Here is a 521,041-nt window from a genome sequence, read left to right as displayed (position 1 = left end):
GCTCCTTCAGGGATACCGCCAGTAATAAAAAATAGTATTACAGTAAAGGTGTTGCAATGTGTGCTAAAGATATGAGACCTTTTAATGCTGTTTCCGGTGTAGGTTTCGGAGAACTAGGCCAAGAATTAATACAGGTAGGTGCGCACTATGGAGAAGTTAACGTGGCAGATGTCATGCCACGTTAAGCAGACATGTCAAAGAACAAGTTGATGCAATACGAAACAGCATACCTTTTGTTATTGCGGAAGTTGTTAATAAAAAATGTGCTGTGACAGTTGATATGTGGACCGAATCGCATAATCGGATGCACTATTTCACGCTTACAACACATTACATTAACACAGATTGGTCTCTTGTGAACAGTGTTTTATTTACAACAAAATTCCCAGACGTTAAGAAGACGGGAGTAAATATTATGAAAGAAATTGAAGAGAGGATGGCTGATTGGGATATTTCGCCGGACATGTTGCACAATTTTTTTTTGTCTCCGACCAGGGTGCCAATATAATAAAGGCTTTGGAAAATTACCAAAGGATTCCTTGTGCTGCTCATTGTATAAAAACAGCACTTAGCCATACTTTCGACGAAGATTTTTTTCTTTTTTTTTTTTTGTCATTAGTCTACTGACTGGTTTGATGCGGTCCGCCAGGAATTCCTCTCCTGTGCCAACCTCTTCATCTCAGAGTAGCACTTGCAACCTACGTCCTCAATTATTTGCTTGACGTATTCCAATCTCTGTCTTCCTCCACAGTTATTGCCCTCTACAGCTCCCTCTAGTACCATGGAAGTCATTCCCTCATGTCTTAGCAGATGTCCTATCATCCTGTCCCTTCTCCTTAAGAGTGTTTTCCACATATTCCTTTCCTCTCCGATTCTGAAGATAACTTCTTCTTAAATCATGCCCCGAACATTGTATCAACAATAAATACTGCAAAATGCATTGTAAGGTACATTAAGAAAAGTGGCCTCTGCTCATCTTTGAAACAAGAGGTCTGCACACGCTTGAACAGCTTGTACACTGAGCTCAGAACAACGAAGTTGCTGCTTTGCTGATGGAAAAGGACTCCGCTTACAGGTTGCAAGGATACGATAATGAGCTTACAGGAAAAATTGTGCATTGTCTGAGACAATTTAAAGAGGCCACTGATGAATTAGAAGGTGAAAAAGAACCGACAATCAAGTTAGTTCTTCTTTGGTTTCACAAACTGCAACAAATTTGCAGTGTCAATGACATTGACTGTCAGATGAGTAATTACTGCAGTTGAAAGCACTGTTTCATTATGACACATCATAGATTTATAATTAACTAGCGTAATTGATGTGTACTAACAGATATGCACTTTTTAACAGGAGGTACAAAGGATTAAAAATCGAGACTTGACTTTCGTTTGTGAGAAGACGGTGATCACTTCAAAACATAGAAGTGCTACGTTTCTTTGGCCGTCTTTCCGTGATCTTAATATGCTTGAAATAAATTGAAAGCAGGAAACACTTAGCAATGTGCGGAAAAGTGTGCTATTTTCGCAGGGCCGGCCGATGTGGCTAAGCGATTTAGCCGCTTCAGTCTGGAACCGCGCGACCGCTATGGTCGCAGGTTCGAATCCTGCCTCGGGCATGGATGTGTTTGATGTCCTTAGGTTATTTAGGTTTAAGTAGTTCTAAGTTCTAGGGGACTGATGACCTGAGCTGTTAAGTCCCATAGTGCTGAGAGCCATTTGAACCATTTACACAGGTACAACATGCGATCATTAACTTAATCGTTTTTGCATAGTTAGTGGACAGTGTATTATAGAGAAACGGGAATGTTATAATTCGTATAATATTTCATTAACGTACAACATTTCGTTTTTATGGGAACGTTTCGATGATATTCACATCAGTTCTGTATTACTTTCGTTTATTAGCATAAATCTTTCAAATACTGTTTCATCACCACGCAGAAAGAGAGATCGTTTCAAGGAATGGAGGAACAACACACCATCTGCAGCAGATGAAATAGATCTCTACATTTTAATGCACCTCGATGATGACATCTGAAAGTGGTGGAGAAGGCATGAAACAGATCTACCAGGCCTGGCTGCACTTGAAAGACGTATTTTCTGTATCCCAGCAAGAAGCGCACCTAGTGAAAGATGCTTCAGTAAAGCCGGCATGTTACTAACCAATCGCCGCAGCGAATAAAATCCGGAACGTGTTAGTGATTTGCTGCTGATCAAAAACAGCTATAATTTTGTTTCTGTTGCAAATAAGTGAAAAGTATAAGTTACGCCTGTAAATGTTTAATGTTCTTTGTGTGCTTTCTTTATGAAGATGGTTGTCTTCTAGGTTACAGGGACAGCACTTATTTTATGTTTCCTATTAATGAAAGGAAAAATATATCTTCTATTTGGAAAGGAGACTCGTCTTCTACCCGCAATTGTATTGAAATATCATTTGACTTTCCAAAGTGCTATATGAATTTAGCTGTGTCATGTACTTGTTCTTGGAAACGTTAGTTTTGTATTAAAAGAAGAGAGGGAGACGGAGATAAATACATTGTGTGTGTGTGTGTGTGTGTGTGTGTGTGTGTGTGTGTGTGTGCGTGTGAGACAGAGAGAGAACAGCCAACCGTGCCTCGACGGTGAAAAAAACTTTAAGTTCAGCATCCTCTGCGATCGATAGCGGCACGTACAAGGGGTCATTCCCCAGTTGTGACCAAGGTTTTCTGGAGACTTCTCTTGGTCCTAACGCAAATGTCAGACACTATTACCTCCCAGAAAGAGATTTTCACTCTGCAGCGGAGTGTGCGCTGATATGAAAGTTCCTGGCAGATTAAAACTATGTGCCGGACCGAGACTCGAACTCGCGACCTTTGCCTTTCGCGGGGCAAGTGCTCTACCAATTGAGCTACCCAAGCACGACTCATGACCCGTCCTCACAGCGAGATACTGGCAGAGGTAAGTTTCAGAGGTAAGTTTCCATTTTATTGTTTAGCTAGCCGATTACTCAGCGTTGCGGGCTAAGTCTTCTTCTTCTTCACTTTAGGTATTGGGCGAAATTGGTATTACGGTACCCATCGTTGCTGGGGTATTCCACTATATCTTCTTCCGTGACAGTTATAATTTATAGCCTTTAAGGAGAGTCTGTCATTCTCGATTCTTTCTAGGAGTTCGTTCCATTTCCTCCAATACAATTTTATAATTTCGACTAAAAATTTTTAGCTCTTCTCTAATATCTCGATTTCTTTGTCTGCCTTCTATTATGCGATATTTAACTCTTCTCATTCCTTGTGGCTGAATACTGCTTTCTTCATTTTTGTGTGCTCAACGGTTCTGTTAATTGTTCCACATACCCTGCTAAATTTACTCAGCTTAATTTCTATATCTTTGCTGTAGCCATATGTCACCTCACATGCTAGGTAACTGAAATGGTTTACTTGCTCTAAAATCTTTTGATTTACCCCTATTTTATTTCTAATGTGTTATTTCTCCATGAAGGCCATAGTCTCAGCTTTTCTCTTATCTCCCAGTGTAATTTCGCACTTATTTGTTTCAATAAGTAAATTCCTTTTTGAAGGTCCGTTTCTTTCTCTGCTAAGATAACTGCATCCTCAGCAATAGAAAGTTGTTTAAAAGAGTGCTCTTTTCTAGATAAACATGTTCTTGAAATTCCATGTATGTAAATTTTAAACAAAGTTGGGGAGATACAGCAGCGTTGTCGTACTCTTTTCCTAGTTTGTATCTCACTAGTCATTTTTCTGTTGAGATCTAGAGTGATGTTCTGATGCAAATTTTTTGTCATATTTATTAGATGTTTCGGATATCCGCGATTCATCATTATCTTCCAAAGTTTCTCTCTGTTGACATTGTCAGGCTTTTCTTAAAAATCAATAAAAGCAGTGTGTGTCTGTGTGTGTGTGTGTGTGTGTGTGTGTGTGTGTGTGTGAGAGAGAGAGAGAGAGAGAGAGAGAGACAGAGAGAGAGAGAGAGAGAGAGAGAGAGGCATAGGATTTGTACAGTACAGTGCAGCGAGCCAGGGTGAAGCGAGGTGAGACGTCAGCTGTGACCGGTCGTGCTCGGTTATCCTTAAGTCCGGAATCCGGACAACAGACATGGGGAGAGTATGTGACCGAGCCGAGTCGTGTGGGGCCGGGCACGAGTGGCTCGGTCCCGCAGTCAACAGGCGAGCCGTGACTGGTCAAACATTGAGCGTTGCAGCACTCTAATTGGAAAGTAAAGAACTTGGCGTTTGAAATGGTGGCATTCACGCAGACTGTCAATGGAGCGGATGGGAACGGAACGGGACGTCAACGTTCCTGGGAACGAAAGTTTAAATGTTGACATCAGTGGGAAGAAGGAGGCGTCGATTGCTGATTTCGGAAGTTAGTCTATTGTCGTCGCTCTCACTGACGTTACAGTAATGGGTTTTGTGTTTTCTTAAAGATGATTCACACATTCCACAATGCGTTTCAAATGCCGTAATTCACACAGATCGTCAATCGGTACAGCAAGGAGCATTGTCAAAGTTTTTCAGGAGGAAAGGGTGTGTGTGGGGGGGGAGGACGACGACGATGTCGACGTTTGCTAACATTGGAAGCTAATCTATTTTCGCAGCACTCACTCGTGTTGTACTAGTGAACTCTGTATTTTTGCATCTTATTAGTCTTTATTTTATTGTTGTGGATTTTCTTTACTGACTGCAAATGGTTCATGGAAACTTAGATATTTTTTCCACTGAATATTCTTTTGCAACTGAGTCACATGTCTGAAGGTGAAAATGATTTACGTTTTGCCAATAGCTGGTCACAGAAAAAGCTTATACTGTGTATAAGTAAGAACACAAACTGATAAATTACCTTTCAATTCATAACCTTCTCTTAACAGAGAAGATGTGAGCTCTATTGATGCAGTAAATGCACTTGTATTTATGTTATTTATTGCAAGGGAAAAGAAAGTGTAAGGTGTAAGGTAAAAAGGCATTACAAATTGCCTCACTGCCTTATAAATATCATTTGACGTGTTTTATGTACTTTTTCACTAACAAATAAATGTTGAAGTTTTCAAATATTTGGATAACACTTTTTATGTTGGTTAACTACTTAGCAGTTTACCATGCAATCTCCTATGTGAATCGACTTTCACATGTGTATGAGCGATTTTGAACATAATTGTTACTTAAAGAATCATTTAAAAGCTTTTATTTCATTGAAAGTAGTAGTTAAGAAGGAGTATTCTCTAGTTGACGAAGTCTTCTCGGGGCATCAGATGAATGGCTGCATCGCTTTTTCCTTTTTGAGATTGAGAGAGCGATGTAGCGCCCTCTGCATCCATAACTCTCACATGCTTAGTTAGTTAGTTGATTGTGGGTAAGGGACTAAACAACGAAATCATCAGTCCCTTGATCAAGAGATAGTTGACCTGTAGTTACTGACTTCAGACAAAAATTGGATGTTTATAAGAGTGATAAAGTAATATTAATGGAACAGTTGGGAAATAATTTAGAGAAATAAAAGTATATTGATCAGGTGTGTGCTAGGTGAAAGAAGAAAATCGTTCTGCTAGGCCTGATCTCTGGTGAGACAAGCCTCATCTTCACCTGAACCCACACTAACCTGATTAATGGCAAAGAAAGTAACAGAGTAAAGCAAGCATCCCAGCCAAGAAATTTGTAATAATGAAAGTGAGAATGCTACAGATGTGATGGATATCAGTTGGACTGCCAATAATAAAATCAGATGCGAAAAATAACTGGGTCAGTAGCTTGGTGGGGCAAAGTAAGTGTATCCTGGGGGGTCTGCATCCACGCCCCTGTCTCCAATCTCTTATAGTCAACATATTAAAGACAGTAACAGCACCCATCTGTTCATTGATATGTTGTCCTACAACATAAAATAGGTTATGTCAGGAAAAAGTGGCTCACCTCATTTAAAATAAGTTGAAACAGAATAATAGGGAGATAACCTTGATAGCTGACAAAGGAGATAATGTCGAGGGCTCTCAAATCCAGTATGTGTTGGGAGATGCCTCAACCTCAACAACCCTGCCCATACCCCAAAACTACTCTTAAACGTTATGTATGAGAATAAAAGCCAATTTCATGGAGAACTAGTTCAACCGTCCGAGAGTCAGCCGCCAGTAGTAAAAGAAAAGAATTTAAAAGATCATGGCTACCACAGATAGCCAGAAGGATGATACATTGTGTATGACCTATTGTATGGAGTCATAATATGGGCGCAGGTAATAACATAAAATTTAAAAAAATCTTAATCTGGTATGACTTATGCAAAGGTGACATAGAACAGTGGATTCCTTTCAGGAGTAACTGAAGAGAAAGGCCTAGTAGCTGTAGTCTTCCTGACAGTGTGTGGCATTTATTAGAGGAACCAGTAGCCCACGAAATATTATTCCACGAGGAAAGGTTTTATTTGCATTTGTTCATCCAGCCTGCGAATGACAAAACCAATGTTGTGTGAACAATTTATTCTCTAGTCAAACAGTCAACCACCTCATTCACTGGGATACATACATGAATTGGAACCCAGAGAGAGATAACTGAGTAGCCATTATAACAAAGTTCAGAAAGAAATGTGAATAGCATATATCATATGGTGGCAAGAGTAACATCAATCACTAGCCTACAAACTTGTCACTAAGGTACTACAAATTAAAATGCAGTAGAGGGAGGTTTGTTTAGTAAAAAAGTATCGCTCTGTTAATGGCTATCAACTCCACTCTCAAAACACTACACGTTCCTAGCAACAAATGTTGTTCCTGACCACTAGTGCATGTAAAAGCATCCTTTCCACGGTCTTAGAGGGATTAGTGTAAATGGTGGTAGTACATAAATACTTCTGAATTACAGATCCTTGAAAGAGATCGGTCTTAATTCTTGGTCTAGGTATTAATCAAGGAGGGTGTGCTGGGAAACACAGGAAGTACCTTCTAAGTAGGTTAGGTGGAGTTCCTGCCAGAGTGCCTCAGTTTCCCAACCAAAGGATGGGTGTTAGGGGCAGTCTTTGCCTCCTGTATGCTAAAAGAATTTGGTAAATTGGATGATTAGGAAATTGTTAGATGGTTATTACTTAAGTGGGCAAGAATTGGTACCAGCAGAAATTAAAGGGCAAGAACCTGCTTGGAAAGGAGTCTGTCTATGGGAGTAGTCTCAAGGTAGCAGCTGCCTGTCTTACTCCATGATGATGGACTGCGTCCAAAAATTTTAAAACTGGAGGTGCTACTGAGCTGTAAACCTGGCAGGATAAGACCAAAGCCCAGTAAGCAAAAAGAAGGGTATTCAAATCCGCACCTTAAGAGGTGTGGTCAAGGAAGCAAAGATCGTTTAGTTTTTGCATTAGCTAGTCATTAGTTGAAGAATATAGGCAGCTATTTCAGGTTTTTATCAGAGATGAGTCTTAAAAATTGGGGCTTTGCTACAATGTACGCTGAATACCCGAGTAGCATTCAGCATCAGGATGGACTGCACTATGATGACAGGAATGCATTACCCCCTTGGAACTGGCATCCAGACTAGTTTATCGACTGGGAGCTATACCAAATAGAAAAATCAAGATACAGTATGAAGGTGATCTATGAGTCAAATGGAGGTATTAATCCATTGATGACAATGATGAAGGATCTCTCACTCAATGTGGAGGCCTGCACTACATATTTCTCTTGGACCTGAGGGAAGCTGAGTGATGTACCAGGTTTAACCTAAAGCAACCGGTGGGTTAAAAGCTGAAGAACAAAAATCGGTAGGAAGCTCCAAAGGCCAAGTAGTGGAGAGTAAGTAGAACATGATTGCGCTAAATGGTGACATATGTCTTTTGTAGGTATAAAAAGTCTGCAATGATGTGCTGGCATTCGGAAAATGCCTCTCACATTGCTGTTCCCAACCAAACCTAATAGTTGCTTGTGAATTGTCCCTTATGGAAACCACACTGATAGAGAAAAACGTCCTCAGAACTCGACAATCCAGTATAATCATTGAAAAATCATACACAGAAATAATTTACAAAGCACATTGGTGAGGTTAATTGGTTGGTATCTGTCTACTGACGTGTTTTTCCCTGTTCTAAGAATTGAGACAAGGATACTATCTCGCCATAATGAGAGAATTTCTTAAGTCCTACTATGAACACGCAAAAAATACGATTTTTTTGTGAGCAAGTAACAGTGCTTCTTTCTGACCCATTTAATGTAACTTGCAGATGCTGGTTGCTGACACCCTCCACAGGTGCATTGATCGGAATCACTTCCAGGTTTGACATTCTTGTTGGACTTGCCATCCAATTTACATCGGTGCTGGACTCAAACACCTCTGAAATCCAGTTTGAAGTAGTTGGTCATTCCCAGGCTGGGAACTTCTACAGTTGTGTCAAGACATGTCGCCTGGGAATTTGTGGGGTGTCGTCTGCCACTAATAAAACAATATTAGTTATTACTAAGTTTTTTATTCAATCTACACATCATAGCTGTGGCCTCGGCGATGGCTGGTTGCTACATAGGCTGTAATGGAATCCTCTGTCATCAGTGGCAGACTCAGTACTACCAGAGATTGCTGCATCAGCCAAAGCATAGGCTGGCGACACCTGGTCTGGTGGGTTGCTAGCACACCGATCCATAGGCGCTTTCCATGTGGTAGATCCACTGCAAAGGTGGTGTGATTGAAGTGTGTGCGTGATTGATATACACGCCATTGTGACAGAGCTTGGCTCTTCTCCGCTCACTGCTACATTGTCCCATCAGATGGACCATGGTATTGGGTGGCATGATGTCTAATATTGTGGTGTACACTGATTCTGGTCCACCAGTTAGGTACGCAGTCAATCAGTACTATGCTTAAGTATCAGAGCAGCTTGGTCCTTCATCTGGAAACGTACTGGTGAACCCATGGACTACCCATTAGTGGCAGCTAACGCCCTTGACAATACTGGAACAATCATACACAAGATTTTACTATAGTATAATCAGAGAATCGCGAAAGAATGACGTGGATAATGTCGATCATACCGGTTGACTGCTTCTAAGTTATAAATATCAGGATATTTATATTGAACTGAGGAGAGGGTTTGCCGTGAGACTTCATTTGTAATGAGTGAATTGTCCCAGTTTATTACAAATGGTCAGTGGTCTCCTGTTTGGCTACATACAAATAATGGATTTGTTTCAGTATCATAATTGCTTTGTCAGGTCCCTGATATATGTTGTTCTGTCCTATCTAGTGCGTTGTGCTTAATGTTATGAGAGCATCGAAGATAGTTTGGTGTTTGCATACTCATCTCCAATAAAATTCATCCCTAATTTTTCCTTTGCTTTTGGCTACTAGTTTAACATCTTACACATTAACAATTTCTTTTACTGTGAATATCCCATACTGTGTTGGTGCATAACAAAATGTTCCACTTTACAAAACACAGAAATGTAGCGTCTTATGATTACAAACGTCAGTGAATCACAACTCGAATGAGTAACTCATATAGGTAGCCCAGTGCCAGTGGCGGCGTTAGGCGAAAACTGAACGATGGCGACGAATCAGCTTTGCAAGGCCCCCTTCACTTTCCAGTCAGAAAGAAAATGTTAAATTAAATGAGCTGAATTATACAATAATAATAATAATACACAAATTTTATTATTGTAATGTACAAGGATTATTGCAATGACAGAAGTTAAATTAAACACACACATAAAATAAACGAAACTTCTGGCTTTGCGCCTCATTGAACTTTTTTAAGATTATATCATAGTTAATACCAGCCGCCATTTCCGCTTCAGTTGATAAAACTAACAATGCAGATAGTCTTTCTTGACACATTGTGCTTCTTAAGTAGGTCTTAATCAGTTTTAACTTTAAGAAACTTCTCTCAGCAGAAGCTGTACTCACAGGAACTGTGAGTATTATTCTGACTGTTATGCAAAGATTTGGATATACTTCTTCCTAATTATTTTCTAAAATGTACTGAATACATTCTTTTGCATCTTTTATTGAGTCCTGTAGATTGGATTTTAAAAGTTGGAGTTCCTCATAAAGTTCAAAAGGCTGGATGTAGCTTTTTTCGACTTCTCAAAATATTGTACCTAAATCATTACAATGTTTGCGAAGGTCGTTCTTGGATAACAATTTCAAATAATTCATATCGTAAATAAAACCAAATCGTTCAATATATAGAGATTCAGTTTCAACTATGACAGTATCTATCATTGTGTTAAAAAAGCTAATTCTGTATTGCATTTCAGCAGATTGTATAAGTTCATCAATTTGTTCATAAATGAACATTAGTTTTTTTTCCTGTGCTATTCTTTTTTTAAACTGAGACTCAATTTCACAATTTCTTATCTCTACAAACAGTTGAGCTTCTGCAACACTTGTTTCAAATCCTGTGTTACGGAATCCTTGAATCCAGTCATGAAACGAACGTAAAGTATCAATAGCGATTTTCAATTTCATTAGAACCGATTGCCACAGCTTACTTATATTTTTGATATGTAGTAAAGTCTCATACAACACATGCGTTGCAACAATAAATTCAAAAGTGAACATTTCCTTCAAGACTGCTTCACAGTCGCTAAGACTTTCAGATTCATCATTTCTGTTTTTCAGGTCACTCACACTTTCAATGACATCAAAAAATTGCAAAAGTAATGCTTTTACAGATCCGATTCTACTTTCCCATCGTGTTTCAGGAGAGGTTTCAGTAACAGCTTCAATTTTGTTTTTGTAAGATCTCTACGCTTGCTTGATCTTGTACTAAGCACTAAACTTCATTGATGAAGTCAAAAAGCGTTTTGGCTGTTGGAGAAGTATAGACTGCATCTAACAAAAGCAAATTGCAACAGTAGCATCTGCTCAGCGTGAACAAAGGTCGTGGATTAATATTGAGTGTTCTTGTTCTAACACCTTTATTAATGCCAACCAAATTGGCATCGTTATCATTTCCCTGTTATAGACAGTTTTGTCTGTCTAGGCCATTATTTTCTAGTTCCTTTAAAATGGCATTTGTTAAATACTCTCCCATCTTTTTCTGTGATGGCAGTAAACCCAAGGAAATGTTCCTCTATCTCTCCAGTTGAGGAACTACAAAATCTTATATTATTCACATTTGTTCCACATGGCTCTAATCCCTAGTACAATTGAGCATGAAGGCATAATATTTTGCTTGTCTGATTCTGTTTATAGTTTTGTTGATAACAGATTTTGACAATAATGTAATTAATTTATTTTGTATGTTGTGGTCCAGATAATGCTGACAAAGTTGCTTTTCGTTAATATGTTGCAAGTGCTCTTTTAGTCTTAGATCGTATTTGAATAACAATTTAAATAGGTTTCTAGAATGAAATTTTCACTCTACAGCGGAGTGTGCACTAATATGAAACATCCTGGCAGATTAAAACTGTGTGCCAGACCGAGACTCGAACTCGTGGCCTTTGCCTTTTGCGGGCAAGTGCTCTACCATCTGAGCTACCCAAGCACCACTCACGCCCCGTCCTCACAGCTTTACTTTTGCCAGTACCTTTTGTCTCCTACCTTCCAAACTTTACAGAAGCTCTCCTGCGAAACTTGCAGAACTAACACTCCTGAAAGAAAGGATATTGCGGAGACATGGCTTCGCCACAGCCTGGGGGATGTTTCTAGAGTTAAAATTTCATATTAAGATCTTGATAAGATTTCGGTGTGATGCAGAGATTGGCAACTTGCTCGAAATGTTCAGAAATGTAAAATTTTGCACTTCACAAAACGACGAAACGTAATATCCTATACTCTAGTATCAATGAGTCACTATTGAAATCGGCCAACTCATTCAAATACCTGTGAGTAACACCTTGTATGGATATGAAATGAAAAGATCATATAGATTCAGTTGTAAGTAAAACAGATAGTAGACATTGGTTTATTGGTAGAATACTGCTGAGGTGCAATAGGTCTACAAGGGAAATGGCTTACAAAGTAGTCATGTGAATGGCTCCAGAGAATTGCTCAAGTGTGTGGGACACATACCAGATTGCACTAACAGGGGATATTGAATATACACAGAGAAGGGAAGTATGAGTGGTCACAGGGTTGTTTAAGCCATGGGAGAGTGTCGCAGAAATACTGAAAGAACTGAACTGGAAGATTCTCGAAGATAGACATAAACTGTCTAGAGAAAGTCTATTAACAAAGTTTCAAATATTGGCTTTAAATGATTACTCTAGGAATACACCATAGCCCCCTATGTATCGCTCACATAGGGATCACGAGTATAAGATGAGGATAATTACTGCACACACAGACGAATTTCGACAATTATTCTTCCTGCGCTCGAAACGTGAATGGAACAGGGAAAAACCCTAATAACTAGTACAATGGGACATAAACCTCTGCCATGCACCTCACAGTGGTTTGCAGAGTGTAGATGTTGACCAATTAATTAAACGTAACATAAAAGAACGCTGAGAGCAATGCGTTTTTTCCTTGGGAACACATGACTTTTCATCCCAGATGTGGGACAAGCTCCATATTTTTCTGAGCCATAAAAGATCAACAACTGTGTCATTCTTTGTGGTGATGTTTATGCTGATGCTCAGTCCTTGTTGAATACCTTCAGATCTACTTGTGACAGCATCAGTATCCTCTTCTTACCCGGATGTGTTTTGACAACAAAAAAGACAAAGTGAAGACATCTTCCTATTCTTCACCCTTTGGCAAGTTGAATTATATTGGGTTAGTGCATATACTGGTAGCGTTTTCTCATAAAATTGGTAAACACAACAGATACACATGACAGAAAGTTTGGTCGTAAATAATACGAGCCTTCACTATATACAACAGGCTGCCAAGGCTGGAGTAACTTTTCTATTCTGGAGCTGTAGAAATAATGGCTTTGTGGCGCATTTTCATCCGGTAAAGAAGTTTCTTGAAGGTTGTTCGAGAGAGGGCGCAAGATCAAGTGAGTAATGTGGGTAAGGAATGACTTCCCAACCCTGCTCCTGTATAGTGCTTTTTGTCAGTCTAGCAGAATGCGGGCAGGCTTGTTGCTGAGTAGCATTACCTCACACAAAGTCTTCCTGGTCGTTGTTTTTGAATTGCATCTGCAAGACGTCTCAGTTGTTTATAATGAATGTCAGCAGTGATGGCTTCACCTTGGGGATGCAATTCGTTGTGCATCACAGAGTTGCTCTTCCACCAGATTCATAACGTCATCGTTTGTCGATGCACGCAGGTCTTTGTACGGGGAGTTGCTGCTTTGTTAGATATAGCTATTACTTTCTTTTTCTTATGTTAGTGCAAAGACACCATTTCTCATCACCAGTAACGATGCAGGATAGGAATGGTCGGTTTTGTTCACGAGCCCATTAATAACGAGAAGGCAGAGATGAACATATGGCCACCCATTGATTTTTGCGATTTATGCACAGAGCATGCTGTACCCATACACCCCATTTTTGGACGTTCCCCATTGTATGCAAATGTCACAGGTGGGACGAATGATCACGTTTGCCAGTTGTCAAGTACAGCGACGTGGATCATTGTGAATTAATGCGCTTACACGATCTTCTTCAACCCTCAAGATCATCGCAAACATGAGAGGAAGGGAGAAAGACTGGGTTTAACGTCACGTCGACATCGAGGTCATTAGAGGCAAAGCACAAGCTCAGATTGTGTCATTGATGGGGAATGAAATCAGCCGTGCTCTTTAAAGGAAACATCACAGCATTTAGGGATTTGGGGATGTTATGGAAAGCTTAAACTGAGATGGCATACAGTGAGTTTGAACCATCGACCTCCTGCATGCAAGTCCGATATGCTAACCACTGCGACACCTCGCACGTTTCCTGCAAATGAAGAATCACTAATGACAAAACAATCCTCCTTATAACAAGAAAAGCATTTTCTTGGAATGCCCTGTCCAACGGCGTTATCCCCATACATGGCACAAATATTCTTGGCTGCCTCCGCTGCTGTCACACCTCTACTGAACTGAAACTAAAGTATCTGTCAGAACTGTCACGATTTCTCCACATGGCACGCCATTTTCTAGCGTCCTTAGCTTCATTCACTATCTCCAAATGACAAAATAACAATACGTAAACTCAAATGGTAATAGTGAACTACAAATAAAAAATCGGTAAATAAACCCATAGCAACCAGCATACTAACATGCAAAACAAAAACGCTACCAATGTAGCATTATGAACTTTTCACTAACTGGGAACTGCTTCAAGCTCTTGACTCGTCACATAACATGGCTCCGGACAGTGATTGGATTCATAATCAGATGATCAAACATCTGAATGTTATTCAAAGGCTCCACCTAGTCATGGTCTTCAACCATATTTGATTATAAGGTGGATTGGAACGCCAAGTGAACCAGAGGATTTATCTCAGTTTATGGGAAATAGTCATGAAGAGTGTCTTGTTCCGACACATTGTTGAATTTTCAGTTTAACAGATCACAGTGCACCTAGCAATAAATTCATAGCTGCGATATTCACTACATGCAGGAGGTATTGTCACACAGCAGACGATTCCACAGTATGTCACTGGATGATGACTAGATGTAAGAATTAATTAAAAACTGTTTTTATGCAACTGCAATTACTGAGTTTGAAACGTCCCCTTAGAAAAATTATACAAGACTGTGCTTAAACTGACACACAATATTTTTTAGCGCAACACAATCTGACTTTCAAAAATCCCTACAAAAGAATGGCCCTGACTAACATTAACCCATACGTTTCACATATCACTTACCTCACAAAAATCTTGGTAACTCGAACTACTGCAATACAGCGAGCGCCACTACTGCCAGCTAAATAAAAGATTCAAACTATGGAAGGCACTAACTACTGATAGGTATAGTTAGCAAATGAAAGATTTTAATAGAGAACAAACAATGTATTTACCTTAATAGTCATAATATATATGGTAGTTCATGACATCCAGTCTTACAAATTACAAAACTATGCCATCTCTCTCCCCACATCCACCACTGCTGGCAGCTCACCTCCAACTGCGCAACGCTACGCGCTGTTAACATCCAGCCGCCCAACACTACAGTGGCGAGTATTACAACAATACCAGCCAGCCACTGACTGCACACAGCACAGCCAGTGATTTTTCATACAGAGCGCTATGTGGCGTTACCAATAAAAAACCCGAAACAGCCTACTTACTTAGCCCCAATGCTCCCCACAAAAATTTTACAAATTGTTTTGGGCACTGGCCTATAATGATTTGATAAAATTTTTCATAATTACAATAACAAAGATATCAAATGCACACACTTATTGATACAATGTTGGTCAAAAGCTAAAATTTTCTCACCGTCCATAAAGACGGTCCTGATCGTTCATCACATTAAAATTACAGTGTTTTTCTCAAAGTCTGAGCAATAAAAGAAATTGCACTTGGAAGTAGTGGATTTCCAAGTAGTCTTGAAGAAGTAGTGATGTCCTTCCAACGGAGAGACAGTGCTGACTCTTGACATGCAGACAGGGAATGGGCCACAGCAGAGTCAGTCCACATTGAAGACTATCAGTAGATAGGTCATCACAGAGCTGACCCACTGCAGTCCTGGTAGAGATTACTATTGGTGGGCCACAAGAGGTGCAGACCCACTGCAGTCCTTGAAGAAGTAATGGTATTGGTGAGTCATCAAATGTGTAGACCCACTTCAGTCCTTGTAGAGATAGCCAGTAGCCATCTGTTGCGACTGTGCAGGTGCACAATCACCATCAAAGAGTCTTGCAGAGAATATAGCAAGTCCATCAACCACCACTTGTGCACGCACAAAGTTTATGGAATTGTCCTTAGAACCAGCAATGCTGTTAACCAGTCCCTTGCTGAATTATCAACACATGTGCAAACACTAACAGTCCCTACTTCTCACATATTGTCCATATACTATGACCAACAGAAACGTGTGCAGTGAAATGTAATTTACAAGTTACTTAATTTGATGAACTGGTGTCAATTACAATTTTATAACATGAGAATACAATAACAAAGGTACAAAATATATCATTAAAGTACATAATAGTACAGATAACATTTGCAGTAATACAGGCTTTACAAAAAATCAAAATAATAAATACATCTGTGTTACAAAAATTATGACATAAGTACATACATAAAAGATCAGAATAACTTTTGGAACATCAACTTCACACGTGAGCATTAGAACAAAACAGGATAAATAATGGCTAAACATCTTTACGAAGTAAACAACATATTATTAATGCAAATTATATGTGAGGATAACAGTATTCCTCATCATAGTGAATGTAGCTTAGTATTAGAAGAGAAAAAATTCTATGAAACAGTACACAGAGACAGGAAGAAAACAAATACACAAGGGTACACAAACACATAGGGGGATAACACAAAAGGAAAGGAGAGGGTTTGTTTTCAGTGTAACATTTGGTACTGCAGTCCAACCCAAAACTTCATTCCAAAGATCGTCCCCCTTATTTCAACATTTGCTCCAGCCAAAAAAAAAAAAAAATTCTGTCCAAGCATGCTTTCTGTATTCTGTTCACATCCTCTTTCAAAAATAGTTTTTTTCCACTGTACACTACTTTTTTTGGCCAAACCATTTTCTTATAGCTTCTCAATGCTTTTCTTCCAATTCATCATTAGTTTCTTATATAGTCTATCCCCTCTTAAGCTAACTTAAACCTATTGAGTTCAGATGCTAAACTAAGGGATGAGGCAATGCAGCAGCACAAAACAATTAATACAAACAGCAATGAAAAAAATGGAAGTTTTCAAAGCAAGCAGCAATATTAAAACTAATATAAAGCAATAAAAAAATTGAAGTTGTCAAAGCAAGCAGCAATATTACAACTAATATAAGGCAATTTGCAGCAAACAAGAAAAATAAATCCATAGTAAAACTGGCTTAACAGAGTAATACAAAGTCAAATTCAGTAACATTATGCCTGGCAAACAGCAGCAGCAAATGCAATAGCTTTTGCCTATACATGACAAAGCTCAAGCAGAAAATATATTACAGTAAAAATGACCATGTTTAATACCTACGTCACATCTTACACTAGGGCGATACATCACAAGAACTTACTCTAGCAGACAAGTTACCAAATTGTAAAAAAAAAAATATTTATGCAGTTCCTGTGAAGGGAAATGTCTATTTATGTTCCCTCGTTTTCTTGGAAGTATATCATTATTTTTTTTACTGTGTTTGTAGGCATAAAATAACTATATTAGTACATCTATTAAATTTTATTTTAACCAATGCTGCAGTGCAGCTAGAAACTAGATATTAAACAAAATAGGCAAAGCAAGGCGTGAAACGTCATTCGCTAGCCATAAGGCATTCATAATGCAGTAAACAATCTTCCAACTAGCAAGACAATAGACATGAAACGTTGCTCATGATTTCATTTCAGTAAATATCATAAATTAAGAACTCCACAGTGTAATCATGTTTTCAAGTTTGAGGGTGTCGTATTTACGATGCTTTCTACAAAGGAATGTCAATAGCGAGGATAATGGCCTCTTTTTTTTTCTCTCCACCTGTGCCTCTGACAGGCACACACTAATGGTTTTTTTTAAGGGGTCTGTCACGCAGCTGAGTGCCCACGACGCATTACGTGCAGTTGGTCACTTAACTTTCTTACCGAAATATTTACGACAGCAGTTTCCGCTACAGTGACAGACTCATATAAAATATTTCACAGGTCAAGAATTTGCGTTACAAAACTGTAGAAACAAATTCCTTCAAATATAATAGTGTCCTAAAAATTTCGTCGGCATTGTAATACATTCACGCATTTACATACATCTCATAACTCTTAAAGTACGATTCTCGGTTTCCAACATCCTTTTTCACAAACCAGAGTCCCTAACCACTACTCATTATTCCTTACCTTATTACACATATACATATTCGTCGACACTTCTTCAATATTTTATCATACCAGATATGTAGCATAACCAAATAACTCATATAGCATCGCTTAAACATACCTCAGCAGCATAATTCACGTCGTCGTCGTAATAATAACATCATAACACCTCAGTTAAATCTCAAAAACGTCATAGCTTTCTGCAATAATTTCGAAACCTAAAAAATTCTCTGCTCATGTCAAAAGTGTCATCTGCCTCAAATGTACTTTAACAATCATGATCCCATACCAAACACATCATTCAAAGCTCTCATAGTATCACAATGGTTCCGAAAAAATATTAACAGTTCACAAAGTACAGACAAAATACAATTTCATAAGTCTGAAGTTATCCAGCTGTGTAATTGCGTAAACATCTGTCACTGACATAGTAAAAAGAAATTGTCTCTCTCAGTTAAATGATCAGATAGCTGTGTAATTTATGTATTAGAGGAATATGGTACCGATGTGTAAAGTTGTATAAGCAAATACCATATTAACTAGGGCTCCTTGTGCTTGCCAAACACATGATAAACAAAGTAAGCGTATACCCCCCTGAGGATCAATGTAATTATACCCTCAGGTGTTACAGATTACAGCAATGGAATGAAATCTATCACGAAAAACTTTCTTTGTAATTCAACAATCTTGAAAAATAAATGGTTTAAGTACCAAATTAATCACTCAAATGCGTACCCTGTAGTGCTAAATGTGCGTTTTGCTGTAAGATAATTCTGTGGAACTGTTGTAGTTATCGTCCTCTGTAAGCAAAGTTCTGCTGAAGTCAATGTACTTACCTCATCATAAACGAAAGTGAAATGCTTTCTGTATAGATATCGTAGTTATTACGTACCTTACCGTGATCAAGAAAGTACTATAATGTAACGTATTGTTGTGCTACGATAAAGGCTGTCTCATTGTAGCTATACCACAAAAGTTACTACTAAAACATGTTTTACTTTCCAGAATAATACAGAAAAACTGTGCAGATATAAAACAGATAAACCGCAAAACCAACATTGGAAATTGTCACTTATTAGTAGCGTCGTGATAAAATCGTGTAGCTGTCACATAAACTAACCATTGTGTCATCTGGTATCTCACAGAAAGTACTTTAAATCCGGAATGTATTTTCAAGTAAACCAAAATCTTGCATTAAAATCTCATTAGCACTACCAGTATATGTCCTAAGTATGTAAGCCTGATAGTCGTTACGTAATCGTGCAACTAACAAGCAAGAATGTAGAAATACAACACTGTGTTGTCTGTTCACTATAACAATGCATTCGTAATTTCTGTTTAAAAGTGTTCCCTAGGTTCTAGACTGGATATTTAACTTCAAACATGGTTGCATGTTACAGTTTCAAAGTCTGACAACGCATACTAGTAACGTGAAGTGAAAAGTCTTATGGCAAAGACAAAGTTAAAAAGCAGATTATCTTTCAATAAACGGTTTTACATGTGAAATGTGGTGTAAACCTTTACTCTTCCTAGTACGCAGACTGTCAACTGAAAAGCAATTATCATGTTTTATACGTCGGTAAGGAATGCTAAAACTTTACTCAAGGTTAGCGCCTATGTTATTTTTCTCTGAGCCAGCCGGCGCAGGTGGCTGCCTGCGGTGCGAGTCATTGTCTGTTTCTTTGTTGGCGCGCGTCGTTATTGGGATTTGGAGACCTAACTTCTACAAATTCACCTTGTCGAGAGGGCCCTGCCCTGTTTGAAGCTCGCCAGTTCTGATGGAATTCAGGTCTGTCGTTTTGGCGGTAGTTTACATAGTTTCTTGTTTGTCGGTCATGTGGTGGAGAATTTCTCCCCGGAATCGTAACTGCGTGGTGGACCGTTGTGTCTCAAGTTATTCTGTCTCCCTTGATAATAATTATTTTGGTTTCCATATTGTCTGTTCCTCTGATTGTATCTGTGATAGTCACTACCACGGAGAGGTGATCTTTCCCTGTAATTATTACTACTCTGCCAACGGTTGTCATACGAGCGGTGTCTGTTTTGGTCACGATTTGTGTTGTCAGAATAGCCTTGTCGTGTCCAGTTATTATTTCGTTCATCACGGCATTGCAACGGATGTGACCTGTAATTGTTGTGTTCCTGTTTTCGCGTTCCGCGATTGTCTGTGTTAATTTCTAATTCTTGTAAGACTCCCTGAAAAGGTTCAATGTCGTTTTTGCAACGTCCTGTTAAAATAATATGTCGTAAATGTTCAGGTAATTTAGTTAAGCAAATGCGGATAAGTTCTGAGGGGCTGTTGGGTTTGACAGGTACTGATTCTTGTGCAACATGTCTTCAAAATATTTCACAAGATTGGAAAATTCAGATTGTTCGAAATGTTTCCTCATTATGATGCTATGTTTTACTCGGTCTTGTGTAGCTTGAGACCAATATGCTGAGAGGAAGGTATGATAAAATTCTCCTTCACTGTGGCAATCGTGAATGAACGATCGCATTCTTACAGCTGGTTCATTCTCTAAATATCCACACATTAATTCTAATCCGTGCTCTAATGACCAGTTGGGAGGAAAACAATGAGAGAATTGATGGAGCCAGGCTAGTGGATGAATGTCGTTGCCAGAATTCATAAATGTTTTGAATTTACGTGCAGTAATGAACAGCTCATAGTCAAAATCATCGTGTCGGCGGGTAGCATATCGGTCATTGTTACGTCGTGTCGGCGGTTCCATCTCAAAATTCGGTGCACCTTGCCAATTTCTTTCATAATTTCCGAAATGCCCTGTGTTATTATTTTGTGGCTTTTACGTATTTCTAAGTCCCTCTTCCCGTGTTGGAGCGCGAGTGTCCTCTGAAATACGTAATTCTTGTATTACCTGTGTCAGCTGATCTTGTACTTCCCGGATTTATCTTTGGTGTTGTGTATTAATTTGGTTCTGACTTTGTTTGAATTTCCTAATTTGTTCGCACTCTTCTGTATCATTCAGATCATCATCTCCATTTGCAGATAAGTTAATGAACTGATACGAAAGTTCGGCTACTTTCTCCGTTAGTGAAACTTATTTCCTCAGTGTGTTTTTCTGAACCAAATTTCAGAGTGTCCATTTGTGTTGAAATCGTATCTACTGTGTCCTTTAAGTTTTGCTGAGTTCGTTGTAAGTTGCGTAACTGAATCGGTAGATGCAACTGAGTCAATTTTAGCTTGCAACGTCACATGACTTTCATGAACAACAGTTTGCAGTTCTCTTTATGGCTGATTCGTGATTCTGTAATGTATTTTCATGCCGCGGAAAAATAGGTTGGAAATGCTCACAAATTTGTGTTTCTACATCATTACAGACTTTTTGACATTTAAATTCATTGTTAGGTAACTCAGTAGTTAAATCTTCACATGTTTGTTCAAGTGTGGTGTCTAACTTCCGAAGATTTTGTTCCATTGTGTCTAACTTTTGAAGCTTTTCCTGTGTTTGTCTCTGATTTTGTTCCATTGTGTCTAACTTTTGAAGAGTTTGTCTCATTTGTTTCTGATTTTGTTCAATCGTTGTGTCGAACTTCTGAAGATTTTGTTCCACTGTGTCTAACTGTTGCTGTGTTTGTCTCTGATTTTGTTTCATTTGTTGCATTAATTGCAATAATAATGTATTAGTGTCTGGAATCTGATCCTCTATGCTTTTCGGCAGTGCATTTGCAGCGGCAACATTCACGTTTTGACAAGCAAAAAATGTGTCTTGACTTATTTGATAAAACGGTGAGGACGCAAAACCTGAATGTACAGTATTTGCAAGATTGTGTCCTGTCATTTCGGATTCCTGACGCGAGCTGTTGCCGACCGATCGATCGATAATGCTTCCCTGTTCATTAATTGTTTCACTGTCTACACCATTATTTGCAGCCCGCTCCATTTCCCTATGCACAATTACCAAATTACTACTTTGGACATTAGTTAATTCATTACACGGTGGCGCTAACACACTGCTTTCGTCTTCACTGTCATTTCTCAGTTTACTTTGTAGCCTAGTATTACGTTTTTCACACGCCGTTATTGTCACAATATTTCACACGACAACACAGAAAAGCACAATTTGAAGAGCAAAAATAAGAAAACACATTGACATAGCAAATAATATCTAGTTAATTGTAAGCGCAGCTGCGAAATACTTGGTGCAAATTTACATGCATGCCACAACAGTTTTGCTGTACAACAATGAAAGGCTACAACTACAAAGGAGATTCTCTCTACAATTACGCGCTAGCAATAAACAATATCTACACTAATTACACAAACTACAAGAAAAAATCAGAAGATTCCAGTGAAGTATCCTCGACTAAGGGTCGACATATGAAACGTCCCCTTAGAACAATTATACAAGACTGTGCTTAAACTGACACACAATATTTTTTAGCGCCACGCAATCTGACTTTCAAAACTCCCTACAAAAGAATGGCCCTGACTAACATTAACCTATACGTTTCACATATCATTTACCTCACAAAACTCTTGGTTACTCGAACTACTGCAATACAGCGAGCGCCACTACTGCCAGCTAAATAAAAGATTCAAACTACGGAAGGCACTAACTACTGATAGGTATAGTTAGCAAATGAAAGATTTTAATAGAGAACAAACAATGTATTTACCTTAATAGTCATAATATATATGGTAGTTCATGACATCCAGTCTTACAAATTACAAAACTATGCCATCTCTCTCCCCACATCCACCACCGCTGGCGGCTCACCTCCAACTGCACAACGCTACGCGCTGTTAACATCCAGCCGCCCAACACTACAGTGGCGAGTATTACAACAATGCCAACCAGCCACTGACTGCACACAGCACAGCCAGTGATTTTTCATACAGAGCGCTATGTGGCGTTACCAATAAAAAAACCTAAACAGCCTACTTACAAGTTTCGTGTTTCGAGAGCTATACTAGTTTCTTTGTGTAAGAACGGGAAAAGAAAATTACACAAACATGATGCAGACACGGGCAACTAGTACTAACGACATGATAGCTGCTCTCATGGAGCAAGTTTCTGAATTTTTAGATGACAGTGAGGAACAGAAAGCATATAATGACATCAACTGCAATCGGTATTGGGTGAAATTAAAACTGTAGTAAGTGTTCCTTCTTGAACTGTGGATCTCTCAGCGGCGATTCTCGTAGCCCTCTTCTCCAGGAAAACATTAGAGTACATAACTGTATTTATAAATGATTTATTAGCCATGGCCGAGTTCATAAATGGTCCGATGAAACATGCTTGTGGATGACCAAATTACATCCCATGGGAGAGGCTAACATGTTTGTAATGTATCATGAACGTCTCAGCAGCCACATTCAATGGATTGGAAGAGAGGTTCCGTGAAAGATATAGAAAGAAAAACAGTACTTATTTTTTTTAGTGAAAAAAGCAATGGCTTAATGCAGAAAGTGAATGAAACAAAACTTATGAGCTGACACAAAATTCATAGGTTTATCCTTATGGAATGGAAGCAGAGAACAGGGTGCTGAACATTTTCTTTAGAGGAATCCCCCCCTCCCCCTCTGAGTTTTCACAGCAGGCGCAGATGAAAAACCTTGGTGGTTTAGTTGCAGCACTTTACGTTGCCATACATATGCAAGACGCAGTCAACACAACAAGAACACTGAAGGAGCATAATGGGCAGAGAATATTTATGTTCGCTAGAGGATGTTACCATTGTGGTAAGCAGGAAGATCTGAAGGCACGAAGTCACCATTCACGGTGTGACAATTAACAACTCTTCGAAAATATGAAGTGTAGATCCAGGAAAATGGGCAAGTATAACAGGAAAAAGAAACACTTAAACGCCAATGGGAATGTTTCGTCCATCAGGAAGGATTCCCAATAAACCACAGTATTGTGAAAGCATACACAGAGACGAATTGTTGCTTCATAGCTTGGGTAAATAATAGAGAGTATAAATTTTTAGAACAGTGGGGCACACGTATCGGTTGTGAGTACGGACCTCATGGACAAGAGGAGACCGAACACTCTGAGACAGAGATTTAGTGCAATAGGAGATAATAGTATAGATTCAATAGAACACAGTTCGAGTTTAAGGCAGGAAACACATGTTTTCAGTAGTAAATGAAAGTGTTGACAATTCTGGGATAGGAATTTTCTGCAGTACTTGGATTAGACTCTGTGGTTAGCATCATGCTAAAATCGATCTTTGGCAACAAACAGTTGAACCCAACAGGTATTCGTTTCCATTGGGTGTAGTTGCAATTATTTCCGTCACAAGGTACACCAGTTCCAGATAAATTGTGTACAAGTGCATTGCAGGTTGGTTCACCTGACAGGTTACCAGGAACTACAGGGGAGCTAATTTCGGTTCTGGTAGATGTTGATGTACCACAGCAGGTTTTATGTTTGGTACAAATGCAATGAAACAATGACATCTAGATGAGAATCATTTTCTTACACAAAGCAGTATAGCAATGCAAGTAGTATACATCCTTCACCAGCTGTGTTCTGGCCTGATGTGAGGAGAACTACTCCAAGTAAGAAGGTTGGGGTTGATTTGGGGGAGGAGACTAAACAGTAAGGTCATCGGTCTCACTGGATTAGGGAAGGATGGATAAGGAAGTTGGCTGTGTCCTTTCAAATGAACCATCCCAGCATTTGCCTGAAGCGATTTAGGGATATCACAGAAAACCTAAATCACAATGGCCAGACACGGGATTGAACCATCATCCCTCCGACTGCGAGTCCAGTGTGCTAACCACTGTGCCACCTCACTCGGTCTAACTCAGAGATGGAGGATCTCATGGTTGTGTGAGCCTTTGGCAAGTTCCGATACAACCTATGTGGGAGAAACACAAAGGTGCTTACCGATGACCAGAATTAGAGTTTTTAATGTCAACAACACTGAATCGTGGGCGACAGGCTCTCTGGGCCCTATTTCTACAAGAATTTCGGTTTACGATTTATATTCCCGTCGAAAAGAGCATTATTGCAAGCATGCTTTAATGTGCTCTGGTCAGTATGATACAAGGCGATGAAGAAAGCCTATGAGAAAATAATGTCAGTATATTATATCTCAAGAATGCAGCTTTCGAGAACTTCGTTACAGTGTCACTGCAGAACATTGCCAGTGAGCAGGGAAAGTTAAGTGGTATTGTGCGAGATCAAGGAAAGGTGGCGGGATAAGAGTCAGCCAGCGATCTGACAATTTTATTTGATTATGAACAATATCATCTTCCGCTGATGAAACTTCGAGGATTCAAGGCGGTTCCTGATAATACCAAAAGAGCTCGTGAAGAATCTAGAACAATCTTGTGTTTCATACCCACCGTAGCTATGGCTACTTTCGAGGCAGGAAGTGTTACCTAAATTACGGGAAACATGCTGTTTTAATGTCACATTGTGCGGAATATATCATGTCATTAGTTTAGTGTTTTCAAGTCTCATCATGTGGCACATCCATCTATCACATTATACCAACAAAATTATATGAGATTGCTACAGTCGATATATTCAGTCCAGTGAGATAGGGTTTTGCCAATATATTTGTGGTGATGGAGCTGATGTCCAATTTGTATGTTTCTCTCCGTTGACAAAGACCACAGAGCATGCACTTTCCAGTGGCATTCGTGATTGGATTCTGACATATGGCCAGGAGAGCAATGTGCTGACCACATGCCTCTCCATATCCGCATCTAGTTACACTTGTGGGCTGGGGATGACACTGCGGCCAGTTGGTACCACTGGGCTTCCAAGGCCTATTTGGCGGAGTTTAGTTTCATACTGTATATGCTTAGTAATGTTTTTTGATGTATCACGTGTTGCACCATTTTTCTTTTAATTGTTCATTAATGATGGTTATGTTCATGTACCAAACATAATTTTTACTGGGTTATAGGGGCCTAAATTAATCGTCCACTTACAAAAAGACCACAGCTAAATAAAGAATTTAGATACCAGAGATTAATTATGACATTATTAGTTTTGGAGCATTGGATATGTTTGATATACATAACAAATTTGTTATTTTTTCTATTGATTTAGTGGATATGCTGTTGTAAATTAGTAGAAAAGTGCTTGAAAATGCCCTCGCTTGGCAGGGCCACTCCCTGCTCATTTTTGTCCTAGGAGGCAGGGTGCTATGAAGCATCTCTATATAAGTCGCTTAATTGACTTTCAGCGTTGATACACAGTATCCCTTATGTGTCAGTGCTCCTACAAACTCAGACTGAGAGAAAGATGATCAACTGAGTCATATATTTGGCAGCCATTGTGATATTTCATCTCTAAATTACCATATCTGAACTGTATTTCATATCTAATGGTTTTCTATATTAGCTAGATACATATTAAGAGTTTAATTTGATACAGAAAAGCATTCATCATATATTTGCATTGTCACCGTATCTTTTCCTTGTTCCAGTCCTCTGGTTGTCTGCCTGGGAGCGTGTTTGTGTCTGCTGCAGTTTCTACGAGGCGATTCACGAAAATATGCAAATATTTTATATGTTATTCTACAAGTAAAACTAAGGAAAAAGTTCATACAAACATATGTGCGCAAATGTTTAGTTATGGAGTTACGTCTAATAAAAGATTTTGCCTGAAATTTAGCAACTTTGCTAATGTGAAACCATCACAAAATGGTTTGAGGTTAAAGTAAAGAACGATTTCGATTTATTTTGTTGTCATTGATCTATTTAATCTAATAAAACGTGTCCCAGACGTGTATCTGCAGTATTTCCACAATATTAAGAGAAGCAAAGACGTAATTTCGTAAAATTTTTAATTTATTAACTACTTGGCCCAATTTGACGATTCCACAAAGTCTTCAACAGAAGTTGTAGAGAACTTAATTTTGGAAAAATGAGGGTAATGACATTAACTGAAACTGTATGAATGTGTCAGATAATCTGCACCATAATACACATGAATTCATGTTCAATGTCTCTGGACTTGGGATGAGTTACAACTCTTCTGAGTCAGAGAGTAGAGGGACACTGGCAAGCGATTATCCATCGCTTTTGTTAAATTGACACAGATAGAATATGCATAATGTCTGTGTACTAGCTTCCAGTCCATGGTAAGGCTTTGAGTGAATAGTGAGCAGCCTGACTGTGCTGGGAGTCATCAAAGAGGTAACATCTAGTTTCAATCCTTAGTGTTGTAACTTTGTGAATGTGGAAGTTTCAGCTCAACTGAGCCTTCACTCATTTATTAGTTGGTTACAGCTATTATAGAATAACCCTTGACACCTTGCGTAGCCAGGAACTGAGAATAATTTCGTGATTTTTGCAATTTTTAGCAGTGTTTTCTTTGTGCTTTATAATTTGTGATTGTGGAGTATGAGGCCCTGTGCTCTATGAGATGAGTGTGACTAGATTCCTAAATAAAAGATGTAACCTACTATAAGCAGTGTATATATTTTTAACATTTAGTAGTCATATTTCATTAAAAAGAGTGCCACCATGGTTCTGTGCAGATTTGAGTGAGTTTTCTTGGTGCATGGGTGGTAACCACTGCCATGTGTTTTGCCCGGGAGATTAGGCTTTAGCATTTTTTACTAGCAATTTAACCAGTTTCATTTCTTAAGTAAATTCTCGAGTTTCATTCTTTGATTTCAAGGTCCTTATTGTCTTCAATTTTTGTTATATTTTATCGATTTTTCTTTGTAGTGGGTAGCGACATGTTATTATTGATATTTGGTGGCTGCTACTTTTTGGAAGAATTACTAACAAGACGTAGTTCCCATTCATAGTCTCTCTCTAATGCAATTTGAATCTTGTTTTCCTCATCAAATTATTGAATGACGTCCTTCATGATGACTTGTTAGTCTGTATATTTGCATATGTAATCCATCTTATCCAATTAACTTCCAATTTCAAATGATCATCTTAGTCATGTATGCAAATAAGAGTGATTTACCAACAATGTTTAGTACCAACACTCCACGATAGGTTAAAGTTTTTCTGTTAAATGTAGGTTTGTTCATATGCTTTCTTATTAAGATTTAATCACGAAATTATAAAGTATAGAAAAAGCCATTCCTTATATTCAATAACTCACCTACTATTTATCCAGTTCTATATCAAGTCTCTTCCAGGAGCTGGTGTGGCTCTTTTAGTGTTATCGTAAGACCTATACTGTTCTTCCGGAGGGCTCTATCTTTTAACATGGGCTGGGGGATGGACCTCCCGGCGGTCGGGCGGTGATGTGTGTGTCCCATTGTACCGCTCTTATCGTAGGGCCTTCTAGCCTACACGGCTCTGCTCTCGGTTTCTGTTCTCGTTTCTCCCCTGAGAACTGCGTCTGTTTCACGGTGGGAAGGTATGACATGCATTTAGACATTCTTGTGTTAGTTTGTGGTATTCCATTTGCTTACTCGTTGATCATATTACTTTGGTTAATTTAATATCAGGATTTATTCGGAGCTATGTGACATATTTCCGGATTTGTCAGGGTTTTCATGGAAGGTGTTGGATTTGCCTGACACCTTACAAGTCGGCGCCACGAATTACACAGGTAAAATTGATTGCTGCCCTTATAAGAATAGCACATTTCTGCCAATGTTGGCTGAAGCGAAATGTACCTCTAGCAATAACCATGGAAGGGCCTCCTGCCATTCTCTTCTGTGGCTCACGAGTGTCCCATTTAAAGTGCCATCACTCTACCAAGCCAAGACTTTGATGTTGGTACGTTGTGGTTCGAATTGGTTTCACATTGCACATGTTGCAAAGGATGACAGAGTGTGTAGTTTCGAATTGTCTGCCCTACTCTGCTGCTACGGCAGCCAAAACGAGAAATGCACAACTCTGTGAAGGCTTTCTTCATCGTTTCTACTGTAATACCTGCAAGTGATGTTGTCTCCACCCACCGTGACGCCTGTCAATTGCCGTAAGATTGTAATGGAAGCCACCAGAGTCTGGTAGCGGTTCCATGAGGTCCAAATGACCTGTTGCAGCCTCTTAGTCAGAATATCAAACTTGCTCAAAGATGCGCTCGTGTGTCTCTCCACCTTACTGTTCTGACGATCTTCACAGCCTCAAGCTCACTCTTGGCAGACAGGCTTCACACTGGGCTATACAAAGCGTTCAGAAGTCCATATACCAGGCTGTGCAAGGTCATGCAAATGTTTGAATATAGTCTGTCTTCACAGCTTGTGAAAAAATGGTCGCGTGCGGCCCTGGGATGTGTCGCTCCAATATTTACAATTCATAACAGGTATTTGGAAACAAACTGAACACTAATTGTTTCATCTGATAACAATTGTCATAGTTCGTCTTCATTGTCCTTCCGCGATTTGCGGCATTTCAGTGGGGTTTTATACGTGTTTAATCCTTGACAGGAAGTCCACAACTAAATCTTCAACCTCCTTAATATATTTCAAAGTTGTTAAAAGCTGTCCAGTAAAATCTAGATATCTGAAATGGCGGGGAGGACAGTCTGCTCGGGTTTCTAATTACCTCCACCAGTGAGTGGTAACCCATATAGACAGTGAATTCCCGGCTCTCTATGTTTGGTTTGAGATATTGGATTGATTCACACACAGCTAACAACTCTCGATCAAAGGCCGACCATTTTTGCTGGGAAGCTCAACACTTAATGGAAAAAAAATCTAAGGGGTGACATTGTCTCTCTATAATCTAGGTAGAAGCCGACCTCGGGGAAGATCAGTTTGGATTCCGTAGAAATATTGGAAGATGTGAGGCAATACTGACCCTACCACTTGTCTTAGAAAATAGATTAAGGAAAGACAAACCTACGTTTGTAGCATTTGTAGACTTAGAGAACGCTTTTGAAAATGTTGACTGGAATACTCTCTTTAAAATTCTGAGGGTGGCAGGGGCAAATAACAGGGAGCGAAAGGCTATTTACAATTTGTACAGAAACCACATGGCAAGTTATAAGAGTCGAGGGGTACGAAAGGGAAGCAGTGGTTGGGAAGGGAGTGAGACAGGGTTGTAGCCTATCCCCAATGTTATTCAATCTGTATATTGAGTAAGCAGTAAAGGAAACAAAAGAAAAATTCGGAGTAGGAATTAAAATCCATGGAGAAGAAATAAAAACTTTGAGGTTCGCCAACGACATTGTAACTCTGTCAGAGACAGCAAAGGACCTGGAAGAGCAGTTGAACGGAATGGACAGTGTCTTGAAAGGAGTATATAAGATGAATATCAACAAAAGCAAAACGAGGATAATGAAATGTAGTCGAATTAAATCGGGTGATGCTGCTGGAATTGGATTAGGAAATGAGATACTTAAAGTTGTAAGGGAGTTTTGCTGTTTGGGGAGCAAAATAACTGATGATGGTCGAAATAGAGAGAATATAAAATGTAGACTGGCAATGGGAAGGAAAGCGTTTCTGAAGAAGAAAAATTTGTTAACATCGAGTATAGATTTAAGTGTCAGGAAGTCATTTCTGAAAGTATTTGTAAGGAGTGTAGCCATGTATGGAAGTGAAACGTGGACGATAAATAGACAAGAATAGAATAGAAGCTTTCGAAACGTGGTGCTACAGAAGAGTGCTGAAGATTAGATGGGTAGATCACATAACTAATGAGGAGGTATTGAATAGAATTGGAGAAAAGAGAAATTTGTCGCACAACTTGACTAGAAGAAGGGATCGGTTGGTACGGCATATTCTGTGGCATCAAGGGATCACCAATTTAGTATTGGAGGGCAGTGTGGAGGATAAAAATCGTAGAGGGAGACCAAGAGATGAATACACTAAGCAGATTCAGAAGGACGTAGGTTGCAGTAGGTACTGGGAGATGAAGAAGCTTGCACAGGATAGAGTAGCATGGAGAGCTGCATCAAACCAGTCTCTGGACTGAAAAGTACAACATCAACAACAACAATCTGACACAGATCTTCACCTACCACCTTGTCACTTGCATCAGCTTTGAGTGTCTTTGAAGCTTCCACTAAGTGTAACAGAGCTTTCAAGGCTGCATTTAATGTCTGTAAATGCCTGTTACATTTCCTCCATCCATTTAAAACCCTCTTTTTTCTGTGACCTTACCAGCCAATGCATCTGTTAGCAGCACTTATACCTGCGTAGCTGGGGGTAACCGTTTTCTGTAAAAAATTGTTATACACAGGAGATTCGTGGGACGTGATATTTTATGGATAATTTCTATCCTCTCTGCAGTTGGTCTGATTCCCTAACTACTAACGAAGCGGACTGGAAATGTTTCCTGCTCCTTATGTAAATTACATTTTCTTTATTCACTAGAATACCATGTTAGTCTAGAGCAAAAGGACATGTTCTTCTGGCAATTTGCACAAAAATAGAATGCCATCTATGTAACAGAAACAGGATGGCAGGCCTCTGAACATCGAATCAACGAATTGCTGCCATATTTGGGCAGTATTTGTAAGTCCATATGACATTCAAACAAATTCAAACAACCTGAAGAGCGTAATGATACCTGTCTTATCTATGTTGGGTAGGAACATAGGAATCTAGTGACATGTTTTTCTACTATATATTAGACTACGTTTTTGGCACCTGCTAAGGCGAGGGAGAAATCAAGCAGATTCAGTATCGGGCACCTATCTGGTACCGTACAGGAAATAAGTGCAAAGTAATTCACGCAAAGCCTGAGCGATTCATCCTTCTTTGAGATTAAATGGATTGCGGAAGACTATGCACTAGAGGAAGGGCTCATAATTATTAAATTTAACAGATCTTCCACAATTTTCTTAGCCTTTCAAAGTCTGTCCACCGCCAGTCAGCGCACTCTTGTGAAAACTGGGTGCCCGTCCACTGTCTGACTGTGACACTATGTGTTGAGTAAACTGTAGTCCTGCCCCTTTTAGTTTGTCCTAGCCTTGAATGTTCTGTGGGTGCAACACTTCTGGCACCTCCGTTTATAGTAGCTTCTGTCTTGGTCTTTGATATGATAGAGAATCCCACCGGTCCTACAGAAATGTCTGCTGCTGGGTGGTAGAGTAAGCTGCCATTTGTGGCTATGCGATTGCGGTGCCAACAGCAGCGGCTGTGACGCTGCTACGTGATATTGAGCTCACCCCTACCAGGAAAAATTGCGATGTGTTCGTAGGAGTCATGGGAACTGTTGCCTCTCACACTGCTGTGATGATGATTTATGTTTCGGTTGTGGTTGACGGAAAATCTGTTGCTGGATGTCTTACCCTTCATCCTGTGATTGTTGGTGGGTAAGTTGCTGATTTTTGGTGTGATGATCCTGATGTCAGGCTCCAGCTCTCGGCTGTGATACAAATGCGTCTACAGAGTGACAAGTTAGGTGTTTATCCTTTCCTATGTTTTCCATGTAGTATATTTATTAAATTTCGTGCACATTTCTCTATTTAAGAGGGTTAATCTCGCGTGTTTGTAAGTGTAAATTCACTCCGTCTTCAGCACAGTTGTTGCTCACCAAACAGCTATGTAGCTCTTTAATGCATCAGGACATGTCAGGAGCGTATCAAGTCGCATATCTAGGACTATCTGTTTTTATAGTTCACTACTTCAGTTAATGTTGCTAGGATAGATAGGATGTGTGCCTGTTGTGTGCAGTTGCAGGAGGAGGAGCTAGCCGCAGTTTGCATACAGCTGAACGTGCTGTTGGTTATGATCAGTTACCTTCAGGATGATGGTTAAGGGTGTAGCGGTTGTGGAGAATATGGCGCATTGCACGGGACACCTCAGGTGTCACTTGCTTTGCCCACAGATTCTGCTTCAGAGGCGCCGTTTAGTGCACGTGATGTGGTGGATCCTTCCTCACAGTAGGATGAGTGGCGAGTGGTAACGTGTTCGCATTGCTTGAGGCAGAGGACCAATGTGGGGACTGGCTGCCTGGCCTCGCACATTCATCCTGCGAGGGGACATAAAAAGGGCTCTGAGCACTATGCGACTTAACTTCTGAGGTCATCAGTTGCCTAGAACTTAGAACTAATTAAACCTAACTAACCTAACGACATCACACACATCCATGCCCGAGGCAGGATTCGAACCTGCGACCGTAGCGTTCGCTCGGTTCCAGACTGCATGGCCACTCCGGCCAGCGTGAGGGGACAGGTGGTCGCTTCTTCAACAGGGTCCGAGCAGGCATATGGATGGAGGGATTTACTGGTTATTTTGAGCTCCAATGTTAGGCCCATTATGAAGACCCTCAGGCAAATAGCATTCAGGGCTAGTAAGAAAGTCAATGTGCACTCCATATGACTGTCAGAGGGTCTCATTTGAGATGTGGAGGGGGCCTTGCAAGTGGCTATGCAGTATTCAGGGTGTATTCGTCTGCAAACTGTGGCTCGCATCAGCGCCAATGACACCTATTGCATGAGTTCTGAGGCGATCCTCGGTTTGTGCTGGCGGCTGGCAGAGGTAGTGAAGACTGCTGGCCTTGTGCGTGGGGCCCAAGCACAGCTTGCAGTTTGCAGCATTGTTCCCAGAGTTGGATGGGGTCCTTTGGTTTGGAGACGAGTGGAGGGCCTCAACCAAAGGCTTCATCGACTCGGTAATGGTCTTGGCTGCAGATTTCTAAACCTGTGTTATCGTGCATGGATTTGCAGGACTCCCCTTGATAGGTCAGGAATGCACTACACAAAGGAAGCAGCTACTCATGTAGCAGAGTACTTGCGGAGTGCATATGAGATTTCTTTAGGGCTAGATAGTAGTCTGAGTTGCTGTGATGGACACTCGCCAGTCGATACACAGCAAGGGAAGTTAAACGGCATTCAGAATAAAGACATTTCGACTGTCACAATTTTATCAGTAAGCTGTAGAGGTATTCGTAATAAAGTTCCCGAATTTACTGCCCTCCAGGAAAGTTCTCGTGCTCATTTTATTCTTGGGACCGAGAACAGACTGAAAACCAAAGTGGAAAAGTCTGAGATATTTAGGGAGTCATGGAACGTATATCGGAAACACTGATTAGAGGCGTACGTGAAAAGATCTATGCCGAAGCAGACAACTACTACGACAGTCACACTTAGCGTTAGATTTGGCAGAGAACCCGAGAAAATTTTGATCGTATATGAAATCGCTAAGCAGGTCTGAGGGATCCATTCAGTCCCTTGTTGACCAGTATAGTGTGGCAGTTGAAGACAGCTAAACAAAAGACGACATTTTAAATTTCACTTTCAAGAAATTATTCACTCAGGAAAACCATACAAGCATACTGTCATTTGACGATCGGACAGAATCTCGTATGGACGACATAGAAATAATCGTACCTGGCATAGAGAAACAATCTAAATATATGAAAACAAATATATCACCGGGTCCGGATGAAATCCCAGTTCAATTACACAGAGGGTACTCTATGGCATTGGCCCCTTACCTAACTTGCATTTATCGTGAATCTCTCGCCAACACGAAGTCCCAAGTGACTGAAAAAAACCGCAGATAACTCCGGTATATAAGAAAGTAACAGAAAGGACCCGCAAAATTATAGACCAATATCCCTAACTTCTGTTTGCCTAGGAATCCTTGAACATATACTCATTTCGAACATAATAAACTTTCTGGAGACTGAGAAGCTTATGTCCACGAACCCGCATGGTTTTAGAAAGCATCGCTCGTGCGAAACTCAGCTTGCCCTTTTCTCACTTGATTTACTGAGAACCATGGACGAAGGGCAACAGGCAGATTCCATGTTTCTGGATTTTCAGAAAGCATCTGACATGGTACCCCATTGCAGGCTGTTATCGGAGGTACGACCATATGGAATAAGATTATAGATATGTGAGTTGCTCAAAGACTTCTGAAATAATAGAACCCAGTATGTTGTCCCCAATGGCGAGTGTTCATCATAGGCAAGGGTATCGTCAGGAGTGCCCCAGAGAAGTGTGATAGGACCGTCTCCTCTCTGCTGAATTGGATAGATAGTGTCTGCTAAATTAAGTTTGATGTCTGAATGAAATCTTCTCGGTTTTCAAGCTATGCCAATTCGAATAAAATTCTCTAGCCTTCGATGGCTATTCCACCATCGTTGTCAGGAGTAAAAATCGCTGACTGCTGTGGCTGGTGCGGTTTTCCCTTGCAGCGTCTGTCCCCAATCAGAGTTGGCCGAAACGAAGCATGCGAGGAAGGTAAGTTGGACAGCTCTTAGCAGCTCCGACCCACTTCGGGACCAAGTGATGTCAGGTAGCACAACGTGGCAGCATCATTTTTGACACTGCCACTCCCGCCTCTCTACAAGCGTCATGCGCCAGTTTCTGCTTCCTTTCAAAATCCAAAACTCTCTGTCGATAGAATCTCTCTGGCGACTAATACTGTTTCCAAATCTATAGCATCTTCAGAATCCAGATCTTCCTTAAAGTGCCATCGGGCAAGAAGGCAGTTCAGTTCCCACAGATACCTGAAAGTGCCGCGATAATTGTGATGGTGTCTTGAAACGTCCCCATAGAAAACTTATCAATGACTGTGCTTAAACTGACACGATATTTTTAGCGCAACGCAATCTGACTTTTAATAATCCCTACAAAAGATTGGCCCTGACTAGCAATAACCTATACCTTTCATGAATCACTTACCTCACAAAAACCTTCATTACTCGAACTACTGCAATACAGCGAGCGCCACTACTGCCAGCTAAATAAAAGATTCAAACTACTGACGGCACTAACTACTGATAGGCATAGTTACCAAAAGAAAGATTTTGATAGAGAACAAACAATGTATTTACATTAATAGTGTTCAAAAGTCATTATATATATATCGCCAGCTCTCAAAATTCCGCCATCTCTCTCCCCACATCCACCACTGCTGGCGGCTCACCTGCAACTATGCAACGCTACGCGCTATTTTTTTAGCACATAAAACTTTTTTGACAATGAAACTACTACTACTGTTAAACCATTTAACATTGCCACGAACTAATGATTGTCTTTCGTGATAATGTAGTTCTGCAGCGTTAATTCTACAATGTGAAGCCACGTTTGCGGTTCTGCAAACTGAAACGGTAATAATTTGAATGTACAGGGTGACTGTAATTAAAAATAAACTCTCAAAACGCTGTAGAAATAACGCCACTGGTCGGAATGATGTCAAATTCCAATGGAATTAGCGATTATATCCCTGCTAATTCGTCCTTTTTTCTGCTATTTCTGCGTATTTATTTTCTCGTTTTTGCGACCTAAAGCACAATTTTTCTTACTGGTGACACTTTGAAGTGTTTATCTAACGCATTTTACGTACTTGTTCCCAGTTTATTAAATAAATGGTAGACTGAGTAAGAACGGGGGAAAAGGGCTATCGGAGAATAAATGTACTGTAATGCAAATGCAGTTGGTCATGTAACAGTCAACCCATATAACACCATTAAGGGAAGTGGAAAGTGACACAAATGAAGGAGTTTGGGGACATGTTTACTAAAATTTTACGATTCTTAATCAAATGGTGAAGAAAATAAACTGAAGGCAAAATACACCAAAGAAGATGAATGTGTACTTTGATTAGCTACACTATTGTGTTTCTTATTTGATTTGTGCAGAAAATGTATTTAAGCTGAATGCAGAAATTGGTATTAGGTGCTGTGGAAAATTAAAAATAGTTGGTAAAGCATCTACCTTCAGCCACTCACGTCCAAATTTTTCTCTTTCTAAACATTCCTCTTCAAAGTGTTTTGAACATACTTTGGAATATTCTGTGGGGACAAAATTACTCCTCCTTATTTTCTGGAGCCACATTTTTACTCATTGTTCATCCTTCGGGAAACTAAAATATAAAGCACACATAATCATTCTCCATTTCCTAGACACACTTAACATGGTCTCCTACTGTAACTTTATAGTAAACCAAAAGGTTTTGACACATATATTATATGAAGACAATTACAGACTCCCACCCTATTGAATTTATCTGTGTCCCATCTTTCAAATCTATATACACAATCGACAAATCACTGATAAATGCATGGAGGACAGTATTTGCTGAAACAACTAACCATTCCCTTTCCTGCTCCACTAACAAATTTACGAGAGTAAGCAATTGTTTGTAAGCTTTTGTACAAGCCGTGGATTGGTGTGGAGGAGGGTGTTTGGGTGGTACTTGTGCACTGCCCGGGGCTGTCGCTGACGTTACCTACATTAACCCAGCATTGTCACGTGTTTTCACATAACGTTAGCGACAGCCCCTGACGGTGCACAAGTCCCGCCCAATCAGCCCCCTCCACACCAGTCCATATCCTAAGCTCCGCCCATGGTCTGCCGCATGTTCCAACATCAAAGTTGTTCGTATCATAGATATGCCAGTCATAACAAGGGAGAAAATCTGTAGTTAGTACGAAATACAGTTTTTCCGGTACCTTTGTGAAAAGAATTAGAAATATGTTCATTGAATATGCGAGTTGAAAAATCGTCAATAAGAAAGAAAAATAAAAATGGTATCCACACTGTCTTTTTCATTTCATGAGCTTTCATCTGCACTGTATCAAAAAATCTGATGTTTGTTAACTGCAGTGAGCGCAAATTTCCGTCACGTCATTTTGTGTAAGAAATTCTGTTGGGAAATATTAATTGGTAGTATCGCCAAGGATGCTGTCCATTATCTCGATTGTCTAAAGTCAATGTTGTGCATAAACAAGGCAAAGTCGATATCTTGCTTGGTTTCTGATTACCTCATTAAGACTAAAGAATATAAGAGTGGGATAATGTAGAAATGTGTAATGCAAGCAGTCAGATATTTATACAGTGACATTCTTCATTAATTTTTGCCTGTGCAATGGGTGAATTTTTAGTTGTGAACTCTCATGACTGCTTGCTTATAGCAGACACGAAATTACTTTGAGTTCTTCTTCAGTGTTTGAGAGCTTTAGAGCTGCCTATTGTTAAACACATGTACGTAATTTCGTCAGTGTGATTCCAACTCATATTCTCGTACTTTAATGTCTGTTAGATATCAGTTTTGAGAGAAGTTGGCCACAACAGTCAAGATGAGGTACCTTGTGTATGATAACTTTATTGAGAGTGCATATCTATGTTTCATTTTGACAGTATTACACAAACTGCTAAGAAGTACCAACAAGACAACATTGCTAGTATGAACAACCGCGCTAAAACAAAAAACGACGAACAAAAACACGACAGCGAGGAGGACTACCCAAGATCATATTGATGCGCTCTTGGTTGGTGTGGAGGGGGGTAAATGGGCGGGGCTTGTGCAAATGTCGGGGCTGTCGCTTACATTTCCTATGTGTGTGTGTGTGGGGAGGGAGGGTAGGTGTGGAGGGGGGTAAATGGGCGGGGCTTGTGCAAATGTTAGGTGCTGTCGGTAACGATTCCTGTTTAATGTTGACAACATGCGCAAACGCAATGCTCACTACTCCAGAGATATTTACTCTATGCAAATAAAGCGTGCTGAAATGACACAGGTTCCATGCTGTTTCCCACCCACTATCTGTTGGTGTAGGAAAGAAATTTCAGTGGCAAGCGATTATCACTCTTGTGCAGTAACCTCAACGTTTTTTTTTATTTCTACAGGAAATTCTATTACCATCTGTATTTTCAACTTGTGTTCCAAAAAACAAAAGCAAACAGACAGATGAAAATGATCTACATAGTGGTTGCTTAAGCAAATGCAGTTTTATCACATAGATTTACTTCACGAGTTGTAGGGGACAGGATGGTGTTAGACTCATATAATTATCTTCTAACGCTCATAACTCATTTTTTATTTATTTATTTATTCTAGTCATCGGTCTTCTGACTGGTTTGATGCGGTCTGTCACGTATTCCTCTCCTGTGCCAACCTTTTCATATCAGAGCAGCATTTGCATTCCGCATCGTCAATTATTTTCTGGATACATTCCAGTCTCTGTTTTCCTCTACGGTTTTTATTCTCTAATGTTCCCTCTAGTACAACGGAAGTTATTCAGTGATTTCTGAACAGATGTGCTGCCACCATCTCCCTTCTTCTTGTCAATGTTTTTCATATATTTCTTTTGCCGATTCTCCAGGGAACCGTTCATTCCTTACCTTTTAGATAAGCTAAATCATTATGGTTTGAGCGGGGCAGTGCACAAATGGTTTAATTCATACTTAACTGGAAGAATCCAGAAAGTTGACATAAGTGGTTCATGTAATGTTAATACAACAGCTGATTCTTCAAACTGGGGGGGGGGGGGGGGCGGGCTATCAAGTACGGGGTCCCACAGGGTTCAGTCTTATGTCCTTTACTGTTCTCGATGTACATTAATGACTTACCATTCCACATTGATGAAGATGCAAAGTTAGTTGTTTTTGCTGATGATACAAGTATACTAATAATATCCAAAAACCAAGAACTAAGTGATGTAATTGTAAATGATGTTTTTCACAAAATTATTGAGTGGTTCTCAGCAAACGGACTATCTTTAAATTTTCATAAAACACAGTATATACAGTTTTGTATAGTAAATGGCACAAGTCCAGTAATAAATACAGAATTTGAACGGAAGTCTGTCGCTAAGGCAGAATTTTCAAAATTTTTTATGTGTGTCCGTTGATGAGAGGTTAAACTAGAAGCAACACATTGATGGTCTGCTGAAACGTCTTGAGTTCAGCTATATATGCTATTAAGGTTATTGCAAATTTTGGTGATAAGAATCTCAGTAAATTAGCTTACTATGCCTAATTTCATTCACTGTTTTCGTATGGCATCATATTCTGGGGTAGAGTAGAGTTGAGTAGAAAAGTATTCATTGCTCAAAAACGTGTAATCAGAATAATTGCTGGAGCCCACCCACGGTCATCCTGCAGACATCTATTTAAGGATCTAGGGATCCTCACAGTAACCTCACAGTATATATATTCACTTATGAAATTTGTTGTTAATAATCCAGCCCAGTTCAAAAGTAATAGCAATGTCCATAGCTATAACACCAGGAGAAAGGATGATCTTCAATGCAGGGTTAAATCTGAGTTTGGCACGGAAAGGGGTAAATTATGCTGCCACAAAAGTCTTTGGTCACCTATCAAACAGCATCAAAAGCCTGACAGATAGTCAACCAACATTTCAAAATAAATTAAAAGAATTTCTAGATGACAACTCCTTCTACTCCTTGCCTGAACTTTTAGATGTAAATTAAGGGAGGGAAAAAAACTAACTTAAGCATTAGTGTCATGCAATATTTTGTGTAATGTAATATCTTGTACAGACATATTTCATCAACCTGACACGTTCCACATCATTACGAAGTGTTGTATTCATGATCTATGGAACAAGTATTAATCTAATCTAATCTAATCTTGTCTGTCCTTGCGAGGTCGGCATGTATACCTGAACTACTATTATTGGTGATGGTTTGCTGTTGATTCTGATGAGAACAGCCCTGTCACTGAGCTATTTACAGTAACTTAACTCTGCCCTACTTTTATACTTATAATGAATCCTAAATCCATTATACTATTTTCTACTGATATTATCCTCCACTGATCTGACTAGAAATCCTTGTATTGTCTCCATTTCACTTCACTACCTCCCACTATATCTAGATTGAGCCTTAGCATTTCCCCAACTTCAGGTATAATAACGGAATAAAAAACTTCGTATGATGAGAGAAATATTTCCACATGAGCAACTGATGATTACGTCAAGGTCACTGGCAATAGGAGTTACAATGATCTAGAATTTGCAACTGTAATTTCCAAACAAGCAGTAAGTGAAATCATAAAGGCAGGTAAACTACTGGACCTCAATTCTGACAAGCTACAGATCCTATTTTTACGGTTTTAGACATGTTTGAAATGGAGTATATTCTCAGAACTAACATACACGGGCAATGAACTATAGTTCAATTTTCTTATAAGTCGATATTTTCAGTCCTCTTCCTGAAACCTATCAGCAACTTTTGCACCAGAGTATAAAATTTCATTCTGTACTCTGGACGCATTCATAGTATGTCTTAAAAGTTTTATTGTAGTATTGTGGTAGTGAAAAAATAATGCTTGTTACAGCATCAATTCACGGATTAGTAAACAGTATTCAATTGTAATTTAACGCTGCAGAAGAATACAAATTTTTAAATAAATTCACAATTGTAATAAATTACTCTAAAATAATGTACCACAATTATTGTGTGAAAATGTCTCGGTGTCATTTGAAAATCGGGATGTACTAATCTGTCTTCCCATTCTCTGTATATGCACCCTTCCCTGTAAGCAATTGGTTGAATGTATTCCATTCAGTATTGCATCTCTGAGTAATGTTGACAGCTACTAGCTTGTGTTTGTTGACATCTGGAGTACTACAGACAGTTTGACCACTGGTGGTAGGTAGGTGAGAGCTCTAGGTAATATGTGTGAAAATGTGAAACGTGAACAGAATCCGTTTAGGAATTTTTGGTAGTTCTACAGAGAGCATTAATCGACATAATAATCTCTATTATTATTGACAGATGAGTTCGACCGAGTCATAGGTGTGACTCATTCAGTGTGAACGATAACCGATAAAAGCGACAGGTAAACGGGTGTGGCATAACAACGTAATGAGGTTTGTCGTTTAAAAATGTCTGAAACTTCAGAAAAGACGCCAGAGTGGTTGGTGTTGCTGGAAAACAAGAAGAAGAGGGTAAGTAGAAGTGCTTTTCAGAAATATCACTTCAAAAACTAGTTTCAGTTTACCTATTTTCTGCGGATGGTTCGTTACGAAAAAATTGTAAATTAATGTAAAAATGTCTTCCAGCACAATCGGTTGGCTCATGAAATCGGCGCCGGTGCTCCATGTCTTAGATGCGGATTTCTTTGTCCAGGGCTTGATTTACATTTCTGGAGGTAACAGTTTTCTTGTTTTCTATTCTCCCTTTTATTTATTTTTTACGTGTTTGGACTTAATCAATTTTACGCTAATCATATGGAAGATGATAAAGCTCTAAATATACTGCTCAACTGCCAACTATTTGCCAAACTAAGCTAGTTATTTAACGGAACCTATAGACATATTTCTTCTACCTGTAGTAAAGACATGTTCGAAGATATTAGATGTTTACCAGTAACTATTGCTTAACTTAACGGGTCACAAGATGACCTACAAAATTTTGACCAGCGAAAGATTTCTCAGTTTATTATACAGTAAGGGAAAACAGAAATGTTCTTTGGGTATCAGTTTCAGTCCTTACACAATGAACACATTCCAGCATTAAATCAAACTTTATTTTTGTATTGTTTTAGTATTTCCTTTGATAGAAGATATTTTATGTTCACATACTATGAATCTTCTGGTGACCAAAAATCTCCCCCCTAGAAAAATGGTTTCCAACATAATGACTGTGTGAAATGCAGCTTACTCTGTTCATCCGGGAGACCAAGACAGCAGAAGATACCTGTGAGTAGGTTGTTGCCATGTTCCTTTACTTCTGGAAGGCATTCAATACAGATCCGCACTACAGCCTAATGAACAAAGTAAGACTGTATGGAATATGATACCTGCCATGTGATTGGACTCAAGTGTTTCTAGCAAATAAAACAGCATATCATTCTGAACAGAGAGAGGTCTTCAGATATAAAAGTAATTTTAGATGTTGCGCAAGGGAGTGTTGTAGGACTATTGATTATTCCAATAGAGATAAATTACCTATTGGGCAACGTCAGAAGTTCCACGTCTTTTTGTTGTTGATGCTGTTGTGTGCAGAGATGCCAGAGTGCTAGAAAATGGTCGTGAAGTGCAGGAAGATCTACAGAGGATCATCCTTCGTGCAGAGATTGGCGACTGACCCTCAAAATGAAAGAAGGATATTGCACATAAATAGTCAGGATGATCTGTTGTTGTGTTATTATATGATTGCAGAGCAATCATTGGAAGCAGTCATATCTTTAGAATATGTAGGAATACACATATTGAGCAATTTAAAGCAGAGTGACCGCATAAAACTAACCACGGGTAAAGTGGATGACAGACAGTTTCATTGGGAGAATTGTCAGGAAATCAGTCCACTCACCAAAGATGTAGCTTACAAAATCCTTGGTGAATCAATATTTAAATACAGGTTGTCAGTCTGAGATTTATACCAGATAGAATTGATAGAGGAAACAGAGAAGATTTAGCAACCAGCAGCACATTTTGTTACAGCTTCATTTAATAACTGCGAAAGTGTCATGGAGATGCTCATCCAACTCGAGTGGCAGATGCTGTGAGAGAAGCGTTCTGCATCACTGTATGCTTTACTGTTATACACTGTCTGGTCACATTAATGTGACCACCACCTGTGTTCAGTGTCAGTGCAAACTAATCAAAAACAGGTGGCAGCAGTAGCAGTGGAGGGTATATAAAGTGTGTTGGGGGGATGCAGAAAATAATGTATTTTTCATCATAATGTGGAAGCAGAGTGATTTATCTGACATCCAAAAGGGCATGATCATTGGCTTTTTGGCCAAGGGTGGAAGCATTTGCAAAATGGTTAAGTTTGTGAACTGTTTGCTTGCCTTCATGGTTAAGGTATACGGCGTATGGCAAAATGGCACTGTCCAAAACTGATCCCGAGGCAACTGTGGTGCACCATATGCTGCAGGTTATGGGTAAACAATGTCTGCTGAGATGTGTATGGGCAAATGGATGTGTAACTTTTGAGCAACTGACTGTACAGATTAATAAAAGGGCTACCGCCAGTGTCTCATCAATGGCCATTCAGCGAATGTTGCTGTGTATTGGCCACCACAGCAGACGCCTCATTCATGTATCCATGCTGACTGCTGTTCATTGGCAATGAAGGCCGGAATTTTCATGCCAATACCATAACTGATATTCACTGAGTGGCAACAGGTGGCGTTTTCAGGTAAATCACGTTTTATGCTCCATCGGGCGGACGGCTGTGTAAGGATGTGCAACAATCGTCAGAAGGTTACAGGCCGGAGGAGTGAGCTTTATGGTCTGGTGAATGTTTTTGTGTTAATCCCTGTTTGATCTTGTCATTCAGCAAGACACAATGGATGGACACAAGTATGTACCTATCCTTGAGGATCATATCCACCCCTTCATGTTGTTCGTATTTTCCTCGGCACGATAGCATCTATCAGCAGGACAATGTAAAGTGTCACACAATTTGCAGTTACACGAGCGGTTTGAAGAGCACCAGGATGAATTTACCTTACTCCACTGGCCAATAAACACCCCAGATTTAAACCAAATAGAGATTCTGTGGGACCATCTCTATTGGATTGTTTGCACCATTCCAAGAAAAGCTAACCAATTTATTGCTTCCTCTTACTTAAATCTCATGAAAAGGAAAAGTGGGCAGTGATAGTTATACATAAAGTACCTTCCACTAGATACCATATGACGGCTTGCAGAGAATAAGTGTAGATGTAGAATGCTTGTCTTTCCTGATTCCTTTCATATGCCATTTGTGATGTCCATGCATCCATATTTCCTTCAGAGTGATTGGTTTTGTGTTTTATTCATCTCGTGACATACATTTGCAATCCATTCAGTTTGCGTGCAGGAGAAATGTCAGAAATTTATAAAACAGTTACATTGATGTTTACATTAATAAGTAATAGCACTATAATAAATGATAACACTACAATGATATTTCTTGGAATGTGCGACACATTGTATCCAGCTCAAATTTCCCATTTGTCCCGCATGAATTCATTCACTGAGTAATAACACTTCATTGTCAGTATAATGCAGTATAATTTTTTCACTTTTATGACCTTACTTGAGTACAAAAAAAAATAAAGTGGTAGACTACTCTCATGCATATTTGTATGTGTATCAGAGCGAGATAAAATTTAGTCGATACTAGCAACATATGTAATGGGCATTCAAATACTGATATACACATATTCTGTAACTAAGTTTCATCAGTACAAGTATGCTTTGTAATTCGCAGGGTTTCAAAACCGAGTTTGAAAGCTGTGGTACTTGTCTGTGTATCCCTTTTTCAGGTATATTGGGCAAGTTATGATGTTATGGGTTAAGAACAAACAAATAAGAACATAATTCACATTTACAGGTATGTGTAAACTTGGGTGTAGTTTGACAATGGTGGGCCTTGTAGTATGAATCATCCCCCCCCCCCCCCCCTCCATTTGCCTGGAGTTATTTAGAGAAACCATGGAAATCTAAGTTAGGTCTGCCAGATGGGGTTAGTCTCTCCGTCCTCTCAAATACAAGACCAGTCTGTTTAAAAGTGTGCAAACTCATTGGATTATGACCCCAAGTGGAAAATACTGTTATTTAATAATCTGTTCATTTCCCATTGCACATAATGTTCAGATGTTATTGTTGGAAATTTGTGGTAAGTTACCATGAGACCAAACTGCTGAGGTTATTGGACCCTCATAAGATGTGAGAGATTGAGTGCAGAAGAGAGAGAGAGAGAGAGAGAGAGAGAGAGAGAGAGAGAGAGTGTGTGTGTGTGTGTGTGTGTGTGTGTGTAAAATCTTTAGATTGTTACAGGGATACAATAAATGTAGCAAATTGGTGATTAAGCTTAAAAAAGGGAAGTAAAATTAATGTGGAATAATTAAAGTGAACACGACAGAAATTAATGAGAGTAACTTAAGATGTGATTCAAGTAAACATGACATAAATTACTGAGAATAAGTTAAGCTACAGGAAAAACGGAATATTTATACATTGGCCATCATACACTAGGAAATGAATTAGAGATAACTCATAAGAAATTGAAAGTTTCAAAACATAAATACAAATGGCAGTAGAAATTTACAAAAACATTTATTAATCTTCATATACTCATAAAGAGAGAAGAATGACTTATCCACTGGGTATTTTATTAATTTAGATGTAAATGAAGCTGGGACATTAATGACGAATTTTAATGTCTGATGGAAGAGAATTGAAAGCTTTTGTGGCAGAATAGTGAACACCTTTTTGTGAAAGACTTAGTTGTTTTAGATCCCTGTGTAATTTGTCTTTAGACCTTTTATTGTGGTCATGGTTTGTACTATTAGATGTAAAAAGAGAATGGTTTTAAGAGGCAAAAATTGTCTAAGAAAATAGAAATATGGTGGTTAATTTGAGGGGCTTACAAAAAAGGTTTCTGCAAGAATATTTTGGATGCATGCCACCCGTGACTCAAACTCCCCACTTTTTTTTCCATAAAGTGCTTTTTGTTGTTAAAGATTAATTACCCCAAAAAATTGTATCTTATGACACAGTAGTGGAAAAAATCCAAAATAAGCAGCTCTGATAACATTCACATTTCCAACAGGGGTAATTACACATAGGGCACCACGCCCAGATCATTTTAACTTGGCATAAGTTAGGATGCACAGGAATTTAGAAGATTCACAGTGCAGTATATTTTGGTTATCACAATTCACTATATAGGATGTATTGCTTGACAGGTACTTTTTACTGGCTTTTTAAATAAATATATTTTACTAATCTCTTTGCTCTTCTTGCACAAATTATTTTGTAATTTTATTCTTTAGTAGAAAATGCTGTGTTATGGTAACTTATATCTTGTTCCATCATGAACAGAGCTCACCATGCAATAAGTATCAAGGCTATTTTTCGTGTGCGTAACAGATCGGTAAATGTATTCACATGGTGGAGTTAAAATATCCAATATTTTGGAGAGATTTTTATGATGAGCTCAGTTACCAATTTTTGTTATTATCCTTGTGGCTCTTTTATGTAGTTTGCTAACTGTGTACATATTTTGTGCAGTTGTTTCCCCAGAGAATAATTCTTTAACAGGGAACTGAGAGCACATATAAATAATATTTACTGATAACTAAAAAGCACTGACTGTCACATGTTGATGGCAGGGCATAACGTCCTATTCTTTTTGAAAGTATCATTGCATGGTGACGTGATTTCAACAGAGAATCAATCATCTTTCTAAAAATTTGGGTTTGCTACCATTCCATCTACATTTAATGAAACAGTATAATTTTCCCTTGTCAAACTGAAATAAATGGCATTTGTTCTCTTTATGTTCAGTATAACTTTATTTTTGATTAGATGAAATATGTGACTGGATTGATGATTTTTTGGTAGGGGGGAGGCAGCTTGTTATCTGCAATGTCAAGTAATTGACATATGTAGAAGTAACGTTGAGTGTACTCCAGGGAAATATGTTAGGACCCTTGCTGTTCATGTTGTGTGTTAATGACTTTCCAGACAATATTAATAGTAATATTAAATCTTTTACAGTTTATGCAGCTATCTGTTATGAAATACTATGTGACAGAAACTGCATAATTGTTCAGTCAGATGTTGATGAGATTTCAATGTGGTGCAAACATTGACAACTTGCTTGAACTGTTCAGAAATGTAAAGTTGTGCACTTCACAAAATGAAAACAAAAACATAGTGTGCTAAGAATCTAATGTCAGTGAGTCACAGTTAGAATTGGCCAACTCATACAAATTCGTGGGTGTAACACTTTGTAGGGATATGGAATGGAATGATCACATAGACACCATTGTGGGTAAAGCAAGTGGTAGATTTCAATTTGTTGGTAGAATACATGAGAAGTGCCATCAGTCTACAAAGATATTGTTCACAAATTACACATGCAATCCATTTTAGAAAATTATTCAAGTTTGTGGGACCCATACCGAATGACTAACATGGGATGTTGTATGTATACAGAGAAGGGCAGCACAAATGGTCACAAGTTTGTTTGACCTGTAGGAGTGTGTCACATAGTTGATGAAGGAACTGAACTGTTACATTCTTGAAGACCGACATAAACTGTCCTAAGAAAGCAGACTGATACAGTTTCAAGAACTGGCTTTAAATGATGACTCTAGGGATATACAACAATCCCCTTCATATTGTCCACATAGGAATCATCAGGAGAAGATTAGATTAATTACAGCACAAACAGACATTTAAACAGCCAGTCATCCCATGCTCCACAAGTGGATGGAATGAGGGGAAACCATAATAGAATGAGATTTTCACTCTGCAGCGGAGTGTGCGCTGATATGAAACTTCCTGGCAGATTAAAACTGTGTGCCCGACCGAGACTCGAACTCGGGAGGCAAAGGTCCCGAGTTCGAGTCTCGGTCGGGCACACAGTTTTAATCTGCCAGGAAGTTTCGAAACCATAATAACTGGTACAATGGGGTATACCCTCTGCCATTCACTTTACAGGGGTTGCAGAGAATAGATGTAGATTGGAGGCTTGTTGTTGTTTTAACAAGTAGCAATTTTGCCTCTTTTCAAATGATCCAAGGGTTGATTGCAGTAAGATATTTGATGGTGTAATAGGAACTTTGTCAAATGTCATCCAATATTTGATCAAATCTAGGGCCTCACTGTAGATTTGATCAAAGAAATCGCTTGTCTTCTGTTCACTGCAATGTGAAATGTTACCACATGGAGCGCTAGCATTGCTGTAGCATTCTGTTGTCTGTAGTGTTTTTATAAACATTGCTGGTAAATACAATTGGTGTGTGCCAACAACTACAAAATTAATAGAGATGTATGAAGCTGATGAGGTGCTTTACAACGTGAGGCACCCTGAGTACAAAAATAGATTAAGAATATTGGAGACCTGACCTGACCTAACCTAACCTAACCTAACATAACATAACCCTCTGCTGTAGCAAGGAATCGGCGTGTTACAGTGAGCCTGTCTTTTGAAGATATAGCAGTTCTTAAGTGAATATTGTGCTTTGTGATATGAGGATACACTTCACTGAGCACATACAGAAATTGTATGCTCATCCATTCTTAAGTAATTGTTGTACGACTCGATGTCTTCCACTGTAAGCTCACGTAACAAGTTTTGTTGAATGCTTTTATCGTGTCGTCGTAAAACCCACGGCTTCACCCAGATTAGATTAATTTTTCGTTCCATAGATCCGTGCTGAGGAGAGCCTCATGGATGTGGAACATGGGAATTTTTTTTAAGCTGGAATAACAATACTAATAGTATGAATAAATACAATACATCATTTGTTTCTACTAAAAATTTCGTCAATGGAGTAGGAGGAGTTGGCCACTAGTAAGTCTTTCAGGCTCATTTTAAACTGATCTTTATTTGTGACTAAATTTTTTATGTTTGCTGGCAAATTATTGAAGATGAGTGTTCCTGAGTAGTGGACCCCTTTTTGAACTAAAGTAAGTGCTTTTAAGTCCTCATGCAGGTCATTTTTGTTCCTAGTATTGTATGTATGAACTGAGTTGTTTGTTGGAAAAAAGATATATTATTTAGGACAAATTTCATTAAGGAGTAAATATACTGAGAGGCAGTAGTTAGTATACCCAGTTCTTTGAAGAGGTTTCTGCAGGACGTCCGTGAATTTACTCCACAAATAATACGTATTACACGCTTTTGGACTATGAAAACTTTTGTTTAACTTGAAACGCTACCCCAAAATACTATACCATATGACATTATGGAGGCAAAGTATGCAAGCTTTTTCATTTTTATGTTGCCTATGTCTGCTAACACTCGAATTGCAAACACAGATTTGTTATGGCGTTTCTGCAGTTCTGTGGTGTGCTCCACCCAACTGAATTTATTATCAATTGTAATCCCAGGAGTTTAAGACTGTCAACCTCGTATATGTGGTTCCTTTTTTTCCCCACTTCTTTTTCACATGTGCACACAATGCAATTGTGGTACGTGCAACTGCTGCGGTTAATAACAAGTTGTCAGCCATCTTGAACTTAGACGAAAAATTTGATGACAGTGTAATGCCCCTTCTAGCGCTACGTCAAAGATCTTTGTCAAATATATTTGACAGAATATTTGATCAAATCTTTGACAAAGAAATTTTATAGTGTAATACCGGCCTGAGATATTCTTGGTGACCAAGTATCGCCCTTTCCTTTACACCTTCTTCTTGAAGAGTGTGTTTTGCACACACCTGTCTTTCAGTATAACAGCATAACACGGTTGCAGGCATATGTTTCTGGTGTTACAAATACTCTGGCATCTTTTATCACTTTAACAATCATGATATTAATTCCATAGAAAATGGCTGCTATTATTTGGGAACAGCAGATGAAACATAGCAATCACTCTATCTGCAATTTGGTAGCTCTACAGGAATGGCTTCAGCACAACAAGGCATGCCTGAAGAAACTTGTGGACAATCTTCCTTGTCAAATTGAGTCCTTTATCATGGCTAGAAGTGCTTCTATACACCATTAGTATGATGTTTCCTGGGAGTGAGTAATTTTCTGGCTGGTGCACTGAAGATTGTATGTGGAGTGCCTTTACCAGTTGGTGTATTATTTTGAGGTACTCTAATTGATTATTGGCATTCAATAAGTAAGAGTCAGGACATATTTTATCCAGGGAGATGCAATAAGTGCTGAACAGAAGCTAATGCTTTTGTGCCATTGTGTGCATTATGTCAGAGAGGAACGCTCCGTAATGTTTTGTATGCTGGAGACATAGCAGATTCATTTGCATTATTGTTTTCACTTAATTACTTTGCATAGTGGTGTTTTTAAAGTGAAAGTGTTTTGAGTATGGGCAAGCAATGTGCAGTTGTGCTAGTGTTGGTTGTAATTCTCACAATCGCAATACGAAAGGGTCCAAAGTAATGCTTCATGTTTTCCATCATGATGCAGATGCGCAAAAGATTTGGCTATTGAAATGATGTAGAAAAGACCCTGTGAATGTTGCAAATGCTAGAATATGCTGTCCTCATTTCAAACTAACTAATTGTGTTAGACTTGCATTTGGAAGTGTTTAATGTATCACAAAAATGAGTGCTTAACAGCAAAGCATTTCCATCTCATATATTGCCTTGTAGCAGTAGCGCCGGTGATAGCACATCACATGCAACAAGAGACAGGAAGGAACATTGCTACGAACGATAGATCAATAGAAGCATCATAGACACTTCAGAAAAGCGCCACCAGGGAAGACAATTGCTGATACATGTACATTTACAGATGAAGCTGTTTGTAGTGTTTCAGATAAAGGCACTTTACAGAATTCCACAACAGCATCACAGAGGAGAAATGCTCGTTTGAAAAAAGTCCATGAAATTGCGAGCATGTAATAAAAATCATCAAAATCAGTTCTCATCAATGAAATGACGTCTGCACGATGAAGAAAGTAATAAAATGCAGTTGTGTCACCTGAAATTAATTGAATAGTGGACCAAATATCTTCACTCAATCAAATCAGGAATTTTTTGCAGGGGTCAAAATGGGTTTGTTGGGTCAAAGAGGAAATATGCAAGTTGCTTAATGTCGTGCCATTTCACAGAAAAATTAGAATTCTTTCAGGGGTTACATACTCATTTCGAACATTTACTTTGATGGAAAACTGTGAAAACAGACTGTAGTTTGCACTTTTTTTGCACACTTCAATTCAATAGGTGCCTGATTTTTATTTTTTTAAATTTATTATTATTATTATTTTTTAAACTGCAGTTTCAGTTTAAAAGTTGGATGAGTCACAGAATGCAGCAGTAACAGTCTAGCAATTGCGGAACAGCAAATTACATATAATAATTTGAGTAAAAACTGATGCATACCACAAATACATTGCATAAACGTACGGCCCTCATGTTGTAGCACTTTTCTTGAGACAGAAGTTGTTCCTTAGCAATGTCACAGTGTCAGCCAGTAGCAACACAAAACACTTACTGCTCACTCTTATTTTTCTATGGACTTTGATTTTATAAACTTGAAGAAAGACATAAATTAATCAGTTTTCAGTTAAAATCAGTTTGGTGGTTGGGTAATATGACTGCACTTACTTATATGAAATCATATTTTCCGAGAAATTCAACACTAAAAGAGCATCCAATCATATGGAATGTGGCATTGGCGCCATCATTTTCTGACCATATTTATATAAAATTTGAGGTTGAAATGAGTGTTTAACAGACCATGGCCTATAGAAAGCCTAGGAAAACAAACTAGAGCTCTTACAGGAAAGGCCTCAGCACTTGCTTACCATTTTAGGTTGTTTGCAGATGACTCTGTCATTTATTGACTAGTAAAGTCATCGGAAGATCAAATCAAATTGCAAAAAGATTTAGAAAAGATATATGAATGGTGCGGAAATTGGCAATAGCCCCTAAATAATGAAAAGTGTGAGGTCATCAACAAGTGCTATAAGGAATCCGTTAAACTTCGGTTACATGATAAATCAGTCAAATCTAAAGGCTATAAATTCAACTAAATACCCAGGAACAACTTAAATTGGAAGGAACGCACAGGAAATGTTGTGCGGAAGGCTAACCAAAGACTAGATTTATTGGCAGGACACTTAGGAAATCTAACAGATCTACTAAGGAGACTGCCTACATTATACTTGTCCATCCTTTTTTAGAATAATGCTGTGCAATGTGTTATCCTTACCAGATGAGATTGATGGGAGTAAAAATTCAAAGGAGGACAGCATGTTTTGTATTATCTTGAAATAGGGGAGTGTGTCACTGAAATGGTATAGAATTTGGGATTGACATTATTAAATCAAAGCCCTTTTTCATTGCGGAGAAATCTTAAGAAATTCCAATCCATAACTTTCTCCTCGGAATGTGAAAATACTTTGTTGACACTGACCTATATGGCGAAAAATGATCACCATGATAAAATAAGGGAAATCAGAGCTGGTACAAAAAGATTTAGGTGTTTGTTCTTTCCATGCGCTATCCAAGATTGGAATAATAGATAACTGTAAAGGTAGTTCGATGAACCCTCTGCCAGTCACTTAAATGTGATATGCAGAGTATCAATGTCGATGTCTGCCATTATGATGTTACATTTAGAAAAATGTCCAATCACCAAGAAGTTGAGCAAAAAGGAATGTCTCTTGGTGGAACAATAACCTGAAATTCCAAAGGAAACAGGTAAGAATACTGTTCTACGTTGCAAGAAGGAAAGGACAATGGGCAAAATATCAGGAGGCCCTTGCCAAATATGAACTTGCAATTAAGCAAGCGAAACTGCCATCATGGAAGGTATTCTGTGAGGAAGTGAAAGTACATCTACTTGTGCCAGACTTTACAAAATCCTCACCAGAATACCACCTAAGCCAGGATTGTGAGTATACAAGGACAGAGTATGAGGCACTGGATGTGCTGCTCTAGACACACTTCCCTCAGCGCACTCTAGCAGACAACATAGAGATTCAGTCCCTGAGAGGAACTGGTTTAAGATAATCAAAGAGAGAAGTGGGAAACTGATAGACAAGGAGTCATTTTCAAAAAAAAAAAAAAAAAAAAAAATCTAGTGGACAGTGGGGACGTGTCAACTGTTCAAGTCACGAGGCACAGATGGAATCGTTTCAGCTCTTCTGCAACAAGCAGGAGAGAGTTTAATTAAACTCCTATGCAGGTTGCTTAGGGTTAGCCTAGTAGCTGGACTCATTCCTGATGCTTGGAGGACAGTGAGAGTTGTTTTCATTCCAAATCTGGGGAAAGTTAGAATGAAATTTTCACTCTACAGCGGAGTGTGCGCTGATGTGAAACTTCCTGGCAGATTAAAACTGTGTGCCGGACCAAGACTCGAACTCGGGACATTTGCCTTTCGCGGGCAAGTGCTCCCGAGTTCGAAGGTAGGAGACGAGGTACTGGCGGAATTAAAGCTGTGAGGACGGGACATGAATCGTGCTTGGGTAGCTCAGTTGGTAGAGCACTTGCCCGCGAAAGGCTGGGGAAAGTTGATTATGCCAATGCCAAGGGTATTAGACTGATCGATCTATCCTCCTTTCTTCTTAAGAATGAGCACATTAGGGAAAAGAAGTTAACTTAGGTTCCTGTGTATGTAAACCAACACGCATACCAACCAGACAAATCATGTAAACGGCATTTCACTTGTTGGGAGGATGGAAAAAGCTCTACATTTTCAGGAAATTTCTCTGTCTCTCTTCCTGGATATCAAGGGGGCTTTTAGCAATACAACATTCTAATCCATGTTTAGAGCTGCAGAGGAGCATGGCATTTAGAGTACCGCAAATAGGTGGATTACAATTATGTTGAGTAGAAGAAAAGTAGAAGTCACCACAATTAACGAAAAATGTAATGAACACCACTAGAGGATGTCCACAAGGAGGGGTTTAGGCTGCACTGCTGAGGAATCCTAGTGGTGAATGAACTCCCTGAAGAACTAAACCCGAGAGGCTACTTTTGCTAAGGATACGAAGATGATTTAATCGTAATAATATGTAGCAAATTTAGTAATACTGTGAGAACAATGGCTCAATGGAGATTGAACATTGTGAAAAACTGGTGTCTTAACTACCATCTAAGGGTCAGCTGCAAGAAAACAATTTCATTACCATTCATAAGAAAACATGTCCAGGACATGTACTGGAATCTAGAGCTTCTCAGTGAACCTCTACCTGTAGAGGCGGTAGTGAAGTATCTTGGGGTAACCCAGGATGTGAAACTGTCATGGACCCCTCACGTAAGGAATACAGGGTGCTCAAAAAAAGTGTCAAATACTTTCAGAGGTGGCAGTAACCATTGAAACAAGGAAAATAAGTCTAATAAACATGGGTCTGGAAAGGAATACTTTCTGAGAAGTCCAATGTACATGGATCTGGAAATACATTTTTTCTGCGATAAACATGTATTATTGTGAGAGTTTATGCTGATACTTGGTGCACATCTGTTAATGTAATAAGTAAACCAGTTGTACATCATTTGTCGTACTTTGTTTTGTGATCTACAGAACTCTGATGTACATTATAAACTTTATAACTTAAACAGCAGTGAATCATAACTTGAAAAGTTTGTGGCTGGCTGATTGCCATGTAAAATATAAACCTTATAATTGCACTATAGTAACGGTTCTAAATATGTCAACTCTGTACAAGATACCGTTCAAATTTACCTGTTTCCATCCCTGAGCACCTTTCTTTTCTCTCTCACAAATGGTGTTGGTCCTTTTGATCTTTGCTATGTATGGTAAGCATAGATATTTGTCTTAAAGTATTATTATATTGTAGGATTGGCCACTTATTGTATTTTAATGTCATCCATTTCTCCCGTTTTTCTTACAGTGCCAGAAGAAATTTTAAGAATCCAGATTCAGGCTCAATCTTGTCAGTGTAGTAGTTAAAAGTGAAACATCAGCCTTATAAATAATGAAACTTTTGAAGAATAAATATGTGATTTTGAAATCTTGTGTTTTTAATCAACTTGCATCTATCCACAGTTTCTAGATTGTCTTTCAGTGTAGTAAAAGCCCTCTTGCCTGGCTTTCTTGTTTGTTTTCAAAATAAATTTTTTTTGTGGTATTAATATTTGATTAACCTGTTACATGCTGAGTTTTTAAAAAGTTTTGTTCATTTTTTTCTGCTTGAAAGTTATTGTTGGCATCTATAATTTGTGATGTTATTAAATTATTTGAATCTTTACTAAAAGTGCATGGTATACCGTTATGCAAAATAAAGGAAAGGCAAGACCGCACAGATGCCCATTCACACGTACCACTGGTGTGCATTTGTGAGTATCTGTGTGTGTGAATATGTGTATACTGTCTGCCAGAAGGAAAGCCAGAACTCAAAAGATAGTTGTTAGTATTGTGTTCTGTTATGTATGTGTATACACCATACATCAGTATGCTAAAGGGGAGTGGTTGGCTTTCCATTATTTTATCTATTGTTCCATTCAGGAATTTCCATATTGTTGACCTACCATTTATTATTTTATAATACTGTATTTTCTGTGCCACATAGGAAATTATGTCGTAATTGCAAGTGCAAAAAGAAAGACCATGATGTGAAGGATGATGAAGGATATGAACAATTTGAAATACTACTTGGACCTGCTAGTAAGAAGAGGAAACGTGGTGCTTGTAAGTTTACTTTGATTTCATGTGGTTAGACATCTGGGAACCATTCAGTAATCACTTCTCTGTTAATGAGATTATGTTTTCACTTTCATTATCATTTTCTTTCATTTTCTTCACAATGTTTTAAGAGTATTAACAGTTGAAAATGAGAAAGTTTTAGGGCTTATATGTTGACTCCTTAACATGTCTGTTTGCTAAGTAAGTTCCAAAGAATAACTTTTTTTATTAATGAAAACATTAATTAGTGAATGAAATTACATTTGGACATGCTTCTAGCCTTATGTAGCGTGAACGTTTTGATTCCAAACCTTGCCCTTCTCAGTGGTTCAAAAGGTACATGACCAAGTCTGCCATCATACAATATCAAACTCTCATTGTTATATCTCTATCTGGGGTGCACAGACTTTTGAATGTCGTGTTGAGACGTTACAGTAAACACCAACTGGGGGATTACAGGTACTGGAATGGGTACTCTCTAGCAGTCTAACACTAAACTGTTAGTGCTGAACACATGTAAGGAAGGTTTATTTGTAAGTTGCTCGAATAAATTCTGGATTTTAAGTTCTTATTGTTAAGCGGTTAACCAGAGAATCTGTGAGAGTGGTTTGTGCCATATGGTTCTAAATTAGAAACACTCCAGTTCAAGATTACCACTTTTGGAGTTAATTAATTTTAAGAAAATGAGTTGCTGCATGTCAGGTGAGGTCACATAGAATCTGAAAATGATTGTTTATGTGGATACCCCACACTTAAGTATATTTTGATTCTTGGACATCTGACAGTTCGAGGGTCAATTGAAAAGTTAGTAACCATTAAATAAAATATCTTTTAATCATACTGAAATGTAATTTATTTTTCAAGTATGTCTCTTGAGGCAATGAAAGTTGTCAACTGTAATTTCAGCTTCTCCCAATTTCCCAAAAATTTGGTATTTCAGGATGTGCAAAATGAAAATTAGCTTCGATCATCATCTTTTTATTTCAAACAAGAATTCTTCTCAGATTTTTCCTAGTTTGTATAAAAAATCTGGTATCCTGTCCCAATGAGTTTGAAAGCCTGCCAGAACATGTGGACCTAGATGATAGACGCTAGGAGATGCTCCTGATATTTGCGGACACTGCTGTCATTGCATAAATGCTAGGTGTGGGCCATGCCCCATGTAGCCATGCTGTAAAGCTGGCCACACTAGGATCCAGACCTCAGTCGCATTCCAAGTGCATTTAAGTATTGTTCCTTGTATGCAGTGTTGCTTGGCTTCACATACGAGGTCTGTCTAAAAAGTATCCGACCTTTGATTTTCCTGTGCAAAATAGAGACAATAGCGTGGCCCCACTGTACGCAGTAAAGGAAGAGACCTTCATGCTCAGGCGTGAATTTTGTCGTCGCCTTCCAGCACATCTGTTGCTGCCTGTCGGTTGTTGAGTGAGGTGCTACACAATGTGTTCGTCAGATTACCGATTCTCACAAGATGAGTGAAAGTATTGAGCAGAGATACTGCATAAAATTTTGTCAAAATCTTGGTGATTCTCAAAGCGAAGCAATTTGTAAGATTCAGCAGATGTTTGGAGAAGATGAGATGGGTGCAATACAAATTAAGGAGTGGTTCAATCGATTCAAAAATGGCCGTACATCAGTGGAGAGTGACCAGTGTTTTGGGACACAAATTGCTCGGAGCGCGGCTGTTATTGAGAGGATGCAAATGGTGATGGCAGAGTGTCGTTTGACTGTGTAGGAGATTGCCCAAGAGGTTGGAGTGAGTAAAGATTCTGCACATGCAATTTTGCGTAATGATTTGAACATGCACCAAGTGGCTGCAAAATTTGTGCCCAAGTAATTGTTGCTGGAACAAAAAGTGGATGTTGCACAGGACCTTGCGTACACCACCAACACTGATCCTGGATTTCTAAACACCGTGATAAGTGGAGATGAGTCATAGGTGTACGGGTACAACCCGGAAACAAAAAGATAGTCGTCACAATGGAAGCCTCCCGAGTCTCCAAGGCTGAAGAAAGTGCGGCAGGTGCGAAGCAAAATTGAGGTGATGCTGACTGTCTTCTTTGACGTCCATGGAATTCTGCATCATGAATATGCACCAGGAGGACAAACAGTGACAAAGGAGTACTATCAAGATGTTCTCCAGTGACTCTGTGATGCAGTTCGGCGCAAAAGGCCAGACATGTGAATGGCAAAAAACTGACAACTGCATCAGGACATCATCCCCACACATTCATTCCACTTGATCCAAAATTTCTTGGCCGAACATGGAATACAGCCATTTGCCAACCTTCCTACTCTCCAGACATGGCTCCTTGCGATTTCTGGTTGTTTCCAAAATTGAAGACGCCACTGAAAGGAGTGCTGCACTGAGGAGAGATATCGATGTTGGTGAGGCCTGGCATGAAATCGGCATTCCAAAACATCTCAAAGGTGTTCTATAGGATTCATGTCAGGACTCTGTGCAAGCCAGTCCATTACCAGGATGTTATTGTCGTGTAATCACTCTGCCACAAGCCGTGCATTAGGAACAGGTGATCGATTGTGTTGAAAGATGCAATCGCCATTCCCGAATTGCTTTTCCACAGTTGGAAGCAAGAAGGTGCTTAAAACATCAATGTAGGCCTGTGCTGTGATACTGCCACGCAAAACAACAAGGAGTGCAAGCTCCCTCCATGGAAACATGACCACACCATAACACCACCACCTCCAAATTTTACTGTTGGCACTACAAACGCTTACCGTGATTTGTCACCACACAGCTGCAATTCATGTTCCAGCTCAAGGACTCCACCTTCACAATACAAGTCTTTTTCTGCAATGTTCTGTGACCAGCCACTCTGTGCTTCAAATGTAGAAGTCGTCAGTACTCTTAAACTGATGAATACATGCTAGGTTTGTCAACAACTCTTTTAGATACATAATTTATTTTTATTGATCAATTCCAGCTATCTGTTCAGTTCTGGCATAGTTGCCTTTGGTTGACCTTGCACTGTGCAATAGTGCGCCTTTCGTATGTCAGGGAATCATCATGAAAGCTTTATAATGACACATTTAGTGCTTCTGTGATGTTGGTTTGTGTTTGATTTGCTTCAAGATAACCAACGATTCTCTACTTCAAGATAAGATCTGACTGAAATAACATTGCAAAATTCAAAAAAAGACTGAAGCCTACTCTCAGTGAAAGTGCAAACGTGATTGAGGCGTTTTGGATCTAGGTCACTGCTCTTAATTGTCTATGAATGACATGCTATTCAAAAGAGGTACTTTCCTTTTCGGTACAGTTTGCTTACTTTTTTATGTGTTACGTAGGTCATATTTGCAATAACTTGTTATGATGTGGAATGGGTCAATAGTTTTACAAGTAAGATACATTTTCTCTGCAAAAATGTAACTACATTTCGGACATTCAGATAAATAAATTTTCTTTAGGTGGAGCACAATTATTCCTTCATGTGTTGATTTCTTGGTCATATATAGTAACTTTCACTTTTTCTCTTTGAGTATTATTTTTCTTGATTATGCTTACCCTTCAGATATTAGTGTATAATTTTACTTGCTTCTATTTTTAGTGTGATTTTTGCATGATAGTGTATACAAGTCAGTGAATGTGAGAAAATGTATTGCTACGTGCATTGTATGATCCTTGGAGTGTAACCACCTAGATAATATTATTCAGGTACTCACTTCATCGTCCATGCAGCCTAATAACATTACTTTAGCCATATGTTGATAATAGTATGGCCAATCACTATATATGATGTGCAGTCTTCACCATTAATATGCAAGCTAGAACTTACTTAATAAGCATATATGCTATTTTATGAAGTAGCACAATTTGTATGTAGTACTGAAATCTTTGCCATTCGGGTCCAGATTGTACCACAGAATTGTCATTAAGGCTTTAAGAGAAAATCAGTGACATAGATTACAAAGGACATTGTTCATAAAGAAGAGATACCAGCCTCTTAGATTTTTTAGAATGTATGTATGTATTGAACTGGGGACCTAGAAACGATGGAGAGGCTACGTCCTTGCCATAGCCCTCAGTGGTTCACAACAGGCTGCAGCTGTCCACTTACCCCACCGCTGCCCCACACCGAACTTGGGGTTATTGTGTGGTTCGGCCCCCAGTAGACGTCCCCCCCCCCTCCCCCCCGGTATGTTCATTCCAGGCAAGTGTAACCCCAATGTTTGCGTTTTAGAGTAATTATGGTGTGTGTGTACATGGAGACAGTGTTTGCGCAGCAATCGCTGACATAGTGTAACTGAGGTGGAATAAGGGGAATCAGCCCGCATTCGCCGAGACAGATGGAAAACCGCCTTAAAAACCATCCAGAGGCTGGCTAGACCTCGACACTAGCCCGCCGGGCGGACTCGTGCCGGAGACTGGCACACCTTCCCGCGCAGGAAGCAGTGCGTTACACTGCACAGCTAGCCAGGCGGGTTTCTTAGAATGACTGAATGGTGATATGTCTTTGAATGTCCAGCCAAGTTGATGATTCCATTTTTCTGCTCAATATCTCAAAAACTGACAAAGTTGTCTTGAATGGTTCCTGGACTCCAGGCAGACTAATTTATTCAACTCTAGCTAATTTATTTTATTTTAAGTGGTTATCTCATGTGGGACACATCTAAAAATTTCTGATTGTATGGTTACAGGTCTGAATATCCAAGTCCCAGGTGTTGACAATGCAAAAACTGTTAAAAGTGCTGAAGTGGCATTTGATTGGGTCCCCCCAAATGTTTCTGATGATGTGGTAAGTGAAATAATGTTTTGCATTCTATGTTTTAAAGATAAAGAAATAAAATTTTGTGTGCCAAACATCTACATTTATATTATGCTATTGCCCTGTGGTGTATGTCATAGGGTAGATCATGTAACACTTCATGCACTATTCTATTTGCAAATAGTGTCTCTCCAGTGCTTACCGAGCATAAACTTTGATTTCTTCTTCTTCTTCCTCCTCCTCCTCCTCCCCCTCCCCCTCCCCCTCCCCTTCTTTTTTAGTCACAAATGCTAGCCATTACACAACCACAGCACTATAGATAAATTAAAAAATGGTAATAATTGTAAGATCCATAGATCACCTACACCTGTTGTACAGGATTTCGCCATTTCATCAAATAATGTGGGGCTATTCCAATGCTGGAGAGCTTCAGCAATAGTGGCAATCTAAGAAGGCGAAATAAGTTGAAAATGTTAATCAAGGTTTTCGTTGGGGAGGGGTTGAACTTAGGTTGTCCATGGAGCAATGCTAACTGTAGTGCTGCGTTAGTGTAATGGCCAACATCCGTGCCTAGTATGCAAGGAGACTCGGATTCAAGTCCCAGCTGTGCCACAAGTTTTAATTCATTTCTTCAGCTTCCATCATCACCATAGATAAAAATATCTTGAGGAAAATTTAATTATGACATCTAGCTGAAATTTATTGCAGAAGTCAATTAGTCTTTCTCCTCTCTCATTTCTACTACCAAGAAGCCCATATTTACACATAACCCTTTCTTCTACTCTAATCCCCAATTATTATTACAATTTCATCTTCCTTTCCATACTGAATTACCCATTCAGTATCCTCATATACTTTCTTCTCTCTCTCTCTCTCTCTCTCTCTCTCTCTCTCTCTCTCTCTCTCTCTCTCTCTCTCTCTCTCTCTCTCTCTCTCTCTCTCCATCTTCTGCTTGCAATGTTGGCATGTACACCTAAGCTATTGTTGTTGGTGTTGGTTTGCTGTTGATTCTGATGAGTATAACCATATCTCTGAACTGTTCACAGTAGGATATGCTAAGTTGCAGACAGGCATGATTAAAAGACAATTACACAAACCTTTTGGCCACTCCCTTCATCAGCAAAAGGGAAACCCACTCCATTGATACACACAAGAAAGCACACCTCATGCACACATAATCACCAACTACGGCAGCTAGAGTAACTATGCAGCTATTCCATGGGATGGAAGCAGCAGCCTGGAGGAGGTGGGGAAGGGGAAGGGATAGCAGTGTACAGGTGGGGGGAAGACAGGAACACTTTCTGGCAGAGTGTGCAGGAAGTACAATGCCAACAGGCTCAGCATCAGTAGGGGGAAAAAAGTAGTGAAAAAGGAGCGGAGCAGGGAAAGATGAGCGGGTGTGTTGCAGAGGGTTTCAAACAAAGAGGATGGACATAAGAATGGGGAGGAGATGGTATGACTGAGGGGGTGGAAACTGTTGGGTGAAGGGTGTGGATATAGTAGGTTTCCATAGGTTGAGACCAGGACAATTAGAGAGGAGAGAATTTTGTTGTAAGGATAACTCCCATCTACACAGTTCAGAAGAGCTGTTGGTGGAGAGGATGCTCCACATGGGTGGGGCAGTGAAGCAGCCACTGAAATAGAGCATGTTAACTTCAGTTGCATGTTGTGCCACAGGGTGGTCTACTGTGCTCTAGCCCACAGTTTGGCGATGGCTGCTGATCCTGGTGGACAGTTAATTGGTAGTCATACCAATATAAAAAGCTGCGCAATGATTGCAGCAGAGCTGGCAAATGACATGGATGCTTTCACAGGTGACCCAACGCCTGATGGGCTATGATAAACTTGTGACAGAACTGTAATGGGAAGTTTTTGGTGCATGGATTGGGCAGCTTTTGCACTTGGGTTTTCCACAGGAATATGATCCTTGAGCAAGGGGTTGGGATTGGGAGTGGAATAGGGATGGACTAGGATATTTTAGAGGTTGGTTGGGTGATGGAACACCACTTTAGGAGGGATGGGAAGGATTTTGGGTAGGATACCCCTAATTTTAGAGCATGCTGATGGATAATCAAAGCATGGTGAAGGATGTGGTTCCAGTCAGACATGGTGCTGGGTGATGAAAAGGGCATTCCTTTGTGGATGGTGGTTGTTGGTGGTGGTGGTGGTGGTGGTGGTGGTGGTGGTGGTGGTGGTGGTGGTGGTGGTGGTGGTGGTGGTGGAGGAGGAGGAGGAGGGATTAGGGGTCTGAGGGGATATGGCACAGGAGATTCGTTTGTGGACTAGGTCTGGGGGGTAGTGCCTGTCTGTGAAGGCCTGGGTAAGACCCTCAGCACACTGAGGAATGGAATTTTTGACATTGCAGATTCCCCATCCGTTTGTGGCCAGGTTGCATGGTGTGGATTTTTTGGTGTGAAGGGGAAGGCAGCAGTCAAAATGCATGTACCACTGATGGTTGGTGGATTTCGTGTAAACAGAGGTTAGTAGGTCTATGTCTATGAAGGTGGCATGCTGGGTTGAGGTGGATGGGGTGAAGCAAATGGGAGAGAAGGTATTGGATTGTGAAGGTGATATGGTGTCTTGGCTTGGCATTTTTGTGGGGCTACCACAGTCTCCTATAGGTAGCCTGTAAACAGGTGGCATGGGAGGGTGTCTTGCAAGTGCCCATGGCTATGCTGCAGATTTGTTTGTGTTTGCTACCTTCAAAGGAGTAGTAGTTGGGGGTTAGGATAAGGTTTAATAAGATGTATGGTAAATGAAGTAGTGAGTTTGGAGTCTGAAGGTCATTGAGCAAGGTGGTGTTCAATAGCGGCCCACTTTGTTGATATTCCTACTGATTTCCATTGTTTGATTTTGCTGAACTGCTTTTCTTCCATCCTTCAACCCTGTGATGCTTCCCATTATCGCTATTGCCTATAACATTACTCTTCTCAGTGTGTGCTTATTCATTGCCTCCCTAACCACATCTACTTCCGAGACACACTGTATCAACGATCGTCCGTGCACAACCCAGGCATCGTAACTGCATAAGTTGTTGATGTAGCATCTCATGCTCCAGATTTTTTCCTTTGGTGGTTAAAATTTTATCTATTGCCACTGATCTCCTTCATCCCTCATCCTGATGCACTTTAGCATTTATTTTCTATACCTGCCCATCTCACATGTATTTGTGATCTTCAACCTAACCCGTCCTCTCTCCCTCTCTCTTCCCTTCTTGCAACCCACACACTCCCTACCTCATCTGTTCCACTTCCCCCACATTTGAGTATGTTTCTAATGTATTTGTTTGTATTTTAATGTGTTTCATAATGTGTTTCATAATGGTTTCATGCAGTGTCACTTTTTTTACATATTTGTGTTCATTTTTATATATGTGCGCATATTTTTGCGTGTCTGTGTGTTTTTCAGTATGTCTTTAAGTATTTTTTAAATGTCTTTACATATTTTTACACATCTTTTCTCTTATCCAACTCCTGTCACAAATATCGACACCTACTTTATCCATTTCTGCATCATTCCTATTTTCTTTACACCGCTCCTGCCACAATGGTCTGCTGCTCCATCTTTTGGCACCAGTTCAGAGAAGTATCCCTTTCACTGGCTAAAACCCAGTCTCACATCCTATTCTTCAAATGCTGCCTAAACCATGGAATCTCTACAAATGGCCTAACCATAAAAATCCCTTTCTCTGGATCACCTTCACCATTTCAGATTCCAGCAGTCCTCGGCCCTCACAAACCTGGTGCTGCACAAACAAATCTCCATGGCACAGGCATCCCAGAACTACCTCTGCTCCGTCCACAAAGATACTACTACTGTTCAATCCCTGCTCCATACATCACATCTCTGAAACTGAATCCCTTGCTCTCCAGCACCTGAAGGAGCATTCCAGCCCCCTACCCTCCATAAGTTATCCAACCTGCTGACATTCTACTGCTGCCTCAGGGTACCAGTGTCCACATCTGCAGTGTTCTTTCTCATCCACCCCTCATAGCACTTAATCCCTGCCTAGTTGACCTTTTCAACTTGCCACATCCCACAAAACTTCCCACCAATGCTCCTCCAAATACAGAGCCAAAACATTCCTGTAACACTGTTGTTAACCTTTCCACCAAAACCCTCAGTTCTACAGAAGTTTCACTCCTACCCAAAGACCCCACGTTTAGCCCTACACCCAAATTTAACCTTGCTGGACTTGGCAATTACCTCATCTCCTCCTTCCAATCCCTGCAGTGAACACTTATTTGCAGCTAATCCCTCCAAGCAAACCCAACCTAATTCCAATACTGAACCCTGCCTCTTCCAGTTTATTACAAGCATGATCCTCTCCTCTTTCCACCTAACCACCCATTGGGTACCTTCCAGGAATTTTTTACCTCTAACCTAGCCCTGCCATCCTTTCCCTGGCTCCTTCCTTGGAACAACTGCCTTTCAGTAGAAGAAAGAATAGTCATACACACCTGAAAACAAATCCTGACCTAATCATCCTACCTACAGACAAAGGTTCCAGTATTACCCCAAACTGGAACAACTGAACCACATCCTTCACCAGGGCTTTGATTACCTGTGATTATGTCCTGAAATGAGGGACGTGATACCCGAGATTCTTTCCACCCAGCCTAAAGTGGTGTTCCGTCGCCCACCTAACCTCTGCAGTCTCCTAGTCCATCCTTATGCCCTCTCAATCCCAACCCTTGCCACAAGGATCCTATCCCTGTGGAAGACCCGTGTGCTAGACATGCCAAACTGATCCTCCCAGCACTTCTTATTCCAGCCCTGTCACAGATTATCCTAGCCCATAGGGGACTGGGCCATCTGTGAAAGCACCTTTGTCATTTACCAGCTCTGTTGCAATCATTGCACAGCTTTTTATATTGGTATGACAACCAAAGAGCTGTCCACCAGGATGCACAACTATTGCCAAACTGTGACCAAGAGCACAGTAGACCACCCTGTGGCACAACATGCAGCTGAACATAACATGCTGGATTTCAGTGGCTGCTTCAGTGCCCTATGCATCAGGATCCTCCCATCCAACACCAGCTTTTCTGAACTGTGCAGATGGTAGTTATCCTTGCAACACACTCTCCCGTAATTATCTCATCCTCAGCCTATGGTAACATACCACCCTACAGTTTCCACCCCTCTGTTGTATCACTTGTCCCCCTTCCCATCTGCCACCCTATTTGTTTGCCATCATCTGCCAATGCAGTCACCCATCTTTCCTCGCTCCTAAGCTCCTTTGACTCCTTTTTCTCCCACCTCTCTGCCCCCCCCCCCTGTCCCCCAACCTCCTGACACTATGCCTGTTCACATTTCAGCCCCTGCACATTCAACCAGAAAGCACATTCCTCTCTTCCACTTCCCCACCCCCTCTAGAGTCTTGCTTCCACCCCAGATGCTAGTAGGATGCGGTCTAGTCCAGACTCTTATGCCAATGAGATAATCATGAAATTTTTTTCAGTTACACATCACATGTCCTGTGAATACACATTGTGTGTCTTTAATGCAGTGGTTTCCATTGCCTTCTGCATCCTCATGTTATTGATCACTGCTAATTCTTCTGCATTTTGGAGCAGTTTCACACCACAAGAGCAAGAGAGTGGCCTGAACTTCTGTCCGCTCCTCCATCCTTTTTCACAAGACCATTGGTAGAATAAGAGTGACTTCTTATGCCAGAAGTCTTCAGCAGCTGTTGCTAAAAATATTTCTTCAAAGTTTAGCCAGTGGTGGTGTTTGAACCCAGGACTGAGAAAGTTTTGATTACTAATCAAAGTCACTACACATAGATCACTGGTGCTGAATATAGTTAAATGCAAAAACTGTTTATATGGACCTGATCATGTTCATTGATCAACTGCCAATGGCAAGAAAAATGTTTCTGAAGAAGAGGAATTTGTTAACATTGAAGTTAACATTGAACAGCGAAGTGTAATGTGATGCGAATACATAGAAAGATAGGTCCCTTATCATTTAGCTACAAAATAGCAGGTCAGCAACTGGAAGCAGTTAATTCCATAAATTATCTGGGAGTACGCATTAGGAGTGATTTAAAATGGAATGATCATATAAAGTTGATCGTCGGTAAAGCAGATGCCAGACTGAGATTCATTGGAAGAATCCTAAGGAAATGCAATCCGACAACAAAGGAAGTAGGTTACAGTACGCTTGTTCGCCCAATGCTTGAATACTGCTCAGCAGTGTGGGATCTGCACCAGCTAGGGTTGATAGAAGAGATAGAGAAGATCCAACGGAGAGCAGCGCGCTTCGTTACAGGATCATTTAGTAATTGCGAAAGCGTTACGGAGATGATAGATAAACTCCAGTGGAAGACTCTGCAGGAGAGACGCTCAGTAGCTCGGTACAGGCTTTTGTTAAAGTTTCGAGAACATACCTTCACCGAAGAGTCAAGCAGTATATTGCTCCCTCCTACGTATATCTCGCGAGGAGACCATGAGGATAAAATCAGAGAGATTAGAGCCCACACAGAAGCATACCGACAATCCTTCTTTCCACGTACAATACGAGACTGGAATAGAAGGGAGAACCGATAGAGGTACTCAGGGTACCCTCCGCCACACACCGTCAGGTGGCTTGCGGAGTACGGATGTAGATGTAGATGTAGATATAGATTCAAGTGTTAGGAAGTCTTTTATGAAGGTATTTGCATGGCTTGTAACCATTTATGAAAGCGAAACAAGGATGATAAACACTTCACACAATAAGAGAATAAAAGGTTTTGTTTAACTTTTGGACCAGTAGAAAGCCAGCCAAGTTCTCAGTGTTGTTTATGTGCCTGTCGACATCTTGGCACTAGATTTATTTGGCGAGTTGTTAGCTTTACTCATTATCATCAGTTTGTGTTTGCCTACATGATGTTTTGTGTTCATTGGAGATGGATAACAAATTTTACAATTTAAAATTTTCCATAGAGTAAATAATTAGCAATGTATCAATGAACTATGCAACTCTCGTATATTGGCAGAGCACTGTTTTTAATAAAATTTGGATCAATGTTGCTATGCATGACAACTTATTTTATTGATCGTGTTCTCTTGCAATCAAAGATGATTTTGAGTGGCAGTGAGTGAATTGGGAGTGAAAATAGACTTGTGGTTGAAGACCTGCTTTTTATGTCTGTTACTGCTTCTTGCATTGTAACTGCAAATAGCACAGTTGTTATAAAAGTACATGTATTTTGTCATCATGCTCCTGAAACAGTTTTTCTTCCTCATTGTAGTATTTATTTTGATCATTGTGTGCAGGCAGTGGAATACATGAAACAGCTGCCAACAGCAAAGTTGCCAATCAGTGGTAGCGATGGTGCCTTGTATCGACGTCAACAACTTGAACGACAAGTACCAATACATGACTTGGATGCCAGCCGTTGTCACAATTTGACCCCACAGGAGGTGGAAGGGTTTGTTACAGATTATAATTAAACTTTATAAACAAACAGCGTGTTTTAAGAAGTATCTATAAATTAAACTCCTCTGTTTCACTTTTGTCTGTAAATGCAAAACTTTTATGTCTATTCTGTAGTTACGTTGCTAGTGTGTGTGTGTGTGTGTGTGTGTGTGTGTGTGTGTGTGTGTGTGTGTGTGTGTGTGTGTGTGTGTGTGTTTTCTACTTCACATTTCCTGCTGCACTCAGGACTATGAATTTTATTATGCTGCAGAATTAAACAGTTCTGATATGCAGCAGTGTTGACACTCAGCTAAAGCTAATTTGGTGGCCTTGGATCAAAAACTGTACTGTAAGTGGTTGTTGGAGATGATAGTGCTTAATGCACACAATGTGTAGATATTAATTAGTTACTGACATGAAAATAGTTGCAGCATGGAAGAGTAAGAGGCCATGTGCTCATTTTGTAATGTAATATCCATTTGCCATGCCATTCTCTAGAGTTTTGTTGAAGAAGGAACAGGCAGTAAGGGCAGTTAGTTGTTGCAGCCTGACTCAATCTAGTATGTGGACACTCCAGTTTGTGTATTATTGTTGCACTACTTGTTAGGAAGGACATCGATACAATTCTATTTGAAAGCAGGCGACACACATCTTGCCAGAGGTAGATATTTTGTTGTGCTACTATTTCCCATTGTTAGGTAGTTCCTTCAGTATTGATTCATCTTCCCTAGACACTTTTCATTGAGCATATTAGGGGAAATGGAAACAATAAGATTTTTTTTAAGTTATGGATTTAGTTTTTTTTTTATGAAACAACCTTATTAACTTCAGAGTGCTCTTCATTACATGTAATACATTGTGGGAATAATTTTAATGCTGATCTGCAGTATTGGCTATTTCCTCTAGTTGTTTCTTCCCCTCTCAATCATTTCTACATCATCAAATCAGTTTCATTTCATGCCTCTTCATAGCTCCAGGACTCATCAACTGCAATGATCGTAGAAAATAAATTCTGGGTAAGTTAGGAGCTATTCTTTCAATGTATAGCATGCCTCTGTTTGACACTCTTCCAAAAATTTTGCGTATCATCTTGTGTATTTTTGTTTTGCAGTGCATTCTAATGAGAGCGAGTTAGACATATTTAGTTAGCCAGTTTTACACTGCGTTTTATTGAATGACCACAAACCATTTGCCACCACATGATATTACCATTTTGATCGTGAAATTGAGCCCATTAGTTAACATGACTGTCAATAAATCTCGGCTGCTGAGTTCCTTGTAATGTTTTAGAGGTATGTGCTCGTAAAATATTAACATAAAAGTCTGAAGTACACTTTTTTATGATTGATGTGGATAATAAATTGCTAAAGATTAAGTTCACAATTCATTGCTAGCTTGTATTTGCATGGTATTATCTGTTCTGATACAGTTGTTAAATTTATAACAACCATTTACTTGCATGAGATAGATACCTTTAGGGACAGAAAAAAATGATTTTATTTTTGCCAAATTTTGTGTTTTGATAAATTTTGTGATATTTTTTGCCAAATTCAGTGGCTTATTTTGCCAGATTCGGTGTTGCTTTATTTTGTGTTGTTTTGCCAAATTCGAAGTGTTTTGCAAAATTTGGCGTGTTCTGCCAAACTCAGTATTTGTTCTGCCAAATTCGGTGTTAGTTCTGCCAAATATGATGATTTTTTTGTCAAACTCAAAATTGTTGGTCAACTTTCATGTTCTTTACCATATTCTGTGTATTTATTTTGCTAAAATCTGTGATGCTCTTTGCCAAATTCAGTGGTACTCTATACCAAATTTGGCACTATTTTCATCATCAAACAAAACTTAATTACACAGGACATATGCTGTTATTTTAAGAATATACATGAACTTTGACTTTGAGGAGACTAGATAACAAAATGCAATTTATTATTTGTGTCCTCAGAATTATAACTTTTTATACAGCAAAATCTCAGATTCTGTGATATCACATAAAAATTGCAAATTTCCTATTATTTTGCAACAAAACAATTTGTGTTTTTTTTCAATTTATCATTTTCATTAAATTTTCCTGTCCCTAGATACCATTCATTATATTCAATTGATTTTCATTCATTCCAGAAATTTTAATGATTTGACTGCATGACCCTTCTGTATTTCATTCGAACTATTACAATTGAGCATCAGTTATCTGAATGTTAGTCAACCACACTACAGCTTCACTGAACCATTATTTGCTTGGGCATGCTGCCTTTCTCACTGTGGCTTTGCCTCCCCATCGCCCCCCAGCCCCCACCTTCCCCGCACTAATGCCGAGTTACCGATGATAGAAACTGTTTGCAGCCTGCTACAATCACTTGAACCAACTATACAAGGAGGAAAACTGTGTGATAATTCTTTCAAAATCAAACTAAGGGGAATGTTAAGGGGAAAAGATTATGCTCTTGAAAACATTTACAATACTGACAAAACTGGGCCCAATTGAAAAGCTTGCCAAGAAACATTTTTGCATTGTATTGTGAATTAGCAGCATTTAGTTTTAAAATAAACAGGGATCATATTAATGGTTTTGCTTGTTTTAATGCAACTGGTAGCCACCCATTGCATAGACTTCTCATTGGTAAAAGTAAGAAACTGCATTGTTTCAAAGGCTTTCATATATTTATGATGCCTGTTGTTAACACTTTACAAAAGGGCACCTGAATGTATAATACAATTTTCATGAAATGGATTGAGGAAGTTTTTGTGCTCTTTGTAAAAGCTTTTAGGTTAAATAATGGCAAAAGGAAGAAAAAATTACTGCTCCTGACAAGGTATCAACGTGTACTTCATCTGATACCTTAAATGAAAAGAGCAACTTCATAAAAGTGATGTTTTATCAGCTGCTATGAAGTCTTTACTACAGCATGTGGCTCAAAGCATTATTTTAGAGTTTGAAATGTTATTACAGGAAAGAACTGATACATAAGTTATTGTTAGAAAGAGAAGAGGGTGGTGAGGAGAGAAAGAGAGAGAGAGGGGGGGGGGGGAGGGAAATAAGTCTGTTTCAAAATCATAAAAATCTGATTTGAAAGCTGTATCCTACATGAGTGGAGAAGCCTGGGATAAAATCTTGGGTATAGTAGAAAGTCTGTCTAATTGAAAATGACAACAGAATAATATGTCCGAAATTCTCAATCGTGCAGGATAGCAACATTGTGAACCTTGTCACTGATAAGGCTGACTGTGCTAGTATATCGCACCAACTAGTGATCCAGAAAATGAAGATGAAAATATACTGGCTGCTCCTGAAGAATTTACATTTTTAGATACTGCTCTGTGATGGATGGAAACACAAGATGCAAGCAATATTAGATACCTGTGGTGGAAAAAGTGTGTGACTTAGCTACTCGTAAGTTGGTAGGCCTGCTTAAGACACCAAAGTTAAAGTTTTTTAAGTTTTAATTCTGTAAGTATGTACTGTACATACAAAATGCATATGAAATACATATTTTTTTGCTTACTAGGTTGTACTACATACATTCGTACCATGTTTGCCTCTCTAATAAGAAAAGAGAGTCATGCTACTATAAATATGTGTAGTCTTTACCAGCAAATAAAACTATACAGCTAAGTTATCAATATAAACCAGTTTTTCTAAAATCCATGTCTCCCAACTTGTTCAGATAATAGACACTTTATTGTATTAGTGTATTTTCATTTACAAGGCATCTACATTGAAGTACTCAATTTCTGGATGTTATATCAGATTACTAAATAAAAATATGACCTACTTATTGTCAAATTTGAAAAGCACAACATTTGAGTTTTCATAAGAAGAAGATAAAGAGGAAAGAAAATTGAACAGAAAATGAAGGAATTTGTATGAGAGTTCTTCTGGAGGCATTTAAAATGTCCACTTTGTACATCAGGGCTGTTGCAACACATCGACGATTCAAACAAATACATTCTGGAGACTTTATGTAGCTGAACATGTTCTCCTCTTGACTCAAAATAGAAACCCAACAATGTAGTAGCTGGAGAGATTAGACATCAATAGTTTAGTTCATGCTTTTGTAATTAAAAAAGTACCCACTAGAGTTTATCCCCCATGTAGTAAACAAGGGCCGTAAATCAGTCCTGTTGAAAAGGCATCTGTGGCTGTAGGCCATGCAGCTGTGAAAAGGTGTAGAACAACAGTATGTCCATAAATGAACAATATATATCAGTTTTCTTATGTAAAGGTGAATGGTAAGGTAATTAATTGGATTTATGAGGTCATCATATTTTCAACTTAGGCCTGCCACATATCCGTTGTTACTGTTCTTATTCTCAGGCCTCTCTACGCATTGTTCTCTGAAAGAAGTTGACAGGCAGTTAGCACCTTCACCGTAAATGCAAAATCCAAACAATTACATAACAACTTCATTTTTCTTGGACATGTATCTTTGCATAAAATGCTGGTATTATATTTACAGTGTCTGGCAATTCTTGTAGATATTTGAAACTCTGTGGAATGTGGGAGAAGGGAGCTATTTACATGGGTAGTATCCAGAAAGATATCATCTATCAGTCAGGCTGTGAAAGCTTCAGAAATCAAGTAGAGAATGTTTTTCTCATCCAAACTCCGAAATTGATATATTTCATTGTAGATAGCCTGTGCAAAATATATTACAAAAATTTTCATTTATTAAAGGGAAATAGGTTTCCTATGTCAGATTTCTGCTTTGTGTGGAGGGAGGAAGGCATAGTAGCAGCAGGTAGGCATAGCGAGCTACCTAAAAGTGAAAAAAGACAAATGTAAACAAAGGGTAAACTGTTATTGTTTCAAAACTGTCAATACTTTTACCCCACTGTAAGGCAAAATGGGCAATGCCTCCATACAAAAAGTTTTCGGTTGGCATAAGAACTATAATTGTACCCAAGTATGCACCTCTTCATCTGAAGCAAATTGACAGCCACTGATGTCTTTCTTCAGGGCTCTGAAAATATGGAAATTGTCTAGGGAGAGATAGGGACTGCATCTAGGAAGTGTTAAGTGTTTTGCAGTAGTCAGGTAGGCATTACCCTGCAAGAGAATGGTGCCATCTGTCAATATCCTATGTGTTTGGACATGATCATATGCTTGAATTGTTGCATTGTGTCCACTTATTGCTGTGTGTTAATTTTAGTATCATGTTCCAGAAAATCAGCAGTGGGCCCATGCAGCCAAACAAAAATGTCATCATGACTTGCTTAGAGCTTGCAAGCACAGCTTTAGATTTTTTCAATGAGGGTGAATCCATGTGCTTCCATTGTTGGCTCTGATGCTTTGTCTCTGGGTCAAAATGCTCACACCATGTTTCATCTCTTGTGACAATACAGGACAGGACACAATATTTTACCTCATGATACCATTCTAAGTGCTGCAGTGATATTGACATTCCATTCAAATTCTTCTCCTCCATCGCCCTGTGGGCAATCCAATGCACACAGATTTTCTGGAGCTTCAGATGCTCTGTCAAAAAAGCATGAGTGGCATCATGACCAATTCCCAACATAGCCGAATATCTTTCATTGTCTGCTTTTGGCTGTTTCTGATGGCAGCATTTCCACAACAATGACTGAAAGAGTTGTGGCACAGTGACTCTGTCCTGACCGACTTCTGTATTTCAATGACGCTCAACTTTCTCTGAATCATTTATTCCATACAGACACAGGTGCACTTGATATACTTTGTCCGTCATACACAGCAGACATTTGGGCATGCATTTCCTTCCTGACAATACTTCTGTAATGAAAACCCACACTACCCCTCGCACACACACACACACACACACACACACACACACACAACTTGTTGCTCATGTTGTGTCTGACAAATGGCTTAGTGGTGAACATTCACACTGTTCTTTCCTAATAGAGGGCACTTCTATACGCACACCTACCTGTGCTACCAGCACCTGCACAATGCTTGTTATGTAGTCTGTCTTGTTTTCTTTTGACGAGTCCTTGTAGTATGGGTGCCTAATCTCTACTGTCTAGAGATTAGCATAACTGATAGCCTCAGGAAATCATATGAAGGATTTCAGGAATAAAGAATCAATACTTGAAGATTTCTTTGTGTACATCTACATACATCTATACTTAATTACATACTCCACAATTTGTTGCAAGGTGGAGGCTGCCCTTCCTGTTCCACTTTTAAATAGAGTGAGGGAAAAACAACTGTCTCTATGCCTCTATATAAGCCCTAATTGCTCTTATGTTATCTTCACAGTCCTTATGTGAAATGTGTGTTGCCAACAGTAGAATTGTTCTGTAGTCAACTTCATATGTTGGTTCTCTGATTTTTCAATATTGTTCTGCAAAAAGAAAGTCATCTTCCCTCTTTCTGGAGAACCATGAAGGATAAGGGGTTTATTTGTTGTCATTATAGGTTCTTTTTTGATTAGCGTGTGGTTTGAAGTTTGTTACCGTATTTACTTGAATCTAAGCCGCACCTGAAAAATGAGACTCGAAATCACGGAAAAAAAATTTTCCCGAATCTAAGCCGCACCTGAAATTTGAGACTCGAAATTCAAGGGAGAGAAAAATTTTAGGCCGCACCTGCAAATCGAAACAAAGTTGGTCCATTGTAATATGAGACACAATTTAGGTTGGATGAATGACGATACAGCTACAGTAGTTTGGTTTGAGTCGTAAGCTTAGCAGTTAAGCTTTACCAGGTAGCCATTGCTATGCGTCAGGTGCTCCGTCCGTATTTATACGGGAACCCTTCCTTTTCCATGTGCTTCATCTGATTTGAATGAATTGCTTATTTTTTTTATCTCATAAGTGCCATTCTCTTTGTCATAGGTGTTTACGTCACTCTAAGCTGAAAGTGCATTATTTTACTGTGTTTGTCGCATTCTGATAATGTGTGTTCACGACCAGTTGCCGCTCGCAGCCTGGCTTGCTTTTGTGCATGCTACTGCCACTTACTATATAAAAAAAGAGAGGAATTGTCTCATAAGCGAAACAATGGCAAGAGACTGCTATTTGTTGTTGCAGCTCTCTTTGATAATGATCGACAAGAGCCAAATAATAGACTGAGTATGATAGAAGATGTTCTGAACGAGAGTTTAGCGAAAAATTTTCGCCGTTTGAAAATCTTTGCAGGTGCCTCTTTTGTTCATTACATTCTGCACAGAAATTAGTCATCTTACGTTTAAAAATCTAGTAAATTGCCGTGCTTCATTTCTGACTGTATCACTATTAGGCATAAGAATAATACGAATATAAACATGACGTGATATGTATATTCTTCTGCATTTGCTGTTGTCTCACTCTAGTTTCGTAGTTTATTAGGCAGACAGGATTTAAATGAGATAGCAGCAAACACGAAAGAATACATGGCAAAATGTTTGTATTTGTATTATTCTTATGGTGAAGAGAATACTGCATGTGATTCTCAATTCATAAAAGTTCCTATTAGCAACCATCTCTTCTCACAGGTAGGAAAAAATTCAGAACATAGAGTTGGCCATATTGACAAACATCCCAAACAGTCTTGCCAGTTGGATTTTCATAGTACATCGAAACGCTGCTACATTTGAAGATGAACAATACAAAATTTGTATTTACTTTGTTGGATAATGTATGAAAATGCAGTGGTCGAAACGCGGGGCGGAGAAAAAAAACTCATCTTCCACCTTTTTTTTTTTTTAATTTATTTACTGACTCAGAGGTTTTGGCGCCAGTATCTATCTTTGTGCCTGCAAAGCACGCCTGTGTAGCGCTACATATATTCGACGGCAGAAGTTAGTTGTGGCGGCACCTACCGACATTTTTCAGAACTTCCTCTTACTTTGCACTCTATTATAAGCCGCAGGCGGTTTTATGGATTACAAAAACTGGAAAAAAAGTGTGGCTTAGAATCGAGTAAATACGGTAGTCAGAATATACTGCGGACATACAGCCTCAACACAAAAGAAATAAGATTGCTTAGATAAATATTAATAGTGACTGGTTTTTGCCCTAGAAGTTTATCTTTATACTGTGCCAGGTTTTATCAAAATCAATCAGCTAAGTGACAGTGGATAAGGAGATTATTACGCATATGTTCTTGCGCTCTGCTGGAAAAGTACTGTACAATGTCTGAGACAAAAGAATTAACACTTATCCTGAAACATCTATGTATTTGCTACATATGTTCAGTTAGTGGGTGGCACGTTCATACTAGGCCACACTGAAATCCACAGATGTCACAAATCATTCCTTCCACTGTTTTAAATATTTCTTATTGCTATTTTCCATGAAGCTACACAGTAACTCACCACTTAACATTTCTGGGGGAAAATGCAGTCCTCTCTTGCATACCATCCTTTCACTACGTCCCAACCGTATCCATTTTTTGTCTACCTAAATTCCCATTGTAACTCTCTTACACCAAGTGAAGTAACAATTGCTTATTTTGGTGTGATATTTCAGTATTTAGTGCCTTTTTCCATAAAGTTGTATTTCAATTGCAACTATGTGTTGCCTGTATGTTTTACACTTTACCTGTTGAAGGGCTTTTCTTTTTACTGCAAATTTTATTATATATATGTTTTTATATTATTATGTTCTTTGTTTTGTTTTGTTGAAGTTTTTTCCTATAGAAATGTCACTTAATTACATTTTTTGCATGATATTTATTTTCCATGCATAGGCTGAAGAAATATCTTGACAATCTAAAGAGCAATGTTGTTGGACAAGGACGTGTCACCAAGGTGAGTGAATTCATTTTGTATTCATTCATTCATCTTTAACAACAAGATTTACATAATATTTGTAGTGGTGAAGTACTAACATTATCCTGAAAATGGGTTAGTAAGCATGGCAGACTAAGTGTAATGAATCACACTCATATTTTGTGGTGCTTTAGCATATTATTGTTATTAAGTTTGTGTGTTTGTTTATATTCTGTAACTGTTGCAGTTCATTTTACATAAAAATGCACTGGTATTGATTAATGTGTAAATCCACAGATTTATTTCTGCACTGTAATTGTGTTTTTTTGCAAGAAAATTGTAATGCCACAATACCTTAATTTTCATGTAAAATTTGACGATTTGACGCATAATGGAAGAGTTCTACCAGAATCACAGGTGGGAAATTGTTCATACTGAGTGTCCATCATCCAGTCTATGCTCTGCTCCATGCAGCAGATAACTATGGCTAAAGATTTTGAATAAATTTATAAGATAAATAGTGCAATTTTACTTTTGGTTATTGGAATTTAAAAAAAAAAAAATAAAACAAATATCTAATTCAAGAATAAAGTCAGAATTGAGTATTAACAATGCTGGACAAGGAGGAAGAGTGTTTTCTCACCAGCCACTTAAATAGAAACATCTCATATTTCAAAAAGGAGAAATGTCACACCAAACCATAGATTACGAGAGAGATGAAATGTAGGAAGAATGCTGGAAGTAACAGTGAGATAGAATTTGTGACTAACATTCTGAACTGCCAGCATGAGATGCTAGCAACCACTAGCTCAAAGACGTAAGTCAGTTTTCGAAAAAAATGCAAAGCTTCATTACAGTGAAAAATAGGCTATATAGCTGGGGATGGTGGGGCAGGAGCCAATAATAAAAATTGTATTAGAAAGAAGGCAGAGAGAAAATGGATATATAGTTTTAGAAAGAGTGATACTCAGCTTACAGACTGCTACCCTAATTTCAGAAGTCATTGAACAAACTAAACAAATATACAAGGCATCTTAACAAGAAAGATCAAGATTCTGTGAGGCCACAGAAATTATCATTTGGGAAAAAAAATTAATAGTTTATGTCCTGTCCCAAGTGATTTCCAACATACAATACATTTAATGTACTTTTTTGATAATTGTGCTGTTATTTTGAAGGAACAATGTCAGAACACAACAACTAGCTTTTTTCTGGACAATTAGAGGATGTTCTGCTTATTACATGAAATACAACACACTTCCAACATGTTGGATCTACTCCACAGTCTCCACCACAACTTCTGTAATTGGTGGGGGTATGCAAGTTCCTTTTGGACATCTGGAAACAGCACTGCCAATTTGTAATTATAAACTTTCATCTATTGTCTTTCACTGGAAGAAAAATGTTTAAGAATTGTGCATGATGATACCCTGCATTTTTATATTTGATTCTCGACTCCAGTCCACAGCATCATGTGTGTAATGGTATAGTAAAAACAAAATAATGAATTTCTTCTGCGTTTACTTTTTTGTGAGGTTTTATCCAGTTACACAAAGAGAAAAGTATTGCCAGTGGACATATCTTTTTTCTGGAATTGCATATTCATTTCACCACCAGTGTGGCATAGGCTTCAATGCTTTTATCTTTTGGTTAATAAAGACAATGAGTATGAAACAGATGTGCACTGCCATGATATAATTTTGAGTTATATAACTATTCAAATTATGTCTGCAAGAACATTACAATTAACAAATTTCAGAAGCATAATTTCTTCTCAGTGTATTACACTTTATGCTCACATAGTGTAACAAACATTAAATAGCAGAAGGATGTTTGAGTCACAAAAATGATACTGTTCAACTACATCTTTTATGTCATGTTTCTACCAAAACATAATTAATATAATCACATACCATTCCTTCCATGCATAATGTTAAATGGAAGAGCCAGATACAAAAGCAAGCAGTTGTTTTTCTTTTCTTTTTTTGTTTTAAAACCTTTCTTTTGCATTAACAAGCAGCAAAGCAAGCTTTTTTCCATTACTTTACATACAGTCATTTTTTCTCATCACAGATTTCTACGCATTATAGATGTATTATACTTTTTATCACTGTTTATTCATTTTAAAGTCTTCATTATTTTGGTGGCATACATTACTATTCATAATCTGCCACATATGACCAATGGGTACACTTAGTCCTCAAAGATTGTCACAACCAAAATCTTTTCCAACACAAGACACCACCAGAATGTGTTTCATCATATAGCTGACATAAATCATGCAGTTCATGAACGAAAATAGAGAATACCTGCATCTCAAAATCTGGTCTTCTGGGTGGAGAGGAAAAATCATAGCTTGTTAGCATGAAAAGAATAAATAAAATAATAGTGAGTGGGCAGTACTGCTTCCTCACATGTGATCGTGGGTGCACCAGTCTCTGACACACAAAGATTTCTAGGTCATTCTTGCCACCTCTGTAATGTTGACTTGTCTTCCTCAGAAACTATAAATAGTTACGTAATTGTGGATACTTGTTTCAGGTGTCGTTATATGTTGAACAGAAACTTGCAGTTATGTATTGCCAATTGGAATTTCTGTATATATAAGATAACAGGCTTCTGTTTTGGATTGTATTGGAATTAGTTGAATGAAATACTTCAATCAGTGTTTGGTATATTTTTGTGTTTGATTTACAATTAGTTGTAGCAGAATTTAGAGTGAAAACAGTATATAAGAAGTGTAATATGTCTGAATTTTTGTAGGTGCCATTACTCCATGCAGATGTGAGGTGGGCATCAGAAGCATTTGGCCAAAAATCTCTTCCAGCATCGCACTCGGCAGATTCCATTCGTGGCATTCCACCATCTGCCTTCTCTGCTCCTCGTCCATTCCACACTGCAGTGCCTCATATGCCAGCTGGCACAGAAGATAACGATTTTCCACCACCTCCCCCACCACTTCCTAACACCATGCCACCAAATCTGAAGAAACCAAGTAACTTTGCACCAAGTTGGAAGCCTTACCATAATCCTGAATCTCAAACTTCATATTCAGAAGCTCTTCCAGGAAAAGCATATACATCATCAGAATTTGAAAAGGCTGGTCCAACAGGTAACTACACAATGAAATCGAAAAGTAGTTTTCTTTTATAAAAACAATATTGGAAATAAAATACTTTTTTTTCCTCCAGGTCGTCTGTCACAGAAAGGTAATAGCCAACAATCGGCAAGTGTGGGTCGTCAGCAGTTTGGTACGTTGCCTGGTGAGAGTGTCTCAAGCTTGCCAGCAGATGCCAGTGTATCACATACACTGCATCCTGAATCTCATACTGCCTACTCAGAAGTTGTTCCAGGAAAACCTTCATTTGCCTCAGCCGAGCATCATAGGTCTGGTTCAGGAGGTAACTGTTTAAAGCAAAAGACAAGATTACTAAATGTCTTTGAAAAGCTGATGGTTCTTAAAGTAATATCACATTTTTTCCAGTAGCAGATCCTGTTTCACAGAGAGGTCAGCAACAAGGAGATGTTGGGCATCAACACTATGGACTAATGCCTGAAAACACTGCTGCAACTTTGCCAGCAGATGCCACGTTCGCTCACACAATGCATCCTGACTCCCACACTGTGTATTCAGAATCTGTCCCAGGAAAACATTCAGCCCTATCGCCTGAATACCGCAGAACTGGTTTACGAGGTAACTCTACAAAGTGATAAATATCATCCTTTGCTCTGTGAAATTTACAGTAGTTGAGATAACTTTCATTTTTCCAGTAGTAGACCCTGTGTCTCCAAAACAGCAAAGTGATTGGATGGAAGGCATGAGCACTAAACATAGTGAATCAATTCCTGGATATAACGTATTGAGCTCACCAGCTGATGCAACTGTTTCACTTGCAACACATCCAATGATTATGTCTGTTTCTACTAATGTGCCAGGTGTCTCACCTGCAATGATAGCTACATCTTTATCTCAAAGTTGTGGAGCACCTGAAGGATTTAAGAATGAGACTGTTCCTCACAATAAAAATACTGGTACATTACGTGCTGGTGCAGTTGCCGGCTCAAGATATCCTAGTGGGCAGGAGTGCTACCAGAATGCCTGTCCAGACAAACTGCCATATGATGAGCCTGTAAAGCAATGGGTAGGGAAAGATATCCCTCAAGAGGGAAATTTGGGATATTCAATGCATCCAGCAGAAAAAGAAGACATTTACAGTCAACAGCCAGGAGCACTTTTACAGTCTGATACAGTGAATATTAAAAGCCCTGTCTCCAGAACTCAGTTAAGAAATTCTGAAGGAACAAGCTCTTTATTAGGCCATAAACCATATTATATGTCCCATCCTGTGGAAAGCACATCTTGTGAGCCAATAGCTGCCAGAAATGCTGGTTCAAGTCATTGGGAAGTTGGTAAGTCTTCTGTGTGTCCATGTCTTTGTTGTCGATTTGTGCATGTCCTCTGTGTTCGTTCATTCGTTATTCTGTGTATATGTTTGTCCATCTGTCTTATTGGTATGTCCTTCCATTTGTCTGTCCGTCCTTGTTTGCATTCTGTATATACTTTAATTTTCGACTTTGTTGGTATTTGCTGAAACAGCTATTAAAGGAGAAAAACTGAGTAAGAATTATTTATACAAAAATCTAAGTTGTATTCAACAGATCTGCAGAATACCATATACAGTGGTTGGCCTCCATATTGTTGCAAAATGGGCAAGGCAAGAATCGATCATCTGTGTGAACTTCAGAAAGTATTTTGTGGGATTTCATAGTTCACTATCAAATGTCTCACTGCTACCAGCAAGAGACCATTCAATTGACTTTGGTTGCTATATTGAGTTCTTTGCTGTAATATGATTGACTGTCCACTTCATCCAGACTGGTTTGTTTATATAAGTATAGCTTATTTGATGAATCTTTATTTCTCACCAGCAAGAACATGGTTGTTCATTGACCTAGAAATGGCACCACCACTGAAACAGAAGAGACAGCTGGTGCACTCTGTTTGCAAACATTATTGACATTGGGGAAATACAGTGTGTCCCACATAAAACCCCAGTATGCCTCACACCCAAGATTTGAGAAACTGTGAACTAACTAAAAGAGAATAGATAATAGTAATGTTAAAATTATGTAGTTACTTGGCTATAATAGATGCTGGAAGTGGTGATCAATGCATCCAGGAGTCAAAGATCTCTACATATCTTGCATTGTTTAAGGTGTAATTGAAAAATATGGGGTACACTGGACAATGCATGCCAAACACCTGTCTTCTCTGAGTGGTAGTGTTCTTCATGGAGAATACATGTGACCAGTATCTGAATTTTTGGGTGTTTACATAACCTGACAAATGAAATCATGCCTCATCTGACATGAAGTAAAGCAAGGGTCCAAGTAACCATCTGCATTTGATACTAACAGCCAATTACAGTAATGAAGTTTCCAAGTCCTCAAATTTCAACTCTTGCACCATACTCAAAGAGTAGGCTTTTAATTTCATATCTTGTAGTACATAATGACACCGTGTCCAAGGTACACAAACTTGCTACAATGACCTCCTTACCAACTTGTGGACTTCTCATAATATCCATGCGAATTCTGTCTGTAATTTCAGGGTCCTCATTGTTGGTTGCCTATTCCTCTGCATATTCCTACAGCCCTTTATTTCTTGTACAGATCTTGAATAGTGCTGGTTGTGGGGAGTTTCGTTCCAGGATACTGTGCTTGAAACATTTCTTTACATTCCTTGATGTATGTAACACTCCATAGTATCAATTTGCTGTTCTGATGCAAATTGCCAATTTCTGTAACAGCCCAAAAATACAAGCTTCTCACAACAACTGATACATAAATGCACAGTTGCTCTCAACTTTCCAATAAAATTTAGTGTAGCCAACTTCTTTGAGACAGTGTTGCTATTTCACAAGCAATTCGACTAGAGATGATTAACTGATATGTGTGGCATAAATTTTTAATGTGGGACATTCTTGTATATGCATACATATTTCATGCTTGTAAGTTGCTTGTTTGAACATATTACTTGATCACTTTCGTGATCACTACTTTGAATCCCAATATATATTACAAATATTTAATGTTCATGTTCTGTAAAGGCACCAGAATGTCGATATTGATGACATGTATACATGCTCTGGTTCAGTCTTCTGAAATTACTTTTCTTATGAAGTTACTTTTCTTATGCAACTTTGTATTTGTTCTTTGAAAGTCTTTAACATAAGACTGTTTTTACTGCTTGCTGACTTTTTTGTCGAATTATGTTCTACATCAGTTCCATTGAATTTAGTTTGTTATAGAAGGAAAGTGACCATTAAACAGAAAAACTATATTTTTAAATCTTGTCCATGGTGCTTACAGGATTAAGTGTGCTTACCTTAACAATGTGTAGCAACTATCTCTCAATAATGTCTTTTATCACTGATGTGTCAATTTCTCACCACCATGACAGTGTATTGCCTTTGCAGAAGCAGTAGCAGGAGTCCTATTTTCTTGCATCATGTGGTATGGAGGATTTTTAGGTACATAAATGCATCTGTGTGGGGAACTTAGAATGAGTTGTACCTGTAACCACTTTTGAAGTTTGTTTTACCATGGTAATCTTGTGGTGAGATTTGCTCCAAAATCTCTCTCTGACTGGTACTAGTTTGTTTTATGGTCATTGCAGTTCAACCATTCTGGTGCTTGTTTATCTATTTTCTGTTTCAGATATACCTATCCTGTGCCCTGAAGATTGGTTGGCAGCAGTTCTTTTCTCCATTTCTCTCTGTTCCCTGTTAGTCTCTCTATTTCTTCATATGAACTTCCCTGAATGCCATACTTGATCTGCTCCTATTGCCACAACACACACCTGACATAAGGACCCTGAAGGCATGATAAGAGAAATCTGGGCTCATATGGAAGCATATAGACATCACTTTTCCCTCACTCCATTTGCAGATGGAACAGAAAAGAGAATGACTAATTATCATACATCGTACCACCCACACTCCTTGAAAGCACCTTGCGGAGTATTTATGTAGATATAGACTGATGTCTAGGTCTTACTCTTCCTCCCTTGCCTTGATTCATCCTTTCATTACATGAACTAGAAAGCTGTTGTATTGATAGATGTGGATCAATCAGTTGAGTTTTTTCTTTTCTATACCGTCGGCAGCAGAGATTTTCAAAGCCCATCATCATTTCTGCGAAACAAGGCATGTCCAGTGGGTCTTCAATGGAGTGGTTTCTGTGTGGCCTTCTCCATCCTGTGGCATATATTACGCTATTTCATGCAGCATTAGGAGCAGTTTACCACTCCAAGGATAAGAGACTGCCTTGCACTATACCGTATTTTACAGACTATAAGGCTCACTTTTTTCTTTGAAAAATTTGCCTAGAAAATTCAGGTATGTCTTCTACTCGAAATTAACATAAAAATTTCTAGTCTTTGATGTAAAATTCGCACCAGTCTTAAAGATAGCCATATATTTGATGCTGTGGGAAACCTCTCTCTGGCAACATTGGATTCAACTGGCAGCAGCAGTGCACCGATGCGGCAAACATGATTTGCAGGAATTCACAAGCTTGCTAACACTGTCTCCCTCCCACCTCTCGCAAATCTAGAGCATTGTCTAGCCTATGATGCATCATTGCCGTCTATGGTTCCAGTGAACATGAATTATAAGTGATTTGTGTTATCAATAACAGTGCAATATTTTTGTTAGTAGCTAGTTTCATAACGGGGAAAAAATAAAAGATATCCATATGATTTATAAATTATAGAGCACAGCAATCAGTCATCCTTTTTGCAGGTTTTATTTGGCAAATCCAGATTTCACCTAGTGCTTAGCCATTATCAATGCACTGTTTTCTAGTCTCAGTGCATGTCGGTTCCCTGTTGTTCGGACATCAGTCACAGTTCTTTGAAAAAATATTCAAAGAACTGTGACTGATGCCCAAACACTAGCTGAAATCTGGCTTTGCCAAATAAAACCTGCAAAGAGGACGACTGATTGCAGTGATCTATAATTTTTAAGTCAGATCACAGTTGCTGAGTGCACCCACATTCCTAATGGAAGGTAACCTGATGGTTATTCATATGATGTGGGCTATGAATTGAAAGTAATAGCCTATGCAGAAGGACATGGAAACAGAACAGTGGAGTGGCATCCCCCCCCCCTCTTCCCCCCTCCCTACACCAACAGCAAAAACCATTCATGGTTGGCAGGCTTGTAAACATGAATTGAAAAAAAAAGATGAGGAAGACAAAATTTGGGAAAAGAGGTCTGAAGGCAAAATGGCCAAAAATAGATGATGACATACTGAAATGGATTTGAGAACTGTCACAATGGCATTGGAATTAATACAGAAGTGAGTGAAATACTCGCTCATAACCTAGTGCTACAGTGGAACTTAACAGACTTTAAGAGGAGTGTTGGTTAGTGCTACATGTTTGTCAAGTTTGTGAAGTGTCATAGACTTAGCATGCAAACCAAAACCAAAATATCGCAGAAAATGCCAGAAGATTATGAAGAGAAAATACAAAGGGCATTTAAAAAGTTTTGCACAGTCGCCCCTAATTTTTTTATTTTTTGCAGGAGGAGAATGAATTTTTTGTGAACATACTTGGAACATTTAGCTATACTTTGAGCCTCCATCAGTTGTGATGCATCTGGCTTAACGTTCTTTCCATGATGTAAATGCACTTTGGTAAAATTCCTGGGGATTGACTTTTACACCATTACTTAACACAGGAAATAAGGTATTTCTCACTATCAAATGTTTTACCGTGCAGGTGGGCCTCCAAACAACCAAAGAGATGGAGCCAAGTCCGGACTGTAGGGAGGATGAGGAACAATTTTCCAATCCATTTTTATGATTTTCTCCTGTGTTGTAAGGGCTGTAATGGGGTTTGGCATTGGCATGGTATAGTCTGATGAGCTGACCCAGAAACTGTGGTCTGTGGATCTTGATGACACATCACAGCTTGTCCAGTGACAAACAGTAACGGTCCCGGTTAATTGTGGAGCCACTTTCCAAAAAGTCAATGAAAATGACACCACACTGATCCCAGAAGGAGGAGGCCATCACCTTTCAGCCTGCTGTTCATGAAAGTCTTGGTTTCTTTTTCCAAGCAGAACTCGGATGACGCCACTTCATGGATTGGGTTTTGCTCTCAGGTTCAGACAAAAACAACCATGTTTCATCGTGGGTTAGGACATCATCAAAACACTGTTTCCACTCTTCGGTAAAGGTCTTTATGAGACCCTCGCACACATTCTTCCTCATCGTTTTCATTTCTCTTGTCAGTAATCTAGGCACCCAACATGCACACAGTTTTCTGCACCCTAGTGACTGTAGCAGTGGTGCCACACTACCCCATGACAAACAAGTCATTTCAGCAAGCTGTCGTGTCATCACACATCTGTCATTTTGGATGATTTAATCAATGGTCTCTTTATTCACACCACTCCCTGTCGTCAATGGTCTACCGTATGGTGGATTGTCCAGTAGAGAGAAATCACATTCTTTAAACCTCTGTAACTACCGCTGGATACTGCTGTGATCCTCTGTGTCCTCTCCATAAACAGGGAACAACTTCCTGTGAATCGATGTGGCAGAGTCATTGCAGGTCTTGAGATGTTGAACAGGACCTCTATCACCGACCATTGTTGCAACCTGACATCTACTTCACGGTCCATTATGGCTCATCTGTACATAAAAGAAAATACTTTTATATACCAACTTATAGCTAAAAGTTCCAATTATGTTCACAAAAAATTTCATTCTCTTCTTGCAAAAAATAAAAAAATTAGAGAAGACTGTGCAAAACTTTTGGAACACCCTTCGTATTATCATTCCATCACTTTGTTATTCAATATCAAAAGAAAACCATTGTGGAACTAAGCCAAATAGTGAATATGGACGAAACTCTGACATTTGATGTGCCGATTAACAGAGTTGTTGCCATAAAAGGTGCTAAAACTGTCACCATAAAAACAACTGAAGATGATGTCCCATACTCCTTAACAAAGCGTAGGGGTACGATGCGGGAGACCCACACTGCTGTACTAGGCAAGGTTCTGGCGGAGGTGGTTTGCCATTGCCTTCCTCTGACTGTAATGGGGATGGATGATGATGATGATGATGAAAATGACAGAACAACACCCAGTCATCTCGAGGCAGGTTAAAATCCCTGACCCCGCCAGGAATCGAACCCGGGACCCATGCTCGGGAAGCGAGAATGCTACCGCGAGACCACAAAATGCGGACATAAAAACAAGTGGACATGCAAAAAATATGCACTACACTGTTGTCTTTTCATCTTGTGCTGAAGGTACTAAACTTAATCCAGTGATCACCTTCAAGCACAAAAAAATGCCAAAACCTTCTGAAATACTGTCTTGTGGTGTTGTTCATGTACATGACAGGGACTGGATGGACTAGATTGGTATGAAATTATGGGTTAACAGAGTGTGGGAGCGAAGCCAAGGTGCTTTATTGAAGAAAAGTTCTCTTCTTGGCTAGATCGGTGTAGTAGTCATTTGAAAAATTCTGTGAAGGAGAAATTGAGACGGGGAAATACAGAGCTTGCCGTTATTCTGGGAAGACTTATGTCACACTTGCAACCTCTTGATCTCTCAGTAAATACACCATTTAAAGTGTATATGAGGGAGGAATAGCACAAATGGATGATGGATGAAACGCAGCATGAATTCATGGCGAATGGAGCTTTAAAACGACCCACAATGAAACAAGTGTGTCAGTGGATAAAACAGTCATGGTGTAGAGTGAGAGATCAGATAACAATTTTCAGGGATTTTAAAGGTCAATTCAGTTTTATAAATTAAAACTTTTTTTGTCTGGCTTCACAATCAGATAACAAAAAATGGTAAAAATGTTATGTTTTTTAAAAAGTTGCTTAAAAATTAAAGTGCATCTTCCCATCCATAGCATCTTATAATTCATAAAATACTCTTTTGTCCTTCTAGGTTCTTGATAAAACGTGTCTTTTTTATTCCGGGAGACAGTCAGTTCCTGCATTTGTTAGCTGCTTGCAGAGCAAATTTTACCCCCCACCCCACCCCACCCTACCCCATCCTTCTGCTGCTATGAGGTGGATTTCAAGGTTCTTGTTTCACAGAGTTTAAGATCTTGACGGCTTTTCTTTATCTTTGTTAATTGCAACGAAAACCTGAAGAGCCTCCTATCAGAAAGCCACAGAGGGAAGTAACATGTAATCTTCTAATAGGCTGGGATTCTAGTAACACACATTGTGGACATTCTGAAATCTATTAAGTACTAGTTTACTATTCAGACTGGTAATTTAGCAAAATAAGATGTCGCCAATAGAAAAGTGCAGTGACACCTCCCAGTCATCAAAAAGGCAAAAAATTAAACAATTCGTTTCGCAGAGAATGTGATTCATACCTCGTTCTTGTATATACATACATATTTCATGCTTGTAAGTCCCTTGTTTGAACATATTATTTGATCACTTTCTTAATCACTACTTTGAATCCCAATATACGAGGGTAATCCCAAAAGCAATGTCTCTTATTTTTTTATAAGTACATAGCTCTGTTTATTTGTACAATGGTTTACACCGATTTACAGCTTGAAAATTTAGCTATTTTTGACATGTCAATGCTTATTTTTGACATGTCAATGCTTATTTGTAGACGCTGTGGCAGTTTTTGTATGCCCATATCATACCAGATTGCCGCCATGCTGTTCAGAAAGTTATGAACTGGTGTGATTGTTGCTTGGTCTCAGGTGTAGAGTGGTATGCCGAGGTTTCATCAGCCGTGACAATTGAGTCCAGAAAGTTGTCCTGGTGGTGAAGATGTGTGAGAACCATCAACTCATTGCCGCATGTGGTCCTCAGTCAGCTTGTGTGGCACCCATCTTGCGCACACCTTCCAGTAGTTCAATGTTTCAGTTAAAATTCTGTGAGCGTTACTTCGGGAAACCTCAGGAACCAATGTGCAGAGATCATCCAGGGTGATCCGCTGACCTTCACGCATGCTTTGCTCAACTTTCAACACTTTCTCCTCAGAAATTGACAGTTTCCCACTACTTTGTTAATCATGAATTTTGGTCCGACCAGCTGCAAACTCTCTACACCACTTAAGAATATTTTTGACATCCATGCACGACTCACCATACACTTCCGTCAATTGGCGATGGATTTCGATCGGCACAGTGCCCTTTGCATTCAGAAACCAAATAACTGCATGCAATTCGTACTTGGCGGTAACATCCAATGGCAGCTCCACTCTCAATGGCTGCCAAGCCAAGATTGAGTGCCTCAGCACGGCGTGCATATGTTTACACATAGCGCGTGAAGCACTCTTCATAACAGTGTGACCAACTGCCACACGAACAGAGTTGTGCACTTATAAAAAAAATAGCAGACCTTACTTTTGGGATTACACTCGTATATTACACTGATAAATTTCATCTTAAGTATCAAGTAAATTTATTTTTGGTTACATGAAAAGGATGCAAAAATATACCTAGAATTCCTAAGTAATAGTTTTCTGTGGACATGCCATGACTTTTTGTGTGTTGAAACTTAGGAACTGCCAATTAAAATTGACTCCGAAAACAAAATTATTAAATTATTACAAAATGAAAGTGAGGTGTCAGAAAATGAAATATTGACTGTACAGAGAAAGTGGTGGTTTAATATGTGAGAAACTATCCAGTTTGTGTGTGACAACCATCAAACAAAAATCAAATGACACTGTGAAAATGCTTGTGCACACATGTTAAACATTAACATATCTGTTGTTTCCAACAATTATGCACAGAATGTAACAAACCAAAATCTGCAAATGTGCGGGACGATTATAATTAAAACTTAAACTTTCAAATCACTGTAGAAATAACACCGTTGGTCAGAATGACGTCAAATTGCAACAGAATATTATTGGAGAAGTGGGGAAATGTATGGCACAAGAAAAATAAATAGTTAGGAAACATAGCAATAGATGGCGCTGTAAGCATCATAATTTAATAGTCGTCGACTTCAAATGACCAGTGAATCATACAACAATGCCTAAGGTGTGCGTTTGACGTTTAACAAACTGTACTAGGCCTACTCAGTGTGCATGGGTGTACAGGTGTGATACTGTTAATTACGTAAGCCCATCCACCACAGCAAGGTCATATCACATTGGATGACAAAAATCAGTTTTTAATTGTCCTGAAGCTAAAAACCGCACAAAAAGAATCACTCACATTTGTTTTTAATTGTCCTTAGGCCAAAAACTGCATAAAGAGCATCAATCACATCGGTTTTTATTTGTTCTGAACAAAAAATCAAATCGGATTATTAATTTCCATGTGACTGGTACAAAAAATGTTCAATATGCTGTCCACCATCTTCTGCAATGAGTTGAAAATGAGAAACAGTGTGTTCCACAACTCATCAAACTGTTTCTGGGTTCACGTTCAGAATGTGTTGCACAGTGCGTGTCTTCAGTGCAGCTAAGTTTGCGTTTGGAACACTGAACACTACATATTTCAGATAGCCCCACAGCCAGAAGTCACACGGATTAAGATTGGGACGGCCAGGCTGTAGGGAAATGGCAGCTGATGATTGTAGCATTTCTGAAAGGGCACTTCAGCAGCTGCTTAACTGGATTTGCAGTGTGCAGAGGTGGAGCATTTTGCATAAAAATGATCCCATCCACACTGTTGGAGAGTTGGAATGACATGTTTGCTCAAAAGACACTCGTACCACTTACCAGTGACAGTACAGGTAACAGGACCAGAAGCACCTGTCTCTTCGAAAAAATATGGCCCTATGACAAATGATGCCGTAAGCTCGCACTATGCAGTGACCTTTTCAGGATTAAGTGGTACTGGTTGATTTGCGTGTGGATTTTCCATTGCCCATATTTAACAATTCTGTGTATTGACATATCCTGTCAGATGGAAGTGGGCTTCATCTGTCCACAAAATCTTCCACGGACAATCATTGTCCTCTTCCATCCGAGCAAGAGATTCTGAAGCAAAGGTCTCTCATGCTAGCAGGTCAGCAGGAAACAACTCGTGCACATGGTTAATTTTGAATAGATAGCAAAGAAGGATGTTTCGTATGATTTTATGCACCATGCTCACGGGTATGTCCACTGTTCAGGCAGTTCTCCGTGCACTACACGTTTGCACGCCACCACCACCATTCATCTCCTCCTGCCTTGCTGTGGCCACTGCTTCCACTGATGTCGAATCAATTCATTTCCTTCATCTACAAGTTTGCACACCAAAAGAACCCGTCTCTTCAAATTTCCGAATCAATTTCTCCAGACCCATGGCAGTCATCGGATCAATGGCTTTTTTCAAACCCTTCAGTGTCCGGTACTTATGCAGAGCAACGTATGCACAGTCATCATTCTTGTAATACAACTTTACAAGCAGAGTGCGATCCTGCATTGAGACAGTCATGGCGAACATCGCAGACGTGAAAGAAGGAAAAGCTGTGTGTAGTGCGCATGACAGGTGTTTTCATTTACATATTATGACACATACAGCGCCATCTGTTGATCAATTTTCACACTTTCTTTTTTTCTTCTGCCTGACATTTTCCCTCTATTGCAATAATACTCCATTGCAATTTGACGTCATTCTGACAAGTGGTGTTATTTATACAGTGTAAATTATAATCACTCTGTATATCAGTGGAAGTTACAGAGAAAGAAAAGGCAAGGAAGTTAAATTACAATTGTTCCTGAAAAATATTACTGTCCCAAACTGCAACATCAATGTGTGGCTGGAATTAGAATGCAGCAGCTCAACAAAATTTTTTAAAATGTGGAACTTCTTCAGTTTTACTGTATGTATGCTGCTTGTAGCTTAATAGTTAATTGATTACAGTGATGATTTTCAAAAACAAAAGTTGCCTACATCTGTAAAAATGAAGTTCTTTTTCCTGTACATTATTATTTTTCATGAAGATTTGTAGCAAACATTGCTACTTGACATGTAGTTAACAGAACTTTCCAATCTCCGAATCTAGCATCATATGTGGAGTGGAAGCACAGCTCATCATTTCCATCATCATACCCAGAGGCGCAGATGGTTCTGCAGTGATTTCAAAAGTGGTATTCTTGATTTCCGCTATTGAGGGAAGAATTTTAGTGTCCACATTGACAGGTCACAAGAGTATCACACAAAGGAAGTGGTTGCTCGGATAGCAGGGTATGTATGGCTTGCACATGAGGGTTTTTTCGGCTAGAGGTACCCCTTCTTAGGAGAAATTGTAAAATGCCTGTCACGTTCAAAGATAGAATAACCAGATTACTCTGAAAGGAGAATTCTTCATCTTGTAGATCGAAAAGAGAGAATGTTAATTTATTATTGGTATACTGCAAAAGTAGACATGGTAAAGTTTCATAATTAGTCTTGCTTATTAAAGAATAGAAGTGTGCAGCAGTGAAGATTTTAATTTATGGAAGGGTAGACTAGATACAAGTGGTGGTGGTAGCATGTGTAATGCCATAAAGAACTCAGTAGTATATAATGAGGTTATTACAGATTTTAAATGTGAAATAATGTGGGTAAAGCATTACATTAAAGGTGGGTAAAAGAATATAATGCATGCTTTAGTTGACCCCCTGTGTCAGGAGTTGTAGTGGCAGAGCATTTCAGAGACATCTTGGAGAATATCACAAATAAGTTTTATTATCGTGTGCTGTTTTAGTAGTGGAGGAATCCGCTTGTCTGGTGTAGAAAGGGAGAGTCAGGAAATGAAAGTGGTGTCAGAGAAATGGATTTGAGTAAAATATTTCTGAACGTCTCATCTGAAAATTACGTCGAGCAGGTAGTTAAAGAACCAGCATGTGAGGACAGTGTCCTAGACCTCCTAGTAACTAACAGGCCGAACCTATTGAATCTTATTAATGTCGATGAGGAAATCGGCGATCATAAGGCTGTGATAGCATCAATTATTATAGGTATTACAAGGAATGTTTAAAAAACACTAGGAAATTTTTTTTGGTAGCATTAGTGACACGATACAAACTGCTTTGTATCTAAGTAGTCATCATGAAATATTTGGCTCTGAGAATAAAGGTGTGGATGACAAATAGATGAAACTCTGAATCATTGTAAAACATGCCTTAGTCAAGTATGTGCTAACAAGGTTGTGAGAGATGGCTTAGACCCACTTCGGTTCAATAGTCAGGTTAGAAAGTTTCTGCAAAAGCAAAGTGAGGTTTATCTCTGATTTAAGTGAAGTCAAAACCTAGTGGACAAGCAAGAACTGACTGAAGCCAAAATGAGCATGAGGGGTGTAATGCAAGAAGTATTTAATGAATTTACAAGTAAAATTTTGCCAAACTAATTGACTAAAAGTCCTAAAAGGTGTTATTCTTATGTAAAATTGGTAAGCAGATCAAAATCGTCTATTTAGTTTCTGTGTGACCATACTGGGACCAAAACAGAAGATGACAGAACAAGGCCACAGTAGTGAACTTAGTCTCCAGAAATTGTTTCACCACAGAATATCATTTCTCCTTTCAATCATCACACAAATATCAAAATGACAGTTGTTGAGATAAGCAATTACAGAAAAGAAAAGCAACTGCTCAGCAGTGAAAAGCCAACTGGACTGGATGAGACTCCTGTGAGGTTCTCCATAGATAGTGTGAAAGTACTCACAAACCTTCTAACAGGTTGCTGGAGTGACAGAGCGTACCTACTGACTGGAAAAAAGTGCAAGCCATTCCCGTTTTCAAGAATAATCATCATACAGTTCTCCATAATTGTAATCCTCTATCACTGATAACATTGTCATAGAATTATGTGACATGTTTTACACTCATTCATTATGATGTTCTTGGAGAACAAAAATCTCTACAAAAATCAATATAGCTTCCTCAAATATAGGTCTTGTGAAACTTAGCTTTCTCTGTTTGTCCATGAGACCCAAAGTGCCTTTGACTAGTTGATGTCATTTTCCTTGACTTAATGGAATACATTGACTACAATTCCACACTGTCATTTAACGAATAAAATATGAGCTCACTTAGTAGCAAACCAAATTAATTTACAATTTATATTAATGGTCTGGTGAATGGTATTGGAGGTTCCATGAGACTATTCACAGATGATGCTACTGTCTATAAGAAGTTTGCAACACCAGAAGATAGTAGCAAAATGCAGGAAGACCTGCAGAGGGTCAACAGTTGGTGCAGGGATGGCCTGTTGACTCTGAATGTAAATAAATTTACATAAGTAGGCAAAGAGATTAATTACTGCTTGGTTACAGTATTAATCGCAAATCACTGGAAAAACAAATGATTGTAAAATACCTAGGAGTTACTACTGAAACGACCTGCTGTGAAATGGACACACAAAACAATTAATAGGGAAAGCAGATGCCAGACTGAAATTCATTGGGAGTAGCTTAAGGAAATATATTTCATCCATGAAAGAAAGGGCTTAAAAAACTCTCATTTGACTGCCTCATGACTATTGTTCGTCAGTCTGGGGCCCTCACCATGTGGGATTAATAGATTAAATAGAGATGATGTGATGATGAATGGTGTGTTGCATTATGGGATCATTTAGTCTGCACAAGAACATTATAGGGATGTTCAACAAACTCCAAAATTCTAAGAAATTACATCTCATATAATACTCAGAACTATATTTTTCACATGCTCACTCGGTATTGAAATAGGGGATAGTATTTTGGGGCAACTTCAGAGCAAGCCCAAAATATTTCAGAGCACTGAAAAAGGTAATTAGGTTAATGTTAAAAGTAAATGGAAGAGTAACATGTAGTCTGCTTGCACATTAAGGAAAACTGAACAGTAGTGATCCTCGCGTTCTTGTAATGAATACAAATAATTACATGTTCAATGGACAAATACAGCACTATTCTAAAGAGGTTTACTCAGCCTAGCAAAAACTGTATGATGCACTACTGAGACACACAAAAATAATAATGGACCAGAATGAACTCAAATCATCAGTAAAATATTATCTGACTGAGCCCTAGTCCTGATCCACGAGGGTGTGTCAAAAAAAAAACCTTTGATCCTTGTTATATGTACTCATGCTTGTTACATATGTACTCATTAATACAAATTAGATAATATTATTTCCAGCTGAAAAATTATTGTGTTTTAGTATAAGAAATGTATGCAGCACTAAAAGTAGTGGTTCATTGTCTACTGTACACAGTAGACTGTAGAATGATTAAGTAAATAAGTAGTCTTGGTATCCATCCTGTTTTGTGTTTTTTGCAACCAAAGCTTCTTAGAACCTCATGTTCTTATAAATCAAGTGCAATGACATGCAGAACTTGGATATAAATGTGGATCTTGATAGTCACTTATCCTCACAAAACTGTTCTACCTTTGACAGGAGTCAACAACTTGTCACCTGGGAAGACAGTTCCAACAAAGCATATTCCAGGTGAATCACATGATGATGCCCATAGGCAACAGAAAGGAAGGTTTGCTGACACTGTTGGTACTGGGCATGATCCTTTTGGAATGCCAGAAGCCCTTCCAGCCAAGAGTTCCATTTATTCTTCATTGGGTCCTCACGGAGAGACTGTCTTTTCTGAAGGTGTTCCTACTGATGCACTGCCTAAGTCAGCTCTAGCAATGCAGCAGCACAGACATGATGCGGAACTTGGAGAGTTGTCAAGTCACATGGCAGAAATGAAAACTGATGATACCCCAGCTGTGCAGCAGCCACAGTTTAACTGCAAGGAGTGCAAAGGTGCAATTCAGGCTGGTGATGTAGCTGTGTTCGCTGACCGAGCAGGACAAGATGTAGCATGGCACCCGTCCTGCTTTGTCTGCACTACTTGCAAGGTAAGAACTGATTTTCTGATTTTCATGCTCTTGCAGAAATGTAATTTATTCGTTTTCAGCAACTTTTTTGTTTTTATGCAACACACAGTCCAATTGTCCTTTATTTTTAGTAATACAGCTTGAAGGTGATAAGTGACAGTAGTATATAAGCACAATTGGACCATGCGGCCAGTATTTAGTGTGAGGTACAAGGCATGCATTATAAGTAGTGGCTGATTGGCTGAAAAATTTAACTGGCTGCTAGGGTCAGTTTGCATGTGTGCAGTAGACTGCACTGATCATCTGTTAGGAATAGCTTTTTGTGTGACAGTAAATTAAAATGACTGTAAATATAAACAGTACTACCATAAATGAATTACAGTCACTGCAGAAGGTCATGGAATAGTTATGGAGCCTGGAGTCTTAAACAGCAGTCTGTGCAGTGGTATCACTCAAATTTACTGAAGCCAAAATTGTGATGGTTGCATTTTGGTATCAAACTAACAGCGACAATATGTAAAGATGAGATTAGAGTTATTTTGATTTTCAACAATGGATGCTTACCTTGTCCACACATTTTGGTACTTAAGGCGGGAACCTTTTGTACATGCCCCAACCTCCCTGCAGCCGTGAGCTTGCACCCACTGTAGACTACCTCTCCTTGCAACTCAGGAAACGATTCACTCTTCAACTTTATGAAAGTGAAATATTGAAAACTTCAGTTCTGAGCTGCAAGGAACTTCAAGTGGAACAATTTTAGATATGCATTTGAAGTCATTGTAAAAGAGGATGAATCACGTGTTTACACAAATTAATATAAACAGTGCTTTGATAAAAAAAGGCTTTAAAAACCAAATCTTGATAGTTTTCTGTTTTAAATCATCACTTTCATTTGATTAAGATTAATTTTTAAAATTTTGTCACCATCATTTTTAGCATTCAGAAACTACTGTCTGTTTCAGGAGCTTCTGGTGGACCTCATTTACTTCTTCAATAAGGGACAAGTTTACTGTGGCCGTCATTATGCAGAGCTCCTGAAGATTCCCCGATGCTTTGCCTGTGATGAAGTAAGCTTGATCAGCAGTTCTAGTTAAACCCCAGTAGGCAACTACCACAATATATTATGTTGTCTCATTACTCTGCCTGCCTGCCTGCTTATGTTAACCAGAGTATCTCCCCTCCAGCATATTGCTGTGATTTACATACTGAGACAAAAGTTTGCTTATGTTATAGTACTACAAACTGTTTTTTGCATTGCTCTTATTACCAGTTCTCATTGTACTGGAGAAATATGCACAGTAAACTTGGGGGAACTGGAAGCTGAAATGCTTATACAGTGGTATTCTGAGATCTTTTTTTTTTTTTTTTTTTTTTTTTTTTTTTTTTTTACCTTAAGCAATATAAACTAAGTTATAAAGCTGTAAAATATTGAAAAATGTTAGCTTACATTGTAAACTGCTCTACATATACATTTATACTTTATATCCTCCTTAGCATAGATACAAAATGTTCTGCATCACTTGACACACTGTGGTGCACTAAGCCATGAAATGAACAGTAGTTCTAGACGATGAGTACTGTAAGTAAGTTCATGTATTGAATGATTAGTTAGAAACACAGATCAAAAGACAACAACACTGTTTCCACAAGTGTTCAAGATCAGTTCAGAGTGAATACTGAAAGAGAGAGAACTCCAAAACAAGAAATAGTCAACACACTGTATCAGATGATGTGGTCTGAAGGCCAAAAATGGCAGTACACAACTGAGTGCCTGTATTTCATCTCAAAACTGTGCTCATTGTACTCTCAGCTTGCATAGTCTGAGGAGCAGTGAAGAACTGTGCCTACTTGTCATCCACAGCATATGACATACGCTGTGGCATGGATGGGAATACAAATCATTGTTGCGTACAATATGTACTCTGCAAGCCACCGTATGGTGTATGGTAGAAGGTACATTGTGTGCTACCACCATTTTTCTCCATTTCCGTTCCATTTGTGAATGGTGCGCATAGAAACGAAGACTATCTTTAGCCTCTGTGTAAGTTCAAACTTCTCTGATTTTACTGTATTGTCATTTATTTTTTTTTTTTTAGATATATGTGGGAGGAACTGTCATTCTTCTTGGAATGTCACTGGTGCCATTGGAGTACCTCAGTGATGCTCCACAAGCCCACTATGACACATACAACTTATTTTTTTGTGGCTTCTCCATAATTCCTCCCTCTATAAATCTTCCATAATAAGGATCCCAGACTGATGAGTTTACGCAAGAATCAATCAAGTAAGAGTATCATAAGCTATGTGATTTCCCCTCATAGGTTACAAAAGTAATGGCCTAGCATTTGCTGTAGTTCTGTTTGTGTAACCTACTCACTGCTTCTTATGATTAAGAGACCATATCGCATTGCTAAATGGTTTACTAGATCAAAAGTATTTGGACCCTTACAGATGATGATGATGATGATGATGATGATGATGATGATGATGATGATGATGATGATGATGATGATGATGAGGGCCCATACTCAGAGAAGCATAGGAGACGATGCGGAGACGCGCACCGCCGACTAGGCAAGGTCCTAATGGAAGTGGTTTGCCGTTGCCTTTCTCCAATCATAATGGGGATGAATGATGATGATGAAGACAACACAACACCCAGTCATCTCGAGGCAAGGAAAATCCCTGACCCTGCTAGGAGTCGAAGCCGGGACCTCATGCGTGGGAAGCGAGAATGGTACCACAAGACCATGAGCTGCAAACAGACCCCTACTACTGAAGATTAATCCGAGAGTGTGTCCAACCCTTTGCCTCTGTGACAGCTTGAACTCTGTTGGGGAAACTTTCAGTGAGGTGTCTGATTGTCTGTTGTGGAATGGCATCCCATTTCTCCACAAGAGCCAAAACCAGAGAAGATAGTAATGTTAGATGCTGGAGTCTGGAACGAAATTGGCTTTGTAACTCATTCCAAAGTTGTTCTGTTGGGTTCAGGTTGTGACCATGGGCAGGCTAGTCCATTTCTATAATGTTATTGTCCACAAACCATTACCTCAGAGATGCTACTTTCTGATAGGGCACATTGTCATACCGGTAAAGTCAGTCATCATCAGCAGACTATTCCTCTACTGTACACAGTACACTATGCTGTAAAATTGGGTCGTGTCCATCTGCATTTTGTGTTTTTTTAAGCACAATAGTGTAAGAGGACCACATACTAACCATGAAGGTAAACCTTTACTGTAATAGCACCTTCCCTTTACTTCACTGTTCACATGATGACAGGCAAAGTTTTCCAGGCATTTGCAAATCCAAACCTTTACATTGGATTGTCACAGGGTCTAGCACGATTGATTCATCACTCCCAAGTGACTAGTTTTCAGTCACCCACTACCCAGTGGCATCACTCTTTTTACACCACTTCAATAGTCACTTAGCACTGAGTATAGAAATGTGTGGCTTATGAAGAGCTGCTCGACCATTGCATCCTATTAATTTTAAGTTCATGTGCAGAGTCACTAACTGTACTGCCAGTAGTGTATCTCATGAGTGATTCATTGTGTTGATTTTGTGTGATATTTTACTGCCACCTTCCACAATATTTGATGGTCCATGTCTGTCAGAAAATGAGATCTGTCTAGTCTTGGTGGTTCAACTGTGGTTGTTCCTTCACATTTGTGCTTCACAAACATATCACCGACAGTCGACTTGGGTAGTTGTAGAAGACTTGAAATGTGTCTGGTGGGTTTGTTGCTCAGGTGACATCCAATGAGTAATCCATGTTTGAAGTCACAGAACTCTCCTGGCCAATTCAAGCTGCTGTTGCTTCTCTGCTGACAATGTAATACTCCCCATCTCCTCTTATTCTGATTGGTTTACGTTATTCCTTATTCACATTTTATAGTAGGAAAACAGTAATTGGTCATACTTTTGTGTTGTTGGTTACCTCGTTTGTGGGTGAATTACATTAGGATTCTTTCAATGAATTGCAGACTCATGTCTACTTTTGCTGCACCTGGTTTTGTGTGATCATCCCACCTTAAGCTGCTCTGGTAGAATTCTCTTTAGAAATTTGCAGTTTTGGCTGTTCCCATCGATTGACTGCCAATGGTACAATGATACAATAATGGGTCTTTATTGTTTTACCCATCATAGATTAAATTTGTTTGTGCTGTACCAAAAGTTGATCCTCTGCAGGTTTTCTTGCATTTGTTTATGATTATATGGCATTGTGAACAATATTTATTCAATGAAGGTGTCACTCCTCAAATGATAGGAAAAAACTAGCACCTAATGTGTTCAAAAAGAGAGAAATGCCCTCAAAGCCTACTTGCAAGATGGATGTGGGATTAAATATTTGTACCAAAAGAAGTAAACATCCAGTTAATGACATCTACATCTACGTCATACTCCGCAAGCCACCTAATGGTGTGTGCGGAGGGCACTTTCGGTACCACTATCTGATCCCTCCAACACTGTTTCAGTCGCGAATAGTGAGTGGGAAGAAAGATTGTTGGTAAGACTCTGTGTTGGCTCTAATTTCTTGAATTTTCTCCTCATGGTCAATACGCGAGATGTATGTGTGGGGCAGTAGTATGTTGTCCGATTCCTGAAAAGTGCTGTCCCCAAATTTCAGTAGTAAATATCTTCGTGATGCACAGCGCCTTTCTTATAACGTCTGCCAGTGGAGTTTGTTTAGCATCTCCATAACACTGTCTCGTCAGCTAAACAATCCCATGACGAAACGCACCATTCTTCATTGGATCTTCTCTATCTCCTCTATCAGTCCTACCTGATAGGACCTGATAGGAATCCCAAATAGGTGAAAATTACTCAAGAATCAGGTGACCAAGTGCCTTATAAGCCACTTCTTTCATGTATGAGTTACATTTCCTTAAAATTCTTATGATGAATTTGAGTCTGGTGTGTGCTTTTCCCACTATCTGTTTTATATGGTCATTCCACTTAAGGTCGTTCTGGATAGTTATGCCAGATATTTTACGGCAGATGCTGTCTCCAGCTGTTCATCATCAATAGTGTAACTGTACAGTAGCGGATTTCTTTTCCTATGTATGCACAATATGTTGCATTTGTTTACGTTCAGGGTCAACTGCCAGAGCCTGGACCATTTGTCAATTCTCTGCAGATCGTTCTGCAAATTGTCACTATCTTCTGGCATTGCTACTTTGGTGTAGACAGCTGAATCATCTGTGAATAGCCTTAAAGAGCATCCGATGATTTGTACTGTTTCATTTATATATAATGTAAATAGCAATGGTCCTATCACACTACCCTGTGGTACGCCGGGTATTACCTTTACATCTGTCGATTTAGTTCCGTTATCAGTGATGTGTTGAGTTCTATCTGCAAGAAAGTCTTGAACCAATCACAGGTTTGCTCTGATACTCCATCTCACTTTTTTTTTTCAGTAGACAGCAATGCGGGATGGTGTCAAATGCCTTACTGAAATCAAGGAATACGGCATCAACCTGAGTGCTGTTGTCCACTGCGCTGTGGATCTCATGGAGGAACAGAGCGAGCTGCATTTCGCAGGATCTCTGTTTGCAGAATCCATGTTGATTTTTATAGAGGAGTTGCTCATTTTCCAAAAATGTCGTAATTCTTGAGCATAAAACATGTTCCATAATTCTACAACAGATTGACGTCAATGATATAGGTCTGTAATTGTGTGGAGCTGTCTTACAACCTTTCTTAAAAATGGAAATGACCTGCGCTTCTTGCTAGTTGTTAGGTACCTTTCATTGCTCAAATGATTTATGATAAATTACTGTTAGAAGAGGAGCAAATTCTTTTGCATAATCTTTATAGAATCTTACTGGTATCTCATCTGGTCCAGAAGTCTTTCCACTATTAAGCAATTGTAGCTGCTTTTCAATTCTGTGATTGGTTATCTACCATTTCAGTGTTCATACGACGATTGAAAGGAGGGACAGTGTTATGATCTTCCATGGTGAAACAACTTCGGAAGACCAAATTCAGTATTTCGGCTTTCTGTCTGTTATCTTCCATTTTGGTGCCAATGTGGTTGCTGAGAGAATGAATAGATGGTTTTGACCCACTTACTGATTTTACATACAACCAAAATCTTAGAGTTTTTATTCAGGTCGTTTGACCACGTTTTACTTTAGAAATCATTGAATGCTTCTCACATTGCTCACCTTACGCTCATTTTTGCTTTGTTCAGCTTTTGTTTGTCAGCTAGGTTTTTGCTTCCCTTGAATCTGAGATGAAGTGATCTTTGTTTATGTAGTGCTTTTCTAACACAGCTATTAAACCGTGGTGGATATTTCCCATCCCATAAAACCTTACTTAGAACATACTTGTCTAGGACATATTGAATAATGGCTTTGAATTTTTACCATTTGTTTTCCACATATTCGTCCTCATCACTGAATATTTGATGCTGACTGCTGAGATAATCTGAACTTTGTATTCTGTCACCGTTGTTGAGGAACTATATCTTCCTATCCAGAATCAGATTTTCACTCTGCAGCGGAGTGTGCGCTGATACGAAACTTCCTGGCAGATTAAAACAGTGTGCCCGACCGAGACTCGAACTCGGGACCTTTGCCTTTCGCGGGCAAGTGCTCTACCAACTGAGCTACCGAAGCACGACTCACGCCCGGTACTCACAGCTTTACTTCTGCCAGTACCTCGTCTCCTACCTTCCAAACTTTACAGAAGCTCTCCTGCGAACCTTGCAGAACTAGCACTCCTGAAAGAAAGGATATTGCGGAGACATGGCTTAGCCACAGCCTGGGGGATGTTTCCAGAATGAGATTTTCACTCTGCAGCGGAGTGTGCGCTGATACGAAACTTCATGGCAGATTAAAACTGTGTGCCCGACCGAGACTCGAACTCGGGACCTTTGCCTTTCGCGGGCAAGTGCTCTACCAACTGATCTACCGAAGCACGACTCACACCCGGTACTCACAGCTTTACTTCTGCCAGTACCTCGTCTCCTACCTTCCAAACTTTACAGAAGCTCTCCTGCGAACCTTGCAGACGAGGTACTGGCAGAAGTAAAGCTGTGATCCCTTGATGCCTTAGAACATGTCCTACCAACCGATCCCTTCTTCTGGTCAAGTTGTGCCACAAACTTCTCTTCTCCCCAGTCCTATTCAATACCTCCTCATTAGTTATGTGATCTACCCATCTAATCTTCAGCATTCTTCTGGAGCACCACATTTCGAAAGCTTCTATTCTCTTCTTGTCTAAGCTATTTATCGTCCATGTTTAACTTCCATACATGGCTACACTCCATACAAATACTTTCAGAAACGACTTCCTGACACTTAAATCTATACTCGATGTTAACAAATTTCTCTTCTTCAAAAACTCTTTCCTTTCCACTGCCAGTCTACATTTTATATCCTCTCTAATTCCCACTATATCTAACTTTAACCTATCCATTTCCCTTTTTAAATTTTCTAACCTACCTGCCCGATTAAGGGATCTGACATTCCATGCTCTGATCCGTAGAACACCAGTTTTCTTTCTCCTGATAACGACATCCTCTTGAGTAGTCCCCGCCCGGAGATCCGAATGGGGGACTATTTTACCTCTGGAATATTTTACCCAAGAGGACGCCATTATCATTTAATCATACAGTAAGGCTGCATGCCCTCGGGAAAAATTACGGCCGTAGTTTCCCCTTGCTTTCAGCCGTTCGCAGTACCAGCACAGCAAGGCCGTTTTGGTTATTGTTACAAGGCCAGATCAGTCAATCATCCAGATGGCATAACACTCTCAATTTATACCTGGCAAGTTCAAGCCATCCCTTATTACAACAGCATGATCAAGAAAATTACTGATGATATTCTGCAAGTTCTGTCTGAAACACTCTAAAACTACAGATCTGACCCAGGTGGTCTATAAAAGCATCTGATCACCATTTTTGACCTTTTTTTGATACTCAGTTTCATCCAGATTAATTCACATTCGGAATCCATGATAACCTCACTAGATTTTATTGAATTTTTTACTGCAAAAGCATGCCGACACCATTGATGACTTAACTTATCCTTGCAATAAACATTTCAGTCTGAATTTAAGATTTTGTTGTCATTGACGTCTGGTTTCAACCAGCTTTCTGTTCCCGATACTATCTGTGCATTATAATCTTCAGTAAGCAGTAATAACTCTGGGACCTTTCCTTGGATGCAGTTTACTAATTAGATGACTTAGAATCAAGTGTATACAAATCTAGAATGAAGAGATCAACCCCACTGTATGTATTAAGTAAGAGGCTTATAAGAAAATGCTAGGTAACATCATCCAGAATAATTAAGTTTATTAAAGCTATCCTCATACTGTGTTGCCAGATAGCTTGATAAAAACTGGTAAAATAGCTAATGAAACAACACATAAGTACTGTATGCCGTAAGTGTACAAGAAATCTCCAATGAAGCGACAGTGTGACACACCACAAGTTTAAAATGTATACAAATCAATGAATGTAAACTGAGCAATCTCACATTGGTTAACTTTTATTCTCCCAGTATTTGAGTAAAGTGATGTATACGTACTCTTGCACACACAAAGACTGCATATTCAAATTTACAAAAAATGTAAACAACTAGTATTTCTACTTGAACATCATAACCATTGGTAAACAATTTATACATCTTACCCACTTCTTCATGGTAAAATACTGTACCCAGTCTGAGTTAAGTATCAGTTTCACTACGGAAATGTTTGAAGTTTGCTCTTTTGAACCACCTTTTGTTATGTACAAATTAAAACAGCAAAGATCTGTTTTCATTGCTAGTCAGTGATACTAAGAATATTTTTTATTTTTTTAAATTGTTAATTTATTTCATACATGGGTCTCTTGTTCTTTATACACTAAAAGCGTCTAATATCTGACGGAGTTTTGTTCCAATAAAGCTAATACCTGCTTTGTATCTAAATATGAGAGATAATTTATCTTTTTGTCATATTTTTACTTGCTCTTTAACTTCGAGCTTTGACTTTGGAAAATATTACATTATGAATTCCTTTTAGTATTATCTTTTGATTTTTATCTTTCTCTTAAGGACCATAAGGATGTACTAATACAAAAAATAACCAGTGTATGACAACGTCAGAATTTATTCTTTGTGTTACATTTCAGCAACAATTGTCCACGAATTTCTCACGGCGTGGTAATGGGTAAGTGTCGACTACTGTCTGTGGGGTTGACTGTAGACTTAACAAACACAAATCTGAACGCTACCAGAAGACTTGCACAACAGAACGAGAGGACCTGCCCATTGACTAGCTTGAACGGAAGCAATTAAACCATTATCTTGTAATTCTTTCAATTCACTGGCTACTTTGTCTCTTAAAGCTATTGGAGCAGGGCAGGCCTGGAAAAACTTAGGCTGTGCATTGTCTTTCAATGTAACATGTGCTACAAAGTTATTAGGTTTTCCCATTCCTTCTGGCAATATTGCGGGAAATTCTTTAAGCAAGACAGTGCCGCTAGCAAGCTAGCGACACTGTCTTTTGTTGCTCAGGCCGCTACTGAAAGTACATTATCTTTGATGCTAAGGCCACACAATTCAAAGGCATCTAAACTGAATATGTTCTCACTGTCTCTTGATTTCAAGACAGTAAAATTCACCATCCTAGTGTGAGATTTGTCAGTGGCGGGCAAACTAAAACGTCCAAGCACTGGAATTTCCTGTCCATTGTAAGCAGTGAAGTGCTTTCTAGACTTAAACAGATGTGGCATGATTTAGCAAAGTTACTGAGGCACCTCAGTCTAACTGAAAGTTCACTTGACGGCCAGCAATCCGTAATGAGACAAATAGTTTGTTAGGATGTCGTTGCACAGCACTAGAGTGAGGAGTAGAAACAACCTTAATCTGTTACAGGTTTTGAAAACACAGCGTTCACTCCATATGCATGAGCCTGTGTTTTTTTTCTGGGAGCAGGCAGAATTGGTATTTTTGTGCTGTTGCAAACAAACTACTTGGACATGGCCTTCTTTTCCACACGTGTGACCCCTTGCATTACATGATGGGCAGTCCTGTCTTTTATGGCTAGCAAAACATTTAGGGCAAGACTTCACAAAATTCACAGGCTTGTTTACATGTCTATGTGGCTGCCCACACGGCTGTGTACACGCTTGTTGTGTCTGTCTGGGGCGGTCACAAGCAAGGGGTGACTTAACCCAACAAATCGGGGCCTAATCAAACTTATTAGCCGCTATGACACACAGAACGTATTACTCTAATATTTGCAGTACTTGGGGAAGTGGTAGATAAGAGTACTTTAAGATTCATTCCCGTATTCTATGATCTGAATGTTATTCGTGTACCACTGGCAGTATGTCTGTTACAGCTTTTTCTGCAAGCAAAAAAACTGATGTCTGGCTGCAGCTACATGGACTTGCTGGTCATAACATTGAGTTAAAGCAGTGATTATTTAGTCATTGATGAGTTCATCAGGAGATGCGGTTGGAAATAGTTTTTGTATTAACCAGAACACTGGGGACCCTGCAATAGATAGGAGGTATTGTAATTTTACAGTATCTTCAACATGATGAACTTGATAATGTGCTTGGAACTGAATCAAGTGTTCGAACTATTCCTCTTTCGTGTCGTCAAATTGCCAGAACACTGGTATGCTGGTCAGCGGTACTTTTTGGGCTGGTTGGTTAGTTGTGTGGATGACACAGCTTGTGCAGCCAGTAGTTGTACTGTCATCAGTGAGGCAGCAACTTGTTGGTTCTGAAATTGAAAAGCTTGTGTTAGAACCATAACACTGGCTGTCTGTGGCTGAGGTTCGGGGATGGGGTATCCAAATACTTTGTAAAATAAAAATATAAAAAAAAAAAAAAAAAAAGAAGGAAGAAAGCCTCTGAAAAGAGAAATTTAATTAGTTTTGTGGCTCCCCTCCTGGAATACATGCAAGAACACAACAACAAATTAGCAATTAGAAACCTCTGTAAGCTAAAACATAAGAGAAGCAAGCAAAATCTTCAGCCAGATTGATTATCTTCGATCTGCACTTAATACCATCTTTGTCATCTCTTTAGTGTTCTCATTGATACTGTTGTATCCTTATTGCCACTGTAGAGTCTTGAACCATAGGGATCAAGGGAGAGGATGTTGTCTGGTGGTCCGTATTCTCTTTCTACAACACAACTGCACACACGTATTGAAGGGTTCTTCATTTACACAAAGTACTTAACATTGAGTCCGTGTGTTGTGGTACAAACTCTTCACTAACAGTCCACAGCCTCACTGCTGGTGAAGTACAAGCCCTGCTATGTGATGAATGACAGATGCCAAACTGGAGTGTGAGATGGACTGAAGTAGTGACAGACTGAGACCGAGCCCTCCGGTCCGCAGCGGGGATATAAATACTTACGATCAAGAGGGCGTTGGTGGCGTGTTGCTCGCAAGCCTATCTGTGGCCTCTCTCCTGATAGGCATGCTTGATCCAGTGCCTTCTATCGATCTTCTTGCTACATCTCTGCCAACTGGCGACAGCTTACTCCAGCACAGTCCCAATAATGTGACTGGACCATGTGGTATCTACATCTACATCTATACTCCGTTAGCCACCAAGGAGTGTGTGGCGGAGGGTACTATTCACGCCAAAGTCATATTGCCCCCCACCCCCCCCCTCCCCCCCACCCCCTCACCCCCCCTCTGTTCCACTCGTGGATCACATGAGGAAGAAACGACTTTCGATCTGAATGCCTCAGTACGAGCTCTAATTTCCCTTATCTTTAAATGGTGATCGTTGCGCGATTTGAAAGTTGGTGGTAACAATATATGCTCTACCTCCTCTGTAAAGATCGGATTTTGGAATTTAGCGAGCAGCCCCTTCAGTTTAGCGTGTCATCTATCTGCAAGTGTGTCCCACTTCAAACTTTCTATGAGATTTGTAATGTTCTCGCAATGGCTAAATGTACCAGTCATGAATCTTACCGCTCTTCTTTGGACCTTCTCAATCTCTCGAATGACACCCAACTGGTGAGGGTCCCATACAAGCGAACAATACTCTTAAAACTGGACAAACTAAAGTATTGTAAGCAATTTCCTTTGTTGAAGGACTGCATCGTTTCAGGATTCTACCAATAAACCACAATGCTCGTTACTTGTGTAATCTGATTGTTCCATTTAAGATAATTTGGAATAGTCACACCCAGATACTTAATGGATGTTACTGCTCCCAAAGACTGGGCATTTATTTTGTACTCGTACATTAATGGGGATTTTCGCCTTGTTATATGCAGTAGGTTACACTTACTAATATTGAGAGGTAGCTGCCAGTAATTACAGCACGCTTTTATTTTCTGCAAATCCTCATTGATTTGTTCACGACTTCACTACTTCCTTGTAGACTACAGCATCATCAGCAAGCAGTCTAATGCCGCTGTCACTATAATCAACCAGATTTCTTATGTAAATCGTAAAAAGCAGTGGACCTATTATCTTGCCCTGGGGCACACCTGAAGTTACGCTTGTGTCTGTTGAAGTCACCCCATTCAGGATGACATACTGCTCTCTGTCTCTTAGAAACCTTTCTATCCAACCTCATATGTCATCGGATAGACCGGAAGCGTGCCCTTTTTGGAGCAAGTGACAGTGCAGAACTGAGTCGAACGCCTTTCAAAAGTCGAGAAATATGGCATATCAGCCTGGGAGCCGGTATCTAGAGCCTGTTGTATATCATGCACAAAGAGGGCCAGCTGTGTCTTGCATGAGCGCTGTTTCCTAAAACCGTGCTGGTTTCTGCAGATTAGCTTCTCAGAGTCTAGAAAGGTTGTTATGTGCATGCGATTTTCTACCATTTTTATAGAGTGCTCTGACCTGGGCCTTCTTCCAGTCGCGTGGAACTTTCCGCTGTTCCAATGATCTCTGATAGATGATGGACAAGAATGGTGCTATATTTGTACCATAGTCGATATAAAATCTTACGGGGATACCATCTGGGCCAGATGCCTTCCTGTCGTCTAAGGATCTTAACTATTTTACAATCCCAGGTACAGTAAACACTATGTCAGCCATCTTTGCGTTTGTTCGACAATTGAAAGGAGGAATGGTGCTGCAGTCCTCTACCATAAATAAGTTTTTGAAAGCTAGGTTTAGAATTTCGGCCTTCTGTTTATCATTGTCCGTTGCATTACCCATACTGTCAGCAAGAGAAGGTATTGAAATATTTGTGGCGTTCATAGATTTTACATATGACCAAAATTTTTTGGGGTTATTTTTAGAATCTGCAGATAAAATAGTGCTTTCAAATTCGTTAAAAGAATATCTCTGTGACCTTTTGACAGCTGCTTTCATTTTGCATAATTTCTGTTTTTCAGTGGAACAGTGACTATGATTAAAGCGACTGTGCAAAATTCTCCACTTTCTCAGCAACTTCCTAATATGTTTGTTGAACCAAGGTGGATCTCTCCTTCCCCTATATTCTTGCTAAGCACATATTACTCTAGCACATGGCGGACAATACCTTTAAATTCCAACCAAAGATGCTCAATAACTTTATGTCCCGCGGTGAATGCTTGGAGGCGACTATGAAGATATTCGTTAATGACACTTTTATTTTCTTTCCCAAACAAGAAAACTCTATGCTGTTTGTTTTATTATTTATTTATTTTTATTTTTTTAATTTTTTTTTATGGTCACTAATACTTTCTTCTAGATTAACTTCCTCCAAAAGATCAGGTCTGTTTGTCACCAAGATATAGAACATGTTCCCATCTCAAGTTGCTTTTATAACCAATTGCTCAGGGTTTTATGTTGCGAGCTCTCCTAGAATAACTTCACGCAAGGCTTTACCTCTGCCCCCCTGTAATTTTCCGAGTCAATGAATGCCAGATTAAAGTCTACACTTATAACTAATGGATAATTTGGATATTTATTTGCTGTGTACTCAAGACTTTCCCTGAAATGTTCTGCAAATAAAAATATCCCAATACAATGGTCACTACTTCTCTGATTGACAGCTTTATCCAAATTATTTCACATTCCGACCCAGTCTCGATCTCAACTGCATTTAAATAGCTTTTAACTGCAATGAACACACTACCTCCCATAGCATCAGTTCTATCCTTCTTAAACATTGTCCAATCAGAGTTAAAAATTTGACTGCTCTTTATGTCTGGTTTCAATCAGCTTTCAGTACCTAATACAATATTGGCATTACTACTGTTTATTTTGGATAGTAACTCAGAGATCTTGCGACACGCTCTTCGACAATTTACTAACATGAGATTTAGCATATTTAAATCCTTTGGAATGACCTGCTTAGGTGAACTAATAATTTTTACAGTTGGCACACACACATCATTGTCATGAGCTAGTAATTTTTCAGGCCAGCGGTTTGTTTCCTGTGCGGAGTAACCTAATCTAAAAAAAAAAAAAAGCCATGTGCACGCCACGAGTACTGTGCTACACATGTAGCTCCTTCCTGTGTGTAGTGCACCCCTGATCTATCGAGGGGTGTCCTACAACTTTCCACCGCATAATGTAGGTCAAGAAATCTACAACCATTTTCATCACAGAGTCGACATAGCCTCTGGTTTAGATTCTTCACTCAACTCGAAACCAGAGGACCCCAGTCCACCCAGGGTACGATGATGCAAGTCATCAGCTTGGCTTCCATTTCTCGAGAGATGGAGGCTGCCTTCACCAATTTAGCCATCCTTCAAAAGGACACAAGGATTTCTTTGGAACCCCAACGACTGGCATTTTTGGTGCCGACATGTGCAACAGTTTGCAGCTGGCTGCACCTCACACGCTTGATAGCTGCTGGAAGAGTCTCTTCCACATCCTGGACAAGGACCCTGGCAAATACACTGAGTGAATGTCTGATTTCTAGTATACGTGAAGAGTGGAGAGGGTAAGATGCAACACAGTAAGAATGAATGAAATTGAATTATATCAAAGTTGAAGAATGGATCAACTATTGTGAAAAGCTTTTGCTGGACTATAAAGTAACAGAATAAAAGTTCCCAATAACAGTACATTTTATATCCATGAAGTATCCATGAATTAATAGGAAGAAGTTGTAAGAAAAGCTGAAAATTCAAAGCAACTGGACTTCTGGATTTTCTCCTCATACAAATGTGCTGCACCCATGGAGTTCCTTAAGTCCAGAAAAACCTAAATACACTCCTGGAAATTGAAATAAGAACACCATGAATTCATTGTCCCAGGAAGGGGAAACTTTATTGACACATTCCTGGGGTCCGATACATCACATGATCAAACTGACAGAACCACAGGCACATAGACACAGGCAACAGAGCATGCACAATGTCGGCAATAGTACAGTGTATATCCACCTTTCGCAGCAATGCAGGCTGCTATTCTCCCATGGAGACGATCGTAGAGATGCTGGATGTAGTCCTGTGGAACGGCTTGCCATGCCATTTCCACCTGGCGCCTCAGTTGGACCAGCGTTCGTGCTGGACGTGCAGACCGCGTGAGACGACGCTTCATCCAGTCCCAAACATGCTCAATGGGGGACAGATCCGGAGATCTTGCTGGCCAGGGTAGTTGACTTACACCTTCTAGAGCACGTTGGGTGGCACGGGATACGTGCGGATGTGCATTGTCCTGTTGGATCAGCAAGTTCACTTGCCGGTCTAGGAATGGTAGAACGATGGGTTCGATGACGGTTTGGATGTACCGTGCACTATTCAGTGTCCCCTCGACGATCACCAGAGGTGTACGGCCAGTGTAGGAGATCACTCCCCACACCATGATGCCGGGTGTTGGCCCTGTGTGCGTCGGTCGTATGCAGTCCTGATTGTGGCGCTCACCTGCACGGCGCCAAACACGCATACGACCATCATTGGCACCAAGGCAGAAGCGACTCTCATCGCTAAAGACGACACATCTCCATTCGTCCCTCCATTCACGCATGTCGCGACACCACTGGAGGCGGGTTGCACGATGTTGGGGCGTGAGCAGAAGACGGCCTAACGGTGTGCGGGAGCGTAGCCCAGCTTCATGGAGACGGTTGCGAATGGTCCTCGCCGATACCCCAGGAGCAACAGTGTCCCTAATTTGCTGGGAAGTGGCGGTGCGGTCCCCTACGGCACTGCGTAGGATCCTACGGTCTTGGCGTGCATCCGTGCGTCGCTGTGGTCCGGTCCCAGGTCGACGGGCACGTGCACCTTCCGCCGACCACTGGCGACAACATCGATGTACTGTGGAGACCTCACGCCCCACTTGTTGAGCAATTCGGCAGTACGTCCACCTGGCCTCCCGCATGCCCACTATACGCCCTCGCTCAAAGTCCGTCAACTGCACATACGGTTCACGTTCACGCTGTCGCGGCATGCTACCAGTGTTAAAGAGTGCGATGGAGCTCCTTATGCCACGGCAAACTGGCTGACACTGACGGCGGCGGTGCACAAATGCTGCGCAGCTAGCGCCATTCGACGGCCAACACCGCGGTTCCTGGTGTGTCCGCTGTGCCGTGCGTGTGATCATTGCTTGTACAGCCCTCTCACAGTGTCCGGAGCAAGTATGGTGGGTCTGACACACCGATGTCAATGTGTTCTTTTTTCCATTTCCAGGAGTGTAGTATATGTTTTCAAAAAGGAGAAAGAATCAACCCTTACCTCAAACAGTATCTGCTCATTGTGTGCTATAGGTTTAAAAATTACACTGAATACAATGACAAAGAGTTAAATTGTCGAAGAATAGATGGAATTTAGAGTAATAAAATTGTGCTTAAATGCAGTTGTTACTTTGGAATTGTAATGGCTCAGTGGTGAAGTGCAGGACTGTGGATGGAAAGATCTTGAGTTTGATTGCTGGTCAGTACTAGGTTTTTTTACCTGTGACATATCACTTCTTTCACCTCTGAAGAAGTTCATTAATATGGAAAATTTTGAGTTTCCAAATCCACACTAAACTGTAGGACCCCTATAAGAGGCTGAGGAAGTCAGTTCCAAACTTGGAGGAAGGCAAGGGCATACCCCCCATCCAGTAGAAGCATGCTTAGTAGAGGAAATCAGACCAATCTTCAGGTTGATGACTGATTTGCTTTGTTTTGGAATGTGGAGTACATAAACATTAATGCATCTAATGTCGCAGTTGTTGAAGAATAATAATAATAATAAATGGAAAAATGCTTTTGGTACAATTAAAAGAACTAAACTTTGCATAAAAATAGAAAAGAAAAAATATGCCAGATATCTGTTTGCAGCACTTAAAAATCTCACATTATAGCACATTGATAATTTAAGATGCGAATGACAGCTAACAGAGAATTTACAACAAAGAAGTAAGACGAGGTTACTGTGCATCCCATACAACATTTTAATATTGACATGGATGACATTTTGAGGGAGTAGAAACACAGTAACAGAAACACTGCATCTTAACGCTGATATGATGATAACCACTGCTGGTGACCTGATTATTACGTGAAGTACTGAGAACAAGCTTTCAAACAGCAACATAAAAATTACGCCTAATCGGACACAATTTTGGACTGGTAATACATAGAAAGATCCAGGTTAAAGATAAAGTTCAGCATCTAAATTGTTGTCGAAAATTATGCTTTTGAACAAATGTCAGATTTCTTGGTTGCTATTCTTCAGTAGAGGTACTGATGCCATTACAAAATACTGTAATTTTAGTAAGAGATGTGACACAGTACAAAAATTCCTGTAGAACAAAACAAGATAATGTATGTGTGTGTGTGTGTGTGTGTGTGTGTGTGTGTGTGTCGTCTATTTTTTATGAAGGCCATACTGGCTGAAAGCTAATTTGTGAGTCTTTTTGTTGTGCCTATCTGCAACTCAGCATCTGTGTTATATGATGAGTAGCAACTTTCCTTTTCCTAATATTGTTACATTCCACCCTGGATTTTCCATTGTTTAAATTTTGTGCAACATTGACATCACTGCACATAATTTAACATATTTCAATTGAGCATAGCTAAATGAATGAAAATTTACATGAATGCTCAGGGGTTTGTGTGTACATCGTCCTTCATGCTTTACTGGGCAATATGGTATTTAGGTTTCCTAGACTGCTGAAGGTGAATGACAGGATGGTTTGTTTTAAATTGATGCTTCCAGTTTCTTTAACCCATCCTTGTCCATTCCATGCTTGTGTTTCATCTCTAATGACAATGCCGTCATCAACATGGTGTTAAGCTCTAACCTTCATTCATTGGTTTTTAGTGTCGCACCATAGGAGTGTTATTTAGTTTTTGAATATGAAGTCAGTGTTTGTTATTTCTGTTTGTTGACTTAAGCATTATAATTGCAATCACTGTGGCATTATAGTTGTATTAATTTGCATTTGTGTTTCAGCTGATATTTGTCAATGAATACACAATGGCAGAGGGACAGGCTTTCCATGTAAAACATTTCTGTTGCTATGAATGTGACATTCCCCTCGGAGGCATGAAATATGTTCCAGTAGATGGTCAACCAGTGTGTCTTGATTGTTTCCAAGAAAAATATGGAAAGGTAAGATGGAAAACCTTGTTGTATATTGTAAATTAGTGTTTTTTTTTAAGATACTTACAGAAACATCACTAACTATCAAATATCAGAGTTGGTTAACATTATTATGTGGATTAACTGGAGTCTTAGTTCCAGAATATACTACATGAATTATAAAATCATTCTCGATTATGACTATCTCATGTCATTTTCTAGTCACCACCACCACCACAATCATCATCATTATTTAATAGCTCTTTTCCTGGGTCCTGTGTCCAAGCCTTCACCCCGTCTTCCTTCTGACATAAATCCTACTTTTCATGACACAATCTTCTTGCTGCAGTATGATCTCCCTACCTTCCAAGTCCTACATCTTTGTTCACTTCAGCTATTTTATTCAGTATTCAGTCTCACATTAACATTCCACAGTTTAAACACTTCTCTGCTGAAATTTGATTTGATGTTCATAATTCTTAACATTGCATACAGCAATTCTTACTGCCATGGGGTGAAATACCAGTACTGTCAGTATATAAAATTTAAGTGAAATAATTATTTCTAGCTTTCAGAACTATTAGTTCCTTCATCAGGGAGAAAGGAGGATAGATTGGGGAAGGTTAGAGTGGAGAACCAGATCACAGAGCCCCCAGGATGAGAGGGACCCACTTACACTGAGATCAAGGGAAAACAATTATTGATGGGAATGAGTAAGAGAGAGCTGGAGCCAAAGGCAGTGTGTTGGTAAGCACTTGCCCAGCTTCATCCCAGTGGTAACACAAGGATAGAGAATGAAGATGGATATTGGAAGATAAATTAGTAGTGAAATTAGTTGTGCACTGTGTGTCGATGGGGGTGGGGAAGAGGGATCTTGCATCCGTGTAGGGGGGGGGGGGGGGGGGGGAAGAAAATGAAAAAGGAATAAAGAAAATATCCACGTTTCCTCCCTACCGCCATCCCTTCCTCACTTTCTTTGATTTGTCCCTGTTTCCTTTTCTGCTTTCTACTTAGTTCTTAACTGCAGTACTCGTAGCTCTTCCTGTGTCCATCTTTATTTTTCACTCTATCCTTATATCCTCTCTTGACTGAAACTGGATCAGTGAGTACTTCTCCTGAAGTGTCCTTCCACAAGGTCACTCAGTACAAAAGGCTTGAAATAGATGTAAAACAAGAATCACTTTATTCTGAACAATTGTTTCTAGAATTTAATGACAAGTAGTCACACTATTAGTGTAGAGTTTGAACAGAACAAATTCAAAGTTTAGATGAACAAAATCAGGCTGTCCATAAATATGACCACAGTCAATGAACGGGTGAACACTAAAGTCCTGATCCTTGGGTCCTGCTACATTAAGGTCAGTAAACATGGCTCGTTGTAGATCAAGTGGTTGCTTATAGAGTCTTTGAAGGCAGTAGTGCCCAGGATAGTGTCTGTGAACTGTTAAGAGACCAAGTCTGGATCCTGTGGTCCACAGAGGCCCAGGTCAGTGAGGGGGAAGCTTGTTGTTGTCCAGCTGGCTCCTTTTAGTGATGGTGCAGGCAAAGTTGTTCAGAGCTGGCAACTTGAACTCAGTTGTGGTTTGACAGCTGGAAGAACTGCATCTTGGTTTGATGGCTGAATCCACCAGATTGGTTTTGGTGTCTGAATTGCCATGCTGTGCCCATGCAGTGTCCTAAATGCTGTGCTGGCAGAGGAATATGGTGTACACTACGTGTGGATATGTGACATTGTGGTCACAAGTAGTGTCATGATTGTCATGCTTCCTATTGGCGCTATGAGTGCGATCTGTTGGCGAAGTAGGCACTGCTGGTTTCAGCGGAAGCTGCCAGAGATGCCCGTGGATACATGCTGGTGTTAATGCTGTCATTCAGGAATGTTTGTTACATTCTCAAAGGTATAGCATCACCAGCCCAGTACTTTTGCAACCTGTTAGAGTGTTCTTTTAAATTGGTGTGCTACATGTCTGGGAACAGCACTTTCCACTTCATTTTTTTAATCCTCAATACAGGTGGGTGCTCCTCATCCATGGGTCCAAATGATCTTCCCTTCTTTCTAACCTTCCATCGTATTCCTATTTCCTCACTGAGAAAGGAACTATTAGTTCCAAAAATGAGGCATGGTTATTCACTTTTAAATGTGTTTGTTGGCAGTACAGTAATTTCACCTCCCGGTGGTTAGATCTGATGAGCCACTCTGTCTCCTTGTAATTTTATAGCTTTCTCATGTGTGGTTTTCATTTCATACAATAGCACACTCCTTTTTAACATTGTTATAATCATTTGGATACTTATATTTCAAATATACATACAATGTTTGTGACGAAATAACAGTATGAATATTAGTATGGATTGCTAATTACCACGTAGGTGTTGAATAGCACACACATATTTAACAGTAGACTGTTAGATTTTAGCTATCGGACAAATCTTTCATTGGATGGAGCAGGAAAAAAAATAAAAAATAAAAAAAAATAAAAATAAAAAAAAACCACCACAGTGCTTACACATGCACAGCCACTGTTGGTTCTGTGCACTGCAGCCTCAATGCGACAATTAGCGTTCTTAACTGGCATGGGCATTGGGGTTTCACAGAGCTGGGTAAGGGTGGGAGAAGAAGGTGCAGGGATGATCCATGGGATGGTGGACTGTTAGGTGTACCATTGGGAGTTCTCTGTTGGGAACTAAGGGGGACAGGGGGGAAGGGGGGACAGTAAAAGGGCAACACTGTGCAAATGATCCAAAGGGAGTAGAAAGCATGTTAGAGGTTGGAGTGGTGGTAGGCAAGGGGACATACACTCATGCTCATAAATTAAGGATAATTGCAGAATGTGGTGCCACACAATGTGGCACTACACAAAACTGATGCTAATTGCACAGGCACATGGGGACACACACGGCACAGATCTGTAAGTCCATGGTATTGGTGATAAGTTAAGGAAACGATCCCGAAACACATGTGCTACAAAACGCCACTGTTTCCTCCGCATGTACTCCGATATCAATATGGTATATGATCACCATGCACATGTACACAGGCCGCACAACAGGTTTGGCATACTCTGGATCAGGTGGTCGAGCAGCTGCTGGGTATAGCCTCCCATTCTTGCACCAGTGCCTGTCAGAACTCCTGAAGTGTCGTAGGGGTTTAAGGCGTGCAGCGATACGTCAACCGAGAGCATCCCAGACACGCTCGATGGGGTTTAGGTCTGGAAAACAAGCAGGCCACTCCAATTGCCTGATATTTTCTGCTTCAATGTACTTCTCCACGATGACAGCTCGGAGGGCCCGTGCGTTATCATCCGTCAGGAGGAAGGTGGGACCCATTGCACCCCTGAATAGGTGGACATACTTGTGCAAAATGACATCCCGATATGCCTGACCTGTTACAGTTCCTCCGTCAAAGATATGCAGGGGTGTATGTGCACCAATCATAATCCCACACCACACCATCAAACCACGACCTCTATACATGTCCCTTTCAAGGACGTTGAGGGTTGGTATCTGGTTCCTGGTTCACGCCAGATGAAAATCTGCCAAGAATCGCTGTTCAGACTGTACCTGGACTCATCCGTGAACATAACCTGTGACCACTGTTCAAATGACCATGTACTGTGTTCTTGAAGCCAGGCTTTACGGGCTTTCCTATGACCAGAGGTCAGTGGAATGCACCTTGCAGGTCTCTGGGCGAATAAACCATGTCTGTTCAATCGTCTGAAGACTGTGTGTCTGGAAACAACTGTTCCAGTGGCTGCGGTAAGGTCCCGAGCAAGGCTACCTGCAGTACTCCATGGCCCTCTGCGTGCACTGATGGTGAGATATCGGTCTTCTTGTGGTGTTGTACACTGTGGACGTCCTGTATTGTAGTGCATGGACATGTTTCCTGTCTGCTGGAATCATTGCCATTATCTTGAGATCACACTTCGTGCCACACAGAGGGCCCGTGCTATGACCTGCTGTGCTTGACCAGCCTCCAGTCGCCCTAGTATTCTGCTCCTCATAAAGTATATTAAAAACAAAGATTCCAAGACTTACCAAGCGGGAAAGTGCCGGCAGACAGGCACAATGAACAAAACGCACAAACACACACACAGAATTACTAGCTTTCGCAACCGATGGTTGCTTCTTCAGGAAGGAGAGGGAAAGACGAAAGGATGTGGGTTTTAAGGGAGAGGGTAAGGAGTCATTCCAATCCCGGGAGCGGAAAGACTTCCCTTAGGGGGAAAAAAAGGACAGGTGTACACTCGCGCGCGCACACACACACACACACACACACACACACACACACACACACACACACACACACACACACACACACACACACACATCCATCCGCACATCCTCATAAAGTCATCAATATGTGTTCTTTGAGCCATTTTCAACACACAGTCACCATTAGCACATTTGAAAACATCTGAACACTTACTAGCTGCACCGTGCTCTGACAAGCACCAACACACCTCTGTGTATGTGGACTGTTGCTAGTGCCACTGTGCGATGACCGCAGGTCAAATGCATGACATGGTCATACCCCGACGTGATTTAAACCCACAAACCACCCACCAGATCATTGTTTCACCATGTATCAGCATTATCCTTAATTTATGAGCAAGAGTGTAGGTAGGTGGTGGACAGGAACTGTTGTTGGAAAAGATACAAATGACATAGGCTGTGAAGTGGCCATTCATAGTGTTAACATGTAGCACACATTTATTTGGTGCTGACATTTCTTGTTAATTTTGATTTCAAAGCCTTGATATTGGTATTTGGTTGTTCTCTCTCTTCACGTAATAATACAAGTAGCAATTCATTCTAAGCATGTTGTGCTGCATCCTTTTTTTTTTCATTATAAATAAAGTGTGAAATAGATTTTCATTCCAGCTGTTCAATTTTAAATCTTGAGGAAAATATACTGTTGGAAGATATGGCTGTGATGTGGGAATAGGGGTGTTAGCTTAATGCCTAAGCGCTTTCTGGAATAGGGAGTGTTAGCTTAATGCCCAATATTTGACTGACAACGACAACACTACATCCACATGGTTTTGTGACAGTGCTTGTAAAGATTGTTCTCGACTCTAATAGTGAATTGCTAGGGACCCATATGGAATGAAATTTTCTTGTATTATGGAACACTGTATATTGTGGCATGATTGACCTAGGTACAGACAAATGTATTAGAAAAGTGAAAATCCTCTCAGCAAATTTACTGTCTCCAAGAGGAAATAAATGGCAAACCGACATTTACTGCTGAAACATACAAACAAAAATATCCCAAATGTCATGTAGGTTACATATGACTTTACACTTCAAAGAATATACCAAAGGCCCTTTGAATTTTTTTATGTGAGATCACTTCAAAACAGCTTGTTATTGTCTGAAATTCGCTTCAGGAGCCACTCTGACAAGTACATTTTACTGACAGCACTGGTCATTTTGACTGAATTACAGGTAAAACAGATAAAAATGTTTACTTATTGTGTGGGAGTACACACACACACACACACACACACACACACACACACAATGAAAATGTTACATAGTTATGAGATTTTTGAATCACTCATTCCTACATCTGATAATAGAAAAGAAAGGCTTGCATAAAATTTATGTATTGACTGAAGAAGCAGAATATTTGAAGGACTGTGTATCACAGGAGAGATACTAGTTTCTATTTAATTTTTGAATAGCCTTCTGTCCTCCAACAAAGTGAGCATAGCAGTGCAGGGCAAGTAAAGCATAGAATTATTGTGGTAGCAGAAAAATATAGAAATTCATTATGAACTGATAGATGCCAGCTCAAAAGTAGGATCTACATCATATATACGTCTCCTCCTAAATCACTGGATTGCTTCAACCAAACTTGGTATACATAAGACTTACTTTCAGGAAAGAAGCCTTGTTTGGGCAAGAATCAGCTAGTTCCCATTGAGGTGAGTGTCATAGGTAGTGTACAAAGAGAGGTAGGAGAAATAAATGGATAGACAGAGAGGGGGGTGAGGAGAAGACGGACACAGGGTGAGGAGAAGATGGACACAGAGATAGGGAGGAGGAGACAGACACAGAGATGGGGGAGGGGGGGAGGAGATGGATGGAGAGAAGAGGAGGAGGAGCTGGACAGAGAGAGGGGGAAGAATGAAATGTACAGAAAGAATGAGAGGTGGTCATGTACAGAGGGGAGGGGGAGAAAATGGCCAGAGGAAGTAGGTAGATGGTTGAATGGCATGTGGCTAAGAAAGGAGGGGGGTGGAGGAGGAGGATGAGGAGGAGGAGGAGGAGGAGGAGGAGGAGGAGGAGGAGGAGATGGGTCGAGAGAGGAGAAAAGAAGATTATTAAAGAGCGGGAGGAGGGGGGCAGGTGTAGGAGCTGGGTGGAAGACGGAAGAGGGCGGGTTAAAAAGGGAGGGGGAGGAGTTGGACAGAGAGAGGAGGGAGTGGAAAAGAAACCAAGAAATGGTGGGGGGAGGAGTGGACAGAGATGGGGAACGGTGGAGATAGAGTGATGGAGGAGGGGAAGATGGACGGAGAGAAGGGGAAGTGTGTGTGTGCGTTTTTATATACCACATCTCATCCCACCAACTGGTACATTTTGGTGCTATCTGAAGAGAAGCAATATTAGTAGAACTACTATGTGTCTCATATAAGGGTGCAGGTGGAAAGGGGATTATGTAGAACCATAAATCGGCAACCTCTGGAATAGCTTCAACTAAATTTTGTGCTTGACTCATTAAGTGTATTATTTGTGTAAAAGTACTATGAAGTTAATGTACCCTTACCACCCAAGTGCTGAAGACTGAGAGGCCCAGACATTAAAATTATAAATGATGACTGATATTAGTATCAAATCTATAGCTTCCATTTTCGCTATGCTCATAGATCACAGTACTGACGACATTTTACCTCTAGGAGTGGGGCAGTTTTTGGGATGCAAAGACAGCAACATATCAACGTATCTGGAAAAAATAAATTACTATGACAGTAGACATCACTAGTGCTCCTATGGCTAAGGGTGGGAGTGAAAAAGGGTGACATAAAAGTGTAACTTAGGAACATCTGGGACAATTTCAACTAAATTTGGGGTATGCATGAATCATTGTTTATATAAGGATACTGTGTGAATAAGATACCATGTTTTTAATGTGGAATATTGTTTGTAAACAGAAAGAAATGTTACTCTCAGAACTCAACTTTTCATTTAAACTGTGAATATATACCATGGTGTGCAAAACTTAAGCATAAAAGTAACTTTTGCATGATGTGTCACTGCCAAGTAATGCACCCGGATGAAACTTGCATCATGCATTGAAAGAACTGCTACAGTATAGTACAGAATGTGACAGAAGCAAACACACAGTGAGACAAACAGAAATAACACTTTTATTCAAAGACAATGCAGGTAATTACATTGGTGTCGCTGTTATTTTTGAATGTCCTTTGGATGTTATAAAAGGAATGGTATAGTTCCTAATAGGCACAAATGTCAGTGCACCCTGTGCAACATGCTACCATGCTGGCCAGTAGATGGGTAAGGAGTTCTTGTGGTAGGGTATTTCATTTCTCCTCCAGTGCAGTTTACAACTGCTGAATGGTTGTTGGTGCACGTGGACATGCCACAGTATGTCTTATTATCATACTGCTTATGCCCTTGACGGGATTTAAATCAAGGGTTCGGGCAGGCCAACCCATTAACTGAATATCCTCTCATTCCAAGAGCTCCTCCACTTGTTTGATGTGGCCTCGCATTGTCTCCCATAAAAATGGAGTCGGGGCAAATGCACCCCTGAAAAGATGCTCATAAGGAATGAGTACAGCGTCGCAATAACTTGTGTGTACCATGTTCAGTGAGTTCGAAGTCAGTGTACCCACAGAACATTATGCTTTCTCACCCCCTAGATCACCTAAACGTCAAGTACTTTGAGTGCTGGAGCTCAGTTGATTTTGATGTTAGACATAGCTACCTAGGAATATTTTTTTCTTTTCACAATTGTTGCAGTACTACCTTAACATTGATTTTCAATGCATAGCTTTACTTTGAGGATGCATTCTGTTTATGCTAAATCAGTTAGAAATCTTTGCTCACACTAATAACAATAATTTACTTTTTTCACAGAGTTGTCATGCATGTGGAAAAAAAATTGGTGCCAGTGACCAAAGAGTTAGTTGGAATGAGCTTCACTGGCATGTGTCAGGTGACTGTTTCAGTTGCTTCTCATGCCATAAATCTCTTCTGGGAGGACGTTTTGCTGTGAAGAAAAATCAGCCATTTTGTAGCAAGGAGTGTGTTTTGGCGTCTGGTATCTTATAGAACTGTATGAAATGTAATCATAATTATGTATTACATTTGGGCATATTGGATGTAGCTAAGGAGAATACTTGGTATATGTGCCATATTTTATTCATTTATTTTCCATTCAACCATATCTTGGTTATGAGATTTATATTTAGGAAATGTTTGACATATAATTCAAGCATTTGAAAAGAAGCATAGTGCAGTTGGAGTCATTTCTACAGTAGTAAAAAGAAGAGAATAATGAGGTGAATAACATAGTTTATTCATTTTGCTTTATCTCTCCAATAATTTGTGTATTTTATTAATTGTGACAAAATTGTATTGTTTTAAGGAAGCAACATTTAACTCATTACAGTCTTAAGCGATAATGTCATGAGTATTCAGAGTATTGTGTGTACAATAATAGGAGAACAAGTTTCATGTGTGATGCATTTGGTTTACAGTGTATGTTTCAAAAAGGTGCGACACAGTAATCGTTTTCACTGTAACTTATTTTCTCTTGATAAGAAACATTCATAAGGTACTTACTGTACTTGTGTGATGCCACCTAACACAGGTTTAGGTACGCTGCATTTGATATGACCAGTGTGAACTCGTCCACAATATTTTTCAGTGTCCTAATTTGCTTCTTACTGTGTCCCTGTAAAACAGTCTGACTAATCACTGAAGAGAAATATATGTTTTTATATCAACTTTACACTTAATACCTGCATCTACATGCTTAAAAGGTATTTTTACATGTTGTCTTAAAAGTATTTTCTGCATTGTACCATGGCTGTGAAAATTAATTTTGAAGCCTATGAAATGACAGATTTGTATACTTTTTACATACATTTTAATATCACTGATGTTTGTAACAATGTTAGGGTAACTGTAAGTAGTGATTGTCAATGGCCATTGTAATATGTGAGCATATCCTACACAAAATATTATGATGTGCCTTTTTTACACAGAAAACAGTCTGTTCAACATAGTGCAGAAATGATTTATGTAGACTGTAAAATTAGTCAGTTGATAATTGTGCTCATACATTCATCTTACGTTGTGTGGGTTGGGTTATTGATCATTTGATTCATTTTTCAGTATGCTATTCCCCAGCTCGATGTTTTGTAACTTTTTCATGTATTGTAGGTACATGCAGCTGCTTTGCAGTATTATTTCTTATCCCAGTCATGCATTTATTTCTACTTGAAATATCGTGCCATAGTAATTAAATGTATTCAGAAACAGAAATACTTTACAGGCTGTAAATGCGATGGCATTTTTAGGGCATTTCTTAAGGAAGATCACAGTATGCCTGGCCAAGATAATCATCTTTGTAAAGACTAGAGAAAATTTTACATCATTTACTGTTAAACATCATTGCTCTCATATCATTTCATTTGTGGTTGAGTATTGGGAATTACTGTGAATGTTTTTGTGTTCTCTTGTTTTAACTATTGTCAGTTGTCAATCTCCTTCCTGTGAATTAAGTTTTCAGAAGATATCACAAATCCAGGAAAAATAGTATTAAAAATCAAAAAGTATAATTCACTAAGATTAAAGACTGTTAGTTACTTTTTATATATAAGCCTATATTTTGCGTGAGGTTGTTCTACTGTAGACTGTTGTTCAAGATAAACAAGAGTAAATTTTAGAACTTTTATAAGTGATTAATATTTTGTATGCATTTTTAAGCATTTCAGATTTTAGAGTTTGTATTTACATTCCTATTTTATGTCGCAGAATATTGATATACCCTTTTTTTGGAAATAAATTTAAATGATGAAGTATACTACTTCAGATTCATTTTTTAAATGTAACAGGGTCCTGAAATTTATTCATCATGCCAATGAGAATAGTTTTGTCAGACAGAGCTGGTTTTGCTACTAAATTTCATGATGTCAGAAGTATATTTTGAGTGGAGACACTTGCTAATGTGCACCTTGTAGGGTCGTTACTCCTTGGGTGAACTGTCTGCACCATCTGCTAATAGTATAGTGTTGCAGAAATATTCTGTAGTGTAGACGATGTCATCATAATAATATTGTGAGAGACAAAATTTTATACTATTTATGAGGTACTTATATTAATGTTCAGTCTAGTTGTTAATAACTGTGCTATTGAATGTCCAGAAATCGCATTTCGCTAAATCAAACAGTTTTGTAATAGTTCAGCTGTCTTGCATTTTCTGTTGAGATTGCATGTCATGTCATTCTTAATGGAGAGAAATTATGGGTACAGAGCTACTGCATGGGGTTGTCTAGGAAGGGGAGGAGTAGGACCAAGTAAGGATTGAATATCATTCATGACCAAATATTTATTGAACAATGTATGCTTAGAAGATCAGTTCAACCATTTAAGAAAAAAATATGTGTAAGCTTTCAACAGTTAACTAAAAAACACTTTAAGAATTGTATCAAGTCTCAGCAGTGGTCAAATTTCGTAAATATGCACATCCCTGAATATGTGCTGCAGTGTTTACTTTGTATTCAAATAAGACTTCAGTACACTATTACACTGGCACACACTGTACCATTCAAAACATGGGAAACCCAAAATGTTATATATGGTTAGTGAAAATATGTATGTTCAAAGAAAACAAATGAGCCTTGCACATAACTATTACTGTTATGGAAGCAAATACTTTCAACAACCCACATCACAGGGACAAAGAAATTTGTGGCAGTTCCTTGACAGTTAATCGCTTATCACTAAGTTTCAATTCTTATAATGAGATACCGTGTAATCATGATGCAAAAATTTAATACAGTATCTATAGTTCAAACAGCAGCTACAACAAGAATTTGTGTCACAAACAATTGGGCAATCCACCTTGTCATATTTTCTGACAGTCTGTTTACTGATTTACAAAACATTACCGACCATAGTTTCACCCCCCTGGTAGCCGAGTGGTCAGTGCGACAGAATGTCAGTCCTAAGGTCCCGGGTTCAATTTCCGGCTGGGTCGGAGATTTTCTGTGCTCAGGAACTGGGTGTTAAGTTGTCCTAATCATCATCATTTCATTCCCATCTATGAGTAACTCGCCAAACTGACGCCAAATCAATAGACTTGCGCCTGGCGAATGGTCTACCCGACGAGAGGCCCTTGTCACATTTATTTTTACTGACCAAAGAAATGAAAACTTACTAAAAAAATGACCTTAAAATTTACATTCAGTTCCCCAAAAAGGACACACACACACACACACACACACACACACACACACACACACACACACACACACACACACAAACAAACATTCACATTTTAAAAAATACATATTTTTTTTAAAAAACAGAGACGGGGACAATGTACCATCAAGTAAATTTTTTGGCCATGTGAATACTGCTGATCAAGAGGCAGCGCAACCAACTGCCAACAGGTAGTTACTCAGCTTTAATGAGATACCTACCAGATAATCAAGGCACTTCTGTGGATCGCGCCAGTAACTGCTAGTAATACCTGGCAAGAAAAATGATTAAGTTCAACAAGTAATCTAATCATAAATGATGTTTAACCCTTGAATCATGGAACTGAACAAATTATGCTACAATTTTAATTACACACCAACATATCGATAAAGTGGCAGAAGCCAAGCCCTCCAGTATTAATAGCAAGAAAAAGTTGGGCTTTACTAAAGAACACACACCTAAATCTCAACAAGGAGATGATAAGATACAACTGCCAACTGTAATTCAGTTTCAAAACAACACCCAATGGTTTAATGGTAGCAAGGGGCCACCATGCGGGATGGAAAATCAACAAGATTTGAATGGATGCACATGCTTGGCAATTGAACTTCAATTACATTAGCAGAAAGTACCTGAAATACCAAGAAACTGGCATGAAGTTTTTTTTTCTTTGCAGAATTAATAAGTTAATTAGCAAGTCCACAAAGATATCACATACAAGAAGGTAAAAACACAGTATCTTAACTCCAGAAAATTACAAAGTTACGCTGGTATAAACACATGATGTAAACACAAGCAGGCCTCCTGAATTCGCACTCAACGTACCCACGATGAGGGCTTAAGCAAGTAGGAAGACTGATACATAAACAGACAGCAATGCACTGGGAAAAACAGTAGAAAGAAACATTTTGTGAATCTCAAGCTGTCCTCAAATTCACTCAACAGAAATAAGGTACCTCTGCGTAGTTCTAAGACACGTGCTTCCCTCTTAACCAAGGCACGGCAGCCGCAGATTTCCACAGCAGGAATAGCTTCAGCTGCCTTGTATCGTCTGGAGATGCCAAGGTAAGAACTTATTCTTGGATACGCAACCCCAAGCAGAATACCAAAGTCCAGTCACCTGATAGAGAAATCGCATTGCCAAAATCACAATATGCTGTGCCTGAACAGCCCTTTTCTGCTCCGTCATTAGCTGCAATTTGATTCACTCCTCACACTGCCATTTGCTTACATCAAAATGGTATACCATACGGTGGAGGCAAAGATGTGGAAGATGTATTGTGACATATCAATGTAAAAGCAATTTTCAACTAACCCCACTTTAGTGTTATAGGAGCAATCAATTTCACGTGTTGTAAGGGAGCAGTATTTTGCTTCCTTACTCAAACAATTATAACAATTAATTTGCTTGATTACATTAACATACATTTCATTTCAAATGTTTGTTAACGTTATCCGTTTATTAACTGTACTGGTAGATACTGGACAGCTTCGCACTGGCAAGTGTGGTACAGCATGCTTTACAAAAGTAATTTTTGCGCTGCCTAGTATAGAGAGAGGGGCTTGAGGCTCAAGGAAACGAAGTACTTTGAGCAAGTTGGGGGCAAGTTAGGGTTTTTTTTTTCTCAGCAGGCAAAGTGTAGAATTTTTACAACTGGCCACAAAGCTACCCTGTGGAACGATCCAGTGAGTGCAGCCTTCTGTTATCAGGGGCCTGGACAAAAGCTGATAGGAGGCAGTAAAGAGCCATCTATCATTAACTGCCTGCAGTTGTTTTCCACTTTGTCAGAATGTCTCTCCTGTTGCCGTACAGGAGCTTGGGAATCAATGGTTGAGAATTCTTCGTGCACACAACGCATAGCACTCTCCTGACACTGTTGCAAGGAGGCCCTGTGACTGGGAAAAACCGTCATGCAGACATCACTTTAAACTGTTTGAGAAGCTTTTTACATAAGCTGCTCAGGGCTGGCTAGTCGTTTCCTGTCTAAAAAGAATGATAGGAAATCAGGTTGTAACGAAGACCATCACTGGCTGAGTCAAGAGTCCACATTAGTGAATCGAGGATTTCTAGTATCAAGGCAGAAGGTGCTGGGGACACTGGTGGGTGCCCAGCTGACACACATCCCTGGAGAGCGTATTATTGGTTTGAGACACTGCTGGGAAAGTGTCCAGTGATCACTCTGTTTGAACCACCTGTCGGCCCGGGGTACGAATAGGCCCGAGATATTCCTGTCAGTCGTAAGAGGCGACTAAAAGGAGTTTCAACCATTTCGGCCTTCATTGTGATGGTCCCCACTGGGGTTTGACCTCCATTTTTCAAAATTCTACAGAAGTACGAGCCTTTTGGGGAAGGACACCTTATTTGGTGTATCACCGATCATGATGGACTTTCCATGGCACCCGAAATCCAGCATGGTAGCCATCCCGTTGTGGTGGGGTCGTCATGTACCTTCTAGGATGTAGCCCCCTGACAACACAGGGATCCTACTGCCGATACCTGAGCTGCACCCTCCCCACGTAAGCCAAGGAGTAGATGCCCGTCTACCTGGGGTATCAGGACTCCCGGCAATGATCATCGTACCAGGTGGCCCTTGCTGAGGCTGGGTGGCGCTGTGGGGAGAGCCTCTGGTCGGAGTGGGTGGTATCGGGGCGGACGTTTCGAACATGAAACGTCAACATGCATCAGGTCGCTCTGCGGCCGCGTCTTCTAAGAGGAAAGGTTCTGTCTCTGGTACTTCTGCCTTTCCCCCCTTGGCCACTCCCTGGGAGGAAGGACAGGCCTGCCGGCTTGGGGCAAAATACTTCCCCCACTATAGTCTGTTCTCAGACCGATGGGGGGTCGTTCGCCACCTCCAAGTCCATGTTCTTTGTACAGCATATCGAGGATATCTTCGGAGAAATTGAGGCTCTTAGTAAAATGCGTTTGGGGTCCATTCTCATAAAGACCACCTCCGCTTCACAGTCGGCGGCGCTCCAGGCATGGAACCGACTAGGGGACATCCCAGTGTCCGTTGTCCTACATCTGGCGCTCAGTAGGATGCAGGGGATTATTTCCCATCGGGACTTCCTGCTGCAATCTGATCAGGAGCTCCGAGCCAACCTGGAGCACCATGGTGTGAATTTCGTCTGGCAAGTCCAGCGTGGCCCCAAAGATCATCGTGTAAACACTGGGGCCTTTATCCTCGCCTTTGAGGGGGATGTTCTCCCGGAGAAGGGAAAGGTGATGTGCTACCGGTGCGAAGTGCGACGTTACGTCCCGCCTCCTATGTGATGCTTTTGATGTCTGCACTTCGGGCACATATCGTCACGGTGTGGAGCTGATCCCCTCTGCGGTGATTGTGGACATCCTCTTCATGAGAGACATACATGCCCCCCATCACCTCGGTGCGCCAATTGTCCTGGTCTCCACTCGCCTAGATCTTTAGACTGCCCCGCATATCACAAGGAGAAGAAGATACAAAAATTGAAAACCTTGGACCGTTTGTCTTATTGTGAGGCCAGGAAGAAATATGACTGCCTCCATCCCGTGATGTTTACAACGTCGTTTGCTTCGGTTGCACCCACTCCTTCTGCAGTATCCTCACCTCTATCCTGCCCCCCCTCCCCCTCCACCACCTCATCCCATCCGGGGTCTATGCCTCTGCCTCTCAAATCCCTCCCTTCCAAATCCTCCTCCCTCGCAGCCTCTGTCCCCTCTGCCCCAGGGGCCACCCTTCCTCCTCCTCCTCCTCCTCCTCCTCCTCCTCCTCTGCCGCCTGATAAGCGATCCTCTTCTCAGTCGTCCATCGGGGAAACGTTACGGACACCGGCTTCCAAGGTCCGGCGTTTGAAAAAGGACCCAGCGCATGAGAACTTTTTTCGGGTCCAGCCCACCATCCCTGTGACTCATCGGTCATCCAAGAAGGCCTCAAAGAAGTCTTTATCCCCCCGCTCGCTTCGTCTGATGCTCCATCCGACAGTCGCTGCTCCCGGACATCTTCAGTTTCACCGGGACGCTCTGCTGCCAGATGCTCAGCTGGCCTGTCGTCGGCGGATGATGCTGCCCCTCCTGCGGAACCCAGGAATGTGTCCACAGCTGGCGACGACTCGGTGGAACAGGATCCGCCTCCCGACGGTTGTAGCGGTGTTCCCTCGAAACCTGGCCCTCTGCGGCCGTCGAAGTGACCAGCTCTTCACCCATTTCATTCCCCCTTTCGCGACGGCTCTGTTACATTGGTACATATGAGGTATTCGATCTAATGGGGAGGAATTACAACTGCTTCTCCACCTGCACTGTCCGCTCGTCATTGGTCTCCAGGAAATGAAGTGATGCCCAACTGATTGTATTGCTTTTACTCACTATACCTCTGAGCGATCTGACCTAACCCCTGTGGACGGTATTCCAGCTCATGGTGGGGTCATGTTGCTCGTTCGGGACGATGTCTATTACTATCCCATCCCATTGACCACTCCACTCCAAGCAATAGCTGTCCTTATTACTATTTCTGCCTTTACTTTTTCTGTTTGTACTGTCTACACTCCATCGTCATCTGCAGTTAGTCAGGCTGACATGATGCACCTGATTGCACAGCTTCCTCCGCTGTTTTTATTGTTTGGCGACTTCAATGCCCATCATCCCCTTTGGGGTTCTCCTGCATCCTGTCAGAGAGGCTCCCTCTTGGCGGATGTTTTCAACCATCTCGATCATGTATGCCTAAATACTGGCGCCCCGACTTTCCTCTCGGACTTTACTCATACCTACTCTCACTTGGACCGCTCGATCTGTTCTACCACTCTTGCCTGTCGATTCGAGTGCTATGTCCTGTCTGACAGTTATTTGAGTGACCATTTCCCCTGTGTTGTTCGTCTCCTGCACCACACCCCATCCCCACGCCTCTCGAGTTGTAACATACCGAAAGCTGACTGGGGACTGTACTCCTCCCTGGCGACCTTTCCAGACCAAGATTTTCTCAGCTGTGACAGTCAGGTCGAATACGTCACGGCTGTTATCATTGCTGCCGAACGTTCCATTTCCCGTACTACCTCTTCTTCATGTCGCGTTTCAGTCCCCTGCTGGAATTAGGCTTGCAGAGACGCTGTCCGTGCTCGACGACGTGTTTTACGCACCTTTCACTGCCGTCCTACGCTGGCGAATTGTATTGATTACAAACGACTCTGAGCGCAATGTCGTCGAGTCATCAAAGACAGCAAAAAAGCTTGTTGGGCCTCTTTCGCAAGCTCCTTTAACAGTTTTATTCCTTCTGTCGTCCGGGGTGGCCTGTGCTGGCTGTCGGGCATTAAGGCCCACTCCTCAGTACCTGGCCTGACTTCAGGTAATGAGGTACTTGTGGACCCTGTGGTGTGTGTCTCCAACGCCTTCGGCCGCTTTTTCGCGGAGGTTTCAAGCTCAGCCTATTACCAACCTGCCTTCCTTCCCAGAAAAGAGGCAGAAGAGGCTCGGCGACCTTCCTTCCACTTGCTGAATCTGGAAGATTATAATGCCCCCTTTACCATGCGGAAACTCGAATGTGCTCTTGCACTGTCCCGGTCCTCTGCTCCGGAGCCAGATGCCATTCACGTTCAGATGCTGACACACCTTTCTCCGCCGGCAAATGCTTTCTTCTTCGTACCTATAAGCTCGTCTGGACCGAAGTTCAGGTCCCCATGTGTTGGCGTGACGCCACCGTTGTTCCCATACCCAAACCTGAGAAGAGTAGACACCTTCCTTCTAGTTACTGCCCCATTTCTCTTACAAGCTATGTCTGTAAGGTGATGGAGCGCATGGTTAATGCTTGGTTGGTTTGGATTCTTGAATCTCGATGGCTACTTACCAATGTTCAATGTGGCTTTCGTCGACGCTGCTCCGCTGTTGACCACCTTGTGACCTTGTCGACGTTCATCATGAACAACTTTTTGCGAAAGCGCCAAACGCTAGCTGTGTTCTCCGATTTGGAGAAGGCTTACGATACCTGTTGGAGAGGAGGTATCCTCCGCACTGTGCATAGGTAGGGTATACATGGTTGCCTGCCCCGTTTTATTGATTCATTTTTAACAGATAGAATGTTTAGGGTATGTGTGGGTTCCGTATTGTCCGACATCTTCCTCGAGGAGAACGGCATGCCTCAGGGCTCCGTTTTAAGAGTAGCCCTTTTTACCATAGTGATCAATCTAATTATGGATTGCATTCCTTCTAATGTATCAGGCTCTCTTTTTGTCAATGACTTCGCAATCTACTGCAGTGCCTAGAGAACATGCCTCCTGGAGCTCTGCCTTCAGCGTTGTCTTGACAGCCTATACTCATGGAGTGTGGCTAATGGCTTTTGGTTCTCTGAAGAGAAGACGGTTTGTATCAACTTTTGGCGATATAAAGCATTCCTTCCACCATCCTTGCATCTCGGTCCCTTTGTTCTCCCATTCGTGGAGACAACGAAGTTTTTAGGGCTCACACTGGACAGGAAACTTTGTTGGTCTCCCCTTAAATTCCTCCGGGTTCTTAGTGGTTCATTTTGGGAAGCGTATCGCACTGTCCCGTTTCGCTTATATCGGTCCATAGTCCAATCAAAGCTGGATTATGGGAGCCTCGTCTGCTCGGTCATCCCTCTTACACCGTCTCAACTCCATCCATCATCGGGGGTTATGTCTTGCGACCAGAGCATTCTATACGAGTCCCATCGAGAGTTTTTATGCTGAAGCTGCCGAATTACCATTGACCTACTGGCACGATGTACTGCTGTGTCGGTATGCCTGCCGGCTGTTGTCAATGCCCGACCACCCTTCTTATCAGTTCTTCTTCAACGATTGTCTCGACCGTCAGTATGGGTTTTATGTGTCTGTCCTGCTGCCCCCTGGAGTCCACTTTCGTCGCCTGATACAACAATTGGATTTTGTCCTCTCTACCACCTTCAGAGAGTGTGAGAGCCCGACACCACCTTCACTCCAGGCTCTGGTTCATATTCATCTCGACCTCAGCTCACTCCGAAGGAGGGTACTCTTGATGCAGTGTATTGCTCACAGTTTGTCGAACTTCGTGCGCAACTCACCAGTAACACCTTTATTTACACTGATGGCTCCAAAACTGACAATGGTGTTGGTTGTGCCTTTGTCGTCGGGGACGTCACCTTTAAATACCGGCTCCTCGACCAGTGTTCCAGCTTTACAGCCGAGATTTTTGCTCTCAATCAGGTTGTTCAGTATGTCCGCCGCCACCGCCATTCTCCGTATGTACTCTACTCTGATTCACTCAGTGGTCTTCAGAGCTGTGGAGCTCCATATCTGGTCCATCCTTTGGTGCAACGGATCCAGCAGTCCCTCCATTCTTTTGCTGATGATGGCTCTCCTGTTAGCTTTATGTGGGTTCCAGGCCATGTAGGAGTGCCTGGGAATGAGGCTGCTGATGCCGCGGCCAAGGCTGCAGTCCTCCTGCCTCGGCCAGCCTCCCATTGGGTCCCATCGTCTGACATTAGTGGGGTTGTTTGTAAGAGACTTGTGTCATTATGGTGGGTTTACTCGGTCGTCACTTCAAGAGAATAAGCTCCGGGCCATAAAACCGTTCCCAACAGCTTGGACAACCTCCTCCCGACCATCTCGGCGAGAGGAGGTCCTTTTGGACAGGTTGCGGATTGGGCATTGCTGGTTTAGCCACCACTACCTGCTATCCGGTGACCCCGCCCTGCAGTGCCCTTGTGGTCATGCATTGACAGTGAGCCATGTTTTATTGTCGTGTTCCCATTTTAATCAATCTCGTGTTGTCCTATCTCTGCCACCTATCCTACAGGAAATTTTAGCTGATGACGCTCGAGCAGCTGCTCGTGTTCATCATGTTATTACTTTGACAGACTTGTCCAAAGACATCTAACTCTTTTAATTATTTTATCTGCGTCTTTGTAAGACCTTTCTGGTGTTACCCCCTTGAGTTTTACCAGAATATACGTGCACTTACATTTGTGACTGGGCACTAATGACCTTGGTAGTTGAGTGTCCTAAAACCCCACAAAAAAAAACTCTGTCTGTGAAAGTGTCAATTGTGTCACTTGAAGCAGATCAATTTGTTTCCCTGTGAGCAGAGAGCTAAATCTGTGCTTGTCCGTGGAGCTTTAAGCATTCAGAAGTTCTCACTTACGACTGTGCACTTGAGACAAGTGTCTGTGCCTGTTAACAGTACAAGCCGAATGTCTTAATTCGTGAATGGACTCTGTACTTGAGCAACTTCGAATGTAGGAGTTTGCAGACGCAACGACACTTCCTCTTTTTAGTTAAATTCTCATCTGCACGTATATCAGCGTGGTAAATGTGCTCTCTAATAGATTATTTATAGTGATATACAAACCACGGCTTGAGAAATACAGAACCATAATGATAAATGTTTTTAGTTTCACTATATTGTTCTCTGTTGTAAGTGCCAGTATGCGTGGAGGTTTCTACTAGGACTGTATGCTATTTTCATAATATCTGGAATCAAATATATCAAAATTTAAAACAATACAATTATCAGTCCTCTGTATATCGAAAAAGGTATCGATATATCGAAGGAAAAAATATCAACGTACCGACCTATAACAATATTGGCTCCACATTGTTAATGTACTGCTGTCCTAAGGGTTGTGTATTTATGTATGGATTTAATATTAGATATTCTGTACATCAATAAGCTAACAGACTGATTATACTACCTTAGAACAAGAATTGAAAGGAAAACAACGCACATTCACGCTTAACAATATTCACTTTGCTAACAATGGTAAGAGCATTTGAGTGGCACAATAAAAGGCATCCGATGGGTCCGTCATTCAGTTTCGTCATGTATCAAATTTATTCAGAACATTTCATGCCGACTTCATTGTTTTTTTTCATATTTGTAAACGCCAGCTATCTAGCAGTTGTAGTGTCAAAATTGTGTGGTGGACTTAAACTCTGCTTTTTCTTTTGGTAACGCCGATTACGTCACCTCCATCGCAAAGACCAATCTTGTCATTTAGATTTTTATTCATCATTTTCAGCAACTGTTTTGAAGATTCTCGATGTGAGGAAATAGAACAGTATTTGTTACAAATTGTTTTTTAACGCAACTGATGTGCTGTTTCCTCACACCGGAAATCTTGTTATTCCATTCACCCCCCCCCCCCCCTCCCAGTGCAATCTGACTGCTTTGTGCCACCTATACTTGCTTGACACAATCAAACAAAAATACTGGACGTAATGAAAGCTCAGAGAGGAGTAAGACGCTTTCACTCAGTTAACGAAAAGTTATGTTCTAGTACAACTTCTTATATTTACCAAAAACTGGGAGAAAATATAATATAAAATTAAAATATCAGCATTTGATATTACACTTTCGATATCGATGTATCGAGGATAAAATTATCATCGATAAATATCGACATATTTTAGAAAAGATACTGATATTCCATCAGCACCCCTAGTTGTTACACGAGTTTTTATTTCCCCGACCTAAAATGCATTCAGTTCTAAAGATATTTGCTGCAAATTGCAGTCAGCCAATGATTGATAGAGATAGGCAAACGGTTATTCTGGAGTAACCGTTATCACGGTTCCAGATATTTTTTGATAACCGTTAATTTTAAGTCAAGCAAGACTACTACGACAGGGCTACAGTTAAATAACGACTTAGGTTAAGTCCATCAGTTTAGTTATCAATATAACTGCGAGTAGTGTGAAATGGCAGGAAATGAATGAATGGTGACAAACTTAGCTAATTAACTTCTGATACATTTCATTTGATGTTTCAACGATTATGAGAGTTTCATATTATATGTACCGTGTGTAGGTTATCAGTCGCTATTGGAAGTATTATCCTTGCAGCTGCAGCAGAAAGTCCGCGGAACTTCGCCATACCACTGCTTAAATAAATTTTTAACAACACGTGTTTTTAAGCATGAAGAAATTTGTAAGCTCGGTATTTTAGGTTAAATTCGAAGTTTAATTTCTTGTGCTGTTCACTTAATAGAATAAGTTTACAGACTTGTAATGCAACACAAAAATATATGTATTGTGATAGATTTGTATACTCCTGTGCAAGATAGTCCTATTGAGGAAAGTGTGAATACGCTAATCCAAATTTTATTTGAGATTTGGAAAACTGTTTGATTTCTCTAGCTACAGCATGTGTATAAAATATGAAAACAAGCAGATCGAAGAGGCTGAGAGTGTTAAATTTCTGGCGTTACAACTCGATAGTAAATACAGTTGGCCGTGGCATACGACAGAATTGTTGAAGCGCCTAAACAAGTCTGTATTTGCAGTGAGAATGATATCAGACGTAGGAGACATAAATATAAAAAACTTACATACCATTATTTTGTTACATCATAAGGCATCATATTTTGGGCTAACACATCAAACCGAGCAAAAGTTTTTAACATGTAAAAGCACGTGTTAAAAATCATTTGTGGTATAAATTCAAGAACATCATGTATATACTTGTTCAAGGAACATCGTATTCTAACCACTGCTTCTTTGTATATTTATTCCTTAATGAAATTTATTGCAAGTATTTCCAACGAATAGCTTAATACATAATATCAACACTAGTAAAAAGAACACTAATCTACATAAAGACTTAAAATCAATTACCTTGGTCCACAATGGGGTCTAATAGGACAATTCAAGGAACACACATATTCAGTAAATTGCCTGCAAGTCAGCAATAATCAAAAACTTCATTTCAGATAAAGCGCCATTTAGACAGAGTTTAAACACTTTTTGATAGGCAACTCCTACTCTATAGATGAACATCTTAGCAGGGACTGTTAGCTCAGCTTAAGTAAAAATTCTGCTAAATTTTGTAAATATTAGCAGCTCCAGTTTACTGTAATGTATCACATATTCTGAAAATTTCGTGACAAATGATGAGGGTGATAAGTATTATATTCAAATTTTTATGTTATACTTTCTGATATGTTATTTGCCAGCCCACCCCACCCTGAATGTATAGGCCTGTGAATGCTTATGGGATGTTTACTGTAGCATTAAGCTAATGCGTATTGTAGAATTTGTTGCATGTAGAACATGATCAACATCGCAAAATCCTGAAGAGGATGGAGAACCATGTTGCTATTGCCATCTTCATGCTGTCAACTACTTGTTCTTACTGACCTTCTGCTGCCATCAACCTGCTGTAATTGTTTTGTACTGTAGTCGTTAACCTGAAGATGTCCTCAAGATATTGTGTTACATTACAAATCAGGATTTTAAAGGCGACTTTTTCCAAAGAGACTATGTGCAAATGCTGGATTGAAGCATTGTAAAGGTTTGTCCTCTCACTCCAACAGAAGCCAACTGAAAAGAAATTCCTGGCATTCTCCAAGAAAAACAACTTGTATCAAAATTTGCATTAAGTCAAAGCATGTGATACACCTATTGTGTTCTGTACAACCCAATAATGAGATGCTATTTGACACACAGTCATCAAGTCACTCCATCATCATCAATTAATTAATGCTATGAAATATTAATTTTGTTCTTAAAAAAACAAAGAAAACTGTAGACCATTTTTGTTCGAATTGCTCCTGCATAACTATGGGTGATTAGTTTTGTTAAAAGCATAATTAATGTTTAAACTATCGTGTTTCATGTTACAATAATGCAAATGCAAGACAGTGTCTCATGTAGAAATTAAGTAATAATTGTATTTATGAAAAAGTGTTGATACAGTCAAGAGTTCATCACTCTTCTTGTTAAAATTCTGGATCGTAATTTGATTGTTGTACATAAACTTGTTTGTACAAGGTTTCTTTTAAAAGTGAAGTGATGTTACATTTAGTAATTTTCTTTGTAAAACAATGTTCAAAAAGGGATATAAATTTATTAAGAAATATGTTGCATTTATCATTAGCATTTGGTTCATTATATACATCTCCCCAATTAACATTGCTTAAGCTTTCTCTGAAGTGCTCTATAGATACCGGATCGAGCGACCTTGAGAGCGGCTGACGGCTGTTTATAGCTCTGCTTACCGACTCCGTCGATGATACTACCGTACTTTGTTTGCTAACAATTTCGTCCATTAATCTTTGTTTTACCTGTTTGATATCATGTTTTACACGTTTTAAAATTTCTTCTTCCTTGTCCGCCATTACTTCCTTTACCACTTCCACATAAGTACGCTGTTCGCAAACGCATTTTTTTTTGGCGAACGTTGTATTTTCATCTTCTGTATTGTCCACCCATGGTAGTTGAGTGGTCAGTGCAACAGAATGTAAATCCTAAGGGCACGTGTTCGATTCCCGGCTGGGTTGGAGATTTTCTTCACTTAGGGACTAGGTGTTGTGTTGTCCTTATCATCATCATTTCATCCCTATCGACGCGCAAGTCGCCGAAGTGGCTTAAAATCGAAAGACTTGCACCCGGCAAATGGTCTACCCAATTTGAGGCCCTACTCACATTACATTTATTTTTGTCTTTTGTATTGTCCTTTACTGTTTGGTAAAGTTGCACAATGCCTGAGTTGATTCTTTTATGTTCTAAATTAAGTACTCCTATCTCCACTTTGATTTTCTCTACCTTGGTAAGTTGTCACAGAACGAATGCGCTATTTCTGAATGTACATTATCTATGCTAAACTGCGTGTTCTCTTGTATTACTTGTAAATTATCCTGTGTTTCTCTGATTCCGGATAGCTCCTGTCCATACGTGTGTGTGAGTGTTTCAAATTTTTCTTTCACTGTGCCTTTTAATTTCTCAATCATATTGTGAACTGAAGTTTGTACTTGTTCGTTAATTTTCTCATCCACATTCGCGGAGATTTGCGAAATTTGCTGTGTGAACTTCGTATCCAGATTATTAAGTTCTGTGGGCAAATTTTTTACTTTGCCTGATACGTGTGTGATGTTTGTATTTACATTCCCGATCTGGTACTGCTTTCATATTAGTCATGACCGCTTTTATTGTTTCTGAACTCGATGTTTTTGAATTTAATGTGTTCATATTGGACTCTAAAACCGACGTTTTTGAATTTATGTCTGTTTTCATTGCGTTCATGTCTGTATTCCTGTTAAGGCTCGAAATAAGGCTTACATATCTTCCCAAGTCACTTCTGGGCTACACGAGCATCTGCGTCTGTACTATACGTACTACTTTCATTTAAAATATTCCTTTGACTTGAGGTGTCATTAATTCTGAATACTGTAATCAACGTATTGCTTATAATGAAATGTTCTGTATTCACAGGCGTCGAATGCAGCAATGGCATGTCGCGCTCAGCATCCAAATACTCACTGCTTGACGGCTCCAAAACACTCATTGTTACATTTTGCAAATGCAAATCTTCTACATTGGCATTTTGTTTTGAAATAACATTTTCTTATTGTTGGGTCCATCCATTATAGAAATCTTTACACCTCTGCAGTTACCAAAATTAATATTTTCTCTGTTTGGATTTTACTTTTGCGCTATTTCACACATGGCAGAATGCATATACAGCTAAATGTAATTGTACAGTAATCTCAATTGTTGTTTACTCAATATGCTTTTCATACTGATAAAGTAATGTCATTCTCTCTACTTGATTGCAATTGTGTTAAACTCTGAAGATTTAGGTTCTGGATTTTAGGGAATAGGTACTTGGATTTAGTAACAGGTGTGCTAGGCACGCATTTTCTACATGCATAGTGCAGTCCTACCTTATTGTAACTGGTACTTCTGTCTATTGTACTTCTGGTTGTCCACTATTGGTATTGTTGTCTTCTACCTTCCAATTTATTTATTATTTATTTTTCTTAGAGTTAGTATTTCTTCCAGTGTTACATTATCGTCTCCGTCATGTCATAAGAGTACATGGAACATAAAGAAATTATTAACATATACTTATATTCATTATCTTAACAATACTAGTATTCAGTTTTGCCCACTACGTATCGTGCCTGTCGCTTGTCGCCACTTTAAATATAATAAAAATACATAATAAATGTTTGTTTAGAAGTACATAAATAATGAGATTAATTTATCTGTGTGTTGGACAAGCACAATAACCTGTAAATGGGTAAAGAATGTTTTCATATTAGTTCTACATAGGCGAAATAGTCTTTTTCTTGTTGTAGATTTTTGCTTACCAATTAATGTCTATTGTTGTTTGATGTCAGAGTTCGCTACAGAAGGCTGTTGAAAAATCAGCCTGCAGCCCAGGTAATCGAAGCCAACACGCTACCACAACAGATAGACAAAATGCATCACAGTTCTAATTACACTTCGAAATTTTCGTGGAAAAACCAGCACTCGTAATGAACAGTTCATCATGCAACACCTGTACTGGGAAAATCGTCGTCCCTAAAGACTGCAGAACGGGCGGTAGTTGAAAGTGCATTCTCAACGATAGGCGCTCACAAACTGCCGAAAATCGAGGGCCCCTTAACCCCTCATCCCTCCCCTTTCTCCCTTCCTCCATCCATCACACCTACAGGGAGGACACAGGCTTTTTCAAGCACTAAACTGCTAATTCCGAGCATTTTGGGGTTGCTGCCCGCACCAGTCCATCCGCCATAAACTTGAGGACACTGCCGGCTTGAGGCGATGACCTTCGGCAAAAAAGTCAGTATAGGTAAGTAAACAACAGGAGATAAAGGGACTTCCACCACAAATGCAAGTTGTTCGACTAAAGTAAAGCGACAGAGCAGCCCCTAATGGTTAGGGCAGGGCCGCCCAGAAATTCTGCACGTGTTCGGTGCTCTTGCACATGTGCAACTTCTGGGTCACAGCGTGCACGCCGCAGCCGTCAGCGTTCTTCTACGCACAGATGTCGCTTTATCCTGTTATTTCGCGTACTAAACATTTAAAATACTGTCACAGTCTACATATTGAGAGGTCTACTTTTATGTTAACAGTTTAACCCAGTAAGACAAGTAATACAGTTAACAACCGTGGGTTTTTATTAAGACAGCTTGACTGACGGCACATAAATGGCTGGTTCAAATGGCTTTGAGCACTATGGGACTTAACATCTGAGGTCATCAGTCCCCAGGCACGTATATACACGTAATGTTTTTGATCTAGTATTTAAGAAAGAGAGCACTTAGCGAGTTCCAACGAACCTCATTCATGATTTCAAATAACATTAAACTAATGCAAGGTTTCTTATAACTAATCCTCGGTGCCCTCAATTACACCCACATAATTTCTGTCTCACTGACTTCTGAACAGAATGATAACCGCAGACCTCTCGATGATCACCTGTTATTTCAATACTATTATTGCTACATCTTTCATCAGCTCCGTCTGAAATCTGCATAATAACCGACAATTAGATGAATGTTACGTTTTATCGACTTCAGCTGAGCATAGCCCTTCACACATTAAAAAAAACCCTAAATGTAAGTATACATTGGAACGATCGGTTTAATGACCAACTTTCCTGATAATAATGTAGCATGGAGCAGAATGAGGCAATAATGCACAGTTAGTAAACAATAATTTTTGATTATGAAAGGAATAAATCCAAACACGTTTATCACTGGTCATGAGAAATGATAATCGAGTTGATGTGTCTCATCCATTTTCTTAAGGACATTTAATTTTGCTTGCCGTTCTCCTCTCTTGAGTGCATTACACTCGTCTTTTTGATATGTATTGTACTGTCTTTCAATTGAAAACTTACGCTGACCGCCTATTATTCAGCGGCATAGCAAACACTGTGAGTTTTCACGAACGGCTACAAAAAAGAATTGCAGTTCTCAGTCATTTTTAAACGACTGGGAACATAGATCTCCCGTCCTTTGCCTTTTCACAGTACCTGCCATTTCTCAGTACTTCTCTGTTAAGGTTACGGTTCCAGGGGTAAACGAGACTGGGTATGTTGCGCTCTTGCTTATACCACATAAACAGGGAAGTGGAGCCACCGCTGTTCATTTAGGACACATGTCTAATAACAGATGTCGCTGTCGCTCGCTGTCGCACACGTGCGCACATGTGCAGCACTTCCGCACGTCTGCACACTGTGCAGCGTTTGGCCGGCCCTGGGTTAGGGGATGCACTTGTGGTGGGGACCTGACACAGGCTAGGCAGGCCCATAATGCCTCCAATAGGTCTGTCATTCTGCGACGGAAAACATTTTTATTTAATGTCAACATAACTCGTTCTTGCAAACTGTTAACATATTTCTCAGAGAGGCCGGACCCCTATGGAACAACAACGAACTTTCAGAGAATGGTCCAGATGGCCCGCAGTGTCCTCAGTATTATGTGTTGCCTCGAGCATGTGACTGGGCTGCCAGCATTATCGACGCCGACAAAAGCTACACCTACAATAGAGCGGGATGCCTGCATTCCTCATAATAAAGTAGGGTTATCCCGACCGCGGGTTGTTTGTCTAAAGGGACAGCCACGACCTCTTCTGGAGGATACTTAAAAACCGTCTTGATTGCAAAATTTTTTATTCATATGACCGGTTTCGGTTCATTCAGAACCATCTTCAAATCTGATATTTCAGTTACAGGAGTAACCCGTCTAAATCCAGCGATTTTCACATGCTACGTCACATCACGTAGCATGTGAAAATCGCTGGATTTGGACGGGTTACTCCTGTAACTGAAATATCAGATCTGAAGATGGTTCTGAATGAACCGAAACCGGTCATATGAATAAAAAAATTTGCAATCAAGACGGTTTTTAAGTAACATTATAAAATCACTGATTGCTGTTATCCCATAAGATATTATGTCTGTTTTTGCAAAATCTTCTGGAGGTTCTGAGCACTGGACTGAAACATTTTCATTTAACATCAATGTGTCTCCTGCAATCAAACATCTATTAAAAAAGAGAAATAACACAATCGCGACGAAAATTCCAAGAAAATAGTCGCAGTCTACTCTCTTTTAGTATTGTAAGCAAAATCGATACGCAGGGTGTTACAAAAAGGTACGGACAAACTTTCAGGAAACATTCCTCACACACAAAGAAAGAAAACACGAGTGCTATCCACAAAGTACATTACGTTTTGGAATTAAAAATAAATAAAGTATTGGAATTTTTTTATTGTATACAGATGAAAGCCACACTTCAATACTACTTTTCTACATAATTGCCATTTCAATTAAGGCACTTATCGTAGCGATGGACGAGCTTGGAAATTCCTTCGTCGTAAAAATTCGGCCCCCTGCGCCTTCAACCACGTGGTTACCTCTTCTTGAAGCTGTGCATCGTCATCAAAACGCTGCATAGCTAACCACTTCTTCATTGCTGGGAATAAGTGGAAGTCGTCCGCAGCTCGTGGTCGTGCGGTAGCGTTCTTACTTCCCGCACCCGGGTTCCCGGGTTCGATTCCCGGCGGGGTGAGGGATTTTCTCTGCCTCGTGATGACTGGGCGTTGTGTGATGTCCTCAGGTTAGTTAGGTTTAAGTAGTTCTAAGTTCTAGGGGACTGATGACCATACATGTTAAGTCCCATAGTGCTCAGGACCAATAAGTGGAAGTCGCTCGGTGCCAGGTCGGGACTGTACGGTGGATGAGGAAACAACTCCCTTAGCATTTGCCATGTGGGCCCGGGCGTTGTCGTGAATCAGGAAGATCTTTGAGCCCAACTTTCCCCTGCGCTTGTTTTGTATTGCTCTTCTGAGGTTGTGGAGAGTTTGGCAATACCTTTGAGAGTTTATTGTAGTGCCTCTTTCCAGGAAATCCACAAAAATCACACCTTTTCTGTCCCAAAAGACAGTCGCCACGTGGTTGAAGGCGCAGGCGGCCGAATTTTACGATGAAGGAATTCCCAAGCTCGTCCATCGCTAAGATAAATGCCTTAATTTAAATGGCAACTATGTACAAAAGTAGTATTTAAGTGTGGCTTTCATCTGGAAATAATAAAATAAAATTCCAATACTTTATTTATTTTTAATTCCAAAACATAATGTACTTTGTGGATAGCCCTCGTATGTTATGTGGACATGTGTCCGGAAACGCTTACTTTCCATGTTAGAGCTCATTTTATTACTTCTCTTCAGATCACATTAATCATGGAATGGAAACACACAGCAACAGAACGTACCAGCGTGACTTCAAACACTTTGTCACAGGAAATGTCAAAATGTCCTCCGTTAGCGAGGATACACACATCCACCCTCTGTCGCATGGAATCCCTGATGCGCTGATGCAGCCCTGGAGAATGGCGTATTGTATCACAGCCGTCCACAATACGAGCACGAAGAGTCTCTACATTTGGTACCGGGGTTGCGTAGACAAGAGCTTTCAAATGCCCCCATAAATGAAATTCCAGAGGGTTGAGGTCAGGAGAGCGTGGAGGCTACGGAATTGGTCCGCCTCTACCAACCCATCGGTCAGCGAATCTGTTGTTGAGAAGCGTACGAACACTTCGACTGAAATGTGCAGGAGCTCCATCGTGCATGAACCACATGTTCAGTGTTACTTGTAAGGGCACATGTTCTAGCAGCACAGGTAGAGGTAGAGTATCCCATATGAAATCATGGCGGTGAATCGAGGAAGTACAGTACATACTGACGAAACTAAAATGAGCTCTAACATGGAAATTAAGCGTTTCCGGACACATGTCCACATTAGATATTTTCTTTCTTTGTGTGTGAGGAATGTTTCCTGGAAGTTTGGCCGTACCTTTTTGTAACACCCTTTAGTTTTTACATTCAGCTACAGGATACAATTCGCATCTCATTATTTTGTGACATCCAGCGAAGTGCACTGCCCCTGATTGCAGATGATCAGCAGAGACATGTCCATCCTGAGCAAAATCGGCAAAAAAACTTGCACTATTTTGATGCGAAAACTGCAGAACAAGCTATAATTCAAGAGAATGCAGCTGTTTTTTACACTATGGCAGGTCCCTTTTAACCAATGCGATGCTGTATCATACTACTGTTTATGAAACAAAGAGTGAGAGCCTGACTGGTAACAGAACCCGCTATAAGATTTTATCACGTCTCTCTCTCTTCAGGTGCATCAAAAGCAATTACCGTTTGTGTGCTTACATTCGACGTTTTTGATGCATAACTCACCTCTACCGACATGTCTGTAAAGGTTCTATCATACAGCAGCAGATTTTCGCGTTCTAGATTTGTAAGCAATTTGATCATCACAGCCTACTCACATGTCTGAAAAAAAAGGTCTCATATCTGGGTTCCGCAAGGAGCTGTAATCCAAGTGATGTGTACTTTCTAATGAGAGGTAATGAAGCATGAAATAACACCTGTTTTTAATATGCAATCGTGACGATAATAATAAAAAAATAGTCATGATTCCGTGAGAATAGATGCATCCGTTTCCTATTAGTTTTATGAGCAAAATCGGTGTAGTTTTGAGAGAACTATCTGCATCCAAACTTTAACCTGTTATAGCACTCCTTGTAGTCGAATATCGTACAAGACTTTATCACATCTCTCTCTCCCGATATATCGGAAAACAATTACCGTCTGCGTGTTGTCATTGAGCACATTACTTATACAAGTATCGCTCAGTGGAGCTGTAGACAAGTACTCGAAGTCATTTGTGCAAATCTGTACAAAGGTTTGTCGTCTGTGCTGGAAGAAGACCGTACCCAGCAGACTATCAATCACATGAGAGGGTCCCTTTATCGTTCCTTCATAAGCATCCTTCATTCACCTTGTGGTTATCACAGTTTTCCACGTGAAATCCATAACTCTCCTTAGGACAGGACATAGTCGTTTTCTTTGCACATGTCGGAACACACACATACTTTAGAAGCCTGCTGCTCAAGGCGAATCTATCACGCATCCCCTACTACTACGTATAATACTTCACCACTAACTGAATGCTGGCGACACGAAACAATACTGAGCGCAAATAAGCGATGGGTGGACATGTCTCATAAGTTTTTTCCTTGGGAGTGGTACCACTGTGTCTTAGAAAGAGAGGCATAATCGTCTTACAAGCCTCCAGACGTTAAAAACACGATTGCAACGTCTATGTCACTCTCACAAGTATCGCTAACGATATCCACGTTAAAAACTATACAAGCCTTATAAATCGAGGTATGGCATTAGTTCCGAATGAAATGGTTTTTCCACACAAATGCCGTGACGCTGGATATAGACGGTGATCGCCGGAGTGCGTATTAACAGACCGACAGTGCAGTTATACGTCGCCGAGGGTGTAAGCTCGTAATAAAATCACCGAATTTAGAAAGCAATTCGGTTAAGGTACATGGTATGAAGCCGGTATTTGCAACTCCTTCTTGCTGCCATTAGTTATTTCTCCAGTATTTGTAGCACATTCGGTCTCGATGCCATGTCAGAGGTTCTGCAATACACCTACTGGGTTATAGGCGATGGTTGATCACATATAGTAGATGGTGTACTGATTGAGATTGTAAAAAATGTACACAGGCTTTTCAGATCTCTAGTGTTACGCTTTCTGGCAGAAATGCTGTCTGCAATTTGGAATCATCTTTCCATTCAAGCACATACCTGCGTTGATCCTATGGAGAAGTCTTTTAATGGTTACAGCCACTAGTGAATCATATTCGTGGCACACTCATATCTCGAAACTAGTCACTTTTTCGAACCTATCTGTTGCAGTAAAATTCCAGCATGGTTTTAGATAGTCCCTATGCATCTAGTAACTGCTCCTCAGACACTGCCTCACCAACCCTGCAGCTCTGAGCATGTGATCGTTCCAACTTAACTCGGAATGGAGCAGAAGTTGGAAAGCTCTACATCTACCACATTCTGCAACTGAGCTGAGTTAATGCGGCATGATCGTGTTTTATCCACTCGATGGAAATGGGGTGAGTTCGAAAGAATGATAAGAGGGGGAAAGTATTCTCCCCAACAAATTTATAACGCTGGCGAGACTGGCCTTAATTTTAGGGCATTTCCAATAAAAAGCCTGGCATCAAAATCAGAAGACCATGCTCCAGGTTTTAAAATGTGCAAAGATCGTGTGACTTTATTAGCGTGCATAAACGCTGCTGATGATCACAAGCTGGCTTTTATGCACATCGGAAAATCTGCTAGGCCCAGAACTTTTAAAAACTGCAACGTGAAGTTGCTGCCCATATCTTATCACAACCAGAAAAAAACATGGCTGGATGGCAAGCTGTTCACAGAATGGTTTCACGGCCCGTTTGTTCCCTCTGTTCGACGGTTTTCTAAGGAAAATCATTTGTCTCCCCGTGCAATCATTTTGATTGATAACGCGCCATCTCGCCACAGCACTGAGGAATTATATGATGGAGAAATGGTGGCGACGATTTTGCCGCCCAATGTTACACCACTTCTACAGCCGATGTACCATGGTGTACCGAAATCACTGAAACTTATTTACAGAAAGCAATTATTAAGAAGCCTGCCGGTGTGGCAGTGCGGTTCTACGCGCTTCAGTTTGGAACCGCGTGACCGCTACAGTCGCAGGTTCGAATCCTTCCTACGGCATGGCTGTGTGTGATGTCCTTAGGTTAGTTAGGTTTAAGTAGTTCTAAGTTCTAGGGGACTGATGAACTCAGATGTTGAGTCCCATAGTGCTCAGAGCCAGGGCCAATTATTAAGAATGCTGGTCCAAGATGATAGCATTCCTTTAGTGGACAAAATAAAAAAGATCGATGTGAAGGATGTTGTTTATTGGGCCGCTGAGGCATGGCAGAATATTTCAGAAAATACTCTGAGAAAATCATGGTGTAAACTGTGGACATCTCTTGAATTTCAGGACAACCTAGTTGAAAATGAAGAGGAAAATCTACTACAAATGATACAGACAAACTGTGGATATGAAGAAGGTAGTGAAAGAGACATAGATGAGTGGATGGCAGCGGATGGGGCATGCGTGGAGAACCTTACTGGCGCTGTTTTAGTTGCTGCTGTGACCAAAGACAAGGAGGAAGAGTGCTGTAACGGAAGTGACAATGAACCTGAAAGCGACAAAGCAGAGCTGGTGCCACACAGCGACGTAGCAGAGGCCCTTGACCTTGTGCTACGTTATTTGGAGGAACAGCCCACTGCTACAACTGCTGATTTGATGTTTATGAGACGATGGCGCAACTATGCGTCATATAACAGACTGTCTTCATTACGCCAAAAAACAATGAGTTTTTGTCATCTAAAAAGTAGGGATAAAATGTCTGCTGTTTTTTAGTAAATCTGACAGCTTTTCTTTCATTCTTGTAAATCTAATGTTTGCTTGCCAAGTTTTCTAATACATGTTTACTGTACTGCGTAAATTAAAATAGTGTGTATGTTTAGCAGTTTATCGCATAGTTTTCCATACTTACACTAACATTTTTCAAGTTCGGATTAACCGAACGTTCCGATTACCGGGTTTCGGATTAGCGGGGACTCTGCTGTGTATGCCTTAGTGCAGTCAAGTCACTGAAGACCTGTTTCCCACTTAAGGTGTGAATATAACCCTTCAAATGTGATATTGGGCAACAAATCGGATTGGTTCTGAAATTCAAAGCAAAGTAATCTCCGCATTGGCCACTATGCACTGTTCTTTTTGGGTACCAAGTACAGAGTCGACGACGAGCCGCTGTTGGATGGATGTATCGAACTCGGATTTGCCGGCCGAGGTGGCCGATCGGTTCTAGGCGCTACAGTCTGGAACATCGCGATCGCTACGATCGCAGCTTCAAATCCTGCCTCGGGCATGGATGTGTGTGATGTCCTTAGGTTAGTTAGGTTTATGTAGTTCTAAGTTCTAGGGGACTGATGACCTCAGAAGTTAAGTCCCATAGTGCTCAGAGCCATTTTGAACTCGGAATTTGTTACAGCATATCTGTCAGGCTCCAACAGCCGGGGCCTACAGGAAACTTGGGGAGGGGGGGGGAGGGGAACTGCTGTGGTGTTAATGTACCACATAGTATCGTGACGTATGTGCTGAGCGGCCCTCAGAGGCCTTGTGATTTTAGAAAACTGGCTTATTAGACTGGTTATCAGGTCTTCTGCTGCCTAGATAAGCTTCTGCTGTCTGGATAAGCTTGACATCAGCCTGGTGATAGCATCCTGTAAGACGGCATTGGTGATGTCCAGTAGCAGGTGGTAGTGGACCAGCAGATCTGCTCCAATTGTCCTCCATGTCGGCAACAACGAAAGTCCACTAGGTTTTGGCTTCAACAGCTTGAAGCTAGTGGACTGGCGGTACTTATGCTTCTTGTCGCACGGTATAACACTTGAGTCAGAGCCCACATCAATTAAAAACTTCCTCTCTGGCTTTGTGGTCCGTCAGAAATAGGCGGGTAGAGGCACAAGTAGAGGCATCGGCTTCTGATTGAGACTCACATACTCGAATGTGAGGTTGCACTTTTGAGCTTATTCGCTGAACCGCTGGTGGTACCTGCTATATATTATCATCGAGACAAGAAGTGTGGGATGTGGAATGGCTCCATGAGCAACGTCGGCATTTGCTTTAAGCGTCGCGATCGGCGAGATGTTCATTCACTTTTTTACCCAGAGCATCAGTCCTGTTTAACGAGTCATCATTTAACTGTTGTTCAAGTGTTGTCACTTTTCTGGACAGTCTGTCACAATCAGGTTTCATCCCTGCTGAAACACTGTTGCACACGACTGGAAGCAGGCATAATGGGATCATGAATGCGATCAGCCAGGGCAGCCACATCATCTAAAGCCATTTCAGTTGGAGATGCGATTATCACTGTAATTTGTGCTGTTGTCTGCTGCTCCATAATGTGCATACCAATGTGTCCGGCACCGTGTGTGCGTTAACCTTGCTCTGAACGTGGCCTAGGAACTGCGATGGGTTCTTGTCACCTATGTCTTCCTGCATTATCACTTGTACTCTATCCTCTCAAGAAGCGGACACTCGGTGTGTGAGCTCTGACTTTGACTTCAAGTACACATCTACTGTCAGCGGTGTCGTTATGAGGTACTGCACCTCCACTGTGAATCGATGATCGAGCTGGCTGACCACAAGCGCGAATTTTGATGATTCCACTGTAATTCCTGAAGATAAGAAATTTGCCTCAGCTTGCGCATACCAGAACGCAGGATTGCTAGGCCAAAACGGCGGGAATCTCACAGGCAGTCTTGACGTGATGTGTGAGTCGTTATATGTCATTTTAGAGATGCGAGACTATATCTTCTGTAAAAAATTGTAGTCCTTGACCATGTATCATGTCTGTGTCAACACTGAAGCTGAGCCTTGTAGGGCTACAAGTGCACTCTCTACAAATTATCATAGAAATCAACGTAAATAAAAAGAGAGTAACATTTATTGAGTCTCAAATGTAATGAACATCCTAACTTTAACACAAACAACAAGAAACGAATAATTTTTAACTATAATGTAGATCAAGTACAAAGAATGCTCTACTCCAGCAGCAAGGAATAAGCATGCGAGGTAGTGTTAGAAGTGGCTAGCATGCGAACCTCCTTGACTGGCGATAAGCTGATCACGCCTGTTGAGTGCACAATCTCCACTGGTCGCCACAAACTTGCACCTGACTGCCTCAAAGCAAAGCACATTATGCTAATGTATGATCCAAATATTGACAACTACAGGATACAGTTGCAGATGATCAGATGATATGACACCCTGCTTGAAAGTGAGATGTTGAGGGTGCGTTTGCAGTTTTTATCAATGTGCTCACAGACGTTTTAAGACATGTTGCCCAAAAGGTTCGGAAAGGAATATGGCACCAGTCTGGAATTATTACTCTATGTCCAAGTGGTTCACACTTATTCTGCAGAGGCTCAGGATATTAGTTATGATTTGCTATGATAACTATAAAGATTACAATGCAGACAAAGCTAGTTACATTGAGTTAAAGAGTAAAAACAGATCAGAAATCAGGTTAGCAAAGGGTAAGCAAATGACAATTACATTAGTAAGTCCCACCTCAAATTTAGAGCTGCTTGGAGTGTTGTAAATACCAAACTAGAGAGAGGCAAAAATTATGAAAGTGATAACAGTGACGTTAATATCACCCTTGATTAATTCATTATGTTAATGATTGTAACATAAGTTCGTCTACTGAAACTGAGTCAAATAATAAATATGAACAGGATCTAAAGGATGCTGTCTCTTTGATACAACATTCTGAACATATTTCTTCTACATGTGAGTGGGAAGAGGTTCATTTAAGTGATACCATGAAATCAACAGAAAAATTAAGCAGCTCAAAAGCAGGAGACATTCGTGGTTTGTCTAATTTTGCCAATAAAACAAAAAATAGAAGGAGTTTACTTGTAAACTGGATATTTGCTAGTGGTTGTGTCCCAGTATATTTAAAAATGGCTCAGGTCACACCACTACACAAAAAAGAGATGATGGTGTTCAAGTAATCATCGACCAATTTCTCTAATACCCATTTTATCACATGTAGTAGAGCACTGCACGCAACTACAAATCCATAAACATCTATCTGCCAACATCATTCTTAGTGATTCTTAATATAGGTTCAGACTTAGCATAACAACTGTGAAAGCAGTGCAAAATATATTTCTTTCCCTTTGTCTGCATTCGAATCCAAATGTTCTTTCTATGCCACACTTCTAGACCTGAGTAAAGCTTTCGACTTTGTCAGCCACAGAACTATATTAAAAAAGCTCTATCTTATGGTTTTAAAGGCAAAGTTCAGTCTCTCAGTGAGAGAAGACAAATTTTACATTTTAACAAAAACCAAATCAGCACTCTGGGTGTGACATGAGGTGTCCCACGAGGTTCCATGCATTTCATAATTTATAAGATACCATGTAAGTCGCTACTATATGCAGATGACACCATCTTTCTTACAGTTGATGGTGTTGTGAACGGTCAAGCAGAAAAGTGCAAAACAACTCAGAATATCCAGTTTATGTTTCAGTGATAATGAATCACAAACTAACCAATCTAAAACTGAATATATTATTTTCTGTCTACATAACGACAACTGTAATGCTCAGTTAAGCTTCATGGCATTCATCTCAATCCAAGATTAACGTGGGAAACTCACACTAACTATGTATGTAAAATTTAGCTCAAAGCATCTCTCTGCTAATCCAACTTACGACAACTGTGCTTTTTCCACAGACATCTGACAATGCAGTGCCGTTATGAGGCAACTACTCTGAAGAAAAATGAATTTGGCAGAAAAAGGCCATTAGGTACGTTGCTGGAGGAAGAAACCACGTATCATGTACAGAATACCTTAAAGAGCTCAAAATACTGTTGGTGGCATTACTGTTTATTCTCAGCTGGTTAGTGCATATACAGTAAACGAAGACAGCGAGAAACTATGAGAGTCCATACATAACTGGGACACATATTAATAGGCTTATGATGGATATCCCAGTTACTGCACTTGAGGAAACACAAAATAGTTACACATACCTAGGGATATAATTATTTAATATGTTAAAACCTCATCATGCAGTGTATCACTGAATGTCTTTATAAATATTACAAAAGGGTGTCTTGAACAAAAGTCTTCTGCACAATAGCAGAATTTTTAAAAAATGTGATAAAAGTGATCTAATCTCTAAAGTTGATCCACAATATGGCCACTATATTATGTGAGCTATTGTATCATACTATTGCGTTTTATTTTTGTAATGCATTTATATTTATTCATTAACATGTATCAAGCATATCTCATATATATTTATTAAAATGTTTTTCTCAGCATGTGTACTGTGTTACATATACTGTTTCTCCCTTTGTCATTCTGCATGATGCATTTATATTTAACGATTACAGTGTGTCCTGTATAAACGATATATATTTCTTGAACATGTTAAAAGTGTATGACTTAGTATGTAGCTATGTGAAATGTATATAGCTATGTAAAATGATTACATCAGCTTTATGGAAAATGCTGAAAACTGGATCAATAAATCAAATTAAATCATGGTGTAGTGTTGTTGGAATTGCGTTAAGTAATAGATTGGTATTACTTATCTAAATACCTGGTAATTTCTAGCATTAACAACACACATTTCAAAACCACTTGTAATTAACTATGTGTCAATCTATATTTTTTTTATCATCACCTTTTTTGAATATTCAACATGGCCACACAGAGGTCACAAATTCCAAAGTTTCAGTATGAGTTAAGCAAAAAAAAAACATGGTACACTGCAATCAATCTATAACCAAGGTTTTTATGGTTTCCAAAATACAAAATCATACTAGGCCTACACATATAAAATGTACAATTTCATGGCTGTTCTTGGTTTTCTGATAATATGAATACTCATTTTGTATTTCACTGTGCACAGTGTTTACACTATCATAGACGTTATATCCACGGATTCAATAAATTCCACATTACAACAGGAATTAAATACAAGGAAGACGAAACCTAAATGTTGGATCCGAAAATAGTAAAAGTCAGGTGACTCATGGCTTTGTGGGGATGAAAATAACCAGCACACAAAGTTATACACTCTCAAGGACTGATATGATTTATGGCTTCTGCAACTCCCAACCATTTCATGTGTTGCACACAGATGTATTGCTAATGCCAGAATTTAATTTCCACTCAATTCTCGCTGAAAGATTTCATTGGTTGGTGGTAACTTCGTTCTCATTGGTTGACTGCACTGTCGAGCTACATCTTTGGACTTGAATGTATTTTTGGTTGAGGAAATAAGCGCCTTGTTCACACAGGCGTCTGACATGGCGCCACAGTTTGTGGCATGCTGTAGTGGCATCGTGAGCTACCGTTCACACAGGACACCGTGATTTCCCAAAATCGCTCCAGGCAATGCCGGGAGAGTTCCTTTGAAAGGGCATAACCGACTTCCTTCCCCGTCATTCCCTAATCCGATGAGACCATGACCTCTTTGTCTGGTCTCCTCCCCGAAACAACCCAACCCAACCCTATGCAGTCGTGGCAACAAAGCTGTATGGAATGTCTCTTGCAGAGGCTGGTAGCATGCCGTCAGTCATTTGCACTTACCATGGAAAAAGCATAGCACACTAAAGCTATTTAAAAAAACTTGTTCTAGAGAATGACGCTTCATTAAGTAATGGTAGTGATGGTGTCACTTCAAGCATGTCTGATAGTGACGAGAGTAATGTCAATAGTGTTTTTCCATTGTCATCAAAGAAGAGATGTACAGGCGGAGTTCACTGAACGTTTGATTTAAGTACCTGAAGAAAAAAATGATTTTTTTCATAAGTTTTACCATTAATAAGATGGCTATTACCATGAACAGGTCCGAATGAACTTCATCTCAGTAGTACAGTCTGGATCGCACACAAGAAATTCCTCTCACTGTTTGCATATATAATTGTTTCAATAATGATGTGATGTGTTTTGTTCATAATATTGTGCTTTCATCATAACCGGCGCCATCACTGGCTCGATTCTTGGGTGTCGTCTTTGATTTTCTGTTGGCAGCTCACATTAAATTTATGATAAGTAGTGACAGTGCGAAAGCATTAAATATTATCCGACCCATCTCCTGATCTTGGTAGGACTCTCATATCACCCATTTACTGATGTAGTACACAGCCCTACATTCGGTCAATACTTGACTACAGTAGTGTGACCTTCATTCTGGGTGCAATAACATCCTGAAGAAACTGGGAAAATTTCAGTTTAGATGTATTTTACAGTCCTTAGGCGTTGTGGGCTCTATCTCTACGACTGCTCTCTTAACTGAAGCCCATGAAAGACCTTTGCACATCAGAAGGCAGCTGCTGGTGGAGCAATTTTTACTTACTGGAATGTCCTTTTAAAACCGTCATTTGTATTCCAAACGGCAGGCCCTCATAGTTATGCTTGTCTATATACAGAATTACTCAGATGTTTCCCACGAAATACATATACATTTAGACGACATCTGTCACAATATAAAGTGCCTAATACAGCATAAATCATCAGACTTTTTACTCTTGTGTACCGAAAACTCCAAATTTAGAGAGGAGAAACTGTGGGCTGTGCCATTTTCTATCCGCGAATACAATTTTCAGTAATGTTTCAACTGACAGAAGAAAGTTCGGTTTTTTCTGCGGAACCTCTAGCTATACTAAATGAATACATTTATTAAACTGCAAGGTGTACAACTATGAAATTTGGGAGACATATTTACGACTCTCTCAGCTGTAGATCGGAGATATTCAATATATCCTCCACCAGTGGCATGAACAACATTACAGCAATACTAGAATTCTTTCCACGCTTGGGTGATACTGTCCATCGTCACTGAGTTGTGGCATTATGGCTGTGGATCTTCAACTCTTCAAACCCAACCGACGTCTCAAATTGTTGATGTAGGCTGCTGTAACTCTCAACTCGCACGACGAGTTGACTCTGTAGAACTTCGTTGGGAAGAGGTTTACACTCCTGAGACGTTTTCGTTGGAAACATCCAGAACTCTTTCCTTTATATACATGTTCTGTGTCTATTAACTGCCCATACCATCTGTGAATGGTCCATGCATTTGAAGGAACAGTTTAGAAACTCAACGTGATACGTTTTTGCACTGCAATCACGGATTTACACCTAGCATACTCGTGAACATAAAATGATTTCTGCTGCAGAGTAGCTAGTTTGCAACGTGTATTGGTAACCAAACACACAGAAGACGGTCGACGTCTATTAGCAATGAATATATAGAAGACAATGTATTTATTTCTCCAATAACCGAGCCATGGCGCAGCCATCGATAGTTTTGACAAAATAATACTTTGTAGTAGGGATATTCTTTTTGAATCACTTTGTATATGTCAGCAAGCTTCACATTTCCGAAGTATTCTACCTGATTTTGTATCTATTTTACAATCACTAGGGCACCAGAAGTCGAATACAAAAACCAGCAACCTTGTTTTGGCCATCATTTTGTAGTGCATCCAGTGTGAAATTCAAAGGCAGACAATACTATTCCTGTGGGTTAAATCTCACTGCGGCATCATTCACGATGAGTAAGTCGATATTTTCACTAAAGATGTCACAAAATCCGCAACTTTCATCGACTTCAAACTTTCGCCTTCTGAATTGTGCCATCAGACCACACAGAATATCTCCCAATAATGGTAAGAGGATTGGAACGTATTTCAGATCTTCAGGGAAATATATATTATTACGCATATTATGTCTGTGCTGTGCATGTAATCCCACATAGACCTTGGTTTCACGATGTTCGCTTACCCAGATGGCTAATATTCACTGCCTGAACTATAAGTTTCAACCATGGAAGTCTTCTGACGCACTTTCATTGCATTAGAATTACTACAACTTCGTTCTGTAACTGCAACAAGACTATAGAAGATACGTCAATCATATCCTCTTCGCATGGGCAAAAGTAGAAGAGGCATAAACAATCGTTTTCGTAATAATTACTTGTGTGAAAGTAGAGTTTCCGACGAATGCCGCCATTCTTCTTCCTTTATGTAATCTTATATATACTAAAGCCGGATCCACACATGTAACTACTGTGACGCCACAGCTTTTAGCTCTCTGTAGTTTCACAATGAGCCACCGTTCACACAGGACACCACAGATTCTACATAACCAAAATGTTAGATCCGAAAGTAAGTATCACGCAGGAATAAAGCAGGGGCCACATACACATTTCTAAAATAAATAACACTCGAAGACAAAAATGCTGTCTGCTATGGCAAACTAACCAAATATGACACATAAATATCATCGGCAGACAAGCCACTCATTCAAGATTTTAGAACTATTTTGCGTTCGTCGGTACAGACATGTCGAATACAGTAGAACCTCGATTATTCGACTGCCGATTGACTGACACTTTGGATTATTCACCACCTGTCCGACCACGTATCTGTGTTGCGCGCCCTATTGCGAGCCCGCATTGAGCAATTTTGCTCTTTAATTGCTTTCATGGTATAAAGTATTTTGGGAAAGCCTGAAACCGTGTCATTCATGGTTTAAATAATGAGAACTGCACCAATTACTTGTTCTTTCCTGCTTAGCAGCACGCGTTTCGAGAATTTATTCTCATTTTCAAGTGTATTGTTTTGCGCCCATTATACAGAATAGCACACACGCGGAAATCATCACTTACATATTCGGGAAAACTAATGTGCAAATGTACTGAAAATGAGGATAAATTCTTGAAACGCATTGTGATAAGCAGCAAAATATAAGTAACTGGTGCAGTTATCATTATTTAAATCTAGATTTTACTTCTATCACAAATTACAAATAAGTGTATTTTGGCTTTACTGGTGGAAAAATTGCCACGACTTAGGCAAGTTCATGTGAAAAGCTTTCTGCTGAGTATTATAATGATGTAGATTTTTGTTTAAAAATTTGTGATAAAAGTGTCAGTAAACAAACTGGTAACTGATCAGTTATACAACATTGATGAACCTGGGTTGAACTATAAAATGCTCCCTCAAAAAATCTAAGAAACGAAGAGACTTCAAAAGCATAAACATACCATTTACTCACTGTTTATTGAAAAACTCAAAATAGTGCCTGTGTGAATGATAATTTCTTTAAAGAATGGTTTTTGGTGGATTTGTTCTAGCTGTTAAAAATATTCGAAATCGAAAAAACTACCATTCCTTGCAACTGTATTACTAGGCAGTGTCCCAAGTCTTTGAGTCTAAACTTCAACAAGGTGACATCAAATTTATTTTTGTGCTCCCATCCCACTTCACTACAATAACCCAAGCAATGGATCAGGGTGTTCTTGACTGGTTCAGGCGATATCATAGAGGGAACTACATCATCACCTTTTTAGAAAAGGCAAAACGGGATTGAGATCCTTATGGGGCAATGAAAAGCCTCAACATAAAAGATGCAATTTACACAGTTGCTCAAGCTTGTAAAGAACTTCAGAAAACCACTGGAGCAAAATCATGGAAGAAGGTTTGTTCTACACAAAACGAAGAACAAGAAATTCCAGAAACTAACGAGTTTGAACTGCAGATTTAGTCAGTGATTCACAAACTCTTAGAATTATATCCAGCATACTGATGGAGAGGAATGGCTAACAAAGGTGGCGTTGCTGCTGTTACCAATGATGAACTTGCAGGTGATCAGTTAATATATCTTGTTAGATGATGAAAAAAGGAAGAAGACGAAACGACCAGCCACTCTGCAGCAAAAAATGAGTTCGAAACTGTCCTCAAATATGTGGAATGACAGGCAACCGCTACAGCTACAGGCTAATAGTGAACAAGGTTATTCACAGATGATGCTGTAATTTACCGTCTAGTAAGGTCATCCAAAGACCAGTATCAGTTGCAAAGCGATTTAGAAAAGATTGCTGTATGGTGTGGCAGGTGGCAGTTGACGCTAAATAACGAAAAGTGTGAGGTGATCCACATGAGTTCCAAAAGAAATCCGTTGGAATTCGATTACTCGATAAATAGTACAATTCTCAAGGCTGTCAATCCAACTAAGTACCTGGGTGTTAAAATTACGAACAACTTCAGTTGGAAAGACCGCATAGATAATATTGTGGGGAAGGTGAGCCAAAGGTTGCGTTTCATTGGCAGGACACTTAGAAGATGCAACAAGTCCACTAAAGAGACAGCTTACACTACACTCGTTCGTCCTCTGTTAGAATATCGCTGCGCGGTGTGGGATCCTTACCAGGTGGGATTGACGGAGGACATCGAAAGGGTGCAAAAAAGGGCAGCTCGTTTTGTATTATCACGTTATAGGGGAGAGAGTGTGGCAGATATGATACGCGAATTGGAATGGAAGTCATTAAAGCAAAGACGCTTTTCGTCGCCGCGAGATCTTTTTAGGAAATTTCAGTCATAAACTTTCTCTTCCGAATGTGAAAATATTTTTTTGAGCCCAACCTACATAGTTAGGAATGATCATGAAAATAAAATACGAGAAATCAGAGCTCGAACAAAAAGGTTTAGGTGTTCGTTTTTCCCACGTCCTGTTAGGGAGTGGAATAGTAGAGAGATAGTATGATTGTGGTTCGATGAACCCTCTGCCAAGCACTTAAATGTGAATTGCAGAGTAGTCATCTAGATGTAGAAGGAAGTGATGTAATGCAGCTGCAACGGCAACTGCCCTCAAATATGTGGAACGACAGGCAACCGCTACAGCTACAGGCTATTAGTGAACTAGGACGTGATGTGATGCAGCTGCAATGGCAAGGTTAAACCTTAATATCTAAACTTTTTAAAATGTATTTTCAGTGTACAAAATGTGCTGTTTTCCTTTCTATTGATTATAAATGTAGTTTTTGCGTAATTTTTATTTATTACATAGTTTGGAGCTCGGTAAGTGACTTGTAAATTTTAGCATTCTGACTACTGTCTGTTCCCAGAAGTGATAGCTACTCGGGGCTCTACTTTTTTAGTTTAACAGTTGCCAGATCACACTCCAGTGCCACTCACGCATAAAACTCACAATTTATACAGTGACTGGTATCACAAATCACTATGTTTACACATATTACTGTTTTTATTACATATTACATTTATTTATTTATTTATTCATACAAAAGTCTTTCAGCATTGTGTGGTACGTCACTGATTTGCAAATACTGCACACAATACTACAGAAAATTAAACATAGGTTGATATTCTTGTAGTTCCAGAAGTCAGTCAACAATTCGCTTCTAAAGTCCTTAGTTACATTGTATCACTGTGTTCACATATTATATCATCAAGTTGTGTTTTGTACTGTACATCAGTTATTTACCTTTGAATAGCCTAAGCAGCCATTAGTTTGTGAAGGGCAAATAAATAAACAAATAAGAAATAATAAAACCAAAAAGTTTATTTATATCAAGTAACAGGCATAATTTCTTTGTTATTTTCCAAATAAGTAGAATGTTTGACCAAAAATGAAACAAAGAGGGCAACTGTTGAGACTTACACATTCAAGCACAGCATCATGGGTCACACACAGCTCAAACTATTTCGTGTTAGAGATCTTCAACAGAGTATTCTTAGCATTTTGTTGGCATCATGTCTTCACCTAACTTCAGCGACAGAAAAGTTTCCTACAATTCGAAATTCGGTAACGCTGCTAGAGTTCGATTTTTTAACATTCTGTATGTAGTCCAAAAAATTACTAGCACAAATAAAACTAGTATGAAAACATAGCGCAACTTTTCTAGAAGACTATTATATCAGTTCTATCTTTGTACATCGAATACTTTCTGAGTTCGATCGAGTTGAAAGAAACATAGAATAGCAGATGAAATCTGTGTGGATCATTGCAACTCTTCTCTTGTTCCTCCACGTGTTCCAGCTGAAGTTTGGGTGACCAGGAAATCACTATCTGTTACAGATCGCTGTGATTGAGAAGTCACAGTTTTCAGAGTAACGGCATTAAGGTATGTCCACACTATGCCTCTTCCCTTGTGTGCAGTAACAGATGCATGGCTGTGAAAGGGCGTGCAACCAAATAAATGATAGGAACACATGTACACATGGAGGTTCTTGTGTCCACATGATTCCTGATTGTGTAAGAAGTTTGCTATGAATCACCTTCTTTGCTTGAGAGCTTGTGCTGCTTGTGATGAAAAGGGGCAGAAAAAGGAAATACAAATTGAGTATAGTAAAGAAGTACCTAAATAAAAGAGGTACAATAAGTGCATAGTGACAACATTTTGTTTTCAAATTTCAGAAGGAGGTCTCAGCGAAATTTTAGATTTTCTGTTTGGGAATCTGCAATAATAATGTTGCCAGTAACATTTTGTTAGCTAGTAACCGGTGATTTAAATGCCAGTCTGAACTACCAGTATTGTTTTTGCATTTCAAAACAAAGAATATTGAATAAAGAAAGAATACTGAATGAATAAAATGGTAGCTACCTGAGGTATATACTTCATTGGTTGAAATACTAGGAAGTGGAAGATTCATCTGGTTATCCACACAGACTGTTTTCGTAATCACAGATTATCTAGACTTAAAATATTTGGAACATTTGATCTCATAAAACTTGCCTGTCTTCCTCTTAAGTGTGTAATTTCAAGTTGTTAAACGTTGTTTCTCCTTATTCAAAGTTAGTATTTGAGTTGGACATTTCTCATTGTTTATCTGTCAATCAAATTTAAAACAGTCAGCTCTACATTTGTCACACTCTAAACATGTGTCACTTCAGAGGGGATAGGGGTACCCAAACTTATGTTGTATTCAGTCACAAAAATCATTCAATATAGTTTGCAATGCACAGAAGTTGGAGAAATTTTCTCTGAACTGAACTGGTGTAACTTTCGAATATTAAATTCTTCTGGTAAATACAACTGTATACGATTGCGAATGCTGTAATGTGATTTGTGGCCTCTCAGTGGCTGTATCTGTTGTTGCACTTGAGATATGATTTCTTCTCTCAGTATGTTTGGCCTAGTGATATGTGTTCCCCTCATCTCCACATGTAATTTCCCTGAAGTGTCCAATGCGTTTTTAATAGTATTAATATGTCTGTTGGTGACCCCATGCAATGGGGAAAATATTGGTTGACATTATATTTGTCTATCTTTATTACCACACATCTTGTAGATATAGAACAAATCATGATTTACAGCTTCATCTGGACTTTGCTCCATTTCTCAGCTTATGCTAAGAATTTCAAAATTTACTCTTGAGACAACATTTATTGGGCTTACAGAAATAAGTATGCAAAATTTCATGATTGTAATCTTCATAGATTCTGAGAAAAAAGTTACATAAACTTTAAGAAACATGATTTAGAGGAAATACAATTAAAATTTGAACCTAACGTTTTTTCCTACACGTCACCTCTTCAGAGAGGTTCAGATTTTTGCTCAAGGTCTTTTTCAGCTACAAGGCATCTCTTTTGGTTTCTTGTTTTCTGCCTTCTTTCCTTTACTAGGTCTTTAACTAACTTTTCAGCTGTAGAGAGAAGCTTTAAATCTATTTTTCTCACGATGTCTTAAGTGAAATTTCGTATCTTTAAGCCAATTTTCTCTAATATCTTCATCCTCCCTACATTCCCATAATTAAATACAAGAACTTCATATTAAGTTGCGATTATGATAATTGTAGCAGATGAAAATGTGGTTGTAGAGCATCGGTTCCATAAGAGATAATTTAGATAGTCATTTGGTTTCCGGATTTTGCTGTGAACACGCTTTTTTTTTTTTTAAGCCAGGATCGGGCAGCAACCTCTAAATGGGCTTCACAACATCCAGGACACAATCTGGAAGCGTATCCTTGTATATGTAGCGGTTGATACCGATCTGAGTCTGTAGATATTGAAGTGTTGCTTTCCAGGCACATGGCGTGCAATTTCATCCTCATAATGTTAGGATTATATTGTCCATGAATTCTATCAACAAATAAAAAATAAATTGAAAAATCACATTTTCAGTCAATTTCATGAACGCCCTCCTGTCAAGTTAATCTTCGAATTATCAGTGCTGAGAAAATAGAACCATACATTGATGTTTTAAGGAAAAGCAAAATTAGTCACATTCATCGACATACAATATTTTTTAAGTTTAAGATGTGGATAAAATAATCGCGCAACACAACTTGATGTCAATTTAAGCTTTGTCCGGAAAGCTGTACTTCATAAGGTTGCACCTTATCAGATTTGCACTTAGCTGCTTGCGTTCTTTGCCTCGTTAGTTAAAAGAAATGAAAGTTCCATATTATGGTTGTATCTCATGAATGCAACGATCGTAGGAAATAAATTTGCCAGGAAAGTAATTACTTACCCATCATACATCAACCCAGAACTAACATTAAAGGCCGAAGAACAGACTCATTGACAACAGTTTCTTGTACCACACTGCCGTGTTCCAGTTTCTCCTTCCCTCATCTTCCCTTCCCACACTGTGAGCCGGCCACGTCCTCCCTGCTGAGGCATGAGTGTGAGCCAGATGATTAAGAAGTATGTACATGTTTCAGAGACTTGGCTACCATTACTATAAAAATTAGTTATCACTTTTTGAAGCGAAATTTCAATTTCGTTGCGTCTCTTTAAACTATTGGTATCATTTCTGTATTCACAATGTGGTCTTTGCACTAAGCAATATAGGGGATATTAGTTTAAATGCTCATTAATAGCACCAGAACTCCCCACTAGTGACATTTACAGAATTGCCAATTACTGGAACATGCTTTCAAAAATGAATTTATTGTTTTTCGCTATTGTTGGTTACACACTCAATGATACTTCTTATGTAAGATTTCAAAGCGAGAAGACGTGTAAACTACAATGACTCAGTTTTGGATGGATGTATATGGTACCTCCACGCAGTTCTATTCATTCGCCATTTCAAGTCTTTTACTCTGTTGATATCCACAAGTCGTAAGAATAAACCGTGTTTACTTCTTTGCTCATTGCACACGTTAGTGGCTAACGAAGAAAACATGGTTAAGTTTTTTTTAACTGTGGACATTAACCACATGGTGACTATGATTCGAAAGGTGAAAATGTAACGAGTAAGAAGTCTTTAAAAACAATACACAACAGTAACAATTTAAATTTTTAAATCTGTTGTACTATTTCCTTTTGTCGTTATACGCAAAGGGTTATAGGTTTCGCAGTTCTAGCTTATCAGGTATTGACACAAATACAGTAACAGAGGATTTTGATGGTTTACTTAAGCATTCTTTTCACTTATAAACAACTGTCGGATGCACCTATCAGTAATTAAGAACAAAAAGCACTCATAAACAACCACATGTAAACAGTAGTCACCAATTGATTAGGGACATCTAACTCGGCGGCGCCGGCTTTACTGCAACCTACAGCGAAAATCTGTATCTCCATCTCCTCTTATCCTCCATGCTAAACTATTACCACTAATTTTTGGTTTATCTGGAATGCCTTTTCAGTCTTTAACAACAATGCACATCAGTAACAATTTAAATTTTTAAATGTGTTGTGCTATTTCCTTTTGTCGTTATAACCGCCATATCTACCGGTGTGGGATTGAAGGAAGTCAGTATAACCTCCTTGGTGGCATCAATGCTTTGACGTCACGAAACAATCTGGTCTCTCCGCCATCTTAGGATTTTCATGGTAGTTCAACGTTAGAATCGTGGCTGTACGTTACTAGAGCATCCGTTAAGATTCGTGCAAGTGAACTACTTGAGTTGTGTGTGCATTCCAGTTCTGATGGCTGAAACGGATAAATTGAATATAGACAGCATTATAGCACGGCTATTGGAAGGTAAATAAGTATCACACTTCCTCAGCTTGCGTTGTCTGACGTTTCAAATTGTTTCGCAAATTTAACTGTGCGTGTTGAATATTTGAAGCCAAGTTGGGTATCTGATATTCAACATTTGTAGACAACACACTTTTCTGCAGGACAAAGTAAAATTGTCCATTAGATATTTGGAAGTTTATACAAAGACGTTAACTTTGCGCCAAAATTGGTCGTTTCCTGTACTGGTTCAGGTGAACTTTCCCAGTAGAGTGTTTCTAACCCAAGTGTCGTACTGTAGTTTTAGAAATTATTAACGGGTATATGAAACTACAGACATGTGAAAGTTAATGTTGCGCTCTTTCCTTCACCTAAATGTTGCTAAAACGTTGAAATTTTGTGCTTAGAAAGTGGTTGGTTTGGCTCCTGACAGCGGCCTTGAATTGGCAGCGGTTTACGTTTTGAGTTAGTGTGTGTGTGTCTGTGTGTGTGAGATATGTATATACCCACATAATTCTACGAAAGATTTTTAAATTATTATGGATAAGTGTTTTAGTATTTTCTGTTCTCATTATGATAAAGAATGTTAGTGGCTGTCGATTCTTGTTGAAAGTAGTAATGGTTGAACCGAAACAGATAGTTGTTGAAAGGGCATATAATTTATGCAGAAAGTGTTGCAAGTAACAGATCTCAAGCTACACAACAAAGAAATCTGACTGCACAAAGTCTTCCATTTTCATATTCTCTGGCGTAAACTGTCGTCCAAATTTTACCTTGATGTGCACCCGGACATTGGGTTCTGGACAGGCTGGTCTATCAGCACTGCAAAAACAAAAGGCAACACAACTGCCATAACATTTCGGGCAATGCTATATTTTTTCTTATAATTGTGATCAGTTTGATAACCAATACATTTAGGTAAGTGGCAACTTCTGAATGAACTTAAGGTATGTATCCATTCTGTTTTCTAGTAATGCAGTGGCTATTTGATTAGCCAATCTGCAGTGCCAGGTACATAGCACTTTAAATAGGATGCATTACAACATTGAGTACATCTTGGTGACTACTGTTGCAAACAATGTGTTGTGATGCCGTACCACAGTACAGACAGTTGAAGTAAGATGTTTTGCCATTGCTTCATCAATTAATATGCTGTTAGCTAAGTTAAAACATGATTTGTATTGTGGTCTCTCCTTGAATATTTTAATGCTGCAATAATATTTTACTAAGTGATTGAAATGTTTTGTCACTTGCTGTTGCTGGGGAATATCGTTGTTTGTTAAATGTTTCAACAGTCTTGTAAGCAGCTGGGCATTTCTGTTGGTGTCTACCAAAGAAAATGTTTTTTTCCCCCAAGGCGAACTTCATGACTTCTTGTAGCAGAACAGTGTCAGCACTCTGCATAGTTAATGAATGGATGTTTAAATCTATTGTGATGGACCTAGAGAAAGCATGGGCAAAGTTTAAACTGAATGTAACGCATGCCATGGATATGTGAAGAGTGAATGGATTAAGGACAGAAGAAACCCACCATGACTTCATAATGAAGTTAGAAAAAGCTGAAGAAGCAGATTGTTGCACTCTCCCAAGCAAAACCAGCAATTGTCGACTGACAAAAGTTGTAGAAATTCATGAGCCTACAAGTAGACAGATGTATGGAGCATTAAACTTCAATAATCATTCCTTAATAAGAGCTTGCTGAGAAAATTTTGCTCCTACATGAAATAATCATGTGGGTCTGGGATCTGAGTGAGTCCATTCACTCATCGACCAGTCTCGTATAGCAGTAGAAGACAGCAAAAGGAGGCTGAAGTTCCAAAGTTTAAGGAGACATGTCCTTGAAAGTCGCATTTTTAGTGTTCTCCATGCATGTATAATATTTCTGGTCTACAAAGCAGAGGTAACTCAAAATTTGTAGAATAACAATATTTATAAAAGGTTAAAAACTGAACACTTTAACTGAGGTTCAATTTTTCATACCACTGGCTGCACTTCATAGAAAAATTGACTGTAGGTAACATTATGGAAAGTGTTGTGCCTCAAATGTCCTCTTATTTTGTGAGAGGGCCTGGGAGACAGAGGTGCTAGAGATTTCTCCTAAGAAAATTTGTTTACCAGATCCCCTTATTTAAACTTAATTGTCTGTTGTGCAGAGGAATGCTTGTATGTATTGCATGGCTGTATGTCAAATTTTTGAGGGCACCTTTTGGACCAGTGTTGTTTAGACTGGTATTGAAATCTCTATTTCGTGCTGAATTTCTTTATTCTCTGCATCTCTAAAATAGAACACGCACCACTGAAACGGAGCACAGCAATAACTATGAGGTATAGGTTTCAAATTCTGAAAACAAGAATTGGTACAGCTAATCAACAGCCTTGTTGACACACCTGTACTTAAGTTCCATTAGTCAGAGAATTCTTCAATACCACTTTACTTATGATCCACGTTTAAAAGCTAAAAAGTGACAAAAATAGGTCACTTACTCTGACACACTTTAAAATGACAGATGTGAACCTGTGCAACATTACATTACAACTAAATTGGTGAACAAATGGAAAATGAAAACACCCATAAAGTGTAAATTTTAGTAGTTGCCATGAAATGTCAGTAGAGCAGAAATATTTTTTAGACTTAGTCTGTTGCTCACACAGGTCCCTGTAAAGCATTGCACAAACATAAAGGTGATAGAAAAGTTGTCAGAAGCCTTAGGAAGCCCAATTTGGTTTCACTTATGGTTCTGTGGCATTGGCCCTTATTTAGCTTACTTTTGTTGCGAATCGCTCATGCAGCTCAGTTCTGAGTGACTGCAAAAAAGCGCAGGTGACTCCCATTTATAAGAAGGTTTAAAGAATGGACCTGTGTAATTACATACCAATATCCTTATTAGTTTGTGGCAAAATTCTCAAACATATTCAGAGTTCGACAATAATAAATTCCTTCAGGCAGGCAGAAAAGTTTCTGCCCACAAATTAGCATAGATTTATTAAGCATTGCTCATGCGAAATTTGGCTTGGCACTTTTCTTGTATGATGTGCGAAGCATGGATGAGGCTAGATTCTGTAGCCAAGATTTCTGGAAAGTGTTTGACACAGTGCCCCATTGCAGACTGTTAATGGAGGTATATACAAGCATATGGAATATTTTCCCATATATGGGAGTGGCTCAAAGACTTCTTATGTAATAGAACACATTATGTTGTACTCGACAGCAAGAGTTCACCAGACGAGTATTTTCCAGAATGTCTTAGGGAAGTGACAGGACTGCTTTTATTATCTATATATGCAAATGACAGACAAGGCGATAAGCAATCTGTGGCTGTTTGCTGTGGGCCATGGGAAGGTGTCATCATTGAGGGACTGAAAGTGCAGCACTGTTACTGGAAAAATGAGCATTGTGTTGCAGTGAAGGCAGGGGGAGATTTTAAAGATCAGTCTGAAATATATTGAGATGAAAATGTTTGAGGGGTTAAGCACTTCGCCCGTGTGAAACAGTGCTTCTACAAACAAGTGTACCTATTTTAGGCTTCATGAGAAGTTGGAGTTCGCATGACAAAGTTATAGATCATATTTTTATACACAATGGAGACCTTACAGTTGGCCAAAAATCACTTGTAGGTGTGCCCAATTTTGAGTGGTTTGTGAACATGCACAATGTTAGCAAGGATTTTGTTATTTTGATGGTATTGAGCAGTATCTTCCCTATTTTCAAACTAAGCACAGGTTATCCTGTTAAATGACCTATGATGTGCCTTCCTGTTATTCCAAAGGATATGGGTATTGTTAATAAATCGTTTGATATATCATTGCATATAAAGGAATAATGCTATTAAATGTATTTACTTATGTGACGATAAGGTGTGTAAAATTCAAAGTATTAATATGAAAGTGAGGAGCTGTGGAAAGGTGACTTTGGCCTTCTGTTCTTTGATCTCAAGTATAATTTAGGAAAAATTGTGGAAAGACCCCAAATGAATGTGTTTAGCACAGGTAAGTCCAGAATTCTCAGTTGGTGTCACTATAAACACTTAAAGAATGGAAAGTTTGTATAGCCATGTTAAACTTTTGCAGAATGTTGTAGTCTTATTAGGAGACTGATTTAATGCAACTCTCCATCCGTTCTAGCATGAGAAAGCCTCTTCAACTTGTTTCTCAGAAATGCTTTTCTTGCTGTAGTTATCCTACATTTTATATATTTGTAATTTCGGCCATCAGTTTGCTACTTTGTGTTGTTTCGTACCTTAATGTCTGCAGAATTGTCCAATTTTAGTATTCATCTTAAGTCTTTGAGACACTATCCATTCTGTTAAACATGCTCATTCATGTTCTTTGCTGACTGACAAAATGAGTCATCAGCAAATGGCAGTCTCCGTTTACTCTCTTAAGCTTCTTTCCAAAGTTCTCCTGGATTTCCTTTAGTGCTTGCTCTGTGTAACGATCGAATGACATCAGGGTTATGACCCTGTTTCAGTGCCTTCTCAGTTACTGCTTCTGTTTCATGCAGTTTCTCTTAAAAGGGCAGTTGGTGTCTGCAAAAGTTAAAATGAGTTTTCACTTCCTGTATTTTATCCTTACCACCTTCACGATTTCAAAGAGTGTATTCCAGTGAATGTTGCCAAGTTCTCTCTAAATCAACAAAGGCTATAAATGTAGGTGTGCGTTCCTTTAATGTATCATTTAAGATACTCTGTAGTGTCAGTGTCATTTTGTGTGTTATCTCTGGTGCCCAAACTGATCTTCCCCAAGGTCAGCATCTACCAGTATGCTACAACCATGACTTGTTAAACTGATGGTTTGATAGTATTCACCTGTCTTCTTTGTAATTGGAATAATTGAATTTTTCTTGAAGTGTTAGGGTATTTCAGCTGTCTCATATCGTAGAATCTGAGTCATGGCTGGCTCCCATGGATTTGAATAATTGAGGGAATGTCTACTCCAAGGTTCTTTTGACTTGTGAATAGAAAGATAAAGTGACCTGTCAGATTCTTCTCAAAGTATTCTCTCCTCACTCATTTTTCTTCCCTTTCTATAATATTGTCTTCATTTATCTTTTTTAGCTCTTCTGTATGTTCCTTCCACATTTTAGCTTACTCATGTCATTAGGGTGCAGAAGATATCATTTTCAACATAGTCTGTTGCTTGAACGTTCACTGTAACATATCCTCTACTGCATCAGAATGAAAATGTAGAAAGCAAATTAGCTAAAGTGTGTTGTAGGGAAAAAATAAGTATGTTTGTGACCTTAATACTTGTGGCTCACTATCAATCAGCTGACTTCTACAGATTTCAGCCAGTCTAGATAAAGGGAGCTTTTTGAGGACATTGTGAACAAATAATAGTTGTTTAGGACTGTATAACATAAACCTTCCACAAGTATTTTCCACCTTTTCCTCAATAATAGAAATTGATATTTTCTGCTACACTTATTTCCCAAAGTTGTAGGTAAAGCAATGTAAAGTATGTTAAACAGTGACTACAGTGCTTGATAAGTGTCCAGAAAACCTGATCTGTTAGTGTAACTTTGTTAATGTACACACCATCTATGTGTTTGTAAGTGACCAGAGTTGAAATTCTGACAGGTAGAACAGCTGCCAAGAATGCATTATTGTTGTTACTGAGCTTGGTATGTTATATAAGGGGCATGAACAGCATCAGATGTTAAGTGTTCACTGGATGATGGTGTGTACTTGTACATGACAGCATTGTCAGCATCTGACAGGTTTTGAAAGCACTGGGCAACTGGACAAATTATGCACATTCCAGATTTGTGGCATTCAGATGTCACAGTGGTACAGTGTAGGAGTGAAAGGATCATGAGGGCAGGTGTACTTGTCAAGTTCTGGTCAACAACTTTGGACCACCACAAGGGAAGGGCACTGCATTATACACCAGAGACATCGTAAACCCTTCACATCTGTGCCTGCCATCAGAGGAGCTAATGGGATACCTGCAAGATTGTCATCCTCCCACATTGGCTGGAGACTAGCAGCAGCCTGACGAGTGAATGACTGTGCCATGTGTACATTGCTGTTAACACAAAACAGCTGCAATTGTAGTAGTGCCAACTGTGAAGTGTGGACTGTTGAACACACATTTTGTTAGCAATGAGTGGTGGCTCTGCACCATCGGTGGTGACTGTCTGCGAGTATAGTGGTGAATTGTGGGGGTGGTGGTTTGCTTTCCAGTGTTCTGGTGAACACAGTGATGTAGCTCCAGGTGTCTCAGTAGCCATCAGGTATGAGTTAAAGGTGATTGTGTTGATTGTGGAGCTTTGATGGAAGTGACAGTGCTGTGGTGCATTTTGAACAGAATCCTCATTCACTCATGGCACTTATTTCTATGAACTTTTTGTGTGTTGATTGTATGTCTGTGGCTAGCAATGTGCTGAGATCTGCCCCTGATAGAACTTGGGTGGGGCCAGCCCATACATCAGCTCCATTCCAGTGTTGGTGTTTGGGACATGAATGACCAGTTTAAACAGGTGTGGGCCAGACCTCATTGTTGTCGTACAAATTGAGCCTAAGACTATACAGTAGCTTCCTGGCATTTTAATGAACTGTGAGGTTGGGAAGGGAACAGAATGTTGATTACTGCCACAAGGGTGAGGAATGGTATTAGTGGGGGAGATAATTTTTGCCATCTTGCTTAGTGGTGACACACACACACACACACACACACACACACACACACACACACACACACACACACACACAGTTTTTGGGTCATGACAGTCAACTAGCATTTATGGCAGAAATGACACAAGTAATAACAGTTCACTGGAAGCACTTTCATTAGGAGTCATTCATGTCAAAAAGTCATACTTATTTGTAGCAAATAATAATGAAATTAAGGTTGTTCTGTTACACTTAATACTATGTAAGAGGAGACTTTCATTAAAATATTAATCTTTTACGTAATAGTAAAAAAGCAAATAATTTGGAATCAAGTAACTTTGACAGTAAACTGTACTTCAGAACCTGTAATTAGTTGTTTTTCAAATTTAGATTCTGATGAAAGAACATTCAGGTTTTAGTTAGAAGCAAGGTGCTTTTTATCTATAATCAGTCTGGCTTGGTTGAGCACCACTTTGTCTTCAGCACTTGATCTGTACCTGTCTTATGTTCAACTCGGAGAACTCACTTTCATACATGTAAATAGTAAATTAGAGCCCTGAAATCAATTACTTGTTTCAAAAGAGAAGGGTATTCTTTGTTTGATCCCATTGAAGTGTAGTGATTGTTTCTTTCTGTAATTTTACTGATAAGATTTCTTATTCAGTTGTATTTTGTGTAAGCTCTAGGAAAGTAGTTTCTGCAGTTTTGAAGGATTTCTAAGAGTGTAACCCTATCTTGAGCTAAATCTTCTACAGGAGCTATGTCAATCTTCCAAAAACATGTAAGAATAGGAATGTGATAAACTTGTCCAGTACTTGTGAAATACTCGGCTTTTTTTCTGAAAGATGTTTTGAAGTTTACTAAGAAGGCTGTTTAACATTATAGTGATGCTACTTTTTCTTGCTATCACTGTACTGTAAAAAGAAAGTAATATAAATAAAATTCCCTTACTTCAGTATATGTTTTGTTTACTTGTATTTGTACTACCTAAATTTTTGTTTTTAGTGTTAGCTATTTGGGGAAGAATTCCCTCCATAGCACTTATGGTGTGGATTCCTCTCCTTCCCTGACCTAGCCCTCTCCACTCCAGTAGGTCACCAGCACATGAAGCAGTCCATATGGTGGGGCTGTTGTGTAGTCATTTAGTTGAGTCCTCTGACAACAAGAGGATCACACTATGGATACTTGAGGTGTTCCCTCTCTGTGTATGCCAAGGAGTAGTTTCCAATTCTGAAGCATTGGAACCTCTCAGAAAGGTAGGTGTTGCTGTGGCTGGTTAGCACCCATGGGGAGAGCCCCTGATCGGAGTGGATGGTATAAGAGTGGATGTGTGTATGTAAAGTGTATCAAGTTGCAAAAATTTGTCCGTTTTGAAACAGTTGTCTGAGTGGTAAATGTTCATTAAATGCTGTGTTGTATGGCCCTGCAGCCTTCCCTTCCCTGGCTACCTGTTGGGAGCAGGCTCAGTGTTCTGGGATGCAACACTTTCCCCATTTTTTCTGTAGTAGGATGGATGGGGACACATCCACTGCCACAAAGCTGTTGTTTTTTGTGGAGAATATAGAGGAAAAGTTTGAAGTGGTGTCTCGGTAAGATGCAGTTGGGCTCCCAGTTGATCAAAGCTGCGTCTGCTGCCCAAACTGCAGCTCTTCATACTTGCAATCATCTTTGCGATGTTCTGGTGTCTGACACCCCTCCCCAGTCACCGAATATGGTCCAGGGAGTGATTTTTCATAAAGACCTCATCCTGTGAACTGAAAGGTTCAGAAAATTTTCAAAAGTAAGCAATTTCTCATGAAATTGTGCAAGGAAATTAAGAGAATGAGTGTTTTGAATGTGGTTAGGCCCACTGTTCTAAAAAAAAAAAAAATTGAGCCCAATCAAGTTTAACTATATATTTGACAATAACACAGTTCATTGCGACACTTACGAATGTTCGAAATTTCACAATGTATCACAATATAAACAGGTATTGATACAATCAGTGAAAGACTATGCAGAATTGACATGAAGAGTAAAATATGTGAAACTACAGATTGGCAAACGGATTTTGTACACATGGTTTCCCGCAATGGTAAACTTCAAGGTCTGCTGTTCATATATGAATTAAAATGGGTATTGCATGAAGAACAAAACTGCATTGTGAGTTTCTCAGTTAAAATTGGTGAAATGTGCAGCACCAGCAAAGCACTTCTGTCTCTTGCAGCTAACAATGCTGTTGGATGACATAGATGTGTAGTACTGTAAGTTTTTTTTCCACCTTACACATTGAATGAAGTCTTAAACTTCACATTCCATTTTTGTGCTGGGTGCATTCCCCCATTTGTACAAAAATAAGCATATAAAAGTGTATTGTCTGGACTGAAACATTTGTGTGGTTTTGCCAGATTCCCAAATTACATTGTTTTCATGAAGTTTTACTGTGTAAAACACTGAGGAGTCGGAAACATGTCTCTGGGATACATTAGTATGCTCCTACTCCTGTTGGTGACTATCCATAATAGATAACAACCATCCTCCTCCTTAGCCAGAAGAGTCCAGTCAAGTTGTAAATTGCTATTGGATGTGACTGTACTTTCAAGTATTTGTATGGTACAGTCAAATGCTTTTTTGTAGGCAACAAATACTACGGCAGCCATGTGATAACATCAGTCTGTCATGATTTGTGAGAAGTGTTAGAGGGTTCATGAAGCTTAGGTTTCAAGTATGGTAGAAGATTCTAAAGTAGGTGAATGTTGGTGTTATAGGTACCTTGATGTTTGTTAACAAACACATTAGTCTATTCAGTAGTACCAATTGAAAAATTGTTAAGTCATACTGGGTATGCCATGTCATTGCCAGTTTGGCAGTGAGTGCTGATCTGTTACTTTTCCATAACTGGTATATCTTCCAGTGAAACTGAATTCATCATAAAATGCCATTGTGACTACTGTAGAAAGCATAAAAGGAATGATGGCTAAAAGCCAAGTAGAAATATAAAAAAATTAAGGAAAAGGAATTTAAAAACAAAAATGTATGTCAAAACTGCAAGGCAATTAAAGTTTTAGGATACTGATCTTCGAATGTGTCTCCTATAAAATAACCCTCTGAAAGGCACATGACCTTACACAGTGAATGTGTAGAAAATTTAGGTTGAACAGAGTGCATACATTGGCATAAAATAACTCTGGCATATACCATCAGTTCATTGTAGACAAATGTAAAATTGCAACCTACATTCTAAGTGAAGAAATGTAAGTAGATTATAAGCTTCAAATTTCAGTGCTAAATGCTAGAAAAAGCTCAACACAGAAAAATTGCAATGATATAAAGTTTTAGGAAATCTAAAGTGTAAACACTCCATTCACATGACTAGCTTCAGTCAAAACACAAAGGTTATTTATTGTAAGTAATTAAAAATACTGCGTTGATATTATTATTCCTCGAACAGTTTTTGTATCTGTTTTAATTCATAGAAACACTGACAGTAGTTTTTGTAAAAGCAACATATATTATTCTTAATATACTTTCTTAAACAAGAAGTCATAAACTCTATCTAGAAAAATGCATAATATTGTTCTTCAAAGTATGTTAAAACTGCTAATTTTATTTCATGCCCAGTTTGAAGATGCAATTTAAATGTAATACAACAAAGAATATTACTAGCATTTTTCAATTCCTTCTGCAGTGCGTGGTGCTCGTCCTGGCAAGAATGTACAGCTAACAGAAAGTGAAATAAGAGGTCTGTGTTTAAAATCACGAGAAATATTTCTTTCTCAACCAATTTTGCTGGAGTTAGAAGCACCACTTAAGATTTGCGGTGAGTGTGTTGGCATCTGAAGCATGAGTATTGTCTGTAGTCTACTCATGATGAATAGTTACTCTGATATTGCATTGATGTTTGAAATAAGTTGTCACCAAGACTGATAGATCTTTTCAAAAGAATTTTATGTGAAAATTTTGTAATTATTGTTTACTAGTTATTTTTCATTGCAGGTGACATCCATGGTCAATATTATGATCTCCTGAGATTATTTGAATATGGTGGTTTCCCACCAGAATCTAATTACCTTTTCCTTGGGGATTATGTGGACAGAGGGAAGCAGTCTTTGGAAACAATCTGCCTTTTACTGGCTTATAAAATTAAATATCCAGAAAACTTTTTCCTGTTAAGAGGAAATCATGAGTGTGCCAGTATCAATAGGATATATGGATTTTATGATGAATGTGAGTTAAGACTATTGTATTTTGATGTCTAGTACATAATTCAAAATCATTTTGGTTTAAAGTATTGTTTGAGTAACTTAAGATTTCAATTACTACCATAGTAGGTGAACTTCAGTAGTGTATTTATAGAACTGAGCATGGTCCATTGAAAATATGTTGAACAAAGCAGCGGCAACTGAAATGAAAGTTGTCACATTTTCATTAAATGTATGGAATTATTGATGGTTAATGCCAAATTCCTGAACAAAAATCTTTCCAAAGTTATAGGTGGAACCGAGTTCTAGTAAGGAACAGACAAAAATTCTGAAACATGGATTTGGGCTGGGCAACAGACATAAAAATTTATTATTAAAGTTAAACCTTGTAATGTCAAAATTTTTAAATATGCTAGGATCCTGATGGGAACAGGAAAAGTTATGAAAAAGTGCTATGTAATACATGTAGTGTGCAAAGAAAGTGTTTATCCTTTTGGCTGTGGTGATAGTGGTTGAAATTCTTTTCTTCAAAACTGCCCTCACCTTTTTCTCATTGCACTGTTCTTGTATAGATGTATGAATTAGGGGCTTTATCATCGACTTAGACATTTTGTGGTTTATAAAGTACATCTTTGATCAACCAACACCACACAGTGGCTTTTACAACAATGTAGGAAATGCTTGTAGAATCTATGTACTAAACTTAGTTAGCTCCACATTAGTTTCAACAGGGCTCACATCAAAGCAGGTAGAAGTACATAAGACAACATAAAACTGTTAAAAGTGCAACAGCATTGGTTCTCACTACTTCCTCATTCAATACAGACACTCCTTCAATTATAAAAATAAATGCTGAAATGGGATAAGTACAACCTTGATCTGCTTGTGGCACAGACAATTAAGAGGCGTTAAGTCATGAAAATGTTGGTCCTGTAGGTTAAATATCACTTATGACAACAGATGATGATACCAAAGAAGTCCAGAAACAGTCAAAGGCTAAAAATGAAGTGTTTATAAAGTATATTACTGTACTTCAAAAATCTGGCTTCATTTGTGCTTTAACCATATGTAACTGCATTTTCTTGTTCATATGCTATAAGTTGGGCACCTCGATTAGCATAACCATACATTCTTTTGCCTACGTTACAGGTCTTAGTATCTAAGATTGCATCCAAAAGCTGCACATCTGAAGCAGTTAACTGTTAGTGCCCATACATGACTCAATGTTTGCCAAACATTTGCCTGTGATGGTGCTGTTTGCGTTTGTCAAGCATATTTCGTGTCTGGTTAGTTTGCAAGAAATTTTTACTGCAGAAAGTTTGATAAGATGGTGAACATTTGCTTGTCAATGTTTCACCGCATATGTTTAATTTCATGAGTTTCGACAACTTTGGAAACTACAATCAAGGATAAAAATGAAATAGCACCCCCACCCCCAGAGGGCTCACCACTCTTTGGCGGGCTCGTGCTTGGCTACCATGGGTCCCCAGCCTTGGTAGCATTTACTCCTTTCCATGCTAAGTGTCTATTTTCATGTTATTAATGTTCCCCCACCTAGGGGAACATGTCTGGGGTGTTATTGGGAATGTTCTGCATTCTGTCACTGACGTAAGAACAAGTTCACCTTTGTTTTTCACTGTCTTTTCTGTTCTTTGTTACCCTTATCTCATTTCTTTGCTTCTGCGTTTCTCTTTCTTCTTTCTCCCTGTGTCCTCCTGAAGGCTGGCCCATGTCTGACACAACAGGTTGCGGGTAACGTGTAATTCCCACCACTGGGTACAAAGGGTTCTCATGTACCCCCTGGTACAGGCCAGGCCCAGGGAGGGGTGCCTGCCTGGCTGTAATTTTCCCAAGTTGTCTATTGGTCCCTCTTGTCAGGTGGTCGGGAGGTGTGACCTGAGGTGTGAAGTCACCTCAGACAGGTGTGCTCCCTTGTGAAGGGGACCCCCAGTTGGAAAGAGCACGCGATCTCTGAGACACTGGCAATCGTGGAGGATTTTCTCGCAATTAGTCAATCATCTTTCCAATAAACATCTAAGAAGTGTAAACATAATGAGGCCAATGATTCAAAGACCCTTGCCACTGCACAAAGTTTCCTCGTGGTCTCAAGTACTGAAGATGGTCAGTTCTTCACTACAGTAAATCCGTTTATTATATTGCCTAGTTGATGCAATTGCCGGCCCTGTGAAGTACTGCTGTCCTTCGTGGAAAGGAACTTTGCTTTTGGAGACTACTTCTGATTCTCAAGCACAGCAGCAGCTTGCTGCCTCACTTCTCCACGGCTACCCTGCTCATGTCGAGGCCCATAGAAATTTGAATTCTCCTAGTGATGTAATTTACACCAGGCTGCTCGACAGTCTGGGGCCGAAAACCAATCTTATCTCTGATCAGGGTGTCCTTGCTGTCCATCTTCTAATGAAAAAGGAAGATTCTTTCTTAGTGCCCACCTGCACTCTGTTCCTCACCTTTGATACAGTGGTGCTGCTGTCAAGGATCAAAGCAGGCTGTGAAATTCAGTCAGGCCGTACATTCCAAACCCAATGCACTGCTACCAGTGTAATTGTTCCAACCACACGTCATCTTGTTGACACCTGGCCAGATGTGTAACCTGTGGTAGGGATGTGCACAAGGGTGATTGTCCACCTCCTCCTCCCCGCTATGTCAACTGCAATGGCAACCATGCAGCTTCCCCTTGGGATTGTCCTGTGTATCTTGATGAGTGGGCTGTCCAAGAGAACCCAGTTGCTCGCATGTTATTGGCTAGTCGTAAACCCTATGGTCTCCTGCCTGGCACCTATAGTTCTGTTCTTGATACCCTCGCTCCATGAAGGACATGGCCATGCAGACATGCAACCTCCAATTCAGCAGGTTGTGAAATTGCCCAGTGTCAAAGTTGGCATCACATTCAAGCCGTCAGGCGCCTCAAGGGGCGAAGCCACCAACTACTCAACTGATGGGCCAGAAAGGACAGGAGTAGTACTTCCACGAAGACTTCCTCCGTCCCTCCAGCGAAAAGTCAGTCTTCCTCTAACCAGAAAGGCTCAAAGTAGTCCACCAAATGCAAACGGTCTTCTCCTTCGCCAACTTGAACATCCTCTTCGATGGTGTCGCCATGTGATGCCTTAGCCTGGCCGGCCTCCATGTCGCTAGTGTGCACTGCCAACTGGTTTTCAGTGTTGGACTCCACAGACCAACTGCACAAGCAAGCTGAAGCTCCTGTGGACCTCATGGAGCAGGATCCTCCTGCTTGTGTGTCCTGTAGAAGTGATTCTCACCTGGCACATCTCTTAATCATCAGACTCTCCCCTCCAATTGAATGTTTGTGGCCTTTGGTCCCACATAGGATTTATGGCCGCTTTTAGCGTCAGTGTCCCCTTGTACTCTGCCTTCTGGAAACAAAATTGCACCCTCACGACTGCTTTGAGCTTTCACATTTCTTACCAATTCGTTTTGACCTTCCCCTAGGTCAGCATTCCATCTCGTAGGGGTGTGATGCTGCTCATATGTTATGCCATTCACAGTCAACCCATTTCCCTGACTACCCATCTTCAAGCTGTTGCAGTTCACCTTATCCTCCCCCACCTGATTTCTTCCCACTGTACCATTTATGTCTGTCATTTGATGTCCCCAGGGCAGGCTTCCCCCAGTTTATTGGGTAGTTACCTCTCCCATTTCTGCTACTAAATGACTTCAATGCACTACATCCCCTTTGAGCTCCTAGGACCTTTCAGAGGTGCACTCTTGGCTGACCATTTTAACAACCTGTTCTGCATTAACACTGGAGCATGCACTTTCCTTTAAGACTCCTGTTATACCTGTTCTTATTTGGACTATCCTAATGCACTGCCCATCTTGCCCATATTCTGAGTGGTCAATTCTTTCTGACATGTGCCAGAGCGTCAGTTTCACGCGTGCTATTTGTTTGCTTACTCCTACCCCATGTGCGTGCATACCCAAATGGCAGCTTACAAAGGCTGTCTGGCTGCTTTACTCCTTCCTGGCGACCTTTGAAGAACAAAGATCTCCCCAGTTGTGATATTTAACAAATGTTACCCTTACTGCAGCAGAACATTCCATCCCTCGCACTTCTTCACCACATCATGTCTGTCTCTGAACTGGGGCATGCCATGAAGCAATTTGCGCATGGAGATGTGCTCTGTTTTTAATGGCCACTCTATGATGGCCAACTGCATTCATTATAAACACCTGCACACAGTGTCATTGCATTCTTTGAGATAGCAATAGAGCTATCCCTTACTATGTTGTGTGGACCAACCTCTGACAGCTCTCTGGAACCAAGATCCATCCATTCCCCAATTTCCAGTCTGATAGTAGAAGTCATCGTGGACCCTATTGCTATCTCCAATACCTTGGGCTGCCATTTTACAGAAGTTTCGAGCTCTTCCCACTATTACCCGCCTTTCTCCATTGGAAATGAGTGGAGGAGGCTCGGTCGATAGCCTTCTCTTCTCTGAATTGAGTGGGGAGCTAGATCATGCTCTCACTTTATCCTGATCCTTTACCCCAGGGCCAGACGCCGTCAACGTTCAGATGTTGCAGCACCTTTCTCTTGTGGGCAAGCACTTGCTGCTTAACACATACAACCACATCTAGGCAGAGGGCACATTTCCTGGATGCTGGTGTGAAGCCATCATACCCATACCTAAGCCTGGTAAGGACAAAAACCTTCCTTTTAGCTACCACCCCATCTCTCTCACCAACTGTGTTTGCAGGGTGATGGAACATATGATTCTTGCTCTGCTGGTATGGTGGCTCTCCGATCTTTGTGTTGCCATCTGTCAGCAGGTGGTGTCAGTTTGGCATCACCACTGGTCCTACCTTCATGGGAACAGGCTCCAGGTTGCAACTTCCTGGCAGATTAAAACTTTGCTTTTCCCAGGCAAGTGCTATGCAGACTGAGCTACCCAAGCACGACTAGCAACCCATCCGTACAGCTTAAATTTTGCCAGTACCTTGTCTCCTATGTTCCAAACTTCACATAAGCTCTTGTGTGAAACTTTCAGAACTAGCACTCCTGGAAGAAAGGATATTGTGGAGATGTGGCTTAGCCACAGCCTTGGAGATGTTTCCAGAATGACAATTACAGACTGCAGTGGAGTGTCATTCAAGCTGTAGGTTATTAAGCCTATCCCAGCAGCTTGGATGACCTCTTGGCCCTCTCGCCATGAGATCATTTTAACTAGGTTGTATATTGGGCACTTGTCTTTAGCCCTTTGCATTTGTGGTGCTACCCCACCACTTTGTGCCCAACTTTTGACTGTCTGCCATTTCCTGACGGAATGCCATTTTTAATCGCTTATGTTTTCGTTCATGTTTTCAGTCTTCATTTATCGGCTATTGGACAATACATGGGCTATCAGCTGCATTTTACTTTTTATGTCATAGCAATGTGGTGAAGGCCATCTAACTTTTAGTTTATTACCTCCATTTCTCTGTGGCATATTTTGTAGACCTTCCTCGACATCCTTTATATCTATCTCTATCTATCTATCTCTATCTATCTCTATCTATCTCTATCTCTCTCTATCTCTCTCTATCTATCTATCTCTATCTATCTCTATCTATATCTATCTCTATCTCTATCTATCTCTATCTATCTCTATCTATCTCTATCTATCTCTATCTATCTCTATCTATCTCTATCTCTATCTATCTCTATCTATCTCTATCTATCTCTATCTCTATCTATCTCTATCTATCTCTATCTATCTCTATCTCTATCTATCTCTATCTATCTCTATCTCTATCTATCTCTATCTCTATCTATCTCTATCTCTATCTATCTCTATCTATCTCTATCTATCTCTATCTATCTCTATCTATCTCTATCTCTCTCTATCTCTCTCTATCTCTCTCTATCTCTCTCTATCTCTCTCTATCTATCTCTATCTCTATCTCTATCTCTATCTCTATCTCTATCTCTATCTCTCTCTATCTATCTCTATCTCTCTCTCTCTATCTATCTCTATCTCTATCTATCTCTATCTCTATCTCTATCTATCTCTCTCTATATCTATCTCTCTCTATATCTCTATCTCTCTCTATATCTCTATCTCTCTCTATATCTCTATCTCTCTCTATATCTCTATCTCTCTCTATATCTCTATCTCTCTCTATATCTCTATCTCTATATCTATATCTCTATCTCTCTCTATCTCTATATCTCTCTCTATATCTCTATCTCTATATCTCTATCTCTCTCTATCTCTATATCTCTATCTCTCTCTATCTCTATATCTCTATCTCTCTCTATCTCTATATCTCTATCTCTCTCTATCTCTATATCTCTATCTCTATATCTCTATCTCTCTCTCTCTATCTCTCTCTCTCTATCTCTATATCTCTATCTCTCTCTCTCTATCTCTATATCTCTATCTCTCTCTCTCTATCTCTATATCTCTATCTCTCTCTCTCTATCTCTATATCTCTATCTCTCTCTCTCTATCTCTATATCTCTATCTATCTCTATATCTATCTCTATCTATCTCTATATCTATCTCTATATCTCTATCTCTCTCTATCTCTATATCTCTATCTCTCTCTATCTCTATATCTCTATCTCTCTCTATCTCTATATCTCTATCTCTCTCTATCTCTATATCTCTATCTCTCTCTATCTCTATATCTCTATCTCTCTCTATCTCTATATCTCTATCTCTCTCTATCTCTATATCTCTATCTCTCTCTATCTCTATATCTCTATCTCTCTCTATCTCTATATCTCTATCTCTCTCTATCTCTATATCTCTATCTCTCTCTATCTCTATATCTCTATCTCTCTCTATCTCTATATCTCTATCTCTCTCTATCTCTATATCTCTATCTCTCTCTATCTCTATATCTCTATCTCTCTCTATCTCTATATCTCTATCTCTCTCTATCTCTATATCTCTATCTCTCTCTATCTCTATATCTCTATCTCTCTCTATCTCTATCTCTCTATCTCTCTCTATCTCTATCTCTCTATATCTCTATCTCTCTCTATCTCTCTATATCTCTATCTCTCTCTATCTCTCTATATCTCTATCTCTCTCTATCTCTCTATATCTCTATCTCTATATCTCTATCTCTCTATATCTCTATCTCTATATCTCTATCTCTCTCTATCTCTATATCTCTATCTATCTCTATCTCTATATCTCTCTATCTCTATATCTCTATCTCTCTCTATCTCTATATCTCTATCTCTCTCTATCTCTATATCTCTATCTCTCTCTATATCTCTATATCTCTATCTCTCTCTATATCTCTATATCTCTCTCTATATCTCTCTCTATATCTCTCTCTATATCTCTCTCTATATCTCGTCGTTTTTAACTCCTCTGATTCTGTGTTCTACAGTTTTGACATGGGCACGTATGACCCTAGTTGTTTTTTGCAGCATAACACGAAACAAAACTTAACATTGCAAATTAGGTGGCAAGGGCTTCGAACTGCAATTGCATCAAAGGCTGCTAGACGTTGGGTCGGGCCTAAGCTAAGTCATTGTCAAAAGCAATTGTGCGGTAAGTGTCCCCAAATGTGTTGTTGTGCGTTGCTCATTTTTTCTTTACAAATAAGTGGTCCATCACTGGTTTAGATGACAACCGTTGCAACACCAGAAGAGTTCGGCAATCAGTTCTGCTGCTCAGTGTGAAATGTGGGAAGTGTTTGTTTCCATGTACTGCTCCTTCCCATGAGGCGGTCAGAATTCTAATCTATTTACTTGTGGTCTTCTGCTACTAGTATCTGCCCTCTGTGCTATAGCAATTGAATAATAAAATCTCTAAAAAAAATTCAACAGTACAGTAATTCATCCCCTGATATTAAAATACAGTTGCCGTACGTTTGGTCCTACTTCTATGTGAAGTGCCTTGTCAGTTCTGTCTGTAGGTGTGTTGTCAAGCACTGGTCGTAGGGCTATGAATGCTCACTAGAAGTTAAAATTAGTAGTCTGTATATTTAAGTTTCACATTTAAGAAATACAAATAATGTCAAGAAACATCTTATATTGGAGATGGATTCACTTAACTGGTGGGGAAACTGCTGTTGCTTTTCAACAGAAAAATCATTTTTGACAGCTTAAATGCAGCAAAACAAAACAGGCCATTTTGGAAGAAAAAGCTTTTGCAGAAGCAAACTTTATAATCAAAAAGTTCCCAGTCAGCACTTCAGTCAGTTTAAAAGAATTAATAATTTGTATGTCTTCACTCATATAGTGAGTGACACCCTTTTAAATTTGTGCGTCTAAACATTTACAAAGAAAATAGATGCTAATTTTGCCAAAAAAATAATTTTTTTTGTTTCCAATGATTACAAAGGGATGAGATTCTAGAGTTTTCGAACAAAATTTTGAGATGGCAATGCTGTGAGCAACAAGTATAGTTTTAGTTGGTGGGAACTAAAAATGAGTCTCATGACACATTACTGCAAAGAAATAATTCTTGTAAGGGGAAGGACTGAAAAACAATGAAAGTAGTGTATGTGAAATCTGGTGATAAATATTTTTTTTGATAACTTCATTGCACTGTTAAGGGGCATGACATAAATTTGAAATTTACCAAGGTTGCAAGAAATACAAAGTTCAAAAACACAACCTCCAACATGGTGGATTTTGGGCTCTGACATGCTACACCTGAATCTGCTCTTCGCAAACCACCTGAGAACAAAGTGTAAATGATGTATACAAATGGTGTAACCACTACAAACACCCATTGTGTTTTCCACAGTAATCATAACTGAAATGCTATGGTTTGAAATGTGAAACAAATAGTGCTAACTAGTATGGGTCACATGGGGAAATTTTATTACCAACCTGACCATTACAGCAATTGCATCAAGAAAATCTTGTCTGGGAGATAAGTTGTCTAGTTCTGTGATATTCTCCAAATACTGTTTTTCCCATAGATGCTTTTAGGTTTTCATTCCTGGTGCCTTTCATCACAATAAATGAAACCAAAGTTACCAAGCAGGAAAGTGGATGTATAGCAAACTGCTTCAGTGTTGAGGTAACTTGTGGACATGAGAGAATACATACTTACAGTAGTAATGGTATATCAATGGTATAAAAAATTCCTTAATAAAGTTTTTCCTCATTGCTTAAAAAATTACTATAAGTTGCTTCAGAGACAGGCTGTGCTGGGAAAGACTCAAAACATAAATGTTCTATTTGTGACTGTACCATATGATACATTTTCATTAATGTTGAGTGGAGCAGCTTCAATCAGTGTAACTGCAAAACTTGTCATGCGGAATACAAGCAGTTGGAATTTTTTTGATTTCTGACCAGCACATTTATTTAGAACTAAAAGTTGATTTTGGTAAACACTTAAGTAGTTGTGTTAAATTACTATATCAGTATTGACTTTCTAGTGTGGTCAAACCTTTTCTATGTGCTAATCAGTTTTTGTTGTTGATTTAATTACTATTCAGGCAAGCGGCGGTATAACATTAAGCTGTGGAAAACATTCACGGACTGTTTCAATTGCCTACCTGTGGCTGCCATTGTAGATGAAAAAATATTCTGTTGTCATGGTGGGCTCAGTCCTGATCTCCAGAGCATGGAACAGATTCGTCGTATAATGCGGCCAACTGATGTACCAGACCAAGGCCTCCTTTGTGATTTGTTGTGGTCTGACCCTGATAAGGTAAATGTGTCATTTGAATTGTAACATGTATAATAAGTAAATTCCTATGATTAAAGTCTGGATCCAATTTCTGAAGATAATGACGAAATTTTAAATATGAGAAGTAAATCCTTATTAACACCATGCAGTGTTTATAAAATCTGTGGTTAAAGTTACTGTTACTTACAGGACACAATGGGCTGGGGTGAGAATGACAGAGGTGTGTCCTTTACATTTGGAGCGGAAGTAGTTGCAAAGTTTTTGCACAAGCATGACTTTGACCTCATTTGTAGAGCTCATCAGGTAAGTAATTCTTTCTTGGATTTCATAATTCCATCTTCATGTATGTATACTTTATACTAATAGTTTTCTTTCGTTAATAGGTTGTAGAAGACGGCTACGAATTTTTTGCGAAACGACAGCTGGTCACACTTTTCTCAGCACCCAATTACTGTGGTGAATTTGACAATGCAGGTGCAATGATGTCCGTTGATGAAACACTCATGTGCTCATTCCAAATATTGAAGGCAAGTGATTATGTTGATTTTTTGTGTTCCAGTTGTGGTGCAGTGGTTCAGTATTTTCATCAGTAGATACCAGAAAAGGTTTTTAAAGTAAAATTATGTGATACAAAATTAAAACTTTTATTTTCTTAAAACTGGAAGAAGAGGTGTTTGGGTTGTTTGGGGGAAGAGACCAAACAGAGAGGTCATTGGTCTCATTAGATTAGGGAAGGGAGTTGGCCATGCCCTTTCAAAGGAACCATCCCAGCATTTGCCCGGAGCGATTTAGGGAAGTCAAGGAAAACCTAAATCAGGCTGGCCGGACGCGGGATTGAACCATCGTCCTCCCGAATAGAAAGTGTCCAGTGTGCTAACCACTACACCATCTTGCTTGGTAAGAAGAGGGGAAAATGTCTTGGCTTGATGACTTTTCAGTTTAATTTGTACTGCTTTTTTGAGGAAATATTATAGATTGATTACTGTAAATGGAACTTGACTGAAGTTGGTGAAAAGTTCAATTATTTGCTCCATTACTCCTGACAAAAAGTGCCTTGACTTCATGTATTCAGTAGTACTTAAGACATCACAGAGCTACAAGCATTGATGGAAACAGTGCATAATGTGATATTGAATGATTTCTGACTGATGGTATATGAAACAGTCTATATTAAGAGTTATAGTTATGACACATAGGTACATTAATATAAGGTCCTTAAAGTTGAAAGCTTTGAATTTCTGTAGTCACAGGTATTGAGGAAGACACTGTTCCATTTTGTGGAGGTTTTGGAAGACCTTAGACAATGTTCACTGATGGATTTGACTGGCTTAAGGTGCCTATAGGACAAACATCTCAGGACCCACTATTTGCTACCAGATGACGGCTTATGACATTGTCAAGCCATAAAAGTTTCTCACTGTTACATTGTATTTACTCATTCACAGAAAAGGCAATCACCCTGGTTAAAGTTTTTGAACATGGAGTTAACTAAATTCTTACAGCTCTTTAATGAAATTAAATATTCCTACAAATCAATCCAGATTGTAAAATTTTACATGCACTCATGGTTTGTATAGTGGTTGAATCTCTGGAATTACTGTAGAGAATTTGATATGGTCTTAAAATATAAACTGATTAATGAGGGAGGTTTGTGTATCATTGCATATTACAATGAAGTTGCCCAACTGTAGATACTTACTGCTGCCTGTGCCAAGCTGGGGTGAATTGCTAGTAATCTTACAGTTCTATCAGTCTGGCTGAGTTGGTGTCTGTTTTTTCTTTTTCACCCTCATAACAATGCAGGTCATAAATTAAATGGTCCATTGATTGTAACTCACTGCACTCAAATTCTGGGCTGTCTGACACATTTTCTGGCACACACTTTTTATTAATCAGTACATCTACCAAAATACTTGTTCTGCAAGTATGCAAAGTTGTCACTGTTACCGAATCACCTGCATTTCCTACCCTTAGCCCTGATGACAGCTTCCACTCTTGCAAGAATGTTTAATCAGGTGCTGGAAGCTTTCTTGGGAATGGCAGCCCATTCTTGACGGAGCACTACACTGATGAGAGGTATTCATATCGGTCGGTGAGGCCTGGCACGAGGTAGATGTTCCAAAAATGTTCTATAGGATTCAGGTCAGGACTCTGTGCAGGCCAGTCCATTACAGGGATGTTATTGTCGTGTAACCACTCCGCCACAGGCCAGGCATTATGAACAGGTGCTCAATCATGTTGAAAGATGCAGTCACAATCCCTGGATTGCTCTAAAATAGTGGGAAGCAAGAATGTGCTTCAAACATCATTGTAGGCCTGTGCTGTGATAGTGCCACGCAAAACAAGGGGTGCAAGCCCTCCTCCATGAAACCCATGACCACACCATAACACCCCCGCCTCCGAATTTTACTGCTGACACTACACAAGCTGGCAGATGACATTCATCGAGCATTTGCCATACTCAAACCTTGACATTGGACCGCCACATTGTGTACTGTGATTAGTCACTCCACACAATGATTTTCCACTGCTCAATTGTCCAGTGTTTACGCTCCTTACACTGAGGTCATTCGGCATTTACCAGTGTGATGTGTGGCTTATGAAAGCTGCTTGACCATGAAATAAGTTTTCTCACCTACCTGTCATAGTATTTGCAGTGGATCTTGATGCAGTTTGGGTTTCCTGTGTGATGTTGTGGACGTCTGCATATTACACATTACGACCGTCTTCAACTGTCAGCGGTCTGTCAGTCAACAGAAGAGATCGGCCAGTAAGCTTTTGTGCTGTACTTCTCCCTTCACGTTTCCAGTTCGCTATCACATTGGAAACACTGGACCCACGGATGTTTAAGAGTGTGGAAATCTACTGTACAGACGTATGACACAAGTGATACCCAATCACTTGACCATGTTCGAAGTCAGAGTCCTGCGGAGTGCCCCATTCTGCTCTCACAGTGTCTAATGAAATTTAGGTCGATGAAATGGAGTAGGTGGCAGCACAATGCAGCTAATATGAAAAACCTATATTTTTAGGTGTGTCGAGATACTTCGGATAACAGTGTATATTAAACTGTTTTTGTTCCTCTTTCATATTCATAAGCATTGAATTTTTTGCCAGATAACTTTATCACATTATGAATTAATAAGTGCCAAAAAGAATTGCATGCATGTTAGGTGTTCTCTTAGACTGGTAGTGTTAATATGAAACTAAAGTTAATTTGTGTTTGTAGAACTTAATGTATTGGAAAAGTGTTCTACACATGTTTTTGTTTTTACAGCCGGCTGATAAGAGGAAGTTTGCTTATGGAGGACTGAATGCTGGAAGACCTGTTACACCACCTCGTGGAGCAACAACAAAGAACAAGAAAAAGTGAACGTGTCTGGGTTGAGCAACTGAGCTGCTTAAATATACTTAATTTGAATGCTGAATTCACTGTAGCAGCTAGAACTACAGGAGTATTGTGCATTGTGGAGAGACTGCTGAAAATATAAATGTTGTGTAATATTGTTGGGCCTGAAGTCCTGACTCAGACGTTGTCACAAAGCTGTTTACCAGTGGTACAACATATTTGTAGTTTTATAATTTTATGCCAAACATTCTTCAGTACTCATTACAAGCAAAATTTAATACTAAGTTAAATACGTGACAGCGTATCAGTGCAATTGCAGTTATTTTATCAAAATCTGTTTACTGTGGAGCTACCTGTTCTGCAGTCAACTTTTTGTAACGCAGAGCTGTTAAAAGTGGAATGAACTTACAAATATGTAATATTTGGAATATTGAAGCACTATTAGATATAACAGTGTTTTTATTTCTAACATATAAGTGAAATTATATAGATGCAAGTTTGTGTTGTAGCACAGTCTGAAGAGTATTAGAAGGTACATCAGTGATGACTCATTATGAGTGACTAGTAGTGCTTAATATTAAACAAAAAACATGAATACCTTCACATATAATCTGAACATTGTAGTTAAGATATCCGAACCACCAAAACGTTTAAGTAGAATTACAAAGGAATGGAAAAGCTTCTCATGACAAAAGTATTCATCCTTCTTGGCAGTGTTTGAGAGTACCAGTAGTGTTAGTTAAGTCTATGCCACTTCTTTCATACCTTGCCTCATCTCTTGTATTTTCCTCAGTTCTCACAGCAGAATTTTAATGGCCTGCTTGCATGACAGTAGTATTTATGTATAGTTTCTAAGCATAATTTCGCAAAGTACTTCATAGAATAATGTCCTTCATTTCACTGAGTGTAGGAGTTTTGAAACATGAAATGTATCGTCCATTATGTTGTAATTAATCCTGTGACAGTAGCAAGTGGTCACATTGTTTTGAATTTGTTATAAGAATGTTTTGTGATGAAGTGCATATTTTTTTCAGAGACCAGATATATTTAATGATGTGGTCAACTTCCATCCATTTTTGGATACTTAAATGTACATTACAAAATTCATATTGTATATAATTGTTGATGGATCTCCAGTTTATCATCTTGACTGTCTTTATAATGTCCCTTTAATGAATGTGGAGAGAGCAAAAAGAAACAAAACCTCAATTTTAAAACAATTTGTAAATGATTGTTTGATTTTATAACCCAATCCTGACACGGGCACTTGGTGTTAACATTACAATCAAAGATAGCAATTGCTGACAAAGCAGTTGAAGTGTAGTGACAAAATGTAATTCACTATTTGTAATTGCTGACTACCATTTTGTCTTGCTAATTGAAGTCAAGCTGCTTAATGACAAAGGAAACGAATCTGTTGCAGTTAGTTTAATGTGTGGAGCTGTAGTCTCCTTGGTGTGCAAAAATGTTAAAATTCATCTGCGAAATAAATTTTGTACTGTATTGCTAAACTATTTGCTATATGGAGATTAATCTCTTGGAGACAGTTTTCAACTTAAGTTTCGAAGTAGTGGTATGCAAAACATGCGTGCTTAAATTTTTGTATATTTTGCTAGTTCTTCACTTGTAAAATTATACACTGTAAAATGCTATATTTTGGTGAAGAAACTTGGTTCATACTATATGTATCAAGTGGTCTAGTATTTTGGATGTAATAGATGCCGACACGAATACTGTCGGAATTTGTGTTCAAAATTGTTTTAGAGCACAAGAAGTTTGGAGTTTAGGAAAATTTTAACATTTGGGTATCGTAGTAGAATTGGAATTTGAGGGGAATTAACGCAATGATGTAAAGTTGTTACTTTCATTTTGGTCTGATTTATTTAGGCATAATCATAACTAAGTTTTGCTTGTTCGCAATTTAACTGATTAACTTATGACATGTTTGACAATATTGTCTTTCCTGCAGTCACTAATATGGTCTTGTATCACTGTTTTGAGACTGCAAAATAGTGCTGATTAAGTTTATCCACATTGCTGTTCATGACTGACACTCTCATTTTGAAAAGAGCCATTAATTTTTTATTGCTTGCAGGGAAGTGTGCAGAATATACATCAAATAGCTGCTGATCAATTTCAGAATGTAGCTGGCTGTGTGTGATCAGAGATGAATACACTGGTTACGACAGAACTTTTGCATTTCTCATAAAGTGCGCCTCATGAGACTTAAATGTAAGCGCACATCTGATGCCATGAGTCTGAGGGCAGAAACAAATTAGGGCAGTGGTATGGGCCAGTAGGTACAGTTGTAAAGGGAGAGGGTGCTATGTCGTAATTGTTCCTGGTGTATTAGATTCAAGACCTGAAATAAATTCACTTTTTGCACTTTTGGACATAGATCTTCAGATATTTACATCTCCATCCATACTCCACAAGCCACCTGACAGTTTGTGGCGGAGGGTACCTTGAGTACCTCTATAGGCTCTCCCTTCTATTCGAGTCTCTATTGTTCGTGGAAAGGAGGATTGTTGGTATGCCTCTGTGTGGGCTTTAATCTCTGATTTTATCCTCATGGTCTCTTCGCAAGTTATATGTAGGAGGGAGCAATATACTGCTTGACTCCTCAGTGAAGGTATGTTCTCGAAACTTCAACAAAAGCTCGTTCCGAGCTACTGTTTCTCTCCTGCAGTCTTCCACTGGAGTTTATCTATCATCTCTGTAACGCTTTTGCGATTACTAAATACCTCTCATTTGGCCTTTAGTGTGGGCTGCAGCTCTGTGCTTAGTTTTTCATACACAAAAATAAATTTTAGGCTCCATGATGAATGTTTTGTGTGTCAAGGACATGAAATTTTAAATTACTGGAATAACATTGTGTGCACACGTATATACTAATTACAAAGAATCAATTGCAGAGATAATTAAAATATGGAAGTAATATAGAGGAATATGTGTACAAAAAATGTAAGAGAACCCACTATTCAGGAATTTTGATTGCAGCAAGGTTGCTTTTGGTACATGCATCCAATAGGTTCATAGACTAGCAGGTATTGTTCTGCATTTACTTCTGAAGCCCTGATTCCTCAGTAGGACTTCACATTGTGACAGTCCAGTTCTGTTTTTGCCGGGTCTTCCATGCCACATAAAGTAAATATGTACCTGCAATTGGCCGCTTGTAGGTGTTAAGTGTTTTGGATAGAATCTTGCCAAAGTTCTGCTTGAGGATTTCCTGGGATAACTGTCTTGCTGTAGTTTTTTCATGGAGCTCTTTCCTTAATACAGACTCTTGGTTGTTAAGATTTGTGTCCAAACAAGGTATGTGGGGTAAATTTCCTGTTTCTCTCCACTTCTGAAGCGGCTTTCCTGGGTATACATGGTGGTATACGTATAATGTGGTATAGTTTGTGGAGGATATTCTGGTGTGGTGAAATATTACCTGGGAAGATATTAAAAGCACTTTTGGTTGGGATGGCTCCTGTAAGTTGTGGACGATGTTCTATGCAGATACTTTTCAGAAATAAGCTGAGACTGAGCTTTGAATGTAAGGAAATGGTCCATATTTTTGTATGTGGTTGAGGAAGCAGCTGTTCAGTGAAAGCCACCCCTGTATCTTAACATCTTTCATAACTATTCTCAGGGTTGGCTCAAATTGAGGATATGTTCACAGCAAGGCCTTTGTTGGCAGTGCCTTCTATAAATGACACAAGTGAAACTAAACAATTTTTATGTTTCTTCGTCCTTACCATTCAGGTATACATAAAAAAGGATATTACAACACTGAAAATTTGTAATAACTTGGACTGTCTTGGTGTTACCTTGAAGGGAAGTAGATGGTTTTGACTGACAAGTAAAACATCTAGGATTCCCTAAATGTCTGCTCTCCATGAAAGTGAATGGGCCGAGGTGTGCCAGTTGCATGGCCCCCATGTTCACTGGACCTGACAACTGACTCTTCCTTTTGGGAAAAATCATGATCTTCTTCCACCCTCACCGGCTTCTGTCAATTAGAATCTCTCAATTGTGGCATTCTGCATGCATAGACTTCAAATGGAACGTGCACCATATAATAGATAATTTACTTTAAACCTGTTTATTTAGTTCAATAGATGAAAAATCTACTTGCCAAGTAGTGGCAGCACACACATGCAAGTGAAATCACAACACTCTTGTGAGTGCGTTCTGCTGCCACTTGGTGAGTAGATTCTTCATCTATCCAGTTACTTTCGTTATTTGAACCTGTTTAGGCATACAGTAAAAAAAGCTTCATGTATTTTGCTATAAAATGACACAGAAATGGTGCCTGTAGGGCAAATGTTTTTGTGGTTGTAAAGTCCTTATTGGTGCATACTACACAAGGGGCAGCCAAATACAAAATTACCTTTCTTCCATCTTGTTTTCGTTTGCTGGCCCATTTGCAATTGATGGAAAGTTTGGTTAGGAATGATATTAGACCAAGAGCGATGGCTGGGTTATATTTGGTCTTCAATAATTTTTGTTCATTTCAGTTATTTTATCTGGATATACTAGGTTTGTATGGGGTATTGATACATAAAACCAGACTTTAGGCAAGATAGTTACATAGTCTGTCCTCAAAGCTCTCTCTCGCCTCCAAGTTGGCAAACCCAGGGAAATAAGCAACATTGTGGAAGATGGAGTACCCATCCCCATTTGGGAAAGGTCAGGGCAGATGAGAGCAGGAGAAATGGTCCTCTGAATAATAGGGGTTGTGCAGGGCCAACACCCCTGCCTTGGTGAAAACAAAGCCAGACTGCTCCCCCCCCCCCTTCCCCAAGGTGAAAGAAGCTAAGAAAGGAGGATATGAATAGGACTCTTAAATTTGGAACATGGAGTTTGCTCACAACAACCGCGAGCAATGAAGTGTACCTGAAAGGGTTGTGGACTGGAATTTGTTGCCATCAGACGGAAGGGTAAGGAGAGATACAGAAGCAAAATTTTGTTGCTTTGGATGTCAGACAAGGTAATTATTGGGAACATTGTACCAAAAATGTGCAAGTCTATGCTTGGTTTTACACCAAATGACAGAATATGCACACTCTGAATAATAGGGATATTCAATATGACTCAGACATATGCTCCAACTTTTATAATCAAGTGTGTGAAGTCTTGTCAAAAGATACAGGCAAATAATTCAGGAATAGTCATGGATGATTATAATGCAAAGCATGGAAAAGAACCTCTGTGCCCATTTTGGTATGGCAAGCTTGCATGGAGAGATTAGTAATGGGCTGAGAGTTCTGTAGTTTGACTGAGTGATACTAAAGCAGTAGGCTTGTTTCCCAAGCTGAAATATTCACAAGGATGTGTGAAGTGCAGGAAAAAGTGATGCAAATATAGACCATATATTGGTATCCAAAAGTTGAAAATGTGTGCATATTTTGGCAGCTGACTCACCTTATTGCAAAAATGAGGCAAAGAATTGCTGCAGTGAATCCAGGGAAAACAAGGAATTTTGAAATGGGATGTAGACAGTCTGCAGATATAACCTTTTGAATATCAGAATAAATTGAAACAAACCAGCCTTTGGAGCACAGTAATGACAGGTAAGGAATGGCAATATATTAATATAAGTGGCAAAGGATGAAATAGGTGAATCTACAAGACCTAGGAATGAGAAGTATGACTAGACAGAGGGTTCAACAGAAGAAAGAAGCAAGGCCAAAATGTCACCAATGAAATAAAAGAACTAAGCAAACGTTAATGAAAAAATTAGAAGTGCTAAGGCTACATAGATCACAGAAAAAAAGAAGCCTTAAAAATGTGGAGAGTAGTAAGTTTTGTAAGAAGTGAAAATAGGTAATGTTCTTTTAAAGGGGAGTTGGAATGCTGCAAAATGGTAGTGTCTCATTTTATGTTCTAAGCCTACAAGATCAGAAATGTTACAGTATATATCTAAAATATAGGCTTCAGGGATAAAGATGGATTCCTGCTGATATAAAAGAGAGTAAATGAACAGGAGGGGGGTTGCACTGATGCTGTGCAACAATATACAATTAAGTAGAACCCTAGATAAAAGAGCATACTCTGGCAGAAGTACAGAATGTGGTAAAAAGTATTTTAAAAAAGCAACATTACTTTACTTTCAGACTGATTCATAAACTTACCTGTTCAATCTGGAATCGAGAATGGCCTTTACATGCAATCCAGTCCATACATAAGAAAGGTGACATGGCATGTTACTCTGTGGAGGGATTACTTGGTTGAATGTGGCATTGTTTTACCTGGAATCCTACACAATGTTAGTCCTATATGTGAAAGTTAAATTTGGTTCATATTCTTAAGGAAAAACTGTTTGGCATCCAGCACGTGTTTATCAATTATTTATGTGATCTTGAAATGAAATGCATCCCTGTTGGTTTTTGAACATTTTGTTTGCCTCCGTAGTGCAGCAGTAGCATTACCACCTACCACACCCGGGTTCAATTCCCTGCAGGGGAGTGGGTGTTCACCACCATTGACATGCAAGTTGCCGAAGTGGCGTCAAGTAAAGAGACTTGCAATACGGTGACCCAACCCCAAAGGGGATATTCTGGCCAATAAATGCCATACAATCACTTCACTTTGAACACATTCTAAGTTGATTTCTGGATGAATCATAAGTTGATTTTTGGATGGATGTGAGGTGTACGTGATGTCGGCCAGGGGAATACCTGTCACATCTAGAAATAAACTTTCTTGCAGACAAAAGGAGATGGGCCTAAAGGAGCGGAGTGAAATAAAGCAGAGCATGTGAATGCCTATTGCTGTTTATGTCGTTGAATGGGTTTGTGAATAATCAGTGTTATAATTACTAGTGAAATCAATTGATTCAGACTACAAAAACAGAAATGAACGACTAACAGGTGAGAAAGATTTGTATTATTTTCTAACTGTATCCAAGAAAATAAAATTTTGACAAATTTTTGGCCCTACTGCTACACAAGTAAGGGCCAGTTGTACAGTGCCCAGCTAGCAGCTGCTTGAGTACTATTCTGAGGGCAGCACAGAAAATGCATAGTATGAATACGTAGGAATGCCTAACTGATTGTGGCAAGGTTACTGAAGTTAAATGGAAAATAAGTTTTGACACTGGAAGGAATACTTACAGAATTAGTGAAAAGATTGTTTATTAGAATGAGGAAGGAGATGACATTCGGACATCACACAAATTATGGTTATGGAAGAACATGACGATTCCAGACTATATAAAAACTTACTACTACTACTACTACTACTACTACTACTACTACTACTTGTTTCTGATCTCATGCTTCAGAAGCTGGAGCGTATGAATGAACTGTGAAACTGTTTCCTAACGTAAAGCTTTTTGCTTGTAGTAGGCCTAATAGGCATTTGATATTGGTACTTCTTGAGTTATATTCTGTTGTTATAAAAAGACCATTTGTGCCAAAAGTTTCGTTTATTTGGTGTGTGTGATAACTGTTACAATACTAGGCAGGCCTGTTTTATGTAACAGTGACAAAATACACATAATCAGATGGAGAACCCTTACCAGTATTGAGTACTATTTGTACACACATCAAAAAATGTTTTGCATTATCTTGGTTCTGAGAGTTCCAGAACCTGTACAGAAAATAGAAATAGAGATCAACATAAACACCATTTCTGCACTTTTTATTGCTCATGAAAACTACACATTGCATGTTGTACCACCATACGAGACCTGCAGAGGTGGCGGTGGTTCAGATTGCTGTACACACCGGTACCTCTAAGATGCAGTAGCACATCCTCTTGCACTGATGCATGACCGTATTCGTTGTGGCATAAAACCCACAAGTTCATCAAGGCACTGTTGGTCCAGATTGTCCCACACCCCAATGGCAATTCATAGATCCCTCAGGGTGCTTGGTGGGTCACATCATCCTATAAACAGCCCTTTCCAATCTATCCCAGGTATGTTCGATAGGGTTCATGTCTCGAGAACGTGCTGGCCACTCTAGTCCAGCAGTGTCATTATCCTGAAGGAAGTCATTCACAAGCTGTGTATGATGGTGTGAATTGTCGTCCAGGAAACTGAATGCATCACCAATATGCTGCCGATATGGTTGCACTATTGGTTAGAGGGTGGCATTCGTGTATCGTGCAGCCATTACGCTGCCTTCCGTGACCACCAACGGCGTACGTCGGCTTCACATAACGCCACCTCAAAACAGCAGGGAACATCCACCTTGCTGCACTCGCTGGGTGGTGTGTCTAAGGCATTCAGTCTGACCGGGTTGCCTCCAAACACGTGTCCGATGATTGTCTGGTTGCAGGCATATGTGACACTCATCGATGAAGAGAACGTGATGCCAGTCCTGAGTGGCCCATTCGGCATGTTGTTAGCCCATTTGTACTGAGCTGCATGGTGGTGTGGTTACAAAGAAGACCTCACCATGGATGTCGAGAGTGAAGTTGTGCATCATGCAACCTTTTGCACTCAATTTGACTCATAACATGATGTCCAGTGGCAACATGAAAAGCATTATTCATCATGTAGCAGGTAGCGGTCATCCATTGCAGTAGTAGCTCCTGGGCGCCCTGAGCAAGGCATGTCATCGACCGTTGCTGTCTCTCTGTAGCTCCTCCACGTCCAAACAACACTGCTTTGGTTCACTCAGAGATATCTGGACACTTCCCTTGCCGAGAGCCCTTTCTGGCACAAAGTAACAATGCGAACGTGATCGAACCTCACGATCTAGTAATTACCCTGGTCCGGAAACACTGTAGATCCGGGGCTGATGCACACGGCAGTCCAAGTTGTAGTGGGGAGGTGCGTAGTCTCCAAGTGATACATGTTTATGTTTAATGATTTTGCTGTTTCCTCTTCATTTATTGCTCTCACATCAAATGAAAACAAAATGTATTTCTGTGGCTGGGAGCTATCAACTGAATTAAAATACATTCATGTAATTAAGGAAGGCTAAAATATGTTATTAGTTTCAGACTTTTATTTCCACCTTTCTGACAGTCAAGCATTTATCGCCTTGCAGAAGAATAAGTTATTTTTGTCGGTTTGCTAAAGAAATTTGGCTTTTATTAATCTTTTCCGCTGAGGCAGTCAATTTAATTGATACTAAGTGTTTAATTCCACGCCTTTGGCTAGTTTCAACTTTTCGCTACATTTCAAGTACAGGTTTTCATAGTCTAGCATGTGTGACATTATGCCATAATAAAGAACCAAATATGAGACAATACAGTACTGGTACTCTAAGAAAATTTACAACTGAATCTGGAGATAGAATGTGCACTTAAATCCGAATTATGCATTTTAAAGTGTTTCAACAAATTCTGGTGCACTTGGAGTATCCTCTGTCTTGTTTCTTTTATGACATAGTTTAAGATCTTTCAATGTTTCACACATACGGGCTTTCTGCGTCATTGTAGCTGCACAAGTGCGGTGACACCTATTACCGGACGCTCTGGCAACTGCTGAAACGAACCAGTTTCTAATAAGTCGCTGGAAAATATTGCGAATGATTGGAAAGCGTTACTTTCAAAGTAAATTTCCTTTTACTTAAGAAAACTATGTGTGAGAATGAACAATGAATTTCGTAAATCAAATCAACTCTTAGAGTACGAGCATTTGGAAGAACTTCGAGCCCAGATCAGACATTTATGTCGTCGTCAAAAATTTTACTGGCACATTTGTGTGATTCATCATCTTAAAGTGAACCCGAGCGAAACAGATCAGCATTACATGTGAAAGCTTGCAGTTTATTTATCTTAAGGAGCAATATATTTGTGAAACCTTTTTTCTTTCTTGTAGCAACACTATGTATATTAATTTAAACCATTGACTTTTGGTGTGCGTGTGCGTGCGCGCGTGCGTGCTACGTAACAGTGATGTTGCTATTGGCTGACTACATCACTTTTCCCGTGCTCTGAATATCTGCTGTCAGCTGGCGAGATCACGTGACATGAGCTATGACTGGTTTACAAAAGCGAATCGCAATCTCTATTTCAATGCTTAAAGTAACATGCGGTGTTTGATGGAATTCGAATTTATTGTTTCGTAATACGAAAATGTGCAGTGTACATGTTGGTGCACATCAAAGATCTTTCCAAAACGTGTTTTTTTTTTCTCGGGTTTTCTTTTCGAAAGTGCTGGGAAGTTCTATGCTGGTGCATAAACGACTTCGCCTGTTTGGATTGTTTGCGCAGAGAATGGGCGACGGTCAAATAGTTGATCCTATCTCTCCAAGGAAGATTTATAGTGTATTTATGTGAGATGACTTGAACTGATTTAACAAATGTATCATACATCTATGAAGATGGGTAGAGTTTTAGTACATGCGTTTCAAGCTTTCTTGAAGTTTGTTTCTCTTGAGTTGGACAGTTCTGGTTTCACAACTGTTTGGACCAAAGAGATAGGTCGATTATGTTTGTACGGGACAGACTCTGTCACATTCTTCCTTATTCACAGGACAAGAAAAAAAATTAATTCCAAATAAAACCATTAATACTCTATAAGCGCGCACACACACACACACACACATATATATATATATATATATATATATATATATATATATATATATATATATATATATATATATATATATACACTCCTGGAAATTGAAATAAGAACACTGTGAATTCATTGTCCCAGGAAGGGGAAACTTTATTGACACATTCCTGGGGTCAGATACATCACATGATCACACTGACACAACCACAGGCACATAGACACAGGCAACAGAGCATGCACAATGTCGGCACTAGTACAGTGTATATCCACCTTTCGCAGCAATGCAGGCTGCTATTCTCCCATGGAGACGATCGTAGAGATGCTGGATGTAGTCCTATGGAACGACTTGCCATGCCATTTCCACCTGGCGCCTCAGTTGGACCAGCGTTCGTGCTGGACGTGCAGACCGCGTGAGACGACGCTTCATCCAGTCCCAAACATGCTCAATGGGGGACAGATCCGGAGATCTTGCTGGCCAGGGTAGTTGACTTACACCTTCTGTGGCACGTTGGGTGGCACGGGATACATGCGGACGTGCATTGTCCTGTTGGAACAGCAAGTTCCTTTGCCGTTCTAGGAATGGTAGAACGATGGGTTCGATGATGGTTTGGATGTACTGTGCACTATTCAGTGTCCCCTCGACGATCAACAGAGGTGTATGGCCAGTGTAGGAGATCGCTCCCCACACCATGATGCCGGGTGTTGGCCCTGTGTGCGTCGGTCGTATGCAGTCCTGATTGTGGCGCTCACCTGCACGGCGCCAAACACGCATACGACCATCATTGGCACCAAGGCAGAAGCGACTCTCATCGCTGAAGACGACACGTCTCCATTCGTCCCTCCATTCACGCCTGTCGCGACACCACTGGAGGCGGGCTGCACGATGTTGGGGCGTGAGCGGAAGACGGCCTAATGGTGTGCGGGACCGTAGCCCAGCTTCATGGAGACGGTTTCGAATGGTCCTCGCCGATACCCCAGGAGCAACAGTGTCCCTAATTTGCTGGGAAGTGGCGGTGCGGTCCCCTACGGCACTGCGTAGGATCCTACGGTCTTGGCGTGCATCCGTGCGTCGCTGCGGTCCGGTCCCAGGTCGACGGGCACGTGCACCTTCCGCCGACCACTGGCGACAACATCGATGTACTGTGGAGACCTCACGCCCCACGTGTCGAGCAATTCGGCGGTACGTCCACCCGGCCTCCCGCATGCCCACTTTATGCCCTCGCTCAAAGTCTGTGAACTGCACATACGGTTCACGTCCACGCTGTCGCGTCATGCTACCAGTGTTAAAGACTACGATGGAGCTCCGTATGCCACGGCAAACTGGCTGACACTGACGGCGGCGGTGCACAAATGCTGCGCAGCTAGCGCCATTCGACGGCCAACACCGCGGTTCCTGGTGTGTCCGCTGTGCCGTGCGTGTGATCATTGCTTGTACAGCCCTCTCGCAGTGTCCGGAGCATGTATGGTGTGTCTGACACACCGGTTTAATTGTGTATCGCTATGTGTTAAGTGTGTTTAATGAAATAACTTACTGCATTACCTAAAAAATATTCTTCAAATACGACACGTGCACTTGAAAAAATTCTTGTGTTTGTCTGCTAATGTAAAATAATCTATAAAAATGCTAATGTTCATTTGTTTCCATTCTTAAATCTTCTAAATTAGTTCATCAATTTCTTTCATTTGGCAGAATGTTGCCATCGAATTCGCGCAAGTGTTTATATGCAGCAATGACAATACGTCTGCGAAAAGTTATAATAGGATATTTGACAGTGTTCAGGAAATCATCTTATATTGTTAATTACAAGCAATGATCACACGCACGGCACAGCGGACACACCAGGAACCGCGGTGTTGGCTGTCGAATGGCGCTAACTGCGCAGCATTTGTGCACCGCCACCGTCAGTGTCAGCCAGTTTGCCGTGGCATACAGAGCTCCATCGTAGTCTTTAACACTGGTAGCATGACGCGACAGCGTGGACGTGAACCGTATGTGCAGTTCACGGACTTTGAGCGAGGGCATAAAGTGGGCATGCGGGAGGCCGGGTGGACGTACCGCCGAATTGCTCGACACGTGGGGCGTGAGGTCTCCACAGTACATCGATGTTGTCGCCAGTGGTCGGCGGAACGTGCACGTGCCCGTCGACCTGGGACCGGACCGCAGCGACGCACGGATGCACGCCAAGACCGTAGGATCCTACGCAGTGCCGTAGGGGACCGCACCGCCACTTCCCAGCAAATTAGGGACACTGTTGCTCCTGGGGTATCGGCGAGGACCATTCACAACCGTCTCCATGAAGCTGGGCTACGGTCCCGCACACCGTTAGGCCGTCTTCCGCTCACGCCCCAACATCGTGCAGCCCGCCTCCAGTGGTGTCGCGACAGGCGTGAATGGAGGGACGAATGGAGACGTGTCGTCTTCAGCGATGAGAGTCGCTTCTGCCTTGGTGCCAATGATGGTCGTATGCGTGTTTGGCGCCGTGCAGGTGAGCGCCACAATCAGGACTGCATACGATCGACGCACACAGGGCCAACACCCGGCATCATGGTGTGGGGAGCGATCTCCTACACTGGCCATACACCTCTGTTGATCGTCGAGGGGACACTGAATAGTGCACGGTACATCCAAACCATCATCGAACCCATCGTTCTACCATTCCTAGAACGGCAAAGGAACTTGCTGTTCCAACAGGACAATGCACGTCCGCATGTATCCCGTGCCACCCAACGTGCCACAGAAGGTGTAAGTCAACTACCCTGGCCAGCAAGATCTCCGGATCTGTCCCCCATTGAGCACGTTTGGGACTGGATGAAGCGTCGTCTCACGCGGTCTGCACGTCCAGCACGAACGCTGGTCCAACTGAGGCGCCAGGTGGAAATGGCATGGCAAGTCGTTCCATAGGACTACATCCAGCATCTCTACGATCGTCTCCATGTTAGAATAGCAGCCTGCATTGCTGCGAAAGGTGGATATACACTGTACTAGTGCCGACATTGTGCATGCTCTGTTGCCTGTGTCTATGTGCCTGTGGTTGTGTCAGTGTGATCATGTGATGTATCTGACCCCAGGAATGTGTCAATAAAGTTTCCCCTTCCTGGGACAATGAATTCACGGTGTTCTTATTTCAATTTCCAGGAGTGTATAATGCACCTTGGCATGTCGTACAGGAACTGACATGGGAGGTTTGCACGTGTTTTAAGGCGTTTGAAAAGCTTGATTAGTGGAGAATTTGCAGTTATCACCCAGACATCATCATCTTCCACATGAAAAGTACTCTTTTGCTAGGTAAATTAGTGCTACTAGTGTCCAGCAGGCGTCGATGCCAGAGGTTGGCACAAGCCCATAAAATGGTAGAAAATCTGCTCCCAGTGTAGAATGTGGATGTCTGCCACAATAAACTGCCACTCGAGCCTGCGTCGTAGGATTAGGCTTAATGCTAATGTAGTACCATCATATGTAGCAATTGTAGAGCCATTGGCTGCATGGAGATGGTAAATATCACACTTACGAGTTGGCAGATGGGTAGACTGTTTCATCTGTACCAATGGCTATTAAGAATTATAATTTTTTATCTTTGTTTCTGATAAAAAAATCGACGGCTGCCGGTGGGAGCGTCAATGTCCATCATCACTGAGCTCCTGTTGTGTTTTCCTGTTCACAAGTTGGGCTATATTTCCGTTGGTTGTTTGACTGGTTCAGGAAGGGGTCCAAACAGTGAGGTCATTGGTTCCATTGAATGAGGGGAAGATGGAGAAGAATTTGGCTGTATCTTTTCAAAGGAACCACCCCTGCTTTTGCCTGAAGTGATTTAGGCAAATCACAGAAAACTTCATTTAGGATGGCTGGACCTGGGTTTGAACGCCTTGTACGCAAATTGCCGGTGGTACCAACTTACTTTCGTAGCCAAAGGTGCGCAGCCGTGTTTCTTGGGCGAGTGATGGCGACGAGATTGACGACTGTTGTCCCGAGTTCGCAGTGAAGCGATTTGTGTGGTTAAGTTCACTGATCTGGGCTTGTAGCACAGCTAAGTTACTGTCTGTCTGCGGTTGCCGGTTAACTGCTGCAACATACACCGACGGATGCTCGTGCCTCTGGGTCGTGTCAGGCAATACGTGTGATACCCAAATGCTTCCCACGATGTCGTCACCTATTGTGTTGCTTAACTAACGTATGTAATCGGCAGCTGCGATGGCGTGCGACCACCCAACTCTTCAGTACGAAGTAGTTTCTGTCTCTTCGTATCAGACTGCGAAATTCGCGTGATTAAGGCTTTTTTAATCGCCAGATATCGATCCACGTTCGGCGGTGGCGATACAATATCTTATACTTCCGACTTCGTTTCTTCGCTGAGTGCTGCCATAACATAACTGTGTTTTGTATAGTCCGCAGTGACTTGCGCTATGACAAACTGGTGTTCCAAGTACGCAAATCACAGCATAGGAATTTTCTTCCAGAACAGTGGTGATTTTACTGCGACGCTGTTTATCATCGCACCAACAGATGCGTCTGCAGCTCACACAGGAATTTGATCTACCATTGTAGAATACTGCAGAATCAGTAGGCCACAGGCGTGCGGTGCGGCACGGCTGGCGTTGAACACGAAAGAAGGACGATGCAGTTGACGCGGCTGTAGTTGCATGCTACGAAGCGCAAATGTATATCGAATTATACGCCCGTGACCGTCGTACATCACGTTGGGGTCAGCAACTGTTATGGATTAACAAACTCACTTAATTAGCTTTAAAATAACCTGTAACACAAAATAACATTCAACTGACAAAGCGTACAAAACAATAAAATAATATAGCAGGAAAAGCAAAGAAAACGCATAGCTCATAGGCTGAGCTAAACCTGATCCTGCAAGGACCTTCACTTGCACTTAGCACTACACCACACACACACACACACACACACACACACACACACTGTGCACCAGCTTGCGTACATTTCAGTATTATCGTGAACCAGAGGGGAGTGTGCCACGGATGTGATGCACGAGTGAGGGTGGCAGTCATTAAAATAAAGGCATTTTCGTTATGGCGAGATCTTTTCCGAAAGGTTCTTCTCCGTATGCGAAAGTATTTTGTTGACGCCCACCTACAAAGAGAGAAATGATCGTCGTAATAAAATAAGAGAGAACAGAGTTCGCACGGAAAGATTTGTAGTTTGTTTTCCAGCGTTCTGTTCGTGAAAGGAGTGGCAGAGTAACAGCAGGAAAATGCCAGGCTCTGAAATGTGAATTAGAGAGATTTTATATAGTTTTGCGGCTATTAATTGCATGCACAGGTATATGTGCATGCTGTTTATAGCATGCACAGACATATGTGCAGGCAGATCGTTGTATTTGGACTGGTCTTTAAGATTCCCCAAACATGTGTGACTCTTATATATTTCAATTAAGTCAGGAATTAGCCCTCGAGGGCAAAGACACGTATCTCCCATCTCAGAACGCAGTGTGTTCACGAAGACGAGAAACACTAGACTTAACAAACTGTGGATTCAAACACGTTTCACTTGCCACGTTGATGGTGATTTTCTGTCGACACGTTAAGATTTGTCTGGTAGGTGTAATCTGTGGAAACAAAAATGAGCAGTTTTGTTCAAACCTGTAACACCAAATTCCGGCTTTGGGTTATGTTGCTGTCAACACGCTACTATTTGTCTGCACAAGGCACTCGTGCACAAGTATTGGCGCAAACATGCCTTTTTGCATTGCAGTGGTACTTGTAACAGCACAGCTACGATGAAACACAATATTATGCAAATCTTTTATGAAGATGATGCTCTTACCATTATTTTATTGTATTACATATTTTAGGTAGGACTTGTTTGCATTTTATTTTTGGTAAATTTCATTACCAACCTCGAATGGTTTCACTGAAAATACTAGTAGATATTTATAAAGAAGCCATTTGTTAAGATTAAAAAATAATATGTTCCTTGATGTACAAGTCTACCATGATAAAATCCGATCATATCAGTGTACTTTTATCTTTTATCTATTGGTTGCCCTTGAAAGTTCGAGCTGCGTTGAGCAGTTGAGCACAGTGTAAACCTGTGGTGTTAGCTGTTGTGATTTGTGGAGGAACTTCAAAGAAAATGCCGCACCTCAGTTTACAAACTAACGTTCCTAAAAGCAAGGTATCACAAGACTTCTTGAAAGAAACTACTAAAGTTATTGCCAACACACTTTCAAAACCGGACAGCGTAAGTAACAGCGGAGAATGAAATGAGAATATTCGCTATTTTGTTACCAATCATTCGCTATAATTGCAATAAAATGGTTGTGTTAAGTCTGTGAAGTATTTATACTGCGAGAAGTAATAAAAGTATTAAATTTCAGTATTGCGTCGTGTCAGTGGAAGCTGATTTGCCGATGGCCTGGGGAGGTTCAACTGACCCTTGTGGAGTTGCCACATTAATGAGCATCGGTCAGCTCGGAACAGAAGCAAATAAAAAGCATTCAGCTGCAATATCCAGCCATTTAGAAAAACATCTTGGTATCCCAAAAAACAGGTAAGGCTGTCAGGTATATGCACAGGCAGAAATATTGTGGTACTTGATGTTACAGTTGGATTGCTGCATTTTTAGTATCGGAATTTTGTGTGTGTGTGTGTGTGTGTGTGTGTGTGTGTGTGTGTGTGTGTGTGTGTGTGTGTGGGGGGGGGGTTGTTTGCGTAAGTCTTTTTCCCACCTATGGCAGCTTCAAGAGCTGAAAAACATAATTGTGGAAGCTGTCAATTCAGTAAACAGAGGCCAGTGTGTGGAACGAAATAGACTTATCACTCAGATCTTCCTCAAGCAACTCATGGTGCTCGTGTTGAGTGTGTGGTATAGCATCTGTGTGAACATAAAACTTTGAACTTTTCGTTGTCCAGTGACTTGCAATGTGTGTGTTATTTCTCATAGTCTATTGTAATAAACAATTGAAATCTGTTGTTTTTGAGTCACCCTGTACATTAGAGAAACCATGAAAAAGCTACATTAGGACGACCAAATGAAGGTTGGAAGCTCCACCTTCCTGACTACGAGGACAGTGTTGTTAAAACAGTGCTACGTCATTTGGTTTGTCCCTAGTGTAAAATAACTTTTGGGACAACAGAAATGTCAGACAAGTCATTGGCTTTTGCTAGTGATGTAATGGTCATGGCTGCTGTAAAATCACCTTTTGGTGCATGTATTGTTTTCTTGTTAGCTGGTGAAGACAACAAAAGTGAAAGCAGAAAACACTGGTTGTGGTGACAAATGTGTAACTAAAAATACCTGTTTGTGGTGATAGACTGATCTGTAGCTTTGCCTTTTTGAAACAACTGCCAATAAAAAAATAAGACAGTCAAAGTAAGGTTACTGGAGGACAGTATACAGGAACACATTGCTCAGATTTCACAAGAACCTCTGCGAACAACTGTTGTTCACATCATTTTATGGATTCAACACATCATCGACGTCTTCGGTGCATGTATTGAACTAATTGTTTAAGCAGCAATTAATAATGAAAATCAACATTGTGCCTTTCTTCCTGGTTTGACATTTTCTGCCCATGTTTCCAATGAAACGATTCAAAGCTGATTACTTGTATCGAACATTATGCTATACGAGTACTTTTTTACAAAGAAATTTTTTAATAATGAGAAAGGCTACTGCTACACTGTTCATTCATTTCTCACTTCACACCACGTGCACATGCCCACGCACACACACACAATGATGTCTGGTTTTAATTTTCTTTGCCGAACTTCCCATTTGTTAGCCTGAAAAACTGAGGTGGTGTCTGTATCAAGTGAGATGTTGATGTTGGAGGATAAATTGTTGCATTGCATGGCTTTTCTGGTATTTCCAGGGGTAAAAAAGCTAGGAAAAACACTGTGAAACTGTTATGTGAAATGGTAGATGTTTTATTATTGCAGTTAATTTTTGTGTCACATTTTTCCCAACCCTCTACTCTAAGTTGTAACAGTAAGACCAGCTTTACAAGTTGTGCTTTTTTAGACACAATTTAATTTCTTTAATTTTGATAAAGATGTTGCCTAGATATTAGTTCCACTTCTCTCCCAGGTCACTTATGAGCAGTTGTTCAGATAGCCATTGATAAATTTATTGTTATTATATCTATTGCTACTACTATTTTGAAAACTCTGCATTGCATCTTAATGGAAAAGAGAAAATTATGGTTTCCGTGGAAAGAAAGATACATTAGTTTTACTCCAAAAATGTTACATACAATTCCTGCACATATCTTTCCTTTCTAATATCGAACATAACTTTTCACTGCCCTGTTATGATGAACATGAAGGAAGAGTAGCTTTGTGAGTGTTTGCTGTATTATTGTTGATCTGAGATGAGTTCTGAGAAGTTGAAAGGCTCCTAATCTCTGAGGATGTCAAACTTCTGGAACTGTCATCAGAATGATCACCAAATAACTTTCTGAAACACTTCTTTAACTCTTGACATTCAGCAGTGTTTTGTAATAAAGGGTACATTGTGTAATTGTACACCAGTTGTAATAGTTCATAGCATATCAAGCCTGTACAGGTTAAGGTGCACTTTGTATGTACTCTAAGCAACTCTTCAAAACAGTTCAGATGGAGGATCTGTGTGGGAAGACATAACAAGTAACTCTTCACATTGGGATAGTTGCTTTAGGTACTCTTTGTTGAACTTGGGATCAGTCTCATTCAGAAAAAGATCAAGAATTTTAAACACACATTTTAAAGCTTTGTTCACGAGTTAGTTCTTCAGGATGAGATAGTTCCTGTGTGTTCGAATATTGTTCGTGTCTCTTGGCTGTGAGATTTTCTCTCTTTGATATTTATGTTTTCGTCTAATAGCGTGTCAAATACTTATACAGTTGTAAGATTTGCAAGAGCTGTGTTTATAAAGTCTACAGGATGTTTCAGCTCGGCTGCGTTAAAGTATGAATTGTGTAGCAATTTGGCTGATTGTTTGAATCAAATAACTCAATAACAACTGCAATATTAAAAGTAGTCTTAAATTTTGTGAGCCGTTTCACCTAGCTCTATGATTTGAAAATTTTTGCCTCTGCGCTCTGCGCATTCATTACTATTCGCGCAGTCGAATCAGACGGTGCTGTAGTTGACAGTATTGCTGTGAATGGCAGAATCTCTTAGTCACTACCATCAACAACCGTGCTCAGTGTCAGCGTGGACTGAGTGAATAGTACTTTGGTCACTGTTTTCTGAACCTGATCATAGCTTTTCTTGAAATGCTTCAGATTTTACCTGTACAGGTCATTGGGTTAGACACATTGGTATCAGCCAATGAACTTCTGAATTTGAATTTATCTTGTGAATACCGTATGGTAACTCGACATCGACATTCACATTTTTCCTTTTTGTAGATTGCAGAGTTGTATTCTGATACATTCTTCCAAATTACCAAAACATTGGACAGTTGTTCACAGCTTTTTGAATGTTTATGTAATGCAAGATTCAAACAATGATGAATGCAATATTTGTAACTGCGTTTTGGGTTATCTTGGAGAATGGTTTCCTTCACACATTAGTTCTTCTCATACATGTTAGCTGCATCATTTAAACAGTGTGCACATAGTAACTCCTAGTGAAAGTATTAGAAGGATGTATTTGGCATCAGCATTTGCACTTTGGATTCCGGCACACTTTATAAAACCAGAAAAAACTCTTTACCTTTGAGTGTCTTCGGGTTGACAAATGTAGACAGAGTGTACTACTACTGGTGGGGCACATCCTCATTGACTCTGCCATAATTCTGTAAAATGGAAAATGTTTTATTTGTGACACTATATCCATTGTAAGCAATAATTTCTATTATTTCATTTTGCACCACTGGTGCCAATGAAGTGTCATGTCATCCTTTTGGCACGTCTTCAGTCCTGGTACCTCATTCTTCTTTTCATCGAGAAGTTTCAAGAGGTTTCCAGTGAGTGTTTCATGACCTTTCGGTGCATAAGCCTTTTGATCCAGGAACCTGAATGACCTAAAAATTATTTGTAATGTGGTTCTAGCATTCTTTCGATTGGCAAGCAGATTTACAAGAGTTGGCCAATCGTAGGTGTGCTATTTTCACATAGCTGAATAATTGAGACAAACTAATGATGAAAAAGGCTCTTTTCTTGTATTATGAACTTTTCTGTAGCTTTTGTCCAGTTACAGATACTTTTACAAAAGTTTCTTTTTGTGGTCCAAGAGAACATTGTCACTCATTTCTCTGTAATACAGCCAAGGAGAAGGCACAAACCATTCTGATTTACAAGCTCTCACAGTCCTTCATGGAAATTTAGGACAGGACAGAAAGTAGTAAGAGTTGTATGTTCCTTCAGGTTGCGACAATTTGATTAAACTGTAAGCAAAAGTTGATATGAGGTAAATAGATAACTGTGTATTTGCTGACCTACAGTTTAGTTTTTCACTTGCTTTGTCTGTAGATCATACATCTGTAAGTAAATTTGTAGGTCTGGGGAGGGGGATTGCATAAACATATACCACCACCAACCCACTCTCCTCTTTATTGATATGACTTTCACAGAGTACTACAAAGGTAATCAGTCTTGTTACAGGAAGTAGCTGTTAGACTCCTACCTGGAAACCACTCACATTTTTAATGGTGGGATGTAAAAGCTGGGGGGGGGGGGGGGGGGGGAGGAGGATGCCTGCAGTTTAAGATGGAGTTGTAACAGTGCTGTACCTGGTCATTTTATGTATGCATTGCAGCCCTTTGTGAGAGCTGATCATCATCAGTGGTGCTTTGTTTTTCTCTAGTTTTACAGATCAGTGAAACTGCAATATATTGAAAATTAGGACCATCTGCTTATCTGCTTATGGAAGGTTGCTAATTTGCTTTAAAAATATGGTACAGCTGACTGCCATAGGAGCAGATGTCACTAGGGCACATGTGGCTGGAGGTATTGGACATATAGGAACCTGATTGAAGTACTGATGGTGGAAAATATTTTCACTGTCAGTATTTGGCTGGCTTTGGTCAGAGAGCTATTAGCTTGAAGCTTTCACATGATTGACTAACAAACCTCATTGTGTAGTGAAGTGAAGGCAAGGCATGTGACACTATTGAATGGAGACCCTAAATTCAGCAGACAGCCTGGTGACACACACACACACACACACACACACACACACACACACACACACACAGTGACCCACATTACAGATAGACATTGGTCTAACGTACCATCGTAGTCACCTGCACTACACAGATAAACATGGTTGTAACAATTTGTGAGGATATGAAATGGAATGATCTCACTGACTCAATCTGGTAAAACAGGTGGCAGACTTCAGTTTGTTGGTAGGATACTGGAAAAATGCTGCCAGTCCGCAAAGAAGACTGCATACAAAACACCTGTATAACCCATTCTAAAATATTCAAGTGTTTGGTATCCATAACAAACAGGACCCACCAGAACTATTAAACATTTGCAAAAATGGATAGCTCTGATTGTTAGAGATTTGTTGACCCACAGTCACAAATTCCTGAAGAGTGTGTCTAATATCGCTCTTTGTTTGACCTCCACTATTGTCTGCCAATTCTTAGATCATCTTCATGTCTGTGACACAGTTCATAATTATGTCTGCTATTGTTGATGGAAGTTGGACTTTATCTATGCAACAGGGATGCCATCAACATGGCAAAACTTCAGTTTATCCGGAAGAAATTAGTGAGCCATGCAATCGAAGGTCTGGGTGAGGTTACAAAACACCAACAGGATAATTTTTGTTGTCTTACTCTGACAGGCCATCATTTGTGAGATTCTGCTTGCCCCTGTTGGCAGAGATATTATACAAGGGTCAGACTGAGAGGAAGTTAGCATGTTTTGCTCAGAACTATGAATCTATAAAATTATATCTTACGCTATTGTCTCAATGGATGGGCTGAAATGGTTCTGCAGTCAGAAGTGATTCGTTTTTCTCTAGTTTTACAGAACAGGGCCACTGCAGCATATTTAAAATATGTCAGGGAATGTGCCATGAGCTGTTGATTGCCTTACAAGGATAGCTTAAAGTAGACCCACCAATTATACTTCCTGCCAAGAGCTCAGGTTTCCTATTATTTTTTATTTTGTTGATGTCTGTGTTAATATTTAGAAATAACAAATTTTTTGCTCTAATACTTATGCAATTTTCTGTTTTGTTCTAGGTTGTACATAAATTTCATAGATGCAAAACCTGCTGACGTTGGTCATGATGGAACTACATTCCATGCCATATTTGGTGGCAAGTGATGTGATGTTATGAAGTTACAGAGTTGGGGTACACACATGTGCATATATATTACCTGAGGAGTAGATTGGTAACAGAAATGTATGTTCAGTTATGTACAATTGAGCTAGTTTGATGGAAACTACGTTGGAAACTATATTGTGATAATTTTTGTGTATGATATATGTTATGATTGATTATAACTAAGTACTAATATGTGCTTATTACTTGGGGATTAATAAACAAAACTGTTAAACTTTGTGTTTGTTCTTATTTGTAGATTAAAAGCCTCCACTACTGTCTTGCTTCAAAATTCAGCACCTTGCAGAATGACTGACAAATACTGTACTGCTTAATTCATTCATTTTCTCTTCACTTAACTGTAGGGGAAACACATTCATGGTTGAATTTGATCAAAGACAACATTGCTATCAAACTTTGTATAATGTCTTTCCTTATTTAGTCTTGAATACAGGTTAAAATTTTAAGCAGTCTAAAGAAAATGATTAATAAACCATATGGTGTATGTCAATAATAAAATCCAGTACAGTTGTAAAAATTATGTATCTCTAAAAAGGAAAGCACTGCCCAGCTTTAGGACTGATGTCCCACCTTCAGAAACATCTGCAAAATTTTAAATGAATAATAATATCTAGCAGGCACATGGTTAAGGTAATCAAGGACAAACAGAATCAACAGGAATGCGTAGAAAAAAACCCTATACATGCATTAAAGCATTGAGTCCACAAAGGGTGCATAACTAAGGTTAAAGCAAGTTGATATCGTGCATTCTTGGTACATGACTTGCAAGAGAATATCCACTTCAATCCTAGGTCTTCTAGTCAACCTCTCTGAGGAAGATAATGATACTGGTCGAGGGGTATGCCACACATGGATCCTCATGAAGACATATAGGCAGTGTCTCACACAGTGCCGCACACACAATCAGACCAGTACGTAGCACAACCCAAAGTTGAAATGCTAGCAGGAGTGGTCTCATACCTGTAATGTTAGTGTGTGCATAGCTCATGCCATCTGATGGTCAAAATCTAGATTAATGTAGCCCACCAACAAACAGTCTAAAAAACCACAAACTGTCATCTGCTGCCATGTAAGCTAACTTATGAACCAATGAGACACTGATTACACATTACCATAATTGCGCACGAAAACCTTACAAACCAACCAGTAGGGTCAAACCAAAGTAAACTGACAGAATTCCTCCACTGCCTCTCAAGAATTCATATAGCATGCTGAGAGCATAGTCTAAAATTGTCACTCATTGTTAGATGTACAAAGTTGTGGAACACCTAACACAAGTGGAAGGAAACCTATAAGGTACTACAGCCTGCCAGCAATTGTAACAGAAGCACCTAAGTTAAGAGCACTATTGATCACATTAAGAATAGCCAAACAATAAAAAAAGCACAATGAAAGATTTTTATGGAACATCGCTCATGGCAGCTCTGACCGAACCACTGAAATTCTAAATAATAAAAATCAGTGTCAATCAAAGCCGTAAAACACTTAGTAACCTCCAATAACGATGCCTGTAAAAATGCTGTAATTTCGAAACTGTGGAGCACAATATAACTATAAAGCTAGTATTAGACAACATCAAATCCTTATGGCACTAACAGGTAGCCTCATCATAAAGAACCACAGTGTAAGCTTCAGGGATTGGGGCAGAATAATGGCTTGTTACAATTTTGTTTGTTTAACATTGCAGCATGTCAACTTTGGAAACACTTTGCCGTTTTAAATAGCGTTGATTTACACACGTTTTTCTATTGAGAATGAACAATGCAATGGAGAATGAAAAGCTGTGTCTCACTGGTACTTGTATTTGCATACTTCCTGCTAATTGTGTTGAAAGTGACACATTTTTATACTCTGGTTGTGAAATTAACCACATTGTTCGGTAAGGTGATACAGTGCTTAAGACAGTGGACACATATAAGCCTTAGAAGCGATGTGCTAGACTGAATTTTAATATGACAGTTGTGAGAGTACAGGTGTTTTTTTAAATCATAGATGAGCATTTGAATAGCACTTCTATCCTCAACAGTCTTGTATGACTGAGCAAGCGCAGATATTGCAAACTTGGTTCGGCTAAAATGTAATCTGTGTTTCTTAGTCAAGATGTTAGTATGATGCTGTTTATGTTTGTGGTAATTTTTGTGTCTGAGGTGCTCCTAGGCCTCATTGCAGTGACACGAGGTCTTCGTAAGATGTGGTTACATCATACAGTCTGTCACCTGAGTCTGCAGTGCTGTGTGCTGTGCCACAGAGCACCTCATGTCAGAGTTCTTTGTTATGGACTTCTCAAAAATTGTAATGTGTCAAAGATTCAATGTAAAACAGTTCAGACTTGAAACTGACTCAGCCATGGATAGTAAACGAAGCTATTGTACAGTACACGGGCTTTCTATCAGTAGCCTGGAAACCACTGCGAGAAGATTTTTGAGACTTTGCAGGATAGTCATTGACCAGTGCCAGGGCCTGATTGCACGTATTTAGTCTGAACCATCACAAAGTTTTCATTTAGGGTTTTGGAAGTGTTCCTGGATCACTAAAGACAAATGCTATAACAATAGTGGCAATTTCAGGAGAGAAAAATGTTAAAATAGGAGAAGGCAACCACTAACCTACGGAGGATTGGTGTACGGTGTACAGAAATGTGTAATAGAAATCAGTTAACACTAGCTTTTGAGATCTTGGTGTTTTTCTGGTAGGAGTACACCATCTTGTGTGTATATTCCTATTAGAAAAAGAGCAAGAGGAATGGCCTACAGTCCCGGTCTGTCATTATTATATCAGATTTGCCTGGTTTTGCTGCGCTGTGGTTGTTCTTTCACACTTCTGCTTCAATGTCACATGGCCAACAGTTGGCTGGGCAGATTTTGAGTGATGAAATCTGCCTGATGAATTTGTTGCTCAGATGACATCTGAAGAATAGTCCACATTCGAAGTCAGTGAGTTCTTCTGACCAGCACATTCTATATTGCTGCTTTTGTGCTGACAACACAATACTCCGCACCTCCTTTGTTACAGGTGGGTCCTCTTCTCATGATGTTTACTTGTGGACTTCACACTACATAGGTGTTTCCAGATACGTTAGATCAGACAGTACTAGGAATAAAGCAAAAAATCATACTTCCTATTCACTGTCTACAATTCTTTGCCCAAACTCAACAACACATGAGAATGAAGATTTATAACAAATTAAAGGAAACAGAGATATAAATCAGGCCGAGAGGTGTTTGCAGAAGAGAAAATTGTACAGCTTGCTGGACCAAAAGTTCTACTACTCAGTAGAAGCATTCCTGAATGTAATACTGACTTGAGCTGTGCTACATACAATGTAGGATCGTGGTTAACATGATTGGCTGGTGTGCTGTTGGTCGTCAGTTCATATCTGATCACTAGCAGACATACAGCATGGCCATAAAATTTATTCAGATTTCAGGCATAAATATTAATTATATTTATGATTGGAACATTTGATTTTTGTTACATGTCAAATAGGAAATTCATCAAATTTCTGTGCAGATGCCTCTCACTCAACATTTTCATCACAAAGAGCACTATGTGAGCTATATCATAAAAATTGTTTCCTACCCCCCCAACCCCCCCCCCCCCCCCCCTCCCCAGTGGAAGTTTGGGTCCCATTAGGGAAAGAAAGCACCTGATGTCAAGTTAATCAGAACATGGCTGGAAACTTATTTCGTGATGGGGTTGGTTCAGAAATGAACAAGCATTGGCAGGCCATCTATTTTGGAAGAGACTGTGCATGTAGTTTAAACCACATCCAATAGATCTCCACAGAAATCAGTTAGACAAGCTTCGTAAGAGCTTCAAGTGCCAAAGAGTACAGTAGTACATCTTAGATTGTATGTGACCAAGGTACAAGTTGTTCAGGTATTACAACCAGATGACCACTCAAAACATGAACAATTTGCAGTGAGTATACTGAACCATTTTTATGAGGACAATGATTTCTTGATGTGTGTATATTTTCCCAGTGAGGCTTCATTTCATGTTAATGGCTCAGTAACTGCCGTAATGTCTGGATTGGGGAGTCAGAAAATGCTCATGTTGTATGAGAACAGGTTCAAGAAAGTACAAAGGTTAATGTGTGGTGTGGGTGATCGTGTGATCAAATGATTGGCCCATTTTTCTTCCTTGAAAATAAAGTAAGTGGATATATTTACGTAGACATGTTGGTGTACTATGTTGTTCTCCAGCTGCAAGATATGCAAGACACTGTCATCCTCCTGCAAGAAGGTGCTCCCACCTCATTGGGCTCTAGAAGTCCATGATTTTCTTAATGAAACCTTCCCCAACAAGTAGACTGGCAGACACAGTTTAGTTCTATGGCCCACCAGATGACCTGACATTAGCCCCTTAGATTTCTTTCTTTGGAGACATGTGAAAGGTACTGTGTACAAAACAACAGTTCCTGATATTTTGGCATTGCTGCAACACATCAGAGATACAACTGGTATAATCTTCATCCTTACGTTGCAGAATGCGTGGCAAGAGTTTGAATACTGACTTGATATTTTGCATGTTACCAGGGGTGCACATGTTGAAGTGATTTAAGCATTGTTTATGGAAAGAAACATTACTAAATTAAATAGTACAGATGCAGGCAGAGAACATGGAATTACAGAAGCAGTTAGATGCATTGAGGGAAGATAGGAGGGAACAATCCTCATCCATTATGTTGACAACCATCCTAAATGCCAGTTCCACAAGCTGAGACATTCTTTTTTTATGGTAAATCAGGGGAGGATGTGCTGGCATTCATGGATAATTGTTAACACTACTAAGCTGAGATGTTGCTTAGGAAAACAACTTCTGCATATGGCTAAATTACATTTGATAGTCGACGCCAAGGCATGCGTTTTGTATAATGAATGGTTATGGAATACACCAATGTTAGAGACTCTAATGGTGTTTTTTAGCAATGCAGATGGAAAAACAGCTGTAGGTATTTTAGGGAAAAGTTCAACAATATATTGCAGAAGCAGGTATAGTCCATTGTGAACTTTACGGACAGGATGAGGAAATTATAGGTCAGTGCTTATGAGTTAACAGAGAGCAATGAAACCTAGAGGATCCTTCTGCAAATGGTAGAACAGAGGGCACTGGATATATTTTATGTGGGGGTTTCCAAGGAAAGAACAGGCAGAGTCCCCTAAAAATTTAATTGAATCTGTAGGAATTGCAACAGTGTTGGAAGAAAGAGACATGATGACCTGAGTCTGTGACTGAAGAGGAATTTTTTCTGTGGAAGTCAATTTTTACTGCTGTGGGCAATCAGACCACATACGTGGGGAGTATTGTGAGCTGCAGTGTAAGAAATGCGGCTGAAGATGGTATCCACAGTGAAATTGCAGACAGAAACCTAATTATTTAACATAAATAATCTTGTTGTCATAGTATATTTTATAGAATTGATTTTTTATTTTATAGTATATTGGTAATGAAAGTTTTTTATGAAATATTTTAAATTTTTTAAAGTAGATTTTATTTGTTGTACATTTTGTATCAGGGTTCATCAAAATTTTAGTAGTTATTTTACTTGTCTCGATTTAGGTTGATTTATAAATAGTTTATAGATAATGTGTCATAATTATTGTTAAGTTACTTATAGAAATGAAATGTTAATCATTTTCTAAGATATCTAGTTTCTTAAGAAAAAAATTAATTTCTTAAAGTTAACTGTTTGTACTTAATTTATTAAATATAAATATTAACTTATTTACTCTTTAAGAGATACACTTTAAAGTTATTAGCCTATAATTTGCTTGCTTTAAATATAATAATAGGCTTTAAACCAGCTATCTTCAAGATGACATTAAACTTCGTTATTTTATATTTTGGTTATATAATCATTTTAGGTTTTGTATTAAGATTCTTTATTAAATTTATGAATCTTTGTAATACGTATGGAATTAGTATATTTATTTATATGAAAAGTTTTCTTTTTTTAACTTTTAATAACAAACTAGGTAAAATTGATTGCCACCTGTTTATCAAAAGCATGTCTTCTTGAAAATATTTTGAGGTCTGACCTGTCACATAGTAAATTTCTAAAGAGCTATGGTATTTTTACTGTGCAAAGGTAACATAATCATTAGTCTCTTAGTCTCTTAATTAGTGGCTGGAATGAATGGATTGATGAGAAATCATCTCTCTCTTAATAAATTTTTGAATTTAACTTTTTAAGACAAAAGGCTTAAATTTATCTTTAGGACGAGAAGACCCTATAGAGCTTAATATTTTACTTTTATATAGGTTTTTGTTGATCTTTCCCTATTTAATGATAATATTTTGTTGGGATGACATGAAGAATAAATAAACTCTTCATTATTATAGCATTGATTAATGTTTGTTGGTTTGATCCATAATTTATGATCATAAGATTAAGTTACCTCAGAGTTAACGGTGTAATTGTTTTAGAGAGCTCATATCAACAAAGCAGACTGAGAGATGATTTCTCAAGGAATAAGAAAAACTTATGGAGCAAGCGCTCAATAATTAGGTCTGTTCGACTTTTAAATTCTTACGTGATCTGATATCAGACCAACGTGAGTCAGGTCGGTTTCTATCCTAGGATTATTTACCCATAGTGTCACAGCAGCTGCTGAGTAGCTCTGTAGTATAGTGGTTATGATACTAAACTGTTGCATGATGGGTTGTGAGTTCAAAACTCACTTGGACTGTACAATTTTAATTTCTATATTCGGTTCGAGTACATTCTAGAAGTATCCACAAATGTCAAGAATCATTGTACTGAAATGTTCTGTAGCTGTATATATACTGTATGTGTTCTGGCCGGAGGAAGTTCGCTTCCCGCTCTTGTATGTGCAAGTGCTGAATAAACCTTCGTTAAGTGAAGTTAGTGTTTGTCATTCATCTAATTACACCTTCTTGTACATGACATTATTGTGGTGGAGGCATTGGGTATTGGAACTTGTGATAGCTCACATTATCGACGACACAGCGGCTCCCATCAGGCCATGACGGAGCCGCCGTTTACGTGGCGAGAAACCCGAGTCCAAGCCCTATTCAACAGACCGCAATCTATCGGAGACAGAAGAAGAAGAGGACGTATTGATGCAGCAACTGTGTGCCACGACATGAGACATCCTTCTGGGTTCTCTGGTGATGATGACAAAGATCCAAACAAGTGGCTGAAGGTATATGAGCGTATAGCCAAATTTAACAAATGGGATGACACCATGTGTTTGGCTAACGTATTTTTCTACTTGGAGGGCGCTGCCAAGCAATGGTATGAGAACAAGGGGGAGAAGTTCACAAACTGGGAAGTATTTCAGGCGGAACTGCCTAAGAATTTCAGTGACACATAACGGCAGAAGTGCAAGGCTGAAGATAAATTAAAGTGCAGAGCGCAGCGTCCAGGAGAAACTATAGCATCCTCCATTCAAGACGTCTTAGAGCTGTGTAAAATAGTGGACCCTACAATAAAGGAGGACATCTCATGAAGGGTGTTGCTGAGGATATGTATCAAGCCCTACTCCTGAAGGAGGTTTCGACAGCAGAGGACTTCATAAAATGGTAACAGTATATCGAGACAATGCATCAAAAAGGAATTACACGCAAGAAGTTTGAACGGCTTCCAAACGTTGTACCAATGTCTGTGATGGAGGAAGAAACTGATTTCACAAGTGTTCTTCGTCAGATAGTGAGAGAGGAAGTTCAGAAGGCACTTTGATTGTATAGCGGGCAAAAAACCGAGACGCTTCAAGAGGTCATAAGGGAGGAAGTGTAACAGAGATTGAACCCAATCTCTCGTCCTTCCTTTCCCTTTAAAACGGTGAAAAAGTCGAGACCCAGGCGGAGTTACGTTCCTACAATGCCGCATGACGAACCTGTTTGGGCACCAGGGAAGACTGACGTCTGGAGGACCCAGGGTAACCAACCTGTATGTTTCCACTGTGGACGACCGGGACATGTGGTGCTCTATTGTCGAGGAAGGCAGCGGATATTTGATGACGCCCGCGCCAGAAAACAGCAGACTGATATTAGCCGACGCCAACTCCGGGACGACGAAGATGAACAAGAAGGTGTGGGTGCAGGACGAAGTAGGTCACCATCACCGCAAGCTAGCGGCTGGAGAGGACACTTCCAACACGCCGATCAAGCTGTTTAGAAGCTCCAGCCGATCACCTAGCCGCCACAACCTGGAAAACTAAAGGGTGCCACCTTTCTTGGAGGTGAGGCTGCTGAAGAGAAAAATCCTCTGCTGTTGATCACTACAAAAATGATAGGAAACTACGTCGATATCCTCATGGATGGCTGACCAGCCCAAGTTCTTGTGGACCCTGGAGCATCATATTCAGTCATTTTAGAGAAGTACTGTCGCCAGTTGCAGAAAACCGTATTCGTCGACAGAAAACATCTCTGCTGAAGGTGGCTAATGAGAAATATATAAAACCTACAGGAAGATATACCATTCGTGTGGGTATAAGTGGCCATACACAGCCCTTAGAATTCATCGTATTTCAAGAGCGTAGTCATGACATCATTCTCGGATGGGACTTTTTGAAAGCTTTGCAGGCAATTATAGACTGTGGTCGCTCGAAGATTGTGATAGACGAGATGAGATACTGTGGAAAGAAAGATGCACATACGAGTGTGTGGAGACTGTGTACGCTGGATGAAGTGATAATTCCTGCAGTCAGCGCTAGAAAGGTAATTGCCACGTGTCATGCCATTCATCAACCCATGGTCCTGTAGGGGAATGTAAGAGAAGCATACCACTGAAGAATAACTTGGTCATCCTAGCCTCTGTCGTCGCGTTTAAAAACGGATTCGGTGAATTGTGGATAGTTAATTGTCGCTGAGAACCACAGATCCTTCCAGGATGTATACATGCGTAGCAAACGCTGAGCCATTAATTGAAGAACAGCTGAGTGCAATTAGAAACCTCCCATGCCGAGTCTGCTGGCGAAATTAGCGCTACCAGATCTTCTAGCTCGACTATCACCAGATCTCACTAAGGAACAACAGAAGCAGCTACTTGCCATTCTTCAAGAGTCCTCTGACTGCTTCAATCCACAGGTGAAGAGCAAATTAGACAAATTGACGGTGAAGCACTGGATTAGCACTGGGGACCATCAACCAATAAGCCAGACTGTGTGTCAGCGACGGAACATCGAATAATTCGCGACGAGGTAGAGAAAATGATGAAGAATGACATCATTCAGCCTTCACAGAGCCCATGGTCATCACCAGTGGTCTTCGTCAGGAAGAAGGATGGCAGTTGGCACTTTTGTGTTGATTACAAGAAGATTAATAAGATAATTAAAAAGGACGTTTACCCTCTTCCACGAATTGACGGTACACTAGATTGTCTGAAGGGGGCTAAGTTTTTCTCAACTATGGACATGTACTTGGGATACTGGCAAATCGAAGTAGATGAGGCTGATCGTAAGAAAACTACAGTCATCACGCCTGAGGGCCTGTATGAGTTTAAGGTAATGCCGTTTGGTTTTTGTAATGCACAAATGATGGATAATCTTCTAAGGCACCTGAAGTGGACGATGTGTCTTTGTTATTTATATGATCTCTCTGCTAAGCAGATGAACATATAAAAAGACTGAGGGCCAGTCTTACATGTCTCCAACAAGGTGGACTGAAACTTAATCCAAGAAAGTGTTTCTTCGGAGCAAAAGAGATCAAAACACTTGGACACCTTGTGTCAAACGAAGGTGTGCAGCGAGACCCAGAAAAGGCGAGATCTATAGCGGAATTTCCTGTTCCTGAAAGTATTAGAGGTTTGAGAAGCTTCCTCGGATTATGTTCTTATTACCGTCGTTTTATCAAAGCCAGGTCACTCCAAGAGTTGTTAAAAGCTGATGCTAAATTTTCTGGTGTGGTGCTTAACAAGATCCTTTTGTTATGTTGTGAAAAGCTCTGACGACTGACCCTGTACTTGGTCTATATGATGAGAGAGTACCTACAGAACTACACACGGATGCCAGTGGGTATGAAATCGGAGCTGTTATGGTGTAAATTTCAGATGGAAAAGGACACTTACAAAAGCCGAGAGAAACTACTCGACTACAGAGAGAGAATGTCTTGCTGTGATCTGGGCCATGTGCAAATTTCGACAGTATCTCTGTGGAAGGCCTTTCACCGTTGTTACAGACCATCATTCACTTTGTTGGCTGACAGGTGTTAAGGATCCAAAAGGACGACTCGCCAGGTGGGCACTAACGTCTTGAAGAGTATGTGTACAAAAGTGGAAGAAAACACAAAGATGCCAACTCTCTCTCAAGAAACCCTGTGCAAGACCATCAAGACTTTGAAGAAGATAGCGACTGTCTCGCTGTGTTCCAGGATCGCTCTGCTGAGTAGAAGAAGGACGCCAAGATATCTCAAATTATGCTTGCGTTAAATCAGTCAGAGGATGTGAAGAACAATTTAAGATAGTTAATGGATTACCTTGCAAGAAAAACTTTGATCCGTTTGGAAAGAGGTGGCTACCAGTGATTCCTAAACATATGTGCTTAGATGTTCTACAGAAATTCCATGACACACCTGAGGCCAGACATTTAGGGTTTATTAAAACCTACGATAGAATCCGCAAGAGATTTTTCTGGCCAGGTTTATTTAGGAGTGTCCGTCACTTTGTGTCGCACTGTTGAGAGTGCCAGAGGAGAAAGGCAGTTCCTCAGAAACCATCTGGCCGACTCATAGCGATTCCAGAGTGTTGCGATTGACGTTCACGGACGATTTCCAACGTCTGCTAGTGGCAATAGATGGATTATTGTTTGCACTAATTATGTGACACGCTATGCCGTTACAAAAGCCGTGAAAACAGCTGAAGCGTCCGAGGTAGCCAAATTCATCATGGAAGACATTGTATTAAAACACAGTGCACCATGGTCGTTAATTACGAATCGAGCGAAAGTTTTTCAATCGAATCTTGTGACAGAGATGAACTGTCAGTGCAACATTACTCATCACATTACGACTGCCTACCATCCACAAGCTAAAGGTCTTACTGACCACCTTAATAAGACCTTGGCCAATATGCTATCAATGTTCGTCAATGTTGAGCAGAGCAATTGGGATGAGGTGCTACCTTTCGTGACGTTTGCCTGCAGCATCGCCAAACAAGACACCAAAGGATTTACGCGATTTTTCCTGTGCATGGACGTGAGGCGACTACGACGATGGACACTGTGTTTCCGTTACATCCTGATGACGTGGACGACGACTGCAGCGGCCAAATGTTAACCAGAGCTGAGGAAGCTCGGCAGCTAGTTCGACTCCGCACGATGCTGGCTCAAGAAAACGATCGCCGAAGGCACGACGCGAGCCACTGTCCTGTTGTCTACCAGCCTGGTAACCTCATCTGGATCTTCACTCCTGTTTGGAAGGTTGGTCTCTCTGAGAAGCTCCTCAGGCGCTACTTTGGAGCTTGTAAGTTTTTAAGACAATTGTCTGATGTTACTTATGAAGTTGAAGATTTCGACCCCGACACAAGACGACAAAAGATCAGAGATATGGTCCACGTCCTTCGATTGAAGCCTTATAACGATCCTGCAACGAAGGGTAAATTCGAAGCTCCAGCGACATGCAACAAGCGGAAAGGTGACGAAGCGCGTAGTGGCGAAAGAAGTTCTAAGAAGATCACCGCCAGGGTGAGAATCAGGAGTCGGAGTATGCAGGACCAATGACTAGTTCCTGGACTAGGAGGACGTAACACTGAGATGCTGTTCTCTTAAGGAGGGAGTAATGTCGCAGCAGAAGGTGAGTACCTCGGTGGTGTAGTGGTTATATTACTATACTGTTGCATGAAGGATCGTGAGTTCAAAACTCACCTGAACTGTACGATTTCAGTTTCTATATTTGGTTCGAGTGCATTCTAGAAGTAACCACAAATGTCAATAATCATTGTACTGAAATGTTCTGTATATATATTGAATGTGTTCTGGCTGGAGACAGTTCGCTCTGTGTTCTTATATCTGCAAGTGCTGAATAAACTTTCGTTAAGTGAAGTTAGTGTTCATCGTTCATCTAATTACACCTTCTTGTAAATGACAATATTAGTACAAAAGAACCACTTGGTTAAAATATTTTTTTATTATTTATTAATATTAATTAATTACTATTATGACAGATTAATGTGTTGAATTTACAGTTCATTAATGTAGATTTTTTCCAAACTGGTATTGATACTTTATGATTTATATATGTTTAATGTGAATTTTCTTTTGTTGGTTATTTGTGTTTTAATTAGTGTGGCTTTTTTAACTTTATTAGAATGAAAGGTTTTAGGTTATATTCTAATTCACAAAGGTCCAAATACAGTAGGGTTTGTAGGGATTCCTCAGCCTTTTAGTGATGCTGCTAAATTAATTTGTAAGGAGCAGTCAACTTTTTATATCTAATTATTTACTTTATTATTTTTCCCTATTTTTAATTTAATAACTTCAGCTGTTTGCGTAATCTTTCCTTATTTATCTTACATGCATTCTTTTTCTTATGGGTTTTTATTTTTTATGTTGTACTAGATTAAGTGTTTATACTGTGACAATTGCTGGTTGATCTTCTAATTCAAATTATTCTTTATTAGGCTCTTTACGTTCTGTTGCCCAAAGAGTTTAATATGAAGTTAGATTAGCTTTAATTTTATCGCCTTTGATTTTTTTAAGTGGTAGTTTTAATATAATTGATTATATGAATTGTCAGCTTTATTGTTGATTTATCATTATTTCTTTTCCTTTAGCTTTAGCTTGTTTTGCTTCTTGCTTAGCTGAAACTTACTGAACTCCTTTTGATTTTCTGAAGATGAGCCTGAATTAGTTTCAGGGTTTAATACTGAATATGGCGCAGGTGGGTTTACTTTAATTTTTTTGGGCTGAATATACTAGAATTGTTTTTATAAGTATGTTGTTGGCTTTGATTTTTTGGGGTGTGTGATTTTTACTCTTTAATAAAAAAAATGTTCAAATGTGTGTGAAATCTTATGGGACTTAACTGCTAAGGTCATCAGTCCCTAAGCTTACACATTACTTAACCTAAATTATCCTAAGGACAAACACACACATCCATGCCCGAGGGAGGACTCCAACCTCAGCCAGGACCAGCCGCACAGTCCATGACTGTGGCGCCCCAGACCGCTCGGCTAATCCCGTGCGGCTTACTCTTTTATATATTTTTTATTAAGCCTGCTATTTTATCTTTTGGATTTATTTGGGTTCAAGATACTTTACTTCACTTTCGTTATGATAAATTAATATGTTAAGGTTGAAAGTGTTCTTTACCTTTGTCTTTAATTTTTTTTATTTTCTTTATTGGTTTAAAGATTTTATTTATTTCATTTACTTATTGAAATTTTTGAAGAAACGTTAATACAAGAGTTAAACTTCTAGTTTTATGTTATCAAAACATATGCTTTTGCTAAGCTAATTAACTTATTATTTTTATTCCTTAATTAGCTTGTCTCATGCGTTTGCAATGTGTGCATTAATTAAGAAGTATGTAAAGTAAATAATTTTTAGGGTTTGTCCTGTTATATGGTTCTTCATCTGGTCATTTACCAATTCTTGTTAGTAAACATACAACTACTATGGTTAAAAATAGGATTTGATTGATAGGGTAGAATTGAATACCTCAGAATGGTGATTTATTAGAAAATGATAAAATTACTGGGATTATAATTGATAGAAATAGTGCAATAACACCTCCCAGTTTATCGGGAATTGATTGTAGAATTGGATAAGCAAATAGTAAATATAATTTTGGTTGAATGTGAACTGGCGTTACTAGTGAATAGGTAGGCACAAAGTTGTGTGGATCTCCTAGAAGATAAGGGTTAATTAGACATAGTATAATTAATAGTGATGTTATTAATACAACTGGACAGAATCCTTAAATGTGAAGTATGGGTGGAATGGGATTTTTTCAATACCTCCATTTAATCGTAGAGAGTTATTAGATCCTGTTCGATGTAGAAAGAATAAATGGATTGCAGCCATAGCTGCAATGATAAAAGGTAATACGAAATGAAATGTAAAGAACTGATTTAGTGCTGTATTATCACCAGCGAATCCCCCTCATACATAGGTGAGCATGGGTTGGAAAAATTATTGACATACAGTGCAATTCGCTTTTGACAGTCCATTAAGAGGTCACAGACATTGGGCAACCACTGCTGAGAATTGGAGATAAAAACAGACACAGTCACATTCCATCTGTAAGCAAACAGCCCAAATACTGTATATAGAGGTCCTCAAACATCAAGCAACATAGGGTTAGAGTTCGAGAGTTTGAGTTCAAGAGTTCCGCCAAACGGAAGAGATACAGGGACAGCAAATGGTTCAAATGGCTCTGAGCACTATGGGACTTAACTTCTGGGGTCATCAGTCCCCTAGAACTTAGAACTGCTTAAACCTAACTAACCTAAGGACATCACACACATCCAAGTTTGAGGCAGGATCTGCGACAACAGCGGTCACGCGGTTGCAGACTGTAGCGTCTAGAACCGCTCAGCCACCCCGGCCGGCCCAGTGACAGCAGCTTTCGATGAATGAGCCTATGCAGACACGATGTGATTGGGTATTAAAGTCTATTAATCTTGTACACTAAGAAGCATGTTCACTGCAAACACATGAAGAAGCAGATCAGTAAACCAACCTAGAGTCAATTCCCCCAATATCTCCCTGTCTGTCTCCTCACCATAACATCCAAGTCTCTCTGTTCTGACTCTGGCTGGAAAGACCTGAAAAATTTTACCCTGATCATGTCACAGATTTACTCCTGTATGCAGCTGCTCATATACCAAGAAATGGATGGTCTCAAAATTCCACTTCGTCTCTGATCTGATTTGAGCTTATAAGTAAGTAGGTTGTGAGTCATGTTGGGTTATGACAGTACATATTACTCATGGCTAGAGGCTGAAGCAAGCCTGTGAAGAAACAGGTTTACACAGAAATGGCAATGGGCACTACTGTAATGGAGCATGCTGTTATTGTGGTAATGGGATTGATTTTCTGTGGGCTAGGGAGAGCATAATCAGCTTCCCCAAAACTAGATTGAGGATATAGGTAGGACGACACAAGGTGACAGCGAACATAACTAAATGGGTTCTGAGCACTATGGTACTCAACATCTGAGGTCATCACTCCCCTAGAACTTACAACTACTTAAACCTAACTAACCTAAGGACATCACACACATCCACGCCCGAGGCAGGATTCGACCCTGCGACCGTAGCGGTCGCGTGGTTCTAGACTGAAGGGCCTAGAACCACTCAGTCACGTCTGCTGGCCAAACATAACTAAGACACCATGATAAATTTTATGAGGAAGTAGAAGTACGCACAACAGGTACCATGTATGGGCCACCAAAAGAGACAGGTCGTACAAGTTCTGCTAATTTGATGCCAACAATTTATAATAAAAGAGAGGAAAAAAATAGCTTAAGCTATCAAACTGTGTATAGTTAATATCCTTATTGCTGCAGTATACTGATGTATTTGAATAAATAGCCAGAACCATGAAAAGTTCATCTGCAAATTGCAAGTGTAGCTCCATGAGCAGTTTTGTTTACTACCCTACACAATGCCATTAGCTAAATAATCAGCAATCGATAAAGTAATTAAACGAATGCTTTACTAGGATATAATAAGTTGTCTGAGAGCCTGTATAACAGCTCTATATTTTTAGTGTATAAACCTGGGGATTGCATAAGGTTGGTTCTCAACACTTGTGCAATAGGTGGGATAACAATTCTCCTGAAGATACGCCTGGAAACACTAGAAGAACAACTAGAAATGTTCTATGGTGTATACTGTCTTTGAGTTGTAGGCTTGAACTCATTGAACTGCCATATTACATTGGATCCTCTTTAATTGTGAGCTCGGGTGTGGTGCAGCAAGTTTGTCATAGCTCAAGCACAGGCACTCAGAATTGAGGTGTCTCTGTCATACTTATAGCAAAAAGGAAATCAGCGAAGAGTGATGATACATAAGCAGTGATTAAAAAATGCACACATGATAGGTAGACTGTCAATGAATACTTCGTTACAGGACAACACTATTTTGGTTTTTGTATTTCTTACTCTGTTGTTTAGAAACACTGTAGTATCAGGAAATAGCAAGTGGCTAGATGCAAAACTTTTATCTGCTATAACTGTACTCTGTTTATGAAGCCTTTTCATGGCTGTTGAATGGAATAACTAATATTCTTTATGGTATTTAAACGAAGAATAAAATTAAAAATGAATCAGTTGTGTTAATGCAGATGAGGTTGAAGAATACGTAATACAGTATGTTGGAGTCCCCAGAAGAACATCTTTAGGAAATAAAACGATATTGCCTTACTACTACGTTGTATCTCTTTAGCAGACGGAGTTAATCTGTAGTTGGTAAATGTGGTAACCCCGTATGTTGAATACCGTTTGAGACGAGCAAATGCAGCACCGTTCAGTACTGTCTACCACAGAGTTGGCGCATCTGCGCAACACACAGATTAGGCCTACTACGAATCCGCGCGACACTTCGTTGAAACAACTAAGATTTACCACCCGACATTGAAAACCAGGAAAATGCAGCTTTGAACTTTTCTACTGCATCAAGGAACGACCGTTTGGTGGATCACACTAGCAAGATGTCCACTGCGGTTCATTCCTGATAAGACGGAATTATGGCTTGCAGTGCTCGATCTGACTCTCCAGCACAACGGCATTGTAAGCCAAGACACCAAATGTATGATCACTGTTCGTGTGCTCGAAGGTAAAACAGCGATCATCAGCGCAGATAAAATACTCTACCCGCCCGCCACGCAGAAGTATACGCATTTTAAACAGTTAATCCTCGAGCGACTACGTTGACCAGTGGAAACAACGTATCCAACAAGCACTAAATAGTGAAAGGAGAGGAGATAAGTCGCCTTCGGAATTTTGGCGAAGCTTAGTCGACGACACCGAGTTGCCAAATACGACACTGCAACGTCTATGGCGCATACAGTTGCCAGAGGCAGTTGAGACGGCTGTGATGCTTTCCGATACACGCGATATTTCATCGTTTCTCTCACTGGCCAACGAAGTCTATGCCTCGTTAGATGCAGGGCATACGCCGTCTGTGACGTTCGAAAGCATCAGTACAGACGTTCAGGAAGCTGCAGCGATACATCGACGCCAACAAACAGACGTTCTCAACAACTGGACGAGCTACGAAATCACACCGACGACTTGCGGCGAAAAATATCGACGTTGCTCGTAGGCAAAGCAGCCACATACAAGAAGAATAAGGAATATGGCAACGGGGCTAAGGAACGTATCTGCTGGTGCCACCGTTGCTTCGGAAACAAGGCAACGCGATGAACAGCACCCTGCACTCACCAAATGGCGACAGCGGCGCCCGATAGGTGCCACCGGTTGCAAGTTCCAGCACCAGCGCCTACCCTGCGAGATGAGACCGTTGACAGGAAACTGCTGGTGATTAACCTTTCTTCTTTATCCTCACTGTCCCACAGACGTTTTGCTACAGAGGCTAAATCTGGCCGTGCTTATCTAATCGACTCGGGCTCGGAGGTCAGTGTATTGCATGTTAGAAGTTGCGATGTGAAGCTTCCTCCATCTCAATCAAAACTCACAGCAGCAAGCCAGACTTCAATAATGACTTATGGAAAATGCTGGATATACGTAGACCTCGGTTTCCAAGGTTGTTTACTATTTTCGTGATTGCCGATGTGTCAGACGCAATATTATGTGTTGATTCCTTGTTTCATTATGCAGTTGAAGTAGATATTGGCTGGTTTTCTGCCTACGTTCCATGACAGAAAAAGAGTGACGCAATGTGTAGCAAACTGAGAATCCTTGTCATGTGCGAGACAGCTAAGTGCAATATAGTCCATCACATCAGGGCTACACTCTGTCAACCGGTATTTCAGCTCCTGCACCGGTTAGCTCCTGATCGTTTCGCCACAGCAAAGGTAGAATTCGAAAACTCTTGCGCTCGGGAATCGTCCGTAGATCCAACAGCCTGTGGTCATCACCATTTCGTCTAGTAGAGAAGAAAGATGGTATCTGGAGACTATGTGGAGACTACCGAGCATTCAGTACCCGTACTATTCCTGATTGCTATTCGATACCACATATTAGGGATTTTACGCAAGCTCTGGCAGGCGCAACCATTTTTTGTATCATTGATTGCCAGAAAGCATATCATCAGAAACCAGTAGCGCCTGCCGGTAGACTGAAGATGTCTGTCACGACATCATTTGGATACCTCTGTATGCCATTTGATTTGAAAAATTCGACACAAACTTGGCAACCATTTGCTGATGAAGTACTAAGATATTTACCATACTGCTTCGCATACCTCTATGATATCTTGGTCTTTTTGGAGTCCGAGAAATTGCACGAACTACATCTAAAGACTATTTATCAACATATTGATACATATGGCATTTCAGTCAATGAATCAAAGTGTTTACTTCTACGAGGTCAAGTGCTATTCTTGGGATACCCAGTGACAGCAGCCAGCATCAGCCCACTGCAAGATAAACTTCGCATTATGGAAGAGATGGCTCGCCCTTCGATTATTGCCAACTATGCCGGTTCCTTGGAGCAGTTAATTTCCACAGACAACATCTGCCTAATGCAGTGGCTACCCAGGCACCTTTGACATCAGCACTAGGCAGCAAGGACGCAGTGGGCAAACGACCTTTGCTATGGACACCAGAGATGTTGATGGCATTCGACAAGACCATGGCGTGACTATGTCAGGCAATCATGTTGGCACACCCAGTTCCTCAGGCGTGACTGGCAGTTGTTGCGGATCCTAGCCAGCAGGCCATTGGCATAGCTCTACACCAGCATGTCAAAGGCCACTGGCTGCCCCTGGGCTTCTTCTCCCATACACATACGTCGTCACAAGTTAAATAGATCACTCACGATAGGGAATTGCTGGCAATTTATGAAGCTGTCAGACATGTCCAGTCAGAAGTGGAAGCCAGGTCATTCACGGTTTTTACAAACCACAAGCCGATTACTTTTGCATTCAGTAGGAACAAGGATGGCTGCTCACCACGAGACTTTAGACTACTTGAAATTATCGCCCATTTCACGACAGACCTGCAGCATATAAAATGAGCTGAGAAAGTCACGGCAGATTTCCTGTCTCGGTTGGAACCAATCTCTCAGGCTGTTGATTACAAGGGACTCGCTGCTGCGCAAGAGACAGACCAACAACTCCCCGAATTCCATTGCGACAATACATCCATGTTACGTCTGTAGCAAATACAACCTGCTGGTGAATGTTTGCGAGTTTGGTGCGATGTATCGCAGGGAAAACCGAGACATTTTGTACCTAAGAAATTGCAATGACAATTATTTGACAGTATACATGAATCTGGAAATAAACGCCAGCATCAAACTAATGACAGACAGATTCGTGTGGCCCAATATAAAGAAGGACTGCCATAGTTGGGCAAAAACGTGCTTAGATTTTCAGAGAGCGAAGGTTGGATTACATGTGCACAAAGCGATAGGAGACTTCCCATCCATGATGCAATGTTTCACACATGTGCACCTGGACATCGTGGGATCTATATTGCTGTCAGAAGGATACCGTTACCTCCTCACTGCAGTGGACTGCTTCACCAGATGGGTGGAAGTGGTTCCATTATTGGACATTGCCGCAGAAATGTCCAATAATGGATTGCACGTTCGGCTGCCCTTTACATCTCACCACAGAACAGGGGAATCTTCGAATTGATGCTATTCTCAGAATTGGCCAACCTCTGTGGTTCCCACCATCATCATTCCATGGCTTATCAGCCAACAAACAATGGAATGGTGGAATGCTGGCACAGAATGTTAAAAACCACTTTAATGTGCCACACAGTCTTGGTCATCAGCTTTGCCACTGGTTTTTTGGGCCTTTGTACAGCATTAAAGGCTGATTTAGGGACATCCATTGCAGAATTGGTTTATGGTGAGCACTTAAGACTCCCCGCACAATTCTTCACTGGTCAAACTGGGGCATGACAGACGGAATTGCCTTATGTACTGCAAACAGTGCGCAAGCCTATGGACAGACTTCACCCATCCACTGTCTCGAGACATGGGGTGGTAACTACATTTGTGCACAAAGATCTACGGTCATGTACACATGTGATGCTACGGAAAGATGCTGTCTAGTCAACCACTGCAGCCCCAATATTCTGGGCCTTACAGAGTTCTCCCTCGGGATGAACATACCATACATATAGATCAAAATGAAAAGACCCAAGTGGTATCTCTGGAACGCATCAAACCTGCACATATGTTACCAACCAAAGAGAATGTACACACTGAACACGGCGTGTCACTTTCCACACTACTGCACACAGACAGTACTGTCTCAGCGCCGCAAGAGGAAGCAGCACCGTCACTGCCAGCACTGGAGGCTGGACAAGCTCAAGCAATGCCTTCAGTACACACGAGAGCTGGACGTTGGGTGAAATATCAATACTCCTACATTCCTGGAGCTCTGCTCTACCATGGGGGGATGGGAGGGGGAAGGATGGTGTGGGAATCGCCAGAAGAACATTTGTGAATGCACAATGAAACGCAGCATTATTCTGTGGTGACTAACACAATCTGCTTTACTCTTTGATTTTTATTACTATTTTTGTACTGGCTTAGATTTTTCAGATTACTGGTGTTTGATCTTTAGAAAATAAAAAGTTATTGCCTGACTACATTGTACCCCTTTCACAGATGGAGATAAACTGTAATTGGCTAAAAGTATATTACAGCTACATCTGGACCACTAAAAAATTATTTGTTACAGTAACTACAGAATACAAAACAGTTTGTCAAAGGCTATTTACACATTTTCATTGCATTTCATCTCCTAAAATGTGATTTTATTCATTAAATAAGTAACTTGTCCCTCTTATTGATATGAACTCGGTATCTAAGGGGCTACAGTCATGGATGACTGGTTCCGGCAGAGGTTCGAGTCCTCCTTCGGGCATGGGTGTGTGTGTTTGTCCTTAGGATAATTTAGATTAAGTAGTGTGTAAGCTTAGGGACTGGTGACCTTAGCAGTTAAGTCCCATAAGATTTCACACACATTTGAACATTTTTTTTATTATGAACTAACAGTGGTCGTTGATATGATCTGGAGCAATACAGCAACACTTCTGTGATATGTCTAAGCTTATCCTGTTAAAATATCTTTCATTTACAGTGTTACTGGCAGAAGTGCATAGAACTTATTTTGGCACTGTGAAAAGCTCTAATAAGGCACATGTGCTGGATTTCCACCAGGACACATTCTTGAAGTCATCACCTGGACCATCCATATTCAAATATCTCTTAGGTTTATCTTTATGTTTAGAAGTTGATGAATGTCAGCTCTAATATTTCTCCCATGAGTATGCTATTTGACTTGTGAATAGTTTGACATACAGCTTCTTTCTTTTCCTCACACAGGACTAAGAGTTCCTCGAAACATGAATGAAAAATGTAGTCCCGTAATGATAACCCTTTATTTTGTTAATAATTTCTGCTTTAGGAAGATATCTGCAGTTACTTTCAACAATTTAAGTACTGCATTATCATCTTCATTTTGGCACAAATCTAGTAAACTAAATGCCCAAGGCACTACAAAAGGCGGGATCAATTCTGTTACACCCTCCAGGTCATTTTTACCACCTTTAAAAGATTCCCAGAATTTAATTGTACAATCCATTCCATCAGGCAGATATGAAGATACCATTTCCTCCTTGTTTTCTTTCAACATTAAATTCTCACTGTAATTTTTTTCTGAATGAAATGAGTTCAGTATGATGCAGATGCTGTTCTATCTAGTTTATACATCTTAATGCAATTTTTTTCTAGTATTGCCATGAAATCAAAGCTTTCTTATGTCTAGATGGATTTATAAACATCTGGCAATTCATCATTAAGGAACTTTTCAGCCAATATGTGGCTAATTTTTGTGCTTGTGCACTGCACTGCACATGACAGATGTTTGCGGTATTGAAGAGCATTTTTATGGTCAGCCCTTGATCAGTTTCTTTGTTTAGTTCCAGAGAATACTTTTTGATGTAACTCTGTATAATTATTTCACTGTTTTTTGTAACCTCTGGAAACTTTGTCGTGAGGATCACATTGTTTCTTAGTTAACACCTGTTTGCAGAGTCTAGAATAACTTGGGATGTGACAGTAAGATAATGTAGTCAGCACAAAGATCACATCTCGTAGCACACTCAATCTGGTCAATGGGTTCCATTACATCAGGCAATACCTGCTATATGTCAAGACACTTCTTGTAGCAGGTAAAGTCTTTGTGCTTTCAGTCTGCCATACTAGGTACCAAAAGCAATTAGTTCTTGTGAAAGACTAATAATCCATTGTCCACTGATAGTATTGAAGGGCCATAGATCCTATGTGCACATATGAGCATACCCTTGTGTCTGTGTACAATGTCCCTATATGGATAACAGGGAGTGTCCCAATAATGTACATAAGGTTGTTAGAGCTAGTTATATATTTCTGAATACCGAGGTACAGAGAGATATCTTAAACTGGACACAACTCTGAAGGCACTGCTGCCTTTGGCCGAGTCACAGAAACTCCATATGATATGTATCACAGTGGGAGTTGCCATGAAGCATCATGCCCCCAGAGTGCAGAGCACTGAAGGGGAGACAAAAGTGGGTCAGTGGCTGCTGAAGTAATGGTTACAGATGTGTATGACAGGTCGTGGCTTGGTTGGCACTTTCATGTCACATGACCAGGCTTTTTCTTCAATTGATGGTGTGCAGGTTTATGTGACAAATTCTGCTGTGCTTGGCAGTTTTGAGAGAATTTACTGCACCACTTCTCAATGTCATGGTGGGTGTGGCATGGAATCTGAATAGGTGGTAGTAGAGTTGTAGCTGCTGGAGGAAGCATCCACTGCATACACAAAGGACGGCAGCAGCATGACCAGAGAGACAGTCTGGAGTGTCAGTGACAAGTATGTTGGCATGTGGAGGCCAGTACACAAGGGGTACTTTGATCTGATCAAAGGAATGAAGTATGTAGGGAATGATGCAGTTAATGCGAGCCAGTAATTTATTTTCCAGCGTGAGCTTCAATGGGCAAGGTCTGTGTGGTGGCCATCAGTTTTTAGTTGTGGTTGAAGTTGGTGTAGACGAAGATGCTATTGGAGAGGCAGTGTTGTTGTGTTGAATGTGGGCTGGGAAGAGGTGCTGAAGTTGTCAGATTTGGTTGAAGATGAATTGTGCAATTGAAGCTGGTTAGAAAGATGTTGTGCTATCTTAAATTCTTCTGGTCTGTCTGGAAAGTTGTGTTGTAGAGCATCAGTAACCTGTGGTGGATGTGTGATTGTTGAACACACAACCAGGTGATTACAACTGCTAGGGATGGTGCTGTTGCATGAAGATCAGCAGCAGGTGAGAGCCAATCTGTGTGGCAGTGAGTCATGCAGTAGAGATAGCCCAAAGATGTCAGTGAAAGAGTAGCCAGTGGTGATGAGGGGAGCAGTGTACTGACATTTGTACCTCTCCATATGCATGGGGTTGGTGACAGTATGAGTGCTGAGTAGAGCAGGGAGTTGGTGTATTCAGGTGTTGTTAGGACATGGTGAGTCAGTGGAGGTGGGGCCAGGCATATGCTCCCATCCATTTGTCATGACAGTTTTGTGTGAAGGCTATGAGCTGCTTGTGCACCAGGCGGGGACTGCAGATATCTTGTTATTGGATTGAGGAAGCAATGTATTTTTCATACAGAGTGCATCTGGCAGTTGACACTGGGGTTGGTGAGCCATCAAGAACTCTTCAGCTGAGTGAGAAGGGACACTCCTTGAGTGTGTTATCAGATATATGATTGTCTTCCTGCTGTTTGTCTTGAACCGTAGGTGTACAGGTTGGGGTGTAAGTGCCAGGGCGAAAGGTCCTGGGATGCTGCAGCCCATGTCAACGTACAGGAGTGCAGAGTGTTGAATGACTGGATAGAAGTGGGGTGCAGGCAGGCTGCATGGTTGTAAACGTGCTTTGGAAGTGCACAGTGGGTGACCACTTGCAAGAACATGTTCAGAGTGGGTGAAAGTCCTATCACTATGCATGGTGTGGAATGTCTCACGTAACACATCAAACAGTGGGATAAGTTATATTTCATGGGGATGCAGGCATTATAGTGAAGCTGTAGCTCAATCCTGTTTGAAGTAATGGTAAGGAAGTTACAGGCACTGTTGATTAGTCACAAGACAAGCGACAGTCACATGCAGTGTTGTCAAACAGCTCCTGCGAGGGCGAGCCAGCACATTGGGCATAGTTGCTTGGCACCCATTTGTTTGTTTTGGGCGGCTGGAGACCATTGTGCTGAGTGTCGATGGTAATGTAGTGATGTATGTTGCTTGATGCCTTTAGAAACAGTTCTGAGCAGGTGCAGCACAGTCAGTCATGTGTTCCAGCTGCAAGACGCTGGTTGTGTTTTGCCCAGGCGTTGGTGCAGCATGTACAGCAGTATTCTGTGCAGTGTAACACGACAGCCTATTGTAAAGGGAAGACACACTTTATTCAATCACAAACACGCGATCATGGACGCACAGGTGGCGGCTAAGAGCGGGCCACATTCGTGTTGACGGCTGAAATCACCTTGATGGTAGCAGGTGGAGGGCCAGTTTCACACTATGCTACACAGATGGGGTTGTCTCAAGACTTCACTGGCCGCTAAGGTGACCTCGTGTACAAGAAAACCCTTCCATTGGGGAGCACAATGGCTGCTCGTTTCTCAGGGCTGCTTTCACATCCAGTGCAAAATTAAAGCTTACTCAAAAATTAATAAATATTGAACCATATGTGTAACTGTAGAGTCAGTACGCTCATTTGAAGCGGAAAAATAGACGATTACGCGTGTGAAGACGCGTCTTCGATATCCGCATTAGTTTGTAAGTTATTGTAAGTTAAATTTTATAAATAGTTCGAGAACTATAAAAGTGAATATCTCGGCAACACGTTATGCGAATGCAACAAACGAGGTGTCTACCGATACATCTCGTAGAACTGTATCAAACTGCGATAGTCAATTCACTTAAATTATTCAGATATTTAAATGAGAGGCGGAAAAGTGTACTTTGCACAATTAAAAACAGCTTTTCTTACTAAATAAATAGAGAAACATTAAAAGTAGTGGAAGTACAGTAAACATTAGATACTCAGCAAATTATGTAATCCCTAATTTAAATTGTTTATTACTGTTTGCACCCATAAACGGAGAAAAACCATAGAAATTATTGTTTATAAATAAAGCATGGCAGACAAAAGAAAACTGACGACAACACAATATTTCTCGGTGAATTTCCGTGTGATTTGATGTATCATATATGTATAAAAGATGAAAATTAAGAATTTCAGCAATTTTCATGTTCAATAGTTAAACTGACTTCAGTGGCGCTTCACCGAGGTTTACTGGGTGAACAGCGCCAATTTAGAAGTGTCTAGGTTTGGACGCCGTTCGACGCGATCGGGCTGCGTTACTCCGTGGTAGGAGAAAGTTTTATCTGATGAATGGTGTGATAGAAGCCGCACTTATAAGGTTTCAGTGTTTAGTCACTGTGGAATTTATAATTTGATGTACTTTGGAACTTTAAGAGTTTTCTAAAAATTACTCACGCAATTAATCGTGGTTCATTCAACCGCCTCCAATATCTTAAGAAACTCAGTCAGCGTCTGAAATTAATTTACTGTGAATTGTGAGTTTCGAATATTCTATTTTCTTATTGGAAATAAGTTATCGTATTTGTCTTGCAGGTACATATTGTATTTTGCCTACTTGAAACTTATGAACGTTGTTTAAGTGTTGTGAAATATGGACACAAGTAGAAACACATCTAACACTAGTCAATAATGTTCACTTTTGATTTAAAAGAGGATAAAGGCTGTGGGGACTTCTAGGTCATTACAGATGTAGCAGAGGCTACGACTGGAAAGGATGGGGAAGCAAGATGAGTGTGGAACTTCAAAGAAAACTTCTCAGCTTTTGCCGTAGTCGATTTAAGGAAATAATGGGAAACTCATACTTGTTATTTGCAATAAATATTCTGAAGGTTTCTCAGTTAATGTATGACCTAGAGGTAGCTTTTGATACAAGGACACTTATTCCAACAGAAACTGCAGCTGATTTCGCCATTTACATCGCGAATCGTCTTAGCCATCACTGGGATAACAAGGGAGTGATGTCTCCTAGAGTTGTCTACTAGCCTAGCAGTAAAGTATTCGCTCTTCAAAGGGCAGGCTGTATTAGTATCCGATTGTAATCTTGCTGGAGACAGGAATTTTATCTCCTCTATGAAAGAGTTACAAGCAGCTAAATCGACAGTCGGTAAAGAAATCTTGGAAAAACTTCCCTCCGACTAGTACTGTCGTCATTCGCTATCTGAAATGTGGAAACTTGCAAAGTTTACACCCCTTATTGGTGCCTGGTTTTTCTGCTTCTGTCAATTGTATTGACTTAATTGTGGCAATGAATAAATATGGTCATTGGATTTCATTCTACGTCTACTGCCACATTTACATACTTTCCTGGTAGTCCTGTAACGCTGCTTCAGTCTGACTGTCTGACTGAATGCAGATCCACGCCGTTTCGCTGTAGTATCTTACTAATCCGTGATGATTTTAACACTTGGTTTTATTAAAAAGATTTTTTTCCATATGTTACCAATAAGATGTAATTCATGTGCATTAGAACTGTGCATAAATAATAGAATTTTTGGTAGTCTATTGAATAAAACAGATAAACTTAAGAGATAAATTTAAACAGTAGTAATATAGGATCCCACTTTCTTCACTACTGCACATTACATGTGACAAGAATCTCTTTGGATTTTATGACAGATTTCGAGAGAGAGTTTCATTGTAGAAACTATTAAAAGTATCTCGCATTGAAGTCGGCGCTAAATTTCGAGCTTCTGTGAAATATCGCTAATCTTGGTGATTTTACGTTCTTTTACATCTGAAATGCTATTTTCGATGCTTCTGCAACAGTGTTCTGTCCTGTTTTGTGAGCCATGGTTGATATGATCCCTCTCTTATTGATTTATTTGTTGCTATAAAGTTGTGGATTACGAGAACATATCGTTGAAATTATATATATTCAGTGGTCCAATGTTTACACTCCTTACATCAAGCGAGACATTGTTTGGCATTTACTGGTGTGATGTGTGGCTTATGAGCAGCTGCTTGACCATGCATTATCACTTCCCGCCTAACTGTCATAGTACATGCATCGGATACTGATGCAGTTTGGAATTCCTGTGTGATGGCGTGCATAGACGTCTGCCTATTACACATTACGATCCACTTCAACTGTCTGTGGTCTCTGTCAGCATGGTTTTGTGCTGTAGGTGTACCTTCACCATCGGAAACGACCTAGGGATGTTAAGGAGTGTGGAAATTTCCCATACAGATATATGACACAAGTGACACCCAATCACCTGACCATGTTCGAAGTCCATGAGTTATGCAGAGAGCCCAATTCTGCTCTCTCACGTTGTCTAACGATTAATCAGGTCACTGAAATGGAGTACCTGGCAATAGCTGGGAGCACAAAGCATCTAATATGAAAAAAACATATCCGGACATCCCCAAAAACATACGTTTTTCATATTAGGTGCATTCTGTTGCCACCTACTGCCTGGTACACCATATCAGCGACCTCAGTAGTCATTAGACATCGTGGAAGAGCAGAATGGGGCATTTCACGGAACTCACGGACTTCCAATGTGGGCAGGTGATTGGATGTCACTTGTATCATACATCTGTATAACTGACAGAGACCACCAACAGTTGAAGACGATCATAATGTGTAATAGGCACACTTCTATCCAGACCATCACACAGCGAATTCCAAACTGCATCAGGATCCGATGCAAGTATTATTACAGTTAGGCAGGAGGTGAGAATCCGTGGTCGAGCAGCTGTTCATAAGCAACACATCACGCCGGTAACTGCCAAACGACGTCTCGCTTGCTGTAAGGAGCGTAAACATTGGACTATTGAACAGTGGGAGAACGCTGTGTGGAGTGGCGAATCACAGTACAGAATGTGGTGATCCGATGGCAGGGTGTGGGTATGGCGAATGCCCAGTGAACATCATCTGCAGTGTGTGTAGGGCCAACAGTAATATTCGGAGGCGGTGGTGTTAAGGTGTGATCGTGTTTTTCATGGAGGGAGCTTGCACTCCTTGTTGTTTTGCGTGGCACTATCACAGCAGAGGCCTACATTGATGTTTTAAACACCTTCTTGCTTCCAACTGTTGATGAGTGTTTTGGGGATGGCAACTGCATCTTTCAACATGATCGAGCACCTGTTCATAACACACGGCCTGTAGTGGAGTGGTTACATGACCATAAAATCCCTGTAATGGACTGGCCTGCACAGAGTCCTGACCTGAATCATATAGAACACTTTTGGGATGTTCTGGAACGCTGACTTCATGCCAAGCATCACCAACCGACATCGATACCTCTCCTCAGTGCATCACTCCATGAAGAATTGGCTGCCATTCCCAAAGAAACTTTCCAGCACCTGGTTGAACGTATGTCTGCGAGAGTGGAAGCTGACATCAAGGCTAAGGGTGGGCCAACACCATATTCAATTCCAGTATTAGCGATGGAGGGCGCCACTAACTTCTCATTTGCAGCCAAGTGTCCTGATACTTTTGATCACATAGTATATATAAAGGTACTCAGATGTTGTTGGATAGTGCCAGCCACAGCACACAAGTCTTGTGTGCAGGCTGAGGCTTGAAGTGTCTCGGCTTTGTTCGGCCCTTCTTGGAAGTACCTGGTACAGCATGAGAGTGGTGTGACATTTTTTGGTCAGCACAACTCTCTTCTGTTCGGCTGAATCGTGATTAAACTGCTGTTTACCCTATGTCATTTGTTCATGGTGTAAAGGAACTTCACAGGTACAGTGTCTGTTTGCATAAAAAGAGGCGATCTATAAATTTATCGTTACTAGTATGGGGACACAGACAGCATCAACGCGGTTTGTTAATGCTGCTTGCCTACATTCAGGGAAATGCATACATTCAAGGGCAAAACTATTGTTCTCCTTTGATTGTCAGGTCCTTAACCTATTGTTCTACCAAGAGGATTATGACCCCTAGGGGTAATCGACTCTTAACCTAAATGTCGTCTGCAAGTTGTAGATAGTTCCGAAGTATACCAGAAATAGCTTCATTGCTTTGAAACAGATATATGAACTAACTGGCAGCACAACACTACAGCGCTGTGCACAGAATTATTATCATTACTGTTGTTATTTTAGTGGTCAGACACAATACGTTAGTAGCCTGAAGACTTGCAATGTCTACCACTTCAGAAGTAAGGGTCCAGCAGTGAAGTGATTTACAAACAGTACCTACAGTGCACACATTTTAACTAGGTGTATTTGAAATGGGGATGCATAGTGTGGGCAAAGCAAATGCCGCCAGGGAGAGAAGTAGTGCAGAAAAAACACATTTTGTGTCTACCCACACTCTTAATTGTTAGGTTTTGTAACACACACACACACACACACACACACACACACACACACACACACACACACAAAGATTTTTGGGGATTTTATTCACTCAAAAGTTTAGTTAGGTGTTGAAGTTGATGGAATCTGATTGCACTAGGGGTCTAAGAGAGGTTTGGAAACAATGATGTAATGGGTGCCATGAAGAGTCGCCTGACAATATGGCAGCTGACAATATCAGGCTCTTTTATGTACCCAACTGTCGATGCATATAGTTGTGTGAACAAAATTTAAAATTTCTTGCTGTGCATGGAATATGGCTAAGTGTCATGAGTAGACACTCCAGTAGTGTATACCGAAATTATTAGTAAAAACAAGGGACCTGTGAACTATAAACTCTGCTAAGAGTAACTCGAATCAGTTTACTTTTAAATATAGTATAGTAATTAAATATAGTATAGTAGATACACTACCTACCTAAAAACGGTGGAAAATAGAAGTCGCTAGCGTTATAGATCATGAACACGTTACTTAACGAAGAGCTATATTAACAAAATAGGCAATTTATTCAGGCTCATGTCACCTTAATCCTCCACACAACACTGATACTGCCTTTCACATGTTCCTTGATCACTGCCACCTGCTGATGGGAAGAGTTGGCAACAGTATCACAGTTCGAAGAAAGCACACACGCGATCACCAACTGTCTATGCCTCTTGCTGCGGATAGATTGATCTCACTGTGCAGCTTAGTTGAAGTCAACAACCTGTGTAGGGCACCGCGCCACCTCCCCATGCCCATCATCAACAACGTTAAGACATCGAGACTACATAGTACTCTGCCGAGTCAAAATTTTCAATCGATTCACCATCACCCACGTGATGAAGACATAAAGTCTACATAGAATTTCATACAATCAAAGTTATTAGAATCCATTCACAGTTGATTACAACACAAAGACATTGAATTTACATAGTACTGTGCTGAGGCAAAATTATTAATTCATCATCAACCAACCAAAAGTCTTCTTTGAATCAACCTCACAGTCAAAAAAGGAAAAAAACTTACAAATGAAAATCAGCTTGTACCATTGATAAAAAGCTCCCTCAGTGATAACGGGCAGTGGTTGTTCTCTGCTCATGTTACATACATGTCAGTTAACTTAATTCAACTAAATCGTCTCTATGAAAACTTTCACTACTTCAGGGAGGCAAAGGGAGGCAACACTTCAAACATTACACTTTATGAAGTTCATATGATGCATGTAATTTGCCCCATATTTCTTTAGCATTGTTGCACAACAAAAGATCTTTGGTAGCTGGCGTACGTAGTGCACTTACTATCAAACTTGCTTTTTTCCACAACATCTATTTGCAATCCTTCATATGTTGCCTTCTCTTCAGTTTTCAGTGGCAACGCTGGATGTTCATATTGACTGTTAATAATGTTTTCCAAATCATATGAACGAATCACCATAGAGATCTGCAATTTCGTTTTCAGGGTTATCAATATTCACTTACAATTGCCATTGCCGCACATGTTCCTATGAAAGATTTCCACTAACATATAATTCGTTAAAATCATTTTGCAGTCATTCACTACATATTTCGTCTTCTTTAAAATAATATTTGTTCATTCTGTTGTAGCTTGTGTCGATAACTTGCCATAAAAATGTTAAGTCTGACCGACACAGTTTCATTTAAGAATGATTTGTTCACTGGACGCACGATATGAGCCGTTCAGTAACAAAACTAATTACTCTTAGTTTTTTATAAAAACTAACGATATTTCGAAATACCATGGATTAGCAGTTTAAGGAGAGGGGCTAGTGTAATTGTTTAATACAAACCATACAAAAATGAACGTTTTTTAAATGGAACCACGTTAGTTTTGTTAGCACATCTGAACATATAAACAAATACGTAATCAGTGCCGTTTGTTGCATTGTAAAATGTTAATTACATCCGGAGATATTGTAACCTAAAGTTGACGCTTGAAATCTCCGACGTTCAGTTGCGTGTTATAACAAACACGGGCCACGGTCGGCGAACAGCATCTGCAGGGACATGTTTACGCTGACGACCGTGTTTACGAGTGTGGCTATAGTGCACTGTTGTGGTTTGGTCTAGCTGTCGCAATGTCCGCAAGTAGCGCTTGCTGCTATTGTTATTCTGCATTCGTCTCCGCACGCAGACCAACTGTAGTACATCGTGTTACCAGACGTCTGTGATAGTGTAGTGTTGTAGGAACTGTGACCATGGTGTATTCGAATTCTGAAAACGCGGAGATGATACTCATCTATGGCGAGTGTCGACGAAATGCAGCTGAAGCCTGCAGTGTGTATGCAGAACGGTATCCGGACAGAGAGCATCCAACGTGCCGCACATTGCAACACATCTACCGCCAACTGTATGCAACAGGTATGGTTGTAGCACGCAAACGGGTGCGTAACAGGCCCGTCACAGGAAAAGCGGGTGCAGTTGGAGTGTTAGCTGCTGTTACCATGAACCCACACATGAGTACACGGGACACTGCGAGAGCCGGTGGACTGAGTCAAAGTAGTGTCATGCGCATACTGCATCGTCACCGCTTTCACCCGTTTCATGTGTCGCTACATCAGCAATTAAATGGTGATGACTTTAATCATCGAGTGCAATTCTGTCAATGGGCATCCGCTTCCACCCGTTTCATGTGTCGCTACATCAGGAATTACATGGTGATGACTTTAATCATCGAGTGCAATTCTGTCAATGGGCATTAACAGAGAATGCGTTGCAGTTCTACCTGTTTACCCATGAAGCGGGTTTCACAAACCACGGGTCAGTGAATCTACGGAACATGCATTACTAGTCCGTGCACAATCCTCGCTGGCTCAGACAGGTAGAGCGACAGCGACCGTGGACTGTAAATGTATGGTGCGGAATCATTGGCGACCACCTCATAGGTCCTCACTTCATTGCAGGGGCCCAAACAGCTGCAACATACATCGCGTTTCTACAGAATGATCTGCCAACGTTGCTCGAAAATGTCCCACTGGAAACGCGTCGACGTATGTGGTATCAGCATGATGGTGCACCTGCACATTCCGCAATTAACAGTAGGCTGACCCTTGACAGGATGTTCGACGGGCGTTTCATAGGACGTGGAGGACGCATAAATTGGCCAGCCCGTTCTCCTGATCTTACACCTCTGGACGTCTTTCTGTGGGTTACGTTAAAGAAGAATGTGTACCGTGATGTGCCTACAACCCCAGAGGATATGAAACAACGTATTGTGGCAGCCTGTGGCGGGCGACATTACACCATGTGTACTGCTGCGTGTACGACATTCATTACGCCAGAGATTGCAATTATGTGCAGCAAATGATGGCAACCACATTGAACATCTATTGGCCTGACATGTCGGGACACATTCTATACCACTCCGTAATTGAAAACGGAAACCACGTGTGTACGTGTACCTCACCCCTCATGGTAATGTACATGTCCGTCAGTGAAAAAGACCAACAAAAAGGTGTTAGCATGTGGACGTAATGTGCTGTTCCCGTCTCTTCTGTACCTAAGGTCCATCACCGCTCCCTTTGGATCCCTATGTAATTCGGTGCTCTCCGATACACACGATCGAACAGCGGAGGAGTGGTTCTTATCAGGTAAAAACAAACACCAAAAACATAAAAGACTGACACATGTGATAAAAAATTAACAGGTGACTTAGCATCAGTGCCACCTGCCTACATCTACATCTACATGACTACTCTGCAATTCACATTTAAGTGCTTGGCAGAGGGTTCATCGAACCACAATCATACTATCTCTCTACTATTCCACTCCCGAACAGCGAGCGGGAAAAACGAACACCTAAGCCTTTCTGTTCGAGCTCTGATTTCTCTTATTTTATTTTGATGATCATTCCTACCTATGTAGGTTGGGCTCAACAAAATATTTTCGCATTCGGAAGAGAAAGTTGGTGACTGAAATTTCGTAAAAAGGTCTCGCCGCGACGAACAACGTCTATGCTGTAATGACTTCCATCCCAACTCGTGTATCATATCTGCCACACTCTCTCCCTATAACGTGATAATACAAAACGAGCTGCCCTTTTTTGCACCCTTTAGATGTCCTCCGTCAATCCCATCTGGTAAGGATCCCACACCGCGCAGCAATATTCTAACAGAGGACGAACGAGTGTAGTGTAAGCTGTCTCTTTAGTGGACTTGTTGCATCTTCTAAGTGTCCTGCCAATGAAACGTAACCTTTGGCTCGCCTTCCCGACAATATTATCTATGTGGTCCTTCCAACTGAAGTTGTTCGTAATTTTAACACCCAGGTACTTAGTTGAATTGACAGCCTTGAGAATTGTACTATTTATCGAGTAATCGAATTCCAACGGATTTCTTTTGGAACTCATGTGGATCATCTCACACTTTTCGTTATTTAGCGTCAACTGCCACCTGACACACCATACAGCAATCTTTTCTAAATCGCTTTGCAACTGATACTGGTCTTCGGATGACCTTACTAGACGGTAAATTACAGCATCATCTGCGAACAGTCTAAGAGAACTGCTCAGATTGTCACCCAGGTCATTTATATAGATCAAGAACAGTAGAGGTCCCAGGACGCTTCCCTGGGGAACACTTGATATCACTTCAGTTTTACTCGATGATTTGCCGTCTATTACTACGAACTGCGACCTTCCTGACAGGAAATCACGAATCCAGTCGCACAACTGAGACGATACCCCATAGCTCCGCAGCTTGATTAGAAGTCGCTTGTGAGGAACGGTGTCAAAAGCTTTCCGGAAATCTAGAAATACTTGATATCACTTCAGTTTTACTCGATGATTTGCCGTCTATTACTACGAACTGCGACCTTCCTGACAGGAAATCACGAATCCAGTCGCACAACTGAGACGATACCCCATAGCTCCGCAGCTTGATTAGAAGTCGCTTGTGAGGAACGGTGTCAAAAGCTTTCCGGAAATCTAGAAATACGGAATCAACTTGAGATCCCCTGTCGATAGCGGCCATTACTTCGTGCGAATAAAGAGCTAGCTGCGTTGCACAAGAGCGATGTTTTCTGAAGCCATGCTGATTACGTGTCAATAGATCGTTCCCTTCGAGGTGATTCATAATGTTTGAATACAGTATATGCTCCAAAACCCTACTGCAAACCGACGTCAATGATATAGGTCTGTAGTTAAATGGATTACTCCTACTACCCTTCTTGAACTCTGGTGCGACCTGGGCAATTTTCCAATCTGTAGGTACAGATCTATCGGTGAGCGAGCGGTTGTATATGAGTGCTAAGTATGGAGCTATAGTATCAGCGTAATCTGAAAGGAACCTAATCGGTATACAATCTGGACCTGAAGACTTGTCCGTATCAAGCGATTTGAGTTGCTTCGCAACCCCTAAGGTATCTACTTCTAAGAGACTCATGCTAGCAGATGTTCGTGTTTCAAATTCTGGAATATTCCATTCGTCTTCCCTGGTGAAGGAATTTCGGAAAACTGCGTTCAATAACTCCGCTTTAGCGGCACAGTCGTCGATAACAGTACCATCGGCACTGCGCAGCGAAGGTATTGACTGCGTCTTGCCGCTTGTGTACTTTACATACGACCAGAATTTCTTCGGATTTTCTACCAAATTTCGAGACAATGTTTCGTTGTGGAACCTATTAAAGGCATCTCGCATCGAAGTACGTGCCAAATTTCGCGCGTCTGTAAATTTTAGCCCATCTTCGGGATTTCGCGTTCTTCTGAACTTCGCATGCTTTTTCCGTTGCCTCTGCAACAGCGTTCGGACCTTTTTTGTGCACCACGGGGGATCTGTTCCATCTCTTACCAATTTATGAGGTATGAATATCTCAATTGCTGTTGCTACTATATCTTTGAATCTGAGCCACATCTCGTCTACATTCGCATAGTCAGTTCGGAAGGAATGGAAATTGTCTTTTAGGAAGGCTTCTAGTGGCACTTTATCCGCTTTTTTAAATAAAATTATTTTGCGTTTGTTTCTGATGGATTTGGAAGAAATGGTATTGAGCCTAGCTACAATGACCTTGTGATCACTACTATAAAGTATTAAAAAAAAACTATAAAGTATTAAAAAAGTTTACAAGTTAGTTATTACAGGAGGCTTCTGCGCATTTTCGAACCGCTCCTCCTGGGGTGCCCTTTGGCACCAGTGGGCGGCTGCGTGTCTGATAGTTTCCAACACTGAGAATAGAGCTGCCAAGTAGCATTTTGAGGAAGGAAACCTACGTAATAACCCCCAGTTTGGGAAGCTCTACACTACACAGTTCCTTCACACAGGTGTTTCTAAAAGTGCTCGTGTTGCTAACTTCTTGCAGATTCGCAGGATATTCAGAGTTTTTTTGGGTTTTTTAGGTGTCTCCATCCAGTTTGCAGTTGCCACAGTGTACATTTGCCTGTTTCACTCACATATTGTTCACTGTAGTGAGACAGTTTCCTTCATACAATTATCCTAGCTAGTCCATTTAAGTCACCATTAGTGTTACACTGAAACACACTGTCTGTCCAGTAATCTGAGATTCTCCTTGTAAGAATTATCATACCTTTCACGCTAGTCTCCAGATTGTTTAATTACTCTTAAAAAGGTTTTTTAAATTATACAAGCTTTCTTTACAAAATATTTTGATAAGTTTAACGTAGGTTTCCTTCCTCAAAATGCTACTTGGCAGCTCTATTCTCAGTGTTGGAAACTATCAGACACACACTGATATTCTGGCCCAATGAACCATAGAAATGTGAATAAAGAAAAGGTTACGACATCATGTTTCCTTGACCCATACATAGGGATATCCCAGGCATCTAAACACTTAGAAATGTGATAGAGAAAGTAGTTGACGATGCATACACATGTGACACATGTTTTAATGCATGAAAAAAGCTTCCTCATCTATCGCATTCTCAAGTGCTTACCAAATACTCATGGCTCACTTCGGATTTTTGTACAATGACAGGATACATAAAGAAATTAATGATTGAGACATAAATTCTTATAAAAAGAAGAAGAAATCATTCTCTTAAATCAGCTGAAGATCATGAAAATCATAGTACAGTTATCTAATAGCAAATAATCTATTTCTCCTGGTGTACCACTTAAAGTACTACATACGTACAGAAATTTTGCTCCTTGCAGAATGATTTTAGTTCTACATGAATTTTAATACGGCTTAGCATTCGGTCCTCATTGTGGATGCAAATCACAATGTGCAACACAAAAGGCTTCTAGCCTTTACACTTAGTAAGTTTCTTCCTGAAGAGATATTTGTTGCTTAAAGATAGGACTAATCAGTTTATTTAAAAGTCAGACAGCTGTTTCAGATCCCAAAAGCATCCCTTTTGTTGTTACTAAATTCTATACTGATGTTTACAACATTTGACATTCACAAAAGAAAATATTATCTTGTCTCTTTGCTATGCAGTTGTTTATTGAACAACTAAAGATGGTCTTCATGTGGAACACATTTCCTTACATACTGATTATCCAGTCCTTAGGAGTAATCGTCAAATAATCATAGACACATACACAAAGACACAATATAAATAATGCAGATACTTTTTTTAGACAGTCAACATTGGTGACACATTCATTCACATCTTAATTGCATGGAGTGAATTTCATCTCTCATTCATGAAATAATTCTTAAGATTTTATTGAACATTTAAAACATTTAAATTACAAGACAATGTACATATGCAGCATGAATCACCTAAAACTTGTACCGCAGTACTGCAGAAATGGAAAGTGCTATTGATGTACGATTTACACAGACTGAATTGGTAGTCAGGGGCTCGTACTGTTAGTCAACAAACAGATTGTAATAATACTTAGAAAGTGTATTTTTAGTGCAAATATACTTTTTTTAAAATGGAACAATGCCTATTGACATTAACAAACTATAAGTAATGAAAATAAGATGTCAGGGGTGCTTGTTACAGAATTCTAGTGCGAGTCGTTTGCGAGATATCTATTTGGAAAAGTTTCCACTCTGACACTTGTTTGTGCCATTCATCGTGCATAGTCCCTAGATCGATGTTGTTATGTTTGCTTGCAGTATGCCTGTTTGTTTCTTGACTGCACTGCTACTTGCTAGTCAGTTAGTGTATGACTGTCCAAGCAGTAGATCGTGAGTGGACGATGGGATTTACGAATGCAGAGGAAGCCAACATGCTCATGGCGTATGGAATATGCAGGATGAATGCAGTTCATTCTTGTTCAGTGTACACGATGAAATATGCCAATACATGTCAATCATCTCGGCAAATATTTATCAACTCTTCAACCAATTATGTGAAAATGTAACACTTAGACAATTTAACAGAAGGAAACTAATGACCACAGAAGAGGGGAAAAATAATATTCTTGCTGCTGTTGCAGTTGATCTGCATGTTAACTCTCAAACAATCGCAGAAGGAAGTGTCATGTTTCAGGCAGCTGTCCTAGCATTCTCCATCGACATAGATTGCATTCTTATTATATCTCTCTCTATCAAGAGCTGCATGGAAACGATTATGAGAATCGTGTTAACTTCTGTAGCTGGGCATTAAGACAGGATACTCCAGATGTATCGTGTTCTTGTTCAGTAATGAATGGCCAGATAAAACGCGGAAACTTATACATTTGTCTGTTGACAATCCCTGTTGCCTTCGTCAAGTGGAACGTCAGCATCCATGGAATCTGGAATAGTGAACCATCAGTACATAGGTCCGTTTCTCGTAGATGAATCACTGAACACACAGAAGTATCGCAGCCTCCTAACAGACCATATTCCACGGATATTAGAAGACATTCCTCTGCAGACTAGCAGGAATTTGTGGCACCAACATGATGGCTGTCCAGATCATAGTGCACAAAGTACAACAGCACGTCTTTTCGAATTGTTTCCAAATCTTTGGATTGTACACTGCCTATTCTCTAGGTTTGACACCTGTAGATTTTTTCTGTGGGGAAAGCTGAAAGACGCTGTCTACAAGGAAATACCAACGACACCTGATGATATGCAGACATATTACTGCTGTCTGCACAAATATCTCTGCTGAAATGCCAAGACATGTGCAGCAGTCGGTCCATGCTAGACTAGAAGCGTGTACTGAAGTTAACCAGTGATGGTTAAGTGTCTCGTTACTGGTCAGAATCCACATAACGAGTGAGTGCACAAATTTTGTTCTGTAGTGTGTGTTACCTAGGTATTATATAAGTGCCAGTGTTTGGACTTTCCAAAATATGATATCTCGTAAACGACTCGCACTAGAATCCTACAACAAACACCCTTGACATTCTAATTTACCCTACTTTCAGGTTGTTAATGTTAACAGGCATTGGTCCCTTAAAAATGTATATTTGCACTAAAAATATACTTTCTAAGTGGTATTAAAATCTGGAAAATCTCTTCGGGTTTGCTGACGAATCCTAAAATCAACTTGACTCGATATTTCGGCGATCCAACTGGTCGCCATCTTCAGGAGAATGCTGCTTGCTGATGAGTCCCGCTGAGAAGTCACGGTATTAAAATCTGTTTACTGGCTAACAATGTGAGACCCTGACTACCAATCCGAAGTGTGAAAATGGGACATCATTAGCAATATTTTCGGTGCAAGTTTTACGTGATTAACGCTGTATATGTTAGTGGAGAAGCTCTTCAGAGACTTTTGATGCATAGCCTACCCAAATATTTGAAGAAAATTTACAATTAGAATAAAACAATGAATTGAAAACAGTGTAAGTTTGTTTTGTATATTACTAAAGTTTCAGTCGATCCATGCATGAGTAGAGAGTTCACTGCCTTATGCATACTGTCAAGTTTAACAGTTCACTAGAAGCTTCTAGAAACAGCCTCTTGCTATCGCACAGCAGCCATCATTGCGGCAGGCAGTCACATGTGTCGTAGGAGCGTGACAATGAGGCTTGCCTCAGTTGTGAAATTGTGCATTATTTCATGTACTGTTGAATGCTGCTTCAACAAAACTTATTATAGTAGTATTAACTGTGAGCTCATGTGAGTAATTGATTACATTGTGGCTTGTGGCTAGGGAAAACTAGCGTCTTTATTTTGTAGATTAGCTGACAAACTATTTCCAAAGTGAATTAACGAATCAAAGTGCGCTTGTAGTGATAAACAATTCACTCCTCTGTTAGACACTAAAATAGGTTATAGGAAACAAAACCAGAAATTCCAATTTTCTTCATTTAAAAAAGTATCCTTGGCTTACAGATTGCTCTGTAACAATGAAAATGTGTAGAGTCCGGAATTGAAGAGACATGGACATCAGCTTCTTTTGAAGTGTATGTGACGAAAGATTTTGACACAAAAGCCGACGAACACCAGAAGTCAAGAAGGCATCTTCAGTTTTCAGTTTTTGGTTCAAAGGCAAATTCAACATTCAGTTTCTCGAGACACCAAACTGCTAGCCACACAACATAATGCGATTGTGAAGTAAAATAGATTTGCAATGCAGAGACTTATTGATGTTTGTTTCTTGGGCAAGCAAGTAGGTTATCATTATGTTCTGGCTGATCAGTGTGTTTTTATATGTTAACCACCTCTGTGCACTCCTTCAACACAAAATTGCATGATATAAGTATGTGCAATGCTGAACTCAAGGAGACGGTCAGTTTGTTAAAGGATATGGGAGTAGAAAGAAACTGTGATCTCACATACTGTAAGATGAAGCATGAAGTTTCACAGTGAAATACAGTAAGTGTTATTGAACATGACTTTTAGTCCCTATATATGTTATCTTATAAGATCTTACTATAGATAACATGACAGGTGTGACTGGAAAGTTTTAAGAATGGATCCTCACTGCTTACTGGTTTGATGAGCAGGTACACAGAGGATGGGGAGTGAGTCATTGCCTTGTCCTTGAATGCTCTCTGACAGTAAACTGCGTTTGCTTTATTCAGTTCATTGTGGCAGCTGGTTGAGTATGAGTCTGTTAGGGCTTGTTGCCAGACTGTGTGTGCGTGAAAATGGATGTAAAAACGGAGCACCGAGTTTGTGTGGAATTTTCATTTAAAACCGGGAAATCGGTTTCTGAGACTTATGAACTATTAAATACAGCTTTTGGAGATAGTTGTATGAGCCAGTCAAATGTTTTTTTTCTGATTCAACACATTTAAAAATGGCCGCGAATCATTCGACGATGAACTACGGTTCGGCCGTCCTTCCACCTCAAAAACGAATGAAAATGTTGTGAAAGTTCGCAAGTTAGTGCGCTTTGGTCGTAGACTTACAATTAGCGAGATGGCTGATGAACTTAATTTAAGTTTCTATACTGTTCAGTAATTCTAACTGAAGTTCTGAAGGTGCGTCGAGTGTCCGAAAAATTCATTCCAAAAGTGTTGTCAAGTAAACAGAGACAATACCGACTTGAAGTGTGCCAAGATCTGATTAATCGGATGAAAAATGACCCAGATTTGTTAAATAGGGTAATTACAGGTGATGAATCGTGGGTATATGGCTACGATCCTAAAACCAAAGTGCAGTCTTTGCAGTGGAAGGTTCACCACGACCGAAAAAAGCACGTCAAAGTCGGTCGAAGAGCAGACGATGTTGGCGATTTTTTTCGATCCTACCGTTATTGTACGTCGTGGGTTTACCCTGGGCGACAGACAATTAACCAGGAATACTTACTACAAATGTGTCCTTGAGTGTTTGCGCGAAATGGTGTGGAAGAAAAGACCTGCATTGTGGAAAGTCAGAAGTTGGGTGCTACACCATGACAATGCTCTGGCTCATTGTGCCTTCTCCATCGTTGAATTTTTGACCAAAGTCAAAATTCCTGTGCTTCCACAACTGCCGTATTGTGCTGCTTTGCCCTCTGAGGAAATCTACTTGTTTCATAAACTGAAATTTTCACAGAAAAGGAAGCGATTTGACTCAACTGAGACATCCAGGCAAATACGGAGAGCATCCTTAACACACTGCAGGAAAAAAATTTCCAAGAATGTTTCAAAAGTGGAAACATAGACGGAGTCGGTGTGTTCAGTCACAAGGGGACTATTTTGAAGGAGATTCATCACAGTAGCATGTAAGTACCACCATTGTACAATTAGAAACCCATTCATAAAACTTTCCAATCACACTTCGTAGTAGTGCAAATGGAATTGCATCTTGGAGGTCTTCAGGACAAACATAAAAATTTACCTCCTGCAGTCCTTCTTAAATTCATAATGGACAATAATCCTCACAATACTTACAACCAAGTAAAAAAGCTGTTCAAATTGATTATTACATTTCCTGTCACTAGAGCTTCTTATGAAAAAAGTATGAGCACCCTCAAATGAATTTAAGATCATCTTCACAATTTATAGACAAATGATGGGTTTAATTTATTCAGAAAAAGTGCTACAGCAAAAAAATCTAGTTAAACAGCTATCAAGAGACCAGAAATTTAAAGATAATGTGATTAATGACTTAGCTACCAGCTGGAATTGACACATGGATCTTCTGTATAAGGCAAGCCTACCCACAATTCTGTTAGCTTCGCCACTGTTAAAACATTTAAATTAAAGATAATATACACATGCATATATGATACAAAGTTACAAAATTATCATTATATGGCAAATTTGACATCAAATTGGAGTTTTTTTTTTTTACTGAGTCTCATATTTCACAGACACCGTCTTGGCCTACAGCATGAAATAAGTTTGGTGGTGGCAAGGATTGTGGAAAATGACATTTATGTGATACTCGTATTTTTTAATTACTCCAGAGAATACTGCCAGAGAATACTTGAAAATATGGCAACAACAGGTTTGCCAGTCCAACCTTCTGGTCCTCCCCAAGGCACTGAAATTCCTGGGCCTTGTTGTGGCTTATGGTCTAATCGGGTTGTTCATTGTTTGTAGTTGTTTACAAACATTCTCGATCGTAGTCAACAAGGCAACTGTCTGTCCATAGTACCTAACTACCCACGGCCTTCAGTTTATAGTCTGGCATAATCTGCCATTACTTTCCTTAGAACAAATTAAATCTAAAGTCATCACATTTCCTCCTATTTCTAAAAACTATCTTCCACTTGAGCAGTCGACCTTCATGTTTCCCTATCACAGGAATCCATGCCTGACACGCATGGCACATACAAGCCTTTTACCATGAGAAACGTTCATTCTATTGCTTAGTTTTCGATTTCTATCACCTCTACTTCTTCTCTAATTTTTTTGTTCAGGCGTCAGTAGCTCCCGACACTATGCAATTCTATACTGACAACACCGGATTCTTATTCACTTCGTCAATCTTCTTTAGGAAATGACTAGCCAAAATATTCATGTTGGGCAATGTGCCAATCTCTATAGTAGTCGGGACTCTTCTGACAATACCATGGACTGTGACCTGAACTTGTTCCTAACAATGCTCTTTGTACGATACAGCGTCGTGAAAAAGCTCTTCTTTTATGTCGGTAACGTCGTTATAGCGAAGCTTGTTTAGTGATTCGCTATAACGAATACCCCCTATCCCTCATTTCATCCCACGGTCACTGTCAGGGAGTGTGATGAGGCTGCCTTTAGTCTGTCGTCTCATTTGAGGTTGATGGTCACTCTTCAACGATATCAACTATCCCTACTGGTTCCTACTTCGGCTGTGACTAACAGGGAGGTGGTCTCAAATTTGCACCGGACGATTTCGGTAGTCACTGATTAGTGATTAGTGTTTAACGTCCCATCGGCAACGAGGTCATTAGAGACGGAGCTCAATCTCGGATTAGGGGATGATGGGGAACGAAATTGGCTGTGCGTTTTCAAAGGAACCATCCTGGCATTTGCCTGAAGCGACTTAGGGAAATCACAGAAAACCGAAATTGGGATGGCCGAATTGGGGTTTGAACCGTCGTCCTCCCGAAAGCGAGTCCGGTGTCCTAACCACTACGCCACTTCGCTAGGGTTTTGGTTGTTATTCACTTTCTGTGCCGGGGGTTGGCCTGTGAAAATTAGACAGCTGCTGACTGCTGTTATGAGGTGGTACGCCGTTTCCTGTTTGTAGTCGATTTCTGCTCATTTGATAACCAGGCTTGCATAAGCTGCGATTAGTTTTGTCTAGCCGGCCGCTGTGGCGAGTGGTTCCAGGTTCGAATCCTTCCTCGGGCATGGATGTGTGTGATGTCCTTAGGTTAGTTAGGTTTAAGCAGTTCTAAGTCTAGGGGGATGACCTCAGATGGTAAGTCTAATTTTTGTCATGTAATACCTGCAGCGTTTTGCATGTGTTCTTTTCTGTTTACATTTTCATGTTCACATGGAGGCGGACAGCCATTGACACGATTGACATTATTCCAGGTATTGTTGAAGTGGAGTGTAGTGTTGCCGCACCACCATCGTCGCTGCTATGCTTGGTGTCTTTCTGAATTAAATCTAATTTATCCACTAGAAATGGGCAGACTCTTTCATCTTTGGGAACTAGATCACTGGGAACCGTAAATTTTTACTCGTTCACTGTTCATTTGTGCATGATCGTACGAAAAATTGAAAATTAGTAGCATAGGTGACTGATGGAAGGGGCCAAGAGGGAGCACTTGCCTCCCCTCTGGAATACAGAGTTTTCTTTTTCATAACAGAATTCTTACACACTTGTAGAAGTAACTTTCGTGATTCTGCAGAACATCTCGTTTAGTCAACTGTAGCGTTATGTGGCTGATCACAGTGAAATAATATAAGAAGGCGCACGAAAAACAGGCCGCGAGTACAGGCTGCTCGCCAGTTACGCACGATTTGTTGGCCGCTGTGAGCAGAATAGATAAACATGTAATAATTAGGTAGTAAAGAAATAACAAATAAGCTAATGGAAACAACAACTTCGAAACAATAGATGACAATTGCTGGGCGACAATGAGCAGTCTAGTACTCAGGACCGATTTTTCGTGTGCCACGCTGTACCACTGAAATAATGTTGTAGTAGTTGCCGTATTGTCTTCACAAAACGTGACGCCAGACATTCTGTTGTGGAGTGCGGGCTTCATTCGGTTGCAAGTCGGTCTGCCTTCCATAACAATGAACGTACTGTTTTATCATGGATCAAAAGAAAAGGTAGAAAATGGCCACTCGTGTGTGCTGTGCCGACTTTCTTTGCTTGTGTAATAAGAAAAAGTCTTGAGTTTTTGTAAGTATGTCTTCTGGTGTTTACCGAAATACTGAAGTAAGCTGATACGCCCTTTTGTTACCTGATAAGACGTATGTATTACATACCACGTAATATTTATGTAATTTACGTAATTATAAAATACATTTTAGTTATCGATCGTGGACGCTGATTAGAATACGAAAAGAACCAAAGTCTAGAGTTCAAAAATGATTTGAAACAGATCTAGAATGGGCGTACGCGGCGAACGAAGCGAACAAGTCGATACTGAACTAACTAGGTCAGGCTCATCCAAGACTTACGCCCGGCGGGTGTATAAGGCAGTGTAGTACAGCGCCCCGCACGCGACCGTGCGTCGCTAGTGTCGGCATAGGAGCGAGAGAGACAGTTGCGTAGCGAGAGAGACTGCATAGCAGTGTTCTGCGCTGGACTGTCCCGCGGTCAGGCCCAACGTAAACAAAACAACAGAGGAAGCCCAACTCTGTAAAAGTGACCGATGAGCGGTAAAACAAGCAAACCATTTACTGTTTCGGTAACAATTAGTGTTCGTGTGGCAGAATTACTTCGCAAAGCTGTTAACAATATCCAAAACAAGAATCGAAGAACAACTTAGCAGCTTTCTGACACCCAGGTGGATTCTATTAGTATTGCACATGCACACTCATCCTTTGCACAGTAGGTGTCTTCTGAAAGATATATCAATTTCTCAAATGAACTAGTGTCATAAATATTCTATTTTAGAAATAATTTACGTAAGGGATACAGAGTCTTATTCTTACTGTTCGTAGTTACAAATAAATAGCTTTTGTTGAACTTCGTGCTGCAGATTTTTGTATCCCTTTTCAGAGTTTAGACATTGGGTCCTTAGTTTGCTGTTTGTACGCAATAATTTTAATTCACCGAGTTTGAAAACGTATTAAAAAATAGAAATAAGGTTATCAACACAACCAACACTGTTAAAGAAGACCATTAACATTTTACACGTTTTTCTTTTGAGGAAATGATTTTGTCTAGGTTTGGTACAATATTCCGAGAGACTGCCAACCTCAAAGAATTAGTCAAATTTTGATCGCTAAGCAGTGAACGGTTCTTAGTTTCAGGAAGCTTTAAAAGGGAGAAAAAGCGCTTACAAATATATGTGGAACCAAACACTGAGAGAACTTTGGCAGCGTGTGCTTGATGCAAAAGAGGATACTTCTCTCGTGAAAAACAGCTGTAGAACAAATCCAAAGTTTTACACATAAGAAAGCGGTCCTTCAGGCAGATATCGCACTGCAGGTCAATCAGTTCTAGTTGAAACACTTGTGAGACGTTGTTCCAAGGCCGATTGATGCTCACTTATCTCCAAAAATCTGTTTTCGCAACCGATTTGAACATACTCTGCTGGCCATTAAAATTGCTGCACCAAGAAGAAATGCAGATGATAAACGGGTATTCATTGGACAAATATATTATACTAGAACTGACATATGATTACATTTCCACGCAACTTGGGTGCATAAATCCTGAGAAATCAGTACCCAGAACAACCACCTCTGGCCATAATAACGGCCTTGATACGCCTGAGAATTGAGTCAAGCAGAGCTAGGATGGCGTGTACAAGTGCAGCTGCCCATGCAGGTTAAACACGATACCACAGTTCATCAATAGTAGTGACTAGCGAATTGTGACGAGCCAGTTGCTCGGCCACCATTGACCAGACATTTTCAGTTGGTGAGAGATCTGCAGAATGTGCTGGCCAGGGCAGAAGTCGAACATGTTCTGTATCCAGAAAGGCCCGTACAGGACCTGCAACATGTGGTCGTGCTGTAAATGAAGGGTTCACAAGGACTGAATGAAGGGTAGAGCCACAGGTGGTAAAGCATCTGAAATGTAACGTCCACTGTTCAAAGTGCCATCAATGCGAACAAGTGGTGACCGAGACGTGTAACCAATGGCACCCCACCCCATCACGCTGGGTGATACGCCAGTATGGCGAAGACGAATGCACGCTTCCAATGTGAGTTCACCGTGATGTCGCCAAACACGGATGCGACCATCATGATGTTGTAAACAGAACATGTATTCATCCGAAAAAGTGACGTTTTGCCATTCGTGCACCCAGGTTCGTTGTTGAGTACACCATTGCAGTCGCTCCTGTTTGTGATGCAGCGTCTCCGAGCTGATAGTCCATGCTGCTGCAAACGTCGTCGAACTATTCGTGCAGATGGTTGTTGTCTTGCTTACGTCCTCATCTGTTGACTCAGGGATAGAGACGTGGCTGCACGATCCGTTACAGCCATGAGGATAACACGCCTGTCATCTCGACTGCTAGTGATACGAGGCAGTTGGGATCCAGGACGGCGCTCCGTATTACCCTCCTGAACCCACCGATTCCATATTCTGCTAACAGGCATTGAATCTCGACCAACGCGAGCAGCAATGTTGCGATACGATAAACCGCAATTGCGATCGGTCAACTGCTGTTTTTGTATGAGAAATCGGTTGAAAACTTTCCTCATGTGAGCACGTTGTAGGTGTCACCACCGGCGCCAACCCTGTGTGAATGCTCTGAAAAGCCAATCATTTGCATATCACAGCATCTTCTTCCTGTCGTTTAAATTTCGTGTCTTAGCACGTCATCTTCGTGGTGTAGCAATTTTAATGGCCAGTAGTGTAATATGAAAAATCCGTTTCTTTAAGTCCGTCTAATGCAGGATGTGTTCACAATTCTCCTCGCGCAACTGTTTCTCCGACAAAATATTTTTTTTTAATGCTTGAAACGTCTGCACTATAGCAATAACAGAATGATTTTCGCCTTGGAGTGAAATGTTCAAAATATTTAAATGACCAGTTAGGTCACTCAAAAAAGCCAAATTCACCACCCTCTTAGAATCACGAACTAATTCTTCTGGAAGTCCTTTCATTTCTAAAAAGGTGTTCATTTCGGCTTTCAAGGAGAAAAACCGATGACGCACCTTCCCTCTGCTCAGCCATCTTGCTTCGGCATGGTAGGGGATGTCCGATTACTCCGCTCGCTTCGACATCGCATAAAATTTCTTTAAATTGCCGATGTGTGAGTCCATGCGAGAGAAGATAATGAAGCGTTCGAATAACTGTGTCCATAACATTTTTATGCTGACGATCATCACACAAAGTGCCTCCTGGTGTATCAGACAATGGATTGCTTCGAATAAGGAACAGCCTACTTCCGCCACTTTTGACCTGACGTAGCACAGGAATCCAGCGCGCATCCCTCGTTGCGCAGGGGCTCCATCCGTTATTACACTGGCCACGAATTCCCATTTTAAACGCATTGACTCGAGCACGTTTTCCGCGGCTAGAAAAATGTCCAAACTCGTGGTTGTGTCTTTCAGTGGTCTAAGGTCGAGAAATTCTTCGGTAACACGCAGATTGTCATCGACACCCCGAATGAATATGACGAGTTGAGATATGTCCGCACATCCGTGCACTCGTCAAAAGCGATAGAAAATGAAAAAGTTTTCTGCTTTCTCTATTAATTGTTGCTCCATATATGAGACCATACCTTCTACTCAGCGAGCAACAGTTTGAGGCGAAAGAGTTATTTTTTCAAAATTTTCCGTGTGGTTAGCTGGACAAATAGAAACCACCTAGGCGACCAGGCAATCCTTGATTAGATTCCCAGCCGCAAAGGGTTTCCCTGTTTTCGCAATTCTCAGCGAGCATTTCTAACTGACGCGCAAGCTTTGCCCACCTGTTTTCTGCTCCTACCACGGCAAAAAAAAGTGCAATCCTGTTTTTAAAACACTTTTATCATTTTAACGACTAAGTTTCAATCATTGCAACCCAAATAAAAAAGTAACAAAAAGCGATTGGTTTTGGGTGCGTTTTTCCCCACTTCCGCTGAAAAGCGGTCATAGACGCTAGCAAGGACAGCGAAATGTAGTCGCAAAATAAATTTTTATCTATTAGGATATTTGTGTTTTAATTAATTGAAAACATAGATGAAACTACAACATGTTTTCCCCATCCATCAAAACACAAATACACATAAACAAAGAATGATTCTTAAAGACACTTTGCTGTCATAGAGAGAGAGTTAGTGACGGCTTTTCAGAAACTGGCAAAAAGTAACGCACCTGAAACTTTTTCTTCCGTCTGTGCGACGCGATTTAGTGCAACCCAAATATAAAAGTTAACCCGAAAGAAATGTTCCTTGTTGCTGACAATCTGATATTTGATAACAGGCACATTGCTAAGTGACAGGTTATAAAATATAGTTGTGTTTTCATCTTTATAAATAATAAAGAGTCATACGATAGGTAACATTTACTTCACTGTAATGCTGCTTCAAATTTCCTTTCAGTGCTTCAAGCTTCGGCTGGCGTTCCTTTTCGGACATCTTTTCGTACTGATGTTTGTGACAGGTATTAAAGTGCCGTTCAATCTAGTTCTTTTTTAAAATAAATTGCGTTCCGGTGACATACTAAACATTTGGCATGGTTTTCAGCAGCAGTACAAAAGAAATTAATTTCTCACTCATGTTTAAATAGTGCGGACGCATCGCACCTATTTCTTGTCTGTTGCTGTTCACTGTCCATCTCGATCCACTGTAGCCTCGCGTCTGTTGAGTAACGACTTTGTGTGGTATCAGTGCTTTCGACAGCTGCTGGCGCGTCAGATTATCTGCCGGAAGAAGCGCGCGTAGAGCGGCATAGCGAAGCGCGGTGAGCTAAGCGACACGGCTCGGCCACTGCAACAACATACAGGGTGTTTCAAAACTGACCGGTATATTTGAAACGGCAATAAAAACTAAACGAGCAGCGATAGAAATACACCGTTTGTTGCAGTATGCTTGGGACAACAGTACATTTTCAGGCGGACAAACTTTCGAAATTACAGTAGTTACAATTTTCAACAACAGATGGCGCTGCAAGTTATGTGAAAGATATAGAAGACAACGAAGTCTGTGGGTGCGCCATTCTGTACGTCGTCTTTCTGCTGTAAGCGTGTGCTGTTCACAACGTGCAAGTGTGCTGTGGACAACATGGTTTATTCCTTAGAACAGAGGATTTTTCTGGTGTTGGAATTCCACCGCCTAGAACACAGTGTTGTTGCAACAAGACGAAGTTTTCAACGGAGGTTTAGTGTAACCAAAGGGCCGAAAAGCGATACAATAAAGGATCTGTTTGAAAAATTTCAACGGACTGGGAACGTGACGGATGAACGTGCTGGAAAGGTAGGGCGACCTCGTACGGCAACCACAGAGGGCAACGCGCAGATAGTGCAGCAGCTGATCCGACAGCGGCCTCGGGTTTCCGTTTGCCGTGTTGCAGCTGCGGTCCAAATGACGCCAACGTCCACGTATCGTCTCATGCGCCAGAATTTACACCTCTATCCGTACAAAATTAAAACGCGGCAACCCCTCAGCGCCGCTACCATTGCTGCATGAGAGACATTCGCTAACGATATAGTGCACAGGATTGATGACGGCGATATGCATGTGGGCAGCATTTGGTTTACTGACGAAGCTTATTTTTACCTGGACGGCTTCGTCAATAAACAGAACTGGCGCATATGGGGAACTGTAAAGCCCCATGTTGCAGTCCCATCGTCCCTGCATCCTCAAAAAGTACTGGTCTGGGCCGCCATTTCTTCCAAAGGAATCATTGGCCCATTTTTCAGATCCGAAACGATTACCGCATCACGCTATCTGCACATTCTTCGTGAATTTGTGGCGGTACAAACTGCCTTCGATGACACTGCGAACACCTCGTGGTTTATGCAAGATGGTGCCCAGCCACATCGCACGGCCGACGTCTTTAATTTCCTGAATGAATATTTCGATGACCATGTGATTGCTTTGGGCTATCCGAAACATACAGGAGGTGGCGTGGATTGGCCTCCCTATTCGCCAGACATGAACCCCTGTGACTTCTTTCTGTGGGGACACTTGAAAGACCAGGTGTACCGCCAGAATCCAGAAACAATTGAACAGTTGAAGCAGTACATCTCATCTGCATGTGAACCCATTCCGCCAGACACGTTGTCAAAGGTTTCAGGTAATTTCATTCAGAGACTACGCCATATTATTGCTACGCATGGTGTATATGTGGAAAATATCGTACTGTAGAGTTTCCCAGACCGCAGCGCCATCTGTTGTTGACAATTGTAACTACTGTAATTTCGAAAGTTTGTCTGCCTGAAAATGTACTGTTGTCCCAAGCATATTGCAACAAACGGTGTATTTCTATCGCTGCTCGTTTAGTTTGTATTGCCGTTTCAAATATACCGGTCATTTTTGAAACACCCTGTACGAATTCGCCCGGGGCGCTGGCCTCGGGCTATCGCGGGCGCTAGCGCCCCGCGGGCTCAGTTCCGACGATCTAGGAGCAGTCGGCAGTGGAACTGCGGCGACTGGCCACACGAAGAAAGACGAGTCCGGCCGAGGGAGACCGAGAACGAGTCTGGCGGAAACGGAACCGAGGCTGGAAGGAGACCGGCCGACGTGCTGTTGCGGGAACGAGGCCGACCGTTTCCCGTTCCCGGGAACTGTAAGTAGAAAGCCGCGACCGAAGTGAACTATGAAAGACAATTCCTTAGAATTCGTCCCTCGCTCGTTTCATTCACCTTGGTGAACCGCTCCTCTGGACCCGTTAGTTCACGAACGACCGATCTCTAACATCCACCACGGAAATGAATTTTCCAAGTTGTTCTCTGGTGCACATATCAACTTTTCCCGAATACTGATCAGTAATTTACCTTTCAATATTCCGATAACGTCCTTACTGGGACTGGCTTTCTTTGGGTTATGTCTGAGGATTGAACATGTAGCACCTTAAGTGCAAGTAAAACCTGTTCAAACTGTTCATAGGCTAAACATGTTTCAGACGTTTCCACACCCCTCAGTGCGGATTCCCCTTGCGTATAAGCTACTGCAAATTGAATATTTTGGTGCTCACTCCCAGTTTTAGGCAAAAGTCCTCAAAACTCCGAATTCGTACGATCGGATGGGGAAATTTATTTTCAGGTGTTAAGATGTGAAACTGCTGATACATAAGTAAACTTCCTTCCAGAAGCACGGCTGTTGATGCTGGTGTTGCTCCAACAATCAGCATTCTGTTTATGGGCCAGTAGGCCCTGTGTGGTGCGAAAACGTTAAGATTACACGGACTAGCTGTTGCGTAATTTTGGTTCGTACACACGTCGATGTAGTCTCACATAACGAACTTTTAATCATTCCTGCTTCTCATTACATGTCAGTGACCTGTGCTGTGATGTCAATATTCGTCTTCATTGACCGAGGTCATTGTGAATCGTTTTTCTGAGGTTTCTGGTTCAGGCGTAACTTTCGCGCAAATGAACTACGCCGCAACAGGAATCCCTTTTTCTGCTCTCTCTAATATCAGTGTTGTTTTCAGAAATCCAATCGTTCAAGCTTTTGTAAACTTTGGAGTTTCCTTGAGCAGTGAAGTTTTGTTGTATCTGCTGCTCCTGCTCAAGTGTCAGGTTGCTAACTTTCTGTGCGACTTTCTACATGTTATTATCAGTTGTGAACTGAACATCTTTCAGAGCCTGAAAATCCTCTGACAGCTTGTTCGCTACATCCAGCATTTCACAGTAAGCGTCTGTGAGGCTTGATATTTCTTTTTGGATTGCTTCAAGATTTGTAGCTATTTGATAATTAATGTTCTTAATAAAGCTGTCAAACTTTTCAGCCACTCTATTGGATTGTTGTTTTGTGATCTTACAAAAATGTTCTTTCATTTCAGCAGTTTGCTTATCCACAATACAACCAAATTTTCTTTCCATCTCCTTCATCTCAGAAGTCTGCATCTCTACAGTACGATCAAATTTTTTATCCATCTCCTTCAGCTCAGCAGTTTCCTTCTCCACAGCATGAACTAATTTTCTGTCCACCCTTGTAGACTGTTCTTTCATCATGTTGTCAGTTTTATTCATTAATTCAGTATCATGAGCATTCACTATTGTGGCTAATTTTTGCTATAAATCTTTGAATGAAGTCATAGATTGAGTGTTTTGCATAAGTTCCACAGTGACCTGCAGCTCCTCAAACAAATTGCCAACATTTGCAATCACAGTTTCCGATACATTCATATCAAAGTCTGCCGCCCGGAGTGGCCGAGCGGTTCTTGGCGCTATAGTCTAGTAGTTCTAAGTTTTAGGGGACTGATGACCTCAGCAGTTAAGTCCCATAGTGCTCAGAGCCATATCAGAGTCTGCATTATCCATCGTTTGATCAGCAATGTTGCTGCTACCAACATTGGCCTGATTTTCCTTTTCAAGTTCTGTGTCCATGTTTTGAAGTTTCCAAAGTTTTATCATCATTCAGTGTATGATCATATTGTAATAGTCAAAGAAAAAAGTTATTTACAAAGTACCCACAAATATTTTCTATAATTATACACAAGCCAAGAGGCAAGTAGGATGCCAATGTCTCAAAACATAAGAATCTCAAATTATTTCATCTTGCTGATGAGCAGTCTCGAAATGACCACATTTGACAACTTTAATTAATAATCTACAGCATTATTAATGCCATTAAAATTAAAATTGGATCATGAGTTATTTTTTAAATGTTTGAGAAGTTGTCAAACATGTAAACTACACCTTATTAACAAAAACATTTTTCCTTTTTCAGTATCCATTAAAGCTTATAACAAACTTACTTCAAGACAAATATCTTCACTTTTTTTCTTTTGCAGTTATTGATTTCCTGATTTGAAACAGAAACAGAAATAAGACAATTTATAATACATATAAAAACACATTTTCGTTACCCCATGTAAGGTACCAGAAAGAAGTGTTTCCTCTCTTACACAGTTACATACGAATACTTTCTATAATTATGTGCAATCAAAGAGGCAAAATGGATGCCAATGTAACAAAATATAAGTACCTCAAACTATTTCATCTTGCCAATGAGCAGTCTCGAAATGACAATATTTCAGTACTTTAATTAATAATATACAGCATTATTAATGCCATTGAAATTAAAACTGGATCATGAGCTATTTTTTAAATGTTTGAGGAGTTGTCAAACATGTAAACTACACCTTATTAACAAAACCATTTTTCCTTCTTCAGTATCTAGTACAGCTTATAACTAACTTACTTCCAGATAAATATCTTCACTTTTTTTTCCTTTTGCAGTTATTGATTTCTTGGTTTGTCCTTGAAGATTTTGCTTGAAACAGAAATAAGATAATTTATAATACATACAAAAACACATTTTCGTTATCTCATGTTAGGCGCCAGAAAGAAGTGTTTCCTCCCTCCCCCTCTTGAAGTAGTAGCAGTTTTTGTAGAGGTGAATCAGTCGAATTAACTTAAAAGACAGGTATCTAACAGAAGCAGAGAATAACAGCCTGAGAGAAAAACATTTCATTTGATGGGGGCAAGTGATCCTTTTTTATCACTTGTGGCTTGTATTTCATAAAGAAAGTACATACATACAGGATGCTGCATGAGAATACTTAGCCCTTTATTTATTTACAACCATCGATTAAAAATAGTACAGTGGGGCTTGTGTCTGGCTAGTATTGAAGATGAGCAACATCATTTTTAAAGACCAATGACTGATCCATCCTCAGCATAGCTTGGACAAAATTAATGCAAGATATTTTAAATGAATGGTAATGTATCTCAGAACTGTTTTGTACTTTGTTCAACTTAAACATTAATGACTGAACATGGTACATGTTCAGTCATTAGGTCGCCCAAGAATTTGTTGCTCACTTTGCTGCTCCAGCTGTTGAATATCCTGATGAATAGTGGATGAATAAATGCTTATGCCAAAGTTCAAGGGAAGGAAAATATTCTATAAATGATAACAGTAGAATTGGCCATACACACTAGTTTAATCTTATTTAAAGCCAGGAAAAAGAAATAGTACACAGACAGGCAGACACCTACAGAATTACTTCACCCAGTTATGCCAAAGACAGAAGACAAGATCGAAGTGAGCTAGCACTCCAAATAATAATAATAATAATAACATTGAAAACATTTACATTTGCTTCTTTTAGCAAATGAATATAGCCTATCTCTGACTTTCTAGAAGGTGCGATTTGAAATATGGATTGCTGGTATCTTTCATAGGATAACGGTAATTTAATATATAGATTTATACGAAATTTGTATATATATAATTCAAGAAGGAAGGTGCACAAAAGTACCATAGCAGCCATCACAAAAATAGTCACCTCAAGGACACCTCACTGTCCTACAGCATTGCCAGTTAGTGATAATTTCAAATGGTAGTAAAAATTCTGAAAAAATATTATACATCTCTAGTTTTAGTCTAGAGTGTGATGTACTTTCAAAAGACTATTCTTGCCAGCTTCTTTGAAAAAACAGAAACTAACATTATAAAAAATTTTGAAGAAAATATTTTTTTACTTCAGTTTGTCGAAAAAACAGAACCAATGACATATTTGGACTGGAAATAATGTATGAACATTCTCAAAGTTCATAGATGTATGTGATACATATTTTATCCTGAAAATATAGAATTATCCCAAAATAAAAACCAACAGTAAAGTTGTTCCACCTGTGTAGTGGAACATGCCATTGCTGATGAATTTGCATTTTGTTAGACTTTGTACGAACTTCCTGAAAACTACAAAATTAATTTTGGTAACATCTGAGACATCATTATAGTATTTTACTTACTAGAGACACTGTTCACAACAGTATGCGAGTACTTGTGTGTTGCCACCAAGATTTTAGTTCTGACAGCTTGCCTTCATAGGACCAAGAAAAAGTCCTACCTCATGAAAATTTGTTTGCAGCTCTTACTAAGCTCTGTCACAACAGCCATTATCCAGCTCGCTGATGCACACTATACAAAACATATATGGCAATATTTCTGTTGCAGTCGAGCAAAACGTGATTTTGCATGTGGTTTTGTGAAACCAAAGTTTTATCGAAGTTAACTACAACACCACTGTCCACAGCACACAGTAAGTGCAATTTACACAAAACTTTGTTCCTGCTGCTGCAATGTCTCTGCAATCCATTAAAAATTGTTGACCATCATTAAACTTTCTGAATCAAACGTCAAGTGAGTGGAGAATCCTAAGAAAAGAGGTCTCTGAAAAAGAATGATTAATTTTTCAGTGTTCACTCTATATTTTTCTGGCTGTTTGATATTCTCCTGTATCATGGCACTGAAGTACACTTCTAAGCACTAACATTTTGTCAAAATTGTGGTTTTCCATAATTTATATCCCTTTCTTGGAGAATCAAAAGACGTGCTCACATCTAGAATTTCTGTCGATGTTACTACACTGTTAGTACAGAAGACAGTCGATTTGGAAATACCACAAGATTTTCTGTCATTTTAAGTACTTATGCAAAATTTATATTATTGTGGGCTTCTTCAATGTTAGCCAGGTATGTAAAAAAAATAATCAGTATTTTCGACATTTCTTTTCGCCCTTTACGTACACTGACAAGAGTAGTACTATTCATGGGCCCTTACCACTGCATTCTGCTCACTACTGAACACATTTCAGTTCACTGTTCCACAGAAGATTGAAACTACATGGTGGAAACACGATATCGCATGAAAACACAGAACACACAGGTGGCGCTTTCTTAAGCCATTGTCAATGGTATACATGTGACAAGAAAGTTATGAAGTGGGCAAATCTCTGAGTTTGGCACTGGTGGACTGCAAGAGTGGATGTGACCTTGTGGTGTCTAATTTATTATGACCACTCTAGATCTAGGTTCTACCCCTACTATCAGTAAAAAAACATGTATATTTTATAAAGAAATATCTCACATTTCAACATGTAAATTGAAATAATTCTTTGTGTCCCTCATGCCGAAACAAAAAGATGAATTTAAAGAAATGTGAAGAGAATATATTGTCAGACTATCAAATGGTCGAACTTTATGTATACTGGAAAATTAATATGATAATTTTAAAGATGTCTGGGATACAATAACTTTGTAAAATCAGTGTTTGAATGTAGTTATTGAAAAAGTCCGAGTTACTGAGTTGCATTAACATATTACATTGGAAAAAATAGTACATGTCGTTTCTAATACACGAAATGGTGGAACAAAATAACAGTCAAGTGAAGATGTTAAAACAGCTAGCAAAGTACAAATTTCCATGCAATAAATGCTATCTACGGATGTGGGTCACTAGGCAGGTTAGTATCCACAGAACGATAGCAATCACACTAACATGTTACATCATGTGTGTGTCTACTGGACACTACATTGATGCAAATGAATGCTATTGTGGCGGTGGTGCTGTAAGATGTGTTGCTCTGGATAACAAAGACTTCGTTTCATACAGTTATTTGACGTTCCTGTAGTGATTTCATGGGGAAAAAAGGTACTAATATTTGGTGAAGGAACAGTAGATATCAAAATTAGATAAAAATTAATTGTAGAGTGCTAGGCTGGACAATGTTTTATACATATGTGATGCAAGTGCTCGTTTCTTTTCAGCCAGAATAGCTACATGTAATGACTACATCACGATGTTTGATTATAAAAGTGTTAAGATTCAAGAGAAAGTACATGTCAGCCGATAAGTGAGTATAAAGTCGTTTGTATGTGCTACATTTTATGTATGTTTTAAAGATATTTCAGCGAATTCAGCCGAATTTATTTTCCAAGATACAAAAAGGAAGTGTGTGATACACTTAACCAATGGACATGCCCTTTTAGATGTGATTGTGGCAAAGAATTTGATAACAATAAAGTCGAGGAATTACTGATTCATTCAATCTGCATCGTTGAACAAAATGGTGTTCTTGAATGTGAAGAGGGAACAATTATTCAACCTGTATGTTTGATGTTGAAACCAAGCAAACTACTGAAAGGATTGTGGGCAGAAACTTGCAGTTCAGCAGTCTGTGTCTTAAATTGTATGAGAAGGTTTCCGTACCAGATGAAATCTTTTGAGATTGGTACAATCAAACAGTAGGAATACTTAAATGCGTCAGAATTTTTGGCACAGATTATTGCATTCATATCAACATACATTTCCATTGGAAGGTTAATGAGAATCCTGTTTTTTGATAACTTCTGAGAGGAACGTAGTCTAGAGTCAAGACACAAAATTTAATTGAGATGCATTTTGTACTTTCCTCACTGATCCAATTTAATATGCTAATTCTCGGCAAAAGTTACCAGATCTGAAATGATCAGATGTGGTACTTGAAGCTTACAAAAGCATATATCATAGGCAGTCTACATCCATAGCAAGTCAAAATGAAAAAAGATTTAGCGCACTTGATCCTGGTGAAAGTGAAGTGGCTGTAATCAAGAATCGAAAGAATTTTCAAAAATTAAAGCTTCTGGATTTTCTGAAGAAGACAAATTGGAAAAATGGAGACAAGAAAAGAAAACCAGCCTGAATGTAAAGTCTGAATTCTCGATGTTAATGAAAGTTGGTGCTGATGAACAAAAAGATTCAAACGATTTCCTGAATTATTACAGTCATATGAGAAGGAAAAATGGCTACAAGCTATTGTTGAAGTAAATCAACACTCAATAACGAATGTGAGTGTTAGTTTAGTGTTCTAGAAATTCCCAAGTATTGCAGAATCGCTAGGTTCAATTTAGAAAAGTTTCAGCTGATGGAATACTCCCTTGAAAGCCTCTTGATTGCTAAATGTCACATTCTGGTTGTAGGAATTGCTTTATATTTGATTTGTATTTATGACAGCTTAATTGTTGATAGAGATATAGTAGAAATTAGGCCCGCCATTGCTTAGAATATATTACTGTGAAAGGTTGACATAACAACAGGCACCTTTGACAGCTTATTTAATATAAAAATAAGGCAAAATGAAGATGGGGCTATTATTGTAAACCAAGAAAATTGTACGAAACAAATGTTCATGAAAGATTTATGAATGATGAAGATATGTTGGGACACATAGATGAAAAGAACCATTTGGCTGATCTTCTGATGAAGCGATTTTGTATGTGTTCAGCTTAATTTGCTACGAGTAAAGACTGGCATGTAGGAACTTTATTGTTTATGTGGTTGACTTTTCCTTTTGGAGGACATATTGTAATAAAAGGAAAAATGTTTGAGGGTTGACTGAAGTACACTCCTGGAAATTGAAATAAGAACACCGTGAATTCATTGTCCCAGGAAGGGGAAACTTTATTGGCATATTCCTGGGGTCAGATACATCACATGATCACACTGACAGAACCACAGGCACATAGACACAGGCAACAGAGCATGCACAATGTCGGCACTAGTACAGTGTATATCCACCTTTTGCAGCAATGCAGGCTGCTATTCTCCCATGGAGACGATCGTAGAGATGCTGGATGTAGTCCTGTGGAACGGCTTGCTATGCCATTTCCACCTGGCGTCTCAGTTGGACCAGCGTTCGTGCTGGACGTGCAGACCGCGTGAGACGACGCTTCATCCAGTCCCAAACATGCTCAATGGGGGACAGATCCTGAGATCTTGCTGGCCAGGGTAGTTGACTTACACCTTCTAGGGCACGTTGGGTGGCACGGGATACATGCGGACGTGCATTGTCCTGTTGGAACAGCAAGTTCCCTTGCCGGTCTAGGAATGGTAGAACGATGGGTTCGATGACGGTTTGGATGTACGGTGCACTATTCAGTGTCCCCTCGACGATCACCAGAGGTGTACGGCCAGTGTAGGAGATAGCTCCCCACACCATGGTGCCGGGTGTTGGCCCTGTGTGCGTCGGTCGTATGCAGTCCTGATTGTGGCGCTCACCTGCACGGCGCCAAACACGCATACGACCATCATTGGCACCAAGGCAGAAGCGACTCTCATCGCTGAAGACGACACGTCTCCATTCGTCCCTCCATTCACGCCTGTTGCGACACCACTGGAGGCGGGCTGCACGATGTTGGGGCGTGAGCGGAAGACGGCCTAACGGTGTGCGGGACTGTAGCCCAGCTTTATAGAGATGGTTGCGAATGGTCCTCGCCGATACCCCAGGAGCAACAGTGTCCCTAATTTGCTGGGAAGTGGCGGTGCGGTCCCCTACGGCACTGCGTAGGATCCTACGGTCTTGGCGTGCATCCGTGCGTCGCTGCGGTCCGGTCCCAGGTCGACGGGCACGTGCACCTTCCGCCGACCACTGGCGACAACATCGATGTACTGTGGAGACCTCACGCCCCACGTGTTGAGCAATTCGGCGGTACGTCCACCCGGCCTCCCGCATGCCCACTATACGCCCTCGCTCAAAGTCCGTCAACTGCACATACGGTTCACGTCCACGCTGTCGCGGCATGCTACCAGTGTTAAAGACTGCGATGGAGCTCCGTATGCCACGGCAAACTGGCTGACACTGACGGCGGCGGTGCACAAATGCTGCACAGCTAGCGCCATTCGACGGCCAACACCGCAGTTCCGTGCGTGTGATCATTGCTTGTACAGCCCTCTCGCAGTGTCTGGAGCAAGTATGGCGGGTCTGACACACCGGTGTCAATGTGTTCTTTTTTCCATTTCCAGGAGTGTATATATGTATACATATGTGTGTGTGTTCTCTCTCTCTCTCTGTTTGTCTCCCCCCCCCCCTCTCTCTCTCTCTCTCTCTCTCTCTCTCTCTCTCTCTCTCTCTCTCTCTCTCTCCCTCCCTCCCTTTCTCTCTCTCTCTCTCTCTCTCTCTCTCTCTCTCTCTCTCTCTCTCTCTCTCTCTCTCTCTCTCTCTCTCTATATATATATATATATATATATATATATATATATGGTTCAAATGGCTCTGAGCACTATGGGACTCAACTTCTGAGGTCATCAGTCCCCTAGAACTTAGAACTGCATAAACCTAACTAACCTAAGGACATCACACACATCCATGCCTGAGACATGATTCGAACCTGTGACCGTAGCAGTCTCGCAACTCCAAACTGTAGTACCTAGAACTGCAAGGCCACTCCAGTGTGTGCATGGCAGAACACCTCTCCCGAAAGTGATCTCCAACTTCAAATCTTTAGAGGCTCACTGAGTTGAACAATAAATTTAACATGTTCATAATGAAATTCTCATCACTCTTTGAAGAGGTTTCCCAAAAAATATTTTTAGAAATAATATTAGTACGTCCCTGAACAAATCCTGGCTACAAAGGAAATTAAGCAGTGGTACAAAACAGAAAAGGAAGTTTTCAGTGCAGTTGGAGTGCCTAAGGACACAAAAAAACTGCTCATTATAAAATGTACTGTAAGATCCTAAGGAAGCTGTTCAAAAATCAAAAGCATTATATTATGAAGAAGAACTTGCAGACTCTTAAGATGAAGGCTATGTGAGATATCGGTAGATGACAGATGGGAAGAACAAAAGACTTCAAAATCAAACATGAAGGAAATCTTGTATTAAATCCTGAAAGCATAACCAATATTTTCAACAAACAGTTATTGTCAGTGTCAGAACAAATAGGTTCTCAGGGCTCTTGAGTCTAATGCAAAATACTATCCCCAGAAATGTCAATAAAATTCATATTAGTTCTGTCACACAACCTTTCAAAGAACAACTGACCTATCTGGAGTACAAAACTCCACTGCAGTAGATAATATCATTAACAATATGCTGAAACACTGCTATAGTTCAATATGTTTTTCAATGCATAATAATAACAAGGAACCTCTTCATGAAAGGTGAAGAAACAGAAATTATAAATTACAGGCCAATATCTCCCCTGACTTTTTTTAAACCCTGGAAAAGTCTACATATAAAAGAATTTTGGATCATTTAGATAGTTTTAATACTATCACAAAAGACAATTTGGTTTCAGAAAGGGTCTGTCAACCAAACAAGCAATCTACACTTTTATAACTAAAGTTCTTGAGTAGCTAAATGACAAAATGGAGACAACAGGATTGTTTTGTGATTTATCAAAAGCCTTTGAAGCTATAAATCGTCAAATATTATTATGGAAAGCTAACGTTTTCCGGGGGTAAAATAGTCCCCCATTTGGATCTCTGGGCAGGGACTACTCAAGAGGATGTTGTTACCAGGAGAAAGAAAACTGGTGTTCTGCGGATCAGAGCGTGGAATGTCAGATCCGTTAATCGAGCACGTAGGTTACAAAATTTAAAAAGGGAAATGTATAGGTTAAAGTTAGATATAGTGGGAATTACTGAAGTTCGGTGGCAGGAGGAACAAGACTTCTGGTCAGGTGACTACAGGGTTATAAACACAAAATCAAATAGGGGAAATGCAGGAGTAGGTTAAATAATGAATAAAAAATAGGAATGTGTTTATGCTACTACAAACAGCATAGTGAACGTATTATTGTGGCCAAGATAGATACGAAGACCACACCTACTACAGTAGTACAAGTTTATATGCCAACTAGCTTTGCAGATGATGAAGAAATTGAAGAAATGTATGATGAAATAAAAGAAATTATTCAGATAGTGAAGGGAGATGAAAATTTAATAGTCATGGGTGAATGGAAATCGAGTGTAGGAAAAGGGAGAGAAGGAAACATAGTAGGTGGATATGGATTGGGGGTTAGAAATGAAAGAGGAAGCCGCCTAGTAGAATTTTGCACAGAGCACAACTTAATTATAGCTAACACTTGGTTTAAGAATCATGAAAGAAGGTTGTATACATGGAAGAACCCTGGAGATACTAAAAGGTATCAGATAGATTATATAATGGTAAGGCAGAGATATAGGAACCAGGTTTTAAATTGTAGGACATTTCCAGGGGCAGATGTGGATTCTGACCACAATCTATTGGTTATGACCTGTAGATTAAAACTGAAGAAACTGCAAAAAGGTGGGAATTTAAGGAGATGGGACCTGTATAAACTGAAAGAACCAGAGGTTGTACAGAGTTTCAGGGAAAGCATAAGGGAAAAATTGACAGGAATGGTGCAAAGAAATACAGTAGAAGAAGAATGGGTAGCTTTGAGGGATGAAGTAGTGAAGGCAGCAGAGGATCAAGTAGGTAAAAGAGACGAGGGCTAGTAGAAATCCTTGGGTAACAGAAGAAATATAGAATTTAATTGATGAAAGTAGAAAATATAAAAACGCAATAAATGAAGCAGGCAAAAAGGAATACAAACGTCTCAAAAATGAGATCGACAGGAAATGCAAAATGGCTAAGCAGGGATGGCTAGAGGACAAATGTAAGATGTAGAGGCTTATCTCACTATGGGTAAGATAGATACTGCCTACAGGAAATTTGAAGAGACATTTGGAGAGAAGAGAACCACTTGTATGAATATCACAAGCTCAGATGGAAACACAGAGCTAAGGAAAGGCAGAAAGGTGGAAGGAATATATGGAGGGTCTATACTAGGGCGATATACTTGAGGACAATATTATGGAAATGGAAGAGGATGTAGATGAAGATGAAAAGAGAGATATGATACTGCGTGAAGAGTTTGACAGGGCACTGAAAGACCTGAGTCGAAACAAGGCCCCAGGAGTGGACAACATTCCTTTAGAACTACTGACAGCCTTGGGACACCCAGTCCTAACAAACTCTACTATCTGGGGAGCAAGACGCGTGACCCAGGCTAAATACCCTCAGACTTCAAGAAGAATATAATAATTCCAATCTCAAAGAAAGCAGGTGTTGACAGATGTGAAAATTACCGAACAGATGTGAAAATTAATAAGTCACAGCTGCAAAATACTAACACAAGTTCTTTATAGACGGATGGAAAAACTAGTAGAAACCGACCTCGGGGAAGATCAGTTTGGATTCCGTAGAAGTACTGGGACACGTGAGGCAATACTGGCCCAACGATTTATCTTAGAAGAAAGATTAAGGAAAGGCAAAACTACGTTTCTAGCATTTGTAAACTTAGATAAAGCTTTGGACAATGTTGACTGGAATACTCTCTTTCAAATTCTAAAGATGGCAGGGGTAAAATACAGGGAGCGAAAGGCTATTTACAATTTGTACAGAAACCAGATGGCAGTTATAAGAGCCGAGGGACATGAAAGGGAAGCAGTGGTTGGGAAGGGAGTAAGACAGGGTTGTAGCCTCTCACCGATGTTATTCAATCTATATATTGAGCAAGCAGTAAAGGAAACAAAAGAAAAATTCGGAGTAGGTATTAAAATCCATGGAAAAGAAATAAAAACTTTGAGGTCCGCTGATGACATTGTAATTCTGTCCGAGACAGCAGAGGACTTGGAAGAGCAGTTGAATGGAATGGATAGTGTCTTGAAAGGAGGATATAAGATGAACATCAACAAAAGCAAAACGAGGATAATGGAATGTGGTCGAATTAAGTCGGGTGATGCTGAGGGAATTAGATTAGGAAATGAGACACTTAAAGTAGTAAAGGAGATTTCCTATTTGGGGAGCAAAATAACTGATTATGGTCGAAGTAGAGAGGATATAAAATGTAGACTGGCAATGGCAAGGAAGGCGTTTCTGAAGAATAGAAATTTGTTAACATCGAGTATAGATTTAAGTGTCAGGAAGTCTTTTCTGAAATTATTTGTATGGAGTGTAGGCATGTATGGAAGTGAAATATGGACGATAAATAGTTTGAACAAGAAGAGAGTAGAAGCTTTCGAAATGTGGTAATGCAGAAGAATGCTGAAGATTAGATGGGTAGATCACATAACTAATGAGGAAGTATTGAATAGGATTGGGGAAAAGAGACGTTTGTGGCACAACTTGACCAGAAGAAGGGATCGGTTGGTAGGACATGTTCTGAGGCATTAAGGGATCACGAATTTAGTATTGGAGGGCAGTGTGGAGGGTAAAAATCGTAGAGGGAGACCAAGAGATGAATACACAAATGAGATTCAGAAGGATGTAGGTTGCAGTAGGTACTGGGAGATGAAGAAGCTTGCACAGGATAGAGTAGCATGGAGAGCTGCATCAAACCAGTCTCAGGACTGAAGACCACAACAACAACAACAACGTTTTATGAATAAGTGTTGTGTCAAACAAGTAGTTTCAGTCATACCTCAAAGATAGGGAACTGAAAGTAATGTTAGACAGTATAAACGCTTTTGTAATGGTGTTGATTCATCATAACAGATAATCTGGCGTGCCACAAAGATCCATTTTTGGTTCTTTGCAATTCTGGTATTGATAAATGACATACCAGTGTACAAAGCTACAGTGAAATTTTGTCATTGTTTTAGTGACACCAACATTATGACTGACTTTCATATGCGTTCAAGGAACTTTTAACAATATTCTTATCGATTTAGTAAATTTGTTTTCTATCATTTTACTTTTGTTAAATTTTTAAAAAATTAACTGTATCGAGTTATCTGCAACTGCCATTACTGAGTAAGAGATAACTACTAAGTGTGTCACACAGACCATAGAAAGATTTGAAACAACAAATTTCCTGGGTTTTATGACTGACTGCATTGTAAACTAGTCTCATCATATAACAAATTTTCAAAAGGAACTCAGGTCATAGGTTTTTGCCATATACCTGCTTATTATCTGTGAGAGGTATTTTGGGGAAACGGATCACTAGCACAGAAAATATTCTTAGCCTGAAAAAGTGTTGTAAGAATAATGAGTGATGTAGACTTTGGATATAGTTGTAGTAACCTTTTCCAGAAACTGAAAATTCTTTTCACTGATAGTCAACATATATATTTGCTTATACTTTTCATCAGTAAAAATACTGGCTGCATAAAAGAAATAGTGACTGTTATCAAACAGACTATATTTGTCATTATGAACGAAATACAATGATTGTAATAATCTGATAATGGTGCAGAAGGGTGTACAATACACTGGAACAAGAGATTATAATGCTCTCCCTCCAGATATTAAATGTAAGTTTGGTAACAATCCAACATGTAGGGAGCCTCTGAGGCAATTTCTACTGGAATAAATGTTGGATGAGTTTCTCAGTCACGATGAAAAAACCTTCTTAATATAATGTAAGATTGGACAGCTATGCAGATACTCATTTCTTATTTTAATATGCTATGTCGAAGAATATCTGATGAAAACATGGCCTACTATTCCTATTTTTTGTAATATTGGTAGCTATGCACTTATTTGTTTAGAAAGATCGCTCGAATTGTCATATAAAATATTAAAATGTAAAATAAAAAATGAATTGAGAGACTCTGTATGCTTGTGACCTTATCAAAGATTGAACGGCGGAGTAAGAAACAAATAAATACAATGGATTTGATTTAACGTTGAAACACGTGCCAGTAGAAATTCGTTAAAATGTAAACATATGATCTAAGAAGGATTGCATAATAAGTCAGAAAACAGAAACTTGTCACTGGAATACTCGTGCGGCGATGCATGTACAATTTTAAGTACTTGTGTGAACTGTTAAGATGTAAAGTAGCTGTTCCCATGAAATCTTTGGAAATGTTTATCGATTTTGTTTGATGCTAAAACAAAACATGGCGGGGTGTTGGTGGCTGTGATGGGAGAAGGGAATTTTGATAGCAATGAGTTGTTTGTTTATGTTATTTGTTCGTTAGAGATTTAAAAACAGTAATGACAAACAAAGATAAAGACGTGTTGTTCTAATCGATAATCATTTCACCACAGTGGGAGTGCAATTTGGTGCTTTCTTTTCTTTTGTTTGTTAATATATGTCAGTACCATGGGTCTCGATTTCGATGTGTTGGAATTTTGTAGGAAGTTACGCACTTCCAAACAACCACCTTATGAATGTCCTCTTCCTGAATGTGGTAGAGTTTACAAAAGTCTTTGTGGTTTGCAGTACCATTTGGTGAATTTCGACCATAATGCTTCATCGCCGCAGACTTCCATACCTACTCCTGGTAATTCAGTTTTATCAAAAGTTACACAGAAATTACGGTTTTTTTTTTGTTGAGCTGGTAATGAAGTTCGTTTTTGTTGCAGGAAGGAAAAAAAGCCGGGGATCTCATATCACTCGTACTCCAACAGCAACGTCGGATTTGCTCACCACTCCAACAAGAGAGGGCCTCACATATGCAGAAGCTCAAAAAATGGTTGAATTTGAGGTCGACGGAAAAATTAGTAGAGTTAGTATCCATGAACCACTACCGATTTTATCGAAGGAGGAATACGAAGAAACATTTGGAAATAATGAAGATATGGTGAGAAGTTTTTTACATTCTGCCAAGCATTGTTTAAGCCATTGCTATAGAATGCATAATGAGTGAGGTTGAGCCATCTCATTGTCATTGAACCACCCTAAGATGTCCACTTCCAAACGGAGACATGAAGCTGTTCATTGTCGTTTGCAGTTGGAAAGCGATTTATGAATTTTCATTGTTCTACGTTTAAAATTTTGTTTTATGAAATTAATCGTCGATTACGTTTGGTGTATTTTCATTTTGTCATATATTTAATGACATTTTTTTGTCTTGTTGCACTTGGGCAAGATTCCAAGAGGTGCAGTTTGTAACCAGTGTTTGATAGAAGTCGGCTGCTGAAGTTAACCATTAATATGACATCAGGTTGGAGAAATTGAATCTAAAATAAAATAATTTTGTCTTGGGCAGTTTTAACTCGTATTTGGTTCACAGTACAGAAAATATTCTAAAACAGCAGCATTTTATTCTGGTCTTCATACATTTTACATTGCTTATGTAATGAATTCTGGCTTCATGTATGACTTCTGTAAGTTATTGCCATTTGATTCACTGTTGACAAAGAGAATTGGCTTGGATGGCTTCCTATTAACTTTTATTTATTAATATGGGACAGGAAGAAATCACAAGATTCCAGCTGAATGTAAGTATTTGCAACCCTGTTGTCACCACAAAACATGTTGTATATTTCTTAACACGTTGGCAGTTGGTAAATGATGTAATATATTGAAGACCGAATGCGGTTCGGAAGCATTTGTTTGAGGTCAAAGAAGTTATTTTACGTGTGTTTAATGCTATAGAAAACAGTGAGGAAAATTGTTAGGTCTGGCCAGGGATTCAAAGTTCAGCGGTCATTCTTCGTACACATCATCCGTGTGTAGAATATCAAGGGGGTAAAATGATGTCCTGTCACACACTACACTGTGATTTGTGGGGTACAGAAGTAAATAGACACTAACAAGTGTATAATATGTGACAAATCAAATCTGATGCAGTCTTTTTTGTTTTTTGTATTCAGCATGTAAAGTGAGATTTCAAGAATCGTCTCTGGTTTGCTGCTGTGCCATTTCTTAACATAACTGATTTTGAAATATTGATTCTTGATGCCATCAAAATGGCAGACATGAACCACTCATTAAAACCCAGTATGTCTAAAATACACATTGTAACAAGAAGTATAGCTTTCTGTGATATAACATTCAGTGGTTTCCTCAACCCTCCATCCACCCCCTCACTCCTCCCCCTCCTCTTCCTCTCTCAAGGCATCATCATTACTCACAACTAATGCCACTATTGGTAGTTTCAGCTGACTCCTAATTTTATGTTGTGATTCTTCTGTTGTATGCAAATATAGTTCAAGTAATATTGGGTCTAGTAAACAACACAGACCATTGGTAGGCATAATTCTTTGAAGTGTGACCTATGTTACATAGATGGTCTGATGAAGAGCTATTTGTTTTGTGTGTATGTTCTATATTATTTAATAATATGTCATCAGCGTTGACTTAGATTGTGCTGTTTGCTAGACTACATGGGTCATTAGAGACTGTGATCCATTGGCAGGAACTGTAGTATAGAGTGTGTTTTATGATAGACTTAAACTTTTTTTGATGGAATTGTGGCTTACAGACTTATGTGTAGACCTATGCCTAGGTCTGGTTGAAAAGTTATATTTTGCTTGCGAGTTGGCAAAGCCAGTGAACGGATCATTACTGTTTATCATCATTATTTAGTTTTCCATGCATTGCACATTCTCTGCATAGGCCTATATTTATGTCCATGGCCAATATCCCTACTTTCAGATATTTCTGGAATTAATAAACAATGCAATTCTGTACTGACAAACTGATGACATACATATATTAAAGCCTAAAGAATACTTCTCCAAATCACAACCAAGCTATAACCTTCCAATCTAACCTATCACTCAGTCTGTGCTGTACTTCTGTCTGTCACCTCAACCTACATTACACCTATCTGGAAAAAAGCACAGGTGACTCCTGTATAAGTGAAGGGTAGAAGTACGGACCTTCAAAATAACAGGCCAATATCCTTTACATAAGTATGATTTAGAATTCTTGAATGTATTCAAAGTTTGAATGCAATAAATTACAGAAAAGCTTACACCCACAAACCAGCACAGGTCTGGAAAGCAATGCTTGTGTGAATCTGAGTTTGTTCTGTTCTCACAAGGTATCCAACAAACCATGAATGAAGGCAACAGGCAGCCATATTCCTAGGTTTCTGGAAAGCATTTGATACATAGCAAACTGTTAGTGAAGGAGAAAACATATAGAATCGGTTCTCAAACATGTGAGTCTCTTGAAGATTTCTTAAGTAATTGGTCAAGAGACAAGTGTATAATCAGGAGTGCTCCAGGGAAGCATGGTAGGACAGCTGTTGTGATAAATTATCTGATGGATAGGGGAACTGTTATCTGTGATTGCTGATAGCACAGTGATATACAGGAAAGTATCATTGTTGAATGACTGTAGAAGGTTACAGAATGATTTATATAGAACTTTCCTTTGGTGTGATAAATGGCCGCTTGCTTTAAATGTATGAAATGTAAGTTAATGCAGGTGAATAGGTGAAACAATCCTGTATATTTGAATACAGTATTAGTTGTGTGATGCTTGACACAATCATATTGATTAATGGAAACAGTAGCTCATCTATAAAGGAAACTTGAGTGTAAAACACAAGTGTGATCCATTCTTCAGTACAGCTTTGGTCGTTTGAAATCCCCACTATGTCTGATTAAAGGAAGACAAGGCAGTGCAGGTGTGTGTGTGCAAGCGCCTATATATACAGGGTGAAGCAAAATTTACACACTCGGGCTTCACAGCGCGACTCCTCGCACACCAACAATAAAAAAGTCTCTCTCACAAAATTTTGGCCGGTGAGTACATCCGGCAGAAAAAGGATGTTAAAGAGTGGCAGTCTGGCAACACTGTAACCACATGTATGGTAATACGTCTGTCACCATGTATTAGTCATGCTATACACTTGGTGCAGTGGATAGAGTTTTGGGTTAGCATGCAGGAAGTCAGGGGCTCGACCCTGGGTTGGGACACATTTCTTTTATGTGCTGATTTCATTCTGACATTTCATACTGTAATATACAATGTTTCTTCAATTTACAACATTTTGTAACACTGAACATAACAAAGACGTGGTTAGGCAAATAAGAAATAGACGGTTGAAACGAATGACCTGTCATAGGACAGAATAACTACAAAAACAATGTCAATTTCGAGTTGCTAAAGATGATAGCACAATACAGTAACACAACGTGTACTTGTCATTTATACTACATGTAAAATGAGCACTCAGATGCCACACATTACAAATCAGTGACAATAGTAATGTCCATTTTGATGACCACATGACCTCCACAACAGATTATGTTATCCACAGAACAACAGATGCTCAAAGTGACATTCCTGCACGTCCGAGCATTGCACAACCCACAGATCATACAGCTGTGGACCCTTCGCAGCAAAACTGCGTCCACAGTAACAAGAGCAGCGTGAACATGTGCAACCAATTCTTCCACATTCATGGGCGGAGTAAACTACGTGTGCTCCTTCAGGTGTCCAACAGGAAGAAATCCAGGCGATTTAGGTCAGGTGAATGTGGTATACAACTGGGCCTCCACATCTGGGCCATTTCCCTGAAATGTTCTATCCAAATACTGTTGCACATTAATCCCAGAGTGTGGAGGTGCACCATTATATTGGAACCATATCCTCCACTAAAAAGGTAGTGGAACATCTTCCAGCGACACGGCAGGTTGTTTGAGAGGAATGCATGATGCCTTTGTGCAGTCAACCGGTCAGGCAACATGTAAGAGTCGAAACACCTGTAGCTCAATATTCCTGCCCAGACGTTTATACCAAAGTGAAATTGATATCCACGGTCGTCGGTGATGTACGGATTAACCTCACACCAATGGTGGACATTGTGCATATTTAAGACTCCCTTACAAGTAAATGCTGCTTCATTCAACCATATTATGGTTTTCGTGAAGTTATTCTTGGTTTCCTGTTGTTGGAACCAGTCACAGAATTGCTTCCACTAATAGCGATCTATAGGACGCAGGTGTTGCGTGAAAAGCATAATGATAGGCGTGCAGCCCATGCTCGTGCAGCACATTAACAACTATGTGTAGCAAGACACGCAGCTGCCTTGCTACGCTACACGTAATTTGCTGAGCTGCTTCTTGGTGCATGACCTCAAGAACAACTTACTCAGTAGCTTGAGTGCAGCGAGTCCATGGGGAGACCTCTGTCACACAATGGTGGAAAGAGAGAACCTGACTCTCAAAGATGCAGCTCCAGATTACGAAACACATTTTCACCTGGATGGCGTTGCCGAGAATATCTAGCACCATATTCATGAGCGGTAACATCAGTCTGGTTATCAGATGCACCAAGGACCAGAAGCATATCCACATATTCATCATTTGTGTATGCCATACGTCTGCCGCACTGGTTTAGAGGCTTATAATGAGAAAATTAGATACACATGTACATTGGAGTCAGTCACCAGCGTGTTACTCCGCTTGCAACTAATCCCTGTCTGGTGGACAGCGCATACAGTATAAACACACCGTCAGTCCTGTGCACTGTTTCACCTAACGCGGATTGTCCCTCCGACAGATATTGTTCTGCATGATTCATCCCAACACCGCTAATTGTGAAATGTTTGGTTTCGAATTACACTGTTCCCCTTATGGTAATAGGCATGTTTCCACAGTCTCATCGACAGAATAATAATAATGATAATAATAATAATAATGCATTGAGATACACTATGTGATCAAAAGTATCTGGGCACCTGGGTGAAAATGACGTTCAAGTTTGTGGCACCCTCCATTGGTAATGCTGGAATTCAATATGGTGTTGGCCCACCCTTAGCCTTGATGTCAGCATCCACTCTCACAGGCATACATTCAATCAGTTTCTGGAAGGTTTCTTGGGGAATGGCAGCCCCTTCTTCATGGAGTGCTGCACTCGGCGGAGGTATCTAAGTCGGTCACCGAGGCCTGGCACGAAGTTGTTGTTGTTGTTGTTGTTGTCGTCGTCTTCAGTCCTGGGACTGGTTTGATGCAGCTCTCCATGCTACTCTGTCCTGTGCAAGCTTCTTCATCTCCCAGTACCTACTGCAACCTACATCCTTCTGATCTTCTTTGTGTATTCATCTCTTGGTCTCCTTTTACGATTTTTACCCCCCACGCTGCCCTCCAATGCTAAATTTGTGATCCCTTGATGCCTCAGGACATCTCCTACCAACCAATCCCTTCTTCTAGTCAAGTTGTGCCACAAACTTCTCTTCTTCCCAACCCTATTCAATACCTCCTCATTAGTTACGTGATCTATCCACCTTATCGTCAGCATTCTTCTGTAGCACCACATTTTGAAAGCTTCTATTCTCTTCTTGTCCAAACTATTTATCGTCCATGTTTCACTTCCATACATGGCTACACTCCATACAAATACTTTCAGAAAAGACTTCCTGATACATAAATCTATATTCGATGTTAACAAATTTCTCTTCTTCAGAAACGCTTTCCTTGCCATTGCCAGTGTGCATTTTATATCCTCTCTACTTCGACCATCATCAGTTATTTTACTTCCTAAATAGCAAAACTCCTTTACTGCTTTAAGTGTCTCATTTCCTAATCTAATTCCCTCAGCATCACCCGATTTAATTTGACTACATTCCATTATCCTCGTTTTGCTTTTGTTGATGTTCATCTTATATCCTCCTTTCAAGACACTGTCCATTCCGTTCAACTGCTCTTCCAGGTCCTTTGCTGTCTCGGACAGAATTACAATGTTATCGACGAACCTCGAAGTTTTTACTTCTTCTCCATGAATTTTAATACCTACTCCGAATTTTTCTTTTGTTTCCTTTACTGCTTGCTCAATATACAGATTGAATAACATCGGGGAGAGGCTACAACCCTGTCTCACTCCTTTCCCAACCACTGCTTCCCTTTCATGCCCCTCGATTCTTATGACTGCCATCTGGTTTCTGTACAAATTGTAAATAGCCTTTCGCTCCCTGTATTTTACCCCTGCCACCTTCAGAATTTGAAAGAGAGTGTTCCAGTCAACCTTGTCAAAAGCTTTCTCCAAGTCTACAAATGCTAGAAATGTAGGTTTGCCTTTTCTCAATCTTTCTTCTAAGATAAGTCGTAAGGTCAGTATAACCTCACGTGTTCCAACATTTCTACGGAATCCAAACTGATCTTCTCCGAGGTCCGCATCTACCAGTTTTCCATTCGTCTGTAAAGAATTTGCATTAGTATTTTGCAGCTGTGACTTATTAAACTGATAGTTCAGTAATTTTCACATCAGTCAACACCTGCTTTCCTTGGGATTGGAATTATTATATTCTTCTTGAAGTCTGAGGGTATTTCGCCTGTCTCATACATCTTGTCCACTCCTGGGGCCTTATTTCAACTCAGGACTTTCAGTGCTCTGTCAAACTCTTCACGCAGTATCTTATCTCCCATTTCGTCTTCATCTACATCCTCTTCCATTTCCATAATATTGTCCTGAAGTACATCGCCCTTGTATAGACCCTCTACATACTCCTTCCACCTTTCTGCTTTCCCTTCTTTGATTAGAACTGGGTTTCCATCTGAGCTCTTGATATTCATACAAGTGGTTCTCTTCTCTCCAAAGGTCTCTTTAATTTTCCTGTAGGCAGTATCTATCTTACCCCTAGTGAGATAAGCCTCTACATCCTTACATTTGTACTCTAGCCATCCCTGCGTAGCCATTTTGCACTTCCTGTCGATCTCATTTTTGAGACATTTGTATTCCTTTTTGCCTTCTTCACTTACTGCATTTTTCTTATTTTCTCCTTTCGTCATTTAAATTCAGTATCTCTTCTGTTACCCAAGGATTTCTACTAGCCCTCGTCTTTTTACCTACTTGATCCTCTGCTGCCTTCACTACTCCATCCCTCAAAGCTACCCATTCTTCTTCTACTGTATTCCTTTCCCCCATTCCTAACAATTATTCCCTTATGCTCTCCCTGAAACTCTGTACAACCTCTGGTTCTTTCAATTTATCCAGGTGCCATCTCCTTAAATTTCCACTTTTTTGCAGTTTCTTCAGTTTTAATCTACAGGCCATAACCAATAGATTGTGGTCAGAGTCCACATCTGCCCCTGGAAATGTCCTACAATTTAAAACCTGGTTCCTAAATCTCTGTCTTACCATTATATAATCTATCTGATACCTTTTAATATCTCCAGCATGCTTCCATGTATACAACCTTCTTTTATGATTACTGAACCAAGTGTTAGCTATGATTAAGTTGTGCTCTGTGCAAAATTCTACCAGACGGGTTCCTCTTTCATTTCTTAGCCCCAATCCATATTCACCCACTATGTTTCCTTCTCTCCCTTTTCCTACTACCGAATTCCAGTCACCCATGACTATTAAATTTTCGTCTCCTTTCACTACCTGAATAATTTCTTTTATCTCATCATACATTTCATCAATTTCTTCATCATCTGCAGAGCTAGTTGGCATATAAACTTGTACTACTGTAGTAGGCATGGGCTTTGTGTCTATCTTGGCCACAATAATGCGTTCACTATACTGTTTGTAGTAGCTTACACACACTCCTATTTTTTTATTCACTATTAAACCTACTCCTGCATTACCCCTATTTGATTTTGTATTTATAACCCTGTATTCACCTGACCAAAAGTCTTGTTCCTCCTGCCACCGAACTTCAGTAATTCCCACTATATCTAACTTTAACCTATCCATTTCCCTTTTTAAATTTTCTAACCTACCTGCCCGATTAAGGGATCTGACATTCCACGCTCCAATCCGTAGAACGCGTTTTCTTACTCCTGATAACGACGTCCTCCTGAGTAGTCCCCGCCCGGAGATCCTAATCGGGGACTATTTTACTTCCGGAATATTTTACCCAAGAGGACACCATCATCATTTAATCATACAGTAAAGCTGCATGCCCTCGGGAAAAATTACAGCTGTAGTTCCCCTTGCTTTCAGGCCTTCACAGTACCAGCACAGCAAGGCCGTTTTGGTTAGTGTTGCAAGGCCCGATAAGTCAATCATCCAGAGTGTTGCCCCTGCAACTACTGAAAAGGCTGCTGCCCCTCTTCAGGAACCACACGTTTGTCTGGCCTCTCAACAGATACCCCTCCGTTGTGGTTGCACCTACGGTACGGCCATCTGTATCGCTGAGGCACGCAAGCCTCCCCACCGACGGCAAGGTCCATGGTTCATGGGGGGAGGAAGAATTGTAGTAGGGATAACAAATATTTGACTTTGGTTTATTGGGAGAATTTTAGCAAAATACGATTCATCTGTGAAGGAGGCTGCACTTAGGACACTAGTGTGACCCTTTGTTGGAGTCTGTTTGAATGTTTAGGATCCACATGAGGTCAGATTAAAGGAAGATGCCAAAAGAATTCAGAGGCAACCTACTAGATTTGTTACTGGTAGGTTTGAACAACATGCAAGTATTACAGAAGTGCTTTAGCAACTCAAATGGGAGTCATGGGAGGGAAGGCAACTTCCTTTTCAAGGAGCACTACTGAGAAAATGTAGAGAACCAGCATTGGAGGCTGACTGCAGAACAATTCTACTACCGCTAACATACATTCTGTGTAAGGACCGTGAAGGAAAGATTAGAGCTTGTGTGGAGGCAAATAAACAGTCATTCTTCCCTTACCCTATTTGCGTGTGGAACAGGAAATGAAATGACTAGATCCGAGTCGGCGTAAGTTGATCCCTGACAGTTGGAGATGGCAGCTTCACGGACCTACATCAACCGATACTGTAATGCAACTTTGTAAATGTCTCTGTGGCAATGCCTCAGTGTTGTCAGATCTCTGTAGACAGCTACTACTATTTGCACTTGCAGCTGTCAGTGCTTTGCGGTTGAAAGCTGGCAACAGGGCTGTGAGCTGTTGGGGATCATCTTATACTGTCTAGAATGTAATAGTGGTACAGGATACTGTCCACCATGGCCGTACAGTGGCTTGTGGAGTATGTAAGTAGATGTAGATTCTTTTAATGTATTCCATTTGAGTTTGTTAATAATCTTTTTATGTCTCTATGTTGTAGCAATATATTGTAGAGCAGTTTTGTTTTATTTATTTCTCAGTGTTCAGTATTGTGTATCATTCTGTCATTGGCAGTTAGATTTGACTCGTTGAAAAATAAAACTGATCAAAACAAGAAATTTAATTACACATTCCAGTATTCTTTGTGATTGATGACAATTTATCGTCTTTTCTGTTTGTAGTGTTTCATGTGTTGATGATGCAAATTTCTTTCTTTGATGTAAATTATCTGTTTGCTAAGGCTTAAAGTGTATGTACAGTTATATTAGTTGCAACAGGAAGATTTTGTGTTGCTCAGTTTCTTGGTATATTTTCTTAGTGTGGCACCCATGGCACAAATGATGGGAGAACTAGCACTGCAGAAGAAAAAGTAAAACTACCAGAACCGTGTTTCACAATTCTTGATAACTACAACATAAGTGATGCACCACCACGACCAAATTCGTACATCAGGTAAGTGAGAAATTATTTCAGTAATGCTATCATATACTGAATCTGTCTTTCTACTACATTGCCCCCTTCCCCTTTTTTTCATTTTTTCTTTGACTACAATACTGTCCCTAGAAGCTGTCCGATAAATGGAATCAAATGTAGACTGCTAATGATTGATGTGAAAGTGACAGTATAGGAATCTTTTGGTGTGTTATTCAATAATGTCTCCTTACATTTATGTTCGATGTATTATGTGCTTTAATCACATTGGTACCCCAGTCTAAAACATCAAGTGAGTGCACTTGCTGTCTTGAAAGTTGCCGTCGTACATCAGGAGCACACTTATTCCTCCAAGCAGTCAGAAAGCAAGTTATCTCTGAACGTGAGGCACACTTGTAAGTATAATATTTTTCAGTGTCCACATATACACCATGGTTATGCTGACAGTGCTGCCATTTGACCATGAACATCTTGATCTGAAGATTGTTATTTGGTCAAAACTTATCACAAAAAGAAGTGCAATATTGACTGCTTCAAGTTCATTTATTTGCTTCTATGCCATGGCTGTTAAAAATTCATAGACCCAACTGTGACTGTGAGTTCTCACAATTCTCCGATTACTCTCAAGAATGACATTCATAGATTAAAGTATGGTATTGAATCATCACCCCTAAAATCTTGGTTGTAGTGATGGTCTGATCTGTAATGCAGCCCAAGGTCTATGTTAGGGTAAGAGGGTGACAATTTGACAATTTGGTTGCGATTTGGCTAAGGCAATGAATGTAATATCATAAAATCTGAGTGAGATAACAAATTGACAGGTAGTGAAGCCTGATCCATTCCTCATTGGAAAAATGTGTGTGTGTGTGTGTGTGTGTGTGGGGGGGGGGGGGGTGTCCAAATGTCATGAATAAGATACATGCCACTGAATAGTAATAATTTCAGTTCTAATAACTTCTAAGTTTGTTGGGCGTCATCACCTGTGTAAAGATGTCATTTACTCTCCGTGGAGATGAAAATGGCAATGGTGTTCACTGCACTTTTAATGGCAGTAGTTGTATTTACTCTTGTGATTGTTGCTCTGTGTTTTGACTACCAAAGAATACCTTCCACCGACAGATATTTTTAAATTTTTTTTTAGTTCCATTTTCAGAAGTACACTATTTAATGACAATTGAAACATTCTCTCATAATTTTTTGAAAATGCTTGTGTAGTGAATACTTGAGATTTTGGTAGTCACTGTTTAGAAGACTGCTGTGTTATTCTTCTCGAACAGCAACAACATTTTCATTACACATTTTGCACACAGATACCATATTTTTCTATTGAACATGTGTAATGATGTGGCATTACTGTCACACAACTTTAAACTGTGGCCTGCATCACAGTATCCTGCCATTCTATCCAATCCATGGATGTCTGTCTGAGTCCTCTGACACCCAGCTTTTCCGTGTCTTCTTCAACTCCATCCACCCATCTTGTTCTGGGGCGTCCCCTTCGCCGTCTGCCTCCAGCCTTGCCATCAAAAATCCTCTTACATGCTCTGTGATCTTCCATTCTGACCACGTGCCCTGCCCACTGCAGTCTTCTTATTTTAATGCTAGTAACAATGTCAGGTTCTTCAAAAAGGTGTTGTAGCACCTTTCTCTCCCATATGCTAAGGATCCTTTCCTCATTTACAGTCATGGTCCACGTTTCGGCACCATACATAACAACTGGTCTTATAATTGTTTTGTAAATGAGGATTTTGGATTTATGTGATAGGAGCGAACTCCTAAGCATGGGTAATGCGGCAAAGTAGCATCTGTTACCTGCTGCTATTCTGGCTTTCACCTCACTGCCAATGTCATTTGTCTCAGTGATAGTCGACCCAAGGTACTTGAAGTCTGTCATCCTTTCAAACTCCCTGTCGGCTATCCTGAGATTTGGTAGGTTTTGTTGGTTGGTCGTTGCCATATACTTGGTCATTTCGATGTTGACTGTCAGTCCAAGTTCCCTTGTACCTTTCTACAGTTGTTGATAGGCTTTGCGTAGCACAGCAGTGTTTCGTGCGAGTAGTGCCACCTCATCAGCATAGGCCAGGTACTGCAGTGAATGATTTAAGAAGGTTCCTCCTTTATTTAACTCTATCTGACTTACGACTTTTTGTAGGCAAAGTTTGAAGAGGACATATTATCACCCTGTCTAAGTTCCTTCTTCACTTCCACTTCTTTGGAGGTTTCGCCCTTATTTTTACTTTACATTTGGTTTCGCTGAGGGTCATCATAGAAAGTTTAATGAGCTTCTTATGTATCCCAGCCTCTTCCATTACATTCTTCAATGCCACTCTTGAGATGCTATCATAGGCTTGTTTAAAGTCGATATAAAGCTGGTGTATTTTAATTTGGTATTCGTAACCTTTTTCAAATAGTATGTGCAATGTTAATATCTGGTCAGTTGTTGACCCATTTTTTTCTAAAGCCACTCTGATAGTCTCCAACTCTCTCTTCCACATATGGAGTAAGCCTGCTGGTTAGAATCTTGGAGAAAACTGTGTATGTAATATTTACTAAGGAGATTCCTAGATAGTTCTGGCAGTTTAATTTATCTCCTATTTTTATGTATAAGGCACATTATAGTTGTTTTCCACTCCAGTGGCATGCTCTCCTCTTGCCAGATATTCAGTATTTTATGAATTGTTTTCCACAGCGTTTCTCCACCATACTTGAGAAGTTCGGCCCGGATCTGATCTTCTCTAGGTGCCTTATAGTTTTTTAAGGTCTTGATGGCTTGCATCACTTCCCCCAGTGTAGGCTCTGGTGTTAAAACCTCTGGTCCGTAGTTAGTTAGTTCCACCTGTTCTTTTCGTTCTAACCCTTCCACTTCTGGGTTCAGTAACTCTTGGAAGTATTCTGCCCACCTGTCAAGTATTTTATTACTCTCCCCTATCAAATCCCCTTCTTTGTTCCTACACATATTTGTTCTGGCGTGGAACCCGGTCTTTCCTTCTTTAATCTTTTGGTACATTTCACGACTTTGCTTCTCTTCTCCTAGCTGTTCAATTTCTTCCAGTTTTTTCTTTTCTAGTGCTCTTTTCTTCTGTCTGCAGACCCTCTTTGCTACAGTGCACTTTTCATTATATTCATTCAGATTTGCTCGAGTTGTTCTCTGCAATAATTTCATTTGTGCTATATTACGTTCCTCAATTCTTCTCATACATTCTTCATCAAACCAATCTTCCTTTCTTTGAGCCCATTCATGTCCTAAAACCTCTCCAGCTGCCTCAAGGATTGCAGTCTCACATTACTTCTATATGTTCATTTGATGTGTCGGTCTCATTCTTAATCCTCTCTTCTATTTTCATCTGATACGCTCTCTGTATTTCTTCTAACTTCAGTTTCTTAATGTCAAACTTTTTTTTCATGTGGCCTTTTTGTTTACTCTATAGTGAGATCCTTTGTCTATATTTAATTCTCACTAGATGGTGGTCTGAATTGCAGTCAGCTCCACGTTGGCTCCTAACATCCATTATGTCTGCTCCGTGTCTCCAGTCAATCGATATATGATCTATCTGATTTCTGGTTTGTCCATCATGTTTCTTTGTGTATTTTTTTTTATGTGGGAAACATGTACTGCCAACAGTCATGTTTTTGCTTATAGCAAAATCTACAGCCCTAAGTTCATTGTCGTTTGATATTTCATGGATGCTATGTCTTCCTATGGTTGGCTGAAAGGCCTCTTCTTTTCCTATTTTTGCATTCAGGTCTCCTATTAATATCTTGACATGTTTGGGAGTCTGATCATACCGTTGTTCTACCTTGCCGTACAACTCGTCCTTTTGTTGTTCATCTTCCTCCTCTGTGGGTGCATGTACATTTATGATTGTAATGTTGAAAAATTTTCCCCTTAATCTTAATACGGACATCCGTTCATTGATTGGTTGGAAGCACATCACCGCATGTTTCAGTTCTTTAGCGACCACAAAACCTGTTCCAAAGGTATTCATCTTTTATGTCACTCCCCTTTCACCTAATTTCTTGGAGAGCCATTATTTATATACTGTAGTTGTTTACTTGTGTTAGCAGCTGACGTAGGGCTCCGGCTTGGTATAGGCTCCGCACATTCCATGTTCCTATGTACATGTCTCTTATCCTTTTTTTGTTTGTTGGGGTAGTCATCGAAATATCCGTCCGGCTTATTGCTTTGCTAGCATTCGCAACAATTGGTGTTTTACAGGGGAGATTTTTCATCTTCCGCCCAACCATTTGCGGGGCTGCCCCTCACAGCTCACAGGGTAGCTGGCTCCGTGTTCAGGGGAGCATCCTTAGCCTTGTAGATCCCTCTACCAACTGCAAGGCAGCAGGTGATTTGTATTGGGTTTACTCCCTTAGGGAGACTGGCTTCACCACGCCTCTAGAGCCCTCCCTGCCCTATGGTGTAGGATGTTAAGAATGATAAGAGAGAGGGATAGGTTTAGGATAGGATTGGACAGGAGACAGTAGATAGGTTGTTGTGGGAGACACTTCGTCTAGCTCCTCCCCATTGGCCTGTCCGGCACGGATGGCCCTGCTGGTAGCTATGCTACCGCCGGCATAGCCCTCTGGATCCAGAGCGCACAAACCACCTTGCTCGCACAGGCAGTGCTACGTTAAGGCGGTGTCCCCTGAGGAGGGAATTTTGGTAATACTGTTCAGATTTATACCCATGTATCCTTCATTTGAGTTATTTATCAGTGAGTGCCCATTAACTTTTTTATAGAGAACTATTTTATCCAGCAAAGAAAACATTCAACACTATGTTTTCCTGAATTACAGGTTCATTGAGCGATCAGCAGAAGAGATGGATGCAGAAGTAGAGTATGACATGGATGAAGAAGACTGTGCATGGCTTAGTATCATTAATGAGAGACGAGCAGCTGCTGGGCTTACAGATGTGCCTGTTGATACATTTGAGTTGCTAATGGATCGTTTAGAAAAGGAATCCTATTTCCAAGTGAGTTTTGTAATGCAATGGTTTTAGATTTGGTTTTGCATTATAGTATAAATGAAGATCTCTCTCTGTTAATAAGAATAATTTCGGGTGAAAATTGAGATGATATATTCATTACATACAGAGAAAATGTCAGTTACCAGTTTTATTTTTCTACTAGCATATTCTTTTGCTTCTTTAAAATTTTTATGGCTGTAGCCATATATTTTCTGCATGCCACGTATTGATGTATCACCATTTTTACACCATCAACATTGTGTAAAATATTTAGTCACATTGTTTGAAACAAATTAAACTAGAACATTTCTTGGACTTGACAATAACACAGCCACACCTTGGGACAAACTCTCCAACACGATGATATTTGCTTTAATAAGAACAAACACAAGTTATGGAATATAGTACTGTATAGAGCAATATGTAAGACACAGTTTGTGCATAGCACTGTACACTTTGACTGGATAAAAGTAATACAGAGTACAGGATAGGCCGAGCACTTATTTGAAATCGCTTAAATAATCCTGTTTCCTTGGCGGCTCACCAGAGCGTGCCAGGGGAGCAACCTTTGTGGCCTCTATAAGTGAGCCTCTGAACTGTATGGATATGCAACCTCTGAAATTGCGTGTGTCATGAGTGAATGTACATCGCTGCTCCCTTGTAGGGGGTGGGACAACTACAGAGATGCATACAAACACTTAAGCACAGAAAAATTGCATGGTACAGGAAAAATGATTGGTACCAAAAAAAGGCACTGTTACCAAAAAAGAAGTGGTTCTTGAAAAAAGCACTGATCTCACAAGGCAGTGAGATTACGAATCACGGAAAACACCAATGACGATGCTGATGTCCATTTCATCACCTGACGACAGTGACTGCTGCAGCATGTGATGGACAGGAGCCAGTGAGTAGGGGTGGGAGGGATGAGGGGGGGATTTGGCATGCCATCTCCCCCCTCGTGAGAAGCCACAGGGCAGGACGGGGGTAGCGTTCCCGTAACAACGTCCTTGTTTGAGGTTAATGGTAGCACATGAGATGATGGGCGCACGGGACCCAGCAGTGGAGGCAGCAGGAGTGATGTCAGTTGCAGTGAGGGATGCACCGGCAATGGCGGTCAAGGAGAGGAGCAGAGACAGGAACCAAGGACAGCTATCTACAGGCAACAACCCCCCTGCGTTGTGAACTGGCCCACCTGTGACTCGGGAACAAGCATTGACAGGGGTGGAGTAGACAGTGGACCATGCAGAACAGATCCCACCATGCGTGACCTCAATTAGTCCAAGTGACAAGACATCTCCCTGTGTAGGGTGCAGACAATGCACAGGTGCGGGCCCCAGCAATGCTTGACGATGGCAGGGGCCCAGTTTTCCAGACGGGCGCACTCGGCTATGAGCATTGTGGAGCCTGCAGATGCAGCGTCTGATGCTGCAGGTGGAGGTGCGTCCATGGTTGGTGTCTGTGTAGCAGCTCCCCACCCATATACTACCTTTCTGTCCCCTTCCCTGGCCCTTACAGATTGCTGCTTGCATCCAATGTGATAGGTGCATTCCAGCCCGAGATGCTCTAGTTGAGGGTTGTGTGTGCATGATGTGTGCATGCTCGTGTATGTGAATGGTGTGTGTGTCTCTTACTGACGAAGGCTGTGGCCAAAAGCTGTATGTGAGTGTCTTTTAATTATGCCTATCTGCAGCTTGGCATGTCTTCTTTATGGTAAGTACTAATCCGTCTTTTCCTACATTTTTTATATTCCTACTTGGAGTTTCCATTTTTCTATTACTAAGGATCTGTTTATGTTGCTGTATTAGTGCAATACAGTAATTTGGCGTGTTGTGACAAATGCATTCTTAGCAATATGAACAGTCAGGTTACAATTGCATCATTGTAGTACATTGAGCAATATTTGGACTGTTACACATGCCAGGCCTCTGATAGTTGCTGCTCATTTCATTTAATAACACAGAAGATTGTTTAATAGCTGACCGTTGATGGACGAAAGGTAGTATTAATCCTCCATCCTGTTTGACTGTTTTAGCATCTGGTGGAGAAGAAGCCAAACTTAGAAACAACAAAATGTGTGTGGGCTGGGCAAATGCCCAAGTACTTGCAGAGTTTTTACTGCTAAAATGTATAATTTACCAATTGAAATTGGGATGGCATGATGATACTCCTGATATTAAGAGGTAGTAAACATTACTTAAACGGACATATATCATTCAACACACACACACACACACACACACACACACACACACACACACACACACAGAGTGAGTGTAGAACAGCTGTGTGGTGACAGCTGGTAAAAAAAAAAAATCGTTGGGTCATCACCTTGTAACGTAATACACTTAATAATGTGTGTCAAATCTCTGAATATTATTGAAGAATTCTTATTGATAACAAAATTATACTGATTGTTGAAAATACTATGTATTACTGTTATTAAAAATTTTGCAGTAGACTGACAGAAACTATCCCAAGTAAGCCTAGAAACAAGTTTCAAGAACTAACTTTATATGTTAAATCTATGAATATATTACAACTGCCTACCAACTGCTTCTGAAGGGATAGTGCGAGCTGGATTAGATTAATTATAGATCGCATAGAAGAGTTTAAACAGTCATTATACTCACATGCCATAAGTGAATGGAATGGAAAGAAACCCTAGTAAGTGGTAAAATGCACTGTCACGCATTTCACAGTAGTTTGCAGAGTTTTGATGCAGGTGTATTAAATAGCTGGTATGTGTTTCTTGATGATAAATGAGTTCTTAAATGTTAAACTGTTTTCAGTGGGGGCAGGGGGGCTTTATTGTGAGATGTTGCGACATTTGAGGCAGATCATAGTTTATTGCGACTCATCAGTTGACACTTAAAAATTCACAAATTCCCAGGCATTTTTGAGTTTTCGATATTTGCCCAGACATTTATCCTGCCATTTACTCCAGCTTATAAATGCTCCTGCATTTTACTCCAGTATCTCTAGCCTGATAAATGTGACCTTGAAAAGCTCTTGGTGATTGCAGTGCCTCTGGTGAAGAGAGATGCAGACAAAATTTTTACAGTTTGCGTCCAGTGGATTAATTTTGGACTTAAACAGATCGTCATCTGAAATAACTTCACGTTGTCTGGACCTAAAAAAATTAGAAAGCACTTTAGACATAATACTAATCGAGTCTTTATCATGTTACATATATTTCATTGTGGTAGTTAGCCTTACAATTCGTGTGTTAGCTAAAATGAAAATTATGGCCAAACTGCTATACCCTTTTTTATGAGTTACTTTTCATACGTCGGAAAACATGAGATTTTCCCGAATTTGACATTTAAGAAGATACTGGTTATTGGAAACACTGTGTATTATAGTTATTAAAATATTTGCAGTGGACAGACAGAAACTATCCCTAAAAAGCCTAGAAACAAAATTTGAAGAACTAACTCTAAATGATGAATCTAGGAATATAGTACAGCTCCCTACCAATTGCTTCTGAAGGGATAGTGAGGAATGGATTAGATTAATTATAGAGTGCACAGAAGAATTCAGTCAGTCATTATACCCACCTTCCATAAGTGAATGGAGTGCAAAGAAACCCTAGTAAGTGGTAAAATGTGTTGTACCTTCTGTCTCTGTTTTGCAGAGTTTCAATGCAGATGTAGATTTATGGCCCTGTGGTTACCTCGCTGATTGGTTAAGTAGCATGGAATTGTTAATGCAGAGATGAATGTTGAAAACCTAACTGTGGTGCTTAGCCCAAGGTAAGTTTAGGATGGATGGTAACAGTCTGATTGTGAGTTGGCAAACCCAACATGCGTGAAAGCAAAAAATCTGGTTGTGTTGATGGACCAGTCTGTGTCATAGCTTGAGGTCTAGGTTAGGTTTGAAGGTAACATTTCAACATTTAGGTGTTTAACAATAATTACGCCATTTGAAACATGTTTCAAGTATTTGTCCTGAAGTATTGATTTTGATACACCATTAAGCATGTCTAGACATACTTCACAGTATAAAATTTCCGCTAAATGGGAACTGACATATTAGTAACGGAGCATTATATTTTTATTACACGTATGTCATTGCATATTGCTTGTTTTGTAATTTCTATCTGTACAACTATGCTGTATCTTGACAATGGTCTGCTATTGATATAATAATGTACACTTTATATTGTACAGTTTGTAAGTGGAGCTACAGCCAATAAACAGTTAATATTTGCTTTCTGTCTGTGATGTCAGTTATGTCCTCTTTGGCTACATTGAGAAGTAAATAGTTTGGAGGTGTTTGTATAATGATAGGTTTCTAACCTCTTGTGAGTTTTCATACTGAGTTTCTAAAATGAGAAAGTGAATTGAATTGGAATTTTTCTTCAGTTTGAAAGTCGAGAAGCAAATTCTAAATTGGTGCCTGGCTAGTGGTTTTATTGCTGAAGAGAGAATGTGTGATTTGTGCCAATAACTAATGAAGCTGATGCTGAAGAAGAATGTGAGCGACAATGTTATATGGTGCTCTTACATAAAAGGAAATAATCAGTAATAGAATCAATGCTCAATAAGGAAAGGTTCCTGGTTTGCACGTAGCAAACTATCAGTAGCCACCATTTTACAGCTGATGTACTTTTTGGTGTTTAAATTTAACAGCAAATATATTTCTTATGAGTTGCAACATGACAGTCAGTGCATAGTTGATTAAAAGTAGTATTGTATAGAAGTTTGTATGTGTATGTATTTAGAGAAAATAAACTTAGTGGGAAGGATGTAATTGTGGAAACAGGTGAATCCCTGGTTGGGAGAGAAAATAATGTAGTAGGGCAAGTTGCTTCATATGTGTCATAGTAGTTGCATGGTGTATCTTTCCATTTGCGGCTACCAGTAAATCTTTGACTGAACCATCAAGCATGCCAATTTTAATTTTCCATTTTTCCATCTGTCTCCAGCATTGTCACAGGTTCTGGCAATCAAGGAAAATCAGGGAATTTCAAATGTATCAGGGATACTTGAAAAAAACATAACACTGGAAAAACCTCGTTTTTGTCTCAGTAGCATGAAATTGTTTGATTACTGAGATGCTATGCATCATCGCTGGCAGGCACAGCTGAGTACATGCGCTGCTTCCCTACTCTCTCATTCTTACTGTTTCTGCCCTTCCCACCCCTCCCCTCAGCTTGCAGTCAGTGTTGTCACCACTACTTGTTGCTGGCCTAGTAGCTGCCGATGACAGGCAGGGGGCGTAAGGAGTGGTTTGTTTAGATCTCATTCTCATAGCTTGTTGACAAAGTGTCTGGAGGCAACATTCAAGTGTGCATGAGTTATGTCTGAGTGTGTGAATGTGTATGTGCTCTTGTTTTCTGACAAAGGCTGTGGCCAAAAATTAACTTGTGAGAGTGTGATAGTCTTTTCTGTGTGCCTGTCTGTGGCTCAGCAATCATCTTTACGGTGAGTTGGTACCTGTCCTCATTAGTACTGATCCTCAGAGTATTTGCGCAAGTTACCTGTGATGATCACCGCAGTCTCATTTCATCGACATGGTGTCTGTGACACATGAATAGCTGGCCACATGAGTGGACTTCCACAATGGGCCACAACTGCAGGCCATTTTTGCCTGTATCTCTTAACAGATCGGCCCTGCTGATCTGAAGCCCATAGTTTCCCAATAATGTTCAGGCCCTGCGTGTTGGATCTAGTGGATCTGCGCAGGCTAGATCTGTCTGTGTGCGGCACATTGTGGTGGATTTTTTTGGTTTATCCTGGCATCCAGGACTGTGGTGCTCCTCGGCAGCCAAGAGGCCGCGGATGATAAATTTCATGAATTGCAACTATCTCACTGCAAGCACTTCGTACAGTGCGGCATTTTATACACATTTTTATTTATTCTAGTACGTTTTGGCACTTCAAAAGTAGTTTATATATTTGAAACTATAGATGAGAAGAAGAAAATTGTGGCAGTCGATGGCAGTTTGTACGCTATGTACTCCTGTATTTTTTGAAATAAAAGTCACACAATACTTGTAGAATAATAGACCTAATACAGTGGGTAATAACCAACAATAAAGACATGGTAGAACCAACATTTTATTGGCTGTCACCTGTAGTGTTGGTTTACACAACTCTTCCCCACCTTACACATTTTTTTCAAGAGGTCTACTTTTTTCTGAGGTTATTTCTGAAAGAAAAAATATTTTAAATCTGTCTTGCAACTCCAACAAAATGCATGTTTTTGCCGCCAAATGTATTTCGCTTTATTGAAATAAAATAACATGAAATGAAACGTGGAATGACACAGTCAAGGCAGCCTGTAAAAGGAAAAAGAAGGCATATCAAAAATGGCTAAATACTAGAACTTAGGTAGACAGAGAAAGTTATATTGAAGAAAGAAACAAAGCCAAACAGATAATTGCAGCATCCAAGAAGAAATCTTGGGAAGACTTTGGAAACAGGTTGGAGGCTATGGGTCGAGCTGCTGGAAAACCATTCTGGAGTGTAATTAGCGGTCTTCGAAAGGGAGGTAAGAAGGAAATGACAAGTATTTTGGACAGGTCAGGAAAATTGCTGGTGAATCCTGTGGATGCCTTGGGCAGATGGAGGGAATATTTTGAAGAGTTGCTCAATGTAGGTGAAAATACGATCAGCAATGTTTCAGATTTCGAGGTAGAATGGGATAGGAATGAGGATGGAAATAAAATCACATTTGAGGAAGTGGAGAAAATGGTCAATAGATTGCAGTGCAATAAAGCAGCTGGGGTGGATGAAATTAAGTCGGAACTCATCAAATACAGTGGAACGTTGGGTCTTAAATGGCGACACAGGATAATTGAAATGGCCTGGGAGTCGGGACAGGTTCCATCAGACTGGACAGAAGCAGTAATCACACCAATCTTTAAACATGGAAACAGAAAAGATTTAACAACTACAGAGGTATCTCTTTAATCAGCGTTGTGGGTAAAATCTTCTCAGTTATTGTTGAAAGGAAAGTGCGAGTATTAGTTGAGGACCAATTGGATGAAAATCAGTGTGGGTTTAGGCCTCTTAGAGGTTGTCAGGACCAGATCTTTAGCTTACGGCAAATAATGGAGAAGTGTTATGAGTGGAACAGGGAACTGTATCTATGCTTTATAGATCTAGAAAAGGCATATGACTGGGTTCCTAGGAGGAAGTTATTGTCTGTTCTACGAGATTATGGAATAGGAGGCAAACTTTTGCAAGCAATTAAAGGTCTTTACATGGATAGTCAGGCAGCAGTTAGAGTTGACAGTAAATTGAGTTCATGGTTCAGAGTAGTTTCAGGGGTAAGATAAGGCTGCAACCTGTCTCCACTGTTGTTCATATTATTTATGGATCATATGTTGAAAACAATAGACTGGCTGGGTGAGATCAAGATATGTGAACACAAAATAAGCAGTCTTGCATATGCGGATGACTTAGTTGTGATGGCAGATTCGATTGAAAGTTTGCAAAGTAATATTTCAGAGCTAGATCAGAAATGTAAGGAATATGTTATGAAGATTAGCATCTCCAAAACGAAAGTAATGTCAGTGGGAAAGAAATATAAACGGATTGAGTGCCAAATAGGAGGAACAAAGTTAGAACAGGTGGACAGTTTCAAGTACTTAGGATGCATATTCTCACAGGATGGCAACATAGTGAAAGAACTGGAAGCGAGGTGTAGCAAAGCTAATGCAGTGAGTGCTCAGCTACGATCTACTCTCTTCTGCAAGGAGGAAGTCAGTACCAAGACTAAGTTATCTGTGCACTGTTCAATATTTCGACCAACTTTATTGTATTTGAGCGAAAGATGGGTGGATTCAGGTTACCTTAACAACAAGGTTGAGGTTACGGATATGAAAGTAGCTAGGATGATTGCAGGTACTAGTAGATGGGAACAATGGCAGGAGGGTGTCCGCAATGAGGAAATCAAAGAAAAACTGGGAATGAACTCTATAGATGTAGCAGTCAGGATGAACAGGCTTAGATGGTGGGGTCATGTTACACGCATGGGAGAAGCAAGGTTACCCAAGAGACTCATGGGTTCAGCAGTAGAGGGTAGGAGGAGTCGGGGCAGACCAAGGAGAAGGTACCTGGATTTGCTTAAGAATGATTTTGAAGTAATAGGTTTAACATCAGAAGAGGCACCAATGTTAGCACTGAATAGGGGATGATGGAGGAATTTTATAAGGGGGCTATGCTCCAGACTGAACGCTGAAAGGCATAATCAGTTTTAAATGATGATGATGATGATGATGATGATGAAATGAAACGTATATACCATTTTTATTGCTTTCTCCATCTAAAAACAGTTCATTACAAAAGATGTTGATGTTAGTACTTAAGATTTTTGCACACGCGTTTAGAAATACAGAAGTCCTTACATTCTTTTGTCGACTTATGTGTTTACTTACCCTTGAAATCTCAAAACTTCTCAGGGAAAAATTCTAAAACTTGTCTGGAAATCAGAGAAACATCAAGAGAATTTCACTTGGGGAAACTTGTGGTAAATCTGGTCTCAGTTTATGTATGAAGGACATAGTAACATTTCCTCTCTAGTTGGGATTATTTCTGGCAGTTGTGAGCACAAAATTTTTGTCTCAGTGTTGACTTTGAAATATTTTGTCTTTTTTTAAAAATTGGTGAAAAAGAAAGATGTGAATAAGTAATAACAGAAGAAGAAAAATGAGACTAAAATACCCTGAAGCAGTAAGATGAGACTTATAACTGATGCCTGCTAGTAGTAATGTTGATAGGATGTTTCATGTTGTGTTGTGATATTCAAGTAAATAAAAAAGAAACATTTTGGTATCGTTAGTTAGGGTTTTTTTTTTAATCAACGTGATTGGAGCAAATTCTGCTCACATTTTATTTTATTTTTTTCTCATTTAGTTTTCTATAGTGTTCAGTGACTGGTTGTCAAATAATGACAAAACACAGCCCATAGTTAACTCCAGTTTAGGTTAATTCTTAAGAGTATGAACATGTGACACAACCCCATCCCACTACTCCTCTGGTAATTCTACTTATTCCGTACTTATTTCTCATGTCTCTTGGGATTGGCCCTCTTATTCTTGTTGAGCCATTCTTAACATATTAGTGTCATTTCAGAGTGCAGTCCCATCATTTTCAGGTCATTTTATAGAGTCCTTCACCACATATTTTGATTTTTGTATGTCAAGTACTGCTCTTGTCTTTGAGGTTTGCTGATGAAATTGTAAGTCTGTCCGAAATAGCGAAGCACATTGAAGAGCAGTTGAACGGAATGGACAGTGTCCCCCAATGAACATCAACAAAAACAAAATGAGGATAAAATTTGGCAGGTTAAATCAAATGATGCTGGATGGAATTACATCAGGAAATGAGACACTAAATAGGATGACATATACTATTTGGGCAATAAAATAATTGATGATGGCTGAATTACACAAGATATAAAATGTACGCTGCAGTTGCAAAAGAAGCATTTCTGAAGAAGAGAAGTTTGGTAACATTGAATCTAAATTTGTGTCAGGAAATCTTACCTGAAGGTATTTTCCTGTAGTGTAGTCTTGTACAGAAGTGAGGCGTAGACAATAAGTAGTCAGATAAGAAGAGCGTATCCTGTTCACACAAATATAGGCCACAACTAAACTTTTGGCACAAGGTTAAAGTAAATCTCGAATACAGAACACACTACTAAATTAACTCTGATTGCGGAGTACTACTACTACTCCTACTAAGTATGAGGTCTGTTTAAAAAATTCCAGAACATTCATAATTTCATGCCAATGATGCATTGGAGCAAAATGTGGTTGGCATCCCTGCACACACACACACACACACACACACACACACACACACACACACACACACGTGTGTGTTTAATGTGTAACTGCTGGAAGATTCATTGTGCTGTGTCTGTTAGTCATTGTTGAGTGCTGTATTGAGTAGAACATTGTGTCGCCCAGTTTGCGAATTTCAAGATGGCTGGACAGAAGTTAAAGATGACCCCGTTCAAGGCCCCCTTTGGCATCTAGCGATGACGGTCATGTCAGGTATGACATGAAATTGTGCATGCCAATCGAAGGTTGACTGTCAGAGAGATTGCAGAAGAATGTAACATTTCAGTTGGATAATGTCATGAAATTGTGACACAGCATCTTGGCTTGAAATGTGCTGAGATAACATATGACTCTAGCATCATGATAACCCACCCACACACATTCATCCCTGTTGGCATGTGACTATTGCACAAAAAATGAAAATCACTATGCTGCCTTATCCTCCATACTCTCCAAACCTGAACCCACTGGACTTTTTTCTTTTAATTTATTTCCAAAGTTGAAAACCTATTGAAAGGACAAAGATTTGCAACAATAGACGAGATCAAAGAAAATTCACAGACAATGCTGCTCGCTATCTAGTGAGAGGTGTATCAAGACTGCCTCCAGAAGTGGAAATGGCATTGAGAGTGGTATATTAATTGTGGAGGAGAGTATTTCAAAGGAGACCATATACAATAAGTAAAAGGTAAGTGTAGAAATATTTTGAGGATGAAGTCCTGGAATTTTTTGAACAGACCTCATACATGATTCAGACACTAAATCTTGCTGGCAGCCCTACATAACAATTGAACAATGTCAAGTTGTCCGCTATGCATTACACACAGAAGTACAGAAAGTGGGAAGCTGGATGTATTTTTATTTAGATGAAAAAAACATTTGTCAGTGGTGTGCAAGTGATGAGAAACTCTAAATAGTTCAAAAAGTCTGTGTTCATGTCAAAGGCAAAAGTGTAAACATTCAGATGCAGAAAAAGACTTACTTGATTTTTTAGTTCAAAATAGGAAATATGGATATGCCGCTGCAACTGAAATGATCCAAATTGAATGCTGCAAAGTAGCACATAAAAGCAACATTTTGATAATGGAATTTAAAGTTACATATGGGAGGGCTCAATGATTTATACAACAAAATAATCTATCTGTTCATCACAGAACTACAGTTGTGCAAAAATGCCTCAAGCTTATGAAAAAAGAAAAAGGTGATATATTTCCAGCATTATGTGATCCAGCTACAACACAAGAATTTTTATTTACATTCTCAAATAGAGAGTGCAGATGAAACACTGGTCTAATGCAGATGATACATCAGTCTGTTTTGATATGCCGAATAGCACTACAGTAAATAATGTAGGTGGACTTAGTCTGCAAATATGTACATGTGGTACTGAAAAGCAGTGGTGCACTATGTTCTCCTTACCCAAGAACAGCTACTGTATTTGTGAAGGAAGTATAAATTTTTCTGTTATTTTCGTTGTAAGTCTCTGATGGTTTACAAAAGTAATTTCAGTAACTCATAATTGTATTAATTTCAACCCACAAGATACGTGTACATGTCATTTTGAAATTGATGATTTATGATTTGAGGAGAGGAAATCCCAGTTATAGACAGCAGCTGGGTCTTTTAAGCCAAATCTAGGGGAAAAAGAAATGCAGCCTATATTTGTGCAAATACAGTGGAAGCTTTCGATATGTGGTGCTACAGAAGAATACTGGAGCTTAGATGGATAGATTGCATAACTAATGAGAAAGTATTGCATAGAATTAGGGAGAAAGGAAAAATGTGGTATAACTTGACTAAAAGAAGGAACTGGTTGATGGAGCACATCCTCAGACATCAAGGTTTCACAGATTAGCATTTGAGGGAAGTGGGGGGGGGGGGGGGGGGTTGTAAAAATTGTAGAGCAAGGTCGAGAGATGAATACAGTAAGCAGATTCAAAGGAATGTAGGTTGCAGTAGGTATTTGGAGATGAAAGAGGCTCAAAGCGGATAGAGTAGAGTGGAGAGCTGCATCAAACCTCTCTCTGAACAGAAATCCATGACAACTATTCTTGTCATGGGGTTAGGTTCAGGACACATGACATGCTTGTATCAGTATAGGCAGTTCTCTTGGAGCTTTTCCCCTATGTTTGCTACCTTAAACAATCCTGGATGTGGTCGCTTCTTATGTTCTTTTAGGGTCACTTCTGACAGATCATCAGTGTAAAATCCTTTTCTCTGGAACCCAGAATTTCTGTTTGTCACATTTGCACCTGGGTGAACATCGCCCTGCTCCTTTGGTAATCGATACTAAGTATTTATTTGAAGAAAGAATACTTTTCCTTACATGAGATGTTCTGTGCTAATTTTGTCGACAGAATGAAACAGGATGTGTACTGTTGTAAAGCCAAAAACCAATAATGCAAAATAAATTATTATTATTGTAAGTAAGTGGTTGCTGTTGCTATCTTTTGTATTTATTGCTGTACACCCTGTGATGAGTGTAATTTTGTACTGTGGTGTATTTCTTTCCCAGTTTTATTTATTTTAATGTTGTTTGGAGAAATTTAGAAATTGTGGAGTATAATGTTCAAATTGATCATCACTGTTATGCTTGATGCAGAGCAATGGAAAAACTGGAGAAGGTGCACCACCTGTAGTCATTGATGACGACGCTGTCTGTTGCATATGTATGGATGGTGAATGCCAGAACTCCAATGTGATACTGTTCTGTGATATGTGCAACCTCGCTGTACATCAGGTAAAATACAAGTTAATTTTTTATGCATTGTTTAACTCTGATTTTTTCCCCCTAATAGCACATGTCACACCCATGTTAGTCAGCATAAGTGATCTACATCTGTGATTTTTTTTATTTGGTAACCTAAAACAGTGAATTTTCACTTTACTAGTTTGTCCAGGTGTTACCTCAGCTACTGACTTTCTCAACTGGTTAGTGCACGAATGAACTAATTGACCAGCAGCCTCTACATTAACTGGAACACCTCTTGGTGTGATCACATTAGAGATTGCCCTCAATGACATACTGTATAAGTACTTACAGTTCATCATTGACATCCACACCGCTATGCAACAGTACACAGCTTTGCTAGAATTATGGAAAAAAGTTGTGACTTGCCAGAATTTAATCACACATCTTTGGATTTGTATTGTAGCACTCACGTAGACAATAGAAAAAATATAATTTGCATGTTAATAGATGAAACAATTATTGGTACCAATAACAGAAATGTAATGGATCAATGCATGGAGCACAGTAACACATATAATGGAAAACATCATTGACACCAGCTTTGGACCATTAGCACTTTTTCCAGCAAGAGCATACACATGACCACAGACACAAGCAAACACAGTGTTTGTATTTTGTTGTCTGTAAGGTTATGCATGGTATTACTGGAAAAAGAGCTAGTGCTCAAAAGTTAGTGTGAATGCTGTTTTCTGTTATGTTTTACTGTGCTCCAAGCATTGATATGCTATAGGTGAGTGATATATCTTTCCCCTGCTTTACATTTTAAAACTTTTATTGTTTTTGGGAAGTGATTTGATTCACAAGCCCATTTCTTCTTTTTTCCCCCTCTATATAAACTGGAAGCTACCATCATCAGTTTTCCTAAGCTACCATCATCTTCTCTTAATCAGCCATTTATTGAGGATATTTAGGGGTTGGGGGAGCAAGATAAATAAGACCCTTGAGAAAACTGCATGGCTGTAGTGATATAGATTTAGAGAAGTTTGAAACTGAGAGACTTGGTGAATTATGAAATTAAACGGGAATGAGAACAGAGGACCAGGCCGCCACAGAAATGTCGACTTTGGATGAAGGATGAGCTCTAACTCGCATTGAGCCCTGGAAGATAGTGTGAGCAATGAATTTTCGGAGGGAAGTTCCCAACTGCCAGTATGGGGGCTATGCTTCACCGCCCCCCCTCCACCTCCACCCTTTTCGTGAGGGGGGGGGGGTGGAGGCAGGTACAGCTGTCATAGGTTGTAAACCAGATGACAGCGAGCTGAATAGTGTGAAGTGAATGTTAGTTGTCAGTATGTCCTCAATTACAGTTTTTCAGTGACCAGTTAAAAGCCAGTTGTAGTTCATGAAATGTATTTGCAGTTGTGAGTATGAACTGCCATATGCCGTATAATGGAATGATGACAATGAAAACTTTTGTGCCCGAACGGGACGTGAACCCGAATTCCCCACTTATCGTGAGCAGTTGCCCTACCATTTGGCTATCTGTGCCAATTCATGGCCAGATCCAAACTTCCATATGTCTTGAACTATGTGTCTACATCCTATACTTGTACACCCCTTATGTATATTTCTGTACGGGGAAGACATTTTACTTGAAAGTTACTAGCCCAGTGTAGGCGATAAATACAATGTTGCAGTGCCTGTGTTATTCCCTATTACAAACTAATACATGCATGCATGCGTGAAAGAACTTTACATTGTAATTTGGAATAACACAGGCCCCACAGTGTCACAGTTGTAGTTCTTGCTGTGAAATTGATGGTTTGCTGTCCAAGTTGCTCTCTCTCTCTCTCTCTCTCTCTCTCTCTCTCTCTCTCTCTCTCTCTCTCTCTCTCTCTCTCTCTCTGACAAGACAAGATGTTCACGATGTTTCAATGAAAGGACTGGAATAGTAAGCCCTCCATAGATATTTGGGACATGTTTTGCATCTGGATAATAGACCATGTGGCAATCTGTTGATAGCAAGATTGGTAAGAGGATTGACCAGGATATTTCATATGATGACCAGAAGCAAATTTCTTGGTCTGGCACAGTCATGATGTTGTTATCGTAACATTTTATTATTCATGTTAGTATTTTCTGTGCAATAGTACAATTAAAGTGTCAACTTTATCTGTGCAATAGTTTTCTTCATATTGTATTGTATGGTAGCCACATAGAGTTGGAATGGTTTAAATGAATAAACTGGAATATCATGTCCTAAATTTCTGTTGTTTTTGACAATATATTGTCACCAGAAATTCATTCAAAGAGGTTCAAGCTTTATAACAAAACTTAATGTTGTAGTTTGGCACTTGCCCACTCAACCATAAGAGGGAGCGAGAAAGTGGGAAGGGGTTTCTTCCAGTGCGAAGAATGTATAAAACTAAAAAAGCATATAGTACAATAAAATACGTAAAATGATGAGCAGTTATATTGGTGGGGAGGGATAGACATTTGAGTCTCTTGAAACTGTGCTTCTAAAATGATGATAGTAGCACCATGCAAAAATTTGGTGTGGATTAGGCGTAGTTCTCTTAATTTAGTTGGACAATATTTTTGGGCCTTTTCTTCTTCTTCTTCTGTTTTCAATGTTTTGTTTCTCTGTAGTTTTGGAGAAATAACTTTTTGTTTTGAAAAACAACAGTTCCTCTTCTTTAAAATAATAATAATAATAATAATAATAATGGGAGAAAGAAATATCTGTATACATTCAGACATTCCAAATAAACCGTACTAGCAGCTTTTCTCACATTAAGTATAATCCTGTTGTTAGTATTTTTATGTGTGGCACGGAAAAAAAGTGACTAAAATCTTTTACTTTCTCATTTGTTTTAGGATTGTTATGGAGTACCATACATTCCTGAAGGACAGTGGCTCTGCCGACGGTGTTTGCAATCTCCATCGCGAGCTGTCGATTGTGTGCTATGTCCTAACAATGGGGGAGCATTTAAGCAGACAGATCGTGGACACTGGGCACATGTTGTCTGTGCACTGTGGATTCCTGAAGTTCGATTTGCAAACACGGTAATTATTTGTTTTTTATGGTTTACAAAGAGATGTTCTTTTATTGCTTCCAGTTATTTTGGTTGATGTAATACGAAACATTGTTATTTCATGGCATGTTCCATTCTTTACATTCTCTTACCTTATGCAATGTGTTATTATTTATGGCTTCTTTGTGTGTGTGTGTGTGTGTGTGTGTGTGTGTGTGTGTGTGTGTGTGTGTGTGTGTGTGTGTGTGTGTGTGTGTGTGGTCAGGGAGGAGGCATGCATGTGGGTGAGTTCGTGCATGTGAATGTGTACTTACATGTGGGTGAATGCTTGTGTGGTTGCTTAAACAGCAGAATTCCAATCTTTCATCTATGAGGCACTGTTAGAAAAATCATAGTGTTGTTCAGTCCAGTGAAACAGATATGTCGGTCGCAACGTGAAATGACCAATATTGATGTTAAACCTGTACCATAGGGTATCCAATTAACAAATTGTTATGTGAATTTCAGTAAGTGTACTTACCCTTTCTGAATTTTTAATGCTTTGATGTTCCTGCATCTGGCAGAAATTTCTGATCATGTAACAGCCTCCAAATTGTGGTGTTGTGTCTCTCATTCTCTGCACTTTCATTTAGCAGAAGGATTTAAATTTAAGATGGGATGGTCAAGCAGCAATAAAAAGTGTCATCATGAAAAATCTCCTACAGAAAGCCTGAAATGAGTAGTTGGTGCAGGCAGAACAATACTGCTGCCGTCCTTATTACTTAGTACTGAAATGTATAGCTATAGTGAGAGAGGTGACTATTAAAATATTTTGGGTGCAAGGATTCCCATGTCTTTGAGATAAATGACTCATGCCATTCAGAAACTATTCAGCGTTGATTTTTCTGCCTTTTCAACAGTAGGAAGGAAATTTATCTAGTGTAAATTATATTTGTATCCTGTACACAATGTATTTTGGTTATAGGTTTTCCTGGAACCAATTGACAGCATTGAAACAATTCCACCTGCTCGATGGAAATTAACTTGTTATATCTGCAAGCAGCGTGGTGTTGGTGCATGCATCCAGTGCCACAAAACAAATTGCTATGCAGCATTTCATGTAACCTGTGCTCAACAGGCAGGCCTCTTTATGAAAATGGACACAGTACGTGACTCTAACACAGGTATTTAACTTTTATGTTGTATGCTCATTTACAGTGGAGATCGTTCGAGAAGTATATGTACTCTTTTTTTCATGAAGACTGTGAAGAATGTAATATAAATATGCAGTTGTCAGTTTTATGTAGTTTAGTCACCTGTTATTTGGTGGTAACATAGTATTATATTCTCACCAATGTATGGTCATACCACTATCTCAGATAATAACAATTAAAGCTTTTGGAGCAACTGTAGCTGCACTGTGTGCAGCCTCCATTCTTACAACAAACTGAAAAAGTTACTCCTTGACAATTCCTTCTATTCCATAGAATAATTTCTATTTTTGTAATCTGTAAGAGATAGTAGGTAGGTAGAAGTAATAAACTCACATCTGAAACTAACTGACTAAATCAAACAGTGGTAAGTCTAGGACAATTGGACCTTTGCATCAGGAGACAGTGGCCGTGCGTGTGTGTGTGTGTGTGTGTGTGTGTGTGTGTGAGAGAGAGAGAGAGAGAGATTTCTATTTACAAAGAGGTAGTTTGTCTGAAAGCTGAAATAATTCTAGCAGTCTTTTTCATTGTGCCTGCCTGCAACTTAACACCACCTCTGTGTGGTGTGATTTAACTTGCCAAGACTGTTTGTAACATGCATCCAGAAGTGTGGCAGCTTTACAGGAGATTGAAGAATGTAATACTTCTCTTGCTTCATTGGAAGAAGTCACACCAACTGACATATTAGTCAAATGGAGTAATTTGGATGTAAATGGAATCTGTGACAGTATGCAACATTTCAGTTGAACTATATGATGTCTATTTGTGTACTCACACGTGTTTCGTAAGCCAGTGAAATATGTCCCTGTCATATTCGATAAAAGATCTTACTTCTTTAGGGGTGCCATGTGGAGACATCTCTATGTTGACAGAATTGTGTTGTGGACCTGTAAAGTATCTCTCGGAGCTAATAAAACATCCAGTGCATGATGGAATTCCATTGACTCCAGTTGTTGGCTTGGCTAGCTGATTGCCAAGGCCGCTACAACAGCAATTTGGCTAAGGTTTCGCAGGCTAATGTATGGCGATTTGCAGGCAAAGCTATAGTGTGTATTATGCCCCCATACTGCTAGAGCAGTGTTGATTCCACTCTGGGCCACGATGACTCATTGAGCTGTACCATGTTGTCAGAAACCATGTAGTCAGCTGATCCTGCCCTCTCTGGACAGGTAGGCCCTTGACACGCGAAAGTGCCAGCAGTGATGAGCAGAAATGGAGGCACCAGATGGCTCCCTCACCCAGTAATGAGTGCAAGTGTATACATATACAATGCTATTCTGCAATTCAAGTGCCTGGCAGAAGGTTCATTGGACCACTTTCACAATAATTCTCTGTTATTTCACACTCAAAATGCGCAAGGAAAAAAATTAAAGACCTGTATCTTTCTGTGTGGGCTCTGATTTCCTCTATTTTATTATGATGATCATTTGTATCTCCCTGTGTAGGCTGGTGCCAACAAACTATTTTCGCATTCAGAGGAGAAAGCTGGTGATTGAAATTTCTTGAGAAGATCTCACCGCTGCGTGAAACGCCTCTGTTTTAATGATGTACACCCCAAATCCTGTATCGTGGCCTTGACACTCTCTCCCCTATTTCTCAGTAATAAAAAAACATGCTGCCCTTCTTTGAACTTTCATGGTGTGCTTTGTTAATGCTACCTGATAAAGACCCCACACTGTGCAGCAGTACACCAAAAAAGGACAGACAAGCATAGTGTAGGCAGTCACTTTAAGAGATCTGTTGCATCCTCTAAGTGTTCTTCCAATAAAACATGTTCTTTGGTTCATCTTCCCCCATAACATTTTCTATGTTTTCTTTCCATTTCAAATTGTTGGTAATTGTAATTTCTAGCAAAAGTTGAAATGCTTAACTCCATTTTCAAATGTTTTTTACAAGGTAAAACCCTGAAGAATTGCTCCAATTTAATCCTCATACCACTGAAAACATGACTGAAATAAGTATTCGTGTCTGTGGTGTTGAGAAACAGCTGAAATCATTAAAATTGAACAAAGCTCCATGCCCTGTTGGAATACCTGTCAGATATTATTTTGAATTTGTGGCTGAGTTAGTCCCCTCTTCTAACTATAATCTATCATTGAACCCTCGAACAAAAAAACCATGCCCAGTTCTTGGAAAACTATCCAGTATCGTTGACATCGATTGGTCGTAGAATCTTAGGACATATTCTGAGCTCAAACATAATGAGATATCTTGAACTGAATGCCCTTCCAAATGCCACCCAGCATGGATTTCCAAAACATCGATCTTGTGAAAACCAAATCACACTTTTCTCACATGATATACTGAAAGCTTTGGGTAAAGACAAACAGTGAGATTCAGTATTTCTTGATTTCCAAAAAACATTTGACTAAATACTGTACCTACACTTATTGTCAAAAATATGATCATATGGGGTATCAATTGAAATTTCTGATGGGATGGAGGACTCATTATATTATTTTGGATGGAGAGGCACTAACAGATGTAGTAGTTACTTCGTGTGTCCCCGGGGAAGTGTGTTGGGCCCCTTGCTGTTCATGATGAATATTAATGACCTTGCAGACAATATTATTACAGGGTGTATACGCTCTGGGAAATCTGGGGAAAACCCGGGAATTTTTTCATGCGGGAGAAAATTGGGAAAAATATGGGAATTTTAAAGAATTCCGGGAATTTTTTGTTGTTTTAGTTTTCAGTTAAATTTTTGTAGTTTAGACTGGTAAGAACTGATACTTTAACAAAGAAGCCTGTTACTGCAATATAATACCGCAGCAATAAAATGTAAACGAGGAAAAAAATAAAACTTAAGTTGGAAAGGAAATGCGTCATTTACAGCAACAAAACACAGCGCACACACAAGCATCTGCAAACAGCAAAATGTGTGGAAGGCTTTAGGACGAAGACTGCAATCATTCACAACAACAAACTGCTTCCGATGGGCGTGACGTCACAATGGTTAACATTAGGTTTGTTTAAGGAGTTTCCAATGGGCTTATGCGCATGCGCAGTTGAGTCGAGTACGAGCAGTACCTTCTCGTGCTTCTGGCTACTTGAAGTGCAGCTGTTAACTGTACCCAAGGTGACTAAGACACGAGCTGTGTCAGCAGTAGAAACAAGCAGCCAGATGCTGCCTGGAAACATTTCTCTGGCGCACCCAAGCTGCCAGATTCGTGCATGCGCAGTGCAGCCTGAGTTGTAGTGGGATGAGTAGTAGCCTCCACATGAACCCTGTTTACATTTAGTTTGCTGTTTCATCTTGGTTTACAGCTCTCAAAAACAAAACGGATTTCTGTGGCTGGGACCTATAAAGTGAATTAAAATATTAACATAATTATGGAAAGCTAAAATTAGTTATTAGTCTCAGTTTTCTGATTTTATTTTATTTCCAGGTGTTTGGCAGTCGGGTATTAATCGACTTGCAGAACTCTGAAGTTATTTTAGTCTATTTGCTACAAAAATTTGTCTTTAGTTAACCTTTTCCACAGAGGCTATTAATTCATTTGAAACACTATTGGCTCGTGTCAGCTGTTTGCGGAATTTCAAGCGCACATTGTTATCTTTAGCGATGTATGGCATTATGCCATAGAACCAAACATGAGATAATATAATACTGACACTTCTTGAAAATATGCATTCCGAAAACCACAATGGAAAGTTTGATATCAGCTTGGGGCCTACTTCTTTGTGAATCTGGACATATGAATGTGTTCTTTAACCCAAATTACGGATTTTAGTATGGGTTACGAAATTCCAGTGCTCTTGGAGTCTCCTCTGATGTCCTGTTTCATTTGTGACATAATGTAAGATCTCTTAATGCCATTATGTATGAACATACGGGCTACCTATGTCATCGTGGCTTTGCAGGCACGGTAAGCCATTTTCTGGCGTTCTACTGCTGAAACGAAATCTTAACAGGTCGCCGGAAAATATTGCAATTAGTTGTTTGAAAAGTTTTACTTTCAAAATACATTTAATTTTATGCAATATGAGTTATGTTCGTGTGGGAACGTGCTTTGAGTTTCTTAAATCGCAGAGTGTTTGGTTTTCATTTAAAGCTTAACACTTTGAGGGCCAGCCGCTTAGAAGACTTTAGAGCCCAGAAGACCAGACATTTACATCATTACTTAAAATTTTACTCATGTTTTTGTGTGGTATATCGAAGTGTAACACCTGCTAAAAAGACAAATATTATATGTTGAACCTTCGCTTTTCTTGTAAGTACTCTATGTACATTAATTTAAACCATTAACTTTTCCTTGTGTGTTCACACTGCCTATGCTCTGAATCACTACTTTTACAGGCAACACGTCTTCTGAAAGACGAAAACCGAGTTTCAGAAACAGTTTTTTGCTGTCGTGTTTACATGTTAAGGTCTGAAGCGGATTTGCTAGCCCAGCTAATTATGGCACCTGGAAAACAGCAGATGTAGTTTGTGATTCAGTCAGGACAATCACTATGTCTCTTCAGTTAGACGAGGTATAAACAGCTTCAGTCTAATATTTCTACTTATCCTTCATTGCATGAAAAGCCACTCCGTCAATATTAGCCGAAATTTTTAAAAACCAGATGAAACCTGACAGCCCAGGCATGCTTCAATACCAATTGTGAAACTGGAAAAAAACAAACAGAAGCAGATTCCCAAAATCGATTTAGAAGTGATTACATGACTACCCAGGAGCAGTACTGGGCGATTGATTTGCAAAATCAAGTTTTGGGAACCCCATGTAAACGCAGTGAATAATTGCTATCATCATTTGGTGAGATCACGTGACATGAGCTATGATGGGTTTACAAAAGTGCATAGCAATCTCGATTTCAATGCTTCGGAAATTAATGTTCTGTGTTTGAAGAAAGTTGACTATATACAGCGTATACATAAAGTCCGGGAACACTTTCAATTATTTATTGCACAAGAACTAAATGTTGTACAGATGTAATACATGTTGCATTTTGAAGAGAAACTCTGAAAGTTTTTTTTATTCAGTTTGTAAACCATGAGTGACCTGGTAGATGTCGATATGGTAATCAAATTCTTGCCATACCCGTCGCAGCACGGCATCGTCGACTGTGGCAGTCGCTTACCATATTCTCTCCCGGAGCTCTGCTACGTCAAGTGGTAGAGGTGGTACATAAACCAGACCTGTGATGTTTCCCCACAGAAAAAAGTCACACAGAGTGAGATCTGGGGATCGGGGAGGCCATTCCATGAAACAACTGTCCCTTTCTGTAGCATGGCCAATCCATCGATACGGCAGCTCCGTGTTCAGGTACCCACGAACTTACCAAACGACACTGTGGTGGTATACATGAAAACAAACTTTCATGGCTTCTCTTCAAAATGACATGTATGTGATATCTGTACAATGTTTGGTTCCTGTGCAATAAATAATTGAAAGTGTTCCGGACTTTATGTACACCCTGTACTTTCGTTATACAAAAATATGCAGTGTACATGTTGCTGCAAATCAAAGATCTTCCAAAACACATTTTTTTTCTGGGGATTTATTTCCTAAAGTGGTGGGAGGCTCTACGCCGGTGTATAAAATCTTAACCATTTAAAGGATTGATAAGTTTTACGACTCCAAGGGAAAGTATACTGTCACTTAACACTGAAAAAGCATATTTTCCCCTGGGAGAAAGTTTATTTTTTAACTGGGAAATCCAGGAAAAACCTGGGAATTTTTTTTTCTTTGTCCACGTATACACCCTGTATTAGTTATACAGGCCTTTTGCAGATGGTGCAGTTATCTATAATGTACTAACTGAAAGAAGCTACATAAATATTCAGTCAGGTCTTGATAAGATTTCGATGTGGTGCAGAGATTGGCAACTTGCTTTAAATGTTCAGAAATGTAAAATTTTGCACTTCACAAAATGAAAAAACATAGTATGCTATGACTACAGTATCAATGAGCCACTGTTGGAATCAACCAGCTCATACAAATACCTGGGTGTAACACTGTGTAGGGATATGAAACGGAATGATCACATAGGTTCAGTTATGGGTAAAGCAGGTGGTAGACCTTTTTTTTTGGGGGGGGGGGGGGGGTAGAATACTGGGCAAGTGTATTCAGTCTGCAAAGGAGTTTGCAAGAAAATCACTTGTGCAACCAATTATAGAACATTTTTCTAGTGTGTGGGACCTATACCATATAGGACTAACGGGATATTAAATGTAGACAGAGAAGGGCAGCACGAATGGTCACAGGTTTGTTTAATCCATCAGAGAGTCACGGAGATACTGAAGGAACTGAACCGGAAACCTCTCGAAGATAGAGGCAGACTATCCCGAGAATGTCTATTAACAAAGTTTTGAGAATTGGCTTTAAATGATTACTGTAGGAATATACCACGACCCCCTACATATTACTCACATAGGGGTGATTGTGCGAATAAGATTAGAATAATTACTGCATACACAGAGGCATTCAAATGATCATTTGTTCCATGCTCCATACATGAATGGAACAGGAAAAAACCCTAGCAACCGGTAAAATAGTACGTACTCTCTGCCATACGCCTCATGGTGGTTTGCAGAATATAGATGTAACGTAGATGCTTTTAGATTTGATTGATTTTTTGTGCAACCAAACTTTAACGGATTCCTTTAGCGCTTATGTGGATGACCTCACACTTGTTACTTGGTGTCAGTTGCCAATTTTCGCACCATCCAAATATCTAAATCATTTTGCAATTGGTTTTATTCTTCTGATGACTTTGTGAGTCAATAAACGACATCATCTGCAAACAACCTAAGACTGCTGCTTAGAGTGTCTGCTAAATCGTTTATAAAGGCAAGGAACAGCAGAGGGCCTATTGGGGAATGCCAGAAATCTCTGCTGTTTTACTCTATGACTTTCTGCCAGTTACTATGAAGTATGACTTCTCTGATTGGAAACGATGAATCCAGTCACATACCTGAGACAATATTCCATAAGCACGCAATTTGATTACAAGCCAGTTGTGAGGTATGGTGTCAACAGCATTTGGGAAATATAGAAATACGAAATCAGTTTGAAATCTGTTGTCGATTTCAAATTGATTCTGTATTTCTAATTTCTAGATGATGATGTCAGTGTGATAAGCACCATGAGATGTAATAGTGTTGGAAGACCTTCAGTCTCTCCGTCAACGATGTGGTAGTCAGCAACCAAGTCTCATGAGTAGAGGTTATGGTTACTTGAAAGATGTCATCTCGGGGGATGGCAAGCAGCTTATTCATGAGAAGGGCTGGAACATTTAACACATGAATGTTACTGCACTGTAACAGCTGCTGAATTGAGTGCTTCGGTTCAAACAAAGTTGATCCTAATTCAGATCTGAAGTATTTATGGAGACGGGGCACTAGCATGAGGTTCTGTTCACTATCACCAAATATAGCCCAGTTCTGTACAAGAGGTCAGCGGTTCTCATACCACTGTGTTCGCTTAACAATTTGTATGTGGCTCTTTAACTTCACTGTCAAGTCTCTGAAACATGTTATTGCGTCCGAGGTAATGCTTGTTGCTTCATGTAACAAGAGCTAATGACTGACATTTTCCTGTGTGTATAACGTGTGCCTAGCAATTGGTGCTGATGTAGCAACGTGTGCTCATGTATGCAACCAACTTGCAATGTTGTTTGTTTCTTTCTGCTGCATAGCTATGTCACCACTTCTGCCTGTTGTTAACTGTGACACTGTTTGCGTGAACTTCAGAAAAAATTTAGTATTTTTCCCCTTTTCTACAGGGAATTTTAATGTCTTCCCTTTTCTACAGTTCCTTAGAGTGTAATATGAGTTGTGGCATTAATTATCACATTCGAATGTGTATGACCAGTCATAGTTCTCTTGAAGAAAAACGGGCACTACACACAGTTTTTGCACTTCTGCATTAAGGCATCACACTTGTTTAATTTTTGAATAAATAAAATATTGATTTAAATAAAACACAGAGTGAAGGTAACCACTAACACATAGTTGAGGCATTGTGTGGTCAAACAAGACTGGCAGTGTTGCTAAGTTCTTGGACAGTGACCTTCAGAGATAACTAATACAGAACACATACCTCCAGCATTTCCCCATTCTCTTAAATACTGCCCATACAATTTTCACAAAATAAATGGTGCCATATTTTATCAATATACTGCTGTTAAAGTTTGTATTTCATCCACCCCAATTGCATCTGTGGTAATATTCTACATATACATCTACATCTATACCCTGCAAACCACTGTGAAGTGCATGGCAGAGGGCGCATCCCATTGTACCAGTTATTAGGGTTTCTTCTCATTCCATTCAAATACAGAGTGTGAGAAGAGTGATTGTACCAGTGCTTGTGTGTGTGCTGTAATTAATCTGATGATCTTCTTATGATCCCTTTATGAGCAATAAGCAGGGGGTCATACTATATTCCTCAAGTCATCATTTAAAGCTGGTTCTTGAAACTTTGTAAGTAGACTTCCTCGGGATAGCGCACATCTATATTCGGGAGTCTGCCAGTTCAATTTCCTTGACTCTCTCCAATGGGTCAAACAAACCTGTGACCATTTGTGCCGCCTTTCTCCATATACATTAAGTATCCCGCTTGGGTCCTATTTTATACGTGTCCCATGCATGTGAGCAGTATTGCAGAATGAGTTTTGTAAGTGGTTTGTAAGAAATCTCCTTTGAAGATTAACTGGATTTTCCCAGTATTCTACTAATAATCCAAAGTCCACCACCTGCTTTACCCACAACTGCACCTATGGGATCATTCCATTTCATATCTGCACAAAATGTTACACAAAGGTGTTTGTATGAGTTTACTGATTGATATTAAGTCATAGGATGCTATGTTTTTTGTGTTGTAAACAGTTTTACATTTCTGAACATTTAAAGCAAGTTGCCAATCTAGGCACCACTTTGAAATCTTGTCAAAATATGATTGAATATTTGTACACTTATTTTCAGACATTACTTCACTATAGATAATAGTGTCATATGCAAAATGTCTGATGCTACTGTTAATATTATCCTCGAGGTCATTAATTTACAACATGAACAGCAAGGGTCCCAACACTTTCTCGTTGGGCAAAACCAAAGTTACTTTTGCATCTGGTGATGACTCTCCATCCAAAATAACATGCTGCATCCTGCCTAGCAAAAAAATTCTCAATCGTGTCACAAACTTCACTTGATACCCTATATGATCATACTTTTGACAATAAGTGTAGATGGGAGCCAAACACTTTTCAGGAATCAAGAAATACTGCACCTACCTGACATCCTTGATCCAAAACTTTCAGAAAAAACTTGAGAAAAGTGTGAGTTGAGCTTTGGATGATTAATGTTTTTGCAATTCTTGCTGGCTGGCATGGAGCAGGTCTTTCTGTTTGAGATACCTCTTTATGTTTGAGCTCAGAATATGTCCTGATATTCTAAAACAAATCACTGTCAAGGAGGTAGGACAGCTGTTTTGTTAATCACTTCTGTCACCTTCCTTGTAAGTGGCTGTGACTTTTGCTGTCTTCCATCTACTGGGGGCAGTTTTATATATATATTAAAAACAAAGATTCCAAGACTTAACAAGCGGGAAAGTGCCGGTAGATAGGCACAATAAAAAAAAACACACAAACACACACACAGAATTTCTAGCTTTCGCAAATGGCAGTTGCTTCTTCAGGAAAGAGGGAAGGAGAGGGAAAGACGAAAGGATAAGGGTTTGGCAGGCTTGGGTAACCTGAAAACAGCTTTGGCATCCCGCAACTACCCTCCCGGCGTGGTACAGAAGCAAATAACCAGAGCCACTTCCTCATCCCCTCAAACCCAGAACCTCTCACAGAAGAACCCTAAAAGTGCCCCACTTGTGACAGGATACTTCCCGGGTCTGGATCAGACTCTGAATGTGGCTCTCCAGCAGGGACACGACTTCCTAAAATCCTGCCCCGAAATGAGATCCATCCTTCATGAAATCCTCCCCACTCCACCAAGAGTGTCTTTCCGCCGTCCACCTAACCTTCGTAACCTCTTGGTTCATCCCTATGAAATCCCCAAACCACCTTCCCTACCCTCTGGCTCCTACCCTTGTAACCGCCCCCGGTGTAAAACCTGTCCTATGCACCCTCCCACCACCACCTACTCCAGTCCTGTAACCCGGAAGGTGTACACGATCAAAGGGAGAACCACGTGTGAAAGCACCCACGTGATTTACCAACTAACCTGCCTGCACTGTGACACTTTCTATGTGGGAATGACCAGCAACAAACTGTCCATTTGCATGAATGGACACAGGCAGACAGTGTTTGTTGGTAATGAGGATCACCCTATGGCTAAACATGCCTTGGTGCACGGCCAGCACATCTTGGCACAGTGTTACACCGTCCGGGTTATCTGGATACTTCCCACCAACACCAACCTATCCGAACTCCGGAGATGGGAACTCGCCCTTCAATATATCCTCTCTTCTCGATATCCGCCAGGCCTCAACCTCCGCTAATTTCAAGTTGCCGCCGCTCATACCTCACCTGTCTTTCAACAACTTCTTTGCCTCTGTACTTCCGCCTCGACTGACATCTCTGCCCGAACTCTTTGCCTATACAAATGTCTGTTTGTGTCTGTATATGTGTGGATGGATGTGTGTGTGTGTGTGTGTGTGTGTGTGTGTGTGTGTGTGTGTGTGTGTGTGCGCGCGCGAGCGAGCGAGTATATACCTATCCCTTTTTCCCCCTAAGGTAAGTCTTTCTGCTCCCGGGATTGGAATGACTCCTTACCCTCTCCCTTAAAACCCACATCCTTTGTGTACACCTGTCCTTTTTTCCCCCTAAGGGAAGTCTTTCTGCTCCCGGGATTGGAATGACTCCTTACCCTCTCCCTTAAAACCCTTATCCTTTCGTCTTTCTCTCTCCTTCTCTCTTTCCTGAAGAAGCAACCGCCGTTTGCGAAAGCTAGAGATTCTGTGTGTGTGTTTGTGTGTTTTATTTATTGTGCCTATCTACCGGTGCTTTCCCGCTTGTTAAGTCTTGGAATCTTTGTTTTTAATATATTTTTCCCGCTTGGTAAGTCTTGGAATCTTTGTTTTTAATATATTTTTCCCATGGGAAAAATATATTAAAAACAAAGATTCCAAGACTTACCAAGCGGGAAAGCGCCGGTAGATAGGCACTAAGAATAAAACACACAAACACCCACACAGAATTTCGAGCTTTTGCAACCAGCGCCTGCTTCGTCAGGAAAGAGGGAAGGAAAAGGAAAGATGAAAGGATGTGGGTTTTAAGGGAGAGGGTAAGGAGTCATTCCAATCCCAGGAGCGGAAAGACTTACCTTAGGAGGAAAAAGAATAGGTATATACTCGCGCGCGCGCGCCGCGCGCGCCGCGCGCAGCGCGCGCGCGCGCGCGCGCGCGCGCGCGCGCTCGCACACACACACACACACACACACACACACACACACACACACACACACACAAGCTCGAAATTCTGTGTGTATGTTTGTGTGTTTTATTATCTGATAGGAATTCCAGTGGGCACTAGAGCTTTATTCAGTTTTATTGATCTCAGCTATTCCTGAACACCCCTGACACTGAAGCCATCCTCACAAGGAACATGTTTCCCATTACGAAGCATGCCAGATGTGGGTCCATCATGCTTGCTACACACACTGAAACAGCCTGCTATGTCTCACGGAACGTGCTCCTCATTGTGATTTGCAATTTTGACATTCTCCTGCAGCAGCTGCCACACAGTTTCTTTATGAAAATGGATGCACATAAAATGTGTGTGTTAACTATGTTATGAAGTTATTCATTAACTCAATTAAATGTTCAACCTATTTTCGGGTTAAGTTAATTGTAGTTGAAGTATAGTGTCTTAACTCCAGTTCGCACATCTGTAATATCCATATTCTCAATGTAGCATTGACTGCCATCACTCAAAAATAACATACTTCATTACATGGACTTCAAGACCAAGATTCATTTTGTAATTTCGTTTGAATGGATCAGATTTTTTTCTAAGCTGCTCACCATCATTGAAAAAGATATTTACTGTAAAGCCAAGGGATAAGTCTGCGCATTTTACACAAAGTTTCATAGTAGCAGTGTGTAACTTGGGTTTACTTTCTGACGTTGACTGGCTGTTTCATTATGATTTCTGGCCACTGGGGAAACACTCCAGTTGTTGTTCTTTGCAACAAAAATTACTGCAACTATATTACTTAGATAAATATGGTTGCAGGTAATATTTTTATTGAATTACTAAGAAAAGCTCTGAATGTTTTAGAAAGAAAAGTTGAAAAAAATTGAGAAGTGGAGGACATGAACTTCACAGCTCGTGATTCTATCAATGCAGCTACAGCTTCAACATGATGGCCAGTTCTTCCCATAAGGCATACACTGTCAAAAGATTGTATCTACAACTGTCATTATTTGATATTTTACTATGGCAATTTGTATCAAAATGATGTGCTTTTGATAGATCCATTGTGTTGTATTATTGAAAACATATACTTTCACAGCACGCAGCTTATAACACTAAAAACATCAAATACAATTATCAATTGTTATATATCACTTCATTATTACAAATTGTAGCTAAAATTATGCATTTTCGAGAGATCCTCAATTTGCTGATAGTTTGAAACAGCTTATATTCATACCACATACAAGTATGTAACTTACCTCAGTACAATATGGCTGCCCCTTCCATTATAAAGTATTCTCCTGGGTACATACTAATCCAGTGCATGATCAACTATTCTTTTAAACTTACACCATAGTTCATCTATGTACTCCTGTCCTGTGCTGAAAGTTTCAATTTCCTCACTGAGACATGGCACTACTGCTTTTGTATCTAGTTTACTGAATATATACATCTTCCTACATGTGTTAGTTGTCATTGTACATTGGTAATCATTGTTACCACAACCACATCATGATCATTAATATCAGTTTCGATGGGTACGTCCTCAAAGAGGTCAGGTCTGTTTTTGTTGCCATTAGATCTAATATATTTCCATCATGCATGAGCTTCCAAACTATCTGTTTTAGGAAATTTTCAGAGAAGGCATTTAATAATGTTTTACAGAATGTCTTGTTACACCCACTATTAACAAAACTGTAATTTTCCCAGTTGATTGTTAGATGGTTGAAGTCTCCACCAATGATTTTAGAATGACTAGGGAACTTCTGTATAAGCGAATTGAGATTTTCTCTAAAGTTTTTCATCGGGAGGTAAGTCTGATGGGTAATAGAAGGATCCAGTTAACTTTTATGCCCACCTCTGATACTGGGTCTTGCCCAAACAATTTCACATGCACCTTCGATTTTTGTCTCTGTAGATTTGAGTTTATTTCTACTGTGAAAAATGCACCCTCTCCATTTCTCATTAGACTATCCTTTCAATAAACACTTAAAGCTCCCCAAAAATCTCAGTGCTATCAATTTCAGGTTTTAACCAGATTTGTGTACCTGCTATTACATGAGCTTCTCTACTTTTCAGGAGCACTTCAGACTCCGGCACTTTGTTTCAAATTCTTCAGCATTTAATTACTAAGATTTCAATACTCCTGCCTGTAGAGTCCTCTTTTTTTGTCTGTAGGAGGCTTTTGTTTTACCTTACACTTACACTTCTGAGTCTCCTACAGCAGTTACTATCTCGACTGGGTGGAGAGCCGTGCAATCTAAAAAACCCTTGTGTGCTGTCCACACAATGTCAGCTACCAGGATAGCAGACTCTGATGTGTGATGCACACATCGGGGAGACCCTACAGTTGTCAGTCCTATGGCACAAATCTAGCAAGTTACAGCGTAGCTTGTCACAGAACCCTCAAAAGTTTCTGGTTTCCTTCTACCCAACTCAGAACCATGGAACCACACTCTGTTCTGGGGACAATGCTGTGAATTGTGAGTTTCGTTGGAACTCTATGCGGATAGTCTCAACTTTCTCTGCCAGTTGCTAGAAGGATCCAAGTATGACCTTGGAGCCCAGACAGCAGGCACCACAGTTGCACCACAGTTTGCAGCCTGTTGCACCGTGTTCCCTCGGTGGCTACTGGAATAGCCTCCACAACATGTTGAGTAAGGCTCCCAGTTGACTGAGTGCGCCTGGTGTTCATTCCCATGCCTTGCTTCTATTTCTCTAACTTGCACCATTATTCACAGTACACTTGAACTGCCAATCATTAATAGACCCCTATCCTTTTTTTGTTTGCACCCTCTTGACATGCTACAGAGGCATGGAGCGGGAAGTACGCTGTGTGACTTATCTCGTCATCAGCACTCGGGTAACGGCACATCTATACTCTTGCTGAGGGGCCTGCAAACGGGTGCAACTTAACTTGTCAACAACGCTCAGGGGAAAACTGGCGGTCGTGACTGTACTCGTCGTCATCACCTAGGGAGCTGTAGGCAGCATGATAAGTGAACTCATCAACAGCAGTCAAAGGGTTAACTAAATTGTAGATGCCACTTTAATACAATGAATTAATTTATGCACAGGACAGTGGTAACTTCTGGAAATTCACAAAAATGTACATTTATTTGCATTGATATACAGTGAAATTCTGGGTGATCTATTTTTTGGCAGCAACTTTTACTCTTGAGTGCTGATGTGCTATGAAAAAATTGTGCATGCTACCTGTATAGGTACCTTATCTTTTCTAATTTTTTTATTATTGCAGTTAGTACCTCTACCCATAATAGGTTAACACAAGCTGAATTTAGAAAGTTGCATTGTACAGAAATTAATCACAATTTTTGGCCATGAAGTGGGATTGACTTTGACTTGAAAAATTTCGTAGAAAATGTTCAGTTGCAGTCATCATTTCACAGCCTAGCAATACTATGAAAGAATGGCTTTCATTTTGTACAAACTTGAGTTGAAAAGAAGTAAATAATACAGAAGTTTTAGTTGAGTAAATATGTGAATGTGCAACTTGCAGGTTTCTGAAATTTAACTCTCCCCTCCCCAATATTTAAGGTTAAGTTACGGAAAATATTGACAATGTGAGTAATGAATGAGAATAATAATTGCTCCCATAAGAATTCTGGAGGACAACACATCGTTAATGTGTGCAAGCTCAGAGGCATTTCATAGGCAATGCATAGCAGAATAAGAAAGAGAAATTTAAACTATTTGCAGTTAGCAGTATGCATATGGAGTTTGACAGCAGCCAACAATGAGTGAACATCTCTTACAGAGACGCTCCCTGGGCTCGAGTAGCAGCAACTAAACACTTCATATTAGTTTCTACGCAACCTGGTGTTCACAAGGTTGTGAGAATTTAACTAACAAATGCCGACATTGTGCAAAAAAATGCACATTTATGGATCAGAGTAGTGCATAGATGAAGATCAGTCAGCAACGAAATATTTATCAGCCAGTAAACATACAGTGCAATTGTCTGCTACTCTCGGAGCAGATAGTTTCTGGATTTTTGAGTAACAGTGGCTTCAAATCCTGTGAAGTGTTGCAGCTTAATATCACAGAAAGATACATAATCTGTGACCAACATGGTCAGCTTCAGTTTATATTCAAAGTAAAATTAGCTGCAGAATCTGCATTCCTTGTATCTTATTGTGCACAGTGTTTCTCGTCGCGATTTGCATACACATTTCGTGAATTTATATTTATGGTGACCTCTTTACAATCTGTTCATTGTTGGTTGTAGTTATTATGTCAGTTTATGTATCTTAATTTATTTCCTTACATTTGCACAGTGCCGTTTCCGACTACAGATCTTTTGGCTGTGAGGAAGTTCGAAGATCAATTTTCCTTCATCTTTAAAACACGACACCTTCAGTAATAAATACTGTGTATCTGCATTGTACATTTATCTGTAGTTGAAATGTGATAATTTTGTTAATAGCAGATATATCAATGATCCCATGTATATTTCCTTCTAATTTAGATCAACACTGAACCCATTTGTTCCATCCAAGTTTAATGTTATACAATATATTAAGTTCATGAACTGGTTTCGTTTTTTGAACTAAGGTGAAATTGATCTCCAGTCAGCAAAATTCATAGTCATCTTTAAAGATTTACTACTGAAAGAGAAAAAATCTTGTCAAGGTATCAATTGAAGTAAAATTATAGCTGTGTTTATACGAGGTATGTCCTCAAAGTAAGTTCCGTTTGGTTATATAAAACAAACGTGTACAGATACAGAAAAAATATTTATTGTACAAAAATCTACAACTGTTAAACTACTTTTCTACATAGCTTCCGAAATTTTGTAGGTGCTTGTCATAGTGTGGCACAAGTTTTTGTATGCCTTCTTCATAGAAGGTTGCTGCCTATTTATTCAACCATGTGGTAATATGGTCTTTCAGCTCATCACCGTCGTTGAAGTGTTGACCACCAAGGACAGATTTTAGGTGTAAGAAGAAATGAAAGTCGCCAGGAGCAATGTCCGGGCTGTATGGAGGATGATAAAACGAGTCCCAGTGAAATTCTCATAAGAGAAACTGAAGTGCACTGCCCATCTGGTGACAGTTTTTTGTGAAAAAGGTTTGGGTACCAAATGTGAGCAAAGTTTTCGAAATTTCAGTTTTTCAGTAAGAATTTCATGAATTGGTGACATAGCAAGGGAACTAAGTGTAAACTTACGATTGTGCTTAATCTTCTCTTCATTTGTGTTAACCAGTTCATCAATAACCAAAGACGGGTGTCCACTTCGTTCTTCATCCTGCACTTGATCATGTCCTTCATCGAACAATCTGACCCATCTTCTAATCACTGAATCACTTGCAGCATTTTGTCCGTAAACCTCGCAGATTTGCCGATGAATTTCTTTTGGTTTAACTTTCTTTGCATTTAGAAAACAAATCACAGATCCGATTTCACATGCGGCGGCATTTTCAATTACGGCTGACATTATAAAGAAGCACTACAAAGTACACATCAGCAGCAGCAATCTGAAAATGGCATACATGTCTTCTCCTTGAGTTAGAGTAACTGCCACGTATGCTCAGAACTGCGATCGTACTGCTGCCACGGATAGAAGTAGAAACGGAACTTACTTTGTGGATGACCCTCGTATTTCATAAGTGCATACTATGCTTAATAACTGTAACAAATGGTTTTCAGTTTCTCTGTCATATTGTGGAAGATACTACTACTAGAAGTAAAATGAGGAAGTAGGGAGAAGGGGGAGAGATGATGAGTCACCTATTCTGAGGGTGTGTGAACTGAAGAACAGACATTTTTTTCGCGTGTGTGCAAATGTTACCTAACACATGTGAGATGCAAGTCATTTTTAGAACAAGAACTACAATTCACCAAATATGTGAATGTGATGCACAGTTGTCTATTAAGAATGAAAGGACAAGATCATTGACACAAGATTATTTTGAAATATGGTCCATGCTTTGCAAAACCAGCAAACTTGCCTCATTGAATTAGTTTCTATGTTATTGTTGAATTATCAAATGGTTGAGCTCCTAGCTTTAAGGCACCTAGCAACCCCCGAACATGCAGCAGTGGAAATGTCTCAAAGCTACAACAGCTAATTCTTGAATCATAAATTGAAAAGAAGCATATAATATTGATTATTCAACCTTTATTTATGTTCACGACAGAGAGCTGTTAAGGAATTTATACTGTATTGTAAGTGCTGCAGCCTGATGGTTGTTAAAGGGACCAAAGTGCGTGGTCATCAGTCCACAGCCTGATGGTGTCTGGCTATGCTAATTCAGTTGTTTTCAGTCAGATAGCAGCAACTGCACTTCACAGTTGCTATTTCTTTGTGAATGTTGTTTTTTACTCACAGTTGAAAGCAAAGTCATTAAGTGTCACAAATTGATGTCCCTTAAGTTTCATTGAGTGACATATTCTGGCCAGTCGACTTTCATTTATGTGTTATACTTTCAAGTCAACTTTATGACGTAAATAATTCTAGATACATCACTGCATTTAGTACTTACTTGTTTCAATTTTTCTGTATAGCCACAGCTGCACAACTACCCTCACACTGTTTCAAACAATCGCTAAAACTCAGTTCCTGGATAACTTGAAAGCAAACATGGTAAAATAAGAACTGCACCATCCAGAAAGGCCACTGGTTGCAGTTGTGTTTGAAAACCTTCAGTAAATTAAATGTTCTACTAACTACTCGAGGTTATGCCACCCGCACTTCATACAAGGCTGTTCCTCTGTTGTTTTTTTATCAATCAGTGACTTGCGACTTTTCTTGTGTTGTTGTTGTTGTGGTCTTTAGTCCTGAGACTGGTTTGATGCAGCTCTCCATGCTACCCTATCCTGTGCAAGCTTCTTCATCTCCCAGTACCTACTGCAACCTACATCCTTCTGAATCTGCTTAGTGTATTCATTTCTTGGTCTCCCTCTACGATTTCTACCCTCCACACTGCCCTCCAATATTAAATTGGTGATCCCTTGATGCCTCAGAACATGTCCTACCAACCGATCCCTTCTTCTGGTCAAGTTGTGCCACAAACTTCTCTTCTCCCCAATCCTGTTCAATACTGCCTCATTAGTTATGTGATCTACCCATCTAATCATCAGCATTCTTCTGTAGCACCACATTTCGAAAGCTTCTGTTCTCTTCTTGTCCAAACTATTTATCGTCCATATTTCACTTCCATACATGGCTACACTCCATACTAATACTTTCAGAAATGACTTCCTGACACTTAAATCTATACTCGATGTTAACAAATTTCTCTTCTTCAGAAACGCTTTCCTTCCCATTGCCAGTCTACATTTTATATCCTCTCTACTTCGACCATCATCAGTTATTTTGCTCCCCAAATAGCAAAACTCCTTTACTACTTTAAGTGTCTCATTTCCTAATCTAATTCCCTCAGCATCACCTGACTAAATTTGACTACATTCCATTATCCTCGTTTTGCTTTTGTTGATGTTCATCTTATATCCTCCTTTCAAGATACTATCCATTCCATTCAACTGCTCTTCCAAGTCCTTTGCTGTCTCTGACAGAATTACGATGTATTCGGCGAACCTCAAAGTTTTTTATTTCTTCTCCATGGATTTTAATACCTATCCCGAATTTTTCTTTTGTTTCCTTTACTGCTTGCTCAATATACAGATTGAATAACATCGGGGAGAGGCTACAACCCTGTCTCACTCCTTTCCCAACCACTGCTTCCCTTTCATGCCCCTCGATTCGTTTAACTGCCATCTGGGTTCTGTACAAATTGTAAATAGCCTTTCGCTCCCTGTATTTTACCCCTGCCACCTTTAGAATTTGAAAGAGAGTATTCCAGTCAACATTGTCAAAAGCTTTCTCTAAGTCTATGAATGCTAGAAATGTAGGTTTGCCTTTCCTTAATCTTTCTTCTAAGATAAGTCGTAGGGTCAGTATTGCCTCACGTGTTCCAACATTTCTACGGAATCCAAACTGATCTTCCCCGAGGTCGGCTTCTACTAGTTTTTCCATTCGTCTGTAAAGAATTCGTGTTAGTATTTTGCAGCTGTGGCTTATTAAACTGATTGTTCGGTAATTTTCACATCTGTCAACACCTGCTTTCTTTGGAATTGGAATTATTAAATTCTTCTTGAAGTCTGCGGGTATTTCGCCTGTTTCATACATCTTGTTCACCAGATGGTAGAGTTTTGTCAGGACTGGCTCTCCCAAGGCAGTCAGTATTTCCAATGGAATGTTGTCTACTCCGGGGGCCTTGTTTCGAAACAGGTCTTTCAGTGCTCTGTCAAACTCTTCACGCAGTATCGTGTCTCCCATTTCATCTTCATCCACATCCTCTTCCATTTCCATAATAATGTCCTCAAGTACATTGCCCTTGTATAGACCCTCTGTATACACCTTCCACCTTTCTGCCTTTCCTTCTTTGCTTAGAACTGGGTTTCCATCTGAGCTCTTGATGTTCATACAATTGGTTCTCTTATCTCCAAAGGTCTCTTTAATTTTCCTGTAGGCAGTATCTATCATACCCCTAGTGAGATAAGCCTCTACATCCTTACATTTGTACTCTAGCCATCCCTGCGTAGCCATTTTGCACTTCCTGTCGATCTCATTTTTGAGACATTTGTATTCCTTTTTGCCTGCTTCATTTACTGCATTTTTATATTTTCTCCTTTCATCAATTAAATTCTATATTTCTTCTGTTACCCAAGGATTTCTACTAGTCCTCGTCTTTTTACCTACTTTATCCTCTGCTGCCTTCACTACTTCATCCCTCAAATCTATCCATTCTTCTTCTACTGTATTTCTGTTCCCCATTCCTGTCAATTTTTCCCTTATGCTCTCCCTGAAACTCTGTACAACCTCTGGTTCTTTCAGTTTATCCAGGTGCCATCTCCTTAAATTCCCACCTTTTTGCAGTTTCTTCAGTTTTAATCTACAGGTCATAACCAATAGATTGTGATCAGAGTCCACATCTGCCCCTGGGAATGCCTTACGATTTAAAACCTGGTTCCTATATCTCTGTCTTACCATTATATAATCTATCTGATACCTTTTAGTATCTCCAGGGTTCTTCCATGTATACAAACTTCTTTCATGATTCTTAAACCAAGTACTAGCTATGATTAAGTTGTGCTCTGTGCAAAATTCTACCAGGCGGCTTCCTCTTTCATTTCTTAGCCCCAATCCATATTCACCTACTACGTTTCCTTCTCTCCCTTTTCCTACACTCGAATTCCAGTCACCCATGACTATTAAATTTTCATCTCCCTTCACTATCTGAATAATTTCTTTTATTTCATCATACATTTCTTCAATTTCTTCGTCATCTGCAGAGCTAGTTGGCATATAAACTTGTACTACTGTAGTAGGTGTGGGCTTCGTATCTATCTTGGCCACAATAATGCGTTCACTATGCTGTTTTTAGTAGCTTACCCGCATTCCTATTTTCCTATTCATTATTAAACCTACTCCTGCATTACCCCTATTTGATTTTGTGTTTATAACCCTGTAGTCACCTGACCAGAAGTCTTGTTCCTCCTGCCACCGAACTTCACTAATTCCCACTACATCTACCTTTAACCTATCCATTTCCCTTTTTAAATTTGCTAACCTACCTGCCCGATTAAGGGATCTGACATTCCACGCTCCAATCCGTAGAACGCCAGTTTTCTTTCTGCTGATAACAACATCCTCTTGAGTAGTTCCCGCCCGGAGATCTGAATAGGGGACTATTTTACCTCCGGAATATTTTACCCAAGAGGACGCCATCATCATTTAATTATACAGTAAAGCTGCATGCCCTCGGGAAAAATTACGGCTGTATTTTCCCTTTGCTTTCAGCCGTTTGCAGTACCAGCACAGCAAGGCCATTTTGGTTAGTGTTACAAGGCTAGATCAGTCAATCATCAGACTGTTGCCCTTGCAACTACTGAAAAGGCTGCTGCTCCTCTTCAGGAACCACACATTTGTCTGGCCTCTCAACAGATACCCCTCCGTTGTGGTTGCACCTACGGTACGGCTATCTGTATCGCTGAGGCACGCAAGCCCCCCCACCAACGGCAAGTTCCATGTGTATGTTTTGTTTTTCAGGCAATAAGGTCATGGTGGTGTTTGCCAAAAAGTTATTAATTTTGCAGCATCCTATTACAAACTCCTAATTTCTGCATCTTCTTTTCTGATTTACTTGTGACATATTGACATCTTTTTTTCCCTGTTGTAGTATAATGTTTCTGGATTTGTCCTTATATAAATTGATATTGCTGGTAGAAATTTGTATTGATAAAGAGAACTGTAACCTTTAATAATGAGGCCATTGCCATGGAAGTAACTGCTAAGTTTAATATAGTTTTAGAGAACACTGTTAGTGGATGCATTCTGATGGGGACTGCAATAACATATTTGTGTTGTCACTAAACTCTCACAAACTTGGCGAATGGAAAATAGAGGCTTCAGTCTTCCAAGGGACATACAATCCAGAGTGTTATCTTCCAGCTGTAAATCATGGTAGATGTGTTTTGGACAGTTGTGTTGCAGGTTCATATTAATTCTAGAGTATTTCTGAAGGAGAATGTATTTGTTAATGTTAATGCAATGATTTTTAGGTTATCATGTTCAGTCAGTGGATATGCATTATTTCCAGCAGGTGGCTGCATTGTTCAGATAATATCCACTCTTAACGTAATTCTAAAAGTCCGGTGTTGACTTGATGAAAATTAAACAACTATTATTCTCTTTCATATTTCCTAGATTTGAATGCTGTTCTTTGTATTAAAATAGCAGTAAATTCCATATTATTGTTCTGTGACACCTTTCAAGGAATAGGAACAGTTTTTCCTTGTGAGGAGTGGTGTAAAATGTTATTGACCACCATTGAGGATTGATATTCATTGATCCCAGGTTGATTCAAGCTGTTTTCAATGCCAGAGTTAAGACTTCATTCACATTCACATGTTCATGTTAACATATCCAACTGCTATAGCTTTGCAATCTCCCCCCTCCCTCCCTTCTCTCCCCCGCGTGCGCGCTTGCTTTTGCTTGTGTTACATATTCTTTGTGCATCATTTGACTTGAAGATATATTCTGTTTAAAGGTGCTATTGAACCTGGTCCTGTGCTGGTACAAAAGACAGCCTATTGTGATGCACATACACCAGCAGAAGCTGAAAGACCTCGCAGTCAAGCTGCATCATCTACACCTCAAAGTACCAATGGTGGTGGTAGTGGTGGTGCCAGTGGTGGTGGTGGCACTGGTGGTGGTGGTGATGACGATGAAAATCAGAAAATGAAAAAGGCACGAAGAATGCTTGCCAAGAAGCGGAGCTCTGTTCCTGTTATTTCAATTCCAACAATACCTCCTGAGAGGTAAGTTAATTATAGCTTTTAATATGTGATGAATAGTCAGCTGGATTCCTTACTGTCAGTCTTAGTCTTTGCCTCATTCAAATGTAGAAGAAGTGATGAGTTTTGAGATTTTAATATAATTCTATCGTGGTGATGAGAAAAAGAGTAATAAAAAGAGTAATGAGGTACAAGTTATATATTTGCTGGGGTTAATTTAACCATGCCACACTGACTCCACACAGTAATAGACAAGGAGGCAATTTCTGTAATATGCTGTGCAAAATGTTTTCTTTAAATTGCAGGGTGTAATTTTTTGATAGTAAATTAATAATATTGTCAGCATTCTGGTGATGGTTTGTATATAAAGACCTGTGTTGTGGTTTAGGGGGAAAAAGTTTCAAGAGTGAAAGTGTAGATGCAGAAAGCTCATAAAGATGATCATGCAGGTGAATTTGTCGTTTGTAAATAGTCGCATCCTGAGCAGAATGATAGAGGTACTTTCCATTGGTATTCCATTTCATTGCATATGAGGTATTGGTTTCAGGATAGGAAACTTGTTCATTCAAAGAGGCGTCATTGGATTCTATACGCTTCTTTCTATAAGATGCTACACTGATGAGCCAAAACTTTACGCCACCTGCTTAATAGTGTGTTGTTCCACCTTTGAAACACAACACAGCAGTGATTATGCATGGCACGGATTTTGCAAGTCCTTAGTGGGCTTGTGGAGGTGTATGGCACCAGATGTCTGCAGACAGCCCGTAAATTATGGGCCTATAATTTGTGGTTGTGTTCCAGATATGTTACATCGGGTTTAAATTAGAGGAATTTGGTGTCCAAGAATGCCCTTATGACACAGTATTTTATCATGATGGAAGATGCTGTTGCCATTGAAGAAGAAATCAAGCATGGAAGGATGCAGTTATTTTCATGTAGCCCACAGTTGCCACAGTGCCTTCAATTACTACATCAGGTCCCATTAAACACCAGGTGGAAGTATGCTTCAGTATAGTCCTATCACTGTCAGCTTGGTGTTACAAGAACTTCGATTCATCTGATGAGGAAACACATTTTCATTGATTCGGTGTGGCGTCGATGATCCTGTGCCCACTGCAGTTGTAATTGAGGACATCATTGGGTCAACATGGGAACACTTGGCAGTCATCTGCGAAGCCCCACATTCAACAATGAGTGCTGAATGATTTGCTCTGAAACACTTGTACCTGCATCACCATTACATTTTGTCATCAGATGTGCCACAGATTGTCATCTATTCTGCTTTACAGAGTGGGCAAATCTCCATCCCCAAGTTCTGTGGTGCCTGTATTACCAACATGAGCCACTAGGGAAGAGGATGGGAGTAGGAAATAGGGAAGGACATTGGTATTGTGTAAGTGGGGTGTGTGGTGGATTACTATGGTTGGAGTGGTGGGTGGATAGTGTAGAGGATATTTTTCATTGCAGGGCACCATGAGAGAGATTAAAAACCCTGAGGGAGCACAAGATTTAATTGCTCCAGTCCCAGGTGGTACTGAGTCATTAGGGGCCAGACAAAGGGTATGTCAGAGACTGGTAGGGGACTGGGGTGATAAGGCATGAGAGATGTGTTTCTGGTCAAGTTTGGAATGCTAATTTTGGTCTGGGGGGGGGGGGGCAGTGAGACTCTTGGCATATTTGGAGAGGACTCCCTCTCCCCCATCCCCAACACAGTACCTTGAACTGAACCTAGGAGCCCTATCATTTTCCCACCACATCTGCGCACGTGCGCACTCTCTTTCTTGCATGTTTTCTGCTTCTGGTGGAGCGGAAAATTTTCTGCATTCTTTTTCATTATATCTGTCTGCTACTCAGTGCCTCCTCTGTGTGATGAGTACCAAACTATCTTTTCCATATGGTAGTTATTTCATTCTGGGCTTTCCATTTTTATGTCTTTTTCTAAGAGTCACTTATGTCAGTGTATTTCCCCATTTGCATCCTATATCATTGCTCAAATCATTCCCCATTCATCTCTGTTCCAGTTATGCACTGTTTTATGTTAAAGTGATTTTGGTGCACTCAGGGAGAATGCTGAAAAAAAAACAAGAGTTCCACTTCCTGCTACCAGTTGAAAATAAGGCACTGCAAGTAGTTAGAATGTGGTGTGGGTGCTGGAAAAGGGGAGGAAAAATCAAACACATAATAACGGAGGCTCTGACATGTTTATTAGGATACAGTCATAAGTAACAACAGGTGTTCAGTGCGGTCTCCCAACACAGCAACTTGCCGCATTCGTAACATGGCATGGTCAACAGTTGCTCGCAGCATATCCAGTGTAATTAGAGTGATCTGTTGTATCCTATCCGTCAGATCAGGATGAATCTCGATGCATCCCTGACAGATATGGTCTTTCAGATATCTCTACGACCAGATGCCACATAGATTTTGGGCGGGGAATCTGAAACGCCACAAATCTTGAAATTACCTAGAGATGACGTTGTTATTACCAAAGGTTTCTCTAAGCAAATCTTTCACCTGGCAAGCGACATACCATGTCATCTTGCATGTAAATAGTGGATGGGAAACAGTTGAGTACTGGCAGAACTGCAATCACATGTTACACGAGGAGGTCCTTATAATGTGGAGATGTCACAATACACCTTAAAGACCTTCTCCTTGAAGAAAAGTGGACCAATAATGAAGGAGCTTGTGAACCCACACATGCAGTTACATAAGCTGATAGGAGTGGATGTTCCTGCACAACATTTAGCAGAATAGAACCCCATATGTGACAGTTCTGAGCATTCATGACACCATGCAGTGTAAAATGTGCCACATTTATCCAAAGACCACATGCATCCGTTTTCATGCATGCCAAAAAATTAAGGTCAAACTTAACGATGTTGTGGCTTATCACGGAGCCTTATTTGGTGTATGTTCTGAATCTTATAGGGATACCATTGTAAAATGCACTGCAAAATCTTTTGAACTGTTAACCGGGAGGGGGGATTCATCTGACAGCTCTAGCACTCAAGCACTGGCTCCAGAATCTGAGGTGCTACATGCTGAGCTATACACTATGTGATCAAAAGTATTCCGACACCCCCAAAACATACGTTTTTCATATTAGATGTGTTGTGCTGCCATTAGACATCGTGAGAGAGCAGAATGGGGCACTCCACGGAACTCATGGACTTCAAACATGGTCAGGTGATTGGGTATCACTTGTGTCATATGTATGTACGTGAGATTTCCACACTCCTAAACATCCCTAGGTCCACTGTTTCCATGTGATAGTGAAATTGAAATGTGAAGGGACATATACAGCACAAAAGCATACAGACCGACCTCATCCGTTGACTGACAGAGACCGCCAACAGTTGAAGAGGGTCGTAATGTGTAATAGACAGACATCTATCCAGACCATCACACAGGAATTCTAAACTGCATCAGGATCCCCTGCAAGTACTGTGACTGTTCAGCAGGAGATGAGAAAACTTCGATTTCATAGTTGAGCAGCTACTCATTAGCCACACATCAAGCCGTTAAATACCAAACGACGCCTTGTTTAGTCGAAGGAGTGTAAACATTGGACCATTGAACAGTGGATTGAACAGTGGAAAAACGTTCTGTTGAGTGACAAATCATGGTACATAACGTAGCGATCCGATAGGAGGGTGAGAGTATGGAGAATGCCGGGTAAACGTCCTCTGCCAGTGTGTGTGGTGCCAACAGTAAAATTCGGCAGCAGTTATGTTGTAGTGTGGTCGTGTGTTTCGTGGAGGAGGCTTGCACCCCTTGTTGTTTTGCATGGCACTGTCACAGCACAGGCCTACACTGATGTCTTAAGCACCTTCTTGCTTCTGACTGTTGAAGAGCAATTTGGGCATAGCAATTGCATCTTTTGACACAATTGAGCACCTGTTCATAATGCACAATCTGTGGCAGAGTGGTTACATGATAACATCCCCATAATGGACTGGCCTGCACAGAGTCCTGACCTGAACCCTAAAGAACTCATTTGGGATGTTTTGGAATGCCGGCTTCATGCCAGGCCTCACCAATCGACATCGATACCTCTGCTGAGTGCAGCACTCCACGAAGAATAGGTTGCCGTTCCCCAAGAAACTTTCCAGCACCTGATTGAACGTATACCTGCGAGAGTGGAAGGTGACATCAAGGCTAAGGGTAGGCCAACACCATATTGAATTGCAGCATTACCAATGGAGAGCGGCACGAACTTGTAAATCATTTTCTGCCAGGTGTCCGGATACTTTTGAGCATAAAGTGTAGTTATGGCAACTTCAACAAGTGCCATGGTTGTGGGTCACCTCCATGTACTTGCTGCCCCACCTTATTCAACTGTTTCTTCAGGTTTAATGATCATATTTTTAGCCCATTTATTGACTTTGCTGTTGTTTCTGCCAACATCATATCTCAGTGCAGTGCTAATATTGCTGCCGTCCTGACAAAACAGTTTTACCAGCAGTGTACAGTCTTTCTCAATAGCTATTACACCAACATTCACTTCACAGAAGGAATCAACACATGTTGCCAAATGACAAACATCATACTTACATAAAAAAAAAACTAAACATTTCACTTTCTGGCTGCCTACATTGCCATATTTTCACACAGTTGCAGTAAATGGGACTAATTTTTTTTCCCTATCATGCTGCCCGATTAAGGGATCTGACATTCCACGCTCCAATCCGTAGAACGCCAGTTTTCTTTCCCCTGATAACGAGATCCGAATGAGACACTATTTTACCTCCGGAATATTTTACCGAAGACGACGCCATCATCATTTGACCATACAGTAAAGCTGCATACCCTCGGGAAAAATTGCAGCTGTAGTTTCCCCTTGCTTTCAGCCGTTCACAGTACCAGCACAGCAAGGCCGTTTTGGTTAGTGTTACAAGGCCAGATCAGTCAATCATCCAGACTGTTGCCCGTGCAACTACTGAAAAGGCTGCTGCCCCTCTTCAGGAACCACATGTTTGTCTGGACTCTCAACAGATACCCCTCCGTTGTGGTTGCACTTACGGTATGGCCATCTGTATCACTGAGGCATGCAGGCCTCCCCTCCAATGGCAAGGTTCATGGTTCATGGGGGGGAGCACATACCTACAAAGTTTCATTGTCCCACAATGTATACAGCCCATACTGTAGTACTCGAAACAACATCAGTTTAGTTATAACCACTCAGTTTTTGTCCACCTGTTTCACACCCAAGTAGCATTTACATGATTCTTATTGTTGAGTAAGCACTGAAAATTTATATTTTTATATTTTAAATTCTGACTGCTCCAAATCCTATATGATGTAAATATTTGCAGGCCATTTAAATTTAAATTTATAAAGAATTAGCCATATTTGATTCACTTTTGCATTGTCCTGTTAGCACATTGTTGTGTGGCAAATTGCAATAGATCATATGCAATGACCTGGTAGCTCTTACTGCAGAAAGAGAGACATGTTTGAGTAGGAGGTATAACTTGCTCTAGATTGTAATATATTCATGTACATAGAAATATAGTATAGTGATGAGAAAAAAGATTGTATCATGAAAAAGTGATTAATTTAGAGTAATGAATTTGCTGAAATACATTTGTCTAGGTAACATATTTAAGTGCTTAATATTGATTAATCACAGGTTAATTTAAGTACAAGATAAGCCATTTCAAATGTGCCATGCTGATATATTAATGACAGTTGAAAATACCAGAATGTTGAATGCAACCAAATGCGCATGCATTGCGTTGTGCAGATGCTGGAAGTCAGTTGTGGGATGAAGTTCCATGCCTCTTGCACTTGGTTGGTCAATACAGAGAGAGCTAATGCTTTTTGTGAATGACACTGTAGTTGTCATCTGATGATATACCATATGTGCTCAATTGGAGCCATATCTGGCGATCAACTAGGCCGAGGCAACATGTTGACACTGCAGAAAGCATGCGAGATTACAACAGTGGTATGTGAGCAAGCATTATCTTGCTGGATAACACCCCATGGGCTTCTCTTCATGAATGGTAGCACAACAGCTCAAATCACCACATTGACATACAAATTGACAGTCAGGGTACATGGGATGACCACGAGAGTGCTGTCATACGAAATGACATCGTACATTCTCGTAAACATCACTGCCAGCAATCATCTACAGTGGCAACGTTCCTGCCTAGTCCATTTGCAATATTGCAAAAGGAATGCCCAACTTCTTGTAGCCTTATTACAGGCCCCATTCACACTTAGTGAGGTGTTGATAATGACGTCTTTGTTGCCTTAAAGGCATCTTGACTAACGTCAACTCACCACATGCAGTCTCAAATGTAACTAACGCTCATGACTGTTCCAGCACTTTTTTAAAGCAAATCTGATTTGCACTATAATAGTGTAGGCATCATCTTTCAGATGTAAAAACATGCCTGCCAACTTTTGTTTACTTCACGTAAGTCCTGCTTGATGGTGGTGGTGGTCATTTGAACCATAAAAATACCTTAAGGCTCATTTGACCATTGCAGTTCTGTACAGTGCAACACCTTCCTGGAAGCAGTATCCACTTGCCTTCTCCAGTGTTTTGAATTAGCTCACTAAAGCAATTGTACAAACACCATCAGATTTGTCTAGAAATTCTAATTATAGACACAGAAAGCTCCTCATGGTGTATAAAGAACTGTCAGCACTGCTTTTATGTCTCACAGTATACCTTGAATCATGGCGGTGCTAATTTTGCTTGCGTATTGTTTTTGTATGCATGTGTTAATTAAAGTACTACAACAGGGTGTATATGACCCGGGACAACTTAGAGATCCAGGAAAAACCCGGAAATTTTTTCATCCAGGAGAAAATTGGGAATAACCTGGAACTTTTTAGAATTCCAGGATTTTTTTTTCAGTTTTCAGTTAAATTTGTGTGATTTTGAATGGTAAGAAATAACACTTTAACAATGGACTGCAGCAATAAAACATGAACGAGAGAAAAAACTAAAATAAAACTTAAGTTGCAAAGGAAATGGGCCATAACACAGTGCTCAAACAAGTGTCTGCCAGTAGCAAAATCTGTCAAAGGCTTTAGGAAGACTATGCAATGCTTCATAACAACAAATTCCCTCCGATGAGCATATAATCACAACTGTTTACATTATTTTCGTGTGAGCAGTTGTGAGTCAGCCCATGCGCATGCACAGTTGAGTCACGCATGTACCTTCTTCTGCTTCTGGCTACAGAAGTGGGGCTGTTAGCTGTATACCCAAGTAGCAAGATGTCACCCGGAAAAATTTTACTGGTGCGTGCAAGTTGCCATATTCACTGGGAGCAAACCGGGGTATCTGCCCCGGGTGTGCAATTTCAGTCTAGCATTAATCGCCTTGCGGAACAATGAAGATATTTTTGTCAGTTTGCTAAAGAAATATGGCTTTTTTAATCTTTTCCACTGAGGCAGTCAATTTATTTGAAATAAAGTGCTTAATTCCACACTATTGGCTGGCTTCAACTGTTCACTGCATTTCAAAAGAGCATGTTTTTATCTTCTAGCACGTATAGCATTGTGCTACAATAAAGAACCAAAAACGAGGTAATACAGTACTGGTACGCCAAGAAAGTTTACAATCGAATCTGGATATAAGAATGTGCACTTTAAGCCGAATTATGCATTTTTGTATGGTTCATGAAATTCCTCTGATGTCTTGTTTCTTTTATGACATAATGCAAGATCTTTTAATGTTTAACACGTACGCACATATGGGATTCCTGCGTCATCGTAGCTGCACAAGCGCGGTAAGGCCTGTTATCTGGCGCTCTCTGGCAACTGCTGAAATGAACCTCTTTCTAACAGGTCGTGGGAAAATATTGCGAATGATTGATTGAAAAGCATTACTTTCAAAGTAAATTTCTTTTTATGCAAGATGAACTAAGTGCGAGAATGTGTGATGAATTTCTTAAATCACAGTGTGTTTGACTCTCATTTAAAAATCAACTGTTTGAGGACGACCATTCAGAAAATATTTCGAGCCCGGGAGATCAGACATTTATGTCAGTACCAAAAATTTTACTGCCACATTTGTGTGATGTATCTTAAAGTGTAACACACGCAAAAAAGATCAATATTATACGTGAAAGTTTAGCTTCTCTTGCAGCTTATTAATCATCGAGACCAATATTGTATGTGAAAGCTTTGCTTTTCTTGTAGCAACACTATCCATATTAATTAACTTTTCCTATTTGTGTGTAAGTGCTACTTAACAGTGATAATGCTATTGGCTGACTACATCGTGTGTCCTAAGGCCTGAATATCTACTGTATTGGCTGGTGAGATCATGTGACATGAGCTATGACTGGCTTACAAAAGTGCATCGCAATCTCAATTTCAATGCTTTGGAAAGTAACATGCGGTGTTGGTGGAATTCAAATTTATACTTTCGTAATACGAAAATATACAGTGTACATGGTCTTTTTTGTTTTGTTTTCTAATGGGCTGAGAGATACTATGCCAGTGTATAAAACGGTAACCATTACAAGGATTGATAAGTTTTACAGTTCCGAGGAAAAGTATACTGTTACTTAACACGGTAAAAGTGTATTTTCACCCGGGAGAAAGTGTTTTTTTAACCGGGAGTTTTTTTTCGCTGTCCGCGTATACATCCTGTACAAATGCTCAGTTTTGTTGCACCTGACTATGATGTGATGCTACTAAATCTACTATGTATTCTGAAGTTTCTGAATTGATTACTGTGTCTTGTTATATTTAAATTTGCTGAGTGTAAGCTGTGATACAGATATTGAAAATGGCTTGTACTTAATTTAAAATGTGAAATCGTAAAATTATGCTGCCTTGTTTATTGAAAGTGTGGAGTCAGATTTTAGTATTGTAAAATTTATGACGACGTTAATGACAGCATGACCATATATGCAGGATACAAGAGATAGCATCACTGGTCAACATACCAAAAAAGAACCAGTTGATACAGCGTCTAATAGCTTATTGGACGCTCAAACGGCAGTACCGCAATGGTGTACCGCTACTGCGGCGACTGCAGAGTTCACACCTAGCACGACGAGACGATCCTCGTCCCTTGCAGGAGGTGGTGAGTGATGCCGTAAGTTGCACACATCTACACATATACACAGAAATGGGTGAGCTCAGATTGCACTGTATGCGAATTTTGTGCTAATTTGACTGCAGGATCAGCTTCCGAGCCACAGAGTTGATGCCACTCATGTCGTCATGTCTTGTGAGTGAAGTGCTGAACAAGTTTATGTTTGTGAGTAATTGTCATCAGTAGGGACACTGGAATCCAGCTACTTCTTTCTGATGTTCATCTGAATGTGTAATTGACTGTTGCAAACCGGAGAATTAGTAACATTATTCAACTTACAAATGTTTGTTAAACAGGATTCTTGCTCACATAAATGTGATTGACTTGCTAAGGCACGAATTATATATTACCAGTAACTTTTCTGACAACCAATTCTTGAAAAGCTATCCTGAAAAACCTACTTAATCACAATTGTAATGTATAATTAATAGATCACTGGTCTACATCAGTCATTTAATAAATTACTGGCCGATATTTATTGATAATCCAGCTCATTGTTTCAACTCACTTTCTGAATAATAACTATCATAGAAATTGATGCTTGGCATTCAGAATGTGTCTCCAAGGTGGCAAAGTTTTGTAAACAGATTCTGTTTCTATGAATCCTAGCATATAACTGCAATTGTTTTGTATAGACATTTGTTTGTTGATAAGAATTTCACATGTAGATAAAAGGATTTAAACTTTTTGATGGCAACTTGTGCGGACATTGTGTGTGTGTGTGTGTGTGTGTGTGTGTGTGTGTGTGTGTGTGTCAGTGGCAGCTTTTATAAGAAACTGTTCAAATTGTTTGCAGTGAAACAGTGCCAAACCAGTCTACAAAACTCTCCTCTTTGTGCCACATCTAAAATGCTGAAGTCTTAGTTTGCGACAGTACCATGGCATATACTAAATAAAGTACCACAATGACAGTTTTTGTAATAGGAGAGAATATTTGTTTGCTTACAAAGAATGATAATGTAAAATTACTGTTGATCTACTCAGCAACTGCAGCTCAGCATTAGTATTGCCCGTTCTCTTCCAGATAGTTAATAATAATAATAATAATAATATAATAATAATAATAATAAAAAGTCATATTTTTCGTGTAAGTGAAAACCTTATAAAAATTAAAAGTCTGTAGGTAAATTCTGAGCTGTTGTGTTGGTTAATGGTTACATGTACCTGTGCTGAACACACTCTCTAACTAACCTTGTAAAGATGTAAAATATTGTACATTGTTTGCCTATTTAAAGAGTGTGCTCATCCCCTGTTGACTTACTTTGAGTCTGTGATATTTGTAAATGTTTTTGTTTATGTACTTGATGTCTTTGCCTAGTAATACAATGTTGACTGAAAGTTATTTGTATAGATATGTAAAGTGTGATAGAAGATGCTTATACACCTTCAAAGTGAAAGTCACAAATGAAGAGAGAACTTTTTAAAAAATCCCAGATAATGACTTGTTGTCAGAATTTATTTCAATTCAAATGAATGTATTCGGACAGGAACTTTGTGGATATGATGAATTCGGAAGATGAACAAATGCTTGTTTCTGACTCAAATTTGTGTCCGTTGTTGTCTCTGACGTGTTTAAACTGAGAAGAATTGTTTGATGTGAAGATTAAATATTTAAAGCCCTTATTTATGAGTGTTTGAAAGTGATTGAGGAATGATGACAGTCTTTTGAATACTAATATGTACTTGTATGCTGAAGCAAACACAGATTTGTAGATCGTATTGAGAAATGTTGTGTGACGTTTATTACTGTTGTAATTTCATTCTAGTCATTAATGAATGTCTCTTGAACAGGATATGTGTTGTCAGCTACAAACTAGATTGAATGTATCAGTGAGATATTCTGTTAAACTTTTGGAATATGACCTGCTTACAATGTATTAAAGCTTTTAGTTGGTATTTGAGAAACAGTTAGTAGGCATTTGGCCTATAGCATATTTGTGAATTTTGGATGTGATAATGCTCTGTATACCATACATTCTTTTTTTCTCCTTAAACAATATTTTTGTAGTGTTTTATTGATTGCTGTAAAGTTATAATATTTGTATTTTTGTCATTGTCAATATGAAACTGTGGAAATAAATGTATGAATTAGTGTAGGTTATGTCATATTTTAACGTAACCTTTCCATTGAGGACTCTTACTATTTATAACAGCATCTGTAATAACAGAGTTTTTTGGCAGATTGAAACCTATAACCAGTTCCCTTACATTCTATAATTTTGGCTACAGTCCTTTTCTATTTTATTTTACAAAGTGTTCACTAGACAGTGTTATTTTTAGTCCACAAGATTGTGTGTGTGTGTGTGACATCTGTAATTTGTGTGTGTGTCTGTGTGTGTGTGTGTGTGTGTGTGTGTGTGTGTGTGTGTGTGTGTGTGACAGAAAGCAATAATTTTGGAAATAATTTGCGTTCATGTTAGTACATCTGTAAGTGGGTTTCGGAATAATTAGATAATAAGAAAGTTGTGCAGTTGATCAATTTGGTATCTAAATTCAGAACAAATGTATGAACAAAATGGGAGAAGGAGAATCCAGGAGTGTAAAAAAAAAAAAAGAGTGTGAAATTGAGAGTGGATAGTTAATCATACATCTTTGTTTAGAAATATTATTTAATTATGTAATTTTGGAATTGTTGAGCAGGATGTGATTACTGACCAATACCATAGTTGATCAGCAAGTTATCCTCCCTATGTCCCTCACCCCTCCTGCTCCTGCACTGATGATGTATTTCATTCTCCAATTTCATTGTGGTTTTCTGTACTTTGTTTTATGAATGTAATAAAATCTTACATTCTGCTCATAAACATTTTCAAGTTGTGATGCTGTAGGAAACTAGTATTGTCCATGAATCAGTTCCATTTATTATGCAGCAAGTAACTGTTCACACTTTCATGTGACGTATATTTCTTGGATAAAGAGTATATTATCCATATTTCTATTCTCTTACATTTAGGTATGGCTGTCTTTTATATTATTTCTACATCTACCTAACTATTGAAATTGTTATTCCCATGGAACAAGGTTTCACTTTCTTTCTGTCAATTTCCTGTTACATATTCTGAACATCAAAGACATTTGACTGCAGTGGATATGAAAAAATCTTTCGTTGCATTGACAAAAGTTTGTTATTTTGTCCAGTTCACTGGAGAAAGTACAAAATTATTAACAAATCCGCCAGGGAGAAAAAAATGTCTGTTTTATTTCCTTCATTTTTTCTTTCTCAGTATCCTTCTCAGTTTCATAAAATTTTATGGTGTGAGATACTTTTACAATTAAGTAGTGATGCTGGTTTGAATCACTATCCCAATGTGCTATGAGCATTCATTAAACAGTATCTGTTTCCATTACAGAAAAAAGTAAATTGTGCAAATTCTAATTGTACTTAATGGTTATGAATGCCTTTCCATCAATAGGAACAGGCTTTGTTAAAAGAATTATGATTGCTTGGATGAATGGGCTGTAAATGCTGTTATGTGAATTACTGAATAAGGAGAAAAAAGAGATTAAGAAACAATAGTATAACTGTATTTATCTTTTTCATTAGTTCATAATAGCATTATTAGCTCAACTAATGTACATTGTGTTGAATTGAAGATTTTAATCTTAATGTGTTTTCTCTTATCGGAACTTTGTAGTTCTATTAGATTTTTCTGCTTCATTTGTATCGTGGAGTCTCTGTTGATTTAATTGGCAATAGTGACCTTTCTTCTTGCATATCTTGAGTGTCTTGCTTGGTGCTTGTATCCAGTACTAGCTCTGTACTCAGTACCCCGATGAACTATCACACGTGTACCACAGTTATAAAGAACTCATCTCTCCTAATCAGATACAGGTTCGTCACATTGCACACAACACTAATCAATGTTGAGGACAATAATTCTGAACTTTTTCAACTTAAGATATGTGAAAATTCAACATCGTACGACTTTTGTTATGAGTCTGTTCGGAACACAGATATATTCCTGCTACTTCACTTCTTCAGTGCTATAGCTATCAGTGTTTAAATCTGTTTTACAGGTTTTGTGGTCAAGTGCTAGACATGACATAATTGATACATTTAATTATTTTGATGTCAGTCTGTTTTAGTCAGAAATGTTATTTAATTCTACTTAGTAGTGCTTCTGTCTTCACATGCAGCATCCTTTGAACTGAGATGCATGTATGTATAATTGATTTGTTAGTTAGCAAATATACAAAGTTCCCTCCTTTTTTAGTGTATGGGGGGCGGGGGAGGGGGGGCGCTTCTACACTTAAGTACTGTCCCTATTTTGTGATTCTCAAGGCTCATTGTTTGTAAAAAATGTGCAGTGATTCCTTGAGACTTTACTCTTCGTGCTCCTTTTCTTTTTTAGTTGATGTGGTTTTGTTATGTTTCTTTTGTTGAAATCATCTTGCACTGTTCATAAAAATATATTGTGATGTGTTTAATTTGAAAGTATTTATCCTAGAAATTGATGTAATTGCAAAATGATAGGTAATTTTAACTGTTTACATCTATCTGTACCATCAAGTCTCAAAATAATAATAATAATAATAATAATAATAATAATAATAATTTGCACTTCAAGAATTACTCTCCACTAACTACACTACACCACACTGCTTCCCTCATGTTCCACATTCCACAGTGACCTCTGGGCTTGTAATTTGATTCTTGGTGATTCGACCATTTCATCACCTCACAGAATACCATAAAAGTAAAATCATGCAAATTGTAACATACGGGATCAATTAAAATTTCTTAAAGTGCAGTATTCATATGGTATTATCTGATCTGCCCCCAATTTTGTTGAGTTTTTAAAATATGAAATATGCAGCATTTGAAATGGGATGAAGAGAAAGGCAAGATGGGACAGCAGACTCATGATTGTTATCGTTCTTCAGTGACAGTGACATGTGAAAATTGCGTGTGGCGACAAATGTGATTATCCTTCCTAACACGTCTGTTCTGTGGGGAGGAAATTGTTTCACAGTACTAAATTTATTACTTATGGCTGGCAGGGAAGTGTATAGCAGTTTCCTCATTGTCACATGGACTATAAATCACATTAATTTTGAGCCAGACCTGAGACATTGTAGAATTGCATTTTTGCTCATTTAATTTTTTTTTAATTTTTTATTTTTTTAAGAGAGAGAGATTATAAGACTTTGAAAGAACATGCCACCTGCCCCCCTCCCTCCTTCCCCCTCTCCAACACACACCCACACAAAACAGAAAGGTAGATAATGTTTTCCCATCAAATGTATATTATTCCTGCAAAACAGAGTGGATGATATTGGGAAATTGAGTTAATAATCTTCATGTGGCAAGCAGGCTGATACTGGGGTCACAGAGTTATGTGTACTCTGACTGATAACCTTTTTTTCATACAAAAATTTCTTCTTCTGTAGTAATATCATGAAACAGTAAGCAATCTGCAGCTCACCTTGTATACTAGTTATTTTTTGTTTATGATTTTTGTCTTATATTAGTAAAAATTTATTTCTGTACATTTTATTGACTGTGTGGAAGTGCACTTTACTTGAATTTAAATTTGTTTTGTTGTATACATGTTCACACACAAACAAATAGTGTCTGCTTTTTACTTGGTTTTAGATCTGGTATTTTACTTCTCACAAATTTTGTTTCATTTGTTTAATTTATAATAAAGTAAGTTAACACAAATTTTTGTAAGAACTTCTTTAAAACTTGAGTTTTTATTACAGTTAAAGAAAGTGCATTTACAACTGTCCTTTTAAGATTGCTCATTTGTCTAAAATTACAGAAATCATTAGTATTAAACCGGATTCCAAACATTTTACTTTTTCTTGTATCTTGAATATCTTATGACGCTGTGAAACGTCAGTACAGCTTTGTGCTTCACATAACATCAATCACCATATCTTCAATATAATTTTTAATTTTGCTGCAGGAAATTTCATTGTAATAATACACGTTAAAAAGACAAGAAGCTCATGTCAGCTGTGTGCTTGATTTATTTCTTATGACCTGTTAGACATCTTATTGAATAGTGGGAAATTGATAACTATGTGTGTCTGTAGGAATGAGATAAAATAACTACAACAAGTGCCTGTGATCCGTGCTAGTCTTCTATTAAAAACACAAACGTAGTGCTTTCAGTCTTCATACTCACAGTTAAAGGCTCTGCCTGTTTGCTCAGTTCTTTCCTTTACCTTTCTGATTTTATGCCTGAGCTACACTGTTTAATCTGAAGAAGTGGAGTGTCAGGAGCAAGTGTAAGATCTTTTAGTCCTTAAATTTTACATTGCTTGGATAAAAGATTTTCGTAAGCTGTTTGGGTAGAGGCCAGAAGGGGGGGGAGGGGGGGGGGGGGAGGACAATTTTTGGGTGCCAAAAGTCACTGAACGTGACTATTGATATGTGTGAAATGTAAATATTTATTTCCAAGTTCCCTCCCTTATTTTTCTCTTCGACTGTTCACACCACTCTTACTTTTGCAAAATGTTTCATCCCAGTCTCTTTAATGAAAGTCAAGCTAATTAGCATTTCTGGTGCCATTTAGCCCTTAAAACTACTATGGAAATTTTGCATAATCAACTGCATATTGATTTTACAATGTCGCCACAGTGAGTATCAAAGGAAACAATAATTTTCTTCATACACCAGAAGTAGAGAATGAATGAATGATAATATTTTTGAAGAAGAGCATCATGAAACCACCAAATTCTGCCATTATGTTTATTTATTTATTGATGCCCACTTTTGGTCAATTGATGACCATAGAGTTACTAATATCATTACATTAGGTTAAAGGAACATTGTTTGACATTGATTATTATCTACTTAACTAGTTGCCACATGTGCAACTGACAGGTGCTGCAACTGATAATGAAAATTTACTTAACTTCAAGGAACCTTCCTTTCACCTTATGCAATGATATTAATAACTTGAAGACTGTCACTTGATTGAAACTGGGTGTTGATAAAGGAATATATATTACAACCAGTTTTGTCGGTTTTGTGAACCCATACTTTTAGATATTTAAAGCTGTGTAGCTCTGTTAACAAAAATATTTTAAGTGACAATACAGCATAATTTTTTTAAAAATTATATAATAGACAGTTTATGAAATAGGAGCTGAATGTTTAAAATAAAGTGTAAATTTTGTATGTGGTGGTAGATAGGAAAAAGAAAACAAAACACGAGGATATAGAGTCAACAAAAAATATATTTGTGGAAACAAAAATTCAGTTAGGTTGTTATTACAACTGTGCAGAGACTATCCAACAGAAGTTGACATGTAGTTCACAGTGGAGAGAATGCAGCAGGGTAGTTAAGGTCAGTATAACACTACCAAGATTTGCTTCAAGTTTCATAAAAAGTTAGAACTCGTTTGAAACTCTTATTTGAGCAGTTTGTGTTTTATTAGACATGGTTCTGCTGAAGATAATACACACTTTTTTTCAGTCAACTTGTAGATTGTCCCATTAAATGATTTTTAATCATGGTGTTGAAAATAAAATATTTTGATAATTTATCTGACACCCAGCCAACTTAACTTTCACTTTGCATAGAGTTAAATTCAGTTTAAATGTTTTGCTGTTTTATCTTCATAGGAATTATATTGCAGTGTATGCATGTGGTTAGTGACTACATCTGAGTCCCTTTGGTGTGACAGAACTATTTTCTTACTGTTCTTTGCCCAGTGGTGTTCTCCCTATTAATAAAACAAGTACACAGTAAGAAAAAAATTGCAACACCAAGAAAAATAAAGTTGATAGCATGTCTCTACATCAGATTTCACCCCAGTTGCTGAAGAGTGGTTCTAGTTGTGTCATTATGAGGATAGAAAACTTTAAATACATGCTGGAATGATTGTGAACTTCAGTTAGCTTTGTTATTGGATGTGGTAAGTTGATGTTAGTCAAGAATGCCTTTAAGGTGACAAAAGAGGCCGTTATCAGCATCTTACTAAGTTTGAACATCATCATGTAATAGGGCTACGAGAAGCTGGATGTTCTTTCTGCAATATTGCAGAAAGATGTGGCAGGAATGTTCTCATTGTAAATGATTGCTGTCAGTGTTGCTCGTGAGAATGTATGGTTGCAAGAAGACCAGGCTCTAGATGGCCAGATGGCACTACCTAGAGAGAAGACATTATGTTCGTCATATGGTTCTGGCACATCATACTGCATCTGCAGCAGCATTTTCAGCAGCAGTTGGCACCACAGTAACACTGCAAACTGTTTCACTTTTGCTACTTCAGGGACAGCTCCGAACCAGACGCCTGTAGCTTGCATTCCACTGATCCCAAACACCGCCATTTGTGATTTTAGTGGTGTCAAGTGAGAGGTAATTGGAGGGTAGGGTGGAGGTCTGTGTTATTTTCTGATGAAAGCTGGTTCTGCCTTGTGCCAGTGGTGGCCATGTGTTGGTTACGAAGAGTCCAGTTGAGTGCATGCAACCAATCTGTATGTGTGCTACACACATTGGGCCTACACCTGGAGTTAAGATCTGGGGAGCGATGTTGTATGACAGCAGGAGTACACTCGTAGTTATCCCACGCATCCTGACTGCATATGTCAGGCTGGTTAGTAATCATAATTCTTGTAAACACAACTAACTTTTTATTCACACGAAGTGTTGAGTGCTATCAAAAAGGGCTTTCAATTTGTGTCTGTATTTATAGATTTCCAGAAGGCTTTTGACACTACCTCTCCATCGGCTTGTGATCAACTGCATGCTTATAGAATATCGTCTGAGGTATTCGACTGGATCTGTGATTTCCTGTCAGAGAGGTCACAGTTCTAATAATTGATGGAAAGTCATTGAGTAAAACAACAGTTGTTTCCTGTGTTCCCCATTATAGTGTTGTAGGCCTTCTGCTGTTCCTCATCTATATAAACGATTTATGAGACAATCTGAGCAGTAGTCTTAGGTTGTTTGAAGGTGACACTGTTGTTTACTATCTAGTAAAGTCATCAGAAGATTAAAAAAATTGCAAAATGATTTAGAAAAGTTGTATGTTTGGTGCAAAAATAGGCAATTGACCCTAAATAATGAAAAGTGTGAGGTCATCCATGAGCGCTAATAGGAATGTGTTAAACTTCGGTTACAAGATAAATAAATCAAATCTAACGGCTGTAAATCCAACTGAGTACCTAGAAATTACAATTATGGACAACTTCAGTTGGAAAAATCACACAAAAAATGTTGTGGGGAAGGCGAACCAAAGACTTCTGTTTTATTGGCAGAACAGTTAGAAGATACAACTGATCTACAAAAGAGACTGCCTACAGTATGCTCGTCCATCCTCTTTTGGAGTACTGGTGCGCAGTGTGGGATCCTTACCATGTATGGTTAATGGAGTACATTGAGAAAGTTTGAAGAAGGGCGGTAAGTTTTGTATTATCAAGAAATAGGGGTAAGTTTCGTATTATCAAGAAATAGGGGAGAGAGTTTTGCGGACATGATATAGGATTTGGAGTGGACATCATTAAAAGAAAGGCAGTTCTCGTTGCGGCAAGGTGTTTTCACAATATTTCAATTGCCACCTTACTCCTCTGAATCCGAAAATATTTTGTTGACGCTGACCTACATAGGAAGAAACAGTCATCATAATAAAATAAGGGAAATGATAACTCGCACAAGAGGATACAGGTGTTTGTTTTCCTCACACACTGTACGAGAGTGGAATAATAGTGTGTTGTTGTGAAGGTGGCTCAGTGAACCTTCTGCCAGATGCTTGGGTGTGATTTGCAGAGTATCCATGAAGCTGCAGATGTAGATTTGACCTGTTGTGTGTCATTCATGAACAGCATTCGAAGGGGTGTTTGGTGCAAGATAAGTCAGCCACATACTTTTATTGTAGCCTAATATGCTCGACGATGTCAACATATTGCCTTGGCCTGCTCGTTCACCAGATCTGTCTCCAGTCAATCACGTATGGATCATCATCAGACAACTCCAGTGTCATCCACAAATGGCATTAACCGTCCCTGTGTTGACTGAGCAAGTGCAACAGCATGGAACTCCTTCCCAAAGAATGACATCCAGTATCTGTACATTAAAATGCATGCACATTTCATTGCTTGCATTCAATATTGTGACAGTTACACTGGATTTTAATGTACCAGCATTCCACATTTGCAATGGCTTATCTTGCATTTACATTAAGCTGCAATCTTGCTATGTTAATCACTTAAATACGTTACCTAAACAAATTTATTCCCACAATTACATTACTCTACACTAGTTATTTGAAGGTTGGATAAACATCAGCTAAAAGTTATCACCTATTTGTTACAGAGGAAAATGAGCAGGTCAGTAGTTGTTTGTGACCAGTTGGCATACTTGGAAGTATTTTAAGGACCTTGCCAACAACAGTCTTGCAGCTTTTGCCTCTTCCCCCAGATTTAGCAGATTAATACACATGATTCAAAATGTATGGGACAAAAAGGAAGTATTGCTGTGACTACAGTAATGCCTTTATTTCAGAAATACACATGTAGGTTGAAAGTCTTAACTCCTGTAAATGGTAGCTTCCACGATAGGAGAGGCATATTATGTGGCAGAATATGCAAAAATCTCCTCAATAATTGTTCAAAGATATTTTGGGATCATGTTTGGTAAAGTGACACCACACTGTCACAACATTGCTAGTTGGGGAAAACAATCTGAGGAGACAAGATGCAAATGCAAAAGGTCTGTCGAGAATAAAGTGTTAGAAAACATTTGTACGATTTACAAAAGAGGCCCCAGAAAAATCCACGTGTCATGTCAGCAGAGAAGTGAATGTGTTGCAATTAACAGTGTGGCATATGTTGCACAAGCATTTACAGTTCCAAGGCATACAGAATTCAAATGTTGCAGCACAGAGAGCATATAAACATTCCTGAAGGTGTTACGTTTTGAGAAGAATATTGACCCTCCACATAAATAATGTGCTGTGGTGGGCTAGTAACTTACTTTAACTGGGAGTTGCCTTTGACACAATCAAACACAAGAGCTCATCTGAAATTTTCACTAATAAAGGAAGAGCACCATCTGATAGGGTGTATCTACTGCCTTCTGCAAAATATATTTCTGTGTTACATTACAGTACAGAAATAGCCATTACTTATGCAGGAAAATGGACTGCCGTATAGTATTGCACTATCTCCAATGAGTTATAACAGTCATATGAAAGATCAGTGTGTGTAAGATTATTTAAACTCAAGATCCTGCATCCGTCACACATTGTAACTCTTCTAAGGAAATAGTGATATCACTGTCACATAACAACCGAGAAGCTGCTATTGGCAGCAACCAGCAGAGACCAAACCACAGCAAGATACTAGCCTCTTCTTTCCTCGTGTTCTAAAAATGATCATGAAAGATAGGATGTCAAATGATAAAGACCCTCACCAGTTTTGAAATAATGTGAAATATTTGTAAGTGAAAACAGAATGTAGCATGTTTTTCATAAGTGTACTATCAGGTCAAAACTGAAAGTAAATATTGAAAATAACATTTGAGAATGGAGACTTTTTTAGCAAGGGAATATGCCACATAATTTTGGCGGCACTAAGTGAAACAGTGTATTTTTACGACAGACTTCAGTGAGTGAAATGTGTAGTCCAGCTATTACTGCGGAAAGACCCATCATAACGCCATGGTAGGAAATAACACACTGAGAAAAATGGCTGGCAATGGCAAATTGGTAGCGAGAGAGAGGTGCTAAAAACTGCAGCCCAGCCATTGTGCTTCTCTATGACGGAATGTGCTTACCAACTGTGGTGTAAATATGTTTAACTTAAATGAAACGTTATAACTAATAACCAGTTGCATCAAACCCACACTGCTCAATAAACTGTGCAAAGTTGCAGAATTTATGGACTGCAAGAGTTTCCCTAGCAGAGAACTTACCGAGCCTCCAAAAGACTATCACAACAGGAGATGCCCAGTATTGCAAACGTGAGACTGAAGTGAACTGCATCAGATCAGGCATAGCACCACTGAAAGCAAACCTGGCCAGTGGGAGGGTGGCTGCGTATAGATGAACACAATGACAGATATGATTGTGGAAAATATCAGGATATGAAATATGTCTTGCCTTTTCCCAACTGTTCCAGTAAATATACCCTAGACAAATTTTGGCAAGGAAGCATTGAACATGTCTACTTGTGTACCAAAAACTTTGATTTCTGAAAATGAAAAAGTATTCTGTACAGAAAAAAAGACACTCGAATATATGAACCAGTACTATCACAACCAACCATCTACCAAATAACACTGTGGGATAATGCAGCCCTGATGGTCAAAGGGAAACTTTCATCTGGTCCCATAAATATTGTAGACTAAGTTTCTGGAAAAGCTTTGGAAATTTGATGGTGATCTAAATAGGTGGGACCATCTTACAGGAGAAAGTTGGTTTGACTATAGGAAGCTACGGAACTGAGAGTCTCTGCAAATGTCATAAGAAATTGCACATCATAGAGAACTGATCCAATAAATGGAATCTAATGCTGATCATAAGATCTATTATGTTAATTACATTGCTGTTTTCAAAAATTGTAAGTTATTTTTTCATGTTAGTAATATTTTATGTTGATAGTTTTGTAGTAATATTCTGGAACCAGTAAATGATAATTATTGTCTCAAGAGTCTTTGAAAGCTTGTCATGCTACATTTATTCGTAATATTTTTGATCACTCATATTCACTAAGGCTAATTAAGGACCACATTTGCAAAACTCGCTTTATGCTAAAAATAAAATTTTACACAAGATACATTTGTTTAATTAACAAGGAAGTTTAGAAATAAAAATTCTTTGTGGTTAACATGTTTTGTACAGTTTTGAATATATTTTAAGATACTTTGTATATACATGAAATGTTTAACTATTTGTCAACCACTGGGAGTAGAAAAAGAGTTTTCTTTTTCAAAACTCGCTTTATGCTTAAGCTAGAACAGTGATACCTGAATATTATGATAAGGAAACACATGAGCCTCATTGCATCCTTCTTTGTTTCTGCACTCATATGGTTTATCTGGAACAATTGCGGCACGTTTCATTACTTTGAACGTAAGAATGTTCTTCTTCAAAACCTGACATCATACTTCTGATCCATAGAAATACGTCATTTTAACAGTACATTGAATCTTACCATTGGTTTGTCCATAAGTTACTTCTCATAAGTACATCATTTTGAAATGCAAGGCAGACTTAAAAAAGCAAAACCAGTCTTCTTTCCACACCAGCACCTTTCCCAACTATGTTAGAATATTCATTCATACAGAAGGTGATATTACATCTTTCTTGAGATATTCCTTCTCAACTCTAACAAATACATGATCCGGTGGCATGAAACTATCTCCACGAATAGGAAAGTAGTGGGTAAGTTTAGAAAACACTGTAGTGTATTCCATAAAACGCCCCACCATACAGAGAGTTGTGATGCATGAGTCTCAAGAAAGCTCAAGTTTCAATCCTCTCTTACGAATACCTCTGGTCCTCTCTTCCAAATATCCATTTGGACTTCTTCCAGTTTCTGTTTCAAGCTTGTTTCACATCAAGTATATTGAAAAATATTATCAATACTTTGTTTTGGTTCATGTGTCACCACAGCCAGTTTATAGAAGCAAATCTGTCTTGCATAAAAGGCTTCTTGAACAGAGAGGTGTCACAGAGGTTGATTTCGTTACATGTTGACTTGTACAGTGTCTTCAAGTATTTGTTCATAATGCTATAGAACTTCTTTTCACGTGCTTTATGCAGGCGGAGTCTAGTTTTACTCATTTCTTGCCATTGTTTGATTCCTGCGATGTTATTTTCAGTTCAAGCTCCTTGCATGTTGAACGTGAGTCATTGTGAGGGTTACTAAAGCCAAGATTAAAATTCTTACAAAACACTGTCTCAAATTTTGACACAGAACAGCTTTTAATGGATGCTTGTCTTTGTTCTTTGCAAAAATTTTCCCACATTATTTTACATTTAATGTGAGGGCATATATGACCTACTCAGTTTCCTTCTGCCATAATGACACACATTACACATACACAGTCAGTTACACAAAAAAGTATATGCTGCTATCTGTGTGAAATAAAAGACCCTATTATAAATATTGTCAATACAGTCACCACCATTATTGATTATGACATTGCACCTTAGCCCTCCGGTAAATGATCTGGGTTTCCAATCTGTAAATATCATTTAACCCACTTCACAACAAATGCCTTTGAGTTCTAAGATTTTTAGCAGTAGTTCCATATGAAAGCTTTGGTCCCTTTGGATGATTTACAAGGACCACTGCCTCGTGACACTTCAGATATTTTGTACTCATTTTAAACTGCAACCGATGAAACAAAACATTCAACTCTCACACTGTGTGTCTATACACTGTGCAAAAGCACATTGATCACGGATTCGAAACCACTACCACAGATTTTGCTGCGGATGTTACATTTAAAATTATGCCATACACTTTCTTGTGGAACTGACACTACCTCAAAATGTGCTATTTCACTTGTGAGGCCGTAACTATGTCAGCTTGAGTTGTTCTTGAGCCACTGCTTCATACATATAGAGCAGTCCCATGTTCTTGATAGTGCCAAACAATCCAAGCCAGCAACCCTGAGATACACCTGTTATTTTTTTTAATTTTGCAGCAAAAACTGGTACTTAGGATCCATCTCAAAGTTTTATGTTATACTTGATAGACAGTGATTTAGAAACCTTAGTGTCAGTGGACTCTACAACTTATCAAGCTATTTCTGAGATATCCATTTATGGCAGAAGGAATGCATCTTATTTGTTCTTAACTCCTGAAGAATGTAATAGATCATTGAAATATTTTAGCATAAGAGAATTTGCTTGCTTGACAGTCTTTCCATCCATGGTTGCTTTGTTCACTCCTTTCAGCATGCCTGCATTCTATATCAGGTGCTGCATTTTGCCTTGAATGCCGAGATGATTTTGCTTTGGAGATGTTTGACAGCTTCAATGCTCCTCTTTTATTCCCACCATGTGTTTCACTCACAGGAATATTATATTCACCATCACCTTCCACATTCACTATTAACATGTGTCTAGTCTTCTACACTTAATTTCTACAAAATGACTGTAACTGGTGACCAACTTCTATAACAGCACAACAGCTATTCTCTCTCTCTCTCTCTCTCTCTCTCTCTCTCTCTCTCTCTCTCTCTCTCTCCTCTCCCTCTCTCCCTCTCCTCGGTAATCACAGGCCCTGTAGGCCACGCGCTGCATCAGCGATTTGCTTCCACCGCTTCTATCTCTCGCAGCCTCTCTCCACCCTGCGGAAATTCCTAATACTGCGAAGTCCTCTACGTCATCTTTCCACCTTGTACAAGGTCGGCCCAATGGTCTTGTTGCCTGGAGAGTTCCTTAAAATGCTTTCTTGGTGATTCTGTTGTTTTCCATTCTGGCCACATGTGCAACCCATTGCAGTCTCCTACTTTTTAATTTCTGGATGCTAGTGGGTTGCTTCATTAACTGATAAATTTCATTGTTCTTTCGAATTCTCCATACACCATTCTCCAACACAGGTCCCCAGATTTTTCTCATTACTTTTCTTTCAAAAACATTCAGTTTTTCTTTTTCATTCTTTGTAAGCATCCAGCTTTCTGAACTGTACAGTACTATGGGGCAGATAATAGTGTTATATATCTTCATCTTTGTGGTGATTGACAAAGCTTTACTTTTGAGTGGGTTGATTTGTGAGTACAGACTTCTTGACTCTGAGGCTATTCTTTCATTTATATTTGGGTTTATGACTCGATCTATTTCCATATATTCTGTTTTCTCTAGGTTAATCAAAAGCCCAATTTTGCTGGCACTGTGCCTGAGAGATCTGTACATGTCTTTCAGTTTTTCTTCAGTTTCACTCAGCAACACTATATCATCTGCTTAAGACAGGAGTTTTACTTCACTGTGTGTGAATCGGAGACCATTGTATAGATGTAAATTACTCTCCCATACCATTTTCTCTAATGCAAGGTTGAAAAGGACACATGAAAGAGTGTCTCCCTGTTGTAAGCCTGTTTTAATTGGAAAGGTGGAGGATACGGATCCTCTGAACTTCACTGCGGCCTGGGAGCCATCCGTGCACAGTTGTATCATCCTAATGATTTTACTGGGTATATTAAATTCTCGTAAGGTGTTGTAGAGGCTACTTCTGTGGATGCTGTCATAGGCTCGCTGGAAGTCAATGAAGAGACAGTGGATGTTTTTGTTAAATTCCCGGTATTTCTCAAAGATCTGTCTTATAGTAAACAAATTATTAGTTGTGGAGTGGTTTGTTCTAAATCCAGCCTGGTAATATTGAATAATGTTTTGTGCATAAGGTTTAAGTTTTTCCAGAATGGTCATTGACAGGATTTTGTATGTTATGTTAAGCAAACTGATTCCTCTGTAATTTCCACATTTCGTTCTGTTTCCTTTATTGTGTATGGGACAAATTATTGCAGTTTTCCAATCTTCAGGCAGTGTTTCAGTTCTCCAGATCATTGTGATAATGTTATAAATTTCTTTGTGTAGTTTGCTTCCGCCCTCTTTTTAACATCTATGCTGATATCTGGTCCTCACCTGCTGCCTTGTTGTTTTTGAGCTTTTGAATGGAGTGGATCATTTCCTGTTCTGTGATTCTACATTCGTCATTATTAATGCTGCCACTCTCAGACATTGCGTAATTGAAGGTTACGTGCGGATCAGTGCAGTTTAACATTTCTGAGAAATACTCTTTACATCTTTCTAGGATATCTTCCAGCTGCCTTAGCATATTTTGATTTTTATCTTTTATGAATAACCTCTGTCACTTTTCTTTGTATTCTAAAACAACTTCTTTGGGTTTCCATTCCTGCTTTCCACTTCTATAGATTCTAGGACTCCAGTTAGATACTTCCTTTTCTCTGTTCGCAGAACTTATGCTGTTTCTCTTCTAAGCGCATTGAACGTCTCCCTCCTGTTCTCACTCTCCTCATTACGCTGCCATAGCATCCTGGCGTCTTTCCTCCTTTCCACTGCTCTCTGAAACTTTTTGTTGAACCATTTCTGTTTCTTTGTTTTCTTTTTCTTGCCTGGTGTTTTTTCTGCTGCATCTGTTACTACAGCCTTTTTCTTTCCCAAGCCTTCTCGACACTATTTTCCTCCTCAGCTTCTTGAAATGCTGTAAATCGTTATTTATTTCAATCACATAGTCTTCTTTAACAGACAGTTCCTTCAGTTGTTCAATGCCTAAATTAGGTTTTGATGTGGCTTTTGGTTGGTAATTCCAAATCATTTTGATTTTCATCTTTCGTGCCACTAGGAAATGATCTGAGCCAATTTCAGCTCCTTCTATACCTTCTGACACCTCTTACAAATGAAGTGAAACATTGATCTGTCATACCACGGTCAATCTGATTTACTGTTTTGCCATCTGGAGAGCACCATATACCTTTGCGTATACCTTTGTGAGGGAACATCGTCGAGCAAATTCTCATATTCTCTGACAGTGCAAAGTTGATCATTTTTGATCCATTTTCGTTTGTGGTCGAGTGCTTGCTATGTTTTCCTGTTGTGGGGATGAACATATCCTCTTTACCTATTTTTCCATTAAAGTTTCCTAAGATAATTCTCTTATTTCTTGTTGGAATACTTTCGACTACTCTCTCTAATTCATCATAGTACTCATCTTTCTATCCTCAGTTGAATCTTCAGTCGGTGCATTACGAATGTTATATCGTACAACTGGTGTTTGATTGTTATGTAAGAAATTCTTTTGTTAATGGAGTGGAGTTGCTTAACCAGATTAACAATCCTGTTCTTAACAGCAAAACCAGTACGAGATTCATGATGTTTTTCATCTCCCCCATAAAAAATGACACAGTTATCCTGCGTGTGTGTCCCTTCTCCAAGCCACCTAACTTCCTGTAGAGCTACAATATCTGTCTTGTATGTTTTTAGTTTAGATATCAAAGTCGCTGCTGCAGCTGGTTTATTAAGACTACAAACATTCCATGTCCCAAATGTGAAGCAGTGTTTCTTGTTTATATCTCGCAAATTCCTGTTCCATAGTCCATGTCCGTTTCCTTTGAATCCATTGTCCAAGCCAAATCGTTGATGTGAGCCAGTAGGTATAGAATCCCTTGGCCGTGTTACGAGCGCTACGCTATTGACAACAAACACAATTTAGTACTGCCCGTGCAAACTAAATAGCAAGTAGGCATGGTGGCTAATGAGAGCTCCCATCAGCAACTGTGCCGACAGTCAGCTAAGTAGACAGACACAATAATATGCCCTATCTTTACTGCCAAGTGAAACAATTATTCCACGAGTGCCACAACACTGTCAGAAAAGTACTTGTTCTGACAGCTATCAAACATTAAACAAATTGTGAGAAAACCCGGCAGTACCTCTAACATCTTTGGCAAACTAAGTAGCATAAAATGAGTTTTTAGAAGATGGCTGTATGTGCAAGAGGTGAATTTTGAAGGGAAAAAAATATTTTTTTAAAAAAATATTTTTTTAAAAAAATGCATGAAGCGAGTTTCACGAAAATGGTCCTCGATTGTTAATCACTCTTACAATGCTGCTAAATAAGTGAAACAGGTCGAAAACAATGTTCTTAGTTTGTCACTGTATCAAATATGAGAAAAACTTCAATCTTTCTATGAAACCTTCCATCCTCTTTATCGGGATTAACTTAGTGTTGTGGCTCCTGTTGTGGCAAACATTCATAGCTCATAGATTGCTTTTGATTGGTCGTCATATGTCATTACATCACGCTGCCAGACATTGTGTCAGTGGAAGGCGTCACCACTCTTGTGGAAATGTAAACAATTTGGCACATTTTTCTGTACCTTCTCAGGTTGAGATCTGTCCTTCATTCACCGCTAAGATTATAGCCGCTGTCCTGGTTGAAGTGTTCTCACACACTAATTTGCGCTGCTTCTTCCTTTCTGCAGGACTACAGCTAACAAAATAGGTATGATTATGGGATGAAGAGGTACAAGACCTCTTTTCTGACCACCTAAGAAGATATAAGAGATGTCGCAACCAATTAAGTACAGTCTTTGTCTCATAAATTTAGAATTTCTTGAGAGTCTGGAAGCAACTACATTGCTCAGACTTTCTGTATCATCATTTTTCCTTCCTCTCTCATTTTCCCTCCTCTCTCATTTTCCTTCCTTCCGTCTTTTTTTTTTCTCTCTTTCCCTCCCCCTTCTCTCTTTCTCCATCACCTCTTCCTCCTCCTCTCTTTCTCCAGAGCCCCCACCCTCCCACCACCCCCACCCCCAACACACCTCTCTCTCTCTCTCTCTCTCTCTCTCTCTCTCTCTGTCTCTCTCTCTGATCAAGGAACAGACTAGAATGGAAGATGCTATTTTATGATTAGTGAGAAAGAAATGTGCTATTTTATGATTAGTGAGAAAGAAATGGAGATGGGTAGGACATTAGCCTGGTGAATGGGTGATAGTTGGACCAGGGGAGTTCTTTGCGTAATTTCAAGCAAGAAGCTGACCAAGATAGCACCGTGCTATGACCCTCACTAGACTCACATCCGCATGGATAGCATTTCAGAACCCTGTGTGATCATCCAAATTTATGTTTTCTACTATCCCGTAAATCACTTAAGGTAAATACCTAGATGATCCCTTTGAAAGGGCATGTATGGTTTCCTTTCCCCAGTACAATGTTCTCTCCATCTCTAATGATTTCATCATTGATGGCATATTAAACACTGTTCTTCCCTCCTTCCCAAGAGATGAGAAAATACAAGACAGTGACCTTTGGATGGCTGGTAGATAACTAACCTGCGTGGATGTGCCTGTAGGTGAAGACTGTAATGCCTGTAAAAGTCCAGAGGTGGCTTTTGTCAAGTGTGTAAGTCAGATGTATTGTGGTGGTGGTGGTGACTACAACGATGACGAAATAGTTAAGTTTGCACAAGCTTGATTATATATTTACAATCTGCTAATGACTTTCTGAAGTGAGTAAATTTGAAAAGTGCTGGTCGTATATTTGAATCAGCTGCTTTCTCTTGCTTATGACTTGATCTCAGATCAATCCTGTCTGTTAGCACAGTCATCAAAGACCCAGAAAGGTCGAACTGTGGAAAAAAATCATCCAGTCAAAAATTGTACAGTGGTAGGAGTGAGTGTCATGAACCACATACTAAAAATCCCCACCTGTGGGGGTGGCGGTATTTGAAGGTAACTTTTTTTTGTTTTTCTTGAATAACTAAAAGACCATGCCTTCTAGCAAAAATTTTACCCATTACAAAATTAAACTACATTAAATTTCCTATGAAAAAGCCTCATTTATTTTTCTCTATGACTGTTTTTGTGTTACAGACAGCCGAAAAATTGTAGGTTATTTAAAACAGTACTTTAAGAAATAAAATTACTATTTACTGTTAAGTGGAGTGGGTTAAGAGCAAATATTAAATTTATGTACCACATCTAAGTGCAGTAGATAGTATTAAGGAATAAAGTGTGTTCTGATGGTTTAATAGGGTGGAGGAGATGGGGCTGGACAGTAGAAGTGCAGGGGGGTTGCTGGAATGTGGCCATGCACTTCCCTCCTTCATAGGTCTGCAAACTGAAGAGTGAGCAGGTGCTTCCCCACTCCACCTAACTCACTATAACACAGCAAGCAACGGCACGGTATTACACAAAGTTGCACCAACAATCCACAGTGTGCATTATGAATCACTAGCAACGCACTGAACAGACTTGCACAGGCATTTTTAATATCTACAAAGTGCATTAACACTTCATGAAATACAGATGTGTTACTAATAATACTATAGTTGGAGTCACGACTGATGGGGTCGAGTTTAGGCTTGTTCTATTCACCTACGTCACATATACTTCGATAGCCAATGAGTGTCCAGTATGTTCTGAGTGCTCTGTTGTGAATGCCATAGCCAATACGAGCATTAAATATGATCTTAGTGAGTTGTTTAATAAATTTCAGTTCTATTTGTTGCGAGTTGTCATCGCTGATTATGGTGTTAAGTGATAAGTTCTGCATAAGTAAGCAGGAGACATAATTTGCAGGATACACACTTTCTTCAAGCGGAAAAAAGCACTCACATGCACTTACTGCAGCTGTTGCTTGGAATCTTCAACAATGCAACCGCCGTCCATGCCTTGACATGCATGAACTCCCGTTGTTCGTGGATCAGACTAAATGCATGTGGATAGAATCTATGTAAATCTCTGCACACTTTTCTACACTGGTACTGGGGAGATTGATTTTAATACTTTGAGTGTAGAAATCATTCCCAGATGTAGTGTTGGCCTTTGAGTCATTTTCAAATGGTAATGCAGAAGATTTTTCTTCAGCACATGCCAAACTTTAAAATCCTTTGACATGTATACAGTCATAATCAAACAAATTGACTACAACTGTATACTGAGCTTCACACTTATTTGATGTTACTGTATTTCTGTAGTGAAAAATCCTTAGGTTTGACAATGTCATGTATACATGTCAGGGGATTTTAAAGTCTGAAATATGGTGAAGCAAAATCTTTTGCTATACCACATGAAAATGGCTGAAAGGCCGAAACTGCAATTGTCAAATAAATAGTGTCTAAAATCAATGGTGGATGGGATGTTCTTCACGATTATATAATGAAGTTATTTCCCATTTTATTAAATGTGTACTTGTTTTCAGTTGTTAACTGAGCTATTATGTAAAAAAAGTTCAGCAACTGGAGCTGTCAGCTGTCTATGCTCAGAAAATCCTGTCCTAAATGTAACACACTATTAATACGTATTTGACACTGTCAATTTATTGTCTCACTGTCACTGGCTGGAATATTTTTCACAGCATGAGGGGTATCAAATGCTTCATCGCAGTCACAGTTGTCCTATTGGAAGAGTGCCAGAGGCTTTAATTTCTTCTCTCCAAGAGAGGTACGTTACCTAGGTGTTAAATAAGAACTTCAGGTATTTCAACATGCAAGCAATGCTTTATAGCATATTACGGCTCTAGATTTAAACTTGATCAGTCCTATTCCATCAGATATATTGATACCCACCTTACAAGATGTACTGTGGATATGTGGTAAGTGGCTCTACTCAGTGCAGCCCTTCCACAAGTGTCAGCAAGTCCTGAATGGAAGAGATTTATGCAGTCTGCCAGTAACACGATGGTGAGAGCTGTGTAGTAACTTTCTGGTCATTCCTTAGTTCAACACAAAGTGACCAGAGCACGATCATACAGATTTACAACAGGCTGTCAATGATACAAGGCATATTCAGAAAGTAAGTGTACTAGATTTTTTTTTCTTTTTTTTAGTAAAAGAGCATTTGAAAAAAGATTACGGGTTATTATTGACACACTTATTGTTTTTCCAAATTGTTGCCATTCCATTCAGTGCATGAGGTGAGCTGTGGCACTAGCATCTTCATGCCCTCCTTTAAGAACCCTCGTGCCAGCTCCTTTCGCCACTTCAGAGATCCTTTCTGCATCTGGTCACTGGTTGAAAAGATGATAATCTCAAGGTGCAAGTTAGGGGAATGTGTTCAAAACATACCAACCAAATGAGTCTAAGAGTGATTTGGTGACCAAGGCTGTGTGAAAACAGTCATTGTATCATTGTGCATTAATGGTCTCCCCCTGAGGCAGAAATTCAACCAGAATAATGTCTTTTCTGTCCCAAAATGCTGAGACCTAGACTTTTAGCCAAAATTGTAGTTTTGAGTTTTTTGGCAGACATGGGGAAATGATTTGACACCACACTTATGACCGTCTTTTTGCCTCAGGAATGTTATGAGTCACCCATGTTTCATGTCCAGTCTAGCAGAGCTCAGAAAAACCTCACCTTCCAATTAAAGTTGCTCAAGAAACTCATGGTCGCTATTGATCTGATTTTTCTTGTGCTGCTCTGTTAGGTGTTTTGGGGTCCATCTTGCACACAGCATTTTTCTTTTACTGCTCTGTCAGGTGTTTTGAGACCCATTTTGTGCACAGTTTCTGGTATTCCAGAGTCTCTTACATGAGAGTTCTGGAGAATTGTGGAAACATTGCAGAAATTTCATCCTCTGTTAATCAACAGTCCTCACGAACGATTTCCTTGATTTTTTGCATCAACTCATCAGTCAAAATTGAGGATTTACTGATCCTCTATTTGTCATGAACATTTGTTCTGCCTCTACTAAACACCCTACACCACATGAGCACACTCATCCTCTTCCTAACACCTTCGCCATAACTGTTTAGCTCTATGAAAAAATTTTGGTAGATGTTACTCCTTCCATGAAGTAGGAAGTAGATCACAGTATGTGACTCACTCTTGGTGGAATTTCTTACCAACATCATTCATGAAACTGGGCATTGCAACATGGGTTTAAGTACTGCCGTGTTCCTCAGATACTCTCTCTGTTCATGAGATACCCCTCAACCATTCATTGTTGCCAAACCTCAAGAAAACCACAGCCTGTTATGGTCACAGCACATTTACTTTTAGAACATGCCTCATAGATAGCAGCAAGCTGCAACATTGACCAATCCAGTCACTGACAAAATCAGACTTAATTATTTACTTCTCAGCCGTTGTCTATAGGAACATATTTTACCAAAAAGCTCTCTTCCCAACTGCAACTACGAACTCATTTAACAAACTGAAAATAACTCCACTATATAAACACAAGTGCAGTGATTTTTTTTGTCTATTTACATAAGAGAACTGGACAGGATATGCTGTGGAATTATAATCTGTCTGCAAAATGAAAGTGAGCAGTGCACATGGTGGGGGGAACATTGCCGTTCCTGAAGAACTCTACAGTTTCCATTGAGCCGACTAAGAATCAATTTCATCTCTAGCAGTGTAGAACAGTGTGCAGAGATTTACACATATTCTGTCCCTGTTTGTTACTTGTGTTATTTGTTAGTTGTGTCAGTATTATTAGTAACAAATAACTGTATTCTATATAGTGTTAATGCAGTTTGTGAAAAATAAAACACCTCGCCATGTCTGCACAGTGGGTCACCAGTGTTTCATAAGGCATACTGTAGGGGTAGGTATAACTTCGTGAAACATCCTGTAGTTGCCATTTCTGTTGTAGTGGGGCAGATAGAGTGGGTGATCACCTGCTCACTATACAGTTTGCAGGTCTAAGAAGGTGGAGTGCATGACCACAATCCAACAACCTGATTTCCCTCGTACTTCTACCCTCAATCCCCACCCATTCACCCTGTTACACCCCCAGAACACAATTTATTTCTTAATACAGCTCTACTGCACCTAGACATGGTACACATATTTAATATGTGTTGTATCCCACTTCATTTAACAGTAATTTTATATTGTTAGAATTATATTCTGCAATTTTTCCATCCTGTGGAGTGTGGGAAGTATTAGCCATAGAGAAAAAGTGAGTAGGGCTGTTTTTGTAGGAAATTTAGTTTTGTACTGGGAAACATGAAGTATAAAAATACTAGAAAAAATATCTTTAACCCCCCTCCACCCCGCACACACATTCATGTCCTCACCTGTAGGGATTTTTAGCATGTTATTCACGACACGCCCTCCTACCAGTGTACAAAAATTTACCCCTGCACAAGTTTTTCCCCTAATTTTCATTCATTAACTGGACTTCAAGTCCTTGTTTCGTACAGGGGGAAGCTAGAGAACATTCTGTTTCAATTTTCACTGGACAGTCACTTTTTTTCTCAATCAGTTACTTGCATTGTAGTTACTTTGTTTTACTATTACAGTTGTCAGAAAAAAATGAGTAATATTGTTTAGAGTATTTATCAAAGAATAAGAATGCTGCTATCATTTTAAAATAGCACACATCCACTATTTGTTCCTCACATTTTGAAAATGTTTTTCTCATTTTTTCTGTAAGATACTTCTTGGACTGAAATTTCTCATTCATGTTATGTAAGATTGCAGCCAAATTAGATGAGTACATAGTAACACAACATTCACTTTTACGTTAAATGAGTCATTCATATTTAAAAAGTGAGCCAACTACATTATAATGTCAATTCTGTAGTGAAAATGAAGATTCATTTTTCTTTCTGAATAAATATAGTTTATTCTTCATAGTTATTTACTTTATAGGTTCTTTTACTTTAGCAATAGTAATAAGATGACACGATAGACAGAGAATGTTTGAGTTGACTGGATCTTGAAAAATATAAATATCAGTGAATTATGGCTTACTAGTAACCGCACTGTTAGTGGGTTGCATATCAGATATGCTGTGATTCATCTTCTTTCGGAGATTGTTTACCTAAAATGTGGGTTCAGTATTAACAAGTTTTCATTACATACAACCATTTACAGAAATGACACCATTGGTGGATATAATATTTGATCATGTTTTTTGTTTTTGTGAGCCTTCGCTTCTGTGAGACTGAAGTGACAGTATTCCATGCAACTTCTAGATTATTCTATTTTCTTTTTTTTTTTAAATTTAAGTCCATTGGTCTATTTGTGTTTAAAATGGTTACTGTTTCTTCCATATTCTGAATATCTTCAGCTCTGTTGAAACATGTAAAGGATAAGCTGAGCTGGATCTTGTGTAAATAATATGATACAAGCACATGATAAATATAACCATATTCACTGCACGCATAAACCATGTGATGTAAAGAACAAAAGCTAAAACAGCACATGGAAATAATGCAGACAGTTCCAAAGAGTTTTTTTGGTAATATGCTGGAGGAACTCAGAATTTTCATGCATCTCCTGAAGGAGCCAGACATACTGCTGAATGAAAGAATTTATTTTTGGATCCATGGCATTTTTGAAACATTTGAAGAGATTTTATAGAGATATACTGTCACTTACATGCTAAAACAGTTCTCCTGTTACCATGTGTGTACTGACCGATGAGATCAGTCCAGCATCAGAGTTGAACTGCATGCCATACCTGTTTCTGAGCTATGGAAAACTGTGCACTCTGGTGTAATATTCTCAAAAGAAGCACACTAAGATGGAAGACTGAAAAAAAATAGTGAGAGATTTGAACTGCAGCATTCTCGTCCATTCTGGTATTAGTTTTATACACTGACCATAATTTAATTCTTCGTAACTGTTTTGTTTCCACGGAGTGACATCATTGTCTTGATATAATGCATAATCACTTAATATGCATTACAATTTATGCACATTAGTGACTTATGGAGCCTGAGCACAGCATTTAACGACTGATGGGTCACTCTGCAGTTACAATGGGTGGTGCCCATGGCGATATTTCGGGGTTGTATAGAATGTAGTGGAAGACAGAATTTGTGCTATAGACGTTTCATTTACAATTTTACAACATTTTAAGTGTTGTTTCCTCCAAAGTATTTCCCAGTATGGAGTACATGCTGTTTGGAATATTATTTCCTGGAATGATTTTTTTTAATGCCACCGACTTCTTTTATTACTGATTTCTGAATGTGCTATATGCTTTGGAAACAACTTCCTTTCATTTTAGTTTTGGGCATAGAGCAGAGGAAAAGTTCTAACAAGTTCAGTTTGAGAGGAAAGTATGGGAGAAATATGACAGATGTGCATTGTTTTGAAACAAACTTGCTCTTGAAAGCAGGCTCTGAGCTAGCGTACCATTGCAGTGCAAAATCCAAGAACTTTTTCACTCGGTCTTCTTGGAGGCAGCAAGCATCTATCAGATATTTTACAGTTTGTAAAGTAGATATTAACTTTTAATATTGAATGCCTTTTTTGGGTGCACTCAGCCTCGTGATGCCAATTGAGGAGCTACTCGACCGAACGGTAGCGGTTTTGGTCAAGAATTCCATCATAATGACCAAGAGAGCAGTGTGCTGACACCACGCCCCTCCTATCCGCATCCTCCACTGAGGATTACATGGCGGTCGGATGGTCCCGGTAGGCCACTCGTGGCCTGAAGACGGAGTGCTTTTATTGAATGCCTTTTTAAATCACAGATCACGACAACCACTGACTACCTTGAGATTCACTACAGTCTATTTTAATATTTTGCAAAACAGACAGTCTGGGGATATCAGTCCAAACATTTTCTAACTGTTTTTTTGTTTTACAGTATGAGCTTATGAGATAGCATACTTGTTAGTGTGGGTCTTCTGTATTGAGCAGCGCAGCATGCTTCTGTATAGTTTCAGAATCAATATCTTTCAACTGGAAAATCTTTAATTATTAGTTTAAAGTATCTCTGTTTTTCATATTTCTGAGGATTTCTTCCCCTCTTTATTTATTTCCTTTATTTACTTTTTTTGTCAAGAGTTGTTGGTGCATTCTCAGACAAGTGGCAGGTAATCTAATGGTGTCCATAGGCTTTGTATGAGGGTTGTTTATCTTTATCATTACTATGAATAATAAAATACTCATGTAGAATAATTTATAGGGATGGCTCAGATATGAACCATCTACACTTTGCAGATGATAATGTGTTCCTAAGTGAAGATTTAGAAAACTCTTTCTGATGATCATATTTTTTGAGAGCTAACCAGGTTAGAATGCTTGACGTATCTCAATTGTGGATCACAGATCATTAAATATAGCATATTTCAACCTCAAAGCAGGCTGAGTTCTCACCTCTATATTTAAAAAAATGCTGATGTTGATGGGAAGAATCTAGACGGCATGGGCTCTTGTTATTCGCCCTAATTTAATGAAACCTTTGAATCAGTGTTGAAACTTTTAATTTGTTTAACCCTATTGTTCAATGTGATTAATATGCTGTACAGTATATTACAATTCATCTAGTTTTAATCTAACAATTGTGTATATTATATTTCTAATTATAGCTTTATATGATTAATTTAGAAAACATTTCTATAACACGGGTTTTCAGTAATTTGGAGTAGTCCAGATTTACAGAATGTCTGTGGAGGAGAACATTTCTCACAAAACCAGGACAATCCAGTAACTGTACTTCACAAAAAAAAGGACACACACAAGGCATAAAAAAAACTTCTGATTTATCAGCCTTCTCTACATAATGTACAATATAGTCACTAAAATTTTCATCAACTGCATAGAAAAATATTGGATTTTAATGAGAGAAAGGAACAAGTTGTCTTTGGAAGTGGCTTAGCTCAATGGACCATATGCAAATCAAGAACGAAATTTTAAAATTGGTTAATGAGTTTGAATTACCATTTTGTCTGTGTGTTCATAGAATCTAGACCAATCTGAATTACCATAAAGTCCAAATCAGTGACAGTTTGCTTTATTTCTTTTGACTAATTTAAACTATTCATATGGAAAAACTATTTTCTTTATGTGCCTTTGTAAAACATCATGTGGCATTTCTTCTACAGTGTCATTATATTTATTACTCTCTTTTTACTGAACAATCATTTACATCATATAAACATTTAAAGATGTATTTGAATTCTTGTCCAATTGTACATATGTTCCTAGTTACTAGCCATTTGAGATCTTAACAGTTTTGAAATGAAATGCCTGTCCAACATGTTTCTCTTTCATTTTCTGCATACTTTTATTACTTCAATTGCTTCCCTTCCAAAATTTTCATAGTATCTACACGTCCCCCAGAAGACATTTTGGATTAAATTCCTGTTATCTACATGTCTGACCTACAGCCTGACGAGTCTGCTTCTTTCTTGTATTATATCTGTGTTTGCTGTGAATCTTATATGAGTCTTTGGGCACTTGTAATCTAGGATGAGGCTAGGGTAGCCACAGTAAATTTTTTAAATTGTGTAGTAAAATGCAGCTGATTTCATGTTTAATTTTATTTGGTCTTTGTCAATCCCCCTTTTTTAAATTTGTTTTCCTTGGAAGAATTGGTCAAAACAAACATGTTGTTGTCTACAAATCCTGTCATTTCTGATATTGTATTCAAAATATCACTCTGAAGAATATAACTTTTGTGGTGTCTTATTAATATTAACAAGAATTAGCTGTGATGCTTTAGATAATCATGATTATTTCCTCAGAAGAGTAAGTCTTTAATTTTGTCCTACTTTCGCAGTAAAGATCATTTTGTGTTTGCACGAAGTTTGTTTATATATATATATATATATATATATATATATATATATATATATATATATATATATATATATATATATATATATATATATTAAAAACAAAGATTCCAAGACTTACCAAGCGGGAAAGCGCCGGCAGACAGGCACATTAACAAAACACACAAACACACACACAGAATTGCTAGCTTTCGCAACCGATGGTTGCTTCTTCAGGAAGGAGAGGGAAAGACGAAAGGATGTGGGTTTTAAGGGGGAGGGTAAGGAGTCATTCCAATCCCGGGAGCGGAAAGACTTCCCTTAGGGGAAAAAAAGGACAGATGTACACTCGCACGCACACACACACACACACACACACACACACACACACATATCCATCCGCACATACACAGACATGGTCTGTGTGTTTTGTTAATGTGCCTGTCTGCCGGCGCTTTCCCGCTTGGTAAGTCTTGGAATCTTTGTTTTTAATATATTTTTCCCATGATATATATATATATATATATATACACACACACTCTTATTAGGGACATTGTACCATCTCAGTGTACAAGAAGAAAACGAGCGGAACGCTCTTTGACCAAGATGAAGCTGAACAATAGTGTGTAAGACAGTGCGTTACAAATGTATGAAATAAACATTAACACTAGGTCATGACAAAAATTATACAGTGGTTTTAAAGCTAGGAGCCTTATATAGAGTTTTATACAAGAAGAATGATTGACAGCAACCCTTGTTACATATTTTAAATCTGTACGTCATTGTTAAATCAGAAACTGTGTTACAAGAGTGAAGGCTGTTTAATTTACTAAAACAAATAAGTTCCACAGTTGTGATGGATGGTAAAAAGGAACAGTCGTAGTAAGATTTTCCCTAGAACATATTGCAGCTGTATACGGGTTGCTAGTGCAAGGTAGGAGCATATCATACAATATTTCCTTGAATGTTTTGACAAGTCTGCAATTGAAATACATTACTGTATTGTTGCAGGGTGAACTTTATCGACAACTGAAGTTTTGGCAGTGCCTTCGCCAAGATTTGGAACGAGCTCGTCTCCTCTGTGAACTGGTGCGCAAACGAGAGAAGCTCAAAAAAGAACTATGCAAATTGTAAGTTTCTCGTATGGGTATCAAATTTAATTTTAAAGTATTTATTAGTATCAGAATTATAGCTGAGAAATGTGTAAGTAGTTACTGAATTACTGGAGGCAATAATATGTTCCTAAACATGATTCTTTTGAGAACTGGTACTATTCATTATTGTTATAGTTGTTTGTTATTACATTAAAGGATGTCAATTTGAAATACATAGTCATAAGCTAATTGTTAATGTATAGAATTCACTACATGAAGATTAAAGGCGAATGACAGAACTTTTGTCTTCAGTAAGAGCAGATAATGGGAATGTGGTCAGTTAGAGCAAGTATATTGAAGATTATTTCAGCGCATCTTTTCTTCCCTCTCCCTCTCTCTCTATCCATCTCCTCCTCATTCTCTCTCAGCCTGTCTGCTCCTCCCAACTCTCTCTCTCTCTCTCTCTCTCTCTCTCTCTCTCTCTCTCTGTGTGTGTGTGTGTGTGTGTGTGTGTGTGTGTGTGGGTGCGCGCGTGCGCGCCCGTCTCCTCCTACTGTCTCCCTCAGTCCCTCTTCTCCTGCCCCACCCTCTCTGTTCATTCCCTGCATTGAGCAAGGTGGCACAGTGGTTAGCACACTGGACTTGCATCTGAGAGGACTACACTTCAAGCTCACTTCTGGCCATCCAGATTTAGGTTTTCATCTCCTTCTCCTCCCCCCCCCCCCCCTCCATCAGTCTCCTCCTCCCCCCTCCCTCCATCCACCTCCTCCTCTTCCCACTCTGTCCATTTCACCTCCTCCTCCCTCTGTCCATTTCTTCTCCCCCTCCCTCTGTCCATTTCCCCTTTCCCATATGTGTGACCATCTCCTCTTTCCCACTACCTGTTTGTCAATCTCCTCTTCTCCTCATTCTCACTCCATGTTATCACTACCACCCCAGTATGAGGGTGCTGCTTGATACCCCCACAGTATTTCTTTCCAGATATTAGTAAATGTACCATGTTTGGTTAAAATCAATCCACGGGTTTAGGAGAAGTTTTTTATCAATGGCTGTTCACAAATATGCACATGTCACATACATTTAACATATTTTGGACAGGTTTGTATACAAATTTCATCTGTATCTCTAGTGACTTCCACCCTGCTGTTTCATTTTCATACAGCTCAATGTTTATGACATCAAATGCCCTAAACTGTATGTCATGCAGTGATGTAATTGCATTTGAATTTATTAAATGGTAATACCAAGAGTGTAATGGAGAGAGGAGCAGAATATAATCGAAGTTGCTGCAGAGAGCCCTTGCATTTCATAGCATCCAATGTTAGGCACTTCGTCAACTATGTTGTGATTGTTTAAACAAATTTCAGGCTTTCAGCCGGTCGTCGTTCAATACTTTGCATGGTATTTCAACTGGGCACCTGCCAGTCATCTTCAGGTGAGCCGTCACAGACTGGTAAAAACATCCTCCATTCCGCAGTACATAGTGTACTGTAACTATTCTGCGCATGCATCGAGAACTTGATAGATGAACCACACTGCCCGCCAGCAGCGCCCTCGCTGGTGGAATAGCGGAACTCAGTAGCCCTCTGCGTTGTTGTTTGCTACGGCCGTCAACGCACTCTGTCGTCTTCTATTTGAGCAAATCGTAGCGATGATGAGATTCCATGCACTGTCCAGCTGGTAGCCGCTGTCACGGTTTCTGCCAGTCGTATTTCTATGGATTCTTTAATAATGGAGTCCCGGAAAGATGTTGCTGTGGACAAAATCATTGTTTTCTCACACTCCATTGAATGTCCAGTAGAAATACAATGTTCAGCAATAGCGGACCTACAGCCTGATGAGTCTTCTTCTTTCTTGTATTATATCTGTATTTGCTGTGAATCTCATATGAGTCTTTGACCACTTGTAATCTAAGATGAGGCTAGGGTAGTCACCCGCCTTTTGCAGCCAAGCAAGTCTGCTATTGCTGAACATTGTATTTCTATTGGACATTCAATGGAGTATGAGAAAACAATGATTTTGTCCACAGCAGTATCTTTATGGGACTCAATTATTAAAGAATCCGTAGAAATATGACTACCGGAAAATCTGTTAAACCGTGACAGCGGCTACCAGCTGGACAGTGCATGGAATCCCATCATCTCCACGATTTGCTCAAATCAAAGATGATAGAGTGCATTGACGGCCGTGGCAAACAGCAACGCAGAGAGTGACTGAGTTCCGCTGTTCCACCAGTGAGAGTGCTGCCAGTGGGCAGTGTGGTTCATCTATCAAGCTTTCGATGCATGTGCAGAATAGTTACAGTACGCTATATATTGCGGAATGGAGGACGTTTTCACCAGTCTGCGATAGCTCACCTGAAGATGACTGGCAGGTACCCAGTTGAAATATCATGCGAAGTATTTAACGACGACCGGCTGCAAGCCTGAAATTTGTTTGAACAATCAATTCGCTGGGAAAGTTTTAAGATTCACATATGTTGTGATGTTTTACTATGGGCTCCAATTAACATGTCATGAACTGCTCTAAGACAGTATACACAGGGTAAGCTCAAAGTCTTTCCCTGATTATAAAAATTTGTAACAAAGTAACTGTTTGCCATAATAAGTTACATTTCATCTTGTTACATAGGTTAATGTTACTAGATTTTGTGAATAATAGATGCTCCACAAAACTGACGCGGGCTGTTAGGTCACGTTAGCTTCTGGCAAAATGGTGTCGAAGCAGGAGAAAGCGTAGTGTGTGCTTTGGTTTCACAAAACAAAATCACCCATCAGTGTTCAGCATAAATTTCAGGCTTCTTATGGACACAGCCCTCCTGACGTTAAATCAGTAAAGTGATGGTATGCAAAGTTTAACAAAATAGGTAGCATTGAAGATCGTCCTTGAAGTGGCAGGCCTTGTGTGAGTGATGCAACTGTTGATCGTGTTTGGCAATCATTTCAATGGAGTCCGTCTAAATCAACTCTTCAAGCATCACGTGAACTCCAAATACCACAAGCAAGTGTGGTGAAAATTCCTCATGAAAGGCTTAGGTTGCATGCTTACAAAGTGCAAATCATGCAGGCCTTGCACTGAATGATTTGCTGACACGTGCTGAATTTGCAACTGATATTCTCAACAGGAGTGATGGTGCTAACGATTACTTAAATCGCATATGCTTTACCGATGAATCCACCTTTCATGTCAGTGGAATAGTAAATAGGCATAATGTCCTTATATGGAGTTTAGAGTCTCCACATACTATTGTACAATTACAGCGAGACAGCGAAAAAGTGAATGTTTGGTGCGGCCTATGCATAACGAGGTTTTTGGACCATTTTTCTTCATGGAAAAATCCTTTACCGCTAACATTTACTTAGATGTTTTGCAACAGTTCATTGCGCCACAGTTAGAAGAATGTCAACCATGGATAATTATCCACCGAGATGGGAGAACCCCCCGCTCCCCCACAGGGCTTTGATAGTGTGTGTTTTCATGGAGAAACGTTTCCGGATCAGCGGATTGGGAGGAACAGTCCAACACCCTGGCCACCCCGCTCTCTATACATTACAACCCTTGAATTTTATTTATGGGCTATATCAAGGACAGAGTCTTCGTCACACCGGTTGCTGACGTTGACAACTAAGGCTAGGATACAAGTTGCTGTGGGTACTGTGACAGAACACATGTTACGAAACACCTGGTGGGAACTGGAATACGGCCTCGACATTCTCCGAGCTACCAATGGAACACCCGTTGAGGTTTACTAACACTAGCCTGTGTAATGGCATCAAATCTAAATTATTATGTCAAATGGTTATTCTGTAATAAATTTAATAAATTGTTACAATCAGGGCAAGACTTTGTGCTCACCCTGTACATCATTCTGTTTTACTCACTTTAGTGCTAGTAATGTAGAAAAAGAAAGATCCCAGAGTCTAAAAAAAAGTTGTATACTTATTAAACTAAATAGGTTAGCACATGAAACACCAAAAATCTCTCTCTCTCTCTTTCTCTCTCTCTCTCTCTCTCTCTCTCTCTTTCTCTTTCTCTTTCTCTTTCTCTTTCTTTTTGTTTTTCTCTTTCTCTCCCTCCCTCCCCCATCCCTCTCACTTCTCCCCATCCCCCTCCCACCTCGCCCTACCACCACCCCCTACCCCCTCTCCCTCCCTTCTCTCCCTCAACCCCCACTGCCTCACTCCCTTCTCCCCGCCTCTCTCAGCTTTGTAGGGTGTGGGGTGGAGAGAGGTGTGAGGGAAAAATTCTTACATGTCTTTCCTTTGTAATTAATGACTAGTGTGTTCTGTAAAAATTTTAATATCAAAACTTTGTTCAAATTACAAATCTAATTCATTCTCTTACCTTTTACCACCCTGCTAGGAAGGAACACTGTCTGCGGATGGAACTATGTCCTCGGGAATGCTTCATGATAGGTCTTATAGATCTATTACAGACAAAAGACACTGGTGAAATATTCTCAGAGCCTGTTGACCAGACAGAAGTTGTGGACTACAGTGATGTTGTTAAGCAGCCAATGGATTTATCAACAATGCGTGTCAAGGTATTCATTTTTGACTTTTACATCTGTTGGGCTCAGCACTTTCCTCACCATGTTCCATTATAATGACTGTAATAAACAAGTTAAAATTTCATGGTGGACCAGAACTCAAACTCAGATATATGTTTTTATGATTTCATTTAGAATGCTATACCAATGCAAACAATCTGTCGCACACAGTTATAAGAATGGTTTTTGTGTCTTTTAAGACCAATATTTATAGCCATTTTGTTAGTTTAACCAGTAGTTTTATATGGCTGGTCATATTATCACAAGGTCTCAATGTATTTATTAAAAATTAGCTTTTTTGTGTTAAGTTTCAAGCTCAAAAATCAAGATTTCATTTCTATAAGCTGACTTAATGTGGTGACAAAATGCATATACATTTGTCAAAAAATTACAGGATTAGTCAACATATGCTGACGCATCTTGAAAAAATGTTATGTCTAGCGCAGCTACACTTTGGAGTTAAGACACTTGTTATCATTACAGGAAGAGAAAGTAAAGACATCATAGCTAACCTGTGATTGAGAAATGGCTAATTTCTCAGATATTTGAGTGTCTCAAATTTCAGTTGTGTAACTTTGGACTAGTGTGACCTGACTTTCTCCCACCTTGTACAACGTTCAACTAACTTGTGGAAATGTATCAGGATGATGCTGTCAACAACAGGTGATATTTCAAAGGTGCACATCCTGTTATTTTGAAGGCTAAACTGTAGCATGTAAATACTGTGCAAGAATGTAAACTTTTCAAAATATCGGCATTGTCAATGTCATCCGTCTGCATTCCCATAAGTTATTTGGACTTTGAACCTGTTTTAAACAGCTGCAAGTATTGGAAAATGGTCATGACAAAATCAGTGATGAGCAATTGCGGTGATTATTTCCTCATGCTCACACACCTCAAAACAGCTACAGTGTATGATTCAAGTCTAACAAACTTTGCAAACAGCTATGTGACAAGAATATTGACCCATATTCTTTGCAGACGTCTTCATGAAAGAGGCCTCTTATTATCATAGGCCCAATGTATGTGTTCTGTTAAAAATAGAACACCCTTAATCTTAAAGACAGCACTCAGTGATACATTAAGGATGGGAGCACATTAGATGGGGCTGTATTTCGTACTCCGTGTATGAAATTTGAAATAATCCTGCACTTGTACTTGATGGATGTCAGTATTATATTTGCGGTCTGACAATGAAGCAGAAATTAGCATTACTAGATATGTGGTGATCTGAACTGTACAGTAGTGTCCTGTGTCGGTCCACTGGTTGGGGAGTTTGATCTTCTAGTCTTTTGTCCTGTTGTACACTGGCACCATTGGTAATTGCATTGTGTGTGTGTGTGTTTTAAATAACACGAGAGCTCAGACGACATTCTGACATGGTGGGATGTCAGTCGCATACTATCATACATTTCTAGCATGCGTTTTTAAGAAATCTATTATCCATGCCAGCACCTTCTAAGTGCTGAGAATTCCTCATCTTGAGAAGTAGCTAAATCATCTGAAATCTTTGTGACTCTATGCCACATGTATATAAATCACCTGTAATCATTGTATTGCGTGCTTTTGAGCTAGTATTCCATTTCTGGAGTCATATAGAGACCCATAACTGTATTTTTCAGTGAATTTTAGTTTATGTAAAAGGCCCATCTTCCAATTTATGAAAGCGGACATATTTACTGATCCCAAGACTGTTGTGGTCAGTATATTATGCATACAACACTTGTATGTAATTTCATATTTTGATTTGATAATTTTAGGTTGCTTATCTGATTTATGCAGAGTGGTAACATAGTTGTCGTCTATCAAATGTTACCTTTTTTATGTTAGGCAGCAAACTTTGAATATCAAGACCTTGATTCACTAGAAGCGGACTTCCTACTGATGATAAACAACTGCATGGCATATAATGCTCGTGACACCGTATTTTATCGGGCTGCACTCCGTATGCGAGAGCAAGGTGGAGCACTTATAAGGCAGGCCCGCTATGATATGGAGGTGCTAAAATTTGATCCAGTCACAGGATTGCTTATACCACCAGATGAATCTCCTGTAAAGACTCAGCATGCTGAATCTGATATTGACCGTGAACTTGCTGACATCACAAGCAAAGTGGAAGTTGGGGTATGTAAACATATTGAATTAATTTTAATCTGAAATTTTTTTGCAATTCTCACTTTATGATAGTATTTGTTGTGCTTTCCAAGTTCGTCTGCAGCATGTGAAGATTTAAAATATAGAGATCCAGAATTTTTTCCTTGGGCGTAAACAATAAAAATGTATTAAAATAAAAAACAGTCACTCACAGAAATTGGCAGATGTTTGCTTAGTTAAGAAGTCTCTGAAGTGCCCATGACGACACTTCATTCAAGTATGTGGCACATACACTATACTAAAATATATGATGGTTTCTATTGTGAAGAAATGACTTGTTGTATGGGTTTACAGGAAAAAAAAACATTGTAAATACTCTGTCTGTTACATTTTTCAGATTTTATTATGTTTTACATTATTTTTGTAACTATTTTTAATATTTGATAGGTAATAACATATATACACAGGATCTTCTTTTTGTTGTACATAGTAACCTGCGTTTTGAGTTTGTGATTTGACAAACTTCTACTGCCCATAGCTTCCTCCAGAGCTTTCCAGTCTTTCTTTTTTAACCATGTTGATTAGGTATGTATTTTAGTAGTAACACATTGCAGCTTCTACTCACCTCATCCAACTCTAGACTTTGCAGTGTATTTCCCTCCTTGGCCCTCCCTATTTTCCCCGTCATGTGCTTTAGAGTTTCTTTATGTATTCTGTTTCTAAATTTTGCAAAAATAAACTGTGTACAAGAGGTTTAGTTCTATTTGCTTTCTTTGCCTTAGTCCCATACAGTATCTTAAATCAGGAAATATAAAATAAAATTCCTCTTTCTCTGTGTGAATTTTCTTGATGATGTTTCTCAGTCAAAAGTTACAGTCCATATGAAACCTAACTGACGAGTATCATTATGCTTTTCAATCTGTGTGCTGAAATTCTTTTTAATTTTGGATTTTATCATCAACCCACACAGGCTTCTGTCATACATGTATGATCAAGGCATATGACGCATGACTAGTGACTGGAAAATGTAGCATCTATTTTTGGCAAAATTCACATGTTTTTTTAAAAGTTTACGCCTATTTTTGTCAAAATTAGAATCAATTTGGTCTTTGTAAAAGTACTGAATGGGACCTTTTTGACTGTAATGTTAACTTTTGGTAAAACTTCAACACCTTTTTCTTTGGAAATGGCCTTTGTTATTTCATCTGGCTGTACTCAAGATTACAAAAATAATTGTTCACTTGAAAAGCAGCAGTATTTTCCTGCCAGTGAACTTAATGTGTTTCCAATTTAAGGTGATTCTGGACATTATTTGTCTTTTCACAACCAATTTTATGATTACAAAATATGCAGATTGTTAACTTTGACCTTTTGTGGGCATTTAGAACCATGTAACTCATGCTTGGCAATGATACAGAAGTGACAAGGCACTTAGCATAGAAGGACAGAATGTACTATAACTCTAGTTTAAGATTAGGAGAAGAATTTTGGCGCAGTTGAAAAACATTACAAATTTTGTTTTACAGTCACTATATGGTATAGCGACAGACAGCCGTAAGCATAATCAAACTAGAATTTTGACTGCCAGAGGGGAGAGGAGTGGTGCAGGGAAAGAAGCCCAGCCTCCGTTTCACAGGGCATCAGCATACAGTAGAGGTGACACATTGTCACAGAGAACGCTGATCTCATCTGGTGTTGTAAGGGTCGTAATCGAAATCAGTGATAGACCAGGATTGGTCACTTCACTTGTTTCAAAATAAGAAAATAAAACAATGAACAACAAACAACACAAAGTGTTGCTTGCTGAGTTTATCAAGGTATTGGTAATGACATAGTTCAAGCCCAACCTCTAGCTGTATTCGATGCAACCACATTTCAAAATATCCACCATCTAATTTGCCATATTAAAATTGTTCACACTTTACCATGTTTTGATCCATTGTACCATCTATTGAGCTTTAAGTAACAAAAAACTGTACGCCTTTCTTTGTTATAAAATTCTAGATCCCACATGTGAGTACTACAATGTATTACACGAGTATCTTAAATAGACCATTCAATCAACCACAGTTCACATGGCTCCAGATCATTGAGTGCATTGCAGCATACATTTTTTATTTTGCAAACAAGTTGTTAAGCATATTGCCTTTCCATATTGGGCGTCACCAGATGGGGTACAACACTAGTAACTGAAAATTAGTTTCATTTTCAATATTTATACGCAGAAAAAGATTCTTATGCACACTATATTTTCAAACTGTGCATCACCAGATTTATTATAACACCAGTAACTGAAAATTGGTTACATTTTCAATATCTATAATCAGAAAATAAAGCTATTTCAGACTATCTCTAATAAAATAGTTCATATGGATACTGTTTGCTATGAAATTGCACCTATTAAGGTGTTTTATGTTTTGAGCCAGAATTTGCATCTGCTGTATTTCACATTTGTCACAAAATGTGATTTTTTTCCGTCCCTACTAATAACATATATCATGTCTCCCTTTTAACAACATAACTTAAGATATCAGTGCAGAATTCTTTCAACTACCTGAGACAGTGTTTGAGGGCATCACTCTTAATATTGTCATTTCTGGAAAATTTGTAGTGTTCCTTGTAATTCATTTTGATTTTTCCTGATTTCCTAACTTATGAATTGGATTGTCAGTGCAGCAGCATGTACCTGGATTAGTACAAAGGATCATAATAAGTAAAATGTTACTTAATATTTATGAAAGAAGTGCCTAAACAGAAGCAGTGAAAATGGCTGACCAACTTGTATATATAATTAATTCAAAGTGTTAGTGTATTCTGTTCAGAGCCTGTCAATTAATTTTTGACTTGACACACACTTCCATGCAAGTGTGCACGCTCACGCAAACACACACACACACACACACACACACACACACACACACATATTCAAATTTGAATCTGGGATGTTATGTTACTTCTCATTCATTGTACTTTTTGCCTCTCATGTTTTTAAGTGACTACTCTTTTTCTTTAATGTCCAGATGTACACTTTCTCTATTCTCTGGTTTGTGAAGGAATCTAAAATTTTGAAACTGAACTTTATTTGTAAATGTTTATTAACTGTACTTCAATTGTCTCTGTTCATCTGGTGCTAAGTAAACACTCTTCTTCTGTCACAGATATTTGAAGTGTTTATCTTGGATTTTTGTTTTTAGTAGATTTTCACCATTTATAGTAGCTGCTAAAACCAAACGGCTATATGGATTTGAGAACCATGCCACTTTATTTTAGGGTTCCTCTTAAGTTTTATTGTAATTTTATGACTCATTAAGTTGTTTGATAATTTGTTTACAGGGCCGAGAAGCTTTAGCACGTTTACTGGAACTTCAAGTTCGATGCCAGGATTTAAAACTTGGTCCAGCTCGTGCAAAACGATTACGTCTCATTCGTTCTGCTATTACAAAGTTACGGCGGCGTATCAATGCATCAGCAGTGACTGCTCGTTCTGGTAAATGACCAAATGAGACTTATTATACAAGCAACAGAAAATTAATTAACTTTACATTTTTTGTTATTTTTTGAACTGCTTTTATGTACTTTGGTGTTTACTCCATTGTACTTTTAACGTAAACTGACATATTTATTAAAATAAAAATTTAAAGACAATTTAAGTAGTAAATGTAACATCTCACCAAATCGTCTAGATGCTGAGTTGTCAGTTGGCACATAAGTAAGCTGAAGAGCTGAAATATTACTAGCTTTTCGAAGAATTGCCCAGAATTATAGAGGATGCGCATACGTCCATGCCTCCCACCCCCCTTTCTCTCTCTCTCTCTCTCTCTCTCTCTCTCTCTCTCTCACACACACACACACACACACACACACACACACACACATACACACACACAGACAGAGAGAGAGAGAGAGAGAGAGAGAGAGAGAGAGAGAGAGAGAGACGCACAAAACAACTATATAATCAAAACTGACTACATTGCACTCTCAGTAGATGTGTGTGTGTGTTTTATTTTACACGTTTTGTTCCATAGGGCGAATTTGAGGAGTAAATCTACGTGGTCATGGAATATGTCACTACATAAAATTACAATAGAAAAGTAATAATAGATATAATAATAAAGTGTTCATGAATCCTAAGAGACAACAAACTATAAGTTTATAGAAATGCAGTCAACAAAATAATGCAGGAATCAGCATAATTTTTCAAGGAACTAATCAGCAGGATTGGAGGAGTGACCCACGAGGAAACTCATCAGTTTGGATTTGTGAGAACCTGGATTTTTGCTATGACTTTTTGAATTCTTGTGGTAGCTTATGGAAAATAGTTGCAGCAGAATACTGCACCTCTTTTTGCACAAGAGACAAGGAGGTGCAAACCAAATGTAGATTGGACTTCTGCCTAGTATTATCTGAGAGAAAGATGCAAATTCTTTGGAATAAGCTGATATTGTTAACAAAAAATGACATTAAAGAATATATAGATTGAGAGACCAATGTCAGAATATCAAGGCTAATGAACAGGGATCAACAAAAGGTTTGTGAACTTACACCACTTATTGCGGAAACCATCCGTTCTTGAGCCAAAAATACCCTTTGAGAATGGGAAGAGTTAACCCGAAATACAATACCATACATCATTACCAAATGAAAATAAGCAAAGTAGACTGCTCTTCATGTTGAATTATCACTTATTCCAGATACTGTTCTGATAGTAAAAATGTCAGCATTAAGTCTTTGAACAAGATCCTAAACATGGGCTTTCCACTACAGTTTACCATTGATTTAAACACCTAGAAATTTGAACTGTTCAGTCTCACTAATCATGTGCCCATTCTTTGTCATTAAAATGTCATGGTTTGTTCAATTGTGTGTCAGAAATTGTAAAAACTGATCTTACTGTGATATAGCATTTATTTTCTACAAGCCATGAACTTCCTTCTTGAACTGCAGTACTTGAAACAGTGCCAACATTGCACACAATATCCTTTACTACTGAGCTAGTGCCACGAGCAAACAGAAATATTTTAGAAGCATCTATAATACTAGAAGGCATATAATTTATATAAATAAGGAACAGGAGTGGCCACAGCACTCATGCCCAGAGGCCTCCCATTTGAACCCACATCATAGCTATTTTCAAAACTGTGGAGAATGGCCTTTTGCCATTTGTTCTTAAAGTAAGAATAAGAAGTGTGTGTGTGCGCGCGCGCGTGCGCTTGTGTGCGTGTACATGCGAGATAGAGAGGGAGGGGGGGGGGGGGGGGGCATACATAGAAAGTCTGTGTCTGTTGAAGGAATAACTCAGTGTCTCTAATATTTATGAATTGTTACCTCACTAATTAAATTATTTATATTCTACCAAGGACTTGCCAATGCCATATGAAGCAAGATTTTTATTTTTTGTAGCTATGTGAGCTCAGTAACTGCCAGTATAAAGTCCGGCCATTCTGTAGAAGTTTCCAAGGATAATGTCATCTAAACAAAGCCAGTAAATTTCAAAGGTCTCTAAACACCCACTGCTGTTACTATTACAGTATTAATCGTTGATGAAGGTTTTCTGCTAAACTGATACTATTAAGTAGTGATACATAAAGGCAGAATTTATGTACATTCTTTTTGAAGCCTAATGTTCTCACAATTTTTGCTGTCTTGACATGTAAATGTTGATGTGGTGGTCTTTCCTTCTGTATCAGAGCATAACTGTGATGATACAGAAGTGATTCATATCCGAACTCTTGTCACAGTGTGGAAAGCACAATGTTGCTTGAATGTTTCTGTAAACATGTAAATTCATTTTTATAAATAATTTAAAAATAGAAGTTAGCATTCATTTTAGTAGGTATGGCACTGAGTCATCGGTAGGCACATAAATGAGAAAGAGGACTGTGCTAGCTTCTGCGTGAATCTTTCTTCAGAGGTACAGAGTGCACGTATGAATACCTGTATGACCACACTACCCTATCTGGCTCATACTAGACAGTGGTGAGTGTTCATATAGGTTGGAGTGAGTGTGGAGGGGGAAGGGGAAGGAGGCAGGAAGCAGGAGGAAGGATGGAAGGAAATGGCAGCAGAAATACAGTACAAGAATGTGGCACCAGTGAGCTCAGTGTGACTGTGGGCTGGGGAAACTGTGAAGCACGCTGTGACACGGGATGGGAGGTGGCCTTAATCTCCATGACCACCCCTGTTGCGCAGCCCGAACCTCAGTTATCCTGCACCCATAACCTGTTCTCCATATGTAAAAAATAAAACACTTGCAGGCGTCGTTTGGATGTGATTTTATTGTATTGCAACCATCTTCAGTGACTCAGTACACCATCTTCAAGCCTGTGTGCATAAATTGTAATTACAGCCTCATCAACTTACCATCCATGCAAATACAAAGACAGATTAAAAATGGAATAAAAATCAAGGACATTACTATATAAATGAATTTACAGTAATCATCTGATAAAAACCAACAGATACATCCATTGTCACATACCTAAAATAGAATCTTATAGTATTTCATGACGGATTTAAACTATAAACGTAGTACAAATTAATCATTGGCAAAAGTTTTCTGCTAAGTATTGAAATTATTAAGTAGTGATACACTGAAGGCAGAATTTATGGACATTCTTTTTGAAGCATAATGGTCCCAGAATACATCTGTTGTCACATACCTAAAATAGAATCTTATATAGTATATCATGACAGACTTCCGCTTGTAAACGTTGTACAAATGTATTGCTTATTAATAAAATCAGTGATTTAATGTTCCATAACTAAAAACTGGTCAGTTAGATTATACACTAAATTACAAAATCCTGAAGTAGAATACTAACATACAGAAATCACTGTAGAAAATGATAAATGTACAAAAGAAACTACAACATCAGAGAAGTAAGTAAACCAAAGACGTATGCATCTATGAGCATGTAGTCCTCGCAAGAACAGCATCGACAATATCTAAGTGTCAATATAGATAAAGCTATCAAAATGACAATATAAATATATTAAAAACAAAGATTCCAAGACTTACCAAGTGGGAAAGCGCCGGCAGACAGGCACATGAACAAAACACACAAACACACACACAGAATTACGAGCTTTCGCAACTGGCAGTTGCTTCGTCAGGAAAGAGGGAAGGAGAGGGAAAAATGAAAGGATGTGGGTTTTAAGGGAGAGGGTAAGGAGTCATTCCAATCTCGGGAGCGGAAAGACTTCCCTTAGGGGAAAAAAAGGACAGGTGTACACTCGCACACACACACACATATCCATCCGCACATACACAGACACAAGCAGACATATTTAAAGGCAAAGAGTTAAGGGCAGAGATGTCAGTCGAGGCGGAAGTACAGAGGCAAAGAAGTTGTTGAAAGACAGGTGAGGTATGAGCGGCGGCAACTTGAAATTAGCGGAGGTTGAGGCCTGGCGGATATCGAGAAGAGAGGATATACTGAAGGGCGAGTTCCCATCTCCGGAGTTCGGATAGGTTGGTGTTGGTGGGAAGTATCCAGATAACTCGGACGGTGTAACACTGTGCCAAGATGTGCTGGCCGTGCATCAAGGCATGTTTAGCCACAGGGTGATCCTCATTACCAACAAACACTGTCTGCCTGTGTCCATTCATGCGAATGGACAGTTTGTTGCTGGTCATTCCCACATAGAAAGCATCACAGTGCAGGCAGGTCAGTTGGTAAATCACGTGGGTGCTTTCACATGTGGCTCTCCCTTTGATCGTGTACACCTTCCGGGTTACAGGACTGGAGTAGGTGGTGGTGGGAGGGTGCATAGGACAGGTTTTACACCGGGGGCGGTTGCAAGGGTAGGAGCCAGAGGGTAGGGGAGGTGGTTTGGGGATTTCATAGGGATGAACCAAGAGGTTACGAAGGTTAGGTGGACGGCGGAAAGACACTCTTGGTGGAGTGGGGAGGATTTCATGAAGGATGGATCTCATTTCGGGGCAGGATTTTAGGAAGTAGTGTTTGTTGGTAATGAGGATCACCCTGTGGCTAAACATGCCTTGATGCACGGCCAGCACATCTTGGCACAGTGTTACACCGTCCGAGTTATCTGGATACTTCCCACCAACACCAACCTATCCGAACTCCGGAGATGGGAACTCGCCCTTCAGTATATCCTCTCTTCTCGATATCCGCCAGGCCTCAACCTCCGCTAATTTCAAGTTGCCGCCGCTCATACCTCACCTGTCTTTCAACAACTTCTTTGCCTCTGTACTTCCGCCTCGACTGACATCTCTGCCCTTAACTCTTTGCCTTTAAATATGTCTGCTTGTGTCTGTGTATGTGCGGATGGATATGTGTGTGTGTGTGCGAGTGTACACCTGTCCTTTTTTTCCCCTAAGGGAAGTCTTTCCGCTCCCGGGATTGGAATGACTCCTTACCCTCTCCCTTAAAACCCACATCCTTTCATTTTTCCCTCTCCTTCCCTCTTTCCTGACGAAGCAACTGCCAGTTGCGAAAGCTCGCAATTCTGTGTGTGTGTTTGTGTGTTTTGTTCATGTGCCTGTCTGCCGGCACTTTCCCGCTTGGTAAGTCTTGGAATCTTTGTTTTTAATATATTTTTCCCATGTGGAAGTTTCTTTCTGTTTTATTTACATTGACAATATAAATATATTTATATGTCATGTCAAAAATATAAAATAAATACATATGTCATATGCATGAAATGAGTGTCCAAAATGGGTCGAAAGATCAAATGTAGAAAACCACCTACATCATAACATCTACAGAAATATGAAAACTCCTACAAGATACTATTCAAGGTGAACAACATTTTGTGTGAATGCATCCATACATCCATGTACTGCTATAATACAAATATCAAATGAGAACCGCAATCTAAATGTCAGAAACTTATCATGTACATCCACAGAACATGTGGCCTCTGTAGATCGTACAATTGATAAGTTAACAGTAATAACAAAGGTGGGTTCTTGTTGGAGGGGGGTCTTCATATGTATCCAATATTGTGCTGAAGGATTAGATACAGATGAAAAATCATATTATATCTGATAATGTGTATGTAATCCACTAATTGGTCCTAACCAGGCAAAGCAGTCAACAATTACAAACAATATCGTATATATAAAAAATCGTCATCAAATATGGTCAAGTACGGCCTGGAAGCAGTTGATAATATAATGTCAGCAAATGTCATAGGCATTAAGATTGCAAGGCTAATAGGATAGTGGATGGACATACAAATATTAAGATTGCTACACTGTACTAATTGTACCTGGTAGAAGATGGGTTGGTGTAAGAGGATGTCTTTTCCAAGGACTACTTACACGTAGACGTGTATATGTTTTTCATTGGGTTTTGTATATTCTGTGTGTGGTATGACATAGGTGGTTTTCTACATTTGTCTTTTGACTCATTCTTGGACACTCATTTATGCATATGCCATACACAGTTTTCATCTCAGTATTTTATAACTTTGACATGACCTATTGACTGTCATTTTGATAGCTTTACCTATATTGACAATTAAATGTTGTTGATGCTCTCCTTGCAGAGACTACATGTACATATACGTTTCTTTTTTATTTATTTATTTCTGATGTTGGAATTTCTTTCATATATCTATCATTTCCTACAGTTACTTCTGGAGTTGGTAGGTTATTTCAGGTTTTTGCAGTTTAGTGTGTAATCTAAGTGACCAAATTTTAATTGTGGAATATTTAATTAATAATTTTATTAATAAATAGTGCATTTGCACAAGGTATAGAGTGGATATTCATCCTGTTATACTATAAATAATTCTATTTTAGGTATGTGAGCATTGAGGCATCTGTTGGTTTTTATCAAATTATTACTGTAAATGCTCTTGTATAATATTGTCCGTGATTTTTATTCTGTTTTTAATCTGCCTTTGTATTTGCATGGTTGGTAAGTTGATGATCCTCTCATTACTGTATGCATACAGGCCTGAAGATGATGTATTGAGTCACTGTAACTGGTTGCAGTATAACAAAATAACATCTAAACAATGGCTGCAGGTGTTTCATTTTTTATGGAAGGTAATGGCTGAAGTCTCGCAGACCATCAATCACAAGAATGGACATACAGAAACGCTTTTCCATAGTCTCCCTCTTCCTCTGTTTTGTCTCCTGTTCTCATTTGTTCTTCATTTTTATCCCATGCACCAGCTGTTTCTGCCAACAAACCATGCTAAAAAGATATGTTTTGGAGAGGTCTTGAGACTTAATAGTTTATAGTAAGCAAGTATAAATATGAAAACCTTCAAGTAAGACATACACTCCTGGAAATTGAAATAAGAACACCGTGAATTCATTGTCCCAGGAAGGGGAAACTTTATTGACACATTCCTGGGGTCAGATACATCACATGATCACACTGACAGAACCACAGGCACATAGACACAGGCAACAGAGCATGCACAATGTCGGCACTAGTACAGTGTATATCCACCTTTCGCAGCAATGCATGCTGCTATTCTCCCATGAAGACGATGATAGAGATGCTGGATGTAGTCCTGTGGAATGGCTTGCCATGCCATTTCCACCTTGCGCCTCAGTTGGACCAGCATTCGTGCTGGACGTGCAGACCGCGTGAGACGACACTTCATCCAGTCCCAAACATGCTCAATGGGGGACAGATCCGGAGATCTTGCTGGCCAGGGTAGTTGACTTACACCTTCTAGAGCACGTTGGGTGGCACGGGATTATTGCGGACATGCATTGTCCTGTTGGAACAGCAAGTTCCTTTGCCGTTCTAGGAATGGTAGAACGATGGGTTCGATGATGGTTTGGATGTACCGTGCACTATTCAGTGTCCCCTCGACGATCACCAGAGGCGTACGGCCAGTGTAGGAGATCGCTCCCCACACCATGATGCCGGGTGTTGGCCCTGTGTGCCTCGGTCGTATGCAGTCCTGATTGTGGTGCTCACCTGCACGGCGCCAAACACGCGTACGACCATCATTGGCACCAAGGCAGAAGCGACTCTCATCGCTGAAGACAACACGTCTCCATTCGTCCCTCCATTCACGCCTGTCGCGACACCACTGGAGGCGGGCTGCACGATGTTGGGGTGTGAGCGGAAGACGGCCTAACGGTGTGCGGGACCGTAGCCCAGCTTCATGGAGACGGTTGCGAATGGTCCTCGCCGATACCCCAGGACCAACAGTGTCCCTAATTTGCTGGGAAGTGGCGGTGCGGTCCACTACGGCACTGCGTAGGACCCTACGGTCTTGGCGTGCATCCGTGCGGCGCTGCGGTCCGGTCCCAGGTCGACGGGCACGTGCACCGTCCGCCGACCACTGCCGACAACATCGATGTACTGTGGAGACCTCACGCCCTACGTGTTGAGCAATTCGGCGGTACGTCCACCCGGCCTCCCGCATGCCCACTATACGCCCTCGCTCAAAGTCCGTCAACTGCACATACGGTTCACGTCCACGCTGTCGCGGCATGCTACCAGTGTTAAAGACTGTGATGGAGCTCCGTATGCCACGGCAAACTGGCTGACACTGACGGCGACAGTGCACAAATTCTGCGCAGCTAGCGCCATTCGACGGCCAACACCGCGGTTCCTGGTGTGTCCGCTGTGTCGTGCGTGTGATCATTGCTTGTACAGCCCTCTCGCAGTGTCCGGAGCAAGTATGGTGGGTCTGACACACCGGTGTCAATGTGTTCTTTTTTCCATTTCCAGGAGTGTATGTTTGCTCCATAAACATTGAAATCGAGATGGCAGCTGCCCGATTTGGTTCTGTCAGCCAATCACAGTCCAGGGCACATAAAACATTGCATTTCTTGGTATAAACCACAACAAAATGCAGCACCACGAAGCAGTGTGGGAGTAGGCCGGAATCAACAGTGCGAAATGAAGGAATATGTCAAAAATGTGCAAGCAGACAGTGTTCCCTGATGTGCATGATTATTGAACATAAAATACCATAAGTAAATATCTATATATTTCATAAAAAAGAATGTTTTGATCCAGTAAGAAAGCCACATTATAAATAGCTTTCATTACAGACCACTGGTGATGTTAAGTTTCAATAAAGCGGAATGTATTTATGACGAAGACACATTTTCTAATAGTTGAAAAGACGGACTTTAAAATATCTTCGATATTTATGTACTACCTGCAGACAATACGGCCACACTGAAGAAGTTAATGTTGTGAATTAATATATAAAGAGTATTGTAAAAAGCAAAGCTAGGCCATCACAAACTATTGTTTGGCTGGAACCTAATAGCACAGCTTATGAGGAACAATGACATTTATATTCTTGCTCGTCGAAAATATCTCGTGGTTTATTTCCGAATGTCATATGATTTCCAGCATTCACCTATGGGGCTCTTAAAGCTGCCACTGCTCTAAAGCACTGTTAATTTTCAACGTAAATGTTCGTATGTGGCATCAGATGAAGAATAAATGAACGAATGCCAGTTCAACATTCCAGTTCTTCAGAGGACCAAAACAGCACAATTTGGAGCAGCAAGTTGTTCAGTGGATGCAAGAAATATGCAATGAGTGCTTTCTGATTACTCAAGAAACTGTCTACGTGAAGAAAATGAAGTATTTTTCAACTACACGCATCACAGAACTGTACAGACGGGTGCCTGAGGATGATGAAGAGGGCGAGGTTTTCGTAACGATGCAGAAAAAATGGTTCAACTGGCTCTGAGCACTATGGGACTTCTGAGGTCATCTGTCCCCTAGAACTTAAACCTAACTAACCTAAGGACATCACACACATCCATGCCTGAGGCAGGATTTGAACCTGTGACAGTAACGGTCTCGCGGTTCCAGACTGTAGCGCTTAGAACCGCTTGGCCACCCTGGCCAGCATAACGATGCAGAACTATGCTAGCTTAGCTGCTGCCAGAGGTACATGACGAAAAGTTACTTACATATCAGTGCCATATAATCAATCTTAGGAAACGACACCTTTATTTGCTAGGTCATATGGGCAAGAATGATCAGGCACCATTTTATTTTCATATGGTGTCAAATGTTGCTGTCTATGTGAAGAGCATTAAAAGTGTTCCTGTAAGGACTTGTGACAGTGAAAAGGCCAGAATAACAGTAGTGCTGGGTGCAGTAATAGATAGAAGGAAGCTCCCCCAAATACGATTCTTCACAGGAAGATAATACTGAAAGAAAAACTAGCTTCAGGCCATATCTTTATTGAGAGGGAATAGATGACAAATGATATGATGTTCGATTGATTGTAGGTTATTTGGAACAGAATATCAGGCTCTTTGGTTAACAGAAGGAAGACATTGGTGCAAGATTTTGTCAGGGGAGACCTCTCCCAGGAAATTTAAGGGTCTGATAGCTTCAGGAAGGCATTTGACACTGTTCCTCACTGCCGATTAGTATTAAAAAAGAAGAGAACTTACTAAGTATCAGATCAGATTCATGGCTGGATTCAAGACTTCCTTGCAGATAAATCGTAGCACATTGCTCCTAACCGAACAAAATTGATAGAAGTAAAGATAATTTCAGGAGTACTCCAGGGAAGTGTGATAGGACCATTATTGTTTACAAAGCTTATAAATGATGTAGCAGAAAGTTTCGGAAACTCTTTAAGGCTGTTCGCAGATGGTGCAGTTGTCTATAAGGTAGCAATGGCAATGGCAGAAGGTCCTACAGACGATTCATAATTGGCGCAGGGACTGGCTGTTGACCCTGAACATAAATAAATGTAACATATTCCGCATACATAGGAAAAGATATCCACTATGGTAGGATGAGAAATTGTTGGAAATGGGAAGTACTGTAAAACATCTAGGCATATTTACCCAGAGCGACCCACCACATAAAACAAATAGTAGAAAAACACATTCCAAACTGAGATTTGTGAGAAGAATCTAAAGGAAATGTAATCCACTGATTCTTGAGTATTGTTTGTCAACTTGGGACCTTTACCAGGTAGGACTGACGGAAGGGATGGAGAAGGTACAACAAAGAGCAGAGTGTTTTGTCACGGTATCATTTAGTCTGTGTGAGAGTGTTAAAGAGGTGCTCAACAAACTTGAATGCCTGCTGTATTGTTGATCACAGAGAAGTTTACTGCTGAAATTCCATGAAAGTACTTTCTGGGAAGAGTTGTACAACATATTACTTTCTTCATCATTAGCCTCGTGGTACTTGTTCCATGAATTGCTAAATGTCCCAGAGCTTTCTACATTGGGCTTCAGCCAGCTCTCAGTCCCAATAATAATTTGTATGCAAGAAATTTCCTGGTGGGCAATAAATTCATGAACTTTGTTCTCCTTTGATTATCAAAATGTAGACAATCAATAATGATGTAAGTTTAGAATAGGTATAATATTAACTTTTTAGTGAGTAACTTTGTATAAATAAAACAGTTCGTAATTTTCCATAGTCATATTGTGTTAAAAATAAGATTTGCCCAAGGAAACAACAAAAGGGAGGGGGGTTGGGGGTGTTTATCTTATATTCAGAGCCATCTTGTACTCTGGTAAATATTGTATGTAAGATTACATTTCATCCATGTAAATACAAATAGTTACGTTAAGGAAACCAACATATTATCAATGAGTATTTTTGAGATATTTGTTTTCTGTCAGTTCTTGAATAAGTTTGCTCTTTTAGATCATTATTATATGAACAATAAACATGGTTGCGAATGTTACTTTTTCAACAAGAGCATAGCCATTGCATGTGTTGTAAGCATATATATTAAATGCGACACTGGCTTCTTGCTGTGCAGATAGCTTTATCCTACTCAGGAGACTAAGGGATCTCACCACATGTTGTGATGGGACAGAGGTGGGAATGTTTCTAGCCATTTGCAGTGTGCTTGCTGCCTGCTACATGTCTGTGCCGCTGCCGAGTGTGTGAGCAAGGAAATAGTGTATCTATTCCAGTTGCTGGCTGCAGAAACAAAAAGCAATACAAAAATGGCAGAGAATTCGGTTGTTGTAGGGAATATGGAGTGAACAGTACAAATCAGTTATACCTGGGTTGTTACTGGAACTATCAAGTAATAAAATAGAAATGTTGTTCGTACCTTTTGTCTCCCATTCAGACTTCAAAAGAAATCTGCAGTACCAGATATCATTTAAAAATTACTCACTGTGACACAGTGATGAGAATTTTGTAATTTCCTAATCTTACAAAAGAGCAGAGTGCCTTGGTGGTAGTAGGTGCTGTAGTGTAATGACCAATAAATGGAACTCTTGTGGACAGGGTGCAAGTATATATTACTCTCCCATTTGACTGTTCTGGTAAATGTTCCGCTATCATGTCAGTAATGAAGATGACTATTTGAGGGATGTAAGTTGTATGGAATAAGCAGCATCATAAACTACTGTTCACAACTAATTTTGTATATCTTGCTTCAGTTGGTATTTGTTAGTTTACCAAATGATGGAGTTTTTCTATCACACCCTGTACATGTGAATCACAGACCATGGTTAGGAGTAGAGATGTAACTATGTTCATCCTCCCCTCTCTCTCCTATGATCCTCTCTGTGGAGAAGGAAAAGACCAAAATTGGTCTGACTTTGTTCTGCTAAAGGAAAAAAAAAGAAAAGAAAAACATGAAAGAAGAACAGACTTTAGAAGCTAAAATCGAAAGAACAGAATTACTGTCCATGACCACGGGCTTCATGTCATATCATAAAAATCATGGTTAATACAACATGCTCATACACGATATGATAAATCTATCTACTGTCGAACTGAGATGTTCTCTTTACAATAGAAACTGCAAGTTGACTTTTATGAGTGTCAGTTCATTTTATTTCCACTGTGAATTACAGAGTTTTAAAACTTCATCATCAGATGGATTTATGTGAATTATTACGACATGTATATGATTTTGGGTAACATCACATACATGTCACAGGAATTCACATAAATTCACCTAATGATGGGAATTTAAAACTCCAGGAAACTTGCTCTTTCAATCAATACCAATAACACTCGCAATAAAGTGTAATCATAACTTTTCACTTCTAAATGTCCTCTTTTTGTTTTATGTATTTGTGTTTTCATTTTCATTGTCCTTATCTAAAAATAGGTCCTAATTACTGTATATCCTCATGACTATTTCTTACACAAGGTGTGGCAATATGGAAATTTTCTAATTATCAACACAGTTAAGTCACACAGCTAGTTGGGATAGCAAACAGATGAATTATTCCGTAATGAGCAAGTGGGAACTGAAGATTCTTAACATAAAACTCCCAGCAAATAATCTGTTTAAGCTATTAAGTTTGTCAGTAGAACTTGCTCACAGCCTGTACTTTCTGTTTGTGCAGTTTATGCTGATTCAGGTATAGGAGCACACTTCACCACCAAATCAGAAAAACATTTTTTTTTCTTTTGTAAAATATTATATTTATGCTTTGCTTGTTGCACCCATTTTCTGCAGTGTGTGTTGCACAATGGATGACGCTGCCAAATTTTCCAGTCGTTGCATCTCGATATTAGAAATGGCCCAAACTGTTGGAATTTGAACATATTTAACCATGGTCTTAGACAAGACTGCAGAGCCTTTTTCGGGGAATTGCAGTATTACAGAATAAAAATGATACATTATCTCCAGTCTTGCAGACAACAACTTCTGAAAGTCTGTTCTCAAAAGCAGGTATGCTCTTTGTCAACAATGCCATAGACTGAAAGGGAAATGTCTCTCCAAAATGTTATTTTTACTGCTTGCTTGAGTGATAGACAGGCACATTGAAAAAAAGATTTTAGCTATTGGACGACGTCAAGTATAAGTGCTCATAGATGACAGTATCCAGTGGTTATATATATGGGTGTGTGTGCGCGCGCGAGTATATACCTTGGTAAGTCTTGGAATCTTTACTTTTAATATATTTTTCCCATTTTTCCCATGTGGAAGTTTCTTTCATCCTTTCGTCTTTCCCTCTCTATCCTGAATAAGCAACAATCGGTTGCGAAAGCTAGTAATTCTGTGTGTGTGTTTGTGTGTTTTGTTCATTGTGCCTGTCTGCCGGCGCTTTCCCGCTTATATATATATATATATATATATATATATATATATGATATGTGCGGATGGATATGTGTGTGTGTGTGTGTGCGAGTGTATACCTGTCCTTTTTTTCCCCTAAGGGAAGTCTTTCCGCTCCCGGGATTGGAATGACTCCTTACCCTCTCCCTTAAAACCCACACCCTTTCATTTTTCCCTCTCCTTCCTTCCTTCCTGACGAAGCAACTGCCAGTTGCGAAAGCTTCAATTCTGTGTGTGTGTTTGTGTGTTTTGTTCATGTGCCTGTCTGCCGGCGCTTTCCCGCTTGGTAAGTCTTGGAATCTTTATTTTTAATATATTTTTCCCATGTGGAAGTTTCTTTCTGTTATATATATATATATATATATATATATATATATATATAATAGAAAGAAGCTTCCACATGGGAAAAATATATTAAAAACAGAGATTCCAAGACTTACCAAGCGGGAAAGCGCCGGCAGACAGGCACAATGAACAAAACACACACACAGAATTACTAGCTTTCGCAACCGATGGTTGCTTCTTCAGGAAGGAGAGGGAAAGACAAAAGGAAGTGGGTTTTAAGGGAGAGGGTAAGGAGTCAAGGAGTCATTCCAATCCCGGGAGCAGAAAGACTTCCCTTAGGGGGAAAAAAAAGGACAGGTGTACACACACACACACACACACACACACACACACACACACACACACACACACACACCCATCCGCACATACACAGACACAAGCAGAAATGTCTGTAGTTTCCATCATTCCACTAGATGAATACCAGGGCAGTACCCAAGGCCCCCCTCAATTATGTAATTCTCAAATATTTAGAACACTTTGTTGACTTTCACATGACTAAGACTACACACAGATGTTGGGATACACATATTCCATCCTAGAGAGTTAACGGGGGTCACATGGAGGTCACTCCTTAAATTAACTGTGCTAAATCCATTAATAACCATGCTAACTATGCACCAGTGCAGAACAAAGGCACAAGGAAAAGAAGAAGTGACATTTACCTTGACTTCTTGTCTGGCAATATATATAGAGTGTACTGTATGCAGATGTATTAGTTGACACACAAGCGCACACACATATATGTATATATATATATATATATAACTTACCAAACAAAAGTGCTGGCAGGTCGATAGACACACAAACATACACACAAAATTCAAGCTTTCGCAACCAACAGTTGCTTCTTCAGGAAAGAGGGAAGGAGAGGGAAAAGCGAAAGCATGTGGGTTTCAAGGGAGAGGGTAAGGAGTCATTCCATTGGGGAAAAGAGGACACACATACACTCGCGCGCAACCGCACACACACACACACACACACACACACACACACACACACACACACACACACCTCCATCCGCACCGCACATATACAGACACAAGCAGACATATGTAAAGGCAAAGAGTTCGGGCAGAGATGTCAGTCGAGGCGGAAGTACAGAGGCAAAGATGTTGTTGAATGACGGGTGAGGTATGAGCGGTGGCAACATGAAATTAGCGGAGGTTGGGGCCTGGTGGCTAACGGGAAGAGAGGATATATTGAAGGGCAAGTTCCCATCTCTGGAGTTCTGGTAGGTTGGTGTTAGTGGGAAGTATCCAGATAACCCGGACTGTGTAACACTGTGGCAAGATGTGCTGGCCATGCACCAAGGCATGTTTAGCCACAGGGTGATCCTCCTTACCAACAAATGCTGTCTGCCTGTGTCCATTCATGTGAATGGACAGTTTGTTGCTGGTCATTCCCACATAGAAAGCTTCACAGTGTAGGCAGGTCAGTTGGTAAATCACGTGGGTGCTCTGCCTTTGATCGTGTACACCTTCCGGGTTACAGGACTGGAGTAGGTGGTGGTGGGAGGGTGCATGGGACAGGTTTTGCACCGGGGCGGTTACAAGGGTAGGAGCCAGAGGTTAGGGAAGGTGTTTGGGGGATTTCATAGGATGAATCTCTTATTTCCTGGCAAATGCATTAAAATTTTTCTCATATACTATTTAAGTGATGTATACAACAAAACTTGCAACACCTGAAGACGGTGGCTGTTTCAGTCATTGAATTATTGTGCATAAAATGGAAACAACAATTCAGCAGAACATCCAGAAGCAGACGATTAGTGTACCACTATTCCCCCTTACTATACAATTCAGCCATGTTCTATGGAAACAACTACTGCCTTTATGTCTGTGTCCATTTAACATTAGAGTACAGTGCCTTTTTTGTGTCATCTGCCACTGGAATTTTTGAGTATTATGTGTGATTCTTCTAGTCTAACAAATAGAGACTAAGATGATGGGATCAAGGATTTACTTCAAACTTTGTACGTCATTAACGATAATTACGACAACATAATAGGCAAGCAGTAAGGTGCACTAGTCTGGCAGTTCCAAGAAAATTGTAGTAGAAGTTTACGTGACTATTATGTAACTGATGTATTTTTGTGAAGGTACCAGGCCTAAGAAGTCATTGTGATTAAGTAGTTAGCTTTAGTTCTTTGCAAGAGGGTTGTGTACAGGGCTACAGTTCAAAACCCACTAACTCTTACTTTTTACTGTATAATTTTTTTCATTGGTCACATTATGTAATTTATATGGCTTTTGAGAGGTAATATAATAAAAAAGTGCATTTTCAAAAAGTTGTAGTGAATTTTGCATGTTATTTGGCTACTTACTATTTGTAATTGAATTTTCAAGGATGAGGACAGGCTTGGAAATTCCAAATCAATCCTCAATAAGTAATGATGCAAATGACACTATTCATTATCAGTAATGTATTAGATCACAATAAGCCAGACCACAACAGTAATGTACTATTACTTGTCAGATGTGCTCTCGACATCACACGCTGCAAGATAGTACTTGTCAGAAAACATAAATTGACACTTCAAGCAAGTACACTTCGTTTTTTCATTGTATTACCTCTCAGCTGCCATATAAATTAAACAATATGGTCAGTGATGCAAAAAAATAGTTAAAAAATGAGTCAAACTGTTGCATGATACACTCTTGTCTTGCAAACATCAAACACTAATCACTTAGCCACCATGAACTCTAACGTTTGCTACCTACGCACGGATACATAAGCCACATAATAGATGCGTAAAACTTCTCTTGCGATTTTCTTGTAATTGCTGGAGTAGTACATCTTACTATTTGCACAATACGCTGTTTTCATGGCCTGCTGAAATAAATCCGTAATCCCAACGCCATGGCCGCATCTTGTAAGGAATTAACTTTTAAATGAAGGAAATTTTCACTCTGCAATGTAATGAAGTCTGTAATGTACCTTTCTGACAGGTTAACTGTGTACACTGGATAAGGACTCAAGCTCAGATTTTTTTATATAGATTGGCTGTGAACTAACTAAATTGAGCCATCTAGGTACAGACATCGTGGCCTACTACAAAGCTTTGCTACATCTGTACCTCTCTCTCCAATGGTTTAATTGTCTAAAGAGACACTTTTTCATGCCTAACTGGACATGAAGGTATATCCACAACCTATAAATTGTTCCTGGAAGCTTAGTATTGGAATGGTGTCTGCAAATTGACCACAGTATATTGCCTTCTCTAGTGTTGCTGAAATGTTGTACTGCCTCATATCCAGAGATCTTGACGCAGACATCAAAGGGGCATTAAAATCTAGCACCCCTTCCTTGTTCATTGAATGAATTTACTATATAGTACAGTGTATACTATTGTGGAATGTCTTGACAAATGGAACTGTGTACCACATAGAGGGCCGGCCGCGGTGGTCTCGCGGTTCTAGGCGCGCAGTTCGGAACCGTGCAACTGCTATGGTCGCAGGTTCGAATCCTGCCTCGGGCATGGATGTGTGTGATGTCCTTAGGGTAGTTAGGTTTAAGTAGTTCTAAGTTCTAGGGGACTGATGTCCACAGCAGTTGAGTCCCGTAGTGCTCAGAGCCATTTGAACCACCACATAGAGGAAATTCACGTTTCTTGCATTTTGGGGCAACACTCCAACTGAGCTGCCCAAGCACACTTCATAAACAGATCAAAACCACAGTCTGCTATTGTCCTCTCAAATTGTTTGAAGCTCCTTCGTGCCATTCATGAATACCTTGTTCACAAGGAAATTTCAATTCCATGAAAAACTGTATTTCTCTTCTTTATGGACATTCTTCTCTTGTTTTGGTCCTAACAGTAGAATTCACCGTACAGCAGAGGAACTGAGCTGTAAAAAACTTCATAAACATAACTGGAACATAGTACATAGTAATGCAGCTTGTGAACTTCAGTTCCACTTCAGAGAACTTTCATTGTATGATCCATCTGAGCTGCACTCAGGGCTTGGACTAGTACAGTTTGATAATCAGGGAGTTAGTCAGTTAAATAGCTAGTGGATCATTTGTACAATAAATGTTAATGACATGGAATGAGTCATTTTACATTCACATCACACAGTAGTTTGTAAATATGGCTATAGACTGAGTATTTACAAGTGTTTTTAATGTCCATAGCATAACCATCATTCAGAGCTCCTTTATTTGCTCATTTACGAGCAACACAATGCTATGAAATGCCAGATTGTTTGATTGTATTTCAAGATCTGCATATACATTTAGAAGTCACCACATGATATGTGTCACCGAATACATAATGTACCAGTACCATTAGCCGTCACCTCCCCCACCCCCTTACTCCTGCTGTCAATGTCCTTTATTTATTGAAGGTGCACAGTGAAAATGATCGACTGTTTTCTTAGATGTAATCTCAAATGTCTTTAAATTTATTATCATTGTGGGAGGTGTATCTAGGAGGGGTGATAATGAGAGATGTATCTAAGGGAGAAATTGTCTTGACTTATCTCAGAATAACCTTAATTCTCCACTTATTGAGTATTTCTGTGACACTCTTGTTTGACTATACAAATGCATGATGGGCCATGCAGCTCTTCTATCTCTTCCGTGTATCATACTTGATATGTATTCCAGACTAGCAAAGTAGTTAAGAACCAAGGTTCTTTTTGCGAGCATTGTATTTCTACAGGCTGCTTCTAGTGAATTTCAGTATAGTACCTTCTTTCCCCACAACTAAATTTATGTGGTGGTTCTGTCTTAAATCAATCCACATGGACACCTTTAAGTATTTGGCAGCGGTGACTGATTCTAGTAGGTGATTCTCAGAAGGTCTTTTCAGATTTTGCATGCGTTACATGTGGGCTGTTACTGTGGTCACTATTTAGAAACGGACTGGGTTATATCTTAATTTATAGTGAAGTGCTTAATCCACTGACTCTAATGGCTATTAAGCCTGCAAAGTGCAGTTCTCAAGAAACACAGTTAACTGACTGCGTAATATTCCTGCAAATTCTAGGTAATGTTAACACTGTAAATCATTGTCCATCTCTTTTCATTACTGACTCCTTTTAATGAACTATCCATCATATTTTTTAAATACAAAAAGCACTTTGAAGAAATCAATCCAAGTCCTCCTGATATATTACCTGTATTCCAGTGCAACACTTGCACTCGTCAGAGAAGTCATATTCTTTTAGTGTGCGTCTTACTGTGTATTGCTTTCATTTGTATCACTAATTGGCTTTTTGCATACGCATTACAGAATGGTGTATTTAATTTTGCTGGTGACTGTTGAAAGACACTGTAGGGCATATTCATTTTTAAAATTAATCACACTTAATAAGTATTCACGTGGTATTTACTCCCATAGGCAACATTCCAGAACATGTATCAGTATGACAGAAAATGTTGTCTGTAATAAGAACAAAGTTACTTTTAAGTAATTTTTTGTAGTTTTCGCATTTATAACACGTAGAATTATTTTATTGTAATTGTTTTGTAGCCTGTTGGCTTAAAAAGCAATGGAATGATAATCTCAGAGGTATCTGACGTAGCTGTGCATCTTTGTTGTGCCTTTTTGTGAAGCACCACAATATTAAGGTTAACAATACTTCTATTTTAACATTGTCTGTCAGCTGCTAAATTTTCATGGGAACTATTTATAAAAATACATGCTTTAGCTGGAAGAACTACACGGTGTGTAGAGTTAAAGACGTGTCTCGTATCATCTTTCTCTGTGAAACTTTGTAGATTTATTGTTATGTGTAGAAGGAGAAGACGGTTTTGAATCAGACTCGGAACACGAGGACACGACGGAGGAGGAAGTGGAAGATGTTGCAAAGAAAAATAAGGAAACAAATCCTTCGCAAGTGCGACCGCAGCCCATACAGCAGACGCGACCTTCGACTCGCCGCTCTATATCACAGCAGAGTGGAAGTCATCAGGCTGCAGAGCAAGCACCTGCACCAGCACCTGCTGCAAGACCATCTGCTTCCACTGCCTCCACCCCTTCAGTGTCTACAACACCAGGTATTCAGTATGCACTCGCAAAAGCAGAGGTTCTTCAGTTGTTTGCTTCCATTTAATTCCATAGTCATGTACATAAATGCATTTGAGACAGGAAGTTTGCATAAACTCAATGAAACAAGGAAAGTTGGAACATTAGAGATTGCCCAGGTATTGGACAGTTACTTGTGCACCTTGAGATAAACAAGCTTATCTGAAATTTCTATAAAGGTCTGTCTTTTGTCGAACCTTCTACTCAAGCATCTCTGGAAGTGACTCCAACAACCGCTATATTAGTGATCATTGTGGTGTTGTGTCACGTCCTTTCGTCTTGTATACTGTCATGTCAGACAATACAGACTTGAGGACAGGTTGTCAGTGTCAGAGAAATTGGTGCAGTTGCAACAAGAGTTACAGATAGGGTAAATATTTCTAGAACTGCTACATCTATTGTGATGAGAACAACTCAAGTTTTATAATAAAACTGAATGTGAAAAACTCAGTTACAGAGAAAACTCATAATCATTAACAATGACTAGAAGAAATTAAAGTTGATTATTACATCTAGTAAGGTGATCATTGTCACAGAAAGTGACTGATGAGCTTAATATGCATTTAGAGAACAGCTTAATCAAAACAATATGACAGAAGCTGCACTACTGCAACCGTAGTGCAGGAGCTGCTACCTTTTGTAATACAGGTGAATTTGAGGAGGGGGGACCCAAAAGCTATGTTACTGATGAATGGAAACACATAGGGGGGGGGGGGGGAGGGGGGTGCAAATGCACTTTTACAGTGCCTGTAAATCCAGGATGTGTTACACATGTAGAACATAAGCTCAACCATACCTCCTTATTAACGTCGAGCAAGTAGGAGTTCTATTGTAACTTGTACAGCTGTACCATAGTTTTCAGTCTGTGTTCGAGCCACACTGAATCAAAATGATGAAGTATATTCAACCATTCAAGGTGACTGTGTTCATTTGGTGGACACACGTTGTTCTTCATAGGACTTTACATCTTCAAAGACAGTAATATCTCTAATCTCATAGCTGTAAATGACAAAGATTGATTAGAGTAGCATGTAGATGAAATAGCATTACAATTTCAGGATTTAAACATTATGTGACTACAGTAATTGATATTGTAAAAACAGTGAATGGCTCATAACACTCATGTGTGCTTCTCAAGACATTCTCTCTGTGAGGGATGGTGTATATAATCTTCAGTCAGCACTTTTAAACATTGATCTCTAAGATGATCCATAGCTATTTTGGCTGTGCAAGGAGACTCTTATGCTGAACTAGATAGGTGTTTTGTTTAACCTGTATTTTATTTGTTGCAGCAAATGTAAATGTATTTCACTCGTGTATGATGTGAATGACAACGATAAAAGTGTCAGAAACACTTGTCTTAATTGCCAAAAGATATGTGATATCACATGAGTTAAAATTATTCTTGTACGTGACTTCAGCAGGAAGTGAAATGCTTCTGTATGAGATTATATTCTGGATACCTAAATAATTTACAGTGCATGCAAATGACTGAATTCACAAAGTTAACCCACAATTTAATTCAAGTCTTACGTTTGGTTATGTGAATTGTTACAAAGAAATAGTATGGATATACATTGCGTTGTTCAGAAATGAAACTGTAGTACTGGATCATCAAAAGTATTCAGATGTTTCTTAGAAGACATCCGTGTTATTGAAAAGTGCTGAGTTCAGTGCTGTATGTGCATTGAAGTCTACCAAAAATATTACTATTTATGTGGGACTTAGCAGAAAACACAAGGGTTTCTTAGATAGTTATGCTGAGATTTCATTAGAGGCTCTTAATGGTGAAGAATGTTGGTAAAGCCTATTGGAGCATAATGGTGGATAACATTGTGAAGAGTGAAGTACTTGTGAAGGCCTGAAAATCTTCTCCTTAAAAATTTGCCAACTAGCGGAGTAGGAACAACTTAAGCTTGAGAGACACTCAGACAAAGAAGTAAAGAAACATTGGGCTTGCACATTTTTTGAACTACAAGAGATAATTTTGACAGCAGTAAGGGCAGGGGAAAAGAAAGAGTTAGATCTGCAGATGCAGGAGGGCAAAGAGAAGTTTCTCCAGGCATTCTATCATGGTAAACACAAAGTGGTAAGGAAGTCATCAGAATAACAATGAAACAATAGAACTGAATGCAAATAAATGGTACATAATCAAAACGCAGTTCAACAGTGGTTCAGCTAGTGAACCAGTGTGGAGCTACTTACAAACAAATACACACATCAAATAAAGTTTTGCATCACCTTGGTTCCGAGAGTTCCAGAACCTGTACAGAAAATTGCAATAGAGATCAACATAAACATCATTTCCGCCCTTTTTATTGCTCATGAAAACCACACAATGCATGTTGTACCACCATACTGCACAATTGGGGCACGAATTTCGTCCATGAAGACAAATGCCTCGCCAATATACTGCCGATGTGGTTGCACTGTCAGTCGGAGGGCAGCATTCACGTAGTGTACAGCTGTTACAGCACCTACCATGACCACCAATGGTGTATGTCAGCCACACAAAATGCCACCCCAAAATGGCAGGGAACCACCACCTTGCTGCACTCAATGGACAGTGTGTCTAAAGTTTCCAGTCGGACTGGATTGCCTCCAAATACGTCTCCATTGATTGTCTGGTTGAAGTCATATGCGACCCTCATTGGTGAAAAGAATGTGATGCCAGTCAAGAGTGGTCCATTTGGCATGTTGTTGAGCCCATCTGTACCGTGCTGCATCGTGTCATGGTTGCAAAGATAGACATTGCCATGGACGTCGGGAGTGAAGTTGCGCATCATGCAGCCTGTTGTATACAATTTGAGTCCTAACATGACATCCTGTGGCTGCACGAAAAGCATTATTCAACATAGTGGCGTTGCTGTCACAGGTTCCTCGCAAGCCATAATCCGTAGGTAGCGGTCATTCACTGCATTAGCAGCCCATGGGTGGCCTGAGCGAGGCATGTCATCAACAGTTCCTGTTTCTCTGTATCTCCTCCACATCTGAACAACATCGCTTTGGTTCACTCCGAGACACCTAGACACTTCCGTTGTTGAGAGGCCTTCCTGGCACAGAGTAACAATGCGAACACTATCGGACCGTGGTATTCACTGTCTAGGCATGGTTGAACTACAGACAACACGGGCCGTGTAACTCCTTCCTGGTGGAATGACTGGGACTGATTGGGGGATCCCCTCCGTCTAATAGGTGCTGCTCATGCATGGTGGTTTACATCTTTGGGCGGGTTTTGTGACATCTCTGAACAATAAAAGGGACTGTGTCTGTGATACAATATCCACAGTCAACATCTGTGTTCAGGACTTCTGGTAACCGGGGTGACGCAAAACTTTTTTTGGTGTGTGAATAAGGCAATGTATTCAGAAATAAGAGTGGAATAATATAAATCAATTTCAGTAGATGAGACCTGTTCTGGGACTTCCAGGCTAGCTTCACTTCTACACCAAAATAAACTTCTTTTTATACATATTGTGCGATGCTGAGTAACTTCAAATGTCATAAGTAACCCCTTTTCACTTTGTTATTATTCGTCTACCTTATTTGTCAATGTCAGTCAGTATATGCAGATACATACAGTCTTGATTTCAATTGATACAGTATCCAGTAAATTTCTTTTGTAGTGGTTGTTTAGCCTACCAGTACACCAAAACATTTCACAGTATCCTGTTTTAAGTGAAACTGACAACATGGCACTGTTCATCAAGCTATATATTCATATTCAGGAGATTTTCAAGATATGTACAAAAAGAGTGTAGGGCTATATTGCGAGACTGCACTGGAAGATGTACAGGTGGATACAGATATTTACTAAAAGTAAGCTGAAACGTTGAATGCTATCCATGTTTGAAAAGTGTTGATGATTTACTGGGAGACAATCCATTTAAACTGTGGATGAATCAGGTTAAAAATAGTAAAATATCACATTCATGGAGTTGTTTTAGCTCTTATCTATATTTTGATATGTATTTTTATGCTTACCGTGCTAACAAGCATTAATTGGCTGCAGTTGACATTCGTATGTAAATTTGGGATATATATATATCAGACAGTTACGGTAAACATTTGACAAACTGTCTGAATATCTATACTGCATCATTTAAAATGGTTAAGGATGCCAATCACACACCAGTGATGAAATTTGAAATTAGACGTATTTGGTTGGTTGATGCTGTTTGACACTTTTACTATGTTTGTCAATATTGCTTACCTTAAAAATATTTTCTTACATGTTGAAAAATAGAAAAAGATGTCTGTTCAAAATGTTGGAAAAGTGATTTCACCAAAAATTGATAAACAGTTCCACAGGATTTCCTTTAGAGTATTCTCTTATCCTTTCAATCTTGTTTCTTTAACAACCTATTCATTTCTGAAACTAGTCTGCAGTTCCGATATTACAAAAGGTTCCTGTGTCAAATTTTGTTTTAAGTATTCTGTTACAACTAGTTGCAGTATGGCTTAAAGCAGGTTGTTCTAGCCTGAGTGCATGTGCTATGGAATCTGGGTGCCCATGGCCAGAGGGTGAGTAGGAATGGGCAAAAAGCTGATGCAATCACAGTCGTGCCATAGATTACGCGATTATGTACCTTGGCCTTTTGTCCATGGGTGGGGTACTTAAATGACTTACATATTCAACAGAACAAAATGTGAATGCCATGCAGTGGTACGGCCTGTGGGTAGCCTACACTACCTATGACAGCCTGCAGGTGAGCTGACGGGTACTCGCAGGTCCCCATGCCCCAAAGGCCAGAGTTGGAAAAGCCTTGGGTAAAAATTAAGAAGCAGAGAGTTGGCAGAAAGAGCCAAGAAGCTACACGAAAGAGTCCCAGAAATGAGGAACATTGCATTGTTAGTACAAAAATTGTTAATTTTGACACTATGAGTAGCCAGTGTACTTCAGGAATTGTCAATAATCTGTCTAAAGTTTAAGCCAAAATGAAACAGTTGAAAATCCAGGTTAGAATGTAACAATATTATAAGAAGGATAATTGCTACTCACAATATAGCAGAGATATTGAGTCACAGATAGGCACAACAAAAATTCTGTCTGAAAGTGACCTTTTGGCCAGCAAATCCTTTGTCGAGAATAGAAAAACGTGTGGAGTAAAGTAAGAGAGTAAGGTGCGATCTTTGAGTTTTGTGTTTTAAGTTTCGAATTCTATGGATTACCTGGATGACGAAGAATACCTGGAGGTGAGGGAAGAGGTGAACATCCCATGAATGAGGGTCGTAATGGACAGAAGAGACCCATTTGTGATTTATAGTGACAGTGTTATCAAAGGGTGGTTTAGGTTTCGTAAGGAATCTTTTGAGTTGCTGATTGGTATGCTGGAGCCGTTACTGCAGCATAATTCTGACAGGAACTCTGCTTTGTCTCCTAGGCTGCAACTTCTTTGTGGACTGCGAATCTTTCACACACATACTTATGTAATCGTAGCAGGGGATCTCATTAATACCCATTTTACTACTGCTGGAAGAGCTTGTAACAGTGTGATAAACCCTTTAATTTCCTTAAAGCCACTGTGTATGTCCATGCCACAGAGCCAAGAAAATATATTGAAGAACAAAAGGGAATTCTATCGAACTGGTGGATTCCTAAATGTCATAGGGGCCATAGATTGTGTACATTTACACTTACTTTGTCCTTCTGGAACACAAACAGAACTACACAAAAATCACAAGAATCTGTTTTCTATCAATATACAAATCATCTGTGATGCCAATGTGAAGATTTTGAATGTGGTAAGCCATTGTCCGGGTTCCACACATGATGCGTGCATTTGGGACAACAGTAGAGTTGCTACAGAATTTGAAAATGGACTGTGTAAAGGGTTGCTTATTGGACATAGTGGATATGCTCTCTTCAAAAATCTTATGACACGTGTGTTTCAAGCCCACACAGGAGCTGAATGGGCTACAATAGAGCCCATATTCCTACCATATATGTAATAGAGTGAGTGTTCATTGTTTGGAAGAAACGTTTCCAAATTCTTACCAAAACAATGTGATTTAAACCAAAAAAGTGTGGGAATGTTATTGTGGCTGCTGCAGTTCTACACAACTTTGGAATAGAAGTTAGAGATGTGTTTCACTCTGAAGCTGTGAAGGTGAATGACATCGAACAATATGCATTTCAGCCAGAAGTAGATGCTGCAGGACAAGCTGTCAGGAGGTCTATTATACTTAATTACTTTAATTAAAATTGTACCTAGTTTTGCTAGTAAAATTTCAGCAAACTGCCCTTTTTCATTTTCTGGTATGTTTCTTGAATGTTTCTTGGCTACCTCCATGTTGCTGCTAGCTCATATCTCAAACTGGCACTTAAATTAATACGTGTCACCAACCAACAATGGACGATGCTAGCTGTAGATAGTGGGGTTAACAATAGATTCAACTATTAATAGCACGTTTCTTTTTCACAACACACAGATATTATCATTGATTAGTGCAATAACATTTAGATTTTCCAACTTTAATAATTCAATTTAATAATTCTTTGTAGCTTCTAAAATTATAGTGATGAACATAAATTATGCAAAAGGTGATGCAATAATGTCTGCCAACAATCAATATTTTCCGAGAGGGAATGTAAAGTCTTTAGTAAAAAGGCGTTACTACTTTAGTTACGACTAAATAAGTAAATAGAAATTGAGCTCTCCAACAGTTACTAAAAGAGTATATTACTACATAAGTAATATATTAAAGTAGTTCAGACTAAAGAAGAGTTACTACAAGAGTAATTTATACTAGTTTGGTGCTCGCCACCCTAAATGTCTCAAATTTTTTTAAATTCAACAAACCAAATATATCTTCACAGCTACATTTTGAATACTTTATATAAATTATACACCAGACCCAACACTCAACTAAATGAAAATGGGAAACCTCCTGAAGTTACCATCAAATTGTACTGTAGAACTGACTTTACACAGGCCAGCATTGAACAAAGATAATCATGACCTTCCAACTTGACATTTTATTATGTGTCCATGCCACTGACTTGCTGAATTCGTATCTCTGGGACTACATGTTTCACTCTATTACATCACATAGAGGTCAAGAATGTTTCAGATTCTGGAAAGGACATCTTTTTGGATTTGAAATTTCAAACCTTTATTTCTCTTTTCCATTGCAGAAAATGACATTTTCTCTTTCTGCTGACACCTGCAGTATAACATAGCCACTTTTTCAGAGTCTACTACAGATTCTTCAAGTTATATATAAAGCTGGATGTAGTCTCAGAAAGCTGTTGCAAGTTTAGTTTGTCCATGGACAAAAAGTATACTACTATTGTGATTACTTTGTGCTACGTAGAGACTTGTAGGATTTGCGGCTGGATGATGTTCAGGTATTTTACAGCCATGTATATGTACCACAATTGGAGAAAGAAACTGGATGTCCCAGCAATTGATGGTGGACGCTGCATAGAAAGTATCACTGGTCCTTTTCTACAGCTAAGTAAGGACAGAGTATGGCCAGAACATAACTTAAACACAATAACATGCGATTGGCAAATACATCAACAGAGTTGATGTTCATGAGGTTCCCAGCAGCACGTAATACCAAAATGGCTGAATAATGTCTAGATACTTGAGCATCATCACATATGTATCAAAACATCAAATAAAAATGAAAGTATGTGGAAGGAATCAGTCACACACAAACATTGATGTCAGTGTTAACAATACAAAGAGATAAATCCAAATTAACAGGTATTCTTTTGTAACAAAGGAACAGAAAAGTGTCATTATATTATTTCTATAATTGCGTTATTGTATTTATGTCACAACAAAGAATCTTTCGATACATCACCACCTGTCAGTGGACTTATTGGGAGAAGCTAAATGGTGATCGCTTTTAAATTGTGCTAATCTGTTGTACAAGAGAGCAGATTGCTTACGTTCTGGCACTTTACAGGAATGTTTGATCACAGGTAATATCTATTCAGTCTTCAGTCTGTCACTTATCACACCAAAATGCCAAATTCCACTGGGATTCATAGTTAGCATTAAGCTGTAGGCCTTCATATAACTGACTGCATATATCAGCTTAAAGTTCAGAAGAAGGCCACAGCATATTACCTCCAATAGGAAAGTGTGTATTAAAGAACTGTGATAAAGGGTGCTTCTGCACGAAAGTATTGTTTTACAACAAAAATGGGTTGTTGCTGGCACAAATATTTGATTGAAATCTGCTGATTTAGTCGCCATTTGAGGAGAAATGTGCCTAGAGGCTGAGTGAAGCAGCATGAATACTACATTGTGATGGCCAAGATAATTTTCATGTACAGAAATAAATGTTTTTGCTAACTGTTTTCTTAAAAGGGATTTGGTTTAGTATGTTCTAAGTAAATGTTTGTTACTTTATATAAAATCCCAAAAGAGTATCATGACTGAAGAGTTAATGAGAGAGAACTAAAAGTAGAGAAAACAATAGTATGTATAATGGCTATGTAGTGCAGGAACAAGATATTGTATTTGGATAAAGTGACTGAATATATGGCTAATTGAAGCTTGTACATGAAAATGCTCCACAGTACATAAAATTCTGCTTATTTTTCAACATTGCTTATCTTTATGCATTGGACTATAGACAAACTTCATTATTCGGGGACCACTGGAATTTATCACAAATCTCTCATACCATGAAATGTGCAGTAGTTACACATGATATAAAAAAAGTGTGACTCAGGCAATAACATGGAACCTGCACAGTGACCTCAGAAGTTAATCAGTTTGATTGTTGTGGAACAAAGTTCTTCCAACTCCTTGCATAATTTTTTTTTAAGTAGAGTAAACCAGAAAGAAATATCTACAGTTTTAACAGTATAATGAAAAGGTGAGTTGCCAGTCACCATATAGCGGAGATGCTGAGTCGCAGAAAGGCACAACAAAAAGACTCTAAGGCCTTTGTCAAAATTACACACACACGCAAACGCAACCCAGTGCGTGAGAGTTGCATTTCCGTAGGTGCACCTGCACGTGCGTGCATATATCTGTGTGTGTGTGTGTTGTCGTTTTTTTTTTGACAAAGGCCTTGTAGACCGAAAGCTGACTTTCCGACAGTATTTTTGTTGTGCCTTTCTGCGACTCAGCATCTCCGTTATGTGGTGAGTAGCAACTATCCTGTTACATTCCATCCTGGATTCTCCATTGTTCTATAGATTTTTAGAGTGCCACAATAGGATACAGAAGTAAAAGAAGTGCAAATAAGTGTGCTCCAACTTATTCAAAGTGTGTTCCAGCTTACTCAAAATTTTACTGGTGCACTGCCTCAATTTATACATGTATCACTGAATGTTGACACAGGATGACAAAAGCATTTTTAGAAACAGGATATACACAGCACTCAAATAATTTAAAGTTGTGTGCATGTAATAATCCTCGTCATGTGAAATGTTTTCAAATGCTTCAGATATTTCAGATGAGCATTGAGAATAGTGTGAATACTGACTTTCCTACTGTATGCTACTGATTACATGCTCTGTTTTGCAGCCAAGTAATAGTGTTAAGAAACCGCAACATTTCGATGATCATCACACTCATCATCTTCTGGTGAATTGTCAAGATTTGCTTAGGTTCCAGTATGTTTACTAGTGGTGTGCCTCTTCCATATGGGTGTGAGCAGCAGGGTCCTTTGTTGCTGGTCCACGTGGAGAGGGTGGGGGTGCAGTGGTGGGAATGGCAGGTCGGCTGCAGGCTGTGCTTCAATTTCTGCATGGGCATTCCAGATGCATCTTGCATGCTGGACATTGCTGGAATCTGTACTTCTAAGGATTCCTTAATAATGGCGCCCTAGTACTGTTGCTCACCATAGCAATGTGGCGTTCTCAAAGTTAAAAGTGTACTGTGCCACAGCTGATTTCTCTGTATGCCCCAGCCCTGATGTGTTCATCACTCACCTGATGTGTTCTCCACAGTATTTTAAGATACAGTGCACACTGGACTCGCATTCGGGAGGACGATGGTTCAATCCCGTCTCCGGCAATCCTGATTTAGGTTTTCCGTGATTTCCCTAAATCGTTTCAGGCAAATGCCGGGATGGTTCCTTTGAAAGGGCACGGCCGATTTCCTTCCCACCCTTTCCTAAACCGAGCTTGCGCTCCGTCTTTAATGACCTTGTTGTCGACGGGACGTTAAACACTAACCACCACCACCAGATACATTTCTGCATTTGTCTGATATATTGGTGGCCACATTCATTGTACATCCCTGGTATGTTCAGGAGTTCTTTTATCTTAGATTGTGGTCAGAAGACGTTTGTATGTAATATTTCTCTGATTTTTACTTACATGTGTTCGCACTGTTCTCTTTTTTTAGCTATTGTATGGAATGACGGAGTATAAACAGATGACTGTATTTCTTTCTTGTTGTTCTACTGTATTTGTGGGATAACTGGGCTGTAATTTGGTGTAAATTGTATTTGTATTTTTGCTGTAGTTGAATTCAAGAAAGTAATTTTGACTGGTAGTCTTTTGTTAGATTGGTAACACTGAGTGAGCATTTTATATGTTAATGTTATAATCATACGATATGAGTGTAATTGATATTACTTGTAGTTATGGTTATCTAGTATCATTCTGGTGTCTATTATGCTCAAATTTCTGTAGAGATGTTCTTCAGGTTCAATTTATTTTGTAAAATCAGGTCGGTGGGGTGTCAGTGTTATTGCTGTGTTATATATTTTTCATTCCTTAAAACAAGATTATGTTTCTAATCATATACCTTCTCTTTGAAATCACTGAACATATGAAATATACATACTGACACCCCTTGCTATGGCACACATCAGTGAAGTCCTGAAATTTTTATTTTATATTCTTAATCTTACTGTGGGACAGTGCTTATTATATACTATAAATTTGTGTTACTTCCTATAAGACAAGAGATACATGTTTCGTGAAATATTCATATTATAAATAGCTTCTGTAATTTCACTGAAGATTGTAGGTAACATTAGGCATGGTACTTTCAGTTTTGTCTACCTCCAACGCTCAGACCGGAGATGCAGAATCAAGTGATGAACCTATTCAACCTGCTGGTTAGTAATAGTTCCATACTGTGATCTTGCTTGTCTAATAACATGGATATAATGCTCTTCATCCCTTCATTTTCCCACTTCTGTTTATTTAAAATTTGATGTGAAATTAATTTGTGTTACGTAGTTAACCATGCATGCCACTAACTCACATTATTGCTTAGTTAAGTGCATGACCTTCATAGGTAAAAAATTATCGCAGTTTCCAGTGTTATCTGCTGCTTATGCCAATTATTACACAGAAAGTTTAATGCAATATAGATTAGCGCAATATTATTGAAAGGAAAACCTTGTATCCTTTCAAAATGGCCAACTTGCTCTTTTAACATTTGCTTTTGTAAACATTTTATTAGTTTTGGTTAGTGTTCATGATTTAAAATTAAGCATTTTTTATGAATACTTAGTCTGAGACAAGCATACTAGACAGTTTGAACAAAGAGTGGGAAACATGAAACCCGAAAATTTCTTTAGAGTGTAAAGTAACTAATACACATTTCATTGCTTTTTTAACTTGCACTTTTTCTGTATTTTCAGTTGTTAGAAATTATTCTCTTCACTACTGCATGTTCCTTTCCTATTGCCGTACTTCATTTGATGTCTTATACATGGATGGACAAACCTCTGACAGTATTTCCCATTATCACACAAATGTGTAGAATATGTTGTGTTTTGAATTAACTGACACCCAAAAGAGTAAATCAGAAAAGGGTTTTAGTGGCAATCCTCCACCTTATTTGATCAAATGGTAGTATTAGTAATGTGTTCTGCTCAGCTCCAAAATGTTCTTCTCTCGTATGCAGTCCGCAACCTGATTAATCTAGCAAACGAGATGCTAGGGGCTGCCCTGTAACTCCAAGCACTACATTTAATAACAGAGAAAATAGATCTGTTGATCAACATTGGAAAGAGTGGAGTCATTACTGTAGAATAATGAGAACCAGTGCTATCAAGCATATCAAGAGATCTGAAACCAAAATGTACTCTGGAGAATGGATTTCAGATTACCTCAGTAAAATTGTAATTCTCGAACAAAGAAAAATCAAAATATATAGGGCATCTTATGCTTGCAGAAAAATGTACGCCTCTAAAATCTATCAACAAATATCAAACTAATACACTGTAACACAGTAGTCAGACTGTCAGTCCTCTATGTGGCAGAGTACTTATTCCTAAACAAGAAGATCCCAATAAGAATTAAAGTATATGAAAAAGAGTTCCTGCAAAGGGTAGTGGAGCCAAGGACCCTACCAGATGGGAGACGATGGTACAAATCTAATCATAAACTCCACAAACTCAAAGAAACCCTTACCAATGTCATCAGAAAAATATTACTGGCTTTCTGTGATCATCTGTGCAGAATGGACGACATTCATCGGCTGTCATATAAGATCTTCAAAGTAGACACAGTGGTAAAATCATAGTATCCCTGTAAATCAAGCAAATAGAGAAACCCCCCCCGAACCATGGACCTTGCCGTTGGTGGGGAGGCTTGCGTGCCTCAGCGATACAGATAGCTGTACCGTAGGTACAACCACAACGGAGGGGTATCAGTTGAGAGGCCAGACAAACGTGTGGTTCCTGAAGAGGGGCAGCAGCCTTTTCAGTAGTTGCAAGGGCAACAGTCTGGATGATTGACTGATCTGGCCTTGTAACAATAACCAAAACGGCTTTGCTGTGCTGGTATTGCGAACGGCTAAAAGCAAGGGGAATCTACGGCCATAATTTTTCCCGAGGGCATGCAGCTTTACTGTATGATTAAATGATGATGGCATTCTCTTGGGTAAAATATTCCGGAGGTAAAATAGTCTCCCATTCGGATCTCCGGGCGGGGACTACTCAAGAGGATGTTGTTATCAGCAGAAAGAAAACTGGCGTTCTACGGATCGGAGCGTGGAATGTCAGATCCCTTAATCGGGCAGGTAGGTTAGAAAATTTAAAAAGGGAAATGGATAGGTTAAAGGTAGATGTAGTGGGAATTAGTGAAGTTCGGTGGCAGGAGGAACAAGACTTCTGGTCAGGTGACTACAGGGTTATAAACACAAAATCAAATAGGGGTAATGCAGGAGTAGGTTTAATAATGAATAGGAAAATAGGAATGCGGGTAAGCTACTACAAACAGCATAGTGAACGCATTATTGTGGCCAAGATAGATACGAAGCCCACACCTACTACAGTAGTACAAGTTTATATGCCAACTAGCTCTGCAGATGACTAAGAAATTGAAGAAATGTATGATGAAATAAAAGAAATTATTCAGATAGTGAAGGGAGATGAAAATTTAATAGTCATGGGTGACTGGAATTCGAGTGTAGGAAAAGGGAGAGAAGGAAACGTAGTAGGTGAATATGGATTGGGGCTAAGAAATGAAAGAGGAAGCCGCCTGGTAGAATTTTGCACAGAGCACAACTTAATCATAGCTAACACTTGGTTTAAGAATCATGAAAGAAGGTTGTATACATGGAAGAACCCTGGAGATACTAAAAGGTATCAGATAGATTACATAATGGTAAGGCAGAGATTTAGGAACCAGGTTTTAAATTGTAAGACATTTCCAGGGGCAGATGTGGACTCTGACCACAATCTATTGGTTATGACCTGCAGACTAAAACTGAAGAAACTGCAAAAAGGTGGGAATTTAAGAAGATGGGACCTGGATAAACTGAAAGAACCAGAGGTTGTACAGTGTTTCAGGGAGAGCATAAGGGAACAATTGTTAGGAATGGGGGAAATAAATACAGTAGAAGAAGAATGGGTAGCTTCGAGGGATGAGGTACTGAAGGCAGCAGAGGATCAAGTAGGTAAAAAGACAAGGGCTAGTAGAAATCCTTGGGTAACAGAATAAATACTGAATTTAATTGATGAAAGGAGAAAATATAAAAGTGCAGTGAATGAAGCAGGCAAAAAGGAATACAAACGTCTCAAAAATGAGATCAACAGGAAGTGCAAAAGTGGCTAAGTAGGGATAGCTAGAGGACAAATGTAAGGATGTAGAGGCTTATCTCACTAGGGGTGAGATAGATACTGCCTACAGGAAAATTAAAGAGACCTCTGGAGATAAGAGAACAACTTGTGTGAACATCAAGAGCTCAGATGGAAACCCAGTTCTAATCAAAGAAGGGAAAGCAGAAAGGTGGAAGGAGTATATAGAGGGTCTATACAAGGGCGATGTACTTGAGGACAATATTATGGAAATGGAAGAGGATGTAGATGAAGATGAAATGGGAGATACGATACTGCGTGAAGAGTTTGACAGAGCACTGAAAGACCTGAGTTGAAACAAGGCCCCCGGAATAGACAACATTCCATTGGAACTACTGACGGCCTTGGGAGAGCCAGTCCTGACAAAACTCTACCATCCGGTGAGCAAGATGTATGAAACAGGTGAAATACCCTCAGACTTCAAGAAGAATATAATAATTCCAATCCCAAAGAAAGCAGGTGTTGACAGATGTGAAAATTACCAAACAATAAGTTTAATAAGCCATAGCTGCAAAATACTAACACGAATTCTTTACAGACAAATGGAAAAACTAGTAGAAGCTGACCTCAGGAAAGATCAGTTTGGATTCCATAGAAATACTGGAACACGTGAGGCAATACTGACCTTACAACTTATCTTAGAAGAAAGATTAAGGAAGGGCAAACCTACATTTCTAGCATTTGTAGACTTAGAGAAAGCTTTGGACAATGTTGACTGGAATACTCTCTTTCAAATTCTAAAGGTGGCAGGGGTAAAATACAGGGAGCGAAAGGCTATTTACAATTTGTACAGAAACCAGATGGCAGTTATAAGAGTCGAGGGGCATGAAAGGGAAGCAGTGGTTGGGAAGGGAGTAAGACAGGGTTGTAGCCTCTCCCCGATGTTATTCAATCTGTATATTGAGCAAGCAGTAAAGGAAACAAAAGAAATACTCGGAGTAGGTATTAATATCCATGGAGAAGAAATAAAAACTTTGAGGTTCGCCGATGACATTGTCATTCTGTCAGTGACAGCAAGGGACTTGGAAGAGCAGTTGAATGGAATGGACAATGCCTTGAGAGGAGTATATAAGATGAACATCAACAAAAGCAAAACGAGGGTAATGGAATGTAGTCGAATTAAGTCGGGTGATGCTGAGGGAATTAGTTTAGGAAATGAGACATTTAAAGTAGTAAAGGAGTTTTGCTATTTGGGGAGCAAAATAACTGATGTGGTCGAAGTAGAGAGGATATAAAATCTAGACTGGCAATGGCAAGGAAAGCGTATTTTAAGAAGAGAAATTTGTTAACATCGAATATAGATTTAAATGTCAGGAAGTCTTTTCTGAAAATATTTGTATGGAGTGTAGCCATGTATGGAAGTGAAACATGGACGATAAATAGTTTGGACAAGAAGAGAATAGAAGCTTTCGAAATGTGGTGCTACAGAAGAATGCTGAAGATTAGATGGGTAGATCACATAACTAATGAGGAAGTATTGAATAGGATTGGGGAGAAGAAAAGTTTGTGGCACAACTTGACAAGAAGAAGGGATCGGTTGGTAGGACATCATTCTGAGGTATCAAGGGATCACCAATTTAATATTGGAGGGCAGTGTGGAGGGTAAAAATCGTAGAGGGAGACCAAGAGATGAATACACTAAGCAGATTCAGAAGGATGTAGGTTGCAGTAGGTACTGGGAGATGAAGCAACTTGCACAGGATAGAGTAGCATGGAGAGCTGCATCAAACCAGTCTCAGGACTGAAGACCACAACAACAACAGAGAAAAACCTTGCAGAACTTAATATTAGGCAAAACTTAATGACTAACAGGGGTGACTACCATGTAGCTATTAAAACTGAACCCTTTCTCAAGTTCCTAATGGAACTTAGCCACAATGAAACAGGAAATGCTCCAAGGAACACAAAGACAAAATTGAGCAGGAAAATGAAGGAATACTGAGCACAAGATGCTAAGGAAAAAAGAACTACTAAATTTCACCTAGAACACCAGAAGTGGCAGGTGACAACAGCACAACAAAAACGCAAGCACTTATGATCCACAGATGGCCCAAACGAGTTAAAAAGAAAATGATATTGAATGGTTAGCTTAAGTGTTTTTATCATTTTTGACATCTCATTTGGTAGTGTCACTTCTGAGCTAAGTGGCATAATATCCATAAATACATTATTTTGGTTACGTGCTGCACACAGTAATCAGATAAACCTTGTGACCTAGTAGAAAAATGAGTAATGGTATATTTTTATATATATGACACTTCATTTCAGAACGCTATTCAGCTGTAGGAAAACCTTTACGTAGAGGAATAAGCCTGGCACTAATGACTTCAAGTATTCACATTTAACATTTATGAGAGGTTATATCTCCACAGATAATTTTATCCTTTGCTGAACTGATGTTGGTTTTTTCTATGTTGTAAGAGGTAATTAATACCAACACCATGTCACTGCTTTGTTGTGCAGGAGGGATTTGAGGTCTGCAGTGTTGTAAGTCACACGAACCATTTCTGGGGTGATTGGTGTTTGGTGCGTGAAGAAGTGCTGGCTTCCAAGTACACAAAGAACATGGTTTATTGATGATGATGCTGTGAACAATAGGCTATTTTCCTATGTTAAAAATATGGTTTGGAGTGTTGTTGTTCTGATTGATAACAACATTTAAATAGCATTTACAGTCAATATTCTCACAAAATATCTGTTATTTTTATGTAATTAAAACGTAAAAATAAATAAATATCCTTTATTGGCGGATGCTCTAGAGACGACGTAGGTTAGGAGTAGGATGAAGGTATACAATGGAAAAAAACAATTATAACTTTTAAGTAATAGTAGAAAGGAATTTTGTGAACGCTGATAGTGCAAAACTTGAAAAAGTTGATGCGCTTATGTTACACTCGTTTAGAGCAACGATATCTGCAACGATGCACATTCTTTTCCCTGCTCCCTGCAGTATCCTGAAACTCGGTCAAAGCTAAGGAATTGTAGAACTTTTGCAAATGGATCCCCATGTATTGTAACTAGATTGTCGACTATGAGTCATGCGCTATGACCCAAGCACAACAAAATTATTCTTGGCAAAACGTAATGCTGATTTCCTCTATAGAAGACACTCAGCAGAGATACTGCTTCCAGCAAGCATTCAGTGGTTGAACAACTAGTGCATCTGACTGCAGATGCAGAGGTCACATGTTCGATTCCTGGATGTGTCATATATTTTTAAAAGTTTTGCACAGAATACAGAAATAGAGTTAACAAGAGCTGTTTGTAGCAGTTGTTTCAGTTGTGGGATATATTATATTTAGTTTTACTTTAGTATTAGTCTGAGAAATGGACAACAGAAGTTAAATGCATTTACTATGTGAACAAACAATTCTCGTTTTTTGGAAACCATTGCTAATAGTGAAGATATCACCATATGCCCACAGTACAATGAGGTGTACGACGATAAGGTTATACTGACAGATATAAAGCATATACAGCACACAGCCAACATAAACATTAAGGGCTGTGATGTTTGTGAGTGTAAACTAACGTTGGTGTCTGAAGTAGACTTACTTCATCTTTATGTAAGATGATAAAACTGTGAAAGTTGAAACAATAAGTATTTTAGCTGGATAGTATAAAGATAAAAAAACATTATTTCTAATAAAGTATAAAATTTGTGGTCACATTAACTAGAAAATATCTATTTGAATGTGACATGTGTGAATAGCAGTTGCAAATGTAATTACTTATAAATAGCCAGGGAAGAACAACGATATTCTGTTTCTGACCAGCGTGGTGCAGTTTCGTAATTTTGATTAGATTTTTATATGAGAGGAATACTGAGTCTTTTTACAAGTAAGTTAAAATGTTCTTTTGGTCAGATTTGAACCAGTGATCTGTGGAATCATCTTACAAAATTAGATGGTCTACTGGTAAAACAACTGAACTACCAAATAATTGAGATGTAGTTGAAAAAACAATAATTTTCCCTAATGTTAGCTTCACAGTGCAACACATTTTCAATTAAGTTAGTATACTTGTGTGTCAATGTGATGGCTATTTGTCGCTACAGTGCAACCACATTTTATGCATTTTATCATTCCATGGAACACTCAAAAACAACATTTCAGTGGTTTTTATGCATGTTTTTGTACAGTATGGTACAACACACCATTTGTAACCCGTTCCGAAGCGCCAATTCCAAAACAAGGTATTATTGTGAATTAGCATTATGAAAGTACAAGCAGTGAGCAAGCCAGTGACATCACAGGCATCACATGGCTTTAATGGAGCATTTTAGCAGGCTTTCAAATTATTTGCGTTTCATTTCCAATTCATAAAAGAGTACTGAAATTCAAGAGGAAAAAGCGTGTTAGGAGAATAAAATTAGATAATTAGTCTGTTAATACAATGTTCAGAAAACAGTCAAATACCCAATTCACAGTGAGTGGCAGGAAGAAACATTGTTAACAGTAACAGTCGGTACTTCATGGTTTCCCTTTCATGAGTTACAAGAAGACATAACACGTGGTAAATAACACCAGTTCTAACTCAATCACAAGAAGAGATAACATTTAGTAAATAAATCTGTTGAAATCCATAACTCCTGGCTCATGTGTGGTTTCTACATGCAGCAGCTAATGAGGAATTTCAGCCTGTGCTCCTTAGGTAGGTACAGGAAAATTTTACAAAAAATCATGAAATTAGTGGTTTTTAGCGAAATAATTCATAATTAGCAATTTGTACTAGATTTAATAAAATTTGTAATTTAGCTATGTAAAAATGCTATAAATCTGAGGACAGCAGTGCTAATATTCATAACTGATAGTTATTCAATGTTAAACCTGCATTTCGACTTCTAACCTGCTCAAGCATGAGGTTTGTGTATAATCTTGAACTGTCAATTCATTCCCCGCATAATAAACTTTGATGCAAACGTGAAAATAGTACCGAAAACAGCAAAACTAACACAGAATGTGGTAAAAATAGTAACAAAGGCTTTTGCTAAAAGGTAACACTGAATTTGGAAACACGTAACACCAAAGTTGATTAACATTACACCCAATATGGCATAAGACAACACTGAACTCAACAAAAGTAACCAGTAAATTTGGCAAAAAAAAAAAGAAGAAAAAGAAAGAAAGAAACCATCAAATTTTGCAGAAAATAATGTCAGATTTGAAAAAAAAATAGATGTGGCAAAAAGTGACACTGAATATTGCTGAAAAAAATGACACCAAATGCGGCAAAAATAATTACACCATATCTGACAAAAAAAATACTAAATGTGGCAAAAAATACATGAAGTTTGGCAAAAATACATAAAAATTGGAAAATAAAAACAAATTTGGCAAAAGTATTAACTAATTTGTGAAAGGCTAACATATTTGACAAAAATAACACAAATTTTGGAAAAAAAGTTATCCGAATTTTACCAAAAATAAAACAATTTTCCTGTCTGAAGGATACACTACTGGGTGTGCCTGATGTAAAGCCTGGAGCATAGATAAACTGGACAAATACCTGAAGGATGAGCGAGTGCTCCAACTGATGAGTTACAGGGTGTGGCCAGCATAAAGGCCAAGAGTGTACACTGAACATATGCTGGGTGAGCATGTGCCCCAACTGATGAGCCTATGGGAATGGCTGGCATAGAACCCAGATGCTAAGCGAATACTTGTGCTCCAAAGGGTGGGCTGCTGGGTGCAGCCAGAGTAAAGTGCAGAACCCTAGAGAATCCTGCGTAATGTCACCTGCTAGTCGTAGAGCGGCTTCTGAAATAGGCAGGCGGAAGGATTTCCATGTGGAGCACTTGACTTAGTGGCAGCGCCATGGTTGTTGGGGCATGTTCTGCTGGTGGAAAGACTGGTGCCTCATGTGGCAGCTGCAGGAGATGCCGTGGAAACAAGCCAGCGTGTTTTGTTGTTGTCCAGAAAGTTTATATATGTGTGCCGCATTGCTGGCTCGTATTGGCTTACCGGCACATAGGCTGGTTCCAGTGGAAGACTGGGAGCCCTCAACCAACCAGAGGCGGGTGTACATCGGGTTGCCAAAGTGGTCAGCAAATGGCCGCAGAAGCGGCATACCTTTCTCCTTGAAAATGAGAGATGCAGAGCCATCTTGATGAAAGCTGAAGATTTTGCATCCCCTTCTCCATAATGGAAAAAGATGGTGGAATCATTGTGACAGTGGCACATCATTGCCATGGCATGTTGTGTCGGTGGTATGTCTTTGTAGCGGCATGTTGTGACAGTGGTACGTCTTTGCACTGGCATGTTGTGACTGTGGTGCATTGCGGAACTAGTACATAGAACCTGCCCCCGCACCCCTGTGGAGATAGAGCCGTGCCAACATGATGCTGGGTACTGCAGCACTGACAGGTGTCCACATGGTAGAAGTGCATCCGCCAGGCAGAGGCAGGGGTATCCCAAGGCGCAGGGAGCTCATGGTAGTTGCAGTCTGGTCCCTGTCATGCAGGACTCGGTGACTGATGCAATCGTACACTGTCCAGGTGTGACCTGGCAGGGGCAGAGCAAGACTGAAAAGAAAAAGCAGATGCAGGTAGCTCATCGCAGCAGGGCTGATGGCGTAGAGCCATTGAAAGTGAGAGAGGGACACCAAGGGAGGAGCACAGATGGAATAGGGTGAGCACCACAGGAATCCATTGTGTGCAAAGCTGGCAGGAGATCCAACGTATAGGAGTGTGGAAGCAATGGAGTACACCACCAGAGAATACTATTATGTGCAAAGCCACCAGAGGAGCATATATGAAGGAGCACGGAAAGAAGAGGCTGGAGCACCACAAGAGTCCGCTGTGCTTCAACCTGCCAAAGTGTGCAGTTGAGCAGAAAGAAAAGAAGCATAGAATTGGAACTGGGTGGTTAAGGGATGAGGAATAGATGTTCCTTCAGAGAGCCAGGGAGGCTGACAGAGACCACGAGAGAAGTCTACACCCATAGTCTTTCCAGAATTAGAGAACTGCAGCAGTGGTGCCTGAAAGAGGCTGACCCTGCAGGTGCCCCAGTGATGACATACGGTGCCACTTGCTTGATGAGTTCTGGAGAGCCATGCAGACGGAGGCGGCACAGAGAGTGTCTTGTCGGAAAGGTTAGCTGTGCGTGATGCAGGCATAGCAAGAAAACCAGAACAAGGGATGCTGTGTTGGAGGTATGACAGACATACTGTAATGAGAGTCACACATTAATGCATCAAGAATACGGAAAGAATGATGGAAAAAAAGCAATGTCTACATGTGTAGTTGCATAAAGATCTGCTCAAATTGTCTGAGAACCTCTATGCTAATGGCAGACAATGGAACATTGCAAATGTAGAACCTCTTTGCTATCAGAAATGTGATGTCATAAATATGCAAACTTTGTACCAGCCACAGAAGTGTACATTGCAAACATGGGACTTCGTCACCAGCGATAGAAATGTTATTTATTGTAATGGGCTTTGGTAAGTAGACATACAAAATTGTTTAAGGTTTATTTGTGTGGAATTACTAGTCTTGAGCATACATAGAACTTTATAACATCTGTAATCTTTTGGAAACAAGCAGTTCTAGTCTTTTTGACACAGTTATTGTGGGTACTGGAATCAGATCAGTACATAAAATCTTATCAAGTTACAAAATATGAGAACTATCCAGAAAGCAACAGACATTTTTAGTCTGTTGCAGCAGTTGGCAGGACCACAGCTCCATCATGGTGCCATAACTTTCCAACACTCAGTATACATGCAGCAATGGTAGCGTGCAGTCTGCATCTCTGCTGATTTGCTTTCTGTGATGTGTTATAAAATATGAGCTGCTATAGAATGTTCCACCACTTGGGAGGTGCCTTCTCTGGTTAGGTTCTTGTTGGCAAAAAACTGCAAACCAGTTGAAATGTAAACTGCAAACCAGTTGAAATGTATCACAATCTGTGTGATAAGGATGGAAAAGGAATAGTGAGTGAAAGTCAAGTGAGGCAATGGTACATTGATTTTAAAAATGGTGATATCACTGCAGTGGTAGGCCTAGCTTTCTGACTGATGAACTGTTGAGAAAAATCAACAATAAAATTTGTGAAAATCATCATTTCACGATTATGACACTGATGAAGTTAAGGCGGGTGACACAAAACAAGCATTGGGGAAAATTTAGCACAAAAATTTTGTTTTTTCATAACAACGCACGTCCACATACGACTAGTTGTACCCGAGAGCTCCTATGGCCTTATTCATGGGCGATGTTTGATCACCCACCATACATCTCGTATTTGGTGCCAAGCAACTGTCACCTCCTCCCAGGAATGAAGACATGGCTCACTACACAACACTTTGATACTGATGTGCAACTGCATGCCGATATAAACCAATGGTTGCAATTGCAGGTGGCAGATTTCTACAGAGGTGGTATTGAAAAACCTGTGCCACGATATAAGTGTCTCCATTTGAATGGCAGATGCATAGAAAAATACCTGAAGACTGTAGCTTTAAAATGTATGTAATAAAATTTGGTTTTTCCACTTTGTTGATGTTTTATTTCAAAACAATGGTTATTTTCTGGATAGCCTTCATAGCTACAAATTGAAGAAATAAGAAATATGAAATTCAGGTGGAGTAAGATGAATGCGAAGAGGTGGTTGGAATAATAAGGAAGAATGAAATCATGATTATGAGTAGAAAGATGTAGAGGATTAGTGGAGGCCTTGCATTGAGAGCAGGACAGCTGAAAAATAATGCTGATGGCTTCAAATATATTGGATGTGTAGAAGAAATTGTGAGAAAGTTAGTAAGAGAACAACACAACAGTAACATTTCTGAGAAATGTCCAGGAGTTTGGTATGCAAGAAAGATGACCCATGGCAAATCAATGGAATACTATTTATCCCACTGTTTTGCTATCGTTACAAATGCTTTTGTAAACTGAACAATGAAGAAAACTGGTTGAAGTAAGATTCAAGCATGTGAAATGAAATTTTGCAGAAGCAGATTTGAAGTAACAGGAATAGACACAATAATAATTGTAGAGATAGTAAAGAAAATAACCTTACGAGAACAGATAGAATCAGCAGGTCTCAAGAGGTGTGTAAAGAGAATGGCATGTGATAGAATATCATGGACTGTTATAAATTATGAGTCCCTTTGGAAGTCAGATCTGGAAGCTGGAAAGATCTGGAGTAATTCAACAAGAGTTCCTGACCATTGTTTAAACCTACCTGCCGTCTTCCAAAATTGTGTCCCCAGCACAGAAGACAGCTCGTTGGTCATGGGATCTTCTTTGGCAGAGGCTGCTACGCCATCAGTTAAAACCTGTGATTGTACTTTTTGCGGGATGCCAGTTGCCCAAGTTAGTCTCTGTTTCTACAGAGGGCAAGATCTGTAGTATTGACAATGATGGTAGGTGACACTTTTCATTAATGTATCCAGTTGGTGTATTATTCAAATATTCACACATATACACTGTCTTACAATGCACAACATGGCTCTTCAGTACGCACTAGACAGAGTGAGTACTACATACTAACTCACAACTAAGTTATGCCTGATAAAGAGTATAACATGTCTGGCTCTGAAGAACATCCAAAACAGAGTGACTATTTCTATTGACATCTAAGCAACGAATGAAATTGAAATGCATGTCCGACCCTCCAGGATGTCTGAAACAGAGATACTTGTCGGGCCCTCCAGAATACCCAAAACAGCATGACTAGCGCAGCCGAAGTACTTCATCTCCCAGGTGCGCCAAAGTGACCTAAAGGTGTCTGACGCACTTCGGTTGCAATATCGTTGCTCTTATGTTTCTCAAAATAAGTGAAATTTATTAAACAGAAATGATAGACTCGTAAGGTAACTATGAGGTATTGTCATACTAAAAACTGGGTATTGTTGTTGTTGTTGTCTTCAGTCCTGAGACTGGTTTGATGCAAGCTGCTTCATCTCCCAGTACCTACTGCAACCTACATCCTTCTGAATCTGCTTAGTGTACTCATTTCTCGGTCTCCCTCTACGATTTTTACCCTCCACGCTGCCCTCCAATGCTAAATTTGTGATCCCTTGATGCCTCAAAACATGTCCTACCAACCGATCCCTTCTTCTAGTCAAGTTGTGCCACAAACTTCTCTTCTCCCCAATCCTATTCAATACCTCCTCATTAGTTACGTGATCTATCCAACTTATCTTCAGTATTCTTCTGTAGCACCACATTTCGAAAGCTTCTATTCTCTTCTTGTCCAAACTAGTTATCGTCCATGTTTCACTTCCATACATGGCTACACTCCAAACAAATACTTTCAGAAACGACTTCCTGATACATAAATCTATATTCGACGTTAACAAATTTCTCTTCTTCAGAAACGCTTTCCTTGCCATTGCCAGTCTACATTTTATATCCTCTCTACTTCGACCATCATCAGTTATTTTACTTCCTAAATAGCAAAACTCCTTTACTACTTTAAGCGTCTCATTTCCTAATCTAATTCCCTCAGCATCACCCGATTTAATTTGACTACATTCCATTATCCTCGTTTTGCTTTTGTTAATGTTCATCTTATATCCTCCTTTCAAGACACTGTCCATTCCGTTCAACTGCTCTTCCAAGTCCTTTGCCGTCTCTGACAGAATTACAATGTCATCGGCGAACCTCAAAGTTTTTACTTCGTCTCCATGAATTTTAATACCTACTCCAAATTTTTCTTTTGTTTCCTTTACTGCTTGCTCAATAAAAAACTGGGTAAATGCAATGAAAATTAATTAAATTGTTAATAAGAGAAGTTAGGCGTTTGGGCCTCTAGCACCCAATTGTGCCGACCAATCACAAGCAAATTCAGTACAACTGGCAGACTCTCCCATGGGACTGGTACATTCTGTACCATCTGTTGCTTGTACCTCACTCCACTTTTGTACCATAGGTTACTTCATATGTATCAAACTGTAACAAGGCTAGCTTCTAGCAAAATAAAACAGCCAGGAATATCACACTATCTAAAAAGTAACATCCCTTTAAATAAAATCCTGAAATAATTAAAGAATCTTGAAATAATTAAAGCAGTTTTATTAGAAAAATCTTAAATTTCAGATTTGTATTACTTTGATACATAGTCATCATTCGGATTTAAGTATTTATAATGTATTTTAATGTTTTGGAAAGTTCCCTTTGCATAAAATTTGCCGCCTGAGATTGCAGCCAGCATGAGACTAGCATCTTGAAGTAATTTGTCAGTCACATAATTGTACCCAAGCCATCTTCGTGTGCATGGAAGTCACTTGGAGACAAACTTGGTCTGTACAGCAGAACTTAGGTCCCACTTGAATTGATGAATCAGTTCATTTTTTCTACTACTCTCTTCTTCCTCGTACTGGTACATTTTGTCCAAAAACTCACTCTCAACTAACACTTGACATCTGGATTAGTTTTCTTTATGCAGTGATGTAAAGTCTTCATGTGTATACAAATAGATAAAGTGAAAAGTGCTCCCTCGTGATAAATTTGTATTGGATGATTTATTGCCAATGGAATGGAAATTAATTTAAAGTTGGTGAAGATTTCACACATATTTTCAACAGTTAAAAGAAAGGTATCAAAATTTAAATGTGGCCATATTTCTGCCGAAGGTGATCCTTGCGGAGGATCTCTCACAACTGCAACCACAGATGAAAACATCAAGAAATTTGACTTAGTAACACTGGAAAATTTACTTACATTTAATTAATGAATTTTTGGAATATCAGCCCTTTTCATCAGATTTGACTCCCTCCATTTTCACCAGTTCCCACACTGATAGTTTTTGGACAGCCTATATCAACCTAAAAGTTAGCTATGTTGAAAAATATATTTATATCTGACAACAAAAAGTATATTTCACTAAGAATCTCTCACTTTACCATCATAGTTACATCACAAACTCATGTTAAACAAAATAAAATTATTATAAGAATATGTTTGCAAGAATCAACATTCTGTGCATTGAACTATTGGAGAACATTTAGCTTTGACTTTTGTAAAGAAATTAATAAAAAAATGATTCTTAACATCTCTTTATACATTTGCTGCCTGGATGTATTGTGGCAAACGAGAGACCGTAATTACAAATCCTGTCTTTTGAAGTTGAAACTGAAGAAAACCGAGCTACTTTTAAATTGTTAAAGACAATGCAATAATTTGCTAATAAAAGACGGAAATAGTTATATGCAGAACTGAAAAGCAACTGAAGTCTTTTGATAAAAACAAAAAGTAGGATTCTCTTCAAACTGGTGTTTACCGCAGATCCTTGGAGCAACATCGCATGTCCTGTGGTTAGAATAAAATTGAAGTCTGTTAGGTCTGATATACAGGACTAAAAAAACTGTTTTGCTTATATCTGTTTATTGTGGAGTTCTGCAAAATGTTTTGGTGAACTACAGCTAATACCTTACGATGTAAGATCCAGAAAGCATTTGACATGTTTGATTGCCACTTGCAATACATGTTTTATTTATAAGTAAAAATTGTTGTTGTTTTGGTCTTCAGTCCGAAGACTGATTTGATGCAGCTCTCCATGCTACTCTATCCTGTGTGAGCTGCTTCACCCCCCCCCCCCCCCCCCTTCTCTGCAGTATTAAACAGGTAATTCCTTGATGTCTCGGAATGTGCCTTTACAGTCAATCCCTACTTTTGGTCCAATTTCTTTTCTTTCCAATTCTATTCAATACCTACTCATACATTATGTGCTTGACCCACCTGATATTCAAAATTCTTCTGTAGCATCGCATTTTGAAAGCTTCCTTCTCTTTTTGTCTAAGCTGTTTATTGTGCATGTATCACTTGCATATATGGCAACACTTCAAACAAATACCTTCAGGAAAGACTTCCTAATGCTGTATATTTGATGTTAACAAGTTTCTCTTCTTCAGAAATGCCTTTCTTGCCATTGCCATCTGCATTTTATATCCTCTGTTCTTCGACCATAACCAGTGTTTTGCTGCCAAAACAGCAAAGCTCATCTACTGCTGTAAGTGTCTCGTTTTGTGATCTAATTCTCTTAGCATTACCTGATTTAATTCAACCACATTCCATTATCCATGTTTTGCTCTTGTTGATATCATCGTTTCAGGACACCGTCCATTCCATTCGACTGCTCTTCCATGTATGTTACTGCCTCTGACAGAATTACAATTTCATTGACAGACCTCAAAGGCTTTATTTCTTCTCCCTGTATTTTAATTCCTACTCCAAATTTTTCTTTGGTGTCCTTTACTGTTTGTTCCATGTACAGATTGAATAACTTCGGAGATTGGCTGCAACCTTATCTCACTCCCTTCTCCACCGCTGCTTCTCTTTCGTGCCCGTTGACTAGCATTCTAGTTAACATTGTCAAAAGTTTTCTGTAAGTTTACAAATGTTGTAAACATAGGTGCCTTTCCTTAGCCTATCTTCTAAGATAAATTGTAGGGTCAGTATTGCCTCACGTGTTCCTTCATTTCTTCGAAATACAAACTGATTTTCACCAAGGTCAGCTTTCACCAATTTTTCCATTCTTCTGTAAAGAATTTGTGTTAGTATTTTGCGACCATAACTTATGAAACTGGTAATTTGGTAATTTTCACATTTGCTTTTTTGGGAGAGCCAGCCATGAAAAACTATTCCATCTGGTGTCAAAGGTATATGAGACAGGTGAAATACCCTCAGACTTGAAGAAGGTAAAGATTATAGTTTATCATTTCCAAAATATGGGTTCTACAGGAAGAGAAATCAAGTTTTCCATGCTCATAAAATATTATAGCTAATCTTGTACTTAGGTGGTCACTTTTGCCCTGGTGTTTGAGTGATATACTCTTCCATTATAACATTACCAAGACTATTTCTCTCCTTGCTAAGGAAGGAACTAATAGTTCCAAAAGGTTGTATAATGTATCTACTTTAATGTTTATCCGTCAACATTACTAAAATTTTCACTTCTGAGGTTAAGTACTGGCCAGAAATTCTATGTCATATTTCTACAATTTTGTACTTACTGATTTATGTTAGTAAATATAATTGTTTTATATTCAGTGCTTTCATATAATAGTGAAAATTATTGTTAATGGCTCCTGTATATAAATTAAGCTGTATGTTGTCAGTAATGTGTCAACAAGTCTTATAGTTTGCAGAAATAAACAACAGAGTGAGTGAGGCCCAGCAAGAAAATCTGTACTGCATGATCTTAAGCCTTCCTGGACAATCAGCTGTTTGTATTGATCTCGGATGTGCAGCCAGATGTAGTCTTTCAGAGATCTGTCAAAATTGTTTTCGGGGCTTATCATATCACCCTTCCTATATCTTCATTTATTTCCTCTTCTCTTTCTATAGTATTATCTTCAAGTGTGTCCTATAATCAATTATGTTTTTAAAGCCTTTCATTTTTTTCCAACCAATCCTGCTTCACCAGTTTTCACTTACTGTCAGTCTCAATTTTTTTTAGACGTTTGTATTCTTTCTTGTCTGTTTATTCTTAGATTATTTTTATTTTTTTTTTTACTTTTCAATTTCATTCAGTGTCTCATTTGTTATCTAAGGGTTCCCATTGGGCCTTGCCTCTTTGATCCTTCATCTCTCAAGGCTATCCAATTGTCTTCCATTTCAGGCAGTAGTTGTCTGAATTTTTTCATTGAAACTCTCAACAACCCCAGGTTATTTAAACTTATCCATCTCCTGTCTCTTTAATTTCCTGCATTCATACCAGTTTTTAGTTTTAATCTGCTGTTCATAACTAATAAATTATGGTCAAAGTCCTTTTCTGCCACTGGAAATGTTTTGCATTTTAAATATTCTGTGTCTTACCATTACGCAATGTATTTGGAAGTTTCTGGTGTCTGTCTACTGCTGTGAAAAAAAGTACTGTTAACATCCCATTATTTGTAAAAACGCAGTTAAAGGACCCACACAAATCAGAAGAGGGTTGTTTATTATCAAAATTGTTTTAACATGCCCTTACCAAATTGTCATGAAGATTCTGCACCTCAACAACAGTATAGGTTTTGTTCATACTGCTCTCGCGTGTCCAGGCAGGTACAGTTTTTTTTCCATAACATATTTTGGCAGCATACCTTGCCATAAACTTCAGGTGATAGTTGTAGAATAAGTGCCTTCGTTGGTGCACACCTCCTGTATACTCTCATCACTCCCCATCTCTTCACAAACTGTTGAGCTCATGTTGAGTGGGGTGTGTGACTGGGTAGCAAGAAGGAGAACAATAAGAATATAAAGGAGGTGTAACATAGTGAACACACTCATTCTACAAGTATCACCTGAAGGTAAGAAACACTGTAGAAATATCGTAAGATTTATTAATTGGACAAAATACCCCCAGACTTCAAGAAAAATGGAAAAAACTGGTAGAAACTGACCCTGGAAAAAGATCAGTTTGGGTGGAGAAATATAGGAACATGTGAGGCTATACTGAATGTACAATATTATAATATTGACTGAAGAAATGGAACCCTACATTTGTAGCATTTTTAGATTCAAGAAATCTTTTGAGTATGTTAACTGGAATGCACTCTTTGAAATTCTGAATGTTGTTGTTGTGGTCTTCAGTCCAGAGACTGGTTTGATGCAGCTCTCCATGCTACTCTATCCTGTGCAAGCTTCTTCATCTCCCAGTAGCTACTGCAACCTACAGCCTTCTGAATCTGCTTAGTGTACTCATCTCTTGGTCTCCCGCTACGATTTTTACCTTCCACGCTGCCCTCCAGTACTAAATTGGTGATCCGTTGATGCCTCAGAACATGTCCTGCCAACCGATCCCTTCTTCTAGCCAAGTTGTGCCACAAATTTCTCTTCTCCCCAATTCTATTCAATACCTCCTCATTAGTTATGTGATCTATCCATCTAATCTTCGGCATTCTTCTGTAGCACCACATTTCAAAAGCTTCTATTCTCTTCTTGTCTAAACTATTTATCCTCCACGTTTCACTTCCATACACGGCTACACCTATGCCACATTTTTTACAAAAAATAGCTAGGCCCTGAAGGGTTGAACTTTTTGACACTTTATTTCTGTAGTTAACAGCAACTGTTTGTCATATGTTACAGTTTTCCCTCAAATCACTAATTAAGTTTTTGGGTCAATCCAAATGAAGTGGTCCAATAAAAGTTGGTTCCCTGGCCATTTTTAAATATTTTAATTTTTTTATATGTGATTGCCCTATAATTGAGAAGTTCAAAACAGTTTTTTTAAAAAAAAAAATCTGTCACTTTTACTGAATGGTGGCCATTTTTATTTGTAAGCACACGACGATGTTTCAATTTAGAGACGTTAGCAAAAATATGAATATCTCTGTATTGGGTTAAGTTACAGCATTGAGCAAGAACACTTACAAATGTTTCCTTAATTTTTTATGAATTTTTGAAATTTGAAAATTTTCATTATTTGTAAAGTTTGGGGTTTGTTATCTTAAATGGGACTGAATATAAAAATATAATTTTGGCACAGTTTGCACACCTATATAATAGCAATGTACTGTAAAAATTTCAACATTGGTATCTGACTGTGAACCAAGATATAATTTTTTGGAAATGAGGAGATAATTCACAGTACTCTACAACTGATCTTATGGCTGTTTCCTGTTCATGTGTGATATTTGCGGAATATAATCAGTTATTGTTGAAGAAAGGTACTGAATTATATACAAAAAGTGGAAACATCACTGAAATTAACATTTATTTTATTTTGACATACTTAAAATAAATATTTTCAATTAACATCCTTCGAGACGTGACTGTTCCAAAACCTGGTGGTGAATGTTAAGAACACTTATTTCTTCATACAGCTTCTGTGATATAGAATAAGACCTCCCAGTTGCTGTGGTAAGTTCAAGGACTGAAAGTTTCCTTAAAACATTTTTCATTGGTATCCAATCTTTGTCACTGGTAGATTTCTTGAATGATATTCTTGGACCAGCAATGTGGTAAAAATGCACAAAAACATCATTGTTTTCCAAACTTATTCTTTCAACCTCTGCAAGCCACCACTGCCAATCATACACACATGCCACCATGTCATTTTTTACTGACACAATTATCCTCATAAATTTCGGTTTTTGATGTTACATACATCGAACTAAGTTTCCTGCAATGCCAAGGAATTTATGGAAATGCTTTGTTCGTTTTATTGCTATACAGTTTTCAAATCTGGTTTGAGGTGCTGTTTTCAGATACAGAACCACTTCTTCTTTCTTGATCAGAAAATAGGTAATGCCTTTGATATTATCCTTGCAAAAGACATACATGTCCTGTACTGTGAGAATTTGGTCTGTGGTTGGTCTTTGTAGGCTGGCTTTACTTACTTCAAATGTACCTCCTACTCAATCATATGCGTTTTTACCATGGCAAGATGCAAAAAAGTGCCATTCAGCCTCCAACCCAAAGTCTACTTTTTGGTTGCGCACATTTGAAAAATTCTTTTTGCTCTTATACTGACTCCCACTTCCATTTGAAAAGTATATCAGCTTCTCAGCCTTGGGAAATTTTCTTTTGTGTAATTTATTACGTAGTTTTGAAACAAATATACAGCCACAAGTGTTGTGCTTAGAATGCAAATTGAAGAACTGCAAACTTCATCTTTCTCATTTTTAAAGTAGAGAATAAATGGATGCACTGTTGCCTGTTCATTGATCCAGTGGTGCCCTTGTATTGCATCCTGAATCACAAATATAAAATTTTCTGCAAAATCAGTTAGCACTATGCATTCAGTTTCACGAAGTTGTGCTTTTTCGTCCTTCAAAAACTTACTTTGGATTTTAGGAACATAGTGGTAATTTTTGAGATTTTGTAAGTTATCAATTAAATATTCCAATTACTCTTCCTGAGATTTAACCACTGTTATCATTTCTGCCCTGTCAGTTGTGACCCACTGTTTGAACATAATACTGTTTGGCATTTCTTCTTCATATTCGTGAAACAATTCAATAACGGTTTCCTTACCGTGGCATTTATTACACAAACTCATCATTCAGTCATAACTGTTACTGCCACAGACCATTAAATCTAGTAAATCTTTGAAGTTAAGATCACCTGCAATCATCAGTTTGACATTTTGATGATATAAACAAACACATATGGAGTGTGTCCCTGAAGATCCATCCAAAATACACCACTTATGGCGGAGGTCACAAAATTTTGACTTCCCAATTTCGCATTCAGGGTGAGAATTTTTGAAAGCTACATAAAGTTAATGTAAATTTGACAGCGCTAGTTGTTTCTGCTTTGTTACATTAACTCCATTTATAACAACTCTTTTTGCTATCTTTGCAACCTGGGCATATTCTACTGTTTTTATCATCTTCAAAAAACTGCTGGATCTTTTTAATTGTTTCTTCACTTACACCTACTCCTTTCTTCTTTCCTAAAACTGGAAGAATGCCTTGCTCTTTCACTAATTTTCGGTTTAGTTTAACCAAAAGATGAGAAATGTTGAATTCCAGAACTATTTTTTCTCTTGACCATGAGTCAGGTAGCTAATTTAACATTTTAACTTTTTCCTCTTTAGATGTCACTGAACATTTAATTTTTAATTTCTCTATTAAGCTCAAATATTCAGTGTCAGATGATGCTGGTGGTAGGTTTTCTTCTTGTTGAGAAATAACGTTGGTATCTGTATTATTAAAACATGATTCCAAGTCTTTTCTAATTTTGTCTGAAATTTGTTGTACCTTATTTTCAATAGCTGCTTTTCTTTTTCTGCTACTTAATTTTATTATTTTCAAAGCAGAAGATACATCTAACTTAGAACAAGCAAAATCCAATATGCTAACAGCTTCCTCATTAGGAATATAAATGTTATTAACAAGGTTACATGATTCTGGTTCTGTATTCTTGACAAATATTTTAAGTGACAATTTGGGCACAGAGGATTTCCAGGAATCACATTATGTTTCACGTGGGAAGCTGTTTCACTCTGGCATAACAAGGACAAATGTTCAAGTTTTATTTCCCTCAAACCTTTAGTAATAGGCATTTTATGAACTTTAAGTGGATCACAGCACTTTCTTCCAAAAATGTGGTTCTACTTCAGAATATATTTCTTCTCTTGATACTCACACACTGATGTTACAGAAGAACTTACTCGAAATTGAAACAAAGTTTGTCTAACTTCATTAAAGTCATTGGCATTTTTCAAATTTTTAGAAACTGAACCGTAAACTGTTTGTGACACACATCACTTGCTATTGTTATTGCATTCCAGTTAATCTCTCAAAATTAATTGCAAATTACACACAGAACAAAGCACATAACGCATTCTACACTCATGATGAAGTATGTACATTATCTCTAATAGTGGTTTCAGAACAGACTGACTACAACAATGCTACACCCAGCAATAATATACTTCTACACTGCCACACCAGCAATAATGTACTTATTTATTGACAATAAACCTAAAGGTAAAGGAGCATTTTTATTGCCATGGAACAAAAGCAAAAGCTCCTATTGTTTAATATTGCATTATTAAAACTTAATAAACTAAATGAATATTGGGTGATAGTGTTAACTAAATATGTGTCACAATTAAATTTTATTACAATGAAACAATGAACCATTTAAATAGGCAACAGCTATAAGATTAGTTGTAGAGTAATGTGAATTATTTCCTCCTTTTCAAAATTTTGTATCTTTATTCACAGTCAGATATCAATGTTGAAATTTTCACAGTACATTGCTATCACATAGGTGTACAAACTGTGCAAAAATCATATTTTTATAGTCAGTCCCACCTGAAATAACGAACCCCAAACTTTATAAAAAATTAAAATTTTCAAATTTCAAAAATTCATAAAATATTAAGGAAACATTTGTAAGTGTTCTTGCTCTATATGAGGCTATTAGTGTATGATATCTAACTATAGGGAAAAATACTTTCATAAATCACTCCTTGTTTGTTATTTTTGGGCCTAAAAAGTGTATTTTTGAACATTTGGATACCAAACTTTGGAGGTCATTTTGACCGGTTATTTTTGAATACAGGGTATTTTGTGTAATAGACAATGTTATAGTGAATACTTTTCTAAAAACAATAATGTCAATTGCAATGTTGTAACTCAACAGAGTGCAGAGATATTCAAATTTTCACTAATGTCTCCAGACTGAAAAATCGTCGGTCACCCACATATAAAAGTGGTTTCTGTCCAGTAAAGGTGCAAGATAAATTATTTTAAAAAACTGTTTCGAACTTCTCAAATATAGAACAATCACATATTAAAAAAAATTAAAATATTTAAAAATTGTCAAGCAACCATCACTGGACCACTTCATATGGATTGACCCTTTTCTTCATTACTATGACTATTTTAAAGCCACTACATATTCTTTCTCCAAAATTAGACCTCACACTGATCAATTTTATAACCAATTTGTCCTTTTCCCTAGCTGTATTTGGCTATGAGTATTCAGACAAAAGCCTATTGTGTTTTTTATATGGAGTCTTGTTTTCATTATGCTCAAATATTTGAGCAACAAGAGTAATGAAATGTAGTCTAATTAAATCAGGTGATGCTAATAGAATATTAGGAAATGGTAGTGGCATTAGATTGTCAAAATCCTGAGGGGGATTGAAGAACCCTGCCCATAATGCTCCAAATGTTCTCAATTGGGGAGAGATCCGGTGACCTTGTGGCCAAGATAGGGAGACAAGCGGTAAAAACTCTCACAATGCGTGGATGGGCGTTATGTTGGTGAAATGTAAACCTAGGATGCACTGCCATGACGGACAACAATAGGCATAGAGTATTGTCAATGTACTGCCATGAAATGAGATGATACCGCAAAAGGTTGTTTGGCCATGTGGCAGGTGACAGTCAGGTCAGTATCCTACCGCTGTCTGAGGCGTATCCACACGCACCTTCACTCGTCGTAGGAGCTCAGTTCAAAGCAGGACTTATCACTGAAAACAATTCTATTTCAGTCAGTGAGATTCCAGGCCGAATGTACCCAACACCACTGCAAACAGGCTTGTTGGTTTCAGAGGTCAATGGTACTCAGTGCAAGGGGCACTGTGGGCTCAGCCCCCTTTCTGTGAGCCACTTATTAATGGTCTTTGTGGTCACTGAATCACTATTTGCACATCGGATTGATGATAGTGCTGAATTTGGGGGTCTGAGTGCCTCTATGGTGATTGTTCTGTCTGTCGTTTCTCTTGGTCGACTACTTCACCCATTACTGCCAATATTGTCGAATAGTGGCATTGTTCCTATTCAAATGTGGAATTATTTCTTGATTTCTCCAAGCAGCTTCTTTGAACCCAACTACACTTCGTCTCTCAAATGCTGACATTTGTATATATTGTTAATGTGCCTGTCTGTGAGGTATAGTTACTGTCCAACCGAGTACACGGAATGATTTATATGTACCTGGTTACTATTCTTGCCAGGAATAGTCGAGTGAAATTGCGCTGCAGTGTCACACATTTATCCATAGGCCTCCAGAGTTTACAATTTTGCATTTTCCATCAATGAATTTTTGACAAAATGACATAACCCCTTCGTGGTATATTCTCTCTCTCTCTCTCTCTCTCTCTCCCTCCCTCCCTCCCTCCCTCCCTCCCTCCCTCCCTCCCTCCCTCCCTCCCTCCCTCCCTCCCTCCCTCCCTCCCTCCCCTCCCCTCCTCCTCTCTCTGTGTCAATCTAAGTTTATAAAGTCTTTTAGTGTATTTGCATGAGCACTGCCTTGTACGGAAGTGAAAAATGGACAATAAGCAGTTCAGACAAGAATCATTCAATTTAATTAATTGGGTTGCCAAATGATGCTTCTCCCCCTCCTTGAATCCATCCCAGAAACGTCCTCTGTGCTCGATGCCAGAAACCATCACATCCTTGTCCCAAACCTGTTGGTCATTTACGTATGAATTTTAAATTGTACATTATTCTTGGTAGCCTGTTAGCATCCATGTGTCCCACATGTCCATAACATCCAGCCGCTACAAGATTATTTTATTTTGAAGTCTTACAACACACTGGTTTTCAGATTTCCACATTTCAGATATTATCTCTACTGCATCTTTTCCACCATGCTACAGGCAAAACTCGTCCCAGTCATGTAAATTCTACTGGTCTCTTTACTTTCCAGTGTCTATGAATCACAACCATATTTCAAAATGGGTCTTTAACTCATTGGTAGAAGTTAGTACTTTGGTGTATTCTTTGAGTGATTCCTTTGTCTGTAGAACCAGAATTGTAGACAACACAGACAAGAGATTTGAAATGATGGGTTATCTGTAGCTGTTTCCCCTCAGGTTAAACATGTCCCAATAGTTGTCCATATATTTTCATGACAATTGCTTCACTTTTCTCCTGGGTAAAAATGAGACCACATATTTTAGCAGCTTCTGCCCAGGTGTTTATTTGATCTGGAAGGTCTTCTTTAGAGTCACACCACAAAAATATTATGAGCAAACAACATGGATTTCTTTTTTCACCTCTGGTTGTTTGGTGTAATGTCCCTTTGACTTCATTCATTATAGTAATGAAAAGAAGAGGATGCAGAACTCCACCTTGCCTTAAACCAAATTTCATGCCAAAGGATTCAGTCATTTGTACAGATGATTTGACATTACTGTGGCTGTCACGGTACACATTCTTGATCCCATGTATCATGTCGTCCTGTACTCCAGTTTTCTTCAGTATTTCCCACTTTCTTCCTTGTCCACAGCATCAAACATTTTCTTTTGAAGTGTGGACTAAAGAAGAATTCTGAAAATTTGATGAGTTGATCGAAAAGGAGTATAAAGGTGAAAATAAGTTGTGATCTCCCAGATATGTCTGATGTACAAAGCCATGGTTGTGTGTTTGTGTTTGTATGTGGGTGGGGGTAGAGATAGTGACTAGGAAAAGAACAAAATGTTCAAAACTGGCGTGATTCCTGAGCTATTACCTCTCACATGTGCACAATCCATAAACCAACTACAGATGTGTGGACATCTTTCCTCCCATCATCATAAAACCCAATTTAAGCTGTACCAGATTGTGAGTACTTACATCATTACATGTTAGTATATGTAAATTTTGTTTATTTGTCCAAATTCTTGCATACAGAGCATGCATAGACGACAGCTTTCACCTCATACCTTCTAAAGGCTTTTTGTATCTACTTCAGTGACTTATACTTATTTAGTATTTATTGTTAAGATATTATGAGACCTAGTTCAGAAGACACAGGACAAAAAATTTGATGTGGAAGTTTAACAATCTAGTTATAGAGAAGTTCTAGAGGTTTGATCTCTCTCTCTCTCTCTCTCTCTCTCTCTCTCTCTCTCTCTCTCTCTCTCTCTCTCTCTCTCTCTCTCTCCCCCCCCCCCCCCCCCCCTCTCTCTCTGCGCGTGCACACACACACCTGTGTGTGTGTGTGTGTGTGTGTGTGTGTGTGTGAGATGGAGGGGGGGTGTTAGTAGAGATAGGTTTTTTCAATTATGATCCAGTTGTTTAATTTTTTTTACCCTGTTATATTGTGACTTCATTGCTTTCACAACATTTACTTACCGTTTCCATAGTCTTAGTGTAGGTAACATCCTTATTAGTTTCTTCTCCATTTTATGCTTGTTTCAGAATATTCACAATTATTTCCACTATTCTGAATAAAATATTATCAGGCTTTAGTGACATCCAAGGATTGTTTTCCTGCATGAATCACAACAGTGCTGGCTGGCATGACATGCTTAAGCCAATACCTTGATGCACGCACAGCCTGTTGCATCTTCCAATTGCAAAAATGTTATGAAGGTTAGAGAAAATACAAAGATTTTTTTTTTATCTTAAACATCCTCCTGTCTTTTCTGTCTGAGGTTATGAAATATATTTTGAATCCAATTGGAAATTTTCTTATTATCCTTTGATCATAAAAATATGTTTTTCTGTATAGCATTCCTCTGAAAACTGAACATCTTATTTTTCTCTGTCACACATCGATACTGCACATCTAGCTATGGTGAAAAGGCATATAACATATGCACATATGTTTCCTTTACTAACTTAATGTGAGGCTTCATTTATAAATTGGGCATTGACTTTAAAACCTGAATGATTCCTCTCCATCTCTTGAAAAGAGGAGATAGAGAGAGAGCAAGTTTGGTAGAACAAGTCTCCAAAGTCTTAATGAAAAGTTTGAATATGTTGCATACTGTTTATTGATGTCAGTATATTTATCAACTGAAAAAACAATTTCAACAGTCTGTCACCCTCAAGCATACGTTGCAAGAGAGCAAGCAGGACTCGAGAAAGGGAGGGAGGGGGGGGGGGGGGGGGTGGTAGAAGGTTGATGGAAAAAGACTCGACATCCTTTAATAATTTTTTTTTTATTTTGTTGAATACTGTTTACGGATGTCACAATACTTATTAATTGCAATCGTAATTTCTACTATTATTCTTTTTCAAGCATATGTTAGAATATATTAGTAATACAGCTGTGGAAAGTTTACAAAGCCCATCTCATGGTGGCAGAAAAACCTATTACTGATGTAAGAAAAAACATGACGTCCAAAATCTTGGGTTGGATTACAAAATACAGATTCCCAGTGGTTGCATTTGTATTTCAAACTCAGCTGTCCTATACCTGTAATTAAGCAAATAAACAAAATGTCACAAGAGACATAGTTCAGTCATCATGTTTGCTTTTCCAATGGTAAATAAGTATTTCTGCCAACATGAATTAAGAATCCACCTATTTCTTTCAGTTGTAATATTGCTAATGTATGCCACAACATTAAACCTTCAATCACAACTACAAATATAAAATGAATTTTTTTGTAAGTTAAACTTCGGAATAATTCATGCAGCCAAACTTATGTTTCTATTTAGTCTCCTGAATGGGAAACACGTTTTTCCCAGTGGATAGACAATTTCTTGGTCCTGTTTTCATGAAACAAACATGGCTTTGACAGCAGCCAGTTGCACACAAAACATTTCATCAATGCTATCATCACCAAATCTGTCTCATCCAGCTGCTTCTTTTAGTGGTCCAAACAAATGAAAATTGCAGAGCAGTAAGTCTGGCCTGTACAGAAGGTATTCTCTTGTGGTCCAGAACAATACCTGAATGTTTTGTGAAGTTTAGGCAGATGTGTGGGTTGGAACATTCTCATGAAGCACTATCCCATCCCAGATTGGAAATGTGCAGCTTATCAAGAACATTTAACATGTTCAAAAACTAGGTAAGTGGCTGAAAATTGTTGATAGGTTCCACAAAAGAATACAGAAGGTTCAGGTCATCACCTAACTTGGTTAAAATCTCTGATACAATCTAAATCAACCTTGATAGTTATGCGAACTTCTGGAGAAACTTCGTACTTTGTAAGCCTCAAGTATTTGTGGCCAGTAATAATAATGTCACAGAGCACATACCAATCACAGTACAGAACACACTCAGATAATTTTCCCTTATATTTTGCCTCCTTGTCTAGCATTCAGAATGGGTTCTATGTTTGTTAAAAAGATATTTAACATGCCTTCAGCAGACATAAAATGAAATATTGTCAAATTTAAGACATGTCTTGATAATCTGTCATATAAATAATTTGACTGCCTAGGTTCAAGTATTGAAAACTCGCATTTGCAATGTTACAAATAAAAAAACTTCCTGTCAGATTAAAACTGTGTGCCCGACCGACACACGAACCCGGGACCTTTGCCTTTTGTGGGCAAGTGCTCTACCATCTGAGCTACCGAAGCACGGCTCACGCCCAGTCAGCTTTACTTCTGCCAGTATCTCATCTCCTGGTAACAAATAATAGTGTTTACTGTCAGTAGCCCCATAATCTTACAGATGCAGGTAACATGTGGCTTTTGGGAAAAAGATATTACAGGAAAGAAAGGAAGAAAGAGGGATTCAGGGAGGGGGAAGACAACTGCATTTGTTAAGAGATGGAAACTGCAAGAGTATCACAGAGAACAGGCTCTATAGGTAGTGAGGACAAAATAGATTGTAGATTGCTGTAGCAAAGATTCATGTTTTATGATTGAGAAAAAATTACTGTCAGTAGGTGAAATATTTCCACTTAAAACTTAGAGAAAAAAAGACTGTATGAAAATAAAGTTTGGAAAGAAATAGAACAGTAAATATAGATGTTAGCAACACCTAAATACACAAAAATGTTTTGAGTAGTAATTTTAAAAATGGTGGTACAGTAACATGAAACTAATGAAAAAGTGGGCAGGGTTGGGGAGGCTGAAGCGAAATGACTGTGTAAACCCAGAGCCATTTAACCATTGAGCATGTGCACCACATTTTCATTAGTTGAGCAGACGCACCAGGTATTTTGTGCTCCAGTACATAATTAGCAAAACACACTCTTAAACTTTGGGAAAGTGATATTTATTTTGTAAATATTGTTACTGACCATTTTAATTCTATGCTTTTTGTGAACTTGATTGATTATTTGAACTTTTTTAGGGTAAAATTTAAATATTTCATGAAAAGTTAATACGAAGTGTTTTGTTTAAGGTTTACTTACTTTATTTTTTCAGCATTGTGCATGTCCCTTACAATTTAAGCCTCATGAATGGAATCCGCTGTTTTAAAAAAAGAGCTTACTGATTACTGTTGCAAGTGCAAGCACATGTTTCTTATAAACAAACTTTTAGCATATATCACATGTAATTGTTCTTGATACATCTTTTCTCAGCCACAAATTACACACCTCTCATGTTTCTTGTTTGCTGATTTTTGGGAAGCAGGTGGACATATGTCACTTTCTCAAGGCTCCTAGATATTTAATCAAGAAAACTGAAATGTTACCAGGCAGACACGTTATTTTGGAACTTTCAGTCAATGGGGCTTCAACAATGTCATTGATAAATTTTCAGAAAAAATCTTCTTGCATAATGTGGGTTTTTTTATATTTGAGGAATACAAAATCTGTGCATTTATTTCTGATACATTCATGAGAGAGTAAAAGATACACATTGACCATTGTCTTTTATGCGCGAGGCATTGTACACAATACATAATTGATCCACGATGTCAACTCTCCTTTTTTCAAGTTGTAGTCCATTATTATTTCAGGCATATCAAGTTTTGGTAGTTCTCGCATCATTGATAACAGTATCACTGCTTTGTTTTTCTTTGGTACATATGATGAGAGAACTATGTCTTTTTGAAATCTAAAGATTGAATGCCCAATTTTTCATATTTTACTTGCCTGAAATTCGTCAAGTATTTCTCCTCTGTCCTTCTTCAGCGTGCCAATATGTGTCAGCTACTTCTTTAGGAAAGATGTTACCAAAGGGTAAATGGTGTATCAGTTGTCAAATGTGGCATTTCTATTGCAACCTTTGATGTTAGGAACAGGTGCATTCCTATGTTGCCTGGCTGGTTTGAGATCAGATATGGGCCATCCTCTTGTTTCCCGCAGTATACTTCCTAATTACTTGTAAAAAATATTTTTGAGTCTGACATAACAAAGATCTTGACTGCGTATTTTGCAGGCTTATTGATGATATAAAAAAATTTCTATGAAACTGCAGTGTCCACAAAAAGCCTCCAGTTTCTCATAATTAGTCACAAAGGGCCCAAGGTTGTACAAATTTTCTGCAGTTGAGAACAAGTAGCTGCAAGAAAGGATTAATAGCAGCTAGTTTGTATGTTTTTCTTCTTTCAGCTTGTGTGTCCTTGTGATCAAAACACATACAGCGGAGTAAAAACAAAAATCTCTTGTAATAACTTATACATGCTTTTGGAACTTGCATTCCTGTTATATATGAGTGCGATAGCTCAAGTATGTTAGTGTGATGCTCTTTCTTTATTCCTGTCAGATATAAACATCCCAGTAAAGCAACTATGTCAGTTCCTATATAGATTTGTGTCAGTGACCGTATTATCTATCATACTGTTGTCTATTTTTTTTAAAAAAAAGCAGTAATTTCAGTACTCAGGTCATCTGCATTGCTTCTAGGACCAGGAAACACTTTCACTACATTCTTATTTTAAAACAACAGCTGATTCCTCAAACTGGGGGGGGGGGGGGGGGGGGGCCTAATCAAGTACGGAGTCCCACAGGATTTGGTCTTATGTCCTTTACTGTTCTTGATGTACATTAATGACTTACCATTCCACATTGATGAAGATGGGAAGTTAGTTCTTTTTGCTGATGATACAAGTATAGTAATAACATCCAAAAACCAAGAACTAAGTGATGTAATTGTAAATGATGTTTTTCACAAAATTATTAAGTGGTTCTCAGCAAACGGACTCTCTTTAAATTTTGATAAAACACAGTATATACAGTTCTGTTCAGTAAATGGCACAAGTCCAGTAATAAATATAGACTTTGAACAGAAGTCTGTAGCTAAGGTAGAATTTTCAAAATTTTTAGGTTTGTCCATTGATGAGAGGTTAAACTGGAAGCAACACATTGATGGTCTGCTGAAACGTCTTGAGTTCAGCTACGTATGCTATTAGGGTTATTGCAAATTTTGGTGATAAGAATCTCAGTAAATTAGCTTACTATGCCTACTTTCAATCACTGCTTTCGTATGGCATCATATTCTGGGGTAACACATTGTTGAGTAGAAAAGTATTCATTGCTCAAAAACGTGTAATCAAAATAATTGCTGGAGCCCACCCACAGTCATCCTGCAGACATCTATTTAAGGATCTAGGGATCCTCACTGTAACCTCACAGTATATATACTCACTTATGAAATTTGTTGTTAATAATCCAACCCAGTTCAAAAGTAATAGCAGTGTGCATAGCTCTAACACCAGGAGAAAGGATGATCTTCAATATGCAGGGTTAAATCTGACTTTGGCACAGATAGGGGTAAATTATGCTGCCACAAAAGCCTGACAGATAGCCAACCAACATTTAAAAATAAATTAAAAGAATTTCGAGATGTCAACTCCTTCTACTCATTGGCTGAATTTTTAGATATAAATTAAGGGGGGGGGGGGGGGGGGGGGGGGTAACCTTAAACATTGGTGTCACCCAATATTTTGTGTAATGTAATATCTTGTACAGACATCTTTTATTAACCTGACACGTTCCACATCATTACGAAGTGTTGTATTCATGATCTATGGAACAAGTATTAATCTAATCTAATCTAACTTTACTCTGGTTAAGTATTCCATTCCTCTTCAGCTTGTAAAGTCATCTCTGCCAATAAAAAATTCCACATTGTCGCTCAAATCACTGTTGTCTACTTCAATAACAGACGATATGTCTTGTTCAGAATCACTGTCATGCTCACTTTCTAGCATTACTTCCACCTCCTCGTCTGATTCCCCACTGCCACTGCTGCACAGTTCATGATCTGACATATCCAACAACCCCAGCAGAATTTTGACTGAATAAGTAACAGAATAATTAGTTTTTTCAAAGCACTGATATGTTTTCACATATGTACCAAATATGTATTTACTTGAGGACAAGGCACAAGGTATTCTTTCTACACCAGTAGCATTTTGCCAACAGATTCACATAACAAAATGCACACAGAAAGTTACAGAGTGAAACTAACCACAACAGATTGTAGTCGAGACAACAACAGAGGAATAGCTAGTGTGCCAGTAATCTCTGACAGAAAGCAGTGTTGCCACTAACAGAAAACTAAACATGGTGCAGTCTATATCAATAGAACATCTGCTCAAGAGTTAAAAAGATGCAATGTCTAGCTGAGGAGGAGGTGATGCATGACAGGAAAGCTCAAGAATCAATGATTTGTACGAGTAACTAGGAATTGTTATAAGCAAATGGGAGAAGCAAAGTTACTGTTATCATCTACAGACTTCTGAAACACAAATAATGAAAGAAGGTATTCACATTAACCATAACACTTAGTCTATTGGATTCACCATTTTCTCAGCCTCAAAAACATATTAATTGTATTTTGTGCTCTTATATGATACTCTTCACAGTGCCATGAACCCTTAGATTACATCAATTATTCTCAGTTTTTAGCTGCATCATTTGAATTCAAATTCTTGAGCGTTTGAAAGTTTGCATCACAATTGTCATCAGGAATTATATCAGCTAACTGACAGAAGTGATAAGGTATGGTTATGTTCATGAAGTAGCGAACTCTAGAATCTTCCAGACGCGCTCTGTATTCCGTCGTGTGTGGGAAGGCAAGTTCAGCAGAAAGCAGCAAGTCTGCCCCACCATGGGACCACATAATGTCACAACTTGTGAGGGGCCAGTGCTTTCTGAAGCAGCACTGGCTCCTCATGCTTGTTGAAATTATGCCATCCTGCAGCAGGCCAGTACCATTCTCAGCAAAGAAAGGTTGTAACTTCTGTTGGTGATCGTGATAGCTGTTGGAAACCTGAGAGTTTTAACTGAGTTGGTGTGAGTTGAAAACTTTGGTATGGATTTGTCCCCATACTTCAAATACCTTACAATCATGCCTTTTGTCTATTATTCCACCTATTAATTTTATTCTGAAATTTTCAAGCATTCTTTATGCTGTTTAGTTGGCAGTGTTTAAATTTCATCTTTCATGCATTTTCTCTTGCCCTCCAGCTCTTACTTTTCTTTTTATCAGGTCATTGTTTGTGATAGCTGTTGGACCTGGATGTAGGGAGTACCTAAACCAGTCTTGATAATGGAAAGCTACAGACCAGCACCAAGCAAAACTGATTGGACTCCTAATTAGACATGTTATTCTTCTGCAAAACATTTTCGAGGACAAGATCATATGTAAGAAAATGAGGGGACAACCTAGAACATCCTACTTAAAAAATACGAGCAGAGAGATGGGATGTTCTACGTATATGGACATGAAGAGGACTGCTGAAGAGAGGAAGCTATGGCTAAAGAGGCAAGGCTTAGCCTCTTGAAAGAAGAAGAAGAATAGTGTGGGTTACCTGTGTCTCCTGTGTGGCTTTATTACTTGTTCCTTTGGGACTGAATGCTGGTTGCTAAAATAGCCATAATCACTCTGATACCTTCTCCTTCTTTTATTTAATAGATCCTGTATATTTTTATTTCCATCCAGTAGTGCTAAGAACAAGAAAGTGCACTCCTCCAGAATACTGGCCATTCCATTTAATAATATTTCTTGTCATGTCAAACTTCCTCTGTTATGTGAAAGGTGACCTTTCTTCATCCACACTTGACAGTTTTGTTGCACTGGTGTGTGTAGAGAGAATAAATTATTGGACAGACATTCAATGTTTACCCACCGTGTGGTTTACAGTTTCCTTACCACAACCTGCGAGACGGGGTCGACGCAGGAGAAGGCCTGGCCGCCGCCCCAATCGCGAACGACATGCTGGATTGGAAGGAAACTTTAGGCCACAGGAAGGCGGTAGTAGTGGAGGTGTGGCAGCGGGGGCTACCACTGCAACAACAGCAAAGGCTGCGAGCCAGACACAGCAGCAGGCGCAGTCTGTGGTAACAGACACACAGCCTGTCAAAGGTAAAATATGTACCTGTAGGTAATAATGCTTCTCTTATAACATATTTATTACTTTACATATCACCTCTTCATACAGAGAGAAGTACATTTTATGGAGCAATGTTTTACGTTGTAGCCATGATGCAAGTACTCTTAAAAATTGTGTGAGGAAGGATCTGAGGAAACTTGGTAGCCGATTTAAGGACTGTGGCCTCATTATTAGTGAGCACTGTACCTTAGTTTTATTAAATGGTGTTAAAATAGCAATGTTAAACCTGATAGAGAACTGCTGAATCTCCCAACTAAAAGCAATAACCAGTATAGCACAAAACTTACTCTCTGAAGCAGAACACTAAATTGTTATTTCTGCCAAGAAAGTTACTTACAATGCAGGATGCAAATCAAAATTGATGTATGGGCTGAAGCAACCAAAAATTTATTTACTGTCATTTAATATGACTGGTAATTTCTTTATTATTTATTTAGCTTACAACTAGAATCACACCTCACACCCAAAAATTACAAATATATGTAATACACAGAAAAGGCATAATTCCGAGTTAATTCAACTTCCAGTATTAACAAAGCACAAAAAGTCACAAATATATATTCAACTGCTGAATGTATTGAATTGATATCTTCGTTGCCATGAGTCACAGCTGGGCACTATTAATTCCTATTTGTACACTGAGTCAGTATATCTTCCATGATTTGTCCTTGTTCTCTTTATCACAGATCAGATCTTGTGGCGCTCTCCAAAACATGGTGGCCTGAACAAGATGACGGGCACCTTAAGCTGTTCTGGGGTAGCATTGTTGTGCCATATTTTTGTCCATTATTCTGTAGTTGTTACTACGTTGCTTATCAGAAATTTTGCATCTTGTAGATGCGTGTGACGTGAGCAAAGCCTGTTTTTATTGAGTGCAGGAATATCCTGATGTACAGGGAGATGAGAATCACCAGTTATTTTTGCGAACTCTTGCTTCAAGCAGAGTCTCGCCACAAAAATGGGGGAGCCACATGACAGGCAATGGGTAACCAGAAAGCTGGAGTGTTTGTGATTATGCTTTGATGATGCACATATTCTGGTTGAATTGCATGTCAACAAGTCTGATGTAAGTGCTGTTGATCTGGACTGCAGCACAGTATTCTGCCACAGGATCCATCAATCCAAGAGCAGAAGTTGTTAGTGTTGGAGCTGAAAAGCCCACTTCATACAACAAAGTATCTACAAGATGTTATTTCTCGTCTTTGTCTTAGTGCAATTTTACTGCAAGTGCTCTTTAAAGATGAGTGTCCTACAGGAGTGACCCCTAGATAACATAGAAACATAGAAACTGGTGACTTCTTTTTTGGCATCCCTCCAGTTGCAGAAGTGTTTTCGACAGTTTGCGTGCCTTTGGTCCTGACAGACTCAGTAACGCCCAGGTCTTTGTAGCTCACAGTTTGTCCCCAGTCATCTGAACATCCAAATTACCTTGATGTCTTAGACATGTCTGCTATACAGGGTGTTACAAAAAGGTACGGCCAAAATTTCAGGAAACATTCCTCACACACAAATAAAGAAAAGATATTATGTGGACATGTGCCCAGAAACGCTTAATTTCCATGTTAGAGCTCATTTTAGTTTTGTCAGTATGTACTGTACTTCCTCAATTCACTGCCAGTTGGCCCAATTGGAGGAAGGTAATGTTGACTTCAGTGCTTGTGTTGACATGTGACTCATTGCTCTACAGTACTAGCATCAAGCACATCAGTACTTAGCATCAACCGGTTAGTGTTCATCACGAACGTGGTTTTGCAATCAGTGCAATGTTTACAAATGTGGAGTTGGCAGATGCCCATTTGATGTGTGGATTAGCACGGGGCAATAGCCGTGGCGCGGTACGTTTGTATCGAGACAGATTTCCAGAATGAAGGTGTCCCGACAGGAAGATGCTCGAAGCAATTGATCGGCGTCTTAGGGAGCACGGAACATTCCAGCCTATGACTCGCGCGGAACATTCCAGCCTATGACTCGCGACTGGGGAAGACCTAGAACGATGAGGACACCTGCAATGGACGAGGCAATTCTTCGTGCAGTTGACGACAAACCTAATGTCAGTGGCAGAGAAGTTGCTGCTGTACAATGTAACGTTGACCACATCACTGTATGGAGAGTGCTACGGGGGAAACCAGTTGTTTCCGTACCATGTACAGCGTGTGCAGGCACTATCGGCAGCTGATTGGCCTCCACGGGTGCACTTCTGCGAATGGTTCATCCAACAATGTGTCAATCTTCATTTCAGTGCTCCTGCACATTTCAGTCGAAGTGTTCGTACGCTTCTCAACAAAAGACTCGGTGACCGATGGATTGGTAGAGGCGGTCCAAGTCCATGGCCTCCACGCTCTCCTGACCTCAACCCTCTTTACTTTCATTTATAGGGGCGTTTGAAAGCTCTTGTCTGCGCAACCCCTATACCGAATGTAGAGACTCTTCGTGCTTGTATTGTGGTCGGCTGTGATACAATACACCACTCTCCAGGGCTGCATCAGCGCAACAGGGATTCCATGCGACGGAGGGTGGATGCATGTATCCTCGCTAATGGAGGACATTTTGAACATTTCATGTAACAAAGTGTTTGAAGTCATGCTGGTATGTTCTGTTGCTGTGTGTTTCCATTCCATGATTAATGTGATTTGAAGAGAAGTAATAAAATGAGCTCTAACATGGAAAGTAAGCGTTTCCGGACACATGTCCACATAACATATTTTCTTTTTTTGTGTGTGAGGAATGTTTCCTGAAAGTTTGGCCGTACCGTTTTGTAACACCCTGTATGCAACAAAAATGGAAGAGGAGATAGCACAGATTCTTGTGGAAAGCCATTATTAAGACCTGTTCAATGGCTCATGTGACTGCCCATTAGAAGTTAGTAGTTTTCATTGCTTAATGCAGCACTGAAGAAATTTCCAGTGATATGACTTATAAAAGTTTAGAATATTACCACTTCCCTCCAAGCAGTATCATAAGTCACTTGATCTATAAACAAATTTGAGGTCTTTTGTTTGTTTCAATATTCCACTTTAGTAAAAAGTTGTTATTGAGAAAATGTTGTTGGTGCAGCTGCGGTTCAGATAGAATCCTGCCTTTTCAGCTGACAGGTTTTGAAAAAATTTGTGACTGATTCTATTACACAGTATTCTTTCCAAAAGTTTGTATACTGTGCTAAGGAAAGCAGTGGGTCCTTAGCTTTGCCATTTGTTATTTGGTTGACCTTGTTTTATGATGGCTATAATTTTCCTCTTTTTCAAATCGTGTGCCATGTTACCAGTTTGGAGAATATCAATACAGAGTGCTGTTAGCCTTTCTTACACACTTCCTTACATACTTCCCACTGTGGATTAGGAATTCTGAATGGATGCTATAATGTATCATTTAAATGTACAATGCCTACTTAGGCTGATGTCTAAATTTATGCAATTAATCCTAACAAATGCTAAAAATAAAAATAAAATAACAATCTGGAATTAGACACATACTTTCGCTTTTATAGAATATTAAATTTGCTGTGCCTTGAACATAAATTTTCCGTATCTAAGAATAATTATGGAGATAGTACATTACTCTATATTATATTGTAGAGATTTATTCATTAAAGGTGTATTTGTAGATGAAATCTTATGACTTCTATATTACACTATTTGAGCTATTTTTGAGATCATTAATGAAGTTGCTACTCCAAAAATCTTTCTGAGTGGTATACAAAAGTTATCTTATCATGAAAATGACAGATGTTATTGTAAAATATCGCAGCAGTACTTATAGCAGTAATACAATTGCAAATTAAAGAAATTTAAGTTTGGTCCTTTTCATTAAACAGTTCTAAGAAGAAGAGACCATTATTTCAAATGCTAAGCGACAAGGTCAAGAAAGAAGAGGTACAACATTGTGGCTATAAAAAAAGATATAAAAAAAAATTTCTTCACACCAAAAGCAGAATTACTGCAGAACTTGTTGAGAATGTACAAGAACCTTTACACACCTTTAATGAAATACACAGGTTCCAAAATTGACTCAAGAATCAATTGTAATGATTTTTATGAAATATGTCAAACTTTCTGAGATCAGTCATACCATAGTATCATTATCTATACTGAATACTTACCATGTAATGCCATCAAAATTAGGTGCCCTTGCTCCTTTCAGTTCTTTGAGAGCTGTGATTTCCTCACTGATGAATGGTTTAGAGTATCCCAACTCAGATATTCACAGGCTACTTCAAGAGCCTTCAATTGCTTTTGGACCTTAAGTGAATATGATCGAATCTGAGGAGTTCTAGAGGTGGACACAATTTTACTTGCTATTTGCTTGGGAGTAACAGCCTCCTTTGTGCAGTCTTGTGGCTTGGCATATATAAGATTTCTTAGAAAAGACAGGCATTTCTGCTTGAGGTGCAGATATCTGAGGCCTCATCAGTTTCAGTCCATTGTATATGGTGAGCTGGATTGATACTCTTCTGGAGTTTGTCAGCTATTTCAGTTACTGTTGTCACAAAACTTTTGTGTAGAATGTCACACTATTCCAACCGTCTAGGTGTGTTTTCCTTGTGGAAGCCTCGTGGGATACATTCCTTTGTTATGCACAGCACAGCTCCTGTGAACCTGTCAGCTCTTTTAAAGTTCCATTGAGATCTGGGAAATGATCTTATGACAAGTACGCTTGTGCCTATTTTGAAAAGCACTGGATGATGTTGATTGTACAAGAAGTTTACAGTACATTCCTTGGTATTGGTAATGACTGGCCCTAGTTATTGGAGAACACAAAACATAAATCAGTGTTGTGATCTGTTTTCCAGGTTCCAGAACAGAATGTACACTGCACTGATCTTCAGTACTAAGAACTAGATGGAAGTTGTGTTTTTCAGACCAGTTAACCAGTGTGTTCCCATTTTCAGTGTTTACATTTGTATTTCCATAGTCGATCATGGTTGGTGAAGTCTTCTAAGAGCACCGTAGAATCGTCATGAGTTTTTAATACACGTACATGCCAAATGGCGTCTAGATGTTCACAACAGTTATTTCGCCAATTCCTAGCTCCATGTTAATATTTTAATATGTGTAATTGTTCCTATGATGGTAGTGGCAATTATCACCTCGGATTTAATATTGATGAGAAGCAGTTGTTGCCAAGCTGAGATGAGCTCTCATTGTTGTCTTGTATCTATGCAAATTTAAATTGACATATCTTTCCAATAATTATATTGTCTCCTGTGTGAATTCTTGCATGGAATTATTTCCATAAAGTCTCCAGGTTATCCTTAAATTATGCTTATTTCCTGGTCTTCATGTGCCTTCTTCCTTTAGTCATATCTCTGTATTTTTTGTATATGGATGCCTACACAGAAAAATACTACAAAGTTATTGTCACCACTGTCTTTTCAGGTATTAGGTTCATGGACTGCACGAAAGTTTTGATTATGTATCATATCTGGAATACAGGTCTGTTTTGTATATTATTCTGCACCCTGTTGTGTCAACTGTCCGTAAACATCATATCAACAATACACCATAGCATTTTTACATTTTTGCTTATTTCCCACTTCCTGTATCTTAATTTTATTGAACTCTGTGAAACAAAAACCCTAAACTTCCAAAAACTAGAACTACTAAAAACTATTGTCATCAGTCAACATCTTGCACTGCTTCACTCTGCTGATTCTGTATTCAAATCTTCTCCAAGACTGTTCTACATTTAACATCCCACCTAGTAAGCATTGGGTTTATTGCATGGTTCTCCAGTAATGTACATTCCCATTGACTTGCCCCCTTTCACTAGCTACGTTTCTCCTTTTGGTGCTGCATCCTGGCAGGATCTTTCACTACAATTACTTACATCACAAATTTGAAAAAATTCCACGATATCCTGGAAAATGCTCTGGAGCTTAGCACAGAAAGCAATTACTAAAGCAGTCAGCATATCATGAAAACCTTTCAGAAAGCCAACTATGCAGTTAAGAAATAATTTGAGGTTCATTAATCATTGTCAGCAGTGGAAGCACATTTGCCACTTGTTTTAAAAATTAGTTCCTACATAGTATGAAATTTGTTAATTTTGTGTATGGCGACAGTATTATGAAAGGATGACTTGATATTCACCATATAGAGGAGGATCGGAGTCGCAGGCAGGCCTAACAAAAAGACTGATATACATTTGAGCTTTTGGCCGAAAGGCCTTCTTCTAAAGTAGAAAACATCCACACTTTCACATAAACACAACTCATACATACATAGCTGCTGAGGCCAGACTGCCTTGCAGCCAAGAGAAACTGCTTGTGTGTGTGTGTGTGTGTGTGTGTGAAATGTATAGCAGTCTTTTTGCTGTCCGTGTCTACGCCTCAGCATCTCCTCTGTGTGGTGAGTAGCAATCTGTCCTTTTCATCATATAACTGTTCTTCCAGCCTGAGTTTTCAGCTGTTTAAAATTTGCATATCGATACTTCGTATTACATATTCTATAGATTCTGCTCAGAAAGTATAACACAGGGCTTTCGTTATTTACATACACTGAATGATCTTCTGCTATATGCAATACATGCAGTTAAATATAAATACAACTGTAGTAAATTCCTTTCAGTTATTAATCTAAATTTGTGAATTCGGCATTCATACCTCTTTTTATGATTCAACTATAAGAGAATTTCAGAAGTCAAAAATAAAGAGGAATGGTCCTGTTAAATGGTGATGGTGGAGGTGTAAACAAAAGTTTGTGTGTGTGTGTGTGTGTGTGTGTGTGTGTGTGTGTGTGTGTGTGTGTGGAGGAACGTGTTTGCACATAGGTGCAAAAAAATGTAGAGAAATAGAACCAATTCAATGTACGTATTTGTTAATTCAGTTGTAACATGTTTCGCTTTCACCATTAACTCATTATTAAGTCACTGTATATGATTATAATAATTGTTCTTATTATGTTTTTAATATTGCAGTTTGTAATTTAGAGGAAATTTGCAGTTACTAAAAAGTGCTTTTTATGCGATTATAATTATAAGTTCCACTTTGTCCATTTTTGTACAGATTTTGTATAAAAGTCTCTGCTTCTTTCACCATGCGGTATTTAACGTTGTCCAGTTTTAACTCCTGTAGAGTTACTGATCATCTAGGGGAACAGTATGTGATAAAAGTGTCTTTTCCTATGAAAATTATGCAGAAATGTGCTGAATGATACTATGTACAGAACTGATCTGATAGTTTTGTGTGTGCCAGCAGAGTGAAACTAGAGAATACCCTCACAATACTGTTTATGGCCTGACTTTTGCATTATTATGTTTCAATATATCTAACATTTTTGTCTCTTGGGCTGCTCTGCAGTGTAGTGCCTAGAGTGCTCGACCTCCACAGCAGAGGTCCCCTGTTCAAACCCTGGTGACTCCATGTGGAGTTCGTGCTGCACTTTACGGAGTTGGGACAAATTCTCTCCAGGTGCTCCATTTTCCTTTGCTCATTCCGCCATATGTCCATCACCTCATTCGTAATAAAACATATCATCATATTTAGCAACAGTTGACAAAGAGTGTAGTCTTTATGCTTTTATAACAACTTTTGTTTATTCTGAGCAGTTGTTAAAAGTATTAATTTTAAATTTTGAAATTGCTCAGGCTAAGGAGGAGGCTCAGGATACCACTCCCGTTACAGATAAAACAATGATTGATATGTATATCTTACACTGTAGCAACAACAGTTTACAGGCTTTTTGGGCCTTTCATGGTGATATATTTATCACTGTGTGCATCATCCCTCACATGATTGGTATCCTGCAGTTCTTCTTTGTATCTTTTTAAAAGTAAATATCCTTTTTTAATATGTTGTGGACTTTTCAGTGATATAGGAACCTTATATTTCACTGAGCAACCATTTAATTTACATTTACTGTTAACCGTATAACTGTTACAGATATTATGCTGTCATGTTTTCATTTCAGTTGTTGAGTATCTGTCATTGACATGAAATTTTCAGTTTAGTTCGTGTGTCGGTGCACTGTTAATGTTGTTCCCTATATGTTGGGCAGCTCTGTGTAGAAGATTCACTTGGCCATTTTATTAATTTCAGTGCACTATGTAACAATACAGAAATACACTAAATCTGATTTCCATATCTAGTCATTAGAAAAATCTTTTGATCTGTATTGTCTGCAGATAATGGTATAAACTAACTGTCAGAATAGTGTAAACTAACTGTCTAAAAATGCAAATGCAAAACAAAGAAAACATTAATTTCTTGTCCAATGCAAGAATAACTGAAAGTTTTTCCATTGATCTTGTTTCTCTATCTGCTCATTATTTCAGCAGATATTTGCTATTAGTTCTTGTTAAAGATGTTTTTATCAGTGTTGGGAGGAAATATTATTTTCATTAGCTGCAAAATGTGTTTATTGAAGGGCCATAGAGAGACATACGAAGTCACAGTGGCAAGATGTGAAACAAAATGAGGAAAAGTAATGGAAGGTGCTATATGGTCTCATTGAAGATATGCTTAAGACATATGTGCTGTGTATGAAATAAGTGTTGGTGTGTGCATGACTGTATAAATTGGAGGACAGTATTTAAATGTGCTCATGTTATTTTTCTGAATCAAACTTGTCTGAACTGTTTACTATACATGTTTATTTAATTTCTGTTTTCACTTTCTTTAACAAACTACCTCTGTGTGTATGTGTGTTTGGGGGGGGATTAAAGTTTTCTGTTGGCTCCCCATGTGTTTGTGTGTGGCCGTATTCCTTTTTGAGGGTTGTGTACCTCAAACTGTAAAAACTGGACTCATATGGGATCACTTTGTTGTCCGTCTGTCCAACTGTTAGAAACCCATTTTCTCACGAACAAGTTGACATATCAAGTTGAAGTTTATGTCACATACTGAGGTCTATGGTCCCTTGGCGGTGTAAAACATTGAAATTTCTAATGCAGTGCAGTCAAAAGATACACCCATATATGTCACCTATTATATAGTCGCAAACTCCCTCATCAAAACAAGTCAGGTGGCAGACTTCTCTAAGGAGGGTATTCAAAAACTGGTACAACATTATGACAAGTGCCTCAATATTGACGGAAATTATGTAGAACAGGAAATTAAGGTACAGGCTTTCATGTAAAAATAAAATTATTGAGATATCTTAGCATCTCTTTTTTTACCTACTTAAAAAATGCACCTTGTATAATTAGTAGTTCACTTCAAATTAAGCTTCTTCCCACCTTTTCTCTGTTTCTTCTTACAGAAAAAGTTTTTTTAGCTGTTAATTGTTACCTGAGATGAGAGTGCATTTCTGGAATCAAATAAGCACAAATGAACAATAAGGTAAAAAAATCAAATTATTATTACATGACAATTTCATCTGCCTTTTTATACTATTTAATAGTATTAAAATGTTACTGAGCAAGGTGGTTAAAACACTGGACTCACATTCGAGTGGACAATGATTCCTATCCCCATCTGACCATCCAAATGCAGGTTTTTCGATGCCACATTATCACACCACAAAATGTGATCCCAACGAAAAAGCCTGGAGGGGTCATCCTGAAGATAAATTTTTAAATCTGAAATTTCTGGTAGCTACCTTTAAACAAAAATTCTGCATTATTATTGTGGCTGGGCTGATGTCAATTTTGTAAACAATATTCATTACTCACATTGCATTTTTTCCCTTCCAAAAACTTATTAGAGAATCAGTGTCCAAATAGGTGTGCAGTTCAGTAATTCTGAACAAAGTGTTGACATCAGTTTCATCAAACATTCCTACATCATTTTTATAATACCCGATATTTTTGTCTATCTACAAGTTCATCAACATTCTCATGAGTATGTGCACTGAACAGCCAGAACATTTGACCACATACCTAATAGCTGGCATATCCACCTTTGGTGCAGAGAGCAGCAGCAATGCATTGTGGTATGAACATCATCTATCCCATCAAAGCAGGGCAACCTGTGAAACCAGTCATGTGATCAACAAGCTAAGCTGCAACCACTGTGCTGCATTTAATGTGGTCGTGACAACCAACAAGCTGGCTGTCAACATGAATGACCACTGATGAACTGTGTCCAAGAAACAAGTAGACCACCCTGTTGCCGAGCATGCTGCCAAACATGACATCCTTTATTTGAGTGATTGCTTCACAGCCTGTGCTACATAGATCCTTCCTACCGTTCGTTTCTGAATTGTACAGGTGGGAACTTTCCTGCAATATATCTTATGTTCCCATAACCCTCCTGTCCTCAACCTACATTAGTCATTGTCCTTACCCATCCAGACCCTTGCCTGTTCCCCATTCCAGCGCTACACAGCCCTCATGCCAACATTGCATCTTGTCTTTTTACTTATCTCTTTTTCCGCTACCCCCCTACCCACCTCTCTTCTGCCCTCCATATAACCTCCTGACTGCACATAGCTGCCTTATCTTCTCTCCACATTGTCCCCGCATGCTTCCCAACAGTGCTTCATTGTCTACCACCCCTACCCTACTATCCCTCCCCCTCCCCACCCCAGCCTCCTCCTTACCCCCACCTAGTCAACACTCCCATCATGCACTGATGCTGCTGCTCACAGTGTGGCTTCAGTTGCCTGAGATTGGAGTCATGTGTGTGAGTTGTATTTCCAGGCACATGTGCACGCTTGTGAATGTGTGTGTGTCTGTGTGTGTGTGTGTGTGTGTGTGTGTGTGTGTGTGTGTGTGTGTGCGCGCGCGCGTGTGTGAGAAGGCCTTACTGGCTGAAAGCTTTATTTGTGACAGTCTTTCAAAGTTGTCAGCTTGTTCAAGAATGTTTTTGCAAATGTTCCTTATATTCTTCAGTCACCATACAAATTTCCACTCACCAGGTTGAAGTAGATAAAGGAACTGGACTCACATTCGAGAAGGCAGGTTCAGTCCATCATCTCACCCTCAAGACTTTAGGTTTTCCATTGTTTCCCTAAAATGTCCAAGACAAATGTTGGGATAGTTCCTTTGAAAAGGATTTGCCCAATGTCCTTTCCCATCACTATAAGATACGAGCTTGTGCTTTGTCATTGACAGATATTAAACCATAATCTTGCTTCCTTCCTTCCACTTTCCAGTTATACTTTCTCTTGGCATTTGTAGCTTGTTACTCCCAGCCAACATAGTAAATAAATCAGATAGTGACACTTGCAAAGTTGTGCCAGTGTTTTTCCAAGAAACAAAGAGAAGAAAATGTGTACCTAGAAATTTGTTTATTTGCTTAGTGTTGAGCCAAGTGAGGATGTGAACCACTGATTGTACGTCTGTGCTCAGATGTACTTATATTGTCCTAACAGACACATCAAACAACACTCCTCCAGTAACTCCTGTGAAGATGTCTACATCAGACCAGTCGCAGATGAGTGCATCACCTTCTGGCGTGAATCGTCGTACTGCTGTACTGTTCACCAGAAAAGCTGCAGCAGCTGCCTTCAGGAAACCAGACCCTCCAGGAGGAAGCATTAGCATGTACGTAAAAATAGACATCACGATTATAATACCATATGTGACAAGAATATATTCGTATATTGTTATGTATCTATGTATTTCATCTATTTTATCACCTGTGCCAATATAGCTGCCCTAAAAGTACTGTAGGGTTTCAGTTATCTAAACAACCACTTAACCGAACTTCCTGTTACTCACTCACGTGTGCTGCCCTTCCCCTCCGCTTCAGTCTTGCTGCCCTCACTACCACCACCCCCCATCTACCCTGCAAAAATGCTGAGTTGCAGACAGTAGTAACTGTTTGCCCTCTGTCATGATAATTGTGTCCACTTTGCCATGTAAACTAAACTTGTGATATAAAATGTGTAAACATAAATGTGTTGGCCTATTTATGAGAAATAAGTACGAGATTAATAAAAGGTTAGAGGAAGATAAATCGACATCCATGCTATCTTACAGCTAAAATCTTTGTAAGTCAATATTTATGGATATGAAAAACAAAGGACAAGCATCACAGATATTACATGTATCGATGGATCAACAAGCCGTGTAACTATGAAGTTTGCTTCGAACATGAATCTGGATGATGCTGTTTACAAGTGGTTTACATAAAACACCTCACAAGGAGAAGCTGTCTCTGGTCTCTAGTCCCATTCAAACTAATTGAAACCTTAGAGGTCCATTGAATTTGAAAGCAAGTACAATTAAAGCATTACAAACTTGGAGATGTATTGAAAGAAGAACATTATGCTGATGAAACTGGGCTCAATTAGAAAGCTTTGGCAAGGAAAACTTTTGCTTCATGTTTTGAATTTGCAACACCTGGTCCTAAAATAAGCAAGAATTATGTTACTGATTCAGCTTATACTAAGGCCACTAATTGTCAGTGTTCATTGTTTACAGCTAACAAAAGATACCTGGATGGGTAGTACAACTTTCACATAATGGTTTATGGAAGTTCATGCACCTCCCATGAATGCTTATCAGTTAAAGAATGACAAAAGGGAGAAAACATCACTGCTTTTTGACAATGCACCAACTCATCCATCATGTGACATCTTAAATGAAAAGAACAGGTTCTTTTTCCATGTAGCATAACCCCATCATTCCATCCTATGAACCAACGTGTTATTGTTACTGAGACCTATAAATGATTGTACGGAAGAATTATTATGCACATTATTCGTAAAAGAGAAGGGAGAAAAAAGTTTGTTAATAAATCATAAAAATAATGATTTGATCAGAGCAGTGTGGAATAGTGTAAAAGAAACAGAAGTTTAAGAAAGACTGGGATAAAATTTTGAGTGTGATGGGATACGTCTGAAGTGAAGTGCTCAAAATTGTCATAGCGATTGTAAACCTCGTCACTGATGAAGCTGCCGCTTGTCAGCATGTTACAGCAGGTCTGGTCCAGAAAATGAAGATGTAAATATACTTGCTGCCTCTGAAGCATTTACTGCTGTGATGATGGAAGCTCAAGATAAAAGCAGTCAGTATCAGATACGTATTTAGACAGACCAAAATTAGGGTTTTCTTTTTAAGCATTAATTCTGTACATATGTACTGTAGATACAAATTGCATATGTATTACATATTTTTTGTGTATTTGTCTGCACTACATACATTCTTATTGTACTTGCCCTTGTAATAATAAAAGAGATTCGTGTTATAAATATATTTAGTGTTTATTAGTAAATAAAGTGTATGATTTTATTGTCTGAATAAACTAGTTATCTGAACATCTCTGTTCCCCCAATTACTTCGGATGATTGACACTCTACTATGTAAGACATTATTGCGTCATTTGCCATTGCATTTGTTGAATAGTGGTGTGATACATTGAAACTTCCTGGCAGATTAAAACTGTGTGCCCGACTGAGACTCGAACTCTGGACCTTTGCCTTTCGCGGGCAAGTGCTCTACCATCCACTTTGGTAGAGCACTTGCCCGCGAAAGGCAAAGGTCCCGAGTTCGAGTCTCGGTCGGGCACACAGTTTTAGTCTGCCAGGAAGTTTCATATCAGCGCACACTCCGCTGTAGAGTGAAAATCTCATTCTGTGTGATACATTGCTTGTGATGTCCAGATTTCAGTATGCCACATTTCAACTGATTGCACCTTCATTACTATGCCACATATCAACTGATTGTACCTTCATTACTTTCTAAATGTCATATATCTCTATCTTGTGGATTCATCTTAAGAACTATACAAACATTATAGAACTCATAAAATGTTTTTATAGTTCTCTCTCTGTTGATAGTTACTATGTCGTCTGCCATCCTGACATGAATCTAATGTCTACCCAAGTTAAGATTATTTTGTTATCTTTGTATTCTTATTGTTTTCAGTTGCTTCTCTTACCATATTTTCCTTGTTGGTTAGTCTGCTAATTAGTTAGTTTCATGTTCAATAGATAATTTGTACAATTAATTGCAGTGATGTAGAATGAGTTATTTTAGATCCACATTTTGCTGTCTGCCAGACATTTTATGTCACTGGATATGTGATCATAAATCTTGGTTGCTGCATTATGAATCTTATTTTGTGTTGAAGAACAACCTTAATGTGGAGTTATGAAAGTCATTTCTTCTTCTGGTATTTTAATTATGCACATCGTTGTTCCGTTTGCTCTGCAGTCGTTTATTTACAACAGACTACATGAGGGAGTAAATAAACTGTGAAGCAGTAGTTAGAATCCCCAACTCCTTAAGCAAGATGATCATAAGTGACCACCAGAAGTTATTCTTACAGTATGTTTTTGAGCAATGAAGACTTTTTCCGAAAGATGAGTTACCCCAGTATATCACATTGTTGAATGTAAATACTCAAAATATGTCAGCTTGCTAATTTGTTGCTCCCCAAGATCTGCAGTGCTTGAGAATGCAAACATGGTTAAACTAAGTTATGTGAGAAGTTTGAAAGTGTATTATTTCCAGTTTAAAGTCTCATTAATATAAGCATTTAATAATTTTGGAGTCTGTGTCTAGTTATTATTTCCTCACCAAGAGTTACACTTGTCATTGGTGTAGTACCTCTAGATTTACGGAACTGAATATGCTGTGTCAATTGAGAGTGAGATCATTTTCATAAAACAAGTCAATTCATCACTATTAACGACATTATTGACCATTTCTCCTGTTGCTATATTTTTGAATTGATTACAATACTAGTGTCATCTGCAAAAAGAATTAATGCTGCTTTCTATATATTGTATTTTCTCACAATGTCTCCCGTATATTTCCAGATAGTTTCTGTAATTCATCAATAGTTGCCTTATTTCTTTCGATAATTTCTTTTCTTTTGCTTTCTTTGGCTTAGATGATTTTTACGTTGCACATGTCTACATTTGTATGCATACTCAGCAAACCACTTTGATGTGCATGGCAGAGTGTGCATGCCATTGTATCCATTATGTGTATGTTGTAATTGTTTAATCTTATCCTCATGGTCCCTAAGTGAGCAATACATAGTAGGTTGCAGTGTATTTGTAGAATCATAATTGAAAGCCTTTTCTTCAAACTTTATTAGTAGACTTTCTCAGGATTGTTTATGTCTATTTTTAAGAGTCTACCAGTTCAGTTTCTTCAGTATGTCTGTGACGGCCTCTGCGACTCTCCTCCGTGAGTCAAACATACCTGTGACCATTCAAGCTGTACTTCTCTTTATACATTTTATATCCCCTGTTAGTCCTATTTGGTAAGGATCCCACACATTTGAGAATATTCTAGAATGAGTCGCACAAGTGATTTTTAAGCAATCTCCTTTGTAGACTCATTGAACTTCCCACATATTCTACCCATAAACTGAAGTCTACCGCCTGCTTTACCTATGACTGAGCCTATGTGATAATTCCATTTAATTTCCCTACGAAGTGTTACATCCAGGAATTTGTATGAGCTGGTTGGCTGCAGTTTCATTGGTATTTAGGTCGAAGAATATATATATAATAGAAAGAAACTCCCACATGGGAAAAATATATTAAAAACAAAGATTCCAAGACTTACCAAGCGGGAAAGCGCCGGTAGATAGGCACAATGAATAAAACACACAAACACACACACAGAATTTCGAGCTTTCGCAACCGGCGGCTGCTTTGTCAGGAAAGAGGGAAGGAAAAGGAAAGATGAAAGGATGTGGGTTTTAAGGGAGAGGGTTAGGAGTCATTCCAATCCCGGGAGCAGAAAGACTTACCTTAGGGGGGAAAAGGATAGGTATATATATAAGGAAAACTTGTGAAGTGCGCTGTTTTGCATTTCTGACCATTTAAACCAAGTTGCCAATCTTTACACCACTTTGAAACCTAATCATCTGCAGTATGTGGCTTCGTTAAATAATTGGCCCTTTTGTCTTATTTTTGTTGTTTAATTTACTCTGGAATGACTATCAATTCTTAAGTAAATTCTCATAACATATATTGCTTACTTGCTACCTGGTGAGTCTGTTTATTCCTAGCACTGTGTTTATTTGTGCTCTGCATTTAACAATTCTTATAGTATAGAGCGTAATGTGCAAACATAGGATGAAAAGGAAAGTTTTTAGAAGACCTAAGCTCTTTCTTATTACTAGGTACTAGATATACAAAGGGAACATCAGAACTGGTACACAGCTATTGTAACTGGTATTTTTAAACAAATTGCAGAGATCAGTAATGTTACCTATGATTCAGTAGGTTGTGTACACTACAGAGTGTACTCCAGCCTCAATTATACAAGGGCGTCCTGAAAAGGAATGACTCCAAATTTTGTATGTGAAAACTCTTACAGCTTTTCAAATAACACAAACATTATTAGCATTGTACTTCTTTATACTTCATGCCCACATATTTATTTCTCAACATAAGTCGCCCTGGTGATGAACATTGTTTCTCCCAACAAGAGACCAGTTTGGTGCTACCACCATGGTAAAATGTTGGACTTTGTTGATGGAGCCACAACCTCACATATGCTTGCGCCGCTTTATCACTATCAAAATGAAGTCCTTGAAGGTGCTCTTTAAATTTTGGAAGCAGACGAAAATTGGATGGGGCCGCCCAGTTACACATACGGGTCATAGGTACGGATGTTGACAGAACATGACAAAAATGCACTAAGAACCTTGGAGCGGAAAGTGCGACACAAAATCTATGGTGCATAAGGGATGAAGAAAGCTGGAGAATATGCTACAATGCCAAATGAGAAGTGTTAATGCAAGATAGGGACATAGTAAAATTTGTGAAATCACAGTGAATACAACAGCTAGTACATGTGGAGAGAATGGTAGAGGACAGAATTCCAAAGAAAATGATGAAAGGTGTGATCCATTCAGCTAGGCGAAAATGGAGACTTAGAAGAAGATGAATTGATGATAGTGGATCTCACCAGTATGGGAGTCTTGGGGTGGAAAAGAGCTGCAAACAACTAAGAAATGTGGAGAAAGATTGTTGAAGCCAAGGGCTCTAGCACTACCGAAGAAGAGGAGGAGGAGGAGGAGGATGATGATCAGACTGTCTGGAGGATGATTGATGACAGTGAACAGGAAACATCAGATTGTTGCAGATGTCACAGTTCTTATGTGTATTCTGGCATTGTCATGCTGAAGGAAAGAGTGCTCCATGTGCGGACGAACTTGTAGAATTCAAAACTTGATTACAGCATGCTGTTACACAAGCACTGACATAGTTACATTACATACTGCAATGTTACATACTAGAATTTGGATTCCTCTAGTGGAAGAGGGCTGCAAATATACAGGCATGAATAATAAATATGTAGAATGTTAATAATGATTGTTTTATATAAAAAGCTTTAAGAGTTTTCTCATAAAAAATTCGGGGGCATTACTTTTCAGCATGTCCTTTCACAGTTAAGTATTAGATTAGGAGCACTGCAGAGATCGCTTTTCGCAGTTGTACTAAATGAGGTGACATAGTGCAAGATACTGAACTGCAGTTCAAATCCCTGCCTGGCCATACAGATTTAGGGATTCCATTATCGCATTAAATCACTTAAGGCAAATGCCAGAATCATTCCTTCGAAAGGGTGTGGCTGATTTCCTTCCGCATTCTTCTCTAATCCTAGCTTGTGCAGCATCTCCAAGGACCTCATCCTCAATGGGGTGTTAAAAGCTAACCTCTAACCTACCTTCCCTCTTCACATCATTGTGAAGATTGCATCAACCTTTGTGCTGTACAATAGGACCAGGATCAAATGTTCTGCGATACTTTTTAATGCATATCTTTAGACTCATTCAAAAGGGGAGAAAGGGGGGGGGTTCTCATGTGGGTGTGGTTGGCTAATCATCCTGTACTTTGCAGCATCATCATATGCAGCAAGGTTTGCATATTACTGTTTATGGTAAGAGGTTACTTGCACAGCTATATACTGTAAACTGAATCATTCCACATCATTACAATTTATCATGCAAATGCTCTGTGGAACAAGGAGTTAACTAACTCAGTAAATAACTGTATCCTGAAGAAAACTGGGTCTTAAAGAACACTCATGAAAATTTCAGAAATCTTACGAGTGAGTAGGATTAACTTTCAATGTCCATACAAGAAAATGGAAGGGCAGGTGACATGTCAGCATGTGTGTTGTTCTTATCAGAATATCATTCAGAGACATTACAGTAGGAGCTAATACCATATTACTGTTTAACCAATAAGAGGAAAGCACGCATGACTATACATGTCTCGCCCTCTTCAGGCTAATGAATACTGATAACTCCTTCTTGAGTACTGTGCTACAATCATAGATCAGGAAATATGTAAGCTAATGATAGGACAGTTTGCTGGTCTTGACCTTCACAAAGCATGTAGAATGGTTTTAATAAGGTTATGCAGCCATACCAGGAGAATAATTGTTTGTGGAGATTGTAATGTTGATTTTCTCTCTGACACTACTTACCAGGTGCCCTTGGATTGTTGAACTTCAGCTTTGGATTATTTCCTACAGTAGTTTCCAACAGGTATTTCAAAATATAGTGCCACAACCATTAATAAAACCATAGATTCCCTTGATAAACATAGCAACATGAAGCACTTATTGACAAAGAAATGAAAAGTTACTGGAGTGATCTGGGCAGCAAGAAAATGGTCCAGAAAAGTTTCCATTCTAGTCTGTAAACACAAAGTTCATTGACAGCACTCATATAAACAGTTTAATTGAAAGTCCAACATTTGTACACTGTTGCAACACTCCATTGTCCTAGTAGTGCTGTGATTGAAGTTACAGAAACTTCTGATCCAGCTGTGAACAGCTGGTTCTTTTTGATGATTCTGCCAATATTGGTCTCTTTCATAACATAGGATCAGCCTATTTGATATCAGCGGTATCAGTAAATGATCCACTGCGGCATGTATCTCCAGCTAGATGCTTCTTGCCAGAAATCCTGTGAACTGCCATTTTACGGCATTTAACAGGCTTCAAGAATCCTCCCTCCACACCCCCCAAGATGGCCAGTATGGCAATAAACATCCCTTTCCTTGGTAGAAGAGTGGCCAGTAGCAAGGACAGTTTCTCAGCAGTGGTGAATGATGAGTTCATACCTCTGTTCTGCCACTGTAATGGGGGCACCAGTAAAGTATGTACTGCTGGTACATCAAATCCATTACCGTGTGATGGTGCTAGTCATAGAGAAGCTCCTCCAGTGACTTTCCTTTGATTGAAATTGTTCTGTAAGATGGCAAGAAGCAGGTTATTGTGTCCTCTTTGTTGAGAGATGACACTGCTTTTTTTATGTGCATTTTAAATATTTGCATGCTAGGTGGAATGGTTCTGTGGTAAGGTGGGAGATGCTGCTTTTTGCAGCAGTCCTAAAACAGACCAGACACAAATTGCAAACTATCATCTGATATATGGTAAGTGGGGGATCTTCAGTGGCAGAAACATTCTGTGAGTTTCTGATAGGGTAGCTACTTGAGATGCTACTGTTTGTTTGCACCACATATGGGTAGTGTGATTAACTGATGTGGATGGACTGCTACTAGTGTTGTGGAGGCAGCCATGGAAAGAAGTCCTGTGGTGGTGCAGCTGGTTCTGCTGCATGTGCATGTCTCTCAATCTCTACTAAGACATCAGACCATTAGACATGGTGTTGGGAAAGCACCTTCATACTCGTGATACCCCAATGATAGAGGGAATTCACATTTGCATATTGGACTGTTTGACAGTAGTAAATTGAGCACTGATAATGGCTGAGGAATTGTGCCCAATGCTGTTTTATCAGGAAGCAAGTAGTGAATGATAATCTGGTATATGATGGACCTTCATACCATAGAGAGAGGATTGGAGCTTCTGATTCAAAAAATGAACAAGTGCTCCTCTCTCAATCTGGTTGAGATTAACTTGAGTTGAGGTCAGTGATTTGGAAGCAAATGTGACAGGCTGTTCAGATGCGTGTGGAGTGTTACGCAATAGAACCTTAGCCTTTCGATCTTTGTAGGCATCTATTGTTAGTGACAACTTTCATTTGGGGTCATATGTGAGCTTGTAGTAAGTAAAGTATGAGTTTCTCAAAAGTTTGCTGACATTCTGTCATCCACTCAAACTTTTTACCTTTCTGCCAAAGATATTTTATTTTATTTCCTGGTATTTATAGAGAGAGATAGCCAAGTAATTCCTTCCACGTTTCTGTGGCCAGGACATTTCATGTCGCGTTTGAAGACTTCACACTTTTGGCTCATAATGTCAGGATTAATTTCTGAAGATTAAGAGGTATCTTTCATTAGTTATACAATGACCCATCGGCAGGGTAACCTGCACCTGTCTGCAGGCGAGCTGTGATAGACACTTTTAAGTAATTTACACAACAAGGAATGTCCTATAGTAGTTGCTCTTGGTGGTAGTTGTTGTTGTTGCTGTTGTGGTGGTGGTGGTCTTCTGTCTGAAGACATGTTCGATGCAGATCTGCATGCTTGTTAATACTGTGCAAGGCTCTTCATCTCTGCATAACTGCTGCAGTTTACATCCACTTGAACCTGCTTACTGTGTTTAAACCTTGGTCTCTTCCTACAGCTTCTACTTACAGCTCCATCATCCCCCCTCCTCAATTCCCCCACTGAGTGAGGTGGCGCATTGGTTAGCACACAGGATTCACATTTGGGAGGATGACGCTTCAAGCCTGCGTCCAGCCATCCTGATAACTTTTCCGTGATTTATCTAAATCGCTTTAGGCAAATACTGGGATGGTTCCTTTGAAAAGGCACAGCCGACTTCCTTCCCCATCCTTCCCTAATCTGAAGGGACAGATGACCCACTGTTTTGTCCCGACCCACAAATCAACCAACCAACCAACCAACAACAACAGCACCCCCCTCCCCTCACAGTTCCGTTATCAAATTGACAATTTCTGTGTTGTAATACTGTGCCTTATCAACAAAATCCTTCTTTGAGTCAAGTTGTATTACAAATTTCTTTTTTCCCCATTTCTCTTGATTTATTTATTATACCCATCTAATTTTCGATATTCATCTTTATCACGACATTTCCCAGACAGCCATTAACATTTCACTTCCATAGAAGGCTGCCCCTCATACAGACACTTTCAGAAAAGACTCTTAACACTTAAATTGGTATATGATGTTAATAAATTCTCTCTTTTAGAAAAACAGTGAAAGGTAGCACATTGGGTAGTACACTGGACTCTCATTTCGAGAGACAACAATTCAGTCCTGCATCTGACCATCCAGATTTACAATTTCCATCATTTACTTATATTTAAAATGCCTAGATTGTTTCTAAAAAAGGATATGGTCAGTTCCTTTCCCATCCTTCATTAAACCAAACATGTGTTCCATCTTTAATGACCTTGTTGCCAATGGGATGTTAAGCATTAATCGTCCTTTCTTCCTTCTTTTTTCGGGAACCTTTTGTAGTTATTGCCAGTCTACAATTTTATATCCTCTACTTCAGGCAATGTCATCTATTGTGCTGCCCAAATAGCAAAAACCATCAACTACTCTTAGTGTCTGATTTCTTTATCTAAATCTGTCAACACACCTGATGTGATTTGACTACATTCCATGGCCCTCAATTCTGTTCAGCTGCTCTTGCAAGTGTTGGGTAGTTTCTGAGAGAATTACAGTTCCATCAGCAAACTGCAGAGTTTGTATTCCTTCTCTCTGAACATTAATTCCCCTTTCAAAATTTCTACTTTGTTCCATTTACTGCTTGCTCAGTGTACAAGTTGAATAACATCAGGGAGAGGCTACAACCCTGTCTCATCCATTCTCAACTACTGTTTTCCTTTCACACCTTTTGACTTTTATAATTGCAATCTGATTTCATTACAAGTAGCAAATTTCTTTTTGCTTTCTGTATTTCAACTGTGCTTCCTTCAGAATTTCAAAGAGTATATTCCTTGTAGACAGTAGCATTGTCAAAAGCTTTCTCTCAATCTGCAACTGCTATAAACTCAGGTTTGACTTTCTTCCATCTATGTTCTAAAATTAATTGTAGCATCATTATAGCCTCGCTAGTTCTTACATTTATCTGAAATCCAAACTGACCGTACATAAGATCAGCTTCTATCAGCTTTTCCATTACTCTGTAAATAATTCAAGACAGTATTTTGGAAGCGTGACTTGTTATAGTTACAGTTTGATAATATTCACACCTGTCAGCAGTTGCCTTCTTTGGCATAGGAATTATTACATTCTTATTGAAATCTGAGGACATTTTGCCTGACTGGTATATTTTGAATACAAAGTGAAATAGTTTTGTCATGACTAGCTCTCCCAAACATTTCAGTAATTCTGAAGGAACATTGCCTTCTTTGGGGGGACTTGTTTCGACTTGGGTCTTTCTGAACTCTGTCCAATTTTTCTCGCAGTGTCGTATCTCACATCTCATCTTCATTTACTTCTGCTTCCCTTTCTGTAATATTGTATTCAAATTTATTTTCCTTATATAGACCTTCTGTGTATTCCTTCCACCTTTAAGCCCTCCGTTCTTTGCTTGGTATGATCTTTCCATCTGAGCTCTTAGTATCCATACAGCATCCTCTCTCCTCCTCCTCCAAAGGTCTTTTCAATTTACCTGTAGTCAGCACCTCTCTCTTATATAGTCGTGCATGCTTCTTCAGCCTTGCATTTGTTGTCTAGCTATTTCTACTTTACCAGTTTTTGCTTCCTGTCACTGCCAATTTTTAAACCTCTTTTACTCCCTTTTGGCTTCTAGATTTCCTGCATTTTCATATTTTCTCCTTTCCTCAATTAGATTTAACATCTTGTGTGTTATCCAAGGATTTCTGTCACATCCTGTGTGTCCTCCTTCTATTTTTACCATTTGTTCTCTCAAGGTAGCCCATTTGTCTTCTTTTGTGTTCCTTACCACCATTTGCTTCTGACATGTGTATCACAAAAAAAAAAAAAAAAAAAAAAATGATCACCGGCTACTTTAACCAGCTCTCAGGTCATGGTATAAAGTATATGTTTATGACCAGTGTGATGCTGGTTTGTTGCATTCAACAGAACCGTAGTCTACAATATGAACATCGTGTTTCCTGGAGTGTGCATTGAGAATGTGGATCATGAGTAATTCATTATTACACTATAGTAGAGGTCACCTGCCACTGATGTGAGGGTGGAATCTGTTGATGATGAGCCAACAGGGTTTTTGTGCATGTCATTTTCAAGTTTTAGTTTCTGAATCCAACAGTTATGTGGAGTTTCTTAACCCCTAACCTTGAAAGTTTCTCCAGAAAAGATTTTACCAATTTAGACCATTGTTGGCTAGAAGTGCCTGACTTCCAGTCTCATGAATACTTACGAGAATGGAGACTGAGTTTCATGAAGACCATTCCTGTTCAAGGTACAAATTTCTTGCTACCCTGAAGACCCCATGTACTTTTGCTACCCTAAGAACCTAATTAATTATAGATTTGTCTGGCTGCACCACTTCTAAACAGCCTCAGATTCTGGAGAAAAACATTACAGTAGATCTGACGAGTGAGTGCGTATTTTCACTCTTGGAATTATATTTACAAGGCAACACATTAAGTTCTGCCAACCAGGCAGCATAAGTATGATTTTTGTGCTTGTATTTATTGAAAAATTTTAAACTTACATTTTTCTTCAGAGTAATGTGGCGAAATAGTACAAATTTCAAAAAGATAAAGTTTCAGGATGGATTAGTGGCTAAGGACTGACATGGTTTTTGGGTTAGTAGATAGATGGCATGTGTGCTGTGGAGCAGCATCACAACCTTACATGCTTTTAAATGCAGCAGCAATTGATTATGGGAACAATCCCATTCTTCCTCGTCCAGCAGGAAAGGTTGCAGCTGTTGGAACATTCCAGCGTTCTTTATTAATTGTTCGAGGATCTGTTGTTGTTCACATTGTCGTGAAAGCTGTTACTAAAACTGTTGTTGTTGTTATCCTATTAGCCATTTGCCATTTCCACAACTGCCCAAACTCTTCCATGGTAATGGGTTGGAAACCAATGTTAGCATAAGTGGTTTTATTTCCTTATCACCACTGATAAATCCATAGATTTTGTTACTGGATACAGGAGTGCACAGCATTTACTGACATGAAATGAGAAAAATTTGTGCATAAAATCAGTGGAGCACAGATTTACATAAATCTAAACTGAAGACAGTAACTAATCTAAAGTTAGGTAACAATTACTAACAAACTGATGCAACATGTATCACTACACACTGAACTTCACTGATAGATTGGTAAGAAACTTAGTGTGTTTGTACAGCAGTTGTAGTGTCTCTCAGAGAAGACCACTTTCCACAGCAAGAACTCTTCTTGCTCTTCACGTTATAGACAGACAGGGTTCCTAGTGGGCCTTGTAGCTGCGAGGAGAATGGATGTGGCAAGGAATTTGGCATCTCCGCACCCTCACTGTTGTTCTTGAGAAATCCATGTATTTTTGCAGAGTATATGTTACATTGGTTAAAGGTAATGTTAAAATTACTTGCCAGGCAAGAGCTCAAACCCAGATGCCTATGTTTTATAGGCAGTGCACTGTCAATTGAATCATTTTGATTGTGCCTCACTGACTGACTCAAAAGGTTCAATGTTATCCTTATTCATTTTATGAGCTATGCTCAGGTGACACAGTTGCTAGCACATTTCTTGCACATCCTGGCATCATAGTTCAAATACCTCACCTACATGTAAGCAATACAGCATATGCAATGCAAAGAGAAGAAAAATATTATCTTATAATGTGGCCAGTCATTACAATATTGTGCACAAGAAAAGAATTTTCAGCACGGCTGAACATACAAGAATATATTTTCTGTAACATAATTGTTCACATCAGTATTGACAGTATTATTGTTGCAGGAGTGGAAGTGACAGCTCTAATACCCCAGCTCCAGTACCTGCAAAGAGGAGGGTGGGACGCCCTCGAAAACATGCATTGCCTGGTACTTCTGGTGGTCCGTCAGGGAGCAACAGTGCACCAGCTGTGATGACACCTGCTAGCACATCCTCGTCCATTGGCAGCCAGCAGCAACAGAATAATCAACAGCCATCCAGTAGCAACCGTTCAGACATTGCATCTTCAGTGTCTGGCCTGCTGCTGGGAGTGGGTGCTGCATCCTCTACAAGTGATGCACCACTTTTACCTGCAACACCTCTGCCTGCAACAGAAAGTTTTCGTGTATACCGCAGTGGTGGAGGTAGGTGTTGACTCCTTAACACTATGTATATGGGTCTAGTTGATATACATGTTTGTGTAACTACTGTGGCTGGGTAATGTAAATATGCCCGGTTTGACAGACAGGCGCAGTATGGCATTTGATTGTTGTTTTAGTGACTATTAAAGTGTATTATTGATTAAGTACACTGCCTTTAGAGGGGGGTGGGGGATGAAATACTGTCAAGTACTGTGTTCAGTGACACAAGGGTATAAAATGTGCATACTGTGAGAGTTTGTAGTATTAGTCATTCATCACAGATGTCAATGATCAGATGGGACTCAGGAGACATGTCTGTGCACCACCTGTTTTGACTCTGCAGGCAGTAACTGTGCTGAGTTTAGAGGTGATCAGTGTTTGGAACATTCATTTTATGGTACAACCATGCCCCACCAGTGAGTATGTACTCTTTAGAACAGCTCCAGTCATTTAAGTGTGGTCTCATTGTGGACCTGCAAGATGCCAGATAGATGTATTGAAGTATTGAAGCACATGTTGGACACACATTATTGGTGGCATCCTGCAGATCAGTTTCTTAACGTCATTGTAGTACAGACATATATCAATAGCAACACATTTTGTGAGAAGCAGTGGCCAGCTAAATGTCATAGAGGTACAAAATCCAGGCACATGCACCTGCTGTGTGATCAAGGACCACAGGCAACCATTTTCTTGCAGCAGGATTAAGATCACATGTGTCTCTGGCTAGGGCTACTGTTGACATCATGCCAGTGCCAAGAATGGCTAATCCGGTGTTGTGAAAGAGTTAACTGGAGACTGGAATGTCCTGAGTGATGAGAGCTGTTTTTATTTGTATGCAAGTGATTGACGCACATGGGTGTGGCATAGACCTGGTGAGCTACCTATTGCAGAGTGTATTTGCTGATGACACACAGGTCCCTTCGCTGGCTTCATTTTGTAGGGGGCTGGCAGTTACCGCACACTGTCACATTTTGTATTTTGGCAGAGTAAAGTAACCAGTGCCCACTACATTGCACAGGCTGTTATCTGCATGGTACTGTAATTTCTTTGACGGAAGGTGATGAGAATTTTCAACAGTACTGTGCAAGTCCACATATGGGTGCTGCTACTGTGCAACATACTCTTCCTGTTGTACAGTAACCAGATCTCTCACCAGCTAATCATGTATGGAGCATGATAAAGAAGGAACTTACCAGGCTCAGTGGCCTACAAGTGCCATTGCTGAATAACAACAAAGGGCACAAGCTGCTTAAGACATTCTGTTGCAGAAAGCCGTTGGGCACTTTTATGATCATTCCCATCCAAGAATACTATTCCGTGTTGCTGCCAAAAAGGAGTACACTGTGTACTGATGTGGCTGTTTGGGCACCCTTTTCTGTGACATGAATGTTTCATTTGGTCTGAATTTGTTGTCATACACTCCTACATGGCACATCACTTATCAATAAAATGACCTTACCCTTGAGAGTGTTGCACTTTTTGTGGCTGTGTAATGTCTAAAAAAATGTTCATGTGGAATACAAAAATTTGTGATGTAGTTTTCTACCTTAACAGTTGTTAAAATTGTACTTCAGTTACTAGCAATATTTGTGAACAGAAGATACCTGGCCTTGATTCAGTGAGGGATATCAACTGAAAACATGAAAACTGTTAGGCAACAAAATGTTATCAGAACTAATGACATCTGAAGGTGCAGATGTGTTCTTAATCTGCTCAGCAATAGTTCCTAGGCCTGTTGTGTTTATTATATGCCTCTAACCAGACAAAAGAGATGATATTGTATTGTAGTGTTGTGTCAAGTATTTCTTCACAAACACACTTGTTTCATAAGGAAACAGCTTCTATCACCAACTAACTGTGTGTCACATTTAGGAATTTACTTCTCAAATCAGTCGGCAGGCTGGGGTGGGGGGTGGACTAGGGCTATATGTTGTTGCTTAATGCTGAAGTACATCGTTCAACACCTTGTTTATATACCTGTTTACTGCTCAACACTTTCTCTGTACATTTACTGTCACTCATCTTTTAGGATATCAGACAGTTAAAATGTAAATTCGATGAATTTCTACTTTTTCGGTTAACATTCTACATATTTATTCTTCATGTCTACATATTTATTTGCAGCCCTCTGCCACTAGAGGGCTCCAAATTCTAGCGTATAACATAAGTTGAATAACGTAACTTTGTTGGTGGATGAATCAAGCTGTGTAGCACAGTGGTCAGCATACTGTATTCGCATTCAAGAGGACAACAGCTCAAACCAGTGTCCGGCTGTCCTGATTTTGGGTTTCCATGATTTCCCTAAATTGCCAAATGACAGGATGGCTCCTTCAAAAGGGCACAGGCATTTACCTTTCTCATCCTTCCCTAATCCGTGCTTGGGCTGTATCTCTAGTGATATTGTTGTTGTTGGGACGTTAATTACTAATCTCCTTATACTCCTCGGTGCATGAGAAACACTGTGCTGTAATCGAGTTTTGAATTTGAAGATTTCATACACCATACACGTATGGACCACCCTCTCCTTCAGCATGACAGTGCCAAACTCCTCACAAGTGCTGCGAAATCTGCAACAATCCATTGCCTGGGTTCATCGTCATTGATTTTTCGCCATACAGTCTCGATGTGGTCCACCTGATTTTCATCTCTTTCTAAAACTTGAAAGAACATGGACAGCGGATGTGTGCAAATCCCTCCGTGGCCTTTCACTAAGTAATGGTTCAATCCTAAAGTATCTGGTTAAAAAGGACACTGTGGGTTGCCATTACATAATTACCTTCAGTTCCTAAGTTCTTTCCTTTTTACTCAGTATTCATTCATTGTATGACTCTCTGTTGGACACCTTTCTTCGTAGGATACTCTTTCTTTTCTATTGCTTTCTCATAGGATGCATCTACCGCACTCACTATTTTTGGTCTGAACCTCTCTTTTTTTTTATTGACCCCGCACTTCCCTAAATCTTGATTATGATCTCCTTTCCCCCATGGGACTTGTTTGTTTGTTTTGCTGGTAAGTCAGTAGTTTTCTACAACTCTTACGAATTCCATTCTCTTAATGTATCCTTCAAAGCCAGTGTTCTTTATTGTAGTTGAAATATAATTGTGATACAGTAAGAGCAAGTGACTCCCCTTTCTTCTAAACCTCATATCATCTGTCCTTTTCATTGTATCATATTTTGCATCTGCATTACATTTCTCTTATTGTTCATCCATATCTTTCCCTATGTTTTCCTTCTCTCCCTTATGATGCCCATGCATTACCAGCCTCCAGCCAACATTGTTGTGCAGGACTTGTGCAGTGCTCTGTAGCACCATTCAAGACTGCTTTGACTGCAGAACTCACTGTCCGCCTAATCAGCCAGCCACCAGGTCACAGTTGTCAACCTGGCACAGAGCATCCGTCTAACACATTGTAGCCATGTAGGTTGTGTATGTGTGTGTTTTTGCATAGTTTTCAGTCTTGTGTCCCAATGAGTTTACCTTCTTTACTTCTAAATTATTTCTAAATCATTGCTTGTTTTATCACAAGTGTTGTGTAAACTCATCAGCTGTCACTTTTTTCTTTCCTACGATCTTCCTTGGAAGTATCATCTCTCTCTCTCTCTCTCTCTCTCTCTCTCTCTCTCTCTCTCTCTCTCTCTCTCTCTCTGGTCCCTGGTCCCTTTCTGCAATTGTTTCTTTTGCACATAAATTTTCAGATTTGACTCTGGTATTAGTGTCCAAATTTGGCATGGTAAGAATAGGGATTTTAATCTGTAATGTTTTAGTGTAATCTGAATGTGGTTTCTAATGTTTTCTTCTAGTGCTGTCTTCGCATTGATGTTCAGGGTGAAAATTTTATCTTAGTACTTGACGTTAAGCATCTGCGTGATATAGCCATACATTTTCTTCTTTTAGCAGATTGATTTTTTTCATCTATATCCACGTACTCTGTGTTTTCAATATAAATGAGTTATTTGATAATGAATTATCTGCTGTCTCTAACAGGAATTCTACTTGTTTGATTACAGTGTCAACCTTCTGCTTGAAAAATGCTAGGTCAGCTCGTCATGTCACATTTGCTTTACCTGTCTCATTTTGTTGCTATTTCCAAAATATCATTAAATTGTTGCTGGTGGAGCTTACTTGTTGAAAATACATACATTATGATGCTCCAATGACTGCACAGCATTTTATAATACCCTTTCATCATCAGTGTAATTTGTCATATAAGGTCTAGGAGCATTTAATACTTTGAGTCCTGGATTCTTTGCAGCATGCTTGTCACAGAATCCCAGGTATTTTCTGTATGTCTGTAAGTACGTACCATTTCATTGTTATAACTTTATTTACAAATATGGCTACATTTATTGGAGATAGAAAAGTTATTCTTTAATTAAGCTACAAAGTAAATAACATTTACTACACATATAGCACAGAAATTTTATTTAAAATTTGGCACATGTTTATTTAGAAAAAAATTCTGCTTAGATTCATATTACTTTAATTAATCATAATTTTCCATTGTTTCATACAGTTTGAAACACATTGGCATGTACAGGGGAGCTTTAGTCAGAGTACCAACATACTGTATCTCTTCTCGGAGACTTTCCATTGGACAATTGTGTATTTTCTGTGCAGACCTTACACACACTTGTGGGAAGCACTTTCTTTTCTGTGGAAGGAATTCTATCAGCAAAATGCCTTCCTAGGAGTCTATTGCTACACACATTTTGGAATGTAACAGTATGACTTCCTTTCTTCCCAAACTCCTCCCCTAATTGAAGAAGAAAATTTACTGAATGACAGCTTTTACCCTGATAATTTCATGTTTTTCGGAACAAAATACATACTTGTTAGTTTCTACCCCAGTGTGCTTTATTATTGATTCAGGGGGAAGAAAAAAAAAAAAACATCAAAAGGACTGTTGCTGTCACCCACTCCTGCCAAACATTCACTTTCTTCTATTCAGACAATAATGGTTGCTTGTCTAATGTGATCCATCCTAATAACTTATGTAGTAGACTTATCGAGCAAAGTAATGTAGAATAGTGGGACAGTAATATTGTAATAATGATGTTTTTGGACCTGAATCTAATTCAGAAGAAAAGTTACTGTATTCTCTTTCAAAAACATCCCCTTTGCCAAACAGATTCTTCAAATGGTTCATCATTCAGTAGCATCTCTATCTGTGCTGGTCAAAAACTTCAACATATTTATTAAAAAAAACACACTTCTAGCATAATGAGAGACCCACACAAATGAGTCAGTTCAGTTGTTTTGATCAGGTGAGGATTGTCCTTCAGGAAGTTGGAATAGTTTCAGGAAAATCCACATGATGACAGCACCATACAGCCAACTTGTTGTGGGGGGAGGGGCAGGTGTGAAAACAGTGAATACAGTACAAATAGTGGAAGACAAGCTAGTCATGGGACACTCACAGCATGCTTGTCACATGAGCTGTGCTCGAGCTTAGTGCTAATCTTCTTACACAATTTTTGAAGTAGCTTTTGAACATGTTACAGAATACATTTTATTTACATTTGTACCAGCTGTGTTGTGTGGGTTTTTCAGGTGTTGTTGTTGTTGGCTTCCCTCCCCCCCCCCCCCCCCTCCCCCTCAGTACCTTTCTCATTTATTATTCTTGTGATTTTGTTACTTACCAGTGAATCAGTGAACTGTGATATTAAATGTCATTAGTTAAACAACATGATCTGAGAGATTTACACAATGGATTCACATTCTCATTGTGCTTATAAAAATGTTATCAGCAACAGCACTACTTGTTCCCATAATTCATGTTGCATATTGTATGTGGGGGAGCTGGATTATATGAAAAGGCCAGGGACTTTAGCACAACTCAACAGTCTGTATTTTCTGAAAATTTGAAATTAAATGCAGTCTTACCCCAGTTCATTTATAAAGTACCAGTTGCAGCCCTATATATATTGTCTTTCATGAATGTTTGCATTTGTAGCATGGTTTTCAATGAGTGAAGGTAACAACTCACTAAAAATTGGAGCCTTGAGTCCTCAACAGACACACAAACAAGACTGTATATATTTCTAGCTTTCAGATGAATCAGTCTTCAGAGATATACAGCACTCATATATGCAGATCACCTGTATGTCTACATCGCTAGTTGACTACACTGCAGGGTGACTGATGCATGACATTGTGTCTGGTAGAGCTGGCGTCCATAGGTAGAAGACAGGGAGTGGGAGGGAGGGTTGGGGTATGGTGACTGACAACTGGGAATCGGTGTCATACACAGGATTAGAATGTGGTGCCAGTGAGCTCTTTCTAGCCCCAGGCATGGGATTGTGCTGCGCACAATGTCACAGGAAATGTGGATTGCGATTGGGATAGGGATATAAATTGAGGAAAAGGGAGACTGTGGCAAAGAGGATGTGAGTGCAGGGTGAGTGAAGTTAGGGTCATGGGGCTGGGGTTAATGGAGACCTAGGCCAGAAGGATTATGAGATTGAAAGATGTGTTGTAAGGACAACTCCCATATACTAATCCAGTGAAGCTGGTGTTGAGGGGAAGGATATAGATGGTACAGACATTGAAATCAATCATGCAGTGTTTGGCAGTGTTTTCTGCCTCTGGGAGGTCAACTCTGCTTGTGGCCACAGTTTGGTGATTGCCATTCATTTGAGTGGCCAGCTGGTTGGTGGTCATGCCCACAAAACATACTGTCCAAAAATTAAAGCAGAGCTGGTATACGATATGACTACTTTTGCAGGTAATCATAGGTCTCTTACGATAGGATAAGCCTGTGATCAGACCAGAGTAGAATGTGCTGAGGGGGTGTATCGGAGAAGTCTGGCCCCCTGTGTGTTCCTCAAGGGTATGACCCATGTAACTAGGGATTTGGAGTAGATGTGGCAAAGTATTCTACTCAATGCTTCACACTCTCTCAAAATGGCAGTCACAGCCCACTCAATCTACAAAATCCTAAGCCATCCTTATGCTGCACCTACTCACAATCTCTCTTAATACAATAGTTTGTGTGTTTATCAGTTCGTACATACAAGCTGTTTACTGAACACTTGAGATCGTCAGCTGATAGTTTGCTACTCGCATATCTTGTCTACAGGTGGAAGTCTGCATCCTGATTGTAATGCATGTATAGTTATCAACACCAGTACTTAAGCTATATTTTACTAGTGTTTCTCTCCATCAGTTGGACATTTTTAATCTTACATGTGCAGTTTAAAAGTTACCAACTTTATGCTGTTGCATAGTTAACTGTAGCCTTCAGTTCTAACTGTCAGAAAGCAGATGTATTTGCATTATGTTCAGACCTTTGGTCCTCTTCAGTTGACAAGTTACTATGTAAAGGATTTAAGTCCATATAATACATAGTCCAATCACATTAATGTGACTACCACATTTGTTTGACATGAACATGCAATAACCACTCATAGAAGGCTAATGGCAACACTAGCAGCGGAGTGTATATAAAGTGTCAGGTTGCAGAACAGAGCAGTCATTGACGCGACTTGGAAACATAGTGATTTATCTGACATCCAAAATGGCATGATCATTGTTTTCCATACCAAAGGTGGAAGTATTTCTGAAATGGCCAAGTTCGCATGCCACTGTGGTCAAAGTATACTGTATGGCAAAGTGGTGCTATCCAAAACTGTTGCCAAGTTAACTATGGAGCACCCCTGGCCATAAGTGACAGCTGGTGTACGATATGGCTACTTTCGCAGGTAGTCATCGGTCTCATATGATAGGATAAGCCACCACAGCAGGTGCTTGGTTTATGCACACATGCTGACAGTTGGAATTTTCATATTAATATCACAAGTGTACGTCCATTGAATGGCAACAGGTGGCCTTTTCAGATGGATCACATTTTGTGGTTCTTTAGACAAATGGCTGTTGGCGTGTACGGCATGAAAAGCCTGAAAGTAAACATTCTACAACGGTTATCAGAAGGGCCCAGGCCAGAAGTGGAAGTTTTAAAAGTTGGGAATTGTTTTCATGGCACTCCCGGAGTGATCTCGTCATTCTGGAAAAGACAATGGTTCAACACAAGTAGACATGTATCCTTGGGGACCAAATTCAGGCTTTTCTCAGGTGGCACATTAATTAGGCTGGATGGTGTAGTTGTACGTGCAAGTTACTTTAATTAATAATATAGTCTCATAGTATTTTACTATCCTCATTGCTCTATCTTTTTGAAGAGATCATTTGATAATTATTTTCTAATAAGTCGATATTCGCAGTGATACCATTTGTGTGACCAAAGACTAAAGTAGATCTGTCCTTTCATTAAGTTGCCAGTTGAGAATGTAAATTGGAGAAAAAGGCAAAGAGTTGAAATTTAATATATATTGTTGCAAATGTATGTAGTAATAAATATTCAGGAATAAAATTATGATAATACATTCAGGGAGAAAGGAGGGACGTGGAATTAAGACATCAGTCATTTAATTATGACATTTTATTTGGACTGTCTCTGCAACAAAATAGGGAGTGGCTTTAGTATTAAGAAAAAGAGATAAATATGGCCAAGATTTGAAACAAGAGTAGTAAAACTTGTGTGTCTTGGGGACTACAAAGCTCACTATGCTATACCATTCTATCTAATGAGTACTGTAGCTTATAATTGAGACCAGTCATTGTACGATTAAAAACTGTGGTTGTCATCTAGATAAATAAAAAAAAATAATTGTATCGGTAATACCATTCCCTAAAGCAACAGTTATTTTGTACTTCACATAAATAGTTCATTGCACTCATGATTTTTCTTTTATATCTAATCAACAAGAAACTTTATAATTGTTACAATATAGGACTCTAATCTTTGAATCTGTCAGTGATAGTAGCTGGATGAAATTGTGTGTGTGAGATGAGACGGGAGGAAAGGGGCTGCGCACACGCCCGCACTTGGGCGCGCGCACGCGCGCGCGTTTGTGTGTGTGTGTGTGTGTGTGTGTGTGTGTGTGTGTCGTGGGGGGGGGGGGGGTTGTGTGCATGTATGCACGTTTGTGTGTGTGTGTGTTTGTGTGTGTTGTGGAATGGGTGGGGGGGGGGGGGGGGGTGTGCATGCTTGAGCGGGAGAGAGAGAGTTTGTTGCATTGAACATTGTTGTGTCTCATCACTTTGCAAATTTACTTGGCCCATCTCAAAAACAACTGTTTTTTGAAACAGATATTCCACCTGAGACAGACGATGAGACACAGTCTGAATCCAGCTGTTGGAGCTGCACATCGTCCGATGATGAGGATGATGACGATGATGAAGATGCGGAAGGAAACAGCAGTTCGGGTGGTGGTGGTGGCGGAGGAGCCGGGGGTGGCAGTGGCGGAGGAGTCAGTGGCGGTAGTGCTGGCGGTGTTGGCAGCCGTGGTGGTGGCGGCAGTGGTGGTCCCAGCGCTGTAGGTGGAAATAGTGGCATCAGTGCTTCTGGTGGAGCAATGAGGGCTGCTTACTCATCAGGAGCAGACGATGATGCTGGTGACAACAGCACTGGTTCCAGCTTTGAACCCCTTGACCTTGTGTGGGCAAAGTGTCGTGGGTACCCTTGGTATCCAGCTCTGGTGAGCATTCTTAAATGCATTAATCTGCACAGTAAATATTAGAAACGTAAGTCAGACAGATTATGAATTCTGCAAAATTGTGTGAGAGTGTGTGGGCCCACAAATGGTATTTTGTGGTGCAGTGTAATCTGTATTTTGAGTTAAAAAATCTGCCCATTTTGAATGAAAAAATTTATCTACTTACTTTGTGGAATGAGGATTTGTCTATATAGTTGTTCTCACACCCCTGTATCAGAGATTGGTAATGGGTGTTAGGGCATCGGTTCTTGTTCCAGTTAAAGCTGGCTCAAATTTTAGTGGTAAAAGAAAATCTTGTTGCCAGAAGTTACTGGACAGTGAGCAGATAGATGGCAGTGCACTGTATCTGATGATGACTAGACACTGCAACAACATCTTGAATTAAATATTACATGTCTCAACAATACCTCATTGAGGGAGGGGGTTGACAGTGATTTATTTACTGGTTGGTAATATTTTGGTGCTATTGAAGAGGAGTATGTTAATGTGCAACCACCAGATTTCATCCTTTTTACTTTCGTCCCAGTAATAATCCACATCAGTATTGACACAACACTACTCTCCAAAACACTACCGTATTTACTCGAATCTAAGCCGCACTCGAATCTAAGCCGCCCATGAAATATGAGACTTGAAATGAAGGAAAAAAAAATTTCCCGAATCTAAGCCGCACGTGAAATTTGAAACTCGAAATTCAAGGGGACAGAAAAGTTTTAGGCCGCACCTCCAAATCGAAACAAAGTTGGTCATTGTAATACAAAACACAATTTAGGTCGAATGAATGACGATACAGCTACAGTAGTTTGGTTCGAGTCGTAAGCTTTGCAGTTTGAATGACAATACAGCTACAGTAGTTTGCTTCGAGTCGTAAGCTTTGCAGTTAAGCTTTACCAGGTAGTCATTGCTATGCGTCAGGTGTTCCATCCGTATTTATATGGGTACCCTTCCTTTTTCAGGTGCTTCGTCTGGTTTGAATTGATTGCTTATTTTTCTTTGATCTGATAAGCGTCGTTCTCTATGTTATAGGTGTTTACGTCACCCTAAGCTGAAAATGTATTATTGTACTGTATCATGCATTGTTTGTCGCATTCTTTTAATGAGTGTTTACGGCATGTCGCCACTCGCGGCATGGCATGCTGTTGTGCGTACTACCGAGGCCTACAATTTAAAAAAAAAATAAATAAATAAAAAGGAGGAATTGTCTTATTATCGAAACAATGGCAAGATACTGCTATTTGTTGTTACTTACACTGCTGCTTTCTTTGATAATGATCATCAAGAACCAAATAATAGACTGTTTATGATAAAAGTTGTTCTGAACGAGAGTTTAGCAAAAAATTTTCTCTGTTTGAAAATCTTTGCAGACGCCTCTTTAGTGCATTACATTCTGCACAGAAATTAGAGTCATCGTAGATTTAAAAATCTAATCAATTGCCGTGCTTCATTTCTGACTGTATCACTATTAGGCATAAGAATAATACGAATATAAACATGACATGATATGTATATTCTTCCGCATTTGCTGTTGTCTCACTCTAATTTCGTAGTTAATTAGGCAGACAGGATTTAAATAAAATAGCAGCAAACACGAAAGAATACATGGCAAAATGTTTATATTCGTATTATTCTTATGGTGTGGAGAATACTGCATGTGATTCACAATTCATAAAATTCCTATTAGCAACAATCTATTCTCACAGGTAGGAAAAAATTCAGAACTTAAGAGTTGGCCATGTTGATACACATCCCAAACAGTCTTTTCAGTTGGATTTTCGTAGTACATTGAAATGCTGCTACATTCGAAGGGGAACAATATGTGATTTGTATTTACTTCGTTGTATAATGTATGAAAAGTGCAGTGGTCGAAACTTGGGGCAGAGAAAACACTCATCTTACACCCCCCTTTTTTTTTTAATTTATTTACTGATGCAGAGGTTTTGGCACCAGTATTTATCTTTGTGCCTGCAAAGCATGCCTATATTCGACGAAAGAAGTTAGTTGTGGCGGCACTTACCAACATTTTTCAGAACTTCCGCTTACATTGCACTCGATTGTAAGCCGCAGGTGGTGTTTTTGATTACAAAAACCGGAAAAAAAGTGCGTCTTGGATTCGAGTAAATACGGTAATCATACTATCAGATAAAAACTTGACACTTTGTGACAGGTCAGAGGGAGACAAGTAATGGCGAACCAGCTCCACTAGGGCCCTTCATAAAGCCACACTATTGGATTTCTGAATCGTCCCTGATGACAACTATGAGTATGAGATTGACTTTGACACTGATAGTTAATTTTAGCCTCAGCTACAACAGCTTAATTGATTAAATAAAGCATCATTTCCTCTCTTTGCACAAACAAAATTATGCTGCTGTATTTATCACCAGTGGAAGGTGACGTAGGGCAAGAAGTTTTGGTTCTGGAAAATTATAGGAATACTCAAAGCAATACTGATCTTATGACTTATCTTAGTTTATAGGTTGAAAAAAGGCACCTTTCATTAATAGCACACATAGATTTAGACCCCCCCATGAACCATGGACCTTGCCGTTGGTGGGGAGGCTTGCGTGCCTCAGCGATACGGATGGCCGTACCGTAGGTGCAACCACAACGGAGGGGTATCTGTTGAGAGGCCAGACAAACGTGTGGTTCCTGAAGAGGGGCAGCAGCCTTTTCAGTAGTTGCAGGGGCAACAGTCTGGATGATTGACTGATCTGGCCTTGCAACATTAACCAAAACGGCCTTGCTGTGCTGGTACTGCGAACGGCTGAAAGCAAGGGGAAACTACAGCCGTAATTTTTCCCGAGGACATGCAGCTTTACTGTATGATTAAATGATGATGGCATCCTCTTGGGTAAAATATTCCGGAGGTAAAATAGTCCCCCATTCGGATCTCCGGGCGGGGACTACTCAGGAGGATGTCGTTATCAGGAGAAAGAAAACTGCCGTTCTTCGGATCGGAGCGTGGAATGTCAGATCCCTTAATCGGGCAGGTAGGTTAGAAAATTTAAAAAGGGAAATGGATAGGTTAAAGTTAGATATAGTGGGAATTAGTGAAGTTCGGTGGCAGGAGGAACAAGACTTCTGGTCAGGTGACTACAGGGTTATAAACACAAAATCAAATAGGGGTAATGCAGGAGTAGGTTTAATAATGAATAGGAAAATAGGAATGCGGGTAAGCTACTACAAACAGCATAGTGAACGCATTATTGTGGCCAAGATAGATACGAAGCCCACACCTACTACAGTAGTACAAGTTTATATGCCAACTAGCTCTGCAGATGATGAAGAAATTGAAGAAATGTACGATGAAATAAAAGAAATTATTCAGATAGTGGAGGGAGACGAAAATTTAATAGTAATGGGTGACTGGAATTCGAGTGTAGGAAAAGGGAGAGAAGGAAACATAGTAGGTGACTATGGATTGGGGCTAAGAAATGAAAGAGGAAGCCGCCTAGTAGAATTTTGCACAGAGCACAACTTAATCATAGCTAACACTTGGTTTAAGAATCATGAAAGAAGGTTGTATACGTGAAAGAACCCTGGAGATACTAAAAGGTATCAGATAGATTATATAATGGTAAAACAGAGATTTAGGAACCAGGTTTTAAGTTGTAAGACATTTCCAGGGGCAGATGTGGACTCTGACCACAATCTATTGGTTATGACCTGTAGATTAAAACTGAAGAAACTGCAAAAGGTGGGAATTTAAGGAGATGGGACCTGGATAAACTGAAAGAACCAGAGGTTGTACAGAGTTTCAGAGAGAGCATAAGGGAACAGTTGATAGGAATAGGGGAAAGAAATACAGTAGAAGAAGAATGGGTAGCTCTGAGGGATGTAGTAGTGAAGGCAGCAGAGGATAAAGTAGGTACAAAGACGAGGGCTGCTAGAAATCCTTGGGTAACAGAAGAAATATTGAATTTAATTGATGGAAGGAGAAAATATAAAAATGCAGTAAATGAAGCAGGCAAAAAGGAATACAAACGTCTCAAAAATGAGATCGACAGGAAGTGCAAAATGGCTAAACAGGGATGGCTAGAGGACAAATGTAAGGATGTAGAAGCTTATCTCACTAGGGGTAAGATAGATACTGCCTACAGGAAAATTAAAGAGACCTTTGGAGAGAAGAGAACCACGTGTATGAATATCAAGAGCTCAGATGGCAGCCCAGTTCTAAGCAAAGAAGGGAAGGCAGAAAGGTGGAAGGAGTATATAGAAGGTTTATACAAGGGCGATGTACTTGAGGACAATATTATGGAAATAGAAGAGGATGTAGATGAAGACGAAATGGGAGATATGATACTGCGTGAAGAGTTTGACAGAGCACTGAAAGACCTGAGTCGAAACAAGGCCCCCGGAGTAGACAACATTCCATTAGAACTACTGACGGCCTTGGGAGAGCCAATCATGACAAAACTCTACCAGCTGGTGAGCAAGATGTATGAGACAGGCGAAATACCCTCAGACTTCAAGAAGAATATAATAATTCCAATCCCAAAGAAAGCAGGTGCTGACAGATGTGAAAATTACCGAACTATCAGTTTAATAAGCCACGGCTGCAAAATACTAACGCGAATTCTTTACAGACGAATGGAAAAACTGGTAGATGCAGACCTCGGGGAGGATCAGTTTGGATTCCGTAGAAATGTTGGAACACGTGAGGCAATACTGACCTTACGACTTATCTTAGAAGAAAGATTAAGAAAAGGCAAACCTACGTTTCTAGCATTTGTAGACTTAGAGAAAGCTTTTGACAATGTTGACTGGAATACTCTTTTTCAAATTCTAAAGGTGGCAGGGGTAAAATACAGGGAGCGAAAGGCTATTTATAATTTGTACAGAAACCAGATAGCAGTAATAAGAGTCGAGGGGCATGAAAGGGAAGCAGTGGTTGGGAAAGGAGTGAGACAGGGTTGTAGCCTCTCCCCGATGTTATTCAATCTGTATATTGAGCAAGCAGTAAAGGAAACAAAAGAAAAATTTGGAGTAGGTATTAAAATTCATGGAGACGAAGTAAAAACTTTGAGGTTCGCCGATGACATTGTAATTCTGTCAGAGACGGCAAAGGACTTGGAAGAGCAGTTGAACGGAATGGACAGTGTCTTGAAAGGAGGATATAAGATGAACATTAACAAAAGCAAAACGAGGATAATGGAATGTAGTCAAATTAAATCGGGTGATGCTGAGGGAATTGGATTAGGAAATGAGACACTTAAAGTAGTAAAGGAGTTTTGCTATTTAGGAAGTAAAATAACTGATGATGGTCGAAGTAGAGAGGATATAAAATGTAGACTGGCAATGGCAAGGAAAGCGTTTCTGAAGAAGAGAAATTTGTTAACATCGAATATAGATTTATGTATCAGGAAGTCGTTTCTGAAAGTATTTGTTTGGAGTCTAGCCATGTATGGAAGTGAAACATGGACGATAACTAGTTTGGACAAGAAGAGAATAGAAGCTTTCGAAATGTGGTGCTACAGAAGAATACTGAAGATAAGGTGGATAGATCACGTAACTAATGAGGAGGCATTGAATAGGATTGGGGAGAAGAGAAGTTTGTGGCACAACTTGACTAGAAGAAGGGATCGGTTGGTAGGACATGTTTTGAGGCATCAAGGGATCACAAATTTAGCATTGGAGGGCAGTGTGGAGGGTAAAAATCGTAGAGGGAGACCGAGAGATGAGTACACTAAGCAGATTCAGAAGGATGTAGGTTGCAGTAGGTACTGGGAGATGAAGCAGCTTGCACAGGATAGAGTAGCATGGAGAGCTGCATCAAACCAGTCTCAGGACTGAAGACAACAACAACAACATAGATTTAGAAAAAAACTTTTCACACTGTCAACTGGAACACACTCTTTGAAATTAGTAAGTCATCTGGGATAAAATACAGGGAATCTACTCTTGTACAGAAACCAGACTACAGCCATAAGAGATGAAGAACATGAAAAGTAAACAGTAATTAAGACAGTAGAGAGATGGTCTCTGTTGGTACATTATGTCCAGGGGACATCGCCTGGTACATACTTTTCAATTCAATAAGCTTTACAAACAGCCGTATACTTAAGGTTAATTTATTTTATTTTGAATTCAACCAGTTTTGGCAATTCATTTTGCCATCTTCAGGCCCCGTACACTTTTTATGAAGTTATTAGTTAGTTAGTTAGTTATATTACTTGTTCCATGGATCATGAACACGATTCTTTCGTAATGATGTGGAACGTGTCAAAGTACAAAAGATTCATTTATCCCAAATAATCATTGTTAGTCTTATATACGGTACAATTGTTAATGCTTACTGTATTTCTTTGGCCTATGTCTAAAAATTCGTCTATGGAGTAGAAGGAGTTATCATTCAAGAATTCCCTTAACTTACTTTTGAATGCCGATTGGTTGTCAGACTTTTGATATTGTTTAGCAATTGACCAAAAATCTTTGTGGCAGTATAATTCACCCCCTTTTGTGCCAATGCCAAATTCAATGAACGGTAGTGAAGGTCACCCTGTCTCCTAGTATTGTAGCTGTGGACTGTGCTATTAATTATGAAGTGATCTGGGTTACTAACAACAAATTTCATTAGGCTGTATATATATTGTGAAGCTACTGGCAATATCCCTAATTCTTTAAATAATTGTCTACAAGATGATCTTGGATGAGCCACAGACATTATTCTGATAACACGTTTTTGTGCAATAAATACCTTCTTTCTTTGTGATGAATTGCCCCAAAAGATGATTCCGTAAGAAAGCAACGAATGAAAATATGCATGGTAAGCAACGAGCTTATCAAATAGCACCATAAAACTGGATACCGTGAATTCCAAATGTTGTGCAACTGATTCATATGAAAGGGTGATACCAACTGAGCCCATGTACATGAACAGGTTAATGGACTGTGTGTGGGCTCAGTTGGTGTCACACTTTCATATGAATCAGTTGCACAATTGGGATTCACGGTATCCAGTTTTGTGGTGCTATACGATAAGCTCGTTGATTCGAAAATGTGTATAGGGCCTGAAGATGGCAAAATAAATTGTCAAAACTGGATGCATTTGAAATAAAATAAATTAACCTAAAGGATACAGCTGTTGGTATAGTTTATTGAATTGAAAAGTAGAGAGATGGGGTTGTAGCTTATCTCAATCTTGTTCAATATGTACATTGAGAAAACTGAAGGAAACCCAAGATAAACCTGTGCAGGAAGCTAAATTTCATGGAGAAGAAATTAAAATATTGTGTTTTCAAGGTAATGTAATTCCGTCAAAGATAGCGAAGCACTTGGAAGAATAGTTGAACAGAACAGATAGTACCTCGAAGAGAGGTTATAAAACGAGCATCAACAAAAGTATAATGACAGCAGTGGAATGAGGCCAGATTAAATTAGTTGATGCTGAAGAAATAAGATTATGAAATGAAAGATTTATTGTAAACCAGTTGTGATATTTGGACAAAAAAATAAATTATAATGGCCAAAGTACAAAGGATATAAAATGCAGATTGACAATGGCAAGAAATGCATTTCTGAAAGAGAGAAATTTACTAGCATTGAGTATAAAATAAGTCTTAGAAAGTCTTTTGTGAAATTTTTATAATAGGCTGTCCAAATTGCAATAACTTATTTATTTTTTATCGAGTAACCGATTTCCATGCGTAAGACCACCTCCAGACAGGACTCCACATGACATGAGGGGGCCAGTTAATGTAGCACTTGAGGTATTACCTACTGGTACTGCTACTGAAAATGTTTTCCTGGAGTGTAACGTAATGTGGAAGTGAAACATGGATGATAAAAACTACAGACCAGGGTGAATAGTAGCTTTATAAGTATGATGTTACAGAAGAATGTTTATATATGATGGGTAGATTGAGTAACTAATGAAGAGATACTGGTTTGTGTTGGGATCAAAAGACTTTCTGGCAAATGTTAACTAAAATAAGGGATAGTATGATTGAACACACACTGAGACATCAAGGAATAGTTAATTTGGTAATGGTGAAGCCAGAGAGGGACATTTAACAATTTTAAAGTGTGATCTAGGCTTGACTACAATCAACGGGTTCAAGTGAATGTATTTTGCAAGTTACGCAGAGCTGGAGAAGCTTGCACAAGCTTTGTTGTGCTGCATCAAACCAGTTTTCAGAATGAAGACATCAGCTACAGCAACTTGTATAAACTTTAATGACATATAGTGGAGGAATGTATAGAAGATGGGAATACCCTTTACTTTATGGCTGGGAAAATGCTCTTATATGTGAAAAAAACAGTAATCATCAATGAAATGGTGATGCAGAAAGCAGTGGAAATCACCACATTAAAGTCATAAAATATTTCTAGAATAAATATTTTACTGCGTAGTGGAGTGTGTGCTGTTTTGAAACTTCCTGGCAGATTAAAACTTCCTGCCAGATTAGGACTCAAACCGAGAACCTTGGCTTTTGTGAACAATGCTCTTACTGCTTGTGGTATTCAGGAAAGACACACAACCCATCCTCACTGCTTCTCTTAACACACTCTCTTCTGAAATATTAGAAATAAGCAAGTACTACTTTCAGATCTTCAGTATTAGAAATAAGCAAGTATTGCTTTCAGATCTTTAGGTGAGAACTGCATAAGAGCAACTTATCAGAAGTACAAACAAGACTTAAACTTCTGCGATTCAGAGTATGTAGTGTTAAGATTTGAATGTTGTGGGGAGGTTTTAGTTAGATTTGTGGACAATATTAGAGTGACATGGAACAAAAATATTTTACTTCACCTATCAAATCCTACATTGTCTCCCTGTCAACTTATGTTGGGGTTTTCAGGACCGTGCTTCTATGTGTACACCAGAGATGACACTGTTGTGAATTTATTTCCCTAAATTATGCTTAGGACAACACACTGCAGCTCTAGTACCTCAACAGCCTTCAGTTTCTAGTCCAGGTGTTTAACTTACCACTCACTCTGTTGTAGACTGGTGTTCAACTTAAAAAAGTATGAATCTGTGATGATGATTTGTTGACAATTTTATAGTCGTCACAAACATGTGCATTATCAGTGCAAATTCACTTTTCTAATGAAAAATTATTTTTATTCGCAGATTATAAACCCAAAGATGCCCAGGACAGGTTACTTGCACAATGGAGTTCCAATACCTGCACCACCGCTTGATGTGCTTGCTCTGGCATCAAACTATGAAGAACCTGTGTATCTTGTACTCTTCTTTGACACAAAGCGCACGTGGTAAGTGTATGTGCATTATATGATAGGTTACTACTCATAGTGACTCAGTTGACAGAGGATGTTTGCAAGGTGCAGTATAAGATGTAGAAACTCGGTTCTGGCTAATTGTAGCAGATGTCTTCATGCAGAGTAAGAGTTGTAAAAGTATCTGGACACTCTCAATATATTTCATATTAGGTGCATTGTGCTGCAACCTACTGCCAGGTACTCCATATCAGCAACCTCAGTAGTCATTAGACATCGTGAGAGAGCAGAATGAGGCACTCTGTGGAACTCACGGACTTCGAATGTGGTCAGGTGATCAGGTGTCACTTGTGTCATATGGTTGTACGCGTGATTTTTACACTCCTAAACATCCATAGGTTCACTGTTTCCGATGTGATAGTGAAGTGGAAACGTGAAGGGACACAGACAGCAGAAAAGCGTAGAGGCCCACCTCATCTGTTGACCGACAGAGACCACCGACAGTTGAAGAGGGTTGTAATGTGTAATAGGCAGACATCTATCCAGACCATCACACAGGAATTCCAAATTGCATCAGGATCCACTGCAAGTACTATGACAGGCGGGAGATGAGAAAACTTGGATTTCATGTTCGAGTGGCTGCCCGTAAGCCGCACATCATGTCGGTAAATGCCAAATGACGCCTCGCTTGGTATAAGAAGCGTAAACATTGGACGATTGAACATTGGAAAAATGTTGTGCGGAATGACAAATCATGGTACATGTCGCGATCTGATGGCAATGTTGGTTATGGCCAATACCTGGTGAATGTCACCTGCCAGTGTGTGTAGTGCCAACAGTAAAATTCGGGGGCGGTGGTGTTATGCTGTAATCGTGTTTTTCATGAAGGGGGCTTGCACCCCTTGTTGTTTTGCTTTGCACTATTTGCAGCACAGACGTACTTTGATGTTTTAAGCACCTTCTTGCTTCCCACTGTTGAAGAAAAATTTGGGGATGGTGATTGCATCTTTCAACACAATCAAGCACCTGTTCATAATGCACCGCATGTGCAGAGTGATTACACGACAATAACATCCCTGTCATGGACTGGCCTGCACAGAGTCCTAACCTGAATCCTATAGAAACTGGGATGTTTCGGAATGCCGACTTCGTGCCAAGCCTCACCAACTGACATCAATACCCCTCTTCAGTGCAGCACTCCGTAAAGAACAGGCTGCCATTCCATAAGAAATCTTCCAGCACCTGATTGAAAGTATGCCTGCTCGAGTAGAAGCTGTCATCGAGGCTAAGGGTGGACCAACACCATGTTGAATTTCAGTGTTACCTATCGAGGGTGCCACGAACTTGTAAGTCATTTTCAGCCAGGTGTCCGGTTACTATTGATCACATAGTGTAATTCAGTGTTATCATAAATTATTTTTGTTGTATGCAGTAATTGTTCATCTTGGGGACTCAGCCAATCCAGAAAAATAGATAAGTCATTGTCATTAGTGAGGAAGTTGAACACGTAAACAATTTAATACAATACTGGTATTTCGTATAGTCAGCTGTGTTTTCATATAAATATTGCGCATTTTTAAGAATAACGATTAGTGCCTTCAGAATTGGTGTGACTCTAAGAATGTGGAGTAGACTGCCAACTTTTCATGTATAGTTTATTTACTCAGGTGTGAAAAGGGTTAATTACTTCACCTTGCTGTGAAGTCCCTGTTAATGCTTTGAGTGCTTTACAGCTATGCCATAAATGAAATAATCACACACACACACACACACACACACACAGGTTAAAACATTATGACCACTACTCATTGCAAGATTAAAAGCTGTCTGATGCTGTTGTGGGCACTTGACAGTAAGAAAAGTACACAAGTGGAGCAGGGACAAATGGGGAATCATTCTAGCAATGATATGTGCTGTAATGGGGGAATCCTATGACTTCGCCAAAGGGCAAACCACTATAGCCCAGCAATGGGCAACAAGCATGTCAGAAGCTGGCTGGCTATTCCCATGCTACTGTTGTGAGCCTCTATCGAAAGTGCTTGAAGGGCGGTGAAATCACAAATAGCTGACAAGTTGTTGTACCAGAATGATTTTTCACTCTGCAGTGGAATGTACATTAATTTGAAACTTCCTGGTAGATTAAAACAGTGTGTGATTTGAACGTGGGACTTTTGAATTTGCAGGTAAGTGCTCTACTGAAGTTTGGTAGGTATCAGATGTACTGGCTGAAATAAAGGTGTGAGGGCAGGTCATATGTTGTGCTTAGGTAGCTTGGTTGGTAGATCACCTGCCCGCGAAAGGCAAAGGTCCTAGGTTTGAGGCACGGCCCGACATGTAGTTTTAATTTGTCAGGAAGCCTCAGCTTTGTGTACATTCCACTTCAGAGCGAAAATTCGTTGTGAGAAGAACCCTTCAGTGTGGACAAAGCCATGTCTCCACAATATCCTTTTTTCCAGGAGTGCTAATCTCACACAGTAAACAGGAGAACTTCTGTGAAGTTTGGAAGGTAGGAGATGAGGTACTGGCAGAAGTATAGCTGTGAGGATGGGTCGTGAGTTGTGCTTAGATAGTTCATTCGGTAGAAGACTTGCCTGCAAAAGGCAAAGGTCCTGAGTTTGAGTCTCTGTCCAGCACACAGTTTTAATCTGCCAGGAAGTTTCATCATAGAACTTGGAGGGCAGAGACTTGTACACTCTGTAAAACAGCATAGGTGGCTGTAAGTGATAGATTTGATGACGGAATACAAAGCTGGTGCAGGCATGTGTTTCATTGCAGCATTCAGTGCACTTCGTTGAAGATGGCCCCTCCGTGTTCCTATGTTGACCTCAATTGAACTGGGCATGGGATCAAGTCAACAGTCGTACCTGGATATGACCTCAGCCAAGTGAATGGCTTCTCAAACCATCACACCACTACAATTGCAGGCTGGTGGGGTCTGTATTAACACTATGTGGTCATTCACATGGGCTTACATGGGACCTGTGGTAGTTATCGAAGGCAGCATGACAGACTTAACTATATAAAAATTATTGCAGATTAACTGGTTCCCTTCGTATTTAATGTGTCCCCGAAAGTGCTGGCTTATTTCAGCAGGATTCTTACCACATCACAAAGCTATCATCGCACTATGTGGTTTGAAAGCATGATAGTGAACTCATGTTCATGTCTTGCCCACCAATTTCTACATCTACATCTACATATATACTCCGGTAGCCACCAAGCGATGTGTGGCGGAGGACACAATTCGCATCAAAGTCATTTTCTCCCCCTCTGTTCCACTCGCAGATCGTACAAGGGAAAACGACTGTTTGAATGCCTCAGTACGATCTCTAATGTCCCCTTATCTTTGAGTGGTGACCATAGCGCAATTTAAATGTTGGTGGTAATAATACTATATCCTCTACATCCTCGACGAAGATCAGATTTTGGAATTTAGTGAGCAGCCCCTTCTGTTTAGCACATTGTCTATCTGCAGGTGTGTCCCACTTCAAACTTTCTATGAGATTTGTAAAGCTCTTGAGATGGCTAAATGTACCAATCATGAACCTTGCTGCTCTTCTTTTGACCTTCCCAATCTCTTGAATCAGACCCAACTGATAAGGGTCCCAGACAAACAATACTCTTAAGACTGGACGAACTAATGTATTGTAAGCAATTTCCTTTGTTGAAGGACTGCATTGCTTCAGGATTCTACCAATAAACTACAATCTAGAGTTCGCCTTGCCCATTACTTGTGTAATCTGATCATTCTATATGAGATGATTTCGAATAGTCACACCCAGATACTTGACGGATGTTACTGCTTCCAAAGACTGGGCATTTATTTTGTTCCCGTACAGTAATGGGGATTTTTGCCTTGTTATATGCAGTAGGTTACACTTACTAATATTGAGAGATAACAGGCAGTCATTACATCACACATTTATGTTCTGCAAATCCTCATTGATTTATTCACAACTTTCATGTGATACTACTTTTCTGTAGACTACAGCATCATCAGCAAACAGTCTAATGCCGCTGTCAGTACCATCAACCAGATCGTGTATGTAAATCGTAAAAAGCAGTGGACCTATTACACTACCCTTGGGCACACCTGAAGTTATACTTGTTTCTGTTGAAGTTACCCCATTCAGGATGACATACTGCTCTGTCTGTTAGAAAACTTTCTATTCAACTGCATATGTCATTGGATAGACCGTAAGTGCGCACTTTTTGAAGCAAGCATCAGTGCGGAACTGAGTCGAACGTCTTTCGAAAGTCGAGAAATATGGCGTCAACCTGGGAGCCGGCATCTATCATGCACAAAGAGGGTCAGCTGAGTCTCGCATGACTTCTGTTTCCTAAAACTGTGCTGGGTTCTGCAATGAGCTTCTCAGAGTCTAGAAACATGATTTGAAATGGGTACCATCTCCAGGCCTACAAAATGCCAGCCCATAATTTATTGGAATTGCGTGATCTGTGCATAGACATTTGATGTCGCACACCTCCAGAAACATACCAGGTTGTTGAAGCCTTGCTACCCAGAATCATTGCTGTAGCTCATTTCAAAGGTGGATCGCGTACTTGTGTGAGGGGGGTGGGGGGTGGGCAGAGAGGCAGCTACCAGATGTTTTTATGTTACTCTCTGAACGGTGATCCCTAGATGGAGATTCCAAACAAAATTGGTGTAAGATTATAGGTGTCTGCCATTCAGGATGTTCTTGTACATAGTGACTTCCAAAAGTAAGTTACACATGTTGTCCAATGCTAAGACTACTTCATATTAAGAATAGGGTGTTGTCAGAAGAGAGCACATACTGTATTTACCCGAGCATAAGAAGACCCTCTGTTTTTTAAAGAGGTACCCGAAGAAAAATTTATGTTTTTACATATTCTTGCTAGTTAAAATAACAAACTGTCATTGACCTAATGTAACTGCGAAAAAATTACTATTACACCTACTCTAAATTTGTGCCATTTATTGGTTGCCTACATACTGATAATACAAAGAGAAATAAAATAAACAAAAAGAAATTGTTTACATTAATTTTATCATCACTGCCTCTCTTGTTTAGCCTGTCTGTGGTACCATTATTTAATCATCATCATCGTTATTGTCACAAATATTTGGCTGATCCTCCCGAACATATCGCACTTTTTTTTACACACACAGTAGATTTCGCATCTATACTGACATGAGACTGTTACAATGTCTTTTGCTACACAAACATGTTGTCTGCCTGCTGCTCTCTTGTTGGCTGTGGAGATTCAGTAGCTGACACCCCCCCTATCATGACCCTCTTACGTTATAGCGAACGTTGACAACTTTACTGCACGAAACACGTAAGTACGCAACTGGTTCCAGTCTAGACTTTTATCATCTCCTGCAGGAGTGTATGCTATTGTTGAATACCTGGAGAGTTTTAAAGTTAATTCAATTCTGAAATTGATTCAGGCATCCTGCAGTTTAAACATGGCAGACATTCATAAAAAGCCAAAGTATTCAGTATAGATTCCCGTGGTTCGCAGCAAGACCAATTTGCTGCCTGCTCACCACTCCCCTCCCCACACTCATTATAATTCTCAGTTAAGCTTGTGTCACTTTTCTCCCTCAAGCCTTCCATAGTGCTGTGCTTGAGCAATGGTGAAACAAGGATGGTGCAGGTTACATGTAACAACAGCAACTAATACACAAACAAAATAACACAGTTATGATTTAGCCAGTTCTCTAACTTTCACTCGTCCTGCAGTCTAGTGCTTTTCACAACAGGCCTTTCTGCTGTCATTTATTCTTGTGGAAACATCTGCAATCAATTTAATGTGATTCGTTTCGTTTGTTAAACATTCATTTCTGGATCAGTTTTCTTTGTCTTTTCATTGAATGTCGTCATTTTATTTTAAGGTGAATTAAATGCTGGTAATGTTTCCCCCTAGTATTCTCATACATGAACAGATACCGAATTTTCATTTACAATTCACTTTGTAAATCATTAGTTTCTCATACCCAAATACAGTACTGACTTTGGTTCAGAATCATGTAATGGCTTTAAGGACAAGATCTTCGCCTTTGAGTGTTAACTTCACTTGTACAGTCTTCATATATGTATGAGAACTTCTATTCCGAAGCTATTCAAATACAACGAAAGTTTATCGGTTGATAGATACAATGCTTTTCGTCCACATTATGACATAGCAGATGATGTTTTTACACTTTCCCTGTATGCGGCAGAAATCTTTGATGCATTGTGTCTTCAAACAATGAATATTTTGGCTCCCTTGCCTATGTAAGCACCCCTTATATGAGTGTGAACAATTTCCCCACAGTCAATTTAATGCTATTTCCTTCTGTGTTACACAAAAATGTCCATTTTTAAGATAATCATTATACTGTTGTAATGCCTAGTTCATAGTTTTTCACATATCTATCCATTGCACTAGCATCACGAGTCAAATGTCGCAAGATTGATCGACTGTATCGAGTGGTTCTGCATATTGGAAAATCTCAGTCCTGTTCAAATGAAGGTAGTGTTTGCTAAGTCCTACGTATCAGAATTTTTCAAAATAAATTTATACAGAACTTCAGTAGCTAAAGCTTCATCTATGAATATAAGAAAACCCCCTGTATTTATTTATTAAACAATGTAAAAATGTTTACTTCGCCAGCAATAGCTTAATCTGCGAATATAAGACACCACCATACTTTTTGAATAATGAATTTGGGGGAAAAAATCTTGTCTTATAATCGGGTAAATATGGTATTCCAGGTTTCTTGCAGACACAGTTCTGCTGCAGTACCGATGACTGGTGCATTACAGTGCAGTAGTAAAAAGGACACAGCAACTGGAAACATATTACAAAGTTGGAAGTATGTGGGACAGTATGATGCTTGTGGGTAAACCACCTAAATTACACACAAATTAACTGTGAAATTTTGGCGATATATGGGTTAAATGCAATATTGCTTTGAACGGTAGTAAAATTCTGCCGTAAAGCTGACTGAACCTGCAAAGACATGGATGATGATAATTGTGGAGTCTAGATCTTGTGCCATACAATTTCCACCTTTTCGGCATCTTGAAAGATTGGCTGGGGAGAAATGAGATTTTCCAGTGATGAGGAGGTTCACACCGCAGTTCTTAGCTGGCCCTGTGACCAAGAAGCGGATTTCTGTTAACAAGAAATTGAATGATTGGTGGAACATTCTGACACATTGTTTACACAGGCTTGGGTGACTACGTTGGAATATAGTATCATGTATCTGTGCTGCTTTGAAGTGTGTTGCAACATTCAATAAAAGTTAATTGCCTACCATAACAATGTTTAACTTACTCTTAGAAGTCCCCTCGTGAATGCTGAATGACTCATATTGAGCCAACGACGTATAGATGCCAGCATTTCAATATATGATGCACAAGTGTATTAGATGCATTCTCTTTTGTAAGCAAATTGGAATTACCAGTTCTACAATTCACTAGAATCCTAGCACTTGCTTTACTTATAACAGAGTCTACACGACCATGCCACCTCACCACTTTGTTTCAACCATGTGTTTGGTGGATGTCAGGCATCAGTTTTGTTGTTGAAGGATACCCGTTATTTGAAGTTCATATGGTCTATCGGGAGGGGGGGGGGGAAAAAAACTGGCATTCTACAGATAGGAGGGTGGAATGTCAGATCCCTTAATTAGGCAGGTAGGTTAGAAAATTTAAAAAGGGAAATGGATAGGTTAAAGTTAGATATAGTGGGAATTAGTGAAGTTCGGTGGCAGGAGGAACAAGACTTTAGGTCATGTGAATACAGGGTCATAAATACAAAATCAAATAGTGGTAATGCAGGAGTAGGTCTAATAATGAATAAAAAATAGGAGTGCAGGTAAGCCACTGCAAACAGCATAGTGAAAACATTATTGTGGCCAAGATAGACACGAAGCCCATGCCTACTACAGTAGTACAAGTTTATATGCTAACTAGTACTGCAGATGATAAAGAAATTGGAGAAATGTATGATGAGATAAAAGAAATTATACAGGTAGTGAGGGGAGACAAAAATTTAATAGCCATGGATGACTTGAATGCAACAGCAGGAAAAGGAAGAGAAGGAAACTTAGTATGTAAATATGGATTGGGGCTAAGAAATGAAAGAGGAAGCCGCCTGGTAGAATTTTGCACAGAGCATAACTTAATCATAGCTAACACTTGGTTCAAGAATCATGAAAGAAGGGTGTATACATGGAAGAACCCTGGAGATACTAGAAGGTTTTAGATTGGTTATATAATGGTAAGACAGAGATTTAGGAACCAGATTTTAAATTGTAAGACATTTCCAGGGGCAGATGTGGACTCTGGCCACAATCTATTGGTTATGAACTGTAGATTAAAACTGAAGAAACTGCAAAAGGTGGGAATTTAAGGAGATGGGACCTGGATAAACTGAAAGAACCAGAGGTTATACAGGGTTTCAGGGAGAGAATAAGGGAAAAATTGACAGGAGTGGGGGAAAGAAATACAGTAGAAGAAGAATGGGTAGCCATGAGGAATGAAATAGTGAAGGCAACAGAGGATCAAGTAGGTAAAAAGATGAGGGCTAGTAGAAATCCTTGGGTAACAAAAGACATACTGAGTTCAATTGATGAAAGGAGAAAATAACAAAAATGCAGTAAGTGAAGCAGGCAAAAAGGAATACAAATGTCTCAAAAATGAGATCGACAGGAAGTTCAAAATGGCTAAGCAGGGATGGCTAGAGGACAAATGTAAGGATGTAAAGGCTTATCTCACGAGGGGTAAGATAGATACTGCCTACAGGAAAATTAGAGAGACCTTTGGGGTAAAGAATATCAAGAGCTCAGATGGAAATGTAGTTCTAAGCAAAGAAGGGAAAGCAGAAAGGTGGAAGGGGTATATAGAGGGTCTATCCAGGGGCGATGTTCTTGAGGACAATATTATGGAAATGGAAGAAGAGATAGATGAAGATGAAATGGGATATATGATACTGCGTGAAGAGTTTGGCAGAGCACTGGAAGACCTAAGTAGAAACAAGGCCCCGGGAGTAGACAACATTCCATTAGAACTACTGACAGCCTTGGGAGAGCCAGTCCTGGCAAAACCATCTGGTGAGCAAGATGTATGAGACAGGCGAAATTCCCGCAGACTTCAAGAAGAATATAATAATTCCAATCCCGAATAAAACAGGTGTTAGACAGATGTGAAAATTACCTAACTATCAGTTTAATATGTCACAGCTGCAAAATACTGACACAAATTCTTTACAGATAAATGGAAAAACTGGTAGAAGCCGACCTCGGGGAAGATCAGTTTGGATTCCGTAAAAATGTTGGAACACGTGAGGAAATACTGACCCTAAAACTTATCTTAGAAGAAAGATTAAGGAAAGGCAAACCTTCGTTTCTAGCATTTGTAGACTTAAAGAAAGCTATTGACAATGTTGACTGGAATACTCACTTTCAAATTCTGAAGGTGGCAGGGGTAAAATCAGGGATCGAAACGCTATTTACAATTTGTACAGAAATCAGATGGCAGTTAAACGAATCGAGGGGCATGAAAGGGAAGCAGTGGTTGGGAAGGGAGTGAGACAGGGTTGTAGCCTCTCCCCGATGTTATTCAACGTGTATATTGAGCAAGCAGTCTCTCAGAGTCAGCAAAGGACTTGGAAGAGCAGTTGAATGGAATGGATAGTGTCTTGAAAGGAGGGCATAAGATGAACATCAACAAAAGCAAAACGAGGATAATGGAATGTAGTCAAATTTAGTCAGGTGATGCTGAGGGAATTAGATTAGGAAATGAGACACTTAAAGTAGTAACGGAGTTTTGCTATTTGGGGAGCAATATAACTGATGATGGTCGAAGTAGAGAGGATATAAAATGTAGACTGGCAATGGCAAGAAAAGCATTTCTGAAGAAGAGAAATTTGTTAACATCGAGTATTGATTTAAGTGTCAGGAAGTCATTTCTGAAAGTATTTGTATGGAGTGTGGCCATGTATAGAAGTGAAACATGGACGATAAATAGTTTAGACAAGAAAAGAATAGAAGCTTTCGAAATGTGGTGCTACAGAAGAATGCTGAAGATTAGATGGGTAGATCATGTAACTAATGAGGAGTTATGGAATAGAATTGGGAAGAAGAGAAGTTTGTGGCACAACTTGACTAGAGGAAGGGATCGGTTGGTAGGACATGTTCTGAGGCATCATGGGATCACCAATTTAGTACTGGAGGGTAGCGTGGAGGGTAAAAATCGTAGCGGGAGACCAAGAGATGAGTACATTAAGCAGATTTAGAAGGACGTAGGCTGCAGTAGGTACTGGGAGATGAAGAAGCTTGCACAGGATAGAGTAGCATGGAGAGCAGCATCAAACCAGTCTCAGGACTGAAGTGCACAACAACTACTACAACAACAACAATGGCCTTACACTTCATTGCAGGCAACCCATTCCATCTATGAAAAGTAAATCACAATTGAAGGTAATTTTGTTTTAGCCTTTGGAACATTGAGATGAAATAAAAATGACAATTTCCCACTTACAAGGAGAACACAGCAAGTTATATAACCTGATTTCTCAGGACTTTTGTTGAGTGAAGAGGAATTAAAATAAGTGAACAAGTGCCTCAGCTTATCTGAGGTTACTCAATTATTTTTGAGAAAACGACTGTCAACATTTTTGATGTACTTAACATTCCTGGCCTGTCAGTTTTGCACCCTGTGTTCAAAACCTGATTATTGTTTTTATATTTTTTGGTTTGTGTAGTTATTTTTCATCTACCCATGTCTATGGAAGATTACTACATGAATGTTTTCTATCAAGTTATGGATACAAGAACATTATATAATTGTAAAATTACAACTGGGTTTGACAGTGTCATACATTTATTATATTATGTATGTGTGTATGGTTTCTTTAAGGGTTACAATCTTTTTAAATTCTCATATTCTTATTTCATTCTTATATCAATTCTTATATTAATTCTGATGTAAATAAAATAGAAAGAAACTTCCACATGGGAAAAATATATTGAAAACAAGGATTCCAAGACTTACCAAGCGGGAAAGCGCCGGTAGATAGGCACAATGAATAAAACACACAAACACACACACAGAATTTCGAGCTTCCGCAACCGGCGGCTGCTTCGTCAGGAAAGAGGGAAGGAAAAGGAAAGATGAAAGATGAAAGTATGTGGGTTTTAGGGAGAGGGTAAGGAGTCATTCCAATCCCGGGAGCGGAAAGACTTACCTTAGGGGGAAAAAAGGATAGGTATATACTTGCGCGCACACACATATCCATCCATACATACACAGACACAAGCAGACATATTTAAAGGCAAAGAGTAAGGGCAGAGATGTAAGTCGAGGCGGAAGTGTGGAGGCAAAGATGTTGTTGAAAGACAGGTGAGGTATGAGTGGCGGCAACTCGAAATTAGCGGAGATTGAGGCCTGGTGGATAACGAGAAGAGAGGATATATTGAAGGGCAAGTTCCCAGCTCCGGAGTTCGGATAGGTTGGTGTTGGTAGGAAGTATCCAGATAACTCCGACGGTGTAACACTGTGCCAAGATGTGCTGGCCGTGCACCAAGGCATGTTTAGCCACAGGGTGATCCTCATTACCAACAAACACTGTCTGCCTGTGTCCATTCATGCGAATGGACAGTTTGTTGCTGGTCATTCCCACATAAAAAGCGTCACAGTGTAGGCAGGTCAGTTGGTAAATCACGTGGGTTCTTTCACACGTGGCTCTGCCTTTGATCGTGTACACCATCCGGGTTACAGGACTGAAGTAGGTGGTGGTGAGAGGGTGCATAGGACAGGTTTTAGACCGGGGGCGGTTGCAAGGGTAGGAGCCAGAGGGTAGGGAGGGTGGTTTGAGGATTTCATAGGGATGAACCAAGAGGTTACGAAGGTTAGGTGGACGGCGGAAAGACACTCTTGGTGGAGTGGGGAGGATTTCATGAAGGATGGATCTCATTTCGGGGCAGGATTTTAGGAAGTCGTATCCCTGCTGGAGAGCCACATTCAGAGTCTGATCCAGTCCCGGGAAGTATCCTGTCACAAGTGGGGCACTTTTGGAGTTCTTCTGTGAGAGGTTCTGGGTTTGAGGGGATGAGGAAGTGGCTCTGGTTATCTGCTTCTGTACCAGGTCGGGAGGGTAGTTGCGGGATGCGAAAGCTGTTTTCAGGTTGTTGGTGTAATGGTCCAGGGATTCAGGACTAGAGCAGATTCGTTTACCACATCCTTTCATCTTTCCTTTTCCTTCCCTCTTTCCTGACGAAGCAGCCGCCGGTTGCGAAAGCTCGAAATTCTGTGTGTGTGTTTTATTCATTGTGCCTATCTCCCGGCGCTTTCCCGCTTGGTAAGTCTTATATTAATTCTTATATTTTCTTCTTCTGTTTATTCTTCAGTAAGATTTGATTCATTCCATTTGATGTACTGATCATAGAAACCTTTGAAATGTAGGAATTCTGAACACTAAAAGCATTGTGTGAAGGCAGCTTTGCCTAAGAGACATTTCTTCCTATGAATCTCACACAGGGGAAAATGTTATCAGCATTACTGACGATTTCACATGTTGGCAAGAGTTTCGTAGCAGATCACATATAAATGACGACTTACCAAAAACTAACCACTTGCAATTGATTATGAATCCAGACAACATACAGGAATTTTACCAAAAACAATTTCAGATAATTTTCTCATTCCTTTATCTATATTTTTTAATATTTTATTCTTATTTTAATTCATTTAACAGATGTACAGTCATTAGACAAATAAGGATAACATTATTTCAATGTGTGTTGGGAACATTCGGAACATTCATGTAGTAATCTTCAGTGGACTTAGGTAGATAAATGAAAGAGAAAAATAAAAGTAATAATCAGATTCGAACACATGGTCTAAGACTGGCAGTCCACAATGCTAGCCATAGCGCCATCACTTTGACTGAGGTAATTGCACTCTAAAAGACACACAAAGTACCTCGAGAACTTAGACCATCATATTCTCAGAAATAGTTGAGTTTCTATGGATAACCTGAGACACATGTTCACTTATTTTGACTCCTCTTCCACTGAGGAAAGTGCCTAGGAAATCAATTTGTGGCACTCTTCATTAGTTCATTTTCCATGTATCATGTTTGGTGTAATGTCCACTATGTTTCTGTATGTTGTTAAGTGCCCCTGTAGTTCTAACACATACAGCAGAGTCCTGCTAATCTGAACCCCGGTAATCCGAACATGAAAAATGTTAGTCAAAGTGTGGAAAACCGTGCAGCAACCTGCTGTACATACACACTATTTTAATTTACATAGTACAGTAAACATATATTAAAAAAAATGGCAAGAAAACATTCGGTTTAAACAACGCATAACAATGAAAGAAAAGCTGTCAAACTTACTAAAATACAGCGGACATTTTATCCTTACTTTTTATATGACAAACACCCAGTCATTGTTTTTTGGTGTAATGAAGACAAAAAAGTAAGATCAGCAGGTGTAGCAGTGGGCTGTTGCTCCAAATAACGTAGTGAGAGTTCAAGAGCTTCTGCTGCATCACTGTGTGGCACCAGCTCTTCTCTGTTGCTTTCAGGCTCATTGTCACTTCTGTCACAGTGGTCCACTTCTTCCTGGTCTTGAGTCGCAGCAGCAATTAAATCAGCCTCAGTAACGTTCTCCACACATGCCCCATCTGTTGCCATCCACTCATCTATGTCTCCTTCACTAGCTTCTTCACATCCAGGGATTGTCTGTATCATTTGTAGTGGATTTTCCTCTTCATTTTCAACTAGGTTGTCTTGAAATTCAAGAGATGCCCACAGTTTTCTCCACAATTTTCTCAGAGTATTTTCTGAAATATTCTGCCATGCCAATAAACAACATCCTTGACATTGGTCTTTTTTATTTTGTCCAATAAAGGAATGCTATCATCTTGGATCAGCATTTGTAAAATTGTTTTCTGTAAATCAGTTTTAATGTTTGCAGTAATCCCTTGTCCATCGGCTGTAGAAATGGTGTAACCTTTGGCGGCAAAAACTTCGCCACAATTTCTCCATCACATAATTCCTCAGTGCTTGGGTGAGATGACACATTGAAAATAAAAAGCACTGCATGGAGAAACAAATGATTTTCCTTAGAAAACCACCGAACAGAGGGAACAAACTGGCTGTGAAACCATTCTTCGAACAACTTACCATCCATCCATGCTTTTTTCTGGTTGCACTAATATACGATCAGGGACTTCATGTTGCAGTTTTTAAAAGCTCTGGGCCTAGCAGATTGGCCGATCAGCATTAAAGGCAGCTTGTGATTACTAGCAGCGTTGCTGCACGCTAATAAAGTCACATGATCTTTGCACATTTTAAAACCAGGAGCATGGTCTTCTGCTTTTGATGCCAGGCTTTTTATTGACAATGCCCTAAAATTAAGGCCAGTCTCATGAGCATTAAAAATTTGTTGGAGAGAATACTTTCCCTCTCTTATCATTTTTTTCAAACTCACCCAAGTATTCTTTCGCTGCATCAGGGTGAGAAGAAAGCTTCTCTCCTGTAATTGTTAGTTGACAGATTCCTTATCGTTTTTTGAATTTGTCCAACCAATCTGTACTCACACTAAATGACTCATCACAATTCATTAACTTGTTCAGGTAAACAGCCTTCTTCTGAACTAGTGTTCCACTCAAAGGAGTTCCCCCTTCTCTTTTCTGTGTAAACCAAAGGAAAAGAGCTTCATCCACTTTATCGTACTGGAACTGTTTGAAAGTCTGCCAAATTTTCGAGTCTTTTCCCCAAGGGGTTGCACAGAACTGTTCAAGCTTCACCCAGTTCTTCTTCCTATCACAAATGGTTGCTTTATCAACACTCAGTTCTGTTGCCAGTTTTGATACATTCTCACCATTGTCTATCTGCTTCAAAGCATTCAGTTTTTCTTTGAGAGTTAACGTTGAGCCATGACGAAATGTCACAGTTGGTTCTCTGCATCTCCTCCTTGTCTGTAGTGCGTTACTTTTGAAATTCCCACTTCGCACTCTGTTGTTTCCTTACCCTAGCCAGAGAGCGCTGTGGCATTGCTGCATTTGGCTCCTTCCTTTTTTGCGAGAGAACATCGGTCTGGAGGAGGAACTCTTTAATTGCGGATGTCTGGGAGCGTATAGGAGGCCATGCCATTTTGTGATGTTTGGTGTGACTCGTGTCAGGTGTGATGCATCATTAAGGCCTTGATAGCAGCCAATGTTACTGTCTTTGTCACGGATGGATCAAAGGGGATGAGGCCTGGTTGTTCATTGAGACTCCTGTCCTACAGATGTCAGGTGCCAGACTGGTGAGGTTTAAGAACTCACTGTAGATTATATGCAATAAAGGATCTCTCTCCTGAAATAAACCAGTGAATCTTGTCCATGTATGAGCAGCTGCACAAGCAAACTACTTTCTGCTTTGCAAAACCAAATAATGGAAAATGCAGGATGGAATAATGACAATATAGTGAAAAGGATAGACTGCTACTCACCATATAGAGGAGGCACTGACTTGCAGAGGTTGGCCTCAGCACGCAGAGACAGTGGTTATTTCTATGAGTGTGTGTTTTCTACTTCAGGAGAATGCCCTTTGGCAGAAAACTCAAATTTCTAGTAGTCTTTCTGTTGCGCCTGTCTGCCATTCAGTGTGTCCTCTATGAGGTGAGCAGCAATCTTTTTATAATATTATCATACATTTTGCTTTGGTAGTTCAGTCTTTTTAATAGTATAACAATATTCTTTTATTTCAAAGAACTCAACTTGTTTTTTTTGCTATGTTAATAACTGAAGAAAGTATTTTTCAACAGCTGACCATTATTGTAAAAGTCTCTCTCCATCTGGTTTCAATGTCAGCCATTTAGAGGTAACATGTTTCATAAACTGATAATCAGTATGTTTCGTATCTGACTTATCTTGAGATTTCAAACAAAGGAAAACCCAGGATGGAATGTTACAATATTATGAGACGGAAAGTTGCTACTCACCATATAGGGGAGATGCTGGCTCGCAGATAGGCACAGCAAAAAGACTCTCACACGAGTATGTCTGTCTATTGTTGACGAAGGCCTTAATAGCCGAAAGCTATAAGTGAGAGTGTCTTTTTGTAGTGCCTATCTACAACTTAGCATCTCCACTATATGGTGAGTAGCAACTTTCCTTCTGACAATATAAGGGGCATTCTAAAAGAAATGAGCCAGAGGCATAATTACAGAAACTAGCCAGGGTCAATACTTCTAACATACTTATCCTACTGTTACACAATGCTGTGTATGGCTGACTCTCAAAATTCCTGGGGCTGCGCTATTAACCAATTCCATATGTACAACTGGACGTTGTCGTCCAAGGTGAATTATTTGCCCCTCAGTGACTTTTTAAGGGGACCAAAAATGATGTAATCATAGGGAAAGAGGTCCGGATTGCAGGGAGGGTGACCGAGTACCTCCAATTTGAATTTCTGCGGGAGTGCCGTGTCTGCATTGGCGGCATGAGGCTTTGCATTGTTGTGGAGCAGAATGACCCCACAGGTGAGAGAGATTGCCTGGTTGTTTTGATTTGATCGCTAGGCGAAGGGTGGTCAAGGTTTGTGAGTAACGCTGTGCGTCCACTGTTGTCCCATGCTGCAGGAAGTGAATTAGAAGAAATGAATTTTTGGTCCCCTTAAAACGCCTCTGAGGGGCAAATGATTCCTCTCAGATGACGACGTACAGTTGTACGTAAGGAACTGGTTAACATGGCGACCCCAGGAATTTTATGAGGCAGCCATTCATCGTCTTGTGTCACTGTGGGGCAAGTGTGTCAACTGCTAGGGTCAATACTACTAACATACAGGTGCTGGTTTCTGTAATGATGCCTCCGTCTTGTTCCTTTTTAACGCCTCTTATATTATCTTGATATTTTTCAATTTTCATTGACTTCGCATCACTTAGGTAACATTCCAAACATAGCAATCAAGGTCACTCTCTAGTTTACAAATTTTTAACAAGTTTATAACTCAGAGACTTCTCAGTGGCGTTTACTAGTTTTTCAGTCTATTTACCATGTAAAACATAACATTACTAGCCACAAACATATTTTCATTTCATGTAAGTGTTATTTAATAAAGTGGCAGCTGAGATGTTCTGCTGCTTTTTTACCATGATGTTGACTAGTGTGGTGAAGTCTGTACAAGAGTTACAATTTCCCATTATTCCAATTTTCCTCACCTCGTTATTCCTTCACAGTCAGTAGTATGCCCTGAACAGACTTCATTCCTTGAAGTGCAACAGTTATTGCTGGAAGTTATGAGTACAATTCATCATTCAAATTCTTGAAATAAATAAAATGCTTCTCATAAACAACATGTTGTTTATTTTACTATAATCTACAATAACTATGCATAAAAAAGTTGGCCAATTATGTCACAAATACAGTAATACAGACTTTGCCCGAAACGATCTTTTGTAGTTAACAGTTACCAATTGAATATAGATATAGCAGTTTTTCTCTTGTCCTGTGATGTCATGGGGATTGTCACAGCTATTCTTCTCACATGGCTCGCATATCTTCGAGGCATGACCAGACAACATGAAATAAATCATCTGACCAGCAGATACAATGGATGTAGTAAGATTTCTGGCATCATTCCTGCTTGCAGATACACTGTGTCTGTCCCATCCATTCCAGAATAAATGCACATAAATAAAACACACAGTAGGCTACACTGATCCAATACTCAATTAAACTTTTCATGGTGGTGATCATTATTCATCAGCTCAGTAAATGTTACACATCACTTAGGTGATATATTACATTACAGATTCCTCCTCTTTGGCAGATGATGATGCCATTATTTTGAAATTCAGATAAAAAAAGAACATTTAAAATTGAAAACTAAGATTCCTCCTCATTGGCAGATTATGATGCCATTATTTTGAAATTCAGATAAAAAAAGAACATTTAAAATTGAAAACTAATTTTAACCATTTTTTCTAAAAGTATTGACATCTTGTATCTGTTTTCGTGCAATTGCACCTCCTTTGTAGTAAATGTACTTATTCATGTTTATTACATGTGGAATGCCCCACAATGAATTATAAACCATTAATTATTGAAATGTATGGAATGTCCTAATGTCACTTTGCTTAAGTCTCTTTACTCTTCTACCAAGCAGTTGTTCTCTTACTACGCACATGAATCCTTGGATAATGGATATTTATTATCAGTACAGATCAGGGAATAGTTTTACAGAGTCTCTTTATTTCATACTCCTGGAATGTTCATTAGTAGGACCAGTAGTCCAGTAAACTTTTTAGTCCTAATGTCCATATTTCATCTAACCGACTGCATTTCTTATAGAAGTGAAGCTTTCCTAGTCATACTCATTTCAGTTTTGGAAATTGCTGGACAAGTGCTACATCTGTGGCAAGCAAGAGAGAATTTCCTCTTTTAGCAAACTAAATTCATCCTTCCTCTAGGGAGAGTACATAAAACTCTATAATGAGGTATTGACCTGTGTAAGTTGTTATGGATACACAACATCCAATATTATGAGACAGGTTTCCTGACCAGACATGTTCAGCATTTATGAGATTGCTAACAAACCAGAGGAGTCACATTTTGAACAACTAACAACCCTTTGTTGTTTGACATTCTATAATCAGTACCTGTCTTTCCAATTCTGGGGAATAGCATACAAAACTCAAGACACTTGCCTGTTTGTTGTTCCACCTGTAAGGTAGCACATAGAACAGAATAACAAACTTAAGCAAACTCATCTACTTTGGAAGAACCTCAAAACTAATGACACCTACTTATATAGTACCTGTCAAGATACACCTCTTTCCACGAAAAAATCGTCTTTACAAAATCATCTAACTCTCCGCAGCTAGTACTATTTGGTAGAAACAACTCACCTAGGTTTTGCAGCCCATCTGCTGGCCAGTGTTCAATAAGTTCTGTTGTTTGCCAAATACGAATGTAACCCCAATTATCTGATTGTGTACAAGGTCTGTTAAAAAATTCTGGAACTTTGTCCAAAAAAATTTTCTGTGCTTACCTTTTACTTATTGTGCATAGTCTCCTTTGAAATACTCTCCTGCACAATTGATACACTGCTCCCAACGGCAATTTCACTACCAGAAGCAATCTTGGTACATCTCTTGGTGGTTCACGCAAAAATGCTGTCTGTGAATTTTCTTTTATCTCGTCTGTCATTGCAAATTTTCATCCATTCAGTGGTATTTTCTACTTTTGAAATTAAGTTTGTGGGGAGGGCAGGTCTGGAGAGTACGGAGGATGAGGCAGCACAGTGATTTCATTTCTTGTGCAATAGTCATGCACCAACAGGGATGAATGTGTGGGTGCTTCAGGGACAAACTTGGCAGAAAGATGCTGTGTCAAGATTTCATAACATGATCCAACTGAAATGTTACATTTTTCGGCAATTTCTGGGACAATCAGTCTTTGATTGGCACGCACAATTTCGTTGACGTTCCTGACATAGCGTCGTTAGTAGAAGTCGAAGGCCCTCCTGAATGAAAGTCATTTTCAACTTCTGTCGAGCCATTTTTAAACCATGTGAACTATTTGTAACACCGAGTATGGCTTCAGCACTCATCACTGTAGGCTTCCTGCATCATTTGGTGTGTCTCTGTAAAAGTCTTCTTGAGTTTCATGCAAAATTTAATGCAGATGCAATGCTTGTGTGACTGCCATCTCGAAATTAGCTGATGTGCGACACCGTGTTCTGCTCAGGCACGCAAGAATGAAACTTCCGGTAGATACACATTAAACACAGGTGAGTGCAGGGATGCCAATGCATTTCACTACAATACACCATTGGTGCAACATTATGAACGTCATAGAATGTTTTGAACAGACTTCATATGGATTAGTTATTCTGTCATTTTGCTCATAAAATGCAGGATAGTTAAAAGTAATTACAATTTTAAAGAATATGGTGAAAGGGATAAGAGAGTGCTATACTGAAATCTGAAATTGAAGAAATTAGCAAACAACTCGATACCTTCTGAGTATCAGCCCACAAAATTCACACAGAATGTGAATTCATCTGAGGCATGTTTCTTATGACACACATCTTTTGATCATATTTGTATCATCTGGACTTTTTTTATTATCACTCGAAGTGTCTGTTATAAAAACTTGCTCATTTCTTCCTTTACTTTTGAACTGAGATGAAAAATGTTTACTAGCACCATGTCATTCAGTATAAAATTCAGGGAACTTGCTTTTAAATTGTGTTCTCACAATCAAAATTGTGCTTGTTGTTTTAAATTTCTCTTTGCCTTTCCCTGTAAGTCACCATTTGCTACGTCTTTTATTTCTGGTCAAGAAAATAACTTTAACAATGATTCTTCCGTCAGCCTTTGTGCTACACTTAACTGGGGAAAGTCCGGTAGACAAAAGAGGAAACTCATTAAGAACAACCTAAGACTCTGATATCTATGCCCAGGTCGGGTGCTTTCCAGAGCAATATGCATGACGTAATCTTCCTATCTCTTTCATTGTGCTTTCAGATAGGCTGGATTGTTGGGATATTTAGAAATAAGAACATGTTTCACATCTTCGCTTGTTAAAAATTCTTTGAAAGTGTTATGTATAAATTGAGTTCCATTATCAGTGAGTAAACAATTCAGTTTGTGTATGTCCTTGAAGTAATCTCTCAGACATCTGATTATGGAAGCTGTGTTTGCTAATTTAATGGGATTGGCTTTACATATTTGACCAACATCATGCTAAAATTAAAATGTAAGAAAGGGCCAAAAAGATCTGCAGCTGCCAAGTCATGTAATGCTTACAATGAACAATTTATTTGTCTATTATTTTGTTTAACCTTCTGACAAAGATCACAATTTCTTAATACTCTTTTTATTTCTCTACTCAGATTTGTAAAATAATAGAGTTTTGTCATATGTTGGATGCACTTTAGTATACTAAAATTTCCATATCCCTTTGTATGAACAAAATTACATTCTGGGTAAATTAGATCTTATGTACACATAAATTCCAGTGACATGACTTTTCATGCTGTCTCCAAAATAAAAGATCTGCTTTAAATAAACAATTTTATCTCACCCTCTCCTACTAAGGTATCTTCTGTACACAATTCTATTGCTTTCCTAAAATATTAATCAGTTTTCAGCTCATCTTTTATTTTTTCTTAGCCAACATTCTTACCTCATTGTTCATGTAACTTATAACTATAAAAATTTACTATAAATATAATACCAGGGCTTTCAGTTTTAGTTTCTGTATCCATTCCCGCAGATAGTTGTGAAAGTGCATTTAGCCCTAGGTTTTGTGTGCCTTTCACATAATTCGTTTTTATTTTGAATTCTTGAAATATATACCTACTGTTTAGTGATATACTCTCCCTTAAAAATGATAAGGCCTGATGATCTACATATATTTCAATCTCCGGACCCCAAATAAGGGTTCAAAAGTTTTGTAAATTCCAACAATGGACAACTCCATTTCAGTAGCTGTCGAATTTAATTCATAATTGTTAATACTTCTACTGCCAAAAAACTATTGTACAATGTTGTACTTCACTGGAATCTGATTCCTCTTGAAACAACTCGTACCAAAGTCTGTATTGTGATGCATCTGTTGTCAGTTTAAAGGTTTGATTCATTTTAGGATGACACGAACTGAGTTTGTTCTGGACTGTATTGTATCTCTTTTACTCCTACAGTATGCTTTCAAAACTTTAAATTCTTCTCTCCCAAAACGAAATTTACTTAATGTTATTGTTATGCTGCTGTCCTGTAATCTGTTCAACATTTTAATAAGCAGCAAGGGGCAATGTTCTTTCCAGGTTTTAGAAACCAATTGTCCTACATTACTAGTTCCTGTAATAAGTTGTTACCCAAAGCTTTGTCTTGGACCTTATGAAAACAGCTACAGACATATTTAAACCAAAGGGAGGTACCTTAAACTGTTAAGACTTCCCCTCAAACAAGAAAGCCGTCCATGGTCTAGAGTCCTTGAGCAGGGGAACCTGCTAGTACCTGGCTACCAAGTCCATCAAACTATAAAACTTCGCTTTTTCTAATTAATGTAGTGATTCTTCCATACTAACACATCCATTATTCTCTGTTTCAATATGTGTATTCAAAGCTCAAGCATCTGGTACCAATCGTATCACCGCCGTTCAGTTTTCTTGCTAACAATAACGAATTATTATATCCACTAAAACTACGTTCCATAGCACCATTGTAAATCATCTTCTGTATATCTTTTTGTACTGCCATGTGAAGACTCATAGGAATAGCATTCAGTTTGCAAAACAAAGAGAGGCCCATCATCTTTTGTCTTAAACATACTTGTACAAGTATAATCACTAACTGCTCCAGGTTTATCAGAAATTACTCCTTAGTACTTTAGTAATATTTTATGTAGTTCTTCTATCTGTTCCGGTATTAATATGCAACATTCCTGTGACATGGGATCATCGCTCGTGCATGATCGTGTTCTTCAAAAATTCTGTGGTAATTGACTTATCTTTTTATTATGCATTGCAAAGCATTTTTTGAAACATAATAACAAGGAAATGATCCAGTCTGACATTTCAAAACCGACCATGAAATCTTTTATACAGGAGGAGTAAATGAAAGAAATTTTAGCTACTAATATGCACTGTAAGTACTTTTAAAAAATTGTTAATTTACTCGTTTTTGTTGCATGGAGAACCACTTATGATAACAGTTTGTACAGTCCCTCCTCCTAGTGTGCCATGGGCCATCACGAGAGGGTAGCACATTTGCATACTGCAAATATCCAGAGTGACATGTGCAAATCTGAAGCAGCTAAACCATACAAAAAATGTCACATATCATAATTTTTTTTAATAAGACGCAATTTTTTATTGACAGCTTAACTGTTGCAGATGTAATTATTGTAAAGGTAACTAGCAGAGTAAAATACATCAAGAAAGTGTTTGATGTTACATTGCAGATGACTTACATCAATTCTGACATCTTTTTATAACAATGCCTGTAGCACAGTTGTTGTGATGATTTTTGAATAGTATGTATTTTACTAACAATCAAACAGTTGCTAGTTTATACCCTAGAGTTGACACAATAAAGCAAAGTGTGATTTGAACGACAAAAACAAAAATTTTCAACAATATAGGAAAAGATAGACTGATATTTAGCATAAAGAAGACACATTTAGTTGCAGACACAAATCAAAGGCACTCACACAAAGCTTTTTTCCATGGCCTTCATCAGCAAAAGAGACACAGAAAAACACACACCGTTCATACACAGAAGCAAGAACACCTGAAAAACAAATAGTTTCCTTACACCAGGCACAGTTGATGTAAGAAAAATTCATACTTTTAGACACTTCGCAGTAATTATTAGTTTTATTTAGACAAAATTGTTGTGCAGTAAAAAATGGTTCTGGCTGTTGCTCTGCTATTTGTTCTGCACACCATGCATACTTGAAGCAATTCAGAAAACATATTGATAAAAACTGACAATGCACAAAATGACTGAAATTTAGGAGTAGTTCTCCTAATAAACCTCAAATGAAGTAGAGCTGTCAGAAAATATACTGCATGACAGTGTCCTTTAAAATAATTTCTCCAGTCAAAAAATTCTTAATCAAGAGTCACATTGGTTGTTCTGGGTGGAATCTGAATTAAATTTCAAAAGTCTTTTCATTCTCCTCCTCGAAGACAGTGGCGGTGTTATGTTGAGGCCAAGAGCTCAACAAAAGCAATGAATTAATTTCTGTAACTGGTAAAAAACTGTTTAAATGAATTTTTAAAAATCACTGTTTCCTATTCTTACAGATTTTGATAGGTTGATTATAGGATTTTTTGCAGTAAACCTTTTTTTAGTCGTAATATAGTAATTCAGAGTGCCCAGCCTAATAGATCTTCATCAATACAACGATAACAGCGCATTGCCTCTCATGAGCAACCATATTTGGCCTCATAAGAAAATTCCTCTAAAGAACTATTCTTCATATTATTTATTTAAGTTTAGGGATTTATGGAGGTTATCAAAGGGGGTAATGGGACTTTATGGCTGCCCTGCATAGTAGATTTTACGGATAGTTTTTCTATCACACTTTCGCAACTTTTGTTCTAGTGCATATTTGTTACTTCGTGAAAGTCTTTCCTCCAGTTCATGGACTAATTTTACAATGGAAAACTGGGTTTACATTGCTTAACATCAAGTGTTACGCACAGTGGATATTAATACAGTTTTATCTCCGTTGGTAACACTTATGCTACCACAAAAACAACTGGGAATTATGATGGATATTAAATAACTTGCATATGTGAGTGAACATTAGCTGTGGACAGTTGTTTCAAAGAAACTGTCAACAAAAACTCAAATTCACTTTGCCAATCACAATCATGCTGAGTCGTGTTATCTGTTTATCAACGTGCCATCAACCAAGGATACATGCAGTCCACTGCAGCTCCTGTAGGGGTGCGCATGTCTCCACCCACCTGGCGAGCTACGAATTTAGCAATTTTCAACTCTCTCTCTCTCTCTCTCTCTCTCTCTCTCTCTCTCTCTCTCTCTCTCTCTCTCTCTTTTAAATACTTGCAGTGCATCATAGCAGCTAAAATGTTTGTCTTTATTTTAATGTATTCTTTCTGTATAAAAAATTTCAGGGCATTTTAATGTATTCTTTCTGTATAAAAAATTTCAGGGCATGTTTGCTGTTATGCATCATCTGTTGTGAGAAGTTTATCCATTGCTACTGTATTGGCTGTCGCTAGCAAATTAACAGACATTATTCTTCCAATTCTTGCTTAAAACCTGCAGTCTTACATTTAAGATACTCGATAGTACACTAGTCTTTGGCCATAGTATTTTGTTCACACTTAAATAGGTGAGGCTTTTTCTCTGTAGCTAATTAAAACCAAACAGTATCTCTAAATTAAAATTTGGTACACTTAACTCTGTTGAAATGAAAAATTGTTAATGGCAACCTGATTCCTTCTTTAATAACCTTTCCTCTGCTCACGATAATTCCAACCACATAAAATCCGGTTACAGGTAGTGTTGGGTAGCTATATGTGTGATGTGTATTCACTCTTGTGATATCAGAGAGACCTCACTCCTAGAGTCTCAATGAATATCCACCTCCCTATCAAACATTTTTCCCAGTATAGCAGATATCATCTGCTCCTCTTCCTCTTGATTTCCTTCCTCCAGCAACCTCTCACACATATGCCTATAGTTGGTTAAGGCTGTTGTCACGTTATGGACCTAGGCTCAGCTACAAAATGTTCGGGGTTTACCTACACCTGCTCTCGAGCTTCAATAGCTGGACAGTGCATAAGTACATACAGTGTTTATGTTATTTGTGGGAAACGTCATTGAGGTGTTACTTACTGGATTTATTTGCCTATCATTAGTGTGCTTCCTTATTTTACATTATTTTCTTTTGTTCTTTCATCGGAATCAGGGTGGATAAAGATTTCCTTCATTGTTATCTGCTTGAAACTCATAATGTTTATCCCCACTTTCGTTATTTAACATATCCAAACCATTGACAAACATTAAAAGCCATTAACCGTTGACCAACCCTCAGCTTACATGAAAACATAATGTATGCATCAAAACTTTAACTTAATGACTTCTCTGTCATACCATCTTAAATATCTAACCTTATAAGGTGCTGCCCTGTATATTTATTACAAGTTCCCCCAACTATTATTATAATACCATGGATCAAGAAACTCAAATGTCAGTTTTTATGAATACAGGGAGACCAGTACTTCTGCCCAAAGTTTTCCTGGAAATAAATCCAAGATGTAAATTTTTCGGAGTGATCAGTTCCCCACTTAGCCGCATCGCCCTCTAAATAACTTAGTCCAAAAGAGTCTCTCTTAGTTATTAGATACCAATTGAATATACAGATAGGAGTTTTCCTCGTGTATTATGATGTCATTGGGGGTTGTCACAGCCATTCTTCTTCAAAGCCTCACACATATCTCCAGGAAAAAGTGAGGTGACAAGAGGAACAGGAAACGAAAAATTGTTGCAAGTATGAAGAACATGTTTGGAAAACAAAAAATAAATATTTACTGTTGACAGATCATTGGATGATGAAAACAAATGTTAAAAAGAAGCAGTAAATAATAGGAGAATTGATGTGCCTGAAGAAATGTTGAAGAGCTACAAAGATTGGGGAACAAGAATGAAGAAAATTAAAGATATAGAAAAGGTGCAGAAACCAGTTGATAAGTGAAGAAGCATTGTTATAAAAATGCGTTTTTCAAATAAGTAAATACTGTGCCCTAATTTTGTAATGAAATCTAGGTGGCTTTTCCCATTACTTTTAAAAATCAAAAGTTGTAACTCTCTCTCTCTCTCTCTCTCTGCCTCCTTCCCCTGACCCCCCCCCCCCCATTTTCCACTGAAAATGGCACTGCACAGCTGGACTTCAAAGTTTTTTCTAGTTTTATATATACGTCTTTGCCGAATAGGAGCATGTTAATATTATTTTTAGTTATGAAAGTTGCTTGCCACAATGTTCATTAACACCAAATAAAAGCAAAGAATTATGTATGTTACAAATGTCATTTATAATTACAGTAAGTCATATAGCAAGTCTCTCTCTGGCAGGTAGGTTTAAAAATAATTATTTGAGCTACAATATTTATTGTAAACAATTTAAATCAGTGTTATAAATAATGTTTGAAAATATTGAAAAGGTTTCTTTTTGTAGGCAGTGGTTGCCGAGAAATAAACTGGAACCACTGGGTCTAACGCTTGAAATGGATCAAGCAAAATTAACAGAATCTCGCAAACCAGCCGACCGTAAAGCAGTACGTAAGGCTTATGATGATGCAACACTGCATCGTCGACAGGTAGCTTCTGGACTCGGACCTAATGAGGAGGGCGTCTTCATGCGAGAGAATTGACACATGCCACCAGCTGCTGGTTAGATCATTGGAGCCAGCACTAGTGACTTTGATGCTGTGTTGTGATGAACAGCAAAACTGCCAGTTGGCAGAGATCTTGTCTTCCTAAGTATGTTGATGAGCACACATACAATTCAAACTTAATAAGTGATAACTTTGTAGAAAAACGAATATGTGTCTCATTCATTTTTATGTGCTGCCACTGGACAGGCTGTATATGGCACAATGAATCAGGCACGTAGAGCTGCTCTTAAAGTACATATATCTGCATTCATTGTTCTCCGTATATTTGAGAACTGTAAAAGGGGGTATGTACATATTTTTCCTAGTTTTCTTTCCCCTTTCTGATGCATCATCAGGATTCTGTAAGTTTTACTGTTTCAGTGTCAGCTTTGTCCATAATAGTTTAAGTTCTAAGAATAGTATATGTTGATCTTTTAATTTTTTCAGTAGTTTAACATGATGGACAAAATGAAGTTTAATTTTAGCAATGTCATGTCATGTAGTAACATGGCGCATCAAACAGGTTGTCCGTAAGCTGATAAGTTCAGAAACTCTGTGGCTTTTAAACCAAATATAATGGTATAGTCATGTCAGCATATCTATCTTGAGGTGTGTTTTAACATTTACATTGTTCATTGACTGTATAAAAGACAAAACACTTCTATGCTTTCCTCCTGGTAAACCATTTAAGTCTTTCCACATGTGCTTCTCTCTCTGCCAGTTGTATTAATTTTCTTTACAGAACCAGTTGTTCAGAAATAGTCACTTCTGTAATGAGCACGTCTAATGGCGATGTAGCTTTTGATTATGTTGCTATGTGGTGAAGTATTGTAGCTGTCACTGTCCATTTCATAGTAATCTGTCAATGAGGCTCAAATACCTTAGGTTATTCTGAGCATGGACCATGCAACAAAATGCACAAACACCAATAGTCTAGTCGCTGTATATTTTTATTGTCGGAACCAAATGCTTTTAATAGAAATCTATCAGTTTGTGCTAGGTCGTACTGTTAGTATGGTAGAAGTATATACCCTCATTCTGTATACATCACTGTGTTCAACATTTGTATCTCAAAGAGAATACATGCTTAATTAAATAATATATGATAACTGCATTCTGTGGTTAAAGGACAACTACCCATATTATCAGTGCAGCCATTGGACTATTTTTACGAATAAAATTGTTTTAATGCAGAATGCACATTTCATTCTTTATTTCAATCTGTGCAAATGTTCTCAAGGAATGCAAAAGTAATATTTGTAATTGTACTATAATAAACTTTCATTGTATTTTAGTATCAAGTTTTGTGGTAAATTCTGTATTTCTTCAGTGTTTTGGTGAACTGTTTATTTCTTTCTTCAGAATTGGAGGTACTCTAGACAAGACATGCAGCATCGTGTGAAAAAGCGTAGTGGACCATAAATCTGTTGAGCCATATAAAGAGCTTAACTGGATGACCCCACCCCCACCCCCCATACACACACACAAGTTGCCAATCATATTGCTATAATGTGCAGCTTTTTTAGGTTTTCTACAAATGTCTATGGTGTCCAGATAAGTTTCTTTAAAATATTAGCATATTATATGGCATTTACTCATTACTGTTTCTTCGAAGTTTTAGACTATAACAGTAGTGAATATGTATTAACATATTCATAATAATGAATGAATCACATATTAAACTACTCTGAGCAATAAATTATGCTGGAGAGCCACATGTATGATCTGGGGAATAGTTCATTTTGTACTGTTTGTCATTAAGATATTCAGCAAGTTGCAAACAAAAGGACCACTATGATGTGTAATAGTTTTATTAAATATGAGCACTGAGTGAATGTGTTTCTAATCAGCCAGAATGTAACAGTTTTATAGTCGAAGTGAATTATCATTGTCTAGTTTACCAAAAGGATTACTTGAAGTGATATATTCTGTATGAGTATAGTAATGTTGTGCATGAAAAGTGGCTGAGCTTTCAGAGATATATTTAAGATGTACTAGATATAACAATTTTGTAGAGTGTTTCTACCTGCAAACACCAAATGCTTACAATATGGAAATGAAGCATTCTCACTTATCTGTGTTTTATGTTACTACATATGTGAATGAATGAATTAGTTATAGTGAAAATGGCATAAGTGGCAATGTGTTATTTTGGTCACGTAATGCTTCCTTCTCTACAAGAATTTAAAAAAAATACAACCATTTCATCTTTGTTGTAACAGAGGAACAATATTTTTAAAGCATTTAGAGTAATAAAAATCTCTCTTTCATATTCTTAGTTCTAAAGAATAATGCTGCCCCTACCACAGTCTGCTGTTACTTCAATATGCTGAAAAATGTTATATTCAAATATTTGAAATTGTTGTGTGAGGGCTCTGATGAAGAACCCAAGTTCAGTTGTTGATCTGTGCGAATTGATGTGCAAAATACTTCCTCTGTAAGGTGAGTTGTTGTTTTTTGCCTGTACCATTTTTTATACTCAAGGCTTCTGTGCTTAAATTATTCATGATTATAAATTAATTTACAGTACATCTGGAGTCACATTCACCTATCATATTTGATTGTGGATGTTTAGTATTGTCAAATGCTTATTTTTGTTCATTGATTGTTTTGGAGTAAAATTGAATTATGGTATGATATTAAATGCCTGTGCTAGAAAAAAATTATTGATATTAACAACAGTTATATAATGTGTGAAATTTCAAATAATATAGTTATGTGGTTATGTGAACAAATAAATTTTAGTGAGAAGGTTAAATGCAAGCTTATTTGCAAGGAGCATGTCTCCTCTGCACTGAATGACAACATAGTTGCAACTTTATTGGCAAAGTAAAAGAGACTTTCCATGAATTTAATGTGATGGTTAATATTCAGTTACTTCATCTGTAGTTTTGCACTTTTGACAGTCAGCAAAATAAGTGGGCACATCTGTTTCGTAAACAAAGATGGTGCCTTCTCCTTAAAATCTCCATTATACTACTAAAGATTTGTTTTATATTCTTATAGAAGTTTATTTGGTGATGTAATCTTAATTCAGCTCTGTGATTAAACAAGGTAGTCCATTGGTAAGGCACTGGATTCACATTCAAGAGGTTGATTATTCAAATCCCCATCCTGCCATCCGTATTGGTATTTTCTGAGGTTCCCCTACATTGCTTAAGGTGGCCATTCCTACACTGTCCCATTGGGCACAGATGCACAGGAGTGCCCATCATCTCACATGTTGACATGATAGTTTACCCGTCAGGTGGTGTTAGTACACATATTGTGCACATGTGTGAGTCGCTTAACCATCCCTGCCCCATGGCCATGTGGTGCAGTACTAACACTTCCAGCCTAAAGAATTGTGTTGGCTGGTTGGCATTAAGTTAATCAGTTTAACTGTAGTTGGATGTCATATAACTAGAGAATGGGCCATCTCGAAGTTTTGAAGTATCATACTAGAAGTTTTCTTTAATAAACTTGCCGAACTGTTGTATAAGAAAGAGACTTGGTTGAAGAAAAAAATTAATTCACTTGCTCTCTTGAAAACAACACTGACCAGTCAAAGGTGGTGTATATTGGTGAAATAGATACCAAAATTCAACTATCACAGACTGAGATCGCGATTTCAGACTATCTTTATGATTATTCCTGTAATCTATTTCTGAAAAAAACTTAGCTTCTTTACTTCAGAATTAAATATGATATAAAATTAACATTAAAGTCTATATGGTTTTTTGCCTTCTTATACATAAAACAGAGATATGTCTTTAATAGTGGACAACAGCAGAGAGAATCACTCTCTACATCATTATAGTTTCATTAAAAGCACTATTAGTTCATTTTAATTACAGTGTCGTTTATTTGTGGCTAGTGAAAACCAGAGTTTCACAACAGTTGTTGGCAGGATCTTCTTGCAATCACTGGCCATCATTTCAGTCATAGCAGTGGACAGAAATGAATCTATGGCCAAAGCAATCAAGACTGCTAATAGCATGTTGGGTTCTTAGTTTCAACATAAAATGAGGGAAACAAACATTCATGCTATAAGCAATTGTAATACTAAGCAAATTAAGTATATAAATTTAAATGGATTACTTTAGTTCCATTAAACATGTTGCCTCCTCACCTGTGTTAAATGAAGCAGTAAGAACAGCAATGTGACAAATTCATATATTCTGTTGCACAACATTTCTCTCTTGCCAGCCTTGTGACAGACAGGTGATAAGACTTTCACTATACACATACAACATAATTGTTCCCATGACCATGTTTCCAAATTACAGGTTCCCATGATAATATAATATATTTATCCTAAACTTTCTTTTGATTTTTTTTAGCAATCTTAAACCAACTACCTTTTGAAATATTAATACATAATCTTTTTTACTCATAACATAAAACATAAACACTTATGTTAATTCAATATTATGAGAAGGAAAGTTGCTACTCATGATATAGTGGAGATGCTGAGTCTCAGATAGGCACAACAAAAAGATTTTCACATTTAAAGCTTTTGGCCAATGGCCTTTGTTAACAGTAGACACACACACACACACACACACACACACACACACACACACACACACACACAACTCACACACACACAACTGCAGTCTCAGGCAATTGAAACCACACTGTGAGCAGCAGCACCAGTGCATGATGGAAGTGGCAACTGGGTTGGGGGAAAGGAGGTGGCTGGGGCAGGGAGGGGGAGGGACAATATGGCGGACAGTGAAGCGCTACATGTTGGGCAGCAGGCTGGGGAGAGGTGGGGATGGGGAGGGAAGGCGGGGAGTAGTGGAAAAGGAAAGAAATAGAGAGAAATGAATAAAATAAAAGAAATACATAAAAAAGACTGGGTGTGGTGGTAGAATCACGGCTGTGTAGTGCTGGAATGGGAGCAGGGAAGGGGCTGGATGGGTGATGACAGCAACTAATGAGGTTTAAGGCCAGGAGGGTTACTGGAACGTAGGATGTAGTGCAGGGAAAGTTCCCACATGTGTAATTCAGAAAAGCTGGTGTTGATGGGAAGGATCCATATGGTACAGGCTGTGAAGCAGTCATTAAAACGAAGGATATCATGTTTGACTGCGTGTTCAGCAACAGGGTGGTCCACTTGTTTCTTGGTCACTGTTTGTCGGGGGCCATTCATGCAGACAGACAGCTTGTTGGTTTTCATGCCTACATAGAATGCAGCTTAGCTTGTAGACCACATGACTGGTTTCAGAGGTAGCCTGCCTTTGATGGGATACGTGACGCTAGTGACCGGACTGGAGTAGGTGGTGATGGTTTGAGGATGTATAGGACAGGTCTTACATCTAGGTCTATTACAGGGGTATGAGCCATGAGGTAAGGGATTGGAGCATGGGTTGTGTAAGGATGGACATTTATATTGTGTAGGTTCAGTGTACGGCAGAATACCACTGTTGGAGGGGTGGGAAGGATAGTGGGTAGGACATTTCTCATTTTAGGGCACGACAAGAGGTAATCAAAACCCTGGCAGGGAATGTAATTCAGTTGCTCCAGTCCTGGGTGGTACTGAGTTATGAGGGGAATGCTCCTCTTTGGCCGGACAGTTGTGCCTTGGGAGGTGGTGAAAGATTTGTTTTTGCACAAGCTTGGGAGGATAATTAGAGCCAGTGAAGGCTTCAGTGAGACCTTTGGTATATTTCGAGAGGGACTGCTCATCACTGCAGACGACCACTGGTGGCTAGGCTGTATGAAAGGAACTTCTTATTATGGAATGGGTGGCAGCTGTCGAAATGGAGATATTGCTGGTGTTTGGTAGGTTTGATATAGACAGAGATACTGATGTAGCTGTCTTTGAGGTGGAGGTTAACATCTAGGAAGGTGATGTGTTGGGTTGAGCAGGACCAGGTGAAGCAGATGGGCGAGAAGTTGTTGAGGTTCTGGAGGAATGTGGATAGGGTGTCCTCACCTTCGATCCAGATAGCAAAGATATCATCAGTGAATCTGAGCTAGGTGAGGGGTTTAGGATTCTGGGTGTTTAGGAAGGATTCCTCTAGATGGTCCATGAATAGGTTGGCATAGGATGGTGCCATGTGGCTGCCCTTAGCCGTACCCCAGA

The 521,041-nt window shown here is 39.3% G+C and overlaps 4 protein-coding genes across 28 annotated transcripts; all 4 read left to right on the top strand.

Annotated features, from left to right (window-relative positions):
- Positions 1 to 40,658: 40,658 nt before the first annotated feature.
- On the top strand, positions 40,659 to 123,554 carry LOC126283946 (testin). Of its 21 annotated transcripts, none has more exons than XM_049982354.1 (15): positions 40,659 to 41,026; positions 41,149 to 41,321; positions 41,436 to 41,524; positions 55,333 to 55,451; positions 60,105 to 60,202; positions 67,438 to 67,592; positions 76,227 to 76,287; positions 79,012 to 79,360; positions 79,440 to 79,649; positions 79,733 to 79,942; positions 80,020 to 80,658; positions 94,624 to 95,081; positions 96,023 to 96,127; positions 113,368 to 113,526; positions 121,603 to 123,554. In XM_049982354.1, exons 2-15 carry the CDS (start codon positions 41,259 to 41,261, stop codon positions 121,795 to 121,797), a joined length of 2,910 nt encoding a protein of 969 aa, XP_049838311.1. In that variant the 5' UTR covers positions 40,659 to 41,026; positions 41,149 to 41,258; the 3' UTR covers positions 121,798 to 123,554. The 21 variants fall into 21 exon arrangements, with proteins under 21 accessions (XP_049838311.1, XP_049838318.1, XP_049838323.1 ...); XM_049982361.1 differs by having other exon boundaries at positions 40,882 to 41,022; positions 79,736 to 79,942; XM_049982366.1 differs by having other exon boundaries at positions 40,901 to 41,022; positions 79,736 to 79,942; positions 80,023 to 80,658.
- A 39,086-nt stretch (positions 123,555 to 162,640) lies between these two features.
- On the top strand, positions 162,641 to 187,860 carry LOC126283949 (serine/threonine-protein phosphatase alpha-2 isoform). The gene is made up of 7 exons (XM_049982376.1): positions 162,641 to 162,897; positions 173,152 to 173,283; positions 173,460 to 173,690; positions 183,098 to 183,312; positions 183,481 to 183,594; positions 183,675 to 183,818; positions 186,569 to 187,860. Exons 1-7 carry the CDS (start codon positions 162,843 to 162,845, stop codon positions 186,662 to 186,664), a joined length of 987 nt encoding a protein of 328 aa, XP_049838333.1. The 5' UTR covers positions 162,641 to 162,842; the 3' UTR covers positions 186,665 to 187,860.
- A 14,842-nt stretch (positions 187,861 to 202,702) lies between these two features.
- On the top strand, positions 202,703 to 209,580 carry LOC126283954 (macrophage migration inhibitory factor homolog). The gene is made up of 4 exons (XM_049982389.1): positions 202,703 to 202,927; positions 203,129 to 203,316; positions 203,453 to 203,625; positions 209,260 to 209,580. Exons 2-4 carry the CDS (start codon positions 203,209 to 203,211, stop codon positions 209,342 to 209,344), a joined length of 366 nt encoding a protein of 121 aa, XP_049838346.1. The 5' UTR covers positions 202,703 to 202,927; positions 203,129 to 203,208; the 3' UTR covers positions 209,345 to 209,580.
- Positions 209,581 to 275,072: 65,492 nt separating this feature from the next.
- LOC126283944 (peregrin) lies at positions 275,073 to 518,057 on the top strand. 5 transcript variants are annotated; one of them, XM_049982346.1, is made up of 21 exons: positions 275,117 to 275,649; positions 275,732 to 275,949; positions 285,393 to 285,526; positions 290,300 to 290,477; positions 302,870 to 303,007; positions 305,837 to 306,025; positions 306,959 to 307,157; positions 329,633 to 329,903; positions 338,772 to 338,955; positions 368,860 to 368,978; positions 373,305 to 373,485; positions 375,322 to 375,615; positions 378,919 to 379,072; positions 398,653 to 398,913; positions 409,919 to 409,984; positions 444,068 to 444,289; positions 455,567 to 455,738; positions 469,000 to 469,337; positions 478,487 to 478,875; positions 487,970 to 488,112; positions 514,770 to 518,057. In XM_049982346.1, the coding sequence occupies exons 1-21, from the start codon at positions 275,469 to 275,471 to the stop codon at positions 514,963 to 514,965; spliced, it is 4,227 nt and encodes a 1,408-aa protein (XP_049838303.1). In that variant the 5' UTR covers positions 275,117 to 275,468; the 3' UTR covers positions 514,966 to 518,057. The 5 variants fall into 5 exon arrangements, with proteins under 5 accessions (XP_049838307.1, XP_049838303.1, XP_049838305.1 ...); XM_049982347.1 differs by having other exon boundaries at positions 275,257 to 275,649; positions 338,772 to 338,943; XM_049982350.1 differs by lacking the exon at positions 409,919 to 409,984 and having other exon boundaries at positions 275,073 to 275,649; positions 338,772 to 338,943.
- Positions 518,058 to 521,041: the final 2,984 nt, after the last annotated feature.

The sequence above is a fragment of the Schistocerca gregaria genome, chromosome 8 (assembly GCF_023897955.1).
Source record: "Schistocerca gregaria isolate iqSchGreg1 chromosome 8, iqSchGreg1.2, whole genome shotgun sequence".
In the NCBI taxonomy this organism is placed as follows: Eukaryota; Metazoa; Arthropoda; class Insecta; order Orthoptera; family Acrididae; genus Schistocerca; species Schistocerca gregaria.
The sequence above is the reverse complement of the archived record's forward strand: the minus strand, read 5'-3'. Positions and strand labels throughout refer to the sequence as shown.

Excerpts from the sequence above, each read along its gene's own strand:
- LOC126283946 (XM_049982354.1), top strand. The coding sequence starts at position 41,259 with ATGTCTGAAACTTCAGAAAAGACGCCAGAGTGGTTGGTGTTGCTGGAA. Across the intron at positions 60,203-67,437 it reads CAAATGTTTCTGATGATGTG|GCAGTGGAATACATGAAACA; the intron begins GTAAGTGAAATA and ends CATTGTGTGCAG. Across the intron at positions 79,361-79,439 it reads TGAAAAGGCTGGTCCAACAG|GTCGTCTGTCACAGAAAGGT; the intron begins GTAACTACACAA and ends TTTTTCCTCCAG.
- LOC126283949 (XM_049982376.1), top strand. The coding sequence starts at position 162,843 with ATGGCTGAAACGGATAAATTGAATATAGACAGCATTATAGCACGGCTA. Across the intron at positions 173,691-183,097 it reads ATATGGATTTTATGATGAAT|GCAAGCGGCGGTATAACATT; the intron begins GTGAGTTAAGAC and ends ATTACTATTCAG. Across the intron at positions 183,595-183,674 it reads TCATTTGTAGAGCTCATCAG|GTTGTAGAAGACGGCTACGA; the intron begins GTAAGTAATTCT and ends TTTCGTTAATAG.
- LOC126283954 (XM_049982389.1), top strand. The coding sequence starts at position 203,209 with ATGCCGCACCTCAGTTTACAAACTAACGTTCCTAAAAGCAAGGTATCA. Across the intron at positions 203,317-203,452 it reads CACTTTCAAAACCGGACAGC|TATTGCGTCGTGTCAGTGGA; the intron begins GTAAGTAACAGC and ends ATTAAATTTCAG. Across the intron at positions 203,626-209,259 it reads CTTGGTATCCCAAAAAACAG|GTTGTACATAAATTTCATAG; the intron begins GTAAGGCTGTCA and ends GTTTTGTTCTAG.
- LOC126283944 (XM_049982346.1), top strand. The coding sequence starts at position 275,469 with ATGGGTCTCGATTTCGATGTGTTGGAATTTTGTAGGAAGTTACGCACT. Across the intron at positions 275,650-275,731 it reads GACTTCCATACCTACTCCTG|GAAGGAAAAAAAGCCGGGGA; the intron begins GTAATTCAGTTT and ends TTTTTGTTGCAG. Across the intron at positions 488,113-514,769 it reads TTTGACACAAAGCGCACGTG|GCAGTGGTTGCCGAGAAATA; the intron begins GTAAGTGTATGT and ends TTCTTTTTGTAG.